We start from the raw sequence: 576,716 nt of genomic DNA, 5'->3' as shown, positions 1-576,716 counted from the left end.
AGTAACTCTGTTGCAGACACTGAGGCTGCACCAATGTAAAACCAGTGCAAGATCAGAATCAGATGCATTGTTACATGGAAAGGTAATTCAGTAGCCTATACTTATACCCACACGCTCGCTCTATTTCTTTCCACTGTTGTTTTCACATAACACCTGTTGAGACAGGAAACCAGAAATTTTAAAATCCCAGTTGTGAATTTACTGACAGACCTTGGTAGGCATGGGGAACACAAAACTATTCCTCGTAGAAAGCTGTTTAAACTTGACAATATAAAATATAAAGATATTCCATTTCTTGGTCATCGGTAAGAGGAAATCTTCATGATATAATTTTAGTTTTATATAGTTCCAAAATGCTTTACCGAAGAATCACTTCATCTTCCATGGAAATGTATTCACCTCTGGGGTGAAACACAGTTTATTCAGGAATGGAAGAGTAGATTACTCTGCTGAACCTGCAGAGGGACTTTAAGGAGGCAGAATGTTGGAAGTTGGCTACAACACCAGGCTACTTCAATAGAGATGACAGTAAACTGGGCCTAGCATCCTTTTTCTTACAAAAAAGTGGCATAAGAACTTTCATGATCACAATAGTCAGGCCATCAATTTTACATTTTATGCAAAAGCCAGAACTCCATAATCAATTTCTCAGGTACTGTGCCAAAGCATTGTCTCAGTACTGACTGAGGGGAAGTACACCATTTTTTACATTACCAATAGTGCCTGCTACAGAAATGGTTAGGGTTTTGGAGGTTTCCTATCTCCTGATGTATCCCAAAGCAGCTTAGCTTGTGAGCGCTAATGAGATCACAGCCCTCTGCAGTATGGTACAGGCAACATTAGCAATTGCCAGTGCTGTTAATGAGAGTACTGTGGCTTTTGGCAAACCTTAAACAAAATATTAGCTTACATCACTGATGCTGGAAACTGAAAATGTCCATTTTAAATGTTCAAAGCTGTTAATTACACAAACATATTCACAGTAATTGCAATTTTCCTTCAGCTACTGGGTCTATGTGTTATTCTTTCTTGTTGGTGTGAGAGATAACAAATGTGTGAATGACATTTCAGCCTGGTAATTGGTGCCATTTATAGTTCTATGTTAGTTCTTGTAGTCTACGGGCTGTGTTGCTGCTTTTACATAAGGATCATGCACCTCATTAAAACGATAGTATTGAATGCATGGCCTGGATTCTTGACTTCAAAATGATTATTGCCATGTAATACATAAAGGATTAATGGATTTGAGTCTCCAGTACCACCAAAAGCTGTGGCTTTTAAGACCCCCTAAAGCAATCCGTTAAGCCCTGTTTATACTGGGTTCCTAGCTGATTTAGGGAATTGTGTTTAAGCTTTGCTTTGGTGTTTCCAAGTCTTTGTCCTTGTATCAGTTTGCCAAAGGGGACAGGTTAGCAGTCTAAGCAACAGACTCCATGGAAACAGCTTTGTGTCCTGGCAGGATTGACCTCAGCTCTTTTTTTCAGCATTTTAGATCAAATGTAGTTTACTGTGTGGAGAGCTACCTTAGAAATTCAGGTCCTGTCAGCTGCATACAGTGCAAAGATCCCATGGCACTTTCTGTATAAGAACAGGTTTGCCACAGTATCCTGGGCCAAGTTTCCTCCTCCACACTGACATGTGTGCTGTTGTACAGTATGTTAGCTGCTGCAAGATAGTAAGATTTTGGTGATTCCGCCATGTAAAGACTGGACCGTGGCTAACTCTGTCTGGGTGTGCAAAATGGAGGCGAGGGTATGAAGAGCAGAGTCTTGCTCCTTGCTTTCTCAGCACAGAAAGATGACTTTGTGATGGTGTGACCTGCTCCTTTTTTGCATGTCCAACCAGCTCCACAGAGAAGTGGTTTGGAACCTTCTCCCCCACCCCTTTTTGGCATAATTTGCCCTCAAAAGGTACAGAGGGGGAAGTTGCTGAGAGATGTCCCCTGTTGTATATAGGAACTAATATTGGCTATACACAAAAGCGGGGTGAAAAGGTTCTTCATACCTTCCACCATCACTAGGGTCAGAGACGGAGACAAACCATTTCAAAATATTTGTCAGTCGTCGGAAAATGTTTGCTGCTTCTGTCCAGCCCTAAGCCATTCTCTGATACCATCAGGTGAATACATTTTTTATCTGGATAGATTTGACAAGCCTGTTAACTATCCATATAGCTGTATCTAGAAAGTTTTCCACACATTAACACACTGAAGAGCTGCATCCAAGTCTCAGTTATGGTATTGGGTGCAAGGTGACCATTTTGTGACCATTGAACCTGTTCCGTGGCACAAAGGTAGACATGTATGGGAGAGCAAAATTAACTAGACCAGTTGCGACTGTAACCTATAAAACACCCAGAAAAAAAATCTATAAAGATACCAATTGCATTTAGCATTATGCCAGAGGTGGGATGAGGCCGTATCTATTATTAAATTCACAGCATTCAAAAGTTACTGCAAAATGTGGCTTTTCTCTAAAGGGTTTTGAAGTCAGAAAAACATGTGAAACCAAAGGCCTATAGCCCTTTCTGATGACGTTGCCATCATCCTTGTGCATTTAATCATTGTGTTCCAGTTGTATTTTCTGGGTGAGCACTTATCCAATAATCATTGTCAGAATTCACTGGAAAGGTGGACAAGTGTTTGAAGACTCTTGGGAGGGAGCAAACAAATTTCATGCCTCTTGCACTTCCAGGCATTGGGTCAAGAGGACTTAATGAAAAAATGTATTGATGAAATATGTGAGTAAATCCCTGGCACTTAGAAGGGGAAAGAGATGAATAACAATATCACCTACACCAGTGACTTCTCTTCAGAAAACAGCGGACGTGTCACAATAGAAAAATCATGTGCAGGTTTTTATTGGTTTTCAAATAGTTGTGACATGCTAAACAGCAAATAAATATATCAAGTGAAGTTCAGAGACAAGTGGTACATTAAATCATGGCTCAGTAGGTTACCACTTGCATTTTGTACCTTACTATAAGAACACATGGGGCCAGCTTTTCTAAGCCGGGTGGGACAGCAGCACACACATCAATGTGCCGATGCCCACTCAGAGCCTGCAGAGCTTCACATTTGTGCACCCACAGTAGGCCAATCTGTGTGTGATGGGTACATAGCTCTTACATATCTGTGGGAACAAATTTTCATTTGGAAACAGGAGGAGCAGTACCACTGCTCGTTTTAGGCCATGATTATGCTACGAACTAGGGGTGTGATTCCCCTGCACACATACACACTGAGAGCTAGTGCAAGTATGTGTTTGTGAGCAGGGGAATCGCACCCCTAAGCTTGTAGTGTGGACATAGCTGTACCCTCCAGCCAGTGTCAGCCTCTGCACACCGGTGGGGGCAGAATGGGGTTGGGCCTTGTGCATGCTGCCATCCCACACTGATGTGTCCCTCTGGAGCATGCCGCTCCTGAAGCTGCATTAAGCTGACTGCCGCCTGCACACAGGGAGTTGAAGCACTACCATTCCAATGGGTACTCCGGGGGGAGAGAGCTCCTTATGTTCTGCCCTTGCCTTGTGTGTCCACTCAAAGAGCAGCCACAATCTGACCACCTGACTGCTTCCTTAGGGAGTACACTTAAGGGAGTGGCTTCCTGTGTCCTTGTAAGGGTGCGGACTCACCCCTGTGGTGCCCCCTACTGGTTGCTTCGGGGAATCAGCTCGTCCAGCGTCTGGAGCGCCCTCTGCAGGCCGGTGATCCGCCTTGTCCCTACTTCTGGCCCGTGTCCCTCCCAGGACCCCGGTGCCCCTTGCTCTGGGTGCTACCCCCTGGCAGTACACCCCTCAGTACTAGGGTCTCCCCTCCCTGGGGAACACCCACCCACTATCCCCACCTTGCCTCAGTACTAGGCCACTGCCAGTCACCAACTAGCTCCCGCTCCCTGGGGCAGACTGCAGTATAGGCCACTCATCACTGGCAAGGAGGGTTTGGACCTGCTGCCTTGGACTAGCCCTGGGCTGCCCTCTGCAACCCCCAGTACCCCTTCGCCTCCTACCAGGCCGCAGCCTGGGGTTATCCAGGCTGGAGCTCCCCAGCTCCTCAGCCTTTCCCCAGTCCTGCTCCACTACAGGTACCCTGTCTAGCTCCCTGCAGCCAGGCCCTTCTCTCCCTGAACACAGAGAGAGACTCTGGCCTGAGCGCCTGGCTCCCTGCCTTTATAGGGCCTGCTGAGTCTGTTTGGGGCGTGGCCCCAGCTGCAGCCACTTCCCCCAATCAGCTCAGCCTTCACAATGCCTGCTCCCTGGGCTATCTCAGGCCCTTCCAGGCCGGAGCAGGTGTCCACCCTGCTACAGTCCTCTTCCCCGCTTTGATGCTCACAAGCTGGGGTTGCCAGAATCTAGCTGTCCAGGCCAACTGTTTAATGCTTGGGTACCTAGAATTAAACTCCTGAATCTATATGGAGTAGGAAAAATTTGCTCATAATCTTTATATTAAATTGGCTGTTTTATTAGGGCCCTGGGAAATGCCTTGAAGCTCAGCTCATCTTTATCGGGATGTAACCACAAGCACACAAACATCTTTTTTTCTATAGCTTACCTCTACTCTATCTTATGTATCTTCACTAAAAATGAACATAAAATGAAAGCATTCCATCTTCGTAACCTTTGAGTTCACAAATGCACAGATGTGGCATGATCATTTTTCACATATTATCGACAAGGCACAGCCAGCTAAGTTCTGTTCTCTTTTGCGTTGGTGGCACTCCCACATGTGTCAGCTGAGTTGCAAAGGTATTGTTGAGAGCAGAGTATGGTCCAGTAAATTTTGTTTTTTGTTGAAATCCATTGCAGTTCTATTTACAGGGTATTGAGTTTACGTGTGTGTGTGTGTGTGTGTGTGTGTGTGTGTGTGTGTGTGTGTGTGTTTTCTCAGAAACAATGAGGAGTCTTAAAGACTAACATTTATTTGGGCATAAGCCTTTATGGATTAAAAAAACCTCACTTCTTCAGATGGAGGGAGTGAAAATTACAGATACAGGCATAAATATATATTGGCACATGAAGAGAAGGGAGTAACATTACAAGTGGAGAACCAATGTTGAAGGCCAATTTAGTCAGAGAGGATGTAGTCCACTCCGAATAATTGATGAGGAGGTGTCAATACTAAGAGAAGGAAAATTGCTTTTGTAGTCAGCTAGCCACTTCCAGTCCCTATTCAAGCCCCAATTGATGGTGTTAAGTTTGCAAATGAATTGTAGTTCTGCAGTCTCTCTTTGAAGTCTGTTTTTTGTATGTTACCATTCCTGATGTCTGATTTGTGTCCATTTATTCTTTTACATAGAGACTGTCCAGTTTGGCCACTGTATTGGCCTTGCTGGCACATATCACATTAGTAGATGTGCAGGTGAATGAGCCTCTGATGGTGTGGCTGGGTCCTATGATGGTGTCGCTAGAGTAGATATGTGGACAGAGAAGGCAAAGGGGTTTGTTACAGGAATTGGTTCCTGGGTTAGTGTTTCTGTGGTGTAGTCTGTAGTTGCTAGTGAGTATTTGCTTCAGGTTGGGGGGCTGTCTGTAAGCGAGGTCTTGCTCCAAAGTATGAGGACACAATAGCTGTTCAGAGAAATGGTCACAAGCATTTTTTTATTTTTATTTTTTAAACATGGGCAAAACAATGTATTTTCTCCTACCCTCATTCTTAAACAGCTGAACCATTTAAAATGTAATTTAAACAAAAAACAAAAACACAAACAAAAAACCCCACCTAACCAAACAAAAAACCCCACCTAACCAAACAATCAGCTTGCATCAAATACTTGCCATGCAAAATTTCAGCCAAACTGATTAAAGCTTGGCAAAGTTATACACAACTGAAAACACGGTCTTATAATGAGAAGTGTCAGGTAACCTTTATAATAGCAGTGCTATCAGCTGGCCTGTTATACAGACATGACTTCATTTGTCATTGAATTTCAACCCCCGCGTGAAGCAACACACAGTATTTGGAGAGGATGTGAAGAATACTTCATCCTTTTGAAATTAGATGGAAATAAGGAAAAGGAAAACTAGAATTTGAACAAGACACCATCTGGTATTTGTTCCAAAGCATCATTTCTCTAACACATTTTTTCCCAAATAGTTTCACATTATGCCATTTTATTTAATTTATCAACTGTCTCAACCACCTGTAAAAAGACACATAAGTCTACATAACATTAGTAATCCCTCATCATGCTTTCTATGTTAAAAAAAAATCCTTTCAGATCAAATACTTTCTTACACCAAAATATCTGTCACTCTATAAAAGTAAGGATATCAGAAAAGTGCCTATGAGGATTTCATCTGGGAAAGTCTTCCTAGAATTTAATGAAGGAGCTTAGAAATTTCACCACACTTAGTGAAAAGCAGTTTGGATAAACACAACAAAACTACTTTTCTAAATCCTCTGAGCAAACTGTTAGTTTTACCACACAATTTGATTCAAAAATATAAATCCCACTGTGAAATGCTTGTGGGTGTATATAGTACAATATGATATAGGAATTAAAGTAAGAGGGGGGCTGGATGGAGTTGTGGTCCTCCTCTTCTGACAACAGTAGGGAGGAGTTTCCTCTCCTATCCCTGCCTTGGGGGAGCAGCACAATAACATCCCCCCTTCTCTTTGGCTGGTGTGCCCAGAGCTTCCCCTCCTGTATAAATCCACTTTAACCATTTACATTACATTACTTCCTTGCTTTCATTATGTTAAATTACAGATGCAAAAAGACTTCCACACAGCTCAAGTTCCAGCTTTCTCCACTTTGTTCCCCAGAGACCTCACACTGTCTGGAAGTCTATGCAATATACAGAGACATTGGGTGATTGCATAATATACTGTAAGCAAACATATTCCTAAGAAGATGCTCCCCATTAGAAGGTTGTTCAGGTACCTCTGGGGAAACATTTGTCTCTTCCTTCAAAAGGCAATGGTGGTGATCCTTCTCAAATTATGTGAAGGTCACATGATCCAAACCACATCTATGCTATGGTTTATTGAAGCTTGTCTGTTACAGCTTTCCCCCTATTCCATTTTGTTTCTTACAGCTGTCCCCTTACTCCATTTTGTTTTTGTTCTCTTCCTGTGGCCACCCCTCCCTGGCTGTTAAGTTGTTTACCAGGGCCACTGCCCTTCTCAAATGGAGGGCCCCTTAAGTTGTTTACCAAGAGCCATTGCCCTTCTCAAAGGGATGGCCACTTGTGCTGCGTGCTAAGTGGGACCACTGCCCTGTTCAAAGGGTTGGTCCTGTTATCACATTGTTAAACCTGGGCTCGGTGTAGGGTAGGCAATGTCCAGAGCTGCAAGGCCTAATGTGTTTTTGAGATCCTGGGCATGAGTCATAGGCCTCATGTGCTTTTGAGTCCAGAAGTGGGAACTCACGCCTATGGTCCAGGACTCTGCCCAGGCACGTCTCTATGCTCACCGGCAGTTTTTCCCTGTATCTTCTCCCCTGTGACAAAAGGAGCCTATCAGGGACAGGTGGGGAAACTGCCTGAGATTGCCTTTAAGAACAGGCATTTTTGAAACAAACATCAGAAAAGGTTCCTGCATTGCTACCTGGTCTGATCAGCCAGGGGTTTTGGGGGGTCCTTTCTCCGCTCTCGTTTTATTTTTGAGCGTACCCCCGTTTTTGACCCCCCCCCCACGAAGAACGAATTGCTGCCTGAGAGACCTCCTGATTATCAAGACCGTACCGAGCCCTCCTTGCTTCTTCTGATGTTGTTGCTGCTTCTGCCTTTGCTGCTGCCTTGGGGACTGGTAAGAATCTCTCTGTGAAACTTTCTATACTTTTATTACTTTAGCTGCTGGCTCTGTTTCCCCAGCACACAGACTCAAGCTAAACCTTGGTCTGTGTCTTAAAACCTCTCTTAAACTCCTTGGTCTGTATCTGTAATCTGTTTCTTGCTTTGCAGCGCCTTTGCTGCTAGAAATAAGCCTGTGCCTTCCTGGACTGTATCCTGGGCTGCCAGCTTGCAGCCACCCCCCACCCCCTCACTTGCAGCCACCACTAGTTAAATCCCCCTCCCCCCTTGGAGCTGTATCCTGGGCACAAACCACTCTGCCCTCTGGAACTACCCCTAGTATAAGGTGCACCCATTAGGTTAGATTTTGTCCTTTAGTCTAGATAAGTTGTAATTTCATTTTGCATAGCTGTAGTTAAGTTAGGTTTAGAAAATTGCTTGCATTGTACCCTGTAAGTTAGGCTTAAAGAATTGTTGCATTGTGTTTTGTTACTTGCTAATTTGTGTAGTTTTGGTTAAGTTAAATCATAGATAAGATTTTGCTGTGTTTTGTATAACTGTCTCTCTGCTGTTTAAACTTGCAGCCTGACTGTTCTGTGTCTCCCTGAGTTTAAATCTCCCTCCATCACATGCTCCTCTTCCCCCATCCCCCAACCTCACTTCTCTACCACTTTCTTTCTCTCTCTCTCTCTTCCTCTCTGCTGTTTAAACTTACAGCCTGTCTGCTCTCTCTCTTTCTAGCATAAAACCCCATTGGTTACCCCTTTTCTCTCTAACACACCTCACATTTTACATTTACACCACTGTGACACATTTTTACCTAAAGTTGTTGGTTATTTAACCCATTTTACCCATACTGTTAGTTGGTTATATGCTGCTGTGACACACTCTTTACATAGAAATTGTTAGCTACCTGTTACATTTATACTTCAGTGTTAATTGGTTATCAACTGTATTGTACCCCACTGTATTGTACCCCACTATTGAAACCCCCATCCCATTTACTAGAAGAACCCCCCCATCATTGTCTATTGTAAACACCCCATACACCCCATCCCATCGTATTTCATTGTTAAATTCCCACCACTTCCTTTTTCCTTTAATAAAGAAATTAATTGGCACCCCACCTGTGTGGTAATTGCTCCCCAAGATCCCATATACCTGCTGGCAGGGACAAAGCTATTTGTTATTATTGGGCTCTTCAAAAACAGAGGAAGTAATAAACATAACATGGAATTAATAAACATAACTCTAGTGCTTTCACACTTCTATTGTATATAGGTTCTTGTACCATCCTCATCTCCACAGTATCTGAGCACTTTCTAGTAGCGAATTAACATTTGTCACATGTGATTTCTTCTAATTATTACTAGATTTAATAATTGTAGACAGCAAAGCAGTTGTCATGATGCCTCAATTTTCATTGTGCTACCCAGAAACCTAAATTCACACATCTGCCCATATTCTAAAATATTACAAGGCAATCCCTTGTCATTTATTTCATTCATCAATCAATAATAGTCTGTCTCTCTCCCTCTCCTCTATGATGTACCATTGTCATGTTTACCCTGTACCTCGTTCTCTCTTTTGCAAAGCATGCCAGCAGCATCTCAAACCCTTTCCATGCATGTGGTATCTGAGCATCTGTGTATCCAGCTTTGTTACACTGGATGCCTTCACATGATCTAAGGAGTTCTCACCCCCACCCCCTGCCGCTTTCCCAAGTCATTTTTGTGGCAGTCTTTGCAGTGCTTTAGCAGACAGTGAAATGGTTTTAAGTGCATACTCTGCACTCCAGCTGGGCCTCACTGACTAGTCACAGGACAAGTTACATTCCCTTAGGGATACAGAAATGATCAGGTGCACAGTACCAAGTCCTTTGCCTTTGCAGTTTGGTGGATATTTCTTTTCTGCTGAACACGGTTTGAATGGTGATGTCTGAGGGAGACATAGGAAAATGTGTCAGGCAGAGGATGGGGTGTCTGATCCTCCCAAACAATGTAAAATAAAATTAACATTAAAACATAAAAAAAGTGTGTGCAGGAACAAGTAATGTACTAAAAAATATGCATCAATTAAATGGCACTCTACTGACCCATGAAAAACATGTCACACCACCACTGGGCATTCATGGGAAGGTAGAGTTTCTGCAGTGCATTAGATCCATGGTAGAGGGTAGAGGGAGACTACAACTTCTGCAAAAGTAAAAGCAGATACAGCTGAAGGCATCAGCCACCCTTGGACGCAGGAGTTGATGTGCTTCCAGAACATGGAATGATAGGCCCGGTATTCCACAGGCATTGGAGCAGAATGGGTGGCAAAACTGGCCCCCTACAGGCTGGCAAAGTAGCTAACCAAACTGTGCCACTGACAGAAAAATGACCACCACAAAGCTGTAATACACAGGCCACTAGGACCACTAGATCTGATAGGGAGATGGCAAGCTTTGGTCCACATTAGTGCAGAAACCTATCTTCCACAAATAATATAACCACATGGCTCATTGGCCAATGTAATCTGGGTTGTTTCAAGGTCTATAAATTGTCCCACCACAGTCTCTAAAGGAACACACTACTGTTTCTCTCTGTCCAAGCCCATTTTCTGGGCAGCCTGTGTATTCTACTGCCCACACTGCATTGCATAGGTACAACATCACAGAGCTGCTAGCTGTATAAACATACAATTGTAATGGGCAAGAGTGCGTGTTCGCTAAGGTAGTATTATACAACCATTACACTCCCATTTTACTGAACTTTAGCGTATGTCTATGCTGAGCCACTGGCCAGAGTACTGTCTATTCAAAAAAGTATTACACAGAGTTAAGCATCAGAGCTATGATATGCAAATCCCTGAATGTAGGCGTTCATAACAGTTCCCAATCAGCTTCAAAGTGGAATACAATTTCTTAGTAAACAAAATAACATAAAAAACAGTGGTAAATAGTATTTGGATTACTTAGAATTTTTTTTAACAAAACCAATTAGGCAGCAAATTTCTTGGTGGTTTTTATTCAGCTTTCCCCATTTTGCTGCTGTTACATATATTTCTGGGCAAGGGTTTGACACTTTTAGACTTGGTTACACACATACAAACATGTTCCCCTTTGATCTCACGGGGGTAATTTCTCAGTCCCTATAGCATTGCCTCAAAATGTATGCATCACCTGGATTCTCCAGAGTCTAAAAAGAATGGCAGCTTATTAATCCCCTTCAAACACTCCAGAATCATCTAAGCAAAACAGTGCAAACATCCTTATAGCCAGCAGCAATTACATTTCCCCAAGACAATAGCTGCCTGTCTTGTAAGTTTCTAGCAGCACTGGGAATCCACAGCCTGTATCCACAGTGGTACAGGTATTGGGACGCAGTTTTCACAGCAGACACATACCTTAACCTTAATTAATCAACCACTGACTTCACAGGGCTGGCTCCAACTCACAAATTTATAGGCCTCTTGCCTCCCCGTCCCCCCAGGCTCTGATTGGTACAGCTTTCAGATGGCAAATGTTACCCTTAATGGAGATTTTCTATACAGCTTCAGAAGCAGCTACCTAGAATGTCCAGTAATTACCACGCCCTACTTACTGATGTTTCTGGGCTCTCTTAACTCAGGGCTAGATTCACATGGGAGACTTGGACATTGCATTCCCTGCTGCCTAGTGGAATTCACAATACCGAGTTAGGGTATGTCTACACTGCAATTAGATGCCTGTGGCTGGGCCAAGCCTGCTGACTTGGCCTCACAGGGCTCAGACTCGCGGGGCTGTCCAACTGTGGTGTTCGGGCTTGGGCTCCAGCCTGAGCTTTGGAATCCCCCCACCTCGCAGGGTCCTAGAGCCTAGGCTCCAGCCTGTGCCCTAACATCTACAATTAAACAGACCCTGTGAGTCTGACTCAGCTGGCACAGCCCAGCTTTGGGGTTTTAATAACAGCGGAGACATAGGCAACTAGGCTTCCTATATAATGCATCGGGAGAACTAGGTGCCTAAAAAAGGGATATATAGAAGCCAGCAATCTGAGCGGGGAAATGCCTTTGTCAGTCAGTAGGAAATGCCAAGGAGAGGGGTGTGGCTTAAGCCTCTTCCCGTAAGGTGCCTAAGTATGGATTGGAGGGAGGTGCAACAGAATTCATAGCCGTGAACCCTCTCTTGGAGTTAGGTACTTAAGACAGGTCAGTCCTTTCTCAAGAAAAAACAAGGAGGAGGAGCCTGTACTTACAGCTAGTGGCTAGATCACTCACTCTGCCTGATTCAGAGCAGGGTCTTGAAACCAGGGCTCCCAACTCCAGAGTGAGAGCTTCAATCACTGGGCTATGGTCATTCTCACTTGTTCTTTGGCCTAATGATTATTGAATTATTTCATACAAAGTGGAATGATTTCAGCAGGAGAGAATGAGAGAACCCCACCTAGAATCTCCTAATGGTTGTGGATTCACCTGGGATAAATCCTGCCTCTGAATCAAGCAGAGTGGGGATTTGAACCTTTGTTGTCCATATCCTAGATGAGTGTTCTAATAACTGGGCTTTGAGGTATAAAGGGGCACTTCCACTTCAGCTCCGAGGTAATCTTTGAGCACACCTACTAATTGGCCCCACAGGAGAGGGCAGCTGGGGAATGCCTAATTTTTGAATCCCTCAGAGTTTGGCACTGAGCTGCTCTGCAATGTCAAGACTTTATGCATGCCCAGCAGCAGAAAGTTAGGTGCCTCGGGGACTTTGCTAGTAAAAACATAAGCACCTAGGGGCTTTACGTGCCTACAGAATTAGGTGACCACTGAGCATGAGTTTTGTGAATGATAGTGGTGCCTAAATGTTGGGCTTAGGCACCCGCAGGGCAGTTAGGTACCTAAATGTAGCTCCAAGTTGCTCTGTCTTACTGTTTGCAAAGACATGGTGGATTCAACTAAAATCTGTGTCTCCTTCTCATTGCTTCTCTCACTTTTTTTGTATGTAAAAAATCAAGTGCTGAAGTATAAGCATGTGGGTTACACAATAAGAACTCCAGCTACTGAAGGGATGTGTACTCAAAGAAAATGGTGAGGAAAGGGGAAAAAAAGTAGTCAAATTCGGATGGGCTTTTCTTTGAGTGGGGTCACGGCATTCCAGAGTGTCATTTTAAAAAGAGGCATTTCAGGACTCTTAACAGGCTGAGGTAGCAGGTAATCATTTTGCTTAATTCATTTTTAGTTTCAGTATTTTAACACAACTAATGGCTCAATTGCTTCTGGCAAAACACAATTATGAGTGCAGCTTCTGTATTCTGTTATTATTTCCAGTACACTGAAGCATCTGGCTGAGAATGAGATGTTGGCAGGATTTCTGCACCTCACGCACAAACACATGAAGCTGGCAGGGTTTTTGCATCTTGCGCACAAACCTAGCAGGGTTTCTTTGTTGCTCACTCTCTCACACACACAGTTGGTCTGATCCTCATCTCACAGAAATCAGTGACAAAATTTCCATTGATTTTAACAAAACCAGGACCAGCGCATAAGATTATAATTTCTGAAAAGTCTATTCACTCCTAAAAGAATAGTTCTCTCATGACATTGCATACACAAATGAACAGATCAATGCAGTGACCCATTTTTTCCCCAGCTAACCAAACCAATGCAACTTTAGTGCTGCTAACTTCAAGAAAGATAGTAAATTATTCCCAAAGCAAAACATTCCTATTCAAGTCAACATTTGTGTTTGTACAGTACAAAGAGTCTTTTTTTTCCCCTTTCTTTCCATAAGGTATTTTCTTTCCCTCTCTAAATTCCTCCTTTCCCCAATTGCATAGCACATCTATTGGCCATGCCAGTTGCTAGCATTTTAAATCTCCTCTTGAGACCAAATTTATTCATTCACTTTTTGTTGAGCACCTGTATTCATTTTATGCCAGAAGACAAAGTTAACCTTTTGAGACAGTCAGATACATTCCCGGTTTACCTATTACTGCTCTTAGTAGCAGAGTGGGGGTAAAATTTAATAACCTAGAACTATAGTCTGTATACTTGAGATTTTCAAAGGAACCAAAGAGAGTTAGTTTTCCAATTTCCAATGGATTGCAATTCAGTGGCAGGTTGAAAACCCAACTACCTCTAGACTCCGTGGAAACCCAAGCCTATGCAATTGAGACAACACCACACAAGGGTCTTTGTCATATTTTGTTATGTTAGGTGCTTTAGTCCTAGGAATATTGCTCAAAAGTTATTGCAAATTACTGAGAACCAAAAGGAATGTTAAATATCCTTTTTATCTGTGAGAAAATTCTTACTTGCTTTGGAAAACAGTGATTTAACTACTTTAAGAAAATGATGGAAACTTTGAACCGACACAGAGATTTACCTAAACAGTAAGGACTAGACGCACAAAGGGACTTAGGTGTTGCAATGTCTAGAAAAACCACTGAGATTCACAAAACTTGAGTTAAGTGCTCATGCTTCCTACACAATGAATGGAGAGAGATAGGCACTTCAAAATAGGATTCACAAAAGTCAGCATTCTCAGCAACTCCCTGCCTAAGCTAGCAATGAGAGATGCCAAGTAGAGGGGTATGCACTAAGTCTTGCCCCACTCAGGGAGTTAGGCACCTAAATCTGGGCTGGCGGGAGACACCTATCTCTGTTTGGGATTCTCAGCTGTAAACCATCTCTTGGAGTAAGACACCTAAAGTGTTTCTTTGTAAGAAGCTGGGAGGAGGTGGCCAACAAGGACCTCCTCAACACTTTTAGTCTAGTGGTTAGGATGGAATGAGGGAGACCATTGGTTTATGTCCCTTTTCTGGCTGACAAGGAGAAGAGATTTGAAGAGGAATCTGCCCCCTTATAGGCATGTGCTCTCACCACTAAAGTATGGAGTTGCATGAGTAGGTCACCCTCAGTCTCTTCTGTTGAAGCTCTTCCACTTTGAATAAATAATTGAATAGCAGAAAGCTACATTAATGCAGAATTAAAGTTGCTGGGTAGTATGTCGTCCCTTTGTAAAATGTTGAGGTGAGCAAAATTCAAACTTTTGACAACCACAATTAAAGTTGCCCATAACACCTTAACTTTGCCCTCTGCCAACCCCATATTTGCTAAAATAGACAAGCTCTTCACCTCTTTTTACAACTCATTCAGTCTCACCCACAAGGATTCTAACACTATTAAAAGACAAAGCTATGGAGTCAATCTTATGCTACATTTGCCCTCTTGCCCAATGAATCTTCAATTATTTATCCCACTGGTTAGGGTACTCATCTATAAGGCACCACCTCCCTGTTCAAATCCCTTCTCCTCATCCAGTTAAGTGAAGGATCTTGAACCAGGGTCCCTGATAAAAGGGTATGAGGACAGAGCTACACTGCCACATATGCCACTCCTCCTCTCCCCCAGTCAGACAGGGCAGCACTTCTCTTCCCCTGGCCTTGGAATTGCACTGGGGCTTAGGTACCCAGATGTCTAGAGTGAGGCAGCAATGCACATGCCCATAGGCCAAAACATGGCAGCTGAAGGGGGGTGAATACTAAATCTGGAATTTAGGCCCTTTTTGAATGTGACTATGTAAGAGAATACTCAATTCATATTTTACTGTAGAAATAGAAACACCCATAAAATGAGAAGGACACTGTATATTATCCATACAGAGTAAATATTATGAAGTGTTACTATTAAAATATCCCATTTGATTATACCTGAGTAAAATCTAAAGCATATACCATTGCATATGCACAACAGAATCATGAATCTGTAATTGCTCATATGTAGACAACTGCTTTCAGGGAACTAAGGGTAGATGCATAAGGGGGATTTAGGAGCCTAACTGTCACTTTAGACACCTTAATCCAACATTTGGTGCCACTGGCAGTCACAAAACCACCAGTCACTTGCCACCTTACCCTGTAAGTACTCGAAGTTCCTAGGTGCCTACATTTCTGCTGGTAAAGTTCCCAAGGTGCCAAGATTTTTGCTGGTGAGCATGTGCACACCTAACCTCCTCCTGGATTAATAAACTATAATTCTTCTGCCTCTTTCTCCTGTGGGGCCTGATTCAGGAGGTGCTGAAATAAGTATTTTGCATAAAGTGGACCAGTCTGAACAGGAGAGATTAAGAAAACTGCAACCCAGAATGTATTATAGCAGAGTGGGAGATCTTGGTGCAAGTCCTTGCGCTGTATGAGGTGAAATCAGGATTTGAACCCACATCTCCCACAGCCTACCTGAATGTGCTAACCCCTGAGTTATTCAGAATAAGAAGGAACAGGGTTTCTCATTCTCCTTATTTTCTCTTGAGAAAGGAACCTGAGTCAGGTCATCCCTAACTCTAGGAGCAAGTTCAGGATTGTGAATCCCAAGTTGAGATAGATGCCTAAATCTGGGCTGGACAGAGGTACCTAACTCCCTTTGAGTGGTAGGTCCTAAGACACATTTGACTCTTTTCCTTGACATTTCCTAGTGGCTAACTCAGGCAGTTCCCTGTTCAGCAAACTGGCTTCTGTGGCACCTTTCTTACACACCTAACTCTCCCCATGCATTGTATGGGGAGCCTGGGAGCCTCACTCAGAGCTGTAATTTGTGAATTCCATAAGGTGTCTCAGAGGCTAAAAGTTAGGTGCTGAGATGCTGCAACACTCAGCCTAAGTCCTTCTTGTGACTCTTGCCCTAAGTCTTTACTGACATCCATTGCAAACCAATATAAAAACATGAAACTGCCAGAGTGACATTTAACATGAATTTAATGACAAAATTACAGTCAAATGTGAAGAAAATGCTTATTGCTACCACTATTTACAGAAAAAAGGGCCATTATTTTTTTTTTAATTGTCTGCAAGAAAGTTTCCTTTTTGACAGCCTCAGGAGGCTGATTAGGGCTGTAAAACTGGTCTCATCAGAAATCACTGGAAAGCACAGCATTTCAGAATTATTATAAGTGGTATTTATGATCAGACACATCACTCTGAACATTGCACCTTCTTATGCTGCATGTCTGCTTCCTGGAGGTATCTGATGATTTTAAATAAATAAGTTTCCTTTACTTTTTTTAATCCTGTTAGCACTGTAGAGTCAATAAAGCTTTGGGATAGGGAGCCAGATTCTGCATTACCAACAAATAGCCTAATCCAAAACCCATTGAAGTCAATGGGAGTCTTTCCAGTGAGGTCAATTGCTTTTGAATCAGACCCTAAGGCCTTGGTGTTCTCTCCCTGTTGGAAACAAAGAAAAAAAGTGAGGAAAAACTCCTGCTGGAAGTTCTGAGAGATCCTCCTAGTGGAATTTCTCCAGAATCCTCCCTTTTGAAGAGAAGAGGTTTGCGGCTTTGCACTGGGTGGGAGACAGTCCAGCACTCTGAGTGTGTGGAAAGAGGAGAGGGTGACTCTGCATTGTTGCTGTGGAAATAATGGGAAAAAGAGGATCACTTGGACAGCAAATTGGAAAACCATATGGATGAAGGATAACAACTGAACCGACGTACTAGTGATGAATAGTGGCTATTTGCCCTGTCATCCATCCTTTCAAGATATCTTGGAGGAAGGGTGAAGTACACAAGTTCTCCCTGCCTGATAAATGTATTTGTGTGCTAGAGGGAGAAATGGAGGTTGGTATGCCAGAGTGTGGGCTGGATGAGAGGCCTAGGTGAGAGGGCCTCATAGGGATGTGATATGGGGGAGACATAATGGAGAGAAGCCAATTTCCTGGGTGAGCCTATAGCAAAAATGCACTCAAACATATGTATAAACTAACCCCAACATAGCACCACATTGCAACTGCCCTCGGGCTAATTTCCTCCCTACCTTATATATATATACCGTATATTGGTAATGCTGCAGAGCTCATTCATCGTGTGTTCTATGCGTATTTGGGCAGCTGTGGTGCTAGTGTCCTACTTACTCCTATGGGAGCCAGTTGACTGGGGAGGAAAGTGAACCATAGAGTTTGGACTAGGAGCTGATGGGAGTTGGAAGATTGGGACTGGATGGACAAGGTAACTGTGACAAGGAACCATTGGGGATAAAATGGGGGTGGGAGGAAGAGAGACAGATCTGATAAGGTGCTAGGGCTCAGTGGGAGAACTGGGATTGACTGGGCAAAGAGACTGGGATACGGAGCCAGAGAGGAGGAGACTGGAGTAGGGAGGGGGTAAAAGGATTTGATTGAGATTGCATAGGCAGTCTGGGGAGGGAGACTAGGACTGGGAGATAGTGGGGGAGAAGGGAAAAGACAGATTGGACAAGGAGGTGGGAGAGGAAAATTGGGACTGGTAGGGAAGGAACTGGGATGGGCTGCAAAAGGAGACTGGGACTAGGTGTGGGGAGAGGAAGACAATGGGAGTTGTGGGGGAGGTAGATTGGAACTTGGAAAGTGGCCTGGACTGTGAGACTAGGCCTGGCTGGGCAAGAAGAAATGGGCTGGAATGAGAAGCCTGAGGAGTGGAGTCTGGACCTGGGATGGCAAGGAGACTGGGACTAGGATGAAGAGCCAGGGGTGAGAAAGAGATAGGAACTAGGACAGGGAAAGTTTGCTGGAAATGGGGCAGAAGGGTTCAAGCTTGCAAGGAACAGAGAAGAATCTCTGTCCACTATAGCACATTTACTTCCAGATCTGGGAATGGAACCCAAGATTCCCAAATCTCTCTGTTCCTCTGCTGTTCAGCAAACATCTATGGGACCCACTAGCAAAATGTGTCACTTCCCCCTCAAGGCTGGTCCACATAGAGGATGACAACCTACTAATGTTACAGATACTGCCTTAGCTCAAATTGGGAAGGTATGTGTGGTGGATCTGAAAGTTCCAACCCTGTTAATGAACCACGTGGATGTGAATATGATGCACCATTACGGAATTTTTGTTTTTTTCTATTTAAAAAAAAATCAGCAGGAAATTATGCACAGAAGAACACACAAACACTCTAGATTAAAAGAAAATTATTAAGATTGCAAAGAAGTAAATCACTCAACATTTAGAAATGTCAGAATTAACATTGTCTTTACAACATGAATTTCCCCTTTGTGCATATACATTATGCTACAGTCTTTAATTGCATGATCACATGCTACTTTCCCCCCCACAGGACCCTGCTTCATTCGGTGCACACAACGTACTTGTTCTGGGGATGAATCAGAGTTGTGCAGAAAAGGAGGCTGCTGTCTCTAGGACCCTTGCCTCATTTGTTGTAGAAGTTAGAGGGTCTGTAATGAATGAGGCAGTGCACTGCAGGAAGACAAAAGACTATCTCATGGTTAAGGCAATTGAATGCTGCCCTGAAGAACTGGATTCTATCCCAGCTTCTACCACAGAGTTCCTGTGTGATGCAGGACATATAACTTAAATCAAACATTTCACAGGTGGTCACTAATTGTTTGTTCCCCATTTTCTGGGTGCCCAACTGGATACCCTGGAGTCTGATTTTCAGAAGTCATTGGTAGCTGTGATTTGAACATCTAAAGTGCCACAGAATGCTAAGTATTCTGAAAAATCAGGTCCTAAATGTCTCTAATTGGGTGCCCAAAATTAGTTTACCTTAATCTGTATATACCTAAATTCCCCATCTGTAAAATGGGGATAATAGAACCCCATCACCTCACAGGGATGTTGTGAAGATGAAGTTTGAGGCGCACTCAGATACTACAGTAGGGTTACCATACAACCTGTTTTTCCAGGACAGTGCCTCTTTTTTGGGCCTCCATCCTCTGACCTGGAGGATTTTTTTCAAATACTGTTACAGGAAATGGCCTGGATTTTTGAAGAGCAGGTCCACTTCCTGATTGGCCCCTCCCCTGCATCCACAGTTGATTGGTCCATTCCCCTGCAGCCATAGCTGCTGGATCCTGCCCACCCAGGCCGCAGCATCCAGCCCTGGCAGGGGATCCCGTGGGGAGGCGCTGACTGATGGTTGTCTCTGCATCCTGGGCTTGCACCTGCCACTGTGACAGGAAGCGACGCTGCTCCCCACCTCAAGAGTGAGGTCACAGGTACCCCCTTCAGCACCTCCCAGGTAACCCCTTCAGCACTGACCAGGTACCCCTCCCAGTACAGAGACACCCCTCCAGCACTCCAAGTATCCCCTCCCAGTACACCCCCCCCTCCAATACCCTCCAAATCCCCATCCAGCTCCTCCCACCCCCAGCCGTGTCTTCTTTCTGGAAATCTGAAATACGGTAACCCTACAGAAGTGCCATAGGAAAAGCCCATGAGGAAATTAATTATTCTGTCTTTAGAGCAGGCTTTGAGTCATGTGCAGTAAATAAGACACACTGAATAATAAGGATGAAACAAAATATTGAACAGCTGCTCAATCAGCCTATGCACTGAATGAGGCAATGGTCCTATGGAAAAAGTAGTAAGTGATCAAGTAATTAAACACTAAATCATAATGAATATGCACCAGGGAGGGCAAATGAAGGTCACGCAGGCAAACTTAATTCTGACATTTCCTAGCTTTTAGGTTCTTGACTGCAGTCTTAATGTAGTTTGTGTGTGTATGTAATATACACTAAACCATGTAAGGTTTGTCTTTGTGAAGCGGACTTAGCTGACATAGGCAGGCCCAAGTTAAGACAAGACATGCCTGAACAATTAACTGCTGCACAAGCCCCGAACACGCAATTACCTGAAACAACTAACTATTGTGACTATGTTTATAATAAAGAAGGGAAGCTGAAACTAACTAAATTAACTACTGTGGGCATATTTATAGTAAACAAAGTAAGCAGAAACAACCTGAACTGATAAGCTTGCCTTATGCAATCTGCAAAGCGATTGATCTTTGCATGCAAGAGGTATAGATGATAGTAGCTAGTAAAGATGTATATAGACCACTGTAACTTTGAGTTACAATTTTTGGTTGTTCCCCCACCGCACAACAACCCACTCTACCCAGACAAAAATAGACACATGCAAAAGTATTCTTGATAGCCTATTCATAAACCTAACAGAGACCTTAACACAACTTTAAATTACCTACAATTGTAAGTTTCAAAGACACAGATACTTACCAAAGGCATGACCAAGGCTTCCTCAACACTGGGCTGCTTCTATCTTGCAGCCAGGTGGCAGCACTAGGGCAGGGCCAATACCTGCCCCTCCCCTCTCAGGTTTTCAGGGTGGGGAAAGGCGCATGTGACAGTCTCTGGGGACGGAACCAGTGCTGGGCATGGAGGAAATGGGGGCGTTGACACTGACCCACAAGCTGGGTGGCCCGCTGAGGTGAGTCAGGGAGTGGAGGTGGCACTCCTTCCCTGCCCCTCGTATGGGCTGGCCCGGGGCCTGCCGCATGGGGCTGGCACGAGCCACATGGCATCGTCATTCACCCCCCAAATGTTCCTCCACACACCACTGGAGAGGGTGCCCCACAGGTTGAAAACCTCTGATATAGACTGTGTGGTGTGTGACATAAATTGGAATTGTGGTATCACCCTGTACTTACCCCCCCTCCCAATCTGCAGGGTCACAGAGCCCAAGCTCCAGCCCGAGTCCGGAGGTCTACTGAACAATGAAAGAGCCCCGCAGCCCAAGCCCTGCGAGCCCAGGTCGGCTGGCACAGGCCAACCGCAGGTGTCTAGTTGCCAGGGCCGCGGGGGAGGAGGGGGGGGAAGTGGGGCAATTTGCCACAGGGGCCTCCACGAGAATATAGTATTCTATAGTATTGAATATAGAATATAATATTTTTAATATGGAAGGGGCCCCCGAAATTGCTTTGCCCCAGGCCCCCTGAATCCTCTGGGAGGCCCTGCTAGTTGCTGTGTAGACATACACTAAGATTCTTCCACACAAATATCTGTGCAATTGTTCTCTTCCCCTTTCCTTGTCTCTCCCCTCCCCACCCTGAGTTGTAAAACTGACTACTCTTCCCCACATGGCTGAGATTCAAGATTTAAAAAGATGACACCCGAAAAGACCCTCACCTTTTTGCCTCGACCTTGTGCTTTGCCATGACATACACAGTTTGTTTTGTTTTGAAAACTGCATTTTTCTGTGAGCACAAAACCTAGTATTTAACTGGCAGCAGACAACGTTTGTTAGTTTCAGTCCACAGGAAAATGTGTCTGAAGAGTTCTACTTAGGTTCCATTTAAGAAAAAAGTGAAGATGAATTTCTCTTTTAGTTTTCATGTGAAAATCTGGATTTATTAACACCATTTTCTCAAACAGTAATTGACTGCTGGCACCATTTCCTTAGGCCTCATAGGATTTAATTGGCCTCACTTATTCAATGCATACACTATTTTAAAAAATGAAGGCAGTCAGTGCAGGCTGGTATCATTCTGCCAACTTCAATTCCCTTCTTCAGAGACATTCATATAATCTTCTGTCTACCAGGACTAGTGGGGGTATCATGTGGATGAAAAATTACAGCTGATTTGGATCTATGCCTTCTGTATCTTCTGGCTTGTATAAAAAAAGGTTGAGGCTTCTGCTATCTCTTTGGGCTTTTGATTGATCATAACTGACCTGTAGCATTTCATCTGAAATGCAAGTTTCTCCCTAAAGCTGTTTTGTGTGTATGTCGTGTTGTTTTCTAAACTGGTTAACAGCTCCATCTGTTTGGCAATCTTCATTTTCAAACATCGTAATGTGAGAATTTCAGGAACAGTAAAAGGTCATTCAGGCCTTGCAGCTTTGTTCTCTGTATTTCTAGATTTTTTCTATCGTGCTTGTTACAGTCTGTCTAGTCTCTTGTGCATTTTATTTTAATAAGTCTCTAAAGCAGAACTTAATTATCTGCATCTGAAAATCTAAGACTCCAAGCAGTCCCTTTTACAAAGCTTGAAAGAGCTTCTAAAAAACCAGAAGCCCGTGTTTTTTCTTAATTGCAGTGTGTTCTCTGTAGTAAAGATCAAATTATGGCCCAAAGTGTTTACAAGCAAGTATTCTATGGTTTGTGGTGTTAATATTTCTTAAATAGTTACTCAACGCTGTGCAAATCAGACAGGGGGTTCTCCCCTGTAGGGTACTTCATGTCCACTACTCCCAGTGACTTCAGTGGGTGTTGACAGTACGCACTAGCTTGGAGGACTGAGCCAAAAGACATTCCCTGCACCAAGGAGAGACAGTACACAAGTGACAAGTACCGGTATATATTATCCACATATAACCCTAAGCACTTTGATTGTGTGTTCTGATTCCATCATCTGCGTACTTTCAAAATGTATTAAACAGCTTAAACTTTAAATTATATGTTCAGTGATTTTGGTTTTATGGGACCCAAGTTATCTGCTGGCATAACTCCACTGAAATCAATGAAGTTATGCCCGCGCTGAATTTAAATTGGTTTATTTCACATATGGGGCCAAATTTATTTGATCTGCCTCAGGGATAAATTGCCTGAATAAATTTTTTTAAATGGTTATCTTGAGGTAATGTTTCCCTATATAAACTCAGAAGGTATGAAACTATACTAAGTACTTGATTTCTAGTCTAAAGTTCTATCTGAAGTATCAAATCACAATTTTAGGACTTTTTGTCCCCTTACAGAATTTATATAGTTGAGACTCTAATAATAAGAAATGAGGCCTAAATGTGGATGTGTGTGAAAGGATAATTTTTCTTCATTTAAAAAAGATAACTGCATTCCACAACTCTCTCATTTCAATTACGGTAAACTCTGAGACATACACGGTGTAAGTGAAGTTAAAACAAGAGCTTAAAATTCTACAATTCTTTACTTAAAAGCCAATAACAGCATCTCCTCATCTGCTATTAGTTCATTATTGTGGTAAAGTCCTATGTAAGAGTACTAGGTAGAGTATGGATGTAGAGCACTTGCATTTAGAGCAGGTTGTTGCGAGAGCACAAGAATCAAAATCCATTTAACTGGATGAACATTACAGTATGGTCCACTGAGAAAGAAGAGGGATAACTTTTATTGGTTTTCCAGAAACTAATTTTTAAGGAAGTGTGACACAGTTAAGGTGGGCCCTGTCCAGTGAATATTCTCAGGGAATAGGGGCTGGTGCATGCGCCTTACATGCCTAACTTCCTCAGCTCAAGTCCGCACATCTGGGCTTAGCTATGGGGTAGAGTGGTCCAATGGCCAGAGTTTACAAAAAAGGCCCCACTTGTTCAGGTTAGTACAGCCTAGCGGCCGGAGTCTATGAAACTTGCCCCTACTGTCAGGGCAGTGTGGCCCAATGGACAGTGTACATGGGGACCACCGGCAGGAGGGCCGGTGGCCCAGGTAGGGGGTCCTGGGCCCACCCGACTCCACCAGGCCCTGACCCAGGGCCCTAGTAGCGGTGGTACGACCAGCTACCAGCTCAGCGGGGAGTCCCACTGAAACATGCCAAGCTTATCCTGGTGGGAGATACTGCTCCAACACTGCTCCGGGTCACTTCCTACCACAGTCTCGGGCGTTGCAGTCCAAGAGGCATTGGTTCTGCAGCACCGGCTGCTCCCTGGGGCATTGTGGGCTGCTGGGGTCCAAGACTGTGGTCTACGTCTCTGCTTCCCTCTGGCAGAGGCTGGAGGCTGTCCTCAGCAGGAGCTCCTGGCACATGTCCTTCTCTGCCGGCATCTCCTCCAGACTGACCTGGGTTGCTCTCCTTTATACTGGTACAGCTGGAGCATGCCCAGTAGGGAGGTGGGGGCATGGCTTCCTCAGCCCACAATGTGGCGTTAATCCCTTTCAGTCTGGTGTGGGGTGAGTGCGCCCTATCACAGAAAGGCTTTTGAGGATTTGTAATATTTGTGTTTAAAATGTTTATTTAAAGATAGTTTGGGATTTGGTCTGATAAAACAATGCCCTAACTCCTAATTTAACAATTGAAATGGGGTATGGCTCTAGCATGTTCCACTGAGAAAACTGCTATCATTTCCTTCCTCTGATGCTTTCATAACAAAAACAATGGTCAGACTGATGCCTTCGATGAGACTACTCATGTGCATGTAAAGTTGTGAGTGTGTGTGTGTGTGTGTGTGTGTGTGTATTTGTTTGCAGGACTGGGATCAAAATAGGTATTTAAGATTTTAAATTGAAAAACAGTCTGTCATCAGTAGGTTGCTAATTGATCCAATGAACACTCCACTTTAAGGTAGATACATACGGCATCTTACTTGCAATCTATGTTCTGTGAAATCAGAATTTTTAGCAAAAGAAAACTCTTTAAAAGAATGCTGTTATCTCTAGGATAATGAAGTCATGCAATTGACTGAAGAAGCAATGATCTTCAGCTGCCTTAGATAAAATAAGTTGGTGAGAGAAAATATAGAGATCCACTAAACTTCTGTCATGCATGGTATTAATTAAATTATGGTCAAGCTCTATGTATTACCTATCAGTGTTGGGATAAGCAAACCTCAAACAGAATCTTATTTAACAATACTCAGATATAAATTTCTATTGGCTCTGGTTCATATAGCCTGCAACCAAGTTGGCCTTTAAAATATAAAAGCTAATCTCTCTCCCCTTACCTTATCTCCTTCCTAGTTCTTAGGTAACATGCCTGAGATGATTTAACAGGCTTGCTGCATATATGTCAGAGGTATGATGAATAAATTATAGGCTGCATGAGACCTTTTTCCAATAAGACTAGTGCTTAATGGTAATTACAAAATCCAATATCTCTATTTTTATGGCACCGTAAATTCTGGTTAAAAGAAGGAAAGACTGCCAAAAATAATCTACCCTGTATTTTCCAATGAGTGGTGGTAACAAAATGAGTAGTGTTAGTCATTCTGTTTAAATTCTCTCTCTTGGGAGGCATTAACTGGAGACATGAGTTATAGTTAAGGGTCAGTTGTTTAGGACATTGTCCAATCCTAATATTTTTGTATAGAAAAAAAATTACTCTGAGATGTAAATAAGAGAGAACGTACATTTCAAATAATGGAAAAAGAAAGAAACAGCCTTACTGGAATTCACTAGCATTTTCTGATTTGTGTATCTCCTTAAGTCCTATTCTCCTTTTTTTAACAGCATGTGTGCAAACAGTGGTCATATACGTTGTACTGATTAGCCTGACTGTTTGAAGGATTAGCTCAGTTTGATGCCTAGCCGTGAATGCAATTAACAAAAGAGGACCATATGCTATGAAGGCCTTAGTTGGATAATGAGTATGGTGAGATGTGAACAATGTGTGCCGAAGTCTCGGTAATGTGATAAATTTAGCAAATGGAGACAGTCAAATCTACAATTAATAAACTGAGGAGAAAAATAAATGTGGGCTTATTGGACATAGCTGCTATTATAGCAATATCTTGAAAACATCTGTGGGTTATAATGGCACCATTGACAATCTTAGAAACCAACCCCAAATGACATGATAAAGAAGTACTGACAAGGATTCCTTCATGCACTGAAAAAAATAGAGTATTGTCAAGTTCCTGGTTCTGTCTGATAGGCAAAAAACAATACATTTATAGGTATGGATAATATATTTTACAGTATGTACACACTGAACCAACAGAGTTGCTAGTAAATTATAAAAATTATAAGCGTCTTTGAAAACAGTGTTGGGGGGTAGGAGGGACAAAGCCATTTCTACTCTGCTCGCCATTTTTGTGTGTGATGGTTTAGAACTTAGAAGTTGTCATGGTAGTGAGGGGGTGGCTCTTGAATATGTGTTGAAAATTATTTATGAAATGCATGGGGAGTGATGCCTGATTTTCAGATTAATCGAAAGAGCAGCTTCTCTTTCCTCTTTCTTGACAGCATTTTTTGTTAGACGAGGGAAAACTATAAGAAAAAGTAAGAGCAAGTGGGTCAGAAATAGTTGCGGGGAAATCCTCTAAAAATCATCCTGAGGTCAAATGAAATAAGTTTGCTCTAGTGCCCATCTGCTGGTTGTTTGTCCACATCATAAAATCACCATCATACATTTTGGCACAGTTCAGTACAACTCCTTCTCTCCACTGGCAGCTTCTAGACACTGGCACAGCCAAGGTGTTTGGAGGCCTATATGTCAGTGTATTGAAAGAATTGTATGGGGACGATGGGCAGTATCTGACTATGTTATGTCTGACTCTGTCCTATTCTGTTCTGTTATATTAAGACCTGTTTCTGTTGCCATTGAAATCAATAACAAAACTCCCACTGACGTCAGTGGGAGCAGACTCAATCCCTTAGCTTTGCTATAATTAAAATGATTCTTTGCTGAAAACAAACAGTCATTTACATTGGGATTTTGCATCTGTGAAATCCTGACAGAACTGTTTCTGAAGAAATGAGGTGAGTCAGTCTGTCCACAGGTGCCTGCCATACTGAGGTTAGGGCAGATGGAAGACCTAGGGTCGAGTCCTTGCACCAAATCAGGCAGTGGGGATTCCCAGGTATGGGTTATGACCATTGGATGTACGTCAGCCACCCCATAAAATTCCTGACCTGCTAGCCCCCGGCTGTTTTTAGTGTGGGGCTTGATCTGTTAGGCAGCCTCTGAAAATGCCTACCAAATCAGGTCCTGTGGCAAGATAGATGGGGGAAGCCTAGTCTGAGAATCCTGCCAGAATTAAGTGTGAGCGAGGGTGCTGAGCAGCTCAGTGGCATCAGGATTTAGGTGGTTTTATGGATGCCCAGTGGTGCAAACTTAGGTACCTATGGGATTTTAGCAGTGGAAACTTCAAGTATCTCTAGACTTGGAGCTGGGGGGGATTCCCAGCTGGTGTAGACATACTCACACTAGCTCTCATCAAGTTAGCATGCTAAAAATCATAGTGTAGTGGGGGTAGCATGAGCAACAGTGAGCAACTGCATGAGCTAGCAGTGCCAAGTACAAACTTGTCTGAACCCCTGGGCACATATTCAGCACAGCAAGCCCTTGCTGCTGCTCACTGTTGCCCTTGCCACTCTGGCTCCCATGCTGTGTTTAGCACACTAGCTTGATGAGACTTAGTGCAAGTATGTTTACACAAGCTGGGACTCACACCCCTGTCTCTAACTGTAGACATAGCCTGAGGTGCGTAGGGAACTTTAGACCTACAGGGTTAGGGAGCAGCTGAGCAGTGGCTTTGGGGATCTAGTGGCATCTAAATGTTGGCCTTATGTGCCTAAGATGCATTGCAGATACAGCCACTAGACACTGCTCGAATAAACATGATCAGGTTTTAAAAATGGATAATTTAACACATCAAACTGAGCAAGCATGTGCTGGAGCAGATTTGTAATAAAATCTGATGTGATTTGTGTTTAGCATTTGATAAAACATGACTCAAGCTGAGTTTAACGCTGATGGAGTTTTGGCCAAAAAAAAGGGGGGGGGGATTTTTTTGTTGGAAAAAAAAAAAAGCCCTATATATTTCATTTAGATTATTATTAAATGAATATTTTATTTCAAAATTTTGTTCAGAAACATTTCATTTAGAAATTTTACTAAATTTTAAAACCATCCCAAACCAAAATACTGAAAAGAAATTCATTTTGGGTTATATTCAATGTTTTGTTTGACCTGAAACAATTTGGGTTTTTTTGTTTTGTTTTTTGTATTTCAGTGAGAAAAGCTGGTAAAAAATATCAGTTTCAGACTGAACCAAATTTTTTTCCTGAGTTTTGGGTTTGGCCCCTGAACCAGAAAAAGTCAATTATTTGCACAGGTCTGTAAACAATTTCCCCTGAACTGTAAATGTAGGTTTCAGACAGGATGGGGGAAATGTCATTGGTGATAGAAGGAGTAGGTGAGGGTTTGAGGTGGGGAAAATGAACAATTCAGGTTAATCTGGTGAATTTGCATTAGTTTTTTTCCAGGAAATTTCCTACTATAGCACTATCACAAGGGCAATTCCATCAATAAACCCACTGTTGGAATACCAGTGTGGGCAGGGCACCAGAGCTTTAAGATCTTTTTAAAGTCCAGTTTCAGTGATGGGAAGATGTTCAAGTAGTTATTTTATCTCAACTTTGTCCATCTTTTGCATTTTGTCATTTATAACTGCTTTGTTGTTTATTGTTATAAAAGATGAAAATGAAGAGAGAACCAAGAACAGTACACTGGAAGTTCCTATCTCAGGAAGAAAATATTAGGGCTGTGTGCAGTCTTGTCTCATGAGCTTGAGAGCAAGACCCAAAACAAGTTTTCTTTATTCAGAAACTGAGCCGTTCACTTTAATTTGTCAGGCATTTTGTTTCCTTTCAAAGGACAGAGTATATGACCAGTATTATTCAGGCAACCATTTCACTGCAGTGAACACACAGTTCTGGATGAGACAATGCCCAACATCAATATATAATTTAGTTTTCACTCAGTGCACAAGCTCTGACAGAAAGAGTAAGTGGAGCTGCTATTTGTTTCTGCTCAGTTGGGCTACCCACTATAATTGGCACTACTGACTGCACTCAAGAGGGGGTCATGACTTCCTTCCATCATGAAGAGATCCTTCCAACCAGAAAAGATTTCCATAGGAGGATACAAGTTGTATTTTACACCTGAGAGCATTATTTTGAACCTGATTGACAAACACCCAGGTGTCAGCCACGGTGCTTATGTTCTGCAAGTGCCCTAGCTCAACTAGCTAAAAATTTACTCTAAATAAGTTAACTTTCTTTAATCTTGTTCTATCTGTCTTAACACACACACACACTTATCAGAATTTGTTGTCATGGGTTCAAAAGCAATGAAAGTAATTTCTGTTTGCTGTCTAATAAGCTACAGTAGGGCTACTTAGTAACATGCCATTTTCCTTTGGATAACTAATTAGTTATCCTCAGTATTGCATTATACAAGGTATATTCTATAGTGAGCATAAACAAGTGTAAGAGAATAGTGCAGAGTTTGAGGTAATGTTTATTTATTGGAGGTAAAACTAGCAAGTTTTGCAATATTACAACTGTATGCCCAGAGCTGAAGACTCCTGCCCCTTCTTAATTCTTTTTTTTTTTGGGGGGGGGGGGGGGGGGCAGGGTGGACAGGGAAAGATGGTGGTTTTTCTTTGTAACCATCTATCAAAGGTTGGCAGTTTTTATACCATAGTGCATTATATAGGCCAATAGCGGATGAAGGCTACTGTATCTCACATAATTATTGACTTGTTGTGCATGCCATGACTATGACATAGGAAGTAGTAAACTGGAAACAGAATAAGTAGAGAGCAACCATTGGCAAAAGCTTATGGAGCAAAACCTGCACTCACACAAATGTCCCTCTGGGGTTTACAAGAGTTTTGTTCAAGTAAGATGGTTAGGATTTGACACCGGGTGTTGTCTCAACTATTTATTCACTCTTAAAAACTGATGGAATGAGACACTGCTAGGAAAATTCATCCCATAAATTAACCATGGTATGGAACGGAAAACCTTGGAGAGAAGCGTAAATGGCTCTGCAGTAAATTAATAGCTATGGAAGTCAGGGAGAAGGATCTGGTAGGGGTGTAGGAGGAAAGGAGGGAAAATGGTGGTCAGAAAATGGAGGAGACAAAACAAAAACTTTAAAGGAACTGTAGGGAGCTTATTAACCCAGCTCTTATTTCAACAAAGCACAAGGACAGGAAGTTGCACATGTAACTGGGTTCTCCCTGCTTAGGACTACTTCTCCTTCAACACCTGCTCCTATTGATCTATTGGTAACCTGCTCCTGCATGTCTCAGTTTTGCCCTCAGGCTCTGACCTACTGGTATCTGACCTGTCCTGACTCCTGCTCCAACCACTAGGTCAGACCGTCCATGCCCCCATCATGACATTATGAGAGCATCAGTAGAAGATATCTTACCTGATTATAAGCTATGGTTGTAGGTGTCTATTTACCCATTGGACTTTATAGCAATTCCTTAATAATTTATTTACAAAAATCTATTTTTTATCTGTACAGATAGAGCTGCTTGCTCTAGAGCAGCCTAGGAGTGATTGTCAAGGATCATCTGGGCCTCTGACTACTACCTCATGCTGTTCATCCATGTGGGCATTAAAGATACTGCAAGGTATGACCCTGGGTAGATCAGAAGTGACAACAGGGCTCTGGGAATAAGGGCAAAGGAATTGGGGATGCAGGCGATATTCTCTTCAAGCCTTCTGATCAAGGGTAGGAGCCCAGGCAGAGACAGATGCATCCTGGCCATGAATGCCTGGCTGCGAGGATGATGTCACCAGGAGAGCTTTGGCTTCCTTGATCATGGGGTGCTGTTCCAGGAAGAAAGATTGCAAAGCAGAGATGGGGTCCACCTATCAAGGACATATTTGGATATAGACTGGCTAATCTAGTGAGGAGGGCTTTAAACTAGACTTGATGGGGGCAGGAGACAAAAGCCCACAGATAAGTCAATGGGTAGGTCTACATATGCAGACCTGGGAGAAAGGTCAGAATTATAGCAAGGATAAGGGAAAGAGAGGAGAGAACATGGGGGAAATCAAATCAGTATCTTCGATGTCTGTATACTAATGTGAGAAGTATGGGGAATAAGCAGGAAGAACTAGAAATGATAGTTAATAAACATAACTGTCACATAGTTGGCATCACAGAGACTTGGTGGGATAATGCACATAACTGGAATATTGGTATAGAAGGGTACAGCTTACTTAGGAAGGACAGGGAGGGGAAAAGAGAGGAGGCGTTGCCTTATATATCAAAAATGTACATACTCGGACTGAGGTTGCGATGGAAATAGGAGACAGACTTGTTGAAAGTCTCTGGGTAAGGATAAAAGGGATTTTAAAAAGGGTGATGTCATGGTAGAGAATCAGGAAGATGTGGATGAAGCTTTTTTTAAACAACTAACAAAATCATCCACAGCACAGGACTTGGTCATAATGGGGGACTTAAACCACCCAAACATCTGTTGGGGAAATAATACGGCAGGGCATAGATTATCCATCAACTTCTTGGAATGTATTGGACACATTTTTTTATTTCAGAAGTTGAAGAAAGCTACTGGGGGGAGGCTGTTCTAGATTTGATTTTGACAAATAGAGAGGAAGTGGTTGAGAATTTGAAAGTGGGATGCAGTCTGGGTGAAAGTGATCATGAAATAGTAGAGTTTGTGATTCTAAGTAATGGTAAGAGGGACAACAGCACAATAAAGAAAATGGATTTCAAGAAGGCAGACTTTAGCAGACTCAGGGAGATTGTAAATAAGATCCCATGGGAAGCAAGTATAAGGGGAAAAACAGTTCAAGAGAGTTGGCAGTTTTTCAAAGAGACATTATTAAGGACACAAGAGCAAACAATCCCACTGAATGGGAAAGATAGGAAGTATGGCAAGAGATCACCCCAGCTTAACCAGGAGATGAATATAAACAAATAACACAAGTAAGTAGGGACAAAATTAGAAAAGCCAAAACACAAAATGAGATTAAGCTAGCTAGAGACATAAAGGCTAACGAGAAAACATTCTACAAATACATTAGAGGCAAGAGGAAGACTAAGGACAGGATAGGTCTGTTACTCAATGAGGAGGGGGGAACAATAACAGAAAATGTGGAAATGGCAGAAGTGCTAAATGACTTTTTTGTTTCAGTTTTCACCAAAAAGGTTAGTAGAAATTGGATATCTAACTTGTCAATGAAAATGAGGTAGGATCAGCGGCTAAAATAGGAAAAGAACAAGTTAAAAACTACTTAGAGCTTGTCGACATTACCGCATGGGGTCGATCTAAGATACACAACTTCAGCTATGTGAATTGCATGGCTGAAGTTGATGTACTTAGATCTATTTACTGGGGTGTCTTCACGAAGGTAAATCGACAGCTGATGCTCTCCCGTTGACTCCGCTTGCGCTTCTCGTTCTGCTGGAGTATTGGAGTCGATGGGAGAGCATTCAGCAGTCGATTTATCACATCTATCGACCCCCACTAGATCGATCGCTGCCTGCCAATCCGGTGGGTAGTGTAGACAAGCCCTTAGACAAGTTAGATATCTTCAGGTCACCAGGGCCTGATGAAATATATCCTAGAATAATGGAGCTGACTGAGGAGATATCTGAGCCATTAGTGATTATCTTCAAAAAATCATGGAAGACGGGTGAAATTCCAGAGGACTGAAAAAGGGCAAATATAATGCCAATCTATAAAAAGGAGAATTAGGACAACCCAGGGAATTACAAACCATCAGGTTAACTTCAGTGCCCGGAAAGATATTGGAGCAAATGATGTAAGCAATCAATTTGCAGATACCTACAGATAATAAGGTGTTAAGTAACAGTCAGCATGGATTTGTCAAGATCAAATCATGACAAACCAACCTAATAGCTTTCTTTGATAGGGAAACAAGCCTTGTGGATTGGGGGATGTGGTAAATGTGATATATCTTGACGTAATAAGGCTTTTGATATTGTCTCACATGACCTTCTCATGAACAAACTAGGGAAATACAACCTTGATGGAACTACTATAAGATGGGTGCATAACTGGTTGGAAAACCATTTCCAGAGTGAAGTTATCAGTGGTTCACAGTAAAGCTGAAACAGCATATCAAGTGGGATCCCACAGGGATTAGTTGTGGGTCCAGTTTTGTTCAATATCTTCATAAATGATGTAGATAATGGCATAGAGAGTACACTTATAAAGTCTGAGGATGATACGAAGCTAGGAGGCATTGTGAGTGGTTTGGAAGATAGGATTAAAATTCAAAATGATCTGGACAAACTAGAGAAATGGTCTGAAGTAAATAGGATGAAATTAAATAAGGAAAAATGCAAAGTACTGCACTTAGGAAGGAACAATCAGTTGCACACATACAAAATGGGAAATGACTGCCTAAGAAGAAGTACTGTGAAAAGGGATCTGGGGGTTATAGTGGATCACAAGTTAAATTCAAGTCAACAGTGTAACACTGTTGCAAAAAAAGCAAATATCATTCTGGAATGTATTATCCGGAATGTTATAAGCAAGACACGAGAAGTAATTTTTTCACTCTACTCCACGCTGATTAGGCCTCTACTGGAGTATTGTGTTCCGTTCTGGGTGCCACATTTCAGGAAAGATATGGACAAATGGGAGAAAGTCCAGAAGAGAGCAACAAAAATGATTAAAGTTCTAGAAAACATGACCTATGAGGGAAGATTGAAAAAAATTGGTTTATTTAATCAGGAGACAAGAAGACTGAGAGGATAACAGTTTTCACGTTTACACAGAAGAGGGAGAAAAATTGTTCTCCTTAATTTGTTCTCCTTAAATTTCAGCAAGGGTGGTTTAGGTTGGACATTAGGAAAAACTTCCTAGTGGTCAGCATGGTTAAGCACCAGAATAAATTGCCTAGGGAGGTTGTGGAATCTCTGTCATTGGAGATTTTTAAGAGCAGGTTAGACAAACATCTGTCAGGATACGTAGTCCTGCCATGAGTGCAGAAGACTGGACTAGAAGACCCCCTGAAGGCCCTTCCAGTCCTATAAATCTATGATTCTATCTATAGATCCATTATAAACTATTTATAAATGGAACCTTAATGTAAAGTATGACAAAAAATGTTTTCTAGGGCATGGGTTCCTACTAATAAAGGTTTAACAGAGCAGTTGAGAACATTCAGAATCCAACATTTTGTGATAGCTGACCCTGGCCTTTAGTCTACTTTCTTTACAGTTCATCTCAAGTCCATGGTCTTTCTTTCCAGAGGAAAATATAATTATACCTCTGTAGTTATACCTGTATAATTTCCCCTGCAAACACTCTTATTCCAGAACAAGAATGCCTTTTTTCTAGTTTAGCATATGTCACTTCCAAAATGATTTAAGCTAAATTGGAAAAAGCCACTCCTGTTCTGGAATAAGAGGGAATCAAACTTGTATACAATGTTCCCTCTAATTTTTTACATCCATGTACAGAATGAGTTTTGTTATGTGCACCAATATGGAGGTGATGAGTGGTTGGGGTGGGGATGAGAGGTTCGGAGTATGGGAGGGGGCTCAGGGCTGGGATGGAGGGTTGAGGTGCAGGGGGGTCAGGGCTCCAGTTGGGGGTGCGGGCTTTGGGGTGGGGCCAGGAATGAGGGATTTGCAGTGCAGGCTGCCCAGGGGATGCAGTGAGGAGAGAAGTCTCCCCCCAGACCTCTCTCGCCACAGCAGCCAGGGGCTGGGAGAGGGGCGCATCTCCCTGCCCCAGCCCTGCACGCCACCCACCTCTCTTCTTCTCCAGTCTAAGCCCCTGTGGCTGTACGCCTGCGCGGCCCTTGATAGCCTGTCGCCCGGCTGCACAGCTTAGCTTCGCTGGTATATCTGTATAATTATTTCTGTAGACAAGCCCACAGATTCCCACCAAAGGAAATGTTTCTGCTTTACCTCTTAAGAATTGCATATGTAGCTATCAAGATTACTGCATCTTCTTGACTTGCAATCATTTCACAAACTCATGGATACTTTTTCAATGATGGTTTAGGACTCAGTCCAGAATCCCTCCCTTTTCTTCCTCTTTTGTTTTTGATGTAGTCATTAAATTTGGACACTGCCCATCTCAGATAAATAATGTCATTGATGATATCATGACATAGGGATCTTGTTCTAAATATGATTATAATTCTATGGGTTTTTCAAAGGAGCCCAAAGAAGTTAGGTGCCTAACACCCCGTGATTGGGTGCCCAAGTCCCTCAGGCTCCTTTGAAAAGTCCTGCCATTATTTATATAGTGACCCCTGCTCTGCTAAATGACTTGCACACAAATATGAAGAAGGGGTCTCTGCTGTCTTACATTTTGGGTCTGATTCCAAAACCTTTTGAAGTCAGTGGGACTCTTCCTATTCATTTCAATGGGCTTTAGATTACTCACTTTATGAACACCTATATTTCACGCCTGCTGACTAGTATGAAGTTTCCTTCAGACTTTCCTACAGAGGGTGCTGTATCAGTGGTGCAATTCTTTCACTTTCCTCAGGCTAACAACTTGATGTATGATGCACCAAATCATTGTTCTACACACATAAAACTGATCTACACGTATACACACAAAACATCAGCTAGTCGGGGTTTCAATTATTAAAGAAAATAATGTGAGTATAAAACCATTTCATAGAGATTAACATTTTTAAGACAGCAGCATTTTCTTAAAAGAACAGATTGAACCATGATTACAGATCAGGAAGGAATAACGAAAATATCCATTTCAATACTAAATAGCCAAATGTTTGCATATCTGCCCTCCTCTGATCTAATTCTATTGTGAAAAAATAAACAAATTATCACCTTATATTGCCTCAAAGCTTAAAGTTGCTTATTTTCCCTCAGTTCCTCACACACACATTGCTAGGGAAAATACCCTTGTTTTATAGAACGAACTTTGCAATATGTTGCTGCTGCTTTTTATCAATATGATCTTGTACTCATAGCAGAGTGATTCAAAGGATGGAATGAAAAATATGAGATGCTAATATCTGCCATTTCCCTTAGCCACACACAGATCTGCAAACGGATGCCCAAGTAATCCCTACTTGGACTGACTCCATTAACTATTCAATAGGAGTCAGACCCAAAGCCTATTGAAATCAAAGGAAAAGCTGCCATTGATTTTAATTAGCTCTGGATCGGGCCCTAGGAGAGATACTTCTGATGAAAAAGATTGTATTAAAGGGGCTAAGATTTGTATTTAATTGGTACATTTGACAGATGTCATGATCTTAAGGAAAGGAAGAAGTGAAAGCAGCAGAATGAGGACAACGAAGTTTAAAAAAAAAACAGACTAACAAACTCAGAGAACTGGTAGGTAAGGTCACATGGGAAGAAAATCTAAGGAAAAAGGAGTTCAGGAGAGCTGGCAGTTCCTCAATGAGATAATATTAAATGTACAACTGCAAACTATTCTGATGCAAAGAAAAGATAGAAAGAGTAGTAAGAGGCCAATATGGCTCTATCAGGAGCTCTTTAATGACCTGAGAATCAAAAAGGAATCCTACAAAAAGTGGAAATATGGTCAAATTGCTAAGGAGGAGTACAAAACAACAGCACACGTATGTAGAACAAAATCATAAAGACTAAGGCACAAAATGAGTTACATGACCAGGCATGGGACAAAAGGCAATACGAATAGGTTGTTTACAGTAGGAGCAAGAGAAAGATGAAGGAAACTGTAGGTCCTCTACTGCACAGGGAAGGAGAATTATTAACTGATGACATCGGAAAGCTTAAGTGTTAATGTGTTTTGCTTCAGTCTTCACTAAAAAGGTTAATGATGACCAGATACACAACACAATTAATATTGACAACCAGAGGGAAGGAATGCAAGCCAAAATGGGGAAAGAACAGGTTAAAGAACATCTAAATAAAAGATATATTCAAGTCATCGGGGCCTGATGAAATTAATCCTAGGATACTTAACGAACTATCTGAAGCAATCTCAGAGCCATTAGCAATTATCTTTGAGTACTGCTGGGAGAGAGAGAGGTCCCAGAGGACTGGAGAAGGGCAAACATAGTACCTATCTTTAAAAAGGGGAACAAGGAAGACCCAGGGAGTTATAAACCAGTCAGACTGACTTCAATACCTGGAAATATACTGGAGCAAATTATTAAACAATCAGTTTGTAAGCACTTGGTGGATAATAGGGTTATAAGGAACAGTCAGCATGGATTTGTCAAGAACAAATCATGCCAAACCATCTTAATTTCCTTCTCTGATAGGATTACTAACCTAGTGGTTAGAGGTGGGGGATAAGCAGTAGACATGATATATCTTGATTTTAGTTAGGCATTTGACACAGTTCTGTATGACATTTTTATAAGCACATTTGGGAAATGTGGTCTAGATGAAATTACTATAAGGTGGATGCACAACTGGTTAAAAGACTGTATTCAAAGACAACGAGGAGTCTGGTAGCACCTTAAAGACTAACAGATTTATTTGGGCATAAGCTTTCGTGGGTAAAAAAAAACACTTCTTTGTATTCAAAGAGTAGTTATAAATGGTTTGCTGTCAAACTGGGAGGTGTATCTAGTGGGGTCCTGCAGGGATCAGTCCTGGGTCCAGTACTATTCAATAGTTTCATTAATGACTCGGATAATGGAGTAGAGAGTATGCTTATAAAAACGGCAGATGACACCAAGCTAGGAGGGGCAAGCACTTTGAAGGACAGATTTAAAATTCAACATGACCTTGACAAATTAGATAATTGGTCTGAATTCAATGAGGTGAAATTCAATAAAGCAAAATACTTCACTTAGGAAGAAAATAAATCAAATGCAAAACTACAAAATGGGGAATAACTGTCTAGTTGGTGGTACTGCTGAAGAGGATCTCAGGGTTATAGTGGACCACAAACTGAATATGAGTCATCAGTGTGATACAGCTGCAAAAAAGGCTAATATGATTCTGAGGCATATTAAAAAGAGTATTGTATGTAAGATACAGGAGATAACTGTCCCAGTCTACTTGCCACTGGTGAGGCCGCACCTGGAGTAGTGTGTCCAGATCTGGGCAACACAATTTAGGAAGAATGTGGACAAACTGGAAAGAGTCCAGAAGTAGAGCCTTGTGCGGATACAAAGTTTATATCCACGGATGCGGATATAAAGCGGATATCCGTGGAGCTGCAGGGCTCTACCAGGAACCGCAGCAGTGAAAGCAGCAGCATCCAGGCTGCCGCTCACAGGAGCCAGCGCCCAGCCTGGGCAGCTCCTCTGGCATGGCTGTACCGACCCCCAGCCCTGCCCACTGGGCAGGCACCAGGCACACCAGCAGCTATCCCTGGTCACACTAGTGTGTGCAAGCAACTTGCATGCTCCAGGTCAGGAGACACACACCACTGCATGGAAGGGACTCCCGTCTAGGAGAGTGTGAGCTTCTTGCACACACTAGTGAGACCAAAGGCAGCTGTCGGTGAGCCTGGTGCCTGCCCCATTAGGCAGGGCTGGGGGTCAGTAAAGCCACACCTGAAGGGCTGCACGGGCTGGGCGCTGCCTCCTGCGAGAGGTGACCTGACATGCTGCTGCTTTAACTGCTGCGGTTCCTGGTAGAGCCCTGCAGCTCCGCAGATATCCACATCCGCGAATATAAATTTTGTATCCACAAAGGAGAGAAACAAATGATAAAAGGTTTAGAAACCTGACCTACGAGGAAAGCTTGAAAAAACTGGGCATGTTTAGTCTTGAGAAAAGATGACTCAGGGGTGACCTGATAACAGTCTTTCAATATGTTAAGGGCCATTATGTAGAGAACGGTTAGCAATTGTTCTCCATGTCCACTGAAGATAGGACAAGAAGTAATGGGCTTAATCTGCACCAAGGGTGATTTATGTTACATATTAGGAAAACTTTCTAACTAAAAGGGTAGTTAAGTTCTGGAATTGGCTAAGGGAGGCCATGGAGTCCCCATCATTGGAAGCATTTAAAAACACGTTGGACAAACACCTGTTAGGGATGGTCTAGGTGCACTTGGTCCTGCCACAGCACAGGGGGCTGGACTTAATGACTTCCTGAGGTCCCTTCACGCTCTACATTTCTATGATTAAATTGTGGTTTGTTACATCTATTTATTGTATTGTGCTGAATGCACAAATTTAAGGGTTTGATTATGCAAGATTTCCTGATTCAGTAACAGGTAAATGGTAACTTGCCTCTTCCATACTTGCAGTAAAGTCTAGGGTGACCAGATGTCCCGATATTATCAGAACCATCCCAATATTGGGGGCTTTGTCTTATATAGGCTACCTATTGCTCCCCATAGATCCCCCCATCTGGATGTTTCACACTTGCTATCTGGTCCCCCTAATAGAGCCTAAATGAAATGGAAACACCTTGGGGAAAGTATGAAGGACCGAGTAATTGCTAGAGAGTTCAGTCTACTGAAAGGCCAAGCTCTACATCATATAAAAGGCTGGAGTATTCAAGAGAATGTTTTTCTCACCTGTAATTAGCATTAGGGGATTGTTTTCTGCCTTTCTTGTCTCTATAGTGTGGTTTCTGTTCCTTTGTTGCTGTATTTAAATATTGTTGTAAACCTGCTTCTATTTTATGTTATCCAGCTGGAGTATTGCTTGTAATGGGTATAAAAAGGAATGAACAGCATAATTATGTTCACCTTTGAGACATGCTTCATTTAAAGAAAGAGGTACAAGATGGATATCCATGAATTCCAGTATTTCTGTAACAGTTATAACAAAACTGAGTGGTGGTGACAATGTATATAAAGTAAAGAGAGCCTCCAAAAGCTACTTGTTATGAACAGATCAGTTCTTTTATAATCCTTATATTCTTCATGCCAGGCACTACCTCCAGGTAGCCATGCCTAGTGGTTGGAGTGGAAGTCGAAGCCAGATTTAGGGTTGGGACTGGGTTGAGGGGAGTGAGGGTCACAGGGTCAAAATCAGGGAGACAGAGGGGGACACAGAGAAGAGAACCCCAGACAGCGCCCACTATTCCTCAAAAGTGTCCAAGGAGCCAACGGACATGGCCCAGAGAAACTCTGCCCAGATATGTGACCTGAGAGATGAGTGGAAATAGGCCCCACGGTTGCAGAGCACCTCCCCCTCCAACATCCTCCTCTTGATATGGGGGACAGCCACCTTGGCTAGAATCAGCAGTAGGCTGACAAGGAGGTCTCATGATTTCATGGGGCCACAGGTAGGGTGAGTGTATATCAGGAGGTGTGGGGAAAAATGCAGTGAGCCTGCCCCCATCTAAAGGCCCCTTCCCCCAGCCAAAGGGGGGGAGCTACTAAATCCAGAGCCCAAATGAGTTTGGGGGACAACTAATGAAAAACAGCAGCAGCAGCTAAGTGAGGAGCTCTGGTTTAGCTGCAGGTGTGCCTCACACTTCACACTTGTGCACAAGTGGAGGCCCAGCTACAAATGTATCCCTAAGTGAGGAAAAGTTTTTAAAACATTTATTTAAAGATCTTTGTCTTTTGGAGAAAATGTGAAAATTGCCATTAGCTAAGTTTATTGTTTATAACAGGAACTATAAAATGCATCACTATTGATGTGTATATTTGTTACCTGCTTGTCTGGAGACGTAGGATTTAAAGTACATTAATATAAATCTTCAAAACACTGCTTATGTCTTCTGTTTACTCATATAAGAAATTACATTCAAAATCCAGAAAATAAACACATAAAAATTCTTGCTGCAGAGATAATTCATCAGCAATTTAGTCCTGTTTGCAAGGTGTCAAAAAGCATAGAGCTATTTTTTCCACATAGTTGGATTTGGGTGGTGGAATACTGTAAGGATAACAACAATAACAACAACACTTGGCATTTCTATAGTACCATAGTTTTCATCCAAAGATCTCAAAGTGCTTTACAAACATTAATTAATTAGATCTCAAAACCCTGGGGAGTTAATTACAAATTATCAGGCATAATCTCAAACTGTTTTCATTGTAAAAATGTGGTAATCTTTCCACAGGTAAACAAAATGTGCCAGTTTATAACACTGACACATTTTCTTCCTCTATTTCATGTTGGGGGCTTAATTAGTTAAGCATTTGATTTTATCAAATTTTAAAGGAGAGTTAATAAAATGACTGCATCAGCAATTAATGTACAGTATTTTGATTCCCTACATCAGCAGTGAGGTGATTTTTTTTTTCATTTAACCGTATCTAGAAATTCTTTAAAGAATTTATTAGATGTGTATATCAATATCTCAGAGCTCCAGAGAGCTTTAGATTTTTTACTGTTCCACTTTCGCTCATGTTTCATATGAGTGTTTTCCTCAGAGTACAGTTTATGAGCTAGATAGAGCCTTTAGTTCTGGTACACTTGACAGTGGGTAGAGGGGCAAAAGCTGCTTGCTCCATACCCAAATTGAATTATACCAGGGCACCACAGACCTTGCTCATACCTGTGTTGCCCTGAGAATATAACTGCCAGAAAATGTTGTGTCTCAGATAGTAACTGTTGTGAGGAACAATGACAATTCATGTGATATTTTCAAACTGTGCATGAAACTATACAGTCAAGCATGGACAGGCAGTCTTTTATGTAGATTGAACTGTTCTAGTTTGACATTTTTAAAAGGTGTTATTCTAGTCCTTACTTAAACTGAACAAAAGAGACAGCTTGGCTCAAAAGGAATAGACTAAAAATCCACAAAGACAAGCAATGTAAGAAATACCATAACAGGAACCATACTATAGCCTCACCAACATTATAGTACAAGATTAGATATAATTCCCATATTGTCAAAGACCAGAAGTTGTAATTTTACCTTTATCTCATAAATTATAGTAGTAATTAAAAACCCTTTTGTTTATGTAGGTTGTGTCTGTTGTTACAACTCAGTTATTGGTCTGCCTTTGCTGTAAAATGAAACTAGATTATTTATGTAATTATCTAAAGGTAAAGGAAGCTTTGTTGTCTTTTCATATGCTGCTTCTCAGAAATAAAAAGGAAACGATGATACTCTTATTTGCATGGAAAACAACTTGTGGACATTCTGTTTTCTGAAAAAAGTGCCAAATATTTTAGAATAAAAAAATATAGTAGACATGCAGGTTTATAGAGTACCTGTTCAAAAGAAGAATGAAGAATGCAAAGCCAAGGGGAATAGTTCTACTTAATCCTTGAAGATGGGACATTCAAAATGAAGACCAATACTTTTGGTCTGTCAAGAGAGGTGATTACCCAAAAGATGGCACCATCTGTGTGGGACCCTAAAAACAGAGGAGAAAGAAACTTTGTATTCGTAAAACTAATTGAAAGTCTCATGTTCCTATTGAGAAATGTCAAGTGGAAGCAACAAGCATTGAAACAATCAGTGCAAAATCCTAGAGCAGTGGAAAGTTCATGGTCTTTATTAAAAGAAATCATGTCAACCTTTCCCCCATCCCATCCCCCCAAAAATAAAATAAAATAAAAATAACTTCTACAATATGTCATGATGGGGTGGGGAGAAATACTTTACCAGCAAACTTACACATAAAGAAAATAGTTTAAGGATAGTTGAGAGATCTGAGTGATAAAACTCTTGGTTTTATACTATTCCTTTAGTCAGGCAGAAAACAGCTAATTCAATGAAAGTGTGATTTTTTTCCTGCAAGGTGCTAGTTCTATAAAGGGAATTAGCTGCTGCAACACAGCATTTTAATGCATAACTTTTAGATGCCTGCCACCCAGTGGATTTATTAGCTCTGTATTAGGGACCTAGGCTTCCTGTACAATACATGGGGAGAGACAGATGCTGTTTCATTTATGAAGTGTGATGCTGAATGCAGTTTATGTTGAACAAGTGAAATTTTATTAAACCCTGTGGACTGCTCTGCCCTATGACGAAGTTGCTTCCAGCCTAACTCCCTGCCTTTCCTGTGTCTCATCAATAACAATCCCACTGAGGCACATCGTCCCTCTCACTTCAGTTCTAGTCATCATGATACAGGTGCCTAAGAATGGGATCCACATAAAACAGAATGCTGAGTTGGGAGCTGCCTAAGTTAGGTAATGGGAAATGCTGAGGAGATGGGTGTGGCTTAAGCCGTATCCCACAAAAAGTCTTAAGTATGTGGCTTGTGTAGTCGCGGCACAAGCCACAAAGCCCCACGAGGGGAATAGCTACCAGCACCGGGAGCGCAGCTCCCAGCGCTGCTGCACTGTCTACACTGGCACTTTACAGCGCTGAAACTGGCAGTGCTCGGAGGGTGTTTTTTCACATCCCTGAATGAGAAAGTTGCAGTGCTGTCAAGTGCCAGTGTAGATAAAGCCTAAGTCTGGGCTGGAGAAACGCTCCTATCTCTTCTTGGGATTCTCAGTCAGGAACCCTCTCCTGGAGTTGTGTGTGTAAACCCTTCGACCCCCTCAAGAAATGCCAGGGGGAGGATATAATCAAGGGTCTCGTATTCTTCTGTCGTACAAATATGCAATCCCACTGAAATCAGCAGAATTGTACAAGTGAAAGCGTGAGGACAAATTCTATCTCAAAGTAAATTAGAAAATAATATTATTTATCTGTACAAATTTTCAAGAAGTGTTACCAAAATAATGAGAGGAAAGGTGCTTGGCTTGAATTAATTTTTATAAAGACTCTAAACAGTTATTGGGCCAACAAGATAACTCAGAGACATATACATAAGGTTAGTGCTATTGAAGGCATGATGAGAACAAAGCGCTAGAAAGCCCTGGAAAAATTTGAACCCATAATGAGGGAACGGGATTGTTGTTTTGAGCTGTAGAATGTGCATATGCAAATAAACATGTTAGCTGCTCAGAAATTCTGCTTTTCAAATAAAGCAAGAAATTACATGGTAGGAAAAATTGTTGGCAATTACATTTCCAAAGAGCCACTGTGGAACAATATCAATCTGAAGAATTTCCTCAAAAACATTTATAAGAAATTGCAGCTCTGGAGCAACATTCACTAACACAAATGAAACCACATAAAATCCCAGATATGAATGCTTGATTGGCAGGCCTTTCCATTGGAAACATCAAGCAAATTAAAATTATCAGCACCTAGGGCAGCAAAACCTGTAAAAGGAGGAGAATAATCTTCTACTTTTATCTGGGGGGAGAGGATAGCTCAGTGGTTTGAGTATTGGCCTGTTATGCTAAACCCAGGGTTGTGAGTTCAATCCTTGAGGGGGTCACTTAGGGATCGGGGGCAAAATCAGTACTTGGTCCTGCTAGTGAAGGCAGGGGGCTGGACTCAATGACCTTTCAGGGTTCCTTCCAGTTCTATGAGATAGGTTTATCTCCATATATTATTAATACTTACATGCATCAGAGATATTATAACCATTAACTTGTTTATGTTTGTAGCACACTTTGAGGACCGTGGATGGAAGGTGCTATTGAGGTTAATACTTGTATTGCTACCAAAATTAAAATAAGCCAATATAATGAGCCCTTTGCTGTCAAACCTCTTAAATTCTTACGGGATTCAAGGCCAAGTCTATACTACAAACCTATATTAGTAAAACAACATCACTCAAAGGTGTGAAAAATCCATCCCCCCTGAGCAATGTAGTTATGCTGACTTAACCCCCTGCATGGACAGCACTATGTTGAGGGGAGAGCTTCTCCCACTGACATAGCTACCACCTCTTGGGGAGGTGGATTAACTATGCCGACAGAAGAAACTGTGCCATCAGTGTAGGAGTGTCTACTTAAGTGCTGCAGCTGTGCCAATGCATTTGTTTTTAAGTGTAGACTTGCTCCAAGCCACCCTTCTCCAATCACTCAGAGGTAACCAAAATAAAAATTGTGCAATTATTGATTACACAGCAATTCAGATTCCACAGGAAGCCAAATTCTCAGTCATGGGCAAAGAACTGAAATCTCATATTTGGACATTCAGATTGACATATAGTTAAATAAGTGACTGTTTTAGATGCATCTGTCTTTATAAAGATAAAATATGGACCTCTTATCAAGGTGAAAATTGAACTAATATTCACCAAGTGTCACACCTAATTTATTTGAAAGATACATTAATAACAAAAGTTAATTTTTTAGATATCATAAAATATTACAGTGAATGGAAATTGAGATTGTAATGAATTATTTACTTATACCCAGATTTTCAAAAGTTTTTAGGCATTGCTATTCTATTTAGATGGCTAAGTCCCATTTTCAAAAGTGAATTAGGTATGTAAGAACCTAAGTCTTACTGAAAGTAAATAGGACTTAGGCTCTTACGTGTCTACAAATAAGTTACTTAAAATGGAACCTAGCCAACTAAATCACTTAGGCCTTGCAATGCTGAGCAGAGCCGTGCATAAATAACTTTTTTAATCTGGGCCCTAGTTACTAGGTAATAAATACAGAGCAACACCAGTATTTAAACTGTAATTTGTGTCAAAGCTACTATCATATCTCCTAATAATTGTAATGATCCAAATAACTTGTGCATAACTATACATGAAAACAAAAAAAGGCTATCCAGTAGTAGAGAGAGTTGTGATGGGTTGGATCACAGAAACCCCCCTGGGAGCAGCCAACTGATGTGCCAAGACTACCTCAGCTCCTGTTTTCCCTGCTAGCTCAGGACTCCAGCACCCTGTCTTGCTGAGCCAGACACTCCCGTCTGCTCCAACACAGACCCAGGGTTGCCCCCTGAACTACTGCAGGTTTGCCTGAAAACAGCTCACAGAAGTGTGCTTGTCTTTAGCACTCAGATGCCCAGCTCCCAATGGGGTCTAAACCCAAATAAATCCGTTTTACCCTGTATAAAGCTTATGCAGGGTAAACTCATAAAATGTTTGCCCTCTATAACACTGATAGAGAGATATGCACAGTTGTTTGCTCCCCCAGGTATAAATACATACTCTGAGTTAATTAATAAGTAAAAAGTGATTTTATTAAGTACAGAAAGTAGGATTTAAGTGGTTCCAAGTAGTAACAGACAGAACAAAGTAACAGGTTTCAGAGTAGCAGCCGTTTTAGTCTCTATCCGAAAAAGAACAGGAGTACTTGTGGCACCTTAGAGACTAACAAATTTATTAGAGCATAAACAAAGTAAGTTACCAAGCAAAATAAAATAAAATGCACAAATCTATGTCTAATCAAACTAAATACAGATAATCTCACCCTTAGAGATGCTTCAGTAAGTTTTTTCCTCAGACTGGACACCTTCCAGGCCTGGGCACAATTCTTTCCCCTGGTACAGCTCTTGTTCCGGCTCAGGTGGTAGCTAGGGGATTCTTCATGATGGCTCCTCTCCTCTCTCTATTCTGTTCTACCCCTTTATATATCTTTTGCATAAGGTGGGAACCCTTTGTCCCTCTGGGTTTCCACCCCCCCCCCCCCCCCACTGGAAAAGCACCAGGTTAAAGATGGATTCCAGTTCAGGTGACATGATCACATGTCACTGCAAGACTTCATTATCCACTTGCCAGCACACACATATACAGGAAGACTCACAGGTAAAACACAGCCAATTGCAGACAATGGTCCTGGTTAATGGGGGTCATCAAGATTCCAAACCACCATTAATGGCCCGCACTTTGCATAATTACAATAGGCCTTCAGTGTTGTATTTCATATTTCTAATTTCAGATACAAGAGTGGTACATTTATACAAATAGGATGATCACACTCAGTAGATTATAAGCTTTGTAATGATACCTTACAAGAGACCTTTTGCATGAAGCCTATCCCAGTTACATTATAGTCACTTATAATATTTTTATAAAACCATATAGACTGCACAACGTCACAAGAGTGATGCAGTGGACTAGGATGTGAGTTGGCCTTAAATAAAGGACAACAGGTCTGTGGGGTCCAGGGGCTCCCTTGGGTCTCTGCTTCCTGTCCTTGATAACGTCTTTCTCCTCAAACCCTGGCAGACAACCAAGGGGGAGGTTCTTCAAGCAAACAAACAAAAAGTCCTCTCCCCTCCTTCTTCCCTTATGAAAGAAGGAAAACAGAGAGGCAAAGGTGACTTGGATATCAGGTGGTCTTCCTGGTCAGCCCTTTCGGTTTAGTCTAAAATGAGAGTCTACCTTCATTCCCTCTTCTGGGGGCATTCTGATTTGAGTCTGGATCATGCAGCTTTTAGAGCAGTGAGGTCTGTTACTGTCTCCCACTCAGCAGCCCTGTCTCAGCTGTCTGAGGCAAGGCAGTCTTATTCCTGTTCTCCACCCCTTCCTGTGGCAGGGTTTCCTTTTTAAGCTCTTCCCCCCCTCCCCTCCATGTCCAGACAGAACAAGCGTTGCAGGTGCACCTCATTAGTGTTAAATAGGCTCAGAGGAACTTGTTAGGCTTCTCTCCATCAGAGTAAGGTCATATCCCCAAGTAACAGAAAACGTGCCTGTCAAGGCTGTATCCCCACTTTGAACTTTAGGGTACAAATGTAGGGGCCTGCATGAAAACTTCTAAGCTTAACTACCAGCTTAGCTCTGGTCCGCTGCCACCATCCCAATGGATTCCCTCTCTGGGAAGCCTTGAGAAACCTTCCACCAATTCCCTGGTGAATACAGATCCAAACCCCTTGAATCTAAAACAAGGAGAAATTAACCATTCCCCTCCTTCCTCCCACCAACTCCTGGTGAATACAGATCCAACCCCCTTGGATCTAAAACAAGTTAAAAATCAATCAGGTTCTTAAAAAGAAGGCTTTTAATTAAAGAAAAAAGGTAAAAATCATCTCTGTAAAATCAGTATGGAAAATAACTTTACAGGGTAATCAAACTTAAAGAGCTCAGAGGACTCCCCTCTAGTCTTAGGTTCAAAGTACAGCAAACAAAGATAAACACTCTAGTAAAAGGTACATTTACAAGTTGAGAAAACAAAGTAAAACTAAGACGCCTTGCCTGGCTTTTTACTTACAAGTTTGAAATAGGAGGGACTTGTTTAGAAAGATGGGGAGAACCTGGATTGATGTCTGGTCCCTCTCAGTCCCTAGAGCGAACGCACAACCCAAAACAAAGAGCACAAACAAAAGCCTTCCCCCCACCCCCAAGATTTGAAAGTATCTTGTCCCCTTATTGGTCCTTTGGATCAGATGCCAGCCAGGTTACCTGAGCTTCTTAACCCTTTACAGGGAAAAGGATTTTGGAGTCTCTGGCCAGGAGGGATTTTATAGTACTGTACACAGGACAGCTCTTACCCTTCCCTTTATAGTTATGACAGTGCCTCTCTGGTAAAAGACTGGTAACGTAGAAATTGGGAGCTGCTAAACCACGATGGAATTTTTCCCACCTTTCTTTCTGACCCCATGAAATCCCTCTCTCCCGGTTCCATGGCTTCAGAACCGTGGCTGGGTAGGAATACTACTGTTCATGTAATCATCCCTCTACAGACTCACCAGAATTTTCCTGCAGAAGATGATGTTGACATTCAGCAATATTATTGGGGGGAACTGCTTGCCATTTGGGATTGGGAAGACTCAGGGTTTTGCTAAAAGAGAATGGCCTCCACCCAAGTATCCCAACCCCCTGCTGGGCCCTCTTTGGACACATGTGGATTCAAGACACCATGAAAATCGGTTATATCCCATTTTCCAACATGGAGCTGTGTAAAGATGCAAAGAATGATTTTTTTAAAAGCCCCCCAAAAATTGACAATGTTCTTTTAAAAGAAGGTAAAAGAGAAATAATACAATAGATTAAAAAAACAAACAAACAAAGAAGAAGCTGCTGTATTTGTAATGCTAGGGCCAAATTCTACCCTCATTATTTACTCCTGTACAAGTCCATTGGTTCCAGTATCGTCATAACTGTATGATTGAGGGCAGAATTTAGCCCAGTTCAATTTAAAGATTTGAATGGCAACATAACAAATTATTGTTGTTTCTCCTGTTTCCCAGAGTGAAGGGAAATACTGGGTGCTTGTTATTGTACAATGCTAGACAGTGGTAACTGAACCTGGATAATGGGAAATGTTATTTAATGATTTTTAGAGCCCTTTTTCCTGACAGGTCTCTTCTGAAATGTTTCCTGACAGGTCTCTAAAGAATAACAGAGAAAGAAAGTGGGTTGTGCTGATAATGTGATTGTATGGGAGGAAAGGTAATCGGTTGCTTTCACACAATCTGATGTGAACAAAATACGAGCTGTGCAAAATCTGCCCACACATAGTAATAAGAAAGATGCACAATAAGCACTCGGTGTGAATAATTATCTTGGTAAGTTTGTATCCAATTTAGCAGCGAAGATTGACACAGTCAGAATACTCTGTCTGTTCGGGGACCAGAACATAAGTATGAATGAAAGGGACTGAAGTGTATTCTCGCAAACGTTGCACTTAATGCATTTGGTTCAGAATATAAAGTGTTGGAGGTAATTTGTAAATGTAGTGACAATAGCAGTATGTACATGACTCCCATTATTGTTAATGGTGCATGTGTGTTTAATTCCCTGAGCACTCTACTAAAAGTTTACTGAAATAGTTTTAAAAGTTGGCCAAAGTGCATATGCCTTAAGAAAACAGACTGCTTGGGTTAGATTCACAAGGCAGACATAGTTGCCTAACTACCCACTTAGGTACCTAAATCCAACATTTAGGTAGCACTTGTATTCACTAAACCACCACTCAGCTGCTGCCTAACCCTATACGTACCTAAATTCCCTCAGTGCCAAAGTTTCTACTGGTAAAGTCCACTAGGTGCCTAAATTTATGTTGACAGGCATATGCAAAGCCACCTACGACTTGACACTGCTGAGCAGCTCCCATAAGAGCAGAGCTGCAGAAGGCCCCCCGCACTGACACTGACGCAGGGCTGGTGATATCCAATCCCTGCAGACATGAAGTGTGGGGAAGGCTGCAGTCCTGGCCCAGTGTAGCAGAGGCTCCTGGCCAGGTCTGCAAGCAGGAGGAAGAGGACGAGCTCCTGGCAGCTGGGGAGACCACCGCACGTCTGAATGGCTCCTGTAAAAATAAAAATAGTTACAAATCCAAAAAAAAATTAAAAATAAAAATGGATATTAATTGTTGAAATTAGAAAAAATAAAAATAAAATTATGCAGTACCTAAATATATATTATGTAAACTTTGCATGTTTATGAAAATTCTGCATATATTTCATGTTATAGCAGTCTCGAATGATGACCCCAGCACATGTTCTTTTTAAGAACACTTTCACTTCAGATTTGATGAAACGCAAGGAAAGTACCGATGTGAGATTTCTAAAAATAGCTACAGCACTCAACCCAAGGTTTAAGAATCTGAATCGCAACCAAAATCTGAGAGGATCAAGGTGTGGAGCATGCTTTTAGAAGTCTAAAAAGAGCATCACTCTGATGCGGAAACTACAGAACCCAAACCACCAAAACAGAAAATCAACCTTCTGCTGGTGGCATCTGACTCAGATGATGAAAATGAACATGCGTCAGTCTGCACTGCTTTGGATCATTATCAAGCAGAACCCATCATCAGCATGGAAGCATGTCCTCTGGAATGGTGGTTGAAGCATGAAGGGACATATGAATCTTTAGCGCATCTTGCAATGCCAGCTACAACAGTGCCATGAGAACACCTGTTCTCACTTTCAGCTGACATTATAAACAAGAAGCAAGCAGCATTATCTCCTGCAAATTGTAATCAACTTTGTTTGTCTGCGTGATTGGCTAACCAAAAGTAGGACTGAGTGGACTTGTGGACTCTAAAGTTTTATATTGTTTTATTTTTGAATGCAGTTTTTTTTTTTACATAATTCTACATATGTAAAGTTCAACTTTCATGATAAAGAGATTGCACTACAGTACTTGTATGAGGTGAATTGAAAATAAATTTTGTTGTTTTTATAGTGCAAATATTTGTAATGAAAAATAAATATAAAGTGAGCACTGTACACTGTGTATTCTGTGTTGTAATTTAAATTAATATATTTGAAAATTTAACAAACATCCAAAAATATTTAAAATAAATGTATTCTGTTGTTGTTTAACAGTGCGATTAATCGTGATAAAATTTATTAATTGCGAATAATTTTTTTTATCACTTGACAGCCCTAATTCGTAGTGGTGGTTGATGTATTATGACTTCTATGCCATAAACACTATGTATATTATTTATAAGATATTTTTTAATTATTCAATTCTATCTATAGAATTCTTACAACTATATGTATTAAACCATATAGCAGACAATAACATGAATGAGTAACATTAAATCCAAGTGAAAAGTTCTCTTCTCAGATGTACACAGCAGATAGCAACTTAGATATGCTGCTCTCATTGGTACGAGTTTGAAATTACAATTAAAATGAGCATTTCAAAAACTGGGACGCTTATCTGAATGTTGTTGGTCTAGAAATCCGGCAATGATTTTTTTTTTCACTATTCTTAGTTAAGCTAGGCTGGAAATAAACATGAGCACAAAAATTCATGTTAGACAGATAAGATGTGTGAGGTAATATATTTTATTGGACTAACTTCTGTTGGTGAGAGAGACAAGCTTTCAAGCTTACACAGGGCTCTTCTTCAGATCTGGGAAGCGTACTCAAAAGTGTCACAGCTAAATACAAAATAGAACAGATTGTTTAGTGTAAGTAGTTAACACATATTTCAAGGAACTGTTCAAGGTAAAGTGGGCCATTAACACCCTGCCAGTCATAAGGGAAAAGGAAGGGAGGGGAGGAAAGGCAGATGGGAGGGGGAGCAGTTGTTATTGGGTTATAGAATGATGTAATAAGCCATAAATCTAGTTTCTGTAGTCAGTCCATGATTCTTAGTGTCTAACAAAGTTATGCATTTAAGTACCTGTCCCAGGCTCATCTTTTGAAATGTGAAGGTTTCCTTTGAGGATGAGGACTGAGAGTCAAATATAGAGAGACTGCTTTGTGAAGTGTTCAGTCACGGGTCTTTTATCATTTTCATGTGTGAGTTTAGTCGAGAGCGTAGTGATTTTCTTGTTTCACCCACATATTTGTTATTGGGGCATTCAGTGCACTGGAAGAGGTACACCACTGTGATGGGCAGGTTGAAGGTGTGTTATGGGGGTGTTGATCATCATAGCAGTGGAGAGATGTCTACAGCTTCTGCATATGTTGTTCTGGCAGGGTCTGGTGTCGGTTTGAGTTGGTGTGTCCTGGTATGTGGGGAGGTTGCTTCTGACGATGAGCTTGGAGAGATTCGGGGGGTTGTTTGAAGGCCAGAAGAGGCGATTCAGGAAAGATTTCTTTCAGGATGGGATCCCCATCAAGTATGGGTTGTAGTTGTTTGATGATACCCTGCACAGGTTCCAGTGTGGGGTGGTAGGTGACAACTAGGGGTGTACGGTTGGAGTTCATTTTATTTCTGTATTGAAGCAGGTTTCTTCTAGGTATTTGGGTGATCTGATAGGTCAGGAGCTGGTGGTGTGGAGGGATATCTAGGAGTCAAGGGTGATAGCAGCAGGGAGGGGGCAGGAGCTGGGGGTAGGGAGGGCTAGGTAGGAGCATAGGCAGCATGTAGTGGAGGCTGGGGGAGGCTAAGCCTCCCCAACCCCCTCACCGCTGCAGGGATGAGGCAATGGTGGATTATGGCATGGGCCCATGGGGTCTGTGCCCAGGGGCCCTGGTCAATTTGGCACCCATGGAAAAATCTCCCTCTCCCTCCCCTCCATGGCACAGAGGCTGGAGAGCTTTTCCAGTCCTAGGGACACAGCGGGAGGGGGGGAGGGTGGAAAGGAGTGAGTGGGGGTGGGGCCTCGGAGGGAAGAGGTGAAGTGGTGGCAGAACGAGGGCCAGGCTGCGGGGGAAGTGGCGGAACGGGGGCAGAACCATTGGCAGAATAGGGGTGGGGCCATGTGGGAAGGGGTGGAATGGGGTGGGGCTATGGGGTGGCGCCATGGTCCTGGCTGGGGCTGAGCTCTCAGTCCCTCTACATGGCCCCAACCGAGCTCTCAGTTCCCCCACCCCACCCCACCGCGCTCCGGCCGGGGCCATGGGAAAGGGAGCAGATAGCAGTGAGTGGAGCAGGGCCTTGGCCAGAAGAGGTAGGGCAGGGGCTAAGCTCCCCAAGGGGAAGCTTTACCTACTTCCCATGCATAGGAGCCAAGTGTGACAGCAGCAGGGGAGAGGCCGGAGCAACCGTAACATTCTTTTAATGTATCTTATAAGATATATATGCATAAAGATTGTCATAGGAGGGAGTCCTAATTGAGAGTGTCAAACTGGTTGTTTGTCAAGCTCTTATGTACCTATGGTTAAAAAGCTGACTCATACTAATTCAACTCTAGGGTGGATTAAATGTCAGAAAAAATTATTTTATTTATGTCATGTTGCCATGTAAGGCAAGTATGTAAGTGGTCTGTTTAGGTCAGAGGCTTATGTGTTGGGGCCAGAGTCATTCCCATGCTGCCTTCAGTGGAGATGGTTGCACAAATTAGAACAAAATAAGAACTTCCCCCACACCTCTTTCCAATAAAGAAACTGGAACCAAACCATTTTTTAAGGGTCAAAAATTTTGTCTCATTTTAGTTTTCAACTCTGCTTTTCCACATTCCAACCTTGTCTGGTAATAGGAATACCAAAATCATCATCTATTCAATAGGTTTAAACGTACACTTGAGGATGCATTTATTTTGGTCAATTGAGGCAGGTAGGATTTTTTTATTTTTGTAATTGCCCACATAAATATTCCATTTCACAGATGAGATAGTCATTGTCAGAATAACACCAATGCTAGAAGTGGTTTTATTATATTATTTACATTTTAAATGTCCTTAAATATAATCTTTATCTCAACAGTTTCTATTATTGCAGAGGAGAATCTCTCAATGGGACACATTGAAAGATCAGGGTGGAGCATTTCAACACCGGTCTCCAGCTCTGTTTAGCTCTAAATTGTATCATTCTTGAATTAGCCACTGTCTATCTTCCATAGTTTTCCATTACATGGGGTCAGGCACAGGAAGAAATGGTTTGCTAAATCAGAAAAGAATATTAAATGACACAGCAGATAAATATGAACAGCGGTGCAGAAGATTTATTGAGTAACATGTTAGGTTGATAAAGGCTAATGTTTATTTGCAATTTGAAGATGTGACCCAAATGACACTCATTAGCTTGTCTTGTATAGAACTGATTCATTTTGTAAATTTATTGTTTGTCTGACACTATTGGAAGAAGAGTATTTTATTTTTTTTAAATTTATAGGAAGCCTGATTTATTTTTGAGAAGATTATGTAATCTGTTCTTAATTGCATTTTGTTGCTTCCTCCTAAGTGTTATGGTGTGGAAGTCCCTTTTCCAGAGCAGGAGAATGTTTAGTATCTCACTGAAAGATGGTCAGCGTTGGGGTGGAAATAGAGAGTGCTTGTGTTGCCCATTGGGCCTTTTGGGAAGAAACGGGTAGTGAACTGGTATAGGAATTAGCCAGGCTCACATACACTAGCCAGGCTTATTTCTGTTTGTGGACCCCAATGACACAACAGCTCAATCTCCCACAAAGGGACAGATTAAAGGCATAATTCTAGAAGGTGTGAAGCACCCTCACATGTGATTAACTTGAATGAGAGGTAAGCAACATGATGTAGGTGCCTAGTACCTTTCTGGATCCCAATAGGATCCAAGCGCAGTGGCCTGGAAGGCACAAAGAAAAGCGAGAAACCAGGCACCAGTGTTGGGTCTGCGCAACACCATTTGTGAAAGAGTCCCATCAAATTTGAAATAAAACATTTTTCTGCAGGCTGGGTCATTTTTCATTGGTGTTGCTGCTGTTGTTTTGAGGAGCAATTGATACTTTAGTAGAAAATCATATCCCTGCTATAGAATTCCAAGAGTTGGTTAAAAAAACGCAGAGAGAGACCACCATTCTCTATTACATTTTATTGAGTGATTTGGATGACTGTTTTGGGAAAAAGAATTTGCTCAAGAGAGGTGAGACTGAAAGTCTGTGTACAACATTACAGGAAACAGTCTGTACAAGGAGCTGAATTTGGGAAGAAAGTGGGAACTGAAGTTTTCATGGATATTGGCCTCATTTAATCTTAACTATACCTGCTTCCAATATCAGGGTTTGAACTACTAGAGAGATAAGAGGTCCCCTTGTTTCTATAAATATTTCATGTATTACATGCAGAGAAAAGATGGATTAAGATGGAAAGTTTCTCTTTTAGCAAGTTTATCATTTTTGAGCCCATTATGGTTTCAAACAGGAACATTTCTCTTAACGGTGAAAACATTTTCTATTTCTAGGCCAAAGTACTGGTAACCAGAGTGGGGAAAGCTGCTCAAAACGGTGCAAGAAACAGACTTGGTCCTAATGAGGAAATCAGTTCAGGAAAAATAAGAATCTGCTTGACTCTCTTTACCTGGTTATATAGAAAGCAGAAACAAACCTTTTGGAATGTTTGGAAGCAGTTTAGTTGTTTTCCTTTCTCTGCATTTTTGTTTGTTTGTTTTTGCATGTCCTTCTGCACTTCCAAACTATGACCAAAACTAGTTGTGTTGAAATACAGCTACACAGTGCCCTCTAGCTCCATGCTATAGCACTGATACAGATTTGACTCAAATGAAAAAGAGAGCTTCTTACTGTAATATAAGTGCTACTTTCTGCAATACCTATTAGAGGTATATCTTATAAAGTCTCCCATACAAGCAATTACTTGTCCTGACCCATCTTAGCTTATGCGATCGTTGCACAAGTTTGTCTGATAGCAGCATAACCTATTCTGATTACAGAACAACACAACTCTTTGTTAATATTACAAAAGGGTTTTGTGTGTGTGTGTGTGTGTGTGTGCATGTGCATTGGGTGATAAACATGCATTGGATGTCCTAGAGTAGATACAGAGGGAAAATTTGTTACACACACACACTATAAAAATTGTCAGCCTTTCTGTTTCCTGTTTTGATTGCCCAAACTTTGGGAAAATCTTAACATGTTAGTTGAGATTTTTAATTTCTTTCATCAGAGATTTTTATAATGTAAAGAAACAATTTCAGTCTATATTCCATAATGGATCATGGTCGAGTATAACAAATATTGCCTGATCAGAAAGTGTACTATTTCCTTATTGTGTGCTTCGGTTTTTCCACCACACAGAGGGGATCAACAATCCAGAAGATAGAGTGCTCATGATCAGTGGTACATTAAAAGAGAACACTGACTCGTTTGGTAAAGGCAACAGATCTATTTACTTATCACCTTTTTACCACAGGAGACATTTCAGTCACAGTTATGGACAAATTATTAAATCTCCACGCCCCAACATAAAAAGCATGACATTAAAATGCTGTGTCTCAGCAAAACCCGCAGAGGAAGAGCTGCAACATACTTAAGCAAAATCATGAAGTCCATTCAAGGAGCATAAACATACAAAATAAATGTGAGTGAACCAAAATGCCATTTTTCCATGCTACCACTCCCCATGCCAGTGAAAAGGCCACAGTTAAATTATTTGTCAGGCATCTTCAAGAAAAGGGCAAAATATAATGGAAAAATTCTGGTGCAGGTCCACAGACACACTAAATGATGTTTGTGCTATTCCACAGTGGGATTCCTGAATATGTAAAGCCAGTTCTACAATACCCTCAACCCTTTTCAACTGAGAGGACACATTGGGAAAGGAGAGGTTGTGACCAGAACATGCTGGCTTTGCAATGGAGACCTGAGGAGTGAAGAACAACCCCCGCCCCCAAAAAATCTGGCTCCTACTGTTCCCTGATCTAATTTGTGGAGCTCTTGATAGATTGAAAAATAGTCCATCAAAGCTGATGAGCAATAACAATGATTTTGCTTCAGAACTGAGTTCTCTCCCCCTTTCCCATTCCCCTGGTTTTAATTACCGTCTCTCTGCCAGGTCCTTCTCTGCTACCTCCTCCCTCCCTGCTATCTTCTCCTCTCTGGTTCCCATTTTCTCCCCAGTTCTGCTCTGGGTACCCTCTGTTCATTCTCTAATCCTGGCTAACTTTTATATTCCTCCAGAATCATATTTCTTTATGCAGCAGTTATTGAAGTCCTGGAGCTGGCTGGGGGGATTACCCTGCTGTAGGCATTGTATTAGCCACCCTGAGTCTGCCCTCTGAGGTCCCTTGCCCACCTTCCTGTAAACCCTGGCATAGGAGATGTGCCAGGGCCATGGGTAAGGCCAAGGGCTTGAGGGAGTGGGTCACGCCCCCTAGCACCACAGCAGCTCTGGCTAGCACAACCACCACCTGCAGTCAGCTTCGATTGGGCTCCAGGGATGCCTGAATTAGGCCAGGGCAATTTTGGCTTGTGCAGCAAGATGAAAACAGGAGGGCACAAAAGTGGTTTAAAGCCACCTTTGCCCCACCCCTTCCCCCAGACTTTGTGCCAAACCTCTAAGGATGTCTACACTGAAATTAGGCACCTGTGGCTGGCATAGGCCAGCTGCCTCAGCATCGCAGGGCTCAGGCTATGGGGCTATTTAACTGCAGTATAGATGTTTGGGCTCAGCTGGAGCCTAGGATCTAAGACCCTGTAATGTGGGAGGGTCCCAGAGCCCAGGCAGCAGCCCAAGCCCGACAGCTACACTACAGTTAAGCAGACTATTAGCCCAAGCACCATGATCCTGAGTGAGCTAGCACGAGCCAGCCAGGGGTGCCTAATTTCAGGGTAGACATCCTTAGAGGTACAGCACAAAAGGGCACCTAACTCCTTTTTTGATTAAGTAGCATAGATTTTAGAGTAACAGCTTTAATCTGGCACTAAATTCTCAGCAATGAATTATTTTCATCTGCTATTTTAAATGTCTCAGTGTGCAAACAAATCAGTTCCTGCAATCAAATGTTGGTGGAGGTAGAAAATGCTGTATGGCTTTGAATGAAAATGTAGACTTGCTCTTAACTATGGAGTTGCTACCTATGCCTCTGTAATACTATTATCCCTTTTGTTGTCAAAACTTTAAATGTGCAAGGCAAATTAATGCAAATGTAACATTTTTAAATTAATGACATTAGGGTTCAATTCCATGATCAGATTCTCAGAAATGCTTTGATGGAAGGCTGGAAAATGTGGTTGTATGTTTGTGTGTTCAAAAAGGAGATTCCAGCAAGACCTGAATAAATCAAGCCAATGAATGCAATTTTCCTAACGGTTATCACTTTTAGTTAGTGCCAGTCTGCCAGCATTAAAATTTGTCTATGATGTTTTGTGTATTAAATGAACTTTTCCTGTTGAGAATCTGTGTTTTATATGAACACCACTAGTACAAAGGAGGACTACTGCATCCCAACAAAGCACCTGAAGAGCATATACGAAATCACAACTGGGATCAAATGTTCCAAAATGATACTTAATGCATGTCCATTCTTGCCTAACACTGAATCTGAAGCTTCACCAACGTCTATCCTGCAACTGCTTGACCTATTGCAGTGGTGTGGCTGCTCCTGCTCTTGGTTGCTTTATGTTGACTCTGCCACTTTGTTATTTATCTGCTTATTACTATCGTCTCTCCACCAAAAATGCAAATCAAAATGTGATAATTTTCACATCCATAGTAAATGGCCTCCTGCTTATTTCTCTTTCTTTCAAAGAGCACAACTGAATATTTTTTTCTCTAGTGCTAAACATGCAGGCTCCGTAATATTTGTGGGAGAAATTAAAATCAAATGCAGCATGTTAACCTCTGTTTACATTTTCTAAGAATGTTATCCACAGCATTCAGAGATGTGGAAATTAAGGGTATGATGCTTACACTGAAAGCAGTCAAAAGAAGGAAGATCCATTTAATCACTAACAGATGATAGCAAATGTACAAATTATTATTATTATTACTACAACACCATTGATGGGCACGGTGCTTTACAGATATATCCTTTAAAAAAGGACACATTCTTTCACCGAAGAGTTCATAGCTCAAATCCTGAAATGTTTGCTAAGTATTTATTCAAACTTCCTTAGAAGCCAGATCCTTGGCTCCCTGCTCTGTGCAGTTTGAGGGGCGAGGGTTAAAGTATCTTTAATCCACCTTTTCTCTGCCAATATCTTAGGGCCACTGTGTGACGGTCTGATCCTGAGGTGCACTTTAGAGCAAGTGCTTATGGGCCTACTTGCTGTTCCACAGCAGGAATTGCAGAAGTGTGGAAATTCCCCCTTTTCCCTGGCCACACTCTCTACATCCCTTAGATAGCGAAGGAGCATTTGTGGCAGCTCTACGTTAGCTAGCATTGCCCTAGACAGCGGGAATTCTCAGCCTGACAGAATTTTCAAGCTGGAGCAGTGCAAAGCAGCCTTACCAGACTGGAGCAGTTGGCCAAGTGAAAGCTGCAGGTATGCAGCACCTATCAGGATTTGGCCCTAAATTGGAGAAACCATAACTTTAAAATAATAGATTAAGCTCAAAAATAATATGGTATAAAAGCTAGAGTACTATGTACAGTTGTGGTTGTTTAGGCAAGTTTCAGAACAATTCAGAGAAGGGCAGGAAAGTAGATTTATACTGTAAAATATCATATGATGCAAAGACTTAAAAGATTTTACATGTTTAGCCTGAAAAAAAAAAAGGAAACTGGTAGATGATCTCTTTATTGTTTTCTCAAGGGAATATAAAAGGATCTGGACATGACCTATTTTACCAACATAACTGGAATCTGTGAAAGTAGTGGGAATATATAACTAATAATAAAGAACAGTGAAACCAGAATGAGCAGAACATGGAATTTATTAACAATACTCTTTGAAGAAGGGCTAGACTATTATGTGTTTACATAGGAACTGTACACTGGAAAGGTACAGAAATAGTTTGACAAATAATACAAGCTTAGTTATTAACAGTACAGATGAATGAGCAAGCATCTTATTCTTATAATTGTTTATTATTTCTTAAGAACCAACATTGTGCTAAGCACCTATATCAAGACAATCCTGGGGAGTTTATAATCTTTGCATAGATATATGAAAGCCTATATATACTATGATGTATAAGAAACACCTTTGTATGGCCTAATTGACATGCTAGAAGGTTGACAATTGAAATGAAAGGAAAAAGGAAAAATGAATGACTATATAATGCATAGAAAAAGAAGGGGAACAGAATAGTGCAAGGGAGAAAGTGATACCAGACAGTTTGACTCAGTGCTGGTTCTCAGCTGATCCACCTCCAAACCAGGTCATGAGTAGCTACTATAGACTCATAGATGTAAAAAGTGAGGGTTTCTCTATAACCACTTGTAACTTCTAGTTGGCATAACAATCTGAAAAAGGGCTCAAGGTCTGGCCACAGGAATTCACATTTTATAGGTCTTTCAGTAAATTAAAAATGCCATTTATCCTGAAGAAAAAGTTTAGTCTGTAGCCAGTGAATCAAAATAAAGAACACATTAAATAAAATTCTCACATTGGTGAGGAATTTAATAACCAGAGCACACAGCCGCATAGCCTAAAAATTAGGAAATTAAGAGCAACAAGGGAATTCATTCAAGCAGAGCCATTTTACTCAGGATGGAAAATACACAGAGTAAGTTATCAAGTAAGGTCGTAAAAGCCAATGGCATAAATGAATTTAAGAGACAGCTAGACATTTTTATGGAGAGAGGGGATTGAAGCATTCAGAGCCAGTGACAAATCAGGGAGATGGGGCTGAGATAAAATTAACGAGGACAGGCTTGCTTGCGGCCAAAGACATTTTGCTGTCCAGCAATGCCTTATGTCCTCTGTCATCACATCCTAATCTGACACTGACATCTGAAGGTAGCATGAAATCCATCACACCTCTCTTGGTATATTCAAAAAGAAAAGGACATCAAAATATTTTTTTCACAGAGGGAAGAACTCAATTTTGTCTATTCCCTTTTCAATACATGCACATAGTTCCAGTTGATGATAACAAAACGTAGTTACACAGTGCGCATTAGGAACTCTAAATGTTTGTCCCCAGTTGTTTTGAAATTCTCCAAAGAGCCCTATAAGGAGAGAAATAGCATTCAAACACATGTACTTCAGCTTTCATACCATCTTTTATTTCTTCTTCTTCTTCTCCACTTTCTCCCTCAAACCTTGGACAGCAATCTGAGAGATTCCCAAACCACTGCAAAACTTCCCTGTGGTTGTGTAGTGAGGGTAGCTGATTTAACTGGCCTGTGATCATTGAGATACTTCTATATGCAGATGGTATGCAAATATAATAGTGGCAGATTGTGGCGGGATCCTTGAAGCACCAGCATCCAGACCCTGAGCTCACATGTGCCCTAGGAATTTGTAACCATACAGCACTGGGCTACATGAATGTGATACCAGTGTTCTGGAAGCAGCAGATGGTGCCATGGGTTTGTCTGCATTAGTGCTGAAAAAAACTGGTAAATACTATGCTTCCTCTGCCTCAGAGCAAGCAGAGAGCTGTTTGTCAGGAAACTCAGTATACCAAGTGAGAGGATGTAGAAAAGGAGCCCTAACATTTGAGGAAGGTAGCATGACACTGAGCTGGTTTTTAAAGTACAAAGGCCCTCAAGAATAGGCATCTCCTCCAGGAGGCTGAAGATGTCTCAGCTGGGTGAAGCTGAATTGTAATGCTACTGGTAGAAAGAGGCCAGATTTCAGATTGAAGGACTCTTCCATGCAGACATTCAACCACCAGATAGGTTTTTGTGATCTGTTTCTTTCTTTGGCTCCACCGTGCACCTCCATGGCATTAGAGTAGAGAACACACTGCTTGGCATTCCATTTCCCTTGCCCAGTCACAGGCAGATGTCTCTAAGATCAGTGAGACAAGACACCAGTCAGTATGCTCCTAATTCTGACAAAACACCAAGAGCCAATTGTCTGCCAGTATGACTCTATTGACTCAAGCATTGTATAGTTGTGTTCCAGCTTCCTCCTCTCTCCCTCCTTTCAACGGGTGGGAGAGGGAGGAAAGGACTTTCTAGCTCTGACCATGACCATGTTGATAGGAGAGGGAAGAACCTGTTACGGATTGGTTTCAGGAGTGGAGAGGGCAGACACCTCTTGCTGAATGTTAAAGGCACCAAATCCAAACACTACTTTATTCTACTGTTGGTGATCTGTGCACATCCTCAGTTATTACAGTACTGGTGATCCCAGAGTAATATTTTGTAGAGGGTGACCTCCTGGAAGTGATTAAAATAAGAAAGCAGCTTTCTGTTCACTTATGTCAGGTATTTAAGGAGTATTGTTGTCAGCTGAGCAAGTGTATGTACATAAATTCCAGCCCACCTCTGACCAGGTTAGTGAATGGTGGTGTGCATGGATGGGATCTAATAAAGTGAGTTTTAAGATGTGTATTTTGTAGCCAATCTCTATTATTCTTAGATTCTAAAACAGTTGTGAGGTTAATAAAACTTAAAACTTCTCCCTATTATTGGCACAGTGGATTTTTTTCTCTGTTTATGGATAAAGTAATCCATATAGAAGCAGAAGCTACTTCCTGATTAGAATTTTTCTCCCTAATCCATTGCACGTTTCTCTCCAAAAATATAATGGATCACTCTCAGTAGGTAGGCTTAAAAAGAATCTTAGAAAGTACAGCATTAATATAAAGTTTCTGTATTGAGTGTATAATATAAAGTGTTTATTTTACTCAGATATGAAATATTGATACAGTGTGAATTTCGAGCTGTGGTAGTGAAAACTAATCTCAAAACAATACTAATTTGAAAAGTGCCCGATGTGATTAGACTTGCATGGAGTGCAACAATAAAAAGAAAAAATGACTTATTTTGTTTCCTCCCTTGCCATTTCCATAATAATCTGCATACTAAAATCTTACATCCATCAGAATCTCAGCATGTGACACACCTGTGTGCAGAACTTTACTTTTAAAAATAGAATGAAATAGACTGTTACGGGCCATGGGGTTCTGGAATCTCTGCAAGATCAGTGTGTTTAGCTCCTGTGGAGGAGAAAGAGGTGGAAGTACCTCAATTTGCTCTTGTCTTAAACAACCCCCTCTGGCTGACCCAGGAACTTTATTGATAGATCCTGAAGGAAGCTGAGGTCAGCTCTGCTTGGGTGGAAAGATTAGTCACTGGAGTGGTATTTAACTAGCAGCATCATGAAGATACCTAAAGACAATGATAATGCCAACATCATTGTTAAACATTTTTCAGAATCTGCCATTAGAAAAATAACTGCATAAACTAATGCTATTCAAGTCATTTAAATATAAAGCTTCCTTGAATTCAAACTACTCTATTATATATTTAAAAAAACCAGGCTGCACTGGCACAAATAGAAAACTGAAGACAAATCAAAGTTTGGCTGACACTTCCATGAACTTCTAAACACTTTTCAGTGTAGTGTTCATGGAAAGAGAACTGTCCAGAGGGCTTTAGAAAGAGCAAGAGAGCAAAGTTCTACCACATTCGCACAATATGATTTTTGTGATGCCATACAACAAAATGAAATTGTGAACTCCAATGCTTAGAATGTTTGTCCTGCCCTAGTTGGATGTATAGAGAATATCTAGCATGATACAACAAATATTTCTGGGACAATTTTCTTTCTCTGTCTTGTCTCGTGGTTGAGTGGAGAAATGCTTGGAAGGAAAGCAAGGAAAATCAAAAGAAATGTTCCTTCTCTGGGCCTGGGACAATTCACTTTATTTATAGGTACTCTGATTCCACAGATATGACAGTGGTGTAAATCCTAGATAGATTTCTCATATCCTCAGTTACCAAGGTATAAAAATGGAGCAAATAATAATAAGCTCCCACACAGGCAGTTTTATCAAGATTACTTAGTTAATGTGTGGAAAACACTTTGAAGATGGGAAGCATTGTACAAATACTGCTATTAGGTATTATTATTAAATACAGATTTTATTTCTCTTAAACCAGCTCTCTCTGTTTTCTTATTTGCATTGCTGTTGTAGCTGAGTTCATCCCAGGATATTAGAGACAAGGTGAGTGAGAGGATATCTTTTATTGGACCAACTTCTTTTGATGAAAGAGACAAGTTTTCTTCTTTAGATCTGGGATTAGAGTGTCACAGCTAAATACAAGGTAGAACAGATTGTTTAGCATAAATAGTTAACACATATTGCAAGAGACCATTCAAGGTGAAGTAGACAATTAACAACTCTGCAGTCATAGGACAAAAAAAGGGGGGTGGGTGGGAAGTGGGTTACAGATTGCTATAATAAACCATAATTCCAGTGTCTTTTTAAGTCCATGATTTTAAGTGTCTAGCAAAATTATGAATTAAAGCTCCAAGGTATATCTTTTGAATGAGTTGTACAGGTTTCCTTTGAGGATGAGACTGAGAGGTCAGATACAGAGTGATTGCTTTGTGAAAGGTGTTCACCCATGGGTGATGTGGTGTTTTTGTCTATCATTTTTCTGTGAGAGAATTTAAGGATATCATCAAATGTCTGCCCAAACAACTCTAAGAGAAACTCAACAACTACATCCCCCACAAACCCACCCCATAAACAAGGCAACCTGGGCAGACCCATCATATCTGGCCATAGTATTTTTATTGAAGGAATATCAGGACTCAAAGAAACCATCCTCAAACCACTCACCAAATAAAGGGCCAGCTTCCTCCAGGACACAACTGACTTCCTCCACAAACTCCGCAACATTAACAATTTCCCTCAGAACACCAACCTTGCCACCATGGATGTCATCTCCGTATACACCAACATCTCTCACAAAGAAGGCATCGCTGCCTGCCTCAAATATCTACAAGGCAAAATGGACAACCCTGAGATATCCACCCCAAACACATTGCCAAACTCATCCATTTCATCCTCACCCATAACAATTTTTCATTCAGCAACAAACACTTTGTCCAAACCATGGGAACAGCCAAGGGACTAGGATGGCTCTTAATATGGGCCACCTGAAGGAAGAATTTCTGGAACAATACTCCACGAAACCAAAGCTATACTTGAGATACACAGATAATATTTTTCACCCACTGGAAAGACAACCTAAACTCCCTCATACATTTCTACCATAACTTCAATAACCCCATCACTTGTCCATTAAACTCTCTCTAGAACACTCCCACGTTCACATCAACTTCCTGGACACCACAATCAATTTCAATATGGAACCCTACAGTCAACTATATACAAGAAACCCACAGATCACCACTTATGTTCAAAGATCCAGTAGCAAACCCAAACACACCAAGAAATCTGTTATCTACATCCAGGCACTCAGATACCACAGAACATGTTCTGAAGAAAAAATCCGAGATACACACCTTAACCCACCTTCACCAAACACTTCCCAAGAGAAGTAGATCACATCATGGAATGAACCACCCGAATATCCTGAAATAATTTGCTTTGATATGGAAAACAAAAATCAAACCCTCTTATCGCACACCCATAGTTGTCACCTACTACCTGCACTGGAACCTATGTGAGGTGTCCTTAAACAGTTACTTGATGGGACCACATCCTGAAAAAAAGCTTTTCTGAACCCCCATTTCTGGCTTTCAAACAGCCCCCTAACCTCTCCGGGCTCATCATCAGAAGCAGGCTCCCCACGGACCAGGACCCACCAACTCAAAGTGGCACCAAACCCTGCCACAACAACAGATGCAAAACTGTAGACATACCCCCACTGCTACCATGGTCAACATCCTCCTCATAAAACCTTTCAAGATTCATGGGTCCTACATATGTCTATCACAGAGAGTTGTGTACCTTATCCAGTGCACTAAATACTCCAAGAGCTAGGTGGGTGAAACGAGACAATCACTACTCTCTTAAATGAGCTCACACAGAAAAATGATAAAAAACAAAAACACCATATCACCCATGGGCAAACACATTTCACAAAGTGATCGCTCCATATCCAACTTCTCAGTCCTCATCCTTAAAGGAAACTGCACAGCACTTTCAAAGGCCACACCTAAGAACTTAAATTGATAACTTTACTAGACACTTAAAATAATGGATTTAATAAAGACACTGGATGTATGGCTTATTACAACAATCTGTAACCCACTAACCTCCCTTTTTGTGCTATGACTGCAGAGGTGTTCACTCGCCACTTCACCTTGCATGGTTCATTGAAATATGTGTTAACTACTTATGCTAAAAATCTGTTCCACCTTGTATTTAGCTGAGACACTCTTAAGGGGCTTGTCTTCAAGTGCAGCATCACTGTAGAGCTTTAGTGAAGATGCTACTAGGGTGACAGGAAAGCTTCTCCTGCCAGTATAGTTAATCTACCTCCATGAGAGGCAGTAGCTATGTCGATGAGAGAATTACTCCTGTCGACATAGCACTGTCTACACTAGGGATTAGCTTGGTATAACTATGTCACTCAGGGGTGTGGATTTTTCATACCCCGTAGTGATGTAGTTATACCAGTATAGACCTAGAGTGTAAACCTGGCCTGAGTATCTTTTCCAAAGCTAAAGACGAGCTCTGGGTAAGCTCAAAAGCTTGTCTCTTTCACCAACACATATTGGTCCAGTAATGATATTTCCTTACCCATCTTGTCTCCCTATTTTCTTACATTTATTTATTTTTACATGGTGACCAGAAAAAGTCTGACTTAAATTTCTTGTTTTGTCATATCAGAATTAGCTCCGTGTTTTTCTTAACACTGAAAACTTCCAAATTTGGTTCCTCTGGGGGAGTAGCAGGGGGGTGTTGAATAATCCCTGCCTTATGCAAAAGTGTTATTCTCACCAACATTTGGCAAGTTAATTTAGATCTTACTATCCCTAGGTGTATGTGATAACATTAAGAAAACATGTCAAAGAAGCTTAAGCATCCAACTCCCAACCAATGCTATCTGGAACATTACCCATTGCTCTCAAATCCTAGGAAAAACCCTCAAACTTGTATGTTCAAAAAACTCTTTTGTGCATCCACTAGTAACTAAAATGATATCTACATTGTGTATTCAGTAGAATAATACATTTGAAGTGGAGAACTCGAAGGATTTTGGCGAAATAGTAGTTATCCAGATGAAAATTTAATAAATGCTTCTTTGGGAATTATAACCCTCCATCTACCTCCCTCAGTGTAGTTTTTCATTCTAAGTGGGCCACTTTGTTAGAGAAAGATTCTTTCACTGACTTCCTCTCTTTTCAACACCCCGCTTCCCATTTCCTTAGGTCCTAAATCTTTCATTCTGCAAACTACAGAAAGGCTCCACAGATGACTGATGGTTCCTGGACCATAATTTGAAAATGGCTGACCTAGTTCTCAGAGAAAAGAAGCATCTGCCCAGGGAAGTGCCAGAGTGGGACAGGGTCAAATTCTGCTCTCAGTCAAACCAGTCATGAGAGTTAGTTTGAATTTATCGGAAAGCAGAATTAGGCCCACAGTGTTCATTACAGGGGGGGAATATATGCTGGCTGCTATGGACTCCACCAGGGGAATTCATAACTAAGATCCCCGAATAACTTAAAATAATCCTACTTTTGTTTCTTGTAATTAGTATAATAGAATAGAATTCCTTCCCCAGACCTTTTGAGCATGGGCAGTGGGTATAATAGGCCAGGGAAGGCTATGCCTTTCCTGGCTGGAGCCGCTGCTGCAGGACGATGGGCTGGGGCTGTTTGGGCCATGGGAGAACAGGGTAGAGGGGCTCAGGGCTCCTGCCTCAGGGAGTGGGACCTTATGCTGAAGGGGCAGAGCCACAGGGCTAGCCTCCCCAAAGGCCATGCTTTTGAGGAACTGGAAGTGATGTGGTTAAAGGTTTAACAGCTTGTATTGTTGGTATAATTTCTCTTTTTAGATCCTAACTGAATAGCAAATATTTAAGGCCTGATATGTTTAAGAAAATCTAAAGTTACTGCTATAATTAATGTTTTTAGTGTGGGGTGGGGGAGTCCCATTTCTGCGGCAGTAGGCAGTACTACTTCTGAAAGGAATGTTACCTCAACCCTGTTAAAAGGGGTAACAGAATGGTGTAGTGAGTGTAGGAGTGCGGCAGCCTGTGTTCTGGTCACTGGTACAGAAAGGGCAGCAGTCTGCTGAGATGAGAGGCATGAAGGGACCTAAAGATACACAATGGGCACAGACAAACAACCTGCAATTAAGAGGTAACATCATATCAATAATACAGAATAGACAATTGAGAAGAAAGGCCTGCCCCTGCAACCAGTACCCATGTGACGCCTGACTTCAATAGCACTATTCCAGTGCTTAGTTTGTAATGAAAGAGGTGCTGGGGCTCACACAATTTTGTTACATTCATAACTGATGCAGCAAGCCCAGAGATGCTGGGGTTTGAAACTGCCAAACCTCGAAGTGTTGAGGTGCAGTCCTGTCAAGCCCTGGCACAAATAAAGCACTGCACTATTCAAATGGTTGAAAATACTTTGTGGGTGAAATCCTACTCCCATTGACTGCAAGAGGGCATGATCTCCCCCTATGTGAATAAGAGTTGCAGGATTGGGTTGGGGAATGAGAAAAAATTGTGAGGGAAATCTGGCACCAAAATGACTGAACAATTATATTGCTTTTGTTTCAAGTACCCACGTAAACTACAGACTTGTTTTAATCACCTGGAAGAGTGTGTGATGGTTTCCTGAAACAGTGATAATGATAGTCCATGTGTAAATCATCATTACTTCTTGCAAAGGTGCCAAATGATTTCTATTTTCTTTCCAGCCAGAGACTGAGTAACAATGAACTCCAGCCAAAGATCTAAAATTGTTTTCTTTGTTCTATCTTTAATACTTTAAATGTCTGTTTTTTTATCCTATCCTATTTTTATTTATTTAAAGGTTATGCAGTAAAAGACTAATGATGCCATATTTAAAGTATCTAATGGTGTTGATGACAGAAAAAAAACCTGTAAAAAGTAAAGAGATGTTACAGCATAAATCAGAATGGTGATTTAATATATGTGAATGAGGAAGGAAGGAAAAATATCCAAGGATTTCATTGAAACTTTATATTCTTAAAAATAAAGACATCTATGTGAGAAATTAAATCTTTTTATAAGATGTTTTGAATTGAAAAGGACTCCTTACATCTTTTGTGATCTCTGAAATCTGAAAAAGGGTGCAGTTATGAAATGATTTTTTTAAAATAAGTAAAATTAAAAATTTAGGAATTGAAATGTTTTAACTGAATATTTAAGTTCTATATCACATACCTTATTCGTTTCCTATATGCTAATTACTGTCCCCCTACCCCAGTCACCAAAACACAGTGTCTTAAACATGACAGACCTGTTCCATGTCCATTGTACGGGGAGGGGAGACACCATACAAACATGCTTTGTATCCGTGTGTACCAGTGCAATGCTGTAGTTATCTCTGGAGCATGGTTGATTCAGCCCCTATTTAGAGAAGGCCGGAGGTGTGGCCAGTGTGTCTATGAACTATATGAATCTAGTTCATATAGTTGAACTATATGAATTCACCAAGCATTCACAAAACTACGATATCCACACAAGGAAATAAAGAAACAAATCAACAGAGCCAGACGTGTACCCAGAAGCCTCCTGCTACAAGACAGGCCCAAAAGAGAAACCAACAGAACTCCACTGGCTATCACCTACAGTCCTCAGCTTAAACCTCTCCAACGCATCATCAGTGATCTACAACCCATCCTGGACAATGATCCCTCACTTTCACAGACCTTGGGAGACAGGCCAGTCCTCGCCCACAGACAACCTGCCAACCTTAAGCATATTCTCACCAGCAACTACACACCGCACCATAACAACTCTAACTCAGGAACCAACCCATGCAACAAACCTCGATGCCAACTCTGCCCACATATCTACACCAGCAACACCATCACAGGACCTAACCAGATCAGCTACAACATCACCGGCTCATTTACCTGCACGTCCACCAATGTTATATATGCCATCATATGCCAGCAATGCCCCTCTGCTATGTACATTGGCCAAACTGGACAGTCACTACGCAAGAGGATAAATGGACACAAGTCAGATATCAGGAATGGCAATATACAAAAACCTGTAGGAGAACACTTCAACCTCCCTGGCCACACAATAGCAGATGTAGAGGTAGCCATCTTACAGCAAAAAACTTCAGGACCAGACTCCAAAGAGAAACTGCTGAGCTCCTGTTCATTTGCAAATTTGAAACCATCAGATCAGGATTAAACAAAGACTGTGAATGGCTATCCAACTACAGAAGCAGTTTCTTCTCCAGTGGTGTTCACACCTCAACTGCTAGCAGAGCACTTCACCCTCCCTGATTGAACTAACCTCGTTATCTCCATACTGATTTATACCTGCCTCTGGAGATTTCCATTACTTGCATCTGAAGAAGTGAGGTTCTAACCCACGAAAGCTTATGCTCCCAATACTTCTGTTAGTCTTAAAGGTGCCACAGGACCCTCTGTTGCTTTTTACAGATTCAGACTAACACGGCTACCCCTCTGATATATGAATCTAGTGATCAAACTCCCCACGTACACAACAGGGACCAGGACTAGCACTACCCCATGGAAGGCTTCATGGGAATCCTATTCCCTAATGTGGGGGCGGGGGGTGGAGGGGGGCGGATTCCAACACTAATGCACATACAACCTCCACATAGGTCCCCTCTACAAGATCTGTTTACTCAGACTTTATACAGAGGGATGAGTATTTGGCTACATATGTGTGTTGGCTCTATTCCTCTTAAATAAGTCAGCTCCACATCAGTTACCTTCAGCTGATCAAAATAATAGTGTCATTTTTGCAAGAAAGCATTTAGGAATTATAAACTAAGCCCAAAGGAAAGCAATATCTCTGATGCATGCAATGTATTTTATTTCTAGCTTGTATTTTAATTCAAAGAGTCAGTGGAAACATCTTGTCCTTTTTGTAACTGGATCATCATGTTAAAAATAAATAAATAAATAAATAAAACGAACTTCCTCAGGGCCACAGCTGGATGCAAAATGATGTCTAACATAAAAGTGACAGCTACATCACCCATTTTCATTTACCCTTCTGTACACTGAGAAATAAATATTTTGACAAGATAAAAACATGTAGTAAAAACAGTATATCTTACTTTTTTCTTCCCTGTTGTTCACCTTTATCAAAGATTCATTTGAAATATGGATGCTCTTCACTCTATTGTTGGATGTTAAAAGAAACATATAGTGCTTTTCAACAAAAGATAATTAGATTCCTTGTCTGCCTTCAGTGCTCTACTTTGTTAATATCCTTTAATGGAGTTTGCAGACAAAGTAGGCAGAATAAGTGAACAATGACAGAAAGGAGTAAGAGGCCTTAACTAATGGTTCTGGGCTTTTTTGGTTTTATTTCTTGGAAAACAGGCACTGGCACCCAGATCAAGCCAGTGGTCCATTCAGTCCAGTCTCCTATGGCCAACACTTTGGCAGTACCAGCTGCTTCGGAGGAAGGTGCAAAAATCTCCATAGCGAACAACTGTGGAATAACCTGCCCATCAGGGAAATTTCTTCCAATCTCACATAATCTGAAGAAGTGAGGTTCTTACCCACGAAAGCTTATGCTCCCAATACTTCTGTTAGTCTCAAAGGTGCCACAGGACCCTCTGTTGCTTTTTATAGATCTATCCTGAAAGGCATTTTCAATTGACAGATTATCACATCTCTGTCATCTTTAGGAATCATAGATGGTAACTCATTTGTGTGTATATGTTTGCTTGCTTTAATTTGTAAATAACTGACATTTCTTTTTCCTAGTTAATAAAACTTTAGACAGTTTATTACAGAATTGGCTACAAGCATTGTTTTTGGTATAACATCTAGGCTACCAGTTGATCTGGTGTAAGTGACTGGTCTCTTGGGACTGGAAGCAACCTAAATAGTTTGTGATTTTTTGGTGTAACCAACCATTTAACAGACTGAAGAGTCTAAGGGGACTGTCTGTGACTCCCTCATAAGACTGTCATAGTGATCCAGGAGTTTGTCACTGGGTTGGTGAAATCTAATTACAGAGCCTACTACCAGTTTGGGGTGTCTGCTGTGTTTTTGGCAGTCTGCCCTGTGGTCATGAGTCATACCAGACAGCATGACACTCACTGCCCATATAAATGTCTAACCCTTCATTTAACTCCTGGCATCTCTGATATCTTGTGGCAATGAGTTCCACGGGTTAATTATGCACTGTGCAAATAAAATAAAATCAATACAAATTAAAAATCCAGTTATTAGTTTCAATTTTCTTTTGCGAAAGTGACAGTATTTAAATAAAATGCAAAAGTATTTTAAAAGATGGATTCCATCAGAAACCTGTTTGCCTGCTCCCAACTTGCCTACCTGGCACTCTAGCTAGTGTGGGGGCTGGGGAGCGTGGTCTCCTAGAGATTCCAGACTTGGACTCCCTGGCTCCCAGCCTGACCTTTTAGGTACACTGTCTTGGAGCCAGCGCTTCCAGGGTCTCCAGGTTGACCAGATTACTGCTTGGCAGACTCCCAGGGCTCCAGGCAGCAAGAGGAGCCTCAGAAACATTCAATGAAGGACAAAATGACACGTTGTTTCAACTTTATTAAAAGAAAATTTTGGAATTTCCACTCCAGGAGAAAATTTTAAATTTCTTTTTTCTATTTGGAATAAAGTTTTTGTTTGAAATTTTAGGTTTTCCTGTGGAATGGAAATTTCAGTTTCCAGCCACCCCGTAGCTAACTTCACTGGCAATCTGTAACAAAACAGAGCCCCAAACAGATGACCCAATCCCACTTAACAACAAGCTCCTGCCTCTCCAAAGCCTCAAATAAATAGGTCAACATTCAATCAATTTGGGACCTAGGGTAGTGTGCTGCTGAGGTCCCCTTATGGAACACCCATATCTTTGAAATTGGGAGAGGCTTCAGCTTGAACAACTCCACCAGTCATAATTGTGTCAGTAAGCACTAGGTGAAAGGCATTCTCTCAAACAAGCAAGTACGAGCCATAAAGGTCTTTATAAATCAAAAGGAACACCTTAATTGCCACTTGGAAACCAGACAGCCAGTGCATAGCCTGTGTCCTTTCTAATAAACATGATTCAGTAAGGCTACATCTACACTACAGGGGGGGGGTGTCGATTTAAGATACGCAAATTCAGCTACGTGAATAGCGTAGCTGAATTCGACGTATCGCAGCCGACTTACCCCGCTGTAGGGACGGCGGCAAAATCGACCTCTGCAGCTTCCCGTAGACGGCGCTTATTCCCACCTCCGCTGGTGGAGTAAGAGCCTCAATTCGGGGATCGATTGTCGCGTCCCAACAGGACGCGATAAATCGATCCCCGAGAGGTCGATTTCTACCTGCCGATTCAGGCGGGTAGTGTAGACCCAGCCTTGAGCTGCTGCATTCTGCTCTAGTTTCAGTTTCTGGAATGACTTAAAGGTATGTCTACACTGCAATCTAAGGTGTGAATGTAACTAAGGTAGGTGTACCACTGCCACAAATGGCTGACACACATGCTCAATTGATGGGGAGATATAGTCCTTTACTTATCATCTGGTTGCTTTCCCAGACCTACCAATACCACCTCAGTCTTATCTGAATTCATTATTAATACAAATAGTGCTGCAATCACATTTCATATTATTCCAGTTATTTCTAGCCTAATTTAACTTTTAATGAGTTTTAAGAGATGCACGCTATCATATATTCTTAATCATTATGCTTGTGGTAGCTCATGTTTTCATTTCTGATTGTTTTATTAAATAAAACAAAATTTATAATCCAGAACAATAACCTCCTGGGTCTGATTTTTCAATAAGACAAGGACAAATTCTCTTTTCATTTGTATGTTGTAATTTAAAAAAGTAAAAAGACATTGACTATAAATTGTATGTGTTTTAATATTTTTATACAGACCCATAGCTATTACATTAAGACTGCATCTTGCTTTTAGTCATTTACTATTCTCTTATACTGTGGTTTGAAGAATATGTGTGATGTGTTTTACTTCTTAAGGCCTTGTTCTTTATAAAAATATTTGCTATAAGTCTTTGCTTAAAAACTCAGATTTTAATTATGCCCAGGATCTATTTATAAGGCAAAGCACACAAAAAATGGTTGTCTTTGGAAAAATATATTTTATGAGCTGCTTATAGAGGATTTTTTCTCAAGGACAGATATGTCAGCCATGGGATGGTTTGAAATTTTATCTTAATAACAAATGTGAGAATAAATATATGTTGTTAAAAAGAACTGTATTTATTCAAGAAAAAATTAGGGGGAAGAGTGAAATGATACCTAGTAATCTAGCCATAAAAAAATGAATCATAAAAGAGGCCCGATCACCATCTCCCTTTTAGCCTAGTTTAAAAAAAAAAAAAAAAAAAAAAAAGCTTAGACAACATGGTGGTAAAAACTCCTGAAGCCTGTCTATGCAATAGTTTCCATCATCAATACTATTAGAGAAGCCGTGTTGGTGCTGAATTACAGATCCCATTGTTACCAGGGTCAACAAAGCCTATGAAATGAGGGAAGGGGCTAGAATAAAATGAAATCAAATGCAGTGACAAAGCCCTATTGGAGAGTAATGTTAAACAACTGGTAAAGGAATACATTTCTGAAGGGATAGTTGCTGGTCATGTAAACAAGACTAGGAGGAAGTCTGAGTTTGGCCTGAATGGGAGCAGTGTGTCTAAGTGCTTCTCTACTCAGTGCCTTAATCCGTATCAGAGAGGTGTAAATTCTAATGAGCTCAACAAGCATGTTGCACTCTGACTGGCCCATATGGACACTCCTAAAAAGTTCCTTAGTCTGTTTCAAATGAGACTACATGAATGCACTAGCAGGGGGGTCTGCACAGGTCAGTTTGTGCATGACCTGCTAGTGTCAGGGCCGGCTCTGGCTTTTTGGCCACCCCAAGCAAAAAAAAAAAAAAAAAACACAACGGGGCGGCCAGAACGGCAAAGCAAAAAAACCCCAAAAACCTGTGGCATGGCCGGAGCACGGGTGCAGGGGGACCAGCTGGGGGGGGATGGGGAGGGAGCGGGCGGGAAGGGGGCGGCCAGGGCTACAGCAGGGTGCTGCCACGTGGCCCCTCCCGCTGCGCCGCCTCCTGCCGCCTGCTGCGAGGGCTCCGCTCCGGTCGGCGGGGAGGGAAGGAAGAGGACTGCCCTGCAGGGTGCTCTGGTTCTCCGCGCCGCCGCCCCCTACAGGACGGCCGGAGCGGAACAAGAACAACAACAAAAAAGAAAAAGCGGCCGTACCGCCCTAGGATTGGGCAGAATGCCACCTTGAACAATCTGCCGCCCCAAGCACCAGCTTGTGCCTGGAGCCAGTCCTGGCTAGTGTGCACTGAAACCCATGCCAGGTGCACCAAGATAGCAAGCAAGAGGAACAGAGTCTCACATGTACACCCAGTCCTAGCACCCGAGCCAGGTATGGGGCAAGCAGGCTCAGCCCAGCAGGATCCAGGTGTGGAGGGGCTTAGTGTGGGGGAATCCAGGTGTGGAGTGAGAGTGTTCTGTGTGGGGCTATCTGGGTGTGGGTGGCTCAGTGGGGGGTCTGGGTGTTGGGTGGGGGGGATCTGGATGCACAGGGGCTCCTTAAAGGGTTGTGGGTGCAGGGGGAAGGGGACTCTGCAGATGGGGTCCTGGTAAACATGGTTGGGGCTCAACAGGGGTTCTGGATGTGCAGGGAGATGGGTGTGTGGGGGCTCATTGGACAGGTCCAGGTGCTGCAGGTGTGGGGCTCAGTGGGGTAAAGGTCTGGGTGCAGGGGGTGGGGCTTGTCGGGGTGGTGATTTGAGTGTGGGGGACTCAGTGGGGGGTTGGTCTGGGTGCAAGGGTGGGAGTTTCAGATGCAGAGGGAGGGGCTCCGCAGGGGCCTGGATGCAGGGGGGTGGAGTTCAGTGGGGGGGTCCGGGTGCGGGGGACTGGGGACTGGGGCTTGACAGAGTGGGGGACCAGGTGCAGGGAGGCTCCATTTGCAGGGGTTGAGGCTCAGCAGGGGGGTCTGGGTATTGGGGGTCCAGGCGCATGGGTTGGGTGGACAATCAGTGACCCCTCCTCCCACAGCTGAGGAGGCAGAAAGCAGGTGGGGTGTGTGTGTGGAGCTTCCTGCAGCTGGGGGAAGTTTCTGGGAGTGGGTCTAACCTGGCCCCAGCTGCTCCTTGTGCGGGAAGAGCAAGTCCTGTTCTCTCCCACCACCAGCCCACCTATGACTAGTAACTGAGCCCAGCATAGGGTAGGAGCCACAGGCTGGGGCATCCTCCCCCCACCCACTCCCAAAGATTTACTTCTCCACGTGCTGTTCCAGGCACCTGAAATGACGTGCCCATTCTGCTGGGGAGGGATGCGTGACTGCTCTTGTGGCTTCTCTTTGCTTCCCTCATCAAAAGTAATTTCCGCAGTGGTGCAGAATTCCCCCAGGAATAATTTACAGGGCTTTTTGTGTACAAATCCTGTCCATCTAGTCTCCTTCATTTAGGATTGAAAATAGCAAGACCAAGGTTAAAAACCTTTAAATGTGGTTTATTTAGAGAAGGGGGTAAATATATCAATTGAGAAGTAATTTATATCAATACTGTAGTTATGATTTTAACTGTTATAAAGAATGCCAGCACAAGGTAATATGTTCAGTCAAGCACAAAGAATGGTATAATGTGTAAAGAATAGACAGTAGGGATGAACAAATTCAGAACAGATGTTGGAAGTAATTTTTAAATTAGGAAACATGGATAGAATAGCTTAACAAGTGAAGGTCTGAGGGTTGGTACAGCAGTATAATGTGAGCTACAATACTCCAAAAGAGACAGCTCTCAAATCTCATGCAAAGAGAGTTCCCCAAGATCACATGCCATCATAGAAAGAGAACAAACCAGAAAGGATGAAAAAATCACAGAAAAATAAATACCGGCAGAAATAAAACCTAAGGCCTAGACTTATTGTTAATAAGGTTATTTATCTGGGGAAAGGACTCTGAAAGAAGGAAATATTTGTAATGAGGACCTTTTAAACTGGATAAGATATGTAATGCAAGCTTCTCTTTCCACTTTTACAGATTAGAGCCCAGACTTCTTGAAGCCCAAGGAACGGGTATGTTTGCCAGCTATTCGTGTGGAATACATGACATACTGTGCTAGAAATAATTTACTGCCACTATTATTGTTGCCTCCAGTCACTGCCTGACCTAGACCTAGAGCTAAATGTGTTTACTCACCTAACATCCTCTCAAGCCATTTTTTCCCCAAAGGGAAGAAAGTTTACAGCAAAAGAAAATTAATGTGCATAAGTCATATAGAAAGATTACTACTTTGTGGAAATGCCGAGCTGCAACTATTTGAAATGCCGAGTTGGCATGCACAATAGGTATTGTCATAGGTGCTGACTCCGTGGGTGCTCTGGGCCTGGAGCACCTATGGCAATAACCAATGTTATAAAAATAGATGCAGAAGAAATTATTCCCAAAATGGTGAAGGAAGTATCTAGATCAATAAGAAGTACAGCTAGTTTCCAGTATTTCAGGATTTAACCAAATTGCACATAAATTATTTTTCTGAATAAGGCTCTTTATTATATCAAGTACTTCTAGTTCAGATTATTTATTTCTCTCCTACAGAAGCTACTGAAGATCCAGATATCTCTCTCCTCTGCATTTGATGACCTCTTTCTCATTTGTCTATTCCTCTTCTTTGCAAGCTCTTTCCATCTACCCCCACCCTTTCCCACGTTTGCTTCCTTCATCTCTTTATCTTTTTCCTCTTCCCGATCCTCCAGTGAGCTTTAAGGAATTTTCCTCCTTTTTGTCTTTGTTTTCTACAACCTCACTTTTCTTTCTCTGACTCTCTCTCTCTCTCTCTCTCTCATTTTTCAATGCCCATTCTCTGCAGTCTCCTATAAAATCCTTCTTCTATTGGATCTCCCTCTACAAACCCCAGGCTTAAAGATGTTCTTCCCACTAACCACAATTTCTGAAAATAAATATTCACTAGATTACTTTCCTATTCTAAAACTCTTTGCCTGAGGTAGTTATGGCTGGGTTATTATCCAGTTTTTCCACACATACTACTATAATGATTTATGGATGAACCATATCTCATTTTAGCACCAGTGTTTTGGAATATCTAAAGATTGCTTCAGTTCTATTAGATCAAATTTACTCTAACACATTCTCCCATGTCTATTTGTTTCTTCCCTGCAGTTTTTTTTTTTTTGAGAGTACTATAGGCATTTTGCTGAATGATCAAAATGGCTGCAGATTTTATATATTTCTCTGGGTAGGTCTGAAGTACAGTCAAACAGCCAGACTTGCAGTCTAGGAGAGTGCTAGGGGTCTGCTATAGACCCCCAGGGTCAACTCAGATATGGATAGAGATCTCTTTAATATTATTAGAGAGAGAAATACTTTTGAGAATTGTGTCATAATGGAAGACTCATTTTCCAGATATAGATTGGAGAATAAATGCGATGAATAGTGATAGGGCTCTGTTATTCCTGGATATGATAGATGATAATTTTCTTCCTCAAATGTGGTGAGGTAATGCAATTTTAGACTTGGGCTTTAGTAAGTAGTGAGGACATCATAGAAGAGCTGGTCATAGGAAATAAACCTTGGATCGAGTGATCATGCATTGATACAGTTTAAATTAATTGGAAGGATAACTAAAACCAGATAATCAACTATGATTATTTTTTTATTTCTAAAGGCCAGACCTTTGGAAATTAAGGGAACTAGTTAAAGATTTTAACAGGATTTAAGAACTCAAGGGTTTAAATGTGGAGGAGGCTTGGAATTTCTTCAGATCAATTATGCAAAAAACTATCTGAAATTTGCACCCCAAGCAAGGGGAAAAAACTTGTAGGGAAGGTTATTAGGAGTAAGCAGAGAGCCTATAGAGAATGGAAAAAGGGGCTGATCAACAAAGAAAGTTACAATATTAGACATAGAGGTTAGAAAATGTAGGAATGAGGTGAGAATTGTTAAAAGTCAAGCTGAATTAGCTCTTTCCAAGAAATTAAAATAAATGATAAGAGGATTTTTTAATTATATAAATACAAAGAGAATAAGGAAGGATGAGGTTTGGCAGCTATGCCGTGTGGATGGTAAGGAGATTAAAGATAACCCAGTACGGCCCAAAAACTAAATGGATATTTTGCCTGTTTTCAATACAGATGATAATATGGAACATGTGCATTGTGGCAGTACAGCTGGTCGAATGAGTGTTTAGAAATGGAAATTACCACATCTGAGGTGGAAGAAAAACGTAAAGAGCTTTATGCGCTCATATTGGACTAACTTGGATAATTTCCATCCCAGAATACTGAAAGAACTGGCATATGAGATTGTGAGGCCCCAGCAAGGATTTTTAATAAATGTATCTATTTGGGGGTAGTGATTAGATTATATGATTAGAAAATAGCTAATGTCATACCTATATTTAAGGAAGGGGAAAAGGTGATCTGGGCAATTACAGAGCTACTAGGCTGATATTAGTAGTATGCAAGGCTTTAGAACAAATTATGAAGGAAAGAATAATTACATTATTTGAGGTAAATAGTAAAGGGGATATAATACAACAGGGTTTATCAAAGGTAGCTCATGCTAGACTCTCCTGATTTCCTTCTTTGAGAAAATAACGGGGTTTTCAGACAAGGGAAGTGCAGTAGATCAAACATAGTTGGACTTAATTTCCCATGTGGTAGCATGTCAAATGCTTTATTAGCTAAATTAGGGAAGATGGGGATCAGTACAAGAATTATAAAGTGGATAAGAACCTGGCTTAAAGGGAGAAGGCAATAGGTTGTGCTGAAAGGTAAATTATCAGACTGGAGGGAGGATATTAATGGAGTTCCTCCAGGATCAGGTTTGGGACCTATCTTATTTAATATTTTTTATTAATGCCCTTGGCACAAAATGTCGGAGTGTGTTAATGCTACACAGTTGGGAGGCATCATCAATACAGAGGAGGATTGAAACATTAGGCAGGAAGATTTGGATGACCTTGAAGACTAGAGTTAGAAATGGGAGGAAATCCAATAGTACAAGGTAGGTCATATAAGTTTGGAGCATCATTAGTTGGAAGCCACAGAGGAGGAGAGAGACCTGGGTGTATAGGTTGGTCACAAGATGACTATGAGTCATCAGTGTGATGCAGCTGTGACAAAAGACAAATACGATGCATCAGGAGAGGCATTTCCAGGAGAGAGAGAGAGAGAGAGAGAGAGAGAGGCATTCATGCCATTGTACATGGCACTGGTAAGATCTCATCTGGAATACCGTGTACAATTCTGGTGTGCAGTGTTCCAGAAAGATGAATTGGAACAGCTGCAGAGAAGAACTACTAGGATCATCAGGGGACTGGAAGGCCTATGTTAGGAGACGATATTGGAAGCAGTTGGCTTGATTAGCCTAGCAAAAAGAAGGCCTACAGAAGATCTGATTGCTCTCTATAAATACATCAGGGAGGTTAACACCAGGGAGGGTGAAGAGCTAAGAGACAATGCTGGCACAAGAACAAATAGGATGAACAAATTCAGGCTGGCAATTAGAACAATGGTTCTAACTGTGGAGGGGTGAAGTTCTGGAACAGCCTCCCACTAGGAGATGTGATGGCAATGAACTTAATTTTAAGAGAGCTGAACAAAGTTATGATAGGTTGTTTGTGATGGTAAGGAGCAGTGCTTAGCAGCCCTGAGGCTCACTTCCAGCTTATGTCTTATGTTCCTAAAAGCCAGGCACCTGCAGGGGTCAGGAATGGATTCTCTCTGCCCCCTCCCCCATGTATGCTGGTTTTGTTTTGTTTTTCAAATCTCCTTCCTCTGAAGCATCAAGGATAGCAATGACTGGAGATGGGACATTGGATGGGGATGGCCTGAACTCTGAGGTGGCACTGAGAATTCTCCTAGATTCGTGGCTCGCTGGTTCTTGCTCACATGCTCAGGGTCTAACTGACTGCCATATGTGGGGTTGGGATGGAATTTTCCCCCAGGTCAGATTGGAAGTGACCTTGGTGGTAGATTGCCTTCCTCTGCAGTGTGTGGGTGCAGGTTGTTTGTCAGCATTACCTGGGTGTATCTCACTCAATTCCATGCCACTGCAGGGGCCTCGGGCACTGATGCACCTTGATCCCTCCTATACTCTGCCTCTAGCACATAATCTAGTCTCCTGTGGGCTATAATATTTTGCTGGGTTTAGTGTGCAGGTGCTGAGTGGTGTTGGTGGCCTGTGATATACATGAGGTCAGACTGTATGATCTGATGGTCCCTTCCGGCCTTAGAACCGATGACACCATTATGTTACGATTCAGCCTTCCAAAAAATTGCTCTTCTTGAAGAGATTTAGAAATGAAGAGAAAAGATTCCCATCTCCCCCCTCATTTCCATGCTAAATATGCCATATGCATGTAAATGTTCAGAGTACGTGTGCTCAGAAAGTATATAGATTGTGTAATAAAAGAGAAAATATGGGGCCAAATTCACTAGCCTACTCCATCCCCTTTGTTCTAGAGATGCCCAACAAACTTGTATTACATTTTAGTTGGAAAGGGGGGTTGTTAATATTATTGTATCTGGTACGCAGATGAAGTCCAATTCCCTCCCCCACCCCCAACATTGATGCAATGAGGTGCAGTGGATTAAGTGCAAATTAGAGTCAAATTCAAGGTCTTGGTCTTTATCTTCATGGCGTTCAATGACCTGGGCCCAGGATAACTAAAAGATCACATGAAGCTCTGGGATGAGAACTATGATTAACAATTCCTCTTCACGCACACAATAAAACTTTCTTCAGTAAGGGTAAAGCTTATCTATGTACGAGACACAACTTTCTTGAGAGGCTAGCCCAGGACTGTGGAACAAATTCCTAAAGGAACATCGCACCTTCTGTTGCAAGGGGAAGGTGCACTGCTTCAACCTTGCCTTCCTTGACATAAGCACAGAGTAGGGTGTACGTTTATCCTCCACCTCCCAAAAAACCCTTCACAATTCTCCCTCCCGGGAGCGAATGAGTGGAAGAACAAACCACACATGACAGACATTAGTCACGTGGCTTAATGCATTACTGGAAGGCAAAAAGTGATAAGGGCAGTATAAGAACCTATCCTTGTGATAGCTGAGACCACTGGTCATGAGTGGGAGGCCACCTCCAGACTAAAAGAGAGAGGGTTTGCTCTGCTATCTTACCTTACAGGCTCTATTGGGGAGGACACATTCAGTTGCAGTAGAGGGCTTGTATGGAAGTTTCCAGCTGAAACTGCCTAAGAAAGATGCTGAACCAGGGCATGCCCTTGCCACCTTTGCAACCCCTCTTCCCCAGTATTCATTGCCCATTCTTGGGGCTGTGCTGACTGGCTATGGGCTTCATCAAGAGGAGAGGGTTGTGGGTGCATTATGCAGCTATACCCTCGGGGTCCTATACCCTGGATTATGCCATCAGAATCTAGGGTAATCCAGCCCATAGTTTAGATAATATCTAAAAGTAACAGTGAAGTGGCTCAGCACAATTTTTGTAAAATGTAAAATGTGACTCTGCAATCCAGCCAGCTGTTTTTTTTTTTCAGTAGGAAGCTCTCAGTAGCAGAGTTCAACTTCTCTCAGAAGAACCATTTATGATTTATTGATATGCACACATTAGAAAAAAAACTCAGTCATAAATCCCAACTGTAGTCTATGATAGCAATCCTAGATTTAAAAGGTTGACTCCTTGGTTGTCAGGGTGAGTAATCTGAAGTTCTACATTCACAGCAATGACCCTGGGCTGGAATGTCTTGATATATTAGGTAGTGATTCCAAGAGTAATGCTGAATTATCTAAACTTTCAGAAAAATAAGTTGCTTTCTAACCATATTAGCAAGCTGAAGAGTAGAGATTTATAACATGCATATTTTGACATACCCCAAAAGTCTAGTGAGGGAGACACTACCCATGTATTCAAGTGGAGGATTTCAGAAGCCAAATGGTGATCTGATAGAAAGTACTTTCAGAATAACACAATGGAAGCATCTGGGACTGAAATGATTCACAATCTCAGGGCATCAGTGCTGACAATTTGAGAAGTAAAGCAAGGATATTAGAAGGGGCAGAGAAGACATTTGAGATTTTGTGGCCTGCAGTATCTGTTTTTTTCCCTCTCGGCTACTGTATCTGGGATTAAACAGAAAACAAAAGAGGATTCTGATAACAGTGAAACATACTGTGCCTCTGCCAAAGCAGAATCAGAGGAAACAATAAACTGTCCTGAAAAGATTTAGATCTGGCATTTGAATAAATTCTTGAAGCCTTCAACGAGCAGAACATTTGTTAGAGAAGATAAAGAACTTGAACTTGAGCTCTATTTCATATATGACCCATGTATGTGGATCTTTTACTTATTTCAGACAAAATCTTGTTTTGTAAGTGCCTCTGACGGATTGAATTGCTTAGAAAATTCATGTTGATGCAGAATTCTTCACCTGTCAGTGATCAGATGAAGCTCTAGTTTAGTAGTGTTACTATTGGATGGCTATTTAATGACCTACGTAAAGTGTGTTAGAACTCTGTTCACTTTCTTGTGGACACAGAATCATAGAAATGTAGGACTGGGAGGGACCTCAATAGGTCATCTAATCCAGTCCCCAGCACTGAGGCAGGACTAAGTATTATCTAGACCATCCCTGACAGGTGTTTCTCTAACCTGTTCTTTAAAAACTCCAATGATGGAGATTCCACAACCTCCCTAGGTAATTTGTTCCAGGGTTTCACTTAGGACTTTTTTCCTAATGTCCAACCTAAACAATCGATAACTACTCTGTGAGTCCAATTTTCCAGTCAGTTCTGCATCCACCTTACAGTAGGTCCGTCTGGGCTGTATTTCTCTAGTTTGTTTATGAGAAGGTCATGTGAGCCAGTGTCAAAAACTGTACTAAAGTTGAGTACTACTGCTTCTTCCCATCCACAAGGCTTGTTACCCTATCAAAGTAGGATCGCTCTGGGGCTTAGGTACCAGAAGCCTAGAGTGAGGCAGCAACATAGGCATGTAGGATCTTTTACTGGAATAACTTAAGTGTTGAGTAAATTTAGGTGCCTACAGGGTTAGTCAGCAGCTGACTGGGAGTTTCTTGGATCACAGTGGCACCTAAAAATGGGACTTTGGAGCCTACATCTGGGAGTAAGAAGTTAGACCTATGGCTCTCCAGGAAGAAAAAACCTCAAGCACATTTTTTTCTGGAAATTTCTATTTTGCCCCCACTGTCTTTATATTGTATCTTTCAGCTTCTCAAGAGATTCATTAGAATGTAATGTTGACACAGAAATCTAAGCAGATATTGTCTGCAGGAAAAAAAAGCCCCTAACAGAAATCCTATATTTTTCAGACTCATTCTGAGCACAATTACAGTGTGAGTTCAGGCTCATGCTGGCCAACAAGTGCTCCTTCAGGCAGATATGTAAGATATTTGTAAATTATGTGGGGGGATATCTAATAGAAATACACTCATAATGAGGCTATTTAGTATATCTAGTTTTAATTGGTGGTAACAGGCCTTTTCTGGGATTGCTTATTGCAAGTAAACTAAGTACAGGAGTTCCAACTTCTGGTATTTCCATTTCATTTCTTGCTTCATTAATTTCATTAACTTACAAATTGATGAATACATAGAATTAAAAAGTCATTTACTTTTAATATTTTTTTAAAAATCACTTTCTCCAAGTTTTCAAACCTTTTAATCTGAACTTTTAAGTTCTAGATCTAATTGTTTTTATCAGAGGCATAATTGAACTTGTATGAATTGCATGTCAATGAGACTTGCTATCAGAGAGCTAACCACAGTTTCTTTCACTAGATAAAATGCAATAGTTTCTTAAATGTTTGATACACCAGTTTGCTTGCAGAATTAGACATTTCACTAAGATTTTAGCAGTGTGAAATGAGGTGTTGGTGGAGGATGAGCAAGTGTGGATTTATGTGGGGAAATCAAATCTGGGCATGGGGAAAAGGTTCCTTTTTTCCTTATACAAGGACAGATTGCATGGAATTTATATTGTTTCCTATTTAATAGAGGTAGCCTTCATTTTGATGTTTTCCCACAACAGTGACAAATGGTAGCTAAGAAGAAATGGAGAGAATGTAATCAATCTTAACACCTTTACAATAGTTGAAAACAGAGATAAAAAAGACAGAAAAGAGGAAATAGTTTAAAATAAATAATTATCTGCAGGATAAGGAAATTGTAAGAGAACAGTTAGGGGAAAGCTGTATTTTAGGCAGAGATAGAAACTGCTGTTCTGCCATCCCTGAATGCCTGGAACACCTGCTGCCATAGACATAGGGGTGTTACATGTATGGAGAATAGAATATTGGAGTTGAACAACACTGTGGGAGTCTGAGAACAAAACATCTGCTGGCAGTAAATTAGGAGGCTTTTCTTTTTTCAAAAGTTCCAGGGTATCTATGTCTACTATGTGGTGCAAATTGAGCTAAAACATACAGTTCAAAAGATGTCTGCAGTAAGTCAATTAACCACCACGCTTATGGATTTTACTAAAAGAGGAAGCCCACCATGACAGTAAAACTACATCTGGCGTACCTGAGTGAGATTTCACGGGCACAATGAGATTTCATAAGCTACAAAAAATTACAAATCAGAAACTTTAAATTTGTCTTCAGGAGACAATTCCAAATGTTCATATTATGAATAAAAAAATCAAAATAGGGACAGTCCTGATCCAATTCCACCAAAGCCAGTGGAAAGGCTCCCACTGTCTCCTGTAAGAACTGTATCCGAATCAAAAGAGTGTACACACTTGTGTTGAAGTAAGGGGAGCAGATGGAAACAAAGAGCTCGTGAAGCTATGTGAATTTAGGGGGATCTGATTAGTAAAAATGTATTTTGATATTCAGGGAGCCAATCTGTTTTTCATAGATAACTGAGTGGTTTCTATAGAATTATATTTTCAAGGCACTCTAAACCAAGCTTTCTTTTGTGTTTTCATAAGCACCCGCACAGACACTTTTTGAGCACTGTTGGTAGATGCTGTTATTTAGAAGCACAGGTATTAGGTCTTCAAAAGTGCATGTGCAGGTGTTTGCACTTGCAAAGTTGTGCTAAACCTTATGAAAATCAAGCCACATCTTTGTTATTTTAAGAGAGAATCTTCAACTGGTATATTTTTAAAAACAGTATCAACTATTGATTTAGTCTGAATTCACTGTGTGTCTAACTAATGTGCTGCTGTATCACGGCACATCAGGAATACCTAAGGATAAATTTTCAGTCTTAGCTGAATGGATATGTTTTCATGGTTTTAATGCAGACACTTGAGCGTATATTTTTATGTGATGTCTAGGGATTTACCTATGTAATTCCCACTAAAGGCACACTTCCCACATAGTCAGTAATTTAAGGCCCCCCTTTTTTAACAAAAAGATATATCACCAAAACCCACATGTGAGTGGAATTATTTTATTCAGTTAAAGCAAAGCAAACGCCACGGATAATTTATATATTTTATATTTATGGAAACCTTCCCCTACAGCATTGGAAACCTAAACATTACACCACAGTACAATCAGTGAAACTATCAACAGGTGCTAAAAACTTATAGCACAGATGATTGTGATTGTTCAGTGTAGGTTCAATGGATAATATATTACTGAAAATTATGTACAGTGGCAGGATCAAGCCATGTAGCTGAATTGTAATGTTTTCTAGGGACACATTTATAAACAGAATGGGGGCTAGAGGGCTACAGAGCTCTGAAAAGTAGAGGGCTGTTTGTGCATTCTGGTGAATATTATTCTTCTAAAACTAACCTAGTATCAGGGCTTCATAATACAATTTTTAGGCTTTTCCTATTATCCTTTGAGGCTTGCATTCTATAGCACTTGAACATTCAAGTATTACTTGCACTCCAGCCTCTCCACATCAGTCTCTTCCAACTGATGTTTCTTGGCTGGGGGAGGCCTGCCTGAATGCAACTCCTCTGTTTTCACTGATTCCCTCTTCATCCTTCACACCCTATAGCAGGATGGTTGCTATCCAAGTGCCCCCTTGTGGCCAGGGATTACTCACTAGCGCCCACTCATCTAGCAATTAGTAAGCCCCCTGGCCCCCACTCCCAAACAGTCCCCAAATACACAATCCCCAACAGACCATACTGTAAACTTTAAGGAAGCTAAAAGAAAAACCAGACAAACAAGCTCACCTACTGACTCCAGTGGGTGAATACACCCCATTACATTCGTACTTAGTTCTGTTCTTCTACACCCAAAGTTCTTCTTCTGCCAGTCTGCTACACCTGAAGCCCCCAGTCCCAGACCTTTCTGTCTGGAGCATAGCCTCTGGCACTGGCTTCCTTCTCTTTCAGTGTCTCCCATTGTTCTGTGGGAGAAGGCAGTCTATATAAAAAGAACAGGAGTACTTGTGGCACCTTAGAGACTAACAAATTTATTAGAGCATGAGCTTTCGTGGACTACAGCCCACTTCTTCGGATGCATATAGAGTGGAATAAATATTGAGGAGATATATATACACACATACAGAGAGCATAAATAGGTGGGAGTTGTCTTACCAACTCTGAGAGGCCAATTAAGTAAGAGAAAAAAAACTTGAAGTGATAATCAAGATAGCCCAGTACAGACAGTTTGATAAGAAGTGTGAGAATACTTACAAGGGGAGATAGATTCAATGTTTGTAATGGCTCAGCCATTCCCAGTCCTTATTCAATCCTGAGTTGATTGTGTCTAGTTTGCATATCAATTCCAGCTCAGCAGTCTCTCGTTGGAGTCTGTTTTTGAAGTTTTTCTGTTGTAAGATAGCCACCCGCAGGTCTGTCATTGAATGACCAGACAGGTTAAAGTGTTCTCCCACTGGTTTTTGAGTATTATGATTCCTGATGTCAGATTTGTGTCCATTAATTCTTTTGCGTAGAGACTGTCCGGTTTGGCCAATGTACATGGCAGAGGGGCATTGCTGGCACATGATTATCAAACTGTCTGTACTGGGCTATCTTGATTATCACTTCAAAAAAATTTTTTCTCTTACTTAATTGGCCCCTCAGAGTTGGTAAGACAACTCCCACCTGTTTATGCTCTCTGTATGTGTGTATATATATCTCCTCAATATTTATTCCACTCTATATGCAGCCGAAGAAGTGGGCTGTAGTCCACGAAAGCTTATGCTGTAATAAATTTGTTAGTCTCTAAGGTGTCACAAGTACTCCTGTTCTTTTTGCAGATACAGACTAACACGGCTGCTATCTGAAAAGCAGTCTATATAGTACACTCCTCCTGAAAGTTCTTCCCAGTTGGCTGGAAGAGAAAGGAACCCTGCCATACCCTACACTACAGGGCTCCTAATTATGGGTCCTTAAAGAAATAGTGTCCTTTCATCCAACTTCTAATTCCCTGGGACTGCTTCCTCTACCCAGTCATTTTCTGAGCCTTTCTTCATTTCAACACTGGGAACAGGTCTTTTGTGCCCCCTCCATTCTTAAAGGGCCAGTACAACCCATCACATACCCCACCCCTAAGTTATCTTTCCTATCTCACCCCTTTGGCTATCTTGTGGAGCAGCGGTTCTCAACTGGGGGTCCATGAGCAGTTTCAGGGAGTCCACCAAGCGGGGCTTGCATTAGATTCGCTGGGGCTCAGAGCAGAAACCTGAAGCCCGAGCCCTGCCGTGTGGGGCTGAAGCCCATGCAACTTAGCTTTGCGGGGCTCCCTGTGGCGTGGGGCTAAGGACAGCTGCCCTGCTTGCTACCCCCTAATGCCGGCCCTGGCTTTTATATGCAGAAAAACAGTTGTTGTGGTACAGCTGGGCTGTGGAGTTATTTTACGGGAGGGGGGGAGGGGAGAGACGGGACTCAGAAAGAAAAAAGGTTGAGAATCCCTGCTGTGGAGATCTGTATGCCTGTTGCTGCCAGATTGCTGATAGACTATTTTCAGACATGCCCATATTGAGCTCTCAAAATATTGGAGGTCAAATTTGCATTGCATTTACATAACCGTGTAGGCTAATTTGCATGCTTGTGATTATATAATTTGTGCAATCACTGACAGTTTGAAAACCATGCATTCTCTAGTCACCCTTCAAATTTCCTCATCTCTGTATCTACCCACCACCAGCTCTGTGCTGATTTCTGGCCTCATTCTAGCTCTTTTCCACTGTTCTGTGTCCTTTTGCTCCCAACTCTCTACTTTTGTTTTTGCTCCCCAATATTGAGCCCACTGCTTTTTGCCTTCTCTCAGATCTCATGCCCTATGCTTCCCTCCATAGCTCTGTGTCCCTATTTCTATTCCCCTGTTTTTGGTTTCCACCTTATGTTTGTTTTCCAACTTTGCTGGTTATTTCTGGCCTCCCCCCGCATCACTCTGTGTCCTAGTCCCTACTTTCCCAGCTGTTTCTCCTTCCCATTACTGGCTTCTCTCCTCTGGACCCCCCTGTACAGGTCTCCTCCATGCTGTATTTGCCCCTCCCCCCCCCCCCCCCCCCAAGCTCGCTGTCGTGCCATTTCTGCCTTACAGCTTTCTGCATTCCATCTCTCTGCCTTACTCCCATCTGCCATTTTCTTCTCCCAGGCACCACTACAGGCTGGGGACCGACTGGCTAAGCAGCAGTTCTGCAGAAAAGGCCCTGGGAATTACAGTGGACGAAAAGCTGGATATGAGTCAGCAGTGTCCCATTGTTGCCAAGAAGGCCAATGGCATATTGGGCTGTATTAGTAGGATTATTGCCAGCAGATCGAGGGAAGTGATTATTCCCCTCTATTCGGCACTGGTGAGGCCACACCTGGAGTACAGCATCCAGTTTTGGTCCCCCCACTACAGAAGGGATGTGGACAAATTGGAGAGAGTCCAGCGGAGGGCAACGAAAATGATTAGGGGGCTGGGGCACATGACTTACGAGGAGCGACTGAGGGAACTGGGGTTATTTAGTCTGCAGAAGAGAAGAGAAGAGTGAGAGGGGATTTCATAGCAGCCTTCAACTACCTGAAGGGGGGTTCCAAAGAGGATGGAGCTTGGCTGTTCTCAGTGGTAGCAGATAACAGAACAAGGAGCAATGGTCTCAAGTTGCAGTGGAAGAGGTCTAGGTTGGATATTAGGAAACACTATTTCAGTAGGAGGGTGGTGAAGCACTGGAATGGGTTACCTAGGGAGGTGGTGGAATCTTCATTCTTAGAGGTTTTTAAGGCCTGGCTTGACAAACCCCTGGCTGGGATGATTTAATTGGTGTTGGTCCTGCTTTGAGCAGGGGATTGGACTAGATGACCTCCTGAGGTCTCTTCCAACCCTAATCTTCTATGATTCTATGACTCTCACAGAGGTGGCAGATGCGAGAGTTTGTGGGGCTTTTGAAGAGGCACAAGAACATTATGGGATGCAGATAAAATTATAGGCTTGAGAAAACTGCATCATGGGACATTGAAACCATGTTCCCAGTCACCTCTGCATGACTCGTTTGCCCCCATGAGGCTTTGCAAACCCTTCCCTTTGAAAATGCTGTTATTTCCGTAGGCTAATACTTCTGAATGTCCTGCTATCATTATCATCGTATGCATTCAGTCCTAAACAGACACAGAGGTTTAAATGTTTTGGCAAGTGTTCCTGAGAGGCTATTGATGTGTGCTCTAGTATGCGCTGCATTTACAGTATTCAACACATTTGCATCAAGGAAAGCATGTTCATGTTTCTTTAGCTGCCACTCCAGATGTCTCTTCAGTTGCTGGATCCTCTTCTGGAACATTTTTCCTCATCATCAGTAATGATTATGGATTTTCGCCCAGCAATTACTCTACTTTCTTTTAAAAGGATATTTACTTAGGGTATGTCTAACACTGAAATTAAAAATCTGAGGCTGGCCCAGTGCCAGCTGACTTGGGCTCACAGGACTCAGTCTAAGGGGCTGTTTAATAGTGGTGTAAACATTCACGCGTGGGCTTTATCCTGAGCTCTGGGACCTTCTCATCTCTCATGGTCCCAGAGCCTGGGCTCCAGCCTGAGCCTGAATGTCTACACAGCAATTAAACATCTCCTTAGCGTGAGCCCTGTGAGCCCAAATCAGCTGGCACAGGCCAGCTGCAGGTGTCTAATTGCAGTGTAGACATACCCATAGTGTCAATATTCTTTATGTGGGCCAAAAGTGACATTGATACATACTGGTACTCTTTCTACTAATAATGAGAATTTTCCCCACTTACGTTTTCTTCCACGTCCCCCTTGGTTCAAACTTCTGTTTTTGTTGCCTTATTAGGACTGGTGAACTTACTGCATGCTTGGTTGCTTCTATTCCTTCTGTCCTTTTACAAGCCCTTTTGTTTCTGAGGTTAATATCAGTATCATTAAGTCTTCTTTGATAAATGGCAGTGAAATCTCTCAAAGTCTCAGGTTCTCAGTAACTTAAATCCTTTAACCTTTTTAATGTTAGTAACTTTTGGATGGATTTGAACCAGTGACCTAGTAGCGAACATTTCTGTGTCCCATCATGATCATTTGTCTTTCTGATATTATCTTTACCAACTTTGGCCTAGATGGCATTTTCTGTTCCATAGGCCTGTGTGCATGAAGGTTAACTGTTAGGAATACTCTGTTGGCCGCTTTTCTCTTGTAAATGAAACTCACTAGAATCCAGCAATGATTTTTGACACAGCAGTGTCTTCATTCTTTCATTTACTAGCATCTAGAAAATTGATCTTCTCAAGAGCAGAGTACTGACTATGACCTGTTAGAAAACAGGAGATTTAATGTTCCGGGATATGAAATTGAAACCGAAAACTTAACAGCAGAACAAGGTTTGGCACGCCCCTCAGACTGATCCATCAAAAACAATCATGTCTTTTCTAAATCAGCAAAATTGCCAGTGGTGATGACTGAGTGAAATGCTTCCTATGTGAATAATATAAGTAACTCTTATTTAAAGCACTGTGCAGGAGTTGGGGGAAAAAATGGTTCTTAACTTTTTTTCTCTCAGTCTGAAGGGATTGGGGGCTTTTCTTATAATAAAAGAAAGATTAGGGTAAAGGGGGCCATCTGATGGTATAGATTAAATGATTTGTGAATTACTTAAAAAAATTATTCCCTCTCCACCGAAGAAGACATATACTAGTTACTTTGCAATAAGAATTTCTGATATTATGCATCTTGGCGAAAGAATAAACATTTCAACTTCATTTTCAAATTATTTTTTCCAATAAGCCTTATTCAGGGAATGGATTTATTTCCTTTCTGGTTATATCTCAAAATAGTGGAAACACCAGAATTATTAATAAAAGAAGCACTAGAACAGGTGAGGTTGAAAACTCCTATAATTTAGGTTTTTTAAGGGCTTGGTTTTAGTTTATTGCTTACAATCTAACAATCTTCATGTGGAATCTAAAACCTTTAATTCCTTCTCTAATGCAGAACTCCCTGAAGATGAACAGCCCAGAAGACTTACAAACTAGAGAAATTATAGAAGAAAAATAGACCATAGCAAATGCCTTCATAAAAGCTCAGTTTTGTCAACAGTTTTGAATGTTTTTAAGATTTCATTTGAAAGGAAAGTAACACCAATGGGCATTAATTATTTTTTGAAGCTTTGTAACTGCCTCAGAGATATTTATAGTGTTACTGAGATCAGCAAGGCGTATGGGTATCAGACAGTTAATCTATCTGGATGATATGTTAATAGTGGCTCGATAACAAAAAATTCTTTCCATTCATTTCAGGATTCTGCAGCATGCTAGTTCTTCTTAAATAGAAGTCTTAATGGCTGGCACTGAATTTGGTCATTTCTAACAAATATGCATTAGGTAATAAGACATCGTATTACCTGGTAAGAAGACAAAGCATGAGATTCATGACACTTTTATTAACCTGGTAATGATTTGAAACATCTTCCACCCTTCTCTCCTCTCATTTTTATGATTTGCCGAGCCAAACTGGGTGATTGGAGAGTAATTCTGATTTTAATTTTTTCAGAGTTTTCATTAAGCTGTAGGGGGCTTGGGGGATTCAGAAATCTCCACTGACTTCTGGTTTGTTTGTTTTTTAAACCAGGCAATATCTTTTCCAACTGGCTGCAGTGATAAATTATGTAAACTTTTTTTTTTAAGAGACTCAAATACATTAAAAAAATAAGAACTTAAAGTTTTTCCTGTGGGGCTATGTGCTATGTGTGACAGTAAAAATGAATGGGTTTTGATAACTACTGGTACACAGCAGTGTGCTGTGGGATTTTGTTTTATTTATATTATTAGAAATCTCTCATATAGAGCCGTAAATTTACAGAGTGCTACAAATGTAGAATCATTTTCACCACTGGAGTCTGGCACACCACTGAACTGAGCCCATTTACCGCAAAGGTAATTTTGGCCCTATATTTTTCATCTGGTCTTATTTCATGTCATTCTCATAAGCTGTAGGCCAGCAAAGCACTTAAGCACATGCTTAAACTTTAAGTACACGAGTAATTCCAGTGAATTCAGTGAGGATACTTGCATACCTAAAATTGAACATATGCTCAAGAGCTTCGCTTGATCAGAGCCATGTTATTTAATTGGCACCAGCCCTTAAAATGTATAAGTGGTCAAAAAATCACACACATTAGTAAAATGTGATAACCAGTATGAGGACTCAGCCATATCACACACCCTAAAAATCAATATGATCAGTGTCTTATTATATATTACTTCAAGCTATCATCATCTGCTTTGAAGGTTAAAAAAAAAACCAAACACTTCCTATAAATCAATTACCCTCAATAAAAATGATTTACAGTGAACATGAATTAGTATTGAAACAGGTACTCATAGATACATAGGAGTTCATCCATAACAAAATGAAGTCTCTCTCTTTGTTGTAGTTAATTGTTACAAACTATATGAACTGTGTGCAGGATGATAAGATAATTTTTACTTGGCACTTTGAGATAGTTACCACTGAAGAGACATCTCAAATCCATGTCCCATTGGCTGGGAACAGTGAAGCAATGGTCCTTTGAGAGAAGGTGTGTCAGATAAAGGAAAGGGCAACCTCTCCACTGATTCTCTATATTTGGAAGCAGTTATTGGGAGATAGTACGCTCCCTGGCAACTAGACGTTCACATGGGCACTGCAGGGGGCCGTGCCTGCGGACGGTCAACGTAAACAAAATGTCTCGCGGCCTGCTAGCGGATTACCCTGATGAGCCTTGTGCTGAAGGTTGCCGACCCCTGTCTACAACACCTACTTCCAATGAAATAAATAGATGATAAGAAAACAAGCCCCAGAAAAATCCACTGTACATTTTTCTTTTGAGGGGAATGATGCAACAGGAATGAGCCTCCTCATTCTTTTTGGCCAAAATATTCAAAAGTGAGCATCTACATTCCGATTTATGTACCTAAGTAATTGGCCTAATTTTCAGAGTAACTCCAGTGAGATATGGTGTAAATGAGAGCAGGAAGTGGTCCTGAGAGTGTGGTGGTTTGACTTCCCCGTGAGGAGAAATCAATGGTGCGGGGCTCTGGGTATGTTCTGTGTGTAACTAGCTTTATTTAAACATATACACCAGTCTGGGATCAGAGGCAGTCATTAACAGCACACAGGCAATTCCTTTCTACAGAAATCTTAGCCCACACATGAACGTCTAGTTCCCAGGGAGCGTACTCTCTCACAAGAACTGCATTAAAATATAGAGAATCAGTGGAGAGGTTGCCCTTTCCTTTATCTGACACAACTTCTCTCAAAGGACCACTGCTTAACAACACTAACAACAATATAATAAAACTAAAAATGTGCTCGCACCTTAAGAAAAAGAATTTGCAAGACCATAACAGCGCCATCTGGTGGCTCTTTCCATCACATTATTACAGAAACAATGGCGCTTTTCACTAAAGTAGTGGTGATAACACTGGTGCCTATAGTCAAATTCCAGCGTTGATAATTATATTTTGCCTACCTAAATTCCTACTGTTAAAACTGGAGAAATTATTCTTCATATCTCCTAAATTACTGCAGCAATTTTGCATATGGAGAAAGGTGGCCTCGTTCCATCACAGAGGTCAATACTTTTAATTGGTAAGTGAAGTGCTTTATGTACATTCTAAGCCTGTATGGCTCAGTGGGAGCAAAAAATTGTAGGTGGTGGCAGAATTTGGCTTGTAGTTTGTAAAGCATTTTGAAATCCCACTTAGTAAAAGTTGTTCTATAAAAGGAAAGTTTTATTCTCTTAACCTTGGCTTTTAGTAATCTGTCTCCATATGCTGGTTGGGGAAAACTGTAACCCAAACATCTTGAGCAGTATAAAAGATTGTGAAGAAGGGGAAACGTCCCTTTCTTAGCACTAAAGAAACTGTTTTCTATTAATGTAGGAACAAAGGAATTGCCAAGGTCATTTTTGTCCAACATCCCATCTTTGACAGTGCTAAGCACCAGATGCTTTAGAGGAAAGAAAGAACCCTAGAATAGTCAGACATGATAATTTGCCCCTCTCATTGGTCTCATCCCGATCTCTAGTAATTAGAGATTGGTGTAACTCCTGAAGCGCAAGGTTTAATGTCCCTTCCAAAAAATTTTTTGTCATTAATTATAACTCTGGATATGCTTGATAACAGGATTTATTTTAAAAAAAAGTATTTATATGGCTAAGTTTTGGCCCCTATGACTTCCTAGTAGTGAGTTCCATCTCTACAGAGTCTTTTTCGCCCAGTTCACAACCCCTCCAAAGTCATGAGTGAACTCCAGTTCAAGCAGGTTGCTGACAGGATATTTGCTTTTAGGAAATTTCACTTCAGCCATTCTCTATGTGCTGAGGCTACCGGTGAAACTTTTACACATAGCTGGGCTCAACACCAAACAGTTCTTGTCTTAAGTTCTTATGTAGTTCCTTGTAGCCAGGGAAAAGGTAACTATAGGCAATAGTTATGGAACTTATGGAAAGACCATCCATTAAAGAGGATAATCTATTGCAAAGAACAATACCCCACACCTCTGCTTGTGCTGTGAAAGGATGATCATAGTAGTACAAGTGAAACAGAGTTGTAAAGGTTTTACATTGTGAACTAATATAAAACTGTGTCCCTAGAGACTGGGTGTTTGTCTAAATCAGAAAAACAGCAACCAGAAGAAGCAGCCTGGAGAGCTCTAGGAATTCCTAGAGCGCACTAAGCTACATACATTCAGTTTGGAAGGGAAAATTAAGATGATCCTGGCTGGATTTTGCTTGGATCTATCCAGTGGAAACTGGACCCTCATTTTTATGAATGCCAAGAAAAAGGCAATAAGGATCACAGTGAAGTATTTTCAGTGGTGAACAATGACAATAATGATGCCACATTGCACTAAATGTTTAATGAGAACCTGTTTTTGTTTTTTTTAATGAAAACAGTTGACTGGGGAAATCATGTTCAGATAAATCAGGAACTTTGTGCAGTAAGAAGCAAAAATGCAATTTCTTATTTTTAACTACAACCTGCTAGTAGCTGTGAAATACAGGAAGGAAAAGCAAACTTGGATACTGCTTTGAGGATACAAGCCCACTAGGTTCGTAAAGACTAGTGTGGCAGTCTTCAAAGGGATCTACTAGCATTGACACTTACCTCCGCCTGGAGTTCCATTGACAGCAATGCAAAGGGCCTGCCCTTGTGCATCCCTTTGAAGGATCAGCTCTCTGAAGAGGCAGTGTAGTCCAGTAGATTGGGTAGTAGTGTGGGACTTGGAAGATCTGGGATCTATTCCTCGCTCCTGCTGTGACCTTGAGCAAAACATTTCCCCTCTCACCCTTTGAATTGCCAATTTAGAATATAAGATTTCTTAGGCATGGACTCTCTCTTTCTAGGGGCTTACAGAATGCCTAGCACAATGGGGCTCTGATCTCTTTTGGGAGCTTTAGGCTCCACTCTAGCACAAATAGAGCTGAATTTCCAAAGAGGGAGAGAAAAAGCCAGTACACATAATACCTCTAGTTCTAGTTGGGCCTATTGTATATCTTGACCATGCTGTGCCAGGGAGCTTACCTACTTAGGACCAGCCCAAGGCTCTTGGAGTTAACAGGAGTTTTTCTGTGTACGTCAGTGAGCTTTGGATCTGGCATCTTAGAAAGATGGCTCAGAATAAAAATGCAATTGAAAACTCCAGAGTGCTCTTGAGTCATAGCAAGCATGCATAGTTTGGGGGATCTTGTCCTTCAGTTTAAGGAGAAGTAATTCTCTGAATAACTGCCATGGGAATGTATCGCCTGGCGTGTAAAATGACTTGGGTGAATTAGCATGTCTGAAAGCAAGGAAACTTAACTAGTATTCAGCAACGCATCTGATGAATAGTCCATCTGTCCAGAGAAATAGGTAATTTATAGTATCACATTTTCTTTTGATCTGTCACTTGCTCTTTCTTGTCAGAGTTATATTGCTTCAGAATGCACAAGGGAAGTCAGCAAAGTCTTTTTATTTTTAATTAGAATGCGCTAAATGGTAATAAAGTAATGTGAATACAGTGGAGACCTCTTAAATCCATAACAGTAAATCTATTGCTGCAACAGGTCCGTCCTTTGATATTCATTTAAGAGGGTTTCACCTGAAGTGTAGCAGTGACATAAACTGGTGCTAGGAGACTCGTGTATTTAAATAATTGAATAAAGCATCTGTTGTGAATTGTGATATGCCTTGTAATTTAATTGATGGAGGTTTGTTTTGTCCTGAGCCACATAAAATGCTTAGGTAAATGGCTTGATTAGCCAGTACTTTTAAAAAAATATATATGCACTCATCTAATATCATATTGGTCTTTATATAAGAGGCTTTTTAAAAAAATTTGCTCTTGCAAAATTACATTTTGCTCATTTGACGAACAATTTCTACTATTGTGGGAAGGGGAGGAATTTGAAGAATATATGTAATTCCATTTGTGTGTGTGCTGGGGAGGTGAATAAAGTTAATGCAAAATAATATTGCACAGCCCTAGGTGCTGCTGCATAGTAAAAGATATTATTGTTTAGGAGGCTAAAAGAGTTCTATGGTTCAGAGCATCAGAAAATGTATCTGTCACACACAGCGACTTGATAGACTGTCCCCTTCTGGATACTACAGAATGCTGTGTTGGATCTCACTGGGCCCTGTGAGCTTTAAGATTCCCTGGGTCTGAGTAGGCTGCAGCATTGTCTCTTCCTCGGCCTTCCTGGCACAATTCTTGGGCACAGGTGCTCTGTCTGTTACCCTTTCATGGAAATGGGACTATGCAGTCCAACTGCTCTAGCTCCTCCAAGACTAGTGGTGACCCCTCAGGCTTCCTAGTAGCTTGTGCACATCTAGAACTCTAATATGTGGGTGCTCTGGGTTTACAGTTTAACTTTGCAGTGAAGCCAGCAGACACACAGACAGTTTGCATAGTATTCTAAAACAAAATACTCTTTAATTAGATAGTGTGAGATAAACACATCTAGACAAAATGATAGAGACACTGTACACATTTTCTTGCCCACCACTCTGGAGCATTCTTTGGGCATAGGACAGCGTTCTCTGGGGTGTCCAGGATCCTTTCTCCTCCAATTCATGGCTTCGTCCACAAATCATACAGTCTTTCTCTCTCTCTCTGCTCCACATCAGCTTGTTTCCTTTGACCTTGGCTGGTTCCACAGTTAAAACAGGGTCCTGCCCCCCACCCACAAACACACTATAAAAGTATGCCCCTCTGTCTTGCCCAAAGTTTCCTTTCCCTGCTCTTGGGTTTATATGTCCCATCGCCACTTGGTTCCTTTTTTCTGCTATTGGATTTTTTATTTTCCACTCCTTGTAGAGAAGTTAGAGAAATTAGTTCTCCTAGCTTCAGCCAGGCCATTGCCCCAAGATGTTTCCACCTGTATGGGTGACCATTAAGTTCTAATGACCCACCACTATATCTGGTGAGAGGGGGAAATGCTACAGCCTTGACAACAGATGGCTGACTCCACATTCACTGAGGCATTCCATGATACAGTGATTTCATATGAACTGGAGTTAATAGATCATATGGCCAGGAGGACCCCTGTGATCACCTTCAGCTTAACAGAGACACAGGACTTCCCTAGGGCACATCTTTCAGAAAAATGTCCAATTTTGATTTTAAAATTGCCTGTGATGGAGAATCCATCATAATCCTTGGTATATTGTTGCAATGGTTAATTACCTTCACTGTTAAAAAATTGCACCTTATATCCAGTCTGAATTTGTTTAGCTTCAATTTCCAGCTACTGGATCTTATTATGTCTTTGTCTGCTAGACTGAAGAGCCCATTACCACATGTTTGTTCCCCGTGTAGGTACTTATAGACTGATCAAGTCACCTTGACCTTCTCTTTATTAAACTGAATAGATTGAGCTCCTTAAGTCTATCACTATAAGGCATGTTTTCTAATCCTTTAATCACTCACCCCTCTTCTCTGAATCCTCTCCAATTTATCAACATCCTTCTTGAATTTTATGCACCTGAACTAGACACAATATTCCAGTATTGGTCACACCAGGGTCAAATACATAGGTAAAAGAACCTCCCTACTCATACCAGAGATTCCAGTTCATATAACCCAGGGTCACATTAGCCCATTTGGCCACAGCATTGCACTAGATGCTCATGTTCAGCTGATTATCCCTCATGACTCCAAAGTCTTATTCAGTCACTGCTTCCCATGGTCGAGTCCACCATTCTGTAAGTAAGAACCTACATTCTTTGTTCATAGATGCATAACTTTACATTTGGCCTCACTAAAACACATACCATTTGCTTGTGCCCAGTTTACCAATCAATCCCGCTTACTCAGTGACCTGCCCCCTTCATTATTTACCACTCCCCCAAGCTTTGCATCATCTGCAAACTCAGTGATGATTTTCTGTTTTTTTTTTCCAGGTCATTGATAAAAATGTTAATGAGTGTAAGTCCAAGAATCAGTTGTTGATTTGTGGACAGATTCCCCAAATTGTCACAGTACCAACAAGTTATTTGATGGTTTTTAGTTGAGGGGAGCTCAGTAGTATGAACAAATCTCCATGATAGTTTTCTATCTTTTCCTCTATAATTGACTCACTTCTGCTTGGGGAAAAGGCAATTCTGGACATAATTATAGCCTCAGTCCAGCTGTAAAAAACCTTCGTGGTTCTATGTATGCGGTTTCCCTGTGCTGTATTAAAGCATGTTGAGTGCCGCTCTAATTTGTTTCAACCTTCTACCACCACAAGAGGCTGAAAAAGCAGCCTAAGGTCAATGTGGTATACAGCTGTCAGGACTTTGCCTTTTTTTGCTAACCATTTCCCTGGCAACAGGGAAGGTGTATGGTGTTTGTGTCCTTGCATCAGCTCTATGTCATCTTTACCCCAGGGCAGTGGTTTTCAACCTTTTTTTGTTTGCAGACTCCTAAAAAAATCTCAAATGGCAATGCAGACCCCTTTGGAAATCTTAGACACAGTCTGCGGACCCCTGAGGAGTTCTCAGACCAAAGGTTGAAAAACACTGCCCTGGATTTATCTTCCCAGGGTGGATTGTGCCAGGTTTGTAGCCATAACACTCCCACAGTGTAGCACAAAGCAATGACTCCATGCCCTTTGTACTTAATAAGTCTATGGATTGTTCAGATGTTTGTTTGCCTGTGCTATGGAGGCTCCTTTTTAGGATAAGTAAAAAGAGCTCTCAAATCATGGGTGGGGGTGTATAAGAGGCTAGGGCAGGGGGGAGCCTTTAGGGAGGGTGAAGAGGCATGAGCAGTGGGGACCTCGGGGGAGGGGGCAAAGAGGCACAAGTGGCAGGTGTGGGGGCCTCAGGGGAGCAGACGAAGAGGCGCAAGCAGCAGGCATGAAGGGCCTCGGGGAATGGGGGTCAAGCGGGAGCAGGACCTGGGGTGGAGTGGGGTGGAGCATGGGCAGGGCCTCAGGGGAGGAGGCCAAGTGGGGGTTGGCCTCAGGGCAGAGCAGGGTGCTCCCCCCCCCAATTCTATGGTGCTTCCGGCATTCATGCCCAGCCTCCCCAAATGCAGGAGTCATGCACTGCCTGTGTCCCAGATTGACCACCCCATTTGAGACAAGGGCGATCCTCCTTGTGCAGCAGTCTCTTCATTCTTTGATCTTGTGTTCTGAGCATAGAATGCAGAGCCAGAAACATCTGTGTTTTAATGCCAGTTTTGAAACAGACTCCCTTGATGGTCTTTGCAAAGTCAGTTATTACCCTTTCATCTTGAGTTTTCCCTCACTTTTAAACCAACACAGATCTTGATCTTGTCACTGAGAGGATTATTAGTTAATATTTTAAAGCATTTTTTAAAAGAAAGACACAATTATTACTGTGCTGTGTCTATAAAAGTTCATTGGGATTTATAGGTAGTGTTTTGTCCGGTGAGGGGAGGGGGGAGATACTATGTACTTACATTTATGGTGCCACTAGGTATTCTACCATTAATCTTAAATCATAGTTACAGTTCTTCAACGTTTGTCCCTGCCTTCTGTTACTTAAATCTGACAGGCTGAAGGGGCCTTTATAATGACAATAGTGGTAGTTCTTGGACTGTGTTTCCCAGAAGGTTAGACATCTAATTCTGGGTTAGCTCTTTGATAATATATCCAAGGGACTCCAGTGCTTCATTAAAGGTGACCCGAAGGGCTGAGTGGTAGCAGGCTGCCTGTTATTTTTCTTGTAATAGCTGTTCTTTTGGATTTTGTACGGCTGCTCTACTGCTGTTGTTCTGGAGTAAAGTGGCTTGCCCAAGGATGCATGAAGGGTGAATCAGTGGAATGTGGCCCATAGTATTTTTTTTTAGGTGTCAATTAAAGCCATAGTTTCAAATGACATTACTTTGTTTCATTTTTTATGTCTATGTCAGTTTGTTTTATTTATTTGTTCTGTTTTGATCTCAGACTGCCATAAGCTCAGCGAGTATATGATAGGAATTATAAAACTCCATCCCATTGTCAAGCACAGTGATATGCTAAAACGCTGCTTATGTCACCAGTTCCTGTAGTAAGGACGTGACATTGTCCTGAGACTACCAGACAGCATAAAAATGGGCATGAATTCTTTGATCCAGACAGTGGTATTAAATCACTGATTCCACTGGGTGGGCATAAACCAGGGCTGCTTTGCAGTAGGACTCCCCAGAGGATTACAAGATGGCTCAGCCAGAACTCCTCTGAAAGAGTGCAGAGTGAATCATGCTCTTCCTCCCAAAACTAGACCAGCTGATTGGCATGAAAGGGAGTTGGGGCTGTGACCACAGATGCTGACTTTGTGATTTCCCTTGGGAGTGCTTGACCCCCACTCCGCCCCAGGCCCTGCCCCCACTCCACCCCTTCCCCCAAACCTCCACTCCTACCCCACCTCTTCCCGCCCTGTTCCACCTCTTCCCCTGACCGCGCCCTGCTCCCGCTCCTCCTCCTCCCTCCCCCAGCACCTCCTGCACGCCACTGAACAGCTGATCACCAGCAGGTGGGAGATACTAGGCGGGGGGGGGAGCTGATTGGGGCCGTCTGGTGTGCAGGAGGCGGGGGGGGAGAGAGGGAGGAGCTGATCGGTGGGGCTGCCGGTGGGTGCTGAGCACCCACTATTTTTGTTCCATGGGTGCTCCAGCTCCCATATTCCCCACTGGTGGTGCTAGACTAGCACAGTGCCAGAGGCACATGTGGGAGGGAACACTCGTTGTACATACTTCAAGGCACATTGTTCACACTTATAGGCCAAGCCATCATCACCCTTTGTGGGTTGTTTCTACACTATCGCTGAATGTTTCCAACAATTAATCATTTCTATTTTACCATTATTTTACACCATTGAAGACTTCAATGAAAACTATCATATCGATTGTTTAAAATTTCACTTAGCTTATGGGTGTTGTCACATCAATTTTCAATATGACGTAGTTCAGTAAAATGAGAAGTCAGCCTCTGAAAATCAGTGCTTTAAATTTAGCACCAGAAGAGTCCACACTATAAAGACAATCAAGGTTACAATTGCCTTAAATTAAGCAAATTAAAAAAAAAAGAAGGTTTTACCAAAATTCATGTTAAGTTTACATAAATCCCAAAGCAGGGGCTTATTTTCTGCTCCAATTTCAAAATGTACAAGGTTTATCTGGAAATACAAACCAGGCTACCTCAGTTAAATGACTGCCACTAGCACCATAATTTCTTCTACATACTTTTTTAAAGCAAAGAGATGAACACTGTAAGTAGTTTAATACAAAATGTATCTGTTGTACAATAAATTTAGGCTTGATCCCAACCTTGGAATTTTATTTATTTAGGTGCTGAACAGTTTAAGACCATGAGATTGGGAAGGGGAAAATTTAATGTTTTATAAACTGCTGCTGTTAAAAGCCAAATAAGTGTCTTTAAAAGCCGACATCAAAGAGCCCAAAACAGCCGTAGATGCAGTCCACATCTTTGCTTAACCATTAGCTACAATTATTCTATTCTTTGTGTGACTTCATTAGTCTTCTTTAAAAAGTTGTATTGAATCTTTAGGCAATTAGAATGAATAACTATCCACGTTCTGTACAGCAGGAATGTTAAAAGTGTCTATTCTAATTTATGGGCTGTTAAAATATCAGATTTTCAATCCAAAGTGTTAACAGTTCAATTTGAAATTTGCTACACTTGTTGCCATTAAATAGGTCACAGTGCTATCTTAGATACTGCAGTATTTCCCTACATTTAGAAGAGACATTAAATTGTAGTATCTGGGAAGGTGTTGTGTGGTAACTGTGGGAAAGTGTTGAGTTTTTAATTACACCCCTGTATAATGATACGTTTTAAAATGTATTTGATGTGGAACTTTTTGTAGCATTTAAAATGTGCACCCTTCTGCTGGAGCACTGTAATTTGCAGATACCAAACACTTTCTATTACTTTTGCTTGAACAGTTACCTGAGCAATATTTTAAATATTAATATTTTAGATGTTTAAAATGATACCATTCAACTATATTCTAATTACAATACACATTTCTGAATACAGAATGGAATTTATGTAAATAGATGTGATAGATTTAAAACATAGATGTATAGGAATGCATACCACAATGTAGTGCAACCAGTTTGGTTTATAATACTTGTTTAGCATAGTTTACAAATAACATGCCATACAGAAAAGGAGAAAGATATCCTGACTGCTACAATGTAATACAGTACTAGAGTTAAGCCCTATATAACAGCCAACTATCATTCATTATTTGATTTTCAAACTACGCCTAAACTGTACCTCTCAAACCCAATTCTTTAAAAACAACTTAGCCTCATGAACCACATTCATTGCCATTTTTGTTCTCTGAGCACACATGTATAAATTACCTAATTCCAGAAACATAATATGTTCCTAGAATGGATTGTTAGAGGAAGGATGAACTTGTGACTAAGGTACAGGTCTGAGAGACAGGAAATTTGGATTCTGCTACTAAATTTGCTCCAAAGCTCCAGTGTGATTTTCAGCAGGTCACTTTATTTGCCTGTCTCCCCATTTCTGTAAAATGAGCAACACCTCTCTTCCCTCTCCTGTGTTATCCACCTCTCTACCTTGTCAGGCAGCTGGAGATTGCTGCTATTAGCAGTTGCCACAATGCTCCTTCTGGGCCCTCCCCGTTCCAAGAAGGCTCTACTCCTCTCTTGACCCAATGTCCTTCCCAGTACAGGCTACCCTGGGGGCACCGTATTCAACCTCTGGGCTCTCTCATGAAGTTCAACATGCAGAATGCCTTTTTGAAATGCCATCTTTTCACACATTAACTCACACCCAAATACTGCGAGTTTTTCACTCTCTATATTCTATTCTTCTTATTCAAGAGAAGTAGAGCCACTTTTTTGTGCTAGTTCAGGAGAATGGTTGGTACTTATTATACTAATTGTGCTTACTAGGGTAGTTCCTAAAAGCCAACCAAGAATGGGGCCTCATTGTGCTAGGCACTGTACAAACACAGAATATGGCCTCTGCCTCGAAAAGCTTACAAATGAAATAGCCCAGAAAGACATAGGATAGGAAAGGGGATATAACACACAAGCAGAGCAAACAATATAATGGCAGCAAACGTTAGTTTCATGATTTTGGTGGTGGGGATAAGCTAAATGGAAAAGAAAAGTGAAGGAAGAAGTGTTTTAACCACTAGATGTTTTATAGGATATTCTGATATGGGTCTCCTTCAATCTTTCCAATGGAAGATGTTCAACTTTAATTAAATATTAATTGGGCCAGAGAAAGAATGACTCTATAACCTAGTGGCTAGGGTACTCACCCGAGAGGTAAAAGATCCCTGTTCAACTCCTCATTGGGCAGAGTGAGTGGTCTAACCACTAGGTTAAGTGTTATAAGGGAGATTCTCCTTTCTTTCCCCCTCCCCCCCCCCATTTGTGTAGATTGAGTTGGTCTCTGAACAGACCTACTGGATGGGGCCCCACATGCAGGTTAGGTGGAGGAGTGGCTGATTGCTAGCAGGGATACGTGCCTTCCTGTAACCCAAGTTTAGGCACCTGGGATGGGCAGGACTTAAGAAACAACCCTCTCATTGGCATCTCACACTGGCTACCTTAGGTGTCTCCCTGCCTAGTGTAATGGCTTTGTGGATAGCATTCTAGGGTACCTATCTTCCCTGATTCATTGTACAGGGAGCATAGGTACCTAATTCGAGTTTTGGGGATTGCAGTGCTGTTCCTGTGATTTTCTAGGCACCAAAAAGTTAGGCATTGCAATGCTCAAGTCTCTTTGTGGATCCAGGCCCTAGCCTCTAGTTGTAAACTAACCCAGATACCTCAGTCATGAGCAGGGCCGGCTCTAGGATTTTTGCCGCCCAAAGCAAAAATAATTTTGGCGGCCCCCCCTTCTTTAATTACCCCACCCCCGGCCCCGCCTCAACTCCGTCCCTTCCCCAAATCCCCAGCCCTGCCTCCTCCCCCCAGGCTCTCAAGCCTAGGAGGGAGGGAGGGGGAGAAGCGGCGTCTGCGCCGCAGCCACTCACAATCTCCCCCCATCCCAGGTTTGAGAGCCTGGGAAGGAGGGAGAGACTCCGAGTGGCCGCGGCACGGGCGCCGCTTCTCCCCCTCCCTCCCAGGCTCTCAAGCCTGGGAGGGAGGGGGAGCAGCGGCGTGCGAAACGGCCGCTCGGGATCTCCCCCTCCCTCCCAGGTTTGCTGGTGCCTAGAGCCGGCCCTGGTCATGAGTGCTGTGTAAGTATCTAAATAGATTAGAATAGCTATGCGGACACTTTGATGCTTACAAAACAGAGTGTTTTAAATAAATAAAAACAAAACATATTAGCAATCTCCATATAAAAAGATAATTTAGCTGTGTGTACCTGAATTACTTATCTCTCCCCTCAAAATACTCAGTTTCAGCTGGCTATCTAAGGAGCAAGGCTCTGAATTGTCACTGCTGGCTCAGTACATTGGTTAATATCTTCATTATGTCATCCAACATGGTGATGTCATTTTATGAAAATACCAACATGCAGGCAGAGAACACAGGAAAAGCAACAACACAGAACAAGGCAGGATCATGCTTTTCACAAAACAGCTTGTGCCATCAAATCACCAGACTTACCAGATGATCTGGAGATAGGCAAATACTTCAGTGATGGCAGCCACACAAAGCTGATTGGCCCATTGCACTCTTCTCTAACAAACATGTCTTTTCAATCCCAGCTGTGGTAATAGAGTGATCGCAGCATGAGAACAACTCATTATAATTGTGTGAGACATCCAGATATATACCTCTGCCTCCCTGACAAATGTCTCCAACATGACCTGTTAGATTCTGCAATGATCAAGTGGCTATTAGCGATTAAACCGTGTTAACCTTTTCAAAAATTAGAAGAGCATGAGTGTAAGTGGAGGTACAATGGCACTGAACACTAGAGCACATGGGTGAAAGATCATCCTACTGAGACATTGGTAATGGAGGTATTATTTATTTACTATGTCTAAAGTGTATGTGAAAGATGGAGTCCCTGTCTGGAATGCCTCCTCCTTTCTGTGTGATTGCTTCAAATAAGGTACAAAAAATGGGAGAGAGAGAAAAAAATCTATCAATATGCTGCAAAATATAAGGCAAGTTCCTAACAATGTAGTCTAATAGATGTAACACAGGACTAGAGGTCAGTTCAACCCTACTTCTTCCAGTTTTGGTTATAATCTGGGCAGGGCCGCCCAGAGGATTCAGCGGGTCTGGGGACCAGCGCTTCGGCGGCGGGTCCCGGGGCAAAAGGACCCCCTGCTGCGGGTCTTCAGGGCACTTCGGCAGCGGGTCCTGGAGCGGAAGGACCCCCCGCCGCCGAAGACCTGGAGCGGAAGAAGCTCCGGGTGGCCGGGCCCCACAAGAGTTTTCCGGGGCCCCCGGAGCGAGTGAAGAACCCCACTCCAGGGGCCCCAAAAAACTTTTGTGGGGGCCCCTGCGGGGCCCGGGTCCTGGGCAAATTCCCCATTTGTCCCCCCCTCTTTTGGGCAGCCTTGAATCTGGGCCCAAATCCATAGTGACCAAGCAATTGTATCGGAATAAATCATCCTCCATAATTTGGGACATTCAGATTTGTGGTTCATTTTTGGGTCCATTCATCAGAGACTAGATACAATATTTAATATAGTTCTTCACTGAACAATATATGTAAAGATATAAGAACATAATAACATAAGAATGGCTATACTGGGTCAGATCAAAGGTCCATCAAGCCCAGTATCCTGTCCTCTGACAGTGGCCAATGGCAGGTGCCCCAAAGGGAATGAACAGACAGGTTATCATCAAGTGATCCATGCCCTGTCACCCAATCCCAGCTTCTGGTAAACAGAGGCTAGGGATACCATTCCTGCCCATCCTGGCTAATAGCCATTTATGGACCTATCTTCCATGAATCTATCTAGCTCTCTTTTGAACCCCTTTATCATATTGGTCTTCACAACACCCTCTAGCAAGGAGTTCCAGAGATTTACAGTGCGTTGCATGAAAAAATACTTTCTTGTGTTCGTTTTAAACCAGCTGCCTATTTATTTCATGTGGTGGCCCCTTGTTCTTGTATTATGAGAAGAGTAAATAACACTTCCTTATTTACTTTCTCAATACCACTCATGATTTTATAGACCTCTATCATATCCCCCCTTAGTCGCCTCTTTTCCAAGCTGAAAAGTACCAGTCTTATTAATCTCTCCTCATACGGAAGCTGTTCTATACCCCTAATCATTTTTGTTGCCCTTTTTTGAACCTTTTCCAATTACAATATATCTTTTTTGAGATGGGGTGACCACATCTGCATGCAGTATTCAAGGTGTGGGCATACCATGGATTTATATAGAGGCAATATGATATTTTCTGTCTTATTATCTATCCCTTTCTTGATGATTCCCAACATTCTGTTCGCTTTTTTGACTGCCGCTGCACATTGAGTGGATGTTTTCAGAGAACTATCCACAATGACTCCAAGATCTCTTTCTTGAGTGGTAACAGCTAAATTAGACGGCATCATTGTATATCTATAGTTAGGATTATGTTTTCAATGTTTTGCAGAAAAATATAGCAGAAAATGTTCTCACAAGTTGACAAGCAGGGGTATAGGATATTATTCAGAAATTTACTGGTAAAGAACAAATCAGAACCACTTAAACTGTGATACAAGAGGGCTCTTTGTTTACCGATAAAAATAATCTGTAGGATACAAGTGATAAATAGGCAATAAATCCAAATTGTATATAAAACAATGACAGAGTCCAACAATATTCACTACACTTTACCTAGTCTACAATAAAAACATCCTCAGGACTGCTTGCCTGCTGTGACTGTCTGAGCGCCCAGGTAGGAAATTAGAGTTAGGATTTTAGTAAATGTATTATATTTTACACCTTGAGCCCTGCATCCCTTGGTGGTGAAGGGAAATCTTGGGAACAGAAGCTGGCTGATTCCTGCATGAAGAGAATCCCTGTCTACAGCTGCTGAAGAGTCCAGAACCATCTCTGAACCAAAGGATCATTCTCAGTGCTCCATCTTTTGGATAGATGGTCAGGGAAAGTGTTTGGGAGACGCCCTCCCTCCCCCATTCCCTGAACTGTGTCCTCGAGTCAGGGGGTAAAGGTCTAGGGATTTTATTACCTGCTGCCAATTAAACCTGCGGAGATGCTTACCATCTTATCCCACGTGAGAGTCTTTTTGTGCTGTATTGAACCTAGTCAGCCAAGATACTTTGCTAATTCAGAAGATATCATTGTCACAGATCATCAAGGGGCCCCTACAACACTTGCGTACCAATGGGACACTAAATTTTACTCTTGCTCTATCAGGTCACATGACTGAGAAATTCAGGGTGGGCACCGGTGACTCTGAGAGTAGTGTTTTATCCTGACATGTTATATTTACTTTGTTTAATATAATTATTCTGTAAAATATCTATTGTGTGTTTATATTATTTCTTGGGTATCTCAACTATCTGGCAAGTAAGTGGGGGGTTACCCTTTGGGTAGAATTTTCCCTCAGAGCTGCCCTGGTGACCCTGCCAGGAAGTAGCAAGGGGGTGGGAACACCACCAATAAATTCATATGGGAAGAATTTAAGGAAATTACACACTGCTGGACTGGAGGTGGGATCCAGATGAACCCAGGCCTGTCCATCAAAATCTGTAAGGAGGTAAAGGAGGCTCTAACAGAGGTAACTATGTGGATGGGGTGCAATATAAAATTGAAGATACAGAATATTTGCAAAGTCTGATTTCCATTAAAGGTGCATCTGTCACATTACTCAATATCTGTAAGTAATTCATGATCTTCCCACAATAATTGGCAAAAGAACCATCTAAATCAGGGGTCGGCAACGTTCAGCACGCCGCTCGCCAGGGTAAGCACCCTGGCGGGCCGGGCCAGTTTATTTACCTGCTGACGCGGCAGGTTCGGTCGATCGCGGCCCCCACTGGCCACGGTTTGCCGTCCTGGGCCAATGGGGGCAGTGAGAAGCCACGGCCAGCACATCGCTTGCCGGCGCCGCTTCTCGCCGCGCCTGTTGGCCCAGGACGGCGAACTGCGGCCAGTGGGGGCCGCGATCAGCCGAACCTGCCGCGTCAGCAGGTAAATAAACTGGCCCGGCCCGCCAGGGTGCTTACCCTGGCGAGCTGCGTGCCGAACGTTGCCGACCCCTGATCTAAATGATTGTGTCCCAATTAACACTTTTTCCCCTCAAGTCAGATTTATGTGTGTTAGGAATCATCCTACTAAAAAACTGCAGGGATCTGTAGTTTACCCATGAAGAAATTGAAATAGGGAAAACAGAAACCAAGAAAATCCAGAGAGAGGGAGAGAGAAAGAGAGAAGCAGCACAGAAGAAGACTAGAAACAAGCCAGTCTAGAAACTGTGATTGCTCTTCTCTCACTATTACTAAAATATCTTCCATAAAGGCTCAGATTTTGTGAGAGAAAGGAGGGGGCTCAGTCGATTCAGAGATAAAAGACCAGTTTCTCACTTCACATGGGAGTGCAGATGCATGCACTTCCTGAGTCAGCAAAACAAAAGTGTTCTTCCCCCTCCAACACCCAGTCGTCCTCCTTCTCTGTGCCCGATAAAGGGAGCTGCTCAAATGTCTGGGCTGGAAAATAGCACAACAACAACAACAACAACTACTACTACCCAATCCACATGGAGACTCCAGAGACTGGCTGGAACCTGATGCCTGGGAAGCCTACAATGGGGGTGTGTGAGCCAATATCAAGAATCAGCAGCCAGTGAAGGAAAAATAACAGCCCCCACAACACACGTCACATGCCTTAAGGATTGCTTTATTTGCAGACATATCTTTCAAGCCCAAATCAACTGAAACTACCAGGCAATAGCCACCCAAGACCTTTCCAGCTGTAGGCAGCTGGGCAGACAAAAACCACAGTAAAAACGAGGAGTCCTTGTGGCACCTTAGAGACTAACAAATTTATTTGGGCATAAGCTTTAATGGGCTAGAACCAACTTCTAGCCCACAAAAGCTTATGTCCAAATACATGTGTTAGTTTCTAAGGTGCCACAAGGCCTCCTCATTGTTTTTGCTGATACAGACTAACACGGCTACCAGTTTGAAACCAAAAACCACAGTGTTTCCCTGTGACAGCCTTCTTTACCAACCCAGCTTCCCTTCACCTTTTATTACCCTGCCCAGCTCAGCCATGAACCCAGTAATCTGTTACATGCCAGAGCACCTTTATCCCTGGTCACAGGGTGATTTACACTGAACAGAGACCTCTCATATCAGTATGTGTGTTCTGGGACCAGAATTTTCCTCCAATTATGTATTTTATATATTCCCTTCAGATACTTCAGTCAAGTTCCCAGAAGTTTAGGAAAATATTTGGCCATGAAAAGAAGGGTGAGAAGGAGATGGTAACTTACCCCCAAAGAAATCTCTTTTCTTTTCATAGTGACAAGACCTTAACATAAATGAGGATGTTTACTAATTCACCTTGTCCCCCCTACCCACCGCATCTGTCTAGCTGGGCTAGTCATGGGTTATAAGTATTGAACAACTCCTAGAAATGCTATCAAATAGGGAATATGGTGGAGGAAGGGAATGGGAAGGCCAGTTTTGTGGGATGAGGGATCTGAATATTATCAGCACCACTACAGTGCTAAAAAGAACTGCTAGTATATCACTCTATGGCACCCTATATAGCTCTACCAACAAGACTTGCTGTAGTGGTGGGCAGAAGCAGGTGTAATAGCTAGGAATATCCAACCCACTGTCTTTACCAAAGCAGTTCAAGCAGGATAGATCAGCTAAAGGTGGAAATATCTCAGGCATAACACTTCTCCTGAACTGAGACATAAATTTAGTACCATAAGATTTATACATAAATTAAAAATAAGAGGACAATACTAAAACTATCAGCTAGAAAATTACTTTAGTATTGTAACATATTATTTTCCTCAAGCATAAAGTCAGATATATTAAGAAAAAAAATCTATAAATCATCTAGGTAATAAAGAGTGGAATTTAAAAAATCGGGAAAAATTACATTATGCTTATAGTTGTCATCAAAATATAAAGGGGAACATTAGTCTTCTAGAATTTAATTTTGTTAATTTACTGCTTTAAAATGCAAGTTGATACTCCATAATTTTAATCACAGAGCAAATAAGTACTTTTTTATCTGAGGGTCCCGCCAGGTAATTGACAGGAATAATGAAATGACATTGACCTTTTTAAGTACCTTTGAAAAAAATATAGAAACAAATAATCAGTTTACAATTGCTGTTTCTGGAGCTGTGCCTAATTCAAAAGGTAGGTAGCAGTGTGGAACAGAACACAGCTAGGGTTCCTGGAGAGATGTGTCTGAATAAGGACTGAAGAAATGGAATTTTACTTTGTGATGCTGTATGATTGAAATATGACCATGTATATAATTGTTGCTACCATTGTTATATAATTGCCACAAATCTCACACAAAGTATATCACGTAAGGGGTCAATAGAAAAGGTAAGATTTGCTAAGTATGTTTATATCCATGTGTCGTCACTGTATCTGAAGTTATGAATATTGGCTATATAGATCTATATCCCAAATGTGTTTGTTCCCAGGGTATCACCCACCAGATAAAGATCTACTTTGACAGCTTTGTGTTGGTAGCCCATCAAAGGCAATTGACTCTTACAATGGACCATAGAAGAAACTCATTCCACCCAGATGGCTCTTCCTGCAGATGCCAATGACTTGCCCCTGTGAGTCAGCAAGCCATGTAAGTGCTGGAATGCTTAAGGAGACTGCATTTTTGATTTCTTGTTAACCAGTGTGGTGAGACAGAAGTTTATTTTTGTTACTAGCTTGGTATATCTAATAATAGAATAACCATCAGTCTGGGTGACTCTGCCCTATTTCTCAGCACTTTATCCTGAATCCAGTATTCTCAACTGTGACCCACTGAGGCCTGGCGACATACTGGTTACCTGACGGTGCGATACATCCGAAGGTGATCCTGAATATATTCCAGCTCCTGAAGATGAAGACTGGGGGATTTCATATCCAAGCAAGTTTGGTGATTTTTGGTGATATGAGGTTCATTTTAACTTGTTGAAACCACATCTCCCTCTTCCCCACTCCTCTGGGACTTAACTCTTGTTAACACTTGATTGGCAATAAACTTGCTAAGTCTTCAGGAACATCAGCACGTGACCTGGTGGAACTCTTCTAAGCCCACTGGGAAGGAAGGAGATGCAGAGGTGAGTTCCATTGCCCCAGCTGGGGTCAAAAAGGGTGGCACAGTACAGCTGGGTCTGGGAGAGTGTGAGCAGAGGGCCAGAGCTCCCTCAGTCTCCTATTGTAGGTATGGGGAGGTGGCGGGCTGTGAGGGAGCTGTAATAAGCTGGGGTTGGGGGTTAGAGAAAAGTCTCTATAAAGGCCAGTGGAGTACATGACCTGGAGAAAAAATACAGAATTACTATACCTCAGGTGCTCAGATATAGTAGTGGTGGAATCCACATATATTGCTAGGAAACACATTGTTCACTCTGATCTGCATTTTATTAGTTTGCTGTCCTTTTCTCAACCTGAATTCTAAATAGCTTGTACCAAAACAAGATAGGCAGAGAGTAACCTGGCTGCACTAAGGACTTGTGAACACAGGGAGTTATTTAGGAATTCTAAATTTTAAATCCATTTTAAATTCACACCTTACTTTATTCTGAATTACTTTTCATGCATAGGCAAGCCGTAAACAGCCATCACTGATGGGATGTTGTTTCTGGGAAGTTCTGCCTTGGAAGATTTGTCAAGAAAGAATGGCTCACACTGTTCTGACAAGTTCAAAATAAAGGCAGGTTCTACCAAAAATGTCTTTCTGCCAAGACACTAAAGCGTATTTGACCAGTTAGTGGAGTTCCCATCTAGGGCCTGTAGTCATTGTACCTATGTTGATGTTCAATACCATGATACTTAATTGTATACTCTTGTTGTCTAAAGACAAAGGTGAGATAGAGAAAAGCCACCATATGCTTTAGCTCCTAGAAGCTGTGGTACATTTGTCTCAGCTGGAAGTTCCTCTTTGCATATCTTACACAGAACATATGGGGCAACTGGACATTGTAATTCCAACATGTCTCTAATTATTATTAAAACAGAACCTTTAATTTCATTTCTGACGTTGGAATTGTGTTGCTAGTTATTAGACAAAATGGAAAGATAATTTGATTTTGTTTAAAATTGATTTTGTATATATTATATAGTTTAACTATATGCAGACAACTAATGTACAGAGGACAGGACATTTAAAATGCATTTTAGTTAACATAATAGATTTTTAAGAAATAAAAGTGTGCACAAAGTAATGTGTGTAATGATTTCCCCATACAAAAGGGTAGTCAAAAGAATTAGAACTCAAAAATATTATTTAGTCAATGCCATAGATGTTCATGACACTTTATAGACTAATAGGATGTCAGATCCCTGATCTTGGGAATTTACAAATTAGGGTCCTACTCCCACTGAAATCAACTGCAAAACTCTCATTGACTACAAAGAGAGCAGGCCTGGCTTTAGACAAGAAACAACACAGAAAGGGATTACACTAAAGAAAGGGAAGGTGATATGGGAAATGAGGGCTACAAAGGGTAAAACAGGATGTCAAAAAGAAGCTTGGAGTCTGCTTCTTCTTCCACTGAAGTCAGTGGGAGTCTTGCCATTAGCAAATGGAATAGAATTTTTCCCACGTGCAAAGAGTTAAAGATTAAGCAAAGTCATAAATATATTAAATAAATAACTATTCCCCCCAATAGTTTGAGTCTCAGGAAAAAAAATTTCTGTGTTGTATCATAACGCCTTATAACTCCTATTGTTATATTAATATGAACAGGGCCAATACACCATCTATTTATAGTAGTTGAACAATGGTGAAGGCAAAGTTCTCTCCAGGAAATCTGCTGGCTCAGCAGTTTCACTTTGAGACTTGGGTGGCAGGCCCAACGTGATAGAGACAGAAACCCCCGTCCTGTCCTCCACAGTGGGAACCCTCCCCACCAAGGTGCAAAAGAATGTGTGCTTCATATCCCCAGAGCCACCTTTGCTGGGTTTTGTCCTTAGTTCATTCAGATTGCCAGCAACCTATATAATGCATTGTTAGACCTACGAATAAGAAATATATTCTGTATCCACCACTGAATTTCCCTTAAAATTATTTTAAAAAAAATTATAGCATTAAACATTTAACAAGTAGACCTGCTGGGATTTTTTTTATATCAAAAGAGACTACATACAGTAGTGTCAAAATAGTGACAAAATAGAAATATCTTCTTTGTCAGAAAACATGTACTAATTTTAACTTTCATTTTATATACGATCCCATAAAATTTACACAGGGAGAAATTAAATGTATAAAATGATTTATTGGTGGATTAAAAAAAAAGCTTGCAGTTTCTTAGTTTCATACATCTTCATGAAAACTGTGATAAATCTCTGTAACCTAAATTGCTTACCCAAGTTCTACAGAAACAGCATAAACAGAGCAAGCAATTATCTGTAATAAACTTTTTCTTTAATACAGTGGCACTCACACCTTTGTAAGGCACATGTCTTAATTCATCTTGTGCTGTATCACACAGTCAGAGTTTGTATGCTAATCCCACACATTTCTTGCAGTTGTGCAGAAACTATTCTCTGAAGAAAGATAACCCAGTCATAAACCACTGAGGGAATGTATTCCGTAAAGCTCCAAGCTGTTCCTTTTGAATAATGCTGCTTCCCCCTCAAGCATTCTCCAACTCTACAAAGTTCCTCCTTTAACCATGTCAACTGAATTGTTTCAAATTCAGTTTTCACAACTCAATTTAGACATGGATTTAGCCAGTCAATGCTTTCTGGGTGTCAAACCAAGGATAGAAAATGATTTCTATGCTACATTTAAGAGCATTTGGTGCCTTTCACAGCAGCCACCTAGACATGTTCAAATCAAATCACCATGAACTGTGTTAAAGCAGAATTCTACAATGATTCAGACTAAAAAAAGTTTAAAAGGTGAGATTTTCAAAAATGCTAAACACTGGTCCCAGTGAAGTCAGTGGAAGTTTTACCATTGACTTCAATGTTGTGGTTATTACTTGTATAGTATTGCAATAAAGCCCAAGATCTCAAATCATGAACCCAAATCAAATACAGAGCAAAAAGATAGTCCCTGCTTTAGGAGCTTTCAATCAAAGTAGTGGGAGCAGAGTTAGGCCAATACCAAGCACTTTTCAAATTCCCACCCAAAAGGCCCAGAAAAAAGGGTTTTTTTGCTGAAAATGATGGAGTCTCCCATTGAGCTATTGAGTCTCCAACTGGGTTTGCTAAAACTCATTCTTTATAGACTGTGAACAAAATTCTGATCTCTTCTGAGGTACATGAGATCAAAATGTGACATGGAAGGGCTATTGAAATGACAATGGAGAGAATAAAGAGTAAGGCATCAAGTTGTAGATGAATGTGAACATAAATTATGATCTTTTACACAATGAATGAAGGCAAAATACAGTATTAAAATGTCAATAAAAGAACCAAGAAAAAAAAATAACTCAGAATAAAATATAGGCTGTATTCTCAAAGAACTGTGCTTAGAAATTACAAGTGTTTTAGAAGGGCAGGAAGTTGTATAACGTGTACTGTAACATGTAGGAACCGTGGGCAGACTCACTGGTGGAATAGCAGCTTTATCCTTTACGTTTGGCAGTTAAAATTAGGAACACAATTTTACACATACAAACATGGCACATGCCTACATCTGAGCACATAAATGGGGATTTGTACACACTGGTTGGATGTCTCACTACCTGAATTTCCATACATAAAGCTGGGTTGTGAACTTGCAAAATTTCCATGCACGGTTTGAAGCCAAACTCGACAATTTAACATTAATGTTATCATCCCACTGACTCTGGCTGTACAAACAGACATTACAGTGGATGGTCTCAGAAATGGAATTGTCAACTGCCAAAGGGCAAGCCACAAAAAGGTACATTTTTTGTAGTCACATCAGTAATTGCAGAGAGCTTTTACCGTCCACAAACCAGAACTTTACACTGGCCATTTAGATGATAATGATATAAACACATGCACATTACATGATACATTACATTATTATTATTATGAACTCAGCATTGGTTGTTATCAGGATTCACATAAATTACACTATAAATCTGCTCATGTAATATACAAAATTCTGCAGCAACTGTCCAATTGGAACAAGCCAGTGCTTAATTTGTGCTGGCGCTTGCCAGGACTGTGCACTAGCACCTCTAGGCTTGGCAGTTAGGGTGACCAGATGTCCCGATTTTATAGGGACAGTCCCGATTTTTGGGTCTTTTTCTTATATAGGCTCCTATTACCCCCCACCCCCTGTCCTGATTTTTCACACTTGCTGTCTGGTCACCCTATTGGCAGTTCATAGCCCCAGCACCTCTGGGCTTGCTGTGTCAGTTATAAAAGTAAAAAAAAACAAAAAATTGCTTGAGGCCCAGAACCTCTTTCATTATAAATTAAGCACTGGAACCAGCCAAATGTCCTGCCAGACAAACCAGTCTACACTAACTATAATAGTTTGTGGAGGTTTTTGATGCTTCTGAATTTCAACTCCATCTGCACCTAAAACCCAAAGGCAAAGGTTTGTAGGACAAAATGCAAATCCAGTGAACTTTAGTGTGGGGAGGGATAGCTCAGTGGTTTGAGCATTGGCCTGCTAAACCCAGGGTTGAGAGCTCAATCCTTGAGAGGGTCACTTAGGGATCTGGGGCAAAAATCAGTACTTGTTCCTGCTAGTGAAGGCAGGGGGCTGGACTTGATGACCTTTCAGGGTCCCTTCCAGCTCTATGAGATAGGTATATCTCCATATATTATTACAGTGTTCCATTACAAAACTGATGAATCTGTGAGCGAGGCATTAAACACCCAAAATCAGCCCCACCATAAATAAGAATTTTAGAAACCACAGTACTACAAATACTGCCATAATCCCAGGGTCTGATCTGTGCTCCCAATCCAAACCCAAATTTACACCCACTTCATCTATCAGAGAATCCAGGAACTGTATCTGGATTGACCTCTCTGCTAACTGTGCTTTAATTTTGCTGCGTGACAGGTCCATTTCTGGAACAATTTAGCTAAGTGAGCACACACCTCATAGAGTCCCACAGCATCCAGAACTTGTACCCTTGACATCTGAGATGAAAATATTCTGCATTGAAACCAGAGCCTTACTAGTGTTAGATCATGAACTATCATAAAATAAAGCTTTGTGTCAGTTATGGGGATCTCTTTGCACTGCGTTCTGGGGCTTGGCCTTCCCATATTGTAATGTGGTATTAGGAAACTCTTGATGCATTCTGCTCACTCGTTACTTGTAATATGTGTACAGTCAACAAAGGGATCATTATAACTCTGAATGCTTGACAACCCTCCCCAAGCATCAAAAATAATGAGTCAATGGCAAAAAAAAATCACAAGTACCTTAAAATACTATATTAAACAAAAAATGTGTTGTCTGCCTTCTGAGTTTTGAACCTTTAGGGAAAACCTTCAGTCCCCAATATGAGTAGTCATTTTCAGGTTGAAAATTCTACCTTAAATGTATAAAGAATTTATACACAGCATGCAGGCCTCCCTTCTGAGTGCTGCAAGGGGAAAAACTTTAAGCAAGGGGAGGGGGGTGAGGAGCATGCACAACAGTTCTCCATGCCCAGCTCTGCTCCCCTTCACACTTGTGAAGTCTCTACATCAGAATGGCCAAGATAGGGCTTCTGTGTTTTCTGAGACCAGAAGGAGTCAACAGAGCCATTGGTCCCTTCCCCAACCTTATTTGAACTAGTTTTTCTCCTATCTGCACCATTTAGCAGACGGAATTATTTGGCTTACACTGTAAAAGTTTTCCATGCAAAACTCCCTTTAATTTCAACTCCAATACCATGTATAACTTTTCTGCTGGGTGTTGTCCGCAGCACCAAGGGCTGAGTTCAACTAGCTAGGGATCACTCTTAAAACTAACAAACACCACTGCCTCAAACTCCCTCCCAGAATTTCTGGGATCACGAAATGCCTTTCCTGGGCACACTCAATCAGCAACACTTCCCCATCTGCAAGTCCTGAGTCTGCATATGAAACAAGTAAAACTTTCAGTGCATCAACTTAGGAAAATACAGCAACAATGTATCTGTGTGAATGACAAATAAAACACCCCTCCATAGTAATTTTGGCAGTAGTCAATCAACTCTGTTCCCACATACCAGTGGGTATGTTCAATGTGCAAGTGTCCCTTTACCACATCACTACCCACGTCTCTTAAACCTCACTCACAGTTTGGTGTCAGCAGGTAGCGTAGTCCCAGAATCCTAAGTGTACCGAGACAGGCCTGTTTCCAATCGCTCCGGAAGAGCTGCCAAGTCCTGTTCTGAGACTCTACCACCTACAGTGATTTCAGGCTTATTTAGTTGCTGGGTAGAAGAAGCTTCACCAGATTTCACTCAGCTGCTGTCTTGTGCAGTTTCAAAGAGTTCTTTCTACACTGCATCCCACTGAGGAATTACTCCTCATTGTCTCCATTAAATAGTCCACTTTACAGTGCAAGATCTACAGTGAAGAAGCACCAGTAACATCTAATATTTTAGATCCAAATCCTTAGAACACATGCCTTATGTGTCTGAGTTCAGGTCCTCTACCCAACTGATTTGGAGTTTGTGTATAGTTATGCTGGCTCTCAAAGTGTCACTAGAGGAATTCTGGGTAGAAAGCTTACGCAAATGAAGCCCTGTTTTCATATTTCTCCTGTTTAGCAATAGTTGGTCGCAGAGAGCTTCTTCCCCTTTGGAGCTTCTAACTATTTGAAGTAGGTCTGTGGTCATTCTCCCCACTACTCACCAAGAGATGGGAGCAGAGAGTTTTTGGGCAAAGGGCTTTTATGTGCCTATCCATATATTTTTTCATTATGCTAAGTAACTTTTAAGATTCAGGAATCACCTTCATTTCACATTCAGACATCTCTCTAGGTAAGTATTCTTCTCTAATCAGAGAGAGAGAATTTATTAACAACTCCAGAAGAATGATATTTCCAGGTTTTATTTTTCAACTTTTGAAAGCTATGCCAAGTTACTGCTACTGTTTAAGAATTCCACCATCTGACCTATTCATACTCAATGAAAATGTTTCTCAAAGGTATAAATTAGTAAGCTTATTGAGAATAGAAGTTACAACCCCATGTGTAAATATTTGATCATTTATCAGCACAAAAAGATAGGAAGAGAATAAAAAATGTAGTGCTTTTCAAAGGAGATGTTTAAATGCAAACTCCTAATGTTTAAGATATATTTTCTTGTCAGTGTGCCAGAGCTAAATGCAGATTTTAATAGGATGTACTATATTTCACCAACAAGACATCTCTGAATTAAATGTTTCCTGAGTTTCACACTGGGGGAATAAGAAAAGCACAATGAAGACATTTCTATTGTCTCTATATCTCTCCAAAGGAATTGAAATAAGGTTTAAACAGGTAAGTGGTTGAAAAATATCAAACTTACTGTAAATATTATATACAGGAAAATTACAAAAATTTCCAAGGAAAGAATAAAGGCAATTTTAATCACTTTGGAGATTTGAAGTGAATGTAAAATTAAAGAAGTCTTAAAACTGCTCATGAACTTTCCCGGAGCTGAGATTTTCCCTTGATGAGTTTTCCAAGGAGAAAGAACCAGGAAGTTAGAATAAAGCAAGGTTGGTATGCATGATTTGAATTACATTTCATTAATCCAATTAATGATTAATTCCAGAAACTCTAATCCAAGATAAATCCCTTTATTACAGCAGTGTTGACTAGGGCTGCAACCATTGAGGGTCTGTCAGCTAATCCATTGTAAACCCCTATTTTCTGAGTTTATATCCACAACGCTTGCCATGCATGGTTGTAGCTTTAGAGATAACATATTGTCAAAGAACAGGGGAAAGCCCCTTTTTGGCCAGTTTCACATTACAAAAGCACAAAAGACATTCTGAAGATTTTGAAGGACATTCTCAAGTTGAATTTAATTTACCTTAAATTATTTATAATCTGGTCCACTTTTAAACACGTGTTTAATAAAATTTTCACAAATTTCTTATAGTTATTTGTGTATGTATTATTTCTACATGAGCACCCCACTCCTTTCAGTGGTGGTGAGGAATGAACAGTTAACCAACACCCATTTCTCTTTAGTTATTGTCAAGGCTGAATCCCCACTCTGTCACTTTGAGTACAGAAGGTAGGGGCCTGCAAGGATTTTAAAAATTAATACTTGCCACTCCAGGTTTGTATTAAACTTTCAAGGTTACAGTTTTTCTCTGACCTTGGCTTGGTAAACGCTGCCACCACTCAAATGCAAAAAAAAAAAAAAAACCCTTGGACCCAGGAAGGAGCACGTGGGAATTCCTCCCTCAAGCCCTTTCACACACAACCTCTAGGGAAGAGCTGAGAAAGAAAACAAAGGACATTAGCTGTTGCTACCAGCTAATCAAACAGCATATGCACAAACCTTTTAGGACACCAAAAATCCAATCCTGTTCTTTAAAAAGGTAAATTTTATTAAAAACAAAAAGGAAGAAAATACATCTGGAGCTTAGGCTTTTGCTAGATTTTAAAAAAGCAATTCCAAAAATTAAGCACCCAAAATAGCTTTCTTGGGGGTTTAGTTTAAAGGCTACAAGCAAACAAAAGCATCTGGGGTTAGCACAGAAGAGTCCACAAGCCAAATAAAGAAATAAACCTGATCGCATCTAGCTAAACATCCCTAATTCACTTACATATTTGGGGGAGTTTCAAATAAGTAATTCTAGGTATGATCTGATGAATTTTCATACCCAGTTCCAGCCTTACACAGCATTCCTGCTTATAGCATTGCTGCTCTGCGGCTCGGAGAACAACAGACAAGGGAAAGTTTCTTTCCCAATTTTAAAAAGTTCTACCTTCCCATTGGCTCTTTTAGTCAGGTGCTCACTCCTTGTCTTTTACTGGTGGGCTTGTTAACCCTTTACAGGTAAAGCAAGCAGAGAACAGACACCAAGAGGATTTTACAGCTAACTGGCTGGCTGGGTGTCCATAAGGGAACTACCCTCCACCCCTTCAGTTATCACACTTATCAATGGCAGAAGTGGGTATTGAAGAGGAACTTAAATGTGGACAAGGGTAGGGGCCTTATAGATAATCATAAGATGGTCAAACTATGAATACGGGGCTGTTTTGAAGAGATCATAAAGATTCAGGATTTCCCCAGTAAACACCACCAGGCACCTACCAAAAGCCTCCTCCCCCAAAACTACTCTAACACTCAGCAGGTGCCCCAAAATCCACCTACCTTCACAATCCCCAGTCCCTCAGCAGCCTCAACAGCCACTAACTCCAGCATCTTCCCACCTGAAAGTATCCCAGCAACCCCAAAATATTCCATATACCTCAGCAGCTCTATTCAAGAGCCCCAGAATATACCCAGCCATCTTGCAGGTGCCCCAACCCCCCCCCCAGTCTCAGCTGCCCCAGTGGCTCTAGAAGCCACTCACCCAGTCACCCCCAGCTATCCTCCTTAACTCATCCTCCAGCTCACAGTACCAACCCAAGCCATAGATACTAAATTTTGTGCACCTCTGTCTCCTACCACTAGAGCTTGGGGCAGGGTGTGTTGACCATAAGCTTAAGTGTATATAATTAGAATATTTAAATAAAACATCATTCATAGAGCTGCACAAATTCCATGTCCGGTATGAAACTGGTTGAGAAGTCTCCATTGCCTTCATGGTAAATCAAACCCGGGTTGATGTTGAATGGGGTCTGAGACAAGATAATGATTTGTCACTTTCTCTGTGGACCATGAAGCTCACCATGCGTCCTCTACCATAAACCTCTCATGCAGTAAACTTATCCACAATGGGCACCGTGAGGGCAGATAACCATGTGGTGGATTAAACAAGTCTTTAATTAACAATAGATGTGGTATATCATGCAATTTCATCGCAAGCTTTGTTACGCTGTCCTCTCTGTGAATACTGGGTGGAGCAATATTGCAGAGAACTGCTAACCATGGAATTAAGTTGTACATCGATCATCCTTGTGAGAGACAAGTGAGCCCATACAGAGAGCAATACTCCACTGCTGAATAACAGATGCCAAGGCTGAAATGAGTAACGTTGTTTCAGACAGTTTTTCAAGCAATTGTGTATTTTGACCTTAGTCGCTGTCTTTGTAAGATGGTCAACATATGGCAAGGAAGACCCCCCCTGCCCAGGGCTTGCAGTTTGAGGGGGGGGGGGGGCAACACCGCCATGAAGTGCAGCCCCTGCTGGTGCCACTCCGTGCCTGCCCGAGGCTTGCAGTTTGGGCGGGGGGGACGGATGCCATCCTCTGCCCCCAAACTATGCCCATATTAAAAAGTGGGGGGCATGGCCCCCAGACCTCCTGGTTATGGTGCCAGTGCCCCCACACACACACACACTTCTACAAAGGTTCTGGTGCCCTTGTCCCCAGCCTTGCCCCTCCCTGGCTCCAGGCCTAGTGCTTGGGAGTTTAAGGGGCCTTGGGTTGGCTATGTGTGTGTGTGGGGGGGGACCATAGCACCCCCCTGACCATTGGGCCCTGAGCAGTCACCCACCCATAAGACTGACCTCCCAAAAAAGTGATGACCCCCCATATTATGTAACTCTCACGTCTGCGCTGCCTGCTGCTCTCTGTCTGCCCAGCTCTGAAGGCAGTGCCTCCATCAGCAGCAGGGCAGAAGTAAGAGTGGCAATACCACAGCCCCCCTACAATAGCTTTGTGACCCCACAACAACCCTCTTTTGGTTCGGGACCCCCATGGTTATAACACTGTGAAATTTCAGATGTAAATATCAGAAACCATGAAATAGATGATTTTTAAAATCCTCTGACCATGAAATTGACCAAAATGGACGATAAATTTGGAAGGCCCCTATGAATTACACCTCATGTTGGATTCTTATTTTTTTATTTGATGACACTGGACCCTACTGGAAGGCTATTGTACAAGAACCCTGCATCTCAAAGAAGATAATTAGTGACACTCAGCAGAAATGTCTGCAAATTTAACCAGTGTTAAAACAAGAGTGAAAAGTTTTAACCAATTCGTGTTTGTGACATTGGGAGAAACTTTACTTCATTGGGAGAAACTTTACCTTGAGCACTGAGAAGGGGTTATCTGATGGAAGCAAGTGACTGCAGAGGTCATTTGAATGGAGAAACAATTGTTTCAAGATGAATTTAACTTGGATCAGTTTCTACAACAGGCCCATCTTGGCAAAGCATGCTAGTACTTAACAGAGTAATATAACAGTTCAGGAACAAGAGCCAAGCAGTTGTATAACATTTGTAGAACTGCAGTTTTCAGAGTAGCAGCCGTGTTAGTCTGTATCCGCAAAAAGAAGAACAGGAGTACTTGTGGCACCTTAGAGACTAACAAATGTATTAGAGCATAAGCTTTCGTGGACTACAGCCCACTTCTTCGGATGCATATAGAATGGAACATATATTGAGGAGATATATATACACACATACAGAGAGCATAAACAGGTGGGAGTTGTCTTACCAACTCTGGGAGGCCAATTAATCTCTGTATGTGTGTATATATATCTCCTCAATATATGTTCCATTCTATATGCATCCGAAGAAGTGGGCTGTAGTCCACGAAAGCTTATTCTCTAATAAATTTGTTAGTCTCTAAGGTGCCACAAGTACTCCTGTTCTTCTTTTTGTAGAACTGCAGTGTTATAGAACCGCAAAACCGAAGAGTTAATGGACAGAGCTTTTCAATTAAGACCCAGTGCACTTCAGTGGGACTACACACATGCTTAAAGCTAGACTCTTGCTTAAATACCTTGTTCAATCAGGGCCATAGAAAAGATAGTTTAATGCCTGGCAGGGCCAGCTCCAGGCACCAGCAAAGGAAGCAGGTGCTTGGAGCGGCCAAGGAAAGGGATGGCACATCCAGGTCTTTGGCAGCAATTCAACGGCGGGTCCCTCAGGCCCACTCGGAGCGAAGGACCCGTCGCTGAATTGCCACCGAAGAATGAAGCGGCGCGGTAGAGCTGCCGCCGAAGTGCCGCCGATCGCAGCTTTATCTCTTTTTTTTCCCCCCCGCTTCATCGCTTGGGGTGGCAAAAAAGCTGGAGCCGGCCCTGATGCCTGGTGTTCTATATATAAAATATTGGTGTTATAAAATCCTCAGGGTTAAAACCAAAGTGTTCCACCATTCATAGGTACTTTAATATCATTCCTGAGATACAGCAGCCTAAAAAAATTTGATCCGGTTTCACAGTCCTGTTGTATAAATATTATCACCACTGTAAGCGATAAGTGCAGAGGAAATATAATGTAAATCAACACTCAGCCAACCCAAAAGCAGGCCAAAACTATTTTCTTAAATCCCTGAGGCCCTGAGTTTTCCCAAGCAGCAGGCTGAGCATATATCAGCATTGTCCAGAAGATTAGGAAAACAAATGAAAATCAGAGCCACTGTGAACTGAAAGGCTAAAACTCCAATAGAGAGAAAGCAGCAATCGTGCCACATGCGGTTGCCGACATGGACCAGCATCAGAAATGAAAATTCCAGTAGTCAGTTTAACTCTTTGAGATCCAGTTCCTCCAAGTCAGTCAGCCTCAGAGCCACAAAGGCACCTAACGCCCAGACTTAGGTACCTAAATTCCAGTTTTAGGCTCCACTACAATCCACAAAACTCCTTCCTGACTGCCACCTAAACCTGGAAACACCTAAACTTACCTGATACCTAAGCAAAATTTCCCCCGGCCCCTAAGTTTCTTCTTCTGGGCATGCACACTACAGTCTCCCACTTAAGCTGCAGAGCAATCCACAAACTGGGGGAAGATAGTGGTTTGTCTGTCTAACTCTTTACTGGGCCCGATCTGGTAGGTATATTCAAAGGCTGCCTGCCAGATCAGGTCCCAATCAAGAATCTTAGAAAAGGAGAAGATGGTGCCCACTTTATAACTTTTAGCCCAGTGGTTAGAGCACTCATCTCAGCTGTAGGGGATCCAGGTTCAAATACCCCTCAGCCTGAGGGGAAGAAAGGATTACGAATAAGAGTCTTCTTCCTCTTACAAGAGTGCTCTATCTACTGAACTATGAGATATTCTCATATGTGGGTCCCTCAGTCTCTCCTGCTGAAGCTGTTCCACTGTGGCTAAATAATGAAGAACTCATTACAGCAGAGGGGTTGGGGGGCAGAGGCTGTGTCTCACCTCCCAGGCAGGTGCCCTAACCACCAGGCTATGGAGTCATTCTCACTGTCACTCTCTAACCCAATGGCCAGGGCCAGATTAACTTTTTTTGGGCCCAGCACCAAACATATTTGTGGGCCCCCATGGGGCAAGGTGCAGGGACGGGGGCTGGTCAGTCTCCAGAGTGACGGGTGGGCTGGAGGCAATGAGGCATAGTGTGGCGGGAGCAGCCCCGCTCTGTGCAGCCCAGCAGGAGGGCACTGTTTACAAACCTGCAGCTGCCAGACACACACTGGCCTGCCCAGCCCTATGCTGCCAGCATGCCCCTTCCCCTTGAGGGCAGGCCCGTACCACACCGCCCCCCTGCCCCAGTGCCTCACCCTTATGCCCAGCGCTCCCTCACCCAGAGACCTCAACCACAGATCTCTATGCCCAGCCCCCACCCCTCCCAGAGACCTCCCCCGTTGGCCTCCCACCACACCTACACAGCACCCTGCACACCACACCACTCGCCCAGCACCCCCCACCCATAGATCTTCCCACTGCCCACCACCTTCCTCACAGTCCCACCATCACAGCTGCACAGCACCCCAAAGTCCTTAGGGGATTCTGCACCAAAAAATTAAAAATTCTGTGCACAATATTTTAAAATTCTGCAAATTTTATTTGTCAATAAATAAATGTGGAGGCTCCAACATGGCAGTGGGGAGCACAGGCTATGGGTTGCATGGAGGTGGGAGATTACCCTGCAGCCTCCCCCCACACCACCCCAGGCCAGGGACTTGGCAGTGAGGCTGCACCCAACCCTGACACAATGCAAGGGCCAGGCCTGCCCCAGAAACACCCTGGGGCCCTGCCCCCCTGTGCCAGGCACACCAGGTGTGGGTGAGCAGGCTCAGCCAGGCAGCAGGATCCAAGTGCAGAGAGACTTAGTGTGGGGAGATCCAAGTGGGGGTAAGAGAGTTCTCTGTGGGGCAATCTGGGTGTGGGTGGCTCAGTGGGAGATCTGGATGCACAGAAGCTCATTGGGGGGTTCCAGGTGCAGGGGCAATGGGATTCTGCAGGGGATCCAGGTGAAGGTGTTTGGGGCTCAGCAGAGGGGGTCTAGGTGCAGGGGAGGGGGGTTCATTTGAGTGCGGGTCCAGGTGCAGGTGGTTTGGGTTTAGTGGGGAGGGTGTCTGGGGGGGCTCATCAGGGTGGTACAGATGCAGGGGAGGTGGGGCTTGTCAGGGTTCGATGGACCTGCTTAATAGGGGAGCCCCAGCTTCTGCCAAGGGGATACTGCATGCTGGGCTCCAGCTTCCCCTTTGCCCCCACTTCCCCCATGCCCCTTCCCTACTGCTCTATCTCCTCCCGATCCCACCCCTGTCCTTCTCCCCCATCCCCGTTTCCTCCATCGCCTTCCCTTCTCCATCCCATGTCCCTTCCCCACCGCTCCATCTCCTCCCCAGGCTTGGAGGGCAGGGGGGAAACTGCCTCCCAGCACAAGCCAGCAGAGCGGAGCAGGTTGGGGCCAGGTCGCTCCACTTCTTGCTGCCCGGTGATTGCAGGGCAGGCCCGACCCCACACTCATGGAGCGGCAGGAAGTGGAGGGACCTGTCCCCAGCCCGCTTCACTCTGCTCCCCTGGCTCCCAGGCTTTGGGGGAGGAGGGAATCGCCTCCCAGCACTCAACGGTGGCACGGCTGGGAGCCGGCAGAGTGGAGTGGGCTGGGGCCGGATCACTGCACTTCCTGCCGCCTGGTGAGTGCAAGGCAGTCTCGACCCCTGCTGCAGTCCCCCAGAACACGTAGCTAAGGGGAGGAGGTTTGGGGGGAAGGGGTGGAGTGGGGGCGGGGCGGGGCTGGGGAGGAGCAGGCGTGGGGGATTTGGGTCTGGGCGGAGCAGGGGTGGGGGCAGCTTTCCTGGCCAGTTCAGCCGGCCAGGGGATCAGGCTGGCCGGGGCCTCTTCTAACTCTGGGCCCAGGAAAAAGTTCCAAATCAGAGTAGCCATAAACTCAGTGGGAGACCCCTGATCAAACCCTTTCTCCCCCTTATGTAAAGGGTGAGATTAACTGGGGTCTCCTACATCCCAGGTGAGTGCCCCATTAGTAGGGTTACCATATTTCAGCGAGCAAAAAAGAGGACGGGAGGAGCCCCGCCCTAGCCCCGCCCCTGCCCCTCCCACTTCCCGCCCCCCCCTGACCTCCCAACCCTCCCCCCGTTCCTTGTCCCCTGACTACCCCCTCCTGGGACCCCTGCCCCTAACTGCCCCCCAGGACTATCTAAGCCTCCCTGCCTCTTGTCCCCTGACTGCCCCAACCTTTATCCACACCCCCACCCCCAGACAGACCCCTGGGACTCCCACGCCCCATCCAACCACTCCCCACCCACTGACAGCCCCCCCCAGAACTCCCAACCCATCTAAACCCCTCTGCTCCCTGTCCCCTGACTGCTCCGATCCCTCTCCCCACTCCTGCCCCCTGACAGCTCCCCCCCAGAACTCCCAGCCCCCTACCCCCCCCGCTCCTTGTCCCCTGACTGCTCCGATCCCTCTCCCCACTCCTGCCCCCTGACAGCTCCCCCCAGAACTCCCAACCCATCTAAACCCCTCTGCTCCCTGTCCCCTGACTGCTCCGATCCCTCTCTCCACTCCTGCCCCCTGACAGCTCCCCCCCAGAACTCCCAGCCCCCTACCCCCCCCCCGCTCCTTGTCCCCTAACTGCCCCCTCCTAAGACCCCCCCCAACTGCCCCCCAGGACCCTACCCCCTACCTGTACCCTGACTGCCCAAAACTTTCTCCACTGCCCCCAAAAAGCCCCCCCTGTTTCTTGACCTCCACCTCCAGAACCTTCCTGCCCCCTGACCTCCTTACCCTGCTGCTCAGAACAGAGTTGGGCTCTGTGCAGCCGAGCCGGACACGTGGCTGAGCTCCCGAGCACAACAAAACCCGGTCTGGCCCTGCACAACAAAACCCGGTCTGGCCCTGCACAGTGTTGCCGGACTGGGCTGCAAGGCAGCTGCTGGCTCAGAATGCAGGGCGGATCCGGCTCCTCTACAGCTGCTCCCGAGTCCAGCCCGGGACTTCCCTGCAGCCCTCCCAGCCACTCTCTGCTAATCCCGGACATTGTGAGAGCTTTGCAAATTCCCCCCGGACGCTATTTTTAGCACACAAAAGGAGGACATGTCCGGGGAAATCCGGACGTATGGTAACCCTACCCATTAGCTGTACTAAAGTTTGTTAGGTGGGCACCTACTCCTCCTGCTATTTTGTGTGGAGCGAGGAAGGCATCTAACTCCTTCTCACAAGTGATGACTTAGGTGCCTAAGCTGCCAGACTCCAGAAGAGGGGCTCCCTATTATGGATTGCAAGCAGAACTAAGTCTAGGCTGCAGGGAGACTCCTAAGTACCTACGTCCATGAGAGGGACAGGGGGCTCAGGACACACCCCTCTCCTGGGCATCTCCCATTGCTTAGCTTAGGCAGCTGCTCGCCTCACAGGTTGGCTTTTGTGGTTCGCATTCTAAGGCACCTTTCTCTCCTCATGCATTGTATACAGAGCTTAGGCACTAGCTCAGTTTTTGTGGATTGCAGTGTTCCAGTGATTTGCTAGGCACCTGAAAGGTACGTGTTGTGATGCTGAATATTGCAATGCCTAAGTCCTCACTTTTTAACATCACTTTGGGTCAAATCTTGGTCCAATCACAAAAGCCTGAGCTGTGTAATCTTGTGAATATTGGAGGGGCGAATAAACGGAAGGCAAGAGAGGAATCCTTCACTCATGCCAGGCCATGGTGCCATAGCAGAGTGTCTCTGGAATGGTTACTGTGGCATAAGGGTGTAGGAATGGCTGATGGGTCCATCAGCTGAGCCCTTAATTCTGACTCCATTTCTGTGCCAGCCTGTTGAGAGTGGTGAGCCCCACCACAGGGCATGGTGGGGTCTGGCAAGCTGTCCGGTGTGCACAGCAGAACTGGTTTATTTCTGCTGCTGTCAAAGATCTCCACAACCCACGGGATGGGCAAGGTTCTTAGTGAAGCAGCAGTGTTAGCATTTTCAGTGACGCAAGAGGAATCGCAAAATATATGACGAGTCAGAGAAGTCACAAGACCTTGACCCTGAACAATATGAAAGCTGCTTCACTGGATGAATGCACTACATTCCACAGCATTAAAGAGAAGGAGGGAGTGAATGAATGTTTGTATTTAAACTGGGGAGGCAGAAAAATTCAGGTGACAGTGAAAAATAAAAATCAATAAAAGAGCAGAGATTAAAACAGAGCAACAAAGAAAATGAACAAACAAATGACCAGAATTGTGTACTGTGGAGGGAAGAGAAGACATTCAGATAGAGGCTACTGTGACTTAGAGAGCATGTTATCACAGTAAATATTTGTTCTACCTGAGTCTCATCAGTTTACCCTTCTTTTCTTGCCTCTCCAAAACTTTAATGATGAAGGTTACGCTGACAGTTAAGCTACAAAGCCAAAACCATATTCAGTCCCATTTGATATTTTGCTGGATGAGAACTCCATCTAAAATTCTCTATAATACATAATTAAATAAGTTACCACATGCAAATCTGTTATTAATTATGAAATCAAATATGGAATGTAAGTGAAAATAAGAAAACACTTTACACTTGGATTCAAAGCACTTTACAAATATCGCTAAATCACTCTCACAACATTTTATTTCAATTCCCAACCTGACTGAAAAATGGAGGCTCACAATCTCTCTTTGGGATGGCATTATTATCTCCATTTTTCATAGGAAGAAACAGAGAAACAAGAGGCTAAGAGACTTGCCCCAGGTCACAGTGCCTGTTAGTTGCAAAGCTGGGACTTAGATTTATATAGCTCCTGACCCTAGTTATTTATAGAGCAGGACACAGGGTATTTCACTATATTTTGACATGAAATTTTTCAGCACTATTATGAACTTCAACATTAGAGATGAACTGATATTTCAATAGCCAATCTGACCAAATAGTGATGGCCATCTCCAAAATTCCCCCAAGTAATCAAATAGCCCATTTCTGCTAATTTGAGTAATAATCTTTGTCCTCTATGAATTCCTCCTTTGTAAGTAGCTCAGTGTTTGTGACAAAGACATTACTCCTCTTACTTCCCTAACTGAATCTTTTTCAAATCGGACACTGTCCTTTACCTTTCATCTAAACTAGGATGCAGTATCTTAGGGTTGGAACGAGATGCTAAAGGAGCACTCAGGACGATAAGGCCATTGCAGAGAAACTAAATTAATTCTTTGCATTGGTCTTCACAGTTGAGGATTGAGCCATTCTTTTTAGGTGACAAATCTGAGGAACTGTCCCAGATTGAGGTGTCATGAGAGGAGGTTTTGGAACAAATTGATAAACTAACCAGTAATAAGTCACCAGACCAGATGGTATTCACCCATGAGTTCCGAAGAAACTCAAATGTGAAATTGCTGGACTACTAACTGTAGTCTGTAACCTATCATTTAAATCAGCTTCTGTACCAAATGACTAGAGAATAGCTAATGTGATGCCAATTTTTTAAAGGGGCTCCAGAGGTAATCCCAGCAACTACAGGCCGGTAAGCCTGACTTCAGTACTGGGCAAACTGGTTGAAACTATAGTAAAGAACAAAATTGTCAGACACATAGATGAACATAATTTGTTGGGGAATAGTCAACATGGTTTTTGTAAAGGGAAATCATGCCTCACCAATCTAATAGAATTCTTTGAGGGGGTCAAAAAGCATATGGACAAGGGGGATCCAGTGGATATAGTGTATTTAGATTGCCATAAAGCCTTTGACAAGGTCCCTCACCAAAGTCTCTTAAGCAATGTAAGCAGTCATGGGATAAGAGGGAAGGTTCTCTCATGGATTGGTAACTGGTTAAAAGATAGTAAACAAAAGGAAGAAATAAATGGTCAGTTTTCTGAATGGAGAGAGGTAAATAGTGGTGTCCCCCAGGAGTCTGTACTGGGCCCAGTCCTATTTAACATATTCATAAATGATCTGGAAAAGGGGGTAAACAGTGAGGTGGCAAAATTTGCAGATGATACAAAACAACTCAAGATACTTAAGACCCAGGCAGACTGCGAAGAGCTACAACAGGATCTCTCAAAACTGGGTGACTAGGCAACAAAATGGCAGATGAAATTCAATGTTGATAAATGCAAAGTAATGCACATTGGTAAACTGATTGCAACTATACATATAAAATGACTGGGTCTAAATTAGCTGTTACCATTCAAGAAAGAGATCTTGGAGTCATTACGGATAGCTCTCTGAAAACATCCACTCAATGTGCAGCAGCAGTCAAAAAAGTGAATAGAATTTGGGAATCATTAAGAAAGGGATAGATAATAAGACAGAAAATATTAGAAAATTGCCTATATATAAATCCATGGTACGCCCACATCTTGAATATTGCGTGCAGACATGGTCGCCCCATCTCAAAAAAGATATATTGGTCTTGAAAAGGTTCAGAAAAGGGCAACAAAAATGATTAGGAGTATGGAATGACTGATCCATATTGTCTTCAAACCAAAGTGAATGATATTTTTTAAAAGTTCTATCCAACTATGCAAGGAGGTTAGTCCTAAGGATGTTTGTATCTAGTTTGTATCTACTAGTATCACCGAGCTATCTGATGAAGACACTTCAAAGGAAATATTCTAAAGAGAAGAGATTCATATGTTGAATCATTAAGTAATTTCTGAAGTACAGATGCTCCCCGGGTTATGCAAACCTGACTTGTGTTATTGTCGTGTATACGTTCCCGACTTTTGCAAAATTCAACTTACGCAAGGCATTCCAGAATGCAACGCTTGCGTAAGTCAGGGAGTGTCTGTATGGTATATCATTTGTTTTTGCAAACCAATGTTGTTACGTGAATGACCCATAAGAGACTAAAGGTAGAATTCTCAAGAGTACCTACATGACATAGGAAGCTAAGTTTCATGAAAAGTCAATGGGTCTGGTGCTCATTACCATGTAAACTTTTAGAAATCCCACTCTAATGTTTATCAAAGAAAAAAAGACCTTCCCTCACTAAACTATGGATAGCCCTGACTAATACATGAATGCCTACACAGTCGGTTTCATCCATGATTTATTCTACAAAAATATGTTGAACACTTTCTTTTTGGTTCATTGCAAAAGAATGAATGACTTGATGATGGCAGCTTTTCTGAAAGGAAATCATTTTAATCAGAATTTCATTTCAAAATGTACCTATGCATGGCAAACTTGATTGCTAACATTACATATTATTTTGACTTCGCAGAAGGAGTATTAGTTCAACAGGCCCAAATGTAACAAAATTTAGTTCCTTCATACATCTATTTGTGAACCCCATACATTTTAAGCAATATTTTCAAAGGTATTTTTCCACTTATTTTCTTCGTAAAACCTCTGGTTCATAGACTGGCTGACCTATATGTATACATGCTACATGTTTACAAAATGATTTCCATCAAATACCACTGAATATTAATTAAAAATTTCCTGACAGCAAAATCTAGTAGGCTGCGTGCCATTCTTTCAAAGGAAGTGGTGGAAGTTCAGTCTAGTTTAAAATGTCCCAGACAATGAGACAAGACACTAGAAAACATTTAACAAAACACTCCTACATTGGCAGAAAGATAGATGGGATGAGTTATTAGGTGTCTTCTATTGCTAACTACTGTTGTTTTGTGCTAGATGAATGCCTGATGGCAATCAAATCTATAGATAAAGTCTCTTAATGATCTTTGAGTGCAGGATTTACCTATATACCTTGTCTCTTTACAGAATATTCTGGGGGAATTTTTTTATGGTGGAATAAGAAGTGGTATGGGTAGGCCTTCACTGATGTAGAAACTAAGTAAATAATTTTAGTTGAGGATTATTCATTTATTTATTCTTTACTTAGACTAAGGTTGTTAATATGATATTGTATTTATCGTTTCTAAAGACAAATATCCTCTCCAGGACATGCCCAGTCACCAAATAAAACCATATATGCATGCATATTCTGAAAAAGAAGCACTTGAATACATGAAGGTAACTGAAGTCCAAAGTAATCTCTTCATGTACTGCCAAATTTCAGTTCCCTGACAGCATTTCCCAGCCTTGTTCTTCTGCTATGAATTAGTACTTTGCATAAAATGACTCAATTCAACTGAATGAAATAGAAGTTCCAGTTGTGAGGGAAGTCTGAAGCATAACACAATTTCCACTGGCCTCCAATCCAGGGTCCAATAATGGACAGCTAAGTCCTGAATTTTGGGGTGCTATGCAGCTGCCTCCTTGGATCACTTTCTAGCAGAGTCCCTTTTTGCCTGTAGAGTAAATCATAGAACTGAACTCCAAAAAATAAAGATTCTGACTATCAAAAACAATCACTAGTCCCTTCTTTGCAGGCTTGGTCAGGACTCAATATTGCCAGGCCTCAAGCAACAAGCGCTTCTGTGGTGTTCCTTCCCAAGGAACACAGATCTGCTCCCTTTCACTCTCTGCACTCCTCTGAGATGCTCTGCTTCCATTTTAAAGCTCCACTTCCAGCTTGCGCATATGAGGCAGGGCAAAGTCTCCTGGGCCCAGAGTTCTTCTTTGACAGGGCCGGCTCCAGGCAGCAGCTTGTCAAGCAGGTGCTTGGGGTGGCCACTCCGGAGAATGGTGGCATGTCCAGCTATTCAGCGGCAATTCAGCAGACGGTTCCTCACTTCGGCTTGGAGCGAAGAACCTCCTGCCGAATTGTCGCTGCAGATCGCGGCTTTTTTTTTTTTTTTTTTTTTGTGGCTGCTTGGGGCGGCCAAAACCCTGGGGCCGGCCCTGTTCCTTGATCCCTTCTCCAGTGTGGGGTTTGTATACAAGGGGTAGGGGGGTATTCTCAGAAGGCTGAGCTTTGTACTTCAGTATGTGGCCTATGCATACATCAGTTTCACTTCTCTCTCTGCCTCAGCCAACATTAGTAACAAAGCTGGTCAACATTTATCAAGCAAAAGTGTTTAAAACAAAAAATGGCCTTAAGACGGGCTTAAGTGTTGTGGGAAGCTTTGTACGAGTCTTTTGCATTAGAGTGAATATAGATACTCACAAAAAATTTAATTTACAATGGTGTAACACCATTAATTTCAATGCCTGATTTACACTGATGTAAAAGAAGGGAGAATAAGGCCTTTAGGACATTAGTTATTCTCCCACTAATACTGATATGAGACAATTTCTTTCATTATATATATATATATCAGTGATGCTTGGGCAAGTCACATGAACCAAAATTTTCACAGGTGACCACTGTCTGTTACTCATTTTCTAGATGCCCAACTTGAGACCCCTAGGGTCTGATTTGCCGAAGTGCTGAGTACTCACAATTGCAACTGAGGTTAATAGGAGTTTTACTCTGAACATATAAAGTGCTACAAAATGCTAAGCACTGCAAAAAATCAAGGCCCAATCATCTCAAACTGAGCACCCTTAATTTCTGTGCTTCAGTTCCCCATGTATAAAAGGGGGATAATAATACCACCTCACCTCACAGTGGTATAAAGATAATTTAAGTAATATTTCTAAAAATACAAAAATTCTACAGCAAGAGCACCATAGAAAAACCCAGGATAACATTAATAATTTTTTATTCAGTGCAGGGTTTGGCTGGTATGCTGTAAATAATGCATGGGCCACTTGCTGAATAATGAGGATAAAAATAATAGAAATATCAAGGAGCTACCTGTTCAGTAAGCAGTGTCCATCCTGTGCACTGAATGAGGAAGAGGTTCTATGGAAAAACAATCACATACAATTGAAGACTGTATCATAATGCACAAGGGGGGTAGGATTACATAGGCACCCAAAAATCTGGCATTTCCTAATTTTTGTGTGCTTGACTGTACAACCTTCATAATAATGTTCTTTTCGTGCATTGAAAAAGCTGTAGCTCTTTTGCTTCAGGGTTTGTTCTCTCACCCCTACCCCCCAGCGCAATCATTCCCTCTACCAGTAATTGAGGGCAGGATGCATTGATATGTGATGAGCCATCCTTAGCATAAATCTCTGTGGGCAGCACTTATTAATCACATTTCTTGTGCAGGATAGTGGATAGTAATGGTGTAACTCTCTCCTAAGGATACCCATTATGTCTATAATCATCTGCATTCTGCATTCAAGTATGAGTAGTCAATCAAGTATCCTCTCCCCTGGCCAGCTATTGTGTACATATTTTCTCACTATTTTTATTCTATTAGGGAATGTTTGGAATTTCTGATTATAAACAGCGATACAGTGTTTAAAAAAAAATCACTGACTCCAAGGCAGAGTGCAGCATTTAGAGAGTGTCAGCTTAAAAAGTCTTCAGAGTGCTAAGCAAAACAAAGATGAAATAAAATATCTGTCAGTCAAGGGAAAATGTTCAAAGTGGTGAGTTAGGTTTGAGTTATATGATGTTCAGTGATTATTATGGGATTCTTCTGGCTAAAAGCCTATGTGCCTTGAAAATTGATCCTTTAAAAATTGATCTTTCCCATTCCTCTCACCGGTCTCTCTCTCTTTTCCCATTAGGTGAATCATACTATTACTTCAGGACCTAATCCTGCGCCTGCCTTCCATTCCCACTGACATCAATAGAACTGTTACTAGAGGGGCTCGGCTACTTACCAGATAGAGCCTTAGAACTTTCAAATTGAAAAAATTAATAAGTTGATTTTGATACAGTTGAACCCATGTAATCAAACAGGATAATGATCTTACATTCAGCTAGTGCCTTTCATTTAGAAGAATCCCAAAGCACTTTATGAATTTAATTTTTAACTAAATATATAGCAATCTATTTGCCTATCGCTGGGAAGAAACAGAACCACTTTCATGGAGCACAGCACTGAAGAAGTGAAAATAGATATCCAAATTAAATCAGGTAGAATTTGACCATGACACCAGGGCTACAATACGTGCTGTTTGTCTTCTTAGACTGTTTACTCTTTGGAACCATTACATTTTTTCTTTATACCTTTCTGTTAGAATTCAAGTGACATTTTGGTACCTCAGATAGCTTTGCTAATAATTTGGGAATACTTTAATTTGTAAATGGCCAATACTTAAATAAGGACTTGATCCTGCAAACACTTAGGCACATGCTTAACCTTTTTCATGTGAGTAGTCTCATTGAAATCAACATGTAGACAATCATGTAAGGTTAGGCATATATAAAAATATATGCAGGGTCAGGGCATACATTTTCTCTAATCATGAAAGGTGTTCATAATATTGCTTTATCAGGGGCTCAGTGCTTAACGTCTTCTGGGGTTAGTTCTCACCAGCCAAACAGAATTAAAGACACCCACCTTTACTTTAGGTTATAATAGAATATAGAGCAGACATTGATTTCTCTGCAGTAATGTATAACCAAGTTGAATGGTGCCCTATTATTACTTACTTCTTTGGGGTCAAGAAGATCCACAAATATAATATACCTTTGTCTAATTTCTTAACGTAACTGAATATCTATTACTGTATTCCTATATATATATATATATATATAGTGCAGTGGTCAGGTTGATTTACATGCTTTATTTTAAGCCTGGTCTATGCTTAAAAGTTAGGTTGACATAGCTATGGGGTCGGGGTGGGAACAAATTCACATCCTTGAGCACCTTAAGCCAACCTGACCCCCAATGTAGATTCTTCCGTAGGGTAGCTGTTGCTGCTTGGGGAGGTGGATTACCTAGACTGATGGAAAAATCCTCTCTGTTGCTGTAGGAAACATCTATACTTCAATGCTACAGCAGCATAGGTGCAGCGCTGTAGCTGTGCCACTGCCGCACCTGTAGTGTAGACATGGCCTAGACAATAACTCAAATCATGATGTTAGCACTGAGATGTAGATTCAGTGTCTCATCATGCTCCTACTGCATATGACTTATCCTATTGTGGTACCAGAACAGAATTGATAACATAGTCATAGACAGAAAGGGAAAGAAGAGAGCCAACTTTGTATCTGCTTTTGTGTGTGTGTGTGTGTGTGTGATGGTGGAGAAGCAGTTACTAAGGCTAGTGCTCAAGGAAGCAATGGGGGGGTCAATAACTATTAACATCTGAAAGTGTATTTTATACCTGATATTTTAACATTCATTTTTAAATGTCTCTCCCTGTATTTCCCCTTGACATCAGCTGCAGATTTTGGAGCATAGCTACTGGCAGGGCTGGCTCCAGGGTTTTGGCCGCCCCAAGCAGCCAAAAAAAATAAATAAAAAAGCCGCGATCGCAATCTGCGGCGGCAATTCGGCGGGAGGTCCTTCGCTCCGAGCGGGAGTGAGGGACCGTCCTCCGAATTGCTGCCGAATATCTGGATGTGCCGCCCCGCTCCGGAGCGGCCACCCCAAGCACCTGCTTGCCAGGCTGGTGCCTGGAGCTGGCCCTGGCTACTGGGTTGGGAGGAAAAGGGAGCAGTCTGTGGACAAGGTGGGTGTGTGCTCCCCTAATGAGGAGAGTACGGGAGTATGGAAGATACATAACCTCTCCTCCAAATAAGGGATCATATGGGGAGAAGGTTGAGAGGATGTCTCCTCCTACCAACAGCTACCATCAGTGTCGCAGAAAGTTTTGGTAATGGCCTCTCCACCCGGGCCAATATAGAGATACAAAGAATAAAACAAGAAGTAGAACAGAACAGGGCATGCAAGTACTGTGCAATATCTTTAAAAAAATGTCAGTGGTAGAGCTGTCCAGAGAAGGCTTAACAGAACCATAATTTGTCAGAATATGCAGCTCCATCTGTCACACTGTCTGAGGTGGTTCACAACCTAAGACCATCAAGAAGCAGAGCAGAGACCTCACACTGGTGGTGTTCTGTAATTAGATTTCATCAGTAACAAGTATGAACTCCTAAAGCACCATAACAGATTTACCATGGAGTCACAAACAGGCCCTTTGAGCATTCTATCTTGTCACCCAGGCAAGCTGATTTAGTGATAGTTGGTTGCTATACACCAAAGATCACAAAATATTCAGATTGCTCCAAGTCCCATGAGACCAGGCATTTACCCCAGGTCAATATGTACTTTAGCTCTAACACCAAAAACAACACTTGCAGACAATCTTATAGTAAGCTATCTAAGGATTTACTAAGAAAAGAAATGAGAGTTATTTGGAGGAGAGGTTAAAAGATGCAAACATCTATGTACAAATGAGTTACAGTCTATGGTTTTAAAAGGCGACAGAGTTGTAATAATCTGTCAAATCTGAAGGCCCTTTAGGACTAACCCAGGTTGGCCCTGGGGATCTCTACTTCTGTTTTGTAGCTCCAACAGCAAAAGAGAGCTGAAACATTTTGTCAGTACTTTTATTTTCTTCTTCCCGTATTCAAACTGATGGGTGAGCCCTTTTACACATAGCCTCTCATTGGTGTAAAAAGGGCAATTAAAATCTTTGTATTGTGATGTCCCACAATGGCCCATTTAGTTTTGATAGGTCTTCTTGATGGGCAGGAGTTGTTCCTTCCTGACAGGTTCACAGTTTCAGAGCAAACATTTTTTACAGTTATAAAGTAAAAACTTAAGTATTACCTTACAGCATGTGATAAAGAAATTGTAAGTGAGATTAATGCAGCAATTTACAAGCTTTTCACAAAGTCTAAACGCTAAAACACATTGTTATAAGTTCTGTACCCATCTTAACCATACCAACACACAGGTGAAACAGCCTGGTTTCCAGCAATGAATTTGTCAGTGCTTGGCTGAGGCCTAAAGCCTTGGCAAGAGCTGGCACCTCATTGTGTCTAAGTTCATTCCTGGATTAGGTGTGTATAGGACAGGGGTAGGCAACCTATGGCACCCATGCCAAAGGTGGCATGCAAGCTGATTTTCAGTGGCACTCACACTGCCCGGGTCCTGGCCACCGGTCCGAGGGGCTCTGCATTTTAATTTAATTTTAAATGAAGTTTCTTAAACATTTTAAAAACCTTATTTACTTTACATACAACAATAGTTTAGTTATATATTACAGACTTATAGAAAGAGACCTTCTAAAAACGTTAAAATGTATTACCGGCACGCAAAACCTTAAATTAGAGTGAATAAATGAAGACTCGGCACACCACTTCTGAAAGGTTGCCGACCCCTGGTATAGGACCACAGTGCTATGAGAGTGTGTTTAAGTGTCCTGCTGTGATATTAGATGCAGCCGTTATATTAATCTTTTTCTGTTTGCCCCCAGAATAACTTTGTTAGAATTACTAAATGTGTAAAGAGAGGGTCTTAAATTTTTAATAGTCATCTGCTTCTTGCATTTTATTAACCACTTATTTTAGGCAGCTATGAGAAATCTTGTTAATACACAATACAGAGCCAAAAATGGAAAGGATGCACTCTTTTACCTCATTAATTTATAGCTCATATAGAATTTTTGTTTGTGATACAATATGCAAGTATTAGCTGAGCAAAAACGATATTCTGAAACTATGTTTTTGTAATTCACCTATCTAGGAAACATAAATGGATGCTGCATGCAATTTTCATTGAGGTCCTATGTTTCATCCAATTTTCCAGCTGGCTTGAGTGAGGTAAAAGGAGGTCAAGTGATTGCCCAAAATTACATAGCTATTCAGTGGCTCAGCTGGCTACCAGGATTGGCTTTATCTGATAGACAACACAATCTCCTTAAACCACACAGCTTCCCACACGGCAGTGATAGAAAATGACAGTATAAATGCTGGCTATTTTTCTTTCTCCAAGCCTTATCATGCACTATTTAAGCATTATTTTTTTTGCAAAATTCGCTAAATTGAGTTCTTAAACTGGACAAAGTACTATAAAGTGTCCCATAGGGAATAATACTGCATTGACAAAGGAATGAACTGAAGGCCCAGTTCTGCTCCATTAAAGTCAGTGGTAAAATTCTCATTTACCCCAGGATCAATCCAGAATGACCCAATGTAATAGGCCTTTTCTACCTTCAATTTATGTGGACTCTTCCTGAAACACTGTTGAGCCTCTGTTGTGGAATATTAAGCCAAACATGGTTTAACCTGTTTACACCACCATCACCGAAAGGTCTACAATCACAGTTAGTAGAGCTTAGGAGAAGCAAAAATTGACATTGGGGCGCTCTAAGTTTTCAGAGGCTGGTTTCACTTCGCAAGTGTGAATACTGGCACACTATGTAAATGCTAACATGTGCACATACACTTTAAACTAGCACCAGCAGTATGCAAGAATTACAATTTGCATCTTCGTTTTACTGGATGTAAACAATATGGCTATCAAACACATGGATTTTTCTAGTGCAGACCAACTCTCAGAGGGAATAGTGCTATCTACTAAATTACTATCATCACTTCTTGCTCTATCTAGATTTTTCTTGAAGGTCCAAGTAGTGATCTAATTTCTGATGAAAGTGCAGTTCAGGATGGTATGGCTCTAGGTCCCAGTGAATTCTATTCTGGAACTTTTTTTAGATATATTCAACCCATGGTCTTCATGGCTCTCCATAAGACTCTTCTTCAGTTTAAGTAAAATGTTATGTGACATCCTAACACTGATATAGCAGCTGCCCCAGGGGGTAGGGAAGGTAAAAAAAAAATCACGAAGACACAAGGAAATATACATTAAAAAAGGGTGAAGATTGGCAGAGACCCTGTGGGGGTGGGGGGAAGAGGGTTCCCCTTGCTCTGCAGCCTGGGGCATGGGGCATTTGCAGGTTTCAACTAGTGTAAATGGTGGATTCTCTGTAACCTGAAGTTTTTAAATCATGATTTGAGGATTTCAGTATTTCAGCCACAGGTTAGAGGTCTACAATAGAAGTGGGTGGGCGAGGTTCTGTGACCTGTCATGTGCAGGTCAGACTAGAATTGTCTGACCTGCATATGGCCTCAGAGTCTATGAGTCTAATTTGTGCTGAAAATAAATTTAAGTAAATGAAAACAGTGTTTTGATGCGTTAGCTTTAAGATTGTTGCTGTAATGGAGGGTAATCATGGTAACTGAAATTAGGAATATAACTATGATAATTGAAAGCTTCTGTTGTGATAGGTATTTCAAAGACCCTGGAGTTCTGGGACTGCTAGATAATACTATCAAACTCTGGGTAACTAGCAATACTTGGCAAAAATGGTTGAAGATTTATTAGAATAAAACCTTAACTAATTACTTTCTGATAATCCTGTCACACACATGCGGTATTATACCTTTAATTCTTTTGCAATTCTATGATGGCAAAGTGGCACTTCAGCTGTTAAAACTTCCATGTCATTGCTTTAGAAACAGTTCGTTAAAAGAGCTGCACCTTGGGTCACTGGTATATCATTGTGTGCAAGCCTCTGTCCTTTCCCCCACGCTCACTCAAACTCCCTTTCAGGCAGGGACATGGAGGCTGGTGTAGGATGTGCAGCAGCTGCCAAATCTCTTTTTCGAGAAGCCTGCTCTATGGGTGCTTTCTTACTGAGCAATGAAACCACTTCATTTTTGCTACTTTGGGAGATTCCCTTGTTCCCGTCATCCATTGGTTCTTTGAAAACAGGCTCCTGATCATCATAATAGAAATTAAGAACAGAAGGACACATACAAGACAAGAGAAACATAATTCAAAGATTCTTCTTGAACAAGCTAGTACATGTTGTGTAATTGTCTGAAAATGAAATGATTTTGGTCTTGATACAGTAAGAATGAAAAATTAGTAAATTGTTCCCGTTAGACCCTATTGGTGGAGAGAATTCACCATTTGACTAGTAAGGAGTTAAGTCAATGGGTCCAACACTTACTACTGGGTATTCCCATTGAAGTTACCATAGACCCTAGTGCTACTTACTGCAGTACTACTTGCTATTTATGTACCTTCTCAGCTCACATACTATAGCTGCAGTTGACATATGTCTGCAGCATGTTACTTTTCTAGTTTCTCACCACTGTTTTAACTCCACATTAAGAACCTCGTTTCCCTTGCAAAGAACATCTGCTGATATGAGAGGCATGCTTTTAATATGTTGATTTATCATTGTCAGATGCAAGGCTTTAATGCTGGAATTTGAATATTGTATTTAAGGCACTTTTGTGATTACAGATGTTTTACATATAAATTGCTTTATATTACCCCAAAAATCTTTTGTATATTTTAAGGCAGCCACATGCCCACGTGTTTTACATTTTAATATCTTACTCTGCATTGCTAAACGGATGTGAATTGCTTTCTGTTTAAAATGGCTGCATGTGTGAAATAGAGGATCTTCAACTGCTGTGGTTGTCAGTAGCAAGATTTTAGTATCTTGGTTATTTTTCAGTGAGCCAAAATGTCTTACTGATTAGACATACCTATGGGTAATATTTATTACAAGAAGTGATATCAGGAGACTCAAGGTAGTGCAACTGCCACTCTAAGAATTTGTAAAACCAAAAAATAACTTTCCACACATTTGCTCTAGCTCAGCTGGGTTGTTTTCTACAGAGTGCAATGCTGAGTAGTTGAAATAATACCACCATCTACTGGACATTCTGTCAGTGAACCAGACTCATTAGGTAATAGAGAGGAAAGTGTGCCAAATTTCCAAGATGTCTGCTTTTGAATGTATGGATACATTGTTTTTGCCAAACACTAGCTGCCTAATTCTTGTTCTTGACTAACAATCTGTACTGCTATGTTTATAGGCTGCTTTGTTGTTCTTTATATAAGACACACGATTAATAAAGGCTAGTTAGTAGGGGTGAGCTGGCCAGGGGAGGTGGACAGTTTAGAGGACAGCAGAGAGTCTTTCCTGTAGCAATTGTGCTCCATGAAAGATACATTAATGTGATTCCCAATGTGGCTGTTATTGTTTCTACTGATCCATGGCTAAAGTGTGAGTGTTTGTCCACATAAACCCTGGAAATGTCAAGGCCCAACTGTCGGAAATAGCATATGACAAAGACCCAAAATGAGGGACACAAAAATTATTCATGCAGGAAACTTCAAAAGTTGCAGGATTTGATGCGGTAGTATATATAGCTTTCTGTAATCTCAGTTTTCAGGGTAGCAGCCGTGTTAGTCTGTATCCTCAAAAAGAACAGGAGTACTTGTGGCACCTTAGAGACTAACAAATTTATTAGAGCATAAGCTTTCGTGGGCTACAACCCTCTTCTTCGGATGCATCCCACGAAAGCTTATGCTCTAATAAATTTGTTAGTCTCTAAGGTGCCACAAGTACTCCTGTTCTTTTTGTAATCTCAGTGTCATGATTATTTCTGACATAAGGAGATCAGATGTGTTTGGATGAAGGTAGTTTTGTGATTAAAAGGTAGTTTTGTGATTAAATGATGTCCCCCAAAAGGAGGCACAATGGAGAAATATAGGTACTGAAGCCATGCAAGAATTCCCACATGGATCCAAGAGTCATGAGAATGATTAAAGGATTGAAAACCATGACTTATAGTGATAGGTTCAAAGAGATCAGTCTATTTAGCCTAACAAAGAGAATGTTAAGGGATGATTTGATTATAATCAATAAGTATCTATATGGGGAACAAATATTTAATAGTGGTCTCTTCAGTCTAACAGCAAAAGGTATAACAAGATCCAATGGCTGGAATAAAGGTAGACAAATTCAGGCTAGAAATAAGACACAAATTTTTAATGGTGAGAGTTATTAGCCATTTGAACAATTTATCAAGGGATGTGGTGGATTCTCTATCACAGACAATTTTTAAACCAAGATGGGATGTTTTTCTAAATGAGCTGCTCTAAAAATTATTTTGGTGAAGTTCCATGGCCTGTGTTATGCAGGTGGTCAGACTAGATGATCACAATGTTCCCTTCTGGCCTTGGCATCTATGAAGATGATAAAAGCAGCATATGGCCCCAGGTAACTTCAGTTCCTTCTACAAATTCCAAGGACTGAAGTAACGACTGGTAAGTTTCAATTTACATATGCTTTCCTGGGTGTATCAAAGCAACTTGCTGTACTGCCCCCAGTACAATATTCTTTTTTGGGAATAACACCACCCATAAAGCTATTTATGCAACTGTTTATTTTCTTTCATATAAAGCCTGGGCTGCCCAATGCCTGTTTTAGAAAAAAACAACCAACCCTGCATTTTGAAACATTTAAACATCAGCAACAAGTTTTTCTTGGAGCTGAAGGAAGAATTAATTATTTACATGTTCCTCATTTACATGTTTCTCATTAACTTTTTACCTACTGTTAACAGGAGGTTTTTAAAAGAATTCTTTTCTATCTGTGATCCAAGTTTACTACAGCCCTGTTTCCAGGTAATATATTTAGCCATTCCTTAATTATTTGCAGTTAATCACAAAATGACATTTGCACACTGTAAGCATCACTGAAACACCGAAAATATCGCAGAAATTCCTGACAAGTCATTTTGGTTCATTAGTTCTGGGTTCAATTCACAATTTGCCACTGATGTGCTGTGTGACCCTGATCCAATGTATCTAATGGATAAATACCATTTTTTCTTTCAAAGGGATATAAAAGTCTTGAAATGTTTCAGGATCATGCATCACATGACCACTTACAGGCCAGATTCTGATACTCTTACTTAGGCCTTGGCTACACTTACCCGCTAGTTCGGCGGCTGGCAATCGAACTTCTGGGTTCGACTTATTGCGTCTAGTCTGGACGCGATAAGTCGAACCCGGAAGTGCTCGCCGTCGACTGCGGTACTCCAGCTCGGCGAGAGGAGTACCGCGGAGTCGACGGGGGAGCCTGCCTGCCGAGTGTGGACCAAGGTAAGTTCGAACTAAGGTACTTCGAACTTCAGCTACGTTATTTACGTAGCTGAAGTTGCGTACCTTAGTTCGAATTAGGGGGGTAGTGTAGACCAAGCCTTAGATGGAGTCACATCTTACTCTTGAAAAGCCCCAGTGGGACTATTAATGTGATTAAAGATAGCAGAATTTAGTCCACATTAACAACCTGGTGTTTTCTGTGCAGCTCATTTTGTGGAAATGTTCAAACCTTTGCAATGACCAGTTTTTGTCCCTCATCCTCTTGGCTTGTTATCCATCTCAGGACACCAATGTGGAACTTTCATAGCAAAGCCCCAGAGCAGGTGTAAGGGACTGAAGTGTTGGTGGTCTGGCCTAATGGTCATGGCTGGGCTGGTGTCACCAAGTCACAACCAGTCACAAGGTGGTAATCAGCATGCAGGGATCAGAGTAATCACTAGCGCTGGGATCAATAGGCAAGAGCCAGGGTCAAAATCAGGCTAGGGTCAGAAACCAATGAGCAAGGTGAGGTCTAGAGTCGCAGCAAGCCAGAAGTCTGCATGATTGCCCAGACAACTTCCTGGGCCCCCCTCCCAGGTTAAATAGTGAGCATGGGCCAATCAGAAGACCTCAGGCTGCTGTTGTTCTGGACCCTTTGGCTGGTACTTCCTGCGGTGCCTAATCTCCGCAGTGCTCCCTGGGTGTGATTGTACCTGGCTTCCCACTGGCAATCTGGGAATCTGGAGTGTGCCAGGTTCCACAGACCTAGTCCCACAGAGCCTTTCAAGTGGGTATTTTTCTATTATCTTGAAATGCAACCTTTCAGCTAAACCTTGGCTGAATTTCTGGCAAGTCCCCTTCAAGTAAAATGGTGCTAGGAAGGGAATTATGATTTAGACTGGAAATCTTATGAAGCCTGGAAGATTCATATGGTTTTAACACAAAACCAGGCAAAACTGAGCAGTTCCAGCTATCACTTTTTAAAGTTTTGGGGTTCCTTAAAACTTAAAGTGAAATTCAGGGGGTGAAGTGTCATACTTGTAACAATATCCTCATTTCATTTGTTAGTATAGAAATAAACCTGTCTGGAAATGAAATTTGTTATTGTGAGACTGAGCCATTTACTAATATGAGTTCATCCTATCATACTTTAAACAATTAAGTTCATTAAAAATTTAGAAATTGACAGTCTATTAGACATTCTATATTTAATTTTATCAGGAAAGTGATACCATATAACATAAAAAGAATAAACCCTTTTAAAAAGTAAGTGTCGCCAATGATTCTCTGCATCAATAAATAAGTTCCATTAAATGGTATTAGCGTTGGTTGCTATGCAGGAATAGAAAGGTAACCCTCTTAGCTCTTGTGGCAACACTCTAGATCTTCCTAATGATTTCATGAGGCACTGAATGCATTTTACCCATTGTTTTTGGCATGGAATTCGGGTGACCATGAGATGACTATGTTGATCATGAACACAACTTTAAAGCCCCAGTACAACAGAATGAAAGGATGTTATTTCTGAAGCATCTGGTCTAAAACGTTTTTAAAACTGTTACTATTTGCCAAAGAGATGCACATTTCTAGGTTTTTAAAAAACTCATATGGAAAGCAAACATGCTGTGTCAAATAACTCAGATATGTTCCTTTTCAAATGTTACTAGTTCCTGAGTAACATTTTCAAAAGCACCAAAATGACTGAGGAGTCATTTTCAAAATTGACTTAGGCACTTCGGAGAGTAAGTCCCATTGCTTTTCAGTGAGACTTAAGACCAGATCTTCAAAGGTATTTAGGCACCTAATTTCCATTGATTTCATTTGGCATTAGGTGCCTAAATACCTTTGAGGATCTGGGTCTCAGGCTCTTAGGCACCTATTCCTAGTTGACTTAAATCCCCTTTCTTATCCTAACTGCCACTTTAGATGCCTAAGTGCAAAGTTGGACACTAAGGGTACGTCTATACTTACCTCCGGGTCTGGCGGTAAGCAATCGATCCCAGCTCGATCCCGGAAGTGCTAGCCGTCGACGCTGGTACTCCTGCTCAGTGAGAGGAGTACGCGGAGTTGACGGGGGAGCCTGCCTGCCGCGTGTGGACCCGTGGTAAGTTCAAATTAAGATAGTTCGACTTCAGCTACGTGAATAATGTAGCTGAAGTTGTATATCTTAGTTCGAAGTGGGGGGTTAGTGTGGACCAGCCCTAAGAACTACTGCTTTAGCTGCTGCCTAACCCTGTATGTGCCTAAATTTCCTAGGTGCCTAAGTTTCTGCAGATAGAGTCATGTAGATGTCTATATTTCTGCTAGTATGTATGCACACAGCTACGTCAAAACCGACACCACTGAGCAGCTCATCACCTAACTCACATGTAAACTTATCTAATCTGCAGAGCCTGATCTGGTAGTTGTGTTCAAAGGCCATTTTAGAACACATCTACTAGATTAGGCCCTGTGTAGGGATACTAAAGAAGGTACTAACTGTGATTCCCCCAAGTGACAGTGCCCCCCCCATTATTTGCCCCACACACTTTAAAATCCAACAGTTTCACCAAGTACAAAAATCTCTTGGGTCTTCTGTTAAAACTTGTAAGCTACTGTCTGTAGAAACCATTGGTTGTATCTGTCCTGTGAAAGATACTTTATTACTATCTTAAACTTACAAACAAGTTAATTGACTTTGTTCTTGAAGTAATTGATACAATGTAAACAAACGCTATAAGCCGTTAAGTGACTTTCACTTCATTGTAACAGCAATGGCTCCTAGGAACAGACCCCCACCCTCTGTGATTAAAGGGCCGGGAGTCTCAAGGAATTAGCACACACCCCGAAAGTGGTGGAGACAGTAAATTAAGATATGGAATGTATGTCGATGAATGCTTGATGTACATGAATGGTTAGGGAGGTGCCAGCCTAGAAAGGGAGTATCCATTGGCCGAAGAATGTGTCAAGTAGGACCACCAGACAACCCGCAGGAGGGTAAACTGGGATCCACCCCATCACCTGGAAGGATGAGAAACACAAACTTTGGACAGTGTGGAGCCACCAGGAATGTGCCACTTTGGACAGTGTGGAGCCACCAGGAATGTGCCATCTGCTGATTGAGTCAGCAACAGCAGGATGAAACAGCTCCCATAGACTAACATAGGAATTAATTCCTATAAGAATGGACTCTAAAGACTGAGGACTTTGAGTTTCTGGTTCTGCTGCCAGCCTCCAGGAGCATTGGGTGCAATTGACACGGACTCGGCTCCATCCTCATGACCAAGATACCTGGCCAGTAACTTGGCATGAGCAACTTCTAGGCTGGTAACTATAACACCTATAAAGAAATTGAATGAATGACTGTGTGAATGAATCTATATATCTATATATATCCATATATAAGTGAGAATGACTGTACAGTCCAGTGGTCAGGGTATTCACCTAGGCTGTAAGACAGATTCAGATCCTCTTCAAGCTGTGGTTTGTGCAGGGCCTGATCCAGTAGGCATGCTCCGAGGAGAACGCCTAGCTTGAGGATCCTGCCAGGATTTAGGACTTCAATGGGCATCAGGACCTCAATGGCTGTGTGTGCCCACTGTCAGATTTTTAGGCACCTTGGTATTCTAGCAGTGGAAACTGACTCCTAGGGAATGTACATGCATACAGGGGTAGGGGGCAGCTGAGTGGGGGTTTTGAGGGTCTGCATTTTGGATTTATGTGCCTAAAATGGCTATTAGGCACCTAATTCCCTTGGTGGATCTAGCCCTGAGACTTCAGACTTGTACTAGTGCTTAGCATATATGTGTAAAGGAATTGCCATCATGAATCAGACTGTTGGATAATCTGGCCCAGCATTGGCTAGCACCAGACCCTCCAGGCAAAGTTCAAGAAACTCCCTAAAGACCAAACATGGCATAACTTGTTCATACAAATTCTAACTCACCCCAGGCAGTCAGTGGTTGGCTTATGCCTATAAGAGTGTATACACATTATAAATGTTAATGCTATTTAAATTAATTGTATATGTCCTTGTTATTCATGTAGATCCTCTTTCTAAACTTTTGCATATAGTAAATTCATTGCTGCGTGATGTTATCAAATATCATAGATTTAAGATAAATGGCTAAAGGAAATTGCCTTGAAACAATTTACTGGAAACAGAAGAAAATCATGACTAGGTGATGAATGACTTCATTCTATAGTCTTTGACCAATTATTTAACAAAGCATTTGCTACATTTGACTTCAGGCCAAGTAACAATGTAATCTGATATATACCCGCATAAAAAATGCATGGGTTGTAATGCATCAGAGGGCACACCACAAAAGCAAAGCATATTTTAAATAGGGTTACAAATCAGTTATGTTAATAATTTAACCTTTGTTATTTGGTGGATGCCACCAAACACAACACAGTACTATAATGCCATGAATCAGAAGCACCAGGTACCTTCTTAGTGCAGTTGCCTGAATTAATTCTTTGGTGAGATTCCATTCCAGTAGTGATTATGAGTTCAATACATGGGAGTTGCAAACAAGTTGGGTGGAAGCAAAACACCTTCCGTTTTTAATGGCTAGATGGAAGGGGTGTCTTGAAATCTTTTCTGTTGTAACATGGAGTCATGGTATGGAAAGCGTTGAGAAACACTGATCTAGAGGTTAAATCAGTGAACTACAAGTTAGGATTCCTGGGTTCTAAAAATCATGGCCACTTACTTCTCTGTGTCTGTTTGATGGGTCTAAAAATACCCACCTCAGATACCCAAGATACTCCATTGATTAATGGGACAAATCCTGCCAACCAGCCCTCCTTCAAAGGCAAAGAAGAGGCAATAGGTGAGGATAAAAGAAGCTCTCAGAGAATGCACTCTATGCCCAAATCTTCAAAGGTATTTAGGGACCCAAATACCTTTGAGGATATGGACATATGTGCCAAAGGGTTGTGATTATGGAGGTTTCCAGAGCCAGCTGACAACTTTTTTGGCACCTGAGGTGGGGAGCTCAAATGATGCCCCTATGCCCCCTCACTTGGGCCAAAACTTTGAAAGGTCTTAATTCTGCCTTCTCATTGTACTGCTCTGCTACCTACCCCAATAAAGGAGAACTAACAACTTAAAATGCCTTGTTCAAAAATTTTATGCTCCACATATATCAAGGTCAACACCTTGGAGACTCTTGCTTATAACATTTATTTCAAACAGTATGTCATGCCACAACACTAAGCCACACAGAAATTTGAAGTTATGTATGTTTCTGGTGATTCCATTTTCCTTTGTCATTGTTCTCCCACGAAAAGGTCCAGTCATAGCATTATCCTCCATAATGGCAACTATGGCATCATCTATCTTCCCAATTTGGTGTTTGATAGGTGTTGGTGTTTATCGCTTCCGCTCGACTTTCCCATCATGTGGCACTCAGTGGTTTCAGTGTCAGAGGATGTTCCCAGACATTGCTTCAAAATTTGCCATCAATGAGTTGATGCAGAGAAAAATACATAGATGCTTTCAATTACATTAAAAAATTCAGCAGCCTCACTAGAAGCTGATGCTGCATCACTGACCACCAAGTTCAATGAATGAGAACTGAATGGGATAAAAAAGCTCGAGCATTTAACTCTCAGATCCATGTCTGCACTCTGTTCTTTCCTCTCAAGTTGGCACCATTATCGTAGTCCTGACCTGTCATGTCAGTTATCACAATTCCCGTATCTTCCAGCTTTTCAAGCACATTTGTCATACCAGCTCCTTTAGTATCATCAATGTCAATAAATTCTAGAAAATGCTCTCTGACAGTCACCATTGCAGGGACATTTTCACTAGGTTCTATTGTAATTACAAAATGCACCATTAAAGTCATTTGTCCATATGGCTGATGTCAGGTGTGCAGTCCAGAATAACAGAGTAATATCTTGCTGACTTCAGATCTGCCACAATCTTCTGTTCGACTTTTATTGCCAGTAACATGATCTCATTTTGAATTGTTTTTCCGAGGTATTGGTGTGTGTACATTTCTTGGGTGGTGACTCTTCTTAGATGTTCCTGGAGTACAGCATCAAACTCAGCCATCAGCTCCACAATTTTAAGGAAGTTTCCATGGTTTGGCACATGCAGCTGATCTGAAGTGCCATGCAGTTCTAGGTTTTGGGTAGCAAGCGTTCTTACAATGGCAAGGAGCCTTTTCAGAACATTTTGCCAGTAAAGAAACTCTGATGCAATCTTCTCTTGATGCTGATCATCTATGGTGGCCTTTAACCTTAGTCTCATCAAGCTCTTTCCACCTATGGAATGCTCTCTGGTGATTTGCTGCCTTCTCATGGCAGCCAGATTTCTAGCTAGATTTTTCCAGTCCTTTGTTCCTGTAGAATCTAATGTGGCTTGAACATTAGACTGGAAGAGTTTTCAACAAAAGCAGTATGCAGCATTCTGGGGTTTTGAGTACATAAGCCATGGCCTCTCCACTTTGTCACCATCGGGGATTTCATGCCAGTAATGTGTTGGATGGAAACTTCTATTTTCATTGTCTTTGGGGAACATGATGTTTTTCACTTGCTGTGGCCCATGCAGAACAAGGAAGTCCCTTGGGCTACTGCTCAAGTGGATCCACAGTCCTGGATCATCTAGACTTAAGGAACTAAACTCAGCAGCAGCTGTTTCTTGCTCCTCCACCACAGTCTTCTCTGATCCACACTTTTCTTCAGAAATGTGCATGGTTACATCCATTTGAGATGGAGATATGGATGCTGCAGTAGCTGCCAGGTCACCTGCACTCTGACTAACTGGAAGATCAGGCATCTCTTCACCTTCACATCCTCAATGGGGCCAGAAGGCTCACCGTGAACATTTGTGTCTATGTATCTCAGGAGAGCTCCTTCCTGCTTAGATAGAAAAGCTTCCTTTGCTTTCTTTCTTTTTCTGAATGCTGCCCCAGAGGGGTGTTGTCTTCTTTCATTCATGACTGCTGTTCTGTGCCAGCTATAGTGACTTTCAACACTCAATTGAAGGGGACAAATAAGCAGGCTGGTAGCAGAGCTTGAGTGAGGGAAGATATCAGCATCTTAAGGGCCTAACTGGCTCCTACTACTTCAGTTGACTGCCTGTTCTCCTCAAGTGGGTTCAGGGAAGCAGCAGGAAACAGGAAGCTCCCTGAGAAGCTGATGTTAATCATTCCAGGCTCCTGGGGGTGCAAGAGAGGTACATAAGAGGCTCCTCCTCTCTCTTCCTGCAGCTCCTGCTGCTTTCTGTTATTCCCTCTCACCTTTTCTCCTGCCTGCCATGTCTCTTTTGCCCTCCTTCCTCCAGCACAGCACTCCACCATCTCTGTGTATCTAGGGTAGAGAGAATACATATGCACCAGCAACAGATACAATTTTCTACACTCTGGGTCCTAGTGGCACCCTCCCACAGTCTGGCACCTGAGGCGGCCGCCTCAGTTTGCCTCATGGTAAGGCCAGCCCTAAAGGGTTCCTTCTGTGACACCAGTAAAGTGCCTTTAGATAGGGTGATCAAGGCTGGGGGAACAGCCAATGAACCTGCAGTAACACCTACACTGCGTGAGAATGCCCATATATGCACAGAGCAGTTACAGAGACTGCTATAGTACTAAAGCTGCAGTGGCAGACACCGATTGGCCCTGCTGCCACTCCACTGCCTACGGATCGATTCTTTCATCCCTCCTGAGCAACTGCCAAAGAATCTCCCTTAACTAAACATGTTTACCTGGGCTTGACACAAGGCCCAGGATTTGCCCATTTCTTTTGTAAAGCATTTTGAAAACAGAAAAGAGGAGAAAAAGAGCTGTAGGAGTAGAAAGCATCATCATTATAGGTAACAAATATTGCATTAGTATGTCACACATTAAGAGATTCTAACTCTGTATTAAGTGGTTTCTCATGGGTAGTTTATACAGTGCATGTCTGTCTTGTTTCCATAAGAAATAATGTACATCTCATTCTAAACATGCGCATTTCCATTCCTTTGATTCCAAACCTACTCAAAAGGATCTGGCCAGCTGAAGAAACTCTGCTTAGTTCACGGGTCGGCAACCTCTGGCACACGGCTCGCCAGGGTACGCACCCTAGCAGGCCAAGCCAGTTTGTTTACCTGCCGCGTCCGCAGGTTCGGCCGATCGCGGCTCCCACTGGCTGCGGTTCGCCGCTCCAGGCCAATGGGGGCAGCGGGAAGCCGCGGCCAGCACATCTCTCTGCCCGCGCTGCTTCCCGCCGCCTCCATTGGCCTGGAGCGGCGAACCGCGGCCAGTGGGAGCTGCGATCGGCCAAGCCTGTGGACGCGGCAGGTAAACAAACTGGCCCGGTCCACCAGGGTGCTTACCCTGGCGAGCCGTGTGCCAGAGGTTGCCGACCCCGGCTTAGTTGTACACATCAGAAAATTCAATTATAGGAATAGGCATAACATATGTCTGATGGAACAACTATTAAAAAAATCAAATAGCAAGAAAATTAAAATGGAGACATTATTGGAAGATGCATAGGCCCATTTTTGTTCAGACTATGTCAGCTCCCAAAGAAAGACCAGTTGAATGAGATACCCTTCCAGCCCTATGAAAAATTTTAACTTTAGGCATGGAATGTTATTTATAAAAGGATTTAGATTGACACTTCAGTATTATTGTTATACCCTGGTAGGTACAATGTGCCACTGCCTTAACCCTTTTTCATGGGCATTTAGGGAATTGGGTACACTGATGAGCTGGAGGATGGATGGGGTTGAATTAGTGTTTGTGCTAGGGTATTAAATTAATTGGAGATTGCACAGAATTTCCTACTGGGTATTATTTTAAAGTCATGTGAGGCTTACGTAGTGTGAAACTGATGCTATAAAATTAAAATATATAAATATGATAAAAGATCCATGAAGAAAGAGGCTCTCTTATGGTCATTTACAAAAAAACAAACAAACAAAATGATGATGAATCCTTGTTTTAGATTTATCTGGAATCAGGGCACCAGTACCCTATATTTATCAGATTAAGAACAATGTTAAAAAATAAAAATAAAAACAAAACTGAAATTCCCTCCCATTGCAAAAGGTTTTCCTTGATCAAGCAGGCCCACTGAGTCATCGGTGACTAATGCCAATTCAGATTATAGTAATGCTACTAAAGAAATAAAAAATCAAAGGATAAAGAAGAAAAATTGGCATTAAGAAATGGCGATAACAAGAACAGCTGAATGTAGACAAGATTTAGGTTTGGTAAATATTAGAAGCCAAGGGCTTAATGCTTAATAAAAAATCTTCCCACAGTAAAAAATGGCAATAAAAGAGCTGACCCAGTTGAGGTCACAAAAATAGACAAGTTTGTTAAAAGAAGAAAATGGACAAACCAAAGGCTAGAGGTAATGGAAAAGGCCTTTTAAAAAGAAACTTGCCTTCAGAAAGACCTGTGAAAAATGTGAACAGAAATACAGTACTGTTATTTAAGCGCCGTCCATTGTCTGCTGCTTCTAAAAGCCGACTGGATTTGTAAAATAAAGTTATCATTCCTTTTTGTTTTAGATTTGGAATGGTTGTTTACCTTAGTAAAATTATTTTATTACATAAGTTATTGGAATTATAGTAATAATGATTATTCTAATAATTCAGTTGTAATGTGTTTTCCTAGGGAACAGAAAATAAATTCCAGAGATATCTCTTTTTTAAACCAACTGAGAGAATATATTTAAAATGCTTCTGCTGTTTTTGAGAACCCAATATTCTCACTTCTTTTAGAAATATCCTGTAATGAATCTAGCCCTAACTTCTGTGAAAGTTGAAAAAGTTTGGACTTATGAAGTGCCAGAAAGTGCATTCCTTGAGTACAAAAAATACCTACAGAAGTGAATGAGAGTCTGACCTGAAAATGGCTTTCAAGATCAGGCCCTAAGTAGCTCTCTGTCCTTTCAGAGTTCTCTTTTGGAATCTATACTATCTAAATTCTGTGGATTAGCTTCCCAGCAGGTAAAAATCCACTGAAGTCAATGGAGCTACACTAATAACTTCAGTTGTGAATATGGCCCTGTACCTACATGAGTTATTTTGTTTCAATTATTTTTCAGGATGGAGTAAATCAATGCTGTGCAGTCGATATTCAGTTTCACGTTTCTTTCCACTAACAGAGATGACTCTGTAGTTCATGGACTCATCTTATTAAAAGTATAGGAGTGGGATTTTCAAAAGTGCTAAAGTGACTTATGAGCAATGAAAGTCAGATTTATGCTCCCTAAGAAACACAGGTACTTTTGAAAATTCCACCCCAGAACTGGATGTCAGATAGTCTGCTGAGGCTGGCCAATAGGAAGACTGGTTTTAGGATTATGATTGTTGGTTCAATATACTCAGAGGTCATTATCAGGAATGCAAAGTCTATTTTTAGCAGGTTCAAAGATATAGAAATATGTAATAATTTAGCTGCCAGGTTACAGATCTATATTTGAGAATGAATTGGGTCTCCTACTTTCTAGGTCAGGGAAAACTATACCACCAAAATGTCATGTCTGATATCCAGAACACACCACAGTGTGTTCTTCAGCACACCCAATTAATGTATTCAGTTTCACACTATGCTGCACCCTGCCACTGAGAACTTCATGTCAACAGCATGGATAAAACTCAAATTCTAATGGTACAAAAGCCCCGTCCCTTAACGTGTGAAGAAAAGGAGGTTCTTCCATCCATAGCTAGAAGTATATGGCCTGTAACCTACATTTGAGAAGGTTTGATTCCAAACAACAGAGGGGAAGGGTACAGCTACACATTAACACATTGATTATAGTATTTTCGACTACAAAAATGGATTAGAGCCAGATCCTGAGCTGCAGTACAGCCCCTTTGCTCTCTGTAGTTTAGTATTCTTCCAGAATCACTGTTTACAGCGAAGAAGAGAAGTTGAGAAAAGGGTGAGCACAATGACCCTCAACCTTAGGCAAAGTCCCAGTGGGTGATGGCTGAGGTACAGTAGCAGTTGAGAGGAGTGGAGACATTTGCATTGCTGTTGCCAGTGTTATATTTGTTCTGGGGATAAACTGAGGATTTAATTAACTAGTATTGTCAATGTTACCTTTCAGAGACACTAAATTCACCAAAAAAAGCAATTCAGTTTCATAGAGCTGTAGTAATATATCACTTATGATATAGTACATGAGATTACCAATAACAAACCTTTAAAATCATCAGTATAAAGAGACAGAAGAAAAAATGCTAACTTTTGAAATGGATCTCTGTCTTTTCCAAAGCCAGCTATGCTGTATGATGAGGTTACTAAATACAGCATATGCTACAATGAGTTTCCATTAAAGGTTTAGAAAATGCACTTATTGCCATAAACTCTTTGCAGCTCATTTTCTATTTGTACATGTGACTTAATCCCTAGATGAACATCAATCACAGCTGAAAAGAATAACACCTGTAACATTTTTCATTCTTGAGTGAACATATAAAACCAAAAGAATCTGACCAGGAAAGTGACCTATATTGTATATGTGCATTGTCTAAAAGTTATTACCATTTGCTATATTTCACCCACTACAGTTGAAGTTTTATGATTTATACTGTGTTTTAATTATATACATTGAATTTATTATTTATACTTAGTGCCTAAAATGTGTTGGGCACTGTTCAAACACAGGAGAAGAGAGCGCCTCTGTGCCAAACAGCTTAGGGTTAAATCCACTAAGGGACTCAAGTGTTGCAATGCCTAATTTTTAGGTACCTTGCCACCCTAGTAGAATCCACAGCCCTTAGTTAGATGCCCAGGCTCCCTATGCAATGCATGGCGGGAGAGAGGCCTCTAAGAATGAGATCCACTAAAGGCTGCAAGCTGAATGAGGAGCCAACCAAGCTAGCCAACAGAAGATAGCAAGGAGAAGGCTGTGGCCTAAGACATACCCCTGTAAGGATGTTAGACACACAGACCCAGGCTGGAGGGTGGCACCTATCTCCACTTGGTGCTCACACCTGTGAACTCTTTCCTGGAGTGAGACATCTAAACTGTTTCTTGCAAGAGAGGTGGTGGCAACACAGGCCTAAAGCCATACAAAATGGGCTAGGGGAAGGGGATAAACAGTATCCCTCATAACCTTTAGCCCAGTGATTAAGGCACTCACATATGCACTGAGACACCCTGGTTCAATTCACCCTTTTGCCTGATGTAGAGATGGGATTTGAACTTGCTTTGCCCACTTCTCAGGTGAGTGTCCTAATCGCTGGACTATAGAGTAACTCTCTCTCTAGCCTATTCCACATTTAATTATTTATACACAGTGGAACAGCTTCAGCAGGAGAAATTCCCATCCCAGAATATTCAGAATCCAATGGTTAAGGCATTCACCTGATGGATGGGAAAACTGAGCTCTCCATGGGTGTGAGGTCGACTTGCATGGTTCGAACTACAGGATTAGGTCCTAAACAGACAGAAAAAAAAATAGGATGAAAGAATGCAATAGTGTATAACATATGTAAAAACAAATAGGATGTTGCACGTCATGTTAGTGCCCATTTATTTTTTTAAAATTAAATGTGACACAAGCCATATTCCCTCTTTTTGTTATTTAACCAGTCATTGCTGCCTTGATTTTCATTATTACTCCAAACCTAATTTTGCTCCTAAATTTGGCTCCTCCCCCCCACAAACACACATACTTTTTTATTCTGTAGAATTTGTTTAGTTTTACTGTTCCAGAAAAATACTGACTGAAATAGTTCAGGACTAGTGCAATATATTTCTACCTATATTATTTACCCATACCAATACTTTGAGTGCTTCTGCACTGTCTTTTGGTCTGAAGGAAATCACTTCCAGGATGGCAACTTTGCTCATTGAGATGATCTAGTCTATAATCTTTTGTGCAAGTATAATGGGCATGGGGAAAGCACTATGCAAACATTAGGTATACTATTTCCTTCACCTGTCCTGTATCTCAGCTTACCTCTCTACTGGGGTACAAATCAGAGTAATCTTTTCAGTACTTTTGATAAATTCTATATCTATATTATATAGAGTTAAACTTCTGATTGAACATAACTGACAATTGCTAAAGGAAAAATACTAAATCTCTCTCTAAATGTACAACAGTTTACTTGTAACTCCTGAAACAACTGAGAATATTGTCAATAACTTTTTAAAGAACACTTTCAAGAGGATTTCTTCAAGTTTTAGCACTTGTTACTACCACAAGTTCAAATGCCAACTATAGTTAGGTGCACACACGTACAATCCCCATAGGGCTCTTCTTTGAGAGGATTTACTCTTCTCAGTTTCTGTGGAATAGTGTCCCAACCCTGGGTAGGGCCAGCAGCTCCTTAAAATTGGTAAACAGGTGATAGTTCCACAGTCTTATTTAAACTCCCCTTGAATCTTTGCAATGTCAGTCTGCAGTTTGCGCAGCCTGCAAACTAGTCTTCTTTTTCTTCTCCAGTGCGGGTAGGGAGGGAGCCTACACCATGAATCCAACAAGATGGCAAAGTCCCTGGAACACAATCCTTACCACAGAACCTTCCAGGCCTTATGTTGGTGCATTGATGAGCTAAGTCTGATTCCACCTCCTCTTGAGTTCCCGTTGGTTCCATGCTCAGAGAATGATTCTGGGTGTGTCTTGCCAGGCTACTTGCCCACAATGGAAATCACCCAATTAGCTTCAACAGTTAATGAGCACATCCACTGCCTGCCCCATCCCATTTCTGAATGATTCTGTCCCATCCAGCAGAGTCATCCTGCCTATCTCTGGTAAGTGTGCAGGCACACATAGTGCCCTAAAACAAAAGCAATACTATGTAACCCCGCCTCTTGTATTTACACCACTGAATGCTGCAATGCAACAAGTGGGTACATTCTCCCCAACCTCAATGATTGATGTCATAGTGCTCTTATGATGTCTATGACTGGAAACTATATCTTGTGTATGTCTATCTGCATATTCAAGTAGTATCAAAAGGTACACACAGTAAGCAAGTATCATTTGTAGATCTTTGGTCCCTACAATAGTAGCACTATAAAAACATAATCCCCAAATTTTGTATGTTGTCTTTTAATTGTGTGTTCTGTGAGGTTGTGACAGGGTCCACTCACCACTGCAGCGCCTCCTGCTGGCTGTTTTAGAAATTTGCCCTGTTCACCAGTGGTGCTGCCATCACTTCTGCTCCAGCATCCACATCACTTCCAGGACCACAGAGTCCTCTTCAGGACACAGCCCTCCGGCTAGGCTGCACTCTGTGCTCACCCCTTCTGGGGGAATGTACTGCAGTCCTCTGTCCAGCCACTTCCCTCAGTGGCAATTGTAGCCCATTGTCTGGTCACTTCCTCAATGGTGAGGGAGGGGACTCAGGCCCACCCATTACTCTCGGTCCCAGCCCGGGGACCCTGTAGATGGCTGCCACTTGCTGTGCCCCCTCCATCTCCTCAGTAGATTTTCCTCGGCTACTTCCCCATAGCCCGAGCACCTTCTTTGCCCTTACCTCACGGCCTCAGCCTGCAGATCCCTGCAGATGGCCAGGAGCTGCCTTCAGCTCCTTGGGTCTCTGCCTACAACACTGCTCTGTCCAGGGTGCCTGCTGCCTTTAGCCTGCAAGGCAGCCAGGCAACCTTCCTCCTCAAGTTTCAGGGAGTGACTGAAGCTGCTCTGCTCTGCAGCCCTTCTTATATGAGCTAGCCCGACCCTGACTGGCTGCTCCTTGCAGCCCCTCTCTAATTGGCTGCCTCCTGCGCAGCCTCCCTAGGGCTCTATTAACCCCTTATGGGCAGATGCCCCATCACAGACGTCCAATAGGTATTTGTATTACAAGAAAGCAAATTCATCCCAGTTCCATTGGAGAACTCATGTTGTGAATTTACTCGTGCTTGTATCTCTTCATTTGATATTCCTGAAATGAAGTATTATGGTTTGTATCAAATTCCTTTACTAGTGGATTTAGTTCTGTTTACACAATGGAATCAGACAAGATTCACCCCCTTCCTCTGTTATGTACACTTGCATTACCTGCTTGCTGTTGAGTTCTGCTTGCTGTAGTCTCTTCTCACAATAGTACCTCCATAGATTCAGCAGCATAAATTAATCCACCGGGATGTAGCGTCTCTTGGTGAAGGTTTTGGATAAGACCTTCTCCTGACACTGCCTGTACCTTGTAAAGAGGTAATTCACCTTCCAATTGTTCTAGTGCCACATATACTAATGGTTCCCATCTATCTGCAATTTTCTGCTTTCCTCTGGGACTAAAGTTGCACATTATATCTTCCAGTTATATAGTATATATTATTACTTGGCATCCCATCATCATTGCTTTGCCAATTGATTTTTTCTCACTTTCCTTAGTAGCTAAATCATATGCTTAGCAAAATCTGTGTCTCAGGTCCTTCACGGTTTGCTGAAGTGTTACCTCATATTGCCCTTGCTATTATATTCCAAGACACAAATCAATTGGTATCAAGGGCTGCCTTCCTAAAATTAGAAAGTGTGGGGACTTTCCCGTTGTATCATTATTAGTACAACTAATATGCATGAATGAGTAGTAGAATATATTTCCCCCAGTTGTTCTTATATGCTTCAAGAGCTCCTAACATACTCAAAATTGTACAATTTTCTTGAAGATGGTATGGAGTAGTGCGCAATCCTGTGTGATTTTACACAGCTCAGCAACCAGATCCAATTCAAAGTTTGCACCTTGGTCACTGTGTATTTTTCTAGAAAAGCCATAGGGGCTGATAAAATTCTTCCACAATTCACTAGCCACAGTTCTAGACATTTGGTCTTTTGTCAGACAGGCTTGAGCATACAATACAATAATCACAAGAATATTCCTAATATCAGAGACATCCAGTTCTGTAGTTAAGAAATCAATGAGGACTAGTTCAAGTAGGCAAAAGTTTTGATATTCACAAGTTTGGCAGCCTTCTCAAATTTTGCCTTCCTCCTGAGACAGATCCGACATATATCCTGGCTGCTGGGGTCATATGGGACCAATAAAATTGATCTTTAGCCAATTTCAAGGTGCTCTTCATGCCCAGATGACCCATAAATTCCTCACCATATATCCTTTCTAAGGCTGGGTGTTGATGAGCATAATGAATTACTTGCTGCCTCACATCAGCTCCTCTCCTTTCTGTGTTCCTTTACAAAACTCCATCCAACAGCTTTGGCCATTCTCATAAATAGCCACCTATTGTACCACTTCTTTTCTTCATCCTGACTGGGCCTATGGGTAGAATCCAGAAAATGAATGACAGGTGGTATATACTTATCACATCATTTTCCAAGGGAAGAGTTGATTTTGCGGAAACCACATTTTCTGTTGAAAAGATATTCTGACTGAAAATTGCCCACCAGATCTAATGTGCACATTGTGGAAAGAGCACCTCCTTTACTTATGAAGATTTACAGATTGCTTAGCTGATCACAGACTATGCGATGGGAAAGCACCTGCCTGATTGTAAGTACTGAAGAATTGCAAACATGCAGTTAACTGTTAGACACCTGATATCCAGTCTGAAACAGAGATACTGTATACCTCTGTTTTCTAATGATAGTTCTTTAACTAAGCATGTAGATATGCACATGCCTCAGCTGAGAATATAGTTACCAGTGGCTGAGGAGTAAGGATCTCATCCTGCCACCCTTAGGCACACGAGCCCTGTCACAGTTCAGGGCAACTGCACTTATATTTACCCTCTCTGGTCCAGTAAAGGCACCCACTCTAGGCTCCAGGCTCCTCAGCCATCACCTCTCTTGGGCAGAAACCCATATCTCTCTCCCTTCTGACTGGGGTATTACCAGGGAGAACAGGTCTGTGCCTAGACTGTGTTATTCCCCAACAGACTGCCTAAACAGGCCTGATTTGCTTATTTCCTCAGAGATGGTGGACAGTGTAATTGCCAACAGTTATAAATTACCACACAATTCTCTCTAAGCAAGCACTTTTATTCCTAAGGTAAAAGCATTACAGAGAAAACATATTAAAACAATAAAAGAACCTACATATATGTTAATAAGTTTACCAGAGATCACCTTCTAATTCCAACAGGGACTCTGGTTAGTGATTAGTTCTTCAAACCCCACACAGGGGCTTTTCCCATAGTAACCAGTTTATAATAGCTTTTGTTCAGAACTAGCCCCAAGTCTTATGAGGTCTCAGTGGATCATAAGACCTTCCAACCCTTCCCTAAAGATTGGGCCCCTTACTTTGACCAAAGATACTGTCCATTTTATGGATCTGAAAGAAAGCTCTGAGTCAGTTTTAACTTAGGCTATTTAACCAAAAATTCTTTCTTTGTTTGTTGGTTCCTGGAGAATCCAGTTTGAACCAGTAAATGCGAACCTTTCTCCAGGTGGTGGTAGCTCTCTGGAGGAGTTACAACCTGAGTGAGTGTGCCTAACCACCACTCACTGATCCTAGTACCTGGAGGGCTTGGTCTTCCATGCAATTACATACAGTCCCTCAACAGTACATAAATATTTGCATTTTTAATACAATGAACTCCAAAAATACTTAAACTTGATTCAATAAGGTTTGTCCAGGAGTTTGTCATATCTGTCACAAGACCCGCTCAATTTCATTGGGACTGCATGTGATTAAGAATTCCCTGTTTGCATAAGTGTGGCGGGTTCAGTCCCTGAGCTGTCACTCTTTGTATACTTTTAAACCAAAGTGAGGATTATGTATACATTGGTTACTTAACACATTTATTCTTCAGAATCTGAACATCCATATATCAAAGGCAGCAATGTTGTGGCTCACCAGCTAATGAGGACCAGTGGACTGAAGAAAGTCAGCGTTTTGTTGTACAGAGAATCAGAAGCTGAAGTACACGTGGTAAAGGATTTTATACAGAAGTCATTCTTTCTTCTCTTTGAAGCTGTGCAGAGAATTAGATCTTCCTCCTGGATTATGAACTACTGGTTTTAAAAGGGCAACTGGCCCTCACTTAAATGAAAAGCTGCATACTGCAACTTTCATCATTTTTGAACTCATGAAATTTAATGGACTTTTGTTAACTCAAAGGTCTGAAACACACTAGAGAAAAACCATCAACCATGACTCCTTGTATGATCTTTGGTTGTTGCCAGCATTGGATGAAAGAATAAATACTGTCCATTTTAGAAATGTTGACTGATTTAGTCACTTCAAGGTTTGCTTTGCAGCCTTGAAATCATTTGTAAAATGCAGATACAATAGCACAGATGCTGAATGGTGTGGTAAGTCTAAGAGAGATCTTTTGTTACATCTTCTGAGCAAATAAAATGAACTTTGTTAATTTAAACATGGAAATACTGTATTTTAGTTATAATTGGTATATTCAGTGCATCTATATAGTATGGTTCTGTGTTTTAAAGTTCTTACGGTAAATTAACTAGGAATTTGAAATCCAGCATCATTATTCTTGCCAGTGTAAAAATCTCCAAAAGCCATAATACTTTTCCCAATGCTTTTCCCAACCTGCTCTCACAGGGTATGTCTACACTTCAATGAGATACCTGCGGCTGGCCTATTCCAACTGACTCGGGCTCACAGGGCTTGTACTAAGGGGCTGTTTAATTGTGGTCTAGATGTTCAGACAATCCATTGGGACTACTGTGAGGTAGTCAATGTAGTACTATTATTTCAAATGCAGTCAGAAATCATGATGAACATGGTCAGGCCTAGTAGTCAAAGCCATGGCAGTTGGGCACAGTGATTGCAGCTGTGGCAGTCATGCCCAATAGTTGGAGCCAGTGGTCAGAGCCAGAATCAGCGAGGCTGGAGTGAGAGCAAGGTTGGAACAGGACTAGGAACAAGGCTGGAACAAGGGCAAGGCTGGCGCAGGCTAACACTTGGAGAGTCTGTTACCACTGTTGGACAGGAAAGAGTTCCAAGCCATGGAGTGATGAGATTGAGCTGCACCCGACGAAGTGGGCATTCACCCACGAAAGCTTATGCTCCAATACATCTGTTAGTCTTAAAGGTGCCACAGGACTCTCTGTTGAGATTGAGCTGCTGTTCCTCCTGTGGGGCTCATATACGTGCCCTGGGAGTCACCTGACCAGCTGCGGATTGGCTGGAGTCCAGCACAGGAGTGACTCATCACCTTACAAGTGCTACTTTCAAAAGACTCAGTCCTATTCCCATCAAAGCCAGAGATGAGATCCCCCAACCCTATATTGTTCGAACCCTCTCAGACACATTGAAAAATATAAAAACAGTTGGTTTTGTTTATTCTTTGAAATAAAATACTCTGTCTTGATTTACTGAAATTAACCTGATTTGAGCTAAATGTAGATGTTTACAGAAGTTTATACCAATAAGTAGACAGATGAGATACCGTCCAATTATTTAAAAAAATACATACAAAATAAACAAACTTGACAGAAAGAGACAAAAGAGAGACAGGTATAGAAAATATTGACCAGTGGGTAGAAATATTACATATTCTATGCATTATGTCACAAGTATAAGTGCACAGCATGAAATTTAATAGCAAATTCCTCATATTACAGATTAAGCAGCTAGTACTTTACTGTATACTGAATAGATTGTCCCTGCTCATAGAGTATATGTGGCACATTGGGACCGTGCTGTAGCCACCCTGACATTTCAAAAGAGACCAAGGTGTTTTTAAAAAAAAACGATGCTTAAGAAAAAAATTGATTCTTTTATTTTTAAGTAACACTTGCCTCTAGTTTACATTTATTTTGCTTAGATAATGTTTCTGCTGATGGGATAACTTCAAGAGATACTCATTTTTATAACGGGACGGCAGTCCTAATGTTATAAAGAAAGCACTCCTAATGTTACACCATTGTACTTCAATACTTTAGAAACAATAGAATGTAGGACATACACTCTAAGATAGTGGAAAACATTGAATGGTCACAATTTCAGTTCTCTATTCAGGTCTCATACCTTCGAAGAAAGCTGTTGTTTGTACTGCACATAGTAGCTTTCATAAGAAATGAGCTTTGGATAAATGAAACCTTAACCTCAAGAAACTCAAAGTTAAAAACAAAACATTTCCACTCTAACATTATAATGGTTTTGCATATTTATCATATAAATGGTTTTGTAGTGCTGATGTTAATCATAACTTCGGTAACCTGCATTTCACATTTTCCCCTTATGTCCTGCATAAGTAAATGTGTTTGGTTCACAACCCTAATTTTCCCAGGGCCACCCCCTCCTGCTGAAAGTTAAAAGTCACAGACCCTGACAATGACTGTACTGACTGCTCCAACCCTCTGTGTGTGTGTTGTGTTACAGGGTGTGTAGAGCAGCTGGAGTGTAAGCAGCTGGAGTGTGGGCTACAGTCTCTGGTGGCCAGTGTGTGTGTGTGTGTGTGTTATGCATACATTTTATATATAGCTGAAGGGGTTCCCTCTCAGTTGAAAATGCATTGAGCTCTCCTCAGGAGAGAGGATTTTTATTTATTTATTTATTTTTTACAAAAGAAGGCAGATTTAAACACAAAGGCAAGCTGATGTCTTTTCTTGAAAAGTTTAGTACTTCAAAAGTTAACTTCTGAAAAACTGCAGATGAGTGGATAAAACATATCTTTGGACAACATGCAGCAGTCCTTATCTTTCCATCTGCATCTCCTACTTGTTGCTTACATCCTTTGGATTCCCTTGTTGCATCTTTGTACTGGGTCCGCTCCATTAGGTAAGGATTTTGGTACTTTTTAATTGTTTGACAGTAATGTGGGGGATACAGTGATAATGAATGTTATAAACTGAGACACATAACCTGTTTACTTATACTTTTGAGCAACATCTACAGTGATAGAGATATAATTTTAAAGAGTATTCAAAATAGAGTGGAAATGGTATTAAAATTAACAATTAACAAGCTAATTTGAAAGTTAACATAGTGAAAGTGATGTTGTGGACCCTGAAGTAAGCTTACCAGGCACAGTATTTACTATATATGTGGGATTTTTGTTTTTGTAATACAAAATAGAGAAAATACAACCCTTCTGAAAATGCTTATTCTGTATTAGAAAATGTCAAGTACTCATAACTTGTTCCATTAAAGGAAAATATGTAAAAAAACCCACCCATAAATTAAGAAAAGTATTTAAAATCAGAATCCAGTCCTCCAGGGAGAGAAGTTTGTGCTGTATATCAGATAAATGTTATAGTTCAGTTAATTACACATATAACAATATACATTTACATAGTGCCTGGCAATAGTGCTCATAAGTAAATTTTGAAGTACTGTACATATTAAATGCAAGCTTTGTTTAATGCTGACATAATATTCCCAGTAAGAGGTTACAGATTTTACATACTTTATTTATTCAGTTTTATTAATCTAGTATAGTAATTAATCTACTGTAGCAATATAACGATGCAATGAAAATCATGTCAGCCATTATTGAGCTAATAGTGTCTGTCAAACAGAGTATAAAATAATGGGAAAGCCTGAGGCTCAGAACCAAACATTGAGTGCAGTTGTACGCATATCCCATGTGCAATACTTGGTAGCAATCGCCCATTGCTGAAAATATATCACAATATTTTATACAGTTTAATTCAGCTAGGCTTTCTGATGGTTTAAAAAAGTGATTATCAGCCAGTGATCATCAGCTGTATAAAGATAAAACAATGTAAAGCTCTCTTCATTTCAATATCAAAGGGTCACCTAGTAAGGTTTGCAGGACTAAACCCAAGGCAAATGACCTTATCTTCTTTATCTTCAAACAATGCTTCTAGTTTCTAAAACCTTTTGAAGGGTTGCCAGTTTTATGGAGTGTAGCAGCTACTTACCTGATAGAAAAGGCTTTTTCATCAACAGGAAATGACCTTTTAACTCCTGATTACAAAGCAACTGCTTTTCCATTTTAGTTTTGTTATTGAAGGTAATATGCACAGACATACTTGTTAAACTGGAAATACAAACCAAAAATTAAGAAATTGTTTGCTGTACTTTAGATACAGAGGGTCTTTTGTTTTTGTTTTTCCTGTGAACTCCAAATAAATTAAACTGCTCAAAAAAAATGTACATTCTTTCTGACAGATTGTGCTGTGACATTATAATGATATTAACAAAGCCATACGCTGTTTACTTTTATACTCTAAATATAACAAATCTATTAATTCCATAAGGATTTCTCTGTGAATAAGGAAAGTCTGACCAAATAGCTCTCTGCAGCTGCCTCGTTAAGAAAAATAAAACGTCTTTTACAGAGCAAGGAAGATCTCTCGTTATCATTTTCTTCAAGAATGGAGAAGCCAGTAGTGATTAAGGATACACTCATTATTCTTGTGCTTTACATGGTCCCCTTGACCGAGAAACATGAAAGGGTTACCCACAATGTTTGTAGCTGTGCTGTAGCAGTTTTTTTAAATAAAGCACCAGATGCAATAATAACAGCAACTGTGACTCATAGGGGTGGGAGGGTTGACACTACCCAGAGCTTTTCAAACTTTTCTCAGATAAGACTCTAAGTCAGTTAAGCAAAAGAAAGAGTAACTTTTCTTAAAAATACCTCTTTAACAATTTAACTTTAAAATATCTAGCTATTTGTAGCATTGGCATCAAGATGAGGGTTTTTTTTCCCATCTTGAGCTTTTCATGTAATAGGGGATTTGAAAAGTTTGGAAATGTTATATGAGCTTCATGCAAAGTTACAAACATGCACCAAAGTTCATGAAATAAGAGTTAAGTTGTGGCAAGTGAATTGTACAGTACCAAATATATATTACTTTAAAAAAAATAAAGATAGTGAGTCTTGTGTATGTGTATGTGTAGGGGGGCTGGGAGGAGGAAGAAAGGTATGGGGGAAATGAGGAGTAGGTGGAATGGATACCAGAGAATAGGAAGTGCAGCAGGGAGAAGAAATTTGATTTACAGAAGAAAGGAACAGTGGCACCACGCTCTAAAGAAACAATTTATGAAGGCAAATGAGACCAATCTAGCATGTGAAGAGCTACTTGTTCTCGCTGCTAATCCCACAGACTCTAGTCTTCTTCTCACTGAAACAGTGAAAACCAAACATAGCAGCATGTAATCTGCACTATGCACATTAACAACTAAAGCAACCCCAGGAGCCTATTTTGTGACTTTTTTTCTACTATTAGATTAGATAGGATGAAAATGCATAACCAGCTATACACTTGCATGCTTCTGGGCAAAAGCCGACTAATTTCTAAGTGTTTGGAGCTAGGAAGAAAGTTTCCCCATGGGCATGTCCGTTCATAATAGTCCATTATGGAGTTTTTACATCTTTCTCTTAAGCATCTGGTACCAGCCTTTGTTGGAGATAGGCTACTGGACTGAGTAGAGCATTGGTCTGATCAGGTGTTACAGGTCCTAACCCCCAGTGTTCTTGTTTTTATAATCAAATATGGTTTTACACATCAAATTCTGCTCTCATTTTAAGCTGTTGTAAATGTAGCGTAATGCCACTGATTTCAGTGGAATTAGTCCAAGTTACTCTGTTACAGCTGAGAGTGTAATTTGACCTTTTGTAACTGTTATGGGCAGAGCACATAGTGATGCCTATTGTTAAGATTGCAGAATGATTTCCATTTGCTGATAACTTTTTTGATATTTTCCTTTCTGAAACTTGGCATGGTTGTTCACAGTACAGTTTTTTTTTTAAGTAAGCCAAAACAGTGCAGCTGTTTTTGAGAATGAAGAGAGTGAAAAAAATTTACTTTTCCATTATAAAGTATTTTGTGACATTTTTGAACAACTTTAGAATGTCAGTGGGGGATCCTAGAAATTTGAAATTTGGCAGAAAGACAGTCCTTGACTCACAGATGTGCCTTTTGAAGATCTGATGAAAATTTGTTGTGATCTGTGAGAGTTATAGAGGTTTACAATATGTATTTGGTGCAAGAGCACTGGATTTTGCAATGTGATCTCTTAATGGTCTGCCAATGTTCTCTTGGTTCTGCACAGGTGTAGGTAGTTTGAAATTCTTAGGCAGCTATTTATTACTATATTAAAGTAGCACATAGCGATCCCAACCAAGATTAGGGCCTTGTAGTGGCATGGATGGAGCAGTGCTCCCTTGTGGACCTTTCTCCACAGCTGTGGGTTTGCCCGGGAAAGGAAGCACTGAGGCACTATGTTGTATGCAGAAGGAGAATGGCTAAAGGGATAGATAAACTCATACTTTGGGGGTTGGTGTCCTTCATGACATGGAGCCAAAGTAGTGGGGCATGGTCAGTAACTAAGGTGAAATGACTGCCCAGAAGATAGTATTGGAGTGAGTCCATATCCCACTTCCCTGCTAATGTCTCTTTTATGACTACAGAAGAGGCCCTCTCCCTTGAGAATAATTTTCAGCTAAGACAGAGGAGGAGGTGTTCATCATCTTCCATCCCCTGAGAGAGGCATTGGTTTGTAGCAGGAATTCCCTGGTGAAGTTGAAACTATATAAGACTGGTTCTCAGCAGAGATGGGGCTTAAGGGTTTGAAAGGTGTCTTGACAAGCATTGGTCCACTGGATCTTTTTTGGGCTATTGTTTTTAAGGAGATCCCTAAGAGGGACCACAATAATCAAGAAGTTGAGAATAAACTGTTCTTAGTATTCTGACAGTCCTAAGAAGCTGTATGCCTTTTTCTTTGGAGTTGGCATAGGCATGACTGGAGGGCTGGACCTTATCCACCATGGGTCACACCTCCCTAGGTGCACCAAGGTAGATCATCTCATTTTTGTCCAGGTGGTATTTAGTAGGGGTTTGCCACAGAGGTGAAAGTAACTTAAAGGACTTACCAGTACGCCGGAGTCCTGAGCAGGGGGTGGGGCCTCAACTGGAAAGGGCGGCGCCTCAACCAGAAGAGGTGGGGCCTTGGGAACCCCGGGCCCTTTAAATCGCCGCTGGAGCTCCGGGGCTCCAGCAGCGGGGCTCTGGCAGTGCTTTAAAGGGCCTGGGGCTTGGGCAGCGATTCTATAAATGACTCCTCAATTACTTGCAGCTCTAGCATCTACTGAAGCTCTTGCTTCATGGTTTCTCTTATTCGCTGTGGAAGGGGATCATGAATTTTCTCTGACTCATTGTCCGGGTTCAGTCTTTGAATAATGAGAAATTAGAGGGTTCATCTAGGTTGCATAGAAAATACCATGGAGAAGGCAGTAATCAATTGCTGGGTATGGACCATTTGTTCTGGAGTGAGGTTGCTCCTGATTTTCACCATCCCAGGCTTTGAGGTTCGAGTGGTCTGGTGGCCCAATTCAGACTTTGGTGGCTAGGGGGCTATAAACAGGCTCTCCCAAGCCTTCCACGGCTTTACAAGATTCATGAGACAAATTTGTTGCAGTTTACATCTGTAGGTCTGCTGGACATTGTAATTCACAGGCCTCACTGATCATATCACCTCATAAGTCCCCTGCCAGCAGGCCAACAGCTTCAATTCCGCACTGGGAAGTAATAAGAGAAACCGATCCTCAGGTTGAACCCCCCTGAAGGTGGGCCCCTTTATTAAAGGCTGATTTCTGGATGCTCTGGGCACATAGGAGTTTCTCCTTGGAGAATAAGCCTAAAGCTTTGAGCTTCTCCTGAAGGTCAAGAATGTGCTATACCACATTATCCGCTCCAGGTGACATTCTTTCCACATTTCCCTTATGAGGTCCAAAATCCCTTGTGATTGTCTCCCATATAATAGCAAAAAAACTTCAGGACCAGACTCCAAAGAGAAACTGCTAAACTCCAGTTCATTTGCAAATTTGACACCATCAGATCAGGATTAAACAAAGACTGTGAATGGCTATCCAACTACAGAAGCAGTTTCTCCCCTTTTGGTGTTCACACCTCAACTGCTAGCAGAGCACCTCACCCTCCCTGATTGAACTAACCTCGTTCTCTCCATACTGATTTATACCTGCCTCTGGAGATTTCCATTACTTGCGTCTGATGAAGTGGGCATTCACCCACGAAAGCTTATGCTTCAATACTTTTGTTAGTTTTAAAGGTGCCACAGGACCCTCTGTTGCTTTTTACAAAATATACTGGTAACCCGCAGCACTCTTTTCAAGAGGGGCGATTATGTCCATCCCAATATGATTGAAGGGTATGCTCTCCAGTGGGAGGGGAACCAGTGACATTTTCTCCTTTGGCCGGGGTGCTTTCTTCAGGCAGAGGCAGAGCTCCATCCTCATTTCTGGCCAATCAATCCTAAACTGAGCCAGGCTCTCTCCTTTTACTCCCCTCCAGGCTGGGCATTGGCTACAGGTATAGGAGGGTGGGGCTAGCTAGGCCCATAGACTCTCCTAACCCCTTCTCAGCTGTTGTGAAGCCTCTTTGCCCCATCACAGGCTCCATTTTATTAAGCACTGTTCATACTTAGCATAAGAGAGTATTTTGTTGTTCATGTTATTGCTGCATTAGGTAAAATCATGGCTCAATTAAAATCACTGGCAAAACTCCCATTGACTTCAATGGAGCCAGGATTTCACCCTTGTTTTTTCATACTTATCTTCAGACCTGATCTAAAGCCTATTGAACTCCACAGGAATACTCCTGCTGGCTTTATTTGGCTTTGGATCTGTCTCTTTTCTATATCTTTCCTACCACATCACCTGGGTTGTTATCTATTCAGATTTCACAAATGAAGCAAAGTCAAGCCTAGTCTGACCTTGAATGGAAGACTTCCAGTGAAAACCAAGGATATTGTGAGAAGCATGTTTTATTCTTGATTGGGTTTGGTCTCTATTCCTTTAAAAATAAAGTGAGCTCTGACCCTTTGGGATGAAAAGCACTTTTGACCATAGGTTTTATATTGCCACCTGACAAAGCCCTAGTAAAGCTCTCCCTTCTTCCGTAGGGATTGGGCCATGGGTGGTCAGATCTAATGATTATAGTCAGGAGCCTGGAACGAAGGTGCTAAGCCAAAGATCAGAGCCAGAGTCAGGATTCAAGCCAAAGGTTGTTCTACTCCTGGGAAAATTCCACTCCTTTAAACCCCAGCCCCTTGGAGAAAAGCTGGATAAAACTAGTTCTCCTAGCTTCAGCTAACCCATTGTCCTAAGGTGCTCCTGTTTGAATGGGTAACCATCAAGGTTTAATGACTCTCCCTTGTCCTTGATTTCGGAGATAGGTGAGACAACCCTGATAGCAGACAAGGGATTCCTCATATACTGAGACTTCAATGATACAACAAATTCATAATATCCCCAAATTCGTAAATTGTACATATATTCCCCCAAATTGTCACCCCACCCATCATCATAACATCTTTCAGACTAATTAGGTTGGTAATATCAAAACTGTATTGGACTTCATGGGTTCTCTGTCTTTTCTGGTTATCAAAGGTTCTACTTGGGGTAGAGCTTCATTTGGGCCGGGGGATGGGGCGGGGACAGGGAAGATGAAGCAATTGTGTATTTAATTCTGGTTTTGCAAAATTTTCTATAGATGATCAGACTTTAGATTTGTCTATTCTCCTCTACAGGTGCATTAAACTACGAATGCCTCGTTTTTGGCTTGATGTAGCTGGGGCATGATCCACAGTTTAAATGAAAGTTATTATCAACTCTAATTTGAGAGAATACATTACTGATTAAGTGAGTTAAGGTTCAGATCAAGTCCAAATTCAGCTGAATTTGAATATTAACCTTGATCTCTTCATTGTGTGTGCTGCATTGTGGGGCAATTTTTATTCATGGTGAAATGTGAGGAACTACATCAGGTAGAGGAATACTTATCATCTAGCCTTGAAACTCCGTAAAACCACTTTTGTGCATGAAACTATTTTTACAGTTTTTTTTTTTTTTAAGATCTTTGTATGTTAAGCTCTTGGAAGATTTGTTTAATTACTATATACTCATTGCTTCTTTCTGACACATATTACTTTGATTATTCTGACACCTATTATGCTGATTGCTGTATTCATAGTCCATGGCATCCATTGGGAACCATGAGGGAATACATTTAACATTGCAGGAAAAATTGATTGCCGCATATGTTCAAGAAAATATAATAATGTACTGTATTCTTTCTGCTGTTTTTATAATAATTGATCGATTGGTGAGTTTATTACTCCCTTATTTTGTTCATATAGCAATTTCCATGAGTTGGATAACAATTTATCTGCATGCTTCAACGGTATGATGCATCTCCCATAGTGATAGGAGCATTTTACAACTCAGCCGTCTCTTGACAACTTGGTGTGTTGACAGTTTCAGAAAATGGTCCCTCATGTAGTGTCTTGTTAACATCTCATCAACTTAAATGCTCCTGCTCTACTTCTCATGAACTAGAAGATAACATAACTTGACCTCTTATTTATATGCTACAAATGTTTATATTTTCGATAGGGACAGGATAACTGTAAGCTAGGTCATGGTGTATTTTCTTCATTTTTGAAATGGCTGAAAACTTCAAATTTTCCTTGTGTATTCAGTATTTTCAGAAATTAAATATCTGCCAAAATATCAGGAAGATCATATGAATGTGACAGGAAGGGCAAGTAATGCTCTAAAATTAATACCGCTATAATGACTTTTAGTTGTAAATTGGGAAAAAGAGCTGGGATCTGAAATAGACTTTTGCATTTGGAAGGAAATCCTGCACTATGCTAACTCCTACTTTTCCTATTCAGTTTAAGTGCCATGGACTATGAATGATTTGCTGGCCTTTGACCCATCAGAAAGACCATCCGCAATATTCAGGAAAAAATGTTGAACATGTTGTGAATGTGGCACGCTAACCTATATCCTGTGTATGGCACCCACTTTGGGTTTCTAATAATCTTTTATGGAAGTTTGCATCCCTGGGCATCCAGAGTACTATAGGAAGAACAAAGAGAGTAAAGATACAGTCACGTTCTTGCTTAGTAACATAACTAAATATTAATTTAGTTATTAACAACTAAAAGGATCTGGGAAATGCAAATCCATCATTAGTATCAGACAGTCCTGGGTGAGACAAATCTCTCATCCCTACTCTTGGTCAAGTGACCAAGTATCTGATTTGCATTGACCTTTCAAAGATTATTTCAGAAACACCTCATATTCATGATATTTTGAAAATCCTCCTTCCTCCAAGTACTTGTTCTATAACTAACTATGGTTGTTCTGTAAAAATTAGTTGACTGTGACACAACCTCCCTCCAATAACATAACACAGATAATTTGATTCATCGGGACTACTGTATCATCAGTCTGTTCTCTTCTTAATGGATTAGAAAAAAAAGCATCTTTTGTACTGTTCCTGCATTACTTGTTAAGATTAACACGGACAACAAAGACACAGACAGGAAGAAGCCTAATTAATAATTTACTTTAATTTTGTAAGAAGAAAAAGGAAAATGTGAACAAGGCTGTTTATTTCCTAACCCAATTATTGACGACTCATCTTTCTTGTTTACTGTGTTGATATGTGGAGATTTCATTTGATAAATGCATAATAAGCAGCAATAAACCTAAAGGTAAAAGAAAGCTTTTCTTGATGGTTATGTCAGACTGGTCTTTTCTTTTCCCTTATGTAGCTTTCTCATAAATTATGCTCCCACCTATTTATATAAAGATCTATTTGATTTGGCCTAATTTTTCAAAATAAAATAGAAATAATACCTAGCTTTTCATCAGTAAATTTCAAAGTGCTTTACAAAGAAGGTCATTATTATTATGTCCATTTTACAGATGGGGAAAATAGCTTACGGGAGTTAGGCACCCAAATCCCATTGAATTCCAATAGGGTTTGGGCTCTTAAGGATCCTTTGAAAATCCCTGCCTTCACTGTATAAATAGGAAGCCTCTAATTTTAAATATTTTTCCAGTCCTGGCCTTATCAGGCCTCTGAGGACTTTCGCCATATTATTACCCAGCCTGACAATCTTTTGCCTAGACTTGTCATTTTAACTGATTCTCCTGGTCAAATCTCTGATGAGCAACACTGAATCCTTTTCATGATGAAGGCTGTTGTAGTTTGTGTTATTCCAAGATAGGAATAAAGGATTACGATGTAACAGGAGAATATTAGTGGGACAATACAATGCATCTTTTCTTACATTGCAAGACAAGAGGCCAGAGACCTCAGGCATCTGAAAGCACTCAGCCTTTGGCCTATTACATACACAATCTCTCTCCCAAAAGAATTTCACCACCACTCTTCTTTGTCATTGTAATTCCCTTGCAGTGTAAATAGCTTTGACATTAATGGCCTCCATCTCTTCTTTCTTTTTCCCTTCTCTTTGGTGACAATAAAAATTGACATTCTAGTTATGAAAATCATCCACAGTCTTCAGTTATTCCTACTACAACATATTCTCCATCCTTAATTAACATTTCTTGTTCGGTTTTCTGATTACCTATACTCCTTGCATGGGTGTGTAGACACGTTAGATCATTAATATACTTCTGACAATATTATTCATCTTCTGTTTCAAAACAACTCCATCTTCTGTCTTAGGGCTGAGCTTGCAGAGTGCCTACTGAGAATGCCAAGCAACCTCATTAAATGACAGAAAGAATTAGGATGGGGCGGGGGAGGACCAGGAAATCCAGACCTGTTAAGTCTTTTGTAAATCAGAAAGATTCTAGATGCAGACGCTTTCATAACACAAAACAACTCCAACTCAGGAAATCTTTTGCAGCTCAGAAAGACACTACAAAAACCAGATGACTAGTGTTTGCAAATACAAACCTTGGCGGAAAAAAAACCAAAAAAACCTTTATTTTCTGCTTTTTTAAAGATCCTCACATTAGGGGGCTTTATTTTGTTTTCTTCAATGGGTCTGGAAATTTTTCATTGGTAGCTAATCATGGACTTTGTGAGGAATCTTTGGATAATTGTTCGTCTTTGACCTATAGATCTTGGATTTAAATCTCTGCAGCTGGTCAGAGAGTGGAGGTTTGTTTGTTCCTGCTTGAGACAGAGGTCCTGATTTTGCAAAACGTTATGCATGTGCTTAACTTTTACATATGTGAATAGTCTCATTGCCTTCACTGGAACTAGTCACATGCATGAAATTAGGCACTTATGTATTTGCAAGATCGCCACCAGTGTAGATGGCTGCACGTGTACAGCATCCCAGAATGCATCAGTCTGTGGCATCACTAATACAATTAGTCTCACGCACTATTGGTACCAGTATTGTTATTGAATCATATGCATGGAAAGGGCTCAGAAAATGAGGGCGCTCACGTAGCATGTATGGTCCTGTACAAAGCTATCCACTGCCTTGGATTTTTTTTTTTCTGAAATTGATGAGAAATGTGTTGATTCTAACTCCAGAAGGGACTATTGTAATAATCTTCACAGAACAGAACATTAGACTTCCCTGAATTAATTGGTACTTTCACTCCAATGGCTAGAGGGTTTTTTGTTTTTAAGAAGAAATGAGTGGGTTAAAGGGGTGGGGGAGTGGTACTCCAGGCAAATAATGGCATTACCTGTTTCTGAGTCACTGACAACTCAGAAACAAATGATCTTGAATGGTTATTGATCAATGTTCTAACAGTTCAAGCACAAGACAGGATACTAGTTAGTGTCTGCTACAGATCACCAAATCACACTATAGAACAGGATTTCCTTATGTACCTACCTATAATGTGTAGGGGAGGAAACTGTGTTACAAGGGGGCATTTCAATCTCAGTGACATATGCTGGAAGAATGGGGGAACAATTGTTGTTTCTGCCCATACACACAGTATTAATCTGTGATTCATGTGAGTCAAGTGAGCAGGGTTTGGCCTTAGGTGGGACCCTTCCCTCCAAGTCAGTACTGAAGCCATGACTGCTGAGGCTGCAGGATTTTAGATGAGGAGGAAGGACAAGATTCTGGCTACATATGGTCTTTTGTACTGTTTTCAAGAGCATGGGTTTATTCCTGCCCATAATTTCAACTTCATTTCCTATCCTAAACCATTCTTTAGTGTTGAAATGTGCTGTTAAACAGCTGCTGTGTTTTTCCATTTCTGGTAGAAATGCTCCTTCTATATAGTTTGTGTGCATTCTTGCATCCATTGGTATGAAAGGCACTATATATATTCAAGATCAATGTCCTAAGGGTTTTTATTAACTTTAAAATATACACATTGAGCGAAAACACATATGCCAGTTTTACTTACCCTTCTGAAACAAGAAATTACGAAGCACTGAAGAATATGCATTTACCTGGATGGTACGGGGAACCTAATAGACAACCTAATAGAGAACAGGTAGGTCTTTTCCTTCTTTCATTTCAGAGTAAATTGAGGCTAGCATCTCTGTAAAAACTGACCTCTCCTAGGAAAGGTTATGCCTAGGAAAGGTTATCCCCAAGCCTGGAGAAAATCCTGGAATATGTAATTTTTTAGTTTAATTTGTGCTGGTTAACTTGTTCTTATTACTTTTTTAAAGTCAAATTGGCCATTGACAGTGTATTCAAAAGGAAATTTTGCTTTAGCTCAGTTCTAGATATTAATGATATAATAAAGGAGAGAGACTATAGTTGCTCTGTCTATACAGCTTAATAGTACTGGGTCAAATTCATCCCAGGATAAATCCAGTTAGGTCAGTGGAGTTACACTAGGGATGAACTTGGTCCTTTCTCTGAAAGTGTATCAAACTATACTTTTTCACTCCCTGGGAAGATATCCTTTCACATATCCTTTGATACATCTCTTATCACCTCATAAAAAATGTTTTATAAACTTTATAGGCAGAAATTTGGAACAAATTCTGTGAAATACCAGTCTATAATTCCATAAATTATAGACATCTCAAGTATAAAGGGAGTTATCACAAAAAGAAATTCATGACTGTCCTGTTTTGGCCTAGCTGAAAAATTAAAATTCACAGATTGAAGTTGATACAGCAACAGATGTTCTATTACTGGTTACTGAACCAAAAGAGCTAAATGTCTTCGTTTTCCTTGGGCTAAAATTTCAAAGTCATATTTAGAATTTAACAGTAGAAGGCAATCTTGTCAGAACTAGAATACACATAACAACTATTCTGATTATTTTTTTTACACCGCCCTTCTACAATATCATCATTTTAAGTACTGACCAATTCTTGACCATATCTGGAAAAATTGCTTATATTTTGATTTTTGAAAGCCAAATTGTCACCAAATCTAGGTAAATTGAAAAGTAGGGTATTTCACTACTAAGAAAAATTGGGATTAAATAGACACCACTGCTACTCTTCTCTGGTGACCCCTTCTGCTCTTTTCTGAGAGTGGAAAAGTGAAAACAAAAAGTTATCTGATGTCTGAACCCTAGATAATACTGCTTATTAGTTTCACTTTGCTGCTAGCACACAATGCAAGAAAGCAGAAAAAATATGCCAGCATTCTGTACCAATGTATATTTGTTCATTTGAGACTGCAAAGGTATTAGCAATCTAACATCACTACAATTCAGAAAGTTAGTAGCATAGAATAGTATATGTAGTTTCCTCAAGGTATTGAAGCCTTTTAATTAATGTAGGGAACAAAGCACAACTGTAGATTGATTGATGATTGCAATTGTAATATTATTTATTGGGGTGCAACATGCACTTGTCACAGATAACAGGTTCTTTTTCAGGTGGCTATTTAGAGTTAATTAAGAAGACAAAATTGATGAAACACACATAGAAACTTATGGGCTGTAGTTACCACAGACAAATAGAGTTGAAGACAGGAAAACATACATGAGTATAAGAATAAGATAAATACAGCAAAGGGGGTTCCTATATTGTTTATACTTACAAACTTGATTTGCGCATACTTACAACATTATGGAGACCATTCAGAACAAAGACAGATAGAAAAGTAAGTGAAAGGAGGCCATGATTCACTTTACACCATCTCAGGGACCCAACGAACCTGAAAAGAGGGAACTACATTGGATTCCTTATACCCCTTTTTTATGTAAATTATCATATACGCAAACATATTTGATCAATTTCTGGCTGTAACAAGATTAATGCTTCCCGTTAGCCATGCATGGCATTCCGCCTTTCCATAACTATGCCTTTAATCATGAATATTAATAAACTACATCACACATTTCTTAATAGTTCCTATCCATTATCGCAGTCCATCTGCCTAGTTAACAGATTGCTAAAGCCCCCCAAAACTTCCTTCTTGCGGAATGCTGTGGTGCACAGTACTTTTTGTGGTTACATGGTTGTCTCTTGAAATGAGAGTGCAGAATTTGTGACCTGGAGTTATCTGGTTGGGCCTACTAGCTTTTAGCTTAATTATGTGTGCTCTCCTACTTGCTGTTACAACTTTCATAACTTCCATTAAGCATGCTTAAGTAAAGGAATTATAAGTTACCCCAAACTATAAACCCTCCAAGATGACGGGTTGGGGCGTGGGGAGAGGCTCAGGGGGTGCAGGCTCTGAGTGGCAATCACTTCAAGTGGCTCCCAGAAGCAGTGGCATGTCCCCTCTCCGGCTCCTACACGAAGGCACGGCCAGGCGGCTCTGCATGCTGCCCCATCTACAGGCACCACCTTGTAGCTCCCATTGGAACATGAGGGGGCCGGAGCGGGGCCATGCTGCAGCTTCCGGGAGCTGCAGGGCTGAGCCGCGTGGTCCAGCCCCCGACCCAGCACCCCGGCTAGAGCGGGCCTGAGCCGCGTGGTGCGGCCCTGACCCAGCGCCCTGGCCAGAGTGGGCCCAAGCTGCTGGGGCAGCTTGCGGGCCAGCTTAAAACAGCTCGCAGACCGGATCCAGCCCACGGGCCATAGTTTGCCCACCCCTGGTCTATAAGGAATGCCACAGACTTGCAAAAAGCTAAGAAATCAAGGTTAATAAGATTCAGGAATTAAGTTTTAGGGATCACTGCAAACAGCAATCATTCTGGTATATGGAACAAAAATTACTTTCAATATCCATTTCATACTGCTACTTGTGTGTTTGCCCCTTGCTTACACTGACTAATGGAGCATTTAGTTGCAAGGATTAGTCTGTAGAACAATATGTAATTTCAAAATGGAGATTTTTCTTCTATACATATGTTCACTTTTTATCACATGCACTTTCTTGTATTTGTAAAGATTATGATTAACGAAGCCTTCAGCTAACAGTTGTCCTTTTCCTGAAACTGTACATCATATAGGCCTGGTGGTATGAGAGCTCAGTAGCATGTTTTAAGATTTTAAACCAATTTCATTCCACCTTTCTTTAAATAATAATAATCATAGCACTGAGAATGAGATACATCTAATATTTCATTTTGCACCATTCGATACCTTGTTCAAGCATCTGATTTTTATACTAGTACCAAAAACATGCTGCTGATGTCCTGAATACTAAGACATTTTGTTCCATCCCATCTGTATAACTCCATTGATTTCACTGGGGTTGAGTTTCACTTTCCCAGCCTCCCATGATAATCTAAGGCTCAGAAATGAACATTTTAATTCAAATATTTGAGACTGGCACACAGATATATGGAATTCATACTGCATATTGTCCCACTGCTTCCCCCAAATTAATATATTGAGAAATACTTCTCATTATATGAGTACATAGATTGTTGAGGTGAGCAAAGAGGAGACAAGGTTTATTTTCTTTTGAATAGTAGCAGGTTTTATCCCAGTCTGATAAGTTCTGGAGTGATTACACCATACAAGAGAAATAACCTGAGTTTTTATGAAGCTGGTTTCTTTTGTATTTCTGCAGCTGACCCAAACACACAATCTTGGGTTTTTAATCTTTCTTTCTTTTTCTTTTCTTTATTTTTTTTTACGTGTGAGACAACTGCTGCTTGCCTTACTTCCACAAAAAGTCAATTGGCCACATTAAAGTCAATAAGAATACTCACTGGAGAGACACAAGCAGAGTTTTTCCTTATAACAAGACTAATAAAATAGAAAAAATGTGTTCTTTATCACCATAATTCACTCTTGTTTTGGTTTTTATGGTTTTCATTGAGCAAAACAATCCATCATACTTGAACTTCATATACATCTCTGAAGCGAACAGCTAGCACAAGTCAATTTTTAATTAAGATATTTTTATAAAACCTACCATTTATTTTTTCATTTGGGAATAGACTTTGAACAGCATGTCATCAATATAATTTATGTAAATTCAAGTGACCCTTAAATCAGAAATCTGACTGAATTTCACAGTGAAACATAAAAATACCCTGTGACATCATTGAGCACCTAGAATAGCTTGAAGTGTGATAAACAATGGAAAATTTCAGCATTGTTACAAGCCAGTGTAATCTTAACTTTTTAAATAAATTACCCATTCTATTTAGAATGCCTGTATAAGGTCATGGATTTGGAGCAGAAAGAAAACAGTTATTTATAATATAGATTAAAATATTTTAATCTAAAACATTCTAAAGACAGTAATCAACCCCCACTCCAAAATTATGGGTTTCAGAAGTGTCGCCCTGATTCTGGACTTGTCCTCAATTAGGTCCCCATCCTGTTCCCACTGAAGTCAATGGCAAGACTCCTATTGGCATCAATGAAGGCAGGATCTGCGGAGAGGGGTGAAAGTAAGTTCCAGCTGTACAGAGGAGCTGTTGGTCAGTCTTTGGCAGCATTAACTCCTAGTGGCAATTTCCAGTGGTTTGAGGAAAACCTACTGTGCAAAGTGTCTACTCCCTGGCATTTCCTTGCAGAGATACCATGGCGGTGGCTCCAGACTCCCAAGGAGGGGAGAAGCATGTCACCGAGCCAGTGATCCCCTGGGGGAGGGGGGAGTATTATCCCTGGAGGAGGGAGGAGTATTATCCCTTCATTTTACTATTCTTTGCTCTCCTGTGCATGCCTAAGCAGAGTCTCCCCCAGACTCCTCCTGTCTAACTAGGTCATGTCAGTTTTTATGTCTTTTCTTTAGCTGTCTGATGCCACTCAGCCTTAAAACCTCCCCCTTCTTCCCAGCTGTTCCTAATCTTTCCTTTCTCCTTCATGGTGACCATTTCAGTCCTCTCTAGTTGCTATCCACCCACACACACACAGCTGTCTAGGTCTTTCCTCATCTGCTGTGAACTATTCTTGTTTTCTCTTCGGCTGTGCGCATGGATCTCATACACACATGTATAGATATTATGCTATTATGTTTAGAATATGAAGGAAAGGAGAGTGACAAGGGAGGAGCATGGTCTTGTAGGTAAAGCACGGGATTGGGAGTTAGGGGATTTTTAGTTATATTCCTTACTCTACTACTGAGCTGTGTGTGAACTCAGACCAGTCACTTAACCTCTGTGCCTCAGTTTTCCTGCATGTAAAATGGGGATAATATTATTACCTATATCACAGTCTAAATTTATTAATGCCTATAAAATACTTGGGGCTACAGACAGGTGGTATTGAAGTGCAAAGCGTTATTGTTAGTCAGATTCCAAAATAATTTTTGTGCTTCTCTTCCTCTTTCTGACTGTAACAGACCCAGACCTGTCTAGCCTCCCTGTATACCTGTGACCCTTCTTCCATCTCATAAGAATTTATACTGAAGACAAGCAGGGAACAGGAGACCCCTTTAGCATCATTAGAAACATTGCTGGAGGTTGATTGCATTGTAGGGCAGTATAGCATCCTGAGTTTAGGGATGGGGGCTGACCTGATCCTGAAACCTCTTCTTCTCTGCTAAACTGTGTGTAGTTCCCTGCTTCTTATCATTACTCCTGGCCTCTCGTCTGCCTGAGATGCTTCAGTTGTCTCCTGTCTCAATATACACAGTAACATGTACAAGCTGTGCTTTATTTAATTTGTATTGCTTAAATTTCAGATACTCTTTTCCATGTTAAAAAGGGAAAAAACAATTCACTAACAAATATACATCTCTCTTTATACTTCCCATAATAATCTCTGCACATGGTACCTATGAAATTCCATAATAAGAAATAAGAGCTTTCATTACACATTCACAAAGTCCTCCAAAGACCAGCGGAAGAACAGACTATAAGCATAATAAATCCAGTTTAATTTATTCATAATAGGAGTCTATGGATCAGACTTTTTACACTCCAGAATATTTATTATAAGATGGTGAGTGAATAAATCCTAAACAATAATTCTGTGATTGATGTTAAAAACTATTATCAATTGTTATTTTAACAATTTATCAAAAAGAAAAATGTTATAAACATATTAGGTGGCCACAGGGCCGGCTCTAGATTTTTTGCTGCCCCAAGCAAAACAATTTTTGGATGCCCCCCACCCCAGCCCTGGGCTCTCCCCCTCCCCCACCCTCCTGCCTCCCCAGGCCTGGGTCATTGGTAACTCACTCCCAGGGCTGGTCATTCAGCAGGAATTTTGGATGTGCACAGAACACAGACAGGATTGGTTCCCATATGGTTACAGAACTGCAGTAAAGTGGAACAATTTTCAACTTGTGTGACTGGAGGATATCTGGATGCATATTATAAGACTGTCCTACATAAATGAGAAAAAGTTGAGGTGCCTTTATTATTCTTTTGTTCCATTCTTTGTTTCTATGGGGAATGCACTATCACGGTCTTCCTTTTAACCAAATAAAACTAAAACTTAAAAAAATTAAAAAAAAAGCAATGGCTGTTGAAGATAGCAATTCCAGTCCTAATAACCACTGGGAAGCATTTCTTGCTCAATTTATTCTACTTTTTCTAAAGCAAGTTACAGTGGATCAGTATATTTGATTTGGGGGAAATGAAGTAACAGCTGCCCAAATTGAGCTTGAGCACTCCTGAATTTTGAGGGTGTTCAAATCTGGAAGGCAGGTGCTAGATTCCCTTTCTGAATATTAGCTATATCTGGAAAGGAAAAGTCAATTTCTGTTTCCATGGCTCAGAAGTGGAAATCCTCCTAAGTGCCTGGTACTGTATCTAAAGCTGCCTAGGTCCAGAGCCTCCCCTCCCTTACTTTTCATTTTAAATTCTAATGGGATCCACGTACCTCCCTTGCTAGGCTTCAGATAGAGAGGTGCACCATCCATTTAGTCCCCCCAATTCCTTCTTTGGGGGAGAGCCCAGGGCTGGGGTGGCAGGAGGTGCGGTTGGGGGGGGGAAGAGCCCAGGGCTTGGGTGGCAGGGGGTGTGGGTGGGGGCCAGAGCTGGGGCTGCAGGGGGTGTGGGCGGGGGAGAGCCCAGGGCTGGGGTGGCAGGAGGTGCGGATGGGGGCCAGAGCTGGGATGGCTGGGGATGCAGGGGGTGGGGGGGGAAGGGGAGGAGCCATGGGCTGGGGCGGCAGGGGGTGGGGGGAGAGCCCAGGGCTGGGGCAGCAGGGGAGTGCAGGTGGGGGCCAGAGCTGGGGTGGCAGGGGGTGTGGGCGGGGGAGAGCCCAGGGCTGGGGCAGCAGGAGGGTGCAGGTGGGGGCCAGAGCTGGGGCGGCAGGGAGCATGGGGAGGGGGGAAGAGCCCAGGGCTGCGGCAGCAGGGGATGTGGGCGGGGGAGAGTCCAGGGCTGGGGCAATACATGGGTTCGGGGGGAGCCCAGGGCGGGGGGGGAGGGCGGCAAAAAACCTAGAGCTGGCTCTGTTCCTACCATTCACAGCAAGCTGCAGATTTCAGTTCCATAATCCTTCCCCCACCCTTTCCTGTTGCTAGTGGTCAAGAGAATGCTGGGAAATGTAGTTCTTTCCCTGCTCCAGGGCTGGCTCTATAGGCAGGGAGCTAACCAAGGAACTACAGCTCCCAGGGCTCCCTGTTGGTTCTCAGCTCCCATGCTGGATTCTTGCGCCACCCCTTGCAAATCTGCCACCCCAAGCAACTGCTTGCTTTGCTGGTGCCTAGTGCCTGGGTGGCTTTTAGCCATTAAATCAAATCTGCGAGAAGTAATGGCGAGGCTAGTAATAGCTAGAAAGAGAAAATATTTCAAAACTTGTAGAAGTTCCCTGGTCTCCTGAATTAGGGTTACCATATCTCATAAATAAAAAAAGAGGACCCTCCACGGGCCATGGCCCCGCCCATTTCCCCACCCCTAGCCCCGCCCCAACTCCGCCCCTTCCCCCACCCTAACTCCGCCCCCTCCTCCCTCCCACTCCCAGCCAGGGGGAAAGGGCTGCCCCAGTGCTACCAGCTTCACGGTTTGCCGGGCAGCCCCCAGACCCTGCGCCCCCGGCCGGCGCTTCCCCAGCGCAGCTGGAGCCCCAGCGCGCAGGGTCTGGAGGCTGCCCAGCAAACCGTGAAACTGGTAGCGCTCGGGCTTTGGGCAGCCCCTATGCCTCCGGACCCTGCGCCCCCAGCCGGGCACTTCCCCTCCGGGGCTCCGGCGGCTCTGCGTAACTTACACTGTATAAGTTACACAGAGCCGAAGAGGAGCAGAGCCCCCGCAGCTGGAGGCTCTGCTCCTCTTAGGCTCTAAGAGCCGGGCTGCCCCAGCGCTACCGGCTTCGGGCAGCCCCCGTGCCTCCGGACCCTGCGCCGCCGGAGCCCGGGAGGGGAAGTGCCCGGCTGGCGGCGCAGGGTCCGGAGGCAAGGGGCTGCCTGAAGCCGGTAGCTCTCGGGCAGCCCGGTTCTTAAACAGAGCCTCTGTGTCAGTTACACACAGCCCAGGGGGCTGGAGGCTTTGCTCCTCTTTGGCTCTGTGTAACTGACACTGGGTCAGTTACACAGAGCCCCGGGGGCTGGAGGCTCCAGCCGCCCCCGCTCTGTTTAAGAGCCGGGCTGCCCGAGCGCTACCGGCTTCGGGCAGCCCCCGTGCCTCCAGATCCTGCACCCCCAGCCGGGCACTTCCCGTCCCGGGCTCCGGCGGCGCAGGGTCTCCAGGCATGGGGCTGCCCGAAGCCGGTAGCTCTGGGGCAGCCCGGCTCTTAAACAGAGCCTCCAGCGGCTGGGGCTCTGTGTAACTGACACTGTGTCAGTTACACACAGCCCGGCGGCTGGAGGCTCCAGCCGCCCCCGCTCTGTTTAAGAGCCGGGCTGCCCGAGCGCTACCGGCTTCGGGCAGCCCCGTGCCTCCAGACCCTGCGCCGCCGGAGCCCGGGAGGGGAAGTGCCCGGCTGGGGATGCAGGATCTGGAGGCACGGGGGCTGCCCGAAGCCGGTAGCGCTCGGGCAGCCCGGCTCTTAAACAGAGCGGGGGCGGCTGGAGCCTCCAGCCGCCGGGGCTGTGTGTAACTGACACAGTGTCAGTTACACAGAGCCGCAGCCGCTGGAGGCTCTGTTTAAGAACCGGGCTGCCCGAGCACTACCGGCTTCGGGCAGCCCCTATGCCTCCAGACCCTGCGCCCCCAGCCGGGCACTTCCCCTCCCGGGCTCCGGCGGCGCAGGGTCTGGAGGCACGGGGCTGCCCGAAGCCGGTAGCGTTCAGGCAGCCCGGCTCTTAAACAGAGCCGCCATTTTCCCGGACATGTTCGGCTTTTTGGCAATTCCCCCCGGACGGGGGTTTGACTGCCGAAAAGCCGGACATGTCCGGGAAAAAGAGGACGTATGGTAACCCTACCTGAATCTTCCCATTTAACTACCTCAACTGAAGTTGTGATGAAATATGTTTCTGAAATAAATGTGTGTGTATGTATGTATGTATGTAATTCTTATTAGCTCATTTCCATGTTCAATATCTGAAACATTACAAGGTATTAAATCCTAAAAGAGGAAAGATGACCTAGTGGAGTTGAGATAAGCGAAGCAAAGATAACTGGAGGCATCCTGCCTGAGTAGGACATGAGGGAGCAGAATGCCTCAGGCCGGGCTAGGTCCTGACTAGATGTGCTGGGAAGAAGCATGTGTGCGGGGAAACTTCTTGTGCTCACTTAGCCCCATTCCTAGGGCACCTCTGCAGGACCAGCCACCATTTAGTTCTTTGTTTATAAATTAAAGCTCTCAGGAATCAGGAACATGCTACAGCTCTGGCCTTAACTGGAAAATAAAGAGGACTTGCCTGATTTACTCTCACTTATGCTAACCTAAATCCAAGGTAGCGCCAATGACTTTTGATTGATTATTAATGTTTGGCATAGCCCTATATCATGCAGCTACCATTTCTATGTGAATAGGACTAAAAAAGTTAGTAAACCACAATCCCCCCCAAAAATATACAATAGAATAGACAGCCCGGAAGACACTCAATTGCTGTGTCACATTCAATGGGAGCTACTACAGACAAGAGACAAATGCACATCAGGAAAAGAGGTTCTAACTCTAAGCTACAAAGGAGAAACCAGTAAATACCAATCTTTTGAGGTAATTACTATCCCCACTCTGCTACTATTGAGCACCTTCCTATTTAAAACCTCTGTGACACACTTTCTTGAAAGAGAAATAGACCTGCCGAGCCTCACACAGTAAAGCAATGTAAACTCTAGGACCACTTTTCATCCTCTCGTTCACAATTATGATTGCCTCGCACTGTTTGAGTAAATTACAGCTGTAATCAGGTAAAACAGTACTTTCAAACTCTGGAAGTTACGTTCATATTTACAGTAAATCTGCTGATTATGGAATGTAATCCTCCTGCTGAAGATTGCTCAGTCCCATGTAGCGTGTGGGCTATAGGGAGGTGATGGGCTACAACACACTGGAGAAGGAAACCGCTTTACCGCGCAGAAATCCTTCTCCAGCACCAGTGTTATGTGATTACTGAAATCTCTCAACACTTTTAGGAATTCCCAGGCCAGTAATACTTTCGTATGACTTGTCTTTCTGGCTGCCCATTTGAGCCCTTGTGAAATATTCCAGAGATGTCAAGCCAGATGCAGACAGATCTGGTTCCTGGCTGAAAGAAGCTTGCAAAATTGATGTTGAATCTTTTCACGGTCCTGTCTTTTTTTCTAGGCATACCAGAGATTCTTCCTTTCCCAAGGAGAGATAAAGTGTTGAACCTGACTGTTAAGAACAGATAGCAAGAGCGGTTAAAAACCAGCCCAATAAATCACACACAATGCCACTAAGATTCATTTATACTGACCTACTCCCTCACCTGCCTCTGCACTTTAGCAGAATATGACATATTCTTATATGTATAACAATATACTTATATGGGACCAACTCTGATTTCATTCTTCATGATTGCAGGGGGGCTTGATTCAGTGGAAATATAGAAATAGTTCTGCTGCAGAAAAGGGAGCAGGACAGGATTTGAGGACCCAGCTGAGCAGTTCCACATTCCATGCATACCATGGAGCTCTTCCCATTGAGGCTTTCCCGTTCCCCAACTGTGCAGCAGCATTTCAGAAGTGCAGCTGGGAGGGAATGGGGTTGATGGATTCATAACCACATGGATCCATTAGCCACACTGTCTAGTGTGGAGGGAACATGTACTAAGGGGTGAAGCCATTCTGCTGCAATTCTAAGGGTATGTCTACACTGGCAAGTTTCTGCACCACAAGTTATACCACTTTTATTAAAGCGCTGGAATTAAACCGCTGTTGCGTGTCCACATTGTGCTCCTCGTGACGGTGGAGCACATCCACATTAGCAGCTCTTGCAATGGCAAAGAGAGCTGCATTGTGGTAGCTATCCCCCTGTGCAGCTGGCTGCAGGGTGCTTTGGGAAGGGTTTGCAATGCCTCATGGGGCAGGTACAGCGTCACATGATGCAGGTTTCCTAATCCCATTGTTCCATGGGCATCCTACTACATTGCCAGCTGCTTTTCAACTGAAGTGCGAGGGTGGGGGGCAGAGTGTTTGACAGGGAGGAGGGGGGAGTGTGTATGGAGGAGGGGGGAGAGACAGTGTGTTTTGGGGGACAGCGAGTGTGTCAGCAGGCTGTCTTGTAAGTTCAGACAGTGGCAGGGAGAAACCAGTCTTGAGGCAGAGCGAGGGGAAAACCCTGACATCAGCCCCTGCTTCCCTCCCCAGCTCTCTGCACAGCAATCTCTCTCACACATACATACACACATGCCTGCCTCTGTGTTCAGCAGCACGAGCATTCCACATTAATGGTTTGCTTTGTGTCCTGGAGCAGATCAGCACAGCACACACGGGCTGTCAGAAACGGTGCTTTGAAAGGGGAGGGGCGCATGTCTCCAGGCCAGCCGAGTTCAAAACAATGAGTAGAGCGGCCACGTGAGGGATTATGGGACACTTCCGAAGGCCAATTGATTGCTTTCTGCGCTGTCATGTGTTTACACTGCCAATACAGCGCTGGAGCCTCTGCGCTTTAAGGCTTATGACTCTCGTCAAGGTGGGTTTTTTGCAACGCTGCAACTGAGGAGTTTCTCCACACTAAGTGGCTTGGCAGTGTGTACACATCGGGAGTTACAGAAAGCTGCTTTACTGCACAGAAACTTGCCACTGTAGACAAGGCCTCAGACCTGTGAGTGATTGCCTACTTAACCCTAACCCCTGCAAAGATCCACAGAACACAGCCTTGCTATTCATGCTGCATACTGATACCATCGAGGTTGCAATCAAGAGTTTATAGTTTAATTCAGTCCACAGCTAGCATGTGCAATTAATGGAAGTTTTGAAAAAGTAATTTCCCCTGTATTGTTTTGTTGATGTATTTCAGATTAGGAAAGACACTTAAAACTAAATGAACTGAAACTATTGAATCATAGGCCCTAATTCACTTTTGGAAATAGCCTATGGAGGTTTCAGTATTATAAAGGCAGGTTTTTAGATCATTCAGATCAATTAGATCTGATGATAATGATGCTGGTTATATAAATCAAGGCAAGAAATCACAGATGGATGCAGCACCCATTTCATTTAGGTTACTTCTAAAACGTGGTAATGACCAATAATGGAACAGCCAGACGCCCAGGTGCAGCTTCTGGAAACGTACATTTTAGAGCCTTGAGATCTGGTCTTGCAGCTGCCAACTTCACCCTGTGAAAAGCATCAGCAGCTGGCTTCATGTCTAGGAAAAGAAAATGAAATATGCTGCATTTTCATGGCCATCAATCAGAAGACATAGTGCCAAGCAAGTTTTGTAATGATGCATATATTGCCAATAGACTTTGCAAAAATATTCTTATTATAAGTAAAGTATCTAGGAAAAGCCTAATTGCTGTATTCAATTTGTGCTGTACACATTTAACGTAATGCAATATTACTTAGTAAACAACTTATTACATAGACCATGGGCCTAAGTCATGGGCCTGTGGCCAGAAGCACCTCCATATGCGAAGGGACCCCCAATGGGCAGGTTTCCTCTGCCTGTTTATGTGACCTCACTGATGTCCCTTACACTGGGAGCGGTGCTGGGGAAAGAAGGGAACTCACTTTCTCCTTGGCGCCATCCTAGCAGGGCTTAATGATGCTTGCTCAGTTTTGATGGCACTGGCTGATTAACCATTGGCACTGTGAAACTCCCAAAGTCCTCCTTGACTGGAAGAAAGTTTTGAGGGCACGAGACTTCATGATGAAAAATGAAGATGGGAATCCTCAGGGCTACATAATGGACACAGCAGACCAGTTTGAGGGAAAAAACAGTTAATGAAGCCAGTGATGTTTGGGGGCCTGTGTTTCATTTTCTGCAGAAACAGTGAAAGCTCTCTGTTGAATCACAGTTCCTAAATGTTACATTTGTTCCAATGATTTGTCTGGATGTGCTGCCTTACATTTCCTCCACTGATCTCCTACACAGAGATGTCAAAATGGCAAGAGAATGACATGCTATAGGCAATCCTTTGTGAGAGCTGAATGAAAAAGACCGATAATGAAGGTGACTTTATAAAGAATGCCAGATGACTGGTGACGCTGAACATCATTAAAAGTATACATGCAGGACTCCAATTCTATCATATCGTTTTAGATCACACTTTCCATGCTGGAGGAGAAAGTACCTTTGCCAGCTCACTGGAGAAAGCTTGGAGATGATTGAAGTAAAACAGCGGGAGGAGGCTGATATGATTAAGTCACATAGTCAACTGCCCATGTGTAACACTGTAATGGAGGTGAAAGTAGGGGGCAAACTAAAATTAAGCTGGAAGGACATTAGAGACAATGGAACACAGATAAAGGACATGAGAGGATGCACATTGAGCTGACTTGCCTGCAGAGTGCAAAATTTAGATCTTTTACTTAGATGCTTTTTGTTCATAAAGCAAATGATGACTATAATATCTAGTGGCAGAAAAAAACATTCTATTCTAGAACATACATGAAGAGAAGCATATTTAATTAATCATACTGTCTAGGACAGACGTGGGCAAACTATGGCCCGCGGAACTGTCCTGCCCGGCCCCTGAGCTCCCAGCCGGGGAGCCTAGTCCCCGTCCCCTCCCCCATTGTCCTCCCTCCCCCGCAGCCACGCCACCGTGCTGGGCAGCATGGGGCGTGCAGCTGGCTCTGGCCGGGTGTCGCAGCTGCGAACTCCTGCTGCTGGTAAGGGGGTGGGGAGTGGGGGGTTTGGGTAAGGGAGTGGTGAGTCCTGGGGGGCAGTCAGGGAGGAGGGGGCGGTTGGATGGGGTGAAGGTTCTGTGGGGGCGGTCAGGGGATGGGGAATAGGGAGGGTTGGGAGTTGGAGTCCCGGGGGGCTTGTCAGGGGGCAGGGAGCAGGGGGGTTGGATAAGGGGGTGGAATCCTAGGGGGCAATTGGGGCGGGGGGTCCCAGGAGGGGGTAGTCAGGTGATGAGGAGCAGAGGGCAGTTGGATAGGGGGTGGGAGTCCCGGCGGGGCAGTCAGGGGACAGGGGTGGTGGATAGGGGGCGGGGGTCCTAGGAGGGAGCGGTCAGGGGACAAGGAGCAGGGGGGTTGGATGGGTTGGGGGTTTTGAGGGGGCAGTCGTGAGGCTGTTTGGGGAGGCACAGCCTTCCCTATCTGGCCCTCCATACAGTTGCACAACCCCGATGTGACCATCAGGCCAAAAAGTTTGCCCTCCCCTGGTGTAGGGCACAGAATTCAGAAGATAGCCAGGGACCAAAATCCTTAGCAGCCAGACTAGGCAAGGAGGGTAGGGGTGGAACAACAACAAAAACCAAACATCAGTACAAGACCCGGGCCAGATCCTGACCCATCCTAAGTCCCTTTCCCACTTCTCCAACAGCAAAAGGGATCTCCAACCTGCCCCAAGTCACCAGATGAAAATTCCTCTGTTGTGTGTGAAGAAAATCTTAGGTGGTGTAGAGCCAGTTTAGCCGACTTCATCACTCCCCTGCTGGGCTTCCCAGCATTTGGGTATATCAAAGGGAATGTGACATGTTAGCCAGACTACTCTGCTCCACTGATCTCCACTGGTGTAATGGCCCTGAGGAAGCCATTACAAGCTTCTGCAACTTGCAGCAGCCTTGAGGCTGTTCTAAATCACATCAGGCCAAACTGGTCCCTGGTAACTTCCAGAAATAGTTAGGGAGACAAGGATTGGAGAAAGCCACCTTCACAAATCACCTTCAAATGGTTGCCTTGGCATGAGGATTTAGCCCACTGCAATACACCCTTTATTGTGATTAATTTCTGTAGTACTGTAATTGTACACAAAACTGTGCAAGAACCAAATACAGTCTCAGAGTTTACAGGACACAATAAAAACAATCCAGCACAACCTATGCAGTGCTCAGATACTACACTGGAGAGTGCTAGAAACTCCTTTTAATACATTTCACCACATGCAGCCTACTGTTTTCTCTCTCCATGGAGAAGGAACTACAAAAACCGTGAACAAAGTAACAGATGTTCACAATATTGAATACAAAGCATAGACAAAGTAAATGCTAGGAATATGACCAGATTTGCTGTTTCTTATAGAAGCTAACATAATGCTAACATGGGTATTTGTGAGGCATAGTTAATATTTATTACACACACAAAAAAATATGTTAACAAATATTATTAAAGTTGCAAAGTCAAAAACTCAAAAGTTAGGAAATGACAGAATTAAGGCTGTCTTTGCAACCACATAGACCTCTTCTACTTGAGCTAATGAACTAACTGATGGCTGTGGTAGGATGTCCTCTATGTCAGTAGTCCCCAAACTTTTTATGTCACGCCCCCCTGACCCATAATGGAATCTGTCTGTGCCTCCCCCCACCCGGGAGCTGTGGTTGGGAGTCAGGGCCAGGAACAGGACGGGAGCTGAAGCTGGAGTTGGGGCTGGGAGAGGAACCACAGCTGGGCTGGGGCCAAAGCCACAGTTGGGAGCTAGGACTGGGGCCACGGCTGGGAGGTGAGTTGCAGCTATGGTCGGGGTCGGGAGCCAGGAGCCGAGGCCAGGGCCTGAGCTGTGGCTGGAACCCAGCTGCGGGACCCCAGAGTTGCACTTGCAGGGAAAGTTCTGCTCAACCCTGAATTGGAACATGCTCAGTGCAGACAGAATCTTAAGAGAATCATCTGCTAAAATCAAAGCAATCTCCAATGAGCATGTTCAAACTGCAATTTTTCAAAGACTTGTAACCTGGACACATTTGGGTGGATTTTTATGGGGATGGCAAAAGGCATGACACAAAGCCCAAACCCCTGCCAAGTTTCAAGTCCCTACTCCAAAGCATGGGGGTGCTGTAACTGTTGAAAGAAAAGTTGTCAGACCTTTTTAACATAGGCAAACAATGTATTTTTGCTCAGTTATGGTTTCAGAAATGACAACCATTTTGGCTGAAATTTTCCTGAAACATTCATCCTAAAGCAGACATCTTGGAAAATTTCAGCCCAAATGGTTAAAATCTAGCAAAATTATAAGCAACTGAAAAACAGGGTCATAGAATGGTACGTGTTAACAATGCCTATTGTTAAGGTTACCACTTACAAGTTCTTTTGTAAGGACAGGAGCCCAATACATACATACATATATTAGGGCTGTCAAGCAATTACAAAAATTAATCACATTTAATCACGCTGCTAAACAATAAAAGAATGCAATTAATTTAAATATTTTTGCTGTTTTATACATTTTCAAATATATTGATTTCAATAACAGAGAATACAAAGTGTACTGTGCTCACTTTATTTATTTTTTATTACAAATATTTCCAAGGAGAAAACAAAAGAAATAGTATTTTTCAATTCATCTAATTCAAGTATTGTAGTTCAATCTCTTTATCATGAAAGTTGAACTTACAAATGTAGATTTATGTACAAAAGCCCCTGCATTCAAAAATAAAACACTGTAAAACTTTAGAGTCTACAAGTCCAAACAGTCCTACTTCTTGTTCAGCCAATCACGCAGACAAAACAAGTTTGTTTACTGTTGCAGACAACAATGCTGCCTGCTTCTTGTTTAAAATGTCAACTGAAAGTCAGAACAAATGTTTGCATGGCACTGTTGTAGCTGGTGTCACAAGATATTTATGTGCCAGATGCACTAAAGATGCATATGTCCCATGATGCTTCAACCACCATTGCAGAGGAAATGTGTCCATGCCAATGACAGGTTCTGCTCATAACAATCCAAAACAATGTGGACCAACGCATGTTCATTTTCATCACCTGTGTCAGATGCCACCAGCAGAAGGTTGATTTTCCTTTTTCGTGGTTTCGGTTCTGTAATTTCCTCATCAGAGTGTTGTTCTTTTAAGACTTCTGAAAGCCTGCTCCACACCTCATCCCTCTCAGACTTTGGAAGGCACTTTAGATTCTTAAATCTTGCGTCAAGTGCTATAGCTATCTTTAGAAATTTCACATTGTTATCTTCTTTGCATTTTGTCAAATTTGCAGTGAAAATGTTCTTAAAACAAACATATGCTGGGTCATCATCTGAGACTGCTATAACATGAAATATATGGCAGAATGCAGGTAAAACAGAGCATGAGACATACAATTCTCTCCCAAGGATTTCAGTCAAAAATTTAATGAATGCATTTTTTTTATCAAGCACCATCAGCATGGAAACATGTCCCCTGGAATGATGGCCGAATCATGAAGAGGCATATGAAACTTTAACGCATCTGGCATGTAAAGATCTTGCGATGCTGGCTACAACAGTGCCATGCGAATGCCTGTTCTCATACTCAGGTTGTAATTAAGTGGGCAACATTATCTCCCGTAAATGTAAACAAACATGTTTCTCTTAGCATTTGACTGAACAAGAAGTAGGACTGAGTGGACTTGTAAGCTCTAATGTTCTACATTGTTTTGTTTTTGAGTGCAGTTATACAAATGTAGTTTTTTTGTTATAAGTTGCACTTTCATGATAAAGAGATTGCACTACAGTACTTGTATGAGATGAACTGAAAAATACTATTTATTTTGTTTATCATTTTCACAGTGCAAATATTTGTAATAAAAAATATAAAGTAGGCACTGTACACTTTGTATTTTGTGTTGCAATTGAAATCGATATATTTGAAAATGTAGAAAAAGTCCAAAAATATTTAATAAATTTACATTGGTATTCTATTGTTTAACAGTGCAATTAACACTGCAATTAATCGTGACTAATTTTTCTGAGTTAATCGTGTGAGTTAACTGCAATTAATCGACATATATATAAATGCAAATACTTAGTGTGTTTGTAACTGTATTTTTACACAAAAATAAGGAAAAGAAATGTATTTTCTTTTAAACGACAACTAACACTCGAAAACATTGTTAGTCATTTCAGGCACTCCGTTCATCATAACTCCTAACTAACTGTTTCTAAAGCAAAATTTATGAGGAGGTTATTTGACAATGTTACTAGTTACTCATTTTCAGGTTGGGTAAACTGAGTCAAACATCAAGACAGCAAGAAATGTTTCAAGAAATGTTATCTTTTCTTTAAAAAAAAAAGAACAGGAGTACCTGTGGCACCTTAGAGACTAACAAATTTCTTAGAGCATAAGCTTTCGTGGACTACAGCCCACTTCTTCGGATGCATAAGAAGTGGGCTGTAGTCCACGAAAGCTTATGCTCTAATAAATTTGTTAGTCTCTAAGGTGCCACAGGTACTCCTGTTCTTCTTTTTGCGGATACAGACTAACATGGCTGCTACTCTGAAACCTTTTCTTTACTACTTACATTTTCCTGTCTGAGAAAACATATGTAAGATATAAAATTATACACATCTGCCTAAGCAAGAGAATATTTAGGGTGCCACTGAAATAAAACAGACAGTAAGCAAGAAAAATCAGAATACTAACTCTCTTTGTTGTATTTATAATTTATAATTTAATTTTTACTAGAGAATTTCTCTCTGAAAATCTTTGTAAGATCAGAGATCACATTTTTGGATGTTTGAATTTGTTGTCCAGCCATTCCCTCCCCCCCACAGAATTACTTAGATACAGTCCTACTGAGTAAAGCTACAGCTGTTCTAGGCTTTTCATTCTATTGCCTTAACACATTTACGTGTAATACCTCACAAGGAGCTTTTCACTTTTATTAGCCAAAACCCATACTGGGAATTAACATAAGAGTATCTCACTATGTTCATTTTATACTCATTCCAGATACTTACAGGCAAGTTTTCAAAAGACAACCTAAATCAAACATACACACACTCACACCCTGAACAGATAATGGCATGAACAAACCCACGTTTGTGTATGCACAATGAGTAACTGTATGGGGCCACTCCCACAGAGTGACTCCATGCATTTTCTTTGTAGGCAGCAATTAAGACTTTAAGCAAAAGACACAGGTTTACAGGAAACTTGTGTAGGCTCCTCAGGAAGATAAATCCAGTATCAGGCTAACACACATTAATGTTTAGATAAGAATGAATAGTAAAAACCTCACTCTTACATGCACAAATGTTATCTGACTTGCAGAGAGTGGGAGCTAGTGTAGGATGTGGTGTGTGTATTAAACTGTTGGACTCTGACCAGATCTCTCAACATTTCCTTGCTCCTGGCTGAGGGGAGGACCAGATGAAACTGAGAAGGGCAAGGACAGGCAGTCCCTTTGTTCCAGTATATTTCTCTCTCTTCTCTTGCTTTAGAGTCTTATCTTTGGCCTGGAGTGTGAGAATACTTACAAGGGGAGACAGATTCAATGTCTGTAATGGCTCAGCCATTCCCAGTCCTTATTCAAACCGGAGTTGATTGTGTCTAGTTTGCATATCAATTCTAGCTCAGCAGTTTCTCGTTGGAGTCTGTTTTTGAAGTTTTTCTGTTGTAATATAGCCACCCGCAGGTCTGTCACTGAATGACCAGACAGGTTAAAGTGTTCTCCCACTGGTTTTTGAGTATTTTGGCTGAGCCATTACAGACATTGAATCTGTCTCCCCTTGTAAGTATTCTCACACTTGTTATCTAACTGTCTGTCTGTACTGGGCTAGCTTGATTATCACTTCAAAAGTTTTTTTTCTCTTAATTAATTGGCCTCTCAGAGGTGGTAAGACAACTCCCACCTGTTTATGCTCTCTGTATGTGTGTATATATATCTCCTCAATATATGTTCCATTCTATATGCATCCGAAGAAGTGGGCTGTAGTCCACGAAAGCTTATGCTCTAATAAATTTGTTAGTCTCTAAGGTGCCACAAGTCCTCCTGTTCTTCTTTTTGCGGATACAGACTAACACGGCTGCTACTCTGAAATCTAACCTTAGAGCTGCTTCTTCCCAGCCTTTATTCCTACTAGGGGTGGTTGAAGAATGCAGAAAAATCTACACACAAAAAATTCAGCTATTCTATACATGGGAAGAAAAGCAGCAAAACAATTTCACACACAAAAAATCAAAATTTCAGAACTTCTTGTCTAGCTGTACTCCCCATTCTCCTTGAAAAGGGGCCCTGGCTTCTGATATGAAGTGCCCAAATTCCAAGATTCTAGCTCAAAAGAACACGTGAAATTTTGGAATCATAAATATGTTGATGACTTTCAGGGGCTCTCTGATTAAAAGTCAATATCCAGTCCTGACATGTCCTCTGTACTCAGAGACTCATAATGAATGTTTAACTAATATCACTAATCTAGTTCAATAGGAACATGGAAATTAATTGTGTCAGCCAATCACCTCATTATACATGTCTGTATTGTATTAGGCATACCAGCCCTTTTTAATGATTGAACTTCCTGATGACAGGTTTGGCCCCATTTGCAATGTGGGCCAAATTCACATCAGGACTCATCACATCCACAGAGAAAGTAGTGACACGCAGAGATGGAAAGGTGAAAGGCAGTAAGCCATCACGACAGATGAAGATGATACCTGTATTTGCTTTGCTATGGAAAGGATATATAAAAAAGTTTTCAGGTCACATTCACACCTACAGTCTTTCCATTTTATAGCTAGAAGACTCACTAATGCATCTGGTTGATCACTGCACCCTGGGAGATAAATCAGAGTTTGACAACCTTGCCTTAGGTAGGGGGCAGGAACTTGAAGAATCCATCCATCTACTCTAGAAAGGCAGTCAAGGGACTGAAGTGGTCTCATTGCCTCATGCTCTTGTGAAGACCCCTGTGGCAATAATTTAGGGATGAGAAGGATCAGCATGACAGGTAGCAGGCTGACTCTCCTCTCAGCATTGCTGATGCCAAAAATGGCTCCATTTTCTTTGCACTGGGTGATCAAATTTGGGATAAACACCCTAGCAGGAAACACTTTATTCTACTTTATAGACTTATGGCTCTATGTACATACTACTCATCACACTGTCTTTTGGATGCCCTGAAGAGGAGGAGCTAGCATCCAGTGGGTCATGTCATGAAGGAGCTGATGAATGAGAGCAGAGGTATCTGCCAATCCTGCAGAAGAAGAGGGTAAAGGAATGTAAACAAAGGGCACAGGATACAGAGTTGTTCATATTGATAACTGAGTGGCAGGGCCGGCTCTGGCTTTCTGGCCGCCCCAAGCAAAAAAAAAAAAAAAACCTGCGGTGCAGTCGGAGCCAGGATGCAGGGGGACTCCCTGCCCTGCAGATATGCCCCAGCTAGCAGGGGGAGGGGGAGGGAGCCGGGGGGAGAGAGAGAGAAGGGGGGCAGCCAGGGCTTCAGCGGGGTGCTGCCACGTGGCCTCTCCCCCCGTGCCCCCTGCCGGGAGGGCTCCGCACCACTCCGGTCGGCTGGGAGGGAAGGATGCAGGCTGCCCTGCCGGGCTTGCTGCAGGGCACTCCCGTCCTCCATGCCGCTGCCCCCTACAGGGCGGCTGGAGTGGAACAACAACAACAAGTGGCTGTGCCGCCCTAGGATTGGGCGGAATGCCGCCTCCTACAAGCTGCCGCCCCGTGTACCAGCTTGCTCGGCTAGTGCCGGCCCTGCTGAGTGGAAAGAGGAAAAGGCAGCTGATACAGGAATGGTGGCTGCATAGAGTGAGCTCAAAGAGTATAGGAGTCCTCTTACAAACCAGTTTCTTATGACTGTAGCATTTGCCAAAGAGTTAATGTTTGGTGCAGAATTTACCACAGTTTGATATTTTAAATATATCCCTTTGTCTCTATTGTGTGTGAATCTATGTAGAAATGTCTAGTCAACATTCTTTTTCACTTTCATTTGATCTGTTCCATCACAAGGGTATTGTCTGAATTAAAACTATTGTGGCAGAAACAATATAGCAAATGAGCAGCTAGACTAAGGATTCCGTTTGTAATACAAGTCCCCACATGCTGGGCCAAATCTATTCTGTACTGGATAACCCCATTCTTCCAGATTTACACTTATGTAACACAGAGCAAAGTTTGGCCCACTGCTTCTGCTAAGAGCTTATTTACTGTATTATGATAATTCAGCATTGGGAGTATATTTACCGGGATTCTTAAGGGTAAACTTTCAGCCCAGTTTGCAGGGGTTTAGTCCTTCAGATGCCATTAATATTAATGAGACATATTGCTGAATCTAGATTCATAGATTCCAAGGCTAGTATGGACCACTGTGACCATCTAGTCTGACCTCTCATATAACACAGGCCACAGAACTTCCCCAAAATAATTCCTAGAGCATAGCTTTTAGAAAAAAAAAACATCCAATCTAGGCTTAAAAATGATCAGTGATGGAACATGCACCAGAATGAAATTATCTTGAACCTTAGTCCTTTTTCCAATGCTAGTCTGTTATATTTGGGCCAAATCCTACTCTCAGTTAGTCCATGATGGAGTGTCTCTGATTTTATACTAGTATAACTAAGGACAGAATTTGGCTCCAGAGCTACAACCTTTAAGACATATTTAGCAGAGATTTTTAGAATGAAGCTAAAGATCATTTTTAAAACAACCTTTTTGCAACAAAGTGATCAGAGATTCCCTTCGTTCTGGACACAAAACATTAGCTTTTCTTTCACCTTAACCTTGAACATAACACAAAAAATATATATAGATAGTTGAACCTTTAGTAGAAACTGCAGCTAGAAGAGGTGGGTGGCAGGGGTTGAATGATAAAGGGAAAAATATGGCTGTTCTGAGTTACCATCATGATTCATATCCCGGCAGGCTTGGATGTTCAGTATTCTGGTGCTTATCAAGCAGAAACACAGAATTGTCCATGATGTGTTTTTGAGTAAAAGACCGTAAGTATTGTACTGCACACCTCTATAGATAAAAGCAGATTTCTAGGACTGTTGAGACCAAGACATGCCAAACACACTCAGCTGCAGAATCAGTCTAGCCAATGCAAAAGAATCCAAAACAAGAATACCACAGCAGTAATGCTTTATGAGATACAAAACTGATCTAAACAGGTGTTGGGCAAGAGCTTGGCTGGTACTATAATACTATTTGAACAATCCTGTGACTCCGCTAGCTGATATTTGAATTTGTTGCAGAGATTCTGTATAGTATTAACAACAAAAGAAAAGCATCTCTTTCTCTCTCTAGAGAAAGAACTAGATGCATAAATGATGATGAGCCACATTCTGCTCTTAATTATGACTGGTCAACTCGTCTGACTTCTCTTCCACTTGACATCCGTATATTAACCAGGGTGTAACAGAGGGGAAAATCTGACTCTGTGTTGGGAAGCTTGTTCCTTCATATCATGGCTTCAACTGAATTTTAAATAATCTCAGGAAAAGAGAGTGCCATATAAGAGCTAGGTGTGAGATACTGTATCTATTGCAGTAATTTCACTGCAGCACTGCAATGAATCACCCATATGTTCCAAACAATATTTAGAGCTTACACAGAACTATTCTTCAGTACTGGCAAAGGTATTCAGATTATCACAGCCAACAGATTGTTCAGCAAAGGAGTTGACACATTGCATGAGACCATTCAAGGTGAAGTGTGAAGTTAACACCTTGCAGAAGAAGAGCTCTGTGTAAGCTCAAAAGCTTGTCTCTCTCACCAACAGAAGTTGGTCTAATAAAAGATATTACCTCACCCACATTTTCTATCCAATATTGGAAGAACATGGCTACAACAACACGGTGGGGGCGGGGAGGAGGAGAGAGAGACAGTTCAGTTTGACACCTAGGCTAAAAAGGTTAATGGAATTCTCATTTTCACATATAGAAAGCCTGCCTAACTATGTCGAGGATTAAAAATAGAAAGCCCATAGCTGACCCTTAGATCACTTCTGAATAAGTGTGAACAGGTTTACTTTTTGTACAGTATCATGTGGCATAACACTGACAATATTCTATCACCAAAAAGGTCCTTTTCAGTAAAGAGATGACAGGCATGTTCTTCATCCGTATGGTAAAAAATATCCTTACATGTCTGCCAAAGGCATCCACCCTACATATAAATATATAATATAACATCTATAATAGTCAACAACGCCCATATTCTAGCAATAATTTATATGCATTAAAAAGCAATTGTTACAAGAGGTATTTCCACTATTTTATCTTTTGCAATGATGGCTCGTGTGCAGCTTGTTTCCATGGGAACTGAACCGTCTCTGAACTGAATTCATGTCGGAAAACAAACAAACAAACAAACAAAATAGCTTTTGGGGCCACCAAAGGTTAAGTTTTAATACATTGATCTATGTAGAATATTCGTAGAAATTGGAGGGATCAATCTCCACAGAATCTCTATTCTAGGCAGTTCATGATACACTATAGAAATGTCCAACAACTGCAGCCCATCACGTTTCAGATAATCAAACTGACAAGTTCCAAAAAGCAGCTCTGCAGTGACTACAAATTACAAATGAATAAAACAGCAAATGATAAATTGATTGCCTGTTGTTTCTTTGTGTACTAATTTGTGTTATGGCTTTCCAATCTTAAATTGTTTGATTAGATTTTTGTTTTTTAAACATAAATTAAAAATGAAATGTCTATGGTAAACTCTGCATTAACTAAAATAACAAGGAGTTTGGAGGCACCTTAAAGACTAACATTTATTTGGGCATAAACTTTCATGGGTAAAAAACCCACTTCTTCAGATGGAGTGAAAATTACAGATGCAGGCATTATTCTACTGACACAAAAAGAAGGGAGGCACCCCACAAGTGGAGAACCAGTGTTGACAGGGCCAATTCGATCAGGGTGGATGTAGTCCACTCCCAATAACTGATGAGGAGGTGTCAATTCCAGGAGAGGGAAAGTTGCTTTTGTAGTAAGCCAGCCACTCCCAGTCCCTATTCAAGCCCAAATTTATGGTGTTAAATTTACAAATGAATTTTAATTCTGCAGTTTCTCTTTTAAGTCTGTTTCTGAAGTTTTTTTGTTCAAGTATGGCTACTTTTAAATCTGTTATAGAATATCAGGAAAAATGAAGTGTTCTCCTACTGGCTTTTGTATGTTACCATTTCTGTGTCCATTTATTCTTTTGTGTAGAGACTGTCCGGTTTGGCCAATGTACATGGCAGAGAGGCATTGTTGGCACATGATGGCATATATCACATTAGTAGATGTGTAGGTGTATGAGTCCCTGATGGTGTGGCTGAGGTGGTTGGGTCCTCTGATGGTGTCACTAGAGTAGATATGGGGACAGAGTAGGCAACGAGGTTTGTTACAGGGATTGGTTCCTGAGTTAGTGTTTCTGTGGTGTGTAGTTGCTGGTGAGTATTTGCTTCAGGTTGGGGGGCTGTCTGTAAGTGAGGACTGGCCTGCCTCCCAAGGTCTGTGAGAGTGAGGGATCATTTTCCAGGATAGGTTGTAGATCGTTGATGATGTGCAGGAGAGGTTTTAGCTGGGGGCTGTATGTGATGGCCAGTGGTGTTCTGTTATTTTCTTTGTTGGGCTTGTCCTGTAGTAGGTACCCGTCTCACTCTGTCAATCTGTTTCCTCACTGCCCCAGGTGGGTATTGTAGTTTTAAGAATGCTTGATAAAGATCTTGTAACTGTTTGTCTCTGTCTGAGGGATTGGAACAAATTTGGTTGTATCTTAGGGCTTGGCTATAGACAATGGATCATGTGATGTGTCCTGGATGGAAGCTGGAGGCATGTAGGTAAGTATAGCGGTCAGTAGGTTTCCGGTATAGGGTGGTGTTTATGTGGTCATCACTTATTTGCACTGTAGTGTCCAGGAAATGGATCTCTTGTGTGGACTGGTCCAGGCTGAGGTTGATGGTTGGGTGGAAATGGTTGAAATCCAGGTGGAATTTTTCAAGGGCCTTCCTTCCGTGGGTCCATATGATAAAGATGTCATCAATGTAGTGCAAGTAGAGGAGGGGTGCTAGGTGACAAAAGGAACCATTGTTCTAAGTCATCCATAAAAATGTTGGCATACTGTGGGGCTATACGGGTACCCATAGCAATGCCGCTGACTTGAAGATATAAGTTGTCCCCAAATCTGAAACAGTTGTGAGTGAGGACAAAGTCACAAAGCTCAGCCACCAGGCATGCTGTGGCCTTATCAGGATACTGTTCCTGACAGCTTGTAGTCCATCCTCATGTGGAATACTGGTGTAAAGAGCTTCTACATCCATGGTGGCCAGGATGGTGTTTTCAGGAAGATCACCAATGCATTGTAGTTTCCTCAGGAAGTCGATGGTGTCTCAAATATAGCTGGGAGTGCTGGTAGGGTAGGGTCTGAGGAGACAGTCCAAATAGCCAGATAATCCTCTGTAAGAGTGCCAATGCCTGAGATGATGGGGCGTCCAGGGTTTCCAGGTTTATGGATCTTGGGTAGCAGATAGAATACCTCTGGTCGAGGATCTGAGGGTATCTCTGTGTAGATTTGTTCCTGTGCTAGAGCGGGGAGTTTCTTGAGCAGATGGTGTAATTTCTTTTGGTACTCCTCAGTGGGATCAGAGGATAGTGGCCTGTAGAATGTGGTCTTGGAGAGTTGCCTGGCAGCCTCCTGTTCATAATCCGACCTGTTCATTATGACTACAACACTTCCTTTGTGAGCTCCTTTGATTATAATGTCAGAGTTGTTTCGGAGGCTTGGATGGCATTGTGTTCTGTATGGCTGAGGTTATCGGACAAGTGATGCTGTTTGTTTCACAATTTCAGCCTGTGAACGTCTGTAGAAACACTACGTAGAAGTCCAGTCTGTCATTTTGACCATCAGGAGGAGTCCATGCAGAATTCTTCTTCTTGTAGTGTTGGTAGGAGGGTTCCAGCGGGTTAGTGCACTGTTCAGTGGTGTGTTGAAAAAATTCCTTGAGTGTTACAGCATTTTCTAGCCTGTATTCATGAAGATGAAAGTTACTTTTATTAGCCCATTTCCAGAACTATGAACTGAGATTGTAAACCTGGCTATATTTTTTTCATTATACAAAAGATGGAAGAAAATTGTAAAATGTTTTGTGGGTGAACCATAATTCTACTTAGTTAAATTCTGTGTAACTCTGGCAACAATGGCACTATTTGTAAATTTGGATTATAATGTGCAGGTAAATATTTATTGAATTATCTTGGTATTATAAAGAATTTAGTTCTGGCTGTTGTCTCCCCAGCTATCTAATATGGTTGGTTTTTGTGAATTGTTTTTGCTATGCAAAATGTAACTCTGTTTTAATGAGTTTTGTGAACAGGGCAAATTTTTAAAGTTTATTGTTGTTGGGATTAGGTGGTCAGAGCATGGGCATGAAAGATAACAGTATGTCTTAACAGTAATTAAGAATACATTAGGATTCACTATGTCCTGCAGTAACAAAGGAAGCTATAGTAGGCATCAGTGTCTTTGATAGTAAGAGCAACATTTCTGAGAGTTCACATTTTCACCTACCCACTCCTGTAATACGTCTATAACCTCTGGCCGAGTTACTAAAATCCTCAATTCTTGATTTAAAGACTTCAAGTTACAGAGAATCCATCATTTACTCTAGTTCAAACCAGCAAGTCACCCATGCTCCATGCTGCAGAGGAAGGCCAAAAAAAAAAAAAAAACCGCCCAAGGTCTCTGCCAATCAGACCTGGGGAAAAAATTCCTTCCCAACACCAAATATGGTAAACAGTTAGACTCTGAGCATGTGGGCAAGACCCACCAACCGGACACCCGGGAAATAATTATCTGAAGTAACTCAGAGCCCTCTCAATCTAGTGTTCCATCTCCAGATATTTGCCAATAGCAGTTGTGGATGGGTGATATGCCATTGTATGCAATCTCATCATACAATCCCCTCCATAAATTTATCAAGCTCTGTCTTAAACCAAGTTACGTTTTTTGACCCTACTACTCCCCTTGGAAGGCTGTTCCCAAACATTACTCCTCTGATGGTTAGAAACCTTTGTCTAATTTCAAACCTTAGCTTGATGATGGCCAGTGTATGTTCATTTGTTCTTGTGCCAACATTAGCCCTTAACTAAAATAACTCCTCTCACTCCCCAGTGTTTATCCCTTTGATGTATTTATAGACAGCAATCATGCCTCCCCTCAGTCTTCATTCTGTGAGGCTAAAAAGCCAACCTCCTTAAGTCTCCTCTCGTAAGGTAGGTTCTCCATTCCTCTGATCATCCTAATAGCTCTTTCCCTGCTCCTATTCCAGTTTGAATTCATCTGTCTTAACATGGGAGACCAGAAGTGCACACAGTATTCCAGATGAGGTTGCATCAGTGCCTTGTATAACAGTAATAACACTTCCCTATCTCTACTGGAAATATCTCACCAGATGCATCCAAGGATTACATTAGCCTTTTTCACATCCGTATCATTCTGTCCCTGATCATTACACACTGTTACAGGTTGATAATTTGGTGGCTAGTAATGTGTTAACTCCTCAATTTACAAAATGGTGTGTGGAATTTAAACTGAGCCACTTCATTGGCTTTAATGGCAGTAAAATCATTATGTTATACTTTGAAAATATAAGGGGAAATCATTTCCTATCTAGCCAGATAATTACATGGCCTTACATATTAAAACATACAGCTGCTTTATACATACAATACATATAAAAGAAGGGGTATCCCTCTAGTTACACAAGTTTGGAATTCCACTAAGGCTGCTTAAATAATTTGTTTTGATGTGGTAGTTACAGCACAGGGGACTGAAATATCTTTTGCAATGAATTGGTTCTGCCATGGATACAACCACAAGATAAAGTCACTTTAAGTAACCTCTGAGGTACATACTTGGAGCCATCCAGTGCAGACAGTAAAGGGCAGAAAGCTAGAAACTCTTGAGTTCTAATCCCAGCTCTGCAACTGACTTATTTGATGGCCCAGGGCAAGTCACTTAATTTCTGTGTATCACAAATTTATACATATTAGAGATGGGCAAGAGCTATAGGGCTAAATATTTAAAGGGTCTCAATTCAGTGTCGAGTTTTCTTAGTTGTGTTTTTACAGACAGCATAAATGTTCAGCACACGTTAGAATTCAGATCTTCCAGATTGCTGGATGCAGTCAGATCCCTAAATACTAATATTTGTGTCCACCATTGTATCTGAAAACTGGGGGCCATTTTTTAAAAGATCCCTTAGGTCACTTAATTTATTTCCCTGACTGTATTCAGCAAAATGATACGTACAAACATTAACTCCTATAAAAACAATGAATTCTCTTCTGTGGATTTGCAACCTTCTAAAATTTATTTTGTGTGAACATTTGTATGAGTTTTATTTTGTTTGAAAGAATATTTGTGAAAGAAGGCAAAATTCCTTAAAATATTTATGCAAATGCGTGTTTTCATATAAGATTTGTATTAGAAACGCTTGCATGGCCATCTTGAAATCTTTTTGATTATCCTTCTGTTTATGAAAGCTACAATCACCTAATCAGGGAGTAGAAACAATATCATGTGATCTAAGTGACCAATCTCACAATGTAAGAAATAGCAAGTATTCAAAAGCTGGGTCAAAAGTCAATAGTTCATGAATAACCAATAATAAATGCAAACAAATTTTAGCTTATTTGACCAACAATTTTAAATAATGAGCAAGGTTGTAAAAATCCAAATCTGTTCACAGATGACTCATGAATGAGGGGGAAAAGCTAAATGGGTTTCAAATTGTTTTTCCAGATGTACGGGGGACCAAATTCAACCCATTACAGTTTGAAGCCATTTTTATTATAACTTAATTTTATAAAACACATAAGGCTAGATTTTGCTCTCAGCTACATCAGTGTAAATAAGAAGAATCTGGCCTGTTACATTCTGCACAGTTGGTACTGATCAACATACATCTGCCTTTAATATGCAGCAGATGGGTAACATTCATCTCTCACTATAACTGTGCTACCTTATTGCTGTGTACTGTACATGTATAATGGTGTTCTGCTGCACGCATGTAATCATGCAAGTATTTTTCTTATTATGGTTACTAATCCTAAAAGGTTACTACAGGTTAGCAGCTTTAAATCTAATGAGGACCTCAACTAAAAGCGGTTGAACTCGATTCCCTTTGATATAAAAAAAAATAAGGCTTACAGCTAAAGTCATTGTAGATCCTTGGAAACTTGTTATCTTCATAAATGTTGTTGGTCCTTCTGGTATATTACTAAACATTTTTACAGTAATTATACTACAGATTATTCTAAACCAAGAGAAAAAAATAGCATCTTTTAGACAATGAATAGGACAAAATTCCATTACCTAAAACGAGTTAAAGTACTGTGACAAAGTTCCTCCTTTGCCTTGGTGGGTTCTGCATTTTCTGGAGGATTTGCTCGCCTCAGAGGTTTTCGGCAGTCCTCAGTTTGGCTCCTTTTGTTAGTGGCACAAACCTGCCGTTCACTCAGCTAACCTCATCACTGGCCAGCATGGGGAAAAGGAGGGGAACAATCCCTTGCAGTCTCTGCTGGCTCACCTAATGGATTGGGGAACAGGCCAGAGACCTTCGTCTCTGGTGGGACCCACAGGCCAGATCAACTCCTCTTATATCAAATGGGGAGTTGGGGAGATCGGGGGAACCCGTGCCCACCCTCTACTCCGGGTTCCAGCCCACGGCCCTGTGGACTGTCTTAGTGTGCCTCCTGTAACAGCTGCGTAACAGCTACAACTCCCTGAGCTACTTCCCCATGGCGTCCTCCCAACACCTTCTTTGTCCTCATCACCGGACCTTCCTCCTGATGTCTGATAACGCTTGTACTTCTCAGTCCTCCAGCAGTACGCCTACTCACTCTCAGCTTCTTGCAAACCTCTTGCTCCCAGCTCCTCACACACACCCCTCACAGACTGCAGTGAGGTCCTTTTTAAACCAGGTGCCCTGATTAACCTGCCTAGTGGATTCTAGCAGCTTCTTAATTGGCTCCAGGTGTCCTAATTAGCCAGTCTGCCTTAATTGGTTCCAGCAAGTTCCTGAGTGTTCTGGAACCACCCCTGTTACCTTACGCAGGGAAAAGGGACATGCTTAATCTGAGGCTAATATATCTGCATTCTATCACTCTCCTGTAGCCATCTGGCCCGACCCTGTCACAGTACTTATCTAGCAAACAAAGGTTTTGATTTGCTGAGTGTCTGTAGTTTCAGGTGTGAATATCTATAAGAGCCAGCAGATCTCATTCAAGAGTTAGGGCTAGTCTACACTGGCAGTGCTTTAACGTGCCTTGTGTGGTCGCAGCGCAGCGCAGCTCTCCCAGCACTCTAAAAAAAACGGGTGCACTCTCTACACTGGTGCTTTACAGTGCTGCAACTTGCTGCGCTCAGGGGGGGTATTTTTTCACGCCCCTGAGCGAGAAAGTCTCAGCGCTGTTAATTGCCAGTGTAGCCAAGCCCTTAGACAGAATGAGCTACTTTTCCATAACCAGAAGTATAAAATCCCCAAAGAAACATCATCCAGGCAGATTGAAACTGCTAATTAAATCGGTGACCATTTTGTTACTATACTAATCATACAGAGAGTAATAAAGAGAGACTCATGTATTTGAATATTTAAAGTGAATTATGACCATATGTACAGAAACTGCATCTTGCAAGTGTTGAAAAATTGACGCAAAGGATTGGTAACGAACAGGATTTCAAGAAAGCTATTTCAATTAATGTTTTTATTCCATACTTGGGAGTACAGCTTTATTTCAACCTACTGGCCAGGCAGGCCTGTTGAGTACTTCTAGTCTATAACCCTTTAATATTTTTAAAGCTATCTTCATATGATGTAACAGACAGCTAGAGTTTCTGCATCTACTACAGTAGCCATTATATACTTAAGCAAAAGGAGAAACATACTTGTGATAGAATCCATGCAAGTTTCTTTTTAGATAGAGCCATTTACAACTAGGTTACTAGATTATAAAATCCTTACTGGATTGTAAATTAGTTGTGCAATGGATCATGTCTTTGTACAGCACACTGCTGGGGCACTGTAAATAACCTTCAGACCAAAGACAGAGTGAACCAAACTTTTTTTTTTTTTAATTTCAAAATGGGGACAGAAAAACATTCCCTGAATATACAAGGAACTTGTGGCTGCCCAAAATATTATTGCTTTGGCTACCGTGAAAAGCAGTGAATAATATCAGGGGGAAGAGGGGAGGAGAGAAAAAACTTGTCCAGTAAAAAAGAATTGTTATATGGTTACCAAATATAGAACTCAAGATATGGCTAATATTTGCTCACAGTTATAGCTAATTAGTGACAGGTGCTTCAGAGAAGGGTATAGAAGCCTTTATGCTAGGCTAAGAAAGGCAGAAAACTTTGCCCATTTTTTTGTGCTTCAAGGAGTGTATGGTACATAAAAATGAAGAGCCTAGAATGGAGAGCATTTGGTGCCTACCCATACTAAGACCATGGGGGGGAAATGGAATGAAACAGTATATTATGATGACTCTCACAGGCCTATGTTAGTAAGTGGCTATGACCAAAGCTAACATCTCTAGCAGTCCTGATCCAGAACCAAATGCAGGACATTTATATTTAGGGACAATTTTCAAAGGGATCTAGACCCAGCCTCCATGTATGTGTATTCAAACACCTGCTTTTAATGGGCTAATTTCTGTCCTTACGTTCTCATACCATTTTTTATAAGATGTCTGCATGCACAGTTCATAGATTCCAACATTCACAAATGCACCTGTTTGTGTATTGTGACAAAGTTCCTCCTCTATCTTGGAGGGTCCTGCGCTTATTGGCGGATTTTCTTGCCTCAGAGATTCACCATGTGGGTTGGGGAACAGCCCAGAGACCTTCCCCTCTGGGATAACCTACAGTCCAGGTCAATTGGGAGGTTGGGGGGAACTCGGGCCCGCCCTCTACTCCGGGTTCTAGCCCAGGGCCCTGTGGACTGCAGCTGTCTATAGAGCCTCCTGTAACAGCTGCATGACAGCTACAACTCCCTGGGCTACTTCCCCATGGCCTCCTCCAAACACCTTCCTTATTCTCACCACAGGACCTTCCTCCTGGTGTCTGATAACTCTTGTGCTCCTCAGTCCTCCAGCAGCACACCCTCTCAGCTCCTTGCGCCTCTTGCTCCCAGCTCCTCACACTCCCACCACAAACTGGGGTGAGCTCCTTTTAAAACCCAGGTGCCTTGATTAGCCTGCCTTAATTGATTCTAGCAGCTTCTTCTTAATGGGCTCCAGGTGTCCTAATTAGCCTGCCTGCTTTAACTGGTTCTAGCAGGTTCCTGATTACTCTAGTGCAGCCCCTGCTCTGGTCACTCAGGGAACAGAAAACTACTCATCCAGTGACCAGTATATTTGCCCTCTACCAGACTCCTGTACCCCATTGGCCTGGGTCTGTCACAGTATGTAAAGTCTATTGGTGTGTTCTGTCTACATAGACAAATATAGAATACTTTTAGAAAATTTGGTTCATAAAACCTGGGCAACGGCATTGCTACTCAGACTCCAATTGGAATCGTTATACCTCAATGTCATTCTCTTTTGTAAATCTAGTCAGTTGACAATAAGTAACCCATAGTATGAGCATAGATCATCCTCCAGAGAGCATTATTGTTCAAGGAAGGTTGTATGAATTAGTCAGAATAACTGGGGAAATGTTGCCAAAGTTCAGCGTCCTCCATGAGAGCAGTCTGGAAAAAATGTTGACTCTTGAATCTAGCCTGCATCCAAGCTTAGACAGGAAAACAAGTCAGATCCTCAAAGGGGCAAACCATGGACATCAAATTTCCATCTGAATAGAGTCGCAATGGGTTCTAAAATCGAAGCATGCAAGTTCATTTTTGCTACCGCTGTCTAGGAAAGCACCGTTTGAAGGGGTATGTTTGGCTGAGATTAGGTGGTAAGAAAGAACCTTTTCATTTTTGTCTCACTCTTTCATTCTGAGAGATGAGAACAAAGGAGACCAATCAATAACTATAATTATAATTTTCTTTCTATTGATTTCTCAAAAGTCCTTAAAGGCATCATCATTAACTTAAAGCTAACTTATGAAAATTTATGAGGTTTTTAATTCTCTCCTGACAAAGTAATAGTAGGTTATTTCTATATTCAAATGCTTAACATTTTTCGTTCCATAGCCAGGCCAGAATAAGTGAAAATGACACTTGGTAAAAATTAATACAGTAATCGACACATTTTGGCTCTCTTGCTTTCTCTAAACTGGAAGAGAAGATACATAAGACTATTTTAAAAGCAGCAAAAGATCAGGTTCCCCCATTCCGTTAAATTTCACACTTTGTATTTGCAATGCCAGCACATTTTCTGTATTTGTATCCATTGTTCTATTTGTGTGTTACTTTAGGATTGACAAAAGGTGCCAGAGAGACAATCCTAGAGACTGAAGTACTTTATTCATCCACAAAATAGATGTAGCACAGGCAGCTGCAGTGCAAGCTCTGCCAGGTTGGGTATGCTTCAACTCTCACTGACGTCAATGGGAGTCTTTACATTAACTTTTACAAAAGTGAAATTGAGCCCATTGTCCCTCCAATGTGCATAAATCCTGTCATAGGAGAACAGCCTCTGGTAGAGTGGAGGTAGTTCAATCTCAATGCCCAGTCTCTGAGACTGTCAACAAGGGGTGAATTAGTGCCAATTGTGATACTAATTTTTGGGATATGGACATCCTGGAACAGGAAAGATTTTGCATAGGCCATCAAAAAGCCAAGACAATAACAGCTGGCCTAAGCTGGATTTGAAATGGCAATCTAGTAATGAAAGTGTCTGCCATTATCAAAATTTCAAGTAATCTTTAACAGTTGTTTTGCTGTGGTGAAAAAGAGGTTATCGGCATGCATAGAATCACAGAAGATACAGAGACAGTGGAAAAGGCCTATTAGCTCATCCAGCCCATCTTGCTATGAATGCAGAATGTTTCTTGACAGTACATTTTCAGTTGTTTAGTCATGTCTAGTTTTGAAGTATGCCAACCAAAGAGGCTTCCACCACTTCCCTTGGGACACTATTCCATAGCTAAATACTATAGATCTCATGGGAGAAGTTGATAGCAACGAATATAATTCAGACGTTAGGAATTGTATAAAATTGATAAGGGAAGCAAAGGGACACAAGGAGAAACCTATGGCCAGAAGAGTTAGGGACAATAAGAAGGAGTTTAAGTATACCAGGAACAAAAAGAATCCTAGCAATGGTATTGGTCCATTAGAAGATGGAAATGGTGGGATTATCAGTTTAATGCAGAAAAGGCAGAAGTCTTTAAGAAATATTTCTGTTCTGTATTTGGGAAAAAGACAGATGATGCAGTATTATCATATAACATTTTTTCCATTCCATTAGTATGACTGGAGGATGTTAAACAGCAGCTACCGAAGTTAGACATTTTAAAATCAGCAGGTCTGGATAACTTCAAGATAAATCCAAGAGCTATAAAAGAGCTGGCTGAGGGGCTTGCTGGACCATTCATGTTGATTTTCAGTAAGTCTTGCGATACTGGGGAAGTTCCAGAAGACTGAAAGAAAACTAATGATGTGCCAAGAGTTAAAACGGAAAAATTGGATGATCTGGATAGTTATAGGTGTGTCACTCTAACATTGATCCCGGGCAAGATAATAGAATGATTCATTAGGGACTTGATTAATAATGAATTAAAGGAGGGTACTATAATTAATGCCAATCAATATGGATGTATGGAAAATAGATCCTGACGAACTAATTTCTTTTTTTAAAATGAGATTACATGTTTGGTTGATAAAGGTAATAGTGTTTATGTAATACACTTAGAGTTCTATAAGGTGTTTGACCTGGTACTGTGCAACAATTTGATTACAAAACTAGAATGATATAAAATTAACATGGCACACATTAAATGGATTAAAAGATGGCTAACTGACAGGTCTCAAAATGTAATTGTAAATGACAACTCATCTTTGAATGGGTGTATCTCTAGTGAGGTCCCTTGTGGATTGGTTCTTGGCCCTTATGCTATTTAACATTTTTATCAATGACATGCAAGAAAACAAAGTCATACCTGATAAAGTTTGCAGATGACACAAAAAGTGGGGGAGTGGTAAATAGTGAAGAAGACTGGTTACCCATACAGAGTGATCTGGATCGCTTGATAAACTGGGGACAAAAACAATATGCATTTTAATACAACTAAATTTAAAGGAACAAAGAATGTAGGGCATACTTAAAGGAGGGGGACTCTGTGCTGGAAAACTGACTCTGGAAAAGATTGGGGGAGGGGATAATCAACCGAACCTAAGCTCTCAGTTCAACACTGTGGACAAAGGGGATAATGCCATTGATGGACGAATAAACAGGGGAATCTTAAGTCGGAGCAGGGAGGTTATTTTACCTCTGTATTTGGCATGGGTACAACCATTGCTGGAATACTGTGTTGAGTTCTGCCCACAATTCAAGAAGGATCTTGATAAATTGGAGAGGCTTCAGAGAAGAGACATAAGAATGATTAAGGATTAGAAAACATGGCTTATAGTCATACACTCAAAGAGCTCAACCTATTTAGCTTAATAAAGAGAAGGTTAAGGGGTCACTTGATTTACATGGGGAACACATATTTGATAATGGCTCTTCAATTTAGTGGAGAAAGGTATAAAATGATCCAATCGCTGAAAGTTGAAGCCAGAGAAATTCAGAGTGGGAAATAAGATGTAAATTTTCAATAGTAGGAGCAATTAACCGCTGGAGCCATTTACCAAGGGTTGTGGTGAATTCTCCATCACTCACAACTTTTAAAGCCAGATTGGATGTTTTTCTTAAAGATATGCTCTAAAAATCATTTTGGGGATGTTCTATGACTTGTGTTATACAGAAGGTCAAATCAGATTATCAAAATGGTCCTTTCTGGCCTTGAAATTTATACATCATTGTTCAAAATTTCTTCAGATATAACTTTACATTTTCCCTTCTTAATAATATCCCATAGCACTTTTCAAACACAGCAGGTGATAACGGCGGTATTCCTGTCAGACATTGCTTCTGTCTCTCAGTAAAGCACATCCAAGGCTATGTGTGAGAGAGAGGCTTTTACACTTGCCTGCAGAACTCCTGCACTATCAATATTTAGCATACTACTTTTTAAAGTTTTCTTGGGGAATTCTGACTACAAAAGATGTTTCATATAATCAATCAATTCTTTCTAATCTACAAGTTAAGAACAGAAATCAAACTGTAGATAACAGAGCGAAGCACGAATAGGTAATTGCTTTGTCTGGAAGTAAAAGTGGAACACAGCTGGCCTGTGGTTTGGCAACAGTATGTTTCATTACTTTATGGAAGATCCAGGATGATAAGTGACCTTGTTCCCAGGCAAACAGAACTTTGATGCATCATTCAAGTGATACATTTGGGCTGTTGAAGTGTACCAGTTACAACCTTCTCACAGTGTTCCAGGTTACCTCATTTGTGTAGACAAGCTGATTAACCCACAATAAGGATTCATGTTCTTACATCCTGCCTGGTGGCAAGGAGCTGTGGTAATCAGTGTGGAGTGGAAAAAATATCAGAGATTCCAATTGGGCAACTTGCAGCATTGTGGGCCAGGTCCAGTGAGGGAGAAGCCATACCTCACAGGGAGATTATACGGACCGTATTTTATCACAAAATAAAAGGAAATAAGGACAACCCAGGGAATTATAAACCAGTCAGCTTAACTTCTGTACCCGGAAAAATACTGGAGGAAATAATCAATTTGTAAGCATCTTGAAGAAACTAAGGCGATAAGTAACAGCCAGCACAGGATTGTCAAGAACAAATCAAGTCAAACCAACCCAAAGTAATAATCTTCTTTGACAGGGTAATAAGCATGGATGGAGGGAGCAGTAGATGTGGTATAACTTGACTTTTGTAAGACTTTTGATAGTGTCTCACATGAACGTCTCATAGGCAAAATAGGAAAATATAACCTAGATAAACCTACTATAAGGTGAGTGCACAACTGGCTGGAAAACCATACCAAATGGTTCACAATTGAGCTGGAACGTCTTATTGAGTGGGGTTCACAGGGAGCTGTCCTGGGTCTGGTTCTATTCAATATCTTCAGGAAATATTTTGACAATGATATAGAGAGTACACTTATAAATTCTGAAGACAATACAAAGCTGGGAGAGGTTGCAAACACTTTGGAGGATAAAATTAGAATTCAGAATGATCTTGACAAACTGGAGAAATGGTCTGAATTAAGCAGGATGAAATTCAGTTAGGACAAGTGCAAAGTATTAGACTGAGGAAGGAATAATCAATTACACAAATACAAAATGGGAAATGACTACTTGGGAAGGAGTGCTGCAGAAAAGGACCTGGTGTTACAGTGGATCCCAAACTGAATATGAATCAACAATGTAATACTTTAAAAAAAAAAAAAAAAGAGAACATCATTCTGGGATGTATTAGCAGAAGTGTTGTAAGCAAGACACAACAAGTAATTATTCCACTTTACTCAGCACTAATAAGGCCTCAGCTGGAGTATTGTGTTCAATTCTGGGCATCACATTTCAGGAAAGATGTGGACAAATTGGCAAAAGTCCAGTGGAGAGCAACAAAAATGATTAAAGGTCTACAAAACATGACCCAGGAGGAAAGATTGAAAAAATGGGTTTGTTTAGTCTGGAGAATAGAAGACTGAGCAGGGGCATAACAACGGTCTTCAAGCACATAAAAGGTTATAAAGCAGGGGTCAGCAACCTTTCAGAAGTGGTGTGCCAAGTCTTCATTTATTCATTCTAATTTAAGGTTTCGCGTGCCAGTAATACATTTTAACATTTTTAGAATGTCTTTTTCTGTAAGTCTATAATACATAATTAAACTATTGTTGTATGTAAAGTAAATAAGGTTTTTAAAATGTTTAAGAAGCTTCATTTAAAATTAAATTAAAATGCAGAGCCCCTCGGACCGATGGCCAGGACCCGGGCAGTGTGAGTGCCACTGAAAATCAGCTCACGTGCTGCCTTCGGCATGTGTGCCATAGGTTGCCTACCCCTGTTGTAAAGAATAGGGTAATAAATTGTTCTCCTTAGTCACTGGGGACAGGACGAGAAATAATGGGCTTAAATTGCAGCAAGGGAGATTTAGGTGAGACATTAGGAAAATCTTCCTCACTATAAGAGTATTTAAGCACTGGAACAAATTATCATGGGAGGTTGTGGAATTGCTGTCATTGTCTACTCTAACATGTTCTTAAAAACCTCCAATCACCTATCAGGGATGGTTTAGAAACTTTAGATAATACTTAGCTCTGCCTCAGTGCAGGGGACTGTACTAGCTGACCTATCGAGGTCCCTTCCAGTTCTACAGTTCTATGCTTCTATGAATATACAGTATGTCCATAGAAGTGAACAGACTAAAACCTATATTTTGTATGAATGGTTGATATACCATATCTACATCAATAACAGTCTCTTAGTTGTATGCTGGAAATTGCTGTTAAAATAACAAGATGCCTTATTTTCAAAACATTCAAAATGTATTTTTAGCATTAAAGATATAGAAAAAATGTGGTTTTGATTGGTCCAATTTTTTCCTCTAACTTCTGTCTACCAGGATTGGTTGAATCATTCATTAAGTATAAATTATGCAACATACAATCTGTTTTTTAGTCCCCTAGTTATCTCTTCATGGGTCATGATTTCTATATAGATGCTCATTATATACACATGTCCAATTAATATTGTGTGTGAACACAATATGACTTGTTTAGTACCTGGTCATTAGGAGTATGAGTATGTGCTAGTTGTGCCACATGATTGGTCACCTAGTGTTAGCTCTGTTTTTCAATGATCTGCAAACAGGTTGTGATTTGTACTTGTTTACTATGAAGTTTCTTTGCAATATTTTTTAAAAGGCCATGAGAGCGCATATGGTTCAAATGTTCTCAAATATTTATTCACACTCATATTCACCACAATTTGTGAATAAAATTTATCTCACCAGAATGTTCACAATAATTAAAGAGGGTCTCCAATACTTATGAAAAATGTCAATGAGTTTTATTCAAAAGAATATGGACAAATAGGGTTTTTGGGGGCGGTTATGTAAATTCACCTGGCTTTACCTGATAGATCACAATAATACCCCTCCCTGAAACATAGTATTAAAATTAGCATAAAAATTAACTGGAACACATTCTTCTCTTACCATTGTGAATTTGGCCACTAATAGTTTGGAGAGAATTCCTCCTTCTCATCTAGTTTCCTCTCTTTCTCCCAATACTCTTTTTCCACAGAAGGTAAGGGCCAGAACCTGCCTCGTATGATTTTTTTTTTTAAAGTAAGGATTGGGGGAAGGACTGCAAGCCTTGCCCCTATGGGCCTGATCCTACCAGGTGCTGAGCTTGCGCACCCTGTTGGCTTCAATGAGATCTGAGAGAACTCAGCACCATGCAAGAGCAAGGCAGTTTGTATTTTTTATCCAAACATTAAAATCTCAAATTTTTTTTCTCCAGTAGGCACCAGAATCAAACACGCCCCTTCCTCTGTGTCGAGTAAGGGCCATGCCTGCAGTGGAATTAGTATGGAGAAGGCAGGATGCTAAGCACTAGGCAAGTTCAGCCCCTATGTTGCAGCAAGGAGAGGGTGGGAGAATCGGTGGGCTAAGGGAGGATAGGAAGTATGGACAGATAATTACATGGACCCATTATCAAGGAACTTTCACTGCAATTAAGGAAAGGGGCAGTTGCAGCCTGGGGTTCAGAGGACGAGTCCTGTGGAAGTCCACATTTCTCAGGCTGCGTGCAGGAAGATTTGGTCCCAAAAGTATATTAATGTTTTAGGGTTGTAACTTTAAAGAAATCCAAATCACACAGAATCACAGCACCTTTCTGAATGGGGACCACTCTCTTTTCATTTGTGTCAGAAATGCTTATTTTTCATTAATTGTCATCAAATTAGCCATCTATTTCTCTGAGCGTTAGAATGTGCTTTCAAATATATTTGTGTCTAGCACTGTTCTGGCCAAAATAAATACAAATCTTAGCCTCATAGACCTTATTTCTTTTAGTGTTTTCTATCTGCTACCACCTATTGATATTATTTGACTGGCAGCTGCTATTCAGAGTAAACAAACAAGCTCTCAGCCTCCTAAGCCTTTGTCTGAGTAATCCATTGATATTTACTGGGAGGGCAGATGGCAGAGAGAGTTCTAGCTCACCAAAGCTAACATGCCATTGTAAATAAATACAAAATGAAGAATGCTTTATTTTTAAATTTGCCCTGTCTTGCTCCAATTCCCTCTGCTGTGTACCCCTTACCCCATCCTCCGCCAGCATTGCAGTGCCCTGCTCCTTTCCAAATGGAATCAGAGCATCAATCAGGAGGTAACGGGGCCCTTTGGGGCTGCACAGATAAATTCTATTCTAGCATCCTTTTCGTCACGGTCACTGAAAGAGAAATGAATGGCTGCATGCAGCACAGCTGGGCTGGCTGTTAACACCGGGTTACCTATAACAATCTTATACCAATGGAAGTTGGGGCTGTTTGGAGTTTGGGGCCAGATCTTGAGCCACCTGGTGGCAGTGCTCCGCACAGCTGAGGAATAGGGAGCCTTAAACCATCTTTACCAGACTCCCTCTGGATACCTTAGACAAGCTACATGGCTTCTCACATATGTGTACATTTGAGCTGGAAGGTTTGATTCCCAGCTTGTACAGACATCCCCATGCAAGCTCTGCTCAAGCTAGCTCCATTGAAGCCAGATGGCAAAGGCAGAAGCAATGCAGAGGAATGGAGTGATACACAGTTAACAACATTGTAGTCTGTATCTACCTCAGAAAGCTGAGCCAACCTTGGAAAATCAAGGAAGTAAATAATCCTTCGCCTTGATGGTTCCTGTGGCCAGATCCTCAGCTGGTGTAAACCAGCACAGCCTTCAATGGAGCTACAGAGATTTATAGCAGCTGAGGGTCTGGCCAGTGACCTAGAAGAAACAGGTAGAAGGAATCAATGTTTGCCAAATGGAGAGTACATACAGTGGAAGTAAATAAAAAATTTAAATCTAAGATGGAATACTTGACAGCATCTTGACAGCCTTGGGCACTTTTATTGTACCCTTCTTACTTCAGCCAATGCTAGAAGGGAACAAACTGTGTAGTGGCCATGCCATCCTTTCCCTTGGCCATTACATGTCTCTAGATACGTCTATTTCCAGGAGCACTGTGGCAGGAACACAATTATGTCAGCATACCCAGAACAGCAAAATAGTGGTCCTGTAGCAGTTCACACATCTGACTTTCCTTGCACCAGTTTCTCCACCATTAGGTCTGTGCCTTTCCACCCAGACAGTTTCAGCTGAGCATAACTAATTAACAGCACATCTATTGAGCAACTAAGGGTGACATTTTGGTTTTATTGAAATCAATGGTGAAACTCCCACTGACTTCAGTAGGACTAGGATTTCACTCTAAAGTTTGGTCTACACTACATACTTACACCCGTGAGTGACGTAATTATACCAACCTTAACCCCCCTATGTAGACAGCGCTGGCAGGAAAGCTTCTCTCACTGACATGGCTACTGCCTCTCGTGGAGGTGGACTTGTTAAGCTGACAGGAGAATTCTCTCCCATTGGCTGAGAACATCTTCACCAGATGCAATGCAGCTGCACCGATGTAAATTTGTAGTGTAGACCTGCCCTAAGACTTTCTTTATAATGCTGACAGAGTTACTCAAACACTCTTTTTTATTTAGCAGCCACAACATGTATTGAGTTTTGTTTGCTTTGAAAGTGTCAAAAAGAACCATTTCCAGTGTCTTTTTGCAGGGAGCTGCTCTCACAAAATTGTTGGTTTTCAAAAAAGAAAAAAAAAAGCTTTAAAACCTAGACAAGCAAACAAAACATTATGTCTTTTTAGCAACACCTCTTTAAGTATTGATGGTAATAATAGTTCAAGAAGAATCTTATTATAGAGAGCTGGATTACTAATACAAATTCTAGCTACTGTACATCATTTAATTCTTAATATGCACTGAAACTGGACAGGAAGAAAGCTGACTATATAATTTAAATCTTTATGGTCATAATGATGATGACCCCTTGGCTCCCCTGAAAACTCAGCATCTTTTCATAAATCTGTAATACAATTATACTAATAGAGCTGTGAGATTAAATGAAATTTACAGTTGTCCCATACAAAAAGAAATATTTCTGTTTAAAGGCAATCTAGCCTGCCCCTGGGAGAACGATAACAATTCAGTACAGGACATGGACATTGACTTTTATTGTTCCCCACAGCAAGGGGGGGGGACAATTGTTATATTGAACACTTTCATCACAGTACACAAGCTTGACATCACATCTGACTTTGTCACACATTAAAAATGAACAGAAGGGTCTTCATTTGATTAAAGTCAATACAGCAGCAGTCCCCTTCGCACAGAGGCAAATAGTTTCCAGGTGAACTGCTTCAGGAAATAGCAGGATTGTTGTTTTGGGTTTGTTTTTTTAAACAACACTTCCATAACATAGTCTAATTATAAAGATATTTTCCTGTTAAAGAAGTGGTAATTAGCCTGTGCCCTGAACTGCAATTTGCATGTGAGGATTTACATGGACTGTCATAAGCTTCTAAAATGTACTGTTTTTGCCTAGGAAAGTCAATAACTCAGTAACTACACAGTAAATGACTTGTGCTAGATTCTGCTCTGGCTTTCTCCAGCTTCATATTAGCGCAATTCCATTGACTTCAATGAAGTTGCTCCTGATTTGCATCAGTGTAAGTGAGAGCAGAATCAAGCATTCTAACTGGGATGGAGTTGACAGCTGATCAGGTTGCCTTAGCACCTCTTCAGTCTGTAAGCATAACTATCCCACAGTCAGAGGCTGTAAAACACATTCTGAGCCTTAGAGAATAAAACATTAAGAGATTGTGGTTGTTTGAGTCATGCCTTCAGAAATGTCATGTGCTTAAGGGGGCCGGAGGGAGTAAGAGCATTCTTATCTTTGTCCAAATATACTCTCTTGAATTGAATTTGCTAACTTCCCTCCTGCCTTGTCCTACCATGCCCCTCTCCTGTGCTCCTAGGCTTCCCTCCCTGCCCTTTGAAAATTTCAGTTGTGTTGAATATTCTTAATGTTAACATGCAAAACAGGATTTTTTCTAAGCTACTGTAAACATAAAGACATGAAGAATGAAAAATAATTAGCCATGTCCTCAACATCTAATATATTTGCCTTGTTTTAAGAGAGTAGTTAATCATCAACAAGACCACAACATGTTTTGTGGATTTGTATTATTACTAATTCATTTTGAGCAGTGTTATTAATTACGTTTAAACAGAATATTCTGTATTATTATTATTATTATTGAAATAACTGACTATTATTAATTACATTTAAAATGATATCACAGGACTCCTGCAGTAATACTGTGCATAGAATAATATTTAAACTCCATTTACATGTAGAATCTTTTGTTTTTCATTTCAAAGGGAGGTAATTAGAATAGGCAACGGGGAATTGTGAAACCTGAGTTCTGTTCCCAGTACTACTTCTGATACATTGTGTGATGCTGGGCAAGTCATTTAAGCTCTCTATGCTTCAGTTTCCCCATGCATAAAAAAGGATAGTAAAGCACTTTGAGCTCTTGGGATGGAAGTTGTGAGGTACTATTCTTCACAAAAAACAAGGCATAAACTCCTGCTACACTGAGATTAGTATGTATACAGCAATACTACATTAACTATTTTCTGCGTAATTTCTCTCTCTCTCTCTTTTTTTATTAATTCTTTGTCAGGAGTTTAGAAATACAAAAGATTTCCAAGAGAGTCCTGCTTCAAGTTAGGCATCTAAATTAAGAGCTCAGCGCCTCCTATTGAGAACAAGGCAACCTATTGTGGTTCTGGGAGATGGTCTGCCCGTCTCAGTCTGCCTGTTGAGTACAAGGCAAGCTGCTGGGAGCAAAAACTGAAAATCTGACTAATTTCTATAATATATGGAGATGTACCTTTCTCCTAGAACTGGAAGGGACCTCAAAAGGTCATCGAGTCCAGCCCCCTGCCTTCACTAGCAGGACCAAGTACTGATTTTTGCCTCAGATTCCTAAGTGGCCCCCTCAAGGATTAAACTCACAACCCTGGGTTTAGCAAGCTAATGCTCAAACCACTGTAGATGTAACTGTGGGCAAGTGGCCAGGGAGGAAGTCATGGGCATCCCACACAGCAGCCAGAGGATTAAAGCCTCTGTGTGGGATTAGGCCCTTTCCTCTTCTCAGTCTCAGGAAATTCACTGAGTTTGGTGATGGTCCATTCCATAGGGGAGCCCCACTGTCTCCAGACCTCTTCTTCCTCAGTTTTCCCCATCAATTGTCAGAGTGGTATATTTAACAAAATACAGCATAAAGGGCCTGATTCTCCGCTGCCCTGCGCCTTGTGTAGTCATTTTCATGAATGCAAATTCAATACAAAGTTGGTGTAAAATGCTACAATTCTGAGAATGAGGCCCAATATATACCAAGAGTTCAATTCCTTCTGTATTACAGCAATGTTAATGTAAAGTTTTGGGCTCCCATTGAGACATTCATCTTGAAGGTGCAACAAACTAATATGACATAGGTACAAAAAGGAATTTTAATAGATACTGTCACAACTTGATCTTATAATATAAACATGAGTAATCAATCCAGAAAAGGGTCTATATAAGGCACATAAGCTCTTTGAGCTGCTAGCAGGCTATTATCTCACGGTAAAATTCACCCTTGTGCACAAGGCTGGCCCAAGGCCTATGCACTACTGAATATAGTTTAACTCCCACTTAACCCCCTTTTGCAAAGGACAGTTTTAATGCAATGCAGTCCCAGGACTGGCTGCACATCCACAGAAAGGATTTCTGAAGAAAGCAGGACCAGACATAACTATTTGTACAATATTTTCCAGCAGTCGCTGTGAAATGGTTCTTACCCTTCTCGGAAAAAAGGTTGGGGAATTACAAAATTAAAAAATACAGTAAATTTAATTTAATCGAAACTTTGCATTGATATTGCTCTGGCCTTCGATTGGTAAAGTGCCCTATAGGCTGTAATAATGGTTCTGTAATGCTCCATTTGTCTTGTGTACCATTGCTTTACCATTGACAGAATAAAAATAATCTTTAAAAATATTAATATAAATAGATTGACTTTGACCTTCTGAGTATCTTGTCAACAAAATAAAAATGATAAATCTGCTTCAGTGTCACTGGAGCAATATTAAAACAGGGTTATAATCTGAAAAGTGACATTTGAGAAATGATATAGTGGGGATTTCATATAAAATACCCTTTGTTTATAAAGCCAACTACTGCCAGCCCTACACATAAAAGCTTGGATGTGAACATCCTGCTATGTTCTCTCTGCCTTTTACATCATCACTAGTAATTAAAGATTACTGCTGTGAGAAGTTGGCTGACAGTTCTGTTGAAAAAGAGGCATGAAGCAGACTAGAGACCAGTTCATTCCTCCACAGCTGTATTCACTCTGCAGTACTAACATGGTCAAATTTGTTTTTTTTTTTCTGTAAAGAAAGCAGATAGGATTCAGGGAAACAGACGGAAAGCTGAGTAAAAAGGTGCATTTTTTTTTCTAACCACACATTAATTTTCTGACTACAAACACCTGGAAAATAAATAAAATCACTAGAAGTCATCAAGCCATTGCTTAACAAGAAACCATAGGATACTAAGACTCAGGAAAACAATAAAACAAGGAAGAGGGATAGACAAAATGACCTTCCATCTGTAACAGTGTTGATTCAACATGCTGACAATGCCTGAGTTTCCAAAGAACAATTTTCATACAATTTTTGCATCTTTTGAACTTCTAGCAGTAAGAGGGAGTTGTATTAGTGCTAGATAGCTAAATTATTTTCAAGGCTTTACAATGTTAAATGTTTTTAGATCTTTTAGTATTTAAGAAGGTGTATGTTATTTCTTATACAATTTAAGAGTCCCCAGTTATTTGGGGAAAAGGGGAAACCAAAACCAAGTGAACAAAAAAAAAAAATCTTTGAAAAAGATATTCTTTAACCAAGAACATGAGAAAGTATCACAGTGTACCTTTCAGCATAAATGCTTTCAAATAAATTCTACCTTAGCTTTCATTCTGAATATAACAAGTTGTTGTTTTCAGGCTATTTATTCTTTAATAATTCTTTGCAAACTGTTCATATTTTATTTTTCTTGGTTTAAATAAAACTAGTTCATGATCTAGAATGATAAATATTGAAAAGTTTGGGAATGATGTTGCATATTTTAGTGCTAGGGGATATCACTTTATATGAAACTAAAAATAATCATAAACACAGTACTTGAGTTAAAACAAAAAATCAAAAAATTGTATCATCAGATTACCAAATCTGGAACCTCAGATCAACCTCTCTTTCTCTTTTGAATTTTGGGGAGGGGAGACTCAAGCTATGTTTATACTGCTCTGCAGTTCAGAGTATGGGGGTTTGAACAGCAGTGCACATTAAAGTGCTGTGCTGTAACTCCCCCATGTGGACACTGCAGGCATGGACAAAAAGGTTTCCAGTTCATGTTTAGCCCTCTTCAAACAGGACTCTACATTAATGTGAACTAGGAAATTAGTTTGTGCCTGCAGTGTCCACATAGGGAAGTTTCAGTGCATCATTTTGATGCTCACTGCTATTCACACCCAGGGCAGGGCAGTGTAGGCAATCCCTCAGATGCCAGTCCCTAGAACCAAACCCAAGTTCAATGCAAAACAAGAAGGGCTTTATTTTCTGCTTCTGTTTCAAATGTGGTCAAAATCTTGTGAGATTTCAGACCAAGATGGCAAATATCCTATAACTACAGGTCCTGAGATTTTAGAGTTGACAAATCCAAACTTGAGGCCTAGCTATGATTTGGCCTTGAATCCTAGCCTGAACCTAATCTGGATTTGAACACCAGCTCCTTGGCCCATCTTCAGCAGTTATTAATTATGAGAAACGGAAATGGATATTTTATAACCTTCATTCTTTTTACCCTTTCTTTAGCTCCGGAATGCTTTCCGGAAGGACACCAGATTCTGCACAATCCCTACCGCAGCACCACGTTTGATTCATTGGAATTACAGCAAACAGCAATTCAGGAGCTGGTTTGTGATCACTCATTGCCACAAGGGTGGTATCGTTTCATGATCAACAATAGGCCTGCAGAAATGCCAACAAAATGTGTAGAAGTTAGTAAAAATTAAGAACTTTGTGTACTTAAATAAATCCAGTAGGTGCAACTTCTCCTTTCTGTCACATCTGTAAAACCTAGGGTTGCCAATTTTGATTGGACATATTCCTGGAGGTTTCATCATGCCATAATCTTTAATTAAAGATTAATCTTTAATTCGTGGAGACTCCGGGACAATCCTGGAGACTTGACAATCTTAGTAACACTCTAACAGCAGGTAACCGAAAGGTTATAATGGGATTGCGTGGATTTAACTGACAGGAGGATTTTGCCCTCACAGTTTGTATGGTCATCATTCCCCCAAAAGTACTTCTTAGAGGTTAGTCTATTCCAAGTAATTCTGGACTCCACACTACTGGAATGAATTCAAAGGGCCTGATTCTGTTCGCAAGTGTACACAAGTGTAAATCGAGAATAACCCCACATGAAGGCAATGGAGTTATATCAGTTGAAAAAGAGTGTAAGTGACAAATGACAGAGAGAAACAAGATGCAAATGTTTTTAATTAGTATTGTTGCCACAGTGTATTACTTAGTCTCATAAATGGGTTAGTTGCTTTCTCTAGTTGTTTCACATGCGACTCTGTAGAAAAGGATAAGAAAATTGATATTCATTTTCAGGTGGAGTTAATACAATTTTGAAACCTAGAAAACAGAATTTATGGGCCAAATTCAGACCTTCTGTACAATGGGTGCTCTGCCAGATTAACTCCATTGTATCCTTATCAAATACCAATAGTGTACTGAGGACCGCTGTATGAGATTAAAATGGTGTCCAACGCATTATCAAACAAAGAGTCTATTCTGTAGAAGAATAGATTAATTGATGATTGTAAAGCACTTTGAAGATGAAAAATTCAATTTAAAGTCCCTTTTTAAAAATATTACATACCACGCTACATACAAAACATTTATGAATTTAGAAAACAACATTATTTATTCACAGTAAGAGCAACAGCTAACCGTGCATGCTTAGTCAAGACAAATAAAAGTTATTTCCATAATTTTACATTATATGGAATGTTAAATCATACTTGTCGCTTTTATGGGGTTCCTAGGATTATATATACTATATACATTTAATTATAAAATATACATTTGCTTCTGTTAGTCCATCATGGAAGAAATTGTTTAAAAAGTCATATTTTGTTTATTCAGACTGTTCTGTATATGTGCAATTATTCTATAATATATCTTGACTTTACAATTCAGTAATTTTCAGTATTTGGGAGTACTCATCTCCGCAATGTACCTTTAGCAATACATCCTTTGTTTCTTTAGCCTTCCCAACTTCGACTCCTTTATTCAAGTTTGTAGGGTTTTATCACTTGTTTAGTTTCTTAACTTGTAACGTCATTCTTACCATTGGTTTCTTAAGTCTTATCTGAATGGTAGAAAATACCTGTTTCATCCTGTTGATGAAGGATTATACCTGTTATATGTCACTACTGGAAGAATGTGTTTCTTTTAGATCTTCACCTTCTAATTCTTGTCCTCCACATTCTATTCCACTTAATTAAATCACCATTTAATTTGATTTTCCATTTAATTTGAGCAGAACCTCTGGAACAAAATAATTTGTATTAATAACAGCTCAGCTTCCACCCATTAATAAGCAGTTATTATTGGATATTTCAATCACTGGCTGTAGTGAGCTGATTTTAATTAACAAGGCAGGGACAAAATTCTAAACAGATAGAAGGAAAAAAGTATTCAAATATGATCCATGTTCTAGTAAAAGATCGCTATAGAGAGCTAAGAGCATCATTCAGACATTCCTGTTGATATCATAATAAGCACTGCCTTGTACTATATAAATGTGATAAGCACCAAGGTGATATCAGGTGGAAACAATTAGCTGTTTATCAATTGATACAATGAACTCACTAATTCTAAGCAATATTAGGCATGAATTCAGGTTTTATCTCATGCAGTTCAATTGAACTCCGATGGGATTTAAACTACAACAAAGAAATCGAGGGCTTGCCTCATTAAAGCACTTAAGCATATGAGAACAATGGGCCCACTGGGAAACCTGAACTCATCATTTAGGTGCATAATGGGAGGCTGGGCTCTTTTAAAAATCTGGTTATTTATTTAGGTGCTTAACTGTGAGATGTTTGTAAAGCTCTACTGAAAGTCTTACTGAATGTTTCTATAAACATTAATGTAGGTGTAGCCATTTCTGAATATTGTTCCATGGCCATATAGAAAAATCTTGGTCAGGGGATATCAAAACCAAGCAACTCAGGCATATTTAGGGGGGAAAAATAACTTACAGTAGGGGAGAAAGCTGCAGATTTCAGCCCTGACACTCACGAGTCATATATAACTTCAGTATTGATACTAAGAACAGCAAATCTGACATTGTCTCTCGCTTACTAATTAAACAAATGAAGTAAGTTGACAAACTGAAAAAGCAAAAAAATAAAAGTGAAAACTCCCCTATGTAGAGGAATTAAAATGTGGAGTATATCCCTGGTCCAGCATTCCTTAGACCCAGGTGCTGCCCACAAACTCATTCCTACAGTAGCAAAATACTTTTGATTGAAACAGCTTTCCAATTTAGACATTGCCTCTTGAAATTCCCTAGGGGATAAAGGGTGATACTGACCTTGTTACCTCAGTGTTTCCTTTCCCTCTGTGTTCTCTGAGGGTGCAAACCAATTACAGACACCCCAGCATGTGCTCTCAGCCTTTGCTGAGGCGCAATGCTGAGTTGCCTCCCAACAGCCAATTCAAGCAGGCACACAACCCAAACTTGCAAATATCTGTGCCCCAAAGTGTCCAGGCTGCTGCTAACAGATGCACGCAACAGTTCCTTCTGAAAGTACTGCCAAATTCACTTCACAAGGGAAAAAACCACAAAGGAAGAGAGGCATTCACCACTCCTAGAATTACTCCATAGTACTGGGGAGAGGGGAGGAATGCAGAGAGCAATTGTCAGTGCCAATTGTGACAAAATGACCTTCACAGAAAGAACTAAAGTAGCATCAAAATTAAAAGATCCTAGAAAATTAAAACAAACAAACAAGAAAGAAAGAAAGAAAGAAAGAACAGGCCTAATGTAGAAGAATAAAGGGAAAACATAAATGGGATAATGAAACAGACTTCCTAATAAAAATTATAAAAAGTGTATGCAAGCAAGCCACCAGAAAGGAACAAATACAAAACAAAGATAACAGAGCATCACCTGCTAACATTATGGATGATCCTCAATAAACACAGACATTATATCCCACTAGAAGAGCAATTCGTGAATTATAGGCTGTTTTGAGAAGCAATTAACATGACTAATGTGTGATGAAAACACAAGGAAAGCAACATGAATGACATTTGACTAGCAAACCTTGCAACACTAGCCCACAATGAACACTGAGGCCCATCACATGCAGTCAGAATTGTGGCTTCTCCTGCCCATTTACCCATAGAAAAAAAGAACATAGATTGTACTCTGCAACCATTAGGAAAAGTATAAACTAACAATTTGATTCTCCAAATGATGACTGCGTCTGGGGCCAGTAACAATACTTTTGATACACCACACATTAGTCAGTCATTGCTTCTCAAAAGAGCCCTAATGTTTGCAGCTTAGAGTTATTATAAACAAAGAAGACACAACATTTAGAATCATCACCACTAATATACATTCTATGTGGTGGAAGGAAGCCAGATTTCTTCAGCACAAGGACTCATATGTATTGTTAATGGACTATCTCCATTATTGTAGTCCCTTAAACTGGCTTAGACCAGCAAAGTCATTGATGTCCAGATCTTTCCAAATAATTCCTAGTCAGAATATCTTGTCGGTCAGCGGTTTCTATCAATATACCAGCACCAGTTCAACCATCTTATCTGTCCTGATGGTTTGGGAAAGTTCAGTGTTGGGGTTTATGTCACTTTTCTTTTAAGGCCTGGTCCACACTAACCCCCCACTTCGGACTAAGGTACGCAAATTCAGCTACGTTAATAACGTAGCTGAATTCGAAGTACCTTAGTCCGAACTTACCGCGGGTCCAGACGCGGCAGGGAGGCTCCCCCGTCAATGCCGTGTACTCCTCTTGCCGAGCTGGAGTACCGGCGTCGACGGCAAGCACTTCCGGGATCGATTTATCGCGTCTAGACCAGACGCGATAAATCGATCCCAGAACATCGATTGCCTGCCGCCGGACCCGAAGGTAAGTGTAGACGTACCCTAAGAGACTACTGGCAATGTCTAGTCATAATCATACCCAAATTCCTACCTTAGATCCTCCTGTGCTGCTGACACATAGGCAGTCCAGTTCCTCCACTGATTACAGTCACCCACTAGCTGTGACACTTCTTCCCAGATGACGGTAGCACATTCAATATCCTCTGTCACTGTTTTCCACCAGTTCTTCCTTGGCCTTCCTCACTTTCTCATTCTTCTCTTGGGTATCCTGTTCAGTGCTTGCTTATCATGTCTCCCAACCACCTGAACCTTCTTTCTCTGATGATATTTTCTAACGTCCTGCTCTGTCATTTCCCTTACTCTCACATTTATTATTTTGTCTTTCCATGAAATGTGTAGAATCTTCCTCAGCCATCTGTGATGGGCAGCACAACTGGTTGTCTGCCTCCCATGTGCCCCCTCATGGTGTAGGATCACACTACCAGCAGTCTGCCTGAGTTTCCCCTCTTGGACTGTTCAAGAAACTCAAAAACAATTTTGTCCATTCCCATCCCTTCTCAGGTTGTGCTTTATTACATTAATAAACACTCCAAATAAAGTTTTCACGGTCATCCAAAAGTCCACACAAAGGTTTCTCTTCGTCCTTCCAGGCCTTCCTGCTTGGGGCCTTTCCTGCTTTGGCAAACCACTCCAAGATCTTACCTGGCTTGAGTCTCAGGCCAGGGCTACATTACAGATCTATATCGGTATAACTACATCACTCAGGGGTACCCCTGAGCGACGTAGTTATACAGACCTAACCCCCAGTGTAGACAGTGCTATGTCAACAGGAGAGCTTCTCCTGTCAACACAGCTAACATCTCTCGGGAAGGTGGATTAACTATGCTGACAGGAGAAGCTCTCATGTCAGTGTAGGAGTGTCTTCACTTAAGCACCACCGCAGCGCAGCTGTGCCGATGCACCATGTTAACTGTAGATCTACCTCAGTCTTGATTCTCTGTTAGATCCTGCTCATTCCTAGTGAAACCTTTGGGTGGGTTAGAGTTCACTTCATTGCCCTTCTCCAGTGCCTAAAAAAACCCCAACTCTCATAGAAAAGCAGCTGAACACCCAAAATTCAGACTCTAAGGCCTGGTCTACACTGGGTGGGGGGCGGGGGAAAATCGATCTAAGTTACGCAACTTCAGCTACGTGAATAACATAGCTGAAGTCGACGTACTTAGATCGACTTACCGTGGTGTCTTCACCATGGTGAGTCGACTGCTGCCGCTCCCCCGTTGACTCCGCCTGTGCCTCTCATGGTGGTGGAGTAAAGGAGTCGACGGGAGAGCGGCCGGTGGTCGATTTATAGACCCGATAAATCGATCCCCGCTGGATCGATCGCTGCCCGCCGCTCTGGCGGGTAGTGTAGAAATACCCTAAGGATTTTCAGTAAGGATTACAGGGTCAAAGGAACAAAAGGAACTTAATTCTTAAGTACCAACTTTATAAAATCTTATGATAAAGAAACATAAATAATAATAACTTAATTTTTACAACATAACATGGCTACTTTATCATCCACATAGATTATCTTCACCGTTATACATAAACATAAATAAAGAAAACAACTTAAATCTAAGCAAGTCAGTCTGCACAGAAACATGGTGAGAAGAAACTCAGAGTTCCCAAAAGCTGAGGTTGAGTCTTAGAGTCTTTGATCACCAAATCTGTACAGTCTGCTGAGTCAAAACCAACATCTTCCCTCCACTTGCTTGTAGGAATCTTAAACTAGAATCCATGCAGACTTCCTCTGCTGAAATCACTGTTAGCCAGTCAGCTGATTAACCAATCACTCAGTTAAGTATATAGATTTTTTTTTTTAAATCCTGCTGCAAAATGCTTCAGAGTTAGGGAAAACAGTCTGCTTTTTGCTCCTGGGTTCAGCTTCTCCCAGCCCATGCACGACCTTTTGTAAAGCAGCTGCCCTGACTGCTTGCCCTCATGGAGTTTGAGTCCAGTTACAGGGAACCTATTGAGCATACCCAAAACTATCACACCCAATTCCATAAACTTCCAGATGTGAGTGCTAATTGTGCACCTGCCTAACAACAACTCACTTCTATCCACCCACCCTCAATAGATCTCTTAAAGAGATATCTCCCAATTAGGCACCTATGTTACACAAGCAGTGTCTAACTACTGAGAATTCTCCCCTTCATTGCAGCCTTTTGCTGTTCTTATGGGGCAATCACCCTGATCTCTCCCAAGTGTGGCTAATTCTGTAATCACAGGTTGGCTAAGGGGCAAGCACCCTGTTACAGGCAGCCTCCAATTCCTTTTTTTTTTTTGTTAGTCATTTAATATTACTTTCAGAATTGGGTTTTTTTTAGAATTTCCATCTTCTAAATCAGCATACAAAGCCATTCCAGAATTTGGCAAAATATTCACCACCTTTGGAGACATTTTAAATTCTAATACAGAAATTGGAGAGCTTTCCTCACACAAGGCTGAAAATATTTCCTCTGTGATTAGGTTTCTGCATCACAAAGTAACTCCTACAATTAGGCATAGGCATTACTCACTGGTGTGAAATAAAACCAAAATGGGGTTTCTGTTTGTTCTCAGATTCACTTGAAGTCCCACCCTCTCCTGATTAGCTCTTTATAGTAGATTTTGTGAAGAAAATAAAAATGCAATTGCTCAGTTATTCTCTATTTTTTCTTTCGTTTTGTTAATCCAACCCCTCCCTGGATTACAATTTTTAAAAATCTGTGTATTATTTCCTAATTCTCTCTTTCTTGCACACACACCAACCTCAGATACCAATACTGTTTCATAATGACAGATGTGAACCAGAGGTTTTGTCCTTCATGTTCGTTTCTCAGGAATACACAAAGCCTCTTTCATAAACCAGAATTTTCACCTGTATTGTATAAAAGCAAATGCTTAAATACAAGATTAAGTAATAAATACTGGTGGCCCTGAATATTAAACTGATTTTATGGTGCCTCAGATTGAAATAGGTACATTTATTTACAAAAATTATTATGAAAAAACATCTGAAAGCAAAGCCAAAGCAAAGTTTTTGTGGATAATAGATGCAATATCACAATGATGTAACCACCATGCAATTGTGTACCAAAGAGCCACCTATCTCCAACTAAATACAAAATGTGTTTCTCACACATGGCACCACTTATTTTTAATAGCATACATTCAATGCATTCCCCAAGTGACAGAACCAATCAAACTTAACTTCTTTGGGCAGTGATTGGACATTTCTAGGTTCTTTATAAGCCAGAGCAGTCGATTGTCCAAACCGCTAGTAAATGGAAAGAGATACCACTGGATGAAGCAAAAGTAAAGGCGCATTCCATTGTTATTGGAAATGCGGAAGTTAATTTACTTTTGTTTTATTTAGGATTTTTGAACTGAGTAATTTAAAAGATTAGTGGGTGCCTAATTATGAATTAAGACTATTTAATAATACTTATTTACCTCATAGAAGCAGGGGACAATTAATTAGATAATGTTGGTAAAGTGCTAAACATTGTTATTGAGCTGAAAAATCAAGAGGTGCTGAGCACTAACTCCCATTGAAGTCCATGACATCAAGACCTTCAGTGGATTTGGCTGACTGTGTTACCTCTTCCCAACGGTATCATTTTGGGAGGTTATTGTTGACATACTCCAAGCTTAGAGAAGTTTTCATTGATGTAAATTGCACCACTGCAAAACCCCTAATGCAGATGTATTGCACTGATGTAAATTGGGGGTTATACCAATGTGGTTTACTCCAATAATTTATTGCATTAAGTTTAATCGCTGCAAGCCCCAGTAAATCTTTGAAAGTTGATTAATCAAATGCAGGTGATCTACTATGGAGATATTAATCAAAAATACACCTGTTCTGGGCTCTTGTGTACAAATAATTAAATATGCATTGGGCCAGAAAGTGAGAATGGAATGCCAATCTTCACTGCATGAGATAGGCATCTGGGACCTAGATTGAAGCAGTGTGCGCCTCAAGTCAATGTCCAGAAGCAGAAACTTAGGTGTGTAGGGGAATTTTATAGTGAAAATGTAGGTGCCTCTGGAGTTAGGCAGCAGCTGAGCGGGGGTTTTGAGGATTTCAGTGGTGCCTACATTTTGGACTTAGGTACCTGAAGTTGGAGTTTGGTCTAACTCTGGGCCTTACTCTGCCCAGATGAACGATCCAGTCACAGTTTGTTAGATTAACCAGTCTTCTTGAATTCTGGCTTTGATCATGTGTAAAATGAGTCTATAGTTTCATCCCAGTTCCCAATTTGTGCACATCACAAAAATAGCAAAGCATTTAGCTCAATTGGGTTTGACTGCCAGTCTCCATTCGGGAGAAGCTCAGGGGTGTTGCAAGACAGAATTGTGCTATATCAAAAAGCTTACTCACATGATAACTTGATTAGGTTAGTGTTGTAGCTCCCACACGTTCTTGAGAATTAATTTTATTCACAAAGCTATAGTAAAGAAAGAGATAGAAAAAGAAGATGCTATTTTATAATCTGGGTGTTTGATTTTCCCACAAGTGAGTTGTGGAGACAAACTCCTTTTCTATTTGGATCACATTTCATCTTTTTTTTTAAAACATCCAGAATACTGTTGGCAACTGTCTACTTATCTATATGGCTGCCATCAATGCAATATTTGAGTGCCACATTAATGAATTTATCCTCTTAATACCAGCAGAAAGTAGGGAAGTACCATTACCCCCATTTTACAGATGAGAAACCAAGGCACTGGAAGATTAAATGACTTGCCCAAGGTCGGACTGCCAAAAAACTGAGCCAGGCCAGTGCCTTAACCACAAGACTATTCTTCCATAGTGGAGCACCAGTGACATATTGTGGCCAGTTATACTTGAACATGTAAAAATAAATTTATATGGCAGATCTTCAAATAATTCATTCTAATGTATTTAAACAACATATTCTATGAAAATCACTAGAATCTGACCTAAACTTAGTATATTGTATGTATGTATCACTATCACTTGACACATCAATATTTATCTGAGTTAAATTATCTATTTATCATAAAGAGATCAGTAGTAATTTTCAGCAACAACACTGTAAGTACACCGTAGCAACACGTAGCGTGTAGTAACCCTATATAATCAGTTGTTTTCAGTGTTGTGAACACTTTCTGCAACAGCATCCTTCCTATCCTCCAAACAGTCCTCATTATTTGACAAGCTAGAGTAAGTGCAAACTCGACATGTTAGTTGGTCATGAGTTTACTTCAGGGGATGACTGAAGATCCTGGCGATGGGCTCCTAATAGGTTGTATGGCTGCTGCTGAGGTAAAACAATATATAAAGAGGAGGGAAAACTGCTGCTATGCATGCTGTTCCCATTTTGCATTCCACTAAGCTGTAGGTTTACAGGTTTCGGCTTGTTCTTCTTACTCTCTTTTTTTATAGTGGGCCACAGTTCATTGTCCATGCCCTCATGTTGTAATTGAAAACACATTACTATAGAGTCCTTAGAGACTTGACAAAGATAATACTTTTCCTGAGACACAGACTTTAGGCTTATACTAGTATTTTGAACTCCTTATCTAGCACCGTTTATTCAGGATCTTTACAATATAAATAATATAATAGCTTTAGAATATTCTTTAAACTTCACAACAGCTTTGTCTAGTCTATGCTAGTTCTTACACTGTACTTATCTCTGTGGTATCTCAGCACTTGTGAGGTAGATAAATAATTGCATCCATTTTAAACTTAGGCAAAGAAAATCTAAAGGCCCAGACCCACCACCTTTCATCACATTAGTAATATAATTGAAGTCAATGGCTTGCATGAGTAAGAGGAAGATCAAGACCTGAGGCCCAGATCCCCAAAGGTATTTATGTGCCTAAGTGTCTTAGCAAGGTCATGAAGTGAGTATGAAGTAGGGAGTATTGTTGAGCCCCAGACATCTGCCCTTTTCCCTGAATTGTTCCTTTCTTCTTTGTTGTAGTGGACATCTGACTTCTCCCCTGAATCCTAGTTTAAGTTGATCATTCCTTCCTCTTGGTCATTAGCACTGCCTGCTCAGAAATATATCAAAAAATCAAAGTAATTTTAGATTAAATATCACTATTTAAGCCATAAGCTCTCCAGACTTTCCTAATATCTATGTTTTGTACAGTGCAGAAAACACAGCTGGCACATAAGCAAATTAATAAATGAGAAATGAAATTTTAAAAAGCAATGTGCTCACCTAAAACCCCAAGTTAAAGCATTTTAGTTAACACCCATTCCCCTTCTTCCTTTGTCTGTATTCCGTCCTAACTTATGTCTTGATCTGGCAAGCTGCTCCCTGTTGGCATCCTCCTGCAACTGTGAGCCCCATTGACTTCAAGGGGGATTTACATGGGCACAAGGGTCTGCCTGCTTGCAGAATCAGGGACACTAGACTGTAAACTCCTCCTTCCAGGCTTCTATATTTCTGTAAAACACCATACTCACCTATTGCATTACTCAGAACTAAAAATAAGTACCTTTATTTTACAACTTTGTTGTCTGAAGCATGATGATAATAACTGGAACCAAAGGAAAATGAGACCATGCCATATAGAAGGCCATTTTTTTCCTAACCATTTTTCTTCCAGCACTCATGAAGAACTACCTTTCCCTGGCTATATATTCTTGGGTGTGTGACTGCCAGTTAAGATTCAGTAGGCAGAAATGTATTGGCGTGAGCATAATTTATCCTTTGACCTCAGAGCTCACCGTACTGTCATGCATAAGTTCCACTTTTGCTCCAAAAGAGCTGTTTTTGCTTAAGCAGAAACTAGAAAATCTGCATCAGTGGAAAATGACTTTCTAAATATCATGTTTCAACCCTGGTATAAAGCCCCAAATGACCAGTTTCACTTTGCATGGAAATTCATATAACTCTCAGATTAACGTAGAATTGTTCACCATCCCTGACGTGGGAAATACAAAGTAAAGAGAAACTCTCACTTGCACAGACTATAACTGATGAATTATTTTAAAAATACCATTTGGTAGTAATTTGAAACATCTAGAAAACACAAATCTTCACATTCATATTTTAAGATTTTATTCTGCTGACAGGCTGAGACAATGCTAGTTTTGGCTGTGAGCTCATTGGATTGCTTAAGATAAGCAGTTTCAGGCCTCACGAACCTCACAAAAAAATTAAGGCTCAGCTGGGTATAATATGGCATTCTGTAGGGGCCACTTTTCACTCTGAGTCAACACCAAGCCAATGTCGTCACATAATATCCTTTTGATGAGATATAAAATTGAGTTCCTGACCTTGTCTCATTAGAGATCTCATGGCATTTTTCGCAAGTGCACCAATATCGAACCCAATGTCCCAGGAAATGCAAATATATGTGAGTAAATACTGCCTACCTAAATTACCTCTTCTGTTTCAATATGAAATGTTTTTTCTTCCCTTCCTATCCAAAATCTAATAGAGAAAAAAGATCACACTCCCCCTGCAAGTCAATAACATTTACATGACCTTGACTGTATAGTTTGTAAAGTGCTTGTGGATCCTTTGGGATAAAGAGTGGCATAACAATGTAAGCTGTTAATAAGAAATGAGATCATCAATACAGTACAGTTTGCACCTATATTTTGTGGTGATAGGAATGCTAGAAAGAGATCAGTTACATAGACCATACATGGACATCAGTCCTCCATGGGAATGTCTACATCTTTGAGATGGTTGAAAGACCTGGAATCCCTTTTATGTTTGTCATTTGTAAAACATATGTAGGCAAGTGTGAAGACTCACCAGTGGGAGAATGGAAATATACAGTCCCAGCTACAGGTCTCTTCACATCCTTGTTTTCAGAACTTGCTCTGTTTCCAAAACCACAACATCACAGAATTCAAATAACTGGGTTCCAACCTCCTGAAGCCTTTCCAGATCCTACCAGCTGGGAGTGGGGGAAGACACCACTTACCTTTTAGGTTCCCTTCCTGACTATTACAGAACAACCCACCCTAGGGCTTCCCTGATTCTAGATCTCTTTTGTCTGCTGCCTCTGCCTAAGAGGAAAGAAATCTTATGACTGACTTTCTGTATGTCACATGCTTGCTCAGTCATGTGCTTGTAACTACAGCTCTTGCTTTTAAAGGAGCTTAACAGGAATACTGTGATGTGTGCAAGTGCCCCTCACCCCCAAAACCTAGTGCCCTATTACAACATATGTTTTGTAATTGGCCATATTCATGTTTTCGGGTCCTAGTTAATGTACTCAAACGACACATAGAAAGCTCAAAGTCAATACACAAGAAATGCAAGTAAGACACCTTATACTGTATACAAACAACCCTTCAATCAGAAGGAAAGAACTCAGGCACAATGGAGGCTGCAGGGAGCCAGCAGAAGTTAGAGCAGCAGCAACTTCTGCTGCTGTATAAGGTCAGTCCACAACTTATGGCAGTGGGGGGAGGAAACATAGTAGAGTTCTGCTCTATCCTCCCCGATACACCCGACAGCCCTCCCTCAGTATGCCCAACCTGCCTCTTACGTTGGGGGATGGCATGTCGGCTGGCATGGGCAGCATATGCAGCACAAAATGAATTTAGCAAACCAGAGAACCCTCTTTTCGGACTCCATTTAAAACACTACCATTCTCTTTCAAGTAAACATACACAGAGATGATCCCAATCTAAACTCATCTTCCCTCTCAATGAAATCCAAATTAGTGTCCCAATTTTTTTGTGAATTCCTGTTTTGAACGATTTGATAATCCTGTTTTTAAACGATTATACACAAAATGTGAACACAAGCTCTGAATGAATATATTGTAGGTTGCTAAAAATTATTTCTTTTATGTTTATCCTCAGATGAATAAATGTGGCACACAAGCTCCAGTGTGGCTTTCACTAAAATCTGAATCCCTCCCGCTTCCTGGGGGGAAAAAGCAGCTAATGGCTTGTGCTACCTGGCAATTCTTCTTTGGAAGCACCAAAGACTGTTGTTTGTTCCAGATACCTATCTCAGTTAGAAACTGTGGAGAATTCTTTGTTTATCTCTTGCAACCGACTCAAGGATGCATGGGCTATTGTGCAGAAGGTAGGTTTAGTAAAGTACTTGTTTATCAATAACATGGTATGTGCCTCTCTTGCTATGTGTTCAAAGGTCCTGGTATTATAATACACATCTTAGTGATCTTGCAAATCAGGCATTGCTCCTAGTAAGATGCAGACTGTGTAGCAAATAAATCTGCAGCACTCCAATGTGGTCCTGAGGAATAGCTGTTATTACCAGTGCTAAATGTAATCTGGTGTATATTACTGAAGTGTACTTAGCTTGCTTACAGTTCACATGTAAGCTTTACTACTGTCTTTGTCTCTGTTTTGGTTTGAAGTGGTGAAGTGGCTAATTCAAGCTTTTTTTCCCCTGTTTCTTTGCAGGTAGTGTATCTAAGACTTGCTCTTATTTTAAGTAATCCAGTATTCCAAAAAAGATAAGTCTTGAGCCCTGAAAAGAAAAGAAAAGAAAAATCTGATAAGATAACAGCTTTTCATGACATTTATGTAATTACTCTAGTCAGAAATAATTTCCAGCCTACTACAAGAGCTCTAACCTCTGTTCTGTAGCTAGGAGACAAAGGAATATCAGAAAGCAATTGCTCACTCACTTACACCTTCTGAACTTTTAGAGTGTTCAGGTGCATATAGATTCAGATAGAAATGGTTCTCCTTTCTCAAAGGGAAAAATACCTTCATACTTCCATTTCAGCATTTTTTTGCATATTAGCTCTCATGAACATGACACATTGAGAAACTAGGATTACCACTTTACTGTTAGGCACAATATAAAGAGTGTGTCTCTTTTTTTTTTCAGTGATGAAAACACTTTTTTATTATGAAAATATTCCAAATGGAATTTATTAATTGAAATGAAAAATGTTGTATCCTTTAGAAAAACATTTTATTAAAAATGTTCATGTTTTTCATTTTTCCAGTTTTTTTAAAGGCAAAAAAATAGAAAATGGGAGAAAAAATGCTCTCTTTTTTTTAAACTTTGTTCAAACTTTTTCCAATCAGGAGAAAGTAGTTTTATTTTCTCACTTTCAGCAACTTTTTTTTTTAATCTTACCACTGGAAAAAGGAGAGAAGGGTATAAAAAAACTGAGATAAAGTAGGATTTCTTCCTCTATTTTGAGAAGGAAAATTTTAAGAATAAAGATTAAAAACTCACAGTTGAAGTTTTTCTGAAAAATGAAAAATTGTGTCAAAAGTAATTTTTAATAATTTCAGAGACATCCCCCCTCTCAAAAAAAAAAAAAAAATCAACCACCCTTACCAACTACCTCAATTTGCTAGCCTTCCTATTAAACTGACACCAGGAATGGCAAACCATGGGAGAATGAACCCAGATTTCCAGTTGGGATGGAGGGAAGTTCACCCTATTCTCCTTTCCCTCTAGGTTGGAGGTTTTGTACTTCATTCATCTACACACTACAGTAGCAGTCCTGTATTTCAGCCATTCTCACTGTGACGGGTTGGAACACAGAAACCCCCTTGGGAGCTGCCACCTAGTGTACCAAGACTACTTCTATTCCTGTTTTCCCTACCATCTTAGGACTCCAGCACCCTGTCTTGCTGAGCCAGACACTCCTGTCTGCTCCAACACAGACCCAGGGTCTGAATTACTTGCCCCAAAGCTGCAGGTTTACCTGAAAACAGCTCACAGAAGTGCACTTGTCTTTAGCACTCAGATGCCCAACTCCCAATAGGGTCTAAACCCAAATAAATCCATTTTACCCTGTATAAAGCTTATACAGGGTAAACTCATAGATTGTTCGCCCTCTATAACACCGATAGAGAGATATGCACAGTTGTTTGCTCCCCCAGGTATTAATACATATTCTGAGTTAATTACTAAGTAAAAAGTGATTTTATTAAATACAGAAAGTAGGATTTAAGTGGTTCCAAGTAGTAACAGATAGAACAAAGTAAGTCACCAAGCAAAATAAAATAAAATGCGCAAATCTATGTCTAATCAAACTGAATACAGATAATCTCACCCTCAAAGATGCTTTGGTAAGTTTTTTTCTCAGACTGGACACCTTCCAGGCCTGGGCCCAATTCTTTCCCCGGTACAGCTCTTGTTCCAGCTCAGGTGGTAGCTAGGGGATTCTTCATGATGGCTCTTCTTTTTCCCTTTGTGCTGTTCCACCCCTTTATATATCTTTTGCATAAGGCGGGAACCCTTTGTCCCTCTGGGTTTCCACCCCCCCTCACTGGAAAAGCACCAGGTTAAAGATGGATTTCAGTTCAGGTGACATGATCACATGTCACTGCAAGACTTCATTACCCACTTGCCAGCACGCACATATACAGGAAGACTTACAGGTAAAACACAGCCAATTGCAGACAATGGTCCTGGTTAATGGGAGTCATCAAGATCATTAATGGCCCACCCCTCACAGTTATATTTTATATTTCTAGTTTTAGATACAAGAGTGGTAAATAGGATGATCACACTCAGTAGATTATAAGATTTGTTATGATACCTTACAAGAGATCTTTTGCATGAAGCATATCCCAGTTCCATTATATTCACTTATTAGCATGTTTTTATAAAACCATATAGACTGCACAACGTCACACTCACGTGTCTGGATTCATGATTAGTGCACTGCCTACACACAGGGAGACTCACAAGATCACTAATCAGAGATCCTGAAGTCAACAAGCCCAACTGTGTGGGAGCTACATGAATAACACTTTCATACTGTAGGTGACAGTTCATTGCAAACACAGAAGAAGATCCAAAGACTGGATAAGGAGTAATAAAAGCTGAACAGGTGGTAACATGTTTTGCCATGGAGGGAACAAATGGAGGGGGGGAAATCCACTCTGTGTGTCAAAAATTCTCTCTGAGGAAGAGTTGTAGCGCTAATGCCTCTCCTGCCAAAAACTATAAAAACTATTCAGCACTTTCCATATTCAACATGAAAAACTCTGAAACTCCATGTGTTTGGACCTTCTTAAGTTCCAGAAAGTGGATATGGCTGGGAAAGGTATGTGTGAGAGCAGAGAGGCTTAACCTGCTCTCACCCTCCCATGGGTTGGTTTCCTAAACTCAACCCCTTGTATCATTTTCTGCAGGAAGTCATGATCTGAGCCATACTTTGAGGCAGCTTCCCTTAGTTCATAAATGGATTAGCCTCTAGCTACCTAGTCCCTATTTTAAGACACTGCTGTTCCCTTTTCTACCTCATGTTTTTGCCCTAGAAAGATGTTAACATATTGATTCTTCTTTCTGATACAACTGTTTCATGTTTTAATCTCTTGGGCTCAGTCACAGGGTTCGGGGTGCAATCCAGGCCTATAAAGGGTTATGTTACCACTTGCCTCATAACCTGGATGCCTTACAATGCTTTACAGCTGTAGCTCCCAACCTGGGATGCTCACTACCAGCATGCAGGTCACACCCTGAGTGTCTATATGCTATTATGTTTTAAAATTTGTGGCCTTAATATATAAAACTCTTAATACATAAAACAGTCCTGGTTCAGCAGCTCTGACCGCAGCAGCCTGTCTACAGCTTTCCTGTTGCCTTCCACCAGCCTTGATTACTGCTTGCAGGGTGACCCCAACATAATCCCATTCCTCAATTTTCCCAAAACCATGTACACTATAATGTCCAGCCCTCTGCTGGACAGTTCAGAGAAATAATATGTTCTATTTGTTCCTCTAAAGACATAAAAGCCACCAGCCTGCCACATTGACTGGAGTTAACATTCTTTTTCATTCAAACATAGCACTTGTGGTTTAAATTAATAGAAAAACAAATTTATTAACAAAAGAAGATAGATTTAACTCACTTAAAATCCTAAGAGATAAAGTTAGAAAGGGTTACAGGCAAATGAAAGTGAAAACACGCACCTAAAATCTAAAACTTAATCTAGCAAGATACAGGCTTTCTTCAAGATCTTTTTTCTCACCTATATTCAGTTCCCAGAGACGTCAGTACCCTCCCACCTCCCCCTTCTCCCCCCGCCCCCAGTTGAAGGAGCTATCTTTTTCATCTTCCAAGAGCTCTGTTCCCTTGTATCTTTCTAGGGATAGGTGCCAATGATGGGTCCCGTCTTTGCTTATATCTTCCAAAGTTCAATGACTTTGTTTCAAGAGGCAGGATGACCCGATGCTGTTTTTCCCATCCCCCTGCATGTAAATGGGGCTTCAATTGTTTTGATTCCACCATGCTTAATTTACATAGGAGACAGATAAATAGCTGCTTTCGCGCTTATCTGGGATGGAACCAGTTTCTCCCTATTTAGTCACAGATATAAAACATATCATTAAGTGTCCATATTTCCTCATATAATGTTAATACATACATTTCAATCACCAGTGTACCCTTAGCTTTCAGAAAAGCCCTCACTCTGTATATTTTTATAATACAGTAATATTGTATACAATCAGTTGATTCAATTGCTTATCACTTGAGGTTCAGCCTGCCCCCTCCCCCCATTCATTATAGACCAGTAAATCTTTGAAATGGATTCTTTTCAAGGTTACCTCTCAAAGACAAGCTATGAGAAAGGCAACATGGAGTCTGGTAGTGAAAGATGCTCCATGCTCTTTCTTCCCCCACTTTTTAGCTTAATAGCTTTTCTTTAACTAATATGTAAAAGTGGACTTTCATTGTCTTTGCCTGAAGATTGGGGTAGTCAGAGCATCACATACACATTCCTTTATCTAAGGCAGACCAGTTTACAAACTCCCCCTGGCATGCCTGGTTTAAACACACTTTAGTCATAATTCTAGCATGTATCCATAACTGTTAATACCCACTGCATACATACATCATACAAGAATATTAATGATCAGTGAGTTATTAGTTTTCAAATAATACCTCACAAGGCATATTTTGTACAAAGATTGTTACAGTAGTGGTTATGGTGTGAAAACAGGGTGCTTAGTGTCACAGGCTCCCAAAACATTCCTCCAAAAAGTTCCTTAATTTAGTCCCTTCAAAATATCTGAAAAAGTTCTGTTTCAGTTCCATTTGAAATAGTTCCATTTGAAACTAGGCCTTTAGAGATGGAAGGATAATGTATTGATTCCCAGTATTACACTTTTTGTTTCCACTCTTAACATAAGGTTTACAGGAAAGGTTTTAGACTCAAATTATTTACTGAAGCATATAGAAGGGAAAATATTTTTAGAGCAGAGGTAATTATCCACAGTGTACTGGGAGTGAGCCAGGGTGGGCACCAACACATTCCATACTATTCTATCTATTGGTAGAGTGTCAAATACATTTTAAAATAACATAGAAGGGTCCTCATTACATGAGGCAATGAATTAGGTCTTCTCTGAGGGCCAATGAGGAAAAAGTATTTATATACCAGCTCATCTCTGTAGTATAGTAAATTCGCATACCTTTTCTTTAGCTGTTACAGAGGTGAAACCAAAGGCCTGTGCTCCTGGGGAATCCGAAGTTGAAGGTATTTGCCAAGGTAGTTAAATAAAATTAACTAATAGCAAATGTATGATTTGTATTCAGACATATTCTTTTCATATACAGGACAAAATTACAGGTCAAATACAAGAACTGTAAGAGCAACTGTTAATTATTTTTAGATTAGCTACATTCTTTATTTTCACTGTAGTAAAAATACTATTTTTCTTCCTATTTATATCAAAATAATGGAACTGAAAGAAAATAGCAATGTAATATTATTGGCACATTTAGTTATGTTCATTTCTAATTGATGAAAGAACAGTTATGCTATTTATCCCTTTTCTCTCCAGGAAAAGTCCCAAACCTGACTTTACAACCAGTGATTACTCCTGAGGTTGTGAGAGCCAATGTCCATCTCAAATGTGCTTACCATCATCGGTTCTCAAATCAGCCTTTGCAGTACATGGTGGTTTGGTCACGCCTTTCCACATCCAGCATGAAAGAGCAGATTCATCGTGACACAACTTTGCAGACATTCTCCTACGTGGAGATGGATGGAGTTAATTTCAGATTGGGAGATACGGTAATGCTTTCCTGAACTCTGCAAACAAGGTCAAACATTCAGAGGAACTGAATCCTCTTGTAGAATTTTTGTTTGGCGTTTATTAACTCTATTCCCCACTGGCAGCACTTACACCTAATGTAAGAGAAGTTGCTTAAATGGGATTGCATTTTAAAGCAGGATTATTAAATACTATTTGTCAAGGTCAGAACCTCTAACATCTCTATTAGATGCTATTCATATACATCTTCCACTTTACTTATTTTCTTCATATTTTCATTAATGATATGTGATGGGGTGTACCGAACACCACACTGGGTTTGAAGGGGTTAAAGGACAATGCTGGGGCCAGGTAGCCCCAGACTCCCAGGCCTGTAGAGCATGCTCCATCTGGAGGAGCAGGTTAAAAGGAGCTTAGAAGCCCAGGCAAATGGGAGAGAGTGAACAGATTGGAGGGAAAACAGGCCTTTTCCTGAAAAGTCACATGGAAGGTTGAAACAGGGATGGGACCACGGTGCTGGTGAGGCCAACGGGCAGTGCTTTCTCCAAACCCCTCACCCTTTTTGAGAACTGGCAGTCCCTGTGGGGCTCTGATCATCTGAACTCTGTTCAACTCATGGTCATTTGGACTGTATGGGACCATGCCCTGAGCTGAAAGAGAACAGAGGTAGGAAGTAGCCCAAAGCGGCAGACTTTGATCTTCCACAAGAAGGACTCAGCTGGTGATGCTTCCCATGGGGCCATTGGCTGGGCCCTGGTGGAGATGGAGGGTCCAGTTCCCCCTTCTATGCCCTGCTTGAAACCTAGGCCTGAGATGGGCTGAGATTGATGCCTCCAGTCTAGGGGCAGGGGTAGGCATCTCTTTTGGGGTGAGTTTTCCTGCTTCTAGTGTTGCCCTGGATTTGAGGGGTGTATATACCCCAGAATGTGGTCAAAGTAACTGCAACCATATTATGTCCATTCAGCCATCCTGAAGTAATGAAACACCACATATTTAAGGGTTAATTTGGAGACAGGAGCAGGACCTTTCAGAAGCAAGGTCAAAACTAGCTACAGTTTCTGCTAATTAGAATGGGAGGAGGGGATAAATAAGTAAACAATTGAGACTAAAAACCTTGGTGGTTGGAAAACCTTCAGTCTAGACGCCTCTGATATTAAAAGTTTATTGAAAGTTAGAAAAGTGATGATCCAGTTGGGGTTATTATGGCCTATGTGTTTTGAAGAAGTTAGTTATAAAAGATTAGCTAATAGAATGTACTTTGGAGTAGTCCTCTCAAGCCATCTTGAGAGACGTTTTTCCTGACACCCTTTCTCCCCGGTGGGTGAACAACTGGCCACTGTAAACCTGCTGTTAATTACTCAATACTGTTCCAGACGTTAGGTAAATATCTGGGATGTTCTAAACCTATTGATTATATTTGTGTATGCTTAAATCTAAAAAACTGCAGTTTTAGATAGAGCACGCTTACTTGCATGAATCTTATCAGATGGAAGTGCTGTGTTCCTGTTGATTTATTCCTTACACCGCCTGGAGTGAAATAGTCAAGTTGCCCCTGTTGGGTAACACTAGAACTAGTGTACCTAATTCCTTAAGTACGGACATAAAAAAGCTTGACTATATGATGTATATATTGCAGGTCAAATGCCATAAAGTTGGCACAAGCTGGGGGATGGAGGGAACAGAGAAAAATGCTCCAACTTTTACTCAGCATTTTTTCCACCTAGCAGCAGAATGAACTTGGGGTAAAGGCACAGACACCTATGTGCACCTCCAGTTCAAGCATTGAGTAATTTCTATACTGACGGACAGACCCATAATAATATCTTTTCACAAAAAAGAATATTAAAGAATATGAAATTGTAAAGTATATGGAGATTTATTTCATGTTCTGCCTTTCTGAGACTCATTCCGTTGTTCAATTGTATGCTGAAAGATGGAGTTCATTACAGAAAAATCTTTGAGCAATACATTTAATGGCTTACATAGCAACACTGATTTAGTTCCAACAACAACAACAAAACCCAGAAACAAAAGCACCACAACCAGACACCAGTACACGACATGAAAAAAACTGACTTGTATATAAATTCATGGCCTTCCACAGCACAAAAACCAGACTTTAAAAGTTAAATTAGGTTCATAATTTATAAACAAAGAACCGTTAGTGATGCTAAATAGTACTGAAAGAATAAACACTGCCAGCTATAATAGCCCCATATTAAACATGGGTTGTAAACAGTCTTGTGATTTGAATCTTTTCTTGAATAAGAATTCACATTAAGAAATATGAACATGTTTATTTAAATTCTTATAAAGGTGAGTCATTTATAACTGTGGTTAAATCTAGACACTTTTGTTAGTTTCTTCTCATAATTATGCTACCTGCATTTGAGTCAGACAAACTAATTCTGCCAGACTTCATGGTGAGCTTGTGTTACAGAGAGATATCTATTGTCATCAAAATAGTTTCACTTGCAATCAATACAATCCAGATTTAAACAATCCTGCAGGGGGAGAAGCAGTTCTGTTAACTAGTAGTGTCATCTAGCCGTTATGAGACAATTTTTATGATATTAAAAGTTGTTTTCAAAAGCCCTGCTCTGTCCTCTGCTGAAACCCACATGTTTAATTTAGCAAGTTTAGACTGAGATGTTCAATTCACTGCTAGAACTTTTTTTTTAAAGCTTTTCATGGCCTATTTGAATAATTATAATTATCCACAAATTGTCATCAGTGAAATCAGGCAATGATGCGTTAGCTGTAACAGGAATTTTACTCTAAAATATTTCACATAATAAAGATTTTAAAAAGCACTTTACCATGTTTGCTGTTCCACCTTGGGTTCCTAATAATAGTTATGAAGGGCCTAATTCTCCTTTCACTTGCACTGGTGTAAATCAGGAGCAACTCCATGGATCAATAGAGATACACTAGGTTAAGTCTGGCAAAAGTGAGAAGAGAATCAGTCCAGAAGGGACAGAGTCAACCCTGTGAGCACAGGGGAAAGCAGTTTGCAAACCCCTGCACCCATGGAGGCTACATAATACCAGGGATTCTGCGGGGTCAGGTTAGCTTTAAACTAATGCCAGAGCCTTGCAGATAGAGGCTGTGCAAGATCGGGGCTGATAAGTCAGATGCATCTTCTCATTGGCTTTTCCCTGCCCCTTCCACAATCCAGAGAGGGAGACCTAAGGATTACATTCTACCCTCAGAAGTAAGTGAGGCTGCATGGGTGTAAACGAGGGTAGAATTTGTTCCAAATGGGCCAAATTAAGATCCGGTGTATTGGGTATAACTCTACTAAAATCACTTGGTTCTGCCATTCTGTTTTTTATCCACTTACACATGGTTTAAATTCAGCCCTAATGCTTTTGCAGATGAATTTTAGGAGTTGCTTTATTTATAATCTTTATCCAAAATCAGGATCTTCTCCTTTCATTCCTTGACATAATATTGTCAAGAGAAAAGATTTGTGTTTTTAAATCATCTCTTATGTGATTTATATCTACACCACTTTTCATTCATCATAATGTCTCCTGATAATATGATATGGCACATAACAGACTATCCATCACTATGTTTCAATATACATTGAAACGATTTAATAGCTTTAATAGGCCCTTAAAGAGTAATTGAGACTTACTGGGCCAATGATGTTTGAACTTTTATTGACTTCTCTATCGTCTAAACAGTCAAAGATATTTCTTCAAAATGCTCATGTGTGCATTCCCTCTCCCCCAAAAGACACACACTTTGGGCTCTGATTTTGTTATTTCAGACAATATGATGCCAGCATAATATTAGTGAAACTATTGCAACATTAAATATATCTTTAATATGCTGCTATTGCTACATAAACACTGAAAGAAGCCCATTCTATCTGATTTGAAAATCCTAACAGGCCTAAGTCTTATTTATACAATATTGACAGAGGTGAATCCAGTCCTAGAGGCACAGGCATTTGTAAATTATGGTAGGCAGAGTGCGTGTAATGAGTTATGCTAAGAAAGGGGTCGGGGGGCAGGTTTGCTCAGTGCAGCAATTGTTAAATTTCATATGGCAAGAAAGAAGTTGTCACCATCCATGAACTATAATATTCATTTTAAAATAAATGTTTAAATAAAATTGGCCTTTCTAAGCTGGTTGCTGATACATAAACACCATTTGAGACACCAGAAATATAGAACCTAGTGCAAAAGAATGTAATCTAGCATCTATTCTGCTTTAACATACAAAGGAGAACAGTTTAACTTCCACTCAAAGTAGGGAAGGAGGTTTTTCTCTTCTTTAATTACCACCTCCTCTAGGTAAGTGATTTGACATAAATGTTAAAATCTTTCCAGTAGAAGACTGCAGACATTCTTAAAATACATTTTCAAATGCCTTCTCCACACTTTGAGTTGGGTGGTTGGCAGAACATGGTGAGCAGCCCACTGGCTACTTCCCTGCAGAAAATCATCACTAGTAGGTCTAAAGGGGAAAATCTGTGGGCAAAAGGGGATATGTAGTCTACAAAGGAGCTGATCCTCTATTGGTTTGGATCAGTTTTCAAATTTTGAAACCTTTGAAATTCCGCATCACTAGGTGTATGTGAAGGTCTGCTACAAAGAGGCTGTTTTACTGTGCACTTTTGCCTGCAGTTTGGCTGTTTGAAGGCTGGTAGAGACTGTGTTTTTGTATATAGGTTAGCTTTGATGAGGCTAGCTTACATAATGCTTTCCCATGTATTTTTGCTATGTTAATGCTAGAATTTGCATGGTGTAGCATTTCACCTCATCAGGTGTCAGATCCTACCACTGCCTCAGTTTCTTTCCTTCGTATCCAAACAAGCCACAACTGGTGCTTTGTGTTTACGCTTCCCTTCAGGATCTGGTTCATTAAAATAACAGTTAACTCAAAAAGCTAGACTCTCCCTTGACAGTCCATTACACCTTCCTGGAATCTTAATTCCCTCTAAGAGGTTTTGCTCTTGTCCCTCGCTGCAGATTGACTTTTCCCTCTGAATCCCCTGGAGGTGCTTCCCTGATAGCCCCTCTCCTCTTTGCCCTCGTATCCTGGCACCAGGTGCCAACTCTTCCTTTCCCCAGTCTTTTGAAACCCCTGGTCTCTCCCTCTCTAATGGAGCAGGCTCCTGCTTATAAGGATGCTGCAATCACATGGTGCCTCGTTACCTGACCTAATCACTGACCCAAGCCCACATCCATAAACTGGGATTATTTGTAGTTATTGTCTGCACATCCTAAAACTCAGTATTGCTTGGGCACACTCCAGGCAAACATGGGTAAGGGGTACAATATTCAAACTCACTTAAGTGTCTTAGATGCCTACGTTCCATTTAAAAAAGTGACTTAGGCACGTAGGGTGAGATTTTCAAAGGCATTGAGGTGTCTAAAAGTACAGATGGGCACATAGTGGGATTTTTAAAAGCACCCAAACAAGATATGTCCCTATTTCCTCTTGAAATCAAAGAGACAGACACTAAGGGATCAGGTCCTGCTGATAAGATAAGTGGGGGAACACCTAATTTGAGACTCTTGCTTTGGAGCAATGCTGGGTACCCCTTGGAAATGTCACATGGTGTCAGGACTTGGGCACTTTTGTGCATATCCACTGGTGCAAAGTTAGGTGCCTAGGTGATTTAGGCGCATAGGTGGTTAGCTGAGTGACAGTTTTAAGACTGCCAGTGGGGCCAAGATGTTGGATTTCACAAATAATGAAAAAGCTGATAAGAGTTTCAATTGATAAAGAATTAAAGTATAGGATTGTAATTACTGCCAATTAACATGGTTTTATAGAAAATAGGTCTTGGGAAACAAATCTGATTTTATTCTTTGATGAGATTATAACTTTGGTTGATAAAGGTCACTGTATAGATATAATATACTTAGGCTTTTGTAAGACATTTGCTTTAGTACTGCATGACATTCTGATTAAAAATTAGAACTAGATAATACCAATAAAGCACATGTTAAATGGATTAAGGACTGGCTAACTGAGAGAGCTCAAAGTAGTTATCAAAGAAAAATCATTGAATATGGCAGTTTCTATTGGGGTTCCGCAAGGATTGATACTATTCAACATTTTCATCAGTGATCCGGAAATCAATATAAAACCACTGCTGATAAAATTTGGAAGAGTGGTAAATAATTATGAGAACAGGGCAGACAGAGAAATCTGGATAGCTTGGTAACTTGTGCACATTCAAATAAAATGCATTTTACTACAGCCAAATTCAAAGTTACACATGTAGGAACAAGGAGCGCAGACCATACGTATAGAATGGGGGACTGTAAATTTACGGAGCTGTGACTCTTAAAAGGATTATGGGTCATAATGGAAAAGCAACTCAACATGCAAAGTTGTGGCAAAAAGGGCGAATGCAATCATTGGAAATATAAAAGAGGGAGCAGTGAGTAGGAGCAGAAGGTGATTTTACCTCTCTCTATGGCATTTGTGAGACCTATGCTGGGATATTGTATACAGTTCTGCTTCCCACCACTTAAAAATGATGTTAAAAAACTGGAGAGGGTGCAGAAAAGAAACAAAATAATATTCCTGGAATGGAGGAAATGTTTTACAGTGAAAGACTTAAAGAGCTCAATCTCTTTAGTCCAGCAAAAAGATTGAGAGGTGACTTGATCACAGTGTATGAATACCTTCACACAAAGAAAATACAAGATACTAAAGGACTTTTTGATCTTCTGGGTAAAGGTATAACAAATTACAATGGCTGGAAGCTGAAGCCAGACTAGTTCAAATTAGAAATAAGGCACAAATATCTAACTTTGAGGGTGATTAATCATTGGAACAAACTACCCAGGGAAGTGGTGGATTCTCCATCTCTTGATGTCTTTAGTCAGACAAGTTATTGGACATAATATAGGGGTAACTGGATGAAATGTAATGATCTGTGATATATAGGAGGTCAGACTAGGTCCCTTCTAGCCTTAAACTCTCTATGAGAGTTTGTCATGCAAGATGCTGAGGAAAAAAAATGGTCAATGACTGGAACAAGGCCTATTTAGAGATTAATGCTCTATATACCATGACCAGTTCCCAAAGCCATCCAGTTTCCCCGCTCCAACATTAAAGATCGAATTCAGCCTTCGGTTGAATACACTGCTCCCATTGATTTCAAAATGAAGCAGACGTGAATCTGAAGAAGTCAGTAGGAATTGCACCTGAGGGCAGAAGGCAGCCCTAACTTGAAAAGAGAATTTTTTAAAAAAGCACCCTTTTTGTTTTATCATTTTCTACCTAACAGTGGATTTTGCCCTACAGAAATAATTTCAGATACATAGATGCAAGGAAGCAAACCACAACCGGAAGCAATTGGATTATGGTGTCTTCTGAAGTCCCCTTCACAGATTACTATTGCTTTAAAAGGGATGAAGACAAAATATACTTTTATTTAAAAAGATGTGAGGAGTTAGTGAAAAATACCATCTCACCTGTCACTGTTATCAGCAAGGTGCCATCAGTGTTGTTATTATCTCTTTGCTTTAAATGATATGTTGATATGAAAAAATATTGCTGATTCCTGAGCTGGAGAAAAAAAGGTGGTATTTGGCTGAAGGCAAAAAAACTCCGAAGAAGAAGTATAATAATAATTATGTGGCAAACTGTCAACCTGTAGCTCAGTGGCCAAAGAACATATCTGATGATTATGAAGAGATGTGTACACCTACTAGGTAAAGAAGAAACTAAAGAGGAAGAACAACAATAGAAAAGACAGGAATAAAATGTAATGCTAGAACAAATTCAGTGTCTATACATTTTGATTTGCAAATACTATACTAATCTTCACAAGTCCTATTGATTTTACCCAATACATAAGAGGTGCCTACTATTCAAGGTATTCTACTTTTTGTTTGCCAAAAATATATGGCCATATACAAGCATGGGATGGTATTTTAAGGGTATTTTAAATATAGTTATGTGTCATCTCTGTATTTTTAAATGTAATGTTCTATGTGCAGAATATATCCTAAAAGCATACCCTCTTAGAGACATTCAGTCTCCCTTTCTAGCATACTCAGAGGAGGATACTCCCCAGCCAGTAAGCCAGAATCTTTAGCCAGGTTCTTTTAATATCTACGTGATCCTGAATAAATAGTGTATGTTATGGTCTGTTAATGTTCTATTGTAACTTTGCTTTAATAAAAAGTTTCTAAATAAACAAATAAGTCACTTTGTTCTGCAACAAGGAAAATATATTTTGCAAACAGGAAACAAGACTGGGTTACTAAGGCATTTTCAAAGATGCATGCCATCTTATTTACAATCTGTCTTGGAATCCTTAGACAGATCCACCCCTTGCTTTCCTTTTCAGCCTCCTAGTGAGCAATCCTGACAGCTTTAATTGTCTCTCTCCTCTTGGCGGGGATTCTCAAAGTGGTGTTTTCAAATGGAAGTCACCATGTGAATATTCTTGGCTAAAACTGTTGAAGCAAAAAGTACAAAACAGTTCAGCAAGTTTTACCATAGTCTGTGTAAATATTACATCTGCAATGCAGCTGCATTGGATACGCACACTGAGATGTGTAATGGAATCATTTTTTCACTTGGGGGGAGGGGCAAGAGGGAACAGATATTTTCTGACTTATTTCTTTTTTTCTGCTGCTACTGATTTGTCGGCCCTTGATTTTTGAGAAGACTGCCTCCATCAGCACTGGTGATGGGAACAGCATGAGGAACAGTAACAATTACCCTCTGCTATGCAAGAAAAACATCTTTCTTAAAGCTTCATAGATTGAATGTGGGCCATTAGAGATAATGTCTTGAGGGATAATAAATCCCTAGTGATAACAAGGAACTAAATTGTACAACACACTTCTTTTACTATTGTGCTTTAGAGAGAAACTGTCTAAATACACAGAAGTTGAGGAACTGTGACTTTAGAGTAGCAAGTGATTACTTACTTCTGTTGTTGGAAAGGGGCAAACCTGAGGTAAAATGAAAAGGATTCTATCTATTCAAAATAAGGAAGAATACTGGTTCCCCTCACCAACCTGAGGTGGTATGGTAGATGGTCTGTCAGTAAGAAAATCTGAAATAAAAACAAAGGTGCTGGAGTGCACACAGAAATGACCTTGAGAAAAAGTGTCTGAGAAGGAACTGGGAATAATCCACTTGGATTTAGAGGGAAGAGCAAACGAAATACTTAATTCTTCAGGTTCAAGGATCTAGGTGAGATCCATACAGCACTTGAAATATTTCTAGTATTCTGAATGGGCACAAATAAGTTAGGTGGGAGTTGTCTTACCAACTCTGAGAGGCCAATTAAGTACGAGAAAATTTTTTTTGAAGTGATAATCAAGCTAGTCCAGTACAGACAGTTTGATAAGAAGTGTGAGAATACTTACAAGGGGAGATAGAGTCAACGTTTGTAATGGCTCAGCCATTCCCAGTCCTTATTCAATCCTGAGTTGATTGTTTGCATATCAATTCCAGCTCAGCAGTCTCTCGTTGGAAAACTCCAACGAGAGACTGCTGAGCTGGAATTGATATGCAAACTAGATACAATCAACTCAGGATTGAATAAGGACTGGGAATGGCTTGAGCCATTACAAACATTGAATCTATCTCCCCTTGTAAGTATTCTCACACTTCTTATCAAACTGTCTGTACTGGGCTAGCTTGATTATCACTTCAAAAAAAATTTTTCTCTTACTTAATTGGCCTCTCAGAGTTGGTAAGACAACTCCCACCTGTTCACGCTCTCTGTATGTGTGTATATATATCTCCTCAATATATGTTCCACTCCATATGCATCCGAAGAAGTGGGCAGTAGCCCACGAAAGTTTATGCTCTAATAAATTTGTTAGTCTCTAAGTGCCACAAGTATTCCCGTTCTTTTTGCGGATACAGACTAACACGGCTGCTACTCTGATACAGGTAGGGGAGGAGGGAGCCATGACATATGTGGAGTTGAAGAGGGAAGGAGAGTAGTGCCTTATACAAACCTGGAAAGTGATTTGGGTTTACATGGCTATGAGTTTTTGAGAGTATTCTTATTTGTTCTGAACCAGTTTGCACATCCCTAGTCAAAAGGGGCCAGATTTAAAAAATAAAAAAAATAAAAAAAAAAAAACCTCATCTCCTATTTAGGCTCCTATGTAAGAACTGATTTTCCAAAAGTGCTCAGAACTCAGTAGCTACCAATGTGACACTTCTGGATGAACTAACACAACCAAAGTGCTGAGTTCTTCTGATAATCAAACCAAAGAAGCTTACTCATAATACCAAATAAGCTAGATGAGCCTAGCTCCCCTGCCGGGTTACTGTTGAAAGTCTGGAATTGATTTAGTGAGTCACAATCTGTTATTGCAGTGATGAGGAGTAACCAGAAATTAATAACTACAGCCTAGTATTCTGTTGTAGTTTGTTTTAAGGGATATTTGTATTGTGTAATCTTGTGCTCAAAGGAATGGGGTTTGCAGTTTTGGTTTTCTGAAACAAGAAACCGTTTATTTAAAAAAATAGGATAGTAGAGAGTGTGTGGCCTCAGCAGAGAAAAAGGTTGCCTGACTGTCCTAGGAATAAAACATTGATACATTGTGCTTTTTAAAAGATAAACCTTGTTGACATGTCTTTATCATTTAGATAACACTTTTATAATACATCAGGCAAAATGGAGTACGCAGCTTCTCATGATCAGGACTTAGGGTGACCAGACAGCAAATGTGAAAAATCGGGATGGGGCTGGGGGGGTAATAGGCACCTATATAAGACAAAGCCCCAAATATCAGGACTGTCCCTATAAAATCGGGACATCAGGTCACCCTATCAGGACTTGAGATAACACATAAAGAGGGTGTCATACCCTGTTTCCCCGAAAATAAGACATCCTCCGAAAATAAGGCCTACTTACAATTTTGCCTCTCGTTGTAATATAAGGCATCCCCCCGATAATAAGACCTCCCCGATAATAAGGCAAAAAAATGTGTACCGTATTCTTCTTCATTGAAAAATAAGACATCCCCTGAAAATAAGACCTAGCGCATCTTTGGGAGCAAAAATTAATATAAGACACTGTCTTATTTTCGGGGAAACAGGGTAGTTCCTGAGGTAACTGTACCTCTGACCCCCTCCTGGACTCTGTAAGGGAACCCCACTTAAGTCTCAGGCCTCTAGCCATTACCTTTCTTGGGGCAGGATCCCGCAACCCTCTCCCTCCAGACTGGGGAATTAGTCTGCAGACTCCTGCAGATCGCCTCACAAGGTCTAACTAGTTCAGCACGTACACTCCTGTTGACTCAAGGGCAATGACAGGGTTCACCAGTAACCAGCCAGCTTCCATATAGCAAAATACTAACCAGAACAAAATCATCACAGAAAAAACATGTAATAAAAACAATAAAGAGCTTGTACACATGTCTAGTTTAGCAGATAGTTACCCATCTTCCACACAGAGACCTGGGTGGGTTTTAAAGTTCTTCAGATCATTTCTGCAGGGCCTGTCTCTCTTGATCGCAGTCTCGTGTCATTTCTGTATTGAAGGTGAGTGATCCCTCTCCCACATATACGATCTCAAGTCCTTTGCATTCTTAGGCATCTTGAAATGGTCAACCTGGGATATGGTATTTCCCTAAGGGGTAAAGTGTCAAAAGGACTTGTGTCCTGCCTGATTTTTTTTCAGGATTGGGGATTTGCATTAATTACACCCCACTGACTTTAGTTCCTGCAGGAAACATCTTTTAGCTCACCCATTGATCCAGGAATACAAGCCACAGCATGCCCATAAAGATCTATATCACATTTATAGTATAGATAAAATAGTCTTTGAACATTCCATGTTTCCAAAGCCTCTGTCACAAAGGGCTTTAATGATGCTGAGGCTATTTCTGAGGTTGGATGATTGTGAGGCCAGTCCAACTTAAAATATAGCCTCAAAAATATGGACTAAAAGGAGGCTGTGAGAGCCAGTGGATAGGGCAGTGGTCTGCAAACTAGGTTCTATTCTTGGCCCCTATCACTGGACTACACTGACCTTCTACAAGTTGTTTCAGCTCCTGAATCAGCCTCCCTCTAATAGGATGATAATACTCGCCTTTATAACATGCTTGGAGATCTGAAAGTGCTACACAAGCATTAAGTGCTATTAATCGCTGAGACTGGAACCCTAAACTCCTTTTTTTTAATAAATGGATCAAAAATATCTTAACTCCTCAGGGTTTACAAATATGATCAAACAACAACCCCTAAAAAAGTCAGTTCTAGAGGTAAAAACAGCCACCACCAAGATAACTAGTGAAGATGCATAACTATGTTTCCCTTCTGCTTTATTTCAAGTAAAGCTATTTATTTATTACAGATCTTTTGTACTGTCACTGCTTTTATGAGGGACTCTCCTGATCAGCAGTCATTGCCTGAAGAGAGTGATGGATTCTATGCGGGGATTAAGGTAATGCAGATGTCCTTGATTTACTGCACTTATCCAGCATGTCACTGAAGAATATTTGAATATTAACCAACATACTCTGGAACACAATACACAAGAAAATAGGACTTGATCATAATTAATGTAGCTTCTACATGCCCAGTGAGAAAATGTCTTAATAAATTACATGCCATTCTATAAGCCTTTCTAAAGCATTCACAGTAGTGTCTAGGTGCTGACACTGTCAGAACATAAAAAGTATGCAAAAGTGCTTCATGCACCTTCTAGCACATGTCCAGATGCATTCCAGTGACTATGTACAAGGTTAGGAGTGCCAGACCTATGTGCAGTGGATCTAATCTACCTGGATTTCAGAAAAGCATTTGATATAGTTCTACATGGAAATATTTAGTTAGATTGGAGTAGATGGTGATTAATATGAGAGTTAAAAGGTGGGTAAGGAACTGGCTAAAGGGGAGACTACAATGGGTCATGCTGAAAGGTGAACTATCAGGCTGCAGGGAGGTTACTAGTGGAGTTCCTCAGGGATTGGTCTTGAGACCAATCTTTATTAGCATTTTCTTTAATGACCCTGGCACAAAAAAGTGGCAATGCACTAATAAAATTTGCAGGTGACACTAAATTGAGAAGTATTGCCAATACAAAGAAGGATTGTAACATAATACAGGAAGATTTGGCTGATCTTGAAAACTGGAGTAATGGAAATGGGACAACATTTAATAGTGTGAAGTGCAGGGTCATGCACTTTGGGACTAAACAACAAGAATTTTTGCTATAAACTGGAGACTTATCAGTTGGAAGAGACAGAAGAGAAAGACTTGGGGGTATTGGTTGATCACAGGATGACTATGAGCCACCAGTGTGACGTGGTCACTGGTGAGTTCTCACCTGGAATACTGCGTGCAATCCTGGTCTCCCATGTTTAAGAAAGATGAATTCAAACTGGAACAGGTGCAGAGACGGGCTACTAGAATGATCGGAAGAATGGAGAAACTACTTTATGAGAGGAGACTTAAGGAGGTTGGCTTGTTTAGCCTCACAAAATGAAGGTTGAGAGGAGAAATGATTGCTCTCTATAAATACATAAGAAGGATAAACATCAGGGAGGGAAAGGAGTTATTTACATTAAGGGACAATGTTGGCACAAAACCAAATGAATATACATTGGCCACCAACAAGTTTAAGCTTGAAATTAGATGAAGGTTTCTAACCATCAGAGGACTAAAGTTCTGGAACAGCCTTCCAAGAGGAGTAGTGGTGGCAAAAAAACTCACCTGTTTCAAGACTGAACTTGATAAGTTTATGGAGGGGTTGGTATGATTAGGTTGCCTACAATGGCATATGGTCCATCTGCAATGGCTGTTAGCAAATGTCTCCAATGGCTGGTGATGGGACACTAGATGGGGAGGACTCTGAGTTACTACAGAGAATTCTTTCCCAAGTGTCTGGCTACTGGGGCTTGCCAACATACTCATGATCTAACAGATCACCAAATTTGGGGCTGGGAAGAAGTTTTCCCCTAGATCAGATTAACAGAGACCCTGCGTTTTTCTTTGTTTGTTTTTGTTTGTTTGTTTTTGCCTTCTTCTACAGCATGGGGCATGACTCACTTGCTGGTTTGAAATAGAGTAAATGATGGATTCTCTGTAACTTGAAGTCTTTAAGTCAAGATTTGATGACTTGAGTAACTCAGCCAGAGGTTATGGGTCTCTTACAGGTGTGGATGGGTGAGTGTCTGTGGCCTGTACTGTGCAGGAGCTCAGACTAGATGATTATAGTGGTCTCTTTTGGCCTTAAAGTCTTTGAATTTAAGTCAGAATGTCATTGCATTCAGACTTAAGGATGAGGAGAGAAAAATTAAGTTCTAACAAACACCTGGATAAGGTCAAGGGAAGAGACTGAAAAATAATGCTTATGGGTAGACTGCCTTATTTAGATTATTTAATTTTGTAAGGTTATTAGATACCACTTTGATGGCTGCAGTATAGAATGATAGAGAATGGATTTGGTAGTTATTTCCAACCAAAATATTGTTTTCAAATCAATTTTGAATGATCTTTGGTCCAGTGGCCATGTCTTGTAGTACTGCTTTAGTATTCACATTATTCTCTAGGATTTACCTATACTAATTAGAGAATACTGCAAGTACCCTGGTAATGGTTTTTAGTTATCAAAGGCAAAATAGGAGCATTTTTATGAGCAACCACTGTATAAAGATCCCAGATCTGCCCCTAGATAAATGTGCACAGTTCCCCCTGTAGTCAATAGGAGCTGATCTAGTGTAACCAAAAGCAGAATTCGACCCACAAGTTATCACAAAACACACTTGGATCCTTAGTAGTGAAAAGCATTGTCCTGTATAAATGAAATACATAATTATGCAGAGCCAGATTGTCTCTTGGGGTACACACCCATGCAGGGGCATTAAAGGGAGATAGCCCCAGCTCACACATATGCACTACCCAGACATTGGGTTCAGATGGGCAAGGGTAAGAGTGCTCTGTACTAGCCACCAGAGCAGATGGACAAGGAGGGAGTGGGGAGTTGCTGGAGTCTTGGCTTTGCTTTGGAATGCACAAGACAGTAGAGCTATGCTGGCATAGAAGGGGAACTAATCTGCTTCATGTATGAGCCATTAACAGATTCTTTTCCCCTGGTGCAAGAACAGGGAACAAGGAGGGAACTGCGCTGAACTGCCCTGCTCCTGGGGCAGTGCACCAGTGTGCCCCCTCATATGCAGGGCTTGTGGTACTGTCACACTCTATCCCATGATCAGTGAAAATATACCTCTCAGTGCACAGTAACTAGTTCTTTTTTTAAAGTGATACTGAAAAAAAAAATTCATGCTATCCTATTGTTTTCAGGACTTTTTATTTTTTTAAGATTCTTTTCAGACCAGGAAATAAGGAACTGTTACAGACTACTGATGACAACTGCAAATAGTTTCCTCATTCCTGAACATACTGTAAAAGATTAAAAAGCAATTTTACCTTTTGAAATAAGAGACAATGATTACGTTATCAGAAATTATGATAATGAATTTGTAAATTTATTTGGTTAAAAAGAAAAAATCATTTTTTATGTTTCAGAAATATCAATTTTGCCTTATTTTTCTGTCATCATTATCTAAGATTGATCATCTATTTTACTTCCAGTTTACACCAGAGTCATTACAAATTTCAGAGGATGACAAAGAACATGTTTTGACCATTCTAAGTACTGTACCTATTATCTGCCAAGATCAAGGTGACATCTGTAAAATTACTTTACAGCTGAAAACTGAAGATTCTGGTAAGAGTTTTGTACATGGTAGTTAATTCATTGTGACTATGCATTTTTTGCAACTTATATGGTACAATGAATTTAAAGGGAAATTACAACATTTAGATAATGTTGAAAGGTTAAAAAAACTAAATAGCATGTTAGCTTCTAAAACAAAGTAGATGAGAAAATCACTCATGGTTTGTTGCCGGTACATTAAGCAATTTCAATAATAGCTACATCATAGTTCATTGTGATTTATTAGAGAAATAATGATAAATAAAAGGATTTTTTAAAACATTTAGGTTTATAAAATAGCATTACAAGGTTCTGCATCCTGAATGGTTCTTAACCTGAGTGACACTCAGAACAATCTCGTCACTTATTGATGGTCACTCAGAACATCATCCTCAGATAATTCAAGAGCTGGATCAATAATAAATAAATAAATCACTGAACAGATTTTGCATCTTTTTCTGGATAAATTGTGATTTTATTGAAGTTAGAAACATATGGTTAGGTCCCGTCAGTATCCCAAAGAGCCTACCCTATAAAGCCTCAGTTCTACACACTTGAGGAGTCCAATTGACTTCAGTGGGACTATTCATGTATGTAACGTTATACATATTTTTAAATCTTTGCACCATCAGGATCTTAAAGACTTTTGGACGGAGAAGAAAATCATGAAACAGATATTGGTTTGTATCCCATATAACCTAATTTTCCCAGTATCGGTACATACCCTAAGAAGGGTGTGGAAGTTAGGAATTTAGTAGTCTTTCCCTTTTAAAAATATCAAGAATTAGTTCTACATTACATTCCTTTTCTAGAAAATGAAAATATAAAGGTTTTTTTTTGTTGGTTTGTTTTCTGGTTTTCATTCATTTGGGGTTTTTTGGTGGACTGGAACATGATAGTGACAAGGTGGGTGAGGTAATATCTTTTGTTGGACCAATTTCTGTTGGTGAAAGATGCAATCTTTCAAGCTCCACAGAGCTTGTCTCTCTCATATCCTGGGACCAACATGGCAAAAACAACAGTGCATTAATTTTTGTGACATACTATTGATCACTTTCTAAGTTGTTTGCTTGGGGATGTTAGCACATTTTATCTAAAGAAACATTTTGCCATCTTAATTAGCAAATATTTTTTCCAAGGTCAGAGTGATGTAATTCTGCTCACATCCAGAAATTATGGATTTTCATTTCCCATTTTCATCATCTAACAACCAAAAACTTTTTCTATCAAGGGACTAATTCTGCTGTCCTCCAGTGTATACTATTCCCTTGAAGTCAATGGGTGTTGCTTTTAGAGACAGGATCACAATCAGGCCCACCAGAGCATTTGTCCACCTGTTAAATGTAGCATCTCATCTTAAAAACTCAAGGCAAAACAACATACAAGCTCTGGGATTTTTGCTATGTGCTGGTTTTACCACTGGTGAGAATTTTTTAAACAACCCCTGCTCCACGGGTGAAATCCTGGACCCATTGAAATCAATGGCAAAGTTCCCCTAGACTTAAATAAGGCCAGGATTTCTCCCCAGATCTTTGCCTTCCCCATTTAATCAGTTGCTGACATATACATTATATAGAACTTCTCCTAAAACAAAACAAAAAAAATCAATAATCCTCTGCTGAGGTTCAATCTACCACCCCACTCTTTCTTCTCATCCTTTTTTAATCTCCCTGATGTTCAGAAACATTCACTTCAGTGAGCTGAAATCCCTCTCCTTTTCCTCCCAATCCTCAGCACAAGCACAGACAACAAAGGGGATAAAAAGGCATTCAAAATGAGAACATAACTCAGTGATCTAAGATGAACTGTACCTTGTGGTTTCAGCAGCTGTGTTGGCTTCCATACATGGAGTGGTTTGAATTTGCTCGTGACTTAGTGGTGCACTGTTCCGCATATTCCTCTTGGCTGCCTGGCTGTGTCAGCCTACCAAGTGAGCATTCTTTAAACTCACAGGGCCAGATTAGTAAAGGTATTTAGGTGCATAAAAATGCAGATAGGCACCTAGTGGAATTTTCAAAAGCACCAGAGGAAGTTAGGCACCTTTGAAAATCTGGCTGATGGCAAATTTATGGGCAGTGAGCTAACAAGACTGCAGAAGCTATTCTGCCAAAGTTAGCATCTAATACAAACTTGCTTGGCAGGGGCCCACTCCCTTTTCACTGCATGTTTTATCAGTCTCTTAATATTCTAAGGGAGACTGACCGAGAAAATTTCCAGAAGTAGATTTATTTTCAATGTGTTAATGAACTTGACAAGTTGGTGCTGAGAGGTACAGAGATGGAGATACAACTGTACCAATTAACTAGCCTTGGAAAGAAGCTGTTACAGAAGTGGCAAGTTTCTGTCCCTTGTAATCATCTTATTTATGCAATTTAAGCTAATAACCAACTATTGCCCTTGATTGGTCCACCCTGAGGCTGTTTGTCTGTGTGTCATTGGGCCACATATGTTCAACTGAGATGCTAAATGTCTATAAACATCTTCTGCTTTATGTATGCATATGTACTTTGCAAGGATGTTTATTCAGTGCTTTAGTTGCGTTTGTTTTTTGTTTGAAAGAAAGCTACGGCCTTTTAAATACTGTAAGATTTAAATTGGCCACAGTCCTACACATTGGAAATAAAGGCTATTTTAGTTTTTATTCATTTATGCTAAAAGAAATTAAATAACAAACTCCATGTCGAGTTGAGTCCATTTAACACCACTGTTGTGTTAATTATGTAGGTAATAAGCATTGAGAAAGCCAATTAAAAGCATAGAAATATCTCTCTAGGTTTAGATAATATAATGAATCCGAGGACACAACAGAGCTGTTGTGTCACTTGTTTTATGTGTATCTCTGTTATTTTAACAAGATTATTTTGTTTGATTTTAAACTTCTGTTCTGGGTAGTGAGCAAACCTCACATGACTACAATGGCAATAACTGTCCTTTATGGAAAGCTTCTGTTTAACTGACTAAAAAAACCTTGAAAATGATCCAGAACTTTGCTATACAATTGTAAGCCAGCCCTTAAGCATTTGATATCAGAGATACTTCTCTATTAAATGCCATAGTTCAATTTGTATAGAATCTGTGGGTTTAATCTCAGTTACATTGTATAGGACTTTTCAATAAGGCATGAAATACTGATTATTTGGAAATACGTTTGCATATTTTTACACCAGCTGAATATAAATTAAGAAACAAATCCATGAATTATGAATAATTGCTTTGATTTTACCAAATTAATCCAATTCCCAGCATTTCTTGTCATACTGTAGGTGTTGGCTCAGACTGTGGAAACTGTGTGAAATCCTGGCCCCACTGAAGTCAATGGCAAATCTTCTGTTGACTTCAATAGGGCCACAATTTTCCCTGGTGTGTTCAAAGAAACCATTGGGCTTTTGAATGGATCACTTTGGGCTACATATTTCAAATCCAGAGTAGGTGGCTGTTATTACAATCCAGTGGCTATTCAGTATCCTCTGTGAAAAAAGTGGTGATCTCAGAGTAAGGCTGCCACCTATTCAGGCTTTCCCAGGATTGTCCTTTTTTTGTGGTAGCTGTCCCTGGAAACCTGTAAAGTTGCTCAGTACATATTGCCAGCTGTTCAGTTTAATGGCTCTCAGGAACATCTTGGATGTCCCAGATTTTTGTCCCTCAGAGGCAGCAACCCTGTCTCAAACCAGTTCTTAGTGGATAAGTGTCCATATGAAAAAAAAACCCACAATAGATGGCACTAACAGGACCCCAGATTTGTGACTTTAAAATTGAGGCTAAGAACTGAAAAGGCATGAAGGCAGCTACCCTCTCACCCCTAGAGGAGGTCATTTTAAGTAAGAGCTGAAGCACAGTGGCAGAGCTGCATGACTAATCTTACAATGTCATTGCCTCTCACCTGCTCTGTGAGCAGCCAGATTCAGTTCCCAGGTCTCCAGCACTTTTCTGTCTATGTAGGTGCTTGGCTAGCTCCCGTTACCTAAGTATCAGAGCAGCTCTTAATCTTTGAAAGTATTTATCCTCAGAATCTGACTGTAAGTAGGGAAGTGCTATTATCTCCAATTTATAGATGTAGAACTGAGGCACTTGCCCACAGTCCCACAGAAAGTCTGTGGCAGAGCAGGAAGTTGAACCTAGGTCTCTCAAGTCTTAAGCTAGGACCCTAACCACTGCACCATCCTTTGTCTCAGGCATAAACTGATAATAATTTTGTAAGTACCTTGGCAAGTGCATCTTCCTGAAACAGTCTTATTCCTAGTCATGAGAATTATTTATCTTCATCCCATGGGCTCTTCCCCATATAGATAAGAGTGTCACTTGAGAAGATATTTGCAGCTGTGACTATCAAGGCATGCAACTGGGTCTTCATAAAAACATCTATCGCGAGAAGAAATGCAGTGACCATTTGCATAGCGATATCAGATCAAGTTAGTCATAACAACAGTTTTCACACAAAACCCATGTGGTTTCAATTAATGTGTGTGTCTGAAAGTAGAACATTTATGTCTGACAGTAAAGATGGTGGGGACAACCATGTAATATCTTTTCTCAGGCCCAATGTTCCTGTACATTTTAGATAACTTATTACTGGGGCCCTCAAACATAGCCCTTTCGACATGCCAAGTGGATCTCCTGCATATGCCCTGTACAGAAGGCAGTTGTGCAAGAGCCTCACTTACTGTGACAGCTGTGACAGACTTTGCCCAGGATGGAGACCGCATCAGCTATATCAGAGCTGAGCCAGTCACAAGGAGTGAACTACTCTGGAGAGCGTATGCACCAAAGGATGTAAAGGTTGGTTACTCAAATAACTTGGAAAACATGGCAAACTTCAGTGGGAGTTTTGCTATGAAGGGACGGGGGGAGGCAATAACTCTTATCTGTATAAACTTCCTCATTGTGAGCACATTAACTCAGCACCAGGGCTGGCTCCAGGGTTTTGGCCGCCCCACGCAGCCAAAACCAAAAAAAAAAAAAAAAAAAGCTGCGATCGCGATCTAAAAAAAGCCGCGATTGCGAGCTGCGGCGGCAATTCGGCGGGAGGTCCTTCACTCCCAGGCGGAGTGAGGGACCATCCGCCGAATTGCCGCCGAATACCTGGAACTGCCGCCCCTGTCTGGAACGGCCGCCCCAAGCACCTGCTTGAGAAGCTGGTGCCTGGAGCCGGCCCTGCTCAGCACAGTGACTTAATATGCCAAAGAAATTAATCTTTGGAGTGTTTTGCTTTAACCGGTTTGTTTTGATTATCAGCCAGCACATCAGTAGGGCCAACAGTTGGAATCTACACACAATCACATTTGTATGTGTGTGTGTTTTGGGAGGAGAAAGGGCCAGTTTGGAACTATCAATTCTTTAGGAGGAAAAGAAAACACTCAGGGGAAGAAATTCCAAAAGAGCACATAACCCACATTTAGACTGTGGTTCATAGAGCGAAGCAAAGGCAAAGCTTCCCTGCAAGAACACTTCTGTTGGTTATGATTTCCCACTGCCACAATGAACAACAAAATAAATAAAGGGTTGGAGAGTGGCCTGGTAATTTGAGAAGGGGACTGAGAGTCAGGACTTCGGTGTTCTATTTTCAGCTCTGCCAGTAATTATGAGGCTTCTAATGAGGCACTTAACCTCTCTGTATCTCTGTTTATCCATGTACAAAATGGGCATTATTAATATAATGAGAATTAATTAATGAGCCAAATCCCGCTTCCTTTAGTTACATTTGCTTCAGGAGGCCTGTTCAAGTGAGTGAGGCACACACAATTTGGCCCACTGTTTGTGGCCTGTTGAGTCTCAGATGAGAGCTCTGATAGAAGTCCACAGTGATATTATGATGTGATAGACTAAAAGTGTCACACAGTGTCAGAACATACATAGCACTCAACTAGAGTTCACAAAGAGGTGGCAAATCCAACGTAGCATATTTTTACCAATAGAAGACATACTGATTAATGAACTTGGTCCTGATTTATGTGCATCATTTACCTCAAGGCCCAAAGAGTGACACTGATTCTATTCTCACTTACCATGGCTATACAATGGTATCACCTTAATGATTTCAATGGAGTTTTGCCTGATTTACACTGGAGGAAGTGAGATCAAAATTAGATCCAGAGTACTGTATTTGTATCTTTAAAAAGTATAATTACAAAGGTGTGTACATTTCCTTTCTTCCTCGATATAGTCTTTATATTAAATATTTTAAATATTGTCCTTATGATGATAAAGGCACCTTTAATCTAGTTCAACACAAATACAATGCAGTTAGCTCAATGCAATCAAACATATATTAATTTTTGATGGCATTCATGTTTCTATTAAAACATGAGAACTGAGCAAATGTAAAGTTAAATTAACTATTTAAAAAATAAATTAAATTTGATCCTAGTAAAGCAAGCTTCCAAGAACAAAAAAAATCTCACTTTACTGTTGATGTTTTGCAAGCAATTAGAAGCATTAATGTTAAACACCTCCGCCAGCATAGCCAAGAAAAACTTCAGCATGAATATTAAAATCAAAATAGTCTTTGGATACTGCAGGCTTCCTAATAAATCTCCAAATTTATCTGGAAATGGAATGGCTGAAGTGTGCAGAACAATTTGAGAGAAATTCAGGTCCCCACTACCTAGGAAGCAAATATACTGCACTCTTTGCATTGATTCGCTAATTAAAAGAGCTGGAGAGAGAGAGTGAGTTGGAATGTGGTGATGGTGTTAATAGAGAAAATTATTTTACATAATTTTTGGTAGATACAACTATATTTGACTTCAGGCCAAAACATTTTTCACTGAGGACTTCACTTCTGCATTCCTCAAGGGGCGCACTCTAACACCTGTGGGTGGCCAGCGTACATGAGGTGTCAGAGTGGCATCACCACAAGGCTGATGATGTATATGCAAAAGTACAAACTCTTCATTTGAGGGGCTCATCTCCATGAGAGAAGCCCGCCTTCTCCCATTAATCCATTATTGAAAATCACCACTATTCCTAAAGACTACATTATGCCTGATTCCACATGGCTGCATAGTGACAAAGGGAGGCGCAAGGACCCTCCACTTTTTCCTCCTGCTTCACACCCTATGTCAGAACTAATTGAACTGCATTTCTGGGTTCCTGATGACGTGCAGAGTTTGCACCTAAGATGCCTCCCTCTGGGAGCAGATAGACAGAACAAGCAAAGAGTAGACTGTCACGGCCAGAGAATGGGGGTAGGCTGGCTGCATGTATGGGAGCATGTTTCATCCCACAAAGGGGTGTCACATATGGCTCATCCTTCCCCCAGTGCAAATGGGGCCCTTTGCACTACAACTTACTATAGGCTGTGCGCAAATAGCACACTCTGATTCTACATTATCAAGGTGAGAATTGGATATTATATTATGCAATATACCTTCACCCAGAGGCACCTTTTGGGCAGCAATGTGGCAATAGTCTTGTCTCTCTGTCCAGTGGATGGGAGATGCAAAGGACCCCTACAGGGCGCAGGTGTAGCAAGTGCCACAAGTAAGTTTCTCCCCCACCCCCCAGCATCATTGGAGGCATTGGGTCTTCTCCTAGTTTTTGCAGGCATAATATCTCCACTGGTTCCTGACTCTTCATGTCATTTCTGCTCCCAGATGGCTGAAATTCTTAGGGGTTATTGCTGATCTAACTTAAGATAGTTTTACACTGCTGTAACTGAGAGAAGTCTTAATACAGCCCTTTATCTTTCACCCAATTCTGATGGTTCCCGCAACCTTGAAGTTAAGGGAGACTGCACTGATTCCTTGACACCAGGAAGGGTTTACTCTGGATTTACACTGTAACTGATCTCAGAACCCGGTCCACAGTCTGCATTAAATGAATTAAATATTGAAAATATGAACCATAAATTTAAGGTCAAACCTATGGACCTGTAGTAGTACAGGCTACTAAAACATGCTAATTATCCATAATTAAGCCAGACCTCAGGCTTTAAAATTATTGTGATTTAATAAGTGTTCTACACTATTGGTAATTTCTAGGCGGGGTTCTGCTTATTAATGGGAATTTTAGTAGGAAAAGCTTCTCTTTTACCAAACAGGGTAAAGAAATACAATAAACAGAGGTAGGTGAAATAATAGTACACCCAGCTCTCAGGCAGTATGTGATTAAACTCAATTGTTTAAAAAGGAAGTCTATTCTGTACCCATTCTGCATCATGTTTTATAAGTCAGATTTCAGTTTATACTTGACCCTTGAATGCTACCCATAAAGTTTTGTGAGGGAAAACAAAGAAGAGAAACTGCTACATAAATTGTATTCATTACACATTTTATATTAACCAGGTCACAGTTCAAGACCTCCCAACAGGAAACTGCTACTCTTTCACTGATCCACACATTATCACATTTGATGGAAGGTGAGTATTCTTTCTACCTTGAAATAATTTCGCTTGATTGTTGTAGTTTTCAGTTCCTGAATGCAGCATATGGTGTTCCATTAGAATACCCTAGGAGTGTTATAATAGTTTGTTATTAGTGATTGATACAGTGCTTTGGAGAAAATTCATGGTTCTTTCCCAAAAGTCTAAATTCCTGTTTAAAATGACGTGAGTTATTTATTTTGAAGCTAAAAGGTTTCTTAGATTTAATAGTTTGTCAAAAACAGAGTCTTAAATTCTGCAACCCTTGATTGAGCAAAACTCCCATTGAAGACTCCAGGAGTTTTACCTGATTCAAATATTTGCTTGATTAAGGACTACAGAATTTGAACCTGATCATCTCAGATTATCTCCCTGATTTCCAGTTTCTGTTGGTAAACCTCCTAATGGTCAGGATCATAATTTTATACCTTAAGCATCAGAAGAGACTCAGCAAGTCTGGTGTCCCACCTGTTGGGCTCCAATGGTCCCAATTTCAAATACTACGTGCTCTGTAGATTGCAGTACACTCTAGTCAGGACACCGACTTTGAAAATGGGCCCCAGCAGAAAAGCTGACACACATGGTGGAGCTCCTTATGCCATTTTACAGGTAGCAATAGTAATTCAGAGAGACATACAAGGAGGAATTAAAAGCTAGGATGCATGAATATTTATATATCCTCCCTGAATACCTGGAATTATCTACACTCTGAGCTATTAACTGAGTTTCAAAAATAATGTATACAGTATATTTTCTGCATTCACTGATAACTTAATTTACTTTGTTTCTTAACTAACTGTGTTTTTCAAACACTGCAAAGTCCACATTTCTTTTCCAGCATTATGGGCCAGATCCTCCACTAGAGTAAATCGGTTTAGCTTCATTGACTTCAGTGGAGCTATGTGGTTTACTCTACCAGAAGACTTGGACCTACAAGTTTGGACTTCCGAATACTGACTAAGTTTAAGTCATCTCAGCAGCAGTCAGGCTTCCTAACAAATTTTTCACTATCCCACTGTTATTTTTCATAACCAGATAACTCAAAAATTGCAAAAAAGACTAAACTTTAACAACATAAAATAATTTCACTTCTGAGCTTGGAATGAGAAATGTCCTCCAAATAGGCAATTCTGAGGAAGTCATAAGCCAAGGAGAATAGAATTATAAACCAGAAGTGCCTTCTCGGCTATCTAGCACAACATTATATCGGAAAATGAGAGAGCCTATAAGACATTTTATTTTATTTTATTCAATAATCCACTCATTAAATTAATGTTATTAGGCCAACATTTGCTACAAGTTACACCTGTGCAATCCCATTATTGATTGCAAGTTGGGATGTTTCTGAGAAATGTTACCAATAATAGATTTGAAGTTACTATTGGCAGTTGATAAGGAATGTCCGTATATGACAAGCTCTCCTTCAGAATATAGAATCTTGCAATGGAAAAGGCCCAGCAGGTCATCTCATCCATCCTACCTACCACTCCAGATACAGCAGGATTTCTTCCTTTTGGATCATCACTAATGTTTTATCCAGTCTAGTTTTAAATGAGCCAAGTAACAGGGCTTCTGCCAGCTCTCTCAGGAGATTTATTCCACAGACTAATACAACTCACTTTCAGGAACTTCTTGATATTCAGCCAAGTTTCCTACTCTTAATTTCACCATCCCATCACTCCTAGTTATATTCTCTTCTATTATTGTAAATAATTCCTCTCTTTCAAATATTATTATGTTCCCCCTTGCCCTATTAGTCATCAGTTAGCCAAGCATTCTATCTATATATTCCACAACGTTAATCTTTCAAATTCTAATATATGTGATGAACTAGTTTTAAAGCTACACTGCATCTAAGGAATAATGGGAATGCAATCCTTGTTTGTACCTTGCTAGAGGCATACAGCTGACAGATAAATTTTGAGGCAAATTTTGATCATCTCCTTATGTTCATAAAAAGCACATGTGAGAAAAAGCTGTGTTTGAATGGAGATGTGCATCTTGCATGGCACTGGGATAGATAAAGAGAGGGGGATAGATAAAGAGGATGGAGAATATAAAAGACAGACAATCAACTCTTCCCCAGGTATTGGTATCAGACCAGTAAAGCACTGTAACCCAAACAAATACATTCTTCCTATCCTTGTACATAGAACCCCACCAGCCTAAAGACAGGGTAGCAGATCCCATTGGCCCAGAACCTTCCAGGGAATGCTGGTGTGGAAGAAGGGTGGTCAGCTGCCACCTTATCACCTTTCCACCCGCTCTCCATGGGACACCATGAAGGATTCTCTGAGAGATTGAGACCTAAAACGGGAGAGATAGGCAACTTTTTCCAGTGATGAGTGAGATTTTCCCCATACTTTCGTATATTTAACGCTTTCCCTCCAGCAAAAGTTGGGGGAAGTAAAAAAGGGAGAGAAGATGGGGAAAACCAGACCCAAAACCAAAAGTGAACATGTTTTGTTTCCAAAAATCAAAAGAAAAATACATCGAAATGAAAAAATTCATTTACATTTTCTGTTGAAAATTATTTTTTTATTTTGAATGTATCAGTTAGGACAGTGAAATACATAATTTAAATCCACATTTTTCCATGGAAAATATTGATTTTGACAAAATGCATTTTCCATTGGGAAAATTTGAGTCAAAAACTTTGACCAGCTCTAGTGAACAGAGATTATTTTATGACTTTTTATTTCTCCTAGTGAGAAACAACCACTCAACAGCTTGTAATCTGGCTACCTCATGCACATTCCATCTGGGTTAGCATAATGCGAGGCTATTAATTAAATAATTAAAGTACTGACCTTATCCTTGGGACAATAGTTTACCCTTTCTGTATGCCTACCTCAAGGAATGCGTATTACATAAAAAATAGTTTGCCATGTACTTTTATTAATACATTTCTATAGAAACATCTACCTAATAATTCTTTTGACTAAAGGGAGAGACTAATAGTCAGGGGGGCAAAGTGTCATATTTTACAGTACAACAGTTTGAGTGTGTTGATGCATAGAAGTGCAATGATATTAATTATACTGGCTAAAGCTCTGAAAGAGCACTTCCTTTTATAGCAAAATGCCTTTTAAATTAAACAAATTTGCAAGCCTGGCAAAGAGAAAGTATAGGCTTCATTATTAGTTATGATGCATTATAAATATAAAAGCCTTTCACATCATAAATTGTAGATTCTTAAAAGTGAATTATCAGTTTCAAGCTAAGTACTAAGATACCTCTTTTATGGCAATATCTAAAACACCTAAGACTGCTTGGTTGGTAATTTATATATAATTAGTGTTATTTTTCATTTCACCTTATAAAGGAGAATTTTTAGATTTCTGGAGCATGTAAATTAAATCTATGCATCAGTATTCTCTAGGGGTGAAATTCACCACTTCCTGAACAGAATAACTGCACTTGTGCAGGGAGGTAAGTTTAAAGGTCTATGCCTGAGAATGGAGGGAATAGAATTTGCCACTCCAACCTGCAGGTAGGTCACTGGGATAATAATGCAACTCTTCCATGACTACTGTTCCAGCCTTCAGCTCTTTGGTCAGTTTGCTGGGGTTTCACCTAAGCATGGAGCCAATAGTTCCTGAGCCTACCCCCAGCAGCCTCCTTCACAGTGAGCAGAGCCAATGTATAGACCCCTTGTGTGGCTGTTCTGCTTTTGCCCACTCCCATGCAACTGCATCGTAGAGGCCTACCTTCCTCTGGATTAATTTCATCCTGCAACATGCACAAAAAAGCTGGCGGCGCTCCTGCATGCAAGGCCCAGGCTGCCAGAAAAATTCTTTGTCTTGATGCCCACAAATCAAGGAAAGTCACAGATCTCGGCTCTGTGGGAAACCATCCTGTTGCAAATGCCTATTTAAAAGCAAAAAGCCTCTCTTCTATGATCACAAGCTACCGATCTCCAGGGAGGATGAGAACCCTATAAGATAGTTCTCCACCTCTCATGCTCCACAGAATCCCCTCACATTTCCCCTCACATCAGACTACAGCAGGGGTCGGCAACGGTTCGAGCGATGAGCTGACCGCAGCTTCTCGCTGCCCCCATTTGCCCGGGATGGCCAACTTGCCCCATCATCAGATAAATAAAACTGGCCCGGCCCGCCAGGGTGCTTACCCTGGCGAGCCGCGTACCGAACGTTGCCGACCCCTGGACTACAGGGTTGTGAATAGCGGCATGCACCAAAGTGCTGTGCTGTAAGTCCCCCTGGACACTGTGGATGTGAACTAAAAGGTTCCTAGTTCACCTTAATGTAATCCCATTTGAAGAGGACTATGTTAAAGTGAACTAGGAATCTTTTAGTTTGCACCTGCAGTGTCCACACAGAGGAGTAGTTACAGTGCAGCTCTTTGGTGCACACTGAGGTCCAAACTGTAGGGCAATGCAGTCAAGCCACAAGTTTTGCTTTCTTCAAAGGCCCCACACCTATAATGCACAGCAGAGTAACTGGAAGTTCATTTAACTCTGGGATGGAGTAAATATCTTACAAAAACATGGGTGAGGTATTAGGTATGTTCAGTTTCTCATCTGCTTTGCTTTTATTAAATGTAGCAAGGGCAAAGGGATCTTATTCATATCCCAGCTTTTAGGGGAGTGGGAATGTTAAAACATCAGGGTCTTTACAGATTTTCCCACATACACTGACCTATTCATCTAGGAAAAGCCATTGATGCTGCCTCTATTCTTCTATTCAATGCTGCCATGATTACTTTAGAACTGACTAGCCTTAGGCTTGGAGGAATTAAATTTTTATCAGTAAATGTTGGTAAAATGTTGGTCAATCTCACTGTACACATACTAACCAACAAAAATATTTCCATTGATAATAATTGAAATGTACAGATAGGTAGAGTAAAAAAGAATGCTGCTTGAAAACTTATTAAAGTTTTATTTAAGGATATTTACTTTGTATATTTTGACATGTGAAGTTGACAGTTTGTGTTTTCCCAGTTATAAAGCCTTAACTTTTTGAATCTCAACATCTACTATCATTAAATAATTATTTTCTGACCTCCCCATAATTTCCCACAACTGTGAACATTTAAATAGATTAAAATAGAAAAAATGCTTACAAATAAACATTGCTATTACCATCAAAACGATAAAACAATAAAAACGGAATTCCACCAAGCCTAACTATCCTGTACATGGTGTTATCCACATGCAGCTTGGGATGTGGAGCCATATGTCACTAGCGAATCACAACTCATTGTTCTGATCCACTCTGTTCTGTCCGCTTTATCTTGACATTCACATGTCTGGTAACTGGATCTAAATTTGACTCTGGTAACTCCAAGTACTTGAGTGAAGTGAGACCAGGGATGAATTTGGCCCAGTAAGATCATGCAAATCAACTGAGCCTCTTTTTCTTTTATAAAATGCTTGCTACAAAAAATAAAATGCGAATGTATTCTGGTTCCCAAGTATATCCTTCATTTTCCCTCTGACTAACACTTTGTAGGACACAGACCAACATAAAATAGCTCTCACTGGCAAGGACAGCAGTCCTATGGACAAGTGAACAGATTAATCGTAAATGGTGCCTTTCAGTAGCTGATGTTTTGGGAGCAGAAGTAATGAAATAAATTAAATAAGACGAGGGAAGAGGCAAGGCTGGGGGAGCCTCATGGGAAAGGAGAATGAGTGCTGGAGTGTCCTTGGGAGTGGGTTGCAACAGTAAAGTACAGTATAACAGCATAGTGATGAGTGTGGTAAAGATAGACTGATAGATAAGTGTAGGGCGGGAGGTGTGGGGGAGGGGGTTAAGGTTATTCTTCTGACTTAAGCTTTCCACATTTGGGGCAAACATAAAAAAAGCATATAGTAAAATCTTTTCCTACTGTTTAGCGGTATTTAATTTTCCACTGCTGCCTATATGGCTGTCATGACATTTTTATGAGTGTCACAAAAGCATATCTGTTTAGATTCAATTTTGCATTCAAGTAATTCAACACCAGCTTAAGGCTTCCATTTAAAAATGAAGACATTTTGCAAGTCTGACATTTTACATGATCTATGGCATGACCTAACTGAAGGACTCCCATTGACTTCAATAAGAGTTGGATTGGGCTCCCATAGTCTATACACATTAATATGAGTGAATAGTTCCATTTCTGTGAAAGACAGTTATGTACCTGTGTTAAGAGAGTCTTATGTATTTAAATGATAGACCAGCAGAGTTTAAATGTAGCCACTCTCATGCATGCCCTACTTCTTTCATGACCACCCTCCTTCAAAATGCCTGCACCTGAAAAAGGAAGTGGGCTGTAGTCCATGAAAGCTTATGCTCTAATAAATTTGTTAGTCTCTAAGGTGCCACAAGTACTCCTGTTCTTCTATTTGAAGGAAGTTTTGGAAGATGATTCTCAGAGTTTTCCATCTCCTTATCTTCCTCATATGGATATATCCATAGGAGCCAATCGTTTGACATTAAAAGAGAGATGAATTTTTTTAATGCTCCCTTTAGTTCTAATCAGTATTTTGTCCCAGTTGTTGAACAGCGTGCTCAGGATTTATGTACTTGATTAGAAAAAAAGATGAGTCAAGCCCATCAAAAGTGTTCTCTCATTACAGCCAACTTCGCTGAGTTTTTCAAGATGGAGTAAAATCAAATTTTATGACAAACAAACAGTTAATCTCTATTTTCTTGCTTTATTCCAAACTCCATACACTTCTACAGAGTGTGCTTCTCTCTAAGGGGCAAGGGGGAGGAGAACTGTAAAAGGCATAGGGCTGTTTCTGAAGCAGTACTTCACAAAAAAAATCCTAATCTTTATTTTCATTGGTTGTAATTATTTTTGAACTTTCCTTGCATAATATAGAAAATTTCAACATGAAAAATAATAATTTGTTTTCTATTAATTGTAGATTCCTACAAATCTGTTTTAAAACCAAACATAGCTGTTTAAAAGGAAGATGTTACCAAGCACTGCTTTCAAAAGGTGGTTAGCAATTGATTCATTCAAAGAAGTCCCTCACAATTTCCATAAAATGCATAGCCACTGTTTCCTCCAGTTGCCAGAGCAATATATGGGATAAGAGCAAGAAGTAATTACAATGTGAGAAAATAGAGGCATTTGGAAATACAAGAGAATCCACTTGTAGGCCCTAATCCTGCAGTCCTTACTCAAGCAAAATTCAGATTGAGGTCTGTGGGAAATTTGCCAGAATAACACTGACTGACTAACAACTGCAGAATTAGTTCCACAGTGAATTCAGACAGACTGAAACTCCATTTGTAGTAGAGCACAATGAAAGTTCCAAATTACTCAACACATTGCAGTGTGCCAATTGCAAATCCAGTTATTGTGAAACTTATGCTTATGGTGAAGTCATTCTAAGGGGGAGAAATGACTTCACTTTAACAGTTTTCCAGGAGAGTCCTAATTTTTCGTATGCAATGTTCACCTAGCCCCAGTCAGCCTTGTAAAATTTAGTGATTAGTCACAGAAGAAGTTATTTGAGCACTGATTTTGCTGTGAAGAATACCATGCCGTAGAGCATCCAGTTACAACCAAAACGTATTTATTAAGTCCTGGAGGCAGGGATTATTTCCCATTTGCTTTTCTCAAATGTTTATCTTTTTCATCCATGCCTGTTGCCATAGCAGTAGCTCTTAGACAGCTAACAGCTCTCACATGAATTCTTATCCATTTCCAGCTAATAACTCCAGTGGTATTAGCTTGTGTATGGTGCTGAATATATGCTTTCCCATGTGTTAATTTTCTTTCTCCTCCAAGGCCAGCCATCATGCTGGCCTAATTAAAAAGTGTAGCTGTTGGAGTACAAACACACAGTCATGACAGGTGTACACCCTGGGTCTGAAAATCCTGTTTTTGTTTGTTTGTTGTGTAGGCGTTACGATAATTATAAAATTGGAACCTTTCTTTTGTGCAAGAGCCTGGCCCGTGTGTTTGAGGTACATGTACGACAGTGGGACTGTGGAAGCCGCCAGTATGCTGTTGCCTGCAACTGCGGTGTAGCTGCATGGGAGGGTAATGACATCATCCTGCTAGACATGTGTAATGGTCAGTTTCAGGAAACCAGACCTCAGCTGTCTATTAAAAGCATTGGAGCATCACCTCAACGTGTCAAAATCATGAAGTCCTACGGAGGGGAAAAAATTACCGTAGGTGGACCTTTAGGTTTCTTTTTTTTTTAAGTTGCTTTGACTTTAATTATATATTTCTGAATTAAGTAACTACTACACATACACCTGCAGCCATCAGAGTGCTTACAGTGAAAGCCACAGTTATTGAGAAAACCAGTCTGAGGGAAAATGCTGGCTAATGTGTTAACTGAACCATAAGAACAGCCATACTGGGTCAGACCAAAGGTCCATCTAGCCCAGTATCCTGTCTACTGACAGTGGCCAATGCCAGGTGCCCCAGAGGGAGTGAACCTAACAGGTAATGATCAAACATAAAACAAAACATGAAACTAACAAGAGTGGATGGGTGTTACTCAAAGACATAGCCAAAAGTGATATGAATATTATTTGTTGTTTGTATTATGGTAGTATCTAGCAGTCCCATGGGCACCCACTGTGCTAGGCACTATACAATTACATAACAAGGAGACGGCCCTGAAAAACTTGTGATCTAAGTATAAGATGAGAGATCACACAATGAAGATGGTTCTACAGCACATCTGATTTAGTACAAATTATTTACCTAGAAAGCACTACTGTGCTTTCCAGTCTGCACTTTGAATCTCTCATCCACATTGAAGATCTCTAGTCCAGAAGGTGTTCCCTGAAATCACTGAATGAAAAAGTGCAGACTGCACTAGAGAGATCCAAGCTGAGAATTTTGTCCTAAAATTTCAACATCAAGATTTATTACTAGAAAATATTCTGGGTAAGAAAGGGGCCATAAGGAGCCAAAACAATGTTAGGGTGAGGGGTTTGAGCATCATCTTCTGCCTTGGAAAAGGTCTTGATAACATAGTTATTTAAAGTTTCTTAATTGCAGAAAGGGAGCAAAAGCAGGAAAATAGCTTTCATTTCACATTACAACTGAATACAGTATAATTACAGTTTTATTACTAGAATAATCTTTAACATTGTGAATATATTTTGAATATTGCTAGTAATCACTTTCTTTGAATTAGGAGTTATAGGGCCACATTTTGTCCTAATTTAACTTCATATAAACCCCACTGATTCCATTGGGGTTTATATCCAACTGAGTTTCCATGGGACATGAGTGAGGGGGAAAATATAGTCCAAACAGTGCAGAACATTGAAATAGCAGATAGTGTCCTGATAGCCGAGATTTTAAACACAAACTCCTTTTTGGAGGAAAGTGTGTAATTGGAAGGCAGTTGGCATGTGTTAGTTGAACATGGCAAAATTTTTCAGCCAAAACTTTTTGCCACCAAAAACATGCAGATTTGGGTCAACCAAAACATTTCACAGATTCATGTCGAATTTGCCAAATTGTTTCAGTCCGAAAAAAAAATCTGAACAACTCAAAATGTTTTGTTTCAATATGTTCAAAATAAAGTGTAATAATTTGAAATGACCCTGCATTTCAAACTTTTCTTCAGTTTAATTAAAATTGTTTTGAAAATCTTGAAAATGAAACATTTCATTTATCCTCAAACGAAATGTTTTATTCAACCTGAAATATTATATTTATTTTTACTTTTTGGTTGGTAGAAAAAAAAAGTTAAAAAATCATTTTAGACTGACCTGAAAGAAGTTTTTTTTTGAATGCCCAGCAAACACCAAAAAATCAGTTACTCACACAGCTCTAGGTTAGTTTCAAAAAGGTAACTGAGTACTGTATAGCTCTGTTTCAACTTGCAGCTGTCCTGCCCTACAAATTAAATTAAAAATTAAGGAAATACGACCTTATAAGCAAGATTCAAGTCTAGTGAATCATTCCACTATTCAGTTGTTCAGAAATTTGCTTCTTAAAATATACTTGCTTTTTTAATTTCTCGTCTAGGAAAGCAAGAAACTAATAGACTAAATCCTACTTTCCTTCCTCGGGGGACTAACTTTGTGACTCATCCAAACACAACTCAGCCTATTGCATGGGCCCGATTCTGTAGCTTGTATTAGCCTTGATGTACGGTACCTCATGCTATGCTCTGGGCTCTGGTAGCTCCTACTCCTGTGTCACTGAAGTCAGTGGAAGTTCTGCCATTGATTTCAAGGGGAGAAATATGAGGGTGTCACATGAGCCAAATTGTGTGCTGGTTGTGTGATGTGGACAAATTTCTAAGGGGCTAAGGTCAAAATTTTCAACAGTGGGTACTGATTTTGGGTGCCCAGCTTGAAGTGAATTGAGTTTCAGAAGTACTAAGCAACCACAACTCCAACTGAAATCAATGGGAGTTGCAAGTTATATAATAATAAAGATATACCTATCTCATAGAACTGGAAGGGACCCTGAAAGGTCATTGAGTCCAGCCTCCTCTAGCAGGACCAAGTACTGATTTTTGCCCTAGATCCCTAAGCAGCTCCCTCAAGGATTGAGCTCAGAACCCTGGGTTTAGCAGGCCAATGCTCAAACCACTGAGCTATCCCTGCCCCCAGTCTTAGCATATCTGAAAAAACAGGCCCATGGTGTCTCAAGCTGAGCCCCTGCAAAATAAAGCAGTGTCACTCCTGAAACTACAGCTGTAAGTTAAATTCATCGAGCTTATTTATTTTCGTGATCAAAGTCCAAATTTAAATCCAGGTTTTCAGCACAAGAAAACAAATAAAGTAGCCATTTATTTGTCTGAACCCTCAAGTTTCCCCCCCCCCTTTAAAAGGTTCTTTAATGAGAAAATTACTTTATCTAGTTTAAAATAATAGTTTTCTGTGTAAACCAGTCTTGGAAAATTCAACAGTTTTTCAAAGGGAAGAAAGCTATTTTCCAGACTTAGCAATTTAAAGAAAAGAAAATTTCCCAGGCAAAAACACAGGGGTGGTCTTATCATGGTAACAGCTTTAAAAATTAGTTGGTAACTTACCAATCGGTAAACTTCAGTGAATGTAATTATTAATTTTAAAAAGGAAGGCACTTGTGTGGGTTTATATTTATATGATGGTATCAGATATTAGTACCAAAAACTCTGAAAGCATCATTGTAAATAAAACCGAAAGCATCATTGTAAAATAAATGTTTACAGTGTGTCTAAGTGGCATTAAATTACCAACAGCATAGCCAACTTCTTGCTTTGATTTTTTTTGGGGGGGCGGAGAGGGAACACACTTTTTTATTATAGAAGAATCTTGCTAATGGATTCAATTCGCTGGGTTTTTCTGCCTCTTCAGATCATCTTCCCTTCAGGAGCATTTGTTCGAGCTGATATAAGTGAGTGGGGAATGAGTTTGACAGTCAGGGCGCCAAGCATCGATTTTAACAGCACCAGAGGTTTGTGTGGCATCTTTGATGGGAACAGTCATAATGACTTCCATAACACCAGCGGGAGTCCTTTACTATCACACCAGAGTAACATGCCTGAGGAAGACTTCATAGAAGACTGGAGGTACAGAGCTAAAGGATTCCAAACCTGAAAGTCATACTGTAACATCACTTAAAGGAGTGTCTATACATTTACTTCATTACATGGTCTTTTAATGACCTCAAAAAGACCTCTGCCTAATCAATCAAAGGAGGGCTAGAGGTCCATTATCACCACAAACACAACAAAAGCTTATTTTTCAGTCTCTACACTACACATAAGAAGCTCTTTTACTGAGAGAGAAGTTTTATATTCACAAGAGATGATATGTTAACAGCTGTGTTAAGATCCCACTCAGCTGTTAAAAAAATTCAGTTCTCACTCACTCTCAAAAATGTAGATAACTGACAATAGGGATTAATTAAGTATTTGGTATTTCCCTTGCTCTTTTATTCCTGAAAACTAATTACAACATGTGACTATACAATTAAATATTACATTTTGACAAAGAGTGGCAATAAATGTAGCATGCTAAAACTTAATATCTATTCAGTTAAAGACAATGGGGCATTTGAAACTCTTGCTTTCTAAAAGAGAGAGTCTGGAACATGGATTCTGATCCCTTTCCATATCAGGGACTTCCATTGCCCCATATTTTAATTCCTGAATCCAAATATGGCCTTATAGTTCTGGGTCCAGGTCATTTCAAAACCAGAATGGAACTATTCTGCAGTGCTTGATTGGTTGGTGATTAACTGTTTTCAGGACACCCGCTATTACAAAATTTGGTCCAAAATAAAAATATGAAGACCTCTGTTCTTGTGAGGTGCCCACCAGGAGAAATATTGCAAGATCAGCTGATGACATGAGATTTCCACCCTTTGGGACTGGAAGAACAGTTCATGGAATTTGGTGCAGTTGAATCTGAACCCAAACCCAAACCCTAATGCTTATTTCTGTCTCAGATCTGAACCCTAGTCTTACTAATCCTGATTCTGCATCCTGTCAGTGCATCCAGGACCCATCTTTGTTGTAATTAAAAAAGACTTCAAACTTATTGAATTTTAGGAAAAGAACACACAATTAAACTGTATTCAACTTACATAAAATCAGATGAAGCCATTAATCATCCTAATTTAGTTGATGAGTATTTTGAGCTGTAGTTGTGAGCAGCACATACAAGATTCAAAGTTAGAGGCACTCAGTTTCCTATATATTAATCCATAGAATAGTGGCTAAATCCCATGGGTTTAATCTTTTGGGGGCTTATCCATTTCCTAGATGTAGATGTGGCTACTGGGGGGTTACTTAGGTGGAAGGAAAGATGGTTTTCTGACTACAAGAAGGGGAAATCTGGGACTCCTGGCAGGAGCCATTCCCAGCTTTCCTCCTTTCTTGTGGGAACATTGTCTCTCTCTCTTGGGTTGTAGCTCCAACATGAACCACTAGTCCCTGTTACTGGATGCCAACCCATTCCTCAGACCAAAATGGCAACAGGCTGGCAAGAGGTGGGTAAGCTATTCTACAGCTAAGAGAGTGACTGGAGAATTTGTAGTAGCTCTGTGTGGGGACCAGCAGCCAACAGAAGATACAGTATTTAGGGGGAACTTTACGTTATTTGTCCACTTGGAATGGAGAAGAATTTTCCAGCACTTGTCAGGGACAAGGACAAGACCGTGTTGCGCTCAGGAAAGGCAGGTGGTGCTCCTTTTGGGGGAGAGGGACTGGTGACAAATTTAACTTTTGCTGTAGACTTTAGGACTCTCCAGTACCTGAAGCTAGTTGGAGCATTCACCATCTGGCAGTTCAGTTCTCTCCCTGGCTGACACCTCTAAAAAAGCTGCAGGGTCAGTATGGCACAGAGCTCTTTAAACAGCAGCTTTTCCAAATGGCAACTTTACACATAAAATTGCATCTAACCCTCCAAGTCTTTAAAATAGCGTCCTTACCAAAAAGGAATAGAAATTCTATGGCATGCAAGCTCCATACCATCATCTGATGGGAGAGTAGCCAACATGCTCTTTTCCTTTTATCTTCAAGAGTAACACTGAATAATTTTTCTGAGAAAATGTTGAGTTGTGCCTAAACTTTTCAATTTTCCATGAGGAAAATTTCAATGAAACATTTAGTTTCATTTCAGGTAAACCCAAATTGAAACATTTCATTGAGTTTTGATTTGACATTAATCTCTGCATCTGTTGGAGCTTCTGTGCATGGAAGTTGTAGTTCAGGTGTCTCATGCCTCCTTTCTCTCGTTTGGGTCAGTCTCCCTGGTCAGACTACATCTTCCATAGTGAACCATGGTCATAGGACTCCCATGAGACTCTGCAGGCTTTCAGCCAGAGGGAGAGACCATGGTATATCATTAGAGATGTAGTCTTGCCCGTACTGGGGAATGGGACATGAGACACCCAAATTACAACTTCCATGAGGCACCGCAGTGGATCAGGTGGATGCAGAGAATAATGTAGACTCAAACAGAAACAAAACAGTATATTTCAGATTGACAAACCAAAATTAAATGTTTTGATTTGGGAAAATCAAGACATTTTGTTTTGATTGAAAAGGTTGAAATGGAACATTTTGACATATCTGAATCAAATTTATTGAACTTTTCATTTGCATTAAAGTTTCAATAGTTCAACATTCCATCCTGAATCAGAATGAAATCAAATGTCAACATATCAGAATTTCCTACTGGATGAAAATTCCATTTTTCTTTTAGCTCTAGAAATAATTGCCTTTGAGTGTAAGGTTTCTGTGAGGACCTCTAAAAATTCTGCTGCATTAGTTAGGTTAGGTGTCTTTACAACACAACTGATAATAGGACTCTTTCCTCTTAGCCAGCCTCACTTGTGGGTGATGCTACCATGCAGCACTAGGGAAGGTGTCTGGCATGCATCCAGTTGGAAGTTAAAGCTCCCATTGCCCTTTTCAAAAAGAACAATAAGTAATTTCATCATTCCCTCTCTCAAGAAAACACATCCTATTGTCTTAAACTGTATGAAGGCTAATGTTGAGTGCATAATGGCTATTGTATTTACCAATTCACTCACAGCAGTAACTCAATATCTAGCTCAGTGTCATTAATTTGAAAAATTCTAGGATTATGAAAATCTCAAATCAAATTGTGTTCTTTGTATCTACTCATTTTGCCAAATATTTAATATAACGCCAAATTCATATATCATATCTAGAAGGGGACCACTTGAATCGCCCAATAATGGTTCCCTTTTCCTCTGTCACTCTGACAACTTCGTAAAATTTTTAGTATTGTATTAGTGTCTACAATCATTCTATTGAATGTACTGCTTTCAATGGATGAACTGGATAAGATAACCCTGCCCCCACAGTAGTACCAGACCTCTTCTGAGGTTCTGAAATTTTGGTGCACTCTTTTTCATTTTCCTGAATTTCTAGGTTTAGCCTGGGTCGGGAAGCAGAATTACCAAAATACTTCAAGAAATTTTGTTTCTCTCATATTTCAAGTACGACAAAAGATTGGGGCAGGAACTGTATCTTACATAACTATAAAGCACCAAGAACTCTCCTGATGCTGTATAAATAACATCACAAGAAATTCTGTTCTCATGAGACTTCCAGCCAAACTTTAATTATGGTTGCTTATTCAAACTGAAACTCTCTAGAAGTACCCCCATCATTACTGCTGGACTAAATTAAGAAAGTAATGTAATGAGTCTCGGCTTCTGTGATGCCACATCTTTGTGATCAATAAGATTCAGTTGGGTGTGTCAATGACAGGAAAGTTCAAATAAAAGAAGCTCCCTTACATTATAATAATGAAATGAAGCCTACCACACAAATGTTTTTGAAAGGAATAACATTTTTAAAAGGCAAAAATATGAATGCACTAAATCAGAAGGGAGAGAAGATGTTGTTTAATAATTAGAGCAGGGAGTGCTAAATTAATACAAGAGTTTAAAATGAACTTTTTGAGCTATATTCATAGTGTAATTCCCCTGGCTTCAGTTGAGTTATATCAGGAATGTATCAGACACCTTGTGTAAAAAAATGATAATATGCATTTTCTGAAAAATGTGTCCTTTAAAATAATTCTGTAAATTGAAGTCATGCAAGTAGGCACTGATCCAGCAAAGCACTTAAGCACATGATAGCAAATAGCCCCATTGCCATCCATGGACTGCATAGTGCAATTCAGGAAGGGTCATGCAAAGGTGCCTGTAAAACCACTGAAACTATTCACATGCTTAAAGTAAAGAACACGCTTAAATGTTTTGCTGGATTGGGACCCAGACTTCAGAAAAGAAAGTTGATTTAATGCTATGGACCAATTTGTTGAAAGCCGTTTATTTTTTTTCCCCAATCTCTTTATTTTTTTTTTTTAATCAGAATACCCCCAGGGATGAGTTTATTTGACAAGACTCCACCAATCTCTGAAGGGGAGAAAAGGAAAAATTACTGCAGATGTCAGAAGGAGCATACTCTATCTCTGCACTCTATAAATACACAAAATGCCTTTCAGAGTTCTTTCCCGCAATCTTTGGGCTGCCATTATGATAATGTGGATTATACTTCTGCAATCCCATACCTAGATGTTACATCAGAATATGTCACTCACTTAGAAATAGAATCTACTTTAAGAAGTGATGGGAAATTGTTGGCCAAAGCATTTGATCAAAGATATCTGCCTAAATCAGTCAAAAAGCGAGATAGCCGCGATGGCAGATTAAAACAATACTCAAAAAAAGTTTCCTTGAAAAATCAAAAAAACAATAGTTTTATTAACTCCACTAAACCAGAAGAAGTGCTAGATAGAGCAAAAAGGCAAGAAGACTATTATGAATACTTACCTTTTTACCCATTTCAAAACGAGAGTCAAAAGGACTTGGAAAACTTTGCATATTTTTTCCCAGAGGATTACTTTGAAGGGATTCGGCCCAACGTTCAGTCAATATGGCCTACTCAAGGTGGCCTAACCTCAACCAAAGCCTTGGAGATCTGTCAGCAGGTTCTTGCTAATTCTACTATTGGCACCATCTGTAAAGACATCCTTGGGAGACAGCTGGATGAGGCAATTGATATGTGCCTGTTAGATCTGCAACTCAAGGATGACCTGGCGTGGGAAAGTGCAATGATAGCATTTTTGGAAAATGAGTGTGAAAGAAAAGTGCTAGAAAATAGAACTCAGCTGTTTCATGCAGCAAATGGGCTACTTGCCACTCACGAGGAAATACTCACAGCTCTCAGGTGTCCCAATTTCTGTAATGGCAACGGACAGTGCACAGAATGGGGGTGCCGGTGCTTTGAAGACCACAGTTCCTATGACTGTCGCATTGCCAAGAGTGAGTAAAACATTCTGTTTGTTCCTATTCTGCCCATCTTCTTATGGTATTAGAGTTATTAGGTGAAACATCTGCACAGAGTTGTTTGCTCTTCAAACAGCTTTACCAGTAAGTTATTTGATGAATTAGTAATCAGTGCTTTTGACCTTGAAAAGCTGAACAACATATATGGTTGACTGGTCTTTCGCTTTTTCACTGCAGTAATGTTTTAAAAATGGATTTTAGAAGCCCCTTAACAAATTGGTTTTACAGAAGCGATTTTCTTTACATCTGATCTGTCACCTGCACACCGACAAACACACTGCTGCCAAAAAGGGTCCTGCTAACACGGTGGTCGATACACATGCTAGCTCTGCATAGATGGCTCTTTCTTCTTTGCCATCAGAAAGTAACATTTGTAAATGAATTTCCAATATTATAGTAGTCCAAAGCAGCCAGAGGAATAAGGAATGTTTGCAAAGTTAAATGACCCTGTAACTAGCTATGGGATCAATTTTAACTTCAGATATGTTCACAGGACTTATATAGATGTTGCTTGGTGTTAACATGCTTCTGTGGACATAATTTGGCCCAAAGGTCCTGATTATACAAACACTTATGCACATACTTAGATTTAGGCACATAAGTAGCCCACTGAGTTTATGGGTTTGATTCTCATTTAACCTCAGGCCTCTCAGTGTAAATGAGGAACAGTGGCAATGTGACTACTTACAGTGCTTAAAGATATGCACGTGCATAAATGATTGCAAGATAGAGGTGTAAATTAGAAATTTAAGCTCCAATTCAGCAGTTTGTTCAAGCACATACTTAAACTTAGTAATGCAAGATGTAAACACATAAGTGCATTTATGAATAAGGAGAGAAGACTCATGTGCTTCAAGTTAAACATGTGCTTAAGAGTTTTGACTTAATGTAATACAAACATGAAAACTTTTTTTTGTTTGTGGTAATGCTGGGCTAATAATATTTACACCGTAGTTTACTGAACAACTTTTGCTTGTTTAAACAGAGGGTTTGTTCAGTTATTGTTCAGGGTTTGTCCAGCTGATACAATATTAATAAATTATGTTTGGTGCATAATTTATTTGCTGGATTTTGCAAAGTTTTCCTGACCAAATGTTTCATGTCTTTTTCTATTTTGCCCAGCTTCAATCTATGTGGGGAAATTGTTTTGAACAGATTTTTTCCTATGGATAAAATTCAAGAGAGAGATAGGGGGAGATTTTTAGAAGTCCCTTCTGGTTTTTGAGTCAGCAATACTACCTATCAAGTAATAAATGGTGGTAGCGGTAATATATGGCTTTATTTGGGAATATTGCATTGCCTGCTAACAAGCAACAAACTAGAGGAAAGAGCCTGAGACAGCACAGAATGGCAGCAATTGAAAACAAGAATGCACATCAATTGCTGCAAACACAAACTGATAGACATCCCTATGTATTTACTGTTTGATTTGTGGCTCAATCAAACTCCAGTGGGTGTTTTCTCAATAACTCCTCCCTTTGGGGACTTTGGTTTATTACTATAATAAGTTCAAAACACTACAAATCTTCCATCTAGCTTACTAGCTGTCCCCCACCCTTGATGCAGGATTCATAGTCCTGTTCCTGCAGAGGCATGCTCCTCCTCCTCCCTGCAGGTTCTCCCCCAGACCTTCTACCTAGAAGTTCAGTTTCTCGACCTAGGCCTCCTCATTGGCTCTTCACTAGCTTTTCTTAAATAGAGGTCTGCACTCCCTGAAGTCACTCCCCGAATGACCACAGGCTCCCTTTTATCTTCCAGAAGGCCTGTTTCTTAGTCACATGCCCCCCATCACATGCCCCTTGTACTCAGTCCTGGGTTAAAATTGGCACACTTGGCTGAGCTGTAACACCTTAAAGGGCCAGTTCACACAATGGCAGTTTGGAAAATGTAAATCTCATATCCAGTTTGCTGCTGGACATGAATTCACTATCCTAGGTATAAAATTAACATTCATATCACATCTGTGTTTCTAAAAAACCCACAGAAGGCCATTTTCTGTTACCACTTTCCCAGGTACTTTTCTCAGAATTTCATCACATTTCATCTAAAAACCAACACACTGAAGCTATCTGTGAATCTATATTGCATATATGTAAGAAAGAATGGCCATACTGGGTCAGACAAATGGTCCATCTATCCCAGCATCCTCTTTTCTGAAAGTGGCCAATGTCAGAGAGAATGAACAGAACAGAGCAATTATCAAGTGATCCATCCCCAGTCACAGCACCTGGCAGTCAGAGACTTAGGGACACCCAGAGCATGGGGTTGCACCCCATATCATCTTGGCTAATAGCCATTGATACACCTATCCTCCATGAACTTATCAAATTCTTTTTTGAACCCAGTTATAGTTTTGACCATCACAACATCCCCTAGCAATGGGTTACACAACTTTACTATGTGTTGTGTGAAGAAGTACTTCTTTTTATTTGTTTTAAACCTGCTGCCTATTAATCTCATTGGGTGACCCCTGGTTCTTGTGTTATGTGAAGGAGTAAATAATACTTCCTTATTCACTTTCTCCACACCACTCATGATTTTATAGACCTCAGTTATATCCCCCTTTAATCACCTTGTTTCCAAACTGAACAGTGCCAGTTTTTTTAATCTCTTCTCCTATGGAAGTTGTTCCATACCCCTAATCATTTTGGTTGTCCTTCTCTGTACTTTTTCCAAATCTAGTATATGTTTTTGAGATAAAGCTACCAGAACTGTATACAGTATTCAAGGTATGGGCATACCATGGATTTATATAGTGGCACAATCATGTTTTCTGTCTTCTTATCTATCCATTTCCTAATGGTTCCTAACATTCTGTTAGCTTTTTTGACTGCTGCTGCACATTAAACAGATATTTTCAGAGAACGATCCACAATGACTGCAAGATCTCTTTCTTGAGTGGTAACAGCTAATTTAGAACCCATCATTGTGTGTGGATAGTTGGGGTTATGTTTTCCAATGTGCATTACTTAACTTTTATCAACATTGAATTTTAACTGCAATTTTCTTGCCCACTAACCGAGTTTGTGAGATCCCTTTGTAACTTTTCACAGTCAGCTTTGGATGTAACTATCTTGAGTAATTTTGTATCACCTGCAAACTTGCCACCTCACGGTTTACCCTTTTTTCTAGATCATTCATGAGTATGTTGAATAGCATATACCCCTGGAGGACCCTCAGATCCCTGAGGGAACCCACTATTTACCTCTCTCCATTCTGAAAACTGACCATTTATTCCTACCATAAATGTTTCCTGTCTTACTGATCCATGAGAGGACCTTCCCTCTTATCCTATGATTGCTTACTTTGTTTAAGAGCCTTTGGTGAGGGGCCTTGTCAAATGCTTTCTGAAAGTCCAAGTACACCATATCTACTGGATCATCCATCTCCACAAATTTATTGCCCCCTCTAAGAATTCTAATAGATTGGTGAGACATGATTTCCCTTTATACCAGCCATGTTGACCCTTCCCTCAACAAATCATGTTCATCTATGTATCTGATCATTCTGTTCTTTAGTATAGTAAATAGTGTTTCCTTGTGCAACCTCCTCCACTGTACATTTCTCAGCTGCAACTAAGAGCCTGGATCATATTTTTTATGTAATTAACATTTATAAAGTGCTTTGAAATCCATGGACAAAAGCAACTACAGAAGTGCAAAGTACTACTTTTATACAAAGACAACAAGGAGTCCTCGTTGTTTTTGTGGATACAGACTAACCCGGCTACCCCTTTGATACTTTTATACAAGAAATTGTCTAAAACATTTTATTGCAGTCATCCATCCTAGAGTGCTTTATAGTTACACAAGCTAGAGAGGGCAAAGAAAAGACACAAAAATGGGGGAGCATCAAACTATAAAGGAGTAAATATTGCCAAAGTGAGTCACTACTGCACATTTTTCTTTTGAAAAAAGAAAAATCCCTAACAAACAAAAACAAGCAGATGCAGCTGACCTGGGGAACCTTTAACATTTGCTTTTTCCATTTTCCACAATACCAGTGAGATTATACATGCTGCCTTCTCAGAAACAGCAAGCAGTCTCTTTGGACTTAAAGCAACAGTCACCCACAAAATACCGATATACCCAATCCATAAACATCTAATAGCTACTCACATCAATAGAAAAAAAGTTAAAAACAAACAGCTACACAACACAGTCTTACTAGGTGTGGTCAGACTATTAATTGCAAATAACTTATCTGAGAAATTTAGCATTTTTTTTCATTTGTGAATTGCTTGCCAGCAGATTGATTTTAGACCCTACTCATGCAATCTGATTCATATGGACAATCCCTGGGTCCTGTGAAGCCTTTCTGAAGGGTTTTAATTCCTGAATCCTGGTATTTATATGAAGAATTGTCATTTCCCAAACATTAATATGAACAAAAATCTTTTTTGCATAAATATTTACAAATCCTGTATTTGCAGGGACACAAACATGACTGAACCAAGAACTGTTTCAAATTTAAAAATCTGTTTACCCACTGGTTGGCAGCACTCTATATGCTCCCAGCTATTCTTACAACCTGAAACTAAAGCTGGTTGAAATTTTTCATTTGAAACTTTTTTTTTTTTGGTCAAAATGGAAATTTCCATGGGGAATGATCATTTTCCACTCATTTTTTATTTTCATTGTAAAACTGAAACTCTCAATTGTTTTAGTTTTTGATTGCCAAAAACCAAGTATATATATATATATATATATATATACACACACACACCTCTACCCCATACAACGTGACCGGATATAACACAAATTCGGATATAACGCGGTAAAGCAGCGCTCCAAGGGGGCGGGGCTGTGCACTCCGGCGGATCAAAGCAAGTTCGATATAACGCGGTTTCACCTATAACACGGTAAGATTTTTTGGCTACTGAGGACAGCGTTATCAGTTGAAGATGTGCAGTCTGGGACCACCAAAAGCAAAAAAAAAATATTTAAAGCCTGAAAAATGTAGGTTTTCAGCCAACATTTTTGTTGGGTTTTTTGGATGTTGTTGAAGAAAAGAGACATTTTCAGTTTCTCAGTGAATATCTTTGAAGAAACATTTTGGCAAAAATGAAATTCTTATTTTCATTTAAGTTTTCACAGAAATAGAAAATATTTTTCGATCAGTTCTACCTTAAACATAACTCCAGTTATAGCAAGCAACTAGAATTGGTCATGTAGCACAGTTTGTGAAGAAGTTCACAGAATTCCTGTCTGTTTTCACACACACAATTTTCTGAAACATTTACCTTTGGGGTTGTGAATGTCTATATTTGGTCTCTTCCCAAAAATGATTTAAAGAACACGTTGACAAAGTCCTTTGGACTTTTTCAGTTATGGGATAAGTAGAACGAATATATGTTTTTGCTAGTGCTGAATCAGACTACAGAGAAATGGCTAATCCTGTAGTTTGAAGTTTTGCATAAAGATAGTCCTTTTTCAGGACTGAAACCTTTGTTTGGGTTGAGGAACATACTGTTGAAAATTACTTCTAAACATGTTCAGTGGCCACTGCTAAGACTTTAGCACAGACTAATGATTAAGGGAATCTTAATTCTTGCATTTCCTTAATTTTGAGTGCTTTGCAACCTTGATAATGTTCTTTTAATGTAGTTTTGTTTGTGTGTAACATATACATATTGCATTCAGTCTTATTCCCACTGAACTCAGTGTCAAAAACACACAATTACATCAATAGCAGGATTTGGCTATAATTGTTATTAAAAGCAGTGGGAGCAAGTTTGGGCCCAAAATTATCCACAACAAAAGACTGTTAATTCCTCTGTTTAACTATTTCTATTTTTTTCAAATATAGCTGGTATATGAGTTTTCAGGAAGATTTAAAGTTTGAAGAGGTAGGAACAAACTGATTTTGAACTACAGGGAATAAAAGAAATATTAGATAAATGTCAGAAGTCAAATTAAAATAATATTTTAATGACTTAACTCATGTTTCCCATTTTGCAGAACTTTTCTCCTTTTTCTTCAGAGTAATTCTATAATTTTTCAAGCTTAATTAATTTTTCAGCCAAATTTCTAGGGGAGAAAAAACAGGCCTTTCCAATGGAAGTTGGTTGCAATCTTAAATATATACAGATGCTCCTCGGGTTACACAAACCCAACTTAGGGAAATCCGGACTTATGGAAAAAGTGCCGTAAGTGCCGTAAGCTCTTTTTTTTTTTTTTTTTTGCATAATTGTCGGAGATACGTTCCCGACTTATGCAAAATTCGACTTACGCAAGGCATTCCGAAATGGAACACTTGCGTAAGTCGGGGAACTTCTGTAGAGGCTACTTCATCTCCACAATATTCATAGATAATAAGGCCAGAAGGAACAAATGTGATCATCTAGTTTGACTTCTTGCTTGACACATGTTATAGGACTTTCTGGAATTAATTTCTGTTTGAACTAGAGCATTGGTTGATAAAGACAATAGCATTGAAGAAATCTATTTGGAGTTCTTTAAGGTGTTTGACTTGCTAACACACATTTTGATTAAAAAAAAAACTATAAAGATATAAAATTAACTTGGTAGAATCATAGAATATCAGGGTTGGAAGGGACCTCAGGAGGTCATCTAGTCCAACCCCCTGCTCAAAGCAGGACCAATTTCCAACCAAATCATCCCAGCCAGGGCTTTGTCAAGCCGGGCCTTAAAAACCTCCAAGGAAGGAGATTCCACCACCTCCCTAGGTAACGCATTCCAGTGCTTCACCACCCTCCTAGTGAAATAGTGTTTCCTAATATCCAACCTAGACTTCCCCCACTGCAACTTGAGACCATTGCTCCTTGTTCTGTCATCTGCCACCACTGAGAACAGCCGAGCTCCATCCTCTTTGGAACCCCCCTTCAGGTAGTTGAAAGCAGCTATCAAATCCCCCCTCATTCTTCTCTTCTGGAGACTAAACAATCCCAGTTCCCTCAGCCTCTCCTCATAAGTCATGTGCTCCAGACCCCTAATCATTTTTGTTGCCCTCCGCTGGACTCTTTCCAATTTTTCCACATCCTTCTTGTAGTGTGGGACCCAAAACTGGACACAGTACTCCAGATGAGGCCTTACCAATGTCGAATAAAGGGGAACGATCACGTTCCTCGATCTGCTGGCAATGCCCCTACTTATACAGCCCAAAATGCTGTTAGCCTTCTTGGCAACAAGAGCACACTGTTGACTCATATCCAGCTTCTCGTCCACTGTGAACCCTAGGTCCTTTTCTGTAGAACTGCTACCTAGCCATTCGGTCCCTAGTCTGTAGCAGTGCATGGGATTCTTCCATCCTAAGTGCAGGACTCTGCACTTGTCCTTGTTGAACCTCATCAGGTTTTTTTTTGGCCCAATCCTCTAATTTGTCTAGGTCCCTTTGTATCCGATCCCTACCCTCCAGTGTATCTACCACGCCTCCCACTTTAGTGTCATCTGCAAATTTGCTGAGAGTGCAGTCCACACCATCCTCCAGATCATTAATAAAGATATTAAACAAAACCGGCCCCAGGACCGACCCTTGGGGCACTCTGCTTGAAACCGGCTGCCAACTAGACATGGAGCCATTGATCACTACCCATTGAGCCCGACAATCTAGCCAGCTTTCTATCCACCTTACAGTCTATTCATCCAGCCCATACTTCTTTAACTTGGCGGCAAGAATACTGCGGGAGACCATATCAAAAGCTTTGCTAAAGTCAAGGAATAACACATCCACTGCTTTCCCCTCATCCACAGAGCCAGTTATCTCATCATAGAAGGCAATTAGGTTACTCAGGCACAACTTCCCCTTGGTGAATCCATGCTGACTGTTCCTGATCACTTTCCTTTCCTCTAAGTGTTTCATAATTGATTCCTTGAGGACCTGCTCCATGATTTTTCCAGGGACTGAGGTGAGGCTGACTGGCCTGTAGTTCCCCGGATCCTCCTTCTTCCCTTTTTTAAAGATGGGCACTACATTAGTCTTTTTCCAGTCATCCGGGACCTCCCCCAATCGCCATGAGTTTTCAAAGATGATGGCCAATGGCTCCGCAATCACATCCGCCAACTCCTTTAGCACCCTCGGATGCAGCACATCCGGCCCCATGGATTTGTGCTCATCCAGTTTTTCTAAATAGTCCCGAACCACTTCTTTCTCCACGGAGGGCTGGTCACCTCCTCCCCATACTGTGCTGCCCAGTCCAGCAGTCTGGGAGCTGACCTTGTTTGTGAAGACAGAGGCAAAAAAAGCATTGAGTACATTAGCTTTTTCCACATCCTCTGTCACTAGGTTGGCCTCCCTCATTCAGTAAGGGGCCCACACTTTCCTTGACTTTCTTCTAGTTGCTAACATACCTGAAGAAACCCTTCTTGTTACTCTTAACATCTCTTGCTAGCTGCAACTCCAAGTGCGATTTGACCTTCCTGATTTCACTCTTGCATGCCTGAGCGATATTTTTATACTCCTCCCTGGTCATTTGTCCAATCTTCCACTTCTTGTAAGCTTCTTTTTTGCGTTTAAGGTCAGCAAGGATTTCACTGTTAAGCCAAGCTGGTCGCCTGCCATATTTACTATTCTTTCTACACAGCGGGATGGTTTCTTCTTGCAACCGCAATAAGGATTCTTTAAAATACAGCCAGCTCTCCTGGACCCCTTTGCCCTTCATGTTATTCTCCCAGAGGACCCTGCCCATCTGTTCCCTGAGGGAGTCAAAGTCTGCTTTTCTGAAGTCCAGGGTCCATATTCTGCTGCTCTCCTTTCTTCCTTGTGTCAGGATCCTGAACTCGACCATCTCATGGTCACTGCCTCCCAGGTTCCCATCCACTTTTGCTTCCCCTACTAATTCTTTCCTGTTTGTGAGCAGCAGGTCAAGAAAAGCTCTGCCCCTAGTTGGTTCCTCCAGCACTTGCAGCAGGAAATTGTCCCCTACACTTTCCAAAAACTTCCTGGATTGTCTGTGCACCGCTGTATTGCTCTCCCAGCAGATATCAGGGTGATTAAAGTCTCCCATGAGAACCAGGGCCTGCGATCTAGCAACTTCTGTTAGTTGCCGGAAGAAAGCCTCATCCACCTCATCCCCCTGGTCTGGTGGTCTATAGCAGACATTACCCATTACATGGAATAAAAGCTGGCTATTTGATAGGTCTCAAAATGTAATTATAAATAGGGAATCATTGAGCGAGTGTGTTTCTAGTGCGGTCCTGCTATTTAACATTTTTATCAATAGCCTAGAGGAAAACAAAGTCATCAGTGATAAAGTTTGCAGATTGCATAAAAATTGGGGTGGGGGTGGAAAATAATGAAGAGGACAGGTCACTAATATAGAGTGATCTAGATCACTTGGTAAACTTGGTGGAAACAAACAATATGCATTTTATTACAGCTAAATGTACTAAATACATACATCTAGGAACAAAGAATGTTGATTATGCTTACAGGATGGTGGATTCTATCCAGGAAGCAGTAACTATGAAAAAAATTGGAGGGGTGGAGGTGGATAATCAGCTGAACATGAGCTCCCACCGACACTCAGACTTTGGCCAGAAAAGAGTACGCCATCTTTAGCCCTGGTCTACACTACAAGTTTAGGTCGAATTTAGCAGTGTTAGGTCATTTTAACCCTGCACCTGTCCACATGACCAAGCCTGTTTTGTTGACTTAAAGGGCTCTTTAAATCAATTTCTGTACTCCTCCCCAGCAAGGGGTTTAGCACTAAAATCGACCTCGCTGGGTCGAACTTGGGGTAGTGTGGACGCAATTTGACGGTATTGGCCTGTGGGAGCTATCCCAGAGTGCTCCATTGTGACCGCTCTGGACAGCGCTCTCAACTGAGATGCACTGGCCAGATAGACAGGAAAAGCCCCGTGAACTTTGGAATTTCATTTCCTGTTTGGCCAGCATGGCAAGCTGATCAGCACAGGTGACCATGCAGAGCTTATCAGCACACGTGACAATGGAGTCCCAGAATCGCAAAAGAGCTCCAGCATTGACCGAACGGGAGGTACTGGATCTGATCGCTGTATGGGGAGAAGAATCCGTGCAGGCAGAACTTCGTTCCAAAAGACAAAATGCCAATATATTTTCCAAAATCTCCAAGGGCATGATGGACAGAGGCTACAACAGGGACACACAGCTGTGCCACGTGAAAGTTAACGAGCTGAGGCAAGCCTACCAAAAAACAAAGGATGCAAATGGTCGCTCTGGGTCAGAGCCCCCTACATGGCGGTTCTATGATGAGCTGCATGCAATTCTAGGGGTGGCCCCTACCACTACCCCACCACTGTCCGTGGACACCTGAAAGGGGGGGGGTCTTATGCAACAGGGATGAGTATTTTGTGGATGATGATGAGGAGGAGGTTGAGGATAGCGCACAGCAGGCAAGCGGAGAATCCCTTCTCCCCGGCAGGAACTGTTCATCACTCTGGAGCCAATACCCTCCCAACCCTCCCAAGGCGGGATCCCGGACCATGAAGCCAGAGAAGGCACTTCTGGTGAGTGTACCTTTGTAAATATAATACAGGGTTTAAAAGCAAGTGTGTTTAATGATTAATTTACCACACCGAGCCAGTAGCAAGTAGTCTGGAATCATTGCAGAACAAAACATTGCAGCGAATGGGCCCGGGCTTTGGTGGCATTCAAGCAACATCCCTGCTGTTAGCCACGTGGTGGGGGGAGGCCCATTCATGCTGAGCTGTTCGTGTTTGGCTGACAGGGATATTCCTTGATACTAGCCATGAGGTGTGGGGGGGGTGAAGTGATCATCCCAGAGAATTGGGTGTGTGTGAGGGGGTGCATTTGGATTGTGCTGTACATTCACGCGAAAACCGCAGCCCCTCCTTTTAAATGCTCCACCACAGTTATGGAACCCCATTGCAGCAAAGCCATCCACTATGATGTGCACGATTCCCAGAGTCACTACCCTTGATAGCAGCAGCTCAGTAATTGCGTTGGCTATTTGGATCACAGCAGCCGCCACAGTAGATTTGCCCACTCCAAATTGATTCCTGACTGACTGGTAGCTGTCTGGCATTGTAAGCTTCCAGAAGGCTATCACCACTCGCTTCTCAACTGTGAGGGCTGCTCTCATCTTGGTATTCTTGCGCTTCAGGGCAGAAGAAAGCAAGTCACAAAGTTCCATGAAAGTGCCCTTACGCATGCGAAAGTTTTGCAGACACTATGCGGTCCCACCAGTCTGTGCTTGTTTCCCGGGCCCAGAATTGGCGTTCCATGGCATGAACCTGCCCCATTACCACCATGATGTCCAAATTGCCAGGGCCCGTGCTTTGAGAGAAGTCTGTGTCCATGTCCTCATCACTATCATGATTGCGCTGTCATCGCCTCCTCGCCTGCTTTTGCAGGTTCTGCACATACTGTAGGATAATATGCGAGGTGTTTACAATGCTCACTGCAGCAGCGGTGAGCTGAGCGGGCTCCATGCTTGCCGTGGTATGGTGTCTGCAGGAGAGCAGGAGAGCAGAGTTGCAGCGGAAGTGGTGGAGGACAACGGATAGCACCGCACACATTTCTTGAGGAAGAACACACATACCTGGGAGCCCATGACAGACAACATGGAGAAATTCGCTATCGAGGCAAGAGCAGGAGAGCAGAGTTGCAGCAGACACGGTGGAGGATGACGGTTAGCAGTCCTACTGCACTGTCTGCTGCCAGCAGCACCCAGGACACAACAGCGGCGGTGTCAGTGAGCTCATCTGAGCGGGCTGCACGCTTGCCGTGGTATGGCATCTGCGCGGAAAAAAGGCGCGAAACGATTGTCTGCCGTTGCTTTCACTGAGGGAGGGGCGACTGATGACATGTACCCAAAACCACCCGCGACAATGTTTTTGCCCCATCAGGCATTGAGAGCTTAACCCAGAATTCCAATGGGCAGGGGAGACTGCGGGAACTGTGGGATAGCTACCCACAGTGCACTGCTCTGTAAGTCGATGCTAGCCACGGTAGTGATGATGCACTCCACTGACTTAATATGCTTAGTGTGGACATACACAATCGACTGTATAAAATCGATTTCTAAAAATCGACTTCTATAATATCGACCTAATTTCGTAGTGTAGACATACCCTTAGGCCTTGGCTACACTTACCCGGTAGTTCGGCGGCGAGCGATCGAACTTCTGGGTTCGACTTATCGCGTCTAGTCTGGACGCGATAAGTCGAACCCGGAAGTGCTCGCCGTCGACTGCGGTACTCCAGCTCGGCGAGAGGAGTACCGCGGAGTCGACGGGGGAGCCTGCCTGCCGAGTGTGGACTAAGGTAAGTTCGAACTAAGGTACTTCGAACTTCAGCTACGTTATTCACGTAGCTGAAGTTCCGTACCTTAGTTCGAATTAGGGGGTTAGTGTAGACCTGGCCTTAGATGCAAACAGGGGAGTCTTGAATAGGAGGAGAGACGTTATGTTACCTCTGTATGTTGCACTGGTACGACTGCTGCTGAAATACTATGTCCAGTTCTGGTCTCATTCAAGAAGGATGTTGATAAATTGGAGAAGGTTCAGAGAAAAGCCACAAGAATGATTAAAAGGATTAGAAATCCTGCCTTATAGCAATAGATGTAAGGCGCTCAATCTATCTAGATCAACAAAGAGAAGGTTAAGGGGTGAATTGATTACAGTCTATAAGAACCTACATAGGCAACAAGTATTTGATAATGGACTCTTCAGTCTAGCAGAGAAAGTTATAAACAAATCCAATGGCTGAAAGCTGAAGGTAGACACATTCAGACTGGAAATAAGGTGCAAATTTTTAATGGTGACAGTAATTAACCATTGGAACAATTCACCAAGAGTTTTGGTAGATTCGCCATTACTGACCATTTTAAAATCGCGATTGGATGTTTGTTCTAAAAGAGATGGTCTAGAATTTGTTTTGGGGAAGTTCCATGGCCTGTGTTATACAGGAGCACAGACTAAATGATCATTATGGTCCCTTCTGGCCTTGCAATCTATGACCCTATGAAATTAATGTGTTTAGTATAAACGTGCCAAAGTTAATGTTGCTGTTTAACTTTTACAGTCACTGACTTTATGATTTAATCTCTACTTGTTTAACATTGCATTGACATAGGGCTTTTTTTTTTTTTAACATTTAATGGACAAAAATGTTAAGAGAAGATTGTGTTTCGACATAAAATAAGGCTTGGAAGAATTTGATTTTTATCAGTAAATATCGGTATATGTGAGTTTCACTGTGCACACACAAACTAATGAAAAAGTATTTCCATCGATAATAATTGAAATTTACAGATAGGCCAAACGAGGAAATGCTGCTTGAGAACTTATTAGAGTTTGATTTAAGGCTATTTACTTTGACATGAGGTTAACAATTTGTGTTTTAATTATTATGAAGCTTTAGCTTTTTTAATCTCATCATCTACTACTGCCATTAAATAATTGTCTGACCACCCCCAATTTCCTGCAACCGTGAAAATTCAAATCAATAAAAATAGAAAAAAATTCATAAAAATAAACATTGGCATTATCCATCAAACGTCTTTAAAAAATAAAAATTAAATTCTGCCAAGCCTGCATAAAACCTATTCACAGAGACGAGTGCTACAGTGTCACACAGTAGAAGGGAGCAATTTAAACAGCAATGCTGTGTTTGTTAAACAGCAGTTAAAATATTATCTTCAGTTCTCAGAACTGAGTATCTCTATCTTTTTATCTCAACCTCTTCTAAGATACTAAGGGTGAACTCCTGTCCCTGCTGAAGTCAATGGGAGTATTGCAGTGGAAAAATCCCAAAGACATCAGTAGGGTCAGGTTTTCACACCAGAAAACACTCCTGGTGGCAAAGAACTAAAAATACCCCCCCACACCAGTAAAGATGTATATGCTAACAGAAAAAGTATCAACCAACTGACTTGCAAGTCACGCATGCCTAATTCTAGCTTGTTCAGGAACACTTGTACAGTCACTCATGGACAAGGACAAACAGCATAAGCCTCAGATTTACAATACACTCAGAGAATAAAAGGTCTAGAAGTTAAGGAGGAGGAAAGAATGGAATGGGGTTTCTATAGGAGAAAGTACAAAGTTGCCTCACGCTTGCTTTAAGAGGTGCAAGACCCAAAATACAATAAAGTGTATGTTAATATTGGAATGGAGATTGTCCTCTGTGGTGCTTATTTAAATTCCACTCTCTGGAAGAAGTTACCAAAGCGGAAAAGGTACATGAATAATGAAGCAGAAGGAGAGTCCTTGATCTGAACCTATCTGTACCCATAAGCTGCAGAACAAAGTATAGTATAATTTTCTTAAATTTTCTCAGAATTTGCATGCATGCCTTAAAATTGTCATAACAGCAAAGAGAAAAATACCAGGAGCATATTTGAAATTTCTTGTCTCACACTCACCAAAATCCTACCCCTAGTGTCAGTACATGACAATGTGTTTCTGACATTGGAAATGTGTATCACTGAAGGGTACAGGAAAATAAGGTGTGCATATAATATTTTTAAGGAATGAAAACACAACCCAGAACACATTTCAAATAATTCAGCATTTAAGCATGTTTGAATTCACTAGAGCTGAATGTTTCTTGTAGATTTACTCATCATGTAATGTTGATTTCAACAAGGAGCTGTCCAGGTGGCCAGAGTTATAATTATCCTCAAATGAAAACTGCAATTTAGAGTTGAAAGGCACCTCTGAAATTTGGCAGTGCTCCAGAAGCTTAGACTTTCTTAATGCTGCTTCACATTTAATAAAAACTCCCAACACCTGTAGAAGGTGCTTAAAATGTCATTACCACCTGTAATTAAATGGAGAATCCAATTACCATGGTTAACAAATCAGGTTGGCGCCTCCAATTTCTATACATTGACCACATTGACTATAAAAAAATTCATAACCAGTAAAGTACACATAGATGGATATTATATGCAGCTTCTATAAAGCTCTCTAGAGCAATTACAAAATAAAAGGTAATGAGGAATAATAAGGACAAATCAGTTTAACTGAGGTAATGACACCTTAAGAGCTCTGGTTGCAAGTTTCAATTCAAATGTGGAAAGTTCTGGGGGGAAAAATTCCAGCTATCAAAGAAAAAGAATAAATGTCTTAAAACATATTACAGGAAAACAAGAAGATAATGCTAACCCACCATATTTAGGAATGTATCATTCTCATATGAAGGTGAAGGAGCCGGGTGTTTAAACCCTTGTATACTGAGATGTGAATATGCCTCTTGATTTCAGCATTTCTGCTAAGAAGCTGTTGGGATCTAGCTGAATTTTTAGAGCTCTGAATCAGAGCCAAACAGGTCCCCTGTAGTCACTTATAATAGCAGTTACTTGAGTTACATGGTGTTATTTTTTAAATAGTTATATTGACCATTTTGAATTTTATCATACTGATTTGGGCCCAAATCTTGTTCTTTTACTGCAGCTGTAATTACAGAATATTAATGAAAAACAAAATCTATATTATATAATGCTATGGGGCTGAATTAAAGCTACCAAAGTGGAAAACTTTGGAATGAAGACTTTCAACGGTCTTGTAGCACAGATGGCACATGAGATCTATTAAGCCCTTCTGACTCCTCTGGCCAAAGATGGAGTACAAAGATAGCCAAGGATGGAATAGCATGGGCAATGAAGTTTAAAGCTGACCAAACATATTATTTTGCTCTCATTGTTTATGTTATAGAACAAAACAGAAGGGAAAATTAAAAGGGAAGATTGAAAGTGCTTTGAGTCCTAAGGGGAAGGGTGCTATCTTCAGATTTTATTTGTTAAAAAAATCTACGGTTGAGATTTTATATGAGAACATATTGACTTTGAAATAAATATGGTGCTTTCACTGCTATCAGCTCCATGGTCCTTAATCTCCAGATCATGACGGGCTGTGGAAATCATTTAAGGGCCATTAGTCTGTCAAGTAAATACATACTCTTTGGCACATTTAATATGTGGTTTATAGATATGATAGATCATAGCAGCTCTGAGTAGGCCATTATGGTGCATTGGGTCATGGACATTCTCTGTGCATAAATTAGGCTATACACTGCATACCAAACACTGAATGGAAAAATAGTTAATTTTTCAAACTTAATTTACATTGATTTTTATACAGAAAGGCAGTAGATGTTCATGGAGTCTCATCTCTCTCTCATTGGCCCAGACTCTGCCACCCACACTCGTGTTAGGTAGTACTTTATTCTACTAGTAGCCCCATGGAAATCAGTAGAACAGCCTGCACAGTAAGATGCTATTCAATGAAGATAAATGGGGTAGATCTGGTCCTTTGAAATTAGATTAGACCCTTGATGAACAGAGTAGGGTATTTTATAGGACAGTGCTGGCTTTTAGTAGGGAATAGTCATCTGAAATCACAAAATATCCCTCACATAAATCAACTGAATCCAATTTTTAGAAGTTGGTTTTCCTATAGTAATTTAAATCTAAAACCAAAACACCTTATCTTGGGGTAATTTTGGAAATCACCACATATACCTGTGTGTAGGTTGAAATACATTTTTAATGGGACAAGTTATAGCAACCTATCAAAAAATTGTCTTTTAAAAGAAATGCTGACATATCCTTGAGTATAGTGGAAATAGTGGACATCACACTGATTACCATTTAAGCCTTGTTGGCCAAAAGACCATTCTATTATGATGAAACACTGCAATTCTTAAATGGGCATGATTCTTTTGGAAGACTTCTTTCTTCTAAATTGAAGATAATGGACTTGATTCTCTTCTCCCTTACACCCATGTAATTTCATTGACTTCAAATGAGTTAGGGCTGATTTGCACTAGCATACATGAGAGAAAATCAGGCCTTTTGTCTTTAAAATATTCATTTCTTTTTCCCAAAGTCCCTCTTCTTGTTACTGACTCCACTTTTCCATTCCACCATCTGATTTTTCTTTCTTATTCAGCTGATTGTGAATTTTTGAACATTTCCTGTGACTGGCCAGTATAATAGATGCTCCCATACTTTCTCCAAACACACACAAAGATAACAAGTGACGCAGAGTTGTTTATGTACTAGGAGCTAACACCCTCTGATCCCATCATATTCATGTCCCTTCACTACCAATTTTTGAAACCCCGGGAGCATAGTGTCCAGGTTTCCCGTGTACAGTATGTAGCTGTTTAACATGCTGCTGCCATTCCGCTGGGATCAGGGTTTTTTGGTAGAGCTTAAATGTACTAAAAATACATTCTTACTTCCTTCAAGCTGATATTCCTAGTGTCTCCAAAGGAGTATGGCCTATGCACTGAGATGACTCTATTTTGCAGACGAAGCTGTGTAAAGTCTGTAAATAGAAACTTTTATGTTGAGGGTCAAAATCTCAACTTAATTCATTTTTCCCAGCCTACATGAGTATCTCAGAAAACAGATGTGGACAGAATATGAAAATGTACATCAAACTTTGCAAAAATATTGGAATTTGTTAACTATTTGGTTATTACTTTGGTATATTTTTCTGTTACATCAAATAATGTTTTAATGTGGATATTAAGGTTTTTTTTCAGATTTTTTGCTTTTAGCACTATTAATTCCTCCCTTCCAGCTTACACACACAGCTATACAAAGGCCCAATACTACACGCTCTTAAGAGCATAACTTTATTCATTTGAGTGGGCTCATTAACATCAGTGGGACCTTTCATGTGAATAAAATTACTTAATGGGCATGTACAGAAGTGGGCCTTGAACACCTACAGAAAGATGCTTTTCTAGGATGCAGAAGAAAGTGTTCAGAATTAAAATACTACACAATAAACAACCTTTAGCAAATATCAGAGGGGTAGCTGTGTTAGTCTGTATCTGTAAAAAGCAACAGAGAGTCCTGTGGCACCTTTAAGACTAACAGATGTATTGGAGCATAAGCTTTCGTGGGTGAATACCCACTTCGTCAGACGAAAGCTTATGCTCCAATACATCTGTTAGTCTTAAAGGTGCCACAGGACTCTCTGTAATTTTTAGCAAGGAGGAACCCAGGCCTGGATGTCACTAGAGGTAACATTTTCAAAAGTCCCTTTTGAAAACAGGACTTATGTGCTTTTGAAAAATGTACCCCAGATGCTTTTATACTGAGCAAACCAGTGCTGCAAAGGACCATATTTGGGAAAATCACCACCATAGCATATACAAACCTCATGAAAAACTAAAATAAAACATTTCTGAACTAACCCTTACAGGTTTTGCTACTGAGATACTCTGATGTATGTTAAAGGCAAGAGATTTCCACAGCCACATAAAGCAGACTTCTAACTAAGAGTTTTGTAAGTGATTCTTAAGGGTTAACAAACCTGGTTTAGTTTTGAAGTCTTTTTCTTTCCATAGCAATTTTAGTTTAAAATTTTTATAGTGATAATGTAATAACACACACATTTGAAAAGACAAACATCAATATCACCCTTAATCTATTGTTATAACTCCCAGGTCTTTCCATCCAAAGCACAAACCTGGCTGAGTTAGTGGGGTTATTAGCTTGATAGTTACAAAGTCAATAGAAACTGAATTCTAAAAGGATATCAAATTCTTATCATAAGGTCCGTGGAAGGTTGCTTGCTCAGTGATCCATATTGTTCCCTGAAGATCAGATCAGGGAGATTAGTCTTTCCTGCTGATTAGTTTATTTGCTTTAATGCAAAGCAGTGAAAGCAATTCAGTGAAGCACGCGGCTAAACAAGACCATTTTCTGAGGTATAGAGAATTCAATACTACAAAACTTCATAAAATGGGAGGTCTGACACCAGCCAGAACATTCAAATGTAAGTGTATAATTCCTTATACCATGCTGCGTGAAGGCATTACAGGAAGTTTCAGACTTAAATCTTGCAAAACCAAAACCAAATGAAATGGGAAACCTTAGTTTCCTTACAGAATAGTTCATGAACACCCATAAAAAGCTTGTTCAAGCAATTTTGAATAGTGAACACGTTCATAAGAACCAAAGCTCATTTACAAACAACTTGCAAACAGAAAAAAAAAAGGCAACATTCATCTACTAAAATACTCACTATAGACATCATCCAGCTCTGTTGTGGACATATAGGCCCTGATCCTGCAGACACTAATGTAGGTGAATAACTTCACATAAGTAGCCCCTTAGAGTTCAATGTGACTAGTCATATACCTAAAGATACTGACTATGGGCCTAATCCAAAGTCCCATTTACTCTACGGGGCCTTGGATCAGGTCCTACAAAGAAAGTTCTAACATACAGAAGTGAGCCAGTATCCACTGATTCCAGTGGCTACTGTTACACTAACAAGCATAATTGTTTACAGCCTTGGGCCCATAGTATTTTTCATTTTATTACTGCTCACCAGCATGATATAGGAACCTACACTTAGGTACATATTTGAATCCAAACTCATACACAGATGTCAAAAATATTCAAATGAGACCTTCAAATCCAAAGTCCTGTCTCCTTTGCACACCATGACACTTTTGTGAAGAATAGAGGATTTACCTCTTAAATTTCCTGCACACTAATTGTTATGCCGCATGTGGCACAGCAGCTGGTTGGCACCTTCCCACCAGAAATGGCTGCATTTCAGTAGTGTACACATCTATAGTTTGTGAAACACTTTGGAACACTTTGCATTGAATTAAGTTGTGTTTTTGCTTCTCCTTTTTGCTATCAGTCAAGTTCATAGAACATTATTGGCTTATACATTTGAAAAACAAATAATCTGGACATAAGCAGAATTTGGAAGAATTTGAAATGCATTAGTTTTATTTTCTTTTTGGTATTCACACAGTTAAACATAAATTATCATCACATGACTAAACCACAGTTTTCATAAATGGATGCCTAAAATTAGACTCCAAACTCCATGATGAGGTACTAGGGTGCTCCCAAGTGGAGCTGGTAGAAAATTTTCAAATTTTGACATATTCTTTTAAAAAACAAAACCAAACCAAACCACCAAGGATAATTTAAAAAAAAAAAATCAAAAATTCATCCCCTTTTCAACCATCTGGAATCCTTAGCTCTATCATTTCAGGTAGAAGATACCATAAATATATATGGGAACATGCTTACCTAACTTCCGATCAATTTTAAGAAATAATGGAAGGGGTGTCTGGAGGTGAAGTAAATACTAAATGTGTCAAGCTGACTGTGTAAGTCATTTGAGCGTTTAGCATGGCTGGATAATTTTGCTTTGGCCCTGACATATACTTGATATAGTTGAGATGTGCACAGGATGTGAGCAAACCCTATACAAACAGAGCAGAGCTTGCTTTACTGCAAACTACATGCCTGCTTTAGGGGGCACCCTGGGAGTAGCCACATGTATTCCCGTATAGGAAATGGCTATATAAGTATATTCCTTTCCCCCACTCCTATCTGGTTATAACCTAATATGATTTTTAAGCTCTAAAAAACTTGCAAATCTGAAATAAAGGAAATAACACAATCTTAGCTACAACAGTATTAGTAGGCTCTACTAATATAATGAAATACACAATGAAGTGGGTTTTTTTTTAATGCACTAACAATAGAAGAAAGCAATTGATCAAAACTGTTCATCACCTCCAACTAATAGGTTTGTATATTACATAACTACTCAACCAGCTGATGAGTGCTAATAAGCTTAACATTCTTTTTTTAAATACAGCATTTGTGCCCAACAATACTTTTAATGCCACTGCAATAAAACCTTTAACAAAAAAAAGTTAAAAGCATTTCAAAAGCACAGGAGAAGCCTTTTACTCTTTTCTACATTTGCTGTGCTTTCTCCCCTCCTCAAAAAACAAGTGACATGCAGTATGCCACCTTGAGCTGTGATCTGATGGGATCACACATTTAAGCATCATTAGTCCCCATCAGTTCTTAGATGGGAGATCCTTCAAGGGAAAGATAGGTGCCATAGGAGGTCCTATTGTCAATTCAGTTTGTGGCATTTTGTCCCTTGAATCAGAACTGAGCCAATGTACCATTATACTCTAGTATTAGGTCAGTGGTTCTCAAACTTTTGTACTGGTGACCCCTTTCACATAGCAAGCCTCTGAGTGTGCCCCACCCCTTATACATTAAAAACACTTTTTAAAAAATATTTAACACTATTATAAATGCTGGAGGCGAAGTGGGGTTTGGGGTGGAGGCTAGCAACTCGCGACCCCCCATGTAATAACCTTGTGACCCCCTCAGGGGTCCCAATCCCCAGTTTGAGAACCCATGTATTAGGTAATACTGTGCTTCTGTAGGTGCTGTCTTAGATATGCTGTAGCTCAAACCAAAGTTATGGGCTCGATACAGAAAACAGTGAAATTCTAAGGCCTCCGTTATGCAGGAGGTCAGACTAGATGATCATAATGGTCCCTTTTGGCTTAAAATTCTATGAATCTTTACTGATGAAACATGAAACTATTATCCTGACCTTTTCTAGTCATAATAGATGACAGACAAGTGCTCAGATACTGTGCTGATGGGGGTTGACACTTATCTATGCCATGGCACTTTTTGAAAGAGTAGAGGTATTAACTTCAGCATGCTGGCTAAATTTCTATTTGGGCATTGCATTCTGACTACCTAAAAGTGCCCAGATATACAACAACCGTATAGAAGAGAAAAGAAACAACTTAGTTTAAAATTAGAAGGGAAATTTACATCCGAGAAAAGGTAAATACCTGGGTTGGACTTTAACTCAATATGCTAACGATTTAAATATTCTCTTTCTATATATTCCTTGAACAGTGATTCCACCATAGAATAAGGAAGCCCAAAAAGCAATAAAACTCAGTAGTTCTGTCACGCCACCCACCTGAGGATCATAAAGCACTTTACAAACATCAGTGAGTTAAATTCCACCTGATGCAGAGGGACAGCAAGGACTATGCAGCATTTAAGGGTATGTCTACACAGCAACAAAACACCCGCAGCTGGCCTGTGTTAACCAACTCAGACTCAAGAGGCTCGGGCTATGGGGCTGTTTCAATACTGTGAAGACTTCTGGGCTTGGGCTGGAGCCTGGGCTCTAGGACTCTGTGGGGTGGGAGGATCCCAGAGCTCAGGCTCCAGCCTGAGCCTGGAAGTCTACACAGGAATGAAACAAGCACCACAACCCGAGTCCCGTGAGCCCAAGTTGGCTGGCATGGGCCAGCTGGGTGTTTTAATTTGCTGTGTAGAAATACCCTCTGTTCCAGTTAAGCCCTCAAAATCGGGTTTAAGTAAGACTTTAAGTGATGCCTAGGCCTAGTTCTGGCTGTCTGCAGAGTTAAGTTGCACCCATTAATGACTTAACCCTCACTGCCACAACAAGCTTGAGAGGTTGGTTAATATTATTACATACACAGCTCCTTTAAAAGTGAAATCTCTTAGCTAACTGATTAAATGAGTTGCAGAAAACTCATTGATATCAGCCTAGCAGCACTGTGTGTTCAATAGGATTACTGTCTGACCAGAGGTTCATCCCCTTCGATGCTGATTGCTGCTGCTGCTACCCATGTACGGCTGTGCTATTTGTATGTGATATTTCAAAGCACATATAACAGGTATATGAGCTATGAATACAAGGGAAAGCGTTTGGGGAAAAAAGCAGGGCAACAGTAAGAACAATTTGATAAAAATGAAATGAGTTTAACTGGTTCTCTCTAAAGTTCTATGTTTATTTCACCCTTTCAGAGAACACGCTGGCGATCACAGACTTAGAGAACAGGGGTCTCTGTGATATACGAGTTTCTGATTGTAACAGGATCCGGGTGTTTGGCCTCAGCTTCAGAGACTCTCCAGATCTGCACTGTGAGGTCACCAGACTGATTGTAAGCAATGTACCATGGGAGCGCAAAGTCAATCAGCAATACAGTAGAACTATTTACGTGCTTACATTTGTAAAAGCACCCAATCCTGTAAGGCCCAGAGGCCCAGATCATAGAATCATAGTCCTGAATACTGAAATCACTGATTTCAGTACATTGATTTCAATGAGAATGAGGTGTCTAATACCTTTTAGGATCTGGGTCTGAGTCCCCTCCTATCCCATTGTCATTACCAGGTGCAGAACACCTTCAGCTCCCGGTGCAAGCATATACATTGTAAGCAACGGGAGCTGAAGCCAATCTAACATGATTGGGTCATAAGTGAACCAAAGTAGTATATTCTCACCATTCTTTTTTTCTGCCAACTTTGTTTAGCTCTTATTTGACTCAGCTATACCCGCATTCAGTGAGGCCTAAAATCACAGTATTATTTCTCATTTTGTGCATCTGGAATCTGTATGCATGGCTGTATTTCTAAATGTATTTGAATGTGAAATATATTTAAATTGTAGTTAAAGTAGGCTTCCTTGATACAGTGACAGGATAGATTATTTTTCAAAATGAAGCTGTTTCCATCGATACATTAGGGGCAAACCCTGCGCAACTTACCCACACAAGTGACCTGTTGAAATCAGAAAGGGCTATACCCTGTTCCAAGCCTGAATAGCCAGGAGGAGGTAGTGGGCACTTGGAATGGTTACAGCACAGTTCTGAAGTCTGTTGTAAGGTCTGCTGCTCCTGGGAGGCAATGGCTGCTGGATTTCCAGCAGGTCCCACCTCACTCTACTCTTCTGACAGGCCTCACACCTGCCGAATCCCATTACTCAGGTGTCTCAGATGGAGCCAGGCTATATGGCACACAGTGAATGGGGACTCCTGCTTGAGCTGGTTTCCCTTGTGTAGCAGAACCACACTGATTCTGCTTTTTCTGGGGCCCTCTGCAGCCTTGGAGGGGGAGGTGAGATTTGCTTCTCAAGGCTAAATTCTTTACATTATGAATTAGAAATATAAATATGTGCTGACAAGTGGAATTCATTTGTATCTGGCTTCTGCCTGCATACATTTTCTTCTGTAGCATTTCAATGGCAATTGGATATCAAGAGAACAAGAACCCACAAAAGCAGATTTTCTCAGCTCTACGGCTGTTGACTGCCAGATTCCTGTTCTGAACAGCACAGAAACAGAGGCTGCGCGCTTCATGGCTGATGATGAACCATTCGCAAGATGGCAAGTGAAAGTAGGAATTTCTTATATTACTAAAAGACAATTTTAAAGGAGCATATCAGTTTTTGTGGTAATTAAAATGCAGAGTAAAATTTTATTCTCACCAGTCATTAGATACCTTTCATACCATTCGGGAAAAACAAAGCAAAATAGAGTCACAATGTTGTGGATATATTTTAAAGGCAAGGTTAAGGTGCAAATTACAATTACTGTTCCTGGTAATCATCTAAGGTTGATACACTAGTCTAATCAATTGTTAATCATTAGTATTTTACTTCTGGAGACCCAGGTTCGAAATCCTAATAAGGTCACAAGTAAAAAGGAATCTTGTCTCATCACGTTGTATTGTATATTTTACTGTACATCACAAGACCACTGTACAGACTGGTATCATTGACAGTCTTTTCTGCGGTGAGTGCCAGGATTAGCACTGAACAAGCAAAGATACAGCAGATGAGGACTGAAGTGCACTGGCAGAGCTATAGGAGAAAGCTTTCAGAGCACCTACTCACACTGTGCCTGGCTCTGCTGTGATTTCAGCACCTCACTTTAATCAGCATTAAATATTTACAGAAAATCAGTACCCTGGTGACCCTGTACCTGCTTCTTCTACTCTGGGGTAGTCTCACCCCTCCAATAGGACAATGTATTAACTATTATATTGTATGGAAAATACATGTGCATCTCTCACACACATTCTAGCTATGTGTTTTTCCACAAAATGCAATTTTGTCAAGGTTGAATATCTGAGATAAAAAACAACTAAACAAACTGTAGCTGGAAAAATCAGGGAGACTCTAGGAGCAATTGTAGATGTGCTTTGAAAATCATTATTATATCTTGAATGTCAACAGCAACCATTTAACAAACTAGCTGCAATCCATTATCACTGCTTTCATTGAAACAGTGCTTTGGTAACTGTCTGTTTGTAATATGGACATACTAGTTGCATGCTAAATTCCCACTAAAATCCATGCTGCCCTTGTCAATGGGAGAAGTCCAGGGATGGGAAGTCCCTTAGTCTCTGTATCTATATTCCTGCCCTCTATTAATAGATAGATAGATAGATAACCTGTGCTTCAGGTCTTAAACCAATCCTGATTGGAAATCAGGATGAGACCTATGTAGGAGGCAAGAGTACCCCACGTCTGCCTACTGTAGGATTCTTACACCTTCCTCTGAAGCATCTGGTATTGTCCACAGGATACTGGACTAAATGGACTTTGATCCACTATGGCATTTCCTATATTTGTATGTACAGGTTTCCCAAGAGCTAAGGAGATGCTACACCCTCTGCTTACTATGTGGGTTGTGAGGGGAAACAGTGCCCCTTGATAGAATGATTTGGAGGAACTGAACTTCCTGGCTCCTGTGTGTCAGGCTTTTCCTAGAGAGGGAATAATTTGTAGCTCTGTGTCTGAATACAGGGTACTTGTCACTAGGATGATTGATTAGGTAGATAGTTTTATACCTTATGCTTACTGTGTATTATGGTTCATTTTGTTTTCTGGTACCACACACATTGACAGTTGGGTTGTGCAGCTTCTTTCTTTTTCCCTTCCAAAGTGCGCATAGAATGTTTCTCTTCTTGCACAGTTGGAGAAAATCTGTCTGTCTCTGAGGACTCTTCACCTACCCAGCCTCTGAGGGCAATTCTCCTAGAAACAGCTGGCTCATGGCTACCTGATGAATACAAAATTAAACCCTTATGTGTCCAATGTATCCAGCTGCATGAATATGGTTGTTTGGTGGGTGGATTGTGAAGAAAGAACCCAGACTATAGTTTTCTGCACAGCTCTACTAAGGCTTTTAAAATGAATAGTGTGTTTCACTATTTTGATTTTGAAATTTGTTTTCATTCCTATTCAGAACAAAAGTCAAAAATACTGAAATTCTCCAAGAAAATTTGAAAAAGAGAGTTCCATTTCAACAAAGCTGATTTAATATTATAATATATAATTGAAAACAAAAAAATAAACAAAATGTAATCTCAAAAGGAAAAACTGGGTTGTTTCACACCAAAAATATTGAAATGGGATGTTGTCAGAACTTTTTTTTTTTGCCCTTTTTCCCTCAGAAACAAAATTTCAGTGAAATTTAGCAGAGCAGTTTGCTTTCAATGGAACTGCATTTTCCAACTTAAAACTGTAACCTTCAAGTTTTTCCAACCAGCTCTACCTCTCCATGCTCTTTCATTTTATCTCCTCTCCTATTCATGTTTCAGGTTTTGCTTATTTCTCCCATACCCATGCTGCTGAATGTAGATTAGACAATATCAGGTGCAACATCAGGTAGTCAGTTTAGAATAATTTGTTCAGTTATAGGTGAATTAGGCCACTTAATAAGATCAGAAATGAGGCTATCCAAAGCAGAATGCAACAGTTGCCTCCATCAGCACTAGTTCAGTTTTGGAGGCTTTCTTGGTATGGACATATTATTTGAATGGAAGACCAATGAACTCCAAAGCAGGTGTACCAAGGAATGGCTACATAGCTTGTGAAGCCCACATTGCTGCCAGCTTCAGTGGTGCAATAAGATTGCCAGTGATGGACATAAACAATCTCCAGCCCAACTACCTAAAGGGCCTTGCCAGAGATTGATCTGTGTGGCGCTCGATCTGCAAAGAGGCCACGTCCACCACGTCTTTTTGGTATTTGCCATTATGATGATGATGAGTTAGGCCATTCACCTACATGTGGGTTGGGGGAAAAGTGGGAGGAGGTTGGTGGAAAACTGTCAGCTTTGGAAAGCATGCTCTTGCTCTGATTTATTACTATTGCTGGAGCTATGTGAAAAGTTGAAGCAATTATCTAAAAAAATACAACAAATTAGAAACTAAATTAGGATTCACCAGGTTGGGTTGGGTTTTGTTGTTGTTGTTGTTTTTACACATTTTGTTTTTTCATTCACAAACTCTTGTACAAGCCAAATGTTGTTGTACTTATGATTATGAATAATGCAAACAACATTTTGTTCCATGATGAATTACATTCATTTCAAGCAGCAGAAACAGACTCCCTGACTCGCCCAGTCATTTGTCCAAAAGCCCTGCTGTTTCTTTGAAGTTGATACAGAAACTGATTCATGGTTTGATTTTCACTGACTTTCAATGAGACTTAGGCTCCTAAGCACCCAAGTTACTTTTGAAAATTGGACTTGAGCTCCTAAGTCACATAGGCACTTTTGCAAATTCCCTCCAATATCACTAAGTGACCAATACAAAATGACAACAATGAATAATGAAACAAACGGTTCACAAAACCCCACAGACTGGAAGTTATAATGTGTTAAAAATTAAAAATATTGAGCAAGCTGGAAAAGTTATAGTTTGTTCAGAGCACAATTAACAAACAGAAAAATGAGTCCTGTGAATTGTTCCTTATAAAGAGTTTGCACTGTTCTAATCATTACCATTAATGATGTTTATTACCATGTGTACTAGTGCTAAGAAAACACACACTTTAAAGGGTACTGGCAAAGGAATGAAATTAAAGTTAAAACTGCATTAAGAATGATCTTTTCTTAATGGAGATCTTGCCTGCAAACAAGCACAATCTTATAATAGAAAAAAAATTGAAGTTTTTTTCTGCCATTGAATTAAAAAATAAAGTCTTCCTTTTTTAAAACTCTTTTCCAATTTGTGCCAATACATATCACTTCTACTGTATATGATGTTCAGGAGGGAATTAAGTTCTTTTTAAAACTGTACCAATACATTTTCATTTCAATTTAATTTAATGTTGCTTTTTCTTCCTTTCCAGAATTTCAAAGTATAAAAGCCCATGATTACAATATTTTTTCTAGTTATATTGGTTTGTGTGGAAGTGAGTGTGTTCAGAGAGTAATGTATTGTCAACTGAGGACAATTGCAGGCTATACTGTGGGAATATTCATTTTATCATGTTCCACAGGAACTTTTGTTATTCTTTCTAAACTTGTGATAATTGAGGCCCTTTGTATTATTTATTCATTCATTTATTTTGCTTTATATTCAATCAATGTTTTTTGCATGACTGGATTATAAATAACACTCCCCTCCTGTGAACTGAAATATCTTATTAGCTGATGAAAATATTTTTTTGCTCTGGGTCCAGTGGCTCCTAGCAAAGCACAAAATATTACTGAATAGGAGACATGTTTTTGCATCCTGCCTCTGAATTAAGTATATGTCAACTGCCTTTCAGTTTTAGCAAACTCCTTACCCACTCCATTTTTAAAGTTGATTAAGGTACACCTCTACCCCGATATAATGCTGTCCTCGGGAACCAAAAAATCTTACTGCATTATAGGTGAACTGCGTTATATTGAACTTGCTTTGACCGCCGGAACGTGCAGCCCCGTCCTCCCGGAGCACTGCTTTCCCGCGTTTTATCCGAATTCATGTTATATCGGGGTAGAAGTGTATTTTATATCTCCAGGATATTCATAAAGAAGGGCCTCTTTGTTGTCTTGCCAGTGTACTATGTGCTTTGTGAGTTCAGTCAGTGTTTACTGGATACTTTCTGGAACGTTTTTACGTGCTAATGTCCTATACCTCTCAAGTGTGTCTCATTTTGAGAAATCTCTCTCACTGTAGTCCCAAAGTTAACTTTGTTCCACATGAATCTGTTTTTATTGTCAAAAATATTTATATCAGAATTAAGGAATCATGAAATCTGGGTTACAGAAACAGTCATTCACTTAATGGCATGAACCTGACAGTGTTTCAAGTTACCTGAATTAATCATTATTTTGTGTCCCTCATTTTGTGCATCACTCACATTATCTCTGATATCTGGGCTTTGGCAGCTTGAGAGGTAGGGGCTACTCACAATTTCAGAGTAAAGTCTGCAGTTCTAAATGCTTTACTACCTCTGGTGGTTGAATATGGGTTGCATTGTAACTGAGAACAAATGGCTGGCTGTTACTGAGCAGAATTACAGGTTGTCGAGAGTCTGTGCTGTGATGCTACCGATGATGCAAGAAAACCAAAGATGGACTCTGAATAGGAACAATAGTGATTATGAGTAAAGTGAAGGTGAGGAAATCCTATGAATCCACTTAAACAATTTTAATACACTAAATGATTGCCTTGGGAATGTGACCCCTCCCCCCTCCGCGCGCACACACACACACACACACACACACACACACACACACACACACACAAACAGCTCTTGGTATTTGCTTTTCATTATGGAGAAAGGGTGGCAAACAGTCCAAGGTAGTATGTACTGTTGAAAAAATACAAGTGTTTTGTCTACTGAAAATGTATTAAGTAACACTTCAAAGCATGTCTATTTGACAAACTAACAGCTATCACAAAACTTCCTATCTGAGCCAAAAGATCTTTTGGTTATTAATAATGGTTTCCAGTTTGCAACATCAAGCAATTTGTTAGCTTGTAGGGAAGTAAGTCACAAGCGGTTTAATTTATCTTGTTGGCAGGCATCCAGTTCAAGGGTGCAATGGTTATGTGCTCCGAAATGAGCAGACAGTGTCCATATGGAACATTATTACTTAGAATGATGATTTTTGTATCATTTAGATTACTAATGATGGCTTCCAGTACAGCAATTCCAAAGTTCTGACCCTGTACGATGGAGCCTGCCAGGTCTGTGAATTCCATCCAACTGGACTTTGTAAGTTAAAGGTAATTTTAAAGAGTTTAAAGTCATTCATCTTTTTCTTAACCCTCTGACTCACTTTTGTCTAATGTGCGCTTTAACAGTCTTGGAAGAGGAAAAACTGTTTTATAGGTCATCTGGATGGTAAGTATTTTTGTCCTCTTTCTGAAAATGGTCACACCGCTATGTGATTTGAACAGTTTCTATGTGATATAAATAGTTGATGGATCACATTTGCTGCACTTTACAAGGGATCTTTCTAATGATGACATTTCCAAAAGCCCATGGTTGTTGATATCTGTAAACTGGAAATATTTATACAAGTGAACAGAACTAGGGAGAACCAGGGGTGCTGGGATCATCCCTGATAGACAGGGCTCTCTCATGCTGAAAGGATTTCTAACCAACCTCCTCTTGGGAAAAATCTCTGCTAGGAAGATTTCTGATTTCTCAGTGGGAGGTAGCTTTATTATCTGTCCTCACTTCAATCTTGTGGGGATATTGTAACTACAAGTCATAACAACTCTATATCCATTCCCTCAAGCAGCAATAGGTGTACTAGGATGTGTGCTATGCATTTTTCTCATATAGAGACACCCTTGAGATAACTTAAAACATCTTTGCTTGCATTAAATATCTGTAGGTGCAGATATAGAGTAGTATGACAGATTCAAAACTGTAATCAAAGTCTAGTGCTACATTTTAAATTGCCAGTACTCCATGGAAGTGGTGAGAAAGCAGTCTATCCTTTTGTTTTCCTGTGTGCTCTACTAAATTACCTATTAGCATGACCCTCTTCAAAAAACCTTCTCTCCTTTTCCAGAGGATCCCAATGAATAATTTTACTGTTTTTCAATACAATTGCAAAACATCTTTTTGGAGGCTAATTGGTGAAAATATTTCACTGTCCTAATCCAGCTTTTCAGTTCTGTTATACAAATATATATAGGCATCAATCTTCCCTTTGTACAAAGTAAGTTTCACACAGGTACATCCTCTTCTCACTTCCTTTGCCTTGTTCTCATTAACATTAATCAGAAAATATTGTCTTCAGAGTTGCACTGAAAATTGCTCTTGAAACACTGTATCACTGACTGCAATAAAATGGCAATTCCTACCTTTCAATTTAAGTCAGTAGCACAGAATAATTAAAGGGTCCAGTCCAGGACAAAATCACTTCAATTTTTGATTAAAAGAATTAAAGCAGAAACATTACAATCAAAACATACTGTAAATTATACCACTGCTTAAATATATGCAGTGTTGTTGTAGCTGTGTCAGTTCCAGAATATTAGAGAGACAAGGTGGGTTTTATTGGACCAACTTCTGTTGGTGAGAGAGACAAGCTTTCCAGCTACACAGAGATCTTCTTCAAGTCTGGGAAAGGTACTCAAAGGTACACAGCTAAATACAAAATCGAAGGAATAGTTTAGCATAAATAGTTTTTGTCTTTTCGCACTTTCCTATGCGAGTTCATTCGAGAGCCTAGTGGTTGGCTGGTTTCACCCACATACTTGTTGATGAACTCACACAGGAGAATGATAAAAGATAAAAACACCATAACACCTGTGGGTGAACACTTTTCACAAAGCAATCACTCTATATCTGACCTATCAGTGCTCATCCTCAAAGGAAACTGCACAACACTTTCAAAAGACAAGTCTGGGATCTTAAATTCATAACTTTGTAGGCACTAAAAATCATGGTCTTAATAAAGACACTGTATTTATGTCTTATTACAACAATCTGTAACCCACTCGCTCCCCTTTGTCCTCTGACTACAGGAGTGTTAATGGGCCACTTCACCTTGAATGGACCCTTAGAATATGTGCTACTTCTGCTACACTATCTGTTTGATCTTGTATTTAGCTGTGACCCTCTGAGTACCTTTCCCAGACCTGAAGAAGAGCTGTGTGTAGCTGGAAAGCTTGTCTCTCTCACCAACAGAAGTTGGTCCAATAAAAGATATTACTTCACCCACCTTGTCACTGTTTCTTCTAGTTTTTTTCCCTCATTCTTGTGTTTTTCAAATTCTGAAGTATGTACATTTCCTCAAGATTCATGCCTCTCCCAGATTATAATAATTTCTACTGTAAAATGTTCCAAGATACTATTTGAATTTGGCTATCAGATGCATTAAACCACATTCTAATTGCCCCTGCTATAATATTTCTTTATAACACCTAAATTGCTTTCAGGAAAGGTGTTTCAGTGAGTGAATATTTTATACAAGGCCATTTCACATTTTGTGTTCCTCTTCTATGGAGCCCATTCATCACTACATTATCACATCAGAAACGTACCCTCATTTTTCACCAGAACCAAGTCTGAAAACAACAATGTATTGAAGTCTTCTTATCCTCCAAATTATAATGGCCAAGAATCATGTCTTTCTTTTTTAGGGTACTGCATGAAAGTCTTTTCAATTCTTTTATTTTAATACAGTATTCACAAGTTACTATAATGTAATGTATTATGTAGTATATTTTGTAAGGATTTTGAGAAACTAAAAAAAGATCCTTAGAAAAGACAAGATTCAGTATATGAATCAATCGGAGAGTAATCCCGTTGTCTTCTGTGGGACTATTCATGTGTGTCCGGTAGGTTATGGCCTTAGGTCTGAATTTGGAATCTTATGCTGGTAACACACTCAGTGAAGAAAATGGGATTAACCTAAATAAGGACTGCCCAACTGGGCTCTAATAATTGAGTGAGGTAAAACTATTGATTAAACTTTAAAGAGACAAAGTCTAGTTTGAAATGTATGCTGCAGGAATAACTCCACAATAAAGTTGGTGGTTTGGATTCAGTGAATATAAAACTCAGAGATTTAGGGTTAGATTCAAAAAGGGGTTTTAGGCATTCCAATGCAGTACAATGCTTAACTTTTAGGCACTTTGCTGCCTAGTGAATTATCAGTCCCGAGTTTAGGGTTCCAGGCTCCCTATACAATGCATGGGGAGAGTTAGAAGCCAACACCTAGAGTGGGAAGCCACCAAAGGCTAGCCAGAAGGCCGTGCTGAGGAGAGAGGTATGGCCAATGCCCCTCCCCTCAAAGTGAGTTAGGTACCTAACTCTAGGTGGGATGGAAGTACCTCCCACCACTCGGGATTCACAGCTGTCAACCATCTCCTGGAGTTAGGAGTGTAAGCCAGGTCAATCTTTTCTCACAAAAAAATGAGGAGGAGAAGGAATTGGTGGAGGAGGAATTCAAGGATCAGGAATCAGGGCCTGCAGCAAAGCCAGTCTCAGGGCTATCTAACCAGCGCAGCTGGCCTGTAGTAGGCTGCCTGATTGGCTTCACTGTCTGATGGATCGGAAGAGTCAGTAAAGCAGCTCTTAAGCCCAGCAGCAGCAGCAGCAGCATTTCAGTAGCCCCTCAAAGCATTCATCCATGGCTGTTATAGTTCCTGAGCCTGCTGGTTCCCTGCCTTGGATCCAGCCCTGGTCTGGCCTTGACTTGCTCCAGGCTATGCCACTCAGCTCTGATCCTTGACTCTGGTATCTGGCCTCTGACTCAGATTCTGACCCTCAGCTCCAATTCCTGGCTACCGACTCCTGCTCCAACCACTGGGCCTGATTCATGCTCCAACTACTAGGCATGTCTATGTCTCTGACAGTTTGAGCAGCCCAGAAACCACCACCAATAAGGAAACTAGAGCTGATATTGTGAGTATGGATCCTACAGAGCCCAATATCTCTTTGACAGAGATAGTGTGAACCCTACACACCTTGCAGACCCAGGTTGCCACCCTGCAGGCACAGAATGAGGTAATGCAAGCTCAAGCCATTCCACCTTCAGGTCTGACCCTTGCTCCCCATAAGGCCAAGCTCCCTCTGCACTGAAGCTTGTGATGATCCCTCTGCACCAGCAGATCAGGGAAACACTTGTAATCTGCCAAAGAAGCCTGTAAACACCATGGGGACCAAGACCATCAGACTCCCCCAATCTGGGCATAGGAGACAAGGTGTGGCGCTCTGCCCAGGATCTTAAATCGAGCCACACATCCGCCAAACTATCAAAACCTGGACTCTTTCAGGATTATATAATGAGTAAACTCAGTGGCTTTAAAGTTACAGCCAGCCAGATCCTTGTAAATTTACCCCATCTTTCAAATCTCACTTTCAAAGCCCTTCACCAAGAACCTGCAGCCAAACAGCTCCAACCCACCACTGCCACCCATAACAATTCATGGACAGGAGTACTTGGTCCACCAAAACCTCAACGCTCGAAGAGTTAGTAGAAGACTCCAGTACCTGGTGGACTAAGAAGGCTACAGTCCGGACAAGAGGTCTCGAGAACCAGTAGAGAACATCCATGTTCTGGGCCTACTGTTAGAACCCCGTCAGTAGTAGCCTGAGAAACTGGGCCCTGAGGAGGCGCTCTTGACGGGGAGTTACTGTCAGGATTCAGTGCCTGCAGCAGAGCCAATCTCCAGGCAACCTAATGAGGGCAGCTGGCCTATGGTAGGCTGCTTGATTGGCTACTCCACCTGATTGGTGGGAAGAGTCAGCTGACCAGTTCTTAAACCGAGCAGCAGCAGCCTGGTGGTTGCTCAAAGCATTCGCCAAGGGTGTGATAGCTCCTCTTTGTTCCCTGCCTTGCTTCTGCCATGGATGCAACCTTGCCTTACTCCTGGTAACGTAACTCTGATTCCTGACTTCGGGTCTGATCCTCAGCTCTGGCATCTGACCTCTGGCTCCAGTTCTGATCCTCAGCTCTGATCCTGACTTCAGCTCTGACCCTTGGCTCTGGTATCTGGCCTTTGACTCTGGCTCTGATGCTGAGCTTCTATTCCTGGCTACCAACTCCTGCTTCAAACACTGGGGCTGATTCCTGCTCCAATCACTGGGCATGACTGCCCAGGTCCCAGTCTCTGACACTGGGTCTCCCAGGTGAGTACCTTCACCACTGGGATATTGTGGGATGGGGCTTCCTCAACTTTTTTTATTAAAGCTGCTACACATTACATGAAATAATCAATGCTCACTGGGCCAGAGAAAGAATGAGACTGATACTATAGCCCAGTGATTAAAGCACTTACCTGGGATGTGGGAGAGTCAGGTTCCAATCCCTACTTCAATGACTAATTATTTACACTAAGTGGAACAGTTTCATCAGGAGACATTGAAGGAGATACACCCCAAAAGGATAGGGTTTTGTTAGAAATGTATCCAATAACCAGAGTAGACAGTCACTATGGAAACTCAACATATGCGCTATATAGAGATAAAGTCCACATCCAATTGACTAAAATTAATTATGTTCACTGGGACTTTGGTGTATTTGAAAATGTTACTGTTGGTTAAAATAATGTCATGGAAACCTAAAAAAATAAAACGTTTCCTTACTACGTTTTTATTTTATTCTGTACTGGGTTGTTATTGCCATTGAATTTTATTATTATTATTTCAAAAGGAATGGACAGAAGCACTTAATTTTTTTAAAAAAGAAGTAAAATTCCAGAACGTCAAAGTTTTTAGCAAGTGTTCTTATGGAGCTTGTTTTTTGAGTGTCACCAGATAATCATCATATTAGCCTGCCACAGCTGGTGGTAATAATCACATACAGTACATACACATTTCTAGGAAAAAAGCCGAGTTCTATCAAATTTGACCATGACTGTGACATTACAAGTTGCCTAAGATAAGACAGACACAGACACTAGGATCTTGCACTGAAACTGGAAAACTCTATGATGCTTCAGCAATGTAAAGATGCACTTATATTCTCCCTGGGGGACGGAGTGGTAGCATTTAAATTGTTGTTTTTCTCTATTCCTAGAGAAACAGTAGCTCATGCTTATCTCAAGCAATTACTAACTGCTAATTTCTGTCATTTTTCTGGTCTTTTTCTTTTTAATTAATTAATTTATTTATTTGGCAGGAAGAGACTTGTAACATAGATGGACTATGCTACAGTGAAGGAGATTCAAGCCCTACCAGCCCATGTCTTCTCTGTGAACCTGACATTTCTAAATTCACATGGTCTATTAATGAAAGTAAGACAGATTTTTCTAAGATTTACAGGCATTTTGGTAAGAATGCAGTATTACATTCATAAAGTTTTAAACTGGGGCCTGATTCTGCAATCTGTGTTCTTTGCCCTCAGTGGGTGTTTTGAGTGCACAAGGAATACAGGATCGTGATTGTGTCTATGTGTGTGTGTGCTACACATATATGCAAGTTTCTGGTTCTAGGTTGAAACCTGGCAAAACTTCACAGAATTAAAAAAAAAAAAAAGCAAAAACAAATAAACAACCCCCCTAAAAACAGGATTTTAGGAACTATCCACACAGCACACACTTGAGATTCATCATTTCTGCAATACTGCAAACTGTTAGCCAAGGGGGCTGCTGGTCCCAAAGACATCCATGCTCCTCTCAAGAGTACAGGCTTTAAAGAGAAACCACTCAAGGAAAACAATGTATTTGAAACACCAATGGAAGCAGATTATTTTGGGGGTTTAAAATGGGCTATGGGCTAAATTCTTCTAGGTGTTGCACAAAGGTGTCTAGGAGAAACCCAACAATCTGCAGGTAAAGCAAAGGGGAGAAATCATTCCCCCTTATTCCTCTCCACAAAACCTACAGGTGCCCCTCTGAGGCCCTCATGACAGAAGTCATGGTGAAGCCTTCTGAGACAACTCCTAGGGATTAAGGCCTGGGGTCTACATTTTTGTGTATGTACCAAAAAATGTGATATGGCCATTACCCCTTGGTAACCCCTTGTGCAGATTATTCATGTTCCTAACAGCAATGATTGTCATGGGTGTAAGTTCATGTTCACACATGTGCGTGCATAGCATTATTATTGAACTGTTGTTGCAATATATATATATGCACTGTTGTAGAGCACAATTACATGCAGACCTAGCATTTGGTTCTGTGTTGGTCTACTGTAAACTTGGTCATGTTGTAATGCAAAGGGCCCACGAAGATAACGACTATTAAGGTCCACCTCAACAAGAATATTGTGGGGGGGGAGGGAGGAGAGACAGAAACAAACAAATCATACTATATGTTATCATGTAGAGGATGGATGAGGGATACCTGTAAATGTGATGGGATCATCTAGAGAATAGCATAAGATTTGGATTTGGATTTCTGATGCCCCAAAGTATTGGAATTGGGATTTTGATTTAAGCTTTAGTAAAGATAGGAGTGCTTTGTGAAATCTGGACACAGATCCTGGTTCTACCACCCCAAGTTTCAATAGTGCCGAGGTCCAAGATTGGGACTCAGTCCTATGTCCAAAATTGCTGAGACACTTTGAGAAAGTAAATAGAGTGATATTTTATATTCATATATTTCTCACTGGATGGAATGAAACCCTCCATGTAAATCAAAAACACTCCCCTTTACAGTCTGTATCAGAAACACCTCATTTTGTGTGCTACTGTTTTTGTTACTTCCTCTTGTAACCCTCCATCCAATTAACACCTTTGTTTTTATCTGCAACTGCATACCCATTGAGCATGCCACTGATTGCTTCTGGCATAACCTTTATGGGCTTAGTTGCTTTGAGTGTTTGTGACATAAAAGATAAATGAATAATAGATAGAAGCTTTCAACAGTTATGCCATGACAGTCTGCTGGACAAGCAACTTAGGTTTGATAGCACAGCAAAGACAAGTGGAGAATCCTATTTAAATAACTGTATAATGTAAGACATGCTTTGGAAAGCAAAGGCTGAAAAATTGATACTCAAGAATAAAAGGCTAGTGCGATTCTGCTCCACATGCTGTTTCCCAAAATTTATTACAAAGATGCATCCAGTTCTTATGAGAGAAATTATATAGATTTAAAATACCAGACTGTGAAATGAAATTAATCTTCATATATGAGAGGGTTACTCAAAGCTAAACATACCTATGGATGAATTCTATTATGACATGATTCTTTTAAACATCAATAAATGTAAAGTTGTACTGGTGTTTAAAAGAGAGACAAGATGGTTTTGAGTTTAAGACACTGAACTAGGACTCCGGAGGTCAGGTCAAATGCCCAGTTTTGCTACAGATTTGCTCTGTTACTTCAGGCAAGTGAATTAACTTCTCTATGCCTCAGTTTACAATTTTTAAAGTTGGGATAATAATTCCTTTCTCCCACCCTTTGTCTTATCTATTTCAATTGTAAGCTCTTAGGGGTAGGGTCTGTCTCTTATTTTATGTTTGTACAGTGCCTAGCTACAAGCGGCTTTAATTTTAAGGCATGTAGTCACTACTGAAGTACAATAATAATGTCTATGAGACCAAACTGTGATACCTTTATTCATGTTGATAAGCATCTTATTCCTCAAGATTCCTGTTGAAATCCAAGGAACTACTCAAGGATCAAAGTAGTACTGAAATCATGAGTTAATGGTATCAGAAACGGTTCAATGGACTGGTTGTTTAATTTACAATACTTTTTCTCAAAGTTGCCTGTCCAATTAATTTGTCATTCATCAATTTGGGAACAGATTACTTAAATTTAAAATATGAATTATATATGCTGTAAGTATACACATATATTTGTATGTAGTTATAATTTTTCTTGTCTTCAATGCCTATATTACATCACTGGAAACAAACAAGTCTCAAATTCAAATACAATCACTAGTATACAAAGAAATCCTCTTTAATCACACATTTGCAGATGTATACAAGACATGTAGACATGGAGATCTACTGTATACTTCAATATGCAGTTTTTCTTAAAATAGACAAAAATATTAAAAATCCCTGAAAATAATTAAACCTCATAAATCAAGGTGATATTTGATTGATGAAGTCAGGGCCGGTTCTGGCTTTTTAGCCGCCCCAAGCAAAAAAAAAAAAAAAAACCTGCAGCGCAGTTGCAGGGGGACCGGCTGGGGGGGAGGGGGAGAGAGCGGGCAGGAGAGAGAGAGAGAAGGGGGCGGACAGGACTACAGCGGGGGCACTGCCACGTGGCCCCTCCCGCTGCGCCGCCTCCTGCCGCCTGCCACGAGGGCTCCGCTCCGGTCGGTGTGGAGGGAGCGAAGAGGACTGCCCTGCAGGGCGCTCTGGTTCTCCGCGCCGCTGCCCCCTACAGGGCGGCCGGAGCGGAACAAAGAAAATAAAAAAAGCGGCCGTGCCGCCCTAGGATTGGGCAGAATGCCGCCTCGAACAATCTGCCGCCCCAAGCACCAGCTTGCTCAGCTGGTGCCTGGAGCCAGCCCTGGATGAAGTGAAGGGACAGTACCCTCCAGAACTCTGAAATACTATTGCATTCATTTTGTTGTAACTGATCTTTCCTCTTCTAGCTAACGAGGATTTGTTTCAATTTATTTCCTTTGCGCGCCTTATAAGGTAGATCCAACGACTGGGCAATATTCACTCGTCCCTTGAAAAAGGTTTGCATTTGCAAATCACAGCATCAGGCTTACAAGAGCTTGCAGTGTTGCTTTCTGAATTTGTTACTTTAAACCTCTTGCTGTAATATCACATCCTGCATGTTTTCACAAATAATAAAAATGTGTGGTCATTTTCTGATTTCTACATTCTCAGTCTAGCAGTGTGTGTAATTCTGTGGACAAGTAAATGGTCAAAAGGTAAGGGAGGTGTTATTTGACACTCAAAAATTATGTATAGAATATATAATTTCAATGGTGTCATCCTCTGTGGTGTGGTGGGAGGGACTCGCTGCCTCCCCCACCCCCAGTTCCAGGTCCTATGGTTGAAGAAAATTTTGATAATACAGTGTCATCAGAAACAGATCAAGTTGGGTATCATTTAAAGGCCTTTCTCCCAGAAGCAGATGGTATGAAACATGACAAACACAGAACAATTCTGTAGATATATATTCAAGAAAATTTGTAAAATATAATTAAAAAATTGGTTTTTAACACAGTCATGTCAAAATGCAGCCCTCACAAAGTTAAACTGTGAGCCTTGATCGATAAGTGTGTTATCAATTAATGCTCAGAACATGATACCTGATCATTTTTTAATGTTACAGATTACTATATATGGAAGGTGTGTTTCAAACTGATTTGCCATCATCAGCAAGAGAAAAGTGGTTCAGTGGTAATGATTATCAGCTGTGTTTATTATGCCAAAAGAATTGTAATGAGGCACTGGTTAAGACATCAGCAACCAGCCAGAAATTTCTGGAATCCATCCACAAATGGTATGCACATAGTTACATGACATACATTATACAACTTAATTAGTTACAATCCCAAACTAATTTATCGCAGGAATTTTGTTTTTACTTTGGTCTTGATTGTTTTTAGGCATCAACGGAGAGATGAAGTATACTGACTAGTTACTGAATCTTTGGAAAATATGACCACGGAGGACCTGGTTATACACATCTCTCAGTGGCACTTTACATGCTTTAAGAAGTATACCCATAAACTGAAACTGGCAAGATTGGAGAGGAAAACGTCAAGCATCAGGAAAAATTTGAAGACAATGGGACAAGTGTCAGCTGTAGGCAAAACTCACTTTATACTAGGTCCCATGGTGTGCATTTTGAGAAGACACCTACATCTTCTTCAGTAAGATGGAAGCCTGAAGGCACCATTAAGCACAGTTTCAACATGTGAGACAGATTAGAAACTGTATGAAGCTGTCACTCTTAGTGGGACAACCCCAGAACTCCATCAAATTTTGAATGAAACATTAACCGTGGCTGGATAACTTTCTCAGAAGTAACCAAGCAGCATTTTAGGTGCTGTTTAATGCCCAAAAAGGGCAATTTTAAAGCTATAAAATGAGATTACTCACACTGGCAACACATTTGCATATGACAGAACAGAGTTTATTAATCTGATAAAAGCAGTCTTCTGTGATGAGATAGCTAAATATGTCAGATGAATGGATATCTTGGGTAATGAATGAACAAAGCCTCCAAAACCCAAATAATTATCCAAGACTCCATCAATCTATGGGCACCAATCAAGAAGAACATACTTAAACTGGGCTCTAGTGCAAAGAAAAAAGTCAGACTGAAGGTGTCAGGGACTATTACAGAGCTAACTACAGACAGGTCATTGTTTGCTTTTCATGTCCGGATCTCAGCATGATGTTGATCTACATGAGACTTTGGGAGAGTACAAGTTTTCAGTGTTTGCATGATCAATGTTCAAATATGATGGAACAATGCATATAACAGACAAAAAGCAAACTAATGTACATCTCACATGATCTTCCTAAGCCAACACTGACTGACAACATGACAGGTACTTTATGCCAGCAGAGGCTTTTCAGCATGGATGGTATGGCTGAGTACAAGCTCTCAACAAACCAGAAGCTGTTAACACCTGCTGAGATTTGGCTGAATACTTCATTAGGATGCTACAGAGAAAATATTGGACCTATGAAATAGTCCACTTCATGTTTGATTTGCATGCAGAGGAATCAATTAAAAATATTACCAGAAAGAAGAGACTCCATGGTATTTCACCTGTCCAGCACAAAATCATTGGCTCCTAAAACATATCCAATTTCACATTGAAGAAACTATGGCCTCATACTCACAGGAAGGTCGAGTTAACTTCATACGTTGCAGGAAAAATGTTCCAGCATGGGAAGAATTGCTCAAAGAATTTCATTGTTGCATGGCATAATGAAGCCGCTGCCTTGTTCTGTTCCAGACAAAGATGTGTGCATCTAGCTGAGACGAGGATAAGCATGATGTGTCTAGCTATGATGCCCTAAACTTAGATGACACTGATGACGACTTTGATGAATAAATGTTTTCAATCCTGCATGTCAAGGCTAACTTCCCTAGGATTACCAAAGATCAATGTCTTTTTTTATGTAAGCAATGCATCTCTGTGTTAAAATATAAATTAATAAATATTGATTTTTAAACTTTGTCTTGAATATATATATCTACATAATTGTTCTAGATTTGTCATATTTGCCATTATGTTCGTAGGAGAATGGGCTTTCGAATGATACTCAACTCAACCCATTTCCAATGACACTGTATTATTAAAATTTCCACGAACTGGAGGATCTACAGCTGGAAGCCAGGGGGTAATGAGTCCCCTCCTCACCATGCCACAGAGGATGACACCATTTTTACGAATCAAGTGACACCTCCCTTTCCTTTATATCATTCAGGGCCGGCTCTAGGCACCAGCGTCCCAAGCATGTGCTTGGCGTGGCACTTTTCAAAGGGCAGCACTCCGGCCCCTTTTTTTTTTGGTTGCTTCAGCGGTGGCACTCCGGCTTTTTTTTTTCTTTTGCTTTTGCTTGGGGCGGCAAAAAACCTGGAGCCGGCCCTGCTATCACTAACTTGCCCACAGAATGAGATTTTACTACTTTGTACTCCCAGACTATGCTATACTGCTGAGCTTCACTCCAACAGTCACTAAAGCTCAACAACCTCACTAATCCACATAATTTATAACACACACAAATTGTACTTATTGGTATTAATGTATGGCTGATTGCTTCAGGGAGCATATTCCTAAGACTTCATTATATACATTACCAAATATACAACTGCTGTTATTAGCAGCACCTAGATGTTCCAGCCAAGATTTGGGCCCCATTGTGATAAGTCCTCTCCAGTGCATAGTTAGAAACAGGGGGATCACATCATAAATAGAGCTGTGTGAGCCATTAATACAGGAACAGCTGGCTGAAGTTTCAGTTACTTTCAGAATTACAGAATTACCTATTAGAATTACAGTTACCACTTCAGGTAAGAGACGGGGAAAGGAGAGCAATGGAAGGGTATAATGCCATATTGGGACTGCTCCCATATGTCTGATGAACCGCAAAAATGATGAAGGTTCCATATGAGTGATGAGCCAATTAGGATGGAGGAGGTTGTGCTTTCTCATGGAGTACAGCAGTTTGTTATCTCTGACATCTACATTACTGTTATCATCAGCTTTAGTTCACGTTAGTCTATTTACCACATTACTTTAAAAAAATCTGCCCTGTGAATGTTTAAATTGCAGAAGTCTGAATGTACATAATCGTTGTCTCGTTTCTGCTTTTTAGACAATCTACCTCCTGTGTTCCAAGTCCCTTCCAGCCAGCTGCTGACATTTATTGGTGAGAATTTTGTTTACCAGTTAATAGCAGCGGATCCTGAAGGGTCGGCTGTGCTATTCATCTTAGAGACTGGGCCACAGGATGCCATGCTGTCTCCTGCTGGCCTTCTTCTCTGGAAAGTCGATTTGGAAGAACCGCAGATCTTTGAATTCACTGTGTCAGATGAATGCAATGCACAAAGCAGATACTCTGTTGAGGTAGGAGGGGAACGTTAAGAAAAAAAACTGTTTATCATGCCATTGGTTTAGTACAGTTTCTGTTATGGCTAATAATTTGTTACTGTCTTAAAAACTGAGACTTCAGCTATTTCTTAGTAAGTGCATATTATCCAGCATGGCAGTAATAATCAATTAATCAAATAAATATCTCTGAGAGTATAGAAACAATATATACAATGAACAAGAGCAGGTTCTATTGATTGTTATTTGAAAGAACACTCTTGCACAGCCTCTTAATAGTTCATTAATTGGCTTTAACATTCACAGTCTGCATTTGGATCTTTGAAAAAAGCACATAACATAAAAGACCAAGTTTTAACTACAAAGGGGAGATTATAACTCATTCTCAATTATATCTTTAGAGGGTACCTTGCTCTTATGTCCTTACTCCGCAACTTTGGTTTCTTGTGCATTGCTTTGTCTTTATTGTAAGCTGCTATATTAATCCTGTGATAGCATGAGCTAATGAGCAGGGCCGGCTCTAGGATTTTTGCCGCCCAAAGCAAAAACAATTTTGGCCGCCCCCCCCCCCCCCCCCCGTTCTTTAATCACCCCACCCCTGGCCCCGCCTCAACTCCGCCCCTTCCCCAAATCCCCAGCCCTGCCTCCTCCCCCCAGGCTCTCAAGTCTGGGAGGGAAGGGGAGCAGCGGCGCGCGAAACGGCCGCTCGGGATCTCCCCCTCCCTCCCAGGTTTGAGAGCCTGGGAGGGAGGGGGAGACCCTGAGCCGCCGCGGCGCGCAAAACAGCTGATTCGCGCACCGCTGCTCCCCCTCCCTCCCAGGTTTGAGAGCCTGGGAGGGAGGGCGAGTAGCGGCGCGCGAATCAGCTGTTTTGCGTGCCATGGCAGCAGCAGCGGAGGTGAGCTAGGGCGGCCAGGGCACATTTTTAGGGGCGGCATTCTGGCGCCGGCCATGCCGTCCCTAAAAATGTGCCGCCCCAAGCACCAGCTTGTTTTGCTGGTGCCTAGAGCCCGCCCTGCTAATGAGATGAATAAGGTGGGGCGCAGACTCTTAATACCAGAGCAGTTTTGCTAATAATGGATAATTGTTGGAGATGCTAATGAGACTCACATGCATAACAAAGTTTTATCCAAAATAATCATCTGTAGCATTCTTAAAGAAATGGGGAAACTATAACTTAGTTGTTACTGTGATGGGTGTATTAGAAATGTATAGCTAGATTTTATAGATAGAATGTTTCTTTATTAAAATTCTTTGCAATCTTGTCTTTGCAAGTACACAGCATAACTGCACTTGAAGCTGTTCTCTATATTTGGAATAGAGATCATCTAGGAAATGAATGCCTGCAAAGACATTTATTAAAGAATTAGTGGTCAATACTATAGGCAGGCAAGCAGTTAAAAGGTTATTTATTTCTTCTTTCAAAACTAAGGAACTAAGGAATTCTGCCCTCCGATACTCAATAACAACTGCTATTGCAGCCAACAGGAATTTTGTTTGCATATTTGAGGTTAGACTGTGCCCCTAAATGATGGAAGCTAAAATCCAGCTTTCAATAGTATAAATAAATAGCCTTCATTGTGAGACAAGCTCCATGGAAATAGTACATTGGTTAGGAAAAAGTTTTTATTAGTAACGGGTGGGAAACAGATTTAAAAAAAATTCTCATCCCAAATTGGGACGAAAGTCAAAATCTCAAATTTTCACTCATTTAAAAACAACAACAAAAATCAAAATATCTTGTTATATTAATTTCTATGCGTTTTATTTTCATTACAATCTTTCCTTCTTTTTTAACCTTGTTTTATTATAAATTAAGTCAATGTTCTAGATCCAAAGTTGTTTTGAATGAAAAATGTCACTGATTTCTTAAAATTGTCAAAATTGGACATTGACAATTTTGAAAATTTTTGCAACTTTTTTTCAAGTCAGGAAATTCATCAAAACCAATGCTTTCCAGCAAACAGTTTAGGTTTCAACAAATCAGCCTTTTTCATCAAAAGAAGTGTTGTTGACATGTTCCTGATCACTCTACTTTTTATAATGATGTATCGTGAGTTTGCATTTCAAGTCAAACCTTAAAAGGTAACTAGATGCACCTTTCCTCTGTGATTATTTATTAGGAGAAAACATATTTATGACTCTCTTTTGCCTTCTCCAGGTTTTAGTGAAGCCTTGCAGCTGCATGAATGGTGGATCATGTGTTACCAATATTAACTTCCCCCCAGGAATTGGTGAATATCTCTGCATATGCCCCAATGGATTTGATGGAAACTTTTGCCAAGAAAATATAAATGACTGCAAACCAAACTCATGTGGGAGTGGCATGTGTGTGGACAGTGTAGATAGCTACACTTGTAAATGTCCAGCTGGTTTGAAAGGTAATACATCACTGCTTCTAACTCCTATTTGATCTGGTGAGGACTGGGGTGGGGGTGGGTTTCAAACACAGTGTAGGATGTCTGCAAACATTTGTCAAGTGGGCTGCATGAATCCTCTCTCTGCTGCCATGACTCCCTTTCTTAGCTTAAGTCATGTGGAGAATGTATAAGTACAGCCATTGGTTGTCTGTGCTGAGGGAATCAAGCAACCCAAAGCTCCAGACCATTGAAATCAGAGTGGAAGTTGTGGTGCTATGAACTATTCTGACCTCAGCTCCTCCCCTTCTAACTCCCACTCCGCCATCCAAGCAGGAGAGCTGGGGAGCCCAGAACAGGCAGGTGGTCATATTTATGGGCTTCTGGGGCTGCACTAAGCTGAACCGAGGAGCACTGTCAATGCGGTCTGAGAAGCAGCAGAAAGAGGGCAGAACTGAGAATGGGTGATGGAAAGGCAACTGGAAAGGAGATGACTGATGTTGGGAGAGAGGGAAGAAAAGCTGAAAAGGGTGTGAGAGAGATTGAGGTAGGTTGTAGCAGAACCACACTGCCCTACCTGAAGCTTCATTAGTCATTGGGCCTTAGTCAGGCATTACAGGGGTTCCCAGACATGTTGCTGGTACAGTGTACTCTTCTCTGCCTGGCTAGACATCTCTTCTGACCCCTGTGTAGGACGTACAGAGCCATTGTCCCACCTCTTCCTGGTCACCTTTTTGGGTATCTGCTGCTCCAGAGAGTGATAAACAAGCAGCAATGCCCACAGTCATGACAACACAAGCACTGCAACTGTGGATGACTCTCATGCAGATGGCATAAAGGGGAAAGACATATTTCACCTTTCATTTACCAGGAGCAAGAGATTGGGTGGAGTTGGGGGGCAGGGTGAGCTTGAAAGGACATGAGAGAAGGAATGAGAGAAAGCACTGCAGGGTCAGACACAGATGGGAAGCTTCAGGAGATGCAATGAAAGGAAAGAAAGAACGAGGTAAAAGACTGAAACCTGGAAAGAGACAGAATAAACATCAAACAAACAGTGTAGGCGAAGGGGCAGACATATCTGGACCTCCTACAAAGGATTTAGGCCTTTGGTTTTTATTTGCAGTGAATAGTTCAATCACTTGTACAAGTGAGCAGGTAGATGCAGGAGGAATTTCCATCTCTAGCTGTTATAAAGCAAATCTTCACCTGGTATAAATTGTTACAGTTCCATTGAAGCCAACAAAGTATATAGATCTACACCCGCTGAAAATCAGGTCTTGTGACTCTTTATGATCCCGTGATCTCTTTTTCTGTTTCAAGTGGTTTTGCTGTTAAAATAATTTTGGACATGGGCATAATTCTACACTCTTTGGGGGGATACTTAAAATAAACCCCGGAATGTTTGCTGACAAACCAAAGTGGTCTTATGGGAGTATTTACAATACAAAATAGTACATTTACAAAATTGCTAAAATTACTTATCTCAGATGATATGCCGCTGTCATTTTCATTTTAAAGTATAAGTTAAAGAAAGATAAAACTAAACCAGCCAGCTACATCCACATAACTTCCTGTTGCTCATAAATAGTTTCAAGTCATTTGCTTACTCTGGCTAATTGGAAATATTGATATGTTGTTGAAAAACTAGAGTGTAAAAGCCCATGATAAACCTTACAAAGAGATTAAACAAAATGTATAGTACACGTTGTGTTGGGAATGCACTTTACAGAAGTCCTTATTGTTTTGTCATAGCAGGAACTTTCTTCAAGAATGTTAATATAGGGTGCAAGCCAATTTCAAGATTAGAATAGGAACTAGAGCAGTGATTCCCAAACTTGTTCCACCACTTGTTCAGGGAAAGCCCCTGGTGGGCCGGGCCGGTTTGTTTACCAGCCGCGTCCGCAGTTTCGTCCGATCGCGGCTCCCAGTGGCCGCGGTTCGCTGCTCCAGGCAATGGGAGCTGCTGAAAGCGGCATGGGCTGAGGGATGTATTGGCTGCTGCTTCCCGCCGCCCCCATTGGCCTGGAGCAGTGAACCGCGGCCACTGGGAGCTGCTGAAAGCGGCGTGGGCTGAGGGATGTATTGGCTGCTGCTTCCCACTGCCCCCATTGGCCTGGAGCAGCGAACCACGGCCACTGGGAGCCATGATCGGCCAAACCTGCGGACACGGCAGGTAAACAAACTGGCCCGGCCCGCCAGGGACTTTCCCTGAACAAGCGGCCAGAGGTGTAGCGAGCGCCCTCTGTACCCTCCGACCGGAGGGAGCCCCGCAAGGAAGGAGGCCCCTAAAAGTGGCAAAATAAATACCGCATTCCAGTTTCTGCATTGTAAGGGGTCCCGCCTGGACATATGTTTGGAGGGGGCCACCGTTCGGAGGGGGCCACGTTCTTTGTTGCTATGGCCCTGCAAGCGGCGGAACAAGTTTGGGAACCATTGAACTAGAGAAATGTTAAAAAATGGAATTTAAATGTTTGCACCAGATAAGAAACCTTGTTGAATGAAGTCACTTATTTATTGGCAGAATAACTACAACACAACACTGGCAGTGAAAACTTCCTCCAATATGCCTCACCCCTGTTCTCATCAAGTCTTCAAATACCTATTCCTTTCCATGTCCCCTGATGCTACTAATATGGTAGCCATTTATAAGCTCTGGAACAATCCCACTCAGATGCCTCTGTGTTTCACAAAGTCTGCTGAATCAGCCACAAAGAGTAACACCTTTCAGTTGCTGTCAGACCATGCCAGATTAAAATCAGTTGTCTAGTGGTGAAAGGTCATTACCGTTCTTGAGTCGATGTCTCCTGGAACTAAACCACCTGTCAGTGTGGATACTCACAAGTTCAGTACTAAAAGTTACATTCCACTTTCAAAAATTGAAACAATCAAGTTCACACATAAAACACATACTAATGAAATAGTATTGGCTGCTGTACACTATAAAACTACTGCCCTACTGTTGGAAAGGTGACTAAAAGTGGGGTCAGAATGCCCAAGTGCACAGTATGCCCATTTAAAAACCTCACTTCAGTTTAGGAGGGATTTAACTAAAGCCAGCCAACAGATTTTACTAAACCCTTATGAAAACAGAACAGTCATGCATCCCTGCAGCTTGTACCCTGCACCTTCTCTTTCAGCAATTCCTTCACTGCTCCTACTTGTTTTCTTCTAAGCAACTAACAACTGTAAAGTTGCAGCAGGAATGAAGAGAGATATTTCTTACTGAGACATGACAACTGATATTTTTGAAGCTAAGATACAGCCTAGGATTCCCTTTGCTGGCACACAAAGAAAGCACACACATATTCATGCTATAATCCAGGATCTTCTTTCTCAGCTTCCTTTGAAGCAAAGTATGCACTAGCAATAGGATCCTGGGGGGTATCTGAGCCCCCTTCCGCTCCCTCTCCACCCTTCCATCTCCACTGAGTTGCACCAGTTTTATCCTGCTGCATTCATTCATGTCAGGCCCACTGGTGTTATATTTGTATATGAGAATAAAGATCTATAATTCCATGTGAACTAGCTTGTCTTCATCACCAGCTTGCTGTTTAAAAACCCTTAAGGAATATTTTAGTATGATTTAAAGAACACTTTGCTTCTACTTATATTTTGTTGGAACAATGGATAAACAGCAGATTGAAGAATATCCAACACTTAATAACGTGTTATTATCATGACTGTAAAGCCATGGGTTATGATTCCTGTCAAAGAACAAACCAGGTTTCGCTGATCACATTTTTCTTGCACATTTATATACCATGTACATTATTTTTGCTGTATTTTCCTGACCTAAAAATACTAAAACAAAATCCCAAGCAAATAAACAAAGAAAGCAACAATAAAATAAAGAAATAATTGAGTGAAACAGGAATACATCTCAATGTTTTAATAGCAGGTGAAAAATTATAAGCAAGTGAACCTTAAAGCCAGCTGGGAGGTAGATGATTTTACTTCAGGGCAAGTGCTGTGACAACAATATAAGCTCATCCTTTATGTTGTGTTTATGTCTCAATTCCCCAGAAAACCATCAATAATCTAATGAGAAAGCAATGCTATCATGCTCAAGTGACAACACCATTTTAGCATGATAGTGAACAGGTAGTAGAAGCAAAATGTTAACTCTTTTGAGATTTTCCCAAATGCCATTTCTAGAGAAGAAACTTACTAAACACAGGATGCATTGTTAAGTAGCTGTGATCCAAGTGAATTATATCCCTGCATTCCTGAGCATGACATCAGAGTCTCGGGGCTTGTCTACACTACCACTTAAGTCAATGTAACTTACATCGCTCAGGGTGTGAAAAAGCCATTCCCCTGAGTGATGCAAGTTACGTCCACTTAAAGCGGTGTCCACACTGCGCTATGTCAGCGGGAGACGCTCTCCAGCCAACATAGCTTCCGCCTCTCGTTGAGATGGAGTAATTATGCCAATGGGAGAGTGCTCTCCCGTCGGCACAGCGTGTCTTCGCCAGATGCACTACAGCAGTGCAGCTGCATTGGTGCAGCTGTTCCAATGTAATGAGGTAGTGTAGACTAACCTTCAGTGAGTGTGGAAGTGAGAATGGAACTAGACATGGGCAGGTTTCAGAGTAGCAGCCGTGTTAGTCTGTATCCGTAAAAAGAACAGGAGTACTTGTGGCACCTTAGAGACTAACACATTTTAAATGTGTTAGTCTCTAAGGTGCCACAAGTACTCCTGTTCTTTTTATAGACATGGGCAGGAGCTTTTGAAAAGTCTGGGGAAAGTGCCTTCTATCTATCTCAATGCACTTCACAAATATTAATTCATTTCCCTTCAACACCAATATTTTCCTCGCTTTACTGATGGCAAAACCAAAAAACCTCTGCCTGGGAATAGAACCCAGGTATGTGGAATCCAATCACAAGTGCAATAACTTAATTACAAAACCACCATGGATCCATCTATAAAATGAAATGATAGTCCCTTCATTATTTTTAAAAGCCTTTTCTAATGTTATACTATTTCTCCAGTAATGGAACAAACTCTAGTTTCTCTTATAGTACATAATACTGCACTCCCAGAATCCTCAGTGATATTATAGCCCTATAACTCAAAATGGTCGGTTACTTATTCTTCAGTATATTTAATAGGATCACACTCAGAGTTTGGCCCTACATCCCTCAGTGGGTCAGTCCTCTGTAAATACAAGGAGACTGATATTTCCCTTCTCAGAGTTTTGTTGTTTTTTCTCCCTCCATAGATGGGGGAGCAGGGTTTGCACAGAAATATCAGGACTTTCAGCCTCCACATCTGTAGAGGGAACCATCTGAGGCCAGCATAATCTGTCCAGAGTTGTAGCTATTATTTGTATTGTAGCCCTGCCCAGATGCACCAATCAGGATTGAGGCCCAACTGTTCTAGGGACCCTACACACACAGTAATACATAGTCCCTGTCCCAAACTCCTTTCAGTAATACCACTTCTTCTGCTTCCCCACCACCTCTAAGCCATGTAATGCTACAAACTTTCTGGATACTCCACCTGAACCTGAGCTACTTTGTCCATATGCCCCTGAGATGGTCAGGTGCTATTTTAAGCCCAATGCCATTACCAGTGATATTAATATAATATAATCTTTACACTATTATTAAAGTAAAATGAGTTTTTAAAGTCTGATTTAACTTTCCATTTATGTTGTTTGCCTTTAGCAATTTTCTCAACCCAGATTACTCAGGCTCACTTTGTTTATTAGATGTTCAGTTTAACTATTATGGTCAGTTTCCTTTTTAGATTCCCCTAAACTAGTCCGGTGCTGTAAGTCTGGGGATGTAAAGACTGCAGGGAATGCAAGACACACACTGTATTGGTCTGAGTTTTACAGTAGTTTATTTTTTTAGAACACCTAAACTCTGCCCCAAATTTGCTTTGAGGGTGTCCTTTTAAATTACATTTTAAGAACAGAGCATGAACATTTCCAAAAACCATCTGGTTATTTTGTAAGATTTGTTCCAAGCAAACCCTATCAGATTGACACGCAACAAGCTGTTATAATATGGCTCAAATAGAAAACAACAGCACAATACATCAGAACATAGCTCTCAACATGCTAACGTCCAAATGGTAACACTAGATTTTTAAATACATGGCAAAGATCTCAAATAAATGACATTAAAAAAAAACAAAAAAACAGCAGAGACAAAAGCTTCAAATGAAGCTTCATTTCCTTAAGATGTCTAAAGTTTTCCACAAGCAGTCTCAAGTTCAACAGTTCTGATGCCAAAAACTGACACTAATAATAAACAGTGAGATAACAGCAGATTTAAGTGAGACTGGGGAATTTGGCTCTAAAATGAGTGATGTACCCTGTAATGAGTTTACAGTCAAGTGGTAAGCCTCAGTCTACATGAACATTTCAGCTGAGGAATAAACACAGATCTTTCCTTCTTATTAACCTCTCCTTTGTTTTTGCCACAGGGCTTACTTGTCAGGAAGATGTGAACGAATGTGAAGAGAATCATTGTTTTCCTGGAGTATCTTGCATAAACACCTTTGGATCTTATATATGTGGAACTTGCCCCACTGGAATGGAGGGGGATGGTAAATCTTGCAGATGTAAGTGTTTTGCATGATTTACTTATATAGACAGACAAAAAACTTAGGGCCCAATTCTGTTTCCACTGAAGTTAATGGGAGTCTTGCCACTCACTTTAATGGGAGTAAGGTCAGGCCTTTAAATACACAGATCAGGCTACTATTATATTACCAATTTGACTATTCTCATATTGGGCTGTGGGTGTTGGGTTTTTCTGGTGTTTTAAATCTTTGTTTTAATGCACAGCCCTACAGCATATCCATGATTATTTTCCAAGTACTGTCTGTGTAATCTGCCTACTTATTGCCATGGTATTTGGTCCCTGGATCTGAATAAGTGTGGATCCCTCCCCCTCCTATAGCCTACTCCACAACGGTTTCCTCCATTGAAGCCATGTTGGGATGAATGCAGAGCCCCTCCATGGTGCACATAGGTTGTGGAGTCAATCTATAAAAGATTGCTCTGTTCCTATAATAAGGGGTAGTGTGGAGCTTAAGTGGCGAGAAGGCACTTGTGCAAACCCTTTGCACATAAGTAAATTTCACCTGTATGTCTGCTGAGTGTTTGCGTTACTGGATGCTATCGTCAGCTGTGCTGAATTCATACTTGGCACAACTGGAAGGGTACAGAGGAAGGCAAAGGCGGCTCTACGTCACCTTTATGCTTTCCTGTGTTCCTGGGAGCCGCCAGGCGCGACACCAAACCAAATTAAAGCAGCCTTGCACCAGCTAGAACATTCTCCTAGAGACAATTAAGCCCTCTGTGGATCAGTGGAGTACACTGGAATCCACCACTACCCCCTCGAGCACTGGAAAGCCACAGTTCCCAGCTGGGCATACAACCAGGACAAGGAGAGGTTTTATAGAAACTCAGGATTCCCCCATGTTGGGAAATCCTCATCAGCCTCCTTGGAATGGTTTAAGATCACTTTGTGCAGCGCCAGTGGCGCAAAGGGACCCTCCCAGGTGCAAAGAATCTGATCTATTCTGTCTCTCTACCTTTTTCAGTTGTGTATTGTGGCAGGGCGCTGCTGGGGAAGCCTCTATCGGCTCCTGTTACTCCAGCCCCAATCAGGGGAAATGGATTGGGGCTGGGTAAATTGCCTAGGTTTGCTAATCACTGACTGCACCTGCCAGCCTCATTAGATAGGAGCTATATGGCTGGGAGGAACTGAGTGAAAGGAGGGGTGGAGACCAGGAGGGAAGGGAGGCTCAGGGAGAGGTAGGAGCTTGCTACTTTGTTGCTGACCAGGCCTATGTTGAGTCAAGCCACTGTAAATAACCTGTATATAGTAGGAAACCAGTGGTGGGAAACAGACGTAAATAAAGAGCACGGGTGTTGCACCAGCTTGGAGCATCCCTGAGTCTTTGAGGAGCGGGGAACAAGGGGCTGGATAGGCAGGGGTGCGCCGTGAACCCCGTTGCATGCGTACACAACTGCTTACCTTCAAAAAAGAGAATATTCTTGGGGGAAAACAAATCAACAATTGAAGTTCATTTGTAAGTGTTTCCAAAAATTTCAAGCACTATGAGACAGACTTGCCAAGACGTCTACTCTTTCTTTTGTTGATTATGAAAGAAAGCTGCTGGGTATTTCTGTGTGTGAAAAACTGGCCTATAATAGAGGAATGTTGAAATCAATGAGCTGTATTGTCAGACTTATTGACTCTTCCTTCAGTGAAATTTACACTTTTCTCGGATACAAATGTTTACTAGACTCTATTACTTGGTCAATTTGAGTAATTCCAATGCTGCCGCTGTGTTTGCTTTTCTTTTTTGAGTTTAACTGTGTGAGGGGGAAGAGATTACATTAAACACGAACTCTTGGAACAAAAAAATAGGTGTTCATTTGCATTCTCATTCAGTTCTTCCAGTCATGTGACAATTTTAAAGAATCAGTCACTTTCTTCTAACACAGAGCAAGGAGCTTTATTGGAATAAAGAAAATATACTCCCTCTCTCTCTGATTCACTGCCTAGAACTTCACATAGCGCTTCCAGCTATAGACTGAGTGTGCACATGTGCACACACACACTTCCCTGATCAAGCTAGCTAATATGAATCCTGATGGACTTTACTGTCCCTAACTCAACCAGTTAGTTTCCCTAACATGTTCATGAAATTAATATTTTTAAATGTCTCTAATAATCAGTCCTTTCATTTTACATCCCTGTGCACTGAGTATTGGAGTGTCCAATGTGCCCAGCTGTTGAATCAGCCCACAGACTTCTACAATATAGCTTGCAGCTGTCCTCGTTTTCAAATAGAAACGTGGGCCAGAGAAACTATAGGTCCCAGCATTCGATGTGGCATCTAGATCTGAGAAGCCAGGCCACATTACACACCGGGACTTGTGGAGCCCTTGCCAGCTATATCTCTATAGAAGATCACTGTGCATATTGGGTGTGTCTCTCATTTAAGCAAAGTTTGGGTAATTTGGGCTTAGTATATATTTTCTTATAATTTTTGTACTGAAGTCCTGATGACTTTCAGCAGCTGACTCATCTGCTTTGCATGCATTTGTTTTATGGTTGGCTTCCAGGATAAACAAATGTGGGGGTTTTTTTGATTTGCCGTTACTGTTGGTTTTTATCATCAATCACAGCTAAGCTCTAACACCTTGCTTCCCTGACCTCCATGCTTTCCTATCACAGCTGAGGCCACTGCTGACATTACAGAAGATTTCATTACTGATAATAATAATGCCAAAGGTGAATTGAACAAAATAGAGGGCGAATGGTCAATGCAACCCTTAGAGGCAAAGAAAGCTCCTGCAATTAAGAGTCCTAACAGTAGTGACACACATGGTAAGTATGTAATGTTATGCTATGACATGACATTTATTTTCAGATTTGCAGTATATGTACCAAGAATTCATAATTTTACATCCTTATAATCACAAATAACTGTTTCCAGCACATCACAATAGAACAGAGCCAAATGCAAAAAAACAGAGAACACAGAAATTTTGCATTATTACTAGAAAATGTGACAATAGGTATGGGAACTATTAGTGCGGATAAGATTCATGATGGATCTTTCGATTTGGTGGCCAAACCAAAACACACAAAAAATAAAAATGGTTTCAGGTCAAGCAAAACATTTTGTTCAGCCCCAAACAATTTTTCATCCTTTTTTATTTAACTTAGCTCTCGGTGTTTTACCTTTCCTTTAAAAAAAAATCTACCTAAATTTCACAATGAAATGTTGTTTCTATATGTAAAGTTGAAATGTTTCATTTTAAAAACATCAAAACACAGACTTAAAATTCCTGAGGAAACCATTCACCACATTCAACCCAAGTTTGAGAATAGTTTTGGTTGACTCAAAACTGTATTTTTCAGTGAATAAACTATTAATCCAAACAACTTTCTCCAGCTTTAGCTGGGTTAGCACTGAAATCTCTATTCATGCCTGTCTGTAAGGGACTCCACTTTTGCTGGCATCAGAAAATAGACAAAGGGACTGACGTCTAATAGGAAGTTACCCTAGTCACGGGCTGCCAGCAGTCTTCTCCTGGAGTCCATTTCCAGCCCCGGAGTTAAGCAGGAGCTTCAGGTGTGCAAGAAATATGGACTCAAGGCATATATTAAGAATTTATTGTGGATTTTTTTTTTGCCACAGCCTGTAATCGGAGGGGGGATATACGTCTTCCAAAACCTTTGTGCCTTCAGCAGACATAATGCCACCAGGAGCAGCAAGCGTACACTACAATGCACATTGCTCCACTCTTAACAGGGGGGATCCTTCACTCCTCTTATGTTGGGCATGAGCTTGCAGTCTGGGCCACACCTCTTTGGGATTTATAGTACACTTAAACAGAAAGATGAGGATTGTGACTGGCTGTTGTTCATGGGTTCATGAGGTGGAACGTTTTTTTTGTGTCCTCTTACTCTTTTGTGCAGCTGCACAGGGGTAGCCACTATCCAAAGGGAGTGTACACAGCGCGTTAAAACCACATAAATCCATAAATATTTCAATTTACTTTATACTAGCTCTTTTGCAACCAATGTGCAGAATTAACACTGAAAATATGTGAGTGTCATGGTCTAGACCCCACTGAAGACTGTTTAAAAAGAAATACAACCACTATTCAGACTTTATACATCCTTTGTTATCTCTGCTCGCGGCCAGATAGCTACATATTACCAGGTAACTTCTGCTATTATTTAACTATGTACAAAATTAAATGAATTAAAAGAGTCTTGTATCACATAACGTCAGACTTTCCTGGGCAATTTCTAGATCAGAACCATATGCACTGTACAATATATTTCTAAAGGTAATGTACGTGTGTGGCAAGGTTTGCCAAATAGATTCCAATGATTTTTAAAATATGGGATATCTGACTAATGCAGTTTCTCAGACTGTTAATCTTTCACTTATGCTGAAAATTACAATTTCTATTCTGTTCATGATAAATGCCAAACAACTCTGAGTAATAAACTTTAAAACACGTAATTAGAAGACTAATAAATCTTGCTTTAATAAGAAACAGCTGTTCTGATACATTGTGCCTTCAGGACATTCTTATGTTTGCCACAAGATTTGGGGAACATTCTATGTTAATTGTATTTTAAAAGAATAGAAGTAGTGTAAAGCCGTGGGTGGGCTTATATAGTCACTGTTTCACTTTTAATAAAGATTTAATTTAATAAAGAAAACTTCTTGGATACTCTTTTAGGTGGCAGAGCTGCTGTACGACCTATTACTACTTGTGCCAATAGGCCATGCTTCCCTGGAGTCTTATGTGTTGATCGTAAACCTCCTGATATTGGGTACATTTGTGGTCGGTGTCCATCAGGCTTTCTTGGAAATGGACGATTCTGTACACCGACTCCTAGTGCAGGTACTTTTTATCTTTGGGTTTTTTTTAAATTTGGGGGGGGCAAGGTTATGAGAAAATGCATGCTGTGGTGGTGTAATACTATGATATACTGTATCTCTTTTTTACATATAATGCTCAATCAATCTAAACTTTTGAAGAATAATTGGCAGAGTAGCTAGAAAAGTCTCACAGTCAGAAATACTTGACTCTGTCTGAGTGGAGATAACCCAGACTCACCAGGCTGTCTGTGACAGGAACAGTTTTGTGGTGAAGGACTTCATGGGTGCCATGGTAAAGAAGAATCACCCCACCTTCATTTCTAATGCAGTGCCGCAAGCATAACATTTGTGCTATTATCAGTCAGAGCAGCACATGATTTGTGCCAATAGCACCCTACCCTCCTTCCTTCCTGCTTCATTGGTTACAAGACATGCATATGCCAAGGTGACCTGTAAGGGAGCTGATAAGCAAGGAGGCGTGTAAAAGCAACTGTATCAATAGCCGAGGACAAACAATAATTAACATGTCCAAACAACCTTTCAATTGTGTGTTCCATAAGCTGAACAGTTTTCTTCCTTGGGGAGTTTTGAAACTCAATTGATCTTGGAGGGTGGGTCATTTGAAGAAGTGATGGAAGCAAAGATGGACCCTAACCTCAAACAGGAGGAGACAATGGTGCATGTGATCTCGCAAGGGGTTCAACCCACCAACCATCCATCACCAGCTCTTGCTTTCCAATCTTAATGAACTTTACAAAATCCTCTCTAATCTCTAAGAACAGTCAGGATAGTTTTTCCTTTTGTATTACTTCCTGCCCAGAATGAGTTTAAAGAACTCATGTTTCATTGAGGATTTTTTTAAACTGTGTTAAGTCTTCAAACTGGACTCTCCTGATTTTCAAGCCATCCATCAAGTCTCATTCTGGGAAACCACTACCATTTTTGTTACAAATCAATGGGCATGCTTTGTGTGATATTTTTGTGAACATTGTCAAGGAGGAAGCAAATTTGCCAATTAGTGTAGGCATCATCCAACCACTTTGAACTGCATATTGGTTTTAGCCAGTTTTCTGAATTTACAGGAAACAAGAACAAAACCAAACATCTTTCCTCTTTTCTAGCAACGAGTATGTAAGTATGGCGGTATGTTACTAAGTTTGTCAGAGTCACAAAGTGAGGTATTGATTGTTCTATAAGTTGATGAGGCTGTGAATGCCAATGAGCAAAAAAATAAATACTTGCGCATATAAATAAACTAAGCCTTTATTGTTACAGAGCTGCACCTTGCTGTGCTAATGAAATGTTAAGATACATAGTCTATACCCTTAAGGTCATTCAAATGCCATTGAATAGGACATACATTCTACAGTCTAGGTATTATATTGATATTGGTACAAGATATTGATAGGGTAAATCAGATACGCTTCTTGCATTGTACTTATAGAATTACTAATTGAAGAAGTTGTGTGTCTTCTAAAATGAAAACTTATCGAGGACGTACAGTTTATTATGATTCATGCATGCGATTCACAGCTCCAAGGAAGATTAATTCTAAAACTAAAAGGCTTCTTTTAAAAGCAATTTTTATGTCAGAGAGTGAATAATCCTGGGGAAAAAAATCTTCAGGATTCTGTAGTAAATAGGATCAGCCTGAGTATTTTTGGGGGGGGCGGGGAGAAGGGGTTGCGAGATGATTCTTTGGATACGTCCAAACTTTAAACTGGCCCATTTTATGTAAACCATTTGTGAGAGATTCTTTACTTCTCTCCTCGGCCTCCTGCTCCAGAAGAGGAGCCCACTTGCTTGTTCCTTTCCATTTTAGTGGTCAGAATATCTTTTAAAATGTTGACCTACAGTTCTAGCCTTTTTCATTGCACATGTGTGAGCCTGAAGTAGGTACTTATGTCAAAGTGGCCTGATTTTTCAAAGATCATGCTACTCTCAACTCCCATTGAATTCCGTGAGAGCTCTGAGTGCTTAACCATTTGTTCATAATTCCAGGGATTTCACAGAGTTGTGTGTATTTCTCGTGTGTGTTGGATAGGGTTGGCTTTGTATTTTTGTTGTATCATTTATCTAGATTTTATTTTCAACCCAAGCGCCCTTGAATAGCTCTACAAACATGTATATTTCAAGGTAAAAAGAAAGCAGTTTGCTTTAGTATATAGAAAAAAAAGGAAATAGCTACAGCAGCTCAGCTGAGGATAACAGACCTCAAACAATTGGTTTGTATTTGTGTCTTAATTTATATCCGGAATACAAAGCTTAACTTTCTTGCACAAACGCTCTGTGGTTTAAGCAGATGTACCGTACAGTACTCGATGTTGAAAAGATACAAAAGCTTTCAATTACATTTGTGTACATTTATGGATTATGATTATTATGAAATCCCCATTTGAATAACAGCTTCTCTTCCTTGTAACTAGTGCTATAATTCAACAAAACATACAAAATCCTCTCCAAGTTGCTAAAGTGCTTGAGGAGGTATTGAGATTTTGTACCAGTTGTTTCCAGTGCCAGAAATTTTAATCTAAAGCTCTTTTTGCTAATACCCATTTTCATCTTTTGCTGGACGGTTTTGACTTGTATTATATTCAATTGTCATGATTTAAGGATTAAGGGATAAGTATGTTTTGATAAAAAATTGCAAAATTGCCCATCTTTACTAAAATGCCTTTGTACATTAGCTGAGGCGAAAAGATGCTAGTTCAAAAAATTCTGTCTTAAAACAGTCTTTGATGAGAAGACACACATTCATGTCTTTCCATTGTGATTTATAAATACCAAAGTGCCATTACTGACCACTGATATGTGGTAAGAGTTAATCTACTGATACACTCAAATTACAGTTAATTCCTCAATGCCACAGATCAGTTTCTGAGCTGAATACAGGCCTAAATCTGCTCTCACGTGCCCATTTTTATAAGGGTTTACACCTTTCGTTTTATATGTAGTTTACACCTACTAGATTTCAAGAGAGTAATTCTTGATTTATATCATTTATATACAGTCATGCTCAGACTTGGCAAAGTTTATTGCTTTTTATAAAAAAGGAATCTGTGTTTTCTGTTTTTAGGCAAAAAACAAAACAAGCCCCTATTTACCCCCAAAATAAACAAACAAATTGGTAACCTAGGATTTTTACTGAGTAGTCGTATCAATATTCCTGTTTTTTTGCTGGCAGTGTGATGAAAAGGAAAGCCTAAGGCATTAGTCCCATTCAGATTTCACTGCTGCTAGTCACTGCTTTCTGCTTTGGATAAAATATCTATCAGTCTTTTGGTTGGGAGAGGGGGACATATTCAATGAAAACATACAGTATCACAGGTCATATTAGTGGCATTCTTGGCTTCACAAATAGGACAACTGACGTGTCCTAATGGGAGGTAGTGGTGGCACTATTAGTACTGCATGTTGCAATAACAGTGCTAGTCAGATGTTACCTGTGTTTGTTTAGTCTGGTTTAATCAGTCAGAGTCACAGCAGCCCTCATCTATCTGCACTTATTCCCCTTATACACTGGGGGAAATGGTGTCACTGTGGTTTAGTGACCTGCTCAAAATCATACAGCATAAGGAGTGAGAAAACGGGGATTAGAATTCTGAAGTCCCTACCTGCCTGTGCCATGCAGCATCCTTTAGACCCTTTGCACATTATTCTAAGGGTTTGCCATTTTGCTAAATTCAACCCACAGGACAAATGTATGCACCGCAATCTTTTGGATTGTGTTGAGACATCATAAGGGAATGGGACAACATGGTAACAGAAGCATTGTAACATTGCATCTAAAACGTGACAATAGGATGGCATTTAATGGAAATTATTTTGAAGGACTCCCACAGCATTCAATGTGGGATGCAGGATAACCTCAACAGTATCAAGATGATTCTGGAATTGCTGGGGTGGATGGCAACTCTGTGCTATCAGTGTGTGGATCTGTGCGTATCTACTTGCAGCTAAAACCCGTCTCCTATTCAGTTGTTAGGAAAGGGAAAGATCTGATAGTGTTTCCATGTTTCTCTTTCTTCGTAATACTCACTAAAATACTAGCTATTTCCAGAAGAGTATCAAAGGAAGTTTCTATAGTATATTCTATGACCCAGATAGAACACCCTAAAGTAGACACAGTGGGAAGAATATGTTTAGATAATTTAAAAAAAAAATCGTTTCCAGCTTTGCCTATCCATATACTCTATCAGTTAAGTGCTTCCAGTCCAGATGATATATTTTGCAAATGATGTAACTCAGCAATAGGAGACCAATGAAGCCCAAGTCATAAAACCACCAGGGAAAGGACAAAGCTATATGCCATGAATAATATTTACATTCAATAAGAACATCAAGTATAGATTACATTCCTTTCCTACCAAGACCATGCCATTTTTTTGCTTAAGCAATCACAGTGCCATCATGATTCTTTTAAGAGGTAATAATAACAACCCAGTCTCCAAACAAATAATCTATAGAGGGCAGAGGCCCTGTAGTTTGTTACAGTGACAGAACTGAGAGCCAGATTATTTCCCTTTTTACATTTTCAAGCCCCTTTAAGCATATAATAGTAATATCATGCAGCTTTTTAAAGGGAGCAGTTCCTGTTTTCATAAATATGGTAGAGTTGCAGTTTTGTTAAAGACACTTAAAATTACAGATAATTCATATTGGGCCCAATTGAAGTCAAACAGGAGTTTTGCTATTAAAGAAGAAGTAAGAGCAGCACAGGAATTGTGAAAGAGAAAGAAGGTATAAATATTATAAAGATGGGTAGGGCTTAATGTGAAATACCTAGATTCTTTGGAACCACAGTACGTTAGCAGGGGCAAATTAGGCCTTCACTTCCAAGGTTTACATTGGCTTCCATGCAGCTTACTGTGAGTGAGATTTTTAGAATGAAATCCTAAAAATCTATGTCCTGTCTTCTGTGTGTTATCATTATCACAAGGCATTTTTCATTAGGACAGGGGTTTGCCCTACTACCCTTAGCCAAAGTTACTAAGGGCCAGGCTGTGAATGCCCACTCGTGGTGAGCAGTTATTCACAAGAGTAGTTCCATTCACTTCAGTGGATCTACTCATGGGGTGACATAATAATCAATGCAGATAAATGCATCAGAATCTGGAATAAATCGGTACATTTCTGTAGACAGATTTACTATATTTTAATAGCGATATGATTACTGTATACAGCTTACAAAACACTATTGGATCTTTGTGGATGAAAGGAGATTTATACATATAAATTATGAGGAGAATTTCAATTATTAGAGTATTGGGGATTTTTTTAGGATAAAGTGAGGGAAGCTCTCAGAAGCTCTCAAAGGGAAACATCCTCCGAGCCTACTGATCTATAGTGTGACTGGTCTATAGTGTGACTGCTGACAAATCACTTAGAATCTAGATTATTTAAAAAGAAGAACAGGAGTACTTGTGGCACCTTAGAGACTAATACTCCTATTCTTCTTTTTGCGGATACAGACTAACACGGCTGCTACTCTGAAACCTAGATTATTTAAGAGTAATCATCTGACTAAGAGGTTTTATTTACTGAATTACTGTATTTATTTGTATGGTCTTAGAAACCTAAGATTTGAAACACCAAATCCAACTATTGGTTCACTAAGTTTGAGGTCCTTCCTGCAGCAGTGACCAATACATAATGCTTCAAAGGAAAGGCAGAAAGTCCCCATTATGCCTGATCAATTTTCTCTCTCCACTTACATTTATCTAAAAACAGAACCAGAGAGATTTAACTTGGCTCCCATTTGCTTGTCATTTTGGTATCAAATCTCCAAGAGGCCCCAACTTGTTTCACCATGGAAATTCCTGCAGCGTTGAAAATAATAAAATCCTTGATATCATCCCAGAGCCTAAGAAGAGAAAGGATTAAATGTAATACAACTACTATTTGAAGTGTACCTGGAAGATGCTCTTTCTTGCCCAACTTATTATTCCCTTTCAAGAAGAAAAATATAAACACTTTCTTAAAAGGATGATCTCAGAATATAATATGTCAATGTCAGGGATGCTGTCAGTAGATTTCTAAAGGCAGGAGTAGCTTCTACAATGAAATGTATGTTTAATATAATAGTGAATTACAGCTACATGTCCCTGTTTGAAAAATCCTTGCATTTGGGAAAAGCGGCTATTTAGATATATGGCAAACTTCAAATTCAGCACTAATGTTAACAGTTATTTATATCTTTCTCAAATGGAATTTAGGGTTGTCTGGCACCAGGTTTGGATCTGGAATCTGTAGTATTTATTTCGGTACAGCAAATTGGTAAGCTGTTGCTAAGAGTTAATATGCTAACACTGTCTATAAGTAAAAATGTCTTGTGCTTCATTTGGTTGGCCTGTTACCAACTAATTCTAGCTAAAAACTCCATAAAAGTTTCAGTATGTACTCAGAAAAGCTATTATCTAAAATGTTCTTTTTTAAAGATGGCTGTCCAGACTTATTCAATTGAAAGTGATTGTGAAATTTTGTGAAATTATATAAAGGAAAGATCTCACTGAGGGCATTTAGACGTGCTCATGTGATATTAAAAGACAAACATTATTAGTCTTCAACAAGACACAGTTCAGATAATTTCTGGGCTTTCATATGTAAAGTAACTCATTTTTATGTATTTACCACTCAAAACACTAATTGTAATTTTAGGCCATTTACTACTTGAATTAAGTGAAAGGAGAACTTCGGTAAAATATTCAAATTTAAACCCTTTTTCCTTTGAAGAAACATTATGAATTTTCTCTATACCCTGCTATTAAAGTTCTGAGGCAGTCTGTATGGAAATAGACAGGGACACTGCAGACAGGATCCGGGTTGATCTAAGCCACTAAGAATATAGATCAACCTGTCTAAGCCTAGAGAAAGAGTTTGAAGGCCCATGAGGCATCAGATAAGAGTGCCATTTTTATTAATATTTCAGACACTCATGATATCAAGAAGAAGTAGAATATATTGCTAACTCCAGAATACAAAATACAGTTTTGTTTTTTTATACAGTCTCTCACGGAAACACTATCCTGATGTTCTTTACATTGGAGCTAAAGTAATACAATTAGAGAGTTAAATAATAATAGCAGAGGCCAGGACACAGACATTATATGTTGAGATTTGAAATGTGGTGAAGTGCTGATGAAACAGAGAGATACGGGACAAGCTGTTCCAAGAACTCCTGAAGAAAAGACTCTTGTCCCAACAATAGTAAGGTACATATAGAGAAGCCTAATAACAAAGGAGCAGAGAAAGAGAAGGTCTCTGTGAGAGTGGCTGGAGCATATCCAAGGAGAGTTTTGAAATCAAAGAATACATCTTTAAACTGGATCTTGAAATAAACCAGGAAGGAAACCAGTAGAGCTATTTGAGAAAAGGGGAAAAGTTACATATCCAACCAGACTAAAATATGTGGTAAATGACACACATTGTAGGGGTTCAGAGGTTTGGTTTGAGAAACATATCTATATCTCTCTGTCTGGAATTATAACTGAAAGAAAGCTTTTAAGATTTCTTATATGGATTTTCATCAGAAATTTGATCTTTAAAACCCAACCTGTGGCTGAAAACTTAGACATTTTTTAAAAAATAAAACTTCTGAGTCTTAAATAAAGGAACAAACCAAATTATATGTCTTTAAGGCCCACTTCTTCTGCAAAGTTTTTTGTGTGTTGACTTCCTCCTTGACACTCCCTCTGCATCTTGTTTGCCAAACACAGAATGACAAGGTCTTTGCTCTGAAGAGTTAACTATCAAACTCGAACAAATATGATGCACGGGAAAATAGATCAGATGCAAAGTAATATTAATGGCACTACATAAATAATTAGTATAAAATCTTTCTTCCTGTTCCATTCATAATTTTGTCTACCTCAGTAGAGTTTAACTCATAGGGCCTTACCCTTCTCTATCTTATGCAGGTATAAATGGGAGTAACTCCAAGGAAGTAAATGAAGCAACGCTAGTGTGAAATGGGTATAAATTAGGGCAGCATCTGGCCCCTAATTTGTCTGCATTACTACGTTCCCTGAGTCCCAGAATTGTGCTTTCTGTTGCATATTTTTGCTCTATATTGTCTTTTTCATAATGAAGTGGTTAGAAATAAGGTGACTATTTCTAAGGTATTGTTTTGAGACTCCTTGAGTGTTGAAGGGATTAGTGAGAATTAAATTCCATTCCCTCTCATATCAAATAGTTGCAAAAAAATTTCTCCAACCTTCATTCAGTATCTTCATTGATATGTTTGCCTTAAATGACTTAAGCTCTCACATTCTTAGATCTTATTTTATTTAAGTACATCAATAAATGGATTAAAATGTCAAAGAGTCCCATTGAAAATCCTATAAATATACTGAACTGTGCATTATGGGAGATAAATAAGGCCATTAATATAACATGAGTAAAGAGATTGTCTCCTCGTAGCATAACCTTTCTCTTATAAAATAACACAAAATTTCAGCATTACTCACTTTGCAATGATTAAGTCTTCAGCCTCCATCCCAATTTTCTTCAGATATAAGTTCTAGAAATAGCATTAGTACATTTGCTGAGCAGCCTTACTGTACCAGACTCTGCTGAGCAATTATTCCAGGGGGGAGGAGACAGCACATTCCTCTCAAAATTAGGACTGGCCAGAAAATGACTATTCCTTTTCACCAAAAATACTGAGGTTTCAAAATCTGTTTTCATTCCAATGTGGATTGAAAATGAAATCTTTAGACATTTTGTGTGTGTGGGGGGGGGGGAAATGTCTACGCGAGACCCTCACTCTATAACAGCCTGGGGTTAGGGACATGGTCCTGGAGTCTGGGAGGCCCACATTTGAATCTTTGCTCATCCTAATTCAGAGCAGGAACTTGAACATGGGTCTCCCACATCTCAGGTAAGGGCCCTAACCTACAGGCAGTCCGCACTGTTGGAGATGAATAATTAACTACTCAGGGGACCAGAGGGAGAGACTAATGCTATAGCTTAGCAGATAGCACACTTTTGGGTGGTCAGGCCAGGTAGGAACTTGAACCTAGGTCTCCCGCCCTAGGTCAACCTAGGTGAGTGACGGAACCTCCAGGCCATTTCTTTAAAACTCTTGGTTTTGATGGAAAAAAAACTTTAGTCAAAATTTTTCGACCAGTTCTGGTCAATACAACTCCTTTGGCAAATTAATGGAGACATTTGGATGGAGGGTAAGCTGCAAAAACCCAAAGGTCCTGTGACGGGTTGGATCACAGAAAACCCCTGGGGAGCTGCCACCTGATGTGCCAAGACTACCTCTGCTCCTGTTTTCCCTGCCAGCTCAGGACTCCAGCACCCTGTCTTGCTGAGTCAGACTCTCCTGTCTGCTCGAACACAGACCCAGGGTCTGAATCACTTGTCCCAAAGCTGCAAGTTTACCTGAAAGCAGCTCACAGAAGTGTGCTTGTCTTTAGCACTCAGACGCCCAACTCCCAATGGGGTCTAAACCCAAATAAATCCGTTTTACCCTGCATAAAGTTTATGCAGGGCAAACTCATAAGTTGTTCGCCCTCTATAACACTGATAGAGAGATATGCACAGTTGTTTGCTCCCCCAGGTATTAATACATACTCTGAGTAAATTACTAAGTAGAAAGTGATTTTATTAAATACAGACAGTAGAATTTAAGTGGTTCCAAATAGTAACAGATAGAACAAAGTAAGTCACCAAGTAAAATAAAATAAAATGCGCAAATCTATGTCTAATCAAACTAAATACAGATAAGTTCCTCACCAGTTCCAGAATGTTCCCTTTTACAGGCTAATTTCCTTTTAGCCTGGGTCCAGCAATCACTCACTCCCCCTGTAGTTTACTGTCGTTTGTTCCAGTTCCCTTCAAGTATCCTGGGGGTGGAGAGGCCCCTTCCTTAGCCAGCTGAAGACCAAAATGGAGGGGTCTCCCACGGATTTAAATAGACTCTCTCTTGTGGGTAGAGACCTCTCTCCTTCCTCCTATGCAAAGTCCAGCTCCAAGATGGAGTTTTGGAGTCACCTGGGCACATCACATGTCCCTGCATGACTCAGTCTTTACAGGCCGAAGCCATTGTCCACATGGTATCTTGCATGTCTCCAGGAAGACTTCTTATGTGGATTGGAGCATTCCAAGATGCATTGTTCCCCAAGTGTTTCCTGATCAGGTACTTAACCTGGTGAATTCCTTCCTAAGGAAGCTGACCAAATGCCTCACAAAGCTTACTTAGAAACCAAACAAGCATACTGCCCATATTCTTAACCTCAAGTAGAAAATGATATATATGTACAAATAGGATGAATAGATATAGTAGACCATAACCTTTACGGAGATATATTACATGGCACAGGCAGCACAAAACATATTCCAGTTATGTCATACATACATTTATAAGCATCTCCCCCCCCCACACACCCCCATAAAGCCTTATGGGGTACGCTGTCACAGGTCCTTTAAAAAGGAGTTGAGAAAAGTCAGTGAAAAAGGAGGAATATTGGAGTATTCTTTCTTTGTCACTCAGTACCCCCTATAGGATCAGGCCCAACAGTTAATAATGCCGGTACTGGGGCAAAATGGCTGTATTCCCAAATTAAATGAAGTCCAGTATAAGCAGCTATAGTACCTCATTATCAATGTCTACCTGTCTGTCCAGTCACTATGGTATCAAGTTGCTAGTATGTGCCTCATTATGACTAAGCCCCTTTGTTTTCAGTTTAAACTGATTTTTCCTGAAAAAAATCCTGGGTTTTTTTATTCGTTTTTTTTTCAGTTTTCACCCTAACTTTGTATCATTCAAATATATATTTTAAAAAAACCTTGTTTTATTAGGAAAATACAAAACATTGCATGAGATATATGTATTACGATAATACATTAGTCTGTGTTTATATGCAAAGCTGCCTGTTGAAGTAAGGCTATGTATAAACACAACAAACCGGCAGGCACACAAGCTCTGAAGCATGTGCGCATCTGAATGTACTGATGAATCTCACACCCACCATGTACATATTTCAAGCTGCTAGCAGATAACGGTTTAAAGATCTGACACACTAAAATCGAGAGAAAATGAAAATCTGTATCAGAACACATGGAAGTAGTCAAAAGTTTAAAAAAAAAGGGGAAAAAACAAAAACAGGAGACGAGGGCGAAGTGTACGTGCTGCAAATGGTATGGCCCCATTATTAAATGTAAATATTTATAGGCTAATAGTTCCAAGTTTACAATAGTAAACTGTTGAGTTTTCAGTAAACTGAAAAGTTTTATTTGGGGATTAGAGATATATTGTTTTCTCAAACTCAGAGGTGGCATGTTTTGAGTTCTGTTTTAGTTCTGCAGCAAACCACATTGAATTCTGTTCATCAAAGCATTACCCTACTGAATACTTTTTTTCCCTGTTCTTCCATCCACCAAAATAAACTCAGATATTTACCCAGAAAAATTATTAATATTTTTTTCCACTGATTTTCACCTGTTTTTGTTGTTGCAGTAATAAACACTAATAAATCCCTGGGAAAAAATAAAAATAAAAATAAAAACCAAAAACAAAGGGCCCTAACTGTGGCCCAATTATTGTGTCTGTTTGTGCGGGTACAGTAGGTCCAAAAGCAGTGGAAAGGGAGCATTTCTGTCCCCCACCCTCCTAAAAAAATGCCCCAAGAGTCAGAGAACCCATGCAATGGATTTTACATGACCCTGAATGCTACAAAGATAACCTTCTTCTGGCTCTCCACACCATGGATGGGCCTATAATTTTCTGTCCTCACAAGCTATTGTCTCATATATGTGATCCTGTTAAGAAAGGTCCAGTCAGGAAATTGTTGGCTCATTTAGTTGCCTCTCTGCTAGGTCTCTGGGGTGAACCGTGGGTGAAATCCTGTCTCTGCTGAAATCGCAGAATAGCAAAACTCATGAGGTCTGTCTACACAGTCCATGGAAGCAAGACTCTCAGTCTGGGTTGATAGACAGGGGGTTGCACTAATGTTCTAGAAATAGCTGTCAACTGTGTAGATAGCACTTTGAAGTTGCCCACTTCCCTCCCTAGACTTCAAAGCCTGAGCTGCAACTTCAAAGGGCCATCTGCACAGATATTTTCATCGCGCTAGCACAAACCCCTCTAATCCAAATCTGTCGACCCAGATTAGGAGGCTGGCTTGCACAGGCCATGAAGACATACCCATGTTGACTTTAGCGGAGACAGGATTTCACCCCCTTGTCTGTACTGGAAGGTATTTAAATAATTAGCACTGGAGATTCCACGATATCCAGAGTTTTGAGCTGCCTACTGTCAGGGGCGGCTCCAGGCACCAGTGCAGCAAGTGTGTGCCTGGGGCGACAAGCCATGCGGGGCGGCCTGCCAGTCACTGTGAGGGCGGCAGTCAGGAAACCTTCAGCGGCATGCCTGCGGGAGGTCTGCCGGTCCTGTGGCTTTGGCGGCAATTCGGCGGCGGGTACGCCGAAGGCACGGGACCGGCAGATCACCCGCAGAAACGCCACCGAATCTGAAGGCCGCCTGAGTGCCGTGCTTGGGGCGGCAAAAAACATAGAGCCGCCCCTGCCTACTGTATCCCTTCACTTACCTAAATGTTTACCACACATGCCTCTCTAAGCTCTCCATTTCTGCCTGCTCCACAACATGATTCTATCTCAGTGTTATGTCCAGTAGTCCCCCCTTCCTTATAAAATAAAGCAATTCTAATACAAATACTTGAGTGAGAGTTTAAAATTTACTATTCAGGACTATGCTCAGAATCTGAGCATTCAAGCTTGCAATATTTCTCTTTAAATGTTTGTGAATAAAATTCAATCACTTAAATGATCACAGAAAATGGACCTGGAGGAGTGGAGAAATACAAGCCTAGATGAAGCAGATTCATTTTTTAAATTTGAGAGCATGCTTTACTCTGAATACACAGATCATTTTGCAGATACCAACGTCAGAGCTGGCTGGAGATCCCAGTTTTTCCTTTGCAAATCCTTTGTGGCAGAGCTGTGCAATTTTCTATTTCATATGCACAAAACAAATTTGCATTGCAAAGTTCTGCATGGTTTTGTAGAATTGTGTATGTACCGCTGCAGATGTTCTGAGAGATGGGGCCACATTTAACAAACAAAACACCTAAATGCTAAAATGGAGAATGGAACTGTTGTAAAAAGAAAGCAGTTGGAGAATGTCGGTGCCTTAGAATATTCATTATTGTTCATGACTCCATATAGGGCACTGGGGAAGAGAATTAACAGAGGCAGCCTTACACCAACATCACCATCTAAGGTAACAGAAACTTTTCTATGAGGATAAGCTTTCCTCTAGGGAAAGTGAACCAGATGTCCACTCTTTTATTTTGTTGTAAATAAATTAGTGAGTGAACTTAATGATCACAGAAGTGATGGACTGATAACATTGATTTCAATGAGGCATAGTGTGGGCAGGCTTCCACTCATATGTCTGCCACTGCATCTCTTTTACCACTTGTAAATTCCATCCCAAGGCACCACTTAGGCCCAGAATGCCAGTTCATCTAAAATCCATTTTATGATGTGGGAGAACAGTTACAAGCATGAGACCAAACTCATTTTAAAAGACAATGTAAAGATTTATTTTTAAAATAAGGCTAATATTAATACCTCTCTATTTTCATATTTTTAAAAGTGGTGATTGATTAAAAAAGAAGCAGCTCATGCTAATTATGCTTTAAATTAGCGCAAAAAGTTCCTTTTTTATTGCACAGTGTTTAACTGTGTCTGAATCCCCAAATGGAAGCTATTATCTAAACTTACATTCCCATCCCAAACTTAATTGAGGATGTGCTCGTTTCTCATTTAACCTGAAATCGGGTGCTTGTTAGGACTTGGGGGCTCAAGATCATACGTTGATTAGTGGGGAGGTTTTTTTGGAGGGAGGGATTGAGGGTTCCCAGATAGGGGAATTGGGACTTGTTGCTTTTTATGGGAAAACAGCAAGAGGCTACAGCAACTGAGAAAGCAACCTAGACACTTGTCTAGATGGGGTACAGTTCTGAAGAATTTGAGAGCAGGGATGGGAGAGTCAAGGGTATGTGAACAGATGGTTGTAGGAGGTGTTCATAGATGAGAGGAAGGGAGTTTTCACCACACTGTTGTTATGGAAACAAATGATAGTAGAAAGGTTCCCCAGTTAGGGGGCAGGTTGGGACCAGGGGAAATGGAAAGATAAGATCACTCTTTTTCAGAATATTGTGAAATTTCTCTCTTGCTTTCTCCTCTTCCAGATATGTGATCACAGTGTTCCTCTCTCACTGGGCAAATTTTTAAAAAAGTATGAATGCAGAGAGGGAGAGAGATAAACAGAATGATCCCTTATACTTTGGTAACAAGACTCCTTAGACCAACATAATTTTTCTGCTCTCTCTTGACATTTTAAATGAGATGTATGTGTTTGTAGGTATTTCAAATTTTAAATGATGAGCCACACAGTATAATATGTCAGAAAAGCGTTTCTCTGATGACATTTTTCTGAATGAGAAATGTGCTACACAGAATGTATTGCGAAATGTGAATGGCTCTAAAGATATACAAACCGTAAATGTATTAAATTGCGTTAATAATAAGGTGAATTCTTAAATTATCAACTGAATTGTGAAACAGTGGTATGCTAACAGGATGCAAAGGTGCAATAATACGCCGCATTGCCAGCGAATGTCACAGCCAGAGAATTCTTACGAGAGGAAGGATTTGATCTTAAGCTGAAGAGTAGTGCTTCATCACGTTTATGTATTTAGTTGGGTCTAAGGACATAGTGAGGGCTAGATTAAGGCATAGGCACTATAGGACCATGTGTTAGGCTCCAGATCTTGGCGTCATGTGATTACATCAGAATGTATGCTTTTTTTAAAAAAAGAAACAAACATTTCTAGCTCTCATTGTGTGAAGAAAAGCTTGGAAATGAGACCCAGATGTAAACAAATCAGCAATAACGGAGTCTGCAGGTAGCCTTGAGCAATAGCTCGGAGAGGTGTGAACTGCTCTGTGGCTCTCAATAAGGTGTTAACTCCAAGACCCATTGTTCTGTGCTACCCTTAGCAATACCATCCCAAAAGAGGACTATATGTGTGGCAGGAGGGGAAGAGTGCAGTGCGCCAGGCCCACCCGCCCACCTGTTAAGCAGACACACTCCAGCTGCTATGCTGGGGAGCCTGCTGCCAACCCTGTCTCTTTATATGTAGGGTCCTTCATTTTCAGTTTTTATGTTATTTAATTTTTCCCAGGAATTTATCGATTTATTACCACAACAACAAAAACAGGTGAAAATCATTTAAAAAAAATTAGTAATAATTTTGCTGGGTAAATATTGGGGTTTATTTTGGTGGACAGAAAGATGGGGGGGGGAGTATTCAGCAGATTAATGCTTTGAATTCCATTCATCAATGTAGTTTTCTGCAGAACTAAAACAGAACTCAAAGCACAATGCCACCTCTGAGTTTAACAATATATCTCTAATCCCCAAATAAAACTTTTCATTTGAATAAACAGTTCACTGTTCTAGACTTAAAACTATTAGCCTATAAATATTTACATTTAATAATTGGGCCACACCATTTGCAGCACATATATTCAACTTCATCCTTTTCTCCTGGCTTTTTTTTTTGTTTTTGAATTTTTGAATACTTCCTTGTGTTCTGAAACATATTCTGATACAGATTTTCATTTTCTTCCAATTTCAGTGTGTCAGATCTTTAGACCATTATTTCCTAACAGATTGAAATATATAGCTGGTGGGCATGAGATTCATCAGTATGTTCAGATGCACATGCACTTCAGAGCTTGCATGCGTGCCTGTTGTTTATTGTGTGTATCTTCTAGACTTTATACATAGACTTATACATAGCCTTACTGCAACAGGCAGCTTTGCATATAGACAGACAGACTAATGCATTATCGTAATACCTATATCTCATGCAATGTATTGTATCTTCCTAATAAAACAAGTGATTTTTATATATTTGAATGATACAAAAGTAGGGTGAAATTTGGGAAAAAAATGAATACTACTTTTTGTAAAACTAACTTTTGTAAAAAAAAAAAAACAGGAATTTTTGGTAAAAATCGGTTTAAACTGAAAACAAAGGGCTTATTTATGTGGGAGAAAGATCCACTGCTGCCTCCCCTCGGGGGAAATGAGGGAAGGGAGTCCCATGCTGCTGATGTTTTGGGAGAAGAGGGGGTAGGGTCTACACTGGACGCCTATGTTTTGATGTATCTATGGCCCCGTTTGGCCTTAATCTGGCCTTGGACTTGGCCTGCTTTGGAAAGCCTGCCAAGGCACAGAAGTAAGACTGGAAACCCAGAAGACAACAAATGCGTTAGACTTGTTTTCTTCTGGTTCTCAGTGTCAATTTCTTTCCCTGGATTTTGGCAGCACTGGAGTATCTCTGCTCCCTTTCCTTGTATCTGAGACCAATTGTGTTCACAGGCTCCTATAGCCCCTTTATTACTTTGAGAATGGGCATGATTTTCTTCTTTTTGACTACAGAGGTGCAATATTTGGGTGGCAATTGCAGTTCACATCAGAAGGAAAATCTGAATGTTCTGTGTCTTCTTAGCACTGTCATGATGGACCTTAGGTCAAATGTTGTGGGTCAGTTTTGGGCTTCCTCTCTGGCTCTTACATGCTGCTCCAGTACAAAGTAGCTGGAAAGTTGGCTTAACTGAGTGTCTGGGGACTTCCAGTGTAGAGGAAATCCCCAGGAGGCATAGTTCAAAAGTAGCATGTTCAGAGTGGGGTGGGGGTTAAATGTTCATTCTCTGAGATCTGATCCCTGCCATTTAGATCCCAATCGTCCCCAGATAGAGAAGAAGAAGAAAAATCTATAGTCTCAGGGCTTGATTCACCACTATGTTACTCTAGTTTGAAATTAATGAAGTTAACAGCAGCATAAAACTGGAACAGTGTAGGGTGTATCAGCCCCTCATTCTCTTACCTGCTCCTATAAAAAAAAAAAAAAAACTCAATCTTTTCACTACTGCATATCTCCCAGTTACCGTAGGTGGAAAGGCTGGCGGTGAGTGGAAATGTATTTTTGTACCATAATAGACATAGTACTTTGGCCTGTCATTTTGTTGTTATTTTCATCCGTGCCAATATGTAATCATACACTGGCATCACAGAGAAAACCAGATTCATCCAATCACACTCTGCATTGATAATAGGTTATACATTGTAAGATATTGATCGACTGCATGGAAAATAAATTGAAGTACACAGGATTGGAGAAAGCTGCTGACTACAGACAACTGAGTCTGCAATCTCTTAGAATGCTTCTTCATTGTCTATTTAGATACTAGAAAAATTGCCCAATAAAAATTACTGGCTCTGCCAGAAAAGTTCTATCATGATCTTATCTTAACTAGCTTGCATTGAACCATATTAGTGAAAACTTGCTATAGTATTGGGGATGGATAATGGGATACTGAGACTGTCACCTTTAAGTCACATTTGAATTGAGTCCAAAATTCAATTCAAAATAAATATTTCATAGCTTTATGGTTGCCTGTGGAAAACGGCTATCAGAGATCTTAATTCAGTAACTATCATAGTGAGCAGATGTCCACCCCACAATATTACGACCACAGTTAGCTCAATTGGCACCTTTGTTGGCATTCTGATCAGAAAGGCCAAAGGCTGAATGGTCATAGAAACACTCAGACCTAGAGGGGGCTTCTTCCCCCAACCCCGCAAAAAGTGCAGCTTGGAACACATTAACCGGGGCATATTTGGAAGATTACACTGCATCTATTGTACCCGATCAGGAGGTAAATGGAAGATTTCAGTTTCTAGTTTGCCAGGTTGATCCCTTTGGTAGTTACTAACATTCATTTAGGATAAAAGGTGGTGGAATAGCATTGTATATCAATGATGAGGTAGACTGTAAAGAAATAAGAAGTGATGGAATGGATAAGACAGAGTCTGTCTAGGCAAAAATCACATTGGGAAAGAAAGCTACTAGAGCCTCCCCTGAGATAGTGCTTGGGGTATCCTACAGACCACCGGGATCTGATTCGGATATGGATAGAGACCTCTTTAATGTTTTTAATGAAGTAAACACTAATGAAAATTGTGTGATCGTGGGAGACTTTAACTTCCCAGATACAGACTGGAGGACAAGTGCTAGTAATAATAATAGGGCTCAGATTTTCTTGGATGTGATAGCTGATGGATTCCTTCACCAAGTAGTTGAAGAACCAACAAGAGGAGATGCCATTTTAGATTTGGTTTTGGTGAGTAGTGAGGACCTCATAGAAGAAATGGTTGTAGGGGACAACCTTGGTTCAAGTGATCATGAGCTAATTCAGTTCAAACTAGATGGAAGGATAAACAAATAGAGATCTGGGACTAGGGTTTTTTTATTTCAAAAGAGCTAACTTTAAAGAATTAAGGAAATTAGCTGGGGAAGTGGATTGGACTGAAGAACTTGTGGCTCTAAAGGCGGAAGAGGCCTAGAATTACTTCAAGTCAAAGTTGCAGAAACTATCAGAAGCCTGCATCCCAAGAAAAGGGAAAAAATTCATAGGCAGGAGTTGTAGACCAAGCTGGATGAGCAAGCATCTCAGAGAGGTGATTAAGAAAAAGCAGAAAGCCTACAAGGAGTGGAAGATGCCAGGGATTAGCAAGGAAAGCTACCTTATTGAGGTCAGAACATGTAGAGATAAAGTGAAAAAGGACAAAAGCCATGTAGAGTTGGACCTTGCAAAGGGAATTAAAACCAATAGTAAGAGGTTCTATAGCCATATAAATAAGAAGAAAACAAAGAAAGAAGTGGGACCGCTAAACACTGAGGATGGAGTGGAGGTTAAAGATAATCTAGGCATGGCCCAATATCTAAACAAATACTTTGCCTCAGTCTTTAATGAGGTGAATGAGGAGTTTAGGGATAATGGTAGGATGACAAATGGGAATGAGATTATGGAGGTAGATATTACCACATCCGAGGTAGAAGTCAAACTCGAGCAGCTTAATGGGACTAAATCGGGGGGCCCAGATAATCTTCATCCAAGAATATTAAAGGAACTGGCACATGAAATTGCAAGCCCATTAGCAAGAATTTTTAATGAATCAGTAAACTCGGGGGTTGTACCATACGACTGGAGGATTGCTAACATAGTTCCTATTTTTAAGAAAGGAAAAAGTGATCCGAGTAACTATAGTCCTGTTAGTTTGACATCTGTAGTATGCAAGGTCTTGGAAAAATTTTTGAAGGAGAAAGTAGTTAAGAACATTGAGGTCAATGGTAATTGGGACCAAATACAACATGGTTTTACAAAAGGTAGATCGTGCCAAACCAACCTGATCTCCTTCTTTGAGAAGGTAACAGATTTTTTAGACAAAGGTAATTTGCAGTGGATCTAATTTACCTCGATTTCAGTAAGGCATTTGATACGGTTCCACATGGGGAATTATTAGTTAAATTGGAAAAGATGGGGATCAATATGAAAATTGAAAGGTGGATAAGGAACTGGTTAAAAGGGAGACTACAACGGGTCGTACTGAAACGTGAACTGTCAGGCTGGAAGGAGGTTACTAGTGGAATTCCTCAGGGATCGGTTTTGGGACCAATCTTATTTAATCTTTTTATTACTGACCTTGGCACAAAAAGTGGGAATGTGCTAATAAAGTTTGTGGATGACACAAAGCTGGGAGGTATTGCTAATACAGAGGAGGACCAGGATATCATCCAGGAAGATCTGGATGACCTTGTAAACTGGAGTAATAGTAATAGGATGAAATGTAATAGTGAAAAGTGCAAGGTCATGCATTTAGGGATTAATAACAAGAATTTTGGTTATAAATTGGGGACACATCAGTTGGAAGTAACAGAGGAGGAGAAGGACCTCGGACTATTGGTTGATCACAGGATGACTATGAGCCGCTAATGCGGTCTTGGGATGCATCAGGCAAGGTATTTCCAGTAAAGATAAGGAGATGTTAGTACCATTATACAAGACACTGGTGAGACCTCATCTGGAATATTGTGTGCAGTTCTGGTCTCCCATGTTTAAGAAGGATGAATTCAAACTGGAACAGGTACAGAGAAGGGCTACTAGGATGATCCAAGGAATGGAAAACCTGTCTTATGAAAGGAGACTCAAAGAGCTTGGCTTGTTTAGCCTAACCAAGGGGAGATCTGATTGCTCTTTATAAATATATCAGAGGGATAAATATTAGGGAGGGAGAGGAATTATTTCAGCTTAGTACCAATGTGGACACAAGAACAAATGGATATAAACTGGACATTAGGAAGTTTAGATTTGAAATTAGATGAAGGTTTCTAACCATTAGAGGAGTGAAGTTCTGGAACAGCCTTCCAAGGGGAGTAGTGGGGGAAAAAGACATATCTGGCTTCAAGACTAAGCTTGATAAATTTATGGAGGGGATAGTATGATGGGATAGCCTAATTTTGGCAATTAATTGATCTTTGATTATAAGCAGGTAAATATGCCCAATGGTCGGTGATGGGATGTTAGATGGGGTGGGATCTGAGTTACTACAGAAAATTCTTTCCTGGGTGCTGGCTGGTGAGTCTTGTCCACATGCTCAGAGTTTAACTGGTCGCCATATTTGGGGTCGGGAAGGAATTTTCCTCCAGGGCAGATTGGCAGAGGGCCTGGAGGTTTTTCACCTTCCTCTGCAGCGTGGGGCACGGGTCACTTGCTGGAGGATTCTCTGCACCTTGAAGTCTTTAAACCACGATTTGAGGACTTCAATAACTCAGACATAGGTTAGGGGGTTGTTACAGGAGTGGGTGGGTGAGATTCTGTGGCCTGCATTGTGCAGGAGGTCAGACTAGATGATCATAATGGTCCCTTCTGACCTTAAAGTCTATGAATCTATGATTCCACTGTGATGGCTGGAGCTCAAAGCTATTATTAGTGTTCATTTCAGAAATTTGTCAAAGTGGCTGTTCAGGCCTCCACTGTCACTCCTGTTGCTTCTTGATCCCTGAATTGAATTTTCTAGAAGCAGTACTTCTTGTCTGTGACTGATAATTATCTCTGGGGATATTTCTTTCATCTTTCTCTCATTCATTTTTAAAAATCCCTTTACTTCTCCTATTTTCTCTTTTTCTCTGTTATCTCTGAATTCTTTTTCCCTCTTTCCTCTCTCCTCTGCCCCTTTTTCCACACTCTTCTGATCATTTGTCAATCTTGTATTGTGCAGTACAATACTTGTATTTATTTACTTCTGTTGTCCATTGCATGAATCACTACCAGCGTCCAACTCTGGCACAATGCCCCATTGTGTTCCAGGAGAGAAAATAACACAACCTCATCAGCTGAGAGAAAGATATGCTTTACTAGTTCAATGAACACTGCTTTGGGAGCCAGGAACTCCTGTGTTCCAGTCCTTGCTCTGATTGTAACTCTCCTTGACCATTGTCAAGTCACTTAATCTCTGTACTTCAGATTTTTCATTGGTTAGCTATGGTAATACCACCAACCTCAGAAGGAGCATTGTAAAGATTATTGATATTTATGTAGTCCTTAAACAACTATATAAAAAGTGATGAATAATTATGTAAGGATTGTATGCCTAGGGCACAGTCCCACAGCCTGAAATGAGCCCCATGCCATGGAGTGAGCATGCCAGAACTTGTTAAAAATAGCTTCTTCAGTCATTAGACATAGCATGTGGCAATTAATATTTCTGAAAGAATAGATTCAAACTAGTTGTCTTCACTTTCAACACCTTTCACAGCCCATCCCCTCCTCATCTAGCATCTCATACAACTACTGAAAAGTCTACCCCAACTCCAACTCTGCCAATGGTGCCAGCCTTTATCATCCACTTGTTAAATTTTCAAACAAGCACCTTTCTGTTTTCTCCCATGCTGCTCCTCCTTGGAAGGAGCTCCCCATAAACATCCCCAAAGCCACCATATTTTCCTCTTTCAAATCCCTCCTTAAAAAACCCTCCTTTGCCACGATGCCTACAAAAATTTGATAGTGGCTAGTGTGCCAGAACCACTGTCCATCATACAAACTATACTGTCTCATCATTTCCTTCTGCTCCACCTCTCCGTGTCCATCTGTTCTCTCTCATTTTATACTTGGACTGTATGCTCTTCAGGGCAGAGTCTTTTTTACTAAGTGTTTGTACAGTGCCCAGCACAAGGAGACCCTGATTCACAACTGGGCTCCTTGGTGATACCACAATCCAAACAAACAATAATAGACTCAGTTATTCAGGACTTATTATAATGTCTCTTCCTGTGTATAGTGGATTTCATTCTTCTGTATTGATGATACCCTGTTACTTATTGATCAAGATGATGCATCATTGTTCTGTTTGTGGATTTAGACTAGTGGATTTACTAATACATATCTTCCTTTAACTCTAGTGTCAAGATCTTCCTACAGTCGTACAGATACTGCTGAGAGAGATAATATAGATGCTAAAGGCTCCTATCAAGAAAAAGTTGTCATAAAGTCAAGAAATATTTATTCTAAACTTTCCCAAGCTCAAATCCCAAGACTAGAACACACTTACCTTATGACAGGAAACCCCACAGTCACTGATATTCAATCACTTATTTTGAAAAGGAGGGTTTCCCATCCTCAGGCATCAGATACAAGGAATACTGATCCAGACCCCTCACTACTTCAAAGAGCATCTTCCCATAATAAAGTAAAAATAAAAAATTCTACACATGATCTACTTCTGCTCCAAGAACTTAACCCCAAAGCAGCAACTGTCAGAATGACAACCCAGATCTCCTCTGATTATAAGCTAAATGTTAGATCACATGCAGCTGGGACTGTTTCTCCCCATCATGATAAGAACACAAGTTTATTACTTACAAGGCCACATGCTGTTCGACGGATCCAGCCAACATTTGACGTTTCTCCTGGAAAACGGTCCAGTAGGATTGCAACTACAAAGACTAAACCAGCCCATGCTTTTAGAACAGACCAGCCAAGGACATCTGCTTTGACAGCACCACTAACCTCCTCATTCCATCTGAGAGCTCCTTTTTCGGGTATGGCTCCCCAAAGTGCTAACTTTCCAATACTTCCCAGAACGTTTGTTCAAGCAAGGATTCCAGAACAGACAACTGCAATCAGAAAGTCATATGCCTCAGCGGTGGATCATTTGGCTCTATCAAAAACTATTAATGGGCTGCTGCATCCGAAGAAGAAAATCACATGTGCTAATTCGCCATGTTTTAACAGAGTGCAGTGTGAGCCAGCCAAAGATGGAGGATTTAAATGTGGCCATTGTCCTCCTGGATACAATGGTGATGGAATTACATGTCAAGGTAAGAGAAAAAAGAAACTGCTGAATACCCTTCAATATTTTCGATGCTAATCACGGTGCAAAATGATTTTTTTTATTGTAAGTTTGTGGGATTTGTCAGTTGGGATCACATTTTTTTTCAAAGCCTGGTTTTCTTTTGAAATAATGAACAAACTTGTTTTATTGCTCAAAACAAACAGATTTTTCCTAAGATGAATGGTATTTTTATTTTGCCAGTGTCTAATCAATAGAAACAGCATGCCTGATTTTGATTACATTTACCATGACTTAAGGCAGGAGTCATGCTTTTGAAGTCAATGGAATTACAATCATGTAAAACTGGTGTAAGAAAGATCTGAATTAGGCTCCAGAAGTCCACACAAACTTCATATGCCATGGACAATTTAGGTTTTGCTAAACAACAAGTTTCTGCTACCTTGGAAAGCAATTTTAAATCCCATCACTAGCATTCTGAATAGGGAACTGACCTTGCCACCTGACCTGCATAGTTCCAGAAATGTATTCATAATCTATTGACTCATTTATTAGACAGCTTAAAGGACCTCAGAGAAACAATAGTATTATATACTGTTTAAAAGGAGTGAATTCGCTTACCTATCATTAAATCCTCTGTTGAAATCACTTAGAAAAGCCGATACAGTAACTAGCCTTGCATTGCTAAGATTAATAGGCAAAATGTTTGCATTGTCTGTTTAATTCTCTTTTACACTCACGTTCTCAAGTTATGCACACAAATAATGGGCCAGATTCTGCCCCCCCCCCCACTAAGGTTATTTTACACTGCTCCGGGAGTGCACAGCGGCATTCAAGCTGGCTTTACTGGCTTCCTCTGGCTTCCCACAATATGGTGGAATCCCCAGGTGGGGTACAGAAGCTGTAGCCCTCTCTGGGCCATGTAGCAAACTGTTCCCAATCTAGGGGAGCCATATTGGAATCTACCCAGGAAAGGGGGCCACACCACGAGCACAATAACCCCCAGCTGTTTCCTGAACTTGCCCAGGAAGGGTACACAGGCATAAGGCAGTGCAGTCCTGAGGCTGCCCTATCTTGCACCAGGGACAGGAGAGATACCCAGAAGTCTAAGAACCAGAGCACTCCCAGAGCCATACTTAGTACAGAATGGCTGGTTCCCAAATTCTGGCCTTACAGAGACACACACATCTTCTTTGTATATAAGCAGCATTATCAAGTAGATTGTTATTTTTCTTCAAATATATAATTTAGCTGCCATTCCTTAGCTCCCCTCTCTTCACCTTGGATCACTAGACCTACTGCAAATCCCTCTACAGAGTCCGTAAGATGAAATCATTTATTACCAACATAATTCTCAGTCTCAGAGTTTGATGATACAATACACAAACATCCTTTATTTTTCTCTTGCTGCTAACCATGTCACCTGACTAAATAACAAGTCTGTCTCTTCTATGAGCCTGTTCCATCAAAAGTTTTACTGTGCACCTGTCTGGAACAGGACCAAAAATGCCTCCCTTCCTGGATCTGCCTGAGGAACATCTATTGTACCCCCAGCTGTTGATGTTTCTTTCCATGTCAAAAGCAGCAGACTCATCCTGACAGGGGGTGGAAAGATGATGATAATTCCTTGCATTAAGGACTGCCATCATCTCTGCTGAAACACCTGACAGTCCAGCCAGGACGGTACTGATTTCCCCGAAACAATAGTTCCCTTTAAGAACAGACAACAAAACCGAGCAGATGATCAAAGCTCGAATGAGTCCAAGCTTTTTGAAATCTTTACGCTTGGATGCAGCATCTCCAGTATTGTGATCTAACAATGAGTGAAACTGACGACAGCCTCATACCGTCTGCTGAGAGCTGCCACCATCTTATTTCATAATGGAATTTGTTTAGATAAAGGAAGCAGCCCATCTGTAGCAAGGTTTGATACCTGTGGTGCTTAAGAAATATGACCTGGGCTTAACAGGAATGGCTGAAAATATTCCAAGATAATATATACTGCAGTAAGTGATGTTTATTTTGTGACAGAATCCAGACTATTTTTTTAAAATGTGTGCTCAAAATTAAGCCTAGGGGAACTAGTTTGGGGCAAATAAGAATCAGCCCAGAGTTTAATATTTCTCCTGAACCAAACCAACCTTTTTTTGTTGTTTTTCTTTCCTCATTTAGGACAAAGACTTTTCTTCTCTGACTCTAAACATAGTTGTGGCTCCCTCCTCCTTTGAGATCCTTCATTAAGAGACTCTTCCGTCCAAATAACCCTCCTACTTTTGAATGTGCCAGGCAGATTTTTCAATGATCTTAGCTCAGATTTAGGTATCTAAATGAAGTGGCCAGATTTTCCAAAAGTGCTGCAGCTCTGACTGAGAACACTCTCTTTAGCAGCTCCCTGACAGTGTAAGTGGGAGCAGGGCTATCATCTTGCCTTCACCTTGCTCTTTCTGGTACCACCAGCTCTGCAGGCAGAGCGAGAGTCCTCCCTAACTCTCCTGCACTCTCTGGCACCAGCTCAGCCCTCTGCAGGTGAGCTGAGAGGAGGGCCTTTCCCCATCTTTCACTATAGCACCACCATACTTTGGTCCTAAGTGCTCAGTTTGTAAAGGGCTTTGTCGTTTCTGAGTGGAAGGCACTAATATTGTTATTTATTAATAGTTCAGTGTTAAGATGAGATAGTGAGGCCCTATAGCACGTCATGGAGATAGAACCTCTTGAAGGTTTGAGAAGGAGAGAGCTACAGTCACCTGCAGAGTTACAGAAAGGAAACAGGAGGGCCAGGGGCCTATTGAGGTTTGTGCATGTGTACACAAATGAGTGCGTTTGCTTGTGCTAAAGGACTAACCTACATTGTGAAGTGAAGGAGAGAAACTTAAAACAAATCAGGATCAGCGTCAAGTGTCCTTAGAGGGTATGTCTACATAGCAAAGAAAAACCCACAGCTGGCCCGTGCCAGCCGACTCGGGCTTCAGGGCTGTTTCATTGCCGTGTAGACCAAGGCTCAAGCTGAAGCCTGGTGGGAGGATCCCAGAGCTCGGGCTCCATCCCAAGCCTGGAAGTCGACACACCAATGAAACAGCCTCACAGCCTGAGCCCCGCAAACTCAAGTTGGCTGGTCCGGGCCAGCCGTGGGTTTTTCTTTGCTGTGTAGACATACCCTTAAAGGACAAGTACTGTATTGCCAATAAATAATAGTGGTACACATTCAGCAGGTTCATGGCACATTGCTAATCACTGACCAAGTGTGTTAGACATTCCACAACGTTTACAGAGCTGTTATTTTTCAGTGCCTTTTTTTAAACCATATCTACAGAATCAGAGAAACAACAGATGAAATTAGTTCATCTAAGCCATACCTAGCCAAAACAGGATTCTTGTTCAGAATATATTTTTGCATGTTTTGTCCAGTACATTTTAACTTTAACGTGCCACATATCCTCACAGACTGGTGCTCTGAAATGTTCACTGTGATGATTTTTAAATCATAATGAAATATGTTATTTATGTTCTTGCTTCCATTTCCCACTGTACTAAAGTGATGTAGGCCTGTAACTTTAAAGGCATTTTAACTACTAAAATATGGAAGGAAATGCTGTTCCTCCTCTGGGGTTAGTTTTATTTAACAAGGTGCATACAGACAGTAGTAAGTGACTAGGAGCAGCTGTTTAAGTTATATAGGATTCTTTAGGGTACCCGGGGATGGAGCTTGTACTGTAATTTTCTATCCCAGGTGAATCATTTCAACATTGGAAATGAGGTCAACAGAACATTCTGTTCTGGTATTTTGTTGTGCTTGTTATTGGCAGATCTACACCTTTAGAATCAAGACCATAGAATTCAAGCCAAACGCATGGCTCAACTCTTAATTCTCCACCCCCAACCATGTTCAATGTAGAGTTACTGACAGCTAACAATCCTTGCAGTAGGGGCAGGTAGAGGTCGATCTCTGTGGAATGGAGGCTATTTCTTGAACCGGTATTGCCTTAGGAGCAGTTTGAAGGATTTTTTCATTCTAATCCCTTTTTATATGGGCACAAAAGTTTTCTGTAGAAAATAAAACCTATTTTGGAACAGATATTCTCTTGAAAATGTGATGTCTCTAGAGTTCTGCAAAATATGCTGGTCTTACAATATTCCTGGGCGGGGGGAGTGACTCTAGAACCAGTGCACTAATAGTCACAATTAAGGATGGCCACTTGTCAAGGAGGAAAAGTCACAGCTTTGTCATTACCAAATGAATAATAATTATAAATTGTTTAATGGGAAAGGAAAAGCTACTGGAAATGGAATTTTGACAGCAGATAGTCACAACTGATTAAACTGAGCAAAAATTCAAATACATTTTTCTTGACATTAGTCTGACAAGACATTCTGCACAAAATCCAGAAATACAGCCTAACTAGAATTGTTGCTACATTGTCGGCATTTTTAGTCATGAAATAAAAGTCTATTTCCTATTTATTTCCCAGCCTGAAAGTCATTCTTATTACTTTCCTGTTTGCTATGATGGGAGATTATTTTAGGAACAGTGATCAGAGCTGCCATATCATCAAAATCTAATAGCTTTTTTAATTGTCCTGATACATTTATGAAATACAGCCCTGTGCAAAAGGCCTAGACATTTGTTTTGCTTGGCAGTGCATATACTTTTTGCCAGCCTTCTGCAGAGGGGCATGTGTCACTCTGAAAGTTTAACAGTTTACACTAGAAATCAGTGGTTCCCAAACTTTAACAACCTGTGAACCCCTTTCACTAAGATGTCAAGTCTCACGAATCCCCTCCTAAAAATGAATATTTCCAGGGATTTGGATTTTCTCCTTTACATGAATATAAATTATAAAAGCAGTGATCTTGGAAATATAAAATTTGGTTTTATGACATGCTTATTACACACTATTATTTATCATTACAGTATTTTTATTACATTATGAAAACAACAACACTCTTCCAAGATCTCACTTTCGTAGCTTTGAATAAGCCTGTTATAAAACAAGGCTCCTATGTTTCATCAAGGAATATCAGATGTGAAACAGCATGAAGGTATTTAAGAAGCCAACTCAAAGAGTTCCTCCTACACAAGCATTCAGGTCTTGAGCAGTCCAGGCAAACAAACAAAGCTTAAACTTGTTCTTCATAATAATTTTAAAAACAATACTAGCTGCCTATTTAATTTTTAAAACAGCCAAAAATATCCACCTCCCTTTCCATTTCTTATAAGGAGTCTTTAAGTTTAAATCTCCTCAGTGTGATAGATATGCTTGCTTTGATCTGCTTAGCTCTTGGAAGTCCCGGGGCTCCGGGTTGCTGGCCCCATGCTGCCCGGGGTCCCTAGGTACAGCTCTGTCTGCCATTAGGGAATTTTTTCCCAAGAACCCCCGTAACATTTTGTGAACCCCTAGGGTTCTGCACTAGATATACTCTTTGGCTCAATTCTGTGCTGAAAACTACACAAGTAACCAAGGGTAGAATCTGTCCGTTACTATCTAACTCAGCAATCATTTTTATGTGTTTTATTGGTTCTTGTAACTTTTATTCAGTTATTTTATTAGCTGTTTGTCAAAATCCATGTGGAAGGAATATGGAATGTACAGCTCCCAACACATGCCCCTGTAAGATTGGATACACTGGATACAACTGCTATATAGGTAAAAAGTGTCTTAGATTTCATTGTATAATCTATATCTTCTTCAGCTGAGTCTTCTACTATCCACATAGATGTGACTAAAGGGGAAGTTTAGGGCCAGTTTTACAAAGGTACTTATGCACCTAAAAATGCAGGATTTTGTGGGATTTACAAAAACATCTAGGTGAATTAGGTGCTTAATTCTCACTGACTTTGAGAATCTGTCCTCTAGCCACCAACCATAGTTTGGGATATGAAAAGGATGAAATATTTACTCAAGGTGATTCTTGCACACACACAGAGTGGTCGAGGTGGTATTTGAATCTGGGACAGAAAAGAATATTTTTCCAGGGTATATTGGAAAGGACTATGTGCCAATGGGGGTTTCAGCCTTAGACTCATAGAATATTAGGATTGGAAGAGACCTCAGGAGGTCATCTAGTCCAATCCCCTTATCAAAGCAGGGCCAACACCAACTAAATCATCCCAGCCAGAGTTTTGTCAAGCCGGGCCTTAAAAATCGTTAAGGATGGAGATTCCTCCACCTCCCTAGGTAACCCATTCCAGTTCTTCACCACCCTCCTAGTGAAATAGTTTTTCCTAATATCCAACCTAGACCTTCGCCACTGCAACTTGAGACCATTGCTCTTTGTTCTGTCATGTGCCACCACTGAGAACAGCCGAACTCCATCCTCTTTGGAAACTCCTTCAAGTAGTTGAAGGCTGCTCATAAGGATCATCAGTATGATTAGCTGAATACTTCTCCCGCCCAAATATTCCATTTCCTGTGATTGTGTGTAGGTGGTCTTGGGCATTGGTGGACCTCAGTCCTTTCTATCTGTTGTTTGGGGCCCAATCCAAGATGTGCGTTAGCTCACTATGATACTTCGGCTTAATGAAGCTGACTGTAATTTTTTTTAAAAGATTGATGCTTTTATTGTTGCTTTTTTGATAAATGTGCTAGATGCTCATAAATACTTCTTAGAAATGGAAATGAATAAAATACTCTTCTTAAATGCAGTATATCCTGACCAAAGACAAACGTACTGTACTAGGAATGTTGAGTTTGATTCAACGCACATTGAAATCAGTGGGATTCTTTCCATTTACTATAATGGGAACTGTATTGGGCTCTACCATGGCAAACAGATTGCCAATCTAAAAATCTATACTTGTCACTTATACATTTTTGTTATACACCTTCACTGTATCTTCTTTCTCTATGTGCCCTAAATTCAAACAAAGGCTTCAATCCATTTTTATTCAAATGGAAAATTGTGATGTTGGATGCTGGCCAGATTACTCTTTTTTTTTTTTTCGTGTGCGTATTCAAACCTTATCTCTACCTATCGTAGGCTTGTTCTAGTCATCTGTGTTGGAAGAGAAATAATTTTACAATTTTTACAGTAAACAGTTTCCAATGAAGGTCTGTTCTGGTGTTGCTTAGTTCTCTCAAATGCTGAAACAGAATAGTACATAAGTGAAATCAAACATGGACCCTTGATTTACTGGAAAGTATGCAGGTCCGCAAGTCATAGTATGTACAGGCTGCATATCCATTTCCTAGAGTTTAAGTAACAAGTCTATAACATTTAAGCAATTTGTAGAACTGAGTCTCAAAATGTGCACAGTCCCTGATATTTGCAGGTATTCCAAAGGGTATAGCGGCAAGACCTGTAAAAATGATATGATCTCATTTTAAAATAAAAATTAAACACAATGAAAGTACTTTCAGAGGTGAGGGTTGTGGTAGATTTTTTCTTTTAAAAAAATCTGATGTTCATAGAAAACACTAATAACATCTCAACTTCTCATCTTTGGGTTTTAAATTATAAATATTATATAAATTTGACAGCAAGATTGACTATTTGTCACAATAGTTCTCTCCTTATTGAAATTTTATGCCATCCGAAAAGGTTTTAAACAAAAAAATCACTCTGATACTTTTGTACAATTTATAAAATGTTTGTGGGAAATTGTGTTTCCTAATATAAAGCAAATATGTTTTAGAAAAGAATTTAAAACACACATTGTATTTCTATTACTGAGGGAATGGCCTACTAGATGCATTTCTTATACTATGTGATAGCGCATGCTCTCTTTCTCTCTCTCTCTGCAGCTAACATGCTGTTTTCACCTTCTGCTTCTCTCCAGCAGCAGAATTTCTTTAACCTATATTTAATATTAAAATGTCACAATAAGTGTAAAATGTTTTGACATCACAAACAGCATGTTTTTTCCACAGTTCAAATACATCTTAAAATGTGGAAAGGGCAGGACGAAGGAAGTCCACTGAAGTGGACATAATTACTTGATGTCTTTCATGCAAAATACACAGTGAAAGAAGGAATAATACATTTGAACATCACTTAGTTTAAATTGCCTGTCATAGTACTTGGTCACACAAATTTTATGTAACCATCTTCACACATGAAATAAAGCACATGGTCATGTACTTTAAAATCATGGTGCACTGCTGCCTGTCTTTAGACACCTGTGTGTCCAGAAAAGTGTATAGTGTTCGAACATTGTTCATTCCTGATTAATAAAGAAAATCTTGTATGCAAATGCTATCCCTGTGTTGCAGTCTTTCAAACGCACATGCATACAGTAGATTGACTAATGCAATGGCTCCTAGTTTCCAAGCTATAAGACTCCCATTGACTTCCGTAAGCTTTGGATCAGGCTGTTACAGTCCAGAGATATGGGTTGCTATAGTTACTTAACATAATTTAGGATCAATGCCAAATATCTTTTCTTTATAAATATCCATTATTTCCCTCGTCTGCTTCCTCCAAGTATAATTATATTCAGTAGAACAATTTACTCTAGAATCATGAAAATTCAGCAGTATGAGACACCATGAGTTACTCCAATAGCTATCATAGGTGAATGAATTAGTTCAGATAAAATTTGGGAAAGATTTATTTGCTAAACTTAAACTAAAGCTACATAAACCTCTTCAGATGTTTGAGAAAAGTTTGACTCTCCCCTCCGCTCCTCCCCCCATCCCAGGCCCCTTTTCAATCACCTCTGTACTTCCTGATTTCAGCCAAGCCTGGAATTGCAAATGTTGACACCAATGGAGTTGTGCACTCTTACATCAACACTGAATTTAGCTTCATGTCACAGTTTACATGCATAGTATGGTCCCAAAGCAAATCAGCTAAGCTCTTCAGTCTTACGGATTTCAAATTCATAAAACTATATTAATGCAGTATTGAAGGCTGCATAGTTAAAAAATCACAAGAAATCAGGAAATGTAAACATTAAGATTGCCATTTGCAACTACATAACTAATTAATCTGAGCAAAATGTAAACCCTATAGCTTTGACTTACTGTAACTACGTAAATAAACACAAATGCACTCCATAAAAATAAACTTAATTTTCTAAATAGCCTGTTGAAAGACTTATTAAAGGTTTTTGAAAGTCCAAATAAGTTATGCCAACCACTTCTCCTTTATCAATTCTTTTTCATGACATGGTCAAAAGAATTCTAATAGAGTAGAGACACTTTATTTTCCTTTACAGAAGTCTTGTTTATAATGTTATATCATGACATGCACTATCAAGAGAATTAGTTTTTTGTTGTTTGTTAACTGCTATTCCTTATCTCCTGTTTTAAAAGTTCCAGTAATCCATTCAGATAGCAAAAACAAGACTATGATTTAGATGACCAATCACAATCCTAAACTGAAAAAATGATCTAGTTATTCAGTGAATAGTTACGATTGATAAATATACTTGCAGAAATCAGGACAGTTCATGTACCATTTACAAATGGAACAAGGACACGTTTGTTGTTTAATATATTGGTACTTGGCCATACAACTAATTCTTCATAAAATCCATATACTGGCAGTGGAATTGGCTTCATTATGTTAAAACTGATGCTAAGTATTTGCTTACTGATATGCCTTTTTATATCTGTACTATAAATCTGAGGCATTATCATTTTTCAGCAATTCTCTAAAGATCTATTGATCTTAGAAATTTGGAATTAAAATTTTCCCCAAACCGTTTATCATACCCATGAGCCTCTGTAGATCTCTTTATGTTTAGGAATTGGTGTTTCAAGAAGTGCTTTTATTTTATCTGGGTCAGAAATTAATCCATCTTTGTTCAACTTTTTTCCACTACAGATACATTAAAAAAATGTCCCAAGATTATGTATTTCACACACTAAATGCATAATTTGCCTACATCTTTCATTGTGTTTAAGGACTTTTGACCAAATTAAATAATCATCCAGTACAACTTCAACACCAACGATATGCATTAAAATACCTCAGGAGCAGAACTAATACCAAATACCATTCATTTAAATTGTTAGTGTCAAAGTGGTTTATTAAAATCACTTCCTTAGAGTATGCCTTCTCTAACTTTTATTACCAAAATGCATGTCCTGCATCTGACATGGAATATTTTTTGCTTCTGAGCACTTAGTTGCCACTTAAAATTTTTTGAAAGGATAATGTTCACATTATGGCTTTATGTAAATCATGTGAATCCCTGCAGCTTGTGGATCCATCTATACTTTATTTAGCCTTCCAGTTGCACAGGCTGAGTGTGTGTATCTTTTCAATAACTAATTCACTTTACTTCATGTTATATATTTTTTTCTTGTCAGCTGGATCACAGCAGTTAATGATTTGTTAGTCTTCATGTGCTATTCTCTATCCAGATATCTTAGGTCTAGGAAATCATCTCAAATGTCTCTCATTATGCTTTCGGTCTACTTTTTATGTAATTGTGTGGTGTGTACACCCAACATTTTTAAGATAACTTGGTGGCATAATTTTTCAGACTCAGCATAAGTGGCAGGTGCCCATTTATCTTTTGAAAAAGTATTGTCAAGTGTTACTGGTTTTAAGAATAAGTTGTAATAGTTACTTTCCCTTCTAGTAATACTTTATTCTCTGAATGTGGAAGAAGCTTTGTTTTAGATTTAGGTAGTTATATATTATATATTTTCCTTGGAATAACATTGCATTATCTTCATATCCATTTTAACAGATACAACTCTGCCATTAACGTTTAGATTTGTGGACCAACCTGCTGTTTCTTCTGTAGTCCATGTACTTACAGAATGATCTAAATCAATGCCTTGCTGTTTGCCAAGCACGTGGCTACATTCCTTTTTAATTGTGTGATGTATTTCCTCTTGGGTTAAATTCATCCCTCAAAAGTAGTGGGTCCCCAAACTGTGGGGCAGCTCCCATAAGGGGGCACAGAGGAACATTTGGTGGGAGCACGGGGGGGGGGGGGCAGGAGAGCCCCCACAGGGGGAAGCGCCACTCAGCCCCGCTCTGCCCCCAACTTCCCTCTGGCCCCAGCCTCGGTCCCAGCCATGGCCTCACGCCATGGCCCCACTCCCAGCTGCGGCACCCGGCTCTGATTGCGGCTCTGCTCACGGCCGCGGCCTCAGCTCTTGCCCTGGCCCCAGCCCCGGCTCCTGGCCCCAGCTACGGCTGGGTGGGGAGTGGACGGATAGATTACATTACGAGTAAGTTGAGACGTGACAGAAAAAGTTTGGGGACCACTGCTCTAAAGAATGCATAAGTGGGAACCAAGTGGTACATAGGCCTTGTGCTGGTCCTCTGTACGGGGTGAATTTTCCCACTAGCATATAGAAATTTTAGATTTCAGTAAACTTTTTAAATCCTATTTTGGATTCCTCTTATTTCTAGCTTTTCCCTTTGAAATCATGCCATATTTACTAGCAGCTTATTTTATACAGAGTCACTGGGAGCCTGAATCTACATGTCAACGTTTCAGGGAGTTTCCTGCAGCATTCTGCTTCTGACTAGTCATTTGTATTCCACATAGAAACCTCAATTTTATTGAATCACATAGTTCCCTAAACTCACGTTTACTATTTAAACTGGCTCATAATAGCCTTCATTTCAAATAAAAACCCACTGTCTCGCACAATGATGTTTTTCTGGAGTTGCAGTACTTCCCAAGTTTATCTATGATTTGTACCATATGCTTCCTCCTCTTCTTCCTTCGGAAGAAAGCCATGGCATGCTACAATATCACATCCTGTGGAGAAATGTATTGCCTATGGTTTAGTTGCTCTCTCTGCAGACCCCACATTGCTGATTAAAAATTCAAAAACTATTGCTTAAATGGAGAGCATTTGCTACAAAATTTCCTTGCAAAGCCATTGCACTTGGAGGAAGTAATTACTCCTTCTTTGGTTCAGTACAGCTCTGACACCATATCATGTTTACTGAGCATTCGCAAGTCTAGAAGAAATACCTAATACTTTTTCATATTAACTACACAAACAGTCTGTTCACTCCGAGGCTTCTAAAACATTTAAAAATATCTAGTTCAAAATGTGTATGTTCAGAGGTTTACCATGCTGGTCACTCCCATAGTAATATTATATCATATTTGCATCGTTACTCCCGTATTATTAAGGTGATACCTGTTTTTCCCACATAATGGTATTGTAAGCAGCCACTTTGTAGAATATTTTAAAATAATAATGATATTGTAGGAAATCAAAAAGTAGTGAGTATTGGGCTCATAAATGCATAGAGCTCTTTGCTCAGTCTATTATGTAGTATATTAAGTTGTGTTCCTTTCTACACTTGTCTAATTGTGATTTGTATAGTGTTGTGTGATCCACCTTGTGAGCATGGAGGAACCTGTGTGGCTCAAAATAGATGTTCCTGTGCTTATGGATTTGTTGGTCCGAGATGTGAAACAAGTATGTATAAGTCTATTTAGTCTTTCACCCCCATTTTGGCACTTGCAGAAAATTATAAAACACAAAAAGCCTATATTTTTCCTCAAAATTATGATTGAATAGAGCAGGAAAATTGAAGTATAATATATGTAATGCACTGGCTAAACCATTTCTTGGAATATGTTTTCCAAAAGTACATTTGTGTTATGTAAAAATATGCACATCTGTATCAATATTTGTTACATAAAAGCACCTATGGTCAAAAAAGCTTTATTTACAGTAACGATTGTGAAATGCAAGATTGTGTGAGTGAAAACAGTAATACTAATTTTGAGAATACAAACAGGCAAGCTTCGCTATTAAGATTCATGTTATTGTGCTAAACAAGTTACAAAATAGGTTCAATATATAGAACATCAGGGTGGGGGTGGGGGAAATCAGCCTTCAAAACACTTTATATTAGTTGAATGGCAAAACATATATTACAGTTTCATAACTGCAGTCCTTGCATCTGATTTAAATATCAGGTTGCCTTGACAGGAAAATAATTTTAGCTCTGCAGCAGAATAGTTGAGATACATAAAAGTTAAGAATTTTAGATGCAAGACTTTGTCAAAAATGTGAATGATAAAAAAAAAACCCAAAGGGACAAATTCTGCTCTCAGTTTTACCAGCATAAATCCAGAGTAATTCTTTTAGTTGCAGTGGAGTTGCTGCTGCTGAATTTGTATCAGTATTACTGATAGCAGAATCTGGCCCTAATCCTTTGCATGTTTAAATTTACCCTTGAAATCAATTGCTTATTTTGCAGTGATATGCAATAGACATTGTCATAATGGTGGGAAATGTGTGTCACCAGATGAGTGCAAATGCAAAACTGGATGGAGCAGTCCTTCTTGTGAAACAGGTAAACATTTAGAAAGCATTGGTGTCTCATGCATTCATTTCTCTACCTGAAATCCATGTGATTTGCACAATATGCTGATTATACTGGGAATTACTACAGGAATTAATATAAAAAAATAAATGAGGAGCTAGTACTGAGCATGTAAATATGAAAGAAGAAAATGCCTTTTAGCGATGGAGAATGCACATTTTGATTTTGTAGGTGATTGTTTCAGAAGCCATGGTAGCCTCTCATCGAAACTATAGTTTCATATTTTTCCAGCATACTACAACTGCATTTAAATTAATCTGAAATATCCTAGTGACCCTTAATTTCTTTAGACACTTAGCACTTGCGATAATGTAATTCTTATGAAACAAACTATTACTGTGACATACTGAAAGACAAAAGAGTTAGAAAGGAAAAGCTATTTTAAACGGCCACTATACTTTGAAAAAGTATAAACTTTAAAAATCTTGGGCAAGATACTAAAGTCAAAGCAAATGAATTGTGCAAATCATGGATAGACATCTGAAATAAACTATTAAAATATTTCTTTAATCCCACAGGATCCCCAAATGCTTTACAGCTATGCTAAGGCATCACTGAAATCCAGCCACTGCTAGGACAGCCAATACACTACACAGCAGACTTGCTAGACAAATGGGACATTTTTGCTAGCATTGGGGAAAACCTCTGTCCAAATGAAGTATGCTAGGATATTTTTCAGATTATGCAGAAGCAAAGAGAGCCCAACTCCTAATATTTTAAAACTAAAAGAATGAGAGTAATTGATTTTGATTGAATTTCTATTTATATCCAGCTATCTGTAGCCCTGTTTGCCTAAATGGTGGAATCTGTGTACGCCCAAGTACCTGTGCTTGTCCTTATGGCTTCTATGGACCCCAGTGCCAAACTGGTAAGAAAGTTCAATATATCACATGGATAGTAGATTCAGGCTTTAATGGATATGGTAAGTGATAAAGACTATTTAAATGTTTATCCGACTTTATGCAGTACGTATTATACCCAGGAATTTGGTTTGTCAACTCCATCCATGCCATTTTCCTGTTATAGTACATTGGAAATCTGCATACAAGTTTTTTTTTTAAAGGAGTTGTTATTGGACTAAATAGTTATGTATTGCTGAGAACTAAACAATTCATCTGAAATTAATTTGAGCAAGTCATGACAGAATTAACATCTAATTAATAACTTTAAAATATAGCTCTGCTCTAACATGTATTTATGTTTTTCAAAAAAAGGGATCATCATCTTACTCTACAGTGAGTTTGATTTAGAGCAAGGTGCATCTCAAACCAAAAATTGCAAACATTTCTGTGAAATTTAACAAACAAAAACCTTTTTCTGCACATCAAGAATACTTAGTTCCATTTCAAAAGTTGCTAGATAGTCAAACATTTTCTGCAGACAGCAGCAGAGTGCAACTTTTGCTAATAGGCAGAGATCATAGGCCATTGATGCTGCAATTAGTGGATCAATAGTTAAAACTTCTCTCTTATCTCCTTCCTTTGACAAAGACCTGAGCACACCAAGATATATGCCCATGAGTGTGCTTCCATTAGTTGTCATGCTATATGCGTCCTGTAGAGTTACACAAAAATGCATCTTTCAAGTTCTCTTCTATTTCAAGCATGCTAAGGTTCTTAAAAGGGTGAAAAATCTCATCTCCTCAAGGATGTCCTCTCCCTTAGGGAGTTAAAATGATGAGCACCCATAAAATTACTATGGTTCTAACCAGGGGTGAAAGTAGAAATATGGACTTACAGGTACGGAGCTGGGTTGGGGCCAGCACTGGCCCCTGGAAGGGGCGGGGCCTCAGGCAGAAGGGATGGGGGGTCAGAGCCAGCCCCAGCCCGCCCTGTCCTGTGCCCTGCCCTCCCCTCCCCCGCCGGGGTAGCAGGGGCAGCCGGGGGCTCCAGCAGCAGTTTAAAGGGCCCAGGGCTCAGCCGCCCCGGCCCTTTAAACCGCTGCTGGAGCCCCCGGCTGCCGCTGCTACCCCAGAGCTCTGGGGGCTATTTAAAGGGCCCAGGGCTCCCCTAGTTCTAATGCCCCAACCCTTTAAATAGCCCCCGGAGCCCTGGGGTAGCGGCAGCGGGGCTCCGGCAGCTATTTAAAGGGCCCAGGGCAGTAGAGGCAGCGGGAGCCCCAGCCCTTTAAATAACCCCCGGAGCCCCGCTGCTACTCCAGGGCTCCAGCAGTGGGGCTCTGGCGGCAATTTAAAGGGCCTGCTGGGAGCCCCAGGGCCTTTAAATTGCCACCTGGGGAAGCCGGGCCGCCCCGGTACGGTGCACCGGCTCTTGCCAGTACGCCGTACCGGGGCATACCAGCTTACTTTCACCTCTGGTTCTAACATGTATTGATTTCCCAAATAATTTACACTGGAGAGCATTGGAACTGCTCGTGGTTTGGTTCTAATTTGCAGGGATAGGGGCGGTATGTAGCATCTTGCTACAACAAACTTGTCCCCCCCCCCTTCCCTTCCCCCTCCCAGGTTCATTGTCCCAGATTTACAGGAAGAAAGACAAGATGCAAGGGTTTATTTAGGCTGCTGTGTTATTAACTTAACTCATCTGGGAACTGTGTTATTAACTTAACTCATCAAGGAACTATCCAGCAGTAATTCACACAGTGCAGGTCATGATTTCTTCCATACTTGTTTCCAAATATTTGAGGGCTGCTATCAGCCCCCCACTCCTCCAAACCTGGTCTCAGCCCCTTGCTTTGACCCAATCACCCTCCCCTCATTTGAAGGTTAAGGAGCTGGGGAAAGGGAGTTGTCTCCTCACTGTATGAGACATATGAAGCCCCAACCCTATTCCCCAGTTTCTTTAGGTGATGCCTTCCCTCAGTCCACTTCCAACTCTGGTTTACCAGGGAACCAGACCTCCTATGGAATGAGCACTGGACACCTGCCACAAGAAGGTGCCAGCAATTATCTTGGTTGCCTCCCGCTACCCGGAATCAAATTCCCAGATAGCTAACAATTCCTTCCTTAACAAGGGCCAAAAATATATCCTCTCCCCCATCAGAGAGGTTGGTTGCCCCTGATCCAGGCATGAAAGAGGACTCCATCTGAAGGGATAGGGCACATATAGCTTTCCACAGTTGCACCCATGGACAATTGCTTACCTTAGCCCTCCTCCAGCTACCACCTCAGGTGATGCTTCCTTTTCTGCCCCCAACCAAAGTAGGTCAGGATCTTTAATGGAACCGGACACTTTTGTTCCCATTGACCAGAGAACGCCCCATTGCCATTGAGATTACAGGAGTTGCATTTCCAACAGAAGTGCCACTCTTAACTGGGAGAGTAACACTGGAATGAGTTAAACACTCTCTCTCACAAAGCTATCCTATTTTTCAAAGGACAGTGGCACATTTACGGGTTTGATTTCAATCCAATTTTAAAAATTTTGAAACCATGATGCTAAATTGACCTAGAGTTCTTCGCTTTCATTTTGTTAGCTCTTTGCCATCCTCCTTGTAAGAATGGCGGCCACTGTGTGAGAAACAATGTGTGCACCTGTCCTGAGGGTTATGCTGGAAGAAGGTGTCAGAAAAGTAAGCTATATCATTTCCCTATTTCTTTCCAAACATCTTCTGCTTCAGAAATGTGTTTTTCTCGAGGGATGTATTTCCCTCCCATGCATGTTAAATAGAACATTTAACTTGTATTAATGCTCTAATCTTCAATTTTTATACCATGGCACGTATATCAGTAGCCTATGTACAAAAGACAGAGCATCCCATTTCCGAAGCTTCGCTTGCACTCAGTGCCGATAGGTTAATGAAAATACCATTATGTCAAGCAACCATTAGGAGTGTTTTGCTGGAGTCCTATCTCTAAATTTAAATACAGCTAGATTGAGTCGTACAGTCAGTATTCTGAGATGACTTAATTATTTTTCATTAAATTTACTGCAAGAGAAAATTAAAGCCAAAGCCATAGCAGGTGATTGGGATCCCTAAAAATGTCAAAACACCATTCCTTCTAGCTTAATTAATACAGTTGGTTAATAATGCTTTTTGCTTTTCCTTTTGTTCCTATCACGTTCAAATCCCTCTTCAACTCCACACAGCTATTCATGTTTGAGGCTTTTATTCTTAAGGGGTAATTTGTTATTTTGGTATTTTTACTGATTCTACTGCACTTTCCAGCATCTGTCATCCAGGGAGCTTAAGGCAGGTAGGTGAAAATTTATTTTTTCCCCCCTTAACCAGGTTGAAATTCTCAAAATGAGAGCTGTGAAAACAACTGCTTTTGGCAGGAAGAACTTGTAAGCTTTCAGAGCACTTTATTTTTCACACACATGGAGACAAAAAGCCAGTGAAAAATTCCTTCCAGCTACAACAACTCTCTCAGTCCCCATACTGAAGCTTTCCTTCCCTTCAGCTGAGAGAATAGTGATGCACAGTTCCTGCCTGGCTGCAAAATACACAATTGAATAGTCTATTCTGGCAGGAACAATCTGGAGGGAAGATCTCGGGGAGGGGGTACCTTATGTTCGGCATCTTGTTTTTGAGGTCATAGTACATTAGAAAAGTGCTGTTTCTAGCTTAAAGTACGCTACCATTCCTCAAGACAGATCAGCAAAAAAACGGTGGATAATGATTGCAGCTTTAGGGAAGCCTTTTCCTAAGTTGTCTAACTGCTACCAACCCACACAATAATTTCTTTCTACTTAAGCTCTTTTCAAGAAGCGTACAAAATTTTGCTGCCCACCTGGGTAGCCACTAACCAGTGTAACAAAATTTTCAGTGACTATCAAAATATTCTTGTCCCATTTTAGCCAAGTAAAATCTATTCCTCCATTCTACTCCAGTAACCAGCAATTAACTGTCTGTTTTATTTGGCTTAATATCCTATGAGATTAAATTAAGGATATTCATTGAGGAATACAGAGATAAGTACAAGGAATTATTTCCATGTCTACATGCTGCTGAATGGTCACTGATTGCTAACAAAATTCACATTTGGTGTGTTGTTGTTTTTTCCTGTTTAGACAGGTCTGCACACCATTTTATAAATTTGTTATTCATAATAGTTCAACACATATGGACCTATGGGTTGTTCACATATTCTTTGTAGCGAGTATTCAACCATTTGAGCCATCTGACTGGTCACCTAAGACACATGGTATGCTTGCTGTTCCCTGACTGAATGTCCTAACGGTCAAAAGCAGGAGGAGTGTCTGGAGAAATAAGCCCCCAGCCACCTGACCAAAGGACTTTTAACCTCCAGGCTATGATAAGATGGCAGCAGTGAGCTCCTGGCCCCTTGCCCCCAGGGGTAAAAGTAATATTAAATTCTTACCAGTACGGGGGCCGGCTCCGGCCCTGGAAGGGGCAGGGCCTTGGGCAGAAGGGGCGGGGCTGGGGGTTAGCTTCCCCCAGCCAGTACATCCACACTGCCTGGCCCCCGAGGCTCCCGCAGCTTTTTAAAAGGGCCCGGCAGCGGCCGGAGCCCCGGGCCCTTTTAAATCGCTGGCCTTGGGCAGCTGCCCCTTTTGTCATTAAAGTGACATTAAAACTGCTGTGGAAGCGCTTTTACGTTGTTGCCCCTTTTGCCTCCCCCATCGATGGCCCTGCTGGTAGCATCGGTGCTTTAACGTGGGCTGCATACGGGCCAGTACCAGCTTCTTACCAGTATGCCGTACCGGCCCACTTTCACCCCTGCCTCCCCCCACCAAAAATCATCTGCTGGGGTGGTTTCGTTGGGAGGCCCCCACTGCAACAGGTTTCAGAGTTAAGATGCATGGAGGCAGTTAATACCTTTGGGGAGGCAGTGTAGCCCAGTGGGCAGGGCAGTTGACTAGAACTCAGGAGATCTGAGGTCAATTCCTGGCTCTGCCAGCCAGTGGCCTGCTGGGTGATCTCAATTTCCCCATCTGTAAAATGGGGATAAGGATACTGACCTCTTTTGAGATGTACAGATGAAAAGCACTATATGAGAGCTAAATATTATTACTACTGGAGCTATTGTTTCAGGTTGCCTGTACACTCAGGCTGACATCCCTACAGTCACACACAGATCACATGTCCTAATTTTCCTTTCCAGCTATGAGGACTAGAAGTATTTGTAATATTAAATGAACAGTGAGATTTGACCATCACGTGATTCCAGGAGATGTTGCTCCTGTGGCTAGATTGCCTGTTGTTCTGATGCTTTAACCTAGTGCTGATTACAGCCTATATTCTTGAGTGTTTAGGAGTCTTATTTTGGGAGAACTTCCATCATTTCAGTGACTCAAAGTGGCTATTTAATTGGAGGTGGTGTATGGGAAGGTGGGACTAAGAATATGGAGGGGGTTGAATAGAAAAGAGAAAGATCACATCACAAAAGTTACACTATCACAGATAAATGTTTGGTGGGGAGGGTTTTCTAAAGCTTTGGCAGGCTTTTCTGTTTGCCTCTGAGATGAGGATATAATCCATCTGTGCCCCGGGTGAGGATTTTTTATTTCTTTCAGGATTTATTACTTGCTATAGTAATTGCACAGAGCCAGTGGATATCCTCACACAAAGAATGAGGGGAAAGGAATACTGTATGGCAATAGAAAGGCTGTAATGAGTTACTAGAAAATAAGTTAATTGAGGAGTTAGTGATGTAACAATTCCCAATTGCAGACTATCAAGACCTACATGCGTGTCGGTTTGAAGTCAGTTGTGCCAGGTGAGAAAATTGCCTCCTTGCTGGCTTAAATGCCATCAGTACTTCTGGAATGTGTGAGAACACATTGATTGGTGCAAAGATAGTTCAACCAAAATTAGGAATTATGACATCACCAGAATTTCTAAGAGAAAACCATCCATTGGATATGAAGTCCTTTTAATTATGCCTTACAGCCTTAATATAAACTAACAGAGTTACGTTAAACTCTTCCAGGCTTCTAGGGTGTTTTCTCCCAAGTTCTCAAAGTAGATCTATTTCTAGGACCTTATTCTTTCTCTTACACCAGTGCAAATCAGGAATAGTTCCATTAGAATTACACCAGTGTCACACTAATATGAAAAGGATATCCTACCCTTAGTCTGTGTGTAGTGAGTATCTACCTGGGAAATTTTAGGAGGAAATATTATTTGTATCAGTTGAAACATGTCAGTGTCCAGCAAGATGAATATACAGTAGGGTTCTAAATCAAATTATTTAAATGAAGAAGTTCCTTGCTGATTAGATAACCACCATCTCCCAAATGAACAAACTCTAAGGCTGGCAGCGAAGATGTTCATTAACCCAGTGTACCATTATTACTCAGATGCTGAAATATTGCCACTGAAATTTTAAATTAAACGGTCAAAATGTAAATGTAAGATAAGAAAAAGCTGCAAAGAGACTCAACCCTAAAACAGATTAAATGGGCTGGAATGTAAATTAAATTGCTTCATTTCCCCTTTCTTCTGCCTTTCCCTTTTCTAGTGCTCACTAAAGCTCCCCTCACACACACGCTTCATAACTGAAAGAAGCTGGGGAAGTCAGTATTCTTGTGATGTAATCAGGGGCAGCTCCAGGCACCAGCCGTGGGGCGGGCGGCGTGCCGGTCGCCGTGGGGGCGGCAATCAGGCTGCCTTCGGCGGCATGCCTGCGGGAGGTCCGCCAGTCCTGCAGCTTTGGTGGTAATTCAGCGGCGGGTACGCTGAAGGTGTGGGACGGGCGGACCTCCCGCAGGCATGCCACCAAAAGCCACCTGACTGCCGTGCTTGGGGTGGCAAAATACATAGAACCACCCCTGGATGTAATCAAGGGTCTTGCTAGTCTACAGAGAAGAAAGGTTGGAGGCAAAGATGAAAATGAGTCCAAACAGTGTTGCGTTGAGAACACTTTCCCTCTGGGCACCTCCACACCTTGTTTTCGCTGCTTTGGGGCATTTTTCCTTTTCTTGTCAATATTTCAGGTGAAGGACTGAGAAGGAAGTGGCCTTATTTATTGCTGGCAGCTTCAAATTTTCCCTAAAAGGGGACAACGAGAGGAGAGGGAACATAGCAGCCAATCAGAGCGGACATATTTGCAAATTAAATGCAAGTTTATTTATGGCTTGAATAGTTACCTAATTTATTATTTCACTTCCTGTGTGCTACACCTTTGCATTTCTAAATGAGTCTGCCTGACAGGTACCATTTTGTTAAACAGAGAGGATGCACCATGCCTCCGTCACTCCGACTTTTTCTTTCTTGTTTCCTTAATTTAAAAGGAAAGACATTCAAGTTGCAAGTGTGTGTTTGTTCTTTGTCTAAGCTGACAACAGTTATGTAAATCACACAGTTCTGATTGGCTGAAAGCTGGAATACAGGGATTTGCACCTGTGTTTACTGACAACCGCAGAGTGATTATGCAAACCAGACACCCACAAACAGAGTGAGGAAATGTCAGACCTGACAACAAAATGTACAGTTATGCATCAGTAACTGTAGCAACTTTGTATTCTCACTGGAAGAGAATTCCATTCTGTACAATCAGTCTTACTCACTATAAAGAGGCAAACACTGGCAGTTCCTTTAAATAAAATAGCTTTCATGATCGGCTTTACATCAAACAAACTTACAGCTGCTTCAGTAATAAAGAAAAGCAACTCATGCTTTGTTCTATTTCCCTTTAAGGAAAGTGCCAAGTAAAAACAATCCTGGAACTTCACTTCCTTCCTGGGGGCTTTAAACACTATTCATACTGACACCTTACTGAAATTAACAGTAATGAAAATGTTGTAGGATTCCAGATATTTATTACCTATGTTTTGGATAGCTTACTTTAAAAATAATGCTAGCGTGATTAAAACCAATAAAAGGCTTGATCCTCTATTTTTTCTTTAAAGAGAGATTTCCATTTATCCTTTTTAAGCTACCCTCTAATTCACTTCTGGCATTTTCCTTTCTGAACCAAAAAAAGGACACCGCTCCCTCTGGAGCTCATCAGCCAGCAAAGATTATCTGAGAACAACACAACATTCTTCCACCCCTACCCTGGGAACTCCAAACAAATTAGCAACCCAAACTCTAATATCTCTCTTAGCAGTACATCATGTTGCCACTTGTCAAATCTAGGTAGCTGGTTGGACAGACAGGTTTTTAAAAATATAGAGACACCCCAAAATTCTGCACATTTCTAATTCTTTCATGAAGTCTGGTAGAAAAATTGGGGCTCAACTCTGCAAACCCATAACCACGAGTCATCACAATGAAGATGGGTTTTTGCATGTTTGGGTCCCAATCTTTGTAGACAACTTTTTTTTCACTCTAATAGTTCCTGCAGGCAGGATTTATTGTCAAAACACTGCATACAATATAACTCAGTGTTATTCTTCCAACTTTGCTTTCCTCCCCTCTTGATACCATGAGGACGTTGCTTGTCTGAGAGCTATAGGCAAACTAATTTGGAAATGTGAACTTGTGGGTTTGTGAAATAGCCTTTTGCCAACCACTGTAATATTGTGCAAATCACTCATTTACTGTATCGCATGCTTTCCACGTGGGCCTCTGTAAATTGGAGCCCTATAGATTGTAGAGGCAGGTAGTTTACCAAATTATACCTGCACCAAGTCATTTTTTTGACAATTTGTAGTATATTGTCAGGAATATCTCCATTCATTAGGCACAACTGACTGAACACTGTGTCACTGGGACAGAGGAAAAGGAAATGGGGGCTCAGTTGTGACTCCTCCGACTTACTCTGCAGGAGAGTAAATTAGCATAAGGGACCACCTTACTCCCTTGTCCCAGATACTCATATCATAGGTCACAGCACACGAGGGAGAACAATCTCTGCAGTGCTGCTAGGAGGGAGGGGAACAATCGTTGTCACTGATGTGGGTGGAGGGGAGCCAGATATAGGATTCCCCAGAGCAAAGAAGAGAACGGGGACCAGTTTGCATCTGAGGCTCACAATCTCATTGCTGTCTGCTCTTGGGGCAGCAATGCTATGTGCTGCCCCTTATTCACGGTATGTGGCAAAAGCCCTTACTAAACATTTTGTTCTCAGATCTACAGATGTGGTTGTTTACATTGACTTTAATAGGAATTCTGAGCATCTACGGGAGGAAGCTGTCCCTTAATCTGTATATATCAATGTGTGCAAGAATCCACCTGGGTAGGAGTTAAAGTATATGCTGAATAATAGGCCAAAAGTCCTTACTCAGTGTTTACTCATTCTACAGGCAAAACATCCACTGACTTCTATGTGAATTTTACTTGAGTAAGGACTCTAGAATTTGATCCAATGTTTGCAAATAAAACCAGCCAACCCGATTGCCTAAACAGGACAGTGTCTGCACTCTGCTTTCTCTTTGAAGGCTATGATCAGCTTTAATTGCCAGCTGTCACCAGTTACCACATAGCTCTTTCTAACCAAGCACATTTATTCTTAAAGTGAAAGCATAACAGAGAAAACATATTAAAGACAATAAAACTTCCTATACTCATGCTGTACACCTACCAGAGGTCAACATTGCCTGTATTTTCTTTTTCTTTGCACGGAAGAAAATAAATTGAGTTGCAGCAAGCATCAACAAAGGCTTAGCCCACTCACAGCAATGAAAACATGTCTAACTCACTGGTCATAATGTACGCACAAAAGCTGCAAAACCAATCAACAGAGGAAAACATAAATGTATAGGAGAATCTTCTGTCACCTCTTATTCATGCATGACAAGAAAGCTGCTGAACAAAACAAATTATATACTCATTTCCACAATGCCTCAATGACTTAATGAAATAGAAAGTCTACAATGAAGGGGAAATTTCTTCAAACCTAAGACTTATAACAAAATGGGAATAAAAGCTGTGCAGAGAATACACCTTGATATTCCACATATTATACATTAAAAGTCTGCAAAGACAGAACAAGTATCATTGTATTCTATTTAAGATACAGTGATGCAGTGACACTGAAGTCAATGCAATTTGCAACAGTGTAAACTTGGTTTTTTTTGCCCATAACCTCTATTGTTGGCAGCTCCTAGTGGAATAATCAATTTAAAATCAATAGATGTATAATTTACACATGTGCACCTGCACGTACACACACTATGTATATAGTGCCTTTCGTTCTGAAGGATCACATAACACAACATAAACTACATACATATAGGCAGCCCATTACCACTGAAATGAAAATACCTCGAGGGAAACTGCCAGCTGGTAAACAGACAATTAATATATTGAAGAATAAGGGACATGGACGGTTAGGGGGAAATCCCCTACCCCTATTAAAATGACCATGGGATCATTAATATCCAGGCAGAGCAGACAAGACCTAGGTGTAAGTTCTTATTCAAGAGCTTTGCACACAGTAAGCTCACTGGAAATCAACTTGTCTGCCTCAGAAGGAGACTGCTAGAGACAGAGCATGGTCAGCCTTGCCAGGTAACAAACTACAATTAACGAGCTGAGAACATTGACGAATATGCAACAGACTTTCAATATATTATATATTGACATGAATGCTCATTTCTCTTCCTAGTCCAGGTTTCCATTGCATCACCTTGGTCATTCAGTATCTCAATATCGTTCCCATTTTTAATAGCCCGGGTCACACAGCTGTTCATTTACTTAAAGTTTTTCTAATCCATAATGTTTGTATTTCAAATAATCATATTTATATCGCACACATCAGTATGGCTCTAGCACCAGCTAGGTGTAACCACAGCTGTGTAGAAGGATGAGGATATTAGGGATGCAAACAACTGTCACCACACCCATCCCAATTACATTTGCAGCTGCCTCTGTGTCTTATAGCAATTTGTTCTCCTGGAGTGCATCCCTTAGAGCATTCCACAAGATTACTTTCACCATACAGAAAGATCATTTATTGAGAAAGTGGTTAGCAGCTCTGTCAGGAAGACATGCAAGGCTAGAGCTAGCGATGCACAGTCCTCACAAGGGTTTGGTTTGGATGAGCATCCAAGAGTTTGGATGCTCTTCTGAATGGTATGACCATGTTGGGTCCATAAAAGGCAATCTTTATGCCACACACACAAAAAAAGTGTTCTTAGCAAGATTTGTGTGGTTTTACATTCTTGTTGTGGCCCCACCATCCCAAGGTAGAACTGAGTTGTTTGTTTTACATTATTTAGGCATAAAATTAGTTATCTTATTAAAGCCAAATCAATGTGCATAAAAAAGCTCAGCAACACATACATCTAAAACTTTAGACTCGTGCAAAACTAGGGCTATGCTATCCTTCAGAGGAATAAAAGGACAAAAGTCCTCAGTGTCCCAAATCCATAACATGCTCTCAAGGGCTGTTTGCATTGGGACCTTCATAGAGACAGATATATTGTTATATCTGTCTACCTAGCGATCTGCTGAGATTCTGTTGGTATACCAATAAAGGGCAGAATGACACTTTTACCTGAACTGGACTTCAGTTAGTGTCAGGACAGTAAATCCAAAATAATGACACAATAGCCAAAACACACCAGTTTGGGATAGAGTCAAAGGTGAAAATGGCATGCAACCAGCTCAAGGCTGTATTTGGAGTATGGAAGCATCCAGCCAAGGTCTTCCTCACTGCAATCAGGAAAATGTTCCTTTGGGCAGCTTACCTGAGAGAGACTTATCTAGAGAGACGGTGAGCCAGATCCTCAGCTGGTCAATGGAGCTATGCCAACTTACCCCACCCAGAGATTTGGCCCTTCAATTCCTCTCATAGGGAAAAGGACAGTGTTATTTCTGTGAAATTCAAGGTGGCATCATTCAGATATTCTTGTTACCAGAACAGACACTCTCTCCAGTTTTTCTAGTAACAGGCAATGCATGTGATACTCATACCCAAAGAATTCAAAATTCCAGTTTTAACACTGATCCCCACCACATTCAAATATGTTGGTTTCATTTTCCACCCACCTGAGTTCTTTGCTTCCATCTGCATTTAGGGTGACCAGACAGCAAATGTGAAAAATCGGGACGGGGGTGGGGGGGTAATAGGAGCCTATATAAGAAAATGACCCAAAAATCGGGACTGTCCCTATAAAATCAGGACATCTGGTCACCCTATCTGCATTTCATAACAAGACATGACATCAGAGTTATTTTTGAAGCTGTCCCACACTACGAAGTCTTACTGTCATGCCTCTTCTGTTCTCACTCCTGGTTTTTGTGAATGCTGTAGCAAATCAAGATAAAAACTAAGCAGAAATGGGGAAACACATTAAAATCACATGTGCATGTGCAAGAGGCTACACTGTGACCAGTCAAAACCCCTGCTCCCAAAAACATTAGAAAAGTAACCAGAAAGATAAAACTGCACTAAGATTTCCTAAAGAAGCCACCTGAAAACCAAATTGACAGTTTTAAGGAACTGTCACTGTTTGCAGATTTATAAATCATGTTTTTTTTAAAAAAGCAGATTTATTACTCTGATTTAAAGGAATTATTTTAAGTGTGCATCTCAGAATGGGTGTTGTCCTGCCTCCTTACCACTTACATTCATTCTTCTGTAAGCATCACCTGTAAGATATATCCTGACACATTTGCTTGGCCTGCCAGAATAGACATTATTGCTTGGGATTACTTTCTGCCTTCCATCTAGAAGTGGGATGTATCATTCAGGTCAATTTTCTCAGCCTCTGCAGGGCAAAGAAACCCAAAGTTGTCTTGAAAAGTATATCTCCCAGTCAGCACAGCTGTGCAGGGCTCTGTCTCCTTATCACCAACTTGATTCGAGATCAGCGATGACAGTAATTACTGCACAAGAGCTAAATAGGCTCTGCATGATCGTTTTCAGGAAAGGCTAGTGCCCAGTCCTTCAGTTGCTGCAGTGTTCTCCTAAAACATCCTACATTTAAAGGGTTTGTCATTGTCAAGATTTCAGGGAACTGATTTAATATCGTCTCTGTCATAACTAAACTCTTGTTTCCTAGGGTAGCTTTAAAGTCTGGGCTATTTGAGCAATACCGTAATCCATCAGAAGGGGATATAAACAATGAAGGGGATACCAGGTGTAATGGGGTGAATGTATCAGAAGTTCTTAACCTGCAGTGTTAGGTTCATGATGAAGAGTTTTTTGTCTGCTCCTTCACACCATCAGTCAGATTCTACGGGCAACAACTGATTTCTATTACTAACTTCAAATTGATCAGGAATTATTAGTTATCACTGACTAATACTGTGACTGTTTGAACAAATAGATATTCTGGGTTACTTATATCATCTGCAGCTGTAGGAAAGCATGCCCTGTGCTTCACTTTGCCTCAGGGCTCCTTTGGCTTTGCATAGCAGGAATATTTTGCTTGAGAGTGTTACATTTTAAGGGAGCTGCTATAGAGGTTGAGATTTAAAAAGGGATAATGGAAGTTGTTGGTGGTAAGTATATAGTGTCAGCTGGCACTAATGCTGCAGGAGAGGAATAGCTGTTATAGGGAACAGAGTTCCTATGTATCATCTTGCTTGTTCTGGCAACCAATGACTATACAGGAAAAAGAATTGTCTATATCAGTGTGATGGTGTGAGCATTGTCTAGGTCTGTGATTTTAATTCCTACATTTATGTTTCTTGCTCCACTAAAATCACTCTTCACCTGAGATGTTGCATGTGATCATCCCTTTTTCCAAACCTGAATCATCAGCTCCAATAAAGGTTTATCTTAACCTTAGTAAACCTAACTTAACATAAAGAATATGGCAGTGGGTTTTTAGTTCTGATAACAGTGCCCTGCATTGCCAGCAATTTGTCTCATATCAGACTCTTTATAGGATTTGATAACCTCACTGTGTGGTTTCTGTGCTTCTGCTCTCACAGAAGAGCATGAGAGTTTTCCTATTGATGTCAGTGGGAGCAGGATCAAGCCCAAAGTCTTACTTATTGATTGCCATTTGTCCTGTGTTCAGGATAGTGTTATAATACAGGATGTTTTCCTCTAATAGCAATATATCCTTTTTGATTAAAATGAACGAGAAACAGAATGCAGAGTTTCTTCTGACAATCACATTCAGGAGCTTGCACATCTAGGATGGCAATTGTAAAGTAAAGGCTGGTTCCTAATGCAGATGTAAAGCCAATAAACCCCATTGTCTGTGGGTCAGTGTGTTAGACATTTTGTAAGAAAAAAGAAAAACTGAGTCTTTTCAAAGTCATATTAGTGCCCAAGAGGATCAGGATAATTCAGTTTGCTCCCTAGTGTCTGATCATTTATTTAGTTTCCCTATGAGATGCTGTAACTTTTTTGCTTGCTATTTTGAAAATGGCGCTCTTCCACAGAGGCTTAGGGGTGGGACTAAAAAAGATCAAAACTAGTTAAAATTAATAAATGTTGAATTCTGCCTAATGAGTATGAAAATGGAATTCTAGTTCAGGGTATGGCTATACTACCCACCGGATCGTTGGGCAGCGATCAATCCAGCTGGGGTCGATTTATCGCATCTAGTCTAGACGTGATAAATGAACCCCTGAGTGCTCTCCCGTCAACTCCTGTACTCCACCGCTGCAAGAGGCACAGGCAGAGTCGACGGGGGAGTGGCAGCAGTCGACTCACCGCAGTGAAGACACCACAGTGAGTAGGTCTAAGTACGTCAACTTCAGCTATATTATTCACAGAGCTGAAGTTGCATAACTTAGATTGATCCCCCTTCTCCCCCCCCCCCCCCCCCCAGTGTAGACCAGGCATAAGAAAGTTAAGGGAGGAAAAGTGAGGCAGAAGCGTCAATGGAAGGGGAAAAAAGGAAAGAAAGTTATCTTCATTTACATACAGACTCCTTGTGAGATTGCTATCAAGGAGAGAGAGAGAGAGGGAGGGAGAGCACACACATGAACATAAAGTTAGAAGGGCGCTAGCCCTTCAAAATATATTTGGCCCTGAACTTTCAGCCTTTACTCAAATCAAACTCCCACTGACTTAATTTACACCTGAACTCCCTTGGATTCCAGCTGTTGCCTACATAAGGAGTGGAAGGTCTGGCAGGAGGGAAAAAACCAACCTGAGAGCTTATTGTTGTATTCTCATTGAAAAGTAAGGAAATAGTTATCAATTAATTTTTAAGGAAACCAAAGGTGGTATGTATTGGAATAAAACGTGGACAAATATGGTTATCACCACATAACAGCTATGACAAGTAACCTAACCTAGAAACTACCTGCTAGAGTGTGATTCTTGGGATAAGGTGAGAAGAAAAAGTAGTTAGTAAATTGAATCATGGAGCATTCACTTTTGACAAAGCCCTGCTTAAATGCTTTCTACAATGCTTTTAGTTACCACCCTCTTTCATGGCTATTTTTTTGGGGGGGTGGGGGGGAGGAGGATCTTCAAGATCCTGTGATGTCTAGAAATTGCACGGTGTGACTGCCTGCCGGGGTTCCCAGAATGTGATCCACTGTGACCCTCTCAGCTTCAGCAACACTCCATCTTGTCTGCCTTGCCAGCAAACTCTTCAAGACTCTGCCAGTCCAAACCATGCCTAGCAAGTAACAATCAGTGAACTCCAGTGCATCAGTGAATCCTTCTCTGCTGTGCTCAGCCCCTCTTTGGGCTGGTCCACACTAACCCCCCAGTTCGAACTAAGATACGCAACTTCAGCTACGTGAATAAGGTACCTGAAGTCGAAGTACCTTAGTTCGAACTACAAGGTACTTACCGCGGATCCACACGCGGCAGGCAGGCTCCCCCGTCGACTCCGTTTACTCCTCTCACGGAGCAGGAGTACCGGCGTCGACGGCGAGCACTTCCGGGATCAATTGATCGCGTCTAGACAAGACGTGATAAATCGATCCCAGAAGATCGATTGCTTACCGTCGAACCTGGAGGTAAGTATAGATGTACCCTTTCTGTAAAACCCACAAAACCTTATCAAGTTCACTGCTCCTTTAAAGTGACAATACGCAGCAGCTTATTAACATAACTGGGGTTGACAAACCCTCCACTTCAGTCAAAGCCCTGAGTTGGTTTATGGTAAAAGTAAAACAAGTTTATTAACAAAAGGACATAGGTTTAAGTGATACCAAGAATAAGAAATAAGGATAGAAATGGTTACAAACAAACAAAAGTAAAAATACCCTTCTAAGAATAAAACTCGTCTTAACAAACTAGTCTTTTGTTCAAAGCAGTTTTTCCCACCATAGTCTTTCTTCCAGTCTTACTGGCGAGACTTTTTGCCAGGACCCAACATACAGAGCACGAAATGCTTGGTTTCTTGGACTCCTTAGGTGAAGGATAATTCACAGGTTCACCCTGGCCCATTCTTCATAGTTTAGTAAACCTTTGGCCTGGTCTACACTAACCCCCCAATTCAAACAAAGATACGCAACTTCAACTACGTGAATAACGTAGCTGAAGTCGACGTACCTTAGTTCGAATTTACCGCGGTCCAGACGCGGCAGGCAGGCTCCCCCGTCGACTCCGCGTACTCCTCGCGCCAAGCAGGATTACCGGAGTCGACAGGGAGCACTTCTGGGTTCGATTTATCACGTCCAGACAAGACGCGATAAATCGAACCCAGAAGTTCGATTGCCTGCCGCCGAACCAGCGCGTAAGTATAGACAAGCCCTTTGAAATGTTTTCCTCTGAACCATGTCCCTGGATAAAGTACCTTTCCCCTGCTGGGTGTAGATGCCAGACTATCTGGTGTAAATTCTATGTTGATTCCTCTCCTACTGGTGATTTTTACAATATAAATGATCTTCCTGCAATCTCCAATACCCATTGTCTTTGGCCACCCCTGGTTTCATTTACATAGGAGAGAGACTCAAGCGGGCAGAACCACAGTCCTTTGTCTAGAGAGGGGTAATTTATGCCCTGCCTGCCACATATTTTAAGAACGTAGTTTTCAGCACATATTTGTACTTTTCCATACATCCTCCGTATATGCACCACACAATAATATTAAGGGCCAGCATATTACCAGTTTGCATTTGATACCTTGCATGACATCTTTTAGATACAGCTTCTGACAACAGTGAATTAGGTACACTGGACTAGTCAGGCCAGCTGAAACTCACTGCTGGACACCAGCAAGCCTCTTGCCTTCTGGCATAGGGATGCTCTTAGGGTCACACGATTACAAACGATCTAACTTTTATAGATGGCCCCCAAACCAAACCCTGGATCTCACTGCTGTAAACTTTGGAGGAAGAGTGTAGTGTCATGGAATCAAAAATAAAGATTTTGCTGCGTGACCCTCTCTTTGTAGCAAGCTAAACGCCACCAAATTAGGGGTGTGTGAAACCCGGAGTCAGATTTTGAGCTCCTCTCTACTAAATTCTAAACCTCTAAAATATTTTATAATTAGATTAATAAGTGACTTAATTATAATACAGTACAAGAACTTAGGTTACAAGACTGCTACAGGAGAGACATGAAGCAAACAAAACACACACACACACCAAAGGAAGTTTTTGTTGTCACTGCATCCTGAACTCATCCTGGTTATGACTACCAGTTGCAACATCTGTTGGTATTTTACCAAGAATGCTGACTCATTGTTAGCCCTACCTCTTGACTTTCCCCTCCCTCTCAAAATGACCCTGGACCATGACTGTAGTACAAGACAGAAAGGGTGGAGGGAAATGGAAAGAGAAGAGCAACAGTTTAAGAGCTTGGTCCCTGGAAGTCCCTACCGCTTTGAATTTTACCCAGCCAGCAGGTAACCTTGATTCACCTGAGAGCAGATCCCTGTGCTAAAAGATCTGTGCCCTTGGCACAGAGTAATATCAAAGGCTAGGATGCAACTGAGATCAGTGCAGAAGCACAAAGAGAAGACTACTAGTATGGCTGCATCTGCAGACAAGTGTAAGAAATGGAACAAGTGGCTAGGTAAGAAGAGCCATTGAAGCAGTGTGCCCAGTTTAGCATCCCAGAGACATAGGTAGCATTAGCTTCCCAAACAATCAGAAAATACCAGAGGCAGGCCTGAGAGGAACAGATGGATGTTATCCTTCTATTGCATGATGCATTACTGTGTTTTGGACACTATTTTCTTATAAACAGTTGCAATATTCTTGCTGGGAGGGTTTTTCCATGACTTCATCCTCAACCAGAGACAGTAAAGATTCCTGTTCTTTGCACCAATTTGAGTGGTTTATTTGTAACCCATTAGATGGCAAGGCGGTTGCACAGGATGTGCCAAAGCACTTACATTCCATTTTGTGGTATAGCATCATTTGCACAAGGTCTCAAAGCATGTTGCTCAGCATATGACCCCAGCATTAATATCTAAATCAAACACAGCATTTGCAAAATTCTGTGTGGTAGCAGTAGTTTGAAATGCCATGTGATTTAGAGGTTCTAGAGCTCAGCTGAAAAAATACAGAAAAGTAGGAGTTGTGGGGAAAAAAGGTCAAAATTATACAGTTTATCCTGACTGGCAGCAAGCTAAAGATGTGTCTTTATCACATGCACACATTTAGTGAAAAACTAAATATTTGAACTTGTTCTGCAACAATTTTGCCATATTTCAAAACAGATGGGAATACAGCCTTATCTTGTCTTTGCCTTGATTGATAAAATACTAAAAAGTTTTCCTGAAATTGTCTGAAGTTAGTCTATTCTCTTCAAGTCCTTTCTGAACCAGATGAATGTCTGAGAACATGTTTTCCAATCAAGAGGTGAAAGCTTTAACAAGAATTTGGCATTCAACAGTAATAAGTGGTACTGGTCTGTCTGCAGCTGCCACAGAAGATTTCTTGTTTGCTTTTTCAAGAATCATCGTAATTAATGCCTCTCTCATTTCTCCGTTGAGGCAGCTCTTACTGAAGGCTCCTTGAAAGATTTTTTGCACAATGGAGCTCAGCAAATTTTAAAAGGATTTATAGAAGATAGCAAGCCCCAGAGTTTAAGACTTTCACATCCAAATTACTTTTTGTTTTTAATTACAACAACTTAACCTTACAAAATGATGTAAATACTGAAGTAAAGTCTGTCTGAATACGTACCATCAACCATGCTCCTTATTTAATATGTAACTGCAGGTATCTGTGATCCCATGTGCATGAATGGAGGGAAATGTGTAAGCCCAGATGTCTGTGACTGCCCATCTGGTTGGAAGGGCAAGTGGTGTAATAAACGTAAGTATCTCTGCCTCCCATCAAACACAATATTGTGTAGTACTTAGGCCAGTCAGAATGAATTGTAATCATTTTTAATATTAGAAAACAATATAGTGAATAGATCTTGTTTTGCTACTTCAGCATTTTACAAAGAAAAACAGTTTTATGTAAAGGTAATACAAAATGACATAAATATTTGATATTTACTAAAAAAGAAAGGTGAGGGGAACCAAGGTTCTATCTCATGCAGCTGTCTGTTATGCATATTTTTATGGAAACTCATTTTTATGGTATTAAACTTGAAGTATTGATTTTAGGTCATAGCAGTTACACATATTTTGTTATATTTTACAGAGAAATGTCATATATTTCAAAATACAGGACTATTTAAAGCCTGTAGTAAAGCCTTCCAAACTGATATACTTTCAAGGTCATCAGATGCATTGCAGTGCATAATTCTGAGGCTGATGTATTCTTACACTAAGCCTACCACATCTCACCGCGGTTTACATAAAAATGCAATTAAAAAAATCACCTTATCTTAAAATGTTTCAGGGAATATTTTCTCTTACATAGTTATTCATTACCATGATGTTGGCGGATAAGCTGAATAAATTTAAGATCAAGATGACACACTGTATGGGAGATGGATTAATGTATTGCCTTTTTCACCCTAGGAGTACTGGTGATGGATAAGGCTTGGGAATCAGCACAATGTTAATTTCAGAGCTGTTCCTAAAGTATAATATTGATCATTTCTTCTCAGTGTATACATATATACATACACATACACACAGAGAATTATAATGTTTTATATATACTATATATACACACACATACATATAAAATAATCCTAGTGACAAACATCACTTAAGCTGTATTGTGATGTAAATGAACATCACACCCTATTTATTTATAACATCTGATATGGGTGTACCATATATCATACAGAAAGGAGTACTTTAATTTGTTGGTGCCAGGGTACTTGACCTAGTTCTTGGTCCTAGTTCACTTTGAGAGAGCTCTATCTGGGGGAGGTAATAGCATAGAAATTCAAAATGCTAATTACCTTGTGAAGAAGACTCATTACATTCTTTGAGATTCCACCATTTTGAAAATAACTATGTGAAGCAATTGCCAGCACGTTACCCTCTAAAACAGCTCATGCACATGAGTACATTCATGGATCTTCTCATTTGCCCGCTTTTCATGTTGCTCTTTTCAGCTGTTTGTCTGCAGAAGTGTCTGAATGGTGGAGAATGTATAGGCCCCAGTGTCTGTGCATGCTCTGAAGGATGGATTGGAATGCTGTGCCAGACTCGTAAGTGCTTCTTCAATTAAAACCCTATGATAGCTATCCTTATAAACTGCATATATTTTCCATATATGCAGTGCAGTTGTACCTGTGTCAGTCCCAGGATATTCGAGACACAAGGTGGGTGAGGTAATATGTTTGATTGGACCAACTTCTATTGGGGAGAGAGACAAGCTTTTGAGCCACACAGAGCTCTTCTTCAGATCTATGTAAGTTCATCTCTCTCACCTACAGAAGTTGGTCCAATCAAAGATATTACCTCACCTGCCTTGTCTCTCTTATATCCTCCATGATATTTATGTGACTTGAAAAACATGATAATATATTTAGGATTTAATTCTGCCTCCCTTACTCTCAATGAGTAGTCCCTTATTCCACGTGTAGAACAATTATTTTCAGTGGGACTACTTGACTCAATTTAAGGGCTTGTGTATATGGTAGAGTAATGCAGCCTACAGAAGTGTGATTTCTAAAGAGCACTAACGTGTTGCATGTTAATTGATCGATGCAGACATTTCTGGTACACACTAGAGGTTCTCTAGTGCACTTTAACATAATACTGTTTGAAACAACATTATTGTAGTGCACACCGGCAGGGTCTACATGCAATTATGATATAAACACATGAGTGTGCTTTAGAAATCATACCCCCATAGGCTGAATTATCCCACCATGTGGACAAGCCCTGAATAGGGGAGATAGAATTAAGCCTTCATTTACTTGAATAGATACTATTTAAAAAGGTAAGAAAATCTTGACATTTCCAAAATGCCAACATGAATACTTTTAAAACAACCCCTTAACTATATTTGTAACGCAAATGCTGCAGCACTGTGCAAACCAGCACACCAGCAGAGTTTCCATGTGCAAAGGGACTGAACAGTGTGGCCCAAGAGGAAAAACGTTGGTTATTTTGAATGTGTCCCTTGGATTCATGTATGTTGCTAACATCACAATGGAAAGGCAGTAAACATTTGGGGATATAAGTAAAGTGTCACACCTTCTCTCCTTTTCCACTGGTAGTGCATAATTATGTCTTGCAATCTTTCTGGCCCAGTTACATCTCATCAGTTGCATAATTGTCTCTGAGCCCAACATATATTAGTTCACATTTGTTAATGTTTTAAATTATTTACTAGTCAATGACTTATACCTAGTCCAGTTCATCCCTCCCCCCATCACCACCACCAAAGGCAGGTTCTTCACTTGGAAAGACTATCAAGACTCAAAAAGAAGAACAGGAGTACTTGTGGCACCTTAGAGACTAACAAATTTATTAGAGCATAAGCTTTCGTGGACTACAGCCCACTTCTTCGGATGCATATAACATTTTTGCGGATACAGACTAACACGGCTGCTACTCTGAAACCTATCAAGACTCAATATTTGTAGCAGTTTCTGCTGCTTTACATGGGTATCCATTTTGCAGAGTCTAGGCACGTTTCTGTTTATTTAGTCAGGCCTTTTGAATCAGTGCCAAACCTGTTTGTTTGACATTCACTCTGTTTTTACTATTTCTTCCAATGTTTTCACTGCACTGGACAATTTAATCAGCTTTTTGTCCAAAAACAACTGGCTGAAACTTCTAGGTCTCACAGCAAATCTGAATAATCACTGAGTATGGAATTTTGCTATTAAAAAAAAAGACTAGAGTGGGAGAGCAGATGTTTGGGTCTTAGAGTGTTGCTCTGAATATTCAGTGGTGCAGCAAAGACGAGGCAGTGGAACCATAAGTCATATTCCTTACAGATGTTAAGTATATATAAAAAAGTTTTTCCCATGGAAATAATCCAATAAAGTACATCTGGATTTTTGCATTTTGAACACAGTTTTCTTCACTAATATCCAGGAGTCTATACAAAATTATGTACATACCCAAGTGTTATGAGCTTCCTGAGGCAGCTCACCTATAGGACTGCCCACTCTGGTGGCTGCTGGCACTGACAGGCAGATTACTAATGGTGGTACTGAGGTCTAGGTCCAGTCTGGTTACCACTTGGTCCTTTGTTATTACACTAGTGTTACTCTAGCCTGCTCCCTATCACCAATCAGCCCACACACATGCTAGGCCAAATCCATCTGTGGTGTGACTCTGTTGAAACTAATTAAATAATATCAAGGATGCATTTGGCTCTCTATAGCCTCTCCTACACAAAACTGCTTTGATCAAGCCTTTCAAACTCAAACCTGCAAGCTTTCTAAATGGCCTGCTTCACCCTTGTATATTTTTCTGCTTAGACACACAGGGTTAAATCCTGCTCTTATTGATAGCAAAATTTCAGTGGATCCACTCCATACTTGCACCACTGTAAGCAAGCACAGATTTTCACCCACAGCCTTAAAAGGCAGAGTAACATTTTCACAGTGTACTGTAAGATAGTTAGTAGCCAGCAGACATACAAGAGCACATTTTTGTAAGTTAGTATCACTACATGTTTCCAAACAATTTCAGCTTTATGAAAGACAATTTCCACTCCCCAAGTCACAATCCAGATCACTTTTACTGGCAACTATCAGCCTGTTTGTTTTACCTTTACTCCACTGGACATAAATTTAATTTCTTGGATTGACCAGCTAAGCTTCAGTCTGAATTCAGCATTGAGTAAGTCAGTCTGCCACCCCCAGAGATGAAAATACAAAGCCAGGAGTCATCCATATACAGAAGAACTACAGCCCATATTTCTCCATAAACCTAATGGCCTCATCCACCTGTGGTACCAGAGGGAATGACATCATAGAACCTCACATATGATAGGGAGGCTTCAATGAGCAGTTATCCCCTGGGATTTCTCAGAAAGAATGACTCCACTCCATGACAATTCCACCTAGTAACTAACAACACTTCATGGTCAATGGTAGTGAAGGGCAGCTGACAAATCTAGAAGAATCACCAGGGCCATCAGATTTTACTCTATCGCTGGAAAAAAATCATTGACCAACATGACCAGTGTGTTGTCTGTATCTCAGAGAGGCCTAAAGCCAAATCGACGGTGGTCAAGGAGAGCTTTAGGATCCAGATGTAGCTACCATGCTATGGAGCTCTCGGTTTCCTCAAACTCGGACATTTAAGATATAGAGTTCTTCAGCTTTAGGGCTAATAATAAAATAAAATCTATAATGACACAAACTCCCCCTGCTGGCTTTTGCCTGACAAGGTGAACATGGATCTATATTACAAGCTGCACCTGCATTTCAATAAGCACCACTAGCTGAAACACAACTGACGAGGTTCTGTGTTTATCCTCCCCAGTCTCAGTTCTTCTGCATTGAAGATTATTAGCTCAGTGTAAATATGAATGATTTCTCTCTGCAAAGTATATTGAAAATGCTTCACAGAGAGCAACACTTGACTCTGCAACCAGATGTAAACCTCACAGATTAATCATGTTGTACATCACGTGGATCAGTTGGGCTGATTGCCTCTTTTGAGATGCTGTGATACAAAGAAACCTTCCTTCGCTACTTGTGCAATTAATAGCATAGAATTTAGAAACTTTTGAAGCTGTAGTGTGTTAAACTCAGAATCAGACTTCTGTGACCAGTGTGCTAGCACCTTCCTGCCACCTGTCACTGGCTATCAGCATATTATCAAAACTGACAAGGATAAAGCCTGGATGAGAACATTTAGGAGACATTGTTTCAATAGTCATGGATAGAGCACAATAGCCCCATTCTACTAGGCTTTAAATAAAGAGGTTGGTTGGCAGACCAGTGTACTTCCCCATTCATCTGTAACTGAAGAGAATAGCTTCTGAGGAAGGATCAATAAAATAGGTTTTTCACTCCAGCAAATAAGGTCTATGGTGGTTTACACATTGTCCTGTATATACAGTGTGATCTTGATGGTATGAGGATTAATGATCAGATTTCACACCTTATTGCAAATGCAGGAAAATGATCTTACAAAAGAGTGAAATGTTATTCATAGTTAAGGCTGAATTTACCCTGTCTCCTGCCCCTGACTTTTGATTACATCAGTACAAGGGTTCAAAAAATTCGATAACAAACTTTTATATATATATATGACACATCACTGAGGCTGTGGCAGTTTCCATGGTAGCAGAGTTTCCTACCAATTTTGTTTAAATTTGAAGCCCCTACTAACCTCCCTCTACCTGGTTCCTCCCTGCACTCTCCTTTGTGTACATGTGCGCAAACACACACCCCTCTCTTCAAGCCATTATGGGATTGTCAAACCAAAACAGCAAAGACTCAAATCCTATAATTTAACCTGCTCTTGCAAATATACGCCCGAATGGAACCCTAAGGAAGTCAGTGGAGTTCCACATAGGCATAGCAGTCTGTCAGTGTGGAACAGATTGTGGGATTGGGGTATAATTCCAATAAATTATAAAGTAGAAGGTTACACTCATGAAAGATCCTCATTGTTAAAATTCATGCTGGTTATCTGCAGTTCTAACATTATTGAACACATACTGGTGTCTCATTTGCCCTTCAGAATATCTTCTCTTTATTTGCATGTTATAAGTGTCAAGCTGATAGCCTTATAATTTCCTGAGCATTCTTGTTCTTTCCCTTTCTCTGAATAGTGTCTCAGACATGCTTGCCTCCAGATTTTCTCTGTAACCCTTTCAGTCCTTTAAAAAAAAAAAAAAGATTCTCAACAAAGATTGTCATTTGCATGCAAATTATGGCTATGTTCTTTTAACACTCAGGGATAAATCCCTTATTGTAGTGGGCATTTATTGATTATAATTTTAACATAAGCTTGTCTTATTAAACGACTTTCCTTGCTGAGTCTGTACAGGATAATGCATACATAGCCTATGTCATTTTTAGTATTTAGTGGCTTAGAGTCCCTTGTAAATACATTTATGAAATATTCATTTGGACTTCAGCTATGTTATTATCCTCTCTGATTTCAATTCCAATTGTCTTCTGAATGTTCTAAAAACTTTTCCCCTGATAACTGAGCTCTTCTTTTTCACAGTACTGGGAGTTGGGGGGGCAGTTTCCATTTCAGAAAATGTTTTTCTAGTTTTTCCTTTTTGGCATCATCTGAGACTCAGAGAAGTTAGTCAGTGAAAGGCCTGCTAGATCATCTAATCCCTGCCCCTGCCCTTGTAGAATTGTTCACTAGGATACATCTCCTTGTGCTTTGTCTAGTCTGATTATACATATCCCAAGTGATGAGGTTTTGTCACTCCCCACTATTCCACAGCTTGTGTTACTAATCACATTACACCTAGTAACACCATAAATAGTTTCTCTCCCTGTGTAAGACAAAAACTCAGTGAGTGGTACTAAAGGGAGAGGGTAAGGAGTGCAAGGAACCTCTTGCCCTAATTAGTGTACTAACAAGGCAAGATACCAACTCTGTACTCCCCGGAGCACTGGCTGTGGAGCAGACATCCACTTCTGACACTCTTCACTCCCAAAGGTATACTGTCTGTGGTCTGGGGGCCTGGCCAGATCTGTGTGTGCTTATGCTATGCACTGTAACATATGGCATAGCAAAGAGCAGGTACTAAGGGTGAATGTACACTGCTCTCTTTTGAGGAAGGATGATTCCCCACCACACTATACTGTGTGGCTCTCACTTTAAGAGCAAGGGTTTGCCTTTGGTGTTTATATTTTTTGGTTTAAACATCTGTAGATTGCCAGCATGTCTTTCGTCATTCCACCAACCCCACACATCGTGCCTTAGCCAATCTATACAAATCTTTTAATCTTTCTTTATAAGACAAACCCACCAGCCCCCAACTACTTTAGTTGCTGTGACAATGCTATAAATTTGCCAATTTATTTCCAGTGGTAGACAGAAGGCAACAAGTTAAGGCATTGTTTAGAGAAGCATAAGGATGGGAACCATTATTCAGAAATGTCACCTATCTCCCCCACTGCCTACCAGAGCTGCTTATAACAACTCTCATTGTTTGCAAGTGCATATAATTTTATATCTAAGAATCTGGTATCATGAGCTCCAGAAGTTTCAACTGTGGCTTCAGGTCTGAACTAGCTTTATTCCATACAAATCAAATCCATTTATGCATACTTATATACCTAGGACAAACAAACAGTTTTCCATGAAAGCTTGAACATGCTCAGCACTTTTGAAAATCTCACGTGAATGACTAAATATGGATTTGTGGAGCCTAACTCTAAGTACTAATCTTTAAAACTCTTGGCACTAGACTCTCCAGAATAACATGTTGGAATTCCAGAAGTATTTACTTTGCCCTTTGACTTTGAGATAAATACACTTGATTTTCACAGTGTCCTGTGCTGTAAACTTTAGGATGAGATCTTAAAGTGCACTAACTCTGAGATTTGACTATAAAAAATGGAGTATCTCACTAAGCTACTATGATGAAGGGGATGGTATTACAACCTAGATAGAGGGATATTTTTATTTTACTTCTATTTGACAGTGTGTGGTTAATGACTTCCATAGGCCTCTGCCAGACAGAACCATGAAAATACACTTAAAAGTATCCACCAGTTGATTCAAAGCCATTCAGCTCCATTCCCAGTAACTGCTGTGCTAGGACAGAACATTTTGGCAATATTTGATAGAAAGTTTAACTCCTGAGATCTAATTAAAATAACAACATGACATGTGTGTTCTTCTTGGAGTGGTTTCTTATGAAGTGGTTGTTTTCTTCTTTCCTTGCCAAAACAATGTCATAGGAGCACAAGCTGCTAACTAGGATGAGAAACAGGCTAGAAATCAGGTAATTCTTACTTTAAACAAAGAGGAACAGATCGTTTTATTAGTTGAATATATTTAAATAGGTTGTACTATAAGTGAAGTGATGTGCACTTATAACTTAGTACCAACAATGCTTTTCTAATTTGACTTACATTTTAAACTTAGAATGGGTTGCAAGTAGTTGTTTCTGCAAGAGCAGGAAATTTGTCCTTAAGTCCTGGTTTCCAAAATTATACAGTATGCAATTCGCTAAATTGTACAATCCTGTTGTTTTTCCCCTTGTGATATCCTATCCCTGGGGATTGTATATTTTAAAAGATCCTTTTTTGACTTGAAATGGAAGAATGTTAAAGCTGCTATTTTTCCTTCTATTGGAACAAGAGAAAAATCATGTTTGGCACAAATTTGACCCCAACCATCACTGTCGGCAATGTATTCCAGATTTGAAAATTAGGTCTTACATTTATCCATTTCCCCACTGTGCTGTAATAATTGTTCCCTTGGCACGGACCTCTCTTCCCCCATCATTATTGTAGGATTAGAAGAAAAAGATGATGAGAAATGCAAAAGAAAATAAATGTGAAAAATCCTGCGATAAAGAATTCTTAATCCCAGAAGACATTTAGAAATCCCCCCTTCCTCCCACCAGAATTCAGAAGTTGGATCAAAATTCACTTTGTTACAGCCTGGGATCGGGGGGAAAAATAGCCAGAGTATTCCTAATCTAATTATGATTCTTATGACAAGGATATTTTTAACTAACTTGATCTTTTATTGTATTTGTAGCTCTTTGTGAGAAGTGTCTATATGGAAGCAGGTGTATAAGACCAAATGTATGTGCCTGTAGAAGTGGATATACTGGTTTAACCTGTAGAAAGAAGGTAACAAGCAAATTCAAAAATACTGAATTCTCCTAGTCAGATGAGGTGGGAGGAGGACGAATTCAGTCTAACTGAAGTATTTTACATAGTTTTATGAGAAAATGTTCATTTATAGCTTTAACTTTATGAAAGAGGTGAATAATGTTATTAAAATATTTTAAAGAAAGCTTGATTTTTATATTCGAAAGCTGGGGAAAAATCAAGATATTTTCAACTGCTAAATAATGTACACTGAGAACATATAATCATCTATTCATATATACAGTATTTTGTACTAAAAAATCAGATTTTAACCTCAGAATTACCATTCACTGCATTTTGACAGTTACATTCTCATACTAAAAGACAGCTTCTATTTTGGCATTAAAATCAGAAGCTACAGATAACATGAATGAGGTTCATTGTAATTTTCTAGGTACATAAAATCTATTGAACTGGTCAGCTGTGGTTTAGGAGAATATGCTGTGCATTTTCTAAAATGCTTTATTTCATATTCTACTTTGACTTTTCCGTCAATTGTCTGCATGTGTTTATATTCAAAGGGATTTCTGGTAGCACAGCAAGAGATGCCCTTTTTGGTGTATCAAACCAGGATCATCAGGTTTGTTTCAGAACATCACTATAGTTCATGAATGTCCAGTACGATATGCCACTTCACAAAGTGGAACTTTGTTGCAAATCATACTCAAGAACAATAAAATACTGTTCATGCATTTTTCATATGAGTGAACCACAGCATAATAAGTGTGGGAAGAAAGAGAAGCTACTATAATTGTTTCCATACTGTACATGTTTACAAGAGCCAGGCCATCTACAATACCTCTTAGCCCTATGGGGATCCTCAATAATGCAGGAGAACCCAAAAAAGGAGACATACACATACCCCTTTTTAAATTTGAGAGACAGTCTTGAATTTCATGATCCATTCTGCAAGAATATATCATTAGACTCAGAGACTTTAAGATTAGAAGGGACCATCATGATTATCTAGTCTGACCTCCTGAACACGGCAGGCCACAGAACCTCACCCATCCACTCCTGTAATAGACCCCAACCTCTGGCTGAGTTACTGACTCTTCAAATCATGGTTTAAAGACTTCAAGTTAAAGAGAATCCACCATTTACCCTAATGTAAATCTGCAAGTGACCTGTGCCCCATGCTGCAGAGGAAGATGAAAACCACCAATTTCTCTGCCAATTGTTGCAGTATGACGATGCATTGTTCTGGTCAGAAGATGGAAATGTTGTAAATGAAAGGGGCTTAAGTGGCTTTTCCCACCCTTATTATCGAATAGCCTCATTACAGCCCTAAAGTCAGCGCTAATAATGCCTGGTTCATTGGAGTCTGGTTTCGGAGCATATGTCAGGAAACCAAAATAGTCAAAACCCAAATAGACCCTTTCCTCCAATATCCAACTTTATTAGAATTGTTAGTAATACATTTGTTTATTAGCATAGGCAGGAAGAAATGTTGCACACACATATACAGAGCCTTGTGCTTTGCTACATTTTCATTTTGGACTTTTGGATAACAGAAACAATACAATAGTGGTGGCATACAAAATCTGTCACAAAATCTTGATTAAATTGCTACTGGACAGTCTCTTCACACAGCACTAGCTGCATGAGGAGGGTCCTGGTAATTACACATCTGCATCTAACTAGGGCGACCAGATGTACTGATTTTATAGGGACAGTCCCAATTTTGGGGTCTTTTTCTTATATAGGCTATTACCCCCCCACTCCCATCCCGATTTTTCACATTTGCTGTCTGGTCACCCTACCTCTAACTGAGTCTCTGCTTATCTCTCTCTTTGTGCCTAGTACAGGAGAATGAATAAGAAATGTAAGGTGATCACTAGGCAGTCAGTTTAGAAGATTGACTTCCCTCACTTAAAACTAATTGCCAGTCTGATTGTCCGTTAGAAGTAGTCTCTCAAAAGGTTAGAACAAATGCTACATTTTAGTAGTTCTTTTCCAGAGCCTGGGTCAGAAGCTGTCTTGAAGATAGAAATAGGGTGCAAAGGAGAGACATCTCTGTAGGAAGAAAGCAAAGAAAGAAGAAGTGGGACCGCTGAAGACTATTGACGGAGAGGAGATTAAAGACAATCTAGGCATGGCGCAATATCTTAATGAATATTTTGCACCGGTGTTTAATGAGGCCAATGAAGGTATTAGGGATACTAGCACCACTACAGAGGGGCATTCAGGATGGGGGATTACCGTATCCGAGGTAGAAACAAAACTTGAACGCCTTAATGGGGCTAAGTCGGGAGGACCGGACGATCTTCATCCGAGAATATTGAAGGAACTGGCGCGGGAAATAGCAGGCCCGTTAGCGATAATATTTAATGAATCTGTAAACTCGGGGGTAGTCCCGTTAGACTGGAGAATAGCTAATGTGGTTCCTATTTTCAAGAAAGGGAAAAAAAGTGATCCGGGTAACTACAGGCCTGTTAGTTTAACATCTGTAGTGTGCAAGGTGTTAGAGAAAATTCTGAAAGAGAAACTAGTTGAGGATCTGGAGGGTAGTGGCAATTGCGATAAATTACAACATGGTTTTACGAAGGGCAGATCGTGCCAAACGAATCTGATCTCCTTCTTTGAGAAAGTAACGGATTTATTAGATAAGGGAAATGCGGTGGACCTAATATACCTGGATTTCAGTAAAGCGTTTGATACTGTACCCCATGAGGAATTATTAGTTAAACTGAAAAACATGGGGATCGATATGAAAATCCAGAGGTGGATAAGGAATTGGTTAATGGGGAGAATGCAGCGGGTTGTATTAAAGGGTGAACTGTCAGGTTGGAGGGAGGTTACTAGTGGAGTGCCTCAAGGTTCGGTTTTGGGACCCATTTTATTTAATCTATTTATAACTGACCTCGGAACCGATTGCAGGAGTGGGCTGATAAAGTTTGCGGATGATACGAAGGTGGGAGGCGTTGTAAATTCGGAGGAGGATAGGGATATCCTGCAGGGAGACTTGAATGAGCTTGTGAATTGGAGTATCAGAAATAGGATGAAATTTAATAGTGAAAAGTGTAAGGTGATGCATTTGTGGATGACTAATAACAATTTTAGTTACAAGATGGGGACGCATTGGTTAGAAGTAACGGAAGAGGAGAAGGACCTAGGGGTTCTTGTAGACCGCAGGATGACTATGAGTCGACAATGTGACGTGGCGGTGAAAAAAGCCAATGCTGTCTTGGGATGCATTAGGTGAGGGATATCTAGTAGGGATAAGGAGGTCCTGCTTCCGTTGTACAAGGCGCTGGTGAGACCTCATTTGGAGTACTGTGTGCAGTTCTGGTCTCCCATGTTTAAAAAAGATGAACTCAAACTGGAACGGGTGCAGAGAAGGGCCACTAGGATGATCAGAGGAATGGAAAACCTGTCGTACGAAAGGAGACTAGAGGAGCTTGGGTTGTTTAGTCTGACAAAGCGAAGGCTGAGGGGGGATATGATTGCTATCTTTAAATATATTAGAGGGATTAATACAAGGGAGGGAGAAGAATTATTCCAGCTTAGTACTAACGTGGATACAAGAACGAATGGATATAAATTGGCCGTGGGGAAGTTCAGACTTGAAATTAGACGAAGGTTTCTGACCGTCAGAGGGGTGAAATATTGGAACGGCCTACCGAGGGAAACGGTGGGGGCGACGGACCTGTCTGGTTTTAAGATTAAGTTAGATAAGTTTATGGAGGGAATGGTTTAATGGTAAAACATAGTAGTCAAGGAAAGCCAAGCAATGGTAGGTAAATAGTATAATGGCTAACAGGGGTCGGGCCGGAGACTCTTGCCTATATGCTCGGGGTCTTACTGATCGCCATATTTGGGGTCGGGAAGGAATTTTCCTCCAGGGCAGATTGGCTGAGCCTCTGGAGGTTTTTCGCCTTCCTCCGCAGCATGGGGCAGGGATCTCTAGCAGGAGGGTCTCTGCTGATTGAAGTCACTAAAAACAGGATTGGGGACTTCAACAGCAGAGTCCAGGGAAGGGGTAGGGACGGTTTTATGGCCTGCAGCATGCAGGGGGTCAGACCAGATGATCATAATGGTCCCTTCTGACCTTAAAGTCTATGAGTCTATGAGAATAATTGGTCGGAGATGCTCCTTTCCACAAGCAAAAGGAATCTTAGGAGACTCTTATTTAGACAGTGCATTTGGAAGACTAGGATAGTCTACATTTCTCAGACCACACTGTGCTCTCTTTCTCCATGGTATTCTTAGCTACAGCTCCCTCTTGTGCTGTCAGCATTCCTAAAGAATCATCTACACTTCATGAAATTTAGCATATTATGTTGCCAAGTGAATTGCAATTCATTTTTCTGACATTTTGGGTTTACTTTGTTTTGGAGTTCTGTTAAAAGCAACTTGCCAAAAGCATTCCTGAAGGAATAATGAATTTGCTAGCACAATTATCACTCTTATACCTTTCTGTATATTTTCAATTTGAATCTTGCAAATAGTCAATGCAGATAATTTAGCATGACCACAAGTGTTCCTGCTAGCTTTTAAAAATAAAGCAGCCATCGGGATAGGTTTGATTATGGGTAGCAGAGGTGATCCCAACAAAATAATCAAAGTAGAGATCCTTGCAGTTAGCACCACACTTTAGCAAAACATAAGAGTAATGATGAAACAAAAGTAATCCCTAGCCAATCGTACATTGTTACATATGAAAGTTTTACTGAAAAATAGCAGCTTACATTAGCTGTGTCAGATGCCTTATTTGTAGTGTACCTATTGTCTTCCAAATCCTCCCCCTCGTGATTTTTTTAAATAGGTACATAACCAATCAACAAAAGCTAACCTACTCAATTCTATTTGGCTATAAATGGTACATGACTCCACACTGAGAACCATCTAGCTCCGTATTGCCGTTTACAGTTACCTTCTACTAATGTTTTTATATTAAATTGTACCCGTATGTCCCAAATGCCTATACATTTATTATAAAGGGACATAGATGCTCAGTATTCTAACCCACTGCAGAAAATAATGATCATTAAAAAGACAAGCCTAGAGTCAGACATTGCTTAATACTTGAATTCACCTGTAAATCTATATGAATAGCAACTGGCCATTCATTCTCTAAAAATGAATCCAGTGAAAATACAAGAGAACAAGTTTTTGGTATTTTAAACTACTTTGTTGGAGTCAGTGAAAAACATACTGAACGTCAATAATATATTTTTTCAGTTTCTATATATATTTATATAGATACATAGACCCTTATTAAACCCCACTTTCAATGCTTGTAACTGAGTAACTCTGCATTATACACCTGTTGGAGTATATAAGCAAGAAAGGGGATAAAGTAAAGGTTTTTTTAAACGAAATATTCAAAAATACTTGACAAATAAAAAGGAAGCAATATATGTGAAAAATGAAAAGTTTAATGTATGTGCTATTCTATTACAAATATACTGTATGTGCTAGACTATATGCTAGTCAGTTACAAGAGAATTTGTAAGAGTAATTACCCTGCTATTTAAAAACAAGTTACTATAGCAACCTCATCATGTTATTGCATACATACAGTTGCTCCATAAAGTATATCTGAAGAAATATGCTGTTGAGAGACAAAGTGAAAGCCTTTGAAGGACTAGAGGGTGAGGAAGACTGAAAGAATTCTCTTTTTAAATTTACGTTTAGGAAGATAGATAATTTTCAAAAGGGTTAATTCTATTCCATCCCTGGACTACTGCCCAACTTCTTCCACAAATGAAGGGATGCATCTTTTCTTATGCTTCTTCCTTAAAGTCTATGTGGGACCAGTATAGCACTACTCATGTGGAAATTGTAATCCATGTGTCTGCCACCTATCAAAAATCACTCCAACCTGGCAGAAGTAAACAGATTTTACTGACATTCTTATTTGAGCTGTTTTGACTTCAGCTGCCATAATCTCACAGAAAGTGCTTCTGATGTGATTGCAAAGATAATTGTGTAATAAGAATACCTAGCACTTTTGCACTCCTTAGGAAATATTCCAACTTCAAGGACATTTTTGCCTAAGGTGTATAGGACCCTTGTAGCATGTTAGACTTAAATATTCCACCTGGATTTATTTTTTAATATCTCACCTTATGCAGTCATCCTGTAAAGTAGTATTTCCCTATAGCTATGGAAATTTCTTCATGCAAGAACTAAATCCCACTCCAATTAAAGATAGGCTGAGGGTGAAAATATTCTTTGGACAGGCAGAGTAAAACAGCTGGTGACCAGGCTCCCAGCTCTCTTGTGTTGTGTGGGCAAGTTCCCACGCTGGTGTACAAGCAGGAGGAGCCCACTCTGTCTGGCAGAGGAATAGAGGGTCAAGCCCTGCTCTCTGGCATGTGCAGAGCGAGCCTGCCCCACATTGGCTGTTACTATGGAGCTTGACTTGCAAAAGTGGGGCCTGTATCTTCGAACATGAGCTCCCAGTATGAATTCAGGGATGTTTTCAGGAAGAAGGCAGGCAACAGGGCCTCCTTTTCCATGAGGTTGGGCCAAGCAGGCTCTCCATGCAACCCATTGGCTCTTGTAAGAGCCTGGCACAGCGTCACGTGCAAGTGGGTCTTCCCTCTTCCTGCCCCACCCACTTCCTGGCCCTGGAGAAACCAGACATGGGGCATTCGCCTGCTGAGCTGAGCTGGTAGACTTGGGAAATCTGAGTCCCCTCTAGCCCTAGCCACCCACTACCTATGCAACTAAACCTACCTAAATTCAAGCAGACACTTGTGGAAATCATCTTTCCTGTAATTTAAAACAAAAAGCATACCATGCACTATTCATAAATAAACCACTGCAAACCAATATCACTATTGGAACCTAAGGAACAGTATTTTAGAATCAAACATGGATATGATGCTAATATCAAGGTTAACATGACCAAACAGAGATACAGCAAGATGAAAGAGCACCTTTCCTCCCTGTCCTGAGTAATAAATTAATGTTGAAATCTTTATGTGCTATGTAACGTGGACTTCCATAAAACTATCCTTTAAAAATGGGTACTTGAATGTATGCATTAGCATAAAATAAAGCTTTTCACATTATCTATTATCTTGTTTTGGGATCAAGAATATTCACTCAAGTATACTTAAACTAAGATGCTATTCACTGATAACCTCTGCAGTGTGAAAACGGAATCAGTGCCCTGAAACACCTATGGGCAAGGAGCCAACAATCTCCATGCGTTCTATGGAAATAGCACAGTGGTTTTGTAGACACACCTGCTTTATAAGAAAAATTGAATTCCAACTCCATAACTGTCAAGTGCCACTGCAAATAACAGAGCCTAAGCCGAACCATTTTAGCAATACAGCTATTTTCCTATTGAAGTGATGTAGAAGAAATCAGCCTCTGCTAGATGATATCACTTTATGTGCATGCTTTGGAAACAGTTCCATTCATCACTTCATTGCTTAATTCCTTTCAGAATCATGTTCTTCATTACTTGTGTATTACTAAGTTTAATAAACACTTTCGCTGCTTGGGTCAAATTGTGAAAAATGTGGATAGTGGGTTTGCCATAATTACATAAAAATTCTGAAGGAAATAAGGCAGCTACAACAAATCATTTGGACATTTTCATATTAAACTTGTTTCGTGACACCACATGCACAAGGCTGTTTCTTACATAGTCCCTTAAGCAGATGAATACTCATTTCTGTTTTGCAGATCCCAATAGAATGAAGATAACATAACAGAAGGACAATGAAGACAATCATTTGGATGCTAGTAATCTGGCACTGTGCACATTTTTCTTTTGGGCTGGCTGAAGATGCAGTGTGAAGATATTGCTAATGCTCTCCCTCCTGCCTCATATAGTCGTGATGAGGAATAATTGATTCCAGAGCATACACCAAGAGATTTACTTACTTTTGCAAAGTTATGTGGTGTGGCAATGCTCAAATCCATATTTCTATAGCTGTAGTGTCACTACCTCAAGTACTTGCTTCCTACAAGAGCCAAATTTTACAATGAAATGTGGATCATTATAGAAAAGACTCTTTACTTTGTGTTATTTTGTTGTTGTTAAAGTTTGGAAGTAATCAGTTGCCTCATTCTTTTTATATTTTTAAATCAAATTGTTTATTCACTTTTCTGAGAAGAATAAATAATTTAGAGATTGCTTTTACTGAAAAAATGTTATAAACATGAGTACAGGAGAGGTCATAGTAATGTTGAATTGCTTTCTTGAACTAGCTCCAGATTGTAATATCACCTAGATAAACATGGATAACTGGGGGCTTGCTAAGCAAAGGAGTGGGTAACTGCCCAATGATTGCCAAAAAAGTTCCAGCATCTATTTGAGATATTGGACTTTGTTTCCCACTGTTCTCAGAATAGACAGTAAGTTTGCAGTATCTGTTGGAATGTTGATTTTTAGACTTCACTAGACTCCCCTCCCCAACCTTAACATTTCCCAATTTTTCTCCACCAGTGAAGCTCCTCCAGCAGTAGATGTGCTAATATAGATAAGGCTCCAGGTACCCACTGCTAATTTAGAAGCATTTAGATACCTAAAGATGCAGATAGGCAACTAATGGGATTTTCTAAAGCACCCAAGGAGTTAGATGCTGAAAATCCTACTAGGAACCTAAATACCTTCAAAGGGTATTTAAAATACCTTTAAAAATACCTCCAGCGCTGTGCCATCAAATGGAATTAGACAACAAAGTGGTTAAAATGCCAACAGCTGCCTGTAGCTCTCTCTATTTTAGCACTGCCAACATTACTAACACTGGTGGAAGCAACAGCCAGAAACAAGGACACAGATGCTCAAGCTATATGTTCGCTTGCAAAAATAGTTAACAAATGTTAACTATGACAGTCTCAGGTACTGCACACTATGACAGTCTCAGGTACTGCACAATAACTCTGAGGATGAAATTGGGATACCCCACACTCGCTCTTCAAGTCTTGGTAGAATAATTAGATATACTGTTGAACAGGATCTAGGTGCTTGACAAAGTTGTACATGGGAATTTTGGTGTTGCCGTCTTCACTTAATAGTGACTTTAATGGTTGTACTCATCCGAGAAAATCCTTTGATCCCTTTGTTTTTCTTGCAGCAGTAAATAGATCTGATCTATGGGTATTTTACATTAAAAAACACTGAAGATTTGATTTAGGATTTTTACATAAAAAACTCGACTTAACTGTAATCTTGTAAAATTTAAAATATAGATTGTGTTGTCCTCCAACATTGCAGACCAGATGTTTCCTGCTTGGAAATGCTGCTGGCATTGTAACCCTGCAGAAAGATTCTCCCCCACTGGCCAGTTACTTAGGGGTAGCATATATTTGTTTCTTTCTGCACCAACTATTGTATATAAACAAGCGCATTTAAACATACCCATACTCGTTTTTTCAAATAAATTGTCTTCTATTCCTTACCTTTCTACAATATTTGTATTCAGTTATTATGAACTACTGATGTAAACAGTTTTGCATGGGGAATGCAAAAAATGACTAAACTGACACAAGCATTAAAAGTTTTCTATTAGATAGACAGAGATGAATACTGATGTTAGACTCACTAACAGTCTGCACCATTAATGGAGGTATTAAAAAAGGCGGCGGGGTGGGGAGAATCTTAGCTCCATGGTGAGCTAGGTTCATAGTTAAGTGTTGCTAATCTCAGATTAAGCTTTGAGAGTTCACTTCACCAGTTCCAGGAAGACCTTAATACTAAGGCAGAATGTTGGCACCAGAGGGTATCTACAAGATTAAATTGAGGGTGGCAATTACGCCTTTTTTTCAACTATCGCCCTAATCAATAAGAGAAGGATTTCCATTACCTTGCCTCCATAATACCTATGATAGACAGTGCTAATGAACCGAAAGTCCTTGCCAAGATTGGATTTGGCAGCCTAAAACAGATTGCAATGCCTCAGTGCATCTCAATGCATTTTTAGAAAAGGCTACTTAAGACCATGTACATCTTCATTTATCTTCAGAATAGCAGAAATTGAGCAGTTAGCAGAACATCTTTGCATCTCCAGCAACAGCTTGTGCAGAATCATGAAGCACATACAATTGTTGGTAGTAGCACAGCCCACCCAGTTCATTAACTAGCTCTTTCACCACTTAACCATCGGTAATCTATACATCAGCTCAGCCTAACAGTCTATACATTTTTCATTTCAAAATCATTGACACATGGTGTTTCTGAAAGGAAATATGCTCCCCAGAACAGCAGTTGACTGAAACTGACATGATTCTTATCAATTTCACTGCCAGTCACCATTGAACAGCAGCCATGAAACTGACAAGAAGCATTTCAATATCACAGCTGCCTTAGCTTCCAGGGTATATGGTTATGGGGCAGCGCAGCCCTGCAGACTGCTAGGGACCCAAGGGCTTCCAGACTCCCAGGCCAGATAGGTAGCTAAGCTGCTCAACCCTCCAGTCTATCTCCCTGCCAATGCAGGATCTTACTATTGCAAACCTTATTCCAAACATATACACCACTCTGTGCTTATTGTCATCCCTGGCTTTACCGTGTCCAGATTAGACTATAAGTAATGCAAGGCAGGGACAGGCACTGTATAAATAACTTATTTTTTAGCATATCATCTTGATGCCTTCCAGTACTTTGCATGTTGTGGAGACTTACTTCAAAATCATTTTAAAGCCACAGTACATAAAGTCCAAATAAAATAAATTGTTCATAACTGTCTTGTGTGGGAGTAATTAAAATAAATAGTAGAACCATTAGTTAGTTGCTTTTTACTCATCATTAATCGTCTTTCAGTGTGCTTCATTAGGAGTTCAAATTCACTCTCAAACCCTTTATATCCATTTATCTGGATGTCTCAACTCTTCAGACCCCTAGCTAGTTTCCCTATAACTTCTCAATATTGTAGTCTTAAAAAAAAAGTAAAATCCAATTTTGGGGGGAAGAGGGGCAGCAGTAAGAGATAGAGGAGTTAATCTTCTTTATCCCATGTCTCTATCATTATTCTTAACTAAAAATTTAAAATAGTTTCTCAGACACACACACACACACACACACACACACACACACACACACACACGTGTCCAAATTATTTTTGTCTTAGAAACAAATTAATTCAGAATCTCTGGGAAAAGAAATATTCAATAGGGGAGAAAAATAAAGCAAAATCTTAGTGGAGAAATATGATCATGCGAGCTGGTATATCAGAAGGAAAGAGTATCACTATTACCTACCATTTATATTTTAGCCTTTTTAGAATTAAGAAATTCAATAAGTATTGAAATAAGCAATTCTACTCCCAGTAGAAAGTGCTAGGAATTCAGATACAGCATTTGAATATTTTAGAATAAACTGATTCATGCTCCTGAAAAGTGCCATATTGAGAGGTTGCAGACAGAATTCTTCTATTTATCCATAGACCAGGTACAGTATGGGCAATGCAATTGGGGGCACTGATACTGTCCTAGCAAGACCATCCAGAGTGGTGAGAGGTATAATCCAATCTCCATGCTCATTTAATGCTTGGTCTTTCTGTTGAAAACCTACTCCACATAGATCATTGGAAAGCTAACAGATGATGAATTAAAAATGAGTACAGATTTGGGCTGGTTTCAAACCGATGACCTACTGAAAGGTTCTGTGCCAATACTCTAAGCCACACCACATCCCAAAGTAAAGATGCTTAATTATACACAAGTTATGCAGAAAGCTATTTTAGATTTAGATTATTTAGCTACTAACACAGAAAAGCAGGTCTTTCCTTACTAAGTTAATTCTCTATTGACCTGATCCTGTACCATTATGGTCAATGAATTTTTTGTCATTAATATCAATTGGAGTAGGACCAGGGCCATTATAATACCTGTAGTGTGCATAATACAGTATGTACTTTTAAGACTACAACTATATCCTTTGGGATACTAGTTTGAACTCCGTAGTTTTGTGTGTTGTACAAAGCTATCACTTCCAACATCAGTTATTATTTGTATTGCATTAATACCTAGGAGCGCCAGCCATGGACCAGAACACCATTGTGCAAGGTGCTGTACAAAACACAGAACAAGAAAAACGTTTTGAAAAGAGGCCATTTTTATGTAATAATGTGAAATGAAAAATTTAGACCAGCTCTATTCTGTATGTTTAACTCTTGATCCTACGCCGATTGAAGTCAATGAGAGTTTTGCAATTGGTTGCAATAGGACAGGATCAAGCCCTTATTTAGTTTCCTATTGAGGACTTGTATCAATCATTCAAACCATGCATTTCATTAGCACCTTTGCCATAATAATATCATCCCCCAGCAGCTGAACAACTGCTGTGAATAGTTTGCCAGTGTAATCCAGAGAGTTTTGCTCAATTTGCCTTAGCACCTCAGGGGGAAAGAAACATGCCAGTGGGCTGCACTTATTCTCTGCTTTTTTCTCCCCGTGAAGCAGCTTTCAGAATGCATTATCCATGATAGATTTGTCAGATTGTTAGCACCCTAAAAGTATGTCAGGTGCAAGGCAGATTTGTCATAATAGCATGGTGGAACTAGACTACCTTATACAAAAGCACTGTGTTGCATCTATATTCTATAGTAGGTTTCTGATATTGATAGCTGCATTTTAATGTTAGAAATATACCTGTTATTCCAGACAAGAACATCCATGTATTCATGACCACCAAACTTGATGATTTTAAATCTTATCTAGGAATTAAACCAGGTGCCCTGAAAAAGCTCCTACTAATTCAAAATGCAGCAGCCCATCTGTTTAGCAACACAGATCACTGCCATCACATCACCCTGGAACCCTACTTTCCCCTTTAATGCAGAGGCCAGTTCAAAATCTGTTCCGCTATTCAAAGCCCTTTGTAGAATTACCGCTTGTTAGCTGAGAGATTGTTTCTCCCTCTGCAGCCATGACCTCCCATCACAGCAACATTACAGGAGCAATCAAATTGTTGCCCAACAGCAGGAAACTCAAGAGTTCAGGAGACAGAACTTTGACAGGCGCAAGACACAGACTTTGGAATTCAGTCCCACAAGAGATAGGAATGACCACAGAACTACCCACTTCCAGAACTCAGTGAAAAACTCACTTAGACTTTGCTATCCCTTCATACTCAACACACCTAAATATAAACCAACAAATGGACAATACATCTGTGAACTAATCGAGTTATTTCACCTGAGAAGTAGTAAAGAAATTATTATTGCTACTTCTATTTTTAAATACTTACGAGCCTAAATTACAACTATGATGAGGTATAAGTAATTAGATAAATAGATGTGTTTTTGAAGACTGTGGCTATAAGTAGGGCCTTACCAAATTCACGGCCATGAAAAACGTGTCATGGACCGTGAAATCTGGTCTCCCCCCGTGAAATCTGGTCTTTTTTGTGCTTTTACCCTAAACTATACAGATGTTATGGGAGAAACCAGCATTTCTCAGATTGGGGGTCCTGACCCAAAAGGGAGTTGCAGGGGGGTCGCGGTACTGCCACCCTTACTACTGCGCTGCCTTCAGAGCTGGGTGGCTGGAGAGCGGCAGCTGTTGGCTGGATGCCCAGCTCTGAAGGCAGCACTCCTCCAGCAGCAGCGCAGAAATAAGGGTGGCAATATCATACCATGCCATCTTACTTCTGCGCTGCTGCTGGCTGCGGCTCTGCCTTCAGACCTGGGCTCTCGGCCAGCTGCCGCCGCTCTCCAGCTGCCCAGCTGTGAAGGCAGCACCACCATCAGCAGCAGCGCAGAAGTAAGAGTAGTAGTACCGCAACCCCCCTCTACAGTAACCTTGCTACCCCAAACTCATTTTTAGGTCAGGACCACTACAATTACAACATTGTGAAATTTCAGATGTAAATAGCTGAAATCATGAAAGTTACAATTTCTAAAATCTTATGACCATGAAATTGACCAAAATGAACCATGAATCTGGTAGGGCCCTAGCTTTAAAGGTTGTGGTAGTGTGTGTTCGGTTATCTAAATGATACAACACGTACGATAAGGGATTCGTCTCAGGATGGTGTAACATAAATAAGTGGGCTGTATTGGAACAAAAAAAAAGGCACATAGACAGTGGCCAGTACTGAATATTTTATATACAGTAGGTTGGAAATAGAAACAAAATATTGATTTCTCTTTTTTAAAACAAGAAGGGAGGGGGAGAGAAGAGAGAGACAGGGGAGGGGGTAATAAAATAAAAAAGAAGCCTTTATCTTTCCTTGCAAACTTTGGTAAATTCTAGTCAGTGCAGTAGCTTCTCTATGCTGGGAGATACAACCTGCTAACTGCAGTTTGTCTGTCTGTTAGAAACTCACCTCCAGCCACTGCTGGCAACCCACTCAATCCCTCCTATCTGCTAGTCTAGTCTAGTATTCTTAAGGTTTTAATATCTTAAATAGCAAACTTTACCAGCTTAGTTGGCATCAGGCTGCCAGTATTTCCTATTTAAAAGCTTCCCTATTGTTTCCCCAAGGACCCTTGGCATTGTCTATGATAGAACCTTATTCTTGTCATCGTTTCATTTCCTGTTGGTTTCCTTCTTACAGCTTCCTTTGATTTAAATCTACGCAGCAAGGTAGGATAATACCACACAGGTAAATGGAGGACCACATGCTATTTATGAAAAATACATCTAACTCCCTGATTCTCCACAAAGAGAAAGCATGAGGATGATATGAGGTACTGTGTAGCCTGAATCATGAGTTTAAGTGCAAGAATAAACAAATGAACTCTCCCTGGAAGACAGAATGGACATTCAACAAGGAAAAATTCTTATGTGCATAAACTGCATAAATATATGATTAAACAATACTGAATATTTAGTTCAGTCTGATCCCACGTGATTCTGTAACATCCATTTAGGAAACTTATTTCAACTTCTTGATTTGCACTGGGATTTTTTGTTACTAGGAGACAACTGGAGGTGTTTGTTGCTTCACTTTCTAAACCGAGGTAATTATTTTGGGCCAGATTGGGCTTGCAGTTACCCCAATGTAAATCCAGAGTAACTCCATTGCATTTAGGGGTGAAGTTTATGATTTACACCAGCTGAGATCACCATTTGCCCTGTTCTAGACTAGGATTTGCATTCCTTTTTCCATGTATTTTTAACTGAACAATACTATTGCTATTGAATTTAACCCATTGTTAGTTTGTATGGTAGAGTATTTTTATTTTGTATAAATCTTGGTGTAATTTTGTAAAGCTAAAAGTGATTTAATAAAAGTCCATTAAAAACCTCGGTAAAAAGACTATTTGCTTTCCTTCTGTTCTGCTACAAAGAAACTGCTGGTGGAATACAAATTTGAATGGATATTAACCTGGCCCAGTGCACTTATTTTAATGAGCAATCTACAGGTAAGGCCATCTATAATTTAAAGAGATGCTGTCAAGTCAAATTTAGCCCCAAATTTAGGTTTTGTAAAAGTTAGGTTTTACAAATCTAAAACTATGCTATTGAAATGTTTGCAAGATTTCTTCTCTTTTTTTAAATCCAAGACCATTTTAAGAAACGTAAAATTCATACACACAGTTTCCAGCCCAAACACTGAAACTCAGAGGGAGGGCATGAAAACTTGAAATGGACTAGAAGCCAGCATCAAACAAAAGTGAAACTGATATGCTGTGAATTAAATTACCCAAAATGAGGGAAAACAAACAAGTGGCATGAATAGAGGAAAGTACGTTAGATTTACAAATCTAAGAAATGATCTGTCAAATTATCTGTCAAACAGGTATTTTTTAAAAATTATTAACACGGCAGTGTCCTTTTAATGCCTCTGAAACGTTACATTGTAAACATGGTCTGCTTAACAGTACTGTTTGCCTTTTTGTTCATCAGAACCTCTCAGATATCAAATTGTGAAATGATTATAAGGATATTTTTGGGTACATGATCATATACAGCTCTCAAATGCTTAATGATTGCTCCTTACAATGTCTCCAGAGCAGTCAAGCCAGCAACTATAATAAACACTAAATCCCCTTAAAAACAAAACTGTAATTGATGACATATTTAAGTTGGTGTGAGGACTGAATGTACACACCAATTAATGCATTTATTTGAATAACTGATCATTAAATATACCTAGTGTTTATTCCACATCTGGCTAGCCACGCTTTGGGGTCAAATTCTTTTATTATACCCATGTAAATCCAGACTAAATTCAGTGCAGTTATTCCAGATTTGCATTGAGGTAACCAAGAAGAAAAACTGACCCTTGTGTAAAAAGAAAAAAACATTGTGCACGTAACTTTTCGCTTACTTTTAGTTCCTTCCTTTCTTCAACCAAACCTGTCTGTTGAAAAAGCCACTAGAAGCAGAGAAATTCCTCCCATCTCCAGATCAATTCAGACACAAATCAAATTGCAATTTAAAGCGTCCCAGAGATAGGATTGCACGGAGCCATATTTTGTTGGACTTCTTAGTATTAGCCGCAATGGAGGATGACACAACATCTGATTCTGCATCAGATTGTCTATTGTAGATGCACCACTCAGCTCAGAGCCCCACTAAAGTCAGCAGAGGCTCTGCATGGGTGCAGTGGTCCATGCTACAAGATCTGATTGTAGAACTAGAGCCCTAGAGTCAGACATTGTTCTCAGAAGTAGTTATGCCACAGAGCATCAATCCTGCTCCCCTTGAAGTCAAAGAGGATTAATGGGCCTATTTCCATATCTAGAATAGTCATATTCTTGAATAACTGGGAGCAACAGGTCAGCTTCAATTATTCAACTATTCAAAACAATTTTGGGAAAAATATAGCAGTTCTGCCTAATGAATTCATCCTTGTTTTCAGAGATATAGTACCAGTGTTCAGCTGACAACTGTAAGAACACATTTTTAAAATAGCCTTACAAAAATCATAAGTGAAACTATTGGAGTATATTTTGAAAATGTCTGCAGATGTCACAGCAATACATTTTCCATAGTTCCAACATGATTTCTAATATATAACTCAAAGGATGAAAACATATCTGGCACCCTGCCTACAATGTTGAGGGGATACTGACTAAGACATGGTGCTAATTATGGACTATACACTTTATTGTCAATTCCTGTTTCAAACTGAAATTTGAAACAAATGCCACACTGTATTTCTCTTTTCTTTTTTAAAAAAATATTCATGGCAGGAAACCATTTTAAATCAGAGTGGTTTTTGAGCCTGTAAAAAATATATATTAGAGGTCAAATATCATTTACAATGTTTAATATTTTATTTTTAAGAGTGATGACATTATAGTTCATAAAATATTTATGGAGAGATGTAATATTCTCATTTTCTAAGGAATGGAACTACCCAGACAGAAAAATTCTCATAGAAGTGGCTGTAGAAATTAACCCAACCTGTTTTTCTTGTCATCAAAACATAGATTGAAGCCTTCAGTATGGTCAAACCTCCTCTCAGGAAGGACTGCATGTTTTTGTTTACATTTGTATATAATTCAAATATCATGGAAATGGCTTAATAATGAAGCTTCATTAAGGCATCTCAGTGCAAGTTAATTTGACTGTAGAACATTATTTTCCATGGAAACAATAGCTTGTGTTAACAACTCTAGGGGAGATCGAATAGGGAATTTCCTAAGATTTTACAAGGCACCTTAAAGGGCAGACAAAAGAGACTCTATTGCTTCACTCTCAGCCACTGGCTGCTGGTAGGAGAATGCACCAAAATTAAGATTGAAGGCCAGACTCTCGGCTGGTATAAATCATCATAACTCCACCGAAGTCAATTTTCATCAGCTGTGGGTATAGCCCTCACATTAGCATATAAAGCCCTTTAACCAACTGGCTCCTATGTATTTTTTACTGAGCTTTGACACCCCTTGTTTCATTGCATTTTCTTAAGTCAGCAGGTGTGGGCACAGAACAAGTACAAGTTGGGTCTTTTCTTCAGATAGGCCACATCTCTAGACTATCTCACCTTGAGCTTAGAAGTGCAAGAGAGAAGGATGAATGTGGGCAAGTTCTGCAGGGCCGCCCAGAGGATTCAGGGGGCCTGGGGCAAAGCAATTTCGGGGGCCCCTTCCATAAAAAAAGTTGCAATACTATAGAATTGCCCCACTTGCCCACCCCCACCCCCCCCCCGGCGGCCCTGCTCCAGCCTCCCTTGCAGTGCCTACCTCAGGGGCTCCTACTCCGCAGAGCCAGCTTGCACCCCTGGGACACCCTTCAGTGTGCCAGCAGATGCCCCAGCAGACTCTGCCTCCACCAGCTACACCGGCACTGACTCCTGGTCAGGCACCGGTCTATTACTGAGACCTTTAGCACCCTACCTTCAGTACTCCCCTACCACTTCAAGCCCCTCTAGTGAAGTGTGGGAGAAGAGGAAGAGGAATATGATGACCAAATGTTTTCCTCTCAATACTCTCCCCAAATTCAGTTACCTACAACTGGGAGACGCATTACAGCACAATCTCCATATCCTCAAGGCTGTCCACACTGGTATGGCAATCCCTGGATGGGACCACCTATGCCCCCCGCCCGGGCAATGACCACACTGGGGTCCATGGACCTACACCACACCACACCACAGTTAGGTCTTCTGCAGGCTGCCCAGAGGAAAGCTGTCAGACCCTTCCCACTGCCTGCTTACACTGAAACCCAGATAAGACCTAAGAAGTCACTGCCCCACACTCCTCTTCTATAGCGATAACACCACAAGATGTCCTGGTACCCCCACCACATCCCACTACTGATGAGCTCGCTCACTTTCAAGAGATTTTCAGAGAGTAGCAGAAGAGCTCAAGATTACCTTGAAGGAGGTACCTGAAACACACCATGAGCTTACCGACATCCTGCAAGCTACGACCTCCTCCAAAATAGCCCTACCAATGGGGCCATTATGGAACCTGCTAAAGCTATTTGTCAGACCCCAGCTACAATAACACCCACTAGCAAGAGATTAGACCACAAATATTTTGTCCCATCTAAAGGTTCTGAGTTTCTATTTACACACCGCTCACCTAATTCGCTAGTGGTTGACGCGGCCAATCAGAAAAACAAATACCAACACTTCTGCTCCATTCCTTCAGACAAAGATAACAATTTAAAGCAGTGGTGTCCGAGGGCCAATTGATCTCCCGCATAGCTCTTCAAACCACCCTCGATGCTGCGGACACAGCGGCCAGATCCACAGCCCTGGCCATCGTCATGAGGTGGGCCTTATGGCTTGCTTCTTCCTCCTTTCCGAAGGAGATACAGAATATGGTTGAAGATCTCCCTTTTGATGGAGACAAGCTCTTCGCCTCTACAACCAGTGAAGTCCTTCACTCCATGAAGGACTCCCGTGCCACACTCCAATCCTTAGGCATACAAACACCTGCCTCAAAGAAGAGACAATATAGATATCAGCCATACCAATGGCCGCGTTACCAAACCTTTGCACAACATCCACCTTTCAGACACTATGATACGCAACAACAACAATGACACAGGTCCAGGAACCAATGATGTCACCCTCCGCAAACAACGGCGACCCATCCTCCTAACCCAAATAAACAAATTTGAAGTCTTGGTTGAGGTTATAGAAAACCTCACACCCTCTCCAGTGCCAAATCCTACCAACTATTTTTTTGGACACTGTTTGCGTCCGTTCCTGGCCAACAGGAAAACCATCACTACGGACAGATGGGTCCTGGAAATTATCAGATTGGGTTATGCCATCCCCTTCCTCTCCTTACCTCCCACCCACCCTCCCACCCCATCGCCCTTCAGGGACCCCTCTCACGAACAATTGCTCTGTCAGGAGGTACAACATCTCATACATCTCGGAGCAATAGAGGAGGTACTCCCTCAACACAGAGGGAAAGAGTTTTACTCCCACTACTTCTTGATGGAAAAGAAAAAGGGCGGTTGGCGCCCTATGCTCAATCTTCAACGTTTGAACAAGTTCGTAAAGAAACAGAAATTCCAGATGGTTACTCTCCCAATGATAATTCTGACACTGGAGCAAGATTGGTTTTCAACCCTCGACCTTCAAGACGTATATTTCCATGTCTCTATCCACTCTGTCCATCGACGTTTCCTCAGGTTTGCTGTGGGAGCGCAACACTACCAATACAGAGTCCTCCCATTTGGCCTCTTCACCGCACCACGTGTCTTCTCCAAGGTACTAGCAGTTGTAATAACACATCTCAGGAAAAAAGGAAACCTCATATTTTCTTACCTGGACTTTCTCCTCAAGTCTCCCACTCAGTTAGAAGCGAACCATGCAACTCTTGCAAACCTTCACTGCTTCCGCACCTTGGGCTTGCAAATAAAACGAAATCTATCTTACAACCTACCCAACAAATTGACTTCATCGGAGCCCACCTCGATTCCACCACCAGTCTTGCATCTCTCCCCCAGGACAGATTCCACGCAATGGGCATCCTTATTACCCAGATACGTGCCAGCCCAAAGTCCAAGACTCCCTACAGCTTTTAGGACATATGGCCGCTTGCACATTTGTGGTCACAAATGCTCGCCTGTACATGCGATGCCTTCAGGGTTCACTAGCAATGGTATACAAACCAAACAGGTTACTAACTATGCCCCAGAAAGTCAAGGACTCACTTCTCTGGTGGACCTCTCCCATCAATCTCTACACCGGGATTCCCTTCCGATAAGATCCCCCTTCAATTACCATCACCACAAATGCATCCATCACAGGATGGGGAGCACACATCGGCCACCTCACCACTCAGGGTCTATGGGACACTTCAGAACCAAGTTTCACATAAATTTGCTAGAGCTCTGGGCCGTACGCAATGCCTGCCTCCATTTGCTTCCCATCATCCAAAACCGCCGAATTTGAATCATGACCGACAACATTGCGTGCATGTTTTATGTCAACAGATGGGGGGAGCCTGGTCACAGTCCCTTTGCACAGAGGTGGTAAAACTTTGGAACTGGTGGCTTTAACACAATATCCATATCTCTGCCTCATACCTGCCAGGTTCTCAGAATACCACTGCAGACGAGCTCAGCCAATCGTTCCCCATACAGCATGAGTGGGAACTCAACGACTCCATTCTTTCCAACGTTTTCCAGACCTGGAGCTATCCCCAACTGGATCTATTTGCCACAGCAACAAATAAAAAATGTCTGATATTCTGCTCCAGATCAGGCCTGGGGAAACACTCATAGGGAGACGCCTTTATGCTCCCTTGGACCGAAACTCTCATGTATGTGTTTCCACCAATGCCTCTGTTGCACAGAGTAATTCAGAAGATACGAACAGACAGAGCCAACATAATTCTCATAGCCCCAGCGTGGCCCAGACAACCGTGGTACCCCTTCCTCCTGCACATGTCGGTCAAGCCACCCATTCCCCTTCCCCCACTCAGCAACCTCCTAACGCAGGGGACAACTATTTCACCCCGACGTACAACGTCTCAACCTGAGGGCCTGGCTGATCAATGGTTCTCTAATGCGGAGTTAACATGTTCGGACCAAGTACGCACTGTCTTGCTACACAGCAGAACACACAACACGCGCACTACCTACCTGCATAAATGGAAACGGTTCACATCTTGGTGCGCTAACAAGCAGACCTCTCCACTTTCTGCTTCACTCCCACTGATACTGGATTACCTGTTACACCTTACAACATCTGGCCTCTCTACGAGCTCACTCAAGGTCCATCTCGCAGCAATCACTGCCTTCCATCATAAGATTGACAACATAACAGTCTTTGCCCATCCAATCACCAAAAGGTTCCAGAAGGGTATCCAGACATTTTACCCAGACATGGAACCACCTGCTACACCTTGGGATTTACACCTTGTCCTCAAAGCCCTGATGAATACACCCTTTGAACCGATGGCTACATGCTCCCTTCTCCACCTATCCATGAAGACTGCCTTCCTCATAGCAATCACGTCTGCCAGATGAGTAGGAGAAATGGAGGCGCTTATGGTAGACCCTCCGTATACCACGTTCTTCCGCGATAAGGTCACACTCCGCATGCATCCAAGATTCTTACCTAAGATACACTATTCCTTTCACTTCAATGAACCTATACACCTCCCAACATTTCCCCCAAAACCTCACGCTAACACCTTTGAATCAACAATGCACACTCTTGATGTTTGCAGAGCATTATCCTTTTACCTGGATAGAACAAAACCGTTTAGGAAACCCCCCCAGACTTTTTGTCTCTACTACTCAGCGCTCATAGGGAAACGCTATCTCTACACAGATACTTTCCAAATGGATTGCTGACTGCATACGCCTTTGCTACCAACTCAGGCAAATACACCCTCCTACATCAATTAGAACACACTCTACCAGAGCTATCTCCACCTCCACGGCCTTTCTCTGTAATGTCCCACTGTCTGACATATGCAAAGCAGCTGCCTGGGCATCAAACCTTACCTTCGCTAATCACTATGCTCTGATCCACACTGCAGCATCCGACACCAGATTGAATAGAGCTGTCTTCTCAACAGCCTTCTTGCCTCATCCGAAGTCCCAATCATCCTAAGAGATAGTGCTTTTCAGTCACCTGGAGTGGAGCCACCCACAGGGACATCTCTCTCTCGAAGAGGAGGTTACTCACCCTGTGCAGTAACTGACGTTCTTCGAGATGAGTGTCCCTGTGGGTGCTCCACTACCCGCCCTCCTCCCCTCTACTTTGGAATTCGTAATGCACGCCGTTGTAGAGAAGGAACTGAGGAGCCTGGGCTGTGCCCGTGCTATTCAAACACTGACAGCTCGAGAGGCAGGCACTGCACATGAGCAGCCTGTAGGGGTACTGCTGTAGAAATCTCCGATCGAAGGTGCTGGGACACACCTTGACCTGAAGTGGAGCACCCACAGGGACACTCATCTCGAAGAATGTCAGTTATTGCACAGGGTGAGTAACCTCCTCTTTTGCTAGTCTAACTTAAGTGTATACTTGGCAGACATTCTTAAGAGAAAAATAGTTGAAATAATAAATGCATTCTGCTAAGAGAAGTAGTTGAAGATATAGCACTAGAACTATTAAAATGAGTAGAAAATTGAAGTGAATTAACAACATAACCAAAAGGTCCATTTGGGTCACAAGGCAGAAAGGCCATCTGGCTTTCCTAATGATAATGTGAACAGCTGGCACCACCGTATTATATATTGATAAAGTCTGGTGACTGCTGGATCACTGTAACGGAAAGAGAAAGCACCCTTTCTACTGATGACAAGCTGAATAACAGGTAGTAATTAATACAACAGAACAAGAATATGGCTAGGCACAAAATGTTTCCAGTAAGTATAAACATGCTTCCCCCACAACACAATATCCTACTATCAAACATAGGGCTCCAGGAAGCAAAGCCTAAGTATAGGGGCTTTTCTATGCAAAAACCCTGTGAAGTACAGTGAGTGTGAGGGAAGAAACCTTTAGCTACAGCATGTTTCTCAAGTCCATGACTGGCTACTACAAAATGCTGGGGGTGGAGGGAATGGAGCCCTCTCATGCCCCCTAATGCAAACTTTAAAGTCTTGTCTTCACTAGGGGAAAAAAGGGTGTGTTCTTGAATTATATGTAATATAGTTGTAGCCATGTCAGTCCCAGGATATTAGAGAGAAAACTTCTGTTTGAGTTCATTTAAGAGCATAGTGACTGTCTGATTTCACCCACCTAACTGTTGTTGGGACAGTTAGTGCACTGGATGAGGTGTACCACATGTTGTGATAGGAATGTGTAGGATGCCATCTCCGCCTCAAAGAATTCTTTCACAACAAGGATGATACCACTCATAATGACCATGTTCCCACTGATATTCCTAATAAAAAAGAACAATCTGACTGGACACCACAGTGTGGACCGAACCACACTCTTGATCATTACACTGATTTGCTTCAGGAAAAAAATTGACCACGAAATCCTTAACAAACATCACATGCACTATAATCTCTCCACTGCCAAGAGGACATCCATACAGTCCCTGAAATCTAACCACCAGATAGTGATCAAACCAGCAGACAGAGGGGAAGCCACTGTAGTCCTCAACCATGACGCCTACGTTACTAAGGCCAACTGACAACACTCTGGCACCACCTACGATAAAGAACTCAAAGAAGACTTCACACGACAGTTCACACAGGAATTTAAGAATATCCTCAAATCCTTCCCCAAACAACTGAGTCTACAAACTTATTCCCCACAAACCCACCCCTGGAACTTTCTACATTCTTTCCAAAATACACAAACAAGGGAACCCAGACAGACTGATCATATCTGGCCATGGTCAGGACTCATAGAAACCATCCTCAAACCACTCACTACACAAAGTGTCAGCATCCTCCAGGACACTACTGACTTCCTGTCCAAACTCCGCAATATTTACATCTTCTCTTAGAACACCATCCTCTCTAATATGGATGTCACTTTCCAATACACAAACATCCCTCACAATGACAGCATAGCTGCCTGCCTCAAATTTCTACAAGGCAATGGACAACCCTCAGATGTCCACCCCAAACGCATTGCCAAACTTGTTCATTTCATCCTCACCCATAACAATTTTATATTCAACAACAAACACTTTGTCCAAACCATGAGAACAGCCATGGGTATTAGGATGCTCCCCAGTATGCCAACCTCTCCATGGGTCACAACACCTTCAAAAGATGAGCCTGAGAAGTTAAATTCCTATTTCTGCTAGACATTAAAAATCATGGACTCCAGAGGCAATGGTTTCATGGCTAACTTCTGTGAAAAGAACACATAGCTTATCATCACTAAGATTTTACCTTGAGTCAGCTTACTAGAGTCAAGAATACATCATTTTTTCCTAGCTATGACAAGGCCTGAGGGTGTTTGCTTACCTGAATTAGGATCCCGCAAGAGGTAATGCTGATCCATCAATATTAACTACATTAGGAATCTCCCTGGAGTTCCGCTAGAGATGATGCATGTAGATCTGCTATTTGAAAAGATGACCCTCCTCACCCATCACAACCCTCCAAAACAGGGGAATCCAAGCCGTATCAGCTGGAGGGAGTGGGGGCTTAATGGTTTGGAAAAAAGAAGGGTGCATGGAACTCCCCCTTCTCCCGTACCAGCCATTCTCTTGGCTGGTACTTGAGTGCCTTCCAGCCCCCTGGAGCGCAGTCTATAATAATGGCTCTAAACGTGTGATCTCATGCAAACCTCACCCTGCCCCCACAACCACCATTGATGCAAGATTAATTAGATTTTTAAACCTACATCAGGAAAGTAAGACCAAAAAATTGCCAATTCTATTTTGTTTGGAAATATAATATATGAAACACCGCTTACAACTGTATATGGTAATGCAGCAGCATCTGTCCTGATGGTGTGAAAAATGTTTATAATGAGTTAACTGTTTCTCTGAGTGATCAATAGGCAGAGAAAATCAATGCAAAATTCAGACAGGACCACACAACATGGAATGTAGCGTTCCTTGAAGCTAGACAATCGACAGTTTTGTCTCTCCACAAAACCTCTCCATTCAACTTCCCAAAAGTCTGAATCTATAAGAATCTGCACTGAAATATAGAAAACATGCCCTAAAATGTCATCTCCTTCATTTTTTATATCAAGAAAAAAGTCTTAACAAACTACTCCGTTATTAAGTCCAGCCTCTAGGCAGCTGCTTTCTGCTGGCATTTCCTGGATAATTGTAAACAAAATTACAAAAGTACCATTTGTGAAATACTTGCAAAATAAACTCCCTTTAGAAGGTGGCAGCTTGCACTGTGCAGTATTTATAAGAGAGCTGCAAAAAGACAGAATGAAATGGGAAGGGAAGTCACATGGAAACAATTCTCCTCTTCCTGCCCTATGGGGAGTTTTAATTACATTCTGCTATTTCAGGGTCATCCCTATTTATTTACCCGTGTTCAATCATTTTTTAAACTTGGCCTTGGTGTTATAGTGTGCTGCCTGTCTAATATACTGTGTCCTACACGATTTTCTTAGTCTGTAATTGGCCATGAATGCTGTGATACTTTCGTATGAATGATGTTCTACAAAAATTCTCACTTTGTGATTTCCTATGCAGAGATACTGAAAACAGTGAAGTGTGGTGAAAATCCCCCAAGAATCAGGGTGTTTAACATTGCTTTTATTCTGCTTTTAATGATGCTTTGAGCTGCTTACAGCGAAATTGTATTCTACTGTGAGGCCTGATATACACTGGGGAAATTTCCCCCAATATTCAAATGGGTTCAGATAAATCAGTTTAAAATCTAGTTAGAGCCAAATCATAGACTGGACACCTGGTATTCAGGCCACTTAGAGTATGTCTAAACAGCAATAAAACACCTATGGCTGGCCCATGTCAGCTGACTTGGGCTCGCTAGGCTTGGGCTGTAGGGCTATAAAATTTGCAGTTGAGATGTTTGACCTCGGGTTGGAGCCTGGGCTCTCAGCCACAGCCATGGGTGTTTTTTATTGCAGTGTAGATATACCCATGGAGTCTGGTCTGAGGTTTGGATCTAGTTATTTTAAAACCAATTGGAATTTGGGGTCAATTTCCTCAGTGTAAATTGATACCACAGAGCTAATTCTCCTAAAAATGCAGCCCCTAGTGGGTGTTAAGGGATAATCCCCTTGGGATGCAACATTTATCTCCTTTGAGTTATCAGAGCAGGAGAGAAGCTGCCACTGTCTTCTGGAGGCCCAGGTTGAAGTTTTAAGAAAGGATGCCTTGTTATACATTTTCCCATCAAGGGATGTGGCTACACTAGTTTTTGTCTTGAGTTAATTAATTGCCCAGTTAACTTGAGGTAATTAACAGGTTTGTAAAGGGTAGTCTGGACACTCTCTAAACATTTGTTCCAGGCTATAGATCTTTGTAGGTTAGTCCAGGGATCGCTCAGCAATTGCCAGAAATGAAGGGAATTCTAACCAGATGGGATGATCATGAGCCAAGTAGGAATTTCTGCTTGTGACACTCTGTACCCCAAAGAAGTACCCTGGAACCCCCATATTCACTACTGTCTTATAATTGATATGTTTGGTACAAAGTATACCTTGTGAGGTATCATTTTTAAAGGCTTGATCTGTTGAACATTAATATCCTGTATGTGCTATCATTATATGTGAAGTTATGAAGTATTGCTCTATGTGTTACTGAAATATGTTGTGAGGTTGGGAACACCTACAACCAGCCTTTCAGTTACAACAAAGGAGGGCCAGACTGACATTGATGGCCCATCAAGAAAAGAATCCACTATCCCAGAGATTCCTTACAGAAGTCACGTATGCAATGGAAACTGCTTGATCAATGGGGACTGCCTGATGCCCACAAGGATCTTTCTAGCAGTGGGAAGAAAGTATAAAAGAGGGTGAGTGACATCATCATTTGGCCTCTCCTCCCCCACTCAATACCTGGAATAATGTCTGCAAGAAAAGGAATTTGAACTGGTGAAGTTTGGTCCCAGGCTGGAAAGTGGTCCAGTCTGTGTATTGAGGAACTGTAACCTGCTTGTACAATCTGTTAGGGTGAGGCATTGGTTGATGCAAACCTTGCTTAGTCTGTTTAAGTTAAAATTTAGGATGTGGATTTATTTTTGTTTCTTAAGTAACCAGCTTTGATCTCTATGCCTACTACTTATAATCACTGAAAATCTCTCTATCTGTTTTATATTTTACCTAAAACACTGTGTTTTGGGTGAAGTACTTGGGAAATCTCACCTCAGACTACAAAGGCTAGTGCAGGGATCGGCAATCTTTGGCACGTGGCCCGTCAGGGAAATCCGCTGGTGGGCTGGGACAGTTTGTTTACCTGCAGTGTCTGCAGGTTTGGCTGATCACAGCTCCCACTGGCCGCAGGTCGCCGTTTCAGGCCAATGGGGGCTGCGGGAAGAGGGCACGGGCCAAGGGATGTGCTGGCTGCCGCTTCCCGCAGCCCCCATTGGCCTGGAGCGGCGAACTGTGGCCAGTGGGAGCTGCGATCGGCCGAACCTGCGGATGCTGCAGGTAAACAAACCGGTCCAGCCCACCAGCGGATTTCTCTGATAGGCCATGTGCCAAAGGTTGCCGATCTCTGGGCTACTGTATGTCCACTCCACACTGAGGGAGTGGCGAAGTAGGTAATGAGCTTATACTGGCCAGGCTTCTGACCAGTGCAAGACAATACAGTTCTGGGGTACCAGGCTGGGGAGCTGGGGGGAATTGGCTGAAGCCTCCCTATTGATGGTTTGTCCGATGTCTGTGTAAGTGCAGCGCCTGTCAGAGGCTTGCAGCTTGACATCAGCATCACAGTGTGAGAGGCAGCCCAGGTTGGTGGGTTTGGAGGGCTCAGTGGTCCCATAGTCTAGGTTGCACCACAGGGGCCCCATCACACTGCTATTCAGTGAAACTGAAAAAATAAAACCGACTTTATTATAAGCAGATACATGAAGAAATGGCATAAAGGCAACGCCACTCCATAAGCCTTTAATTAAGGATTTACTATACACTAAAAAACTCATGGGGACCATCTGAAGAAAGGACACAAATTCTTCTTGAAGGGGTCCTGGGACCCTGGAGGCTTCATTATTGTTGTCTTTTAATGTTTGTAAGATAATCAAATATGAGGGTGATGAGGGTTATCCACTAGTCAGACAAGGAGAGCCACAAATGGCCAGAGCTGCTGCAGAAGCATAGAGCCTCGGGAGAGAAGGACCCGACCCCCTGCTCTTCCTCAGAGTTTTGTATAGTCCTGGTGGATTCCATGACTTTATGGGTGGGGAAAACCCCATTCCTCTGATGACACACTATGGGCAAAACCTCTGTAAGGAAAACCTCCTAGGGATTTGCTGTCCATTAATCCCCGCCAGTGGATTTTCCTGAGGGAGGGGGCGCTTGGGGTCAATAATACTTTACAGAGAGGGAAAGTAACAACACGTGCATCTCATACATGAGGTAACTGAGGCAGTCGGTGTCAGACCTGGGACTAGGTCCTAGGTTTCTTGCCTCCCATTCCCAAGCCCTTGGCTGAGACTGGCTTTCTAAGTGAGTTCCATAATATTGGAACTAAATGGGCCCATCTCAGAGCAACATGTCTTGTCGAGTCCTATTATCTCCCTTTAAAATGAATGAGTTTTATCCATATTATATATCTCTTGATAAACAAAGTCACAGTGGATTCTAATCTTAAAATACTGTAACTTCCATGAGGAAAACAAGTTAGGTAGCAGACTAAGTGACTTTTAATTGTAACTCGTTGGTCAAGTTTGATTTTTGTTGCTAAAACATTACTATTGTGTGACAAAATCTCTGTGTACCGAAGGCCAAACAGACTAATGTATCACACTTAAGAGTATTTCACAAGAGACAGCTTACTTCAGCGGAGTTTTGAGAGCCCGATCTCTCAAAAATAAATGGTTATTAAAGTGAAATATTGGGCTACATGTAATATTACTTAGCTTGTTGCATAAGAATGCTGAAAAGATGTTATTGGTAAAGTTAGTGACTGCAGTAAAGAGAAAATTAATATAACAGCCAGAAAGATATGACAGCTTATGGAAAATCCATTTTTTACCTTAAAGGGATTGTTCATAATTGTTACTGCTTTCCCCACAGTGGTTAGAAAATAACTTACTTTTTCCTTAAGCGGCAGTAGCTATAATACATTTTCATAGTTGGTTTATCTGCAAAAAACTGAGATTCCATAATAAAATAATACAACCTTAGTAAAATTAAGTTTATTTGTATTTTCTCATTTGTTTGTGCTCAGAATACAGGTTTATCAAAATCAGAACATGTAGGAAGAAAATGTGCATACTATTTGTAGTCATAGTGTGCATTAATAACAGTGTTACTGCCTGGTAACACTGCACCATTAACACAATTTAGCACTGCTTATTTGCTGTAAGCTCAGCTATGCACCCTCAGGCGTTCAGGCAACAGTATACAATGCCTCTCTGTTATGTTTGCAACATACAAATTTCTACAAATTTGCCCCATAAATTTGACTCCTACGTGGTGATGTGATGAACGTTTTAGGGCAGGGGGGAATCGATTGAGCAGTGTATAAATTCTACTGGAGCTTTCTCAGGCAGCAAGCAAGAACACCACCCCCTTTCTTCTCCTACCTCCTGCTGTTTCAGAAAACAAACATATAAGCTTTAGAATACTGATTTTGCAACATTGTGGACTATTACTGTACAATACTGTCTTATTTTCACGATGGGGATAGATATTCTGCTTCCTGGGTACTATAAATGGGGGGGGGGAGAGGAGGTTGTGATGAGCTGGTGAATTTTATAGCTCTGTAGATATCTTCTGCTTGTGCTAATGGAATGCATTGGACCTAAAAGCCATGTGAGGGCAAATCTGGTGTGAGATTCAATGTGAATATTTCACACAGTTCAGATAGTCAGACTTCTATTGTATTCTGAGGGCCAACCATTAGAGAGCAGTGGTGCTCACAGACACAAGGTAGTACTTTACAGCTGTACCTTTGGGAACTAAAGGTTACCACTAAAAACTGGCCAGCCTGCTTCCTGAAGTGAAGAGAATTAATTTGTTACAGCTGGAGTATGTGTCTACTGAAGGTTAAGTGCCAGTCCAAGGGTTTTATACTAGACTGAACTAACCTGGATAAGCCAACATATAAAGTAAGAGGAAAATAAGTCTTGTAACTTTACTAAATTAAACAATCCTCAACTATTGTGACTGGAATCATCACATACAAGCAGCACTGAATTTTATCCAGCTGTGTCAACTGGCCATCAAGTGCTAAGTCACTTGTAATGGCAACATTCACAGTCAGTTCTGTGTTTTGCTGGTAACAATTGAAAAATAATGTGAACTATTTATCTTAAAAAGTTTTCACTGACATCTCTTCTAGAATTTCTGATCCAATCAGTTTTTATGTATGTAACCCCAACCCTGAGGCATGCTGCAGCCTTCTCCCTTTTCTCCTCAGGGTTAGGGTGCTGGGTTTACCTATAAGGATGCCTGGTGTCTCCACCCAAGGAAATGCCTCCTACTGTAGAGACTCGTCCCGGGGGGAAAATATTTAACACAGTCTCAAACAGAGGAGTGTCGGTCAGAGCACACAAAAATAAAATAGTTATCACAATTCTCAGAGTAATAAAACAGTAACTGGGGCTTTATTAGGTATGGGGAATGCAGAGTAAGGGACAGTGGAAAAGGGGATTAGGATAATAAAAGATGAAAGGAACAATACATAAACTCTACCCTTCCCAATATTCACAGGGAATATGTGGCTCCCTCCCAGCACCTGCCTAGACAAATAGTGAATTTAGCCTCAGGGTATGTCTACACAGCTGATGTTAGCAGCAGCACTTTAACCTGGCTGTGTAGTCATGGCTCCAGCGCTGGGAGAGAGCTCTCTCACTGCTGTAATAAAACCGCCTCTGCAAGGGGAATAGCTCCCAGCGCTGTAGCACTGTCTACACTGCCACTTTACAGCAAACTTGCATTGTTCAGGGGTGTGTTTTTTCACACTCCTGAGTGAAGAAAGTTTCAGCGCTGTAAGTGGCAGTGTAGACAAGGTCTCAGTCTTTGATGGGTGGTGCCAGGCTAAAGTCAGTGGCTAGTTTAAAACAAAATAGGAAAATAAACCAACAAGGTGTTCTTACAAAGTATCCGCACCAAGGATGGTAAGATCCTTACGGCTCTCTCCGGATTCCAATGTGTAGTTAGGCTGGCTATTAGTACCCTGACCATGACTCTCCTGAGCCTCCTGGGTTTCTGGTTTCTGCTGTGATGACCATGTTCAATGTTCCAGAAATCCCCAAAGGATTCCTTTGGGTAGGAATGTGGAAGGGCCTTCCCTGGCTATGATGCTTCTCTCCAAACACAGCCAAAACCAAAAGTAAAGCCAAATGCTTTGTCTTTGAGTTCTGGCTTTATGGTTTTGGTAGTGTTGCTAGCCTATTCTATCTCCACCCTGGGTCCTGGGCCATCTGGAAAACAGAGTCCTGAACCTCTGCCACCATTGCTGCTGTAAATCCAGGGGCAGTACCCTATGTACTCAGTGTGGTATTATAGGAGCGCCCCCCCAAGGGTTTGTTTATATATTGTTTGGATCTTATGTAACATTTTAATATAAGATGTTCAATTTAGAAGATTGTAAAAGTTGCATGGTTTACAAACCTCATAAAATTCCTCACTAATAAGGATTTTCTTTGCCCCCCAGGAATTGGCTGTGGCAATTGTACAATTGATTTTTTAAGGGAAAAAATCTATTGAGTGTCCTAGCTAATTAAAAAAAAAAAAACGTGCTTGTGATATAACGTGCCTTGAAAGTGGTCAAGACAGCAGATGGTCTGAAAAATACATTAAAAGCTAACAAGTCCAGTTGACAGCAGCACTAAAAATGCAGAAGAGAAATGCACAGCATTCTATTACTCTGATGTGCTCCATATATAACATCCTCTACATTTTTATTTTTTAAATACAACCTGCAGGCATTCAAGTTCATGCCAGTCTTTACCTAATACTATTGGAGACATGTTTCCCTCACTCTTACCCCCCACCCCCATCTCTCCATGCACTGGACATTTTTTACTGGGTATTTTTAATCTGATAGCAAGGGTAGGTTGCATTTGTGATTATTAGTAGTCACAGAAGGCAAGTGGCTAGAGAAAGGAAGGTCTGCTCAGCACTCAGGAAGCTGTGAGGGCAGGAAAGGTTTCTGGGATAGAAGAAAACTCCTCCATCCTGCACCCAAGCAGAAAGAGGCTAATTTTTAGGGGGTGGTGGGTGTGTAAATTCAGATGCATTGGTAGGTGGAGAGCATGCAGAAGTAGAAAACTTGGTAGCATTTTGTATCTTGTTTGAAGATCTTATTAAATGTCTTCAGTGATGGGGTATTTGAACTCCATACTGGCTAGGAGGGGTAAATAACCTGCAGTGACCCCAGTCAGCCCCACCTTGCTTCACCTGTGCTCCTTGTCAGGCCTACAAGGCTAAAAAAGGGACCACAGCTCAGTTGGGGGTTGACTGGGAAGGAGAGCAGATGGGCAGTTTCCACTACCTGTGGGACGCCTAGCTGGGGTCAGGTGTTGACTAAAGACTGCAGTCTGCCAGAACCTCCCCTGTAGGAGGGTAGGCCTGACACAGACTGTTAGTTTGATTTGGTTATCAGGAACCTGGTGGTAGGTATAGCTGCTGTAGCTGTAATCTGTCTGAAGGACGGGGATGAAAGTAGAGCCCAGCAGGGCCAAAGATTCTTTTGGTTTGTGTTCATGTTGGACTTTGACTTGGGGACTCTGCTCCCCCGTAAGGGGCTGACTCCCTCTGGAGGCCTAAGTAACATCTATAAATGAAGGGTGCTGACGGCTCCACTGGGGAAACAGACAGAGCTGATGAAGTGCTGTGTCATGCTGTGAGGGGGAGTGCATAGATGGCTCCTCTGCCACACTCCCAAATAAATCTTTGGGAGGGATTGGTTCGCGTCTAATTGGAATTTGAGGTGGACAATGTGGTGCTGAGTTGATACCTTTGGCGAATTTTGGAGGAAGTTTGGGCTTTTGTGAACGAGGAGGAAGAGAATCTAGCAATATGGAGAAACAATGAGGTGGGGCAGGGACAATCAGCTACTGAGTCAAATTTAATATCATTACACAAGCCCCTCAAACTATATACAAAAAAGCCTGTATTAAGAATGCAAAGTCAAGCACTTGAAAGCTGGTAAATGGCAGGTTTATATTTGCCTGTCCAACCTTAATTCAGCTCCCCTGTATGTCTATCTTGTGCAAAAAATGAGTGAGAGGCCCTGTGGGGGCCGGGGGTGGGGGGGAATGTGATGATGTAATTACTGTATCATAATGAAAATGTTTTAAAAAAAAAGTGGGGCAAAATTAAGCTTTCATGGATAATTGTAAATCTGGCATTTCCTAATTTCCAAGTGTGACATTGCAACATAAGTTATGTTCTCTTCACATAGATTTTGGGTATAATTTCCTAGGTTTTTTTTTAAAGTACAAAGGTAAAAGTGAATTTTACTTTGTACAACTGTAATAATCTTCCATCATGCTTCATCACAGGGTTTGAACGCTGAATTTTCAGCACTGACTTCTACTACTTGAGCTATAGGGCTAACTACGGTAGCCGGTAGCAGGGGATGGCTGTTATCCCGGGGGAGTGATGGGCTGCTGACAATTCATATTGTGGCTGGGGGGGAGGGAATCTGCCCCAGATACCTCTTCCCCACCCCAGGAGGATGAGGCTGCTAGGGCCATGTTCTTGGTGTGGGGGTTTTTGAAGCAGATCATGGCTTTTCTGCCCCTTAACCAGGAGGTTAAGTTCCTGCTTCATGTGGCCCCGAGGGAGCATGAGAAACAGGTCTGGGCTTATGGGGGCAGCCTAGCTCTGTGATCTCTATTTCTCCTATACCTAGGAATTGGGGGAGCACAGTCACATGTGGTAACATGGGGAGGGAAGACAGCCAAGCTGAGCTTCCCCTATTTCCAGCTGCTTTAGCAGCTCCCAAATGTTCCCAGTGCAGGGTCATCTGCTTCTGCTGCTGCTGCCTGTGGGACTGGTCCTTTAAAACGTTCAGTCCTTTTTATCTGGCTGCCTCAATCTTCCTGCAGAATGCAAGTAAGAGAAGGGCAATGGTGATTTTTAAAACAGCCAAACCGGACTGAAATTTCACAGGAGACAGAAAAGGCACTCATCTAACCTGAGGGATTGCTTCCCACTGCAAACAATGGTGGTGGTAATACTTCTCAAAAAAAGGTTGCAAGAATCCTTTATAATAGAAAGTGTTAGGCAATCTATATATAGGGGTCACTACCTGCTCCCCCTAGAATATGTGACATAGGCTGTCAATTTACTGTATTTTGCATTTCTTATTTGTTCATGGATTTCAGACCAGTATGGGCTAGATTGGAGTCAGATCCTCCCCTTTTTCAGCCAAGTAAGGGCTCCCCACACTGTGACCTCTATCGCTGGGGGGGGGGGGGCAGGTGAACAAGGTTACTTGACTAATTATCTCCCATAAGCAATTATGTAGAGAGACACTTTGGCTCTGCTTCTGCCTCACAACTCCCCAACCAGAGTAGCTGACCTGGCAGATGTGAGGTGAGTACCTTCTCCATGGAATGATTTGCAGAGCAAAGGGAGAGGAAAGGAGGAATTGTGACTGAGTCACAGTGGAATCTATGATCGGCTGTGGTGGCAGCATGCGTATGTGCTGTCACTGAGGCTAGATTGTAACTTCATAATCTAGCCCTATGCAAAGACAAGTAGCTACTCTGTTCTCCGAAGATACTTCCTCTCTTTGTGGAGTCTTTCCCTTTTGTTAGAGAGTCAGAACTTCAGGGCCACCCGGGGGGGGGGGGCAAGTGGGGCAATTTGCCCCAGGCTCCGGGCCCCGCAGGGGCCCCCACAAGAATATAGTATTCTATAGTATTGCAATTTTTTTTTATGAAAGGGGCCCCCAAAATTGCTTTGCCCCAGGCCCCCTGAATCCTCTGGGTGGCCCTGGGCTGGAGACGTCCGGAAGCTCAGTGCTGAGAGCGGCAGCTGCAAGATCAAAGGACGGTGCCACAGCAGCAGCTTGTACTGTCGGCACCATAGCAGCTCTCAGCACCGTACTGACAGTGGTGGCCGAAGGAGAGCTGAAAGAGGCAGGCAATTGGAAGCCCTGAGCCTCGGCACTGTGTAGTGGGGCAGCCGACTCAGTCGGTGCCTGAGGTGCCTGCCGCGTGGAAGGTGGTGAGCCACGGAGCAGCAGTTACCGGAGACAGGAGAGCCAGTTTTAACTTCTTCCCCAAGGAACAGCTCCTGAGGGGACAGGAAGCTGGCCATTTTTTTGCTTTTGTTTTGCCTCTGGAGGGTGTCACAGAGGTTTGCTGGCCAGGGTCAGACACAGGTCTGAGAGAGTTTTCCAGGAGCAGCATTTTAAGCCTGAGCTCCCTGTCCTTGTGGGTCCGCGCTTTCAATTTGTTGCAGTGGATGCATCTTTGGGGTACATGAGACTCCCCCAAACAGCATATGCACTGTGAGTGCCCATCGGAGGTGGGGATGGCATCCTTACAGAAGGCGCACCTCTTGAAGCCTGAGGAGCCAGGCATGTCCGAAACCGTGGAGGTGTTTTTTGGGGGTTTTTTAAGTAATAAATGTAACAGTTTCAGTCGTTAGAGTTACTACTTAGATAAGTTACATTAACTATCTAACTAAATTGAGAAACAAACTAACTAGCTAATCTCAAAGAGCACGTCCGAACTCCGTCTCTAGCCGGAGATGGTAGAGAAGGAGCTGAGGAGCCCGGGCCATGCACACGCTATTCAAACACTGACAGCTCAAGAGGCAGGCACAGCACGTGCATGGCCCGTAGGGGTACTGCTGTAGAAATCTCTGATTGAAGGCACTGGGATGCACCTAGACCTGAAGTGGAGCACCCACATGGACATCTCTCGAAGAAGAATCAAAGTTACATTTTAATGCCCAGGAGAAAGTCTAGCAAAAACTTAGAAAAACAAAAACTTTAGATTTTATTATATCCATCGGACTTTAGGATTCACCTTAGATTTACTAGTATCCATGGAGACCTTTTAAATACAGTAAAATGTCTGTCCTAGGTAAAATTGCCAGCACTTTAGAACAAAGGTTTTGTAAGTGGTGGTTTATAATGCAAGCAGGATTTGAAAAGTACATTTTTTCTTGTCTTGAAGATAAGACTTATTAAGATGGCATGCCCCCTTGGAGGCAATAACATTTTCTTCCATACTTCAAGCTTGCAATAACACTTTTTCTTGTAAGAAAGGCAAAAGTAGTTTTTTAACCTAGATGAGATTGATGCTATCTGACCAAATATTGTTCTAGCAGGATATGGATTTAAAGCCAGAACAACTTTCATTCCTGTAAGCACAGAAATCATCACTGCCAATATAAATTGTCAATTTTCACTTGACAATTAGATTTAAAATGTGTGTTTTTTCACTCTGTTCTTTATCCCTTAAAAAATAAATATAACATTAGCTATTTTGGCACTATATTACAATGAATCATAAAATCGAGTAAACTAGAAAGGTATGAAAGACCTATTAAATCATCTAGTCCATCTCCTTGTCAAAGCAATTTTGCTCCATAAAATAAATTTTCTACAGTGCCCTGTGTGAAAAGTCTTCAACTGTCACTGTTACTGAGCTAAGGGCACGTCTGACCCCTCCTGGTCTCTTCGAATGCATCCCCTTCAGGACTCACTTCTCTCAGGATGGAATCATATGATTCTCCCACTCTCAGATTCTCTAACTTATGTCTAGCACCTGCAAGTCTCTTCCTTCCAGAAGCAATGACAGTGGTAAACAGTGACCAAACAGCCTTCTTAGAGCAAAGTATTTAATTAGAACAAAAACATTTAAGAAAAAAACAGGTTTTTAAACAGTAAAACAGACCATATGCATGTCTAGCCTACCAGGTGTCTAACCACATGGGGGCCTGGCAGGTCTAAGCTTCCTATAGACTAGGGGTCTCAAACTCAAACGACATTGAGGGCCACATGAGGACTAGTACATTGGCCCAAGGGCTGCATTACTGACATCTCCCCCCGCCACCCTCAGCCCCGCCCCCACTCCACCCCTTCCATGAGGCCCCGCCCCTGCCCCACCTCTTCCCACCCCTTCCCTGCCCCCATTCCAACCCCTTCCCCGAAATCCCCACCTCAACTCTACCCCCCTCCCTGCCCCCAGGGGGTGCAGGAGGGGTGTGCGGTGTGGTGAGGGCTCCAGGTGCAGGGTGCGGCAGGGGGCTCAGGGCAGGGGGTTGGGGTGCAAGAGGGGTGCAGGGTGCGGCAGGGGGCTCAGGGCAGTGGGTTGGGATGCAGGAGGGGTGCGGGGTGAGGCAGGGGGTTCAGGGCAGGGGGTCTGGGTGCAGGGTGTGGCAGGGGGCTCAGGGCAGGGCAGGGGTCAGGGTGCAGGAGGGTGCAGGGTACGGCAGGGGGTCAGGGTGCAGAAGGGGTGCGGCATGGGGCTCAGGGCAGTGGGTTGGGATGCAGGAGGGGTGCAGGGTGAGGTGGGGATACAGCTGCAGGAGGGGTTCGGGGGGCAGGATCTGGCCCGGCATGTACCAGGGGCAGGGCAGGCTCCCTGCCTGCCTGTCTGCCCTGCCCCTGCGCTGCTCCGAGAAGTGGCCGGAACCTGGGGGAGGAGGGGCAGTGTGTCGCTGTTGCTTCAGGCACCGCCCCCAGCAGTTCCCATTGGCCGCGGTTCCCCGTTCCCGGCCAATGGGAGATACTGGGGGCGCTGCCTAAAGCAACAGCAACACACAGCCCCTCCGCCCCCCCTTCCCCACGTTCCGGCCTCTTCCCGGAGCAGCGCGGGGCAGGGCAGGCAGGCAGGGAGGGAGCCTGCCCTGTCCCCGGTGCACGTCCGGCCGGAGCCGCTCTAGGTAAACACTGGGGGAGGGCGGGGGGGGGGCTGCGAGGGGTTCGCGGGCCGCAGAAAATAACCCCGAGGGCCGTGTGTTTGAGACCCCTGCTATAGACCCTCCTGGCAGAGTCCATTCCCTTAACTCACAAACTATTTCACCCCCCCATTTCAGGGAGAGTCTCACTTAAAAGCTGCTTGGTCCTTTTGATCAATCTCCCCTGCCCACTTTTCTTAAGACCCTTTTGAACTGTTTATAGCCTTTGATTTCTTAGGTCCCAGCATAGGCAGAACAGCTGTGTCACTTCAGGCTGGGGTCTAGAAGTATGCTACTGTCATGGAATGCCTTTGTGTGTGTTCTTCACACAGACACACACACAAAGTTAGAACAATACAGCACAGACAGAAAGTCTCATAACCCAATACACAACAACTTCACCTCACTGCCCAGGTCACATAATTTTATGCACTTTGTATCTCTCAGTAATCTTATGTCACACTATAGGGACATCACTACATGACCAGCATAGGGACATCTTGCTGGATTTCATAGAAGTCAGCCTAATTTTTCCCTTTCTTAATTATATCCCATTATTCCTAGTACCGATCTCACTAATTATCTGTGTTGTTTATGCTCCTCAGACATTTGTATATAACCATCATATCCCCACCACTTCCCTTAGTAGTTACACCATTCTGTATGCATTTAACTCTTAGTTATTCCTGATACGTCAAATCCTGCAGTTCCCTGATCGCTTTTGCTGCTGTTCGTTAGTTTGTTAATAGGTTTGTGGAATATAGGCCTTGATCCTGCTTTTATTCAAGTTAATAGCAAATGGGTAAAATGCCCTGCAGATTAGTAAGGAGAGGAAGGACACTCCTCATCCTTCCTATTCAGGCTGCTCGGACTGCAGTTCTGGACCATGGCTCACACCCTCTCCCCAGAACTGGCCATTTATAGGGGAAGGTGAGTAAACTGTACTCCTAAAAGCAGTGAAGTAATTTAGGGCTTGTCTATACGAACACTCAGTTTGCAGCAAGCTGGGGTGTAAATCTAACCCAGACTAGTCTGTCACGCATTAACAGGCTGCAGCACACTAAGTGTCTGTGTAGACCCTGCTGCCGTGCACTAAAAGTTCTCTAGTGTGCTTTGATCTACTCCCATTGCAAAACAGCATAGATCAAAGCGCACTAGGGAACTTATAGTGCGTGGCTGAAAGGTCCACATGGACTGTTAATGCGTGACAGGCTAGTCTGGGGTAGATTTACACCCTCGCTTGCAGGGAACTAAGTGTTCACATAGACAAGCCCTTATTCTCCCAAAGAACTGAAGAAGGAGCAAGGGAGCAATTGGAGAATTGTGACTGAATACATCAGAATTCCTTCCTGATGTGCCCTCCCCTAACACAAGGCTATGTCTAAATGCTCAGTCTACCCCAAAGTGGGCTTCTAATGGGAGCAGAACTTCCTAGAACTAAATACTGTATTCCAGGAGTGGATGCTCCGGTGCTGACTAGAGAATGATTATTTCCCTGCACTGTTATTCAACTGCATAGCAACTCAAAACTGCTTGTCCTTTTCTGCTACCGTTTCACATTAACTGCATGTCTAGTTTTCTGTCAATTGTCACAGCCCAGCATAGTTCTCTTTCAGGATTACTCCTTCCCTTTGGTGCTCTATATTTTCTACTGTTTTTCCCTAGAAGTATTAGCCAGTAATTTTACAGCAGAATCTCATTTTAGGATTTTTGCCCATCTTTCTAATAGGTCTAGGGCTTTCTATTAATCTCTTACATAAGAGGAGGTTCTTCGAGATGTGCAGTGTCCAGATATGCCATGTGCCTGAGTCTGGAAGCATTTCTTAGCAATGTCTGTTGACCTGCATGTGGGTTCCCTTGTGCTCCTAGCTGAGGGTATAAGAAGTAGTGTGGGTCAACGCCCTCCAGTCTCCCTCTTACCGTAATGGAATCTAGTCCAAAGCAGAGGGGATGGAGGGTGGATAGTGAAATGCAGATAGGGATCACACATCTTGAAGAACCTCCGGTTACAGGTAAGTTACTTCCTCCTCCTCTTTGAGTGATTGTTCTTATGTGTATTCCACATATCATGCTGATCTCTGCTCGCGAGTCACTGGAGGTGAGAGTGTGAGGATGCCAATAGAAGTGGGGTCTGCAGTACAGTCTGGCCCATGGCGGCATCTGTAGCTGTTGCTTGGGCAATGACATAGTGTGACGTGAATGTGTGGATGGAGCGCTAAGTTGCTGCACAATAGATGTCTTGCCAGGCCACATCCACCAGTGAGACTGATGTGGTGGCTTGTGCTCGTGAAGAGTGCACCGTGATTCTAACAGATGGGCGTGGGTTGGATTGGTTGTAGCATTCACAAATGCACCTGAGACCCTCTTAGAGATCTGTTGAGGATGAGAGGGCTTGACCCTTGGACTGTTTGGCAATGGCCACAAATAGCTTTGGTGATGTGCAAAAGGGTCAAGTCTGTGGACGTAGAATGCCAGTGTCTGGCGTATGTCAAGGGAGTGCAAGGCTCTGTCATTAGAGGAGGTGTGTGGTATGGGGTGGAGAACCAGCAGGCAGATGCAGTTAGGTGGGACTCAGACACCACTTTTGGGAGGAATTTAGGGTGTAGCCATAAGGACACCTTCTCCTTGAGGAATATTGTGTAGGGAGCATCTGCCCTCATGGCCGTGAGTTCACTGACTCATCTGGCCAAGGTAATGGCTGCTAAGAAAGTCACTTTCATTGAGAGGTGGGAGAAGGAGCATGTTGTTACCAACTCAAAGGGTGGCTTTGTGAGAGCAGAGAGAATGAGATTAAGATGCAATGGTGGCATAGGCTTCAGTGCTGGTGAAAGGTGCTGAGTAAACCTTTCGTGAAGCGGATGGTGGTGGGGTACATAAACACCAATGCACCATCCATGAGAGGGAGAAAGGCACGGAGTGCTGCCAGGTGCACTTGAATAGAATTGAGGGCCAAGACCGACTTCTTGAGAGCGAGGAAGTAGTCGAGGATGACTGGAAGAGACACCATGCTCAGTGAATGGCAGTGGCAGTGGGCCCATGCTGTGAAGCCTCTCCATTTAAGCTTGGTAGCAGGCTCTGGTGGATTCTCTCCTGCTTTGGGTAAGGATTTGTTGAACTGGAGTAGAGCATGCATGGTCTACCCTCGACACCCATCCAAATATCAGGCTGAGAGGTGAAGACAGCCCAGATTGTGATGATGAAACCTCCCCCAATCTTGTGTGAGCAGATTCGGGAGTATGCAGCAGTGGCGTGATATGCGGGTGGAGAGTCTGAAGAAGTCTGTGAACCAGAACTGATGGGGCCATGAGTATGACAGTGGCTCTGTCCCGATAAATCTTGCATAGCACCTGTGGCAGGAGAGGAATGGGGGAAAAGACAATGGAGCTCACCTATCTCATCATCTTGAGAGCCATCCCTCACTGCTCCTCTCAAGCAATAGAAGGGGACTTTCTGTCCTTGTGAATAGCAAAGAGGTCCCATCAGGGGGTGCCCCACTTGGTGAAGAGGTACAGAAGCATGGCATCATGTTGCTCCCACTCGTGATTGAAGTTCAGAGTCCTGCTGAGCACGTTGGCCAGGGAATTCTGGGTGCCCAGTAGGTAGGCGGCTTGAAGTATCATGTGGTTCTTGATGCACAAGTTCCAAAGCCAGACCTGCTCGGAGCAGCCTGGGTCTCATCACTTCTTCCATCTGGTATTTATGAAGGTGAAGATTGCAAGCTTCCCAGGTCTGGGACAGGAAGGATTTGCTAATGGTGCCGTGAGCTGTGACGTGTGCCTCGTCAAGGCAGTAGAGGCACCACTGGTGCTCATCACTCACAGAGAAAGAGCGCAAGCAGGAAACAGCTTTTGAAACCTGGAATCCAGGCCACAGTGCCTGGGGGGACGGGGGAGGAAATACAGTCCATGACCAGGGAAAGAAGAAGAACTACACTGACTATACTAATTTAGATAACTTACACTAAAAAAAGCTGGGGAGGCATTGACCTGACTACCTCTTATACCCTCAGCTGGGAGCATGAGGAGATGTGCTATGCAGGTGTGGGTCAACAGACTTGCTAAGAAACACTTCCAGACTCAGGCGCATGGCACACATGCACACCCATGTGTGGAATACACATAGGAACTATCACTCGAAGAACTACCGATATTTGCAAGTCCTTCCATTTAGTATTCTTTGTGAATCTTGTTAACACATTGTTTACACCCTCCTCCAGGTCATCGCTGAAAATATGATATATGATCGCCCTTGTCACCCGCTCCTGAGATACTCCATTAGATGTTTCCACCATATATCACCATCCTTTGGTCACTGTATTTAGCATAAATTCAGTTCACATAACGTTCCTATCCAATTCAATATAAGCTAATGTTAGAGTCAGATTTTGTGACACGCACAAGCATATTTACAAAGTTCCCCACTAAATTTGTACTTCAATTTAAAAAAATCCCTTCCAAATGTATTTTATTAATTCATGGTACCTTTTGCTCAAGCTTCTATTTTTCCCTTAGTAGTTACTTTATTAATTTACTAGTGGTAGAAAGTATAGGATGGTAACTGCCAGGCTCTTTCCTTTTTCGAAAAAACAATACTAGGTTTGTTTTTCCTCAGTCTTTCAGAACCTCTCTGGTCTTTGGTACCTCTACCATACATAAGTGTCTGTGCTGCGATATGTTCAGGGTAGTATGTATTTGGAGTATACATTCCACCTCTGAACAAACAAAATCTTTCATTCAGCATCAGATGCAGGCATATGATTTTACAAAAGTTCCATTAATGCTAAAAGTAACATTAAATAAAAGTTACTGTTGTTCTTCATCATCTTAGTTTCATTTACAGTTTACCTACTTTAACCTCACTTTGCAACGTCCCCTCTAAGTTATTGAAAAATTACTGTAATTTCAATATAAAGCAATAATTTTCCTTTGCCTGGAAATTTCTCATTTTATGCGCAGTGTTCCTTAAATTTCAAAGAAGGACATAGATTGTCCATATGGTTTTTTTTAGTAGATGTCAAACAAATCTAATAATTGTGAAAACTACTTTATCCAAATCAAGAAAACAGAAGTCCAGAACAAATAAATGGCATGCCTTCCTTGCTGAAATCATATAACATTGTAATAAAGGGCTATTGGATATTCTCACTGAGTTTCTCCCACAAGACACCGTCTAGGCCCTGGCTGAGTCTCTGCTCTGTGATGTGTGGGTGTTCCGCAATACCAGTCCAGTCGTAAGAGACTCAGCCCTTTCCGAAGTATCAATGAATACAAAACTAAATGAACTCAAATAGATTGTCCCACAGGTGTGGTAAAGCTCTCTTCCTTCAGAGGGCTTCTGTTAAGACAGCTAGGCTAACAGGCTAACATAGTCCTGTCAAAGGTGGATCAGCATCAGGCCCTCCCTTCCTTCAGGCAGTGGTTGCCTGAGGAGTTCTTGCCTTCAGCCTGCCTTCTCTCCATGAGCAGAACAGAGGTTTGCTCTCCTTTTTGGTCTGCCACCAGCAGAGCTGTGCTTTAAGATCCTTCCTCCACGTCTGACATCTGTCACAGGTTTGGCAGGGCAGGGCCAACTGAGCCCACAACAGCTCATTAACCCTGTGTTGCCCACTGTGGGGTTTGTATACCCCATTGTAAGCAAACTGAAGGCAGGACTGTGATATTTATGCTGGTACTACCTTATACCACAAGCAGTCCCACTGAAGGCAATGGAGTTACATATGGAATTCATTCAATACATATTCATAAATACATATTCATTGTGAGAAATGATATCACAGCCTGGTCCTGAGTAGTTAGCCAAGACATCTTGAGATACATTTTCAGAGCATCTGTGCATGCGCAAATCACATGCAATTTGTGGGATGCGTACAATACTTCCTATAAACAACTCTCTTGCACAGTTCAGGGTAGTTATCCAATGGGAAAAAATGTAAAAAATGTTTAATAGCTACTAAGCCAGTTCATTAATATGTGACAGTATCTACTCCTGTTTGAATCTTCCATCTGAGAAATAGTGTACAGTAGCTAAGACACAACAGTAAAATGCAAGGTAGAACAAATAAATACCCAGGGATAAATTTTTACAGCTTCCAAAAAATGATTTTGTATCAATTACTAGCATAGGTCACCTTCAACTTTTGTATTACAGAAAGCCCTTATTTTTATGCATCGTTCTATCTGACAAAAGGGTTCATATTTTCCTTGAGGATAAAAAACAAATGGTATCGAAACTCCTGCAAGTCCCTTCGCTCATTCATTATGTTGAGAGACCCAGAGTATTAGTGCAGGAAACAAAGAGCTCACAGAAGAAACTGAAGGCTGTTATGGTTGATGTATACCATTAGAATGTCCCTCATCTTCCCAATGTTACACAGCCAGCAGGGAGACATGGATCCTTGAACAGACCTCTAGGTTCACTGGCCTTTGATTGATTAGATCTTTTTTTAGAAAAAACAAAAACAAAATGAGAAATACCAATCTGCTGTTGCAAATGGATTAAATGGCATGCTCACATTTTTCAAATTGTAGTTACATGTTCAAAATAGCTGTGCAGTCCTGAGGTCTATTTAAAATAATTTGCATCTTTCTGTATAAATGGTTTTGAGAGAGAGAGAAATCTCAGAAGTTACTTTAAAAGCAAGTCTCCTTGGTTGCTCGGTCCTAAAAACCTTTTCTGCGTTTGCTGTAAGAAAGATCAATGTTAATTTTACAAAGTCTTTGAGTTAATGTATTTTAAAATGTAATGCTATTATTTCAAAAAAGTCAGTCATGTGTTAATATTTTATAAGAGAAAAAAAACTAACCACCAACCCTTCTGTGACTTCTTATAACGAGGAACTTCTGGGTTTCTCATACAAGTAAATAACTTTTTAATACCCTTTTTGCAATCTGCAAAAGTGGCAACATTTTATATCATCATTCTCCCCTGTAGCAACAAAGACAAATGTCTATGCATGTTAATCCTTCAGGTTATTTTGAGCTTTCTCACTGATGCCAATGTGTGATTAAAAATAGTGCACCAAACTTTGTCCTCTCTTACACTGACGTAACTCTGGAGAAACTCCACAGAAACCAATGAATTTACTGACACAGCAACAAATGGGAGAAGAGAATTTGGCCCAGTATGTTTAATTGTTCAGAATGGGACACATCATGTTAACACTAGGGCAATAGTGCTTCTTCTCATTTCACGTTCAAAGTTCAAACCAAATAATTCTTGATATTCAAAGAAAGGTTAACTTTGTGAACCTTTATATTTCTCACTTCTGGCCAGGAGTAGAAGAAGAAAGCCTAATAAACAAACTAACACTTCCGTCCAAGGCTCTCAAAGAGATTTACAAACATTGAGTAAGTCAGTCTCATAACACCTCTGAGGTGGGTAACTTAACAGCCTTATTTGACAGATGGCTGAACTGAAAGAGAGAGGATAAGGGGGAAACCCTGATCCTATTGAAGTCAATGGGGCCAGAATTTCACCCTAAGTGATCGCCTAATGTCACACAGCACAATCTGTGTTTGAATCATCAGACAACAGTCCCAGTCTGTCAAAAAGTTTTTATTTCCAGCACTAGCAAACCAAAGAAACCCTAGAAATCCTGGGTCAATGCATTTTCCAACCACCTTCAAAACTCAAAAGGGTTCAGATAATTTTGGGTAAGAACCCAAACTGAATCCAGACTTTGGAGTTTCTCCACGAACTGATTACCCATTGTGACAACTATTGCAAAAACCTAATCTAAATCCACCAGCTGCTGCATCTGAGACAATGGAATCTTTTATGTTTTAGGTTCCTTTCCTGCTTGTTCAAGTTGGTATTCCAAACTGTCTGTCGCTCTAGCAGAGCTATTACTATGTACTTCTTAAAATAACCTCCTACAATAGTACCACCAAACATAATTCAGTACGAGTGCCTTTTGGGTTGTGTATGAGAGTTGCACAATGCATATGGCTGTATCAGGTACCATCATTGCTCATAAGGGAATGACAGACTCACCAAGACAAATAGCAGGAAGTAATCTCCATTCACTTTTCATGCCAAAACTCAAACTGATTTCACCTTGCAAGCTACATTTTTTCAAAAATAATCTGTTAATATAATCAGTTACTTTAGCATTCCTTCTTGCTGGGCAGATAGGAGGTGTACAGGCAATAAAATGCTTGTCCTACCAAAGAGCAGGCTCCCATGTTCAGCAATGAATGAAGCTTCCACAGTGGTTTTAATTATTTCTACTTTAAAATATTATCTCTCCTAGCAGAAGAAAACTTCTAATGTTCTATTGGGGTAAATCATTGTGCCAAGGAACATGCATTATAATCATTCAACCTTCAGTAGAATAATTGAATGTGGGGGGTTTTCATCATAGCTATGTAAAGGATCCGGAGATATTTCTTAACAGCAGTAAAGTAACTCCAGGGAGTATAGTTAACATGATTATCATCAGACAATTACTGTCTATCTACTGAAAGATAGGAGACCTGGAGCTGCATCACTTGTATCGTAACACCTACAGTAAGAAGTTTGATTATCACTTAACACCTGCCTGTTTATCCTATTTTACTGCTTAACTTTATGGAATACAATGTGATAAAGGGAGAAGAGCTTGTCTCTTTCACCAACAGAAGTCAGTCCAATAAAAGATATTACCTCACCCACGTTGTCTCTCTCATATCCTGGGACCAACACAGCTACAACACCACTGCAAACATCAATTATATGTTATTTATTTATTTATTACATGTCTTGCAAGGCTAGAGGTCACCAAAATACTTCTCTTGTGTTTTTATTCGTATAATGTTAATTGTTAACAGAGTTTGTGTGCCAAAACTCTCAGGCTAAATATACCCATCTGTGGGGAATTCTGCAACTGAATTTTGCTTCTTGGACCCATATCCACTCAAAAGTCATCAAATACAGAGTTAAAGGGCCAGGCCTTCCTGTATGTTGGTTGCACAAACCAGCCCTAAAGCTGGGTTAACTGGCCAGTAAAGGTTTCTTCAGGAGGTACAGCTCCACCACAACAGTTTGTATGCCACTGCCGCCGCCTCCTCCTCCTCCCACATCACCTTTCCCTGCCCATGGGGGCCTGGGCAGCTACATGAGGAGCAGCCACAGCAAAGCCCTGCTGTCAGAATGACATCTCAGTTCCTTAGGCTGCTTTACTTTACACCAGATGGCTTCACGATACAGAGGATGCAATGGTAACTTAGAGATACAAACATCTCTGTTCCATAGCAGAATCTGGGCCAAGGTTGAAAAATTGACTTTTATTCTGCATTTGCTGACTTTTGGGAGCTTATGTACCTCACTAATCCCTTCATCCCTGCTGTTTTCTGTTTAGTATTCATAGGGAGACTAATAATCCACCTCCTCCAATATGATGAAACTGCTAGTCCCTTATAGTGGACAATTATGCAATACCATGCCAGTTTGGAAGTTTCTTCCATATGCCAAGTTGTTAGTGGTTGGCTTATGTCCTGAAACATGAGGTACAATGTACCATATACTTTTTTATTCTAATTAACATCACTGTAGGTGACTATTATCCTCTGTGAAATCTATTAAATTATCTCATCATTTTCTAAAAATCTTACTAAGCTCTTTGCTCCATTATATCTTGGGGCAGTGAGTTCCACAGAGTAATCAAGTTAGGTTAAATAAAAACCTCCTAATTTTTTTTCCAGAGATCAATAATGAGGGGATGGCAAATATGGGAGAATAACAGCAATAGTGTTGCATCAGGAATATAGAAGAACATAAATTGTTGGGCAAAAGTCAACATGGTTTCTGTAAAGGGAAATCGTGTTTTACTAATCTATTAGAGTTCTTTGAAGGGGTCAACAAACATGTGGACAAGGGGGATCCAGTGGACATAGTGTACTTAGATTTCCAGAAAGCCTTTGACAAGGTCCCTCACCAAAGGCTCTGACATAAATTAAGTTGTCATGGGATAAAAGGAAGGTCCTTTCATGGATTGAGAACTGGTTAAAAGACAGGGAACAAAGGGTAGGAATTAATGGTAAATTCTCAGAATGGAGAGGGGTAACTAGTGGTGTTCCCCAAGGGTCAGTCCTAGGACCACTCCTATTCAACTTATTCATAAATGATCTGGAGAAAGGAGTAAAAAGTGAGAGGGCAAAGTTTGCAGATGATACTAAAATGCTCAAGATAGTTAAGACCAAAGCAGACTGTGAAGAACTTCAAAAAGTTCTCACAAAACTAAGTGATTGGGCAACAAAATGGCAAATGAAATTTAATGTGGATAAATGTAAAGTAATGCACATTGGAAAAAATAACCCCAACTATACATACAATCTGATGGAGGCTAATTTAGCTACAACAAATCAGGAAAAAGATCTTGGAGTCATCGTGGATAGTATTCTGAAGATGTCCACGCAGTGTGCAGAGATGGTCAAAAAAGCAAACAGGATGTTAGGAATCATTAAATAGGGGATAGAGAATAAAACGGAGAATATATTATTGCCCTTATATAAATCGATGGTATGCCCACATCTTGAATACTGCGTACAGATGTGGTCTCCTCATCTCAAAAAAGATATACTGGCACTAGAAAAGGTTCAGAAAAGGGCAACTAAAATGATTAGGGGTTTGGAACAGGTCCCATATGAGGAGAGATTAAAGAGGCAAGGACTCTTCAGCTTGGAAAAGAGGAGACTAGGAGGATATGATAGAGGTATATAAAATTATGAGTGATGTAGAGAAAGTGGATAAGGAAAAGTTATTTACTTATTCCCATAATACAAGAACTAGGGGTCACCAAATGAAATTAATAGGCAGCAGGTTTAAAACAAATAAAAGGAAGTTCTTCTTCACACGGCGCACAGTCAACTTGTGGAACTCCTTACCTGAGGAGGTTGTGAAGGCTAGGACTATAACAGCGTTTAAAAGAGAACTGGATAAATTCATGGAGGTTAATGGCTATTAGCCACAATAGGTAAGAAATGGTGTCCCGAGACTCTGTTTGTCAGAGGGTGGAGATGGATGGCAGGAGAGAGATCATTTGATCATTACCTGTTAAGTTCACTCCCTCTGGGGCACCTGGCATTTGCCACTGTCGGTAGACAGGATACTGGGCTAGATGGACCTTTGGTCTGACCCAGTACGGCCGTTCTTATGTTCAGAAAGTAAAAAGCTAAAGTAGCAAGGGAAGACGAAGAACAGTAAAGGGGAGTCAGGGGATTGGAAGCAAGAGAAGAACCGGAGAGACAAATGACCAAACAACTTGCTATTCTTCTCCTCTCTTGCTGATCAAAGGGTTTAAGCAACAAGGGAGTTTATGCTGCAGTTTCCTATTCAGCATTAAACTGGCATGTCAGGTTCAAATGATTCATGAAGGTTTTTTCCACAGTAAATTAATTTGCTGTATATTAGGCTTCATTCCTAGCAATAGTTTAACACCCTTCTCAGTCTTGGCTGGAAGCAGTGGCTGGAGACGTGTTTACAGTGATTTTAAAGCTAAAAGGCAGGCTTGCCACTCTCAGTGACCTCCAAAGTGAGTAGAATTGCAAACTATAAAGACTGAATTTAATTCAGTACCCAGTATGCTGTTAATTTTCCATATACATGACCCGTGAGCAGGACAGGGATGTGAAAAGAACTGAATATTCATGAGTGGAGTTCTCTAATCCCAATTTCAAAAGGTAAAATATTATTTTCACATTGACAATAACATGTAGCTCATTTAGATCCAAGAATATTTTGGGTTTCTTCCGAGTACGGTGGCCAGACAGTGATGTGAAAAAAGCCCATTAGAAACTGTAAATCAAATGAAGAACCACTGTGCTTTGTCAGCTCTAGAAATCCTTAGAATGCAATTGGCCAAGCTCACATGACTCATTAGCTATAGCAGGTATAACACAGCAAGCTGTGTGAACAACCAGCTTGAACAAATGGGTCACCTTATTATGGTTATCTCATCCTTTTCCCACCACCTACGGTTTGTTGCTCTCACCCATTGTGTCTTGTCTTTTATGTGGACTGTAAGGCAGTGTTGTGTCTTGTCTTGTTTTGATACTTGAAAAGGTGGTGGTGTCAAACCAACCTTAAATGAAAATTATTTATCTTGTGGACAGATTGACTTGACTGATATGGAGTCTCAAAAGTTCAAGGCTCAGGCAATGGTATGCCAGGACCATTAGCTCAAGTTTTGTATGTTTAAATATAGTTTGTAAACCCTCCAAGCAGGGGATGTTATAATTTCACTAGAATCCTTGGAATTCAGCAAACTACCACACAATTAATTGGGTCCACTGTGTGACCAAGTATGTGAGTTAAACAGCTTGGCTCAGGGGACAGGCAAACAAACAGAGACAACCCGCACCTGCCGATAGTGTGTGTTGGGGGGGAGGCAGAATGAGGGCAGCGACTTCAGCAGATGTTACTGGCCATGCTGAGTCCGTGTGAGCATGCTCAGTACAAGCCAAGCAGCAAATCTGGGGTGGAGGCAGCACATGACCCTGCATTCCCCCTACGTGTTGCCTCTGTAGGCAAACCTCAGCCTAAACCCTACCTATGCCCAAACAGCAATTCATCCCACGTTATCAGGGCTACGATTTTGTCATGGAAGTCATGGATTCAGTGACTTCCAGAGATCTCAGAGCCTGGGAGCTGCACGGTCCCCCTATCGCCCGTGGTGGCTGGGAGCCGGCAGTGGTGGCTGGGACACCCCAAGAGCTCGGAGCCACCGCAGGCAGACAGGGCACCATGGAGGGGCGGCAGGGGTGCCCCACAGCTGGAAGCCACGGGCTGGGCTACTCAGGGGAAGTACAGGCGCAGGTGCCCTGAACTATGACACAGAGCACACATTGTCAGCCTCTGCATCCTCTGCATGAGGGAAGGGCATTGGAGATAATGTGTAAGGCTAAGATTTTTGTCATACATATTTTTAGAAAAAGTCATGGATAGGTCACGAGCTTCCATAAATTTTTCTTTATTGCCTGTGATCTGTCCGTGATTTTTACTAAAAATATGCGTGACAAAAATCTTAGCCTTACACATTATCTCCAATGCCCTTCCCTCATGCAGAGGATGCAGAGGCTGACAATGTGTGCTCTATGTCATAGTTCAGGGCACCTGCACCTGTACTTCCCCTGAGTAGACCAGCAAGGGCCCCACTCAGGCTTCCAGCTGTCCCCTTTTTTGGGTGGTAACCCTGAATCTCTCTCCCTTCTGACTGAGATATTTCCAGGCTGCAGTTCCCTGCCTTCACTGTGTTATTCCCAGCAGAGACAGGCTGCCCAAGCACACCTGCTTGCTTTCTCCTCAGAGACCATTAATAGTAATTGCTAGTTCCACAATGCCACACAGCACTGTCTATGCAAGCCTAATTTATTTTTAAGGTAAAAGCTCTTCAGAGAAGAAATTAAAAACTAATAAAAGAACCTAAACACATGCCAATAAGCTTACCAAACATCACCCCAGCTCTAACCTGGGCTCTGGCAGAAGCAGTCCTTCAGCACCCCACTCAATGGGTTTTCTTTGTGGTCATAAATTCATCATAGCTTCAGCTCAGAACAAGGCCACTATTTAGTCCATCCTTGATACCGTTAAGGGATCTCTGATCTGGAGTTTCTAGAGCAGTGGTTCTCAAACTTTTGTATTGCTGACCCCTTTCACATAGCAAGCCTCTGAGTGCGACCCCCCCACCCATAAATTAAAAACACCATTATAAATGCTGGAGGAAAAGCGGGATTTGGGGTGGAGGCTGACAGTTCGCAACCCCCCAAGTAATAACCCCATGACCCCTGAGGGGTCCCAACCCCCAGTTTGAGAACCCCTGTTCTAGAGCAAGTCATTAGTAGACAATGGGATTTCCTCCCCAGGGCATAGCTTCAAAGGGTGGATTCGAAGTGGGCTATTTGCATACCCCTCTACCCCCAGCTAATTCCTAGGAACCCACTTCCTAAAAGTTCTTTGAAATTCCTAATACCTTATAGAGACTGCATAGATACATACAATTCCATAATAACACATACACAATTGCAAAGGATCCCTAAAGATATTAAACCCAATTCAACAAAGTTCAACCTAATTCCATAAGGTTCTTTCAGGATATTGCAGGAAATTGTCAGTCTGTCACACCCTGTCTGCGTAAGAATTAAGCCACCCTCTGTTCTAAAACCACCAGGAATGGTGACAGTGATCTCCTAGGACCTGCACTCAAATTTGCCCTAGGAACTGACCACTCTACCAAGTCTGTTGGCATAGACGCCAACTTCGTGAGTGCTCCAGGGCTGGAACACCCATGGGGGAAAAAAATAGTGGGTGCTCAGCACCCACCGGTGGGCCCATCAATCAGCTCCTCCCGCTCCTCCCCAGTGCCTCCCACTCACTGCTGATTAGCTGTTCAGCGACAAGAAGGAGGTGCTGGGGGGAAGAGGAAGAGCGGAAGGAGGAAGAGGCGGGGCAAGGGCGGGGCACACTCATGGGAGGGAGCAGAACGGGACAGGAAGAGGCAGGGCAGGGATGGGGCCATGGGGGAAGGGGTACAGTGGGGGCAGGGCCTGGGGCAAAGCAGGGATCGAGCACCCCCCGGGTAAATCAAAGTTGGTGCCTGTGTCTCTTGGCAATAGCCACTGACTTCAAGCTGTAATAAGTTTTAAACAAACACGCCTTTCATATCCTGCCTAATGACCAAAACTCCAGACTGCTGTGGGGATGTCAAAAACCTACTAGACACTATGCCAATCTTGACCAGTGAGAACTCCCTTCCGGACCTCATCATCTGCAAAAAAATCCAGCCCAGCATACCTGGGAATGCAGTGAGAAAACTACAATTAAGTCGCATGGGCAGGCCAAAGCAGCTCAGAAACAGAGTGCTGCACTGCCAGAAGCCGGGACTGGACGCTGGGGAATGAATCACTCAAATTATCCTGTTCTGTTCATTCCCTCTGAAACACCCAGCACTGGCCACTGGTGAAAAATAGGGTACTGGGCTAGATGGACCATTGGTCTGAACCAGTATGGCCATTCTTACGTTCTTGATGTTCTTATGATGAACTTTTATATCCTTGGAGGGGCAGAGTAGCCAATCAATTTAACATGCTTCACCCAAACTGGCCAATCACTGCAAGCAGGTGTAATGTGAACCCTTCCTTACCCTTTCCCCAACACATGGAGAAAGGAGGAGAGGAAAGAAGGGACCACCCTTGCCTCCATAGGACCCAGGGTTGGCAACTCCCCACTCTGCTGGTCAAACACCCCATCTCAATGAATTGGAGGTCACATGTCAATAATCTCCCTACTGCAAAGTAATCTTTAATTTGTCCATCACCCTGCTTGTCTTACCAGTGCCCACTCAACCTTAAAAACTGCAGCACCGATCAGTAAAATTTTGATATACCAGACTCTGCATTCATGCTGTTCCTTGCTCTACAAATCACTCTAACACTCCTTCAGTGCTCCCTGTTATGTTCATCTTCTACCCTATTAAGCTACACAAAACCTTTATTCCCTAAAAATTTCAAAAATATATGTAAAGTTCATACTAGCATATTACTAGACTGTAAAACCCCATTTCCTACCAAAGGGGCAGTTTCCAATATAGATTAACATCTACCACCATAGATTCTACCAAAATAATACATAGGTTAACTGCCACTCAATATAGTTAAGATAGTTGAAAAATACAAATTTGCAAGCCATACATTCATCAACACCAAACAGATTTATCATTTCACTTCTGCCATACAACTATTTTAATATAAAAAATTATATAAAGACTTGTATGGCAACCACGGTATACTTTATGTTGTGATCTGTTTTATGTACTGTTGCTGTGTGTTAAACAACTGGAAAATTTCATGCCAGAGGTAGCTACATTTTACTGGTGGATGAATTTCTGTAGTTATAACTGTAACTATATACATACATAGATATATAGGCCTGACTTTCCAATGTAAATCAGGAGTAACTCCATTAAACTAGAGTGGTATAAGTAAAAGGAGAATCAGGGCTATAGTTTGTAAAATCATGAAGCTCCTTGTGGATACAACATGCTATATTTATGCAAGCCATTATCATTTGAAAATAATTAACATGTACATTAGTTTACATGGTTTCTACTAATTTCTTGTTCGCCTCCCTCACCTGCACATTGTACAGATATTCTGAAGATAATTTTCTACAGGAAATTACAAATATATTTTGAATCAGTGTTTTGCCCTATCTTTCTATTTGTTATTACCTTGTGGTCAAAGATACATTATTTTAAATGATCTTACACTGAATTTCATTTTCCAGCTATTTTCATGAGTAGTTTTTGTTCTTTGTACAGTTATAACTTTCCAATACAAGCTTTTCTGGAGAATAGCTGATTGCAATCAGGTTCTATCCAATGCATTCAACCTCCCATAAAAAGCACATTTGTAAACATTATATTTTTGTATTATAATTTCAGCACATGCCAAGAAGTGTTTCCACAATTGTAAGCAGTCTGATATGGTATGTAATATTGCCTCCATCCTTTTCTATATAGATAAAAACTCCTTTCAAGTTGAGTTAATCCTTTTTATAGACCACAATATTTATCATCTTGTTTCATCAACTGGGAAGATGCAAAGCACGTAGGTCTATTACCATAACTGCGTGATGATCAAAAACCTTTCTATCCCACAGTTTTATTCTTCTGAAACTTCATACGCTCTAAATGTAGAGGTTTAAGCCCTCTGATGTAGAGGTGTGTTGTTAAAGCCCCTGTAGTCGTTTAGCGTAACAGCAGGTGTACATACCGGGGAGCACTGAGGGAGTGTTAGGGGGATTTGCAGAGTAAGGAACAGTGTGAATACAGAGTCTGGTATCTTAAAATTTTACTGATATGTGCCACAGTTTTTGTTACCTATGCTGCTCTGATCTCTTTCTTTTTCATTTTCCATCACTACGTTTGCACATTTTCATTTAGCCTAAAACGAGGACGTTTAAAAGGGCTTGAACTCCAGACAGGAAAAGTGAGATGAGATTCATACTATATTTATGGGAATGCACTGAATTTTCTCATACACTGTATGCAGACTGATGAAGTAATTACTTCCTAGCTTCAAGATACCAATGTAGTTAGCTGATAAAAATGGAACTGGAATCTATTGTCTGTTCACATCAGAAAACTACCTCTTTTTTTGATCAGTAAAATTGAAAATGCCAGGTCTATTGAAAACATTTGAGAAGACTGAAGTGAGGCTCCTTTGCATAGGGGAGGGGAGAATGGGCAACTTGGCCTTGGAGGTCTGGATCAGGTGCCATTTGGAAGACATTTTAAGTTTGGGAGGAAATTCCAATCACGGGGCCCTTAGAATAGTGCGCTGTGATAAGTGATATCCAACTTATTTAATTATAAGTCATAAAATGTCCATTCATTAACTCAAATGACAATTCAAACAACAGCATCTGATTTTGTAATGACATATTGGGGTATATCAGAAGTTGGAAGACAATTGTGTCAGTATAGTCTATCTGGGATATATTGCGAGCACTACATTAACACATATGCAAAGACAAGCCTCCAAGTAGACTCATAGAATATCAGGGACCTCAGGAGGTCATCTAGTCCAACCCCCTGCTCAAAGCAGGACCAAACCCCAGACATATTTTTACCTCAGTTCCCTAAATGGTCCCCTCAAGGATTGAACTCACAACCCTGGGTTTAACAGGCCTTATGTTCCATATTATTAAACACTTACACTGTGGTAGCACTGGGAAACCAATCAGGTTGGGGGCCTGTTGTGCTAGGTGACATATAAACATATAGTAAGTGACCATCCCCAAAGAGCTTACCATCTAGAAGACAAGAAATAACAGATGATGAAACAAACAAAAGAGTCAGGGTGAGGGTTGGGAAGGCACAATAAGTGAAACTAGAAAAACCTACAAAATCTATATTAAAAGAAAGGTAGAAATCCAGCAGAAAAAAACAATGTGATCATCCTAATGAAAGATGGTGCCATAATAAACAAATACAACAGCTGAGAAGATTAACATTGCACGGGCAATCTTGCTTTTGGCATTCTCTAACTTTTCAGTGCTTCTCTTTGCCATTTAATGTTCTTTTAATGTAAATTTGTTTGGATGTGCCTAGTTTTTTTTTTTAATGAAAAACGATTTCACAATAAAATTCCTTCATGTAGAACTCTCTAGTGGACAACAGCAGAATGGCATATCCTGCACAAGATGTGTACTCAGGCCCCAATTCATCAAAGTACTTTAAATTTGTACCTAACTATAACCATGTAAGTAGTCCCACTGAAGTCAATGCAACCCTTTTGCTTCCATTGTCCTCTCTCTCGAACCTAGAACCTTTGATAATAAACATTGTTTTCACTATAAATGTATCTCAGTGCTGTGGTATTCTACAGGGAGCGGATCCTGAGCTGACTCATTCAAGCTGGTGTATGCACGGTTTTCTTGGGGACAGCAGACCAGGTGTTTCTGTGAGTGTTCAGGGGAGAAGAGGCTGGGCATTACAGGGGAACACTTCAAAGGAGCTCAGGGATTGGGGTGCACCTATTGTTAATCTGTAAGGCAAAGTAAGGGCTGGCATAGCCCAGAGGAGAGTGTATGGTTGGCTAGTGGTGTCAGGGAGCTGACACCCAGTTAAGCATAGCAAGTCTCCCTCTTACTGGAGGCAGGGGAGTAACAAGGTGACTGTCAGTCCTGGGTACCCCAAGAACCATCACAGTCCCCAACTGTGTCAAGCAAGGTGCCATCCTATATACATGTATCAATGCTTGGGCAGGCAATTTAATGATTTGCTTTCCACCATCATTCTCGTGAGTAAAACTCAACTGCTTGAATGTTTGCAGGAAGCAAACCCCAAAGAAGTGTGAGCATAGCCAAAGTGAATTTGCATTTAAATTCAAGCTGCCACTCACAGAAAAAATGCAGCAATATTCACTCAGTTCTACTCATTTCTCTTATGACTTTTATCGCATTCTGTATTCTTAATTATGAAGACGTGCCTAATAATTAAATATTGCCGACTGTTGCATATGAATGATTGTCTACTAGTATTTTATCAAAAAGTATAATTGGAAGCGTACTTTGTGGGGAAAATCTGGTTTTGCAGCTGTTTACGCCTGCGGATATATTTACCTTACGTCTCTGATGAAATTTGTAAATGCAGGTGTTGTTTGATTATCCTGCGCATTTAACATAATTCATATTGACTTGCAAATGTGTAGATTTAATCAACACATGAAATTCCATTTAGTTCTTTTTCTACTATTTGTATATGGGGGTGGAAGACTTTCAGATTTCACTGTATTTCTTTTGCATGGAAGGAGGAAGGGAGAAATATATGGTGACTGAGGTTCTCCTCTCCAATGTACCATGAAGCATTTAAGACTAGAATACCTTGTGGAAGGCTATTCAACAGAAAAGATCATCAACAGCCAGGTCACTCAGTAAAGGCAAATGTCACTGCATCACCCTGAATAAGCCAATTTTGTTGCATCCAATAGATCTATGCAGCCAGGGGCGTACTAGCCATGCCTCCCTCTCTTCCTTGGCCTGCCTTGTAATTCCCCACCATGCTGATTTATTTGGAATTGGCACAGAGCCTGGTTCTGCCATGTGTAGGACTGCACAACCACTTATTCTGTGCAGCTGAACCACTGCAGTTCTTACATGAATTTTGTATGAACTGTTACTCCAGGGAATCACCATAGAAATAAGAATGGAGAATTAAGAAAGGATCTACTTGTTTTTATGGAGGGCTTCCATGTAAGCAGGAATGGAGCCAGGGTTTTTGCCGCCCTAGGTGGCAGTGCTCCTCCTCGGAGCATTCAGGGGGCGTAGGGTCTTCGGCAGCGGGGGTCCTTCCACTCCGCGTCTTCTGGAGCGAGTAAAGGACCCACCGCTGAATTTCCACCGAAGATCCAGAGCGGAAGGACCCCTCGCCACCGAATTTCCGCTGAGGGCGGCAAAATGCCACCCCCCAAATCCTGCCACCCTAGGCGACTGCCTAGGGTCACCTAGTGGAAGCGCCGGCCCTGCATGTAAGAGTACAGCATACACAGTGCTTAAAAATTAACTCCTTTTATCTTAACTCCAAAGTATGACAATCCTGGGTGACATGGTATTCGTGAAAACACATTTCTGCACATGTGCATTTAACATTTAATATTAGATGAAGAGAGCAAAGTTTAATAGGATTTAAAGCTTGTTACTTTAATATGTATAAAGCTGTGGGCACAAGGTAGTGCCAAATGATTTAGCTTCGGCTCAGGAATGAGGAAATGATTTAAAAAAAAAAAAAAAAAAGATTCTTCTTATCAAAATATATAAGCAATTGCATCCATTTGACATTCCTGGCACATGATACTAATGGAAACTGAGAAGGGTCATGAAGATCATATTTTTAATCAACTTGAATGTCTTCAGGATTAAGGTGTGTGAGAGTTGCGTCAAACTGCTGAAAGGCTTTAAGTTTTTTAGGGCAGGGACAGTCCGTTACATGTCTGTACAGCACCTAGTACAATGGCGTCTATAGGCATTCCTATGATAATAAAGAATACAAGACAGTTTGCACATAAAGGCTATTTTGTATGATTTTATATTTTACATCTTTTCATTTGACATGGTTTAGCAAATTTTCCAATAAGAGAAAAATGGCTTTAATATGAGGGGAAACAGGAAAAGGACAACCTGATGGTCCATGCAGGTGAAAAGTAGAGAAACAGGAGATTAGATATGTCCTTAGACCAGCGAGCAGCAAGAGGGGCACAATTTGCTAATAGATGTTTTGCAGGCCCAAATTTGGATACTCCAGAGAAAGAGTTTTACTGATTAAAACTATATAGGAACAGAGGAGATTCAAAAAGGGGATTTGAAAATAAAATGTAAGAAAAGAATAAATGTATCATTTGAGGAAATATTGGATTCTCTCAAAATCTTGAAACCTCTCTTCATAGTTTTCATAGGGTCAAATGTTGTCTTCATAATTTGATACACAAGTTCTATGGGAGTTGTACAAATTAATACAAGGGCAGAATTTGACACTTAGGGCTTGTCTTCACTCCAGGGGATAAATCGACCTAAATTATGCTACTCCAGCTATGTGAATAGCGTAACTGGAGTCACCATAGCTTAGGTCGACCCACTCTGGTGTTTTCACTGTGCTGCATTGATGGGAGACGCTCTCTGGTTGACTTCCCTTACTCTTCTCCGAGAGCTGGAGTACCAGGGTTGACCAGAGAGCGCCCTGCTGTCAATCAATCCCTGTTGAAGGGGATCAGGCCTTTCTGCCTTCGTAGCATCATTTTTTGTTCACAGATTAAGTTTAAGCATAAAAATCATCTGGCACCTGACAGTTACAGTCATAGGCCTCGATTCAGCAAAGAACTTCAGGATGTGCTACAGGGAGACACCAACAAGTGGTGGAAGTGGAATGAATTGAACCTACAGAGAGAAAAACTCTATAAAATGAAAAAGGGCAAAGAAAAGTGGAAATTATGAATGCTCCAATTCAGGAAAGCACTAAAGCTCATGCTTACATCCATCCCTATACAGGAAAGCAGCTATTTAAGCACATGCTTAAAGTTAAGCCCATACTTAAATATGGTCCTGAAGAAAGATGCCTTCCTACATTGGGGCCTAAGTGAGGATGGGATAGGAGATAAAATCACCATCTGTGTCACCAATGCCCCCAAATTAAAGTCTCCTCTCTAAAAGAAGAGTGAGTGACAAATGCAGAAGTGGCTACAGTGCTATTTCTTTCACCTATGAACTTGCTGTGGATATACCAGAAGACTTTCATTGGGGACAAAAGTATAATCATGTTCCTTCCCAAGGGCCTAATCCTGAGCTCTACGCAAAGGGATTTGGCCTGCATAAGGAATATAGGATTGAACCCTAAACCGTTCTTACTGAATAGTGCGATAAATTGTGCAAGCACATGAAAAACAAAAAACCTAACAAGCAGCAGGTATGCAGATAGGGAATATGATGGCATTTCTTATATTAAAAAGTAATTTGGGACTTAGAACATGGTGATGTTTGACACATCAGGCTAAATTAATCTTTGCTCTAACTGTGTTGATGTCAACTGAGCTACACCAGGGATGAATTTGGACCATTATCTTTTTATAGACATGCTAGAGAGATGGAAGCTTGGAAAGAAAAAGGAAGCTATTTGTTGTCCCACGCATGGTAAAGTTTGTTGTTCAGCTCATTTAATGTAAGTACTTAACTTTCAATGGTTCACTTACTGGAACATGTTACTAAAAACATTTTGCTGTGGTTTTATTATACATTTCCCATCACTTCTCACAAAAACATTATTTGAAGTGCATCTGACCACTGAAGGTTTCTGGTGAATTTCTGGTACTCAGGTGCAGGTGGATTTCTAGAAGAATATCTCCTGAGTTCTGGTGAATTTTTATATCAATATCTTAAAAGATTAGGGACAAAGTTTTCAGGTGATTTTTTAACACTTGGAATCCTAGAAGACTACAAAAATCCACTTAATGTTACATTCTGTCTATCATTATCTGATGACATTGCATCACAAAAGCATAAAAGAGCATATCAAACCCACTGCCATCACCCGCCACCATAACCTTAAAAAAAACACACATCTGGAAGAACCTCTAAAGGTTCAGTATTTAGGATTAGTAAAGGATAACATTCTAATCTTTCTACAGACCTATGCAGGCTCCCATCCACACCTCTTGGGCATCTCCCTCTTCTCGTTCTTTGTTCCCTCCACCACCTACCATGTCTCTTCACCTGTGCCTCCTCCCCTACTAGCTCCCCAGGGCATAGGAGACCCCATCCAGAGGCCAAAAACTTGGAGCTACACTGGTAACATCAGGAGTCTTGGCAAGTAAATTATTATTAGAGAGGATTGGAAATCTGAATTTCCATCCCATGGGAAGTCCTACTATTTCGACATTTGTTTTTGTCCCAAATTGGGACAAAATCAAAATATCAAAACTTTCTGTGGACTAAGCCATGATGCATTGTGGCAGCTCAGTCAGAGGGGAGACCATGGAGAATCATGGGACATGTAGTCCAGCCAGGGAGTTCAAACCATTGGGGAGAATGGGGACATGAGGCACCACAGCAGTTCTGACACACAGAGATTAATGTTGGATGGAGCCATCTCGATGTGTTTCAATTTGGGTCAAACCAACTCAAAATTAAACATTTTATTTCAATTTTCCCAAGTCAAAAATTTTTGGCAAAAAATTTCGATGGAAAATTCCCAACAAGCTCTAACTATGGCTGTAGATTGAAAGCAATCCTAGCCCTTGTGGGAGACATTTGGAAATAAAACCCAAATCATCTCTCTCCTCTATTACAATGAATATGGTTTCCCATTACAGGCCAGTCTCTTCTCTTCCTCTGGAAGGCTGCTTTTCTTTTACTGCTGGACATACAGAGTGATATTAAAAGCAAGATAGCCATTGTTTTAACTGCTGGTGCTGGTTGCTTTTGGCTTGTGCCAGCTATGTCCTTCAGCTCCACCAGAACCACATGCTGATCAGTAATTTACATTTCTATCTGTACAGAATCTTCTCTTTGCACTGTTCATCTAGTACAGAAATTTTAGCCACAGCATGGTCATAACAGGATCAAGAGCATAGCTACCAACTGGCCAAACTCATGATATGATGGCCCTTATCAATTACTGACATTTGGTAACAGAAGTTTAAGTCCTTCATATGCAATTTCCTTTTGATGTTGGTATGGACACACTCTCATGTGATGTAGGGTTTGACAGACTGCATCAAATTACTAGTGTCTTCAGACAGTGGAGCTAATTCATCCACTGACTTAATCCAGAATGGAGGTCCCATGAAAGTCATCCTGGGATGGGGGGAAGGTGCCAACAATCCCTGTTCTATGGAGAGGGGCAGCCTGCAGACACCCACAATTGCTGTAAAAGCAGCTGGCCCTGACCGGGAGGGAACCCTTGGGACTGTACTAACTCAGCACACCCACTCAACTGAAATTGCCTAATACTACTTTCCTAAAGGAAAGAGCAGAACAATTCAGGAGCGATACTGTCTACCCAAGCTTGGGAACTTCAGCAAAGTCTCCTTGGTGATATATTTGAAAACTAGCGACAGTTCTGATAAAATCTAAGGGAATCAGCTTGGACACCTAACCTTTCTTGGTTGCTAAAAGGAGGCATCAGCTAGATCATATCTGCCATAAACCAAGGAGCATCCATCACTTCCCATGGGAGACTATTCCACTGTTTAGTAGGCATGCTGTCAAGAAGTTTTCCCTGGTGTTTAAGTGAAATTCAATATTCCATTATCTCGTACGCATCATTTTTTTCCATGCAGAATTTTAGTTCTTAGAAGAAAAACATCCTTTCCCCTTTGGGATGGGAAATATAGTAATTGTACTTACTGTGGATTGTCATTTGGAGAAACTTTTGGGAGGGAGATAAATGTGTGTCTGAAAAAAAGTTACAGCCTGAAAGCTATTTAGCTAATTAATGTGTTCTGCATCCCAAACCCCACTTATGAAAGAGTATTAAAGCTGGAGTTGGTTAATGGATAAAGTCTACATCAAGGTACTCTAATTCCTGTTAGGGGTATTGGAAGAATGAAGGGGTTAATGTCACAAAAGAAGTTAGAACAAGTCATTTCAGTACTTAAGTGTGCTCAAAATTCAATAGGATTTCCTCTGATTTTAGAAATTTGACATAAAATAGAGAAAAATAATGTTTTGAACAGATTTTCTATTTAATGAGCAAGTTAGAATCTGATTTTTTAAAAATAAAGGTCCCCTTTCTACATCATGCATGTGTATAAATTTATCACATTTCTGCAAACTGTGAATTTGTGTGTGCTCAAGTCTAGATAGATGCCTATCTAACCTTAATCATGGGCAAGATTCCCAATTTGTGCATGCACATGCTACAAATACAGTGTAAAATGCACATGTAAAAGTCCATCTGGTCTTTTAAAAAAAATCAGTTCCTAAATTCCAAAGCCTCGACTTATCCTTCCTAGCCAATATTAATCATCAATGAACAGATCAGTCATTCACATTATTCATTTAGAACATTTGAGGAAATTATCCAAATACATCTTTTGTATATGTGCAGTAGACTACAAATGGACATAGAATTTCATTTACAATTATTTATATACAAAATATAGTTCTCTACACAAAAGGGTGTATGCAACAGTTTGTGTGTTAGTAGATATTATTTCTGATCTGAAACGTTTAAGGGCAAAGTACACAGATGCAGTAGCAATAATTTGTAACATGGTTTGGTCTTGCCTCTGTAGTCATCTGCTGAGTTATGCAGGAGGCAAATATGGTCCAACAAACACTACTTTATCCATAATCATACTTTAGAAAGATATGGGTACTCATACATATTAGTCTTTTTGAGTTTACACTGGTTAAGTCTAATGCTGGGCTGGAGTGACATGCAAGTCAGAATGATTAAAGACCTCCTTGAAGAACAAGAGAAAAAGTGAAACTCTTTAAAAAAAAAAAAAAGCTAATCATAATACAATAAAGCAAATAATAAAATATGCACACCTTCCCCACTTATGTGTGTGGACAATGGAATATTAGTGATTGGAAAAAAGCCCAACTCTCTCTCCAAACTATGGCAACAGCATTTTAACCCCTCCCCCCACCCCAAGAATTCTTATTTTAATATATTCAGAGGGAAAAATATGCACAATGGCCATAAGTAATATTACCTGCTTAGTTATTTTATATATGATAGACACACACACCGTACTGTAGCAGTGACTACTTACTACAGAGCTTGCCATTAAAATCTCTACAACTTTGCTTTTATAAGTAGATGCTACTGTTGAATTAAAGGTGCCAATATTCTATATAATCCTGCTACTCCTTCTTCCAACTCCAGTGTCCCAGTGCTAACGGCAGTGTCACCCCTCTCCTGAGTGGTAGCAAAATTCCAGGGCCTTGCAGGTTAGCTTCCCTGCAAGGAGAGCTCAGCGATGCAGTCTCAGTATAGTCTAGGTCAGTGTTTCTCAAACTGGGGTCCGTAGACCCCCAGGGGTCCACGGGCCCCACTGATCAACTCCTCCCACTCCCTCCCAGCAGGTCCTGCATGCCAGGGAACAGCTGTTCAGCAGCGTGCAGGAGGTACTGGGAGGGAGGGGGGAAGAGTGGGGACGGGGAGTGCTCGGGGGAGGGGGCAGAATCATGTCTGGGGCCACCAGCCCTGCTGTTCAACTCCTCTCCCTCCCCTCCCAGTGCCTCCTTGAGTAACAAAACATTCCCCTTTTCACTCTAGTCTACCTATACCTCCTTCCCTGCACACTTTGAGATAACACCCAGGGATACAGAAAATAAGGTTTTCATGAAGTACAACAAGAATTACAAGATCAGGTTTCTAGCCCTTGAAGTCATTAAAATCTCACACTTGATAAAAACAGGGTTTAGATTTAAAATGATTGGCTTGCACTCTGTAATTTACTGCATTACCCAGTCACTATCCTTCTAGTCATTTGGAGAGGTTAGACTTTTGGTCTAAGTCACCGCTTCTCTCTATCAGCATAAATTCTCTCACTCTTGCAGTGGTTCTTTGCAGACTTTAAAAGAGTACATGGCCTTGAGTACAAGAGTTTTAAGACTGAGGAAAAGTGCACTTGAAGACTTCATAGCCCATTACAAGAGAGATCCCATTGACCCTGTTTATAAGAACTCACTGAAATGATTTTCAGCCCAGGCTGATAAATTTACCAGAGCTTTTAAACTTCTTTCACGACCTTCTACAATCAGTTTATATTTCCTGCACTATATGGGATGTCAGCAAATTAACAGCAAACTTTCTACAATCATATTAAATTATTTCCCCCAATCAGGAGAGGGTACATACTAGTCTCCAGGTGATAAAAAATATTTTGATGGCATTGGGCCCTAAACTTTTAAAAATATTTTATATATTTCCTTCAAAAATATTAATTCCTAGAAGATTTTTTTTAATGCTCTTCCTTAGTTGTCCACAAAGCAATATTCACAGCTCCACCAGAAGGCTCCAATAATTGGTCTGACAATTAAAATAAATACCAAGCTGCTGAGAGAAGATTACCCAGGTCCAGTAATTTGCAGTTCTATTTAGCAGGAAAGGAGGCTTACGGGCATTACACAAATAGCATAAAATGTGCTGTATAATGGCAGTGACATTTTCAGCCATCGTTATTGTAAAAGGCAACCAAATACATATTGTCAACTAGCATACCTGCTCCTGCCGGCATTTTAATAGCATACATTCAAAGAAGCCACATCAAAATTGTTCCAAAAGATTTGATTTAGGCCACATCTTTCTACATCAAGAAGTTTAAAATAATGAACAAACCCTGAAACTCTGACACACAGTTCTTTATACTTAGCTAACATGGACAGTTTGGAACACTTAGATCCTTATGGTACAAGCGAAGGTCACAAAAAGATACGAAAACTCCATCCACGGGCTGGATCCTGTAGTCCCACCCATGAACATATCCCCACTGGAGTGCGAGTCAGAATTTTCCCCTTTGGAAATCCCTTTAGAATTGAATGCTCTACCTATTGAAGAGAAATCCTAGTGACAAACCTCAGAGATGAAAGCAAATAAATGGAGGGTCAAGGACAAAGTAAGAACAAAATTCTAACCAAAACTTTTAATCTTGGACCCTTCTTTGGTACCAACCTCTATGCCAGATCAGGATCAGAACTTCCTCAGAGTTCAGAAGCGTGAGGGTTAGGATCCATGGTTTTGGTTCAGGCCAATCTCTATTCCTGATGTTTAGAGAAACAAAATACATTTACTAGAGCCCAAAAGTGTGTTACAGAAACATTGCCAAGGATTCAGACCAAGTGGAAGGGACCAGAAACACTTTTGCATTTACTGTTTTATGTGCATATGCTCACCTGCTGAATCATTCTGAATTTTGTGTTAGCAGATCATTGGTGATGTTTTTGTAATACCTTCAGTGCTCAGGAATTCATGTCATTGATTTGACTCTGTATGTGCCATGTTTTCAAAGGAAAGGGGGAAACCATTTTATTTTCTAAAGCACACAATGTTCTCTTTTCTTGTTAAGCAACAGAATTTGCACTTGGTGCCTGGCTGAAGACGTATCATACAAGACAATGTAAAGAACAGAAATCACAGAATCATGGGACTGAAGGTCAGCTAGTCCAGTCCCCTGCACTCAGTAAATCGGCTCCTGTGATGTCAATAGAATTACACTGATTTACTCCAGCTAAGAGTAAATCTGATCCTGAGTTTATATTTGATCGAAAATAAGTTTTACCGTACAGTAGAAGTATTTTGATTGCATCCCTCTCCCCAACCTTTGTCTGTTGCTTGCCTTCTTAAAAAGTATCTGTCTAGGTACAGTATATCTCTCTCAATCGGAGCGCCTAACAAACATTTATAAATGTATCCTCACAACACCTCTGTGAAAGAGAGAAGTATCAAATATCTGCATTTTAGAGAGGGATCTGAGGCACAAAGAGACCAAATGATTTGCCCAAGGTCACATGCAATTTGTGGCAGAGGCAGGAATTGAACACAGGACCCCCAACTCCTAGTACAGTGCCTTAATCATAAGAACATCCTTTTGCCACAGTTGTAAACTCTTCAGGGCAGGGAATGGGTCTTCCTGAACATGGGAAAGCCACATCATATTGCTGCTTCATAGTCATCCTGTGATTGGCCCACGTACCCAAGTTCTTTTCCTTTGTTGTTTCCAAACTGATGAGCCCCCAGCTTATAGCAGAATCCTTGTTATTAGCCCATAAGTGTATAACTTTGCGCTTCACACTATTACATTGTAATTAATTGCCATTTCTACTAAAACACAGGGTGACATCAGACACATACAAATAACTGAAAAGCATGACAACACTCTGCTGTGTTTTAGGTATAAGCTTAAAAGGGTACTAGACCAGGGTAAGCTGCCCTTTAGTAGCCAAGGGAGTATGAGGTCAGGGAGCTGCCGATCCTGCTCCAGAAAGAAGCCAGCAGGCAGGTGCTAGGAATCAGCTGACCACTGCCTCATGAGTGGCCCACAATCTCAGCTGGACAGTCTGAAAGAGGGCCCAGCGCCGTGGGGAGAACCAGCAGGGAGCAGGCTTTTCTGTAACCAGAGCAAGACGCTCCTGACAATGGGTCCTGTGGGAAATCCCCTTTCTCCTCCCCCCCCCCCCATCCCCATAGTTGGGGAAGATCCCACTTGGTAGCTACTGGAGACTAGAGGACCTCAGTCTGAAAATCTGATTGATTGTGTTACTCTTGCACATTTTTCTTTCTTTCTTTTTTTGGAAAGATAATAAACAGAGCCTTGAAACTAATTTGGGTATGGCTGACTACTTTTCCCGAACTGACGATTAGGGCCACCGGCCTACAGGTACCATTAGGTTCTTCAGTAAAATCCTGAACTCAGGTGCTGGCAGGCTGGAAAAGAGAATTTCTAATATTTTGCAGTTAACATGTATGTGCTTACAATTTCAGATAAGCGACAAGAGATTTTTCTCTTTATTTGCAAGAGGCGAAATCTCTGCTTGAGTTTCTTGGCATCTAGAGGTGCATGAATGCTCCACTAGCGCTTTGGAAGATTCAGCCTGTTGCCTCCACTATGGCTTGCTAGCTGCACAAGCCCTGCTTCTCCGTTGCCTCTTTAGGGGCCGATTTGTGACCCTGGAAGTCAGAAGAGGTGCTAGGATGGAGCAATTTTGAGTTTTTCTAAGAGCAGGGACTGAAATGGTCCTTCTCTCTTACCCAGGAGGCCCACCCAGGGAAAAATGCTGCCCTTTCCCCTTTTCCCCACATGGTCACCTAGCATTTCAGTTTACCCAGAAAGATTTTTTTTAATTATTCCATGTTCTTCTTGTGACATGTTATTAGCTTCCACCTTCAGCATACATACAGTGCAAGTCTGTTTTATGCTTAACATATTGCCACAATTTCATGAGGTAATAAAACAGTCTGGGTTTCCAGGCTGGGTGAGGGTTATTTTGTTTAATTCTAACCTTGATTCACCATGGGTGTTGCATTTCTCTATGAAATTTAGGCCAGGATTTAAAAATTAACTGCACTGGACTAACACCAGAGACTGACAGAACTTAAGGAATTCTACATAACAGTTATGGGTGGGAAAGAATAAGATAGCCAGTTCAAACTGCAGGGGGAATTTAGGCAGACAGAATGTCATTACCCAAAATGGAACTTGATTAGAATTCATTGGACTTATGCCTTTACTTTTGCAAAAAGTGCCATGGGTTCTTATCAACCTCATCTTAGATTCAACATTTAACTTGCACAGTTTTCATACACGTTAGAAGTCTCTATCAATTAAAATCTACTTCAAACTGCAGTAGTTTTGAGCCATTCCATTATCATTTTACCTGCTCATTACTGAAAATGTGATATCCACATCTTAATTCACTATTCAAATACATAGTCTACTGAGTTCTTGCTCATTTTTAGTTATCTGCTCTCCAGGGGATCCCCCTGAGAATGTTAACCTCCACTGTGAAAACTCTGCCATAATAGATTATTAGGTGGCAATGCAGCAGTTATCTAGATCAGATTCTTATATTATGACTGAATGTGTGTTAATATAATTAGACATGGATCTTTTCTGAATGCAACACAAACAACTCCTACTTTAGGACACTACTAAATGCATCTTATCTTTGCATGTATCACTTGCCGGAGAAAAAAGATGTGATAGAGTGAGCATAGCTAGAGTAGAGAAAAGGGAAAGATAAACCAATTTGTGCAATGGACAGAAGCTCAGTAATGGCAGGATTAATATATATGGATGTCATGGGCCAAAGTGCAAGTCTACCTCTTTTCTTATACTCCTAAACCCCACCAGCACCATCCCCCACACACCATTTATTAAATAAATACATGTAAAACCTTAAAAAGAAGAACAGGAGTACTTGTGGCACCTTAGAGACTAACAAATTTATTAGAGCATAAGCTTTCGTGGACTACAGCCCACTTCCGAAGAAGTGGGCTGTAGTCCACGAAAGCTTATCCTGAACAGGAGTACTTGTGGCACCTTAGAGACTAACAAATTTATTAGAGGATAAGCTTTCGTGGACTACAGCCCACTTCTTCGGAAGTGGGCTGTAGTCCACGAAAGCTTATGCTCTAATAAATTTGTTAGTCTCTAAGGTGCCACAAGTACTCCTGTTCTTCTTTTTGCGGATACAGACTAACACGGCTGCTACTCTGAAACATGTAAAACCTTGTGAATTTATCTCTATCCTATTGCAAGCAATGGCGTTCCCACCCTACTCTGGAGAGAGTGTACATACCTTGGATATGGTCTAAAATGTATTAGTTTCTTGAAGTCCTTTATAACAAGACAAAAAGCTCACCTTAAGCTTTCTCTGAGCACTGTTCCTAGGTGGTAGTTTTTTGCTGGTTTTTGCAGAAACCCTCTATCACATCCCAGAGTTCCCTCTGTTCCAAATGGATACGTCGACCTTTTATTGTTCTTAAAGCTAATAGGCCCTACAGGAGTTAACAGAAATAATTCTGCATCTCCAGACAGGGATCAACAGCCTGACAACATGATGGCTCAATAATCTTGCATCTATAGGCAAGTCCTAGAGCCTGTCATCCTGTTACATCCAACTGTAAAATTTACTTCAATCCTCTAACTTTTGGTCCATTTTTCCATATTTTAAATTGTTGAAAAAGCTTTAGAGTTACTGTAAGTGACTATAAAGTACATCAAATATTCATTGAATAATTATTTTTATTTGACTATTGATGCAAAATCAAGTTATCAGAAACAGAAGTTTAATTTTTATATTATCAATTACATGTTAGTTCTCTTTCTGTGAAATAACCGTGTGTGATCATACCCCCACTTTAAAAAGTGAAATTGGTCTAGAGGCTGACGTGGTAGCAAATACACACTTAAATTCCAGTCTGCCAGACAACTGTACTGTATGTGCATGCCACTGCAAATCTATCTGCAGAACACATCACCCGCTTGCTTAACAGGTCCTGGGAGGAGTAATGGAGAAAGTGAGCATCACAGTGAAGAGTTAGGGTTTATGTGAGTAATCCTTACTCATGTTAGTAGTTCCACTGTTACTAGAAATGTTTGCATGAAATGGAATCATTCATATAGGTAAGTGTTTGTAGAATCAGACCCTTGTGTTTAAATCTGAGTTCAGTCCTTTGCTTATGTACCTTTCTGTATCTCTTTCTGACAAGCTATGATAAGGACCTAAATAAAAAGGAAAGAGTTGGGTATATTGGATACCTGCATGGGCCCTGACCATGCAAACACTAGTGTGTTTAACTCTAAGCATGAGCATAAGTGTTTGCAAGGTCAGAGTCTTACTTTGGAATCTGTGTTAGCTAACCAGATTACTTTTCTAATTTAGCCTACTTTATACATATTTTATATTCATCTTTGTGCATTTCAGATTCATTTGGATGTCATCAGAATCCTCTGTTGTTCCAGCTACAAGAAGAAATTCCTGCAGGAATTTTAGAAAAATTAAAACCAGACTTGAAGAAATATTCCAACTGCCAATTAAACATTGTGAAAAGGTAGATTAATCTCAGTGGACCTCACAGTTGCCAAAGTCATTGTTTAATGTGTTTAGATATAAAGCTAAAAGAAATTTGATAACAGCAATAAGGCAGCTCCAACAGCATAGTTATCATGAAATAATTACATCCCAAGGGAGTTAGAGGTAATCAGCTACACTCTATCTCAGTACACCTCGGGGGGGTGCTTATCTTGCCATAACACCACCATCCACCGAATCTCATTGCTTAAACATGGTTTGATAAAATACGAGAGTTTTTAAGTTATTGTAGCTCTGTGTGTTTGCCCCTTTCCAATCAGAATGATAAAGTCAGTCTCCCTCTCCCCACCCCATTTTGTATTTAAAAATAAAACCCTGCTGGAAATTCAGAAAAACATTCAGCATAAGAATATGTTTAGTGTTCAGATTATGCCATAAATCATCAAAATTAGGAAATTCAAGTTTAGCTTGGCAGGTTGTCCTGATTTCATGCTGCTGTAACTTCAATTTGGGTCACAATTTTAATATTATTTAAAGATATCTTTCAACTTCATGTATTTATGAATTGCCAAAATGAAATGAAATATCAAAGAGATTTTTATAGGAGATTATGTACCTAAATGTCCATAAATAAATAAATAGTATTGTGAGGTTTATAAATAAATAAAACCTAATAAATTCTAATCTCTCAAGGAAACAATTAAGATTGATTAAGTATCCTTATTTATACTATGAATAATAATCTCTGCAGGTTTTGTTACTATTATTGTGAATGCTGACAATGTGTTAGGTAAATATGAAATCTAATAAAATGTACAAAACAAAGAACTCCCCTCTATCTCAGAAGGTATAGGAAGATGGTGCCTAGATTGATACGGTTATTTATTTTTCCATTTTCTCAAATCTGTGTGATGAGATTGCCAGCAAATGTCATTTTTGATGGTGGAATGTACAATTTACAATACCATATCACTGATCTATCAAGTCCCATACCCTGCCTTCAATAATGGTAGATAACCAATGTTTCAGAGTGAGTAAGTTTTCACCTATGGTAAATGTGTGATCAAAATTAAATGGGCCTAAGAACATAAGAACAGCCATACCGGGTCAAACCAATGATCCATCTAGGACAGTATCCTGTCTGACAGTGGCCAGTGCCAGATGCTTCAGAGGGAATGAACAGAACAGGGCAATTTTGAGTGATCCCTGTCATCTAGTACCAGATTCTGGCATTTGGAAACTGTTCTGTCTTTTACACTGATTTAAACTGGTGCAACTTTGTTGACTTAAAATGAATCATTCCTGGTTTATACCAGTGTAAGTGACAGGAGAATAGGTCACATGTATGTAAGGATTTAAAGAATTGCTCCAGTGTTCCATGGAACAAGTGGAAAATTTGCTTCCGTTGGGGCAAATTCAACATCATTGACTGAAACCTCAGATGGAAACGTCGTTAACGGAAAGTTAGTTTTCAGTTCTTAGATGGGGATGAATTGGCCCCAAGAAAGTAGCCTTGGTATTGAATGATTATTTGAGATTGTGTGTAAAATGAATTGATGCCCGTTCAATTCCCAGTGAATAAGGCTCAGGTCCACAAACATACTTAGATGTAAATCTAGGAGTTAGGCACATAAATCCCATTTTTAGGCACCAGCTAAAACTCTTGCTTGGCAACCAGCTAACTCTGTAGGTGCATAAACTCACTTGGCACCACATTTTTGGCAGTAAAAGTTCCCTAGACACCTACAGAGTGATTCTCGCTCTCCCTACCCCAATTAATATTTAATTATTCACTTACATAATTAATGTGGAACAACTTCCATAGGAAAGATTGAGGGAAGCCCCACATCAGAATATCCCATACTCTGGTGGCTTGGGCACTCACCTGAGAGGTGGCAGACCCTTGTTCAAATCTCTTCTCATCAGGCAGCAGGGAAACTAGAAACAGGGTCTCACACACCTCAGGTGAGTGCTCTAACCACTGAGCTAAAGGTTATAAGGGAGGTCCTTCCCTCTCCCTCCCCCCGCCGCCCCAATCTGTTTTGTATGCAGTTCGGCAGCTTCTGAGCACACCTACCAGATTGAGACTCTCAGGCAAGACAGGCAAATGTCTATCTTCCCCGGTTCCTGAGTCACAGAGATAAACGCCTCCTCCCACCTGGGCTTTGGCACCTATCTCAGAGTGGCAGGGTTTAGAACTAGGGTGACCAGATGTCCCGATTTTATAGGGACAGTCCCGATTTTGGGGTCTTTTTCTTATATAGGCTCCTATTACCCACCCCCCACCCCCATCCCGATTTTTCACATTTGCTGTCATATTTAGAACACACCCCTCTATTGGGCATTTCCCATTGGCTAGCTTAGGCGGGGGACCACCTAGCACACTGGCTTTTATGGATCGCACTCTAAGGTGCCTGTCTCTCCCCATTCATTGTATAGGGAGCCTAGACATGTAACTCAGGCTGTGTGTATCAAGGCCTAAGTCTCTCCATCGCAGAATGCACCATCACAATTGGAATTCTGGTTGGCAGTCTAAGCGCACAGCTCTAAGCCAATAATAAGTGTAGTCTGGGCACCTTATTCAAAGCTTTAGACTCTTAGAAGCATAAACATGAACAGTAATCTACAAATGAATAAAAGATTTATTGAGAGCAGCTGGAATGCAGAGAAAGGCTTAGATGGGCCAAGACATGGACTTTACCATGTCTTGGCCCATCTAAGGCTTGATTTTTGGCTTACTATTTAGAGCTCTAAAAGACAGTTACAGTTAGAGTGTTCAACTCGGCAATTCTAGAATTGAATTAGGTAGACTACAAAGGAAACTTGACTGACCCCCAAGTACCAAATGCTTTAAAATAACCATTTCACCAATTCAAAAACAGGGAGAAATTCCAATGGCAATTTTTCTAAATGCATTTCGGGATATAAACTCCTAACTGGATAACGATAACAATTTGATGACATGTGCTATGGAAGTTGAATGATCTGAATACAGTTTCATACAAAAAAATAACTAAGTATCACAACCTCCCTGTAAGGTCGGCTTATTATCCCCAGTTGACAGACAAGGGAACAGAGGCACAGACAGGTTAAGAGACTAGTCTTGACCCCATCCGTTCACTGCCAAGCCAGGAGCAGAATCCAGCTCTCCTGACTCCTAATTCAGTACTGTAAGCACAAGACTCTTTCTTCATTAGTCATTGGCATAAAGTAGTCTTTTTGATGGTTATTTTCACTATAAGAATTTCCAAAGCAGAATACTGATACCCCATTATCCAAATATTGAAAGTATAAAACTGTCTTGATTAATCAAGCCACCTCCTGTTACAGGACGTTTTCAGGCTTTCAGACTCCTATCTTTCCATCCACATCCTAAACATTTGAAGGAAAGAACAATGCTTCATGTTTGAAAAACAATCAAAATTGAAATAAAAAACACAAATGCCACCCGTCAATTTGTTCTCAGCCACCCACCAGTCAAAGGGAAGAAAGCCTCTAAAAACAGCAGCAGATAATTTGTTTAAAGCCTGCATCACAGAGGCTTACAGAACATAAGGTATAACTACTCCTAAATCCTTTATAGCACATTTGACCAAATCAATGGGCTTCAGATGAGATTTTTTTTTAATTCTAAAAATTATTTCTTCTTGGTACAATCACTGCTGTTTAAATCTCACACTAGGATTGGCATTTTTGCCTTGCCTGATCATTTTTCTTCTAGTAGTCATGTCTGTCGATTCATATAAGGGTATGTCTACACTGCAATTAAAAACCCTGCCAGGTGGGAAGGTCCCAGTGCTCTATACCACAATCAAATAAATAAATGTCAGCTGACACGGTCAGCCCCCTGCTCCCGTTCCAGTACCCCTACTGCTGGGCATGGTCCAGTTGGAGGAGGGGCTTAAAAGGGAGTCTCTTTAGCACAGCAGAGTGATGGGTAGAAAGAGACAGACCTGCATTCACTGCTACAGAGAGAGTATCCCCAGGAGGAGGACTGCTGCACAAATCCAGGACTCCCAGCTTTCAGAGGCCTGTGGTCCAAGATGCAAGGGACAACACAAGCCATGATGTGCCCAGAAGTAGGAAGGGACCCAGGCAGGTAGCAAATGCCTTCCATACAGTGCCCAATAGGGCTCTTAGGTTGGAACCCACTAGAGTGGGAGGGCTGGTGCGGAGCTGATGCCACAGACTATCACTGCTAGGCAGGGGCCCACCCCCACTCAACTTGTGGAGAATGGGCACATTACAGCCCAGTCCTGCTGAAGGACATATGGAAGGCCTGCAGAAAAGCCAAGAGAAATAAAAGGGGGTAGGGGGGTGACATGGATGTGAATAAGCTGCTGAAGTGGGTGGTGGAGAGTCAACAACAGGCACTCCAGCAGAATCAATTCCTACAACAGCTGGCCCCACAACACCAGCAGCAAAAAGCTAAAGAGCAGCAGCAATTCATTTAAGAGCTGACCACCCAACACTAAGGACAGCAACAACACCTGGCCCACCATAACCCCCAGGAGCTGCTGCTAACCCAGGGTCAGGGCCCTTTGGGAGGATCCCAAAGCCAAGGATCCTGGTCAAATGATGAAGACAGGCCCAGAGGATGACCCAGAGGATGATCTTAATAAGATTTAATCGTGTGGCTGCTGTGGTGGACCAGGCTCTTGACCCCAAACCTGACGGGACTGACCCAGCCCAGAGCTCTAGGGCACTCGTCCCTGTGGATGCCCAATGCTACCATAGATTCATAGATTCTAGGACTGGAAGGGACATCAAGAGGTCATCGTGTCCAGTCCCCTGCCCACATGGCAGGACCAAATACTGTCTAGACCATCCCTGAACGACATTTATCTAACCTACTCTTAAATATCTCCAGAGATGGAGATTCCACAACCTCCCTAGGCAATTTATTCCAGTGTTTAACGACCCTGACAGTTAGGAACTTTTTTCCTAATGTCCAACTTAAACCTCCCTTGCTGCAGTTTAAGCCCATTGCTTCTTGTTCTATCCTTAGAGGCTAAGATGAACAAGTTTTCTCCCTCCTCCTTATGACACCCTTTTAGATACCTGAAAACTGCTATCATGTCCCCTCTCAGTCTTCTCTTTCCAAACTAAACAAACCCAATTATTTCAGCCTTCCTTCATAGGTCATGTTCTCAAGACCTTTAATCATTCTTGTTGCTCTTCTCTGGACCCTCTCCAATTTCTCCACATCTTTCTTGAAATGCGGTGCCCAGAACTAGACACAATACTCCAGTTGAGGCCTAACCAGCGCAGAGTAGAGCGGAAGAATGACTTCTCATGGCTTGCTCACAACACACCTGTTAATGCATCCCAGAATCATGTTTGCTTTTTTTGCAACAGCATCACACTGTTGATTCATATTTAGCTTGTGGTCCATTATAACCCCTAGATCCCTTTCTGCCGTACTCCTTCCTAGACAGTCTCTTTCCATTCTGTATGTGTGAAACTGATTGTTCCTTCCTAAGTGGAGCACTTTGCATTTGTCTTTATTAAACTTCATCCTGTTTACCTCAGACCATTTCTCCAATTTCTCCAGATCATTTTGAATTATGACCCTGTCCTCCAAAGTAGTTGCAATCCCTTCCAGTTTGGTATCATCTGCAAACTTAATAAGCGTACTTTCTATGCCAATATCTAAGTCGTTGATGAAGATATTGAACAGCCGGTTCCAAAACAGACCCCTGCGGAACCCCACTTGTTATACCTTTCCAGCAGGATTGGGAACCATTAATAACTACTCTGAGTACGGTTATCCAGCCAGTTATGCACCCACCTTATAGTAGCCCCATCTAAGTTGTATTTGCCTACCTTATTGATAAGAATATCATGCGAGACTGTATCAAATGCCTTACTAAAGTCTAGGTATACCACATCCACCGCTTCTCCCTTATCCACAAGACTCGTTATCCTATCAAAGAAAGCTATCAGATTGGTTTGACATGATTTGTTCTTTACAAATACATGCTGGCTATTCCTTATCACCTTACCACCTTCCAAGTGTTTGCAGATGATTTCCTTAATTACTTGCTCCATTATCTTCCCTGGTACAGAAGTTAAACTAACTGGTCTGTAGTTTAAGGTCAAGATTTTAGACTATTTCACATCTCCCCGGAGATGTACCATCAGCACTTCTGGAGAGAAACATATCCACCAGGGCCTGCCCTTAGCTAGTGGCCCAGTCCCTCAAGGATAATTGCTGGCATTGGCTAACCCTGGACAGGTGAACGGGGTGCAGGTAACAGAGGATATTGTGCTGAAGGGGCACTCTTTTAGAACTCCCCTCCCCAAAAAGTGAAAGTCCTGAAGCTAGGCCATCGCTGAACGTAGAATGCTGAGCATGGTGGAGGGAATGGGACACAGGAGACCGTCACATGGGACAAGACCCAAGTCCCTTCTGCAGCAGAGACTAGGAGGCTGAGCAAGAATGTCGCAGGACACAGAAGCCTAGGGAAATTAAGGGAAGACAAAATGGCAGCCCCACTGACAAACAATTGCTTTGAGTGTGAGCAGTGCAATCACTTTTGACACAACTGCTCCTTTATGGATTGTAGCTATGGCCAAGCCTGGACAGCCTCCCCAATGCCTGCAAATGTGAGCTGGCCAGGATGATAGTCCCAGTGAGGCTCTACAGACCTGAAGTGATGGACTTAAAAGATTCAGGATGCAGACAGACCCTCATAAGGGAAAGCTGGTTGAGGCCCACAGGGCACCAACCACCTTGCAGTGTGTACATGAAGACATGCACCCAGGCCCTGCAAAGGAGATACAGTTGACAGTGGGGAACCACACCGAAACTCTCAGCGTGGAGATGGTGGCCTCTCTTGCCAACTGAGTGGCCGTAGGCCATGACTAGAAGTATTTCGGTGAAATCTTGCAAACACAGGAGAGGGACCCCAGGACAGAGAATAAGCGTGCCTCTGAGGTCAGGGAAGAAGCTGGTTCTGTCAAGCTGGCTGATGTAGAAGTGAGAGAAGACCTGGGGGAAAAGAACTTCAATGTGCAGAATAGCCCCTGAGGGACCAGCAGAACAAGCAAGTTCAAGACCACTTGGATACCAAATGGCTGACCTAATAGTGTTATTTCACAGGGAACAGAAGGAAGATCCCACCTTATGCTGGATGTACAAACATCTTCCCATTGTCATTGGGGGGCGGGTGGGGGAGGTAATTGACCAACAGAAGCTAGAACAATAGCCACCCTTCAAGCAGAAAGAGGTTGGTATATGACCACCAGACTATGGATGTTTGGGCTCAACTCCTGATACTCTGGCCCTTTCAGAGGGTGTTACTTTGACTCACCATTTAGTACCTTGCACCAGCCACCTGGGATTGAAGAAAACCCTTGAGAGAATTACCAGACAGTTTTATCAGCTGGGATCTACAAAGAGGTAAGAGATTACTGCATGTCCTGCCCAGACTGCCAGTTGATAAGACCCAAGAGCTCTCCCCAATACCATGCTGGTAGTAGACACTGCCTTGAGAGAAATCTGCATGGATCTGATAGAACCACTAGAGAGGAGCGCAAACGAACACCAACACATACTGGTGATTATGCAAGGTCATGCTTTGCTTAAACAACATGGCGACCATAGCTATGGAATTTGTGAAGATTTTTGTGAGGGTAGGGATCCACAAGGAAATAACAGAGCAGGGGACAAACTTCATGTCACAATAGATGAAGAACTTATAAGTTACTGAAAATCAAATTGCTGAGAACATCTGTTTATCATCCCCAAACACATAGGCAAGTCGAACACTTCAACAGGAGACTGAAGAAGATGCTGAGAAAGTCTGTGGCTGAAGACCCTCGCTACTGGGATCACTTATTGCCAACCCTCCTATTTGCAGTATGCAAGGGTCTCCAGGTTTCAATGGGGTTCTCACCCTTTGAATTGTTATATGGGAGACAACGCTGGAGGTTCTAGACCTAGTTCAGGAAACCTCAGAGGAGCAAAAGCCCTGGGGCACCAAGGTAGTACAGTACATTCTCCAGCTATGAGAGAAGCTGAAGACAGTAGGAGCTTTCACAAAGGAACAGCTCTTAAGGTCCACAGAGTTTCAGATACCACGTCAGTTGACTCTGAGACCCCCTCCCCTCTTACAGGCTCTCAGAGCCCAGGCTCCAGCCCAAGCTCAGATATCTATACTGCAAGTTTTAGGCCTGCAGCCCGAGCCTGAGTCAGCTGACCCATCCAGCCACAGCTGTGCTGCAGATCTTTTACTGCAGTGTAAACATGTCCTTAAAGGCCCAAAAGTGTCAAGAGCAAGCACCCATGTGAATTCCAGCAACAGCGTACTGCTATCATTGCCCAGCTCAGTCACAGTTAATGGGTAGGCGGCAAAGACCCTTCGAGTTGGCATGCCAAATGGGAATGGTAGATTATGAGATCTGGCAACCCTAGAAGAAGAAAGAGACCCAGATTTACCACATAAACCTTCTGAAGGCCTGGTGAGACATGAGAGATTATTCAAAAACACTCTTCCACCCTCCCACCCCCCAAATCCAGAACTAGGTCCTTCAGCTCCATTACCCTAGGACCCATACACATTCCCTAGGGCAAATAGCTCCAGCCACCCTACCAGACTTGGATCACAGAATGGATGATTTGTTTCCACATCATGATGGAGCCAAGATGGAAGGCCCATGAGAGTGGTAGACCTCAGAGTGGCAAAGGAAATTCATAGTTGATGGCAGATCCCTATTGTCTTGGTGCCCGAGGCGGATGGACAACTCTGTTTTGCATCGTCTTTAAGAAAGTGAATGCAATATCCATATCTGACATATATCCCATGGCCCAAGTCGACAAGCTGTTGGCAGCTAGGGGCTGCAAAATATAGGTCAACCTTAGATCTGACCAAGGGCTTCTGGCAGATCCCCTTAACAAAGGATCCCAAGGACAAAATGGCCTTTGCAACACCTTTTGGCCTGTACCATATCAAGACCATGCCCTTTGGCCTTTCTGGGGCTGTGGCCACCTTCCAACAGCTGCTGGACACAATCTTGCAACCACACAGCTAGTATGTGGCTGCCTACACAGATGATATATTCATTTACAGTTGTGAATGGGAGAAACAATGGACCCTCGAGGAAATTAGCCTCACAGTGAACCCAGCCAAGTGCCAGGTAGGGTTCCAGATGATAAATGCACCTGGGATATACCATCAGAAGGGACAAACTTAGGCCTTTGATTGGGAAAGTCCAGGCCTTGACCGATTGCTCTATTTTGCGGAGAAAAGAAACAAGTTAGACCATTTTTAGGTCTGGCTGACTACTATGATGATTCACACCAAGCTTTGACACAATAGCAGCACTCCTCACTGACTTAGTAAGAAACTCCAGCCGCAAGAAGGTTGCCTGATCTGAGGTCTAGGACGGAGCCTTCAGGACCTTGAAAGACCTTTTGAGCAAATAACTAGTCCTCTTCTATCCTAACTTCATATGACAGTTCGTATGCCATATAGATGCTTCAGATGCGGGGCTGTGAGGGTGTTGTCCCAAGATTATGATGGGGAAGAGCTGATAGAGCTGAATATATCAGCTGGAAACTATTTCTCCATGAAAGGGCCTAGTCGACTATAGAGTAGGAGGCCTGGGAAATGAACCAGGCCATAGAAGCATTGTGTTACTACTGTCTGGGAAACCTCTTCCTGTTGATGACTGACTATCCACCCCTCCATTGTCTAAATCCTACAAAAGACACCGACCCTGGATTATGTGGTGCTTTATGGCCTTACAGCCCCATGCCTTCCAGTTGGCCCACAGGCCAAGCGACAAACACCAGAATGCAGATTTCTTTTCCAGGGGCAGGGGACTGCAAGGCTAGGACTCAGAAATCCCCAATGCCAAATTTAGCGGGGAGGGAAGCATGTGTGATGGGGTGGATAGATCCCACACTGGAGAGATAAGGGTGTAGTAACAACTGTGGGCTTGGGAAGCCCCACTGCCGATAGGCCTGCTGGGTATGCTCCAGTTGGAGGAGAGGCTTAAAAGAGAGTATCTTCAGCACAGAAGGGTGACAGGCAGAGAGCAACAGACCTGCACTTATTGCAATGGAGAGTTTACACCAGGGAAGTGTCCCCAGCAGGAGGACTGCTGCACTAAGCTGGGACTCCCAGCCTGCAGAGGTCCATGGGCCGGGTTGCAAGGGAGAACTACAAGCCAAACAGGGACAGAGCAGTTGAAAGAGATCCATGGGAGGACATTAGCAGGAATGCAGGTAGCAGCAGGGCCGGCGCAACCCATTAGGCGACCTAGGCGGTCACCTAGGGCACTACAATTTGGGGGGGCGGCGACTGTGGCGGTATTTCGGCGGCGGGACCTTCCGCCGCCTCTGTGGGGGGCGGCATTTCAGGGCGGGACCTTCCTCCACCTAGGGTGGCAGAAAAGCTGGCGGCGCTCATGGGTAGCGGAAGCGTTCCTTATGGTCCCCAAGAGGAACTCTAGGTCTAGAGTTACCAATTTTGGTTGGACATATTCCTGGAGGTTTCATCACATGACAATCTTTAATTAAAGATTACTCTTTAATTCCTGAAGACTCCCGGACAATCCTGGAGAGTTGGCAACCCTACCTTGCTCTGTGTTTGTATAAGGCGTAGCACAATGGGGTCCTGATCCCTGATTAGGGCTCCTCAGCACTATGGTAATACAAATAAATAATGATAGCAGCGGCTGATGATCTGAGCCAGTGGGCCAGATTCTCTTCCAAATTACACTGATGCAAGTAAGAGAAGAATCAAGCTCAGCGAATACTCATAGTAGAACGGGCAGACAGCTAACAGGGGAAAAAATATGTAAGATTATCTGTCAGATATGGATTGCCCCATATGCCCCTATTTTAAATTTGTTTCTAGGTCTGCATGCCTTTTTTATATTCTATTTGCAATGAGATATTTTGAGACTTGCATAGTATCAGAACTTCACTTGCAGTATTGCCACTCATTAGATGGTGTTTTAAATTTAATAAATAATAGAGCTCCCAAGAGTGAGAAATCATAGGCTCTTAATACTCAAAAATTCCCCCAAAATTCCACAAATTATAAGCTATAGTCGTGCTTTTCTTCTTTCTATTTCATTTTCTCAGGGTCCCTTCCTAGCTCTTTCCTCCCTACCCCTCTCAAAAATAATACAAGTGGCTCTGGGAAAAAAGCACTGCTGTTAAAATTTCTTCAGGGTTCTAAATGAACTTAATAAGCTCCCATGATGCTTCTTATAAAACCTTCAAAAATATTAAAGTAATTTTGTTTTCTCCAGTGGTAAAAAGCAATCTAGGTAACTTGAAAAGGTATGTCTACACTACGGGATTAATCCGAATTTACAGAATTCGAATTTTGGAAACAGATTATATAAAGTCGAATGTATGCGGCCACACTAAGCACATTAATTCGGCGGTGTGCGTCCATGTATCAGGGCTAGCGTCGATTTCCGGAGCGTTGCACTGTGGGTAGTTATCCCATAGCTATCCCATAGTTCCCGCAGTCTCCCCCGCCCATTGGAATTCTGGGTTGAGATCCCAGTGCCTGATGGGGCAAAAAACATTGTCGCAGGTGGTTCTGGGTACAGCCCCATCCCTCCCTCCATGAAAGCAACGGCAGACAACCATTTCACACCTTTTTTCCTGGGTGAACACTGCAGAATCCATACCACGGAAAGCATGGAGCCTGCTCAGCTCAAGACAGCAGTCATGAACATTGTAAACACCTCGCGCATTCTCGTGCAGTTTATGTTGAACCAGGACCAGAAAAACAAGGCGAGGAGGAGGCGGCGACGGCAGCGCAGTGACAAGAGTGATAAGGACATGGACATGGACACAGAATTCTCTCAAACCGCGGGCCCCGGTGCTTTGGAGATCATGTTGTTAATGGGGCAGGTTCTATCCGTGGAACGCCGATTCTGGGTCCGGGAAACAAGCACAGACTGGTGGGACCACATAGTGTTGCAGGTGTGGGATGATTCCCAGTGGCTGCAAAACTTTCGCATGCGTAAGGGCACTTTCATGGAACTTTGTGACTTGCTGTCCCCTGCCCTGAAGCGCCAGAATACCAAGATGAGAGCAGCCCTCACAGTTGAGAAGCGAGTGGCGATAGCCCTGTGGAAGCTTGCAACGCCAGACAGCTACCGGTCAGTCGGGAATCAATTTGGAGTGGGCAAATCTACTGTGGGGCTGCTGTGATGCAAGTAGCCAAAGCAATCACTGAACTGCTGCTACGAAAGGTAGTGACTCTGGGAAATGTGCAGGTCATAGTGGATGGCTTTGCTGCAATGGGATTCCCTAACTGTGGTGGGGCGATAGATGGAACCCATATCCCTATCATGGCACCGGAGCACCAGGGTACCCAGTACATAAACCGCAAGGGGTACTTTTCAATGGTGCTGCAAGCACTGGTGGATCACAAGGGATGTTTCACCAACATCAACGTGGGCTGGCCGGGAAGGGTTCACGATGCTTGAGTCTTCAGGAACACTATTCTGTTTAAAGGGCTGCAGCAAGGGACTTACTTCCCAGACCAGAAAATAACCGTTGGGGATGTTGAAATGCCAATAGTAATTCTTGGGGACCCAGCCTACCCCTTAATGCCATGGCTCACGAAGCCATACACAGGCAGCCTGGACAGGAGTCAGGAGCTGTTCAACTGCAGGTTAAGCAAGTGCAGAATGGTGGTAGAATGTGCATTTGGACGTTTAAAAGGTCGCTGGCGATCGTTACTGACTCGCTCAGACCTCAGCCAAACCAATATCCCCATTGTTATTGCTGCTTGCTGTGTGCTCCACAATCTCTGTGAAAGTAAGGGGGAGACCTTTATGGCGGGGTGGGAGGCTGAGGCAAATCGCCTGGCTGCAGATTACGCGCAGCCAGACACCAGGGCGATTAGAAGAGCACACCAGGAAGCGCTGCGCATCAGAGAAGCTTTGAAAACCAGTTTCATGACTGGCCAGGTTACAGTGTGAAATTCCTGTTTGTTTCTCCTTGATGAAAACCCACCCCCTTTATTGACTCATTCTCTGTAAGGAATCCACCCTCCCCCTTCGATCACAGCTTGCTTTCAAAGGAAATAAAGTCACTATTGTTTAAAAATAATGTCTTATTTATTAATTAATTAATCAATTAATAAAGAGGGAGAGAACCCGGGTGGGGTTTGGGAGGAGGATCGGCGGGAAGGAAAAGGCCACTAAAAAAAAAAGGTTAAAAAAATGACAGCCTTTTGCTTGGGCTGTCCACTGGGGTGGAATGGGAGGGTGCACGGAGCCCCCCCCCCATGTTCTTACACGTCTGGGTGAGGAGGCTATGGAACATGGTGAGGGGGTAGGGGGGTTATACAGGGGCTGTAGCGCCAGTCTGTGATCCTGCTGCCGTTCCTGAAGCTCCACCAGACGCTGGAGCATGTCTGTTTGCTCACGCAGCAGCCCCAGCATTGCCTTCCACCTCCTCTGATCTTCCTGCCGCCACCTCTCATCTCGAGCATCTCTCCTCTCCTCACGTTGGTCCCGCATGTCCTCACGTTGGTCCCGCATGTCCTCACGTTCACTGGCATCTTTCCTATACTTTGAAACCGTGTCCTTCCACTCATTCAGATGAGCTCTTTCACTGCAGGTGGATTCCATGATTTCCACGAACATCTCGTCTCGCATCTTCTTTTTCCGACGCCTTATCTGAGATAGATAGGACGGAGGAGGGAGGCTTGAAAAATTTGCAGCTGCTGGAGGAAGGGAAAAAAGAGAGAATTTTTTTAAAAGATACATTTTACAGAACAGTGCTTATACTCTTTCATGGTGAACAACACTATTCATATTACATAGTACATGTGATTTCTGTGCAAGGTTGCATTTTGCCTCTTAATATTGAGTGCCTGTGGCTTTGCTACTAGAGATCACAGACGCAGGTCCGGGCAACAGAATTTGGCTTGCATGCGGCCATGGTAAGCCATTGTCTTTCAGCTTCTGCGCCCTCCTTTCCCACATACCAAGCAAAGCCCGTTGAGTGCTGCAGTTTTCCTGTTAACCTTCAGCAGCAGAAAATAAACTAACCCCCCCCATCCAATTCTCTGGATGATCGCTTTACCCCTCCCCCCACCGTGTGGCTGGTATCAGGGAAGATCCCTACTAGCCAAACGCGAAAAGCTCAGGGCCAATTCCCCTCTCCACCCCCCCCCCACCCCGCACTTGGCTAACTGCAGGGAAGGATTTCTTTTCTGCCACAGGCAAACAGCCCAGTAGGAATGGCCATCTCCGTCCTCTTAATTGAATTCCCGTATTTCAACCAGGTTACCATGAGCGATATCACTCTCCTGAGGATTACACAGCGAGATAAAGAACCGATGTTGCTTGAATGCCAGCAAACACCGGGACCATACGCTGCCAGGCTTTGTCATGCAATGATACCAGATTACTTGCTACTAGCATGGCATGGTCAAGTGTCCTACCATGGAGGACGGAATAAGGCTGCACTGCCCAGAAACCTTGTGGAAAGGCTTTTGGAGTACCTCCAGGAGAGCTTCATGGAGATGTCCCTGGAGGATTTCCGCTCCATCCCCAGACACGTTAACAGACTTTTCCAGTAGCTGTACTGGCCGCGAATGCATCCCAAGTCCTCAGGGCAAAGTAATCATTAAAAAACGCTTGCTTTTAAAACAAGTTTTATATTTTAAAAGGTAAACTCACCTGAGGTCCCTTCCATTGGGTTATGGTCTTGGATACTGGCTTGGGAGAGTACTTCAGTCAGGCTGAGAAAAAGATCCTGGCTGTTGGGGAGAACGGAGTGCTGTGTGCTCTCCGCAAGCTCGTCCTCCTCCTCCTCTTCCCCGTCCACAGAATCCTCAGGCATGGCTGATGAGATTACCCCTGCCTCGGAATCCATGGTCAGAGGTGGGGTAGTGGTGGCGGCCCCCCCTAGAATTGCATGCAGCTTGGCATAGAAGCGGCATATCCACGGCTCTGACCCGGAGCGACCGTTTGCCTCCTTTGTTTTTTGCTAGGCTTGTCTGAGCTCCTTGACTTTCACGCGGCACTGATCTGAGTCCCTATTGTGGCCTCTCTCCATCATGCCCTTGGAGATTTTTTCAAAAGTTTTGGCATTTCATCTTTTCGAACGAAGTTCTGCTAGCACTGAATCCTCTCACCATATAGCGATCAGATCCAGTACCTCCCGTACGGTCCATGCTGGTGCTCTTTTTCGGTTATCAGCCTGCATGGTTACCTGTGCTGATGAGCTCTCTGTGGTCACCTGTGCTCTCCACGCTGGGCAAACAGGAAATAAAATTCAAATGTTCGCGGGGCTTTTCCTGTCTACCTGGCCAGTGCATCTGAGTTCAGATTGCTGTCCAGAGCGGACACAATGGTGCACTGTGGGATAGCTCCCAGAGGCCAATACCGTCGAATTGCGGCCACACTAATCCTAATTCCAAATGACAATATCGATTTTGGCGCTACTCTGCTCGTTGGGGAGGAGTACAAAAATCAATTTTAAGAGCCCTTTATTTCTAAATAAATGGCTTCATTGTGTGGATGGGTGCAGGGTTAATTCGATTTAACGCTGCTAAATTCGAATTAAACTCATAGTGTAGACCAGGCCTAAGATAGATCATCAATACTACAAGTGTTCCATTAACAGTGAAAAGGAATTCGCAAGAGAAAACAATTTATTCACTTTGATGCTTTTGACTATTTTCATATGTGAATCAACTTCAAGATTTTTGCATGTACATTTATTTTTTGGTTTCACCTCAAATGCCACTTGAATTATGATCAGCCTATATATTCCAACCCAGTTTTAATTTCAATTTATATTTTCAATGTTCCTATAATTGAATGTAAATTGCAGTTTAATATTGTTGCCCGACACCTAAGCAGACTTCACAAGTTAACAGGGTCTCCAATCAAGAGTTTGGGCTGTGAAAGAGAGAGACAGATAGACAGAGTGTGTAAAAAGTTTATAAGTGAACTAGATCAGGGTTGTTTTTTGACTACATAAATTTAATTGTCACGTCATTCTTGTCATTAATAATTTAATATCTGAACTGAAAGGTTATGGAATATTTATGCCAATTCAGTCTATTGTATCCAATGGAAGCAGAATCAATTTCCTATTCCAGTTACACTTTTAAGGAATGTTAAAAGGGTAAAATATTTATGGCTTGAATTTTTAAGATCATATTGCTATTAGGAATTGCTATAGACTGATCTAAACAAATAAGATAAATAAGATTAAAAGAACATTAGTGGTAACAGAAGATTTTAATTTTCACACTAACTGGGACACTAGTAGTAGGAAGAATAAAATGAACCATTCGTTTGTTGAGTGATTTTTTATTAACAAAGCAGCTAAAACTGATGATATTCTGTTGAACATCTAAGAAATATTGATCACGATATAGAGACTGATCCTGCAAGTTATTCCATTTGCCTGGATGCATGACAAGCAGATCCTCTTCTGGTTCGGGTGGTAGTGGACATTGTGAATAAGCATGTGGCCATGTCTCAGCTACTCAGCTGTCTTGCAGTCATTAGCCAAACTACAGTAGCTTGGCCAGCCCTAGCAAGGCATTTCTTTCTGCATGGAATCTAAGGAACTTAGAAACCATCAACTTGAATTTGCCAGGTATACATAGTGTTTTGAAATTGTATACATCTATATGCAAGGACTGGAAAACAAAAAGCCCTGAGGCAGCCAAATGCTTATTCACAATGTGCCCTACTCAGGGCTTGCCCTAGAACAAATAGCACTCCCGTGTTAACCCTCAACAGAAAAAGGGAACCTTCCAACAAGAAGGAGGCTCAAAATGGAGGGCAAACAACGACTATTGAAAAAACAAGCTGGCTAAGTGAGGGACAACATGGTAAAAAGAAAAAATCCCTTACACCAGGAGAACAACATCTTTGTTGCTGCGCCCTCCCCCCGTTTGTTAAACTTTTGAATATCTTATTTTTATGGCATTTGTCGCCCATTTCATGACTTTGTTGCATGATTTATCCACAATTGCACAATAAAACAAGGTTCACAATATTCCAGCTGGGCTCTCACTTTGTTCATGTATCTCACTGACTGGCGACTGCCCGCCCCTTATATACCTGTGAGGTCATGGCTGACAACATTCTAGGAGGTTCAAGGAAAATGTAGTTCTCAGAATATTTCTACGAGATATTACAAAGGTCCAGAACATTCTAGGAGATTAGTAAAAAATGAATCCACATTTGGAATACCTGAAACATTTTACTTCAAATATTCTATTTTCCCTTTTGTTGCTAACAACAAAACAGCACCCTGAGCAGCGGTTGCCTGGGTCGCCTGCCCCTAAATCTGGCTCTGCCACTACTATCTGTGTGTTGGACCAGAAAAGGATCTACTTGTCATGCATCCAACCACCCCTAAAATACCACAGTGACCACGAAAGGAAAAAATTCCAAGGTGAAGTCCTTGCTGGTGCACGTGCATAGTATATACCCTGCCTCCCAATCAGGTATATCAGTATATAGAAGCACTCCTACACTCAGACAACAATACTTTCAGCCCCCTATTTGATAAAATATTTGATTCTTCACCTTTTATACTCTCCACCCATAAAACTCTAGTACTCTGTATCAAACGAATATGATTGTAGACTATTATTAAATCTAATCTAAAATCTTATTTTGCTGTGTTTCCACATGTTTGTTTTTATTTTATTTTATTTTTTTGGACTCTTTTCTGTTGATGCTCTCTTAAGCACTTACAATGTGAGTACTTACCTAAAACAGACTTACTGAACAAAACAAAGGTTGCACAAAATGTTGAATTAGGAAAATATTTTCAAGTAAAGACAGCACAAAAGGACAGTGTCAGAGATCCGAGAGGAAGGATGAATTTACAGTTAAATCACTGTAATTTGATTTCAGGAGATGTGGCTCTCAGTTTTTTGGCTCTGCCAATGGCATCTTATCTGACCTTAGGCAAATCATTTAATTTGTGTGTGCCTAAGTTTCCCCCACCTGTAAAATAGAAAGAATTTCCCTCACCTTTTGTCTGCCTTTCCTAATTAGATTTCAAACTCTTTGGGACAGAGATTGTCTTTTACTATATGCATATACAGAACTCAGCACAATGGGACCCCAATACCAGTTAGGGCCCTCTAGGCACTACTGTAACGCATTAATAATTATTATTACTATAGACATCCTCTATGAAATACAAATACACCATAATAAGACCTACTTTTTCAGTGAGGGGGAAGAAATGCTTAATGAAATAAAGGTTGCGTTAGAAAAGGTGATTAAAAATAAGGAAGTATGAAGGCTGACAAAAAAAAACAGAGGTTAACAAGATCTGCCCAGACCTCTAATCAAAATGACAAAAAGAAATAAGGAGCTTTAACATTACATAACTGAGCTGACGAACAAGACAATATCTAACGTGCAACCTAGAAAAGGGGAAATAGGAAAAATTCTAATCCACACTAAAAGCTTCACTTCAGCACTGGCGGATATACCTCAAAAGCATAAATCTAGAGACTAAATTTCATTAAGGATATAGGAATAGATTTTCAAGAGGACAGTCAGCCACTCCCAAGAAACTTAGTACAATTTTCTTTTCCAGGAAATTTTAGAAAAAGGAAGAATTCCTAGTTTTGCTTACCAACAGTTCCCATTTGTAACACTGTGGAAACTGAACTGCCAAATTATACTACAAAGGATTTATAGAAATGGAGAAGGTGCAGCAGAGGGAAAACAGTGAACTGAGTAGCCTAGTGATTTAGTAGAGAAATAAGGCTCATATTCTTTAAGAAGAAATCAAGAGGCAACCACTTTGAGGCATAACAAAAGTTCTAAAGGGAACACAGAAGAAAAATGCAACAATGGTACATGTGCTGCTAGGACATTCCATAAAAAAATGAGTAGGCAATTTAGGTTAAGAAAGTCCATGGCAATAAAGGATTTTTGACAGAATATTTTCTCACCAACAAATGAGAAATACAAAATGGCTGCAGTATGAACAAGCAGTATACAGGGTACAAATTTTAAGAAGAGCTAGAGAATACTGAGAGAAAATGGAGACAAGAAGGAACAATTTCTAATTAAAATAAAGACAAATATAGCCACTACATGTGGTTTCCTCGTTCTAGGTTCATACTTCCTAAGTTCTTAAATCAGCACAGTGGATGGTTTTTGTGGCATCAGCAAAGAGATGGTTCTTTGTAGTGGAAACACAGAATGCATTTATATCAGACATTCACGTATACTTATAAGTAAGTGTGCAGGCTTCCACTACAAATCAGCTGAAAACCACCATTCAATTATGCTAAAGGCATAGCAGTCTTTCCTCTAATCTCTTTAATGTATACAGTAGATTTCCTTTAATTACAGTACAGCTTGATTTTCAGCACAGTGTTAAAACTCTGAAGGGACTAACACTGCATTTTCAAATAAACCTATTATTCAATACATGGCAAAAATAGTGGGAAATGACCATTATAGTTAATGTTGCAAAATTGTTTCCATTAAAACATGAACTTTCAGTCACTCACAACTTTTTGAAAATTCACTCATGGTTGAACTTTTCCATACTTGGCTTCCACTCTATGGCATTTTGAGGAAAAGTTTTAAGAAAATTCATTTACTAATCTTTGGGTAATAAAAAGGTGAACTAAATAATTACTATGCTGCTTTAAAAAAAATATTCTGACCACTTTTATTTAGCCAAAGAAAGAATTCAAAATGTATAGTAACTCACAATCCAGTTAACCTAAATATCCAGATCATATTTACTTATATATATTGATTATTTCAAAGTCTTGCATATCAAAATTTGAGGCTGAAGCACTGGCGGTAACTGCTTTTGACTTTGATAAAGATCCATGATCAATGGATTAAAAATATATATATTTGTAACTGGTGCTTCTGGCAGCCATTGTGGATTGAATTCCTTGTGTTCCTCGGATGCTAAATGAGTCTAAAATTGCTTTAGTTTGATCATAGTCAAAAAATACATCTTTATCTTTCAGTTTCATTCAGCATACTCAATTTTGCAGGATATAAAAAGGAAGTTTGCACATCAAGTTCTTGGAAGCTCAATTTTCTTAACGGAAAAAGAGGAAAGTGCTTTTCAGTTGAAAAAATAAACAAAATGACAGTGTTGTATACAAATTTATGTCTCACTCTTTCAAATTTCAATTTTGTATGGTTTGACTGAAAAGAAAGGGAGGAGCAGAGGAGGACAAGTGTTAAAGATAGATGAAGATCGAGAGGACCTATTTCCATAATACTGTGGGATTGCTTTTTGTGGTGTATTTTCTACTGTGCTGTTCAGCCATCCAGTGTAGTTTTAAATGCCTTAAATGATAGGGTTTCCACCACTTCCCTTAAAAGAAGATTGTGTAGTCCAAGGGCCTGATCCTGAATGGTGCTGGGTGACTCCTGAAAGGTGTTGATACTCTCTGAAATAAGGGACCTGAGGAATCTCAACACCTCGCAGGATGGGCTCTAAAACCATTGACAGAAAGGGAAGGGACACCAGTAACAGCAATAGCAGAAAGTAAAGGAAAAAGACATAGTACTGCAGGAAATTTAGGTATGTACTTGAAAACAAAGTTAACTCAAGTACCAATAGTACTTACCAAAAAAGCAGGGCTATTGGAGGGCTGGCGGAACTAAGGTTTGACCTTGAACATTATACAGTCTGGCAGAAACTGTGCCTATGCAGACCCCCTTGAATTTAAATAATTTTAGAGACCCAATATTGAAACTATTGCCTAAGTGACTTGTTTGAGGTCATGAAAAGCCTGTAGCAGACCCGTGAACACAACACAGAAGGCCCAGCTCCCAGGAGAAGGAGAACCCCCATACAAAAATGCTTTAGTAAACTTGAACATATGATAAAGGTTGAGAAATTAAGAGAAAGTTATGCTGATCCGGAAAAACAGATGGGGCAAACAAACAAGAAACTAAAAGAAGCACAAGAAGCCACAAGCACCAAAAAATATAGCAAACTAGTAAAGCATCCAGTGTGTCTTATTGAGCAGTTATAGCCTGATCCTACACAGTGCTGAGATCCTTTCATTGACATTGATTTCAGGGGGCTTTGGGTGGGGGGGTCTCAGCATCTTGCAGAATCAGCTCCTCAGAATCAGAAGAGCGTAAGAACAACCATTCTGGGTCAAATCAATGGTCCATCAAGCCCAGCATCCTGTCTTCTGACAGTGGCTAATCCCAGATGCTTCAGAAGGAATGAACAGAACAGGTAATCATCAAGTGACCCATTCCCTGTTGCCCATTTTCAACTTCTGACAAACAGAGGCTAGGGATGCTTCAGAGCATGGTTTTGCATCCCTGCCCATCCTGGCTAATAGCCATTGATGGACCTATCCTCCATTAATTTATCTAGTTCTTTTTTTAACCCTGTTATACTCTTGGCCTTCATACCATACTCTGGCAAGGAGTTTCACAGGTTGACTGTGCATTGTGTGAAGAAATACTTCCTTCTGTTTGTTTTAAACCTGCTGCCTATTAATTTCATTTGGTGACCCCTAGTTCTTATGTTATGAGAAGGAATAAATCACAGTTCCTTATTTACTTTCTTTACATCAATCATAATTTTATAAACCTCTATCATATCCCCCCCCCATGTCATCTCTTTTCCAAGCTGAAAAGTCTCCGTTTTATTAATCTCTCCTCATACGGAAGCGGTTCCATACCTCTAATCATTTTTGTTGCCCTTTTCTGAATCTTTTCCAATTCCAATATATCTTTTTTGAGATGGGGAGACCATATCTGCATACAGTATTCAAGATGTGGGTGTGCCATGGATTTAGATAGAGGCAATATGATATTTTCTGTCTTATTATCTATCCCTTTCTTAGGGATTCCCAACATTCTGTTTGCTTTTTTGACTGCCGCTGCACATTGAATGGATGTTTTCAGAGAACTATCTACAACAGAGGTGGGCAAACTACGGCCCGCAGGCCACATCCAGACCACGGGACCTTCCTGCCTGGCCCCTGAGCTCCTGGCCCGGGAGGCTATCCCCCGGCCCTTCCCCTGCTGTTCCCCCTTCCCTGTGGCCTTAGCTCGCTCCACCGGGGCTGCAAGCTCCTGGGGCAGCACAGCTGCAGACCCGGGGCCTGATCCGGTGCTCTGTGCTGCATGGTGGCGTGGCTGGCTCCAGCCAGGCAGTGTAGCTGCCTGTCCTGGTGCTCTGGGCGGCACAGCTGTAGCACCACCAGTCACCAGTGCTCCAGGAAGCACGGTAAGGGGGCAGGGAGTGGGGGGGTTGTGTAGAGGGCAGGGGAGCTTGGGGTGGTGGTCAGGGGGCGGGGGGGTAGATAGGCATCGGGGTGGTCAGAGGGCAGGGAATAGGGGGGTTGAATGGGGGCAGGAGGCCCCAGGGGGCAGTCAGGAAGGAGAAGGGGGGTTGGATGGGGCAGCGGGGGGCAGTCAGGGGCAGGGGTTCCGGGGGCAGTCAGAGGACAGGGAATGGGGGGTTGGATGAGGCAGGAGTCCCTGGGGGGCTGTCAGGGGGCGAGAAGCAGGAGAGGTCAGATAGGGGGCGGGGCCAGGCCACACCTAGCTGTTGTGGGAGGCACAGCCTCCACTAACCGGCCCTCCATACAATTTTGGAAACCCGATGTGGTCCTCAGGCCAAAAAGTTTGCCTGCCCCTGATCTACAATGACTCCAAGATCTTTCTTGAGTGATAACAGCTAATTTAGACCCCATCATTTTATATGTACAGTTGGGATTATATTTTCCAATGTGCATTACTTTGCATTTATCAACATTGAATTTCATCTGCCATTTTGTTGCCCAGTCATCCAGTTTTGTGAGAGCCCATTGTAACTCTTTGCAGTCTGTTTTGGACTTAACTATCTTGAGTAGTTCAGTATCATCTGCAAATTTTGTCACCTCATTGTTTACCCCTTTTTTCCAGATCGTTTATGAATATATTGAATAGGACTGATCCCAGGACAGGCCCCTAGGGGACACCACTATTTATATCTCTCCATTCTGAAAACTGACCATTTATTCCTACCCTTTGTTTCTTTTCTTTTAACCAGTTGCTGATCCATGAGCGGACCTTAACTCTTATCCCATGATAGCTTACTTTGCTTAAGATCCTTTGCTGAGGGACCTTGTCAAAGGCTTTGTGAAAATCTAAGTACACTATATCCACTGGATCCCCCTTGTCCACATGTTTGTTGACCCCCTCAAAGAATTCTAGTAGATTGGTGAGGCATGATTTCCCTTTACAAAAACCATGTAGACTCTTCCCCAACAAATCATGTTCATCTATGTGTCTGATAATTCTATTCTTTACTATAATTTCAACAAATTTGCCTGGTACTGAAGTTAGTCTTACTGGCCTGTAATTGCCAGGGTTGCCTTTGGAGCCTTTTTTAAGGATTGGTGTCACATTAGCTATCCTCCAGTCATGTGATACAGAAGCTGATTTAAATAATAGGTTACAGACTACAGTTAGTAGTTCTGCAATTTCACATCTGAGTTCCTTCAGAACTCTTAGGTGAATACCATCTGGTCCTGGTGACTTATTACTATTTATTTCAAAACCTGGTGACTTATTACTATTTGTTTCAAAACCTCCTCTAATGACACCTCAATTTGGGACAGTTCCTCAGATTTGTCACCTAAAAAGCATGGCTCAGGTGTGGGAATCTCCCTCCCATCCTCAGCCATGAAGACCAATGCAAAGAATTCATTTAGTTTCTCCTCAATGGCTTTATCTTCCTTGAGTGATATTTTAGCATCTCAATCGTCCAGTGGCCCACTGGTTGTTTAGCAGGCTTCCTGTTTCTGAGGTACTTACTTTTTGAGTCTTTGGCTAGCTGTTCTTCAAATTCTTTTTTGTCCTTCCTAATTATATTACACTTCATTTGCTCCTTTCTACTTTCCTCAATAGGATTTAACTTTCACATTTTAAAGGATGTCTTTTTGCCTCTAAATGCTTCTTTTACTTTGTTGTTTAGCCAGGGTGGTAATTTTTTGGTCTTCTTGCTATGTTTTTTAATGTAGTGTATACATTTAAATTGAGTCTCTATTATGGTGTCTTTAAAAAGTTTCCATGCAGCTTGCAGGGATTTCACTATGGGCCCTGTACCTTTTCATTTCTGTTCATTAACTTCCTCATTTTTGTGTTGTTCCCCTTTCTGAAATTAAATGCTACCATGGTGGGCTTGCTTTGGTATTTCCCCCACACCTCCACAGGGATGTTAAATTTTATTGTGTTATGGTCACTGTTACCAAGTGGTTCAGCTATATTCACCTCTTCGACCAGATCCTAGCAGCTCCAAGAAGCAGTTATTTAAGGTGTCAAGAAACTTTATCTCTGCATCCCATCCTGAGGTGAGATGTACCCAGTCAATATGGAGATAATAATAATGGGGGATTTCAACTGAGTTTTTTTTATTTTTATAGCCTCTCTAATCAACCTGTGCATTCCACAGTCATCCTGGTCAGGTGGTCGGTAATATTTCCCTATTGCTATATTATTATTAAAGCATGGAATTACTATCCATAGAGATTCTATGGTACAGTTTGGTTCATTTAAGATTTTTACTGCATTTGACTCTACGCTTTCTGTCACATATAGTGCCACTCCCCATTCCAGTACAACCTATTCTGTCCTTCCGATATATTTTGTATCCTGGTATTACTGTGTCTCATTGATTACCCTCATTCCACCAAGTTTCTGTGATGCCTATTATATCGATATCCTCATTTAGTACCAGGCATTCAAGGCATTCTGGTTAAAGAACCTGTGTGCATAGTGCTGCAGCTGGGTGTGTCCCTACTTGTGTGTATGCTGGTGAAAGAGCAAGCTTGTAGAGCTTAGCAATTTATCACAGCACCACAGTGTGAAAGGGAGCCCAGGCTGGTGGGTCAGGCAGGTTCAGTGGTACCCCAGTTCCAAGTGGCACCCCAGGGGGGGTAACCCGTCACAGTTAGCAACTTACATTTAAAAACTATGTTAAAAGAAATGTGTTAAGGTTGCAAAATCAAGCATTCAAACGTTAGGCAATGCCAGAATTAAGTTTGCCAATGCAAACTTAATTCAGCCGCTTTGGGCATATGCATTATGATTACATTGTCTTTAATTACATGATCACATACTGTATTTAACACAGGACCCTGCCTCATTCAGTCCACAGCATGGATGGTACTCTGGGAATGAATTGTGGTTGTGTAGTAAACAAAGCTGTTGCCTTCTTACATCCTGCAGCATCTGCAGGTATCTGCCACCTTGCCTGCAGCTCTCCCCCTTTATAAGGCACTGGTACCTTGTGATAAACCCAGCTAGGCAGCAGCTAATCAGTCCAGGTGCACTGGACCCTCCTCCCTTTCTTGCAGGGCCAGTCATCCCACGACAGGCCCAAATAAAGTTTCATGGGCAACCTTAATTCTGGCACTTCCTAACTTTTGAGCGATTGGCTTTGCAACCTTAACAACTTTCTTTCAGAATATTTTGGTGTTCAATGAGGCCAATGAAGGGATTAGGAATATTAGCAGCGTGACAGAGGGGGATACAGGAGGGGGGATTACCGTATCCGAGGTAGAAACCAAACTTGAACACCTTAACGGGACTAAGTCGGGCGGACCGGATGATCTTCATCCGAGAATATTGAAGGAATTGGCGCGAGAAATAGCAGGCCCCTTAGCGATAATTTTTAATGAATCTTTAAACTCGGGGGTGGTACCGTTGGAATGGAGAATAGCTAATGTGGTTCCTATTTTCAAGAAAGGGAAAAAAAGTGACCCGGGTAACTACAGGCCTGTCAGTTTAACATCTGTAGTGTGCAAGGTCCTGGAGAAAATTCTGAAGGAGAAAGTAGTTAAGGACCTTGAGGTCAATGGCAATTGCGACAAATTACAACATGGTTTTACCAAAGGCAGATCGTGCCAAACCAATCTGATCTCCTTCTTTGAGAAAGTAACAGACTTATTAGATAAGGGAAATGCCGTGGACCTAATAAACCTTGATTTCAGTAAAGCATTTGATACGGTACCGCACGAGCAATTATTGGTTAAGTTGGAGAAGATGGGCATCGATATGAAAATCCAGAGGTGGATAAGGAACTGGTTAATGGGGAGACTGCAGCGGGTAGTATTGAAGGGTGAACTATCAGGTTGGAGGGAGGTCACCAGTGGAGTTCCTCAAGGTTCGGTTTTGGGACTCATTTTATTTAATCTATTTATTACTGACCGCGGAACCAACTGTAGGAGTGGGCTGATAAAGTTTGCAGATGACACAAAGCTGGGAGGTATTGCCAGTTCAGAGAAGGATCGGGATATTCTGCAGGGAGACTTGAATGACTTTGTGAATTGGAGTAACAGAAATAGGATGAAATTTAATAGTGAAAAGTGTAAGGTGATGCATTTAGGGATGACTAACAACAATTTTAGTTACAAGCTGGGGACGCATCAGTTAGAAGTAACGGAGGAGGAGAAAGACCTCGGGGTCCTGGTAGACCGCAGGATGACTATGAGTCGACAATGTGACGTGGCGGTGAAAAAAGCCAATGCGGTCTTGGGATGCATTAGGAGAGGTATATCTAGTAGGGATAAGGAGGTGCTGCTTCCGTTGTACAAGGCACTGGTGAGACTTCATTTGGAGTACTGTGTGCAGTTCTGGTCTCCCATGTTTAAAAAAGATGAACTCAAACTGGAACGGGTACAGAGAAGGGCCACTAGGATGATCAGAGGAATGGAAAACCTGTCGTATGAAAGGAGACTCGAGGAGCTCGGGTTGTTTAACCTGACCAAATGAAGGCTGAGGGGGGATATGATTGCTCTCTTTAAATATATCAGAGGGATAAATACCAGGGAGGGAGAGGAATTATTCCAGCTCAGTACTAATGTGGACACGAGAACGAATGGATATAAACTGGTCGTGGGGAAGTTTAGGCTTGAAATTAGATGAAGGTTTCTGACCGTCAGAGGGGTGAAATATTGGAACAGCCTTCTAAGGGAAACGGTGGGGGTGAAGGACCTGTCTGGGTTTAAGATTAAGCTAGATAAGTTCATGGAGGGGATGGTTTAATGGGAACATGATTTTAGTCAAAGGAATAGCGTGCCATAGCTGGTAAATAGTATAATGACCAATGAGGGTTTAGCTGGAGAATCTTGCCTACATGCTCGGGGTTCTACTGATCGCCATATTTGGGGTCGGGAAGGAATTTTCCTCCAGGGTAGATTGGCAGAGGCCCTGGAGGTTTTTCGCCTTCCTCCGCAGCATGGGGCGGGGGTCGCTAGCTGGAGGATTCTCTGCTAATTGAAGTCTCTAAACCACAGGATTTGGGGACTTCAACAGCAGAGTCAAGGGAAAGGGTTGGGACGGCTTTGTGGCCTGCGTCATGCGGGAGGTCAGACTAGATGATCATAATGGTCCCTTCTGACCTTAAAGTCTGTGAGCCTATGTGTCTATGTAGTTATATGAATTTAATGTGACTCAATGGAATTCAGGTTTCAATTAAAGGATCTTCACACTGAGGCAGAGCTGTGTGGATAGAGCATATTGAATGCCCTTGGAATGAGTCAGTCCAGATATTTAAAAAAAATTCAGATTCATAATGTTAACATTTTAAAAGGACAGAATTCACTTTCTTGTCGAGACAAAAAAGTTAAAGGTAACCAAATGACAGTGTATAAATGACAGTAAATGTATAAAAAAAATCTTTGTTTTCCTTTACCTGTGTTCTGCCACCCAACCAGTGATGAAAGACTAAGTACCACTTGCTACTACTCCCTGCAAATTTAAGAGTAAAATACATAAAATGGAATATATATTTGGGAAGCCCAAACTGCTGGAGAGTTACCAGAAGAAACTGTAGCCATAACCTGTCAGATGGTATGAATGGACCAAAACCTGGGACAAGATCTGTTAATTTTGCAGAGATTTTTTTTTTCCATCCTGAAATGACAGACTTGAGCGTCGATATGTAAGTGTGGAGTTTTTCTAGTTAGCAAGAGCTCTGATATAAGAGCTCTGGAAAAGCAAAAGTTATGTGTTGCCAAATATTATCTTGTTGATAAATGGAAGCTGATGCATGTGTAATCAAATTCAAAGTGATCAAAAATTAATAATCTATTTAATAAAACAGGTTATTAGAATTTTACCCCAGTGCATCAACAAATAGAGGATTGGTATTATCTGTCAATGTACTTTATTGCTACTTTAATCCAGGATATATCATAGGCAAGCCCAAATTCTTTTCTTAATTCTTGAAAAAGAAAAGGGGTCAGATTAATTCTTGGAATACGTCTATTGACTTCAGCAGCTATCCCAAATATGAATTTGTTTCACAGTGTGTAAGGACAGAAGGGACCATTAGAACATCTGGTCTGACCTCCTGACTTGGGTAATGGAGTGGAGAATATGCTTATAACATTTGTGGAGAACACCAAGATGGGAGGGGTTGCTAGAATTTTGGAGGATAGGTTTAGAATGCAAAATGATCTTGAAAAATTGGAGAATTGTTTTGAAATCAACGAGATGAAATTCAATAAAGACATGCAAAGTACAGCACTTAAAAGGGAACAATCAGATGCACAACTACAAAATGGGGAATCACTGGATCACAAATTGAATACGAGTTAACATGAAGCAGTTGCAAAAAAGGCTAATATGCTGGGCTGTATTAACAGGAATGTTGTATGCAAGACTCGAGAGAGAATTGTCCTTTACTCAGCACTGGTGAGGCCTCAGATGGAGCACTGTGTCCAGTTCTGGGCACCATACTTCAGGAAAGATGTGGATAAATTGGAGAGAGTCCAGAGGAGAGCAACAAAAATGATAAAAAGTTTAGAACATTTTGACCTATGAAGAAAACTTAAAAAAACTGGGCATGTTTAGTCTTGAAAAAAGATGACTAATGGGGACCAAATAGTCTTCAAATATGTTAAAGGCTGTTATAAAAAGAGGGCCTTGCTCTCCATGGCCGCCAAAGGTAGGACAAGAAGTAGTGGGCTTAATCTGCAGTAAGGGAAATTTAGGTTAGATATTATGAAGAACATTCTAACTATAAGGGTAGTTAAGGCCTGAATAGATGTAGATTTAGACTTAGATTTCCAGAAAGCCTTTGACAATCCATTTGCGGAGAAACTAAATGGATTCTTTGCTTCATTCTTCATGGCTGAGGATGCTAGTGCTGGCACTAGAAAAGGTTCAGAGAAGGGCAACTAAAATGATTAAGGGTTTGGAACGGGTCCCATATGAGGAGAGATGAAAGAAGCTAGGACTTTTCAGCTTGGAAAAGAGGAGACTAATGGGGGGATATGATAGAGGTATATAAAACCTATGAGTGATGTGGAGAAAGTAGATAAGGAAAAGTTATTTACTTATTCCCATAATACAAGAACTAGGAGCAACATGACCATCCAACCTGTCCCCTCCCCCCACATATACAGGAATACATAGAATTTCTCTCAGAAGCTGGATTAAAGCATATCTTTTAAAAAAGATATCCAATCTCATCTTTGTCTCTACCCTGTTTCCATTGCTATGCCGTAATTGGAAATCCTTGGGAGATATTGTTCTTTTGTATCATAAAAACCTGTAACTGCCTGACACAGACACTATCTATGAATTACAAAATGTTCAAAAGCAGTGAAGTAAGGAATGCCCAGGGGGGTCACAGAAAGGCTGTGGCTCAGGCCTACTAAACTTTGATCCTCCTCAGATTCAGCACTTAGTCAACATTTTCTAAGTTAGCCTCAGGGGGTTGTTTTGTTTTTAAGTAATTTTCACTCTCTCACAACCCAGGGGAGTTATCAAAGGCTAAATGAAATACCATAGCATTTTATAGTATCTCTCTTAAATGTTGTGGGTGTGAAAGTCCAGAAAATTAGTTGTAAAGAGAAGATAACCTAATGGATAGGAAAGAGGGAGTGACTGGATGAAAATTTCATCACTGATGGAACAGAACAACAACATTTACATGAAATTAGTTTTCACTGTTGAAATTACGCACTACTACTGACACCTTCTGCAGCCAAGAAAACAAGTCTCAAACAGCCTTAAAGTTAAAGTAAATGATTGTAGCGTTCCTTAGAGATCTATATTTTGTAGTAAAGGAAGGTACCAGCTCCCTATGGCCTTGTTCCAATGACAACAGGAGTCAATGGAAAGACTCGTCTATTTTTTTTTAAACATTTTTATGTTTGTAGAAAGTTACGTTTCTTACTATTTTTTAAATTAAAAAAAAAAACACCAAATAGTACAACAGGACATAGAAAACAAAAAACCCAAAACAAACACCAAAAATCCAACAAACACATTTCAATCAGTATCCAGGAAAGTATCAACATTGTCTAACAGGTCTCATGTACTAATGGTCAGAGTTATTTAGAACATAAACATTACGTTAATAACGTTCTCGGGTCTTATCAAAACAGGCCCTGATCCCACAAACTCTTATGCACAAGGGAAGTCCTGTTGGCTTCCATGGGACTATTCACATGTGCAGGTGCTTGCAGGATCAGGCCAACAGTCCATAAACTGTTGCCACTGGGAGCCATACGTCAGGCTGGGCTGTAAATCTCCAACTTGCTGCATTAAGGACCAAATCCAGATCCCATTGTGGTCAGTGGAAAGACTCCCATTGACTTTAATTGACTTTTAATAAAGCCCAACACTCTGAATAGCCATTTCCCTTGACTTTAATTTAGCTGTTATCTTCCATTCTCAAGAGCAGCTGCCATTTTGGCAAATTAACTGTTCTCAGAATAAGGTGAGCTGAACCTCTTGTTTGTGAAGTTGTCTGGGTGGCTGCCTCTATGTTGAGTTTTCATTTTATGTATCTCTTACATTTCTTCAATTTGGCAGAAGTTGTGTTATATTTCAGTTGCTTTTGGAAGGAAATCTTATTTACACCAGCAGATGCACCAAAGCATGATTCTTTCCAGAGTATTTTTAAAATGTTAAAGGGTAGTTTTCTTGTCCTAGGATATTTTTTTGAGGTTTCTTTTCCATTTCAGTCTACATTTAATCCCAGATGAAGGAACAGAAACACAAACGATTCCTTGTTGTAATCTTTGATGGATTAGTGCTATTGATTAGAGCGTTTTGGGTGCTGATGTGAATTTGTCACTTAATCTTATAGGCACGGTTAGCTATTTACTGAGAAATCACAGTGGTAGACTAACAGTGACGTGAGCCCAAGGGCCAGACCCTTCCACTTCAATAGTTGGCTACACTTGTTAAGGAAAGAAATACTACATATGTCTATGGATAAATTACAAATCATTTATTGGGGGGGATACTATTTCCCTGCCTGTCCCAGAATTTCTCTTGACTTCACCTGAAACTGTTCCCTTTATCATCGGGGGCAGTGCAATGCAAGACACCATTGTGTGCTAGGCTAGGTAGCATCTTCTGCAGCTCACATGAACAGGAAAGAAGGTCTGCATCACTGTTATTTCTAAAGTATATGCAATCAGATTTAACAAAAAGGACATCAAATGATCTTGACTTTCATTTGAAAGAGCTGTGCTCATACTTACAATATATGTGTTAGATGATTTAAAAAAAAATACTATATTGGAATATTAAATTAACTTCCAGCATCTTTCATATTAGCAAGTTTAGATCTAAAGTGACCTTTGAAGGAATCAGAGTTTCAGTTTTAAACAAACTAAGTTTTTGAAAGAAGGATAAGATTTTCTTCAAAAAAATAGTAATGAATGTTCTCCATTGTCCCTGAATAAAATATTGAGGTCTAGATTCACAAAGGAATGCTGAGTGTCACCACACCCAACTTTTAGGCACCTAGAATCACAAAGCCAGAGTCTGGTGCCTGTGCAATGAATGGGAAGAGATAGACACCTCAAATGAGATTCACAAAAGTCAGGCTGCTAATCAGCTCCTTAGCAACTGGAAATGCCAAGGCGAGGGTTGTGTCCTAAGCATTGCCCCTCTTCCAGAGATAGGCATCTAATTCTGGGGTGCAGGGAGGTGCCTTCTTCTGCTTGAGATTCTCAGCTCCAAACCCTTCTTTGGGGTTAGGCGCCGAGGCTGTTTTTGCGGGAGAAGGAATAGCAGCTCCCTCATAAGTTTTAGCCCCATAGTTAGGCACTTACCTTGGATGTGGGCGAGTTCATGTCTCCCCTCTCCATCTGAGGGAGAGAAGGGATTTAAACAGGGATCTACCACCTCTCAGGCGAGTGCCCTAAACATTGAGCACTGGGATACTTTCATGCAGAGCTCCCCCAGACTCTCGTGTTGAAGCTGTTACACTGTGGATAAATAGTTTTTAAAAGTCAGTGGAGCAGGGAGACAGGATCCTGGGTCTCCCAGGTGAGTGCTCCAACCACCAGCTACAGAGTAATTCTCAGGCTCTCTCTCTGGCCCAACGATTCTTTCATTATTTATTCACAGTGGAATAAACTTCAACAGGAGAGATTAAGGGATTCCCACATCAGAATATTCCATAATCAGGTCGCTAGAGCACTCACCTGAGAGGTGGCAAATCTCTGTTCAAATCCCTTCTTCTCATCAGACCGAGAGTGCACTTGAACCAGACGACTCCCACATCCCAGCTGAGTGCCCTAACCATGGGGCTAAAAGTCATGAGGAAGAACTTCCCCCTGGCTGTTTTATGCAGCCCATCTATAGGCGCCAGATCTGGTAGGTGAGGTCTGAGCATGTTTACCATATTGGGCCCGGCAGGTGAGATAGGTGGAGGAACTCCTATCTTCCCCCAGTTTGTGCATCACCCTGGGGCTTAGGAGTCTGGGTTCCTAGCATGAGCCGCAGTGTATATGTGCAGAGGCAGAAACAGGTGCCCAGGAAACTTTTAGTGCAAAAATTTGGACACCGAGTGAGTTTTTGGTCATCTACAGGATTTGGTGGCAGCTGAGCAAAGGCTTTGGGAATCCCAGCAGGGCCCAGTTCTGGGATTTAGGTGTCCAACTGCCATTTTGGGCACATCCTTTTGTGAATCTAGCCCTAACTTCCCCCCCACCCCTCCTCTCATATATCATTTTTGGGAATGTAATTCAGGATTGTTACGGAATATTTTCAGAATATCACCTCCCCGCTAAATTTTGACAACATTTACAACACAAGTTTACTGAAGCAAAACAATGCCACATTTCTGGAACTTCTTTATGTTCCAATTCAAATAAGTTATAGTGCGATCATGCTTACAACAAAACAGAGCGTCAAAAAAACAAATAAGGGGAAACTTAGAAATAATTACTCTATCAGCAATGTGTAACAGATGGTGTACAGAACAGGTAGTTTTTTAAACTTCAGAATACAATTAGTTCTCTTCTGATATATTCACTTCGGAATGTGTGAAAGCAGAAGTCAAATATAACATTCACTTTCCATTTTCAGGATTTTTAGATAATTTTTCATCCTGGACATTAATTACTGTAGCAATGTTATAAAGCACTGCAGATAAGGGATTTACATACAGTAACTCCCGCTCTTGTTGGTCTTTTTGCTGTCAGGTTCCCAGCACCTGCTACCAAATTCCAATCTCACCTCTGTTCTTTCTGTCACTGCTATTCATCTATCTGATGCCACTATTTATTCACACTACATTTCTACTAAACTGCTGTTCACTCAAGGGAAGGCACTTCATGGAGGCCTTGATAAACTATTGTGCTTTCTCGCAGTGGCACCGTTTAAATGTGTCACATGGGACGGATTCTGTTTTCATAAGCTTGAAACTTTGCTTGAACTTTGTGGATGTGATGTTTATTCAATACATTCTCCTTTTATTGTGTAGTGAGAAGAATTGGCTGCATTTACTGGCTATGGAAAGGAATGGGAAAGGACTGGTAGCATTGTCTAAAGAAGCTATACTCTGCACAGTTGTGAATTGAATCCCATAAACAGCTCTGGAAAAGCCTGTTAGTCCTGGTCTTCAAAGGTCAGACCCAGATACACCAATATTTCCCCCCTAAGGCAGACTTCCAATCCCATGAGTTCATCTCCAGGCTTCTCCAGTCCCAAAAGACAATTCCTCCTTCCTATGCCTATTACACCACTATTTCGAGGATTGGGCAATATCCACTGAGTGGCCACAAAAATTCCCCCGTTGGTAGTTGAGGTTGGGTCTAGGGCAGGGGTTCTCAACCTTTTTCTTTCTGAGCCCCCCTTCCCCCAACATGCTATAAAAACTCCAAGGCCTGCCTAGACCACAAAATGCATATCCAGTAGATTAAAAGCCAGGGCTGGCATTAGGGGGCAGCAAGCGGGGCCCCATGAAGCTAAGTTGCTCAGGCTTTGGCTTCAGCCCTGGATGGCAGGGTTTGAGCTTCAGCTTTCTGCCCTGGGCCCCAGCGAGTCTAATGCTGGCCCTGCTGTCTGGTTTATTTTGGCGGATCCCCTGAAACCTGCTTGCGGTCCACCAGGGGGTCCCGGACTCTGGTTGAGAACCGCTGGTCTCGGAGGATACTGCAACTAATGCTTTTGACTATCAGCAGAGTTTTGTTCATACTGTCATATTTATTTTAAGGTAAATTCTCATAAAAGCCTATATTGCTTAATAGGAGCAGGTAATGCTAACACAGAGTTACTTTAACGGGCTATGTGCCTTTCTCGTGCCTTAAACTAGTCACACAACTTGGATATTGACAGAGAACACTACAAAGAAAAATCCCTGGGTCTTTCACTGCAAATGTTCAATGCTCATCCAAAGTATAACATGGTGAGTCATCACAAATTAAGAGAACCATTTAAATGGTTTTGAGTATGAACTCATCTTGTAGATGAACCCTTGGAGATGACTGATCACCTCACAACACTCCCTGGTAGCCTCAGAGCAGCTGTGCATGCAGCCCCTCACCTCAAGTTTCCCTTCTTGGATATCCAAATAAACTCCACACAAGGTTTTTCCAGCCCAATTACAACCACCCTCCTTAGGATCTGGTTTACTAACTCAGTTCATAACTAAACATAAAAATCTTCCCTCCTGTCAGGGACAACCCAAACTCCCCCGGTCTAGTCAGAGTCCTTCCTGCCTTAGCAGGCTACTCCCAGCTCCTCCTAACTGGAGCAATACCCCTGATGTCAAGGTCTTCCCTACCACAACCTCCAAGGCTTCCCTTTACTGCAGCCACCTTCTACTCTTGTCTGATTCCCTGCAGGAGTGGCTCATTCTGTAATCAGGACTGGCTTGGCCCCAGGCTCTACAGCCCAATGGCAAACCTTCCTGTGACAGCCCCAATGACTTACAACTTTGCTATATGCTAAAGAAGGTGCCACCCTGTTGGAGCAGCAGAGTTCTACATACACTTTAGTAGCCTGGTTATAAAACAATGTAAACAATAAAAATGATGTGGAAGAAACTTTAAAAATTGAGCTGTTGTCAGCAGGGATTAAATTGTATACCAACAGCAAGACATTTATGCACTGCTACTTAAACTGTGACAAATGCTTGCAAACATGATAGTTTCTGGATCTTTAATCTAAATGAATGGTGCTTTTAGTCTATGCCTGACTGGAATTCATTGTGGAAATCAAGAAAAATGTCCTACTCAGTTGTGTGCAGAACTAAACAACCATCCCCAACAACAGGGCAGGAGTCATCACTTTCATAGATATCAGCAGTACCACTCCATACTTTAAAAACTCCCCATGCAGCCTGTCTTTATGCATTCATTCCCTTCTGAATCCAAAGCAGTGTCTGCAAGGTAAAGTAATAAGATTTTACCTAGCTGCCAAGCTTCTAGAAAAGTGTTTTTGAAGAGGTTTTTTTTTCCCTCCCTTCATTTTCCTTTTATAAACATGTATAATGCAAACTTGTACAAGACAGCAGAGATGACAATAAAATGCAATTTTCAAAAAATTACAAAATATCTTGGATGGCAAGTTATTAGAAAATCATTTATATCACTACCCATTTAAATGTAACATTAACTAATGGAAAACTCTGACTGCAGAGAGATGTAAAATGGTTTGTCCTTACTCTAATTTATTCCCAGATTAGCTTCAAAGACTCTTGGGGGGAATTATAAACATACTTCTTACAAACAAGTCTCTACAAACTGATTTTTTAAAATGTTTATGGTCCTGTAATGTAATATTTATAAAACAATCTAATTACAACATTCCAGGTGTTCCTGAGCTGATAGCACAAAAGAAAAAAAATCACTTTTATATCTTTCCCTTGGTCTCAATCAGTAGTTGACTGTACCACTTAGATTTCTGGAGTGAAAAAGATAGACGCCAGAAGAAACAGGAAAAAAAGAGTTAGGATAGAACAGACTTACTGACTTTATTTTCAAAAATTCAGAAAAGAAGGAATGGACAATTAATCAGGCAACTAGTTCTTGATGACTGCATGAAATTTCAAGTAACACTCCCTGCATAACACCTGAAATACTTGCAGTATGTCAGAATGAACTAAGAAAATATCAGTTAAAGTTACTGCTTTTAAAACTAAAGTTTAGTCCACCATTTTTACAGTTCTTTGTTTTTTATTGTTTTCTTTTTTAAATCTATCTCCATAGTTCAGCTTTTGAGGGAAAATATAATCTTTGTTCAGAAGAAATTTTACTGATGAAACACTTTACCTAGAACAAGGTTAAAATAAAGTTAAACACATTTTTAAGAGCAGGAACTTACTGCCATCTTGTGGAATATACATTTTTATAGCTATATGGAATATACTATTCTAATGTGATCAGTTGAAAGAATATTTTTGGCCCACAACTTCCCCTCAGAGAGCCACCACATGCAGCCAATATTTTTCTAAAACTTATCCATATTTTAAAAAAGTAAAATAAGCCCCAATCCTTCTGGAAATTATGAGCATTTCCTTGGGAGAAATGCTCCTGACCAACTGAGAAGACAGATAATTTTTAATATTTATACTCTAGGAATCAGGCTGAATTTGAGTCAAAATTTGCCTCTGAGTTACACCTACCAACCCTCCTAGGAGTTGCCCAGTTGTAGCGGAATTCAGCCCTCTGTCTTTAACCAGCATCTGTTATGTAAATATACCACAGCTGAGATTTTCAAAGCCGCCTAAGGGTTTTGGCCTCCTAATGGGAGCTGGATGTCCAAATGCCCTGGGCAGCTCTGAAAATCTTCAAGATAGTGATCTGGCAGTGTTATGGGTCTGGCATGGAAGCAGGGTCTATTTAGAGAAATAGTTTAGCTGAAGTAATTAGCTTAAGGCCAAATTTTGACATTGAGCCACTGACCATACTGGGGGCACCTCTTTTCCCTGAGCTCCCCTGTCTATGGGTAAGTACAGAGAGGGCAAGGACAATCGTCCTCCCCCTTTGGGACAACAGGCATTCCCAGGGAAAAATGCATTCCTGGGTATGCATCAAGGGAGCAGTCCTAAGAAAGCAGGGAATGCAATTGAGAGGGACACTTGCTCAGGGCATCCAGTGGAAGGGGAGACTCCTTGCATGCCGTGATGAACACGGGGGAAACCAGGAGTATTTTTGTTAAAATTACAGGTCCATGTTTATTTGCGATTGTGTTGGGGATTATGTGATCACCGGGGTAAATTCCAGCCAACTGGCTCATTGACAGGAAGAGCGGGCTATCACCACACACTCACCAGAAATTAAAGGACAAAGCAAATAGCTTACTGCTTTGAAATCCAACCCTGATACCATGGTGAGGAGGCATAATTGAGTTTGGATCACGTTCAGAGAACCAGGGCAGACAGAGATCTTTGCAATGGATAAAAGTGAAAATGCCTGTGAACTCAGACAGACGCAGACAGAAGGCTGGTCTATACAGTGTTTTACTGCACAGCTGTGAATCTACAGCACACGAGCCTGCTGTGCACTGACTGGCCCTGTGGACCCTACTGTGCACTAGAAATTCCATAGTGTGCTTTGACCTACTCTGCTTGGAAACAGCAGTAGATCAAAGTGCTCTATGGAGCTTTTAGTGTGCGGCAGCAGGCTCCACAAGGCAACTTAGTGTGCAGCAGGCTGGTGCATTGCAGATTCCCACCCCAGCTTGCTGCACACTAACTTGCCATATAGACATGCCCGGAGTATGCAGGTTTGCAGAGATCCAGGCTGAGCCTAAAACTCAGAAGGGGTGACTGGGACAAGTGGAACCCACCTAAACTGGCAAGGAAAGAATAAGGTTAAGATGAGACAATGCATTTTCAATAATTTTTAACCCGCATCTCTTTGCTTGTGAAGTTCCTATGGAGAAATAAGTCATACTCTATTTTGAATAAGCTGTTCTCCCTCACTACATTTATCAGCAGGTCTCAATTCCCAGAGTCCAAACCCAATTGGACCTGCTGGAGACAAATACAGTTGGAAAACAGGGGATGCTGTTGCCTGGTGATCCAGTCTAAAAGTGGGGTGAACCATGGGGTTCCATTCTGAGAGATGTGCAGGTATAAGACTGTCACTTGAAAGAAGTGCCCATAGAGATAGGTGCAGCTCATCCCTAAACATGCTTCCCTTATCCACCTTTGTAACAGCAGGACCCTGAACAAATGGACATGCTGCAAATATTCTCCATCCAGGCTCAATGTAGAACTATGGAGGTCAATACAATTTAGGGTACACATGGAATAGATCTTGGGCCAGGTTCTCAGTCCCTGAAATGGAACCCTGAAACAGCTCTACAGTGGCTGAGGAAGATTCCCCAAGCCTGGGTGATTCCTGAGCTGGCACAAAGGCATCATTGTCCCCCACTCAGCCCAGGATCTGAGAGGAGTAATGTAGCTTTATCCTACCTTTGCCTCACTCTCAGTTGATGGTTGAACTCATTTTTACTGTACCTGGCAGATGATGGCCTATTGTGTATGTATATATTTTGTTATACCAAGTAAAGGTGAGGAGTTTTGGTATTGTTTTTCGCAAAATCTTGTCAGTTGGGTTTAGTGTTACAAAATCAAAACAAAAGACCTAGGGGGAGCTTAGGTCCTTGTTTCATTTTGTTCAAATTACCAAAGTTTAAGGTTCAGAAGAAAGTTTCTGGTTCTGGCCCCTCTCTAATGCAGACTAATTTTGAAAATGTGCCTAATGATTCTTTCCTTCTGTGCACATGCATTAAGGGGCAGATTCTTATCTTGCGTGCATGCTGCATCTCAAAATAGCCTCCACTGTGCATGTATGCACAAGCACCATATAAGAGGATTTTCTAAGATACATGTGGCAAGCACCACATATCTGAGATTAGAATGGGACACCAGGTCAAAAAGCACAAAATTCCTATAAAAAAACATGAAGCTACTACAGTTCCTCTAGTTTTTTGAACTTGTTTCCCCAGTCCCTTAGCAAATTATCTGAAATGATTAAATGGTATGTGGGCACATTACTCGCCAAGTTTTATTTTTTGAATTAATATACTGTGTGTAAGAGAGACAGGCTAAACCAGGGTGTTTTATTAGAATCCCGAAGCGTATGGGTTTTGAATAAAGTAGGACCTGAATTCAAACAATCCTGGTTTCAGTTTTGTAAATAAAAAACTACCCCAGTTTGCCAATCTCTTCTAGTTCTTTGTTCTTCTCAAGTGCCTGCTGAGATCCAAGGGCCTCAATGTGGCTTACAAATGTGAATTAATCCTCTCCACATGTCTGTGAAGTGGGTAAGTGTGGTTATTTCCAATAATTGGACTAGGAGTCCACTTAAATTACTTCAATATATTTTAAATAGAGTTTAATTAAATTTTAATATTAGAAATTATAACTTTGTATTTGCTCTCTGCCAGTACAAAACCCGCATCGTCCCTTGAGTATGCCATGCCATTTAGCTCCATCAACATGACAGTAACTAAAATTTATTCAGAAGAAAATGACTTTGCCATTTGTGGCAATTTAAAACTGGGAAGTTTGTCAACTCTAGAGCTGAGTGAATTATTCCTTTTGCGGCAGCACCCAGAGGCTCAATCACCATCAGGCCTCCATGGCACTAAGCATGGGTCCTGCCCCAAGGAACTAATTCACAATGAATAATTTATCTAGCAAATTTGGCCTCTTTCTGTTTGTACAGCAGCATCCATGAGCAGATTGTAATTTCCTCAGCTGTAATCATTAGTCAAAACATGCTGGAATAAAAATTGGAGGGAAAGAAAGTGAGGGAAGGAGATTGGAAGGAAAAAATGGAGCGTTCTTCCATCCTTGCATGACACATCATCATTTTATTTTTCTAATTTCTACTCCTCAGGTGCAATGTAACTCTCTACAATAAGGGTGAAGCTCGTCTGTGCGGAAGGCAGAGCTCTCTTGGGGATGGGTCCTAGACTGTGGAACAAACTTCAACAGGAACTAAAGAAAGTCACAAACCTCACTACCTTCCACTAAGTGCAAGGCACATTTCTTCGAATTTGCCTCCTCTAACAAACAGAGAGCCGCATATACACTAAAGAAAAACTGTTTAAAAAATCCTACCAAAGCAAAAACACGACACCGCACACACTGGGGAGAGGAATGAGAAGGAGAACAAATCATATGTGACAGGTGTTAGTCATGTTGCTTAACGCACTGCTGGAAGGTGTTCAGGGGCTATGGTGATGGGGCAGTAAAAGAATCTGACTAGAACAGAGAATAGAATAATTGGAGCACTGGGCATCCATGGGTAGACAGCAGGATCTTGTACTAAACTACCCTCACTTTCATCAAAATATTTCCCAGGTGACATTTGTCATACTGTATCAAACATTAGCTTGCCTACAAAAAGAGAAATTTCCCTCCAAACAGGCCTTGAGTATATCAAAAAACATAAACAGAGCTAAGAACGAGGGTCAGCTTCTGAACTCACTGATTACATGGGTGTAACTACATTGACATCAATCTTGTTTCTCCTCCCTTACCAAATTAATGAGATAATAAGTCCCAAATTTAGAAATACTTTAAATATCCAAAGCATCCTCTATCAAATACCTTCAATCTACAGGTGTGTTGCGAGCAAGACACGAGAAGTCATTCTTCCACTCTACTCTGCTCTGGTTAGGCCTCAGCTGGAGTATTGTGTCCAGTTCTGGGCACTGCATTTTAAAAAAGATGTGGAGAAATTGGAAAGGGTCCAGAGAAGAGCAACAAGGATGATTAAAGGTCTTGAGAACATGACCTATGAAGGAAGGCTGAAAGAATTGGGTTTGTTTAGTTTGGGAAAGAGAAGACTGAGAGGGGACATGATAGCAGTTTTCAGGTATTTAAAAGGGTGTCATAAGGAGGAGGGAGAAAACTTGTTCACCTTAGCCTCTAAGGATAGAACAAGAAGCAATGGGTTTAAACTGCATCAAGGGAGGTCTAGGTTGGACATTAGGAAAAAGTTCCTAACCGTCAGGGTGGTTAAACACTGGAATAAATTGCCTAGGGAGGTTGTGGAATCTCCATCTCTGGAGATATTTAAGAGTAGGTTAGATAAACGTCTATCAGGGATGGTCTAGACAGTATTTGGTCCTGCCATGTGGGCAGGGGACTGGACTCGATGACCTCTCAAGGTCCCTTCCAGTCCTAGAATCTATGAATCTATGAATTGCAGGAGGATGATCTTGATGATCAGGATATTATTCCTCTGATCCTAACTTGTGGACTGCAAGTTGGTTCTGCCAAAAGAACAGGAGGAGGAAAAAATGGTATTTTGCTGCTTACCAATGGCTGCTCTGCTTTTCCTTCTTCTGGTAAATGAAAGCTCTTTACTGAATAAGCGCTCAGGCTATAGCATTTATTTGTTTACAAATAAGCTTGTGGAGCGTGCAATAGTTTATACATTTTTGGAGATTTGTTTCACAATACAATCTCTGGATGAAGTTTTTAAAACCCTCTGCTGTATTTAAGAAATACGGTGTTCATTTTCCTTTTTTCCCCTTCAACATACTACAGTATTTTAAAATAAAAGCATTTAATCATTTTGCTTGCTTTTTTAAAAAAAATGAGTTCAGTGATGTTATTGATATAGAAATGTGTATACACATGCATAAGTTATGTGTTATAGCAGCATAATCATGATAGATTTCTTTATATTATTATGAACATGATTCCCCCCCTCAAAAAAAGCATTTACATTTTAACAGTAAAAAAAAAAATCACACAGCAATCAGACATAACTGTAAAAATACAATCTACAAATCCAAACTGTAGGTGCTGCCTTTCAGAAAGTTGGTACATTTGGGGTAAAATAATTGTTTAGGATTGCCTAGTAGGCATCTTATCAAGCAAAGTACCTCCCAGGCAGCTAACAGTTCAGTCTGCCAAGAACGTAACTCTGTGTGGAGCTGTTTCAAAGACAGGAAGATAACTAGACAGATCTGCCTTGGAGGCAGGTCATCAACAAGGGGATGTCTCCTAGACAGGTACCTGTTCATGTCTGCCTGGAAAGTAAGTTATAAGCCTTTGTATATCACCTTTCAGGCGGGCAACTTATTCAGGTCTGCCTGGAAGGCAGGTCAGCATGCAGATATGCCTAACAGGCACAGAATTACACAAGTCTGCCTTTCCATTACTTCAAAGATCTCAAGACAAGTAAAGAGTTTCATTTTAATGATTTCAGGAGAAAGATATTATTTCTTGTGAGAAACCATTTGAGCAGTTTCAATATAGTTGCTGAATATGTCAAAGTAAATTCTCTTTAGCTACCCATTCCTAATGCCAAATATGAGAACAAAATTCTACTTGACAAGGATCAGATGGTATTTTTAATATGAAAGGTTATGTTGTTTTATAAGATTTTTCCAATATAAAGCATCTATGTAGTTGGGTACAGATGCAAAAATAAAATTGATGTGGGGCATGGACAGGGTAAATACTATGCCGGACTAATATAAAAAGGCTAAAATTTTCTCTCACTTACAGTGATGTAAGATGGGAATAACCCAGTGGAGTTACACCAGATTTACAATGGTGTAAGTGAAAGCAGAAGTTGGGCCCAAACCTTCTCTAGTCATATGTGGTAAACATGGATGTTATAGACTGAAATGTATACACTACTTTTTTTTTAAAAATTAAAGAATTTAAGGTCCTGCTCCAGCAAAGTACTTAATCACATGCCTAATCTTAAACAGTTGAGTAGTCCCAACTGGGGTAAAAGATGAACTTCATATTTCTCAGAACTATTGTTTCCGGTTATCTGCAAATTCAGGCAGTTGTCTGCATCAGTTACACACCAGTGGTTTTCACCACAGTTATATTGGCTAGAGAGACTTTAAAAAAGGGGGGGGGGGTACCGTATATACTCGTTCATAAGCCTAATTTTTTTAGTAAAAAAGGGAAGCACCAGAGAAGGGGGTTGGTTTATGAATGGGTATAGAGAGGGAGAGGTGGGACACAGCCCCTCCCCCCAACAGAGGGAGCAAGGAGAGGCAGCAGAGCCAGAAGGGAAGAGGCGTGGCCAGAATCTCTCCGCTTCTGGCCATGCTGCTCTCCCCACCCCCCCACCCCTCCCAGCCTCCGAAGCAGCTGCAGCTCGGGGCTGGCAGGCTGCAGCCCCGGGGCTGGCAGGCTGTGGCCACGCCGCCCGGCCCCACCCTCCAGAGCAGGCTGTGGCCACGCCGCCCGGCCCGCCAGAGCATGCTGAGGCCGTGCCACCTGGCCCAGCCCGCTGGAACATGCTGCAGCCACTCCGCCCGGTCTGGCCCGCCGGAGCAGGCTGCGGCCACGCTGCCCAGCCTGCCAGAGCAGCTCCAGACAGTGCAGAGACATCCTCCCCGGATAAGGTGGAAAGGGATGGGATAGGCAGAGTGTGGGGGTTCCGGGCTAGGAGTGGGGTCATGTTGGGGGTGGTCATAGGGATTACTTCCCTGACCCCCAGCTTCCCTCCAAAAAACATTTCCCCACCAGTTGCTGTCCTGGCCCATCAGGGTAAGCAGCTGGCGTGCCGGGACACTTTGTTTACTTAGGTTTACCTCCGTTCCTATGGACATTTGAAGTAAACAAACCATCTTGGCCCACCAGTGACTTACCCTGATGGCCCAGGAGCCAAAGTTTGCTGACCCCTGAATTACAGGGTCATCTTATGAACGGGTCATAAAAAATTTCCATTTTTACTTATCCATCTTGGGGAGGTCAGCTTATAAACGAACTGGCTTATGATCGAGTATACACAAGAAATGTTCTAGAGATAGTAGTTTAGAGGAGATATTGGTACTGGCAAAGTCTGGGGGCCAAGAATTCTGGACACAAATCAGCTAACAGCCTGGAGTGAGGAAGAAACATGGGGATGTTATTCTATAATTGTCTGTTATGGAGGGCTTCATAACTGCCGAAGCAGCATACATTAACAATCATTGTTGGCGAAACATTACTGGATTAGCTGGACCAGGGACCTAACGCAGTCTGGCATTTCCAATGTTATTTGTATCCTATAATTGACTACACTGTATTTAGCAACACTTTTCATTCTGTAGAAGAAATGGAATTGAGTCCGAATAGAGGAGTGGGAGAGGCCAGGGGAAAATGAGGCCATTTTGTTCTAACAGGGTCCATCGTAGGCTTTAATATTGAACTGTAGTTATATTTGTGTATGTTAAGAGGAACTTGCTCTTATCACTAATGCTATGGCAGCTTGGAAAACACAAACAGCTAGAAAATAAAATACAATCCAGTGCTCCAATTGGTGAGTACAGTGCTCTGTTTGCAAAGCTCATATACCACCTAGTAGTGCGTGGAAGATATTGCAGTTATAGTTTTTAAGTTCCTTTCCCAAAATATTTCTGATCTTATTAATGTGGATGCACTTTTTCAGGGTGATGCTGAGTATGGCAATGACAGCCCCCCTCATTGGAGTGTACTCAAGAAACACAATGTGGTAGTAAAGAAACACTAAAACCATACAGTGCAGTATTTCATTATAACTAAATATATCACTCAATCATTATTTCTACCTAAATAAAATCTAAAAACTCCGGATACAAGACCCTACACTAGGTTATGAAGGACCACCTGGTATATCAACTGTCAGCAGGAATCTTAATGAGAGTGATTTATCCTTTTCCAGCAATAGTCCCAAAGGCATCCAAAGAAAGGTCAACCCATTTTTGCAGAGTGTTTCCTCTGTCTGAAAGCTTGATCTTTGGTGTGCCATCTGTAATGTATTTAAAACACTTCCTGTGGAACAGATTCAAGGCAAAAATCTCTGGGTGCGAAATCCACAATACGATTCACTTAGAAAAACTATTCAGTGTATCCACTCTTCTATCTGGAACCTTGACATGTGACAATTATGCCTTCGGCGCAGCTCCTCAGTCCAAAGACAAAGTATCTTACCCAAACTGCAGTCAGTTTTTACATTTTTATGTGATCCTATCTACAAAGACAGCTAAAAGTGCATGCCAAAAAATATAATATTGTCATCACTGTGTATTAGCTCTGCATTGGGCTGTATCCTCTTTACGGGTACAGATTGTAAACTTTGGTTTGGCATAGTTTACCTATATTATTCCACAGCAGTGGTTCCCAAACTTTAACAACCTGTGAACCCCTTTCACTAAAATGTCAAGTCTCGCGAACCCCCTCCTAAAAATGAATATTTCCAGGGATTTTCTCATTTACCTGAGTATAAATTATAAAAGCAGTGATCTTGAAAATATAAAATTTGTTTTTATGACATGCTTATTACACACTAATTATTAGTAAGTGTCCCTGGCCTCTGTTTGCCAGAAGCTGGGAATGAGCAAAAGGGGATGGATCACTTGATGATTACCTGTTCTGTTCATTCCCTCTGGGGCACCTGGCACTGGCCACTGTCGGAAGACAGGATACTGGAATAGATGGACCCTTGGTCTGACCCAGTAGGGCCATTCTTATGTTCTTATTTATCATTACAGTATTTTTATTACATTATGAAAATGGCAACACTCTTCCAAGATCTCACTTTCGTAGCTTGTATCACTTTGAATAATCCTGTTATAAGACAAGGCTCCTATGTTTCATCAAGGAGTATCAGATGTGAAACAGCATGAAGGTATTTAAGAAGCCAGCTCAAAGAGTTCCTCCTACATGAGCATTCAGGTCTTGAGCAGTCCAGACAAACAACGAACGTTACAACAAAGCTTGAACTTGTTCATCATAATAATTTTAAAAACAATACTAGCTGCCTGTTTAATTTTAAAAACAGCAAAAAATATCCACCTCTCTTTCCATTTCTTATACGGAGTCTTGGAGTTTAAATCTCCTCAGTGCGATAGATACGCTTGCTTTGATCCTCTTAGCTCTTGGAAGTCCAGGGGCTCCATGCTGCTGGCCCCGTGCTGCCCAGGGTCCCTAGGGACAGCTCTGTCTGCCATTAGGGAATTTTTTTCCCCCGGAGGACCCCCTGTAACATTTTGTGAACCCCCAGGGTTCACAAACCCCAGTTTGGGAACCACTGTTCCACACTATATGCAATTCCAAAGAAATATTGAAAAACATTCATCACCGCCTATTGATTTTGTCTCCAGAGACATTGGCTTAATGTGAAAAACTGTATTTTTCCGGAAGACCCTGTTCTGTATAGGGGGTTTGTTGTTTTGTTTTGGAAACGTGTTGGGTTTTTCTTCATACTTGTAGAAGCTTCAGTTCACTTTCTGGTGTAATTAACTGACTGGCAGGAACCTGGTTTTTGGAAACTTGTCCCAGCTTAGAGAATGACAAATTGAAAGAACATATGCTAGATCCTCGACTATGCTGAACACAACTAAGAAGATTGGGAGGGTCCAAGATGATTGTATTCTAAGATGCCTTTCCACACGCTAAATTCTGGGGCCACTGGGAGCCAAAATAGCCCCCAAACATTAAATTAAAATAGTCTGCTTTAATTTACATAGGGTGGAGTAGACCAGTCCATCAGTTGAGGATCACGTGGAATGCTGTGTGTGCCATCCATATCCCTTTTCAACCCAACACACCCCATTCCCACCTTATGCACTGGGATAACCCTCATGTGCCTCTGTAAATCCTCTTGTGCCAAAGAGGTCTTACACAGAGTCTAGAATCTGGCTCTGAATCTTGTAGGATATGGACTTTATTACTTGAATTTAAATAACGTGTTCAAAAATATATTCCATTATTAGGGAATACGGTTTAATCTTAGAGTGTTTTTTTGTTATTTCCTGTTTATTTTGCTTTTAATAAACTCATTTGCTTCATAAAATATAGAGGCTCTTACCTTTGTGTCCTATTAGAAGTGTAGTTATTTACCATAAATGAATTGCTTGAAATACTGGTTTCACACTCATGTTAATTTGGTGCCAAAGGGATCACAAATAATAGTGAGCATGAGGCCCAGTTGTAAGTATTTGCACCATTCAGTCCATTATTACAACTGACTCAAAAGTGGTCTCAAATTTAGCTTATGCTTTGGTAAATATTATGGGCCTGACTGCTGTAAATACAGATTAACTCTACTGACTTCAATGGAGTAGGTCCTGATTTCAACTGTGGAACTGTGAGCAAAATCTTCCCCCAATCTAAATTTAAACAAAGGTCTGGGATCATGATTCCATTTAGTTAACTGGATCACAAGGGCTGTTCAATGGACACATTAAGAAGAACAAAGTGAAGTATCTAAAAGATGTCAGACCTTTTGAGAATCTCTGAGCAGGATACTCAAGGAGCAGGGGGAGAGGGAGGGAGTGGTACAGAAAAGTGGCACAGTGGTACAGAAAGCTACAATCACAATTGTACTGTAGAAGCATACCTGCAGTTATACACAGGGTTATATTTTTTCATGGTTTATTGGCTTTCTTTGAATTCACCTACTACAAGCACATGAAAGGAAAACTTGAAATTGTGTGCCTTAATGTATCCACAAAAGCTCAGTACTCCATTCACTCTGTTGGAAGAACACTGAATAACAACAAATACGAGAAACACTTTTATTGCGGGGTCTGAGAACCCACAGCAAAATGAGTAACAATGGGGCTAAGCATTTTAAAGCACTTATGATGATTGGTTGACACACATGAACTATTCTACGCATTGTCTCAGGTCATAGATTTCTAGACGGTAAAAGGCAGGAGGAAGAGGATGAAATTTGAATTGCCAAAAATGTTATTCATTCTTCCAAGGCTTTGAACATCTTATTTAAATGATAAGGAAAACTTGCACAAAAGAAATTGATTTAGGATGTTGCCACAAAGTGGGAATCTACACTATATTTATTTTAGAAACTGCTGAAGCCCCTCACTGAGACACCTGAGAACTTTGCATCAATAAAATACTCAAACATATACAATGGTATCCCCTACTTACTAAGAAAAAAATACCCCACTCCCTATTAATACTGTACGTCAACCAAAAGCAAACAGTTCTTGTTCTATGCCCTAACTTCATCAACACTGGCCTTAGCACACCATTTAGGGAAGCTGGTTCCAGAAAACTAGACCCCTCCATTGGGAAAACCACACTGCCAGCTGTGAATTCTGTAGCCCTATGAACTGACAAGAGAGGGACCTAGCACAGTGGTTCTCAACCAGGGGTCTGAGGCCTATGAGCAGGTTTCAGGGGGTCCGCCAAGCAGGACCAATATTAGACTCGCTGGGGCCCAGGGCAGAAAGCCAAAGCATCGCTGTGCAGTATTACCAGAGGTTTTCATTTGCTTGAATCCTATATAGATTGCAGAACCTGGATAGAGATGCTGACAGTCAGAAGGGGGGAGGGGAGGAGAGAGTGAGAAACATTGTGAATAATTCACCACTCCCAATTAGCATTACAAAAGTGATAGCATTAGAGTGCTTTAGGTTGCAGGGAACAGTAGTTAGTTTTAGGCTAGATGCTTTAGATAAGTTACAAATAATGATAGTTTGGAGCTAAAAGAGTGGACACACTGATTTTCTATTAGAAATGTCAAAGATGGATGAGACAGACTAAACTGACCAATAGCAAGTAAGAAACAAAGGTCAGGAAGTGTGACTCAACTTGCTCCACCTGCAAGGAGAGGGCAGGAGGAGTAGCGATGATGTCAGAGCAGAGCTGATTTGCTAAACGAGTAGCCACCCACGCAGGGAGCTCTCAACTTGAAAGATCAACCAATCAGAGGTGGCCAGAAACTGAGTATAAAGAGTCAGCTGGCAAGCTAGATTGTTTGGTGGATAAAAGAGAGAGAGGAGAGCAGATCAGGAGAAGGGCAGAAGATCAAGAGAAGGCAACCAGACAGCAGTGCGGAGTTAAGAGCGGAGCTTGACAGAGCAGAAGGACCGCTGACAATCAGAGGGATTGGTGAAGGAGTGCAAGTCTGATTTTTGTCTATTTTAGAAGATTGTGTGTGTCTGTCAATAAAGCTGGATGCCTGCCCGAGTGTGACCTGCCCCACCCCATCCTGTGAATGGCCAGCCACTGCTCACAGAATGGTAATTGTTCAATGTTTCTTTAATGCTATGTTGCACTGTTTTATGCATATGTGATGTTACACTCCATATTCTTCATAGAAATACTGTGTATGTACTTGGGAAACACGCACCAGACAGCAGGCCATCAGCCTTGATGGGCCATTAGGAAGAAACAATAAGACTTTGAAGATACTAATCTCTCTCCTTCCTGAGTATCTGGGACATTGCTTTGATGCTACAAGGTCAGGTAGTTATGTCACCTGGTACTAAACACCATCTTGGACTTCTAGTGATTTTTTTTCCATTAAAAAGGAGGGGGAGGTCAAGACTGGGAAACAAAAGGTTCCTGCCTCATGTAAATTCTATTTAAGGCTGGGGAGTAAGTTCATCTAGGTTCACTCTTCACGGAATCCCCACCCAGGATGACAGCTGGAAAGATCTGAGAAACAAAGACACTGGGCAGAAAGAGTTGAGCCAGGGTGGAGAAGGGATCTGGTCTGTGAATGTGGTGTCTGAAGATTTAAGCTGCAAGCAAGGTAGCTAATCTTCAAGAATTTCTGCATCCTGCACAAAAGCAACATTTTAAGGTGCGAAATTACTTCTTGAAACCAGTCTCTTTAAGATCTTAAGCTTAGTATGTGTGTTTTGTTTTATTTGCTTAGTAATCTGCTTTGTTCTGTTTGCTATCCCTTATAGTCACTTAATCTGCCTTTTGTAGTTAATAAACTTGCTTTTGTTTATTATAAAACCTAGTTTGTGCAATTTATAACTGGGGAGGGGCAAGAAGTTGGTCATATCTTCCTCCACATGAGGGAGGGGGTGAATTTCTGAGTTTACGTTGTATAGATTTCTCTACAGCGCAATACAATATTATTTTGGGGTGTACTTTCCAGAGGGGAGCTGCACTTGAATGCTAGGCAATTTCTTGTCTTCTCATAGACAGCTGTTTACAGACTTGTGATTCTACAGCTGGTGCATCCCTATCTGTGTGCATGTGGCCATAGAGCCTAATTCAGCAAAAACTGAGGGAGGGAGCCCAGGCTAATGGAGCAGGCAGGCTCAGTGAAACCCCCGTACATCAGGTGACATTCTGGACACGGGGGTTCAACCTGTCACAGCATATGCATGGGGTACTTATATGTTACACTGTAATAAGTCCAATGCTATTGTATTAGAGGCCTTATGCATATGTATGAAAAGTTCAGTGTGTATCAACTCAACATTATATTTGTCTCAGTCTGTTTAGTCTTTTGAGTCAACTGAATGTATGATCTTTAAAAGTAATCCAAGTGTGCGTTATTACCTATTATACATTGTAATTGTTTTCCTTTCTTGCTTTATTAAATATACTGTAACCACCTAATTTTCTCTTAAATAAATAAAACTTTTTGCTGCTTGTGTACCCAGGGCCGGCTCTAACTTTTTTTTGCTGCCCCAAGCAGCAAAAAAAAAGCGCCGCCCCACCGAGCCCCCCCCGCCGAGCGCCGCGCCGCCCCCCCCGCCGAGTGCCGTGTCGCCGGAGCCCGCCCCCCCCGAGCGCCGCGCCCTGTGCTGCCCCCCCGCCGAGCGCCACCGGAGCACACCCCCCCCCGCGGAATGCCATGCCACGCTGTCCCCCGCCACCCCAAGATTGGCCGCCCCTTACCAGGTGCCGCCCCAAGCATGTGCTTGGTTGCCTGGTGCCTGGTGCCTGGAGCCGGCCCTGTGTGTACCTATTCTTGATCAGAGGGCTGTATCTGTGTCCTTTCAAGGGTTAGCAGGATTAGCCTGCTCTGGGGAGTCCTCTGCAGGTCAGAGACAAACCCCCGGCGATATCCTGGCAATTCTTTTAGGGTGGATCACCAATTTTCTCCCCATTTGGATAGTGTTAGAGGGCTTTCCTTTCACTCCCTCCCCTGATTCTTGTCATGCAGACAGAAACCTTATCTGTTAATATATAGGATATCCCAGTCCTAGCCCCCCTAAATCCAAATAGTGGGGTAACAGCAGGGCTGAAGCCTGGGGCCCTGAACCCGCCACCTGGGGCTGAAGCCGAAGTCTGAGCAACTTAGCTTTGCAGGTCCCCCCGTGGCATGGGGCCCTCGGCCATTGCCCTGCTTGCTACTCTCTGACGCCAGCCCTGGCTTTTATATCCCGAAAAACAGTCGTTGGGGCTGTGGAGTTTTCATAGCATGTTGCTTGTCTAATGTTGACGTGACAAATCACTTTTTAAAAAGAAAAGACAGGCAAACTATTTATTCTGGTTAGATATACTGATATGCATTGTACTCATTTTCACACCAATGCCTAGAATGATCTTTTGGCTTGCAGCTATACTGGTGGTATTGTCCAAGGCCAGAAAACAAACCAATAGGTCTGAATGTGCTGTCTATAGGCATTGAATCCTTTACTAGAGGGCATTTCTCCCCCTACATTTTTTGTGTGTGTGTGTGTGTGTGTGTGTGTGTATATACACACACACACACACACACACACACACACACACACACACACACACACAAAGATATAATAAAATTTAGTTCTACTTTGACATTGAACAAGGATGTAAACAATAAAAACTAAGCAGCCATTTAAGAGCCATTAGTAATATGCGTTCAGGGGATCAATATTTGCTAAACCGAAAAATCAGAAAATTAGGTGGCAAAGAAGTTTTATCTTCAAAGATCTAAAATGTTACGTGGCAATTCTGCTCTTGAATGCACACAGGAAATCTCTCTGCATTCAATGGAAATCTTGTGAATATCACCAAGAGCAGACTTTTACTGTAAACATTTAAAGAACCATTTTTAAAAATACTTAAGTTTGTCTGTTTAAAGGCTTTATTGTCGCTAAAGTGTCTTTTTTTCCAAGCAAGTGAAACAATTTTCTCCTATACTTTATATTTAATGTAAATATATTTGAAAGCTTCTTGACTGTAACTACAAATTTTCTTACCCATTGATTTGTTTTCTTCTTTAATTGTCCTTTAACTAACTTGCCCTCTTTATATTTATAGTTTTCCCAATGCTCCTTTTCAAAAGTTCTTTCCTACGAATACCTTATATTACAATAATATTGTGTCTGAAAACTATAAAGGCTTTAATGTACTAGTTTGCAGAATGGTACTGTCTAGTGGTTAGTTTGATTTACTCTTATTTTTTCAATTTGTTGCATATTGCTACACAATCCTCTACAATGGCCTCATATCTCTTTACCTGTGTTTACAGAACAAGGGCAAATTTCAGTCTGTGTCCTGACAGCTACACATAAAATATTTCCCACTATTCTATATTAGATTCATGCAGCCCTGCTTGTATTAGCAATTCAGCAAATTGTAAAAAGGAAAAAAAGCAATCCTGCACTATTGTATCTTCCTTGACAAACATGCTCCCCCTAGATTGGGATTACATTTATGCACAATCAATAACCAAGTAATTAAAGTCACCAATGTTTTGGCCTTTATACAAGCCTCTCTTATCTGTAAAATCATTTCTTACTCTACTTTCTCAAACTGTCTTGGAGGTAGAAACAAGAATTGTTGACCACCTTTTTGCCCTTAACCTCTGTATTAGCTATTTCTGTAGTGCCAGTGAAAGTTGTTTTATTTTACTCAGCAGACACAGTATTATTCTTTCTAAGTATTGCTGCTCTCCTGCCTTCCTTATTTTGCCAGTTTATTATACTACATGCATTCCAATTCTGGAAATATCCCAACAGTTTTTATTGGGTTTTCTTTGGGACGAGGGGGAAGAGAAGGTTAGTTCCAATAAATATATTTATCAGAAAAGGACACATATGAAGTGATAAAGACAGTAGAACCCTCGAAAGCAAACATCTGAGTCTGATATACAAGCAATTCCCTACTACTCAGCTATCAGAGAATATCAAGAGTGACATTCTGACTCCATTGAAGTCAATTGGAGTTTTGTCATTAGGATCAAATTGAGGAATTTGAATTTATATAGATCTGAACTTTACTTTCCAACAAAACCAAAAGCATTATTTTAAATGTATATTGAGATTCAATTGTAGGTGCTTCTCTACATCTCACTTTTAAATTTTCTTGTGGACAGAAGTAGGAGTTTTGAATTCTAATGAAAATATGATGCTAATATACTTACACTCACACACTCCACATTAAGCTATAATTCACATGATTTCAAATGCTTCTATACAATGTTAAACTACAAAGAGCATAAACTGTCAGTGACAGCTGCATGTGCTTATCTATCTAAATAGGTACTTATATAGCCAATATGCACCATGTGATTAAGGGAATACTGTATATGGCCTACAATTTTAATTTTGAAGTTTGAGGAGCCTCACACATTATCCAATAAGAAAGCAAAAAGCTCCTCTTCTCTGTTCCATTTAACATAGAAAAATGTTTAAGAAGTCTCTCTTTTTTTAAAAAGACAATAGTTACTTAGACCTGGTCCCCACTTAGTCCGGACTTCGGACTAAGGTACGCAAATTCAGCTACGTTAATAACGTAGCTGAATTCGAAGTACCTTAGTCCGAACTTACCGCGGTCCAGACGCGGCCGGAAGTCTCCCCCCGTCGACGCCGCGTACTCCTCTCGGCGAGCTGGAGTACCGGCGCCAACTGTGAGCACTTCCGGGATCGATCCGGGATCAATTTATCGCGTCTTAACCAGACGCGATAAATCGATCCCAGAACATCGATGGCGTGCCGCCGGACCAGCCGGTAAGTGAAGACTAGGCCTTAGCTTCTCAGTCTCTGACCCTGAATACATTTGTAGTACTTCATTACTATTCACTTTCAGCCAGGGACTACCCACATGATGAGTGTTTCCAGGATCAGGGCCTAAAACGGTAAACTCTTTGGGGCACGATTATTTCCCATACATTTGTACAGCACCAAGCACAGTGATGCCGGATTCTACCATGCACCTGCTATTAAAATAAATGAACACATTTAATCTCATTGAATCTATTTCTTACAATGACGTGACATAAAAAATTTCCTAAAAACAATTTCTTCCAGAGAAGCAACGGAGGGTCCTGAGGTTCTTACCCACGAAAGCTTATGCTCCCAATACTTCTGTTAGTCTTAAAGGTGCCACAGGACCCTCTGTTGCTTTTTACAGATTCAGACTAACACGGCTACCCCTCTGATTCCAGAGAAGAAATCCCACTTTAATTATAGGACAAGTACATCAGAATGCAAGCTGCTTGGAGCTAGGAACTGCTTCTCTATCACTGGTAGAGCATTGAGCTTGAAGGTAACATTCCATTTGTAACTTTTTTAGAAGTACTGGTACGATATCTTCATAACAGAAAGAGGTTTATGGTGCCTCTATTAATATTTGTGTACATAGCAAATACATGATATTTGTTGTACAGTGAGTAGCTGTAAATTCCCCAGGATTAGAGGAATGCCCAGGTAGTGTAAAACCAGCATCTCCTCCAAGCTGCTCTAAATTATGTTTAGAAACTGTTCAGCCCTCAGTCAAGTGACTGTAACGGTGGCTTAAACCTCCCTTGTCCTAAACCCCTTTCTTTACCTCTAGTACAGCTAAGAATCTAGGCCACAGTGTTTCAAAAATGTCATTTTGGTTCATCTTACTTCCAGAATTATCTAGCCTGCTGTTTCCAATTTGCTTTCATTTTGCTAGACTTGATTAGATCTTTCTACTGTTCTTGTGGAAAAAGGGTTAGTATAGGAATTACAAAAGATATAAAGCTCTGTTTTTATACATATGCAGAGTAAATTTACACTATAAATGTAACTATTCATAATATAAACTGATTTCCTGATGACTTCATACTTTGCTGCAGCAGCAATCAGTGGGCAGCATGTCTATCTATTTGCTTTGTACGTTCATTTTCTTGGACACCTTGCTAAGAGTGCTCAGAACCTATCGGGCCTGATTCTCCACTGCCTCTGTACCTCGTAAAGTCATTTAAACCTAAGCAATATGGGTGGGAAACATCAAATCAGAATGGAGGTATAAATGGCTACAAAGTGCAAGACAACCAAGAAGCTGCCCCACGAGCTTCCAAACAAAGATCCTTGAACACCTAAAGAATCTCTAGTTCTCCTGTCACAAGGGAATTCCCTATTGTGATGGTTCCTTCCTCACTGCTGCAGATTCTTTAGTAGAAGATACAATAGCCATAGCAATGAAATTAGAATAAAATAAACCATCTCTTTCTGGAGCTGAAGCAATCCTTAAGAAGCTCCACCTTTGAAAACTGGCCATCTTTCAGCTGATAACTATTACATTCACAACTGTAAAAACTTAACACATTGCATGCACTTTCCATTAATACTTCGAAGAATGCTAGTTTCAAAGCTTCATCCACGTTAGTATAAAGTTTGGAAAAGGAGAACAAAGGTATGGCATACCCTAATAAGATATTTGGATTGTTGATTTTAGAGATTGGTCATCTGAGCACCCATTTCCCAGTGAGCAAAAAGAAAATGGGGAAAAAAAAGTCATTCGATTGTTGTGCTCTGTCCCATCTAGTGGGCATAGGTGCTAGGCAACAAATGTGTTCATGTGAACAGCTTACAGAATGCTTAAAATAGTATATTTTCTGCAGAAAGTTCCTTTTGTGTAAAAATGCTGCAGTGGTGCCTCTGTTTGTCAGTGGGTCTCATCTGCTGCAGGTGTAACCCACACACCTCCTGGGTGTGGTGCTCTGTCCCATCATGTGGCACCAAGACCACTTAGAGAGAGAAATTAATGAGTCTGCTCTACAGCGTTAGTTAACAGCCAGTTGGCTTTTAGCTCATGCAGTAGAGGTTCATGCACTAAGTTCCAGAGGTCCCAGATTTGAGCCCACCCACTGAAAAATCGGGGTCTGTCAGTGTTACAAGTGGGGGCTCATCCAGGATTTCAACTGGGAAGTCTCTGAAGCTCGGGATGCTTCCTCAGCTAGGGGAAGTATGTAACCCACACACCTTCTGAGTTAATGCGGGGGTTCTCAAACTGGGGGTCAGGATCCCTCAGGGGATCGTGAGGTTATTACCTGGGGGGGTCATGATCTGACAGCCTTCACCCCCAAACTCCGCTTTGCATCCAGCATTTATAATATTGTTAAATATATTTTTAAGTGTTTTTTATTTATATGGGGGGGCGCACTCAGAGGCTTGCTATGTGAAACGGGTAACCAGTACAAAAGTTTGAGAACCACTGGATTAATGAGTCTGCTCTACTGCCTTAGCTAAGGGTCATATGGCTTTTGGCTCATGTATTTAACTTTAGAGGTCCCAGGCTCGATCCCACCCGCCGACAACCAGGGTCTTTTGGTGTTATAAGTGGCTGTAGAGCAGACACATTAATCTCCCTCTCTCTAAGTGGTCTCGGTGCCACTAGATGGGACAGAGCACCACACCCAGGACGTGTGTGGGTTACACATGCAACAGATGAGACCCACTGACAAACAGAGGCACCACTGCAGCATTTTTTACACAAAAGGAACTTTCTGCAGAAAATATACTATTTTAAGCATTCTGTAAGCTGCTCACATGAACACATTTGTTGCCTAGCACCTATGCCCAAAGGGAAGGTACAACCAACTTTTAAGCAGGCACCGTGCCATTCTAACAGATGGACTTGAGTGCTGACAGTCAAGAGACCACATATATGCATTAACTGTATTTGTGGAGGACATGACTCCCAGCCAAGAGTGGCAAAGCAGCTGTCCATTCTGAGTGTATGCACCTATGATTAAAAGGATGTGACTGCTAATCCAACTCTGAATATTAATCCATCTTTCCAATTCAAACAACAACAACAAAAATAAACTCCAGTGGCTACATAAAACAGTCATCTAGCACTACTTAATCAGGTAGAGATGACTCAGTTGGGAAAACCTGTACCATGAGTTTGAGTGCAGAGGGGCTGTCAAACTTTTATGGAGAGAAGAGGCATAATAAACTAGTGAATAAGATGACCTTTAATAAGTAAATTGGTTGCTGTAGCTCTGCATTTTAAATTGAATCGGGATTTGGATTTATATGTACGTCTAGTACAGTGGTTTTCAACCTGAGGTCCACAGAACCCTCGTGGGTCCGCAGACTATGTTTAAGATTTCCAAAGGGGGCCGCACCTCCATTGAAATATTTTTTAGGGGTCCACAAATGAAAAAAAGGTTGAAAACCACTGGTCTAGTATTTGGTGGGAAAGCTGATGAAAGAACTAGCGCTGGAGTGCCTGTTCGTCCATTTGAAACCAACAGTTATTTTGAAAATATACTTGAGCAAAGCATGTTCTTTATTTTTCAGAGTGATTACTCCATATTACTATCCCACAATAAAACTAAACAACAACATATTTGCATAGTGTCTTGATCCTTCAATTGGATGGATGTGGACAGATATTACCTATGCTTATTATTGGCATCAGGCCTTGGAGAGGGTTATTGTTTGCAACTGCCCTGGAGCCCTTAGGTCCTAACTTTCCTGTTTCACTGGCTGTAGGGGAAGCAGCACCTGAAGAGGGAGAGAGGCGCTCATCCACCCAGCCTCCCCGCCGGGAAGGGTTCTGTAGGGGGCAGGTGTGAGGTCCTGCCAACGCGATGCAGATTTGGCCAGGCGAGTGAATCCCCCTCCCGCAGGTGTGCCCGGGCCCCGCTGTTCACCCCCCAGAGGAGAGCACATGCTAAGGGTCCAGGAAGCCCCTCGCTCACGGCCCCCTCTGGGCTCCGGACGAGGCTGTCCCTCCCGGGGGCGTTTCACTCCTTGCTGCCCAGAGCCAGCCTGGTGAAGGGCACCCGGGAGAGCGCCCCAGCGCCCGGCCTGCCCCGGGGGCCGCGCTCCCCCCAGGAATGCCCCGGGGGCGCCCTGCCCGAGCCGCGCGGAGCCGGGGGAACAGGTGCAAGGCTGCCGGGCAGGAGCACTGAGGCCGCAGCTCCACCTTCCTCGCCTTATTTACGGAGCGGCCACATGCCCGAGCTAAAAGCAGCAGCCATTCAAAGCACGGCCCCGCCGCTGGAGGGGACCCGGGGCCGCGGCGGCCAGCCGGCAGCTGCCGCGCATAAAAGTCATGGGGCTGGGGGGCCGGCGGGAGCGCCATGAAGGCCGGCGGCGGTGCCGCCTCCGACCCGGAGAGCGGCGGCGGCAGCAGCGAGAGCAGCTCGGACAAGTCCCTGCCCCCCGCCGGGGGCCCGGGCAAGCGCAAGCGGAAGAGCCCCCGGCTGAGCGGGCTGAGCAAGCAGCGGCAGGCGGCCAACGCCCGGGAGAGGGACCGGACCCACAGCGTGAACTCCGCCTTCAGCGCGCTCCGCACGCTCATCCCCACCGAGCCCGCCGACCGCAAGCTCTCCAAGATCGAGACGCTGCGCCTGGCCGCCAGCTACATCGCGCACCTGGCCAACGTGCTGCTCCTGCAGCAGGGCGAGGGGGCGGAGCAGCCTTGCCTGCAGTACCAGCCCCGCCTGCAGGGCGGCGGCCCCGCCGCGGCGCCCCGGCCCATCTGCACCTTCTGCCTCAGTAACCAGAGGAAGCTGGTAAGGCTGGCACGCAGCAGGGGCTGAGTGCTGCCCCTACAGTCACATGGGCGGACGGTAGAGTGGAGGCTCCCCCCTGCCTCCCAGGGGCTGGAGTTGGTTTGCATCCTGGCACTGCCCCAGTGAGGCCTGTTTTGGGGGCAAGGCGAGTCCCCTTCTCACCCACCCCACACACCTTTAAAACTAATCTCCCAGCCACAGCAACCACAATTCTGCTGCCCATGCGTGCCCACAGCCCATCCTCCTGTTGCCATCCCTGGGATAGCAGAGTAGACAGGGAGAGCTGATATTTGCTTAGCATCTACAGCCTGTCCAGTACTGTAAACAAACCCCCTGCAAAGACTGGCCCCTCAGTGAAAAGCTGACAGTCTCACCCATGTTCACAGGCAGAACATTCTGTATCCCTTTGGGTACAGCTTTGATGCTTGTGTTGATTTATTATAAACTCACTTCTTGTAAGCATTGTTTAATATGAGTAGAAATCTACTGTAAGGAAAAATTGTGCTCTATGACCTGTAAATACCAAGCTCCGCAAAGTATATAAATCAAAGGGGAAAAAAAGAGGCAAAAAAATCAGCTAAGTATGACAAACTATTTACCGTGGTCTACCATTTAGAGACTTGTGTGTCTTCACTTCACTCCCTAAGTACGGTAGCAGTTTCAGAAATACTGTTCTGCCCTGGCTATTTTCATTTAACTGCACTGTTGTATTTCTGGTATATTTCATAGTCGGTAACAAAATTTAAATAGAGTTAAAATATGATGTTCACTGTTTAATGGCTTACAACATAATTGCTAGGAAGGTAAGGGGTTAATTAAATGTTTAGTTTGACTGTGTGTGTGTGTTAAATTAGGTATAAAATTAATAGATGCCAAGTTAAGGGAGAAAGTGATTTTCCTTTTTCTGTGTTGATGTTTCTAATATATATTTTCTGTCCCCTCTTACAGAACAGAGAAGGGGAGAAACACTTGTCTATTTAAAGTTTAAGTGGATGTTGAATCAGATGAGAAGCTTGCACAAATCTTGCACTGACTGTAGAACTGTTTTAGATAACTTCTTTTTATTCACAATGTTTACACTGAAATTATGCAACAGTAAAAACTACTTTTTAAACTATAAAAAACCCACTGCTATGCACTCTGTTTTACATTGTGACAGGTTGATTCAGGGTGTTTTGCCAATGAAACTGAACACTGTGGGGAGAGTTGCACCTGGTGTGGCTGCTATTTTAATGCAAGAAATGTTAACCGAAGCAGCCAAGCCCTGATCTTGATGGCTCCTCAATTTATGTCACATGATGAAACTTGAGCTTTGAAACCACACAGCGTCTCCTGTCAATGGAAGCTGTCATAACATGCCATCCTCTGTGCCTTTAACCAATATTGGACTGTACAGTTGTACGCTCATTTGTGTGAGAGAAAGTGGCAGCTGACACATTGAGGGTCTTTGAAATTACACTGAGATTATTTTAAGGTGCCCACCCAAAAGCCAGGATACTCATAATTAAAAGTGATATGTGCCTAGGTGTAGGGTGAGCTGCAGTACAACAGAATGCCTCTTAAAGAGACAGCCAAGATGGGAGGAGGTCACTATCTCGGTCAGTACCCAGGATAGCTGAGAAGTGCTGTGCAAGGGATTTTTTTTTTCATAATACACAGTGTGTGCTGTGCCAGTCCTCTAAATAGTGTGGGATCTTTCTAAATTTGTTCTTGTTAAGCACAGAATAGGGAGGGTTGCCCCCGGGCTCTCTAAATTTATCAGCTAGGTTATTCCCACGTTGTGCCTTTACAATCACTGATGTCATTTATCACTGTTAGTTTATAAACTTGTAAACTTTATTTGAAATGGAGTTTAAAAAGCACAGCTCTGTCATGGTTCCCAATTTGGGCACAATGAGAACTGAAAAAGCAGCTAAAATATTAAATCTCCATATCCAGGTCAATTTACAGTGGATGATTTAGAAAATGGTAAGTTTTACCTACTTTTTGAATTTGGATACAAGTGTTAGCTCCCGGTCTCTGTGGGACTTAAGCTTTAAAAGAATCAGACATAGCTAGTGAAGCACAGAATGACCCCAAGGAGTCAGGGCTAACAGTCCCTAAATAAGCTTCTCCTGCCCACCTAAACATTTTATGTACCTTAAAAATATCAGCTCTGTGTGTTATATACCTCCCCTAAAAGCAATAGAGGGAGTTGCTGCTTTTTGGGATAGCAGTAATGTATGCCATCCTGAGAAAGGCTTATGCTGCACAGAGTAATTGTCTTCCCACCACTACAGGTCACCACTTCTCGTGGTTGGCCACACCCTCTTGTAGAACTCTGCTGTCATATCAAAGCCAATGTGGTGGGATAAGGAAAGGTAAGCTGTAGCAGTTGAGGTGTTTATTGTGTAGCTGACTTTCCTTCACCTCACTCCCCACCCAACACATACAGAGCATATTCTGCAGATTTTTCCAGTAGACACACCAAAAAAAACGTATAGGAGACCCCATTAATTTGGTCTTGGAACTTTGAATTCCTGATGCTCCTCCCCCCCCCAAGCCATTTTGCAGTGCCACTTTAAGACACATTCTGTTACTTACAGAAGCTGTAGGAAATTTCTCCTCCAACAAAATACTGATTCCAATGGGACTATTCATGTTCTTCAAGTTGCACACATGCTTCAGTGCTTTCCGGAGTGAGGTCTGAATTTCCTGCTTTTAGTATGTGGTTATCTTTACTGCATCCTTAGCACTCTTTCAGTGTAGTGATTCAAATCGCTGCCAGATTAACTTTTTTGTTTTGGTGTTGATCAATGTTTTCTGTAAAACGGGATTTATGCACATTTTTAGACTACATTTTTTATTTTTGAGTGCAGATTTCTGCAAATATGCCCGTCAACATTTTGCTTTGTTTTTAAAATGGTTTTGTAATGGCTTAAACTGGATGTGTAAGTTTTTATAGTTTTAAAAGCAGATATTTTAAATTGCACTGTAGATTATCTTGAAACATGATTAAACTATATCAAATGTAGCTTCTTTAACAGGAATAAACAGATTCACTTATATAACAGTTGTATCTTCCATTAGGACACTGTAAGTGATAAAATGTTTAAAAAACTGCAATTTCAAATACTTTTTAGGTTTGTTTTATATTACAAATTTTCTCTAATTGTGGAGATTCATAAAGAAGCTGAACAAAATAGTAATTTTGGACTTTCATAAACATCTTAACTAACGTTTATTTTTAATAGAATCTCTTGGCAAATGTAGCATATTTACATTTAGTATGATTGCATTTTTAAGTTTTTAAAGGCAATCAACATTGAAAGGTGTGGTCCACTATTTTTAATGTAGTGTTAACAAAGCTTATTACTTGAAGAAACTCATGAATAAGTGATTTGCACAGTGCTATAGTATTTTTTTTTTAAATGGGATCCCACATCCATGGCATTTATGTGCTATGTGTCAAACTTATACAGGATGGTTTTGCTCCTGCTTCCATTTAAGTCAATGACAAAATGGGAGCATTCTGCTTTTTAAAAAAAAAAAGGGGGGGGGGAGAAGAGGGACATACTGCACACTGAATATGACTTAATGTGGCATTAATTGCCGCAGTCCTTACTCATTAAAACTGTTCACTTCAAGAGGACTGGGCCCAGTGTTTCAATTATTAAATATTATTTGCATTGTTGTAACACATATAGGTTCCAATCTGACCCGCAGTGCATTAGGCTCTGTGTTACATGCATATAAACATTACCTGCCCTCTAGAGCATATGCTGGTAAGATTTCATAGACACAGGCCCCAATTCTGTGTACAGGTATGAATAACTTTATGTATGTGAGTACCATTGAACTCAGTGGGGCAGATGCTCAGCTGGTAAACTGTCATAGCTCCATTAAAGCTCTTTGACAATTTGTTAACTGAGGATCTTCCCCAGTGTCTCCACTCACATGTATGCATGCAGAACTGAGTCGTTATTGATAAATGGGTGCTCCTATCAGCGTGAAAGATCTGGCTGGTGGACACAGTAATGACACTTCGTTTTCAATAGACGTGGATGAATTTAACACTCAGGAGTCACAACTGAGGAATGAAAAACTACATTTATTAGGATGCTCACCATCATGTGTTTTACTGTATTTACTCCATATGAACTTTTGTGTGCCTTATCAATTCTGTTTAAGTCAGTTACACATTGTTTGTAACATGCACGCACTTGGATGTTTAAAACTGAATACTTAAACTCATATTTAGGCACCTAAATAAAATATTTTTTTTCCAAGAGGTGCTGAACACCCTCCACTCCCATTGAAAATATTGATTTTCTACGTATATATTTCAGAATATTGTTCATAATTATTATAAGTGTACCTGATTTAAACCCCTATAACTCTTTTCCCTGTGTAGATTTGGCTTCAAGTTTAGTTATATCTATTTTATCCAGAGGCTCATTGGTAAGACACAGAAGCTGGTCTCAATCAGATTTTATTAAATGATCATTTTAAAAATTAAATCCCCATACTCCACATCATCATAGCCACTGAATCTGTTGCAAATGTACAAAAAATGCCCACAAAAAGGACAAATCATAATATGATTTGACTAGGTTTATTAAACAAAGTATTTGAACATACTATTTGATTATTTATAAACTAATTGGAATGTATGTCTGAATGTTCTTTAAGGCGTTTGTTACTATATTTTAAAATAATTGTTCTTCAAGCAGAAGTGTTTTCTTTCTAACGTCTACTTGAAAAAAAAAATTTAGCTCCTGTATAAAATCTAAATTTGTTTGCAAAATGTGCTATTTTGCTAAAATAAACTATTTTTATAACTTGTATAAACAATAAAATGTTAGAGTTCTGGAGGTATGCATCTTTTCTTTCTCTAGCAGTCTCATTGTTGAAAATATACACTTGAGTACTGTATGTTAAAAGCAGATATTTCTTTGTACCTTCTAAAAGACTCTGTATGATAATCCTTGTATACTTATTGCAAATAGGGGTTTTTTTTAAATTAAAATTCTGCATTAGGGCTGGTCGAGGATTTTCATTAATCAATGTTTCTCAGACTTGCCATGAGCCAATGGTGGTATGGTGCAGTCTCCCTTTACTTCCAAATGCTTAAAGTCATATTAAAAGATTTAAAAAATAAATACATAAATAAATTTTGCTAGTATTTTTTTCACATAAGCAATTGTTTTTGTTGCCACAGGGATGTTATGCAATCATGAATGGGAAGGTATATGCTTCATGTGACAGCAAATGAGATAGCACAAGAGAGATAAAGCATTCTCAGCCTAAGGGATCTGACCAGCTACGCAACAAACATCCAGAGGAGACCAGGCAAATTTAGTCTTACTGTGTTTAGAAAATGCTGCAAAACCTATGGTGGACAGGGGATTCCAAAGGAGTGACACAACACTGACATCCTTTCTGCCCCCAAAACCCACCCAACCAAAAAGGAAAATAAATAAAATATTAAAAAAAACAAACAAAAAAACCCACAACCCTACCCCCAACACAGTTTTACACTGAAAAGGGAGAAGTACAATAGCTTCCTTTAAGTCCACTAGGGACTTTGCTGTTGCTTTCATGTTGAAGGTGCTCAGACCCTTAGGTCATGGGAAGCAGTATAAAACTGGAGTTTTTTATATATATAAAAAAGGAGTTAGTCCTTGAGACAATTACAAAAAAAAAAAAAAAAACCACACACACACACCCCGAGACACCCTTCTCCCCTGCATTAAACAATTTCAAACTCATTCAGACCTCATGGATTTGAAGTTTATTCACAAATCTCAGCCTTTCCAAATTCACCAAGGTGGGCACCACTACTTTAGTTTTTTCATCATTACTGAAAAAATTATACGTTTCCTAAATTCATCTTGCAGCATTTACTCTCATTCGGTGTCAGAATGAAGACAGGAAGGATGGTCCAAGTACTTAAAATGCTACCTGGGACAAAGGAAGCCCTGCTCTACCACAGATATCCTGTGTGACCATGGAAAAGTCACAGCCTCTCTGCCTCAATTCCCTATCTGTAAAATGGGAATAATAGCATTTACCTACCTCACAAGGGTGTTGAGAGGGTAAATACATTAAAGGTTAGAAATAGAGCTGGGAACAAGCCAAACATTTGTTGTTTCAGTTCCTCAAAACAGATTTTTAGACTTTTCATCCCATGAAAATTATGAGTTTTCAGCCTTTTTATTCCTATTCAGAATGATTTTCCCTCCACCATGAGGGGAATTCAGTTTCCAGCTAGTTCTAATTATGAGGTACTCAGATACTATGTAATGAGATCCTTAAGTAGACAACTTAGCATGTACCAAAAGAGCAGCAAAGCCTTGATTGGTAAGAGCATAAAGGATCATAGAAGGAGGTTGAGAGAGAGACAAATGAAATAATAAGATGGACTAGTGCCAGGGAAGAGACACTTATACAGAGACAGAATATGCCTGGGACCTTGCAGGAATGAAGAAAAATGGGTTTTGTAGTTTATTTTAAAACTAATTTAACCTTTTATTTTATTACACGTTTGTGTAGGTCTTGCAAACTGCAGGTCCGTTAACAGTTGTGGGAAGACCTTGAAAGAATATGGCTTATTTGAAAAAACTGGGCCTGAAAGGTAACTGATAAAACAGAAGAAAGAAGAAATCCCAGTTATCAGGGCTACTTAATAAAGGATTGTGGGCATTGAACCAGCAATGACTCCAAACCAATCAAATTCTGTTTTTTAGCTAAAGGTAGCAATTGGCAATGGCATCTCTTGTTTGTTAATGGGCATAAAAGGGGAACTCTTAAAGGGTTCATTGCTAATACCTGCCTGATCAAGATGGAACCAACACATGAGACTAAGCACCTCTAGGTTTAGTCCATTCGTATCTTAAATGCTTATGAATGTCTGTTACTCTTTGGATGTATTGATTGCTTATTATTTAGGCTTCTTAGACATGTTCAGAGCAATTGTAGAAAGGCCATTTGGCCTTTGGATTTAATAAAGGAATTTATAGTTAGTATCTGGTAGTACCCTATATTACTACTAATTCTAACAGAGTCTTTGAAGGTTGAGGTAATGGAGATGGGACTGTAGAACCAACAAGGAGGTTAGGAGAGAGAAATTTCCTCACTGGGACAAGAGAGAGTTTAAGGTATTGCAAAATATAAGAAAAAAAAAAGGAAATTCAAGATTCAGCGAGCATGCACCTAGGGCCCATTTATTAATAGGTGCTCAGCATACAGTGCTATCAAATGTTTTAAAAACTGGTACTGAATGTCTAGCCAAATCCAGTAACCATTATTATAGAGTTAGCAATAGTCTGTAGGTTTCCTATCTCTACCATTACCTTTGAGGATCTGGGCCTAAACCTCTGTCTCACTTTCCCCATCACAGCATTGTGAGTCTTACTTAATGTTTGTGAAGTGCTTTGAGATCCTCAAAGGAAAAATTCAATAGAAATAAAAACAACTCATTGATATGGGCGGTGACATTAATGATGGAAGTACTGTTACTTGTTAACAAAAAACCTACATTCCTACCTCCCCAACCCATTTCTTCCCAGCCCAAACAAATAAAAAAAGCTTACCTGTACAAACATTCACATGTTATTTAACAGTAGTTGATAGTAGATGATATAGGAAAAAACAAATAGGATAGGAAAGGAATTGTGTCTGTCAGAAAGGTCAGGCATCTGTCAGGTCTAGATGGGATCAGGCAGCTGTGTTGTAACGGTGTTTTGAAGTTGAGCCTTTCTAGGAAAGTGACAACATGTTCAGTATGAAAAGCAGCAAAGTGGACTGGAGGTCTCCAGCTAATAAAGTAAATCCTGAAAGAGGAAGCTCTTAAGCTCATACTTTTCTCATGGAATAGGTTTAGTAGTTGCCCTAAGGTATGGATAGTCTTTAAGCATATCATTGCTGTGGCAGATGATATGAAACAGCTGGTTTCAGACTAGAGTCTCAGCTGGTGTAAATCAGTGTAACTCCAGTGAGTCAAGAGCCACATCAGTTTACAACAGCTGAGGATCTAGCCCTTGCCTAGTAAATTGTAAATCAGATGAAGATCAAAAGATTATTGATATAGCTGAATCTAGTAATGTACAGTGGTGGTCTGCAACAATCATGATGAAATTTTACTATTATCCAAGTAGTTTTTAAGTGTAAAGTGTACCACCACTTTGTTATATTGACCTATTCTTTCAAAACGTTGACAATTTTCCAATTAATTTATTGAGGAAAATGACAAGCATTCTTCCCACCTCCCCACAAACTACTTAACATTAGATTGCCTCATTGTGAAGAGAGCAAGTTATACTAGATGTGTAGTGTAGTGTATGTACATTTAAAATGGATAGCATTATAGTTTTCCTCACTAATCATGAGTGGCAGCACAGGCTGTGACTCATTCAAGCTTTGCCTCCCTTTAGTTCTGTGATCCAGCCTATCACAAACATAAGGACTGCTTGCCACCAGTTTTGTTTAAAGTCCTCAGTGTGCTAATGATTAAATATTTAGTGTTGAGCATTCCATGGAAACTGATGCTCATAACTGAACACAGAACTTTGGATGTGACACACACAAAACATACAGCCCTTTCAGAATCTCAGTGTTGCTGTTTCTGTTAATGCTCTGCTAAGTGTTTCTAAATTGAATGTTACCCACTCATTCTCACAGGGTGAAATTCACCCGTGCCAGAATACAGTCTATGCACCACTTCAGTTACCATTTAAATTCTCAAGATACAGCTTAGATGTTTCCAGCTACAGTTGAAAATTAACTAAGGTTGAAACTCACAAGAAAGCCCTGTGTGCCACTTATGCCTTTAGGACATGTACCACCTCCCAGTAAAACTCCCATTGACTTCAGTGACAGCAGACTGGGCTTTTGATATGGGATTTAAATTACGCCCTGTGAGGGCCCCTGTTGTGTGACCCTAACAGAACAATTGCTTAATGGAACAAATTACCAAAGCAGGTTGTGGGAATCACCATCACTGGAGACAGTCAAGACATGACTTTTTGGGGAGAACACTAGTAATCCTAATGCCAGTGTAAAGAGGATGTTCTATAGGTCTCTTGCAACCCAAACTATTTTATGGTTTGTGAAGTGTGGGAACTTTTTTACATCACTTTAAAAGATGACAAGATTTTAAATAGTAAGATGTGTGTTCGTTATCTTGATAATGAACACACTACTTCTTTGAACTAATAGAATCTGTTTAATTGACTCACAGACAATTGCACAACCACTTAAATGGTAGCAGGAATAGAGTTTTGCCTGGGTGTTTTGTAACAACCCCGAGGAATTAATATCGAGAGCGAGACCATTTCCTAAAGGACAGATGCCCAAGAACACCATTTCACAATAAGCCTCCAAACAGTCATCAGACAACAGTTTTCAGTCATCATCCAAAACAATCCACTTCTCTATAGTACCAGATTCCAATTGGAAATTTGGAGGTATATGTCATCACCAGTCCAAGAAAAAATACTTACAGTCTATGCCATGTCTGGTGAGACAGGCAAACTCTCTGTAAAAGGGTCCATGTTGTCCATGCTAATGCTATGCAGTATGTAGCTGGACCCAACTAGAATCAGAATGAAATCATAGACTACTTTTCTGCAACATAAAACATATTACTGCTTATTTTAGCTTCTGTAAAGAAATAAAATGCATGTTCCATGATCTGCCTCCATAGTCCAACAAAGAGTACCATAATATTGCAGTATACTTCTGTTAAATGAGATGATCCATTGGTTGGCACATTTTAGTTTCCACTGGGGTGTTGCAAATGAGTGGATTCTATTCTGTGCATAAAATAAATATACTTCTATATAAATATAAGTATGGTAGGTGCATATAATTGTCACCATCTCTGCTAGTTTGCACGCACTGATGTGTCAGGGAAGAGTACTTGAAAAACTGGTTTACAAATCAATAAAAAACCCTCTTTAAATGTTTAATTAATTTAGTCTTTTGAAGGAAGTTATAGGGCCTAATTCCTGTTTACGTTGGGGTTTAGTCTACACCTAAAACTTCAGGTCAGTCTAGCTACATCACTCAAGGCTGTGAAAAGTTTCACACCCTGTGCAATTCAGATAGCTCAAACTAACCCCTGTTGTAGGGCACAACTAGGCACATGGAAAAATTCTTCCCCCATCAACCTAGCTACTACCTCTTGAGAGGGTAGATTTACTAAAGCAATGAAGCAACCCCTTCTGTCACTGTAGTAAACGTCTACAGTGCAGAACTACAGTGGCATATCTGCATCAGGGAAGCTGTAGCACTTGTACTACACTGCAGCCCTTTTATGTTGCTCTGAGAACGTTAAAGGGCCTTTCGGGGACTTTACACCACTTCAGCAGTGCAAAAGGTCCTTAAAGTAAGTGAGAATTAAGACCACTGACTTTATTTTCAACTTAAGTGACATAGGCACTATCACAGGGTGCTCTACTCACCACCGGAGCGCTTCTTTCTGGCCATGTCTGGGGATTAGCTGTTAGACCAACGCTCCTTCCTGCAGTTGCACTCCGCTGCTTTCTTAATCTCTTTCTCTAAGGACTTGACAGCTCCTGCTTTGTGGCTTGGCCCCCTGGTCAGGTCAGTGTAATTTTCTCCTTCCAGGGGCAGGGGGCATTGCATACCCTAAAGTCTCACAGAACCTACTATTCCATTAGCAGTGCCATTTTCCCTGGGGCTGGTAGGGGAACCCAGGCCTGCCCTCTACACTGGGTTTCAGCCCAGGGACCCTACAACAAGCAGTCAAGGTCTGTGCAGTCCTCAACCTTACTGCTGTACCCCAAACTACTTTCTACCTTGCCTTTGGTCACCCTGAAAGAGACTACAGTTTTTCTCTCTCTCTGGTGCCTCTTCTGCTCTCAGATACTGGGCTTCATACAGATCACACTAACCTGTTCCTATCCAGCTGAGCCTCATCTCTAATTAGTCCTTGCTCCCTGGCTTCTCCTCCAGGTGCAGCCTAGGTGGTTAATTGGCTCACCTGGCCACCTTAACCCCTTCAGGCCTTGTGTGGGGTAGACACCCCATCACAGGCATCCATTGAGTTTTAATGAAACGTTGGCTTCTAAATCACTTTTGGGGGGGAAAAAATGGGTTCTTTTGAAAATGTTACCCAGATTCTGTTTTTACATGTGCTGTGAAAAATGGCAACATCTCTGTAATGGCTACCCCCAGCATAATGCAAGCATTTTTGTTTCTATGCTTCTAGGCCAAGGTTTTAGCTGAACTATGCTAACAGTGATGTTACAGACTGTGTCCCCTCTATTTAGGGTTACCAGACAGCAAGTGTGAAAAATCAGGATGGGGGTGAGGGGGTAATAGGAGCCTATATAAGAAAAAGGCCCAAATATTGGGACTATCCCTATAAAATTGGGACATCTGGTCACCCTACCTCTATTCCCCTTCATTGCACATCTCAGAGGGAGGGAAAACACCATGGCAGTCTGAGGTAACTGTGAGAGGGAAAGGCAGGTGAACAGAACGTTGCCTCTCTGTCCATTACCACCAGCTCGTCTACGTAATCTCCATGCAGCACAGCCATTGAAGAGAAACAGGAGATATACCTATACCTATCTCATAAAACTGAAAGGGACCCCAAAAGGTCATCAAGTCCAGCCCCCTGCCTTCACTAGCAGGACCAAGTACTGATTTTACCCCAGATCCCTAAGTGGCCCCCTCAAGGATTGAGCTCACACCCCTGGGTTTAGCAAGCCAATGCTCAAACCACTGAGCTATCCCTTCCCCCCAGGCCAGGCCAGGCCAGGCCACGCCACGCCACAGGGAGGAGGAAACAGGAAATGAGCACCCTGCACAGTATGTTTGCTCCTTTTTGCAACCCAAAGATTGTGAATATATAAAGAAGAAAAAGTCTGATTAATGCATTTCAAAACACTCTCTCCTTCCCATGCCCAGTGAGCCCACTGAAGAGGTCACAGAACACATAGTTGCTGTCTAAGAGCCAAATGTCAGCAGAGCAGCTGGGCCACCTACAATACCAGGGCTGGGGGATGAGAGGAAGAGGTCTGACAGCATCACAGAAGGAAAAAACTTCCTTGTGGCTATTTAAGGACCTATGGCGGTTGGCCCAGGTTTTCTGGATCCTTGACCTCTGATACAAATCATGCTCTGATGCTGTGCAGAAGGGGGATAATGCATCAAAAACAGAATAAGCATTTCCCTACACTCGTTTTTTGCAGAGGGGAACCTTCAGCCCTGTTTACTTTAATATTTAAGGTGACATTTCAATCTCTAATGGTTAATACATATCATCATGTACCTTACTGAAAATATTTGCTATTCTGCTTTCATGTGAGAGCACAGTAGGGGGTTCTTATATGGTAGTCAGTAAATGTTCCAGACATTAGAACTTAGAATCCAATCCTAAGCATTTTATCACTGTATCCCAATGTGAATCTGCCTCTACTGGTGTCTGTGCAGCAAGGGTCATATTTGGGAAGTATAGAGGCATTGGACTTAGGCAGTTAGGAGTCCTTAAATGTCACAAAATAACTAATGGGAAACTCCTGTCCTCAATATTCTGAGGGGCCTGATTCCTGTTTAACTTGTTGCTAATCTATTCAAAAGCAAGTACCACCAGCCTTTTCTGCCCTGCAAAAGAGATCATTTGTATGCACATAATCTGAATAATATGGGCATTAACTTGCAACTACTACTTTAGGGGTTCAACTGTAGACTGAATTAATCTAAGATTTAGCATAAAAATACCCTTTTATAGTAACTGATTTTCAAGTGCATGAGGTTACTGTACATTTCTGTGTTAATTAGGAGCTTTGCCTAATTTAATTCAAAGCTGCTGACAGAAAGACTTGTGATCAAGAGTATTTTAAACTTGTGACTGACAGTAACAGCAGTGCTACAATCTTCTGTCTCAGTTGGACTAAATGTTCTGCTCATCTTCATACCCAAACATTTTATTAAACAAGATTTACTGATTAACAACTAAGTTTAATATGTACATATATCTACATATGTTCCTATTAGTATAAATTTGCATTATAATTGAATATACAATTAAAGATATTACTATGTGCATTTATTTCTTTTTCTCTCTTTGGCAGGTACAGTTATGGAATAAGATGTATTTACATCATCTGTAATAGAGGACTGGACATATGCATACACTGTATAATCCATTTAAACTTTCACTTTCAAGAAATGAAGACAATATCAGAGGGTATCTGATCATTAGATTCAATTAGCATATGCATAAAGATAAACTTTAATCTGTTCCACTGTGTGGGAAATACAGAGGTTCAATATTTTAATTTAACTGCCCTGATTTTGGTTTAAATATGCACAGAGGCACTGCAATGCTGAAATAAAGTTTGAAGTTAAAGAAAGTCCCCATAGAATTATGTAGCTCTATTTATTTCAGAGTTTGAAAGTCACATGGAAGTCATAGCAAGAAGTTTCTGGTTCTTTAACACAGAGGGCTCCCTGTCTTCAACAATACATCCTTCTGTTTGTGTGTTTTAAATAAATGATCCTAAAATATTTGGATTGTACATCTAACCATTCTAAAGTGGCAGCACTACTGTGTTAGAACAAAAAACTGGCTATTACTCAGTAATCTACACAGGTGTGACCCAGCAAAAGTCAGTAGTCAAACACTTTGTTCAAGCATGGAAAGTTAAAAATAGATGTTGTAATGATATTTTTATAGTTTTTCAATTTGTAAAATGGATTATAAGTACCTGAAATTGGATCAACATGTGAATGGAGAGACATGCAAAATACAAACAGCACTCTGTCTTTATGAAAGAAGTGAAATGGTAATTTCTAAGGTTATTTCTGATTTTTGCTAATTTTATATTGTTTAGTTGTAAGATTAAGTTTTTATTAATCTAAAGTGATCGAGGTTACTAGTCCATCACTGTCTGTCCCTTTTTTAAAAATGAAATGTAGTTTATCTATTTGAACACAATCTAGACACATCCTTAAATGAAATGATGTAATTCTTCATGATAGCTTGACAATGCCGGGGCAGATCCTGCAGATAGCACTCGACAGTGGCATGCAGAGCTCATGCAGGTAGGCGGCATCTCATTGAATGCTGCAAAGCTAGGCTCTGCTACATCTCTCAGTGCTGTGGATGTGTTAGGGATGTGATGGGAGCATAACCAATGGCTTCTTGTACAGTGTGGATCCACGGGCCGCAAAACTGCAAAGGGTGAGTTGTTTTCCCCTATTCTCAAGGAGGGATAAATGAAGGTAATATGGGGCCTTAGACACACTCCCACAGTGGGGCCCCCAGTCACCCCACTCATGTCCTGGTCCTGCCCATGCAAAAGCCAGGCTAAAGCTGGGCTAAAGCGAGTCTACCACTAACCCTCTTTGGGAACTCCTTCTCCAGACCACTGCATCTTGTTTCAGAAGTGGGCTGGGCTCCATTCTGGAGAAAGGACTCTGCCCCCACCCTCTGAGAGATCTATAATAGGGTGACAGCAGCAAGAGCTCCCCTCCGTCCCCCCTGCCAAGTCTTGGTGGGGTAGTTTTGGCTAGGACAGCCCACAGCAGCAGGATTCATAACAAGCCAGGGTGCAATTCACAATTCTGAACGATGGTTTCAGGCTGTCTGCAGGTTCAGGCAGATGCCACTGTCTCCATTATACTTCAGTCACGTTTCAAGCTTTTCTTCAAAACTATTAGGGTGAGATGCTTTTATTTTAATGAAAGCTTAGATTCAGATGTTATCACATTGCTCCAAGATCTGTGGCCCCAGGCATGTACCTCTACCCTAAATTGACCATGGTCTCTAGAGGCAATATCCTTTTACTCTGCCTTCATCCATGGGATCAGGATTTGGCCCTTTATCTGGTTAGGAAAATAGATTAAGAAAGCCTCAGATGTATGCTGCTAAGAATCCAGTTTCCCTTCCCTATTAACAATCGGAATGAATTAGGGGATTTAGTGTGAAGGAGGTTGGGGTTATGGTTTGTTTTGTAATGTCCCTAACTCAAACAAGCGGATGTTACCCTTTTGCAAAATGTTAGTGCTATCTCGTGTATTTATCTTATTACTCAGATACAGCAAAACCTACTTTTGTATTCCAAGTATACCATTCAAAACGCCCTGTTAACTATTTTACAAATATAAAAACCAGATATTTCTCCTTTAGTCCTGCAGCACAGTGGTTAATCTGTATGTCTCTCCAAGCATTTAGAATAAAACATTCATTAAAAAGTGTTCCAATACATTCAGTCCTCCTGAAACGGAATGCTAGAATGGGTCATTATGGCTTGCCTTTGCAGCTCAGCTTGTCTTGTTGTCACAAAGGGACACCTTTTGTGCATTTTGTAAACTGAAGTTTAACCTACCAGCAAAACTGAACTACAAATTTAACATTTGCTTCTCATCAGAACGAGACTTTGGGCTTTTTGTTTCACTTTACCCTGACACACAGACAGGAGCAAATAAGAAGAAAACTAGGTCAGAAAGACCCCAACAGTAATGAAGGGATTGTAGCAAAACCAGTGTGGTATGATATGTCCTTTCCTCTGAGCCAGTCAAGCTTTTCTTTGCCTGTTGTGCATAACTGGAAATCTATGTGGTTTCAGGAGGTTCTTGGGAGATGGAGGGAATGGGGCAAGATAGCCACTCTCTGTGGCATGCTTCCCTTCCAAACCAGCGATTATGTGCGCAGAAGAATATAATGGTATTCTGAGCAGTGTTAACTGAATTCTGCAGCTGTTCCTCCCTGGAAGAGGTTGATTCTTCCCTGGCATGGACAGAGGAACCAATTGCAGTTCAGCTACTAAGAGATCCATGCCACCAGGGAGGAAAAGGAAGATGGGCAGTATTATGAACAGTCCAGCACATCATAAGGCCTAATGTAGCATTTGAAAGTCATACAATGCTGCCTTCTCCACAGCCTCAAACTCTTTCCTGACAGAAGCAATCACCAGATGCTTCATGAGGTCACCTTCCTGCAGGTTTTAACCCCAGGACGGGTTGCTGTGGCCCTTAATTCTGATAGTCCCACTATTGCAACCAGTATCTCACAAGGACATCAGCTTGCGATTCTCTGAACCACCATTCAAAAGTGAGAGAGTGGCTCTTTGAAGGTTGAATATTATGACTAGAGCTAGACCAGAACCAAAGTACTGTATCCAAACCCCATTAAATCTAGTTTCAGAATCCCAAACAGGACCTGAATTTTGTAGATGACATGCCTCACAGTTCTATTATGGGTCGAACCAGAACAATGGATTTGAGAAATGCAAAACTTTGGGATGTTCAAAATCAGGGACCAGATCTGAATTTCTGTGGTCCAGCTTAATTTCTAATTACTATTCTAAATCTTGGCACCTAAATAATTTTAAAATACGAATTACCTTTCTCTCATTCTCTCTCTCTTTGACACCTTTCATGTACTTACAATTGTGGGATTATCTCATTGTGTTGTACTCCACTGGAATTTCAATAGTGCTTTTCCTATGCTGAAAAAAATATTTGTAGTTGAGTGAACATACGCAAGGAAAACATGGCAGCCATTATGTTTCCTGTAATATTCCATGTGCAGCTTGAGTATTTGCATTAATGCCAGTTAATCTGTAGTGCCATGAACTCAAAGAAGGAATGTTGGCCAAGGTACTGCAACTTTCCACTACTTTTTTCAAATATTGCAACAACATCTTTAACATCTTCCTGTACACTACCAGAAATGAGCAGATGGGACTTCAGTAAGCTGCCTCATTCACACCAAAAAAACCCATAATGAGGCAGTAAACATTAGTGGTTTGACATACTACCAATCACAGTTGCCAACTTTAACACAGTAAATAAGCACCTCGACTTTCACAATAAGCCAAAAATCAAGCTAATCCCTTTTCAAAACAAGGCCAAAACAAGCCAATCCTTAAGAACCCCAACACTCTATTTGACTAGATCCCCTCCCCTCCCTCCCATCGTGCAGTCTGGGACGGTGGTGGACCCGCTGTGCACCTCTGACTCTCTTCCCATCTTGCCCCTGCTTGCCCTCCCTTGCTGGGAGCTGATTAAAAAAAAAAAAGCAACAAGCTATAGGCCAAATAAGCAAAAAGCTACAAGCCAAAAACTAGCCAACAAGCAACTCACAAGCCAATTAAGCCAAAACCAAGCCCAATTTCTGCGTTTTTTTCAAAGGTTTGGCATGTCGGCTACCAATACAGAGTTACAAGAACAGTTTAACTTTTTTCACTTGTATCTTTGCTGTAGTATGTCCAATGGTATGAAGAGTTCAAGGTTTAATGCAAGGCTATGACTCCCGAGATAATATATGTATGTTTTCCATCCACACTGATCAGCATATTTGGTCTGAATGGCTTATTTTCACTTAAGGGAAACAAACAAAAATAAAGTTTCCATAAGTCTGACTCCCTCCTAACATACTGCATCAACTCTGTCTCACAAAACAGCTTTCTGAACAGCAGATACTGAAATATTTAAAGATGCAGTACACAGAGAAAAATCATAACAATTATATAGCCGTCTAGCCCACACCGAACATGCTCTTTGGTTGGATATGTTCTTTCATTGGACATTGCATTCTTGGGTACTTGGAGGGGTATATTTTATTTAATTGTTTGCATCAATATACAATACAAACCATATAATACATCTTATAGAAATTATACCTTCTGAATTATGCACCAAATCTTTTAAGTCAATGAGACTTTTTTTAGTAACTTTCTTCTAACACATTTAGGACAATTCCAACTTCTACATCATTTGAGGCAGTTTCTGGAATCCAAGACTCAACAGGACAAATAGGAAGTAAAAAATCCCCTACTCCCTAACTCCACATAGTTCTCCCCTACAAAGATGAGAAAACGTTTTTTGTGCCAGAGATCTACATGGGGAAAAAGAATATTACCCTTCCTCTGAAACCACTTGATTCATTCTTACTCCATCTTGTTCCTGAAAAAACATCAGAAATCCTTTATTCTTGTGGGACAAACAAGCTCAGATAAAACTCTCCTTTGTTCCCTATGCTATGATTGACAAGAAATTGCTTGCACCACTGGATTATGAACTATTAAGAATGTCACTTTCAGATGAATGGCGAGTAAGAGACAGACAGGCTACATAGAGATAGATGAAAAAGAGAAAATTTTCAAAAGAAAGATGAATTTCTACAGACTTTTCTCCTAATTACCAGATACTGTATTCTAAAACACGACATCCACCTCCTCCTCTTACAGCAGTTCAGCTTGTAATCTTTTCCAAATCAACCATGCTGGGTTTAGAAACATTTTTCACAGATTATTCCCTCTGATGCATATTTATTTGGAGTGTTGCATTCCATTAGAAACGATTATATTGTACTGCCCAGGTGTGCTCCCCTCTCCTTTTCTTAGGTACCGTGGAGGGCAATATTAGCTGCAACAGAGTGAAGTTAGAAGTAGGATCTGAGCTGTAGTCTTACTTCTGAATTCCCTGGCCAACCGTGTCATTCAAACAGAAGGAAAGAGCGTGGGAGGAAACCAAACAGGAGAAGGAAATTGCAGCTTCCTATGTTTATCCGAAGGATAAAGGCATCCCCAGGGAACCAGCACATGAAAATGAAAGCTGTATAAAGGATGCCCTTAATAGGCCTACTAAAGCTTCTAGAAAAAAAAGGGATGATAAGTAATGAATGCTACGGACAAGTGAAACTTGCTAGACCCAGCCCTTGTTGAACTGAGTACACTGTTCACTCAATGTTGAGATCTGCAAATTCCTATCCATGACCCAGTTTGAAGTTCAGCAGAGATATTTAGCCAGAGTACACCTCTCCCATTGTACAAGCTGTGCTTACACTGATTATCAAGGAAATGGAAAACACAGCACACCTCTTCAGCATGCATTCTGAGATATAAGTATTAGTTCAAAACAGGATTAGAATATCTGCAGTCTGGATGTTAAAGCAGAAGTTTCTCTTTTCTGTTATTTTCATTTTCCAATTGCCCAGATGAGGCTATTGATATAAAGGGAGGTTGCTTTTGCTTGTTAAAAAGAAAAGCAAAACAAAATTATAAGAGTCCAATCCCTGCTTGAGAAGAAAGAGAAATAAATTAGATCAGACTAACCACACTTCATACCCACTTTGCATGTGTACATGACTACACAAGATGCAAGACAGTGGAGAGTCATGCTAGAGATCAGCAAGTCAAGGCTGAAATTTCACCTTAGTTATCTGAATGCAATATATATATGATTGGAACAAATGGGTGTGAAGGGGAAATATTCCACATGCTACTAATTTATAAATTGGTGATCTGATTGTGCTCAAATTACCGCAACAACAGTTGCCCCTTTGCAGAGAGTGACTAAGCATGGAACATACAATCCCAATGGGATTTGGAAAAGTTATGAAAGAAAATGGTGGGGAGGCTACGGGGGGGGCGGGGGAGGGCGGGCTAGTGAGCGAGTTAGAATGGAAGTTGGAGTTCAATTTAAGTGTAGTACATTTTCTTCAGATGTGCTATTATATATAAACAGAATATATATATTCATAGCACAGCAGTCTCATACATACAACAACCTACATGCACTGGTACTGGCAGTATAACTCAAGTCTCATATTACACATGTATATAGGTAGGTGTTCAAGGACAAGTCAGTAAGTACTGAACAAGTTCCTTTGATCTCTACAAGGCTTTTAAATTGTAGATGAGAGCTGTACACTTGACTGGTACTTATGTTTTCAAATATTTGCAGGTAATCCATATTTAGTTTCAAGGATGCAGGTCTGCATAAGCAAGTGATTTGCATTTCAAGTGGCCATCCTTTAATTTGTTAGTGTAATCAGATAAATCTTATAAATTACAGCAGATGTCTATTATTAGCGTATTTGAGTTAGTAAGTCAGTACTGGGACCTCCAGTGCATCTGTACCAACGAAGTGTGACAAGCAATCAGAGGCTTTGAGTGAAATTCACCCCAGTACTGAGGGCTTGTCTATACTTACGCGCTGGTTCGGCGGCAGGCAACTGAACTTTTGGGTTCGATTTATCGCGTCTTGTCTGGACGCGATAAATCGAACCCAGAAGTGCTCCCCGTCGACTCCGGTAATCCTGCTTGGCACGAGGAGTACGCGGAGTCGACGGGGGAGCCTGCCTGCCTCGTCTGGACCGTGGTAAGTTCGAACTAAAGTACGTCGACTTCGGCTACGTTATTCATGTAGCTGAAGTTGTGTATCTTAGTTCGAATTGGGGGGGTTAGTGTAGACCAGGCCTGAGACCCTAAACAAGGCCTTCTATACCCCTCAGTGTTGTGTTAAGGATTTAAGTAGGGCATAAGAGGCGCAGAGGTCCCTCCCACTCCATCGCTTCCCTCCACCCACGGATAACCTATATAATCTATTGTAATCAATTGCTTGGCAGTGTCTCTGAGCCTAATAAGCAAAGTGACACTCCGCCACCGCTGTGCGTAATAAACCCATGTGCTTGATTCTACACGGTGTCCATTTTGTTCCTTCATAGCAGCATGTCCCCACTCCAGCTCCTACATGTAGGGGCAGCCAGGAGGCTCCATACACTGTCTTTGCCCCAAGCGCCAGCTCTGCAGCTCCCATTAGCCGGGAAACGTGGCCAATGGCATCTGCGAATGGGGCAGCGTGAAGAACCGCCTGGCCAGGCCTCCACGTAGGAGCCGGAGTGGGGACATGCTGCTGCTTCTGGGAGCTGCCTGAGGTAAGCACTGCCCGGAACCTGCACACACTCCCTGGGCCCCAACCCCCTGCCCCAGCCCTGATCCCCCTCCTGCCCTCTGAACCCCTCAGTCCCATCCCAGAACCCTCTTCTTGCACCTCAAATCCCTCATCCCCAGCCCCACACCAGAGCCCGCAGCCCCAGGTGGAGCCCTCACTCCCCCTGCACCCCAACCTTCTGCCCCAGCCTGGAATCTCCTCCCACACCCTGAACCCCTCATTTCTGGCCCCACTCTGGAACCTGTAGCCCCAGCCCAGAGCCCCACCCCCCAAGTCCCTGCCTCAGCCCAGAGCCCCCTCCCATATTCCAAGCCCCTCAGCTCCACCACCCCCAGCCCAGAGACCCCTCCTGCATCCCAAACCCCTCATCCCTGGCCCCACCCCAGAGCCCTCACTCTCTCCTGCATCCCAACCCATTGCCTCAACCCGGAGCCCCCTCATGCACCCTGAACTCCTAATTTCTGGCCCGAACCCAGAGCCTGCATCCCCAGCTGGAGCCCTCACCCCCTCCCGCACCCTAATCGCCTGCCCCAGCCCAGTGAAAATGAGCAAGTGAGTGAGGGTGGGGAGAGTGAGCGAGAGAGGGAGGATGGAGTAAGTGCCGGATGGGGCCTCGGAGAAGGGGCAAGGGTAGAGGCGGGGCCTTGGAGGAGGGGCAAGGCAGGGGTTGGGGCATGGGTGTTTGGTTTTGTGCGAGTAGAAGGTTGGCAACCCTAGCCTCAACACTGGTTTTGAGGCCTAGGGCAGCTGGGCCAAGGAGTCCCACTTCCAAGAAGGAGTGCTAGATAGGGAGTCTGTATCCTGGGAGGAAGCCTAGGAGTCCAGAGACAGGGCCTAGTTGCTGCTCAGTGGACTTAGAAGCATGCAGGATCCAGTGTTTGGATCCAAACACAATACCCAGGTGCATGTCTAGCGGGGTCCTCGACCAGGGCTATAACAGTATGCTTGGCAGCAGCCTGGTAATCCAAACCCAATCATGCATTTTAAAAATACTTTACATAATGATTTCTTAAAAGCCCTGAAGGCTACTTAAGGTCATATGTTTTCCCTCTATGATGATTTGTCAACTACATGTATCCAAACCCCAATTCCTTTGGTTCCACTGATTGAGTGATACTATAGAGTTAAAAGCGGTAAGAAAGATTATTTATTCCAAGTATGTGAAGTTAGGTCAGTTCATAGGGGTTTGCAAATATCATTTATTCACTGAATCCCTTTCACACCGAGCACTGCTTACCACCTACGTACATACAACTTTTCCCATTGGCTACATATTGTTAGCTTTCAGAGCTGTAGAACCATTTCAACGTTATGTATTGTTCGTGAAATGCTGCAGATGGCTCTCTTTTTCAATGTGGTGGCAAAGAAATGTGGCTCAATCATGAGAAGACATTTTATTTTATTCCAGAATTCCTCTCTAGCATGGAATTAAATCTTTATATATGGTGTTTTGATAGCATTTAGGTACAGTGATTTACAGCACTTCTTTATTAGTCTTCTTTGCAACTTGGGATTCTGTTCCAAAATATTTTTCCCCTTGTTACTTTTACCTTTTACTGACTGAGACGTGTTCTGCAATGCCCTGCTTTTAAATACCCCCATTTTACTGTACTGTTAAATACGTGTTATAACACCAATGAACAGTAGATGGCAGCATAGAGCTGCTTAGCTAGTAAGTACTGTAATACTGTCTATGCTGTGTGCAAAACGGACCTAAGGAGGAAAAATAGCTTCAGAGGCAGCAACAGAATTGTATGTTTAAACCCACACCCATCTCTGTTCTCCAACATACCAGCACTACAAGTGGTGACAGAGCTTACTATAATATTTCAGGGGGCCACTAGAAGGATTTTTTTAAATGAATTATGGAAAATAAAGACCCCTTATGTATAGGTGGTCTGAACAAAGACTATTGGTCCAAATGCCCCTGAAGTTTGGGAAACTTTCAGATCCAAACCCTATCTTTGCAACTGAGGCCCATCTCTACAATTAATAAGTCAGCTAGTCCATTTCCTCACCACGTCCGAGTTCTTGACTATTTTCCTGGTCTACTAGCATAGGTGCTGGAACTAGGGGTGCTGGGAGTGCTGCTGCACCCCCCAGCTTGAAGCAGTTTCCATTATGTACAAGGTTTACAGTTTGGTTCAATGGCTCTCAACACCCCTACTATAAAAACTGTTCCAGAACTCTTGTACAATTTCCCACCCAATTTTTAGAGATTTCCCCCCTATTTCTAAAGCTAAAAACTGGTATTTTTGGTTGCTGGTATCAACGTTTCCATGGTTGTAGACCAGTGGTTCTCAACCAGGGATACACTTACCTCTGTGGGTACGCAGAGGTCTTCCAGGGGATACATCAACTCACTAGTTTTACAACAGGCTACATTAAAAAGCACTAGCAAAACCGGTAGAAGCTAAAATTTCATTCAGACAATGACTTGTTTATACTGCTCTCTATACTATACACTGAAATGTAAGTACAATATTTATATTTCAATTGATTTATTTTATAATCGTATAGTAAAAATGAGAAAGTAAGCAATTTTTCAGTAATAGTGTGCTGTGACGCTTTTGTATTTTTACATCTGATTTTGTAAGCAAGTAGTTTTTAAATGAGGTGAAACTTGGGGGTACACAAGACAAATCAGAGTCCTAAAAGGGATACAGTAGTCTGGAAAGGTTGAGAGCAACTGTTGTAGACCATATAAATTCCAAAGGCCAAGACACTGCAATTTTTCTATTCCCTCCTCTAACTGGTATAAATGTGATAGTCATTTGATTTCATTTAAGCTATCAAAAGAATAAGTAGAGGCTAAAATTTGAAGTCACTCCAATTCCCATAGCCCCCTGCTCTTTCAAAATAAAATGAAGTCAACATGGTCATTTTCAAATCTCACACAACAATCAACAGCTTGCGAATATCAATAAGGCAGCTGTAATAAATGTGAAGACCAATGTTACAAAATACTCAAGAATGCCTCCTGGGTGTGCAGAGTTTATTGAACTATGCGGGGGGCTCTTTAGAGTAATGAAATTTTAGGAATTTCTATATGTAAGTTTTGATCTTGTACAGATGTCAGTCTTCCTGCGAAAATCTCTTCTGGGTTTATTTATCAAATATTTTCAGCCCTTCTATTCCAGTATAAAAGATAGCTAAATCATTTATTTGTGGCCATATGGTATTAGGAGGCTGAAAGGTGTATGTGGCAAGTAGCTGTATAGCAATGCAGAAATCAATGGACAAGTTCCACGGTCTCTATGTCATGTTGATACTGGGTTTGAAAACTTTGCTGGAATTAGTAAATATGTCCAGTAGCCCAGTTCAAAATAGATGTTTAGAGAATCAAGTATCTAATGTTGATTGTTGATAAGGGGGTTTTATGCCTCAAAGAGCCTCTCCATCAATGTATGTCCAGTTCCCTCAGTCTGCACCTTCAAGAAGTGGGTAACATTGTGCCTTTTCCATGAAGCAAATTGAAACTGATTTTTCTTCATCAGTGCCTCCCTACTAAAGACCTTAGTGGTAGGAACCAGCTGTATCGTGTTCCTGGCAGAGTCCAGCTGTGAGCCTAAAAACCCCTGAATGCCAGCTGGCAAAGCGTTCTCTCTTCTGTAACAACTCCTATCAGGCCTGACAAACTCACTACACCTAACATGCTGCTTTCATAGCATTTATCCCAAAAGGGTCATGTAAGGTGTCTAATAAAAGCTTATGTGATATTACTCCTCGGGGGATTCTGCGTGACTGCACCCCTGCAGAAAATGCCTCTCCTCCCCCACAGAATTCCTGTGCTTCCCTGCAGAAAACGGCAGGGAAGTCATGCGGGGGGGAGGGTGAGACCATGGGCACAATTTGGGGGGGGGGGATTTCTCCCCCCCCCCAAACAGAGGTGAGGCATGGGGGGGCACATGGGGTTATGTGCCACTTCCCCCCCAAAAAAAAATTTTCTGCAAGCACAGAGCTGCCCAGCTGAAGGAGGCTGTGTCTGGGCTCTGCTGATTCTGCAGCTGAACACTGCCTCCTGGATCCTAGTGCCAGTCATGCTCCCCTTCTGTGTGCTGAAAGCCTATCTGTTTTCTGTGCAACAGTGAGTGCCCATGGTGGGGCTGGGTAAAGGCGCTTGGGGGAAATGAGGGAAGCGGGAGTGAGGGGTAGAATAGGGCAGGGGGAGGGGAATGTGGGAGTGAGGGAAGGGGGATGGAGAAGAAAAGGGGATAGGGGAATCACGGGGGGAAGCAGGAGCCCAGCATGTGGTGTCCCCTCGGCAGCATCTGGGGCTCCCCCGTTAAGCAGGCCCATCAAACCCTCACCCTGACAAGCCCTACCCCTGGACCCATCCGAGCCCCCCACATCCAGACCCCCCTGCCGAGCCCCATCTCCCGACATTCTGACCCCCCCCCCCCGCTGAACCCCAACCATCTTCACCTGGATCCCCTGTAGAGTCCCATTGCCCCTGCACCCAGAGCACCCCCCCCAAAAGCCCCTGTGCATCCAGATCTCCCACTGAGCCATCCGCACCCAGACTGTCCCACACAGAAACCTCTCACCCCACACCTGGATCCTGCTGGGCTGAGCCTGCCTACTCACACATGGTGCATAGGGGCAAGGCCCCACAGGGGGTGTTTCTGGGGCAGGCCCAGCCCTTGCACTGTGTCAGGGTCAGGTGCAGCCTCACCACTGAGTCCCTGTACCGGGGGAGGTAGAGGCTTCAGGGTGATCTCCCACCTCAATGCAGCCAGTGGCCTTTGCTCCCCACTGCCATGCTGGAGCCACATTTATTTACTGACAAATAAAATTTGCAGAATTTTAAAATATTGTGCACAGAATTTTAAAATTTTTGGTGCAGAACTCCCTCAGGAGTAGTCATATTGATCCTCATAATTTTGAGAGATGTATGTGTAGATGATATTTAAGGAGTTGTGTATATGTACTGAAATTACATTGTATAGTCTATGTCCCAGGCTGGGTTGACAAACAGGTTTTGCCAGAAAAGGGGATGTATATTCACCTGTCTGCCTAGGTTCATATGTGGATTAAGCATTGTAAGCCAACACAATGGAAGCCGATTTTGTATATCGAGACAACACAAGTATGTGAAGACAACTTGGAGCCAGCACACCAGGAAGGAACCCCAGTGGTGATCCTGACTCTTGTTACCCAGCACTGAGGGAGCAAAAAGGACAGTGTTTTTTGCATTCTCGAAAGGTAGATCCCAGCCATGTTGGTCGGTGACACTGGAAAATTGCTTTAGGTGAGAAACTATTTAGACAGGGATTTTAGCCTGTTAACGTTAAATTTACATTCTAAAAAGCATGTTGTATTTTTTTGTTTGATATGTAATCACTTCTGTTTCCATTATCCTTACTCAGTACCTCTCAAATCTCTGCCTTTCATAATAAAATTTATGATTGTCTCACTATCACTTTCTCAGTGCTGTGATGTTATAATGGACCTGATCCTTAGTTGTACCAGTCAAGCTGAGTGGATAGTTTTCCCCTGGGGACAGCAAACCTGGTAATTTTTATGAGCGCCCAGTGTCCGGGGCTGCTGGATACTGTAGTGGGATACTTTCAGAGAGGCTCGGGGGCTGGGATATACCTATTGCTACCTGCAAGACAAAGTAAGGGCTGGCAAAGCCCAAAGATTGTTTGAGTGGCTAACAGACTTTGGTGGTGTCAGGGAGCTGACATTCAGTTAAGCACACACAAGTCTCACCTGCACTGTGGCAGGGGTATAACCAGCAGTCTCACAGTCCTGGGCACCCCAAGAAAGCATCACAACAGCATACTACAGTACCATGTACATTTATGGAAGCATACACATGATTAATAGTAAAGGCCTCAGGAATGGTTTCTGACATGCAAAAATATAACACATTTGGCATGGACTTGCGACAGTAGCTTCGGCAACTGGAACATCAGAGGTAGCACTGTTTTCTGCTGACCAGGCACAGGTAGCACTAGTATCATGTGTTCTTAGGCCATAGTTCTACAGTGAGTTCGTATGCCGGAAACTGAGACCACAGTCCAGAATTTCTGAATCTCTGTCACCGCTATTTTCAGTGGTGGTAGCTCCAGCTTCTTGTGCTTCCTGGATCATGGCTCTTCCCTTAGTCAGTGATGGTTACTGCTTGGCTGATATCAGGTCTGTCAGAAAGCGTAACATTCCCTGAGGCTTTCCCTTGCAGTTCATTGGATTATTTCGTTTCTAAAAAGTCCATCTGTCAAGGAGCAGACGTCGGACCCAGCTGCTCGTTCATGAAGAGCGACAGTGAACTGCAACATAAAGTCACCAGGCAGTTATTGCCATTGTCTGTCTCAAAGAGTCAAATCTCAAAGTGCCTTAGAAGTTCACTGTGCTTTGAGTTGAAATGGGCAGCCAACTGGGTCAGTAATCTTTTATAAGAGTCAACTGGACTGAAAGCTGTGAAAATACTCTATCCTGCTAGGCAGAGTAGAGTAAAATGGTGGGCTTTCCAGAGAGGAAGATCCTGTGGAAAAGTTTTAGACACATCCAAGGAAGGGACAGCCTGTGAGAGCAGCAATGCAGAGAATGCCAACATCTGTGTCAGCCTAATGGTGTGAATGCACAATGCCTATTAGCTTCTTGAATTGCATCTCAAAATTTCTTGAAGGTGCTGTCAGGGTTCCCTCTCCACTCTGAACTCTGGGGTACAGATGAGGGGACCCACATGAAAGACCCCCTAAGTTTATATTCCACCACCTTAGGTTAAAAACTTCCCCACAGCACAAATTCCTTGCCCTGGGATGGTATCGCTGCCACCACCAAGTGAGTTAGACAAAGATTCAGGAAAAGGACCACTTGGCGTTCCTGTTTCCCCAAAATATCCCCCCAAGTCCCTTCACCCCCTTTCCTGGGGAGGCTTGAGAATAATACACCAACCAAATAGGTAACCAAGGCAAGCAAAGACCAGACTCTTGGGTTTTTAGGACACTAAAAACCCAATCAGATTCTTAAAAACGGAACTTTATTATAAAGAAAAAAAAGTAAAAGAAGCACCTCTGTAAAATCAGGATGGAAGGTAATTTTACAGGGTAATAAGATTTAAAACACAGAGGATTCCCCTCTAGGCAAAACTTTAAAGTTACAAAAAAACAGGAATAAAACTCCCTCTTATCATTGGGAAAATTCACAAGCTAAAACAAAAGATAATCTAACACATTTACTTGCTATTACTTACTATTTCTGTAATATCAGATGTATCATTTCAGTAGGAGGTGGATTACTTGCTTGGTCTCTCTCTTTGTCTCAGAGAGAACAACACAGAGCACAAAGCAAAAACCTTCCCCCACAGATTTGAAAGTATCTTCTCCCCTTATTGGTCCTTTTGATCAGGTGCCAACCAGTTATTTGAGCTTCTTAACCCTTCACAGGCAAAAGAGGGATTTTATGCTACCCTTAGTGGTATGTTCATGACAGGTGCTATATGATATCTTTGAATATGGTAGCTGATCTCAACAGTTCTCTGGTCTCCTCAGTCAATACCTTTTTCCCCCTATTTTCTTTCTTCCCCCACACTTCCTCTTTTCTTTCCTACATCTAATTTCCTTTTCCCCTCCTCTAAGACTCCCTTTTTTAATCTCTTAAAGCTCCTAATAAATTTATCATATCTCAATATCAAAAAAGCTTTCCAACATGAGCTTTCCATTTAACAGTTAAAAAAAAAGGAGGTGCATCAGGCTCTATACATTTAAATAATACAAATAGTCAAAGAGCAGGAATGCCAGAATCCACCTGCTGTTACTAAGGTATAAGTCAGATTTCTGTCTCCATAGATTATATCCCATTTTAAACCTCAGTAATAATGTACCTCAGGACAAAAGTTTCCAAGTTTGTAACCTATCAATGGAACTCTGCTTTCAAAAATATATTCTGTCACCTGGAAATAGCTAAAAAGTTACAAATTGTGTTCAGAGACCTAGCTAGCTAACAAAGCAAAAAATCTAAAAGCATTTGTCAATGAAGAATGGTTCCATTTTAATCACAGGATAAGACTGTGAAGAGATGCTATGTATATAGATGAATCTACAGTGCAATTTAAAAAAAATAATACAAATTTGGCTTAACTTTGAATCATCTGGGAGATAGCCCAGGACACAGAACTGGATCACAGAAATATGCAAGAAATTAAACCATGGCTTAACCCAGGCAAGAGGATAATTGGACTGTCTCCAGCGAATATCACAGCCATTGAACTGCAGTTAATATCTGATCTTGACAACACCAAATGTTTAGGTTAATCAATGCCTACATGCTGCTAGAAAACATACAGTTGAAAATATATAAACAGCCAAGATTTATTTTCACTGTTAAGAAGGAAAAACAGGCTCTGCAAACTAGTACTTGGCAAATGGAACTGAACGTGTTTCCAAAACAGTGGGTGGCTATCAAGAAATTTGGTATTTATTTATAGTTATCTGCATTTGGCTTTGTACAAGGGACTAGATTAGATAGCCTATGATTCCTCATGTTGCCTTCGTCTTGTTCAGGCCATCACAGACCATATTTTACTTGATTTGATTATATATCTGTAGAAGATCTAGCCTAGCCATGACTACCCAACTGGGCCAATATGCCTTCTGGCAGCCTATTATGGCTGTGGCTCTGCATCTTTGCTGCAGACCTCCAGCAAAGGCAGTTTTCCATTGCAAATGGGGACTGCAAAAATCTTCTGAGGCAAGCAGTTGGCAAGCTACTGGCAAACAGATTATGCAATGGTTATTTGTGACAAAGCTTTAATTACACTATGCTGGTGAATTTAACGGAGTATATACTGTACTGTATCTGAGGCCTGGTCTGCACTAACCCCCCAATTCGAACTAAGGTACGCAACTTCAGCTACGTGAATAACGTAGCTGAAGTCGACATACCTTAGTTCGAACTTACTGCGGTCCAGACGCGGCAGGCAGGCTCCCCCGTCGACTCCGCATACTCCTCGCGCCAAGCAGGATTACCGGAGTCGACGGGGAGCACTTCTGTGTTCGATTTATTGCGTCCAGACAAGACGCGATAAATCGAACCCAGAAGTTCGATTGCCAGCCGCCGAACTAGCGCGTAAGTATAGACAAGCCCTTAGGCAACGCTTCTACACCTGTAGCAAATGCCATCAGTTGAAGAATCTGGTAACATAAACCTTAATGCAGCAATCAAACCAGCCTCAGTAATGAATGGTGTTCTGCTGAAGTCCTTGTCTGTTATAACCACAGAATCCTCTGGCAACTATTAATTGTGGCAAGTTATTGGAAACCAAGTTTATGTGACAAGCTGCTGGAAGTAAAACATTTCAGACAATACGCAATAAATAACACATCATAGACATCACCACAGCTAATACTTTAAAACTCTTACACATGAACAGAAATTACTTCAATGATCTATTTAATTCTCCATAGTGGCAAATAAATAACCTGGGACTTTATTGGATACTTTATGTTATCCTGCATTTTACATGCCCTTTGTACTTCACATTTTTCTTTACCTGTAAAACCATTTCCTGTTGAAGGACACACACACACACACACACACACACACACACACACACACACACACACACACACACACACACACACACACACACACACACAATTAGTTTTGTATAATTTTCCTTTCCGTTGTTTGTAACACTGCCACAAGCTGTAGAATAACACTACTCTCTCGTTTTTTCCTTCTATGAACCCAATGCTATGATGGAAAATGAAGAAAATATGTCAAGCAAACTTCTTTTTAACTCTCATAAAACTGCAGCTGTGTGTGTGGCATCACTGGAGTAAAATGTCAAGTTACTAACTTCCCTCACAGGGCTCCTTCTCTCCCACCCCAGCAGTGGAAGCAGGCATAGTGCCAACTCTGCTGATCAGCAGGGCCGCCCAAAGGGGGGCAAGTGGGGCAATTTGCCCCAGGCCCTGGGCCCCACAGGGGCCACCACGACAATATAGTATTCTATAGTATTGCAACTTTTTTTTATGGAAGGGGCACCCAAAATTGCTTTGCCCCGGGCCCCCTGAATCCTCTGGGCAGCCCTGCCGATCAGCTGTTTGGTGGCTGGGGAACAGCGGAGAGCAGAGAGCAGGCAGGAGACTCAAGGAGGGGGCAGAGCAGGGGAAGGGCCTCAGGGGAGGGGGTGGGGGAGGGGCGGGGCCTCAGGGTGGAGCGGGGGTGGAAAAATAAAAAAGTCAGCACCTATGGAAGCAGGAGTTTACTTCCTGAACACCTCAAAATGTGTGTCAGGTCTTGAGGAGAGTCAAAGGCAACTTGGGTGTAACCAAGGTGTGACATTCCCTAGGGTATAATCTGGACTGTTGAACAGCTGTGTCCCCTGCAGTTCTCCAACCTATAGTGCCTCTTTCACAGCTTTACTGTGAGAACAGCCACTCCTGGCCAGTTAAAACACACTCTCCAGCATGTAACTTGCTCCCAGTTACACAATACTGAGTGCTACTAGCTAACCACCTATGAATTAAACTGCAGAGCAACACCAGCAAGCTCTCTAGTTCCAGACTTTTCCCTAGAAATGTGCATCTTGTACAGTCCAACACAAACACAACCTCATATAAAGTCCGTCATTTCATCAATGGAAAATGATATGCTCCAGCTTTGTTATCCCAAATGGAGTTTCCCCACATACTTTAGTCCGAACACAATGGTTAGATAAAATGGTGAAACAAATTTGTTAACTACAGAAAGAAAAAGATTTTAAGTGGCTATAGGCAATGATGCATAAAAATCAGGATTGGTTAGAAAAGAAATAAAAATATAAAACTTGAGCTAATAGCCTCACTTTAAAAACTATTAACTTAAAAGCAAAAGGTTTTTCTCATCATAAGCTTACAGCAGTCTGTACTGGCTGAAGAGCCTCCCCAAATTCAGTTCTTTAGGAGTTGTTGATGTCATGAGCAGAGATGAAGGAGAGTGAGGTCAAGCGTTTTTCTCCCCTCTTTATAATTCAATTTCTTGTGCTAGAAACATCCTTGCCGAGTCATGGTGACAAAATAATCTCTTGTCGATGTGAGGTTTGAACCATCCTTATGAACTGTAAATTTCTTGTTTACTCCTTCCCCTGCCTGAAAATGGCCGCTTAACTAAGTGATAGCCCACTTGACTTTGTTGATACCCGTCAGGGCATGCCAGTATCTTTGTCTCTAAAGAACTGATTTGGGCCCGACTTTCTAACTTTGGAACATGTTACAGCAATGTTATACAGTAGACTCTTATAACTTTACATACAATATTGCCACATATATTTTATCAGGATAATAATGTTCAGCAGATTATGGGTTTTCAAATGATACCTCACAAGGCATATTGTGTACAAAATTTATAATAGTCTTGTAAAAAAAAGTCTGAACATGGGGTACAGACAATCACATACAGGTAACTGGAGGACTCTGCAGGGTGGGGGTAGGGCAGGAGGCAAGGTGCCTGGAGGGACACTGGAGTGAAACAGGGGTGCAGGTGGAGTCGCTATGGGAAGGTTGTTCAAGGTGGGGGGGAATAGGAATAGGAGCTGTTGGGAGGTGGGGGAGAATTAGGAAACCTCCCCCATTCTGCCCTTGTTTACCATTCGCTTCCCCTATTCAGTCAGACATGTTCTGCCCCTGTCCATATCGGCACCTAATTCCCACCTCTTCCCATTTTCACTGTGTGGTTGCAACTGCATTGAAATGCTGCTTTATAATGTAAAGTAACTAGATGGCAGAGTCATCTCTTCTCCTTTCTCCTGTCCTCTCCCCACTTGCCCCCGCCCCACTCATCTAAATCACTCTCCTCCAATCCATCCAAAACACAGCTACTAAAATGACTTTCCTGCCCTGCCAAACAAGTCAAATCTTTCTGACTTCAAATCCCTCCATTGGTAGTTAAGCTGCATTGGTGTGCCGAGAAACCAGAAGGTGTAAGAGAGCACAATCTGGCCCTATGTTAATGACTTCTTTGGGGTCTCCTGGTGCATTTTGTCACGTTCCCTTTTAGCTCCTATGGGCAAGGTTTATTATATTATATTTATGCCTTGCACAGTGCCAAGCACATTGTCTGTGCTTACCACAACAACAGGCTGTTTGCTTGAATACTGGCTGCCCCAGCGAGTGAGGTATTGTTATTGTAAGTTATGATGATTGTGGGGAACAAAGGGCAATTTGTGTAAATTTCAGTTTTACCACGGAGTTGTTACAAACTTCAGAAATTTATGGCAACTGCGATTAGCACAAAGTTACTCCAAGATTACAGCAATTAGAAGAAAAATTAATTTTTTATGAGGTAAAATGAGGAGCATGTAGAGATCCTCAGGAGGTATCTTGAGGTCGAATTACAAATGCCATTCAGAAGAGAAACATCAAAACACTTTTAGTAAATTATTAAAATGATAGATTTTTAAAAATATGTAATAGCTGAAAATATGTTGCCACTCAGAGTGCTTGATCTCAGACTTCCTGTTGTCATAGAATGAAATATGAACTTCAAGGCTTATAAAACAAAGAAGCTCCGTAACATAATGGGTCAAATTCATCCCCGGTGTAAAGCCACATTACTGTAATTGATTAAATTTAACCAGAGTATTTAGGTTTAGAATTTACAGACACCTTTAACATTCTAAAACAATATATCTGAAAGTCACCTTCTCCTTATCATCCAAGTTCTAAATTCATGTTCTGTATTTCTTTTAACAGATAATGATGGCATCACTGCCTAAGACCGTGCAGGTAGTAATATCTGTTTACATCTCTTTTCTTACCTACAGATTAACTCTAAAAGCACTAGTTCTGATGCAACATACTTCAAAATTATATTTCTACTTGCTGTATCCCTTTCTTGTATTATAATAGAATATTGATGATCAGGATGAAAAGTATGGTTAGTATTCTTGCTAGCTAGAACATATCTGCATAACTGAATATGCTATACCTGGATTCCAGACTACCTCTTACTTGAAAACCAACTGTCATTGATGTGATTTATTTTAGACCTACATGAGATATCTAAGGTATTAACCTTTTAGTTTATTCTGTTACTTTATTCATGATATCAGCTGATGCACCAACCACTTGCCACCGTTCAGCTACTACATTAAAGGAATTTGTTAAGATGCTAGGTGTCAGAACTACAAAAGATTCTTCTAACTCAGAAGCCTCATTTCCCAACCAATCCAGTTGGACAAAGCCTCACTCCATCTTCCCCAATCAAACTCATAAACAACCCCACCCGCAAAACCTTGTGCTTTAATTCCTGGATTTTTGTAGATGGGATGGAACTTCACAATCTGAATTTACAACAGCAAAACCCTACACACAATTCCTTCAGGCAAGGTCCTTTCTTGTAAGATAGGATCAGGACAAGGTGTAATTATTGGCCCCGCTAGAATGTGGCTATGCTTAGTCTACCTCAAACAGATATAGATAGAAAGTCCTGACAGAGCATCCCCCCTTACTAGCCACACACCGTGATGCTCTTCATAAGAGGCACTTTCAAGTTCTCCTCCTCAATTATCAGCTCCAGGAGACCTTTAATGTTTCTTCACCAGCAGCCAGACTAACGTTCAGGCCCACCTTTCTTATTCCTCCAGGACTAGGAAACCGAATATGGCAATTTTGTCAGCTACTTGGACTGCTGTATACCCTCTATTTGGGTGCTTGTTCTCGTAGGAAAAGTCTCCTTGAAGATCCCTATTCCAGTCCAGGATGCCTTATTTCTCCCCAGAGGTCAAAATTCTGGGCCAAATCTTAGTTCACACCCAGACAAGCCATCTGAGCTATCTGTTTCAGGCACAAAGCAAATCCCCGTAGGCTACTATGGCAATCCTCTCAGAGGGAGCCAAATATACTTCAATATTATATAATCAGATTGGCTCTTACTTCCAAACTGGCCAGCAGATTTAGATCTGTGAGTGGCCCAGAAATAGCAAGCTGTTGTATGAGCTGCTCCAGGAACTGTTCAAGGGCCTCTTGTTGCTCTCATAAATTGTTGCTATTGGTCTTGCTTAGCCAACTGTCTCACTACTGCTGTTCTTGGCTGCTCCTGTTGAACCAGGTACTTTAGAACCTCCTCCATGTTTCCTTTTACTTAACAAGGGCTCGAGCTAAATTGTGCTGACTGTGCCTGTTGTGGCAGACCAAACCAAACAAAGGTCCACACCTATGGAGTTCTTTTCCAGAACAAACAAAACACTTCCCCTATCAGGGCTTTCTTGCCCTCAGTCTTTGTGAAAGTAGCCCAGCCTCTCCCCAGATAGGTCAGCCTCAAAGACTTTTCAAATAAAAGCTCAGCATATGCAAAATGAAAAACAAACAAACAAGAATGTGCTACTTACCCCTTTTTCTAGAAGAGGCTCCTTAGCCCCTCTGGCTTCCTCTGCATCCCTTCCTGTTCTGAAAGACCCAACCCCTTTCCCAGAAGGCCTTGCCAGTGCCCTGGACTGTAATCTTAACTGTCCTGGGGACTAAAATGCCTAACCTTCCCTTCTTGGTTCAGAGAGAGAGAGAGAGAGGCTGGCTGAAAGCATATAGCTCATTTGACTCCTGGCAGTTCAGAAAATTTGAAAAATATTTTTGGTTCAATATGAAACAAATCCAAAAGCTGTGAAAAGATTTCATCAAAATGTTTGACCCAAAATGGAATTATTTATCATTTTTATAGAGCTAGATTCACAAAACAGACAGAGGATGAGGTAGCTAGAAGGGAGTTACCTGGGCAGTTTATAAATCACAGTGGCAATTCAGAGTCATTCATAATGACAATGAATAGACATTGGACCAAGGCACTAGAGTTAAAGCAATTCTACAGCATGGTGGGTTAGGTAGTTATCTGGAGGGTGGGAGATCTAAGTTCAAATCCTTGGTCTGATGAATACTTATTTATACAAAGTGGAACAGCTTTAACAGGAGAGATTGAAAGTCATCCACCTGGGACTATCCCATGGTGCAATGATTGGGCCACTCTTTAGCCCAGTAGGAGAATCAAGTTCAAACCCTTTCTTTACATCAGGCAGAGGAGGGAATTTAATGTTGCAGTCCCTGTCAGTACCCAGCCCAAGCCGGGGACGCTAATGATCCAACCAGTGGACCAAATTCAGTGATGGATCCTGGTCACATGCCAGTTGTGCATATGCTAAGAAGACTGGGTTAAAAATTATAAAGAGGTCTCCCCCTCTGACCATTTTCTAAATAGTAGCAAAGTCCTGGAAAAGAAAAACAAAAGCAGGGAAGGCAAAAGTATTTGACAAATTTGTGAATAGTTCTGGGTCAACTAAAACTGCATTTTCCCATGAATAAACTATTTGTCAAAAAAGTTTCACTCAGCTCTACTTTTCATAATCTCAAATTAATTTTATTAACACAGTTAAGGATTTTTAATATATTTTACTTTTAACCTGTGTTCCTTTAAATTACAAAACATTAGAGTCAACACAAAAGAAAATCTTTGATCTATGAAGTAAAAAAAAAATCAATTTGAAAAGTTGACACTAGTGAGTGACTAACTACAAGCCTTTATGGCCTACAACAGCTATACCAAATTTAGCAGCTGCAAGGCTGCGTTATTGACTATAATTCTTTCATCTTATAATGGTAGCATTGAATATAGGAAATCAGTAGACCATATTATGCTGACTATCTATCTCAGCTTTCTCATGACAAGCATACAAACAATATCTGTAAAATACAGTATCTTTATAGTCCAAGTTAAATTGCCATTAATAGCTCATGGAACTAATGAGGAGACTTAGAGTCCATGTTTCCCTCACATGTAAAAAATATCTGTAAATAGTTGTTTTGGTATTGCAGGGAATGGAGAATTCTGTTCTCTTTACAGGAGAGACCAATTACTAGCTGAGCCCAATAGTGTACATTATTTTCCAGTTTAGGGTAATTATCCTCAAAATGTAGAGGAACCCCAAGAACTGGCATGTAGTCCATTCTGTTATATGGCACAAAAAGGCATAGAACTATCAGTAAGTTAGAGGTTTGGGTGTTATGAAAAACTTACCAAATAGTTCATCTACAGGTGATGGATGGACTAATAAAATCTGACAGCTGATGACAATGCAGAAGATGAACAATTTGAAAACAGATACGTAATACAAGTACCTGAATCTGTGACTCCAATCACCACTTATCCTGGAAAAGAAACATTAATAAAGAAGTTTCTACTTTTGCCAGCTTTTCACTTTATTAACCTCAATCAAGAAATAGTGCCAGTCATAAGACCACTTATGGATTTCTTACACTCTGCAAATAATAATTATACTAGTTTTACTATACTATATTTTTGGCAAAGTTTGTCTGTGTACCTTATTGTATCTACCTATTACTTATACTCCTGACCAACTTGAAAGAATGAAGGAAAATATTACATTTGTATGTCTGTTCATAACCATTCTAAAGGCTGATCTTTATACCTCTCACTATTCTGTATTCAAATACAACTCATTCGTGCCAATTTCAGATTTCTTTATCACTGCTAATGTCAGGTAGTTCACAATAAAAAATCATATTTGTTTTATCTGATAAATGCGTGAGTGATTCATTCTCAGCTGAGCTGAGTGGAGCCATTAGTGGAATCTAAGATTTTATTTTATGTATTTATTTAGTTTTAAGCACTGGCTGAAAGCAATCTTATTCTAATGTTGGCCTCTCAGACCATTGCTAAGGATTGTTTTGGCACAATGTGAGACCATTGGTATGATGTAATATGGAAATGTATTAGAAATATTTGCAGATCTCTCTCCTATTAGGCAACTTGGTGGACTTCTTAGTGAGGCTGGTTTGCACATTTTTCCTCCTGGTGAGACTAGGAGCCATGGGCTATGGATGTATTGATTTTCATGATGTATTTACCTTACATGAAAACACCAATAAAGAACATTTTAAAACTTTCAGGTGACAAATAGATCTCTTCAAAAAACAATTTCAAATCTTTCTTCTTTCGGTGTCTCCATCCTCTCCTTGTTCTAATTTCATTTGCCAGTTCTTCTTTTAACATTCCTTTTCTGAACTGGAGGCACGCGGCCAGTCTGCATGACTCTCTGAACTGAAATAGTTTAGAACTGGACTCAGTCCAACACTAACCTGCTTAGGACTTTACCTTTTCTTTCAAGCTAAATATTGTTTCCAGGACCCCTGTCTGTCAGACTTCTAATTGACTTTTATATTTAAACAAGCAGGGCCTGATTATCCAGTAGCTTGTATTTTTGTAGACATTTATACCCATGCAGAGTGTAAAATGCTACTAGCTCAGAATGGCACTTGCACACAAAAAGGAGTGTAGCAATGAAAAACCAGCCCATCATGTTTTCTTTTAACTTAAGACTTTTGAAACAATTTAGTGCAGGACCCATGAAGGAATTTCAATTTGAGCCACTGAAAGCACCCCCAAAATGAGTCTATTTTATAAAACTGAAATGGTCATTCTAAAACTTATCTGAATACTCAGGCAGTTATAAACTCTCTCAGTGTATGTTTATAGAGTTATCATAAAGGCTGCAAAAACAGCCCATTCAGGGTACACAGCACAAGTATTCATGTAATATCAAGGTACATATTATAAACAGATACAAATATAGAATTAGATACATGTGACCCCATTAACATACAACAGTACCCAAGTAATATGGATCAAACAGATACAGTGGCTGTAATGATATGTAAAGTAAAGGTATGTGTAAATATAGAGACACACAAATACCTCATAATGAACATGCAGAGTGGATCATTTCAAATCCAGGTAACAAGAACTGCATTAGCCCCAGAGAGATTAAAAAAAGGGAGCTTACAGAGATAATCAGAACCAAGTGGAGCGGGTCCCATTACCCCTTATCAAGGAAGTGGACCAGCCATCCAGCCCATAAAAAGATTCCTCACTGGAAATGAGGAAAGCAAGTTACATGGCCATGGCCATCTCTGAAGGAAGCCCAAATGCCAAAGCAGGAGAGTGAACTGCTTGGTCACACGTGAAGAAGAGACAGGTTGTAAGGAAGGACAGCAGGTCACAAGGTCCCTGCCCACAGAAGTCCACAGCTAAGGGATGGGGGAGAGAGTAAAGGCCATGCTGATGTACGGGGAGACTTTGGCAAACCAGTAAAGTGCTTGAAACCACTGTGGCTTATTGTTAAAAGCAAGCTGTTAAAAGGAAGTCTCAGCTTGAACAAGGCAGGAGGGGAGGGGGTTTTGGGTGCCTCAGAAAGGGCAGCTTGACCCCGCATCCTTCCTGATAAGAATTGTGTTGAAGTTGCTGATACATGCATTTTAAAAGAGCAGGATATGCCCCAGGAATGTCTATTGGGGTCTCAAGGCTGCAGACTCTGGAAAAACCCACACCTGGTTACTCAATAAACAGAAGGAGCCTCTTGCTTGCCCATTGGAACTGTTTGCTTGACAAGTTTTCTTTAAGGGACATGTCATTGTATTACTAATGTATAAATAAGGGGGAAAAGCTTGAGATGGGGGGACTCTTTGGGACTGGTCTCTCCCTCTGGATGCATCTTGTGTTCCCCACCGGCAGACGGTCTGCCACTGTGCCACTCAAGAGCCACACTCCGGTTCAGTAATTATCGAGGTTTGGGGGTGTTTTACTAACCTGTTGCGGACGTGTGTAAGTGCTTGAGACTAAGTAAAGTTTAGCTTTAAGTGAAAGCACTCTTGTGTTGTCCTGTTTGTGCCAGGTCTATCGGTCGGACGGCCATGTCTCCCCTGATTTATTTCCTGACATCTCCTCGCACAGAGTAAAAGTTACCAAGAGCTTTGGGTTGCAAGAACCGCAGGTAACACTGACACCTCCTCACTACCTTCCTTACCCAAACTATTCTGAGCCTCATAATGGTTTTGGTTATAGAGGTAAATTAATTTTTGCCTAGGGAAGGACTTGCGTCAATCAAACAAGCTTTTCCATGCCTATATGGTCATTTCACTGTGACTCTTGTGCTAGTCTGAGGTCCCCTCCCTGTTTTCCCTTTCACAGCATCCAGCAATCTCTTAACTGGAGCTGCCTTATTAGTTTCCTATAATCTTGGTGAAAGGTGATAGTAAACCAGATGCTCCAGATCCAAGTTCTGTAGAAATCTCTATTACAGAGGTGGCCAAACCATGGCTTGTGAGCTGCATGCAGCTCTTTTACAGATAAAATGTGGCTCGCAGAGCCCCTCATGCCCCCTCCCCCTCCTCCTCCATTCTCCACCTACCAGTCTTGGGGAGGGGGAGCTCAGAGTTTCTTCCTTGTGGCAGGGCTAGCGGCTTCTGCCCAGCATGGAAGGAGTTCTCAGAGCTTCAGCCCTGCAGGAGGTGCCTGCCAGGGCTCAAGGCTTCAGCAGGAGCATGGCTGAAGCCCTGAGCCCTGGCAGGTGCCTCCCGCAGGGCTGAACCCCTGAGTCCCAGCAGGCGTGCCCGGCTCTCGAACTTCTGA

At 41.2% G+C, this 576,716-nt stretch overlaps 2 protein-coding genes and 1 long non-coding RNA gene across 7 annotated transcripts; 2 read left to right on the top strand and 1 right to left on the bottom strand.

The window, feature by feature from the left end:
• The first annotated feature begins 165,429 nt into the window (after nucleotides 1-165,429).
• On the top strand, nucleotides 165,430-416,609 carry LOC101938743 (von Willebrand factor D and EGF domain-containing protein-like). Of its 5 annotated transcripts, none has more exons than XM_024106535.3 (30): nucleotides 165,430-165,878; nucleotides 225,323-225,507; nucleotides 238,501-238,729; nucleotides 244,071-244,136; nucleotides 244,432-244,664; nucleotides 256,961-257,050; nucleotides 260,203-260,338; nucleotides 264,885-265,102; nucleotides 268,609-268,682; nucleotides 276,556-276,829; nucleotides 279,974-280,188; nucleotides 284,476-285,428; nucleotides 308,016-308,152; nucleotides 309,225-309,386; nucleotides 314,901-315,005; nucleotides 320,867-320,981; nucleotides 327,950-328,200; nucleotides 330,344-330,563; nucleotides 336,979-337,116; nucleotides 339,750-339,902; nucleotides 341,780-341,944; nucleotides 364,269-365,186; nucleotides 377,407-377,502; nucleotides 378,293-378,388; nucleotides 379,191-379,286; nucleotides 381,854-381,949; nucleotides 398,273-398,368; nucleotides 399,576-399,671; nucleotides 407,125-407,219; nucleotides 414,891-416,609. In XM_024106535.3, the coding sequence occupies exons 1-30, from the start codon at nucleotides 165,782-165,784 to the stop codon at nucleotides 414,903-414,905; spliced, it is 5,820 nt and encodes a 1,939-aa protein (XP_023962303.2). In that variant the 5' UTR covers nucleotides 165,430-165,781; the 3' UTR covers nucleotides 414,906-416,609. The 5 variants fall into 5 exon arrangements, with proteins under 5 accessions (XP_023962303.2, XP_065417683.1, XP_065417684.1 ...); XM_065561611.1 differs by having other exon boundaries at nucleotides 264,861-265,102; XM_065561612.1 differs by lacking the exon at nucleotides 244,071-244,136 and having other exon boundaries at nucleotides 264,861-265,102.
• On the bottom strand, nucleotides 325,186-536,598 carry LOC135974323 (uncharacterized). Its single transcript, XR_010591551.1, has 2 exons — nucleotides 536,475-536,598; nucleotides 325,186-328,192 (listed from the first exon to the last, which is right to left on the bottom strand). It is a non-coding gene; the product is annotated as an uncharacterized LOC135974323 (long non-coding RNA).
• On the top strand, nucleotides 535,577-541,768 carry LOC101938203 (transcription factor 15-like). The gene is made up of 2 exons (XM_005299670.4): nucleotides 535,577-536,615; nucleotides 537,564-541,768. Exons 1-2 carry the CDS (start codon nucleotides 536,181-536,183, stop codon nucleotides 537,594-537,596), a joined length of 468 nt encoding a protein of 155 aa, XP_005299727.2. The 5' UTR covers nucleotides 535,577-536,180; the 3' UTR covers nucleotides 537,597-541,768.
• The last annotated feature ends 34,948 nt before the right edge of the window (nucleotides 541,769-576,716 follow it).

The sequence above is a fragment of the Chrysemys picta genome, chromosome 11 (genome assembly GCF_011386835.1).
Source record: "Chrysemys picta bellii isolate R12L10 chromosome 11, ASM1138683v2, whole genome shotgun sequence".
Taxonomy (NCBI): Eukaryota; Metazoa; Chordata; order Testudines; family Emydidae; genus Chrysemys; species Chrysemys picta.
This window is presented reverse-complemented; position numbering and strand designations above follow the sequence as displayed.

Bases quoted from the DNA above. Each gene is read 5' to 3' on its own strand.
- LOC101938743 (XM_065561611.1), top strand. From the start codon at position 165,782: ATGCAGCAGTCCTTATCTTTCCATCTGCATCTCCTACTTGTTGCTTAC. The intron at 165,879-225,322 runs GTAAGGATTTTG...CCCTTTCTTTAG, and splicing joins TACTGGGTCCGCTCCATTAG to CTCCGGAATGCTTTCCGGAA. The intron at 365,187-377,406 runs GTAAGAGAAAAA...TGATTTGTATAG, and splicing joins TGATGGAATTACATGTCAAG to TGTTGTGTGATCCACCTTGT.
- LOC101938203 (XM_005299670.4), top strand. From the start codon at position 536,181: ATGAAGGCCGGCGGCGGTGCCGCCTCCGACCCGGAGAGCGGCGGCGGC. The intron at 536,616-537,563 runs GTAAGGCTGGCA...CCCCTCTTACAG, and splicing joins TCAGTAACCAGAGGAAGCTG to AACAGAGAAGGGGAGAAACA.